At 47.5% G+C, this 513,268-nt stretch overlaps 1 protein-coding gene across 10 annotated transcripts; it reads left to right on the forward strand.

The window, feature by feature from the left end:
* The first annotated feature begins 177,400 nt into the window (after positions 1–177,400).
* On the forward strand, positions 177,401–441,127 carry Hdac4 (histone deacetylase 4). Of its 10 annotated transcripts, none has more exons than XM_075952184.1 (28): positions 177,401–177,509; positions 209,454–209,692; positions 217,810–217,860; positions 311,448–311,519; positions 336,564–336,805; positions 352,044–352,194; positions 368,200–368,320; positions 374,156–374,277; positions 378,286–378,417; positions 381,665–381,777; positions 385,907–386,023; positions 386,113–386,311; positions 388,486–388,724; positions 394,930–395,184; positions 397,759–397,945; positions 399,639–399,772; positions 403,071–403,191; positions 406,197–406,243; positions 409,791–409,898; positions 412,146–412,201; positions 413,141–413,228; positions 415,059–415,178; positions 415,883–415,980; positions 422,240–422,358; positions 424,450–424,583; positions 435,291–435,375; positions 436,196–436,337; positions 436,584–441,127. In XM_075952184.1, the coding sequence occupies exons 2-28, from the start codon at positions 209,671–209,673 to the stop codon at positions 436,621–436,623; spliced, it is 3,315 nt and encodes a 1,104-aa protein (XP_075808299.1). In that variant the 5' UTR covers positions 177,401–177,509; positions 209,454–209,670; the 3' UTR covers positions 436,624–441,127. The 10 variants fall into 10 exon arrangements, with proteins under 10 accessions (XP_075808299.1, XP_075808298.1, XP_075808302.1 ...); XM_075952183.1 differs by lacking the exon at positions 177,401–177,509 and adding an exon at positions 177,960–178,243; XM_075952187.1 differs by lacking the exon at positions 177,401–177,509 and adding an exon at positions 177,960–178,243 and having other exon boundaries at positions 403,071–403,176.
* Positions 441,128–513,268: the final 72,141 nt, after the last annotated feature.

Raw genomic sequence — 513,268 nt, forward strand, 5'->3', positions numbered from 1 at the left:
GAGTAAGGACATGCCCCACTGGAGAAAAGGTTCAGGGGTCAGGAGCACTTACTTGTGTTGATCTTGCAGAGCGTGTAGATTTGGTTCCAAGCTCCCATGTGATAGCTCACAGATGCCTGTAACTCAACTTGCAGGGGACTGATGTCCTGTTCTGGCCTCTGTGGAAGCCAGGCATTTCCATTGTGCATGTACATACATGCAGGCATTCATATATGCACACAAAACATACAATAAGTAGATACATCTTTTTAAGAGGGTAGATGAACAAGAACCTTAACACAGAAGTTCATAACAATGCCACCCACAGCAGCAAAAATGAGAAAACCACCCAATGCCCATCAGCTCATGCATGGTTAACGAAAATGCAGTGTATGTAGAGAAAGAAGGGAAGAATGATTGGGTTCTTGTATCAGTCAGCGTTCCATCGCTATGATGGGATACTTGAGGCAACTGACCTGCAAGAAACAAGGTTTCACTTGGACCAAGGTTCTGGAGGCTCCTATGCAGAGCTGAGTGGCCCTGTCGTTTAGGCCTCTGATGAGGGTGGTACAAATGGGGGGTCAACAGCCCTTCATATGGTCTGTTTAAAGGCTCACGAACTGCGACAACGACCCCCAAAGGCTCCACCACCCCTGCCAGTATCCCGGGGAGTAAATCTTCAGCGCAGGGTGCTTGTGAGTCCCTTACCCAAGTCATACAGATGCTGCAGAGTGGGTGAACCTTGGAAACAGTGTATTGTTGGTTGTGTGTTCTCTTTGCTCTTTTGCTCCTTTATGTTTTTGGCTCTTTGGGGGTCCTGCCACCCAGCTCCCAAATAAATACACATGGAGACATTATTACTTGTGAATACCAGGCCTTAGCTTGGCTTATTTCTAGCCAGCTTTCTTTGACTTAAATTATCTCATCTATCTTTTGCCTCTGGGCTCTTACCTTTCTCTATTTCTTTTCTTTCCTTCTGATTCCATGTCTGGCTGTGTGACTGGGTGACTGGCCCCTGGAGTCCTCCACTCCTCCCCCTTCTCTTGCTCCTCAATCTCTTTTTTTCCAAGATTTCTCTCTCAGCCAGCCCCGCCTATCCTTCCTTTCTCCTGCCTGGCTATTGGCCATTCAGCTCTTTATTAGACCAATTGGATTATTAGACAGGCAATGCAATGTAGCTTAGAGTTAAACAAATGCAGCATGAAAGAATGCAACACATCTTTGCATCATTAAACAAATGCTCCACAGCATAAATGGATATAACACATCTTTAACTAATATTCCACAACGGTGGCCGGCCATGTGGCAGGTCTAGTCACAGATGACCGCGTACTTTGGGGACAGCAAGGGACTGCTGCTGTTGGCAGTGGGTCAGGGAAGTGAGTGTGAACTTGAGTCACTACTCGTGGACACAGAGCTCCTTTTCAGGGTTCGGAAACGCCCTAATGTTGGTTATGGTGATGGTGCAGCTGAGATAGAGAACAGGCTGCAGTCAGATGGGGCTGAGGAGATAATCTAATCCCGGGGAAAGAGGGGGCCAGTGACGCGACTCATCAGGAGAAGGCACAGGCCACCAAGTCTGGCAACCTGGGTCCAATCCCTGGGGCCCACACGGTGAAAGGAGTGAAGTGACTCCCAAAAGTTTTCCTCTGACCCCCATGAGTGCACCGTGCCACGTGCTGCCCCCCTACACTCAATAAACAAGTGAATCTATCAGAGAGCGAGAGAAAGAGGGACAGAGACAGAGAGACACACAGAGACAGAGAGACAGAAACAGAGAGAGACAGAAAGATACACAAAGACAGAGAGACATGCAGAGAGACAGAAAGACACACAGAGACAGAGAGACAGGCATAAAGACAGAGACAGACACACACACACAGACACAGAGAGACAGAAACAGAGACAGAGACAGAAAGATACAGAGTCAGAGACAGAGACAGTCAGACTCACACGCATGCATGCACATGCACACAAGTACACACACACACACACACACACACATGAGAGCGGCTTTTGCCCTTTATGCTGACAACTGAGACCAAGACCCAGCTGCCTCCCTCCAGGAGGGACCTGTTAAACTCCCCTGAAGTCAAATCGGCATCTGCTAAAGTCTTCCTTTTGTGGTTTTCTACATATTGTAAGATTGTCACGGGCAAGATGGAAAGAAAAGAACTGGACTCTTCTCCGGTTTGTCCATATTGTAAATAAACCCATTTCCTTTTACCCACTTCTGTTTTCTAATTTCTGTTGGATTTCAGACCTAATGGGCTGGGAACTGCTGACCAACTTTGCAAATCCACTAAAGTAGCAAATCATACACTTTAAACGAGGAAAGTGAGCCGCGATGAGTTATATCTCAATAAAGACGCTCTAGAAAGGAGCAATATGATGAACTGATTCTATTAGCAAGAGCTTACTCACCAATAAGAAACACCTCTAAGGCTCCACTCGGGTCTCAAAAAAAAATCCCTAAACTGCAAACAGTGTGACTTTTCTCACAGAGTCCTCAGCTGTGAGTCAGACTCTAAGAAGGTGGACTGGCCATTGGCCTCCTGCCAGGGTCAAACCTACATAAAAGGGAGAAGAAACTAATAATGATAGTCCCAAGAAATGGACAGAGCTGATCGCCTACAGCAGTGGTTCTCAATCTGTGGGTCACGACCCTTTGGAAGGTGAATGACCCTTCACAGGGGCTACCTAAAACCATCAAAAAAAACCCCACTGATATTTACATTTTGATTCATAGCAGTAGTAAAATTGCAGTTATGAAGTAGCAATGAAAATAATTTTATGGTTAGGGGTCACCACAACCTGAGGAACTGTATTAAAGGAGTCGTAGCATCAGGAAGGTTGAGAACCACTGATCTACAGTGTTCAAAACACCAGCCTCCAACAGTCCCTAAATGTCCCCACCTGGGTCCTCAGCCATCCCAGATCCCAGGTCAGAACCAGTGTGCACAGTACCCTTGGATTCCATTCTGACTGCTGGGACCTGCTGTGGGTCCCAGAGTCTCGAGGCAAGTCCAAAGGCAAGTGAGACCGCATCTCGAGGACTGGGGGCAGCTGCACCTTCCCCTCTGACTCCACAGCTCCCCATGAGCAGCCTGGATCAGAAGGTGGAACACAGGCATCCCTGGTCACCAGAAATGTCATGCCCCTCTCTCAGGTCATCTGAGATGATGAAGTGAGGAACCACCTAGTCAGAAAGGATAGAAATGAACTCACTGGCCTGAGTGTCTCGGCCTCTAAGCCTGACTTCTTGGTGCGAGCATACAGGAGCCCTTGAGATCCATTCACCTCCATAAGACATGCAGAGTTGAACCTGGCATCTGAAAGGTGGGGAGACACCAGGAATAGGCAAGATGTCTGACAGATGGTTACAGGTGGTGTGAGAAAAGACAGGTATATAGAAGGGAGAAAGACGACAGCAGGCAATGGGCAGATGGGCACATCAGAGTAGAACCCCGGCTGGCCAAGAAGCAGCGACAGAAAACTGCATACAGGCTGGGAGTGGTCAGTAGGTGACCCTGAGTTCCAATTCGAAATTCTACTCGGCGGAAGGGATGGCTAGAAAGGTGGCTTGACACTGTCAGGGTGCTGGCAGCAGGCAATGACACCGGCAAGCTTAGGGCAGTCCCAAGGTGGACACCGACGCTAAGAGCTAGTCCCTCTGCTGACCCCCTGTATCAGTGCTGACAGAGTCCGTTGACGACCCTTGACGCAGTTACAAAGGCCGGCGGCTTTGCCTGGGGAAAGACGAGCAGACACACAGGTGAAGATGAGCTGAATCACGGAGGGGAGGATGGTCGGTTACTCAGCTGGCCTCCCTGACAGGCTGTATGTGAGGGGCTTTGTGCTCACTTTTCTCACAGCTATGAAAAATGCCTGACAAAAACCACTTGAGGATGGAGCGGGCGATTCAGACTTACAGTCTGAGGGAACAGTCCACGGAGACAGGAGGGAGGCAGCTGGTCACGTTGTGTCTGTAGTCAGAAGAGAGATGAACGCTGGTGCTCCCTCCCCTTTCCCCCCTTTTTATTCAGTCCAGGACCCAGCCCATGGGATGGTACCACCCACGCTCAGTGTAGGTCTTCCTGTATCAGTTAAAACTCCCTGGAAATGTCCCCACAGATGTACCCAGAGGTGCACCTTCTGAGTGATTCTAAAACCAATCCGGCTGACAGCGGAGATTAACGATTATTGTGATCAGGTGTGGTGATTCGAAGCTCCTGGAATGCTTCAGTCTCATCAGCTCAGTAGTCCAGACTGAGAAAAGCTAGCGCCCTGGAGCCAGCCACGGTCTCTGCTCAGCTTGACACTGTCTCCCATGGCTGTCAACGGGATGAATTGTCCTAATTAACAAAAAGAAAAGACTTGCACACCCGCTGTGGAGTCAGGTTTCACGTGTGATGTGTAGCATCCTCAAGACCGTGGTTCTCAACCTTCCTAATCCCGCAAGCCTTCAATACATGTTGTGGTGACCCCCCCGACAAGAAAATTGCTTCATTGATAATTCACAACTGTAATTTTGCTACTGTTATGAATCATAATGTAAATATATAATATACAGGATATCTGATATGTGACCCCTAAAAGTATTCATGACCCATAGTTGAAAACCACTGCTCAAGAACCAGATTCTTGTCCTGTGCTCCCTGGAGATCAGAGCCTTCCCAGTATAGCCATCACGCTGGTAACGAGGAGCTAAGAAACAGGACTGCTTTTCTTCCCCATCTCATTGAACCCTGAGGAAGGGGCAACCCCACTCTCCCAATGAGGCTGACTGATGGTCTCTCCTAGGCTGTGTGTATCAGTGACGCTTGCCTCGAATCTTAGGCCCAGCATGTTAGACAGCAAAAGGGATGGGATGAGCAAAGGCTTCGAAGTCCTTTCTTGCCTGAAACTCTAATTCTGTCCCACCAAACCTGTGTAACTGTGCTTCCCCTTGGTGTGGACAGGAGCCCAGCTTCAGGCAGAGAAGAGACACAGCTTTGCAGTGGGGGCACAGTGGCAGCTTGGGGTACAGAAGAAGGCAGGAGGGCCGGCTCTAGAGCATCACGTGACCTGTGGGGCCCAGTGTCCTGTAATCCACCCACAGTCTGATATGCAACCCAGATCTGAGTGACCATTCGGTCCCGACCCAGAACGGTGACTATCAGCCTTCCACTAGAGTTGACTGGGGTGGTGGGAGTGGTCCTATGTCATTCCCAGGGGCAGAAGCATCCTCCACTCATGGGAATGGGAGGTAATGGGGAGCATTGAGTATACTCAAGCATTCCCAGCAGATCTGCCTGGGTCCTGGTTTGCTAGGAGACTCACAGGCATGGCAGCTCCCACACAGTACCTGTCAGGGCAGGACAAGACTACGGCATATGGAAAACAACGGCTCTGGATCCTGGCCCCCAGCAGCCAGGCAGGGACTAGACCTGGGTCCCATTGGGGAAGAGAATGCTCTTTATTACTCTCTAGCATTTAGCCTGCCTGGACCTCCTTCTTCTAGCTCCTTCCTCAGCTGTTTCCAGCACCTGGGCTAGCCTCCAGCTCCATCCTCTGCCTCAAGGGTCCTAATCCATCTCTGCTTTCAGCCCACAACCTGGGCCCTAAAGCTTGCACCACGGGGACACCGTGACTTCTTCGGTTTCCATTCCTATTTACACCCCCTGCTCGCAACTCCCAGCTGTGCCCCAGATCCTCAACCCCCAGCTATAGGCTGAACCCTGACCCCAGAATCACAAGTTCAGTAAGAGCCAGGTGGAGCAGGGTGGTCAGGAGTGGGTGGAGCCTTCCCAAAAGCCCTCCAGCCCACAGATGGAGCAGGAATGTGGACAAGTCTGCTGTGGGCTCGAGGCTGCCTGTGCAGAAGTGAGTGGCTCTTACCAGCCTCTGCGATTGCCTTAGCGCTATGGGGACAAGGAGGAGAGCGCAAGGGGGAATCCAGACATCTTAGGACCTGGAGAGGCAGGGGTAAAATAGAGTCTATTAGTTTCTTTGCAGGTGGAGGGAAGTTGGCCTTCAGAGTCCTCAAGATGTTTCACTAAGAGAATTGGGTTGGACTGCTGCAGCCCTTGTAAGCGAGAAGTGGTATGTGACCCTCAAATCCTGGGTTGTCTTTAGAAATGGGAGCTGGGGAGCAAAAGGCTACACGGGAAGTGGAGGCACTGAGCAGCCAGGTATGGCTGGAACACACTGGCCCGGTTGAGATGTAGCTTAGCTTCCTGCCCACAGTGTGCAATGGGCACACGAACTTCTCCAGGTCTCTTGGACCTGGTCTCCAGAAATGTGCCCCCAAGGAGGCAGGGGAAATGGGAGAAACAACAGAATGTGCCCATATCCCCCACCAAGCTTGGCAGCTATATGAGCTGGTGCTGGCATGTTGGGTAGGCAGATGGGTTACAGCAGAGCTCAATTTACCGAGTGAGGTCAGTGGCCCCAGCTGTCACCCCACGCCTTCAGAACTGGAGACGCCATGAAGATGTTCTGGCCGCAGAATCCTATCTTGTCTCCCAATACCAGGGCTGAGCCCTCACACCAGCCGACTGGTGACAGATTTAGTGTCTGCCCTGACACACTCTCACCCTCCTCTTCATTCTCTCCCCACCATGGTCTGTAGCCTGTCGATCACGGGACCAGCTCCTGTTCCTTGCCAACTGGCTGTTGTGCATGGCGGTGACCCAGGACCAAGAAGCTGTTCCCGGCATCCACCATGGAGCTCTCTGGCTGGGCAGAGGTAAGAGAATGAGAGGCTCGTGTCTGATGAGTTGGGAGTGGGAAGTGGAAAATGGGTCCAAGAAGCAAGAAGACAGCCTCACCAGGTTCTGTGTGGGCCGTAGAGGGAAGGCAAGAGAACCGAGAGCCGAAGGCTATGTTGCCCAACACTTGGCATCTGTGATAGGGTGGGTATCTTATGACGCTGCTCCAAAGGGCCAGCTGTTTCTTGCAGGAAGTGGATGGCAGCTAGAGTTCTCAGGAAAACAACCTGACGATGTTCAAAGTGCAAATGAGAGGGGCAATCAGACAGGCGCACGGGCTCAGTCGCTGCCACTGAGTGAAGGAAACCAAGAGGGGTTAGAACAACCTGGGCCAAAGACACTGAGCCAAGGGCAGGAGAGGACGGGGCCACAATGAGGATAGGGGACAAGCTTTAGGGGAACACACTGTTCTGAAGATACATCAATGGATGGACGTGAGTTGCCCTCATGAGAAGCTCTGGTAAAGAGCAAGGCTGGGTGGTGCCACCACGGCCAGGAATGGGTGACAGGTGGGAGATGGGGAACCTTTCCCCTAAGCCCTGGCTACTGAGCTGCTTCTCCATGGCCGTTCAGCAACCATGGGTCCCTTTCCTTAGGTTAGTCCCAAGGTGAGTCCTTTTTATTTTGATCAGTAGCAAAGAGGGGCTTGTTCTTCACTCCCATTTACACTCTGACCGCACATGAGGGCCCTGCTCTCGGATAGAAGGCCCGCTCTGCAGCCAGAGTTGCTCAAAGCACCAACCCTCCCCTGAGCTTGGGATCTTCCTATTGGTGCTCTCCTGGTCACACGGAGAACTTCCGTGTCTGTCTCTCTGACAAGAATGAGTCTGGGAAGTACATCCAACAGGCCACGTGTACGATTTTGCTAGTTCTTACCCTGTATACCATCAGAGTATAAATTCAATCCAGGCTTCAGTAAAAACCCACTTAAACAACAGTCTCTAGCCATTTGGGGGAGTAGCTGTCTGGAAGTCTCCGTGACACCCTCAGATTTCCCACTCTTGTTGCCTGAAAACATCTCCATGCTGCTGATGGACTCCACGCGTGGAGTGAGACTTGAAAAAGCCTTAGGGTGCTACCTGCCCCAGCCCCTCTCCATTCCTGTCGCCCCAAGCAGCAAACAGATTCTCAGAGACGGGGAACACCCTGAAGATTCAAGGGTGTAAAGACAAGCAGACATCTCTAAAGGCAAAGGGAGGGAGGCAGCACTCACAGAGGCCGTTTGGAAAGAGCCATCCTTTCCAGTGAGACCCGTAGCAGGACTATTCAAGGATTAATAACAAAGCGACCCCTATCCCAGCTCAGGCAGGCCACGGCTGGGTGGACGCTCTTGCAAAAGTATTTTCTGAGCAAGGTTGTGCTGGCCTGTGCAAGGCTGTGGTCTGGCAGGGTGTCTGGGCCATTCTTAGATCAAGTACAAACGTGACATCACCTCCCGGAAGCACTTTTGGCTTTATTATTTGCTTTTTATATACCCTAACATAGGTAACCTCACTGAGTCTATCAGTGCTTTTAAGTCCAGGTTCTGAGAGGATCTCATCTTGGTCAGCATGCGGACACAGAGGAGGATAACAGCGGAAGGGTGAAGGAGCCACAAACTGGCACAATTCACACCTGAGCAAGCTGTCGTTGGTGTCTGTCTGTGTTTATCTGTGTTCAGCCTTGGGGTCGGGGGCGGGGGATTCTCTGTGATGGAGAGACTAACCAGCATCTCTCTGGAGGGAGTGAGGATCCTGTGGGAGTGCAAGAAGTCAGGGTGCAGAACTGGGAAGAAATTGATCAGGACACCGGGCCAGTGAGTCAGCACATACCTGACCTGCTCTGCGGTAGCTTGAAGATGATAGCCATGGGCCTGGAGGCAGTCTGAGGAAAGGAGCCTGCTCAGAGGCCATCACGGTCAGGAAGCTGTTCTAGCCCAGGACAGGCAAGATCCTTAGCCTACTCTCTTTTCACCCACTCTTGTCTGGTCCTCTTTTGTCTCCCTTCCGCCCCTAGAACCTCCGCACTGGGGGCCACATGTTCTGTGGATAAACCAGCTTGTAGTCTAACATTCTCTCCCTGCCTCCTCCTTGGTCTGGATAACGGCTGACGTTTCCTCCCGACTGCCTATGCTGGTTGCGTTTTCCTGGACAACTGCTCCCTCACACAGCTAGCTCCCTGATCACAGAAGCCTCAGCCCTCGTCCTCGGCAGACCAGTTGTGAAGTGATTTCACACTGCCTGGGATAGTTGTGCATGGTTTCTGTCTGTCCCCGTCTCTGAGCCTCGCTACGCATTGGTGGCAGGGACCAATAGACAACCAGACCCAGATTCTAATCTTGGATCTGCCTCTGAGCCTAGGCAATTCCTGTAGTCACCCTGACCCCAACTCCCTCTCCTGTAAAGAGGAAAATCTCCTGTGTTGACTGATGCCAGCACGAGGCCTGTGAGAACCAGACTCACAGAGCCCTAGGAGGACACTAAAACGCTGGTGCCCATGCTGGGGTCCACTTGAGAAAGTGAGCAGCAGGTTATTTGTGGTGGAGCACTCCACAGTGGAATACATGATACTTCTCTTTTAAAATTCCTAAAAGATAATCGATTGTTTACCGTAAAAAGCAACAAAATGTATTAGGGGGCTAAAGTGTACATAGAAACGAATGTAATCATTGTGAGGATGAGAAACATAAATGGCCTACGCAAAAAATGGAGGAAACCATGCCATCACTAGGTAGTCTACAAGGTGTGCAAAGACACAGAGAGGTCAGATAGAAGGTTCTAGAAAGATAGACTTCATAAACTCTAATCATAGGACAGCTGGAGTGGGTGTCAGAGGAAGGAGACTCCAGGGCATGCAGAAGGACATCACACAATGATAGAAGGGTTAGTTCAAGGAGAGGGTACCATAGACGTAAACACACAAAACAAGTTCTGGGAGAAGCTGAGGGTGTTTGGTGGCTGGCATCTGTCATCCCAGCTCTCAGGATCTGGAGGCAGGAGGATTTCTGTGAGTCTGAGGCCAGCCTGTGAAACTTGTCTCAGCAAACAGAACAAAACAAAACAAAAACAAACCCAGCAGAACTGAAGGCTCAAGCAAGCAGACACCCAAGCACAGGTGGGATTTCCTAGCAGATGGAAGGATCCAGGAGGATGCCTGAATCCTGAGCTCATCTGCTCAGCAGCCTGACCTCAGAGCTCACCAAACCCCACCAGGGAGCAGCAGATTCACTCACTGTGGGGAAGCCATCTCCAAAACCCTGGGAACTGATGCAGGACAGACTGCCGCCTCAGGCCACAGACTTCAACAAATAACGCTGGGAGATTTACTTCCAATCTAGCCATTCTGACTTTAAAAAATAGGTCCCTACTTGATGACTGCTATGGAATAATCCTTCTGGATACTATGAAGATGTGTTGCTTTTATTGCTAATAAAAAACTGATTGGCTGATGGCTGGGCAGGATTTTCAGGGCAGAGAGAATGCTGGGAAGAAGAAGGGCAGAGTCAGAGGAAACACCATGAGATGCAGAGCAAGCAGGATGGGAAGTATAAACACGTGGTAAATGAGACCCAGGATGGCACATAGATGAATAGAAATGGGCTCATTTAAGTTATAAGAGGTAGCTAAAAGCAAGCCCAAGCTGTCCGCTGAGCATTTGTAATGAATCTTAAGTCTCTGTGGTTATTTGTGAGTTGGTGGTCCCGACAAAAGGAGTCCTAAAGAGAATGTGCCATGACAAGAATGGCCAGTTTGGGAATCAGGAACATGACAGCAAATTCTTAAAGCCCCTAGCTCACAGACATTGTGTCCCACAATATGGCCAGTGTCAAAATCTAACATACATTAAGGGTTCCCTGAAATACTGAGTTCCCTAAAATACTAATAAACCACAGATACTAAAATACCAATAAACCACAGTACCAAACAGAAATTATCAAACACTTGTGTTGAAAGATTTGCCAAGCCAACTTACAGAAGAAAAATCTTCACCAACACACAAACTTGGAAACATAATACACACCATTGATGATTAGAGAGACAGAAATGAAATTAGAAAAAAAATTCTCTTTGTAGTTATAACAGCAATGAGTGTAAAAGTCCCTTCATCTCATGTTCCTCCACACCTGTCGAGAGGAGCTTTACATGCTGCTGGTGGGCATATGACCTGACCAGTTTGGAAAGCAAATTGCTAACAGCCAGTGAATTTGAAGCAAGTACCCAACACTGTGGCCATGCATGCCTGGCATCTGAGAGAAGCTTAGAACATTACTTGGACTGGAACATTTTTTTCCCTAAAATCATTGCATTTTGTTTAGGGATAAGTTCTTGGGGTGAGAGCAAGCATCATATTCAGAATATGACATAGTCCTGGAAGAGGACAGAAGTGGGTACAAGCACACCTTCAGCCACAGGCTCCATGTTGCAATACTTAAGCTGTTTATTTGGTTCACCACTACATACTACTGGTTTCATATTGTTACTGTTGAATCTGGAATGTTCCCCAAAGGCTCATGTTTTGAAGACTTAGTCCCCAGCTTCAGACCCTGTTTTGAAGGCCATGGAGCTGGTGCTTGGCTGCCAGAGTAGCTCACTAGAGGTGGCCTTTGAAAGATTAGACTTGTGCCTGGTTCTAGGCTTCCTGGTCTCCTGCCATAGAACCCTTTGATACTGAGAGCCAAAATAAATCCTTCTTTCCTTAAGAGGATGCTATTTGATATTTTGCCGCATCAGAGAGCAATACACGCTTGTCTGAAACATCATATAACTCTTACTTCAAATGCTTTTGAAATTTTGTTCAGAGAGGTACATAAATGATAAGACTATTGTTAATGTGAAAATCACTATATTTTTAACTTCTGTCATTTGATCTTTTTTTGGGTACCATGTCACAAGCTTCCCTTCCGTGTGTTTTATGTTAGCAATGTTAGACACTCGAGAATTTTAAAAAATGGAGAAATTTGATCTTTGGGGTGAAGCAGTGTTTTCAATGTGTAATCCATGCCTCCCAAAGACCTTCAAGCTCAAATGTGAGGTCAAGTCCATTTTCATGATGCTAAGAGGCCATTTTCATTTCTCTCTCTGTTGACATTTTCAATAAAGGAACCAAGCGGCCCACAATGTCCTCCGGGTTAGCATCTTTCTGTGATAGTAGCCATTGTTATGCCTCACTGCCTGGAGCACTCTTAAGGGAAAATACGAGGAAATGGTCCTCCTGAGGATGCCCTGGGTGAACTAGAGACAATGTCCATCATTCATGCTCAGCCTGTGTGTCTTTTTACTGCTCTTGCAAAGTAGACATGGAAAAAAAATGTTTTTCCAACGTGCAGGATAGTGGTGATGGTGATTAATCTTCATTGTCGACCTGCCTGGATCTAGAATCACCATGGCAACACATCTCTGGGTGTGTCTGTGCGGGAGTTTCCAGATTAGGATAGATAATTGGGTGAGAAGACCTACCCTGAATGTGGGCATCACCATCCTCCCAGCCAGGATCCCAGATTGGAAAAAAAAATAAAGTGAACTGAACCCCAGAATCTCTCTCCTGTGGTTATAATGTGACAGCTTCAGTCTCTGTTGTCATGCCTTCCCTTTCATCATGGCCTGTGACCTCCTCAAACCGTGAGCCAAACATGTCCTGGTTAGGGTTTCTTTCTTTCTTTCTTCTTCTTCTTCTTCTTCTTCTTCTTCTTCTTCTTCTTCTTCTTCTTCTTCTTCTTCTTCTTCTTCTTCTTCTTCTTCTTCTTCTTTTGATTTTCGAGACAGGGTTTCTCCGTAGCTTTTGGTTCCTGTCCTGGAACTAGCTCTTATAGACCAGGCTGGCCTCGAACTCACAGAGATCCACCTGCCTCTGCCTCCCGAGTGCTGGGATTAAAGGCGTGCACCACCACCACCCGGCTTGGTTAGGGTTTCTGTATCTGTGAAGAGACACCACAACCACAGCAATGCTGAAAAATGAAACACTTAATTGGGGTGGCTTCCTTACAGTTTCAGAGGACAAGGAGCATGGTTAGGTATGCAGGAAGACATGGTGCCAGAAAGGTAGCTGAAGTCCTAAAGAAAGTTGTCTGATAACACTGGGCAGTATCCTGATCATAGGAAACCTCAAAGCCTGCCCCCATAATGATGTACTTCCTCCAACAAGGCCCTACCCACTCCAACAAAGCCACGCCTCCTAATCATGCCACTACTCCCTATGAGGTTGTGGGAACCAGTTAGATTCAAGCTACCACACTCCCTAACTCCCTTCTTGTCAAGCATTTGGTTATGGTAACAAGAAAACAATTACAGCAATCACCCAGAGGAAAGTCTGTGTGACCAAAGTCACACATTTCTGGGGAACAAAAGCTATCACTACTCGCAAGAACAACTTACAGACACCTTTGGACTATTCACTAATATTATCGTACTGAGGGATGAAAAAAACAGCCACCCCAAGAAGACCCATTGACAAGACTGTTTGTCACTGAACAATGATGACCTTTAAAATGAAAATTAGAATTTTGGAAAAACATGGGCCAACACCCAAATCTTTCATGACTTCCCATTTTGTAATGGTTTGGCAGATGTGGCGGGTGGTGATATTTGTGAAGGAGATGTTTTGATGTTTGGTACGGAGTAGCACCCACCTTTCAAACTCCCAACGACCTGTTACTTTCCGATAACCAACATGTCATAGGAGGGGAGCCACTCAGAGTAAAGGCTAGGCTGTTGTGTCCTGACAGCACAGAGAAACTCCTGGTCTGAGTATGAACTACACATTGAGACTTACCCTAAAGAAATTACTGGAACAAGGACTAGGAAGCTTATTCAGAACCTTGCTTGGCAGTGTAGGCTACTTACTCTGCTTCATGAGGACCTGGGTTTGGATCTCATCAACCATGTAATGAGCCAGGCACCATACACCTGACATTAATACCAGTTCCAAGGTGGGTGGAGACAAGAGGACCCCGGGGATTGACTGGCAATTAGCCTAGCCCCAGGTTAAGGGAGAAATCTTGCCTCCAAGGAAAAAGAGAAGGTTGTAGAAATGGACACCTGATGCCCTTCATATGCTCACAAATACACACAGAAAAATAATAAATATATAATTTTCTTTTTTAAAAAAAAGAAAAAACTAAGTTTTGTATATGGGATGAGAAGGGCAATTTCTCTCTTTAAAATATGGATTCCAGTTTCTCGTTCAGTTTGTGATGTGACCAGGCCTTCTCCATCATGTGTTCTTAGTAACTTTGTTAAGTATTCATTGACTCTTTATGTGTAGATTTGTTGCTGGACTCTTATATATGAGTTCCAAAACTGCAAAGGCTGAAAAGGAAACGCACTAGGATCTTTACAGCTGTGATCTTAGAAATGGACTCAGGGGCATTACTCCAAACATACTAGAAAGTCTACATGAAGCTGGCTAGAACATTCTGCATAGCAATCAGCCGGAAGTGGGAAGCTACAGAGTGGGAAAGAATATTTGAAACCTGGAGAGAGGCTGAAAAAACTGTAGGAACTGTGCAATTTATCTCAAACAAAACCCCAACAGTTCAACTAAATAGTGAACAAGGGATCTGGATAGACCTTTCTTCAAAGAAGACTCCAGAATGAAGAGCAGGTAATTTAAAAAGTGCTAGAAGTCCTGATGGGTTAATCAATGCACCACCAGACCACAAGGGCACATCCCTTCCCTCCTGTCACGGCCCGGCCGTTATCAGCTTTAAAAGACAAGAGCTAAGAGTGGCGAGCCTGAACCCTGCTGACTCAGATGCAGATTATGCAGCTTTGGAAGGTAACACAGAGGACCTTTAAGCACAGAAAATAAAGTGATCATGTGATCCAGACATTTAACTCCAAGGGATATGTGCAAAAGACTTTAGAGGGGTCTCTTGAAGAGTCGCCAACACTCCTGTGTCCACTGAAGCCCTAGGCACATGAACCAGGGTGCGGGGACAGCTTTATTTCCAGCAAGGGCTGAGCAAAACAAGGAGGTACAGTGAGGCAACGGCCCCAGGAAGAGGGACGAAGGGGTGTTGGGTCGATGTAGGTCAGACTCTGAAAGGTCGCACCTACAGTTAGTGTGTGGATCGCATACGTAAGAGTCTGCCGTGAAAGAGCCAAGGAAACGGATCAGCAGGTAAGAGTGTTTGCTGCATGAGCAGAGTACCTGAGTTTCAGTCCTCAGTACCCATGTCAAAAGCTGGGGACATGGTCACATGTGCCTGAAATATAGGGCTTGCTATCCAACTGCCAGCCTCGTGGAAAAACAAGAAGATCCTGATTTAGTGAGAGACCCTGTATCGAGGGAATGAATCAGAGAGAATGGTTGAGCAGGAACCTCACAAATACATGTGTACGTAACACACACACACACACACACACACACTGCTGAAGGGTAGAGATCTCATGTTATTTGTTCTTAACCCAAGAAAAATCAAAAGGAAAGGAGAAGAAAAGAAAATGCAAAGCAAAATTTGGTGCACTGTCAAAGAATAATACCCACAATTACAGGAAAAATTACTAAAATTTCCCCTCCAACAGATCTGTCTTGTTTTCTTCATGTCTCAGCCAAAACAACATATTCAAGCGATGGCTGGAGAGACAACGGAGAACCCTGCTGCCACCCATGCAGTCGGGAGGGAGCGTGCAAACCGTACGGCAGTGCCGCTATTTTCGCTGGATTCCGAAGTGGAAAGCAGGCCTGGTTTTTATCCGTGTGACTTGTGTAAACACATGACAGGTTTATTCTTGTTATTTTAGTGAGTGGATGCTTCAGATGCTCAGTCTTCGTTTCTGGCATGATGGTGCTGATGGCTAGAGCCACTTGAAAGGGAAGGCTTTGTGGTGTTCCATCATTTTAAGAGTGACTTGGAGCCTACGAGCAAGGACACTGCGCAATCTTTGGGGATGAAGCCCCCTCCCTGATCACATAATTTACAATCACCACTGACAATTCCCATGCAAGGCCCCCAAGAGCACCATGAAGACATGCCTAGAGCATCGCAGGCTCCAGATGTGTAGAAAGGCACGGTTCATATGGAAAGTTGAGGGTGTATTAAATAACCACAGTTTTAATTCTGGCTGAAAAGAATTACCAAAGAATCATTTTGTTTAAAGTATTTAGGTTGGAACTTGAGAGATCAGTCAATGGTTGAGCATATTCTCTGATCTTACAGAGGACCCGAGTTCAGTTCCTAGCACCCGTCTTGGGCATCCTTCAATCTTTTATTTTGCTTTCTTTTTTATGTGTATGTGAGTGTGTGTGTGTGTGTTTGTGTGTGTGTGTGTGTGTGTGTATGAGTGTGTGTGTGAGTGTGTGTTTGTGTGTGTGTCCTCTTAGATGCCAGAGAAGAATTTCAGATCCCCTAGACCTGGAGTTAGGGGCAGTCGTGAACCACTTGATGTAGGTGCTGGGAACCAAACTATTGTCTTCTGGCAGAGTGGTTACCTACCTTAACTGCAAAGTCATCTCTCCAGCTCCTAAAAGAAACATTTGAAATAGATAAACTCCTTAGGTGAGAAATGCCAGTCATATCTAAAATATCTTGCTGAATCTAGCTGCGATAGAAGAGCCCAGTGCTTGTCTCTGTCCATGCGTCAGAGAGAAAGGAAAACAGGATCTCATGACCTCTGTACCATTTAGAACAGATAGGTCTGGTGCCCTGGTGGCTGTCCTCCACTGACCATGGCCTACAGTAGTGAACTCCCTGAGACCAAAGTCACTAGTCTGTGGCCTTGAGTCTTAGTCCATATAAAGCTGCTCTCAGGGGGCCCAGGGTTGTTTTTATCTCTGCTAGGGATGGGCACTTGATTCTGCTGCCTCGTTCTCTAACTGGAGGGGATTAAATGTCTCCACAGTCAACCTAGTCATCAATTCAGATACTTTTGGAGACTTGTGGCCCCACATTACTACCCCATGGGGCATGAACTGAGACTCAGAAATTCACCTGCTGGGGAAAAAAAACCAAACCTGACATAAACAAGAAAGCTCCGATGATATGTACCGGGAAAGACACAGCTCATGGCTCCCAATAAATGAGGAGGGAGGTCCGTGCGGGAGCGAACAGAAAATGCCTGTGAATGCTGACACCAGAAGCTGGATGATCAGGGGTTATGAGGTAGTGAGACATTTGGCACACACCAGCAAACTCGAGACAGGGAGCAGAAGGCTAAGGTGGCAATAGAGATCATCTCACTCACCCAGTGCCTCACAGACTTACCTGGGTTCTCTCGAGAGATGCCTTTCCCCCAGGTCTGGAAGACTGGTGACTACGCGCTTGCCCAGTGGACAGAATTCAAATATTCTTAGCCCAGATGCGATGAGGGCTGAGGAACCCACACATCTATGGGGACAAGAGTAGTTACCACTCTGGGCCTGCCCTCCCTTGATGCCCATGTGTTGGACCTCGAAGCCCACATAGATGCCCGCAAGTCTACCCTTGAACAGTGTGAGAATGCTGGACAGCCTCGAGCAAGGGCAAGAGTGTAAGACATTGGAATTGTGTGCCCATGCTCACGGTCACCTTACCGACAATGCCCTGAGCTAGAACCCTGCCAGTTGTCCCTCAGCAAGTGGAGAGCTGAACTGTGGACCGTGCAGGCCACGGAGGTAGCCTAGCAATGGAGACACAGCCAACTATTGACACAACTGGAGAGTCTCAGAGGAGTTCTGCTGGCTGAACAAAGCCAATCTGAAAGTCAATGCGTGTTTATAATTCTCGAGCCAACAAAGTGATGGACATGAAAGAGGTCAGTGGTTGCAGGAGGCTTCCAAAGAGAAAGGGGCACAGCAGCCACAAAGGCCAGCAGGAGGGACCCACAGATGGGCCTCACTGTCATCTCTGTGGCGGAAACAGGAACCTGCATGTGTGACAAAGTCTGTGGAGTCCATATGTCTGGGTGCGATGCACAGCAAGATGGTGAGGGGCCGAGAATAGTGCCTGGGCTCTCACACTGTGCAGCGTGCTTGCACAGTGGGGCTCACCCAAATTCCGACATGGAGATCTGGGCCCACAGCTGCCAGGCTGCAGGGGAGGGTTGGTGGTGCTGAAATTATAGTCGAGCTGGCATAAGGCAGCTTCAAGTCCTCCAGGGGAGATGATGTTCTACCAAGGGGACACCTGATCTCTCAGAGCCCAGGGAGTGGGCCAGATGTCCCTTCCCAAGCGGTGTTTATTTTACATGACATCAGTAAGAACATCTCATTGGTGAAGGCTTGGCACAGGTCTGGAGCTGGGCTTTAAGTGTTTGCAGCTTGGCAGACCCATAATGCACTGCAGTCTCAGGAGGTTAAAGGGGTTGCTGCTGGTGACTTTTCACTGGGCTGGGGAACCTCGATCTTTCCTGAGGGAGGGATGGGTTTTGCCCTCCCGTGTTCAGTTCCAGAACTGAACTTGGTGTTGAGAAGATTCTGGTAGTTTCGTGCCAAGGGTAAGTTGTATGGACAGCCATGGGGGTGGTGGTGGTAGATCTCCAAACAGTTGTGAGTGGGAAGCAGCGGCCACTCAAGCTACAGTGACGAGTGATGAGAACACTCATCTTCCCTGGACCCTTCTCCCTCAGCTTACATGCTTAATTATTTCGAGATAAAGTCTCACAACATACCCCACGCTTGTCTCAAACTCACGTCCTCCTGCCTCAGCCTCCTGAGTGCTGGGATACAGGCCTGTGCTGGTTTGTCAGGGTTCCTTGCATGATCTTGATCGGAGCTGAGTTGAAAGTGTCCACCATGTGAAGAGAAACCATGACCAAGGCAGCTTAGAAAAGGAAGAGTTTATTTGGGAGCTTGATGTGGGAATCCCCTCTGTGTGCTGTGATTACCATTAATGAATAAAGAACTGCTTTGAGCCTATAGCAGAGCAGGGCAGAACAGAAGTAGGCGGGGAAAACTAGACAGAAGGCTTGGGGGAAAGGAGGCAGAGTCAGAGAGAAGCCAGGTAGTCCCACCAGAGCCAGACGGAACTTAACTTGGTAAGCCACAGCCACATGGCAATACACAGATTACTAGAAATGGGTTAAATTAAGATATAAGAGTTAGCCAATAAGAAGTTAGAGCTAATGGGCCAAGTAGTGATTTAAATAACATGGTTTCTGTGTGATTATTTCGGGGCTGAGCAACCTGGTACCAACAAGTGGCCCCCCACAGCAGGAGCTTGCTTAGTCTATGATCATCGTGACTGGGAGGGTGATGGCATGCATGCAACCATGCATGGCACTGTAGCAGCAGCTGAGAGCTCACACTTGATCCATAAGTTGCAGGTGGTGGGAGTAGGGGGCAATTCTGTCATGATTTTGAAACCTCAAAGCCCACTGTCAGTGATATATCTCCAACAATGCCACACCTATTCCAATAAGGCCATACCTCCCAATCCTTTCCAAACAGTTCCACTAACCGGGATCAGCCATTCAATTATATGAGCCTATGGGGGCCATTCTCACTGAAGCCACCACACAAGTGAAGCTCTGAGGCCTAGCCCCAGAGTCCAAGAGACTGTCCAGCAAGGCACAGGAAACCACAACTCTCTGACCCTGCCACCCGGACTCCACAGGTGCCAGCGACTCATCAGGGAAAAAGATGTGCTGGCCCCTGTGAACACCGTTTGCTGACTGACAGCTGGCCCCTTCTCTGTGATAGACAAATTCTTCACTGCCTGTGTCCTTGGCAGAAATTGCTATGTGAAGTCATGATCATGGGAGCAAGTATTGCTTTTCCACCTGAGCCTTATTCTAGAGACCGAGAACTGAGACCTCTGGGTACCACTGCCAGTGCAGAGGCAGCTGCCCTGCAGGCATCAATGAGATGATGTCCCTGGACCACAGACCACACTCCTATTCAATGATATGGCTCAGTTACCCTCACTGTCTGTGATATCCCTCTTATCCTAGACTGCACTTGACCTCCTGCACTGATGCTGTCCCAGAATCAGGGTCCCCTGGCCTGGGCAGTCACTCAGCCACGGCCTCACTAGCACTGAGAGTGTTTGGGGGGCTTCACGGGCATTGAGAAGCCCCTTGGATAGGTGGTGTGATGTAGCCAGGCTGTTACTGTCACAGATAGATCACTGTGGTCTACCTCTTTCTAGTAGGGACCTTCTCTCAGTGAAGATGAGACAGGGTGGCACCTTCCTCTCCTCTCCTCCTCTGACCCTTGCTTTCTCAGGGTCTGGGGGCCTTGACAGCTTAAATTTGAGCTAAGGGGTGGGATATTTATGGGTGGGGCAAAATTGGACTGGACCTCATGCAGAAGACCATCTGCTCCATGCTTCCTTCCTGGAAACAAAGTGGACATTGGGGCTGTGCTGAGTGCCAGTCTCCAGGATTAGGATGGTTTTGTCAGAAACAGGACTGTTCTTGGGTCTAATCCTTACCTGAAGAAGTCCCAGCATGGGGCCAAAATGGAGTTTCTGCAGGAGGGATGGGGGGCCAGGGACCTGGATTGTTCTCCCAGAGTTACCCAACAAGTCCTGAGTTGCTTCCAGGACACACTGCAAGGCACCTAAGAACAGCACACAGCCTGGCACACTGTGCGTGTGGGGAGGGGGGTGTTGGGATAGAGGATGGTCCCTAATACAGTAGGACCTATGCTAGATAGTCAGGGTGCCACCATGGCCACAGCCCCCCCCCAAGTCCCTCTTGTAGCCATTCCTAAATCTAGTCCTCTTAACAAATGAGGTGTGCCCAGCCTGGGGGAAACTGGTCCTTTCCTATGGATCTCTTCGCCCCCAAGGCAACCTTCTGTGTGGTTCTACCCTCCCTATCTGTCTGCCAAGCACTTGCCAGTCCAGGCCGGGCATCCTGGAAAGCTCTGGATGCTCCATCCATGGCAGAACCATGCCCATGGCCCAGGTCACTCTGACAGAGTTCTTTCATGGGGCCCCTCTCACTACACTACCCCTCCCCGCTTGAAACTGCTACCCAGTCAGCCCTGGACAAGTCATTTCAGGTCACCACTGTGAGCAGGCGTGGGGAGAGGCTTACTCCATCCCCTGCTGACCTATTATCTGCTACTCAGATCTCATCCATGGGTCTCTGGGAACTCCACGGAGACTCACCACCCCGCCCTGCCCCGCCCCTAGTCCTTAATTGTCAGCAGACGCCAGGCCTATGATCTGGTTCAGATCCCAAGTCATGCATCCCCTGTGAGCAAAGGGAATCAGCGCAGCCCCTTGCAGGCTCCACAGGCTGGCAAGCGCTCCAGCCGCACTGATCACATTAAATGACTGAGAACATCAGATCTGGACTTTATGGCTCGGAGACGGAGGACAAGCTGCAGCCAGTTAATATCACCACGGGACAGCAGAACCCCCGCGGGGCCCTTGCCGTCTCAATTGGTTCCGTTTCACAGGAGGAAAAGCTAAGGGTGGAGAGTTCAGAAGACTGGCTTTGTAGTACTGACTGTCGCACTGAATGGCAGAGCCCAGCGACTCCACCCCTTCCTCAGCTCACCTCCACGTCACTCACACCCACCTGCTTCTTTCCAAATGTTATCCTTAAAGCAATATTAATTTTTTTCTGCTAAGGGAAAAAATACTTATTTAAAAAAAAAAGACAATTTCTGACATCAGAATTCCTCCTGGGAAAACACCATGTTGTCAATATTTTTATAATTCTTTTGCACATATGATCTCTGTGCATGTGTATTTGTATGTATGTGGAGGTCAGAAGAGAACCTTAGATATTGGTCCCGGCCTTCCACGTTGACACAGGAACTCTTGTTTGCTACTGAGCAATCCTCGCTTGCTGGCTCAAGAGCCACTTTGCCCACTGAGCCACCTCCCAGCCCCTGGCTGTCATTTTTATCAAGTGAAAAAGAGAGAGACTTCTGCACGTCCATGCACGGACAGCCATGAAGGCAGACAGTGGCCGTAATATTTCTCCCTGATCATCTCTTACTTTCTTTAGTCCCACAGCATCATTCCAATCGAACTTACAGTGACCCTCTGTGGACTTTCTTCCCTAGGGGGCTATCTCCTGATCCCTGGGGTAGGGACATCACTGTAGAGCCACCAGGGTTTGCCTCTGTTGGAAACCCCAAGTGACTGGGCTAGCACAGCTTGGATGTCAGCCGAGCAGCTTGACATTGTCAAACACACAGGCATCCGTTCAGCTACTCACAAGGCTGGAGACTTCGGATTCTCCATTGGAGAAGGGCAGGGGTTTTGTTTATCCTTCAGAGACTGGACAGGCCTGAGGCTTCTCATCTCCCTCCCTGTCCCTGCCTCTGGCCTGGACCTGACCACATGCTCAGGCCAAGCTTATGACATTGACACATGGCTTGTGAGGTCACATAGGCCACTCAGCTGTTTTCTTCACTTAAATTCAGTTTTATTCTTTCTCATATTCCACCTGTGATTGGTCCTTCATGCTGTGGGGAATCCGTATTGTGCCTGTAGTTAGACAGACAGGCTATTCTCTAAATCTCGCTGTCTTTCTAGGCAGCGGTGTGCTCCTGGCTGCTGGAAACACAAGGCACTGAAACAGCTTCAGTGTGAATCCAATCGTGGAGTGAGAAGAGCTGAGAATGAAGACCAGTGAGCAAGATGCACACTTAGGTGAAGCGCCATGGCTGCTGTTTGTTGCCGGGCTGTTTGATGCCCCCAGGAACACTGATTGGGGAGAAGGTAAATGACCGTCTACCTCTCCAGTGAGATGCTGTGACGAGGGATGACAAGAGAACACTCGGTTCCCAGGACTGGCTCAGGCTTCTCACCCACATCTCATGCCCTGTACCAGGGTCCCTACACTGGGAATGCTCTCCACCCACTGCGGTCAGGTGTGCCGGCCCTCCGAGGAGCAGCTTTTCCCAGAGTGGATGCTGTGTGATTTTCCCTCCACGGCAGCTAGCACTGTGTCAGAAAGTTTCCCACATCAGAGCCTCTGCTTCCTCAGACCAGAACCCCTCAGCCAAGAAAGGCACCTCCCTCCCAGTGAAATGCCAACTGCAGCCACTCAGGAAAACAAACTCTGTCCCCTTTCCCATAGCTCTATTCACGGTGGATGCAAGCTCCACTCTTTCATTTTCCTGACTGATAACCCATCGCAAATGTTCATCGCTTTGCTTTGTAATCTCCAGGGTTATCTGGGAGACGATGTAGGACTCCTAGCACTGGGTGTGGTGTGCCTGAACCGCTCAGCATTCCCCCGCTAACCAGCGGCATCCAGTTTACTTTATGAGTTGCATAATTCTGCAATAAACCTCTTCGTGCATCGGCCTTTGTTCATTTTGGGAATTTTCTTTTAAAGTGATTTCCCAGAAATATCACCACGAGGTCAAACGGAACAAACAATTTCACGATTCCTATTATGTTCTGCCAAACATCTTTCCAGATAGCTGGGCTCCTTCTGTGGTGCCTGGGAGTGTGGGTAAGGGCAGGTGGGACATTGGCTCCCTCCTTCATGCTGAACTGGATAGGACGGTGGTCCCCAACTGAGTTATCTGGTGCTCTCCCTGGAGGTGAAGATCAAGGGCTATTGAGCACCCTGGAGATGGTGCTGACTCAGACAGAGGCCGAAGGATAACATGGCGTCTAGTCAGGCCTACTCAGCCTCTGGCTGATGGGCCAGGTCAATGAAGGCACCGACAGAGATGCACACTGGAGAAGCAGGCAGAACCAGGGTCCTGTCTGGCACTGAGGGACCAGATTTTATCAAAACACCCTAGAGTGAACTACTAGTTAGCGCCATGCTTTTACCCAGAGTTCCTGAGATCAGTGTGGTTTGTATTGGTGTCACCCACAAGGTGTACTTTCAGAAAGTCCCCTGATGAGCGTCTATATAAACAGGGGAATTAACAGTCATAACTCCCAGATTAGATCAAGGATCTAAACTCATATTGATGTGAAATGGAGAAGCAAATAACGGAGAGGAGGGTCTCTGCTTCACAGCAGAGGAAAGGCTCATAACAAGAAGACACAGCCAGGCAGTGGTGGTGCACACCTTTAATTCCAGCACTTGGGAGGCAGAAAGGAGACCTCTGTGAGTTCAAGACCAGCCTGGTCTACAGACAGCCAAGGCTACACAGAGATACCTTGTCTTTAAAAAGGTAATAATAATTGTAATTATGAGGAAGAAGAAGAAGAAGAAGAAGAAGAAGAAGAAGAAGAAGAAGAAGAAGAAGAAGAAGAAGAAGAAGAAGAAGAAGAAGAAGCAGCGAAAGAAAGAAAGAAAGAAAGAAAGAAAGAAAGAAAGAAAGAAAGAAAGAAAGAAAGAAAGAAAGAGAGGAGAAAATGAGAAGCCGCAAAACTCGGGACCACTCCCCTGCAGCCATTGAAGTGATCCTCAATGGACGTGAGGTGATGACTGAGTGTTGGAGGAGAAAGAGGAACTTCTCATTCTGGCCACACAAGTGCGAGCTGGGAACAGAGTATGACCTGGTGAGGATAGTAGATGAGTCACTGAGAAACTAGATGGTGGACACAACGGTTTAATGTGTCCTGTGAAGTGCCACCCACATCATGGACCCACAAATAACCACTGTCTGCGTGGAAACAACCCTGAGTACACTGCCCACCAGACCCATCCTTTACCTCTTACAGACGAGCCCGTAACCCTCACTGCAGCCGCATTCAGAGCTGACATGGCTGTGGTATAGGTTACAGCCATAGCATAACAATGCAGGGGTTACCCAGGCCTGGGTGTGGGCTGGACAGTCCCAGCTGTGAAGGAAAATACTGGGGCCCTTAGGAAACGTGAGTGTTACCTGTAGATGTAGTGTCAGTGTTTACTGCCTTAGTAAGAATATTCTTCCAGAGTACACAAATGCTCAAGCAAAGGACATGGCCTCTGGAATTTACTCCCAAACAGCTTACAGGAAAATATATATTCAATGCATACTGAAGTATATGTAAGGCACATGTTATATACATTTATTGCCTATAATTTTTATCAATATCATCTACCTGTTACTTATCTATCAATGTTATCTGTAATATATTCAATGTATAACATATCTATTATCTACCCATCTATCATCTATCTTATCTATTTAATATCTATTCTTCTATCATCTAACATCTATCATCTATCTATCTAGCATCTATATATCTAATTACCTACCTATCTATCATCTATTCATATACCTACTTACATACCTTCCATCTATCTAACTATTCCCCTATCATTTATCATGACAAGTCTAATAGGGAAATATGTCCACCAGTATTTGATTGTGGTCCTGTGGAGGGAGCAGATTCTTTGAAAGGTGGAACCTAGGAAGAGGTCACTGTGGCAATGTCCTTAGACAGGACCAGCCAAGAACCCCAGTCAATTTCTATGGGAAAAGACTGTTAGAAAATAAAAAGATGGCTCCTCTCTGTTCTCTGGCTCCCTGTTTTGCCATGTGACCTTTCTCACACAGGTTCCCACTTGCAAGCCATCAGCTTTATTACGCTAGAAATAGTTGCTCTACGATATTACATGCATTTTCAAAGTTGGCTTGCTTGGACTCGTATGTACCCGGTAAATAAAGCTAACTCCATTCTTGGTGACAAACTGAGTTAATTTGTTAGGTAACTAATTGAACAAGTATTTCATACACAATCGCTTCATTTCTTGTAGCATCCACATCCTGTCTGGGGACCCTGGGGAAGAGGGTGGGGATCTGATCTGCATGGTTATTGGGTTGCATTTGGGGTATCCAGAAGTAAGGACAAAGGGAAACAAATAGACCCTCATCAACTGGACACCAAGGATGTGTGCTGTCAGTACAAAGCCAGGAGGCAGCCTCTGGAGAGGGTATTTCATGGGACCAGTGTGATTCCCTCATTCTCTAGACCGGCAGTCCCCACCGGTAAAGCCAATGCATCTTTACAGCAGCAGGAGCTTGCAACAAGCTGGGCGTGGAACAGAATCCAGCAGGTTTGGTGGATGGAGGATTCTCACCTATGGGGAGCACAGGGCCTTGGACACTCAGACCTCATGGTCTATGTCTACCCACAGCTTGGAAGGTCAAGGCGCTGAGAGCTAGAAAGAGAACTATCTACCTTGTGATAGCCAAGGTCAGGAAGGACAGAGAATAACCATGGGAAAATCAAGCACAGTGAGGCAGCAGCAGGCATCCAATAGGATGTTAAAAGATGCTTATGGGACCCCAAGGCAGCCCATCTCAAATGTTCCTTTACTACACATGGATGGAGGCCTTGGCCAGGCTTTTCTCTCAGATGCCTTTCCTGCCTGCCTTGGGTAAGAAAGGCTGAGACCTTAAGACCCAGCGCTTTGCCTACTGGCACCTGCACCTGCCCCAAGGCACTGAGCAGGACCCTCTACAGAGTTTCTTCTTCTTGTTGCCAGCACATAGCAGGAATTCCTCCTTACACTGAGTCCACTCCTCAACTCCTTGCTAAGTTGGAAATAAAAGGTGAAAGTTGGACTCTTCTGCCTCTGGCTACTCTGTGTTCCACTAGATATGGGGTCTGTATAGTCTATAGAGTGCAAGTGGGACTCATTGGAAGGAGCTGTCAGGGACAGCGCTGTCTGGGGTAGAGACCCTCATAGGCCCCATCGATGTCAGGAACACACACTCTCCCATGAGTTTTTGGGAACCAGCATTCAGGAGCAAGTAAGGGCTAATGGCTTAAAGATGTGATTTGCAAGCCAAGCAAGAGGCCCATGGGGCATTGTCATTGTCCCTAGGGCTCTATGGGTCCTGGTACCTTCAAGAATGATGTTGGCTATTCATAGATAGCTTATGCCACCTAGCATCAATGATTTGCCTTAACCCTTGTGCCTGAGAATACCTGAGGCTTCTTCACCCACAAGCACAGCCTCTTCCTTGAACAAAGGCCAAGGTCCCTATAAAGAACTTTTTCCTTGGCCAGAAAGAAACCTAGGGCCCTACAGATGGCAATGGGGGAGAGGGCTATGCTCTACCTCCCCTAGGCTTCAGCAAAATGCACAGGCCTTCCTGGGCCTCTTGGAATGAGAGGTATGTGCAGTGGCATTACTGTGAGCGTTGGTGTGTACCTGTGTTCCTCATCACACACACATACTGTGAGTGTAGTAGCACAAATGCATATTGAACGTGTGTGCAGCTCTGGAAGTGCCTGTGCACACGGGCCAGGGAGCTGTGTTCTCTTGAGTGTGCCACATTCTTATGTGAGCATGGTTGAGGGTTGGAAGACTGTGGCATTGTCCCATCTTGCCTTCACCCACAGGCACGGAGGAAATCCCCTGAGTTCGTGGCCTAGCTTACCCCACCTGCCCTCCAGCAGGTACTGTAGACAGGGTGTGCTAGGAAACTTCCAGCTCCTATTCCCCAGGGCCTATCTTCCCTGGGTGGGTTGGCTCAAGAGTCATTTCAATTCAATGTGCACCTGAGTTCTGTAAAATGCCCAGGCATTTGAGGCCCCAACATCTCTCTCTGTTCATGGTGGCTCAGAGCCATGGATGGCAGAGGCCATGCAGCGAGCAGCCAAGGAACGGGCATCCACGTCAGCCACTTCAGGCTATCTACCAGGGATGCCAATGACTTCTTCCCACTCACTGGGGACCTGCCTCCCACAGAGACACTCTGTGCTTATGATGGTGGGGAAGAAAGGGGGGGCTGGCAAGGAGGGAAGGTCATGGCTGACCCTGGGAGCTCTCCCACCTGTCTCCACTTCTTCCCAAGTACACAAAAGATGGACACCGGTGCTCTGAGGAGCAAAGGAAATAAGCCACCATCTCTAAAACAGTAGACCGTAGTCCTGGGGTGAACTGGGAGAATCGTCCTTGGTCCTAACAACCTGGGACCAGTAAGTTTTCTTTGTTTGTTTTTCTATAGACCCAGAAGCCTTGAGCAGGTACCCATGGGGCTGTCTTAGAGATGTATCGCTATTTTTACTACACCCAAAAGAAGGCAGAAATCTTCTCTTTTGAACAGATGTCATTGTTCTGTTTCCAGGGACCTTTTGGCGATATAGACTTGTCTTTGGGGGAGGAGAGATGTGAGAGACCTCCACAGTAGGGGCTGTAGGGCTATTGCGCTCACTGTCAAAGGGCTAGGCTAATCTCTCCTCCTCTGCACCCCCACAGTGACTCTGTGGGGCCATTGACAAGTACATGCTGAACTTAGAGTGGGATTGAGGTCCTGGGTGCCAAGGGTAGAGCAAGTGTCTGCTTGTCCGGTACCGAATGATAGATTGAGACCCTTGCAAAAGCCGAAGAGCAAATACATTTCCAAAAGTATCCAGGCTTCCTTCCACCCCCAGGTTTCCTTCAGATCTTTCTTTGGCTCTTGCTTCAGCTCATCTGAGTCAACTGGTGAGAGCCAGCTGCCAGCCAGCGTGGGAACCAAAGATAGGCACCCTCCACGGCTTTCATGTTGGGGTCACGCACTGGAAAAACAATCTTTTCAGGAGGTGGAAGAGAAGTTGGCGGGCTTGAGGGCTGGAGCAAAGTGTGTCATTTAGACACACATTCCATAGAGGGCTCCTGGCCTCCTCCAGAGCGCCTGCAGCAGGAGCATGGCAGCAATGGGCCAACTCTTGTCAGCAACCCCTCCCCCCCCCCCCCCCCCCGCCTTTGGCCTCTCAATAGAGAAATATGCAGTGGAGTTACAGGGTGCCCACTTTTGGGGTGCAGACTGAGAGGTTGAGTGTGTGGGGGCAGAAGAGGCTCACTCTGGGAAAGAGAAGATTGCTTCACCCGCCCAGATCCTTTCATTAGACAGGTCTGCGCAGAGGCTGCTGAGTGGCAGATGAAGCTGCGATACCGTTGTCGGCTGATGCGCTGCCAGGAACGGGAGCCAACCTGGAGCGGCAGTCCTGATGGGGGAGGCTCACTCGAGAGCAGCTCACTGGCCTTCCCCCAAAGTGACTCCAAGAAAAGAGGGGAAGGAGATGTCAGAAGATGGGAAAAGGGTGAGAAGTGACTGTTGGGGAAGAACTTTCTGGTAACTGTAGTGAGTGGAAATGGACCACAGTGTGTGCTTCCCGCCTCGGGAGTCAGGCCTTCTGCGCAAGGCCAACTTGTCTGTCTCTTACTGGGAAACTATCTTTGTACGTCAGTGGGCCAGACAGTCACAGAGCTGGCAGCCCTCGTCATGATCCATCCCCAACAGGTAAGATGTGGCTGTGATGGGTTGACAGAGGCACCTCTGGGACTTAACAGACACCCTAGGACACGCGAACAGCTCTTCCCATTCCCATGTGTCTGGAGGTGAACACAGATGAGGTCATGAGAGCATGGAAAGGAACCCCTCTGTGAAAAGTGATAAACCAAGCCCCAGGCCAGGGAGATGAATACAACACAGAGAGTTGCCGACCCTATGAGAGCTGGACAGTGGATGGTGGGGATTGCCGAGTGTGCCCTTCCAAGATGGGGACAGGTATCTAGACTGGAGGACTCAGTGAGCAAGGTGGACACCCTGCCATCCCTCCTCACAGAGCTCTGGAGGAGTGACTGTGTCAGGCGGGTGTGCAGACGGGACAGCAGATGGTCACCACAGCTGAGAACAAGTGCACAGGACACCCAACTTTAGCTACCGTGTGAGGACTGCTCGCCACCCGCCTTGGGGCTCCTGGGCCTTGACTCCCTGTGCTCTGAGTGCTGCCATTGGAAGTGTCGTGTACGGAAAGAGAGGCTCAGTTTCACTTCACAACCATGTGCTAGAAACTCAAAAGCCAGGCCCTGACAGCCCGGAGAGTCCTGAGTGCCTCCAGCAGAGCCCGGATGCCAGAAATTACAGGCAACTTCTAGCAGTTTCCAGACTACAGAGCCAAAGGCCTGGGATGAAAAAACACAGCCCCGTTCCCAGTGAGGCTTTCTCAGAGTGGCCTCTCGGGCTACTGCTTCAGGGAAATTAGCCTCCGTCACTCCACAGTGAGAGGAGGAAGAAGAAGGATGGGTGGGGCCTTCAGTGGGACAGGCTCCATGTTCCAGAGAGCACCCAGTACAACAATGACCCCACAGGACAAGCCTTCTGTCTTCCAGAGCACTCACTGGGCCTGAGCATGTCACACCGAGCAGTTCAGCTCCCTCCTGCCGACCCACATGCCCTGGGCAGAACTGACTAGAGTTCAGCTGTACTCATGCCTCGCCATGTCTATGTTCAGACAAAACGCCCATGCAGCCGCCAGCCTCCAGTGGGCAGGCTGGGACTCTGCTCCCTGAGCAGAGGACTTTCCTGGCAAAATATTTAGTTTAAGGGGCTACCCTCCAACCTAATCATATCCTCTTAGAACAGCTTTAGTGCCCCTCCCTCCCTCCCTCTTCTCGCCCCTCCCTCCCTCCCTCTTCTCGCCCCTCCCTCCCTCCCTCTTCTCGCCCCTCCCTCTCTCCCTCTCTCCTTCTCCCTCTCCCTCTCTCTCTCTCTCTCTCTCTCTCTCTCTCTCTCTCTCTCTCTCTCTCTCTCTCTCACACACACACACACACACACACATACACACGCACACACACGCATGCACATACACACATAACAGAGAGAGAGAGAGAGAGAGAGAGAGAGAGAGAGAGAGAGAGCCTGTAGGCAGACTTCTTGCCCATTCATGGTCCACAGGAGCAGTGTCTGCCCCAGGACTCAGGATAAATGCTATCATTACTTCCGTCATCTCGGAAGTCTTAAACTGGCTCTGTGTTCCGGTCGAGCTGGACTTTTGTTCACTGCAGGAAAAGATCTTAAGAAGTACGTGGTTCTTCCTCCAGCACCCAAGCCCAGACCCGTGCAGGCTACACATTTGTCACCTTGGACAGGTGTGTCCTGGAAGCTCTGACTGGTGCACCAGAAGGACCTGATTCCTAGTCCTCAAACCGTCTTCAAGCTGTAACTATCAGAGATCATGAATAGCTAATGATTAGAAAGAGGAAACAGGCAGGGAGGGATGGATAACGGAGGATCACCTTCAAGCTGACTCAAGTGCTCTGGAACAGATCAAACTCTGTGTCTGATGCCCCAGACCAGTCTCTGTGTCTGATGCCCCAGACCGGCCTCTGTGTCTGATGCCCCAGACCGGCCTCTGTGTCTGATGCCCCAGACCAATCTCTGAGTCTGATGCCCCAGACCAAACTGTGTGTCTTATGCCCTAGACCAGCCTGTGTCTTATGCCCTAGACCAGTCTCTGTGTTTGATGCCCTAGACCAGTCTCTGTGTCTGATGCCCTAGACCAGTCTCTGTGTCTGATGCCCTAGACCAGCCTGTGTCTGATGCCCTAGACCAGCCTGTGTCTGATGCCCCAGACCAGCTTCTCTGATGCCTCAGACCAGTCTCTCTGACTGATGCCCCAGATGCTTTTCCACCCCCACAGAAATCGCAGTTAGTTAGCTGGGTGAGGTCTGTGGCTAGAGATCACAGGTGGTACCCTGTGATCTCGCATCCAGAGGAAGTGGCCACAGAATAGTGATGGTTTAAGAGGAACCTAGAATCCTAGAGACCAGAGGCGTGTGTGTGCTTCAGAGGAGAGCAGAAGGCCACAGCAACATTCTTGATGAGGTAGACACCACAAAGAGACAGCTGAGGCTGTGAGAACTAATGAAATTTGATTTTTCTCTGGACTGTACAAGCCTGTATGGATAATATAAACATCAGTAAATTACTACACTTGACTTCACCCTGAATCTGATGCCATTTTAATGAGGCATAAAATACAGTGGTTACTCGCCCATCACCCTGGCCAAAACTTACTTGTACCTGGCTTTATTTGGGATGACCCAGCCAGCTTGGCTTGAAATTTTCTGTTCTGCACTTGCTCTTGGGGGGGGGGGGGGAAGAAAGGAAAGGAAAGGAAAAAGAGGAAGAGCAGAGAGGAGGAAGGGGGAAGGTGAGGAAGAGAAACAAGAGGAAGAGGAAATGGGGGAGGAAAGGAGAATGGAGACAACGAAGAACTCACAGAGGTTGAGAAGTTGACAACAAGATGGTTGTGGCTATGTCTGGTCCCAAGAGCTTAGTGACCAGCACAAGGCTAGAGACAGCAATGGTGGAGCATAGATACATGCAGGCTGCCTGTGCCCAGGGTGGAGATGCTGCAACAAGAAGACTGTCAACTGTGTCTTGACACTTTTCTAGCCCTCAACTGATCTTCACCTACGTGCCTCCATCCGTCATTGGATGCAGTCATACAGGAAAAAGAGAGGGGAAAACAACTTCTAAGAGAGATGGTTAAACATTTCCTATAGGAATTCTTCCAGAATCAGAGACTATACCACAGTCTCTCTGAGGCAGACAGAAAGAAGAGCTGCTAGGATGGTAGACAATGAAAGGCAGGAGTAAGCTGCTGACAGCCAGACAATAATCAGAGGGAAAATCCTAAATATATAGAAACAAAAACTGCGATTTGTTGGGAGGTCCTGGAGAAATATCTCAGCACTTAAGAGTATGAACTGCTCTTGCAGAGGACCAGGGTTTGATTCGGAGCACCTACGTGTTGGCTCACAACCACCTGAAACTTCAGTTCCAGGGGATTGCATGTGGCACACAAACATACATCAGGCAAATACTACAAGATTGTAAGAGAAGTGGAAGGGAGAAGAGTAGATGGTTCTGAAATACAAGAATGAGACAGAGAAAAATAGAAAGAAGTATTTAAATGATAACAGGAAAAAAAGAGACCTAACAAAGAAGAGAACAGAGCCATTAGAACCAGGAGACCAAGACACAGAGACCAGACAAAAATTGAAAGACAGGACACACATATTTACAGGATACTATATCCTAAGAGGCATCCCAACACAAATATATTCCAGATAAATGATTTTCAAGACCATTCAGGAAGGGGAAAAAGAAGCAGTTGAGTTGCCTGATTATATGATATGTCTGCTGCTTAGCATAGAGATGTTGTGTTGATGCATTAAGAACTGAGAAGACATTCTGTCACTCAGGGGCTTGGAGAAGGGCAGCCCTGAGTTCAATGTAAGAGGCGACTTCACAGAACCCAGCCAAATACAAGGGAAAATCTACAGTAATTAAAAGACACATGGCAGGTGTTCAGGGCTGCAGCTCACTTACAGAGACTACTTCATGCCTGATACCCTGGATTCAATCCTTAGTACTACAAAAAATATATAACAAAATAAATAAATGTTAGATAGATTTAACATATAGCCTAAACCCAATTTAAATGCCAAACTACAACCAAACTTCCTGTGAGTTTTATTTATAGGGCAGAATTAGTTTTATTCATTTTCCAGTGAAGAAATTGTATACCAAACACTGGAAAAGAAGAAGAGAGGATGAAGAAAACATACTTAAATTATTTCGTAGATCTAAAAACCAATATGGCAAATACTAGAAACTTGAATGATTTGTGTAGCTGGGATAATCAAAGGGAATTCAAAGCATAGCATGATCAATTGGGAAGTTAAAGAGAAAGGTGGATTGGCTGAGTCCATCCTTCGCTGCAGAGAGGAGGCAGGAACAAGCTACGTTTTTATGAGGATGCAGAAGCATCACTGTAGACAAGAGGTTTTTACCAATTCACAGAGACAGACCAGAGAGCACATGCAAACATACATGGCTAAAAAGCAAGATTACATGACAGAACTGGAAGCTGTGTGTGGGGTTAAGCTTGGATTTCTCTGAAATAAATGCCCAAGAATGCAAGAGGACTGGTTTTATGGTCATGTTTGGTGTGATGAGAAAATGCCAAAGCGTTTTCACGAGTTTCTGTACCATTTTACATTCCCACCAGCAGTGTGCGATCTCGTCCACCCACATGCGTGCCAGCATTTGGTTTGTTGCTCTTTTTACTCTTGTTTCTCATGTATTTCACAACAACCAGTGGCATTCATGAGCTCATCCGCGCATTTGGTGTCATTTCTTGGACTGATTTCTGGATGGATTTTAAAAATACTGTTGAGTTTCCAGGCTCTTTAGCTAGCCTCGACCGCGGTCTCCCATCGAGCGTGGCAGAATGGATTTCCTCCCACTCAGACCCATTGTCGGGTCTTTGACAAGAGGAAGTTTGCAACCTTGAGATGTCCCAACTTGTCGATTTTCCTCCTTATTTTGGTGTCAAATGTGATTGTTTGCTTGTTTTGGGGGTTTTTTTTTGTTTTGTTTTATTTTGTTTTTTTTTTTTTTTTGTTATCAACCCTAGAGATTTTCTTCTATTACCCCACTAAAAGTTCTTTAGTTCCCACCTCATATTTGAACCACCACCCAGTGTGGGCTAGTTCTGTGTAGGGTTTGGGATAAGGTCCATTTTTCTGCCCACCTAACACCATAGATAGTCATCTGTGAGATTTTTTAATTACGAATTAAACTTCTTAAATGGTTTTCAGAGAAATTTGTTTTTTATTCCTTCTTGAGCTTTTGGAAGTTTGTCTGGGAGGTTGAAAAATCGCTCCAGTTCCCCTATGACATCACGTTTGTGTCTGTAGGGTTCGTGGTGGTGTCTCATTCCCTTCCTACGTGGTAGTCAGTATCGATTATCTGACAGGACCTGGAGTCACTGAGGAGATAAGCCCTTGTGTACACTCGTGAGGGACTGTCTAGATTAGAATCATCAAGGTGGGAAGGGCCACCCTAGAAGTGTGTGCTATGATTTCCTGGACTGGAGAAAAAGGTAAAAACAAGCTGAGTGCCCACATTCTTTGCTCTCTGCTTCCTGAAACATCGTGACCCATGGCCTCATGCTCCGTCACCATGCTTTCCCTGTCATGATGAACCACAGCATCAGACTGTGAGCCACAAACTTGCTCCGTCTGCTTTATCTAAGGTGCCTGTGATGGCTGGTTTGTGACTTTTCACTTCATTTGAATTAGCTTTGCTGGAGATTTATCATTTGTTTAAATTTTTCTGAGAATCAGATATTAATTTTCTCATTATCTCTTTTCTACAGCTTCATTGATTTATACTCTTGTGTGTGTGTGTGTGTGTGTGTGTGTGTGTGTGTGTGTGTGTGTGTACATGTGCATATAGCTAAGCCAGAGGAGGATGGCAGGTGTCCTTTCTGTCACTTTCCATCTTACTCCCTTGAGACTGGGTCTCACACAGAACCTGGAGCTAGGCTGGTGGCCAGCACGCTCCAGCAATCCCCTCTTTCACCCTCCCCTGAGTTGAAGTTATGGGTGCATGCAGCCACACCCAGTTTTTTGCGCGAGAGTTCTGTGCTGCACAGTGTGTGGACACCCGTCGACTGCACTCATTACTGGCTTTTCCACACCCTCCAGCTAATGCTGACAGTGGAGCTTTGGTGTTTCCAACCACAATTGTGGGCTTTCAACTTTTCCATTGTGTATAGCAGCTTTTCCCCATGTTCTTCAGGCACACAATGGGGTTTTAGCCTTCGCGGTGGAGCAATCCTTCCGTCTTCTTGTCTCTAGTTTTCTTTGATGTGAAATCTGTCACTCTGTTCAGTATTCACAGGCTGGCTCCCACTTTCCCCAAACAATTCTTGTCTTTGTGATTCTGCATCTTGCTCAGAATCTACATGGTCACGTTAGGGTTGGTTCATTCTAACCAGGGGCTGCTTGGCTCTTTCTGTCTGTTTCTCAACAAACATGGGCCTTTTCCTCTCTCTCACTGTGTTTGGGATATTTCTTCAGGTCTTCTGGCAGGCATGTGAGGCAAACATCACTGTTCCTGGCACATAGGTGTCTCCAGCCATTCTGCTTCTCCTTGTTGTTCAGGTAGGTTGTTGCTGACGTGCTGTACGCTCCCTCACTCTGGTTCTACTCTCTGCTCCGACCACAGATAATCCAGGGGAGGTCTGACTGCTCTCAACATCTCCTCATCCTGCAATTCTCATGCTCGTTTGTTTATCATTTACATTGCTTTGATGGGTTTCTGTAAGTCTGTTTGTTAAAGCACTTCAGAGACTCCTGTCTTCAAATCTCCCCGGAATAACCCCCATGTCAGAGTCATATCAATGTTTGTTGATTGTATTCACATTGAAGTTGTGATTGCCCTGGTTGTTGATTGGTGAGAGGTTTCCCTCTGTCAGTCTGTGTCTGAATATCTGATCATGGGACTCAGGTGCGATCTAACCTTCGGAGATAAGCGGCGTCCGTTCTGAGATGTGTGAGGGCAGAAATGACTGATCTTTTTCCTCTCACTGGAGATATGACGGAGGGGACAGACCTCAGAGAACTCCCATACAGGGCCACCGGGAGACAATTCTTCTGGTATTGTTACCCCTCTAGAGACAGACAGCCTGTGTGAAGCTCCAGCATTTACGGTAGCCACTTTAATGGCCTGAGCTCTATGGAAATACGATTTCTTCCCTGGGCCTTCTGCGGCCTTCCCTTAGCCAATGATTCTCTTCTTATTGCTGTGGCCAGACACCTAACAAGAAGCAACTTAAGGAAGGACGGGTTTGTTTGGCTCAAGGTTTGGGTCCATCACGGTAGGGAAGGTGTGGTGTGAGTGGCCCTAGTTGCGGCAGCAGACAGGTGAGGGTGTTCATTCATATAGCCCCTAGCCAGGAAGTAAAGAAGGACAGGAAGCTTGTCCAGGCTATAAACTCAAGGCAAATCCCCTCTCCAGAGACACACTTCCTCCTCCTAAGCCCCAGTCCCCTGTCCTCAGGGCAGGGCTCAGACCCTGGGGTCTCTCAAAGGTTCCCAGCGGGCATGCTGTAGTCCAAAAACTGTTCTCCAGCCAGCACTGTATCAACCACAAAGTTAAGGTGTCACCTCCTGCAGGAAGTCTGCCAGTACTAAAGTCTGTGGCTCAGTCAGATGAGGACCAGGGCTGGCTGGTGAACTTGGGGGAAGGGGCGTTTCAAGGTGAACTCAGCTCAAGAAGCAAGTCCTGCAGGGTTTGGATGTCTGTTCCCTTGCAATTCTACCTTGTTGCTTTTGACCTGTTCCTGATCACAGAAGAGGTGAATAGATGCAGACAAGACCGGGCCAGGGCTGGGGTCATCACTCAGCCCTCACGCTTGCCGTTGTCATCCCCGGGAACCCTGACAAGTGAGTTCTTTTGCAGCCCTTGCTTGGTACCCACTAGCAAAAGAAAACAAGGTACTTTTCATTGCACTAGGAGTCTTTTGGAGGGGTTGGCTTCCTAATGTTGACAAGGTGAGTGAGGAGAGGAGAGGCATGAGCAAGAACTAGGGGACATGGCATTGCTAGCATCTGGGGCAGGATCCAGGCCAGCTGCGGCCGTGGCCTGTTACCAGAACCCTGTGCACAGTGCCCATGGAAGGAAGTGGGCTTTCCTATAGCTTGCCTTCCAGAAGCTTCTGAACATGAGCTTCTCCAGAAGCTGAACTGGGTGTGGCAAGTGCTTTCTAGGATCTCATCCGCATAGACCAGGCCACTAGTGATTGACTGTGCGGGGATACAGAGGCCCCATCCACAACTCAAAACCCAGACAGGCACAGCCTCCACCCCAGTGTTCCATAGGACAAGATGATGTGGGAATTGGCCTCTGGATTAGGGGACACCTTTCCCTGCTGGCTCCCTGCCAGAGAGCTCTTTCTCAGTAAGGTGACTTGCCTCAGGGTGCGCCTACAAAATGCCATCTTGGATTCTGAACCTGGGTCAGGGGCAACTGAAAATAACCTTTGGGGAGAGTCCCAAACCTAGGCACAAAGCCCAGAGTGCAAGCGCAGGGGCTGGGGCTGGGGCTGGTTCGGCATATCAGGACACCCTGAGCCTAAACTGCAGAAGCAGACTCTCAGCTCCCCAGAGTGGCCCTGGCCCCGTGGATATTATGCAGTGGGAGCCCTCAAGGGGGATCCCAGGGCTGCGTCCCCAGCTCCCAGCAGGTCCCTCCCACTCCTGGACCATCCCACGCAGCCCGTCCCTCGCCTGTGTGTCTCATCCATAAGCCACCGGAGTGTGGGTGGCAAGAGGAGAATAAGGAAAGCTGAAATGGACCTCGTGTCAAAACAGCAAATTAAAACCCTTCAGGTGGCCAAGGAGCCGCAACCCAGGAAGTGTAATGACGCGGAATTGGGAAAAGCGGGAAATGAACTCACACTCGAGCACATCCCGCTGAGGTCCCTGTTGTACGATAGAGCTTTTAGAGCAGAAATTGCACAGGCCACGGGATACACAGATTCCAGGCTCTGTGTGAAATAACAACGAAACATTCACGTCCTCACAGTAAGGAAGCTGAGCTTCCTCATGGGTGCAGAGGCTCGGTCAGGATCCCACCGCACCGTGATCCCACCACACACAGCTGGACTCTGGGCTCTGTCCCAAAGCCTGGTCTATGTGTGGGACTCGGCAGAGGGCCATTCTCTTGGTAGCTTGGTGGGGGACCTGAAGACTGCTGAAGATCCCTACTGCGTTGACCAGAACACCAAGGAGGGGCTCAGATGCTTTCTTCACTTCCCTTGTGCCCAATGCTGTATGTCCCCATGTTCACATGTCACCGAAGGCCCACATGACCCACCAAAATTCCTGCTTCTAGTTTGGGTCCTGTTGAGTGGCTTGGCCAACCTCCAGGCAGATAAACAACTCCTGGGTTTACTACCCTAGCCTCACCCAGCATGGGAACCACTTCGGGTTCCTCGGGGCCGAGCACATTCTAGCAACAGGCCTCTCCCCGCCAGCCACCAGCAATTTATTTCTAAGGCTCAACACTGTTTAGGCAGCGGCTCTGAACCACGACATTTGCAGGCAAATGCTTAGCTGTGTGTTTCTTTGTTTAATCTTCTTTGCTCCTGACTCTGCTGCTTTTGTCTTCTCGCTGTACCTTGTAATCATTTTGATTACAGCTCTGCACGAACTTTCCATGTGAGCTCGCCTCCGACATTTTACAGGAAAAAAAAATGCAATCGCCTCACTGGCTGCCAAGGGCTCCAGTGAGTTTTCTGGACATTTACAATTTGGGGATACACACTGGGCAACCCTTGAGACCCCAGAGTCAATGACTTGTCCACTCCAACTGGATGGCATCTGGTGCACAGGGCAAGGACCCCATGGAGGCAGAGGGAGAAGCGTTCTCGCCCCTGATCACAAATTCCAGCCTTGAGCCTGTGCCTCTAAGCCTCTGCTCACCCCAGGAAACTGTTGGTTTTGTCCCCAACATCTAGAGTGGCAGTTGTCAGGGGCTCCAGAGGCAACAAACAAACAAAACCCATTGAAACAAAACCAGAGGCGGGCTGTTGAGCAGACACTAGGCAGGATGGGAGCCACTGTTGCTCATAAGGGGCTCTGAGCGCTCTTGGAATACCGCACAGAGGCTGTGAGTGTATGTGTGTGTATGCGCGCGCGCATGCATGCGCATACGTGCGTGTGTGTATGTGTTTCTAGACACAAATGGAAGAAGGGATGAAGTAGGCAGCCTGAGCAAGTTCAGCTGCAGGAAGAATAGCAACTGTAGGATAAATAGCGGCTGCAGGGCCTGGGCCCTGACTCTCGGTGACTGTGGCCACCTCAGAAGCTGCAGGCCTCACCTATCCCTGAGGGTATGAGGTTTCCCAACTAGCTGTGCTCCTGTGGGAAGGCACAGCGTCAGGAAGGCGCAGGGTCAGTGTCAGCTATCTTTTGCAGGGTGACATATTGTCGCAAGCCTATTAACGTGAACCAGCACATGGCGTTTGTCGCTTACTGTGGGTTAGAAGTCACAGATTAGCCTTAGGCAACCATCGAGAGCTGTTGTCTCATGACTGGGGAAGGACTTGCTTCCCTGCAGGGCAAGCAGACAGGCATGTCAGCCAGCAGCTTGGGGTAGCCTACGACATGCTTGCTACAGACCTCATCAGAAGACAAGGGCCATCATGGCTACACAATAGTGTGCTCCCCATCTCATAGACCACTGCTACATCTCAGCCTGGGGCCTACAGACAGTGTCATGGAGGAGGGGACTCCGAACAGAAAGGAGTTCAGACTCACACCAGGTCACAGGGACAATAAGACGTGGTGAGCATACTCAGGACAGCAGATGGTTTGTAAAGGTCCCATTCCCACTCTGGGGAGGGACAAAGTGAGGACCCTGAGGCTTTGGGTAGTAGGGGATAAGAGGGGGGCCCAGGTCCTCTGCAGCTGTGCGAGGGAAGAGTTTATGAATTAAGCCTAGAACACATCACTGCAGAAACCGCACCTCAGTTTCCACTGTTGAAGAACACAGTTCCCTAAACCCAGCAGCTTAAAATAACAGTTTCAAGGTCAGTATTGATTAATCTGGTTTGGGGTCCCTCCTGACTCCACCAAGCTGTATCTAGCTCAAGGCTGACAATATGCCAAGACTGGAATGGACAGGAGAAGTTCAATTTGTGACCTCAGTACCCTGACTGGCAGGGGGACGGACACCCCAGTAGCCCAGGTAGGTGGGAGGGTGCCTGAGGTGGAAATCACCATGTCTCCTACAGCCAAACGGCAGAAGGGACATCCCGGCAGTAGGGTCACCAGTCCATCCCTCTGTGAGATGGGATTCCATGGGTTATGACTACCCAGCAGTGGGACCTCAAGAGCCACACTGAAGGCCAATAGTCACAGGCCACCACCTGTGAAGTCTGTGAGAGGAAACAGACCAGCGTTTGCAATGAGCAGCTGGTGCACTGGCGTTCTGTACTCATGGCTCAGGTGTCGTTCATATAAAGCCCCCAAGAACCAGGGATGTAGACATTATACTCTCCACATCCTCCATAGCTGGGAGACAGAACTAGGGACATCAAGGAGGAGCTGGGAGTTGATCCAGAACAGAACTAGCCAATATCCTTGACGATAAGGGTGGATGCCATGCAGGGCCACCCTGCCTTTCCCTCCAAATGAAGGTCGTTAATGAGAAAACAGGCAAGGCTTCTCAGGGCACCGGGGCATCGGTCTGGACAGGGAGTTGAGATGGAGGACCTGAGCTCCAACCTGTCCACCCAGCTGGCTCTGAGGTGACCTGGGGACATGTGTCTGCCTGAGACCAGGCCCAACTATATTTGTGTATTAAAGGGCCAGAGAAACTGACTAGAGAGAGGAGAGTGCACTTGGTAGGTGTCTGCATAGGAAGCTCATCTGGATGAAGGGTAGGGGTGACTGGAGAGAAGATGTTCCCCGACGTATCAGCAGGAAGCCTCTGGTCTGAGGCAGAGAGGGCATAACTCCATGGGGGAGTTATGATGGTCAGAAGCAGGAAGCCATCACCATCACTGACAAGGGACACAGCCCAGGATGTGGGCCCCTAAGAGTGGGGGCACCAATCCAGAAAAGACAGTATCACCTTGAAACTGGGTTTGGCCCCTATAGAGTTGTCCCTGGGTCACTGACTTCTGCCAGAGGACATGTCCTCGGGCAGGAAAGATGTCCCCAGATATAACTAAAGATGTGTCTTTAAGCTGGGAACCTCTCCCTTGGCCCCAGGCCTGATTGATGGCTGTGGCCAAAGCCATCAGCTCAGTTTGCAAAGTGAACCATTCCACCCTGGATGAAGAAAACCGGGGGTGTGGGGCACCGAGCCAGGAGTCTAGATAACACTGCAGCGAGACAAACAGAAAAGAGCGGCTCCCTGTTGCGTCAAGAGCATCCTTTATAATGTGATATATGCCAAACTTCGCAATATGTATCACTGTTGCGGTAATGGGACAATTACAATTCTCTCGCTCTCCGTAACAGGTCTCATTAAACCTAAGCAAACATTTGGTACTTAAGGGCTCTGCATTACAAATCTAATTAAGACTCCATAAAATGAAATAATTCAAGTTTGCAGTCAGCCATCCCATTATCTCGCTCATATATGATTGCTGCTTTATTAGACAACAACAACAAAGACAGACAAGCTCCAAATGGATCCATCCGTTTGTTTAGGAGTTGGCAAAACAATGAAAGATGCAATCCCTCCCAACAAAGGCTCACGTCCTCACAAGACTGTCAGCTGTGCTTTGCCTGTGCAGGGCCAACAGCTCCCACACGCACCATGGAGGAGCCTCCGAAGCGGAGCAGGAGATAAGTCTCGACTAGTACTGGCCCCTCACTCCCTGCTCCGGAGCTAGGGTTCTGGAGACCAGAGGGAGTGGAGTGGGGGGGCGGTTTTTGAGTGGGATTACTCTTGGACTCGATAACTCCACAGGTAGCGGAAACTTTATATAGCCAGAAGTCAGCTGGAAATGAAAACCTGAGGAACGAGGAGTGGCTACCCAATTTATCACAGCCCGGAAATCTGAGTTTTAGCAGAAGGAATGCATCAGTGCTGGCCCTTTGGAAAAGGAAGGCTTCGTTTCTGTCATAGGCCCGTCACAAGGGCTTGCTGGCTATATCTTGCTCCCCAAGAGGCAGGGACAGTCAATCCCACATCAGCATCTGCTGGAAAATAGATAACACTCATTATATTTACAAAATAAAGTATTTGAAAGCTGAGGTCAACTCTAAGATGGATCAGATTGGCCCCTAGTTCCCTCCAAACTTCAGGCAGAGATGACTTCCTATTGTCTTTTGATCAAAGCCCTCAGATTCCCTTCCTGAGCCTGAGCCCACAGCACCGCACTCCTTGATTCCAGCGAGCAGCGCTCTCCTTGGCAAGTCCTCTTCAGGGAGGAAAGGATGGAGCTCTTCTATTATACACAGGCAAGAGCAGAAAAGCCCATTCCACTTCAGGTCTGTATCGCAGCTACAGTGGCTCCACACCTCAGTCTTCGCACACCTTGCTTCCTCCATCCCCGGTGATGCTCTGACCTCAGAATGATTCTTCCCAGTGACATCTGGGGACATGAGAACTAAAGATGAGGCAAACTCTAGACAGACCCATGCCCTGCTTGTAGGTCCCCAGGGGAATACGTTCAGTGTTCACATTCATCTGTAAGTCAGATCTGGGAGCAGCAAGATGACTCCAGAGGGTTCCTGCCATAGCTAAGCCCTGGGGCTCGCTATGAAGCTGGTCTCTGCACCCAGTTTTCTGACTCTGAAAACCCACAGGCAAGCTACTATCTAGGAGTCATAACTCCAGCCTTTCAGCACATTTCAAAATATATAAACAAGTCGGAACAAGAGCTAACGTCAGTGTCCTGACTCCTCTTAAAGGACTCTACCGAGTCTGATGGGAACAGGGTATGTTTCAAGATGAAGGTAACCACGGAGATATATAAAGGACCAAGTTAACCACTATCCTTCATATAGCCTCCAGTATCCACTCTGGTTGATGTAAGAAACAGTAAAAACATGTTTAGCTGTTTATTGAATTCCTGAGGGAAATATAGATGAAAGTCTAAGAGCCCCAAGTAGGGATTATAAAGATGAGGATGTCTTGTGGAGCTGCCCACTCCACAGCACCCTGGGAGAGGGATCCTGATTCCTTGAGAGCATCCCTACTGCAGATACCAGGACACAAGAACTCAGCCATGGAAGAAACTGGAGGCTCCACCCAGGGGGAAGATCTCCATGTGTATAACTTCCATAGTTCCACTCCAGATCTTTGAGAACCAATCTGGAGGATGTCGGGTCCCACTGCAAGGTCATCCAGGAGATGCGGTCTTAGGATGTGCAGGTGGGATGGTTTGTTGTAGCCATCCAGGAGGGACCGGAAGGCGGTGAGCATGTCTGTGACATTCTCCAGTCCTAGTTTGTGAATGATGAGGGAAAAGGGGAGACGAGGCTGCAGACCAGGATGGGTGATCAGCTGATGTCAGCTGGACTTTTCAACACCATGACTAATGGTGACCAGGATGTAGGATCAACTGGTGTCAGCTGGACTTTTCAACACCATGACTAATAGTTAAAGGAAGGAAGGGAAGAAGGTGGGGAAGGAGGGAGGGGGAAAGGAGGGGGTGCAGAAGTGGAACAAGGGAGGGAGGAGAAGGAAAAGAAAGAGAAAGGAAGGAGGAAGGCTTATTTTGTTCGTGGTTTCAGAGGCTGTGGTCCACCATGGTGAGGAGGGTCTGGGACACAGCAGAGAAGTTCACAGAACAGCAGCTAAGAAGGAGAGGGGATGGTGAGGGGTAGGGAGAGAGAGGGAGAGGGAGGATAAAGACAGGGAGAGGGAGAATAAAGAGAGGGAGGCAGCTGCTGCTGGCTTCCCTCATCTTCCCCTTCTTCCATCCATGTCCCCGCCTGTGGGGTGGTGCTGCCCACATCCAGGGAACGCTCCCCCACTTAGTGCATCTCCTCCGAAAACATTTCAGACACACCCAGAGGTGCCCTTGACTAATCTCCTAGACGCTGCTCAGTCCAGTCACCTTGACCACCCAAGTTAACCATCAGATACAGTGTGTCATGCTACATAAGCAGCCATGCAAGGAACACCGCTTTTAATTTTTTTTACATTTTTAAAGTAAAATGTATGTTGTGTGTATTTTTAAAAACTCATGTCTACTCAATATAACTGTCAGAACTCTAATTTGACTATGAATAACTTTCCCCCAACACGGTTTGAAGTGCCAGCATTGCTCGGTGCCAGCTTCCTAGACACACGGAGCATCTTGGAACAACAGGGCTCGGCTCTCTTGGGTTCTCTCTAACCAGACTCTGCTTGGATTCACAAGAACACACTGTCTCTTTTGGCCTCTCTGGATTCCTCCTTTCTGAGTGGCCCGAGGCAAACCCATCTCTTTCCTCCTTTGTTTGATGGTGGCAACATATGACATGACATCACTCTCTCAGCTGTCTTAAATTAATCCCCCCTCTGCCGCACCGAAGGAAAAGATGAAGCGTGACTCAGTGAGAAGAAACCCTGTGTGAAGCTCGAGTTTTAAAAACACTGTTCTGTTATTTTTGAAATGTGTTAAAACGCTCATGCGAGAGAAAGGGCAAAGCCCTTTTAAGAAGCCGAGCTTCAGAGAACAGCAAGAGGAACGGTGGAGTGTGTTGGTTAAGGATGGGCATGGCCCACGAAGAACACGAGGGAAGGCCACTGTCAACGGAGCAGAATGTGGTCGCCCAAGGCATGCCTCTGTTGGGGGCCGGAGAAAACTTCATAGGCAGGGGAAAAAGAAGCTCAAGAGTAGTTTTTTCCTATATCTCCATTCTGCCCCACGAGCAGAAATAGCTCGCTGCACAGCAGTGCCCTGGGAAGAAGAACTTGAACCTCTGAGCCACAGTGAACTCCTGTTGTGCCAGCTCGCAGGGACCGTGGCAGGCTAGGGTCGCCTGGCAGCGTGCATGCTCTTCAGGGTTTCTGATGCTTCCGATGAGATTGTGGGTACTGAAGTCATCTTTTCTTATAGCCAGGGAGGTAAATTTAGGAACCAAAATACAGGAATACATCAATTATTTTTAAATCTACCTTTTGGGGAAATTTTATGAGTTTTACACTTGAAATTACTTAAAGTAACTCTGAGGCTAGAAAATGTGATACCATTTGAAGATGAGAAAATGGAGACTTATGAAATGGCTCAGTAGGTTTAAACACTCTCTCTCTCTCTCTCTCTCTCACACACACACACACACACACAAATTAGCACAGAGCCCAACAGCCTAAATTCAATCCCTGGAGTCCACATGACGGAAGGAGAGAACCAACTCCCAAAAATTGTTCTCTGACCTCCACAAATGAACATAGCATATGTGCATGTGAGCACAAACACTAAATAAATAAGCAAATAAATAAATAAATAAACGTGGGGAAAAAGCTTTAAAAAACCAAAAGAAATAAAATGGAACTAGTTCAATTAATGGACTATTGCCCCATGGGATATGTGGGGGAAGGACATAGAACCATGTACACTGCAAGAGAGAAAGACTGCATGGTGCCATGATGTCATCTCCTTTAAGTCTTGCCTCAATTTCTCTTCCTCAAACTGCTGTGCAAATGGGTTACTTTGTTGTTCTTTTAATAAACGCATACTTTAAATCTGAAAGGCTCCCCCATCACAGGTTCCGAATGCTTGCTTGCCAGCTGGTGTTGCTGTTTAGTGAGGATGTGGAAGAGCTAGGAGCTGAGACCTCCTAGTAGAAGCAAGTCCTTCGGGGTGGACTCATCCTTTGATGGATTAGAGCCCCTGCTACCTGCTTCTCTTTCTGCTTTCTGATCTGCCAACATGTGACGAGCCATAGCCGTATGCTCCTGCTGCCACTGACTGAGCTTTCTGGCAAGTGTTCCTAGCCACAATGGACTGAAATACCCTCCAACCGTGAGCCAAAGTAATCCTTTCCTCTCAGGAGCTGCTTCTGGTGGATACTTTATCATAGTGATGCAAAAGTAACTAATATGGAAATTGGTACCAGGAGTGGGGTTTGCACTGTTGCTGTTTCTAAATCTGACTATTGTTGTTCTTTATCTTTTAGAACTTATTTGCTGGAAAAACCTGAAGAATGTGAGCTAGTCCTACAATACTATGTGCACAGTTTAATGAGACATTCTGATGAACATTCAGAAGACCAGAATCCTGATAGAAACACAGACAGGGAAGACCAGACTCAGGATGTTTCAGGGAGTGATACAGACTCATTTAGAATTGGATGAGAGGCCATTCGAGTTACATTCAGGCAAAGAATTTACTCATAACTTATTTTCTCATAATGTGAAAATCTGAGGAAGGCTGAATTTGAAATAATGGACTAATGAATTTGGCAGATAAATTTTCAGAACGGCATAATATCAGACTATGCCATGATTATTGGTGTTTGCTTTTATCCAAATTTATCGTGAGTGTTGAAAATAAAAAGTAAAAAAGAAAGATGTGAAAATCTATGCAGTTTGGCCAGGAAAGGAGCATGCTAAACTTGCAGATAAAATAATTGTGGGTAAAATGGTTAGGACTGTTAAAAGGATTAAAGCAATTTTTAAAGAAGCCATGCACTTTGCAGGTGTTTGAGAGTAAGATCTCACCCATCAAAGGCTCTAGGACATAAAAGTAGGAGCCAACTTCACCCCCTTACCTGAGGCAGGTGACCCTGGTGGCCCAGAATGACCAGCTAAGCTACCACCCAGTCCCACAACTAAGCCTTGGGTCGACCCACCACAACATCTACCCCCTGTAGGACCTGTTGGAGCTCATGAAGGCACTGGCCCTGTGGAGCAATACCAGCAGGATCTCCATGACTGTGGGTGGCCACGGGCTATCCCAGGGTGTTCCCATGAGGGTCCAGTGATGATGGTGTACCAGATAGCTGAGGCCTTGAACCAGACCAGTGCCTCATCGCAGTGAACATTTGCTAGTAAAGCTGGTTGGACAAAAGCCTATACTGTATGATATCCACTCCCAAAGCCACCAGAACAAATGAAGAAGTAATGGAGAGGCGGGAAAGAAAGAGAAATGAGGAGGTGGGTTTTTTTTTTAGGGAGTTGGTTTATTTTGTTCTTGTTTTTGTTTGTTTGCTTTGGTTTGGTTTTTATCTTTTTAAATTTTCTTTTGGGGGTGCTGCAGGGGTGAGAGGAAGATATAGGAGGACCAGGAGGTAAGTGGAATTAGGGTACATGTTGTGAAATTCCCAAAGAATCAATAAAGAAATTACACTTTAAAAAATATTAGGAGCCAATTTGAAGCCCATTTGTATAAGAAGAAAGTGCTATAGACTTCTTTCCCAGTTCAGTCATACAGGGGCTCAGAGGCCATGGCAACCAGGGTCAAAAGGGCTTGGCTATTTCTTAAGCCGGCAGAACTTGAGGTCATCCAAATGGTGCCCATTTGGCAGGCATACAGAATATAAGAGTTACGGGGTCCTGGAGGCTTGCATCAAGATTTTAGGAGAAAACCTCACAGTCCAGGCAGTGAATAATATGGTCAGAGTTCCTTTAGAAAGTTCTGACAGGGTGAGAAACTGTAAGGATTAATCCCGAGCTGTAAAGGAGACCCCAGAGTGTTGGAGAGACCAGAAATGGAATCTACCAAGGAAAGCTGTAGGCACCAAATAGAGCCAACCCAAGAGAGCAGCCGTATCTACTTCAGGTAGCTGTGCCAGAGGCATGAGAGTACCCAAACTACTTAGAATTCTGGCAATGGCACAGTGTGTTCCTCAGCCTGGACGGAGCTATGGGATTTAATAGTTGTGCAATTGGGTTTTGGTCTTGCTTTGGTTCAATCTTTCTTTTGACCATCCCAAATGCAAAGTATTTTTACATTTTGAGATGACAGTAAGCCTTTAGGGGACTTGAGAAAAATGCTCTGGTTTGAATATGAAGTATTCCATAGACTCTTGCTTGGAATGCGTGTTCTCCATCTGGGGGCACTGTTTTGCATGTTCCCCAGCTGGGGGCGCTGTTTTTATTGTTCCCCAGCTGGGGCGCTGTTCCAGGTTGTGGACTTTTAGGAGGTGAGCCCTTGCTGGTGGAAGCTGATCATGAGTGGCAGGCCTTTGAAGGTTCCAGGTCTGCGTTTCTTGCTGTTTCCTGGACTGCTGCTCCATAAGCTTTGTGTACTGAAATGCCTTCACCATGACGGACTGAAATTCCCTGAAACCATGAGCCCAAATAAGCCTTTCTTCACAAAGTTGTTTCTGTCGGATATTTTGCCACAGAAAGGGAAAAGTGAGTCATATAGAAAATAACCTAGCTGGGTGTGGTGGCACACTCCTTTAATCCCAGCACTCAGGAGGCAGGACTAGGTGGATCTCTGTGGATTTGAAACCAGTCTACCTAATGAACTCCAGGACAGCTAAAGGTATAGAGAAAGGGAGAGAGAGAGAGAGAGAGAGAGAGAGAGAGAGAGAGAGAGAGAGAGAGAGAGAGAAGGGGCAGAGGGAGAGAGGAAGGGAGGGAGGGAGCGAGAGAGGAAAGGAGGGAAAGAAAATGGAAGGAAAAAAGAAAAGCACCTGCTGTTGAACCCCAGAAGAAATGCCATCTAGAAAGCTGCGGTTGAAGGGGCCTCTTGCCTCACTTTACTCATTGCCGGGAGCAACTGAAGATTCCAAGGACAGTAGGATTCTTCAAAGACTTTGCCAATGTAGCAGCGTGGGTTCTGAGCCTCCTCTACGGGAAGCCCTAGCCAGGGGTGACAAGTCTTCTTGCTCAGGGGAGAGTTCAATTGCCTCTGCATCTCCTGCTGCCCCTCATCTAGGGCCCTGACCTCCTCTTACTTCTAAGAGGCTGCCTTTGAGCTGAGGTTCTTAGCCCATCCTCAAAGCCAACTACACACTATCTCACTTTCTTCTTCTTCTTCTTCTTCTTCTTCTTCTTCTTCTTCTTCTTCTTCTTCTTCTTCTTCTTCTTCTTCTTCTTCTTCTCCTCCTCCTCCGCCTCCTCCTCCTCCTCCTCCTCTCCTCTCCTCTCCTCTCCTCTCCTCTCCTCTTCTCTTCTCTCTCTCTCTCTCTCTCTCTCTCTCTCTCTCTCTCTCTCTCTCTCTGAACTTCTGTTGTCTTATGAGAAAACTTCTGCTAACCTTGGGCCCCTGGTAGAATATGGAATCATCTTCCATATCAAGATCCCCAGGTTGACTCCAACTGTAAAGCCCTTTCTCCATATGAGGAGACACTCTGCAGTACCCAGATCTAGGTCACAGACATCTTTGGGACCTTATTCTACATCCTCCACCTCCATTATCGAACTTCTCAGGAAAGTCAAGCCTGAGAACTAGGCTTATGTGCATAACATCCCTGAACCCCAGGACTGGAGAAACTCCATAACCAAAATCTTATTACCACTCACATGCACCTGCACCCATCCCTTCAATTTGCATTAACCACAAAGCAGGTGTCCTAGGCAAGCCCGAGTCTACCAGGGACACTTGGCACAACAAGTTAAAACCAAACAAACAAGCAAACAGAGGTCCAGGCAAATATTCACTAATGCTATACATTGTTCCTCCAACTAAGAACTCTGGTCTAAGGGTCCCTGCATCTACCTTAAGCCGACACTAGACTCTGCCTCTGCATGAATTGATGGCTTCCTTCATCCAAGATTGAGACAGCAGTTGTGACAGTTTATTGTCACCTTGGTACAAGCCAGAGTCATCTGTGAAGAGAGAACCTCAGCTGAATAAATGCCTTCATTGGTTTGGCTTTGTGGATAGGTCTGTGGAGTGTTTTCGTCATTAATTATTGATGTGGGATAGTCAAATCCACTGTGGGCAATGCCAGCTCTGGACTGGTGGCCCTGGAAGGTACAGATAAGTAGCTGAGCGAGCCAATAAGTAGCATTGCTCCATGGCCTTCAGTTCCTGCCTCCAGGTTCCTGCCTTGAGTTCCTACCCTGACTTCCCTCTATGATGGATTATGATTGGGGTATGTAAGCCAAATAAACCATTTCCTCCCCAAATTACTTTTGATTATTGGGTTTTATTATAGCAATAGAAAGTAAACTAAGACACCAGAAGAGGTCAGCATGGGTTTATTGTCACGGCATGAGCAGAGCGGAAATGGTGTAAACCAAGATGGCAAGTGCAGCTTCCCAGTCGTCTTTAAGGTTCTGGTGCATGAAGACAGCCCTGCATAGTCACTATCCTTGCCTCACCTCTCCGTGCCTGCTGCTCGCAGGGAGTTCAGAAGCAGGGCAGAGGGTATGGCACCCCTGTCTTCCACACAGTGCTCTACAGACCAGCCTGCTGATTGTGGAACAGTTGGATCCTGGCATCTGAGCCATGTGGCCAGCCTGGCATTAACTGTCACCACTTCCGACATAGCCTCAGCTCTATCCACAGCCACTACTTGGGTCCAAGCCAACCCGTCATTTTGAGAGGCTCCTGCAATAATCTGCAGATGGGCTTTATGACTCCATCTGACCTTTCTATGATGCCACAAAAGGGATTTTCCAAGAGGTGCCTGCAATGGAGCCACCTGCCTGTCTCACTTCACAAAACCAATAGCCTCCTCTCCCCCATCCGAAAGACCCTCAAGTACACTTTAGTCTAGAGTCCGATGGGACATTTTGGGTATGAGCAGATGTTCCAAGCCTCCTTTACCCTCCCTACCCCCCCTCGTGTCACCAAACCCCCACAACAACCCTGCAACCTCTGTTCTGTGCCATCTTTTCAGTACCGAGTACCCACCTAGATGTGGGCTTGACACAGTTTGCTTAGGTACTCTTTGGTGCTCCCCATCACCTGCAACCAGGTCTACACTGTGCCAAAGCACACGTTCCACTCCTCCCATGCATTGTTCAATGAGCATAGTACCATGCAATGCAGGATTCCATTCACTCCTCCCCAAGAGTCCCTCTTTGCAAGATTTAAGACACACCCAAACACCCAAAGGCTAGAGGGGACGGCACAGTGTCCTGGGTCCACCAAGCCTGGCTTGTTTCTAACTAGACACCCTGGTCAATCACTACAGCAAGTTCCATTCCTACAGGAAGCTGCCGGATAGCTGTGCTTGTTCGTTTGTTTGAGTTGATGGCCCTGGTGCTTATTATGAGCCAAGCAGCCCTGGATCCGCCTGTCTGTGTCTCATGATAATCTCGGGACAGGGTGCTATTATCCCTGGGCAACCCCATCATCGCCATGACAGTAAATACTATCTGCACACAGAACCCCTATCCCTCTTCCCCAGGCCTCCCCCAGACTCATCCTTTCAGATTCACTTGCAGATTTTGGTCCAACCCTTTCATTGCGCCTGCTCTATCTCCAGCTCCGCTCAGTGGGCAGCACTGACCTGAACATGGAGCGTTTTCAGTCCGGCTTTGCTCACGTGTCTAGCCAGTTTCTTGGCAACCCCGAGTCTTCCTGGAAATACACCCAGGACCTGCCACCTCTCTAGTCACACTCTTGCCTGTTTGCCTCATCTCTACCTGTGCATTCATCCTCCATGCAGCTACACTGACCCTGGTTCAAATCCATCACCCCTTCCCTTGAGAGTCTCCCCCACTGCACTCAAAAAGTAGATCTGAAATCCTCAGCATGGCCCATGGAACCCACCATGACCAGGGCACATCTGTCTTTCTGCCTCTGGGAAGGACACTTCGCTTAGCAACCACATTAATTGGAGCCCCTCTCACATCTAGAATTAGAAGGGGACAGCGCTTTTAAGAGATGCAGGGTTCCTTCCCCATCATGCACTTTCTTAGCCCTATTGAGTGTTCCTCTGGGTAGTAGGCACCACTGGGAGCTTGTCTTCCACAACAAGTATAGAAGACTCCTGAAGCCTGAATCTGTGGCCCTCACTGCAGTGACCAGTACCTCATAGGCACTTCACAGAGCTGAATGAAAAACGTGAATCAATTTTTGTTTATCAGATGAAGGGAAGTGTATAAATAGACCAATTATTTAAAGTCACCCAGCAGGTGAGTGGCTGACTCAAGCCCAGCCTGAAGCGTGGCTACCTGACGTGACTTGCCCATTAGAGACCACATGGGGTGACCCTCCCCTCTCTCTGGTCCTATGGAACCTTTGTCCTTAGGTAGCACATGATGGGTCCAGAAGCCAAGATGTCACTGTGGCTCTGATGTGTACTGTGGACAAAGAGAACAGGAAGGCTGTGATGGGGGGAGGGGGGCTGTTAGCCATGAGGTAGGTATTCGTGGGGAGGCTTCAGCTGGAACACAGGGACAGGCAGCCTGTGCAAAGTGCAGGGCAGGAGTACTATGGTTCGGGTATGTGTATGCATGTCTCTGTGTTTATTCATGAGTATGAATACTGCCTTATTGCATGTGTGTATGTACATGCATCTTCTTAGTATGCACTGCATATTTCTGTATACTTATCTACGTTTGGATATATTTCTATATATTTGGGTGTATGTGTATTGTGTATATATTTACATATATTGCTTATGTGTGGGGGAAGTATTGGTATGTGGTACATACATATGTGTGTGTCTATATTTGTATGAATACATGAGAATAAGACAGGACTTCCCCGTGGAGCCCAAGGGGATTGGCTTACACAGACGCAGCACCAGAAACCCTCTCATGATCAGGGAGTGCAGGGAAGTGGGAACAAATTTATGGGGGGCAGAGGAGAGGATGCCTCAGGGAAGAGGGAGCAACCCAGCTGGCACTGAGGTCTGAAAGACAATTTTTGATTGGCATGTACTCTCCTGGGCATCAGTTGCTCACTATACACACACAGGTTACAATCAAACACATATGTGTGTGCATGTTCATATGTACACATACATACACATACGTAAAAATAAAAAGACAACAACATACACATACGTGCACACACAGACTGGGACACACACACACACATATATATTAGCATGCTTTGTCACACTCGTGTCCATACACACTCTGGTGCACACATGTACACGTGGATACATTTGCACACCTGAAGTCCCAGCCTCTCATTTCTGAGTGATCTGAGTTCCAATGAGGGTGCAGTCTCCTGAGCCACTCTGCAGAGCCATGTCAGAACCCAGGTGTGTTACTGTCCCCAACCTTCTTCCTCTACCTCAGAGGAGAAAAGAAGTAAGAATGTCCTTATGTGCCCTAGGGCTGGGCACTCTGTTCCTCACTCCGGGGTTAGTGGAATGGGGTCATCAGGAGTTCTGCAGGTGTAGCTCTGACTGGCCCTCCCAGTGAAACCCAAGAGCTGGCCTTGCCCGTGTCCTCGCCAAGTCTTGGGGATGCTGAGCGTCCAGCTCTCTTTCTAAGGTTGGACAGAGCTCCAGACAGCCTTTTAGGTGTTCACAGCAGACTCAGCAAACCCGGAAGTCCCTGGTTCCCCTGGAGCAGACAATAGGAGGACACGCCAAGGCCTCAATTGGGCCCAGACATCGGTGGTCCACATGGGCCTGGCTTGGGATATCAAATTCAGGGTGTTGCCAGCCAAGCAGAGACCTGAAAGCTCATGGGAGGAGACTCAGGTCAGAACCAAGAGATGAACTTCAGGCCCTTCCCAGTGAAGAGTCATTAAAGGGCCAGTGCCAAGGTTCTCGAAGACTTGAGCTATGAAGAGGCTAAAGGCCGACCAGGTCTGTGAGCAAAGTAGCCTGAGGCACGGGGGTGGGGATGTGTATCACACTATGTACCACAGCGAGAGGTGCATGTGCCTCAAGTATCCATCCACAGGGAATTCTAGTGACAGTATCCAAAGTGGGAAGGTGGTTCCACAGAGGCAAGCACCCAGGCTGTGTGGGGTCTTGAGCCTGAGAGCTGTGAGGTATATGCCCCAAAGCCAGTTTAAAGGTTTGCTTAGCACAGCCCAGAGAGGGTGAGCTCCTCTTGGGTGACTTGCACATTGTCTGAATGCAATGGAATCGCAAAGTGCATTGGGGCTACAGACTTAGAGACCACTAGTGTCTAGGTCTCAGTTCTGTGGCCTGATAAGCTATGTTTCAGAGAGCTTCTGATGTAGGGTCACTCAGACCAAATTAAAAAAAAACTAGCCATGGGTCCTGATGTCCTGATGTTCCCCATCCCCTCTCTACTGGCTCTGAGCCAGTTCAGCACACTGATGGGGGTCCTTCCCAGCCGGGAGTCAGGATGATTCTGCACAGATCAGGGAGAGATGGCACCAGGGCCCCAGAACGAGGCCTGCACGGGGCAGGGAAGAAGGCTTCTCAGTCTTCCAAACAGCACGGTCACATTTTCCCAGGAAGTTTTTATAAAGCGTTTGGGAAGACGTGGTTATTTCTTCCTAAAATTGCCCAGAGTCCTAATTATAAGACATAGAGTTCGTCTCAGTTCCCTGAAACGTTATGAAAGAGCTAAATGAATGTCAGGCTTCCTTTTATAAAAAGAAACGAGAAAAGAGTACACAGATTAAAAAGAAAAAAACCTAAGCAGAGGAAATGAGCTAAAGACGCTGGCAGGCGCTGGGGCTGCAGACACACCAGGGTGCACAGCTGGTGGAGCCGGGAAGGCGAGAAAGTGCAGCCCTGGAAAGCGGGCCCTTCCGTGTTGTTGCTTTTCTCGTTGTAGCAAAACATCTGACAAAAGCAACTTTAGGAAGCAGCAGTTTTGCTTCGGCTCACATGAAGGGATGCAGTCCAGCCATGGCCAGAAAGACAGCTGGTCACATTGTAACCAGTCAGGAAGCCAAGAGCAGGGAACGCTGATGCTGGCTTTCTCTGTTGGATTCCGTGTAAGACTCCAGCAGGGTGGTGCCCTCCACATTTATGTTAGATGATCTCTCATCTTAACCAACCTACCCTGGAAAGTCTCTCGTAGACATCCCCCCAGGCTTGTCTCTAGATGATTCCAGATCCTTCAAGTTGACAGCCACCATTGACCATCATAGTTCCAGTGGTCTGGGGTTTGCTGGGAGGTCAGTTGCTTTAGAATGTCACCCTTCCTGTGGTTGGGAACACACACATGCCCAGTCCCACTCTGCCTGCAGTTGAACATGTGGTAGACATGTTTCCCGTCCCTCCCTCCCTCATACCCACCTAGACTGACCCTTCTCAACCTTCCTGCACAAGTTCCTCCCTGAGCTGGCCCCGAATCTGCCCTTGACATTCACTCCCCACTTCACTCTGCCCTGACAAGGCATCCCCTCTTGGAGTTTAAACAACAGAAAGGTGCACCAGTGTCCAGCGCATCTCCCATGAGCTTCGGGGGACCCCCCATCCCCTGCTGCACACACTCCTCCAGATACCTCTCACGTGTGATCTCTTGCTTGGGTGCTGCCATGCCCATCTGTATGTAGCCCAGTGTCTGATTGGCTCTGCCCTAACAGGAGCATCAAGACCAGAGGCTCTCCCCCATCACTGGACACGGACAGTCAGGTTGGTGTGCAGAAGTCAATAAAATGAACCAAAGTCCTTCAGGGACTCCTCTCCCCATGGCTCCCTTCTCAAACACCTGTCTATCTTTCTCTCCTTTCCATACCCATGGTGCTTATTCCCCGTTATCTCCCACTGGACCGAGACAGAAACTAAGACATTTCTGAGGTTCATGGGCAGTGTTATCTCTCAAGCATGTTTGATGTCTGCATAAAGGTAGCCAAGGGCCCTGCGGTGTACCTCCTTGTTGACAAGATTTGGGGATAGATGGGTGGAGGCACTGGGAGCTTTCAGAGAGCGGAGATTTCTTGGATTCCACCAAAACATGTAGAAGGGCAGAGGTCCAGTCCGGCCACGCTGGCACCAAGATATCATAGAAGGACATCACCTTCCATACTATCCTTGACTCAAAACAGCAAGAAGGACTGGACAGACACAAAACAAGACCCAACCCTCTCCACCATGGGGACAGGGAAGCTCTGGTTGCTGGGACAATATTGAGAAAAACTCCAAAGGTCTTTCGGGAGTCCAAGTGCCACCATGGGGGCACTGGACCACTAGGAGGATAAAACTACTTCCTAGGAACCAAAGCTCCCTCCATCCAGGTGAGGGTGGAGACCACCCACTGGGCACTTCTGTGCCAAGGGGCATGGGCCACTGCCTCAGGAAAGAAAGCACATTTCAAGAAAGTCAGATTCCAAGTCTGAGTGATGCTAAAGCCCTCCCTTCGTACCTGGCAGAGACTTGGATTGTCTTGGAGTTTTGATTGTTCTATTGGCATATGAACCCCTAAAAGAGGAAACCAAATGTGTTTACTTTCTAGGTGCAAGCTTACCTGTGTGAGGGTAGCTACTTAACTGGGTATAATTTAACAAAACTAGTAATTTGATTTCTTCAAATACAGCAAGAGATGGCTTCTCTAGCAAGCTTGCATATTATCTACAGGGTGGTTTGGGGAAGACAGACTCCTGGATGAATAACTCAGTTTTCCAAGTCACCTTTTTCCAGGACCACCTGGGTACTGCAGAACCTCCTCTCTTTCTGCATCCTGGATTTAGGATTCTCACCTCCTTCTACTGTGAGTTCTGGGAAGCCCAGGCGCACAGTGGCACAAAGCAAGAGGACCTGGTTGGGGAGGGCATGGGTTGTGGTATATAACTGGTGCTGCAATGTGGCCTTGGCTCAGCCTGTCTTTCACTTCCACAGCCAGGCTGCATCTGAACCAAACATGCCTCCAGCCCCTCACACACTCCTCATAGGTCCTTACACTCATAGCTCCCCATCTCACACTCTCACACTAACAAACACACACACACACACCTCAGCTATCCTCACAGTCAATTACAGACACCGTCCTCAGACAAGCTCACACACACTCGCTCAGGCAGTGCGATGGTCTGGGTCTGCCTGAGCAGCATTGCCAGCAGCTGCACTGGGGATCTGCTTTGCTGCCACATCCATGTGGTTTCGTTGCAGACTTTGGTGGCTTTACAGCATCGGTATTGCTGGGTCCTGCCCTCCTGGGTTTCCCCAATACTGATGTCTAGACACTTGCACTGTTTCTGGGGCACCAATCTAAGTTGCCTGTGGGGTCTGCTACTCTCTGCCTGCTGTCCGAGAGTCTCCATCTCCTCTGCTCTGAACTACTCAAGAGAGATTTCAGAATGATTGGTCCAGCTCTGCCATGTACAGATACCCACCATCCTCATACGCTCTCCGCGTATCACGTTTCCCGTTACAGTTCTCTATTCCCCTAGTCACTATCACTTCCCAATGGACCCTTTGCAAAACTCCCAGGAAACAAGCGTGACTGAAACATGAAGCCTGTCATCATCTCATGAGGCCAGCACACCTCACTCTGCTCTAGGAAGGAAGACAGGCTGCCGAGGTAAAGGCACCAGTGACTGACATGGTGGGTGGGTCTACAGGGGTGTCCTAGGGCACTGCCATTGTTGGACTGATTCTGTTGGAATGGCCCAGAGAAGTGAAAACCCAGCTGCGAAGCCACTAATTGAAATTGCCACTAAGAATGCCAAATCCTCGGTGTCCGAGAGGGTGAAAGGGGCCCTGTGGAATAGAGGTAAAGTCACAGTTTCCCATTTCAGGAGACGACTCAGCAGTAAGAGATCTGATCCTAGACTGTGACTGTGCTGTCCAACCTCGGGAAGGAATTCTCTGTGCAAACCAAATCACGCACCCAGAGATGCGAACAGCAGGAACCGTCACAGACGGGAGCCTAAAATACTGTGGCAATCCCTTCATTTGGAGGCATCTTGGATAAGTGAAGCAGCCAGAGCAGAAACTCAGAAATCCGTTTTAAGGAATATTAAAAAGGAAAGTTTGGCAGGATGCAGGGGAAGCCGTCGGAGGAAGGCACTGTCAAGGCCTGTTTGTGCTGTGCTGGGGAGAGAACCTAGGACTTCAAAAAGCAAAGGAAGCATTGTATCAAGACTGAGCCATCTCCCCAGACTAAAAATGGACTTCTTGAGTCTGAAGGATGCGGAGCATGAAGATAGCAGCCGAGGGCAAGACACACCTGGAAAATGTTGGCAGCTGCAGCTATGGAAACGGTGTAGGGGAAGGGTAGAGTAGAATCTCGGACACAAAAGTGTCTGAGCCTGGGGTCCAGTGGGGCTGCACCTACAGAAGGTACCAGGAAATGATGGGTCTGCAGTTCTACCCTGAATCCCCGAGGTCAACCCAGATCAACCAGACCACTGCCTTGGCCTCTGGATGCCATAGGGATTGTCCAAGGCATGCTACCTGCTCACAGCTTTGCTGGTGTGAAGTGTGGTTTGATTAATGCTTCAGGAGGTGCCCCCAAGAGCCTGGCATCTTACCTCAACCCAGTCCTCCCAATCACTGCCCATTTTCACAGTGCACACTTAGAGGCATGGAGACTGGGCAGCAGTTAAAGAGGTTGCCGGAACCAACAGATGCGGAATTCTGCCCTCAGTCCCAGCACTGGCTCTGGAGGTCTAGAGGAGCACCCACCCCTCCAGAGAGAGGTCCCAGACGTGATCAGCATGCATCCCTAATGCTAAGAGGCCCAAACAAGTCCAGTTGCAGTTGAAGCTTCAATTCCCAGACCCTGCACCAGCCTCAGAGGTCTAAGCTGGTCACATCCCCCTCTTGCAGGAGAGTTGCTCTTCTGGGCATGTTCAGTCTACAGAAGTCCAGCCAACCACACACTTAAGACACATGCACATTTTTTCTGCATGTGCCTTCACTTCAGTACAAAGTTTTTCAAATGCTACATTTTAAGACAGCTTTCTCAAGAAAGTCCTTTCAGGCAGTCCCTTTGAGGTCTCTACTCCTTCCCTGAAGCATTAGGACCATCCTAACGCCTCGGTCCTCATTAAAATTAGAAACACATATAAAGAATATTGTTCCTTTACGGCAGCTTATTGGGCAGTATTCGAGCACCCCTGAAGAGATGTAAATAAGATTTTAAGATGGTCCGGGAAGACGCAGCATCAGTGGCAGAACAGGGATGTTGTGCTGTCCAGGAAAGAATCCACAAGCAGAAAGAGGGTGCAGCTCACTTCCTGTTGCGGTGATAAACATCATGAACAGAACCGACTTGGGAAAGAAAGGGGTAATTCGTAGTTTAGAATTTATAATCCATTATGAAGGGAAACCGAGAACCTGGAGGCAGGAACTAAAGCAGAGGCCATGGAGGAGTGCTGCTTACTGGTTTAGTCGTTCCCCCCCCCCCCCAACCGTTTGCTCATCCTGTTTTTTTTATAACCCAGAATCACTTGCCCCAGGGTGGCCTCGCTCATAGTGAGCTGGGTCCTCCTACATCAACCATCAATTTAAAAAAAAATGTTTCCAGACCTGCCCACAGGGCAGCCTGGTAGGTATATCTTCTCAGTGAAGGTTCCTTCTCTGTGAATGACCCTGGTTTGCTTTAAGTTGATAAAAGCCAACCAGCACGCACTGTCTGATGAGCTTCAGGGAAGCAGGAAAGAGCCAACTGACTGGCGTAGGCTTTGGGCCAGGGGCGAGCCAGGGTCTAGTCTATGCCACCTTTTCTTGCCTTGCTATACTCTCCTGAGAGGAACAAACTCCAGGAAGAACCCTAGACCATGAATGTTAAAGATGCTCAGCTGTGAAGCCTTTTCTCATAGACAGACCAGGGCCCCAGGGGTGGAAGTAGCCAGTGGCCTCTCCTAGGTTCTATACCCATGTGAGCGGAAAAGGTTAAGCCGGAATCAGGCACCTCCACAATGCTCTTTTATCCACAAGCCCTCCCCAGCGATGTTCGCAGGCCTTGTTTTATAGACTCTTGAAACAAGTTACAGCAGAGAGAGTTTCACACGCTGAAGTCCCAGCTTTGCCTTCACACCCAACGTGGGGCTTGAACTTAAAGGCTTTAAAAGCAAAAGGAACCGAAATGAGGGGAAATTTTCAGCTTAAACTTTTTCTAATAAAATGATCACAGCTTGAAACACAGCCGCTGTTAGCTTTGGCGGAGGTCCCTGCCAACCCTTCCCAGGCCTTCAGTGCAGAAACCCAATGGAATATAGTGATGCAATTTTCTAAAGAATCCGTTAGCAATTAAACAGGATCGCTGAGAAGAGATATTAAATTCTGGAGAGAATTGCCATTTAAACTTTAACTTTTCTGACTAACGAAGGGGGACTATGAGAACAGCAAGGAAGCGTCTCCTGCATTTCAGTGAGAAAATTATAAAAATCGAGGTCAAGTGCCCTTTGGGACTCTTTAAATGAATCGGTGACCTTGATGTGGTGATAGACGGCATCAAGGGCGTGAGGGCTGTCTGTCAAGATGTTCAGCGTTTTGTGTTTGCTTTGATCCCGATTAGCAGTTCTGGGATAGCCGCGGAAATCTTAGTCTGTTGGCTAGGGGTCGTTGGAAGGACCAATTGTTCTAAACAGACAGCTCTAGAAATTCCGTGCCTCCGCTGTGGAGCAAAGGTGCTTGCGAGAATTGTCCCGCCCCAGTTCTACAGCTCGCTTTCCCTAGGAACAGTCAATGCGTGCCTCTGCTTGAATGACCACGTGCCTCTAGAGCGGACACTAGAATCTGAGGACAGAGGGGACTGTAGATGGGCTCCACCTTCCCACAATCCACCGTCTAAGCCAAAGAACTTCCGGGGAGCTCTGGGGAGCCTCAGGTGCAACTTCAGGGAACTCTCAAATGGGGCTTTGGATCCCAGCTGGAATCCCTGGAATGAACCCTAGATAAGACCTTGGGAATGGAGCGTGGGCCCCCAGGAAGCACAAGTGGGATCCTAGAAACCACAGGTGTGACTCCGTGGATCTCCAGGTGGGATTTCTGAAAACGATAGCTGAGACCTGAGGGAACCCCGTGAGAACTCAGAAGCCATGCATGGGACTTCAGGGGACGTCTGTGAGAGATCAGCCAGCCCCTGGTTGTGCCTGTAAGGGGTTATTTATTAATAGGCTGGGTTCGTGGACGCGGCAAGACCTACCTCTGCTGTAAGCAGCATCATTCTGTGAGCTGAAGCTCTGAGCTGACTAACGGGGAAAGCGCAAGCTAAATGCAAGTGAGCACTCGTCATTCCACTGCAGGCGCAAGACCAGGTGTCCCAAAGTCCTGCCACTGTGAGTGGACTGAACCTTCAACCGATGATCACAATAAACATCTCAAGTTGCTTTTCATTTACTTCTTTATTTTTGTGTTTTGTTTGTGATGGGGTTTCCTCGCTATGCAGTCTTGGATGATCTGGAATTTGTTATGTAGATCTCCACCTGTCTTTACCTCCTGCATGCAGGGATTAATTTCCTAGCAAATTTGGATTTAAGTTGCTATAAAAATATTTATTTTTATTTATTTAATTGTGTGTGTGTGTCTTTGCCTGCAAAGCCCAGAAGAGAGCATCAGATGCCCTAAAGCTAGAGTCCCAGGTGGTTGTCAGCTTCCTAGTGTGGGTACTGGGACTTGAACTTGGGTCCTCTAGAACAGCAGCAAGCATTCTTTAACCACTGAGCCATCTCTCCAGCCCTTGTCTGGATATTTTAATCACTGAAACAGGAAACATAACTAAAACAGTACCTCAGAAACTCAATAGGTGTCCAGGGGAAGCCCATCTTTGGGGAAGCAAGCAGACTAGCCTTGGTTTTTTTCTACCCATGAGGCCCCAGGAGCAAAGCAAGCATGGGCACTGCCATCCAAACACCTCTTAGGCTGGTCAGTTTCTGTACTCCAGAAGTAAAAGCTCCGTACACAGAGACAGAGATCAGAGGTGCCTTCGCCTGCATTGCTACCCGTACCCATCTTTAGATAACACCTACAAAGGAAAGACAGAGAGCAGCAGACCCCACCGGGACCAGGAAGGACGGGGAGGTTGTGTTACAGGACACGGGAAGGTTGTGTGACAGACCAGTCCCCAGGTTCTTCACGGCCCAATGGCCCCTTCGGCATGGAGCAGTTCTGTCTTTATCCGAGCCTAGGTCCTGCCTGGAGATGATGGAGAGGTGCGGGGAGGATGCGTGCATGCCCCTGTCACCATCCTCCCTACTCACGGCTCCACCTTGCTGCTCACTGTCCCCTGGATCGTTGCTCCTTCTCCCTCATTGGCTCTCACACCAGCGCTTGCACCTCTTGCACCAACCAGCATGGGTCAGAGAGCATTTGCCGATGTCAAAATGATGAACTGGAAGAAAGACAGCCGCACACGGCATCAGAAGCAGTTTGGCGAACCCCACCGTCACTCTCACCTGCCAGGGCACCCTAGCTTTCACCAGTTCACGATACCCAGAATGTGGAGAATGCAGGAATGATGATGCTTAAAGGAAGTTATCTTAGAGGCCGATGGAGCTGTAACTTCAAAGATGAATCCGTGCTCTGCAGGTCAGCCTTAAACACAGTGTGCATATAGAATTTGCCGGGAGCTGATTTAAGGAACCGCTCTCCTACAAACCAGCATGCGCATGCGCTGAAGACCCACTCACATCATTGCTGCAGAAATCAACAGACAGCGACGCCAGTATGAAGAGTGAGAGGGCGAGCTGGCGGCTAGAACCCAAGGGGAGAGAACGCAGAGCTGACATTGTTGGGCAGGGTGTGTCATGGCTGATATCCCAGGGTCTGGATTCCCTCTGCTAGGGACAGGTACCATGTGCCCTTCAGGGACACTGTGATGGCTCAGAAGGGCCAGCTATTTCTTGGGAGTCTATCCCATCACACTCTGCTGCAGCAACTCTTCGGCCTCATTTATAACATTTTCCAATGTTATATTTTCTTAGCAGATACGCTGGTCAGTGTCCTATCACCAGGACAAAACCCCAGAGAAAATCCACTTAAAAGGAAGAAATGCTTATACTGACCCTCGATTTCAGAAGTGTCAGCCCATGGCTACCTGGCCTCGCTTCCTTTAGACCCGAGGCAGGCAGTATATTAGACAGCATTCACACATTGTTGGTGCAGAGTCACCGGGAGCCCTGCAGCCTGTCATGGGCTGAGCCGTGGCCGCGGAACTTCCTGTGTTGAAGCCCCAAGCCTCGGAGCCTCAGAATGTGTCTATATTTGTAGACAGAGCTTTTGAATGAGTGGAGAACATTAAATAAGGTACATTGTTGGGGGCTTTAACCCAACACCACTAGTGGATTTTTACAAAGTCGACTAGGGACACTTCTGCTCAAACCCAAGGCTGCAGGCCACGTGGACCAAGGGGAAGCTATTCACTGACTGCAGCCTACGATGTTGCAAATAGGAGGTCAGGCTGATCTTTGGGAAAATTCCCTGGAACTACACGTAATGGAGGGAATCATGAGAATCTCCCAGAGGATACACGGGCGGGGTGAGTTTAAACCGAGATACATCTTGTTTTCTGGGTGTGAGAGTTTAAGAGGGGAAGACACGGAATTCCCCCCCAGACTGTACCCTGAACGCAGCCCAGAGCAAAGAGGGCAAGAGGTTTCCGCTTGGAACATTGATTCCAACCCTGGCAGAACCATAAACCCAGCGAAGTGGCCAAGAAAATGAAGGAAATCACGGGAGATTGTCTACTGTGCACGAATCAGACTGTACAATGACATTAAGAAGAGCAATTAGACACTGGCTGGGAACACTGAGGCAGCAATAAGACAGGAGGTTGATCATGTGCGGCATCCAACATCTAGTTACAGGTGGGGCCTTCAAGTTGGTGTGGAGGGAAGTCAGGAACCTGCCAGGAAACTTGAAAAGATTAGCTTTGCATCTGCAGAAAATTAAAGAACAAATCACTGATAAATAAAATATCCAACTTTTAAATTGTAAGAATAATAGAAAAAAAAACATAAGAAGTCAGTTTTTAGCTACTAGAGTAGAAAGGTCTCCTAACCAGCCGAAGAAATCCAAAACTCATAAAAGAGAATATTGGCTGACTTGACCCGAGAGCCATCTAAACTTCAAAAGAATTGATACAAGATAAAGAAAGGTTAAAAAAAAATGCATCCCAATTAGATCCAAAGAGGATTTCTAACTCAAGAACTGGATTTTAAATTTCTACTGAAAGCATAAACACAAAAAGGCCTATCATATTATACATCAATTTTTATTAAAATTTTTAAGAGAGAGAAAAGAGAACCATATGAGACAGTGCAACTGTTCTACTCCAGCTAATGTTTGCCCTGGTGTAGAAGCATGTTAAGTCTAAAGGTGAAAATGGCTTCAGATTATGAGACAGACATCCAAAGAAAGGGTCTATAGTAAACACATTTGCCCTCCCCTGCTTCTGTCTTCTAAAATGGTGACTTTCATTCCCAAAGCTGTATGACTCCTCTGTGTGATCCCCCCCGAACCCAGTTCCCCTGGATTCTCCAAAATATTATCAAAATAAGCATCATGTCTGTCCTGTGTTTCTTCCTGGACCCAGGGGTGGCTCCAGCCAGCACACCTGGTAGCCACATTCAGCGTGGGTGTCAGACACCCTGCTTTAGATATCCCCTTGGCTGAACCAGACACGGGGCCCTGCCATCTTCAGCCTCCTGCCTCCTGCCTGCTTAGAAGGGCAGGCACTTAGGGTCACATAGCCTGGGCTCCAGAAACTTGCAGCCTCAGTGAATTTGGTGCTACCTTATGAAGTGGCCTTGGTGTTCTGGTGACGTTGTAGAGAAACCAGAGGAAGAAGGGGACAGAAAGATGTCACACAGAGAAGTCATACAGCCCAGGGAACGAGATCTACCATTTTAGAGGATTTGGGACGCAGGGGCAGTAGGTGGTCAAAAGATGTGTTTACCACAGATCCTTCCTTGGGTCTGGGAATGTTTGTTGCAAATTTTGAAGACTCACAACTGATTAAGGATCAAAGAGCAACAGAGCACATGTCTTACCTCAGTACCTTTCTCCTGACAGCCGCAGGACAAACAGTGCCTCCCCGATGTTAAGCCAGGGCACAGAAAGCACAGCGCACATGCGCACTCAGTGCAATGTACACATACGTACTCCCCATAGTACACACACGCAATCCCAGCAGCGCAAACACGCATGGTCCCCACAGTGCACATACACACACACACATTCCCATAGTGCACACACACACAGAACTACCCACAGTGCACACACACAATCCCTCAGTGCACGCATACAGTTCCACAGTACACACATACAATCCCCAAAGTGCACGCATACAATAGTTCAGTGCACACATACAATCCCTCAGTGCACACATACAATCCCACAGTACGCACATACAATCCCTCAGTGCACACATACAGTTCCACAGTACACACACACAATCCCTCAGTGCACACATACAGTTCCACAGTACACACATACAATCCCTCAGTGCACACATACAGTTCCACAGTGCACACACGCAATTCCACAGTGCACGCATATGGTTAAACAGTACACACATACAACCCCAAGTGCACACATACAATCCCCATAGTGCACACATACAATCCCTCAGTGCACGCATACAACCCCACAGTGCACACATACAATTCCACAGTGCACACATACAGTTCCACAGTGCACACATATAGTTCCACAGTGCACACATACAATCCCACAGTGCACACACACAATCCCTCAGTGCACACATACAACCCCAAGTGCACACATACAATCCCCACAGTGCACACAGACACAAGATCTCCATAGAGCACACACACAATCCCCATGGTACATACACATGCAATTTCCACAGCACACATGCACACTCCGCCTGCAAGGTACACATACATACTCCCCACAGTACAATACACAATCCCCACAGTGCAAATACACATGATCCCCACAGCACACATACGTGCACTAGCCACAATTTACACACACAAAACCTGCACATTACACACACACATGCATTCTCACCGTGCTCACACACAACTCCCAGTGCACACAGAGTACACTACTAACAGGGCACACACGCTCCTATAGCACACACTTACACATGATCCCCACAGTGCACACATGTGTGATTCCCACAGTGTACACACACAATCCAACAGTGCATACACACATACTGCCCAGTGTACATACACACACTCTCTACAATGTACACATACACAATCCCCACAGTGCACACACACAATCCCCACAGGGCACATATACACACTGCCCACAGTGCACACACACACAAGCACCCACATACTCCCCATGATTACCACACACAGTGCCCCATACTGCATGTATACACACACATACACACACCATACTCACAAACATGAGTGCCCTCCCACAGCACAACAGTGTACACACAGTTCTCAAACACACACACACACACACACACACATTCCACAAAAGTCCTCTGTATGTCATCTCATGAATATTCTGTTAGGTGGGGATTTACTATAGAAACCTACGCTCCTGAAATTTAAAATCTCTCGCCTAAAACCACACAGCAAGTGAATGACTTGAAAAGATTTCACAGGACACTCAGTCCACTCCTCTTAGGACTCCATCAGGGGTTCTAACCATAGAGACTTCTAGGGAAAATAAAACATATCATTCCAAGGAATTCAGAGGCAGCACAGACCCTGCTGATACCCCCAGGATCAGGACATCACGGGCATATCCGCGGCCTCTGAGACAAGTGTAGTGACTCTGGACCAGCACACTCCCAGGGTCCAAACGAGGGTCTGTGTGTGACCATTCCGAGGAGACACAGTGCTGCCCCCTGTTGTGAGGCCTACTAGGAGGCTCTGTGTAACAGGAAGGTGTTCATGTCTCTGCTCCACGCTCAGGATGCAGAGCTGCTCCTCAGATCCCCAGAGACGTCACTCCCCCCAAGTGCAGCGTTTCTTGGAGACGCTCTGGAGTGGATTTCCATGTTTATAAAAGCATGAATTATTGAAGAGCACTCAGGAATTCTTGTGTTCCATTTATACAAATCAATGAGCAGAGGGCTACAGTCAGCCTTCGCTGCTTTAAGGCTCATAAAGACAGGGCAAGCGTATCAAGTACACGTTGAGAACAATCCTCTTCACAGTGGCAGCAAGCAGAGACAGGCCTTTCACAGTGACTTAAGAGTCCGCCAAGAAAGACGAGGGCAGCTGTAGACCAGGACTTTTAAGTTTCACATGGGAGATTTTCAAAGGCAGAGCCGAGTGAGAAGACAGAATGATGGGTCCCAGGAGCCCTTCACCAGAGTCGATACGGACCAGCATTCTGTTCTTCTTGCTTCATCTAACGGCTCCACCTCCCTTAAAACCACAAGTTAAGATAAATGAACTGAAGACCTCAGTGAAGGCAAATACACACGAATGGCAAATGCGAACACTATAAAACTGACAGTGACGCTTAAACAAAATTTACTGCAGTGCTAATAAAGATTCCAGGAGGATTTTTTTTACACTGTCAAAATAAGTCATTTATTTAGGCGGAAAAGTGAACACATTAAAATGGCAAGAAACCATTTGAAAAAGAGGGCAGGTTTTATGAACTACATATTACATTATAAGGCCATAAAAGGCTCCATTAGAAAAAGAGAGACTTCTTTTTAAATAATCATGGTCTAAGGAATGGCTTTTTAAGCCCATTATAAAAGCCAGAAACCATTAAGAAAAATATGAACCAGTGTGGTCCCTGGAAAATTAAAAACTTACACACTTATAAACCTAAAATAATTTCGAGATAACTATTATAACAGGTGAGATTGGTAAATTTACTGAGATAAAGTCGATGCGCAAAAACAAATCAACTGCCTATTAAATTCTTAGCCATCTCCGAGTGTTCTTTGCGAAGAGTCTTACTAAGTCACCAAATGACAAATGACAGCCTTTTTCCTGGCTGGGGAGGCCAGATACGGTTTCCATCTCTTTGTTATGTTCTGCCCAGCGTCTCCCTCCGCCAGCGCCTGCTCACACCTGTTGCTTATATTTTCTAGAATGGATGTGCCATTTCTCACAGGATTCAGGATATGTGTTTTTAATAATGCCATCTATCAAAGGTTTATTGCTTTACCTGGTGCGTCTTGGAAAAGTCACCGCAGCCTCGCGGCAATCTTCTAACACCGATGGCGCCATTGGTGGTGGCTGCTCCCAAAGGACCCATCGGAACTGAAGGACCCTGGCAGGAAGCCACTTGCCTTCAGTTCTCAGCAGGAAACGTTACAATAGCTTCAACGAGGTCCAGCATGCTTCCTAAGCTCATCTGATGGCCAGTGTGGTGGAGGGATTTGAATCCTGGACCCTGCAGGAACCTGGGGCACCTCTGAAGGGCTTCACTGAGTTCTCATGCCTGCTCCCCTCCAGCTGGACCCCAGCTGCTCTCCACCCATGCTCCCTGGCCCATCACCCTGCCAGACGCTGCTTCTCCAAAGTCCACCCCCCCAGGTCTGTTGTCTGTAAATAAAGACCTTTATGTCATCAACCCTACAGACCTTTCTTTTCATGATTGTCGCATCTGTTAAATTCTCACAAATTTCTCTGTGCTCTCGTGATTACATGAATATTAAATATTTATAGCTGGAGCATTAACCCATCAGGTGTAAGATGTAAACCATGACTCTAACTTCATTTTTCTTCCCGAAGCCTGAGGTAGATGTCACAGAGACTCTTATTGAATAATCCATCCTTAGGCTGCTGATTTGAAATATCACCTTAATAATGGACTGAATTATTAAGGATGCTTGATTTCTCCTGGACAATGCTATCTATTAATCGCACCTCTCGGTCTAGTGCTGGGCCTGGTCCACAGTATTTTAATTCTGAAGCTTGCGGCCCCGCTCTCTGACAGGGTGGAACCCGCACTGCTCATGCTTTTAATAAGAGTGCTCATTGCGCTGTGTGCAGTCATCTGAAGGGCATCCACTCCTGCCATTTTAACATGGATGTTTCTGTAGTCCTTACGGGACAGAGCAAACAGAAGCATCTCAGACAGCTGCTCTGAAGAGCGGGTTTGCATGTGTTGGGACCCTAGCACTGCACCAGCACAGGGGTGCTCACACCTGCTTCCTAGGCAGGTGGATAAGGAAGGTGCCCACTGCTGACTTCTGCCAAGTCTACCGATTGCGCTGGCTCCCAAGCTCTCACTCTCTCTCTGTCTCTGTCTCTCCTCGCCTCCCCTGCTCCCAAGTCATCCAGAATCCACGCAGCATCGGGGCGGTGCATGCTCCTGAGGCGCTGCAGCCCCTGTCATGTGTGGCCTGTCTCACAGACTCAAGCCTGACTGTAAGAAGATTCCTAAAGTGTGGGCTCCCCGTTCAGTGTCCTGCAGTAGTTTTCACTAGCCTGTCTGCTCCCATGCCTTCTTCAGTCCTTAGCTTCCAGAGAAGGAAGACAGAGGTGTACTACAAGCAGAAAGAAGGGTTCAGGAGGAGGGACCTGAGGACGCCTGTCCAATCAGAGATGAATGGACGCCCTCCCTTCCTGTTGAGCTCCCCAGCCTGTTCATCCCCCTTGGCTGTTACGGAAGCCACTGCCCACCTGTCACTAGGGTGTTTCCACATTGCCATCATCTGTCTCTTCTGAGCACCTGCACGTGGTGGGGGGCGGGGAGCAGGAAGAGGATGGGAAGCAATCCGGCATCTCAGAATCCAGGCAGGACTGGACTCACTGTAGCACACCCGCGAAGCAAGTGTAGAAAGTTCCTGGGGGGGAGGGGGATCTAGTCACCTCTGGCGGCAGACAGCTCCAGGCTTGCTGTCTTCTCAGGGTCAACGGCTATGCTGCGTCTTCCCTCTGTTTCCCCAAGTTAGAATGTCAGCGCCACACATCGTTATTTCTTGTCTTTGTCAACCACCCTGCGAGTAAGACCAAGAGAGAGGAAAACAAACCGTGTCTGCCTTCTAGTGTGTACCCGGAACCTACTAGATTCAGCTAAGGGCACAAAGACAGTCAACAACTGTAAGCCAGAGCTGAGACATCATCACCAAGGGCCAGAAGGGACCAAGATCTGTCCACAGGAAAGCAGGAAAACCAGTGAGCAGCAGGAGCTCTGACCCCGCATAATGCGGTGTAGACAGGGCATAGGAGTGGAGAGAGGACCTAGCATCTCTGAGCCTGGGAACTTGAAGGGTCTAGATCAGGGGTTCTCAACCTTCCTAATGCTGCGACCCTTTGACACAGTTCCTCATGTTGTGGTGACCCCAACCATAAATTAGCTTTGTTGCTACTTCTTAAGCGTAATGTTGCTACTGTTATGAATTGCAATGTAAATATCTTATATGTAGATAGTCTTAGGTGACCCCTGTGGAAGCATTGTTCAACCCCCAAAGGGTTTACAACCCACAGGTTGAGAACCACTGATCTATCTAGCTACCACTCCAGTTCAACGCTGTTCCAAATCTTGTCTGTATGGTTAGGAGATGCCATGCCCACCCAGTAAGTCCCCTGGCCTGTCATAGCCTGCCCCCTGAGGTCACTCTGGCAGCCCTGGCTGTCACACTCATTACTTAATTGTGTGCTATGAAAGACTGACCTCAGAATTTGTAAAAGCACATTGGTAAAATCAGGTGGACAGCTTGTTGAAAGCAGATAGTAACGCCAGGTCCCTGCTACCCACCCGTCTGGTCCTCAGCCACTTCTGTCTTGTCCTGCACCGATTCTCAGATGTCGAGTGGCATGACTATAACTCACAGTGGCTGGTCACTCCCATGCCACTTGCCTTCTGCACAGGCTGTAGAACCTGGACATGCAGAGGATGCTCCTGGGGTGGACCCTGGACCCATGCAAGGAGAGCCATGGGAAAGCTTCCCTGCCATCTGTGAGAATAGCCCTAAGATACCCTTATAAAGACCACTGCAAGACAGACCCTGCTATCATGCCTCCAACCCTGCTTCCACCCTGCTCCACCCCTTTGCCTGATCCAAGCAGGGGGCCCTTACTGTCCTAGGATGGCACCCTGTGAGGAGCAGCCTATACAGTTTCAACCAGGCTACTCTCACGGGATGGTATTCAACACACACCAAAAGGTTGATGTTGATGCTACCGATTAATCACTGACTAAATATCCTGGAGGCCACCCCCAAAGTTCTGCCTATCCAGTTGTTCTCCATGGCAGGAATGTTTTCACCCTTCCCTCCACCACCACAGACCTGCAGACCTTGGTAGCCTCAGGCGTTTAGAGGCTAAAAGTCCAGAACTAAGTGGCTGGAAGATTTCGTGTGTGACTTTCTAGTGAATAGCTGGCATTGTGGTAGAAGTGTCAAGGGTGCGGTTGGCTCTCCTTTGTAAGGACCAAGTCCACCTAATCGTTTCCTGGGATCTCCACTTTCTTATCTCCTCATGTGTCGGGGGTTACATTTCAGCATACAAATTCTGAGGAAAACCAAACCCTGAGTCCATACAATAGGGACAAGAGATGGGGGGAAAAATCCCACAGTGTGAAGTAGCCCCACATTCAGCCTGATGCCCTTTTGAGGGGTGTGGTCTGAGGGATCTCTCCTTGTTCTGTGTGCATGACCCTCCGTTCCTAATCATGGCCTCTGTCTCCTTCACTGGCAGTGTATGTGAGCCAGGATAAATTGAGGAAGACTGCGAGGACTTTGCCAGCCTGAGAGACAGGAACACCGGAACCTCTGAGGGTTCCATAGGTTGGTGGCCTTCCCTGGAGGTGACTCTCGGTCTTGCTCTTCTGGCAATGGATGACATCATCATGAGGACCCAATGTAACCAAGGAAGACAGCAGTCACATAGAGGCATGGCTTGCCACCCCTTCCCTGGGCCCTCGGAGATGAGGCAGGAGACTCACGAAGGGCCGCTGAGACAGCAGTAGGAAGAGTGGGGCTGAGACTAACACCAGCCTCCACTCCACAGGGACTCGGCGTTCTGCGTGGGGCAGCCTTGATGTGTAGGGTCTTCTCCCTCGAGGTTTTCCTCTGAGCTAAAGTTTGCTTCTGGGAGTTTGCTAAGCCCTGTGTTTTTGGAGTCCCAGAAGAGGCAGGAATGTTATAATACTACAGAATAAGAAGGGAGGAGGCATGGAGGAGTCTTTATCAATAGACAAACACACGTGTTGGGAGATACCCTCAGCCCAGTAACCAGCACTGTCCTGGACCTCCCAGGACACAGGGTCTCAGCACAAGGGCAAGCATTTGATTCAATGTTATGGGTTGGAATTGAAGTGTCTCCCAAAATACTTCTGTTCTAATCTTCTATGGAAATGGATCCTGCTCCCTGACCATGGTGGTATCTCCTTGTGGTGGTTTGGATAAGAATAGCCCCCACAAGGAGATACTACTGTGGTCAGGGAGCACTATCACTTAGCACATGTGACATCACCAAAGGTAATAAGAGTCTTCTCCCAAGACCAAACATGGGCTGATTTTGTCTCCTGTCTGAGCAGATCCATTTCCATGGAAGATTAGAATAGAAGCCATATTGAGAAAGAGATGAACTTTCTTTCCTTGTGACGAGAGGGAAGAAGAGTGGTCGGGCTGGTGGGTCTAAAGAGAGAGCTTCTGCCACTAGGTAATAAACATGTCTGAAACCAGACACGGAGTGACGGGGACGCCTAGAACTGTGAGGTCTGAAAGGAGGGATATTGGTTTCTCTAGGTGAAATGGTCCCCTCAAGAAATAGGGACAGAGGAGTGGATGCCTTACAAGAAAGTGGCTGCTTACAAGAACCCAATACAGCTAGAGAAAGATGGTGGCCAAGAGAGAAGAAGACAGAGAATGGTACGAGAACCTGCAGGGGACTAGAAGGAATAGCAGGGCTATTCAAAGTCATGAAACGCAGCCCAACACAAGACTCCAGGCTCCAAGAACTCTTGTCGGTCTACATTGACATCAGTGTTAACAGGTTGCCTTTGGAAGAAAACTGAAAAGTAAGACTTGTTACCAAAAGAAGCTGAGTCCCGCAATTGGCATCCAGGAAACCCTTAGCTGCTGGGTATGGGCCTTTCCACTTTCCATCACCAGGTACCATGCTACCTTGGTGGTGAACCATCCTCCAGCCAGTCCTACCATCTACTGAAAGTCCACCAGGAGCCCAGCAAAGGAGAAGCAGCAAGATGCTCTCACTAGCCCTGCAGAAGGGACTCACTGTGACACTAAGAACGGCAATCCCACAAGAACGTTCCAGCAGACCGTGACTGAGTTTTCCCAGGAAAGGATGCTGCACTGGGGCCCTCCTGAGCGCTCCTGTCCCAGGACAGGGTGGTGCCAGGGCAGAGCAGATGAGACAGTATAGCCACACAAAACACCAGCACACTGCAAGAAGCCACCAACAACCAGCTCTGCACTGATTGGTAATGGTGTGTTTAATTGAAATTTCAAGGTTCATTACGGGATGTGGATTAATTAAATTGAGAGGGAAGATAATGAAAAATATTCCCACTGGATACATAAAGAGCAGGCCTGCTGTGGCAGGAGGAGGGGGAGTTAAAACGTATGGACCTGCCAGGACTCCCCATGCTTGTCCCCGGGAAAGGAGTTGAGGCTACTGCTGAATCCCACAGAACAAAGATGCGCCACAGGCTCCTTGATCTCTATGTAGGCTCCAAACAGGCTCCACACAGATTCCACAGTGCATCCATAGGGCTCACACAGGCTATACAAAGGCATCTATGGAGACATCTCCAGCCTCCATACAGATATCAACACAGTCTTCACACGGGCATCCCCAGAGGTTCCACAAAAGCACCCACAGGCTCTCTACAGGTTTTAAACAGGTTCCACATGTTATCTTTGTAGTGTCCACCAGTTCCACATAGGATCCACATATACATTCACAGAGCCTACACAGACTCTACATATAATAAATATTCATGGGCTCCACACAGTATCCACAGGCATCCACAGGCTCCACACAGACGTGTATAGCCTCCAAACAGTCTCCACATAAGCATCCACAGGCTCCTCACAGACATCCACAGGCCCTTCACAGACATCCACAGGCCCTTCACAGACATCCACAGGCCCTTCACAGACATCCACAGGCTCCTCACAGACATCCACAGGCTCCACACAGGAATTTGTAAGTTCTACATAGACTCCCCACAGAGTCCTCACAAACATCTAAAGGCTCTGTACAGGCTTTATAGGCCCCGCACTGGCATCCACGGGCTTCACACAGGCTACATGCAGGCCTCCACATAATATTCAGTCATACACCACACAGGCTACATGCAGACATCCACATAGTCTCCAGTCATACACCACACAGGCTCCGCACAGAAATCCTAAGGTTCCCCACAGGAATCTATAGACTACACAGGCTGCACACTGGACTTCACAGTTTCCACACAGTCTCTACTTTGTCTCCACAGTGTCCATGGGCTCTACCCAGGCATCTTAAGCCTTCACACTGGCCCCACACAAACACCCACAGGCAGCCACAAGCTCCATGAACTCTTGAGTAAGAGGGAGAATCCAGAACTTTCCAGAGTCTTCCTCTTCCATTAAGCAATAAGCTGTCAAGACACCTTTGGTCAGCACAACATTAAAGAACCTGCCTGAGGCCCCTGGACTTGTCACATGTGAGGCACCATGACTTGTCTGGCACAATCTGAGGTGTCTGTGCCCAAGGACCAGGTTGGACACTGCAAGATTCAGAACGAGTTTGCTGAAGAGATACATATCCAACCAGGGACCAGGGGACTCCACAGTGCAGACTAGCCAAACCAAAGTCTCTGCACAACCCTGGGAGGGTGGCACTTGCTCCTGGTGGCCTCTACACTGTCCTCTGGTGCATAATGAGGACACCAGAGAGAGAAGATTCTATCCCTCTTCAAAACTTCCATGGTCTATTTGATTGTGTCCCCAGCATGATGGGGAGTGCTGCCATCCCCTAGTCTCCTCCATTTTCCAGGACCCAGTAAGCCATTCACAGGTCCTAAGATCTCAGTTTGCACTAAGTCTTGGTGCAAACCATGAGAGCTTCCACCAAAGACACACTGTAAGAAAACATAAAGGAAGCTGTTCATTTCGAATGAAAGACAACTGAGACTGGGGAGATAACCCAGTCATGGTGCTTGACTTGTAAGCTTTGGAGCATGTCCTTGACTCTGCCTACTCTCTCTATATATATATATCTTTATTCAGATTTTTCACCTGGCTTTACTCTGCTAAGCCATTGACCAAAACATCTTTATTCATCAACCAATAAAAGCAATGCATATACAGAAGGATCCCACATCACACATTTTTAAAAGCTGAGTACAGTGTAATAAGGACATGATGAGGACATCATGCTAGGGACACCACACCATCAAATGCACCATGGGAGCTTTGAATCCATCTTCACTGATGTGCTTGTAATCCCAACACTGGGAAATGGAGTTAGGAAGATCACTGGTACCCATCGGTCAGGCAGATGTGCCTTGTGGATGAGTTCTGGTCAAAAGGAGACCTTGTCTCAAAATTATGGTGGGGGGAACTCAATGAACAACCCCCTGGCTGTGCATGTGAAGCTACACATATATGACCCATACACATATGAATCTGAACACATACACAGAGAAAGAGAAATGTCCTGACAGACAGACAGTTACAAAGAAAGGTTCTGAGTAGTTAGAAAACACAGAGAGGAAGAAATGGAGATACCCATCAATGCCATGAATCTAGATAGCAACTTAGAAATCATCACACTAAATCCCAACAGAATAAAGGACAGAAAGAAGACACTGAGGATCATTTACATCAATGATGTGCAGTTAAGATTAAGGACTACTAGAGGTCATTCAAGTCTCTAAGTGAAATTTAGCTTCTAAGTTAGGTTTATGGTAAAAATCTTGAGTATTCCTTCCAGAGGTATAAAATAGATTATGGATTAGTATAACTGAAAAATGGAGAGGAGACACCTGTGTTAAGTATACAGTTGATTCAAAATGTAGCACAAAAAGAAATGGAAACTTCAGACAAAAATAAATCACAAAACAAATTGATTTTTAAAAAGTTAAAATATATCAGTACGCACACAAAAAATAAAATGGATAAGTTTCAATAATTTTAAATCTAGAATGCATTTGAATTTAGCTATATGCTATTTTAAAATATTGAAAATATATAAACAAAATATTGGGATAGCTGTGGCACAAATATCATATATGTGTGTTTATAATCACTAATATTTAGCTCTCAGTTTTAGTTTTACATATCTTTGAGGGATAAGATATTACGAGAAATAAAAGGTGTCAGTGGTAGAATCTGAGTTTCCAACTCAACAGGTTCTCACTGCCTGACCCAACATCCATCTTGGGCAATGAAATGAGGACATGTATTCAAAGTGGACAGGCACACTGACATGCACACCCTAAATGTCCTTCCTCAGGTGATGGGTTAAAATTTGATCCATTCACTGTGTTAACTGCTAACAACAAAATTAACTGTTGGAAAGTAACATGGTTTGAATGAGAATGACCCCACAGGCTCATATATTTGCATCCTTGACTGCTAGTTAGTGAGGTTTTTGGGGTTTGGGTTTTTTGTTGTTTTGTTTTTTGAGACAGGATCTCTCTGTAGCTTTAGAGCATGTCCTGGAACTAGCTCTTGTAGACCGGGCTGGCCTCAAACTCACAGGGATCCGCCTACCTCTGCCTCCTGAGTGCTGGGATTAAAGGTGTTAAGGGTGAAATTTTAGGAAGGACTAGGAGGTGTGGCCTTATTGAAGGAGGTGTGTCACTGAGAGGGAGTTGTCTTTGAAGTTTCAAAAGACTATGTCAGACCCAGCTTCTCCTCTCTCTCTCTCTCTCTCTCTCTCTCTCTTCCTCCCTTCCTCTTTCTCCCTCTTTGATCCCTTCCCTCTCTGTGGTGTGTGCTTTTTCACTGCTGCCTTCTTGTGCCTGCCTTGCCTGCCTGCCTGCCTGCCTGCCACCATCATGATGGTGATAGATTGACCTTTGGAAACTGTAAGCAAGTCCAAAATTAAATGCTTTCTTTTATATTGCCTTGGTCATTGCGTCCCTTCAGAGTAATAGAAAAGTATCTAAGACAAGAGGAAAACCCGGCTGCTGTGGCGTGGGAAGGATGTGCTAGAAGGTTATACAGTATACACCATTCTAGAAAAATCAGTGGTGGGCATGCAAGGGAGTAATGGAGCTTGGAAGAAAGTGGGCGGGGCTGAGCATGAGAGGAAACCTATTGGGTGAGCTGCTCCTTGTCCATGGAGAACCCAACCAGGAGCTAGCAGTGAGAATGAAGGCATGAGATGGCAGGCGCGCGCATGAGATGTCAAGTTGTGATACTGTTTTATGGCTGCAAGCATGGGTTTAAGGCATCTGAGTGAAGGGAAATAAGATCTTATATCATTTTGGAGGCTTCATGGAAATCTATAATTATTTTTTTAAAAAGTTTTAATGCAAAGGAAAAGATGTACAGGGACTTGCAGGGGAGGGCAGGTCCCAGTCAGTCTGCACCCATAAAGCAGCATTTTCTGGGAGTTCAGTTCTCTGCCTGGTGCTCTTACCTCCTGAAGCTGCTAGGTAGCTTCTTGCAAAGGAAGTTGAGCTGGTGAGGTGGCTCAGTGAGTAAGGGCGCTTGTCACAAAAGCTGAGGACCAAATACCTCAGATCTCACATAATCCACTCCTGATCTCCAGGAAAGCTTTATTTGTCAGAACACAAACAAAATATCACAACATTTAATTAGTGTGAAAAGATCATTACCATAGGTGACAGAAGTACGAGGTAATGTATGCTTGTGATTTCCAGGCCACACAGTGTGTTGTACATCAGATTTAGCTTTTACTCAGACAAAAAAAGGGTTTATGTGCTACACGCTCCTCAGAGTTAAAGTGGTGAGCATGGCTCCTACCCGCAAACCCAGAGCTGGAGGTAATGGTACCTCTGCCACATTGAAAGGTTGAGAGAGGCAGAGCCAGCATCCAGGGCTGCCACAGCCACACTGCTTACCATTTTAAAGCATTCCTGGACAGAAAATAAGTACATATATGCTTATAATAAAGACAAATCCAGATGGGAAAGACTTCTAAATGGGTCACAGTGTTGGAAAAAATGTATATAGGCTTGGGAGACAGAATAAAAGGAGTATAGAGAGTTATAAAAAGAAGTAAAAATTTTTTTAAAAAAGGAAAGTCTTAAAAGAGACAGAGTACAAACAATCATAGATTAAAGAGGTAAAGAAAAAATAAGCCACATAAAGATGGAAAATACGGAGAGTCTGGATTATGTATATTATTGTGTTTTCTTTGAATTTTTTGACTGTGAATGAACTAAGTATAGAGAGACATTTCATTGTATGGGCTGCTAAACTTAGCCAACATATATATTTTAAAGGTATCTTGACTTCAAAATTTGGGTCTAAGGATTTCTTGTTTTGGAAAAGACTGCTGAACTTGCCTAAAAATGAGATGATCCTTCAGAGTTCCTGATTTTGTTTCCACAGAAGACAAAAAACCTGTGGATTCCTTTCAGACTAATGGGGTTCAATGGAACAAGACCCCCTGAAAGGTCTCTGTGAACCACCAAAAAGAAAACACTTCACCTAATGAAAACCAGAAAGCACTTTGGAGAGAACTACATCCAAATTCCCTAAATGATTGTATATATATATATATATATATATATATATATATATATATATATATATATATATATTACATTTGAAGGGGGATGTACTATAGAGATGAATACTTTGCATTGGTATAGATCTTGGTTTATTGATACAAATTTAAGATCAATTTTGTATTTCTGCTCTTAAGATATTGTGTTTGTGCAGCTCATTTAAAAATGTAATATATAATTAAAAAATATAGGTTAAGAGATAATCATCTATAATAGTCAAACATGCCGTTATGTTAGTTAGGTTTGCTAGATATATAGAAATATATTTCAGTTAGATAGGTATTCTTCCAATCTTTCAGAGGCCTTAGACTATGGTATTTAAAATGTTTTAATAACTTAGGACTTTTTATGACATGAGACATATCTGCTCCCAGCAGCACCAATCTATTTCAAGAGGATGAAGGGCATTGAAGAGGCTCCTTATGGAGTTTATTAGCCATTTGGGCAAGAAACTGTTCATGCCTGAACTGCTGAACTAGACATGCAGTATGCTTAGAGAGATGACTGCTGAACTTGCCTTAAAATGAGATGATCCTTCAGAGTTCCTGCTTCATAAAGGAGTCTGCCAGACATTCTGCAGGATACTGAAGAAAGTTTGACTGACAAACTGCCAATATAGGCAGAAATGTCTTTGAAATTTTCTGCTTCATGGAAAAGTCTGCCAGATACTATGGGCCTGTAGGCTAAAGATGGGTGCCCCAGTGTTACAGAAGAACATTGTGAGGGGTGACTGTTCAGGTCACACAATGTCTCCATCAGTTCTAGAGTTTTAGAAGTTACAATGTTCTTCTTGTTAATTCTTGTTAATTTAGGTAATATCATGTCCTTCTGGGGTCTCTGATGGAGAGGAAGACAGTATTCACAGTTTTCTTTAGTTATGATAAAAGATAAAGTAGATATAAATATTGTAACTATAATTCTTGCTTGATACCTGTTTTGTTATATGTAATCTTGCTATGCTAAAGTTAAAACCCTTCTTTTTATTTAGACAAAAAGGAGAGGTGATGTGGGAGGTGATGTATACTGTGAATATGATATATTGCCTGCTATTGGTTAATTTATTGCCTTAATTGGTTAAGCTTCTTTTGGCCAATGGCTTAACAGAGTAAAGTCAGGCTGAAAGAGCTATAGAGAGAGAGTAGGTGGAGTCAGGGAGAAGCCATGTAGCTGCCACAGGAGGCAGACACCTCCACTGGATCCTACCGAAACTTTGCTGGTAGGCCATGACCTTGTGGTGATGCACACCACAAGATGTGGAGATGGGTTAGCTTAGGATATAAGAGCTAGCTAGAAATATGCTTAAGCTATTGTCCAAACAGTATTGAAAACAATACAGATTTCTGTGTGATTATTTCGGGAGTCTGGGCAGCCGGGAAACAAATGAGCAGCCTCGCCCCCAGCAGATGATTGCCAATGGACAGTGTAGTTTTCCACCAGCAAGCATAACACCGAGTACTGAGGAGACTTGTGGGACCTGAGGTGTTCCTGTGTCGATGAACACACCTGTGCCAGCCAGGCATAGCCACCCTGCTTGGATGATGGAAGGAATGGTAAGGATGCCCAGCAAGAGTACCTGCGTTGTGGCCTTCATGCTAACTCTTCACAGGCTCACCACACCTACTACTCCCTAAAAGTCAACAACAGACACCCCTCTGCCAATGCTTCAAGTCTAAAGCACCCTAGTAGATCTGCACACCCCTGGGCAAGTCACCCTGCTCGTCTTAGTCAATTTCCACATATGCCCCATGGAGATACAGCAAACCTCCTTTTAGACTACTTGAGAGAATGTAGACCCCTTACTAAGCAATCAGAAGAATGCATGGCGCCCACCATAATGGGATGGGGACAATAATGATATCATTGTTGGAGCCTTGGACAGATCATGCTTGTAGGGGTCATTCCAGTTTCCAACCTTTGCTTGCCTCGTACCCTGCCTTAATTCTTTTTTTTTTTTTTTTTGGCAGAATGTACAGAAATGGTATTTGAACTCAAACAGGGTCTAAAAAACACATGACTGTACTTGATTTGCTGGACTGTATTTGATTTTCCACAGGACTCAGAACAAAAAGCTCTGCCCCAGTCAGGCCCACAGGGTACCATAATCCATTCCTAAATGCAGGACTCCAGAGGAAGGGTTCACGATGAGGACCCCATCTCACCTTCTGCAGCAACGGTTTGGCCCTCAGTAGAACCCACAGGAAAGGTCTCCTGAGATGTGCCAATAGGCCAAGGTGGCCTCTGCTCATGAAAGCTCTTCTCTCAGGGACTTCTCCTGTCACAGGCAGCATGTCACAGAGGCAGCCAGACCTCAGGATCCCTCCAGAGCCAGGCTCCTGCCCTCTCATCAGCCACGAGGAAAAAGGATGAGCAGAGCTTTCCGGAGTGCCCTTGCTCTAAGAAAAGAAGCTGGAAAGGAAAGGGCTAGGTTCTAGAACAGTGATTCACAACCTGTGGGTCATGACCCCTTTGGGGGTCACATATCAAGTAGCCTGCATATCAGATATATACACTGTGATTCACAACAGTAGAAAAATTACAGTTATGAAGTAGCAACGAAATAACTTTATGGTTGGGAGTCACCACAACATGAGGAACTGTATTAAAGGGATGCAGCAGTAGGAAGGTTGAGAACCACTGTTCTAGAGAACAGCTTGGAGTGGGGAGCTTGCAGCTGACCCAAAACCAAGCTCTCTGGCCAAGCACTTGATCCACCATGTGCACAGGTGCTTGAGAGGAGCTGCCCCGATGGTGGAGTAACCCTGGACAAGTGAGTGGCTGAGAATGACCACGGTTGAAAGCCCAGGGTCATAGCTGAGCCAAAGGGGAGTGCTTTGCCACAGCCTCACTTGCAGAGCAAAGTAGAGATGCACATCCAAGGTGCCACAGGATGCCAGGACCAGCCCCGTGTATGTGGATCCCAGAAACACGACCGTGAAGAAGAGCTATGACTCAGCAGACCCAAAAGATGAGGGGATTCAGATGATCATGGTGAAGGGAAAGGAACCATCCTGCATGGAGAGACAGAGAGAAGGAATGGCAGGCTGGCCCATGAAGGTCACAGCAGGACCTCAGGGCTGGAGATAGAGCAGAGGGAGATTGGGGAAGCTGTATGCATGTGGACAATTAGGCACACCTGGACACGTGTGCATGCTACACACGCATTGATCTACAAGAATGGACATGCCCATGTCCATGGACAAATACACATGTATGTATGTTAAATGTGTGTGTGTTTGTGTGTTAGCATTACATCAGATGGCATTGTTGATGCTCCCTGAATCCCATCCTCCAAGCGTCCCCTCTCTCATCTTCTAAGGCCATCTTCCAGTCAACAGGCCCCAGCACTCCACATGATGAAGGAAAGGCCAAAGAGGTTCAGTGAGGTCAATAGAAATGCATAATTCAGGGAACTTGCCTGCCCCAGGGACCTCTGATGGAGGCTTCGATGCCAACAGGGAGGCAGGAGTTCATGATGCGGGAAGAGGCATTAACCCAGCCTGCAGCCTCTCACGCTTGGCTCGGGGCCAGGGACATGGCACACTCTGTCACACAGGTCAGTGACTGTGAAGGGGAGGGATGAGCAGGGCCACATCAGCAATGAGCCCACCACTGTCTCCTGCTTAGGGGGATGTGCACCCTGCTGTTGCCTGGCAACAGCAATGCTTTCTGCCAATGATGCAAGAAACAGAATAAGGTGGACGTTTGCTTTTTTCCGGGTAATCAAACCAGCTTAAAAGTTATCAGTGTTGCCTGGTTACAAGGACAGTTCTGGGCCCTGGGCACCCTGAAGCTGCACCCCAGAGAGTACTGATCCCTGAGTTTGAGGAGAATTAGGCATGAGCTAGGTGTAATGAACAGAAAGAGAGAAGGGCCAGGATGCCTGCCTTTACTTCCAGCCTACATGGAGTCTGGGGAGCTAGATAGCCAGCCTTCCCTGCAAATAAACAGAGCTTTAGCATACACTTCTCCCCGCTTGCCAGACAGCTATTGAATAGCAAATGAGACCACACTGAGCTACGGAAAGCTGCAGGACAAGGAGAGATGCTCACAAGGACTCTGCTCTTCTGACCAAGGGCCAGCTCCAGGAAGTCGCCCAAGGCCTGTGCAGCAGGAGACGCCAGAACAGGGGGTTTTATAAATAGGTCACACTCTGCATCCTGTCTTCAACCAGTTCTGTCGCATTAACAGCACAGTGTGAGGTCACTCCAAACCAGTACACGCATTTGTTTTTATTTTCAATAGTTACGTGCTGTTTTGTGGTACAGACATTATCTGAATTTGTTTAGAAACGAATTCTTTGTAATTCAGTTTACAATGGAAGTTGTTGTTTTATGCTGATGATTGCTTATCATCAAATCCATATGTCAGGCTTTCTGCAGCCTGAAGATTTTCTTCTGTTATATCTTTGGCTTCTGTTTCTGTCTTCTCCATATTCACATTTACTATGCATTGTGGTTTTCTATATGCTGGGGACTGCTCTTAGTCACTTACTGCTGTGATTCTATTTACTCCTAGTAAAGAAAATTATTATTCCGTCTGCAGACGGTATATATGAGGTCCAGAGTTGTTAAGTAACTTGTTTAAAGTCACCCAGCATTGATGATCGAACTTAGAAGTCCATAAAATGGTCTCTCACTCACTCTCTGCGCCCATGGTGTGTGCATTTGTTTCTTCTATTTTAATACTGTTACTTCCTGGAGTGTGTCTCATTGGTGGATTCTCCACACCCCATTCTCCTCTCTGGTACCAACATTTTCATTCTTCTTTTGTAAGTTCATCTCCAGTTTCAACATCTATCCCCATTGGGTTTTCCCTGTGAGCTTTTCATCCCTGAGCGGCGGCCTCTCTGCCTGGCATCAGTGAGTGTGATTTGTTGGGTGGAGCCACATTTCAAGGCACAGTACTCTCTGACCCACCCTGGACTCCTCTGCTGGCTCCATGCCCTCCAGCAGGACCCCAGCTGCTTTCCTGACCTGAGGCTGCTGGGTAATCATTTACCATGAACTAAACAGCAGATAATTTGCCTTTGCAGGTTCTGGAAACAGGTCATGGCAAAACAATGCTATCCCAAGGCTTCAGGGAGAATCTTTTCTGCACTTCCCAGATCCTGGTAACTCCAAGCACTTCACAGCGTGTGGCTGCTTGACTTCTATCTCTACCTCCAACTTCTCTGCTTCCACCTTCTCTCCATCTCATCCCTGTGTCTGTGTCCTCTCGTCTTCCTATAATGACATGAGCCACTGGGGACCCAGAGTCCAAGAACATGGCCAGGAGGACAGCAGACACCTCCGAGACAGGATGTCCTCAGTAGATAGACTGGGCAATGATAGGTAGACAATTCCACTCACTCTGCTAACCTGGTTCCATCGCCTACCTGACTGCCTTAGCGGGAGACCCAGCCCCCAAACTGCAAGTGAAGAGAGAGAAGATCTGAAAGGATGCCATCAGTGTCTCCCAACTCGGTACCTCCACTGCAGTACCCACCACCGCAGTACCACCCGGCCTCCGACCACGGTACCGCCCACCTAGTACCACCCCACCCCCGACCACAGTATGGCCCACTGCGACACCGCCCACCGCAGTACCCCCACAGCAGTACCGCCCCGCCCCCGACCACGGTACCGCTCACACAGTACCTCCCACCCGGGTATCTCCCACTCCCACTGAAGTAACCCCCACCCCAGTAACCCCCACTGCAGTACACCCCACCCCAGTACCTTCCAGGTACCTTCCAGGTCCAGGGCTATAGAGTATCACTCCACTGGGAGCCATACCTGTCTCCAGTCAGGCCAACTGCCCTTCTTTGCTTTCTTCCATCTATGGAGCTTACAGAGCCCCTGGGCTGCTTGCACCCAAGCTTCCCCTGTTCAGCATGGATTTGGAGGTGCAGTACAAACCTCCCAAGGCTCCCTAGAAGGCTCCTGTATCTCCATTCTTCTGGCCCTTGCTTTTCTCCCATTTGCTTAGCAGCTTTCAAAAGGTTACCTCTCTCTCTCTCTCTCTCTCTCTCTCTCTCTCTCTCTCTCTCTCTCTTCCTCCCTCTCTCTCTCTTCCTCTCTCTCTCTCTCTCTCTCTCTCTCTTCCTCTCTCTCTTCCTCTCTCTCTTCCTCTCTCTCTCTCTCTCTCTCTCTCTCTCTCTCTCTCTCTCTGACTGTCTACTCACTTGTGTTAATGTCTTCTTTTTAATGTACCAAGTCCCTATTTCAACCCAGAATTCTTTATAGCAACTTAAATGTCAAGAGATGCATAAAGAAAACGGGTCTGATTCATCCCTCTTCACCGCCTGCTAATAATGTCTACTGCCCACCGTGTGCCACCGATGGCCACGACCGTAAAAGGCACTTTGTGTGTGGGTCACCGCTTGTCAGTGCTGGCCTCGGTGCCAAGGGGTGGAAAATGGTGCACTCTGCTTCATGGATGGTGAGTCTGAAGACCAGAGTGGTGAGGCGTTTTCCCAGGATATGGCAGGGAGTCAGCATCCAAGCTGGCGGCCGGCCTTGAAACGCTACTTTCTTTCACACCATGGTGCCACTGTGGAGACCGTTCTAAACACTGCAGTCTGCAGACGAAGGTTGAGTGGGTGAGCGCCATGTCGGATGTGTAAGCCCTGCCGTCCTGGCACCCAGACAAAGCCACAGATTTCTTTATGGTTATTGTAAGTGGCCCTGAAAGGAGCTGTCCAACCTCTGTGCTCAGAACTGTCCATTGTGAAGAGTAAAGTCAAGGAGGATTCACAGAGCCCTTGTGCATTGAGGGTACTCATAGCTCACCCTCTCATCCAAAGTGTACCAGCTAGCTACTCTTCAACGTGCTGCAAAACAAAATGGTCCACCCACTCATTTGCTTAAACCAGAAGTCATGTATTCATCACTCCAGCCCACAGGCTATGGACATAACTCTGTCAATTGTGACTTAACTTGATGGGTCAGGCCTGGATCCCCCTTCTGTCTGTTCCACGTATACCTTGTAGATCTGGGACCAGGTAACCACTAGGAATGTTCTCCCTGTGGTGCAGACAGACAGAAAGGTAACTTCTTAAGCCTCTATTGCAACAAAATATACCTGCAAGTAAGCAAGCAGTGTGTGGAGCACAAAAGTTTATTTGGCTCGCTATTCTAGAGGCTGGGGAGCCCAAGGACAGGATGATGGCATGAGCATGCCATCTGGAGAAGCTTGTGCACCAATCATAATAGAAGAGAGTCACCAAAGGAAGAACAAGGGGGTCTCTTCTCAGAAGGCCACAATGGCATCATGGGACTCCACCCTCATGACCTCAGTTATCTGCACCTAATCCCCCAAGCTCCACCTGCAATGGAAATGTGACTACGTTTCTAACACTGAAAACTGGGGAACACATCCAAACCCCAGCATTCGAAGGCTTAAGTCTGAAACTGGTGCCATGGCAGAAGTTGGGTCTTCAGGATGCGCCACAGCTGAGAATGTCTATGCTGAGCCCATACACCTCTGGGCATCCCAACCAGTGATGGGCACGCTGGGGACAGAGCCCAGCAGTCTGGCTTCTGAGCAGCCCTTGCCTGTCCAGAGTTTCTCCTTGTTGCGGCATGGGTCAGGGATTCCCACACCCTTCCTTCCCTCTCCCTGAACAGGTGACCCACTACACTGCTGTCCACCGTCCCGCCAGTTCCTGGCCACCTCTAGTCTTCTGTCAGAACCGTCACTGTGTCTTGCTGTGACAAAGCATCTAGCATAAGCTTTAAAATACATCTATACCAAGTCAGAAACCCCGCTAATGTCAACTTATCTGGGAAGAAACACTTGAAGGTAAGACTACGTAAAGCTCTTGACTTTGTCCCCACGTAATCCCAGGTTCCTTCCTGTCACTATCTACTTCCTAGCTGCATGCCATGAGCAGCTCTGCTCCACACCTCAGGCCCAGAGCAATAGAGCCAGACAAGGGCTGAGCCCTCTGAAATCACAAGCAAAAGAAACACTATCATCTATCCTTTAAGCTGTTTCCTCAGGAATTTCTAGCAGAGATGAGAAACTAGACACAAAGTTGCTGCCAGAGAAGTGGGTTCCCGACTGCAGCGACCTGACTGTTTGCTTTGGAAATCAAGGGAGATGTTTGGCGGAAGGAAGAATTCGGAGAGTTTGGAGTTGTGGGCTGAGAGACCCGGAGTTCATATGCAGAGCTTGGATAGTGGTGACTGTCAGAAGACCAGAACACCAGCAAACCAGGAAGTCCTGCCCACTGAATTGTATTAACATAGACAGGGTTATAGTCAGTTGTCCCAGACTTTAGCCTGTGTCTAATCCTGTGCTGTCTACACTCGGGGATTATGCCACCCTCTACTCAGGGCTTGGCCAGAACTGGGTACCGCAGGACACCTGGAAGGAAGAACACTAGGGGTCCCAGCAGAAAAGTTTTCAGAAGCCCCCACACACCACTCTGCAGCATTAGAAGGATGCTCGACAGCATCTTTAGGAGCTGCCATTCCTACAGAGCACTGGACTTGACCCAGAAGAACCCATGACACCTGTATCAGGGACTGGCTATCTGATGGCCAGTAGCCAGTATCTACAGATGGACAGAGCAGTGGGGGATGCCCACTTCTGCCTCATCAACCCTGAAGCAAACGCCTTTCCTTGCTTGTAAGAGCAGCTTGTGATGTGAGGCCAAGGGTTCTGGCTGGCCTCCCACGCGGACACCTGCTGGATATGCGGAGTCTGCCTCTGCACACAGAGGGCAGATGAGTCGACATCTGGTCACTGTCCTCATATCTGACTACACATCCTCATTCACAATGTGGGCCCCTGCAGCAGAGACAGGAAGAGGCCTGGGCCCCCAGCCTTGCTACAGAGACATGAGCCAAGTAGCAGAGAGAGCGTGTGAGGCAGGACGAAGAGACAGCTGAGTGTGAGCCAGCCAGGGTGCTCTGAGAAACTAGCACTTCATGCCCCCCCAAATGCCTCTTGTGATTATCTTGATGACTGTGGAGGTCCTATTCCATCATACCGTGTACCCCCAAAAGTCAGCTGTCACCTGGCCATTGTAGTCAAGTCACTAGTCACAGGTTCCTTTCAGTCCCCTATCATCCCTATAATTCCAGCAATCCACATCGTGACACAATTAGTCATGGCCTGGGTGGCCATACAAGACAGTTGGGAGTGACCGCCTTAGCAAGCACCCAGTGCTAGGATGACCTCCCCTATAGGCAGAATCACAGAAGTGGCCAGGTTGAGCCTCTAGCCTGACACGGAGAACCCGAACATATCTCCATGGCTTCCTATGAGACTCCCCACAGCCTGTTGGGCCAACCAGGGCTCAGTGTCACTGTGGGTCTATGAGACGTGATTCCCATTAGGTCATCATGGCCAGCATTAGTTGGGGGAGCATGTTTGTCTCTTGTCACACAAGGCTTTCCAAAGACAAAGGAGCATTCACTGTGTGTTTCCCACAAGGATTTGTGGGATGTCTCCCATGTTCCAGGCAGCGAGCCAGTACAGGGACACAGCGTGAGTAACAGGGACAACATGGCTGCAACCCTTGGGGAGCCAACAGACTGATGGGGTGAACAGCTTCAGTGACAGGTTACAAGAGCATGCAAGATAGCAGACACTGTGAGAACCACATCCCTTAGCAGAAGCAGCCTTGGATGTCTATCAGTGAGAGAGACTGAAGCAATGACTTTAGGTGGCAGGGTCAAGGGGGTGGCACACGTACACAATCAAGATCATAGCTGGGAAGACAAGCTGGCGAGGCTGCTGCCCTATGCAGGATGCAGGCAGGACAAGGAAAGCTAGACACTATCACCATGCAGCCAGATGAGGTTGGCAGTCCCACTTGATAACTGTGTCCCTGATAACTCTGGCTGAATCAGTTGTTTGTCACCAGGCTGGTGGGACAGTCTGTCCCGACCCGTAATTCTTGGAGTCCAAGGTACTAGACAGCTTCTTGACAAACATTTTCATGGCAAAACTGCTTCTTGAAAACTACAAACCCTACCCTCTTCTGGAAGTCTTCGGTGTATCATCCCCTCTCAAAGGCACCGATGTGCCCTGCAGCAAGGAATTTGCATGCTCTCCTCTATGCACGGCTTCCTCCAGTGCTCATGGGCTCCTCGGAACATGTGTATTCCGTGGTGGTTGGGGACATGGGTACTTTCTACAGCAGAGTCCATCACTGGCAGGATATATCCTGGCTAGCGATAATACAGTAGCCTGTGTTTAGAATCAGCCAGCCCTTGAACATTTGGGGTGGTCATGTTGGTTATTAGCACCTGAGACAGATAAAGGTGGAGTTCAAAGCAGGAGAAGGAGCCAGTGGGCAAAATAATCTTACAATGGAGCCCATGATAGTGTTCACCTCAGGCAATGTTAGGGGTATGAACTGAAGATCCCCACTCTCTATTGCTCATTTGCCAGGTAAGCAGTCAACCCTGCAGAGGCCCCAAAGTTCCACACCTAGTTAGACCCAAACAGCCTTCTTCGTGGTGGATCTTGTGGGCCCTCCAAGGGTGGGGGATGGGCTGCTGCCACATATGCCTTCCCTCGATTTAGGAAGCCTGTGCGGGCAACCCTGCCCTCAGAAATGTGTCAATGGGCAACTCCATACTGCTGGTCAGCAGGAACTAAGGGGCAAAGGGAGGGGGGGCAAGGTGGGATCCTGGGCAGGGATCCCAATGCCTTTGGTACGGGCTTGGAGGTTCCAAGAGGCAGAGGCAGATGTCTAGCTAAGTCAGCCTGGCACAGAAGCCAGGAGGTCATGCTGGTGGGCCCTGCACCCTGTTCACATCCTGCCAGCCGTGCCCCAGAACAGGAACCATAAGACCATTCTGATTGTGGCTGTATATCAAGCCTGTGGATTCCCACAGGGCACTAAGCCACATCCCTAAAATGAGATGAGTGGAGGAGAAACAACTCAGGGCTGAACTTCCAGGCCCAGAGAAGAGGGTTACTCTAATGAAATACCCCCAACAGAAGCAGTTTCAGGAAGGAAGGGTTTGCTCTGGATCACAGTTTGAGGGGAAAGTCAATGATGACAGGAAAAGTCCCAACAGGGAAGTTAGGCAGTGGGTCACACTGCATCCACAGTCAAGAGGCAGAGATGGATGGATGCTTGGGCTCAACTTTCTCCCTTTATTCAGTTCAGGAACACAGCCCAGGGAATGATATCACCCACAGTGGGCAGATCTTCCCACCTAATCAAGTAAGTAGGGAAGGATTGTTAGGGCAGCAGGCCTGGGCATCTCAGAAATACCTGCCCAAGGGAGGATGCTCACCCATTGTCTCTTCAACCACTGTTCCAGCCTGTGAGGTCTCCTGAGATGGCCCTTCCAAGATAGGAGAGTCACCTCCCCTCACAATCTGTGACTCCCAAGAAACTGTTTCTTCTCTTCAGAGGTGGTGTTCTACCCTCATACATGTGCCCCGAGCAGAGGGGGACATCAGCAAAACCACTTCTTGATGGCTGCAACAGGCAGATCTGGGATCCCCCTGAGTTGCTGGGGGGATCATACACAAAGGGGACTCAAACTAAGTGTGTCCACAGGAGGGAAAATTGGAAGCATAATCCCAGTGTAGCAGGGTGAGCAGCTGGACTTGCGTCTCTCCAGGGACTAGCTGTCACAGTCAGCCTTCCACACTGGGGACGGGGGGGGGGGGGTGGGATGGACAGAAGGAAAGTCATTTCCAGGCGCTGACCTTGAATTCCTAGCACCCTGAACTGTGAGGACAGCGCTTCCACTCCTTCTCAGTTACTCAGACCGTGGTGCTCTGTAAGAGCTGACGAAACAGGACTCAGAGAGTGTATCTTAGTTGCTTCTTTATTGCTGTGATAAGACTCCATGACCAAGGCATGCATTTCTTATAAAAGAAAGCGTTTAATTTGAGGCTCACAGTTCCAGAACCTATGACCATCATGGCAGTGAGCATGGTAACAACCAGGCAGGCATGGTACTGAAGCAATAGCTGAGAACTTATAGCCTGATCTACAAAGCATGAGGCAGAACCCAGCCCCAGTTGACACAGTTCCTCCAATAAGGCCACACCTCTAATTCTTTTAAAACAGTTCCACTGACTGAGACCCAAGAATTCAAACATTTGAATCTATGGGGGCCATTCTCATTTAATCTATCACAGAGGGCTCACACCCACTCATCTCACAGGACCAGGACTGATGCATCCGTGGCTTTCATGGCTACAGTCATTAGGATTTTCTCCTAAAATAAATCAGATTTGGGTGGGATGGGATAGTGTCGTTTGAGAAAACCTGTGTGAGGATATGGTTCCTATGCAAGGGAGTAGTGGTACCTGTGTAGGTAGGGATGGGCGTCTGGTTCCGTTTCTCACGGCTACCAAAGCAAACCAGACACGAATTTCGGAAGCAGGAAGTAGGAAGGACTACCAGGAAGCTGGAGGAAACATGGCAGGTGCGTCTTCATCATTTCATATGGTGGTTTTATCAAACACACATGGCAAAGCTTCTCAAATTGCACCATAACTAAACCACTTTGAAAAAAAGCAACAGGAGGTGACTGGTCCCCAACAGCTCTAATATGGTTGGAATGTCACAGGCCTTGGTGAGATTATGCTGAGAGGAACAGAAGCCAAGGAATGGGCTGAGGGAGCCAGGCTGGAGTGGGAAGAGACCAAGGGAAAATGCTGGATGGCAAGGGCCAGAGGATGCCAGTCACTCAGATGTGTCAACTTTCATGACTCCCTCCCTGAGTAGAACTGACTCCTTGAGGCCCTGGCCAGTGGGGAAACAAAGTGTGTGTTTCTGGGGGTACCTTGAGGTTCTTCCCACCACCACTGCTGGGCAGCATCCCATTGCCCTTCTCTACCACACAGAGAGAAGGCAGGAAGTGCTGTTCTACCACACCTGAATCCTGAATCTTGACCTTGGAGAGCACCGTGGTGGTGAGGGGGGACTGGCATGGTGTGAATGGCAGCTGAATGAGGATGCTGACAATGAGAAACAAAGGGCCAGGCAGAACCTGCTGAGCAAGGACCTGGATGACAGAACTGGCCTGGCAGCTCTCGCAGACATCACCTGAGTCTAAGCCGCAGCCGGCAATTCCCGGCGTTGTGGGATGGGGGCCCTGGAAAAGTGCTCCTCTAACAGCCAAGGTGACTATTGGCCTTGGTTCCCTCCCCAGAAGTCGTGGGTAGAAAATTAGATGGCCCAAAATTCCTCTGGCTTGTGACCATGATGAATTCACTGCCTGAGCCCCGAGTGTCCACTGAACCAGGTTCCAGAGCTGGCTCTCCTAATCAGGAATGGAAGTTGCCAGAAAGCACTGAGTCAAGGTACATAATTGAGTTAACAAGAAGGGACCCTGGACACTGGGGACTCCATCAACTCAAGTTCATGAAGCTCTTTTCTTATTTCAGATGGACACAGAGCCTCCCAGCAGCTCTGGTGCCAGCATGACTGGCCCAACTCCCTGAAATGGGACTCAGTATAGAGCCCAGACCTTGCTTCACAGCCAGACTCTCAAGGCTGTGTGTCCTGGGAAATTTGAGAGTCACCATTCAGAGACTGTAGCCCCTCTGAGCTTTATCCGCTGCTCCTGATCCCGTCTCCCACACTGCAAAGCCAGCGTTGTCAATACCAGCGAAGCTGCCAGTTTCACCGCAGACCTTCCCCAGTCACAGCAGAGTGTACCTGCAGCCCTGCCGGATCGCTCTGCTGGGTGCGCTTCCTCGCGGCATATATTACAGTCAAAAGCTATTAAAGATTTAGCATAACACAGACGAGATGTGCCTCTCCAGGGGCCAGCTCGGAAGCAGCATCTTAAATAAAACCATCGTAGATCTCTCGCCCTGACAACAAGACAGGTGGCGCGGGCTGAGATCGATCCCTCCACCTGCCTAGACGGTTCCGTGTTCTTCCCTCACAAGATGTCAGCTGCTGAGCCGCATCGCCCGGGCTCCTGACATTGTCTCAAAAGGAGCCCTCGCCACTGTTGTGAATAGGAAGCAGAAAATAAGAACAGCCAGTGTTTGCAGCCACCTCATGGGGTGAGGTCCTGCGTTGGCACACACCTTCTGTGGTAGGGCTCCTGGCAGCTGTGTGATACAGGAAAAGCAGGCTGTCTAGCCGTGTCGCATGCTGAGTCCGGTCACTTCCCGGGACCTGAAGTGCAAGGTGTAGCTAAAAAGTCTTTGCAAAGTAGACTTCGGGGTGAATTCTAACGCCGCTGCACCATCCAGCTGTACTCCAGTCCATTGAGCACCAGTGAACACACACGGATGAAGGGTCAAAATAATGGATCCTGAGGCACACGCCAACCCCCTGGATACGTATGTGGCCTGCTACAATGGAGACCGCATGCTGGGGGCTCCTTCAACTCGAGGTGCCATCTCAGTTTGTCACACCAGCCCTTAGGCTCTGCCAGCTGTCACTAGGAAAGGTCAGATTCCTTGACTGCAGGGGGAGGATCAACCTCCAGATGAATTCTAGGCAGACTCTGACCCCTGCATCCAGTGGACATCCCCCTGCCTCTGCTTCTCTGGCTGAGAAAAAGACCTGTTCCCCAGCTGGTCAGTCTTCGGGACATTCTCCCTCTATGTCGGAGGTTCTTCTGTGCTCTATGGGACTTAACAGAAGCCAAGAGTCCCTTTCCTATACCTTACACCAACCTAGGCAGTCAGCCAGGAGTAAATAGTGACAGCTCACACGGGCAGCACAGGAAAGTGACTAGCAGTGTAGACACTGGTCACAGCACAGAGCTCCTGTGCCAGCTTTCAAACTTTGTCCTGACTTTCACTCAGCACCCTCTCTGTACATTGCTCGCATCCTTAAAGTCCCAAGTGTTTGAGACGCAGGACAGTCATGTGGTTCAGGCAGGGGTGGTAGCTCCCTCTGGGCTGAAGCTGTGGTTGTGATGGTGGCTTGGACTTAGTCGCAGCCCAGGCTGATCTAAACACGGCAGATGGTTTTCAAGCCAAAGCTTGCCAGCCCAGCCTGGGCATTTCCGCCCAGGATTGGGTGTGGTGATTGGTCTGTGGATTCACAGCCTCACACAGAGAGGGGTGTGAATTCACGGCTTCAGAAACTGAGGAAACCATGCTGAGGTTCACGGTACTACCACGGCCCAATGTGGACAGCAGTTTGTACCGTTTCTGGAGGGCCCCTCCCTGTGCCCACAACATCCATCAAAAGGATCAGCTTTCACTGTGGCTCCCATGGCACCAAATCACACATAGGGTCAGAGGTTGGCTCTCAATACGGAGAGATACTGTGCCACAGTGTCCTGGCACGGTTCTAGTGCCACAAGCCCCACTCCCCCCAGAATTCACATCACCATGAGAGGTCAAATAGCATCACCAAGAATATGCAAATTGGTCAGTCAGACAAAGCCAAGCTGAGGAAAGCAAGAGGTACAGGAGAGGGAACACCAAGGGCATGGAAGGGTCAGGAGGCACATGGGACAATAGGGAGATGGGGAGAACTGGGCTCCTCAGCTCCAGAAAGCCCTGTCTGCTGCTCATTAGGAGAATCAGGCCAGCTTACCAGCCTATGAAAGGTACCCAGTGCCCACATGTTCACTCTGCATCCAGCACTCGGAGGTCTCAAGTCAGAGTACACAAACACAATGTAGAACTGTAGTCCCCTCACAGGGAGAAGTCTCAGTGAGTGGCTGCACGTGTGGGCTTCTGAAGACAGAGGCCCCCGGCTCAAGGCCAGTGTTCTCCAGCAGACTCTGTGCCCTCCATGAAAACAAGTCTGGCAGTGGTCCCGAGTCCCCTCTTCACGGCCCACCCCGTTCCAGTGCCAGGCTAGCAAAATGGTAAGTCTGAACCAGGAGTGCAAAGCCCAGGTGTCTCAGCCTGCTGCCCTGCAGTCAGGCTGGGCAGAAGCCCTGCCTCTCACTAGCTGCTCTCAGAACAGAGGGATCCTCTGCACACACGTATAAGTTCATGTATGTGTACACATGCACACTTCCATGTGCATCCACAGTTTTACACACTCACTCACAATGAGCTAATCTCTGCAGGGAGCACAGAGGTCTCAGGTCAGGAGAGAGGCCTGTCCTTTCATGATGCTTGCAGAGATTTGTCTGTGCGTTCAGCTCCGACCACACTGGCTCCTGGAAGGAAGCTCTCCTGGTGAGGGCACGCACCCTGCAGCTTAGGAACGTGCATGATCCAAGAATAAGAAGGACCACAGAGTGGTATTTGTTGCCCCAGGAAACAAATCCATGTGCATTTGAACACCTGCTGTGGTACAGCCGCTGAGGTCTGAAGGCAGAGGCCCTGCCCACCACGTGAGGGCACAAAGGCACAGATGCTGCAAAGGGGTCAGGCAGGAAGCCTCGTGTGGGAGTCAGGACTTGCCATTGAGCAAGCAGACAAAAAGGGAGCCAGGTTGGCCAAGCAGAGCCCGGTATGTGGGCAAAAGTCCATGGCCATTCCAGAGGTTCTGAGAGGTAGACTGGGCCCTGTCATTCCATGTACACCAGGCACAGTTTCATAGACACGTGTGTCCACATGAAAGAGGTGCCATACAGTATCCTGGGACAGACAGAAAAAAATCATTTCAGACCACATTTCAAGAGAAACCCCAAATTAGAAAAATCAATAGATTGATAATTAAATCCTCCTTGAATGTAGCAAGATGACAGCTCATTGAAACCTGCAAGTCAAAAGACAGAGAAGTTCCTGAAAAAAGCTTCTGAAGATGGCACGGAGTGGTTGGACCCTCACGCTGGCAGTTTGCCTGTGCTCTGCTTAGAACAGAGCACACCCTCCAGGGATCCGGACTGATGAAGCCCAAAGCGTGAGTTTTATTCCTGAAAGATGGTTGCTAGGCCCAGAAGGAAGATAACGCACATGGCAACAGGTCCTTCACACCAAGTCCAGACACTGGGAGTGTCCAGAATCCAGAGAAATAAACCTGGCGGATAGGCGGGAAGCTGGTGCAACCACGGTAGCGCAGAGGGCAGTGAGGGACCAGTGTCTCCACCTCCAGGTCCTGCTGCAGCTGCAGGGGGAGTGGAAGAAACAGACAGTGTGCAGCAGGAAACCGGAGGGTGAGGCCCACACCTTTCCTCCTTGGAAGGGATTTTAACAGGAGGGTGGAGCACTTCCTGCACCCCACCACCCTACACCCTAAAACCACTGAAGCTGCTCTCCATGGAGTCCTGTGACTTCAGCTCCACTCCCACCCCTGAGAGAATCAGGGTCTCTGCCTTTCAAGCCTGGCCCTGCCCAAGCTCACTCCTCTGTAAGAGCTGCCTGCAATTCTGCAGCTCAAAGGCAGCTGGGACACCGTGCTCCTGCAGCTGGGGTGAGTTAGTGGGTGCAGACTGGTACAGATGGGTGAAGATGTCAGTGGGTGCACATGGGTGCAGATGTGAGCTGGCGGATGTACACAGGTGCGGATGTGTGAGTGAACGGATGCTTGAGTGAATTCGTGAGTGCACGTGTGTGCACCTGGGAGTTAGCAGGTGCATGTGTCCACGTTTGAGTCATTGAGAGCTTATGTGCACACATGTGAGTCTATGACCATATTCATGTACACATGTAAGCTTTGGAATGCACATGCACACAGGTATGAGTTGGTGGGTGCACATTTTTGCACATTAAGTTATTGGTTCATATGTATCCACTGTGGATTTGTGGGCACACATGTGTGCACACCTGAATTGGTGGATATATGTGCATGTACCATGCCTCTGAGTAATGTACACATAGGCACACAGTGATGAGCATGTATTGTATGTTTATGTGGTGCATACACATGCATGCTGGTGTGAACATGTATGTGCGTGCGTGTAGAGGCCAGGCAGAACTTCATGTGTCTTCCTTGACCACTCTCAGCTTTATTGCCTTCAGACAGGGTCTCTCACTGATCTGGAAGGTTCCTGTTTTAGGTAGGCTGCCCAGCTGGCAAGCTCTTGGGGATCTTCCTGTTTCTATCTACTAAAGCTGGGGTTACACACACATACAGCCACACCCAACTTATTATATGGGTGCTGAGGATTTGAACCCAGGTCCTTGTGCTGGAAAACCAACGGTTCTCACCCATTAAGCCATCTCCTCAATCCCCACACAATTGTTTTAATCAAATGGTTTTTCTCATACTACGTAGAGGTAAACACCAATCCATGCATCCTTTTCCAATTGTATTTCATATAAATGAAGTATTTGTTAACATCAGCAGCTGTCTTGGTTAGGGTCACTATTGCGGTGATGGACACCATGACCCAAAGGAATAGAGGAGGAAAGGGTTTAATTGGCTTACACTTCCACATCGTAGTCCATCACTGAAGGAAGTCAGTGCAGGAACTCAAACAGAGCTGGATCCTGGAAGCAGGAGCAGGAGTGTATGTGGAGGGATGCTGCTTACTGGTTTGCTCCTCACGGCTTTCTCAGTCTGCTTTCTTACACAGCTCAGGACTGCCCACCAGGGATAGCACCACCCACAGTTTGCTAGGTCCTTCTCCATGGGTAACTAGTTAAGAAAATGCCCTCTAGGTTAGTCTAAAAATATTTTCTCAACTGGGATTCCTTCCTCTCAGACAACTATAGCTTGTGTCAAGTTGACAACGGAGCTAGCCAGCATACTGACAAAATAAAACCCACAAAAAAATATTAAACTTTTGAAGAAAAGTCGCTTCAATCTGCCTTCTCATTATAAGTTTCTGAAAATTGAATTGCTACTGGAAACGATACTGTGTTTTTCGGGATCCCTTAAGTGCCAGATGGCTGGTCATCTTATCTTTTCACAGAAGCATTAGGGCCACCCTATCCTAGATCCCAAAGTATATCTCAGTGTCTTCTATGTGTGTGGAGGTAGGGGGTGGGGAACGACACACAGTGTCCTGGAAGCAGTTCCAGGCCCTGGGCAGGTGCCTGGGTGCTGGGTCTGATGGTCTATGGTGCATGCACACATGATTGGATATTTGTGTGAGTACTTGTGTGTTATGTGCGTGTGACTAGATACATTGTGGGCTGTGCATGTGTGTGTGTGTGTACCTGGTGTATATACAAAGTGTAGGTGGAATATGAGTGTGCTTGAGTTACACTGTGGGCTGTGTGCATGCATAGTGTACGTATCTGGGGTCCATAGTATGGGTGACGTGCGTGTGCCTGGATGCATGTACAAAGTATGTACACGTAAAAGTGATTTTGCCTATGATGTCGAATATACGTGGAGATGCTGTGGGAATGAACATGTGTGTGCTTAGGGGAATGTGAGTGCAGACAAAAAGGGGTGGTGAACTCTCTAAATATAGTCACTTGCCCTTAGTCCAGCTTGTCCCCGCAGTGTGTCAGGCCAATTACTATTTGTGTATTATCCCACTGGAAGCCACCACTGAGCACGTCTGCCTTACTGAGCCTTTGGTGGGACACTGAACCCTGAAGACCCTAACCTTTCCGAACTCAGGGAAGCCAGTCTCAGGGTGACTGAGGCCCCTCCCTCCACTTCAGGGGCAGCAGCCCAACTGAGCGTACTTCACCTCCGGGGGGCTGATATGTTTTCTGTTTGCCTGGCTCCTCAGCTTTTGGTAGTAGTTATTAATGTTTTTCATTTCCCCAAAAATTACAGCTGTGGTGACGTTAATGGAGCTAATTGTTACTGTTCCGCAGCTGGAGCGTCAATTTAGCACCTGCTAAAAAAGACACAGAGGCTGAGGTTTGGGGAGAATGACCCGATTACCAGTGTTATCATGTCGTTCTCTGGCAAGGGGGAATTACCCAGGCAGAGCAGGGGGTAGTAGCTGAGAGTCACACAGCGCTGCCTTCGTGAGGCCAGTGTGAGGCTGGCTGATGTGCGCACCGGAGGACAGGTCTGTCCACCATGTAGCATTTCTGCAAGATTTCTGATCAGACACGGACTGAAGACAGAAAACCAGTCAGGCCCTAGAGACCTAAGCCTGCTCTGTCTGACTGTGCCTGGCCCAGGGCTGGGATGGGGAATGGGGAACACACACAGGACAAGGCTGGGGTGCTGTAGAGGCCCTGTCTTCACAGCAGAAGTTTCCAGTTTGCAGGAGCCAGCTCACATCACGGGACAGTCGTGAGTTGAAGGGGCTTCACTCTCATATGCCAGCTGGATCCTGTGGAATCTAGACAGCTGAGGGAGAAGCCAGGCTCGATGAGACAAGGGGTCCTCTCTGGGCCTCAGTGTTCATGACTGTAAAATGGAAACAAAAGTCTCCCTTTGGCAAGCTGATAGTGAGGACTGTTCTTGTTGGTACAGTGTTCACGTCAGACCACACTGTGATCAATTTGCATACGTTAACTTACTTAATGAGGTAGTGTTTGGCTAAGCTTGGTAGATTCGAAATTGTCTTCACAATTAATGCGATTAACAGCTCTCAGAGGGCTGATGGAGGGAGTGCAAGGAATCACATTGCATTCTTCAGCAGGGGGTGCACTCTACAGTGTAGATACATTCTCGTGACTGCACTCTACAGTGTGGGTGCATTCTGTGGCGTGAGTGCCTTCTTATAGGTGCACTCTGCAGTGTGGGTGCCTCCTCATGGGTGCACTCTGCACTGTGGGTGCCTTCTCATGGGTGCACTCTGCACTGTGGGTGCCTCCTCATGGGTACACTCTGCAGTGTGGGTGCCTCCTCATGGGTGCACTCTGCAGTGTGGGTGCCTTCTCATGGGTGCACTCTGCACTGTGGGTGCCTTCTCATGGGTGCACTCTGCACTGTGGGTGCCTCCTCATGGGTGCACTCTGCAGTGTGGGTGCCTCCTCATGGGTGCACTCTGCACTGTGGGGACATTCTGCAGGATGAGTGGGTGCTCGAGTCTGGCATAGGGATGTCTCTGAACATGCCATGGTACTCACACCCCAGAGTCTGAGAAGACCTCCAGCCTCTCATTGCTCCCTTACTGCCATCCTACAGTCACAGAAGCCCCCTCTCACCCACAGTCTCCCCACTGTCTCCTGCTCTTCTCCTGGGAGACTCAGGAGTTCAGCTGAGGACCAGGATGGCGGCCCAATCCCATGAGTGACTTGGGCCTGCCAATTCATCCCTTGCCTAGAAATCAGTGTTTGGGAACCTGCTGCAGTGTGCACAGCCCTTCCATGAGTCAGCTGAGCTCATTGCCCTCCATCTCATCTTTCCCTCTCATTCTCACTGCTAACAACAAACTCACAACCCTGAATGCACAGGGAGACAACCATGTGCACCCTGATCCCTTGCCTCTCCTCACCAGATGCACCAGCCCCTTTGGGAGGTGCCTCTAACACTGGACACCTAAGGGTGAGGAATATTCACCACACCTCATCACGATGCAGGAAGACCTGGGAAAGGAGGGGGGATGGGAGAGAAAACAGCTCTAGACACAGCTGAGCTCTCAGATAAAACCATGGGGCACACAGGCCAAGGACTACCAGCTCTGAGGGAGGCCAGCTCCTGCTCAGGTTTCTAGAGGGAAGCTGTGTGTCCTCCCGGGCTCACCGAGTTCAGGACATCCCTGGTGGTGATTGTGGCCATCCATCCTCCCATGATGGGAGGATGTACATCACACTGGTCCAGAGTGGCTTCCCAGAGTTGGACAGGGCCTGGCAGAAGGGTGATCTGTCTTGGAGGGGACACAGGGTGACAGATTATGGGGAGAGATCAGGAATCTCCTCAGGACAAACAAACAGAGCATAGGTGTCATGTGCCACTCCCTGCTGAGGGGTCTGATGGGAACACTCCAGCAATCTCCTCATGGGAAATGACAAGGCAGTGTGACACCCACCCCCAGAGGTGGAATGTCATCCAGGAAAACGGGGACCCTCAACTTCCAGTACTGCACAGCAGCCATCAGCATTAGACTGTGAGGTGCACTCCGCCTCCCAGTCCCGCACACCTTTGCACACACTCACACTCCCCCCATATCTTGAAAGCACACTTAGGGACATTGTGGGAGGCGCAAGGGCTGTATGGCTGGGTAGTGAGTGCCTCAATGGCTAAGGAAGTGTTGCTTCTGAGCACATCTGCCTGGGATGGGTGTCGGAGGAGACTGATGGCAACACCTTCAGGTAACACCTTTGTGGCTGCACAGGACAAAAATGTAGAGTTCTCTCTCCCTCTCTTCTTTTTCCTCCCCAGTGCCCTCTCTCCCTCCTCCCTCCCAAAGTATCTCCTCTTCTCCCCCTCCACTATCTCTCTGCATCTCTCTCCTCTCCTTTCTTCTCCCCTCGTTTCCTTTCTCACCCCCTTCTCTTCCCTCTGCTCTCCCATTCTCCTCCTCTCACTCGCTCCATCTCCTCTCTTCCATCCTCCCCTCTTCTCTCTGTCTACCCTTTCTCCCCTCTCTCTCCTCCTCTTTTCTCTCTTCTCTCCCCTTCTATCTCTTCTCCCTCACACCTCTCTCCCTCCTCCACCTTGTCCAACCCCTCACCTTGGACCCCAGAACTATGGGTCCTTGACTTTCAGACTCTAGGACATGCACCAGTGGCTCTCAAGGCTCTTGGCTCTTCAGCCATAGTCTACGCCTGACACCATGAGATTTCTGCCCTTGGGTCTGATGTGGCTGACCTGTGCCACATCCTGGGTCTCCAGCTCCAGGTCACTGCTGTCAGGCTGTGTAGCATCATAACTGTGCCGGTCACCTCCCAAATGAATTCCCTCCTACAATCAGAAGGATGTGGGGAGGGCAGAGATACTGGCATAGAGGTGGGCACAGATACAGACATGGATGAGCATGGGTAGATAATGGTTTATGGGTGTAGATGATATGGGCATGGAGATGGGGCATTGCCCTGCTTTGAGTCCCTGGAGAGCCTAACAGAGACAGCTTGATGCTGGACATTGCCAGAAGTCACCATGAGGCCAAAGTCACAGCTCTTTGTGGTTATGATTCTCTCATGCACACTGGCCTGGACCTCCCCAAGTCCACCATACCACCTCGGGTCTCACATGCAGGCATCATCAACATACACAAGGACCATGCCCTCCTGCTATTCCATGGAAGGGTATTGGTGAAAAAATAATAAAACAAGGAAACCAAACCTATTACGCTAGAAAACTTGAATTATCCTGATATTTGAGGATTTTCCTTAAGGGCAATGGTTTTTCTGACACAAGGCATCAAAGGCTTGAATTTTGTGCCTCTTTGAAGACCTCTGTGGCCCTGTCTGCACTGCGTCTCTACAGCAAGCCTTGCTGTGGTCTCCATCCTATACACAGGCTTTCTATGCAGGGCAGCTTTTAAAGGTATTTTAAAAGGTGAATGACAGAAATCGTGTTTTCAACGGATGTCCCAGTGTGCCAACTGCCAGCCCATTCTCCTGTCACCTGCACAGTCAGGAAAGGTGGGGCACAGTGAGGACAGCGTCTCTGCGAAAGCAGCTGCATCTCTGACCGGGCCCACAACTGTGGAAATTCCCTCCCGACTGCCTGCACAAGAGCGCAAAGGTGGTGGCTTTCGGGGTGAGGTTTGGGACAGTGACCCCTTGGAAGGCTCCTAGAAAGCTGCTGGGGAACTCCCTGGTGGCATTTTCTGAGGAAGAGAGAGGGTGAAATGCTGGGTCGACAACTGGTTGCATACTGCTTCTGGAGTGAGACAGATTCAGTTGGCTTTCTAAGGGTGTGGGCGCCTGGCCCAACAAGAATGTCCACTTTCAAGATGTTGAACACCTCAAATTTGGAAGTTCTTGCTCTTATATCTTATAGCTTTCAGATTTTTTTTTCAAGGTTCAAGATGGAACCCAGAACAGGTGTCCTGCCCGTGAACTATGTCCCAAGAAATCCATGATATAGAATCATGTGAACAGTGGATCCCAGTAAGTATAGACGCTTCCTGCAGGACCAGCATCCGCCACTGCCTATGTGATCGTGAGTAGCCACTGGCTCTCTGCAGCACAGACTGAGGGTGCTCAGAAACTGCTCTAGCCAGAGAAGGATGGATCTGCCATTTCTGCCTTCCTGGCTGAGCCAGATACAGCCAGGGGCCTGCAGCAGGGGTCCCGGTTCCCGACAGCCACAGCCCCCCACCCAACTACCTGCAGCCTTCACCCAGCTCCAGGACCAGGTCATCCTACCTCAACAACAGTGTGATTCAGTGCTGAGGCTGGGACCCAGCACAGGACTGTATCGCTGCTAGGCCTCCTGCCCGTTCCAGCCATCATGGTGGACACCTGACCCTTTTCCTTCCAATGTGTCTACTGCTGTGGCAGAGAGCTGCACCGAATGCTGAGCCTTGCCACTCCCAGCTCTCTACTCCAACACCCCTAACCCTCTGTGGGTAAGCCTGGGCACCCTTCCCTCGGGGCTAACCTCTGGGCTAACAGCCCCTGCCCCTGTTCTATGCATCTGAGAGGAAACAGATAATCTCTTCCTCCAAGCGCTACAGTTTGGGGAGAGTGGTAGAGTCTTTCTCATACAGGAGAAGGGTCATCATAGTGGCAGCTAGCCCTGTTCCCTGGGGTGCTGTTCTTGTCCCCTCCCCCACCGCTGGTCTAAACCAGTCCATCTCACTGCATGCCTTTGAGGTGACATTAATGGGGGTCAGAAGCTGGAGGAAGTGGCCAGTACACCACCTCTAGGTGTCTTCCGGCAGAGGTTGGTCTCCCCAGGTGTCTCTCAGGGTAGCATGAGTCCAGCAATGAAAGACTGTCTTTGACTTTGCAGAGAGGCAAAAGGATGACTGTATCCTCAACAGGAAAAGGCAAGATGGTGACTATGTTGCCTCTCTTAGACTCTTCCGGCAATCAGATATCCCGGTGTCTCAGCCAGGGAATAAGGATTTCTTGGGCTCCCTGTGGGCTGAGCACAGGACCAGGAAAATGCCAGGCTGAATGGAGAAGAGCCAGTTGTTAACATCAAGGGTCCCAGGTGGCGAGAAGCCACTCCCAAGTGCATAAGGACAAGAAGAGGTGTGCACCGGTAGAGTTCTCTAGGCTTGCAGAATGGGAAAGGCACCCTAAAAGTGTGGGTGAGTAAGTCCATTTTATGCAGTGTGTGGTAGAAACCAGCAGAGAACCTCAACTATGGTCCTGTCCCACTGGCTGTGGGTTTGGGAGTCCATCCCACCCACACCTGCATCAAGCCACTGGGACAACACAGGTCAGCCCCTCACCAAACTAGTGTTTATCGTCTGGATCTTCCCCTCCTCAGGCCACCAGGATTCACGTCAACAAGCAGTCATGAGACTCTGCACGCAGCTGTTCATTCGCTCGCTCGCTCGCTTGCTCACTCCAAGGATGGTGTGACTAAAGCGGAGTGGGTCGAGTGACCTTCCTGAAGGGTTGGAGGGTCCAAACCGCAGCAGGTGTTAAGAGCTAAGCTGAGGCAGTTCTTCATCGCAGGCCCAGATGGGAGATGCACTCAGCCAGCCCTCCATGATGGAAGTGAACCAAACCCGTCCCCAGTGCATAGAAGGCTGGTAGGGCCGTTCTCAGGGTCAGCCCTGGAGGACTGAGAGAGCCTTCTCTATTAAACACAGCACCCCTCATCTCCTAGTCCAGATGAATATTCCAGAAGCAACAGTGCTGTGTCCAGAAGAGTGTGTCCAGCTAAGCTCCTCAGCTCACAGGAGGAGCTGTCGACTAACAAGGACTCTACTGTGAAATGCCATTATGCTTCAGTAAGCCAGTCAGAACCACTGAAGGGAGGGGACCCGCGACATCTAAAGAGCTGCCCCCCCATCTTCCTCAGGAGTACCTGAGCAGTCCCTGCAGAGGCTCACACATTGGGGAAGCTACCGCCTAAAGAAGCTGAGTACCTTGCCCAGAGTCACACAGCCATCAACACGACAGAGGAAGAGGCAACCCTCAGCTACTCAGTGATGCTGGAAGCACCGTCATGTACCTCTCTGGTGAAAGGTTATGGCTGGTCACTAGGGATCAGGAGTCCCTGTAGGAAGCCTGTGTTTGCTCCCTGCCCACCTTCAGGGGATCCTTCTTCATTCTGTGGCTCTGGCGGATGGAGAGGAAGCTAAATGTGGCTTCCTGTCAAATGATTGTGGGTTCTTGGTGGGGCTGATGAGAACTTTTTGAACAAGCCAGAGGTGGCGGTTTGCACACAGATGTTCCTGCCTGCCCTTGAACGTATGTGAAATAGCTGGTTTTTTTATTGGGGCATCTTCATCTCCGTTACTAACGTGTTAGAAGTGGTTTCGTGTGAAATCATCATGGATGTCAGACTCAATAGCAGCAGTAACAGCAGCAAACGTCTGAACCTCAGCTGACATGCACGTGGGCCCAGTGACTTTCGAGTTACCTTGGGTGTGGGAGACTGAAGTTAGTCACTATCACAGGGTAGAAAATGGGCTCCAGCTTCCTTGAGAGGTGAACCTCATGTCTACCACTGTCTGGTACATCTCTGAGCACAAGATACCCCAGAGACAGAGACAGAGGGAGGAATACATCAGGGGCCTTGCAGTGTTGACCTCTGGGGACAACATCTATCATTGTAGACGGTCCCTAAAGCATGGGCCCTTGGGGATTACTAGAATCTACCTTGTGACAGGATGGAGAGACAGCCGGGACATCCATAGGTATGCCCAGCGATTGCCTTAAACTCAACCAGGCCTCCTCCTGCTTCTCACCCAGCTGTCTTACCACGTGACACCTCTATCAGCCTAAAGGTCACCCACAGGCCCAAGGAAACTTTCTCCAGCAGAGCTCCTAAATGACCTCCTCAACAACATCTTTTACATAACCTTACATCTTGAACACATTGGTCCCATTCAGCCAGAGCCTGATGTCAACATTTCCCAGACCATCACAGATGGCAGAGGGGATTTCATTGGGCAGATGAAGACTAGGTGTTCAGTCCCTTTTGGTCCAGATCTTGGCTGTCAATGTGACTCATCACCGTATCGGGACAGGCAGAACCTCGGAGTCAGATGGGGAAGCTATATTCTGCCAGGGGCTTCTGCCTATGTCACCATGGCTGCAATACACATAGGGTGTCTAGCGAAGCACTTGGAGTGTGAAGGAGAGCTTTCTGGCAGATGCAGATAAAACTGAGAAGGGCATTTGCTGGCTTCCGTTCAGCCTCTCTCATCCTCCCCTTCTTCTCCACCAGGCTGTATCCAGCTGCTTACTGTATCCAGCATCTCACTGTATCCAGAGGCATCCAGCATCTCACTGTATCCAGAGGCATCCAGCATCTCACTGTATCCAGTGGCTCACCGTATCTAGCATCTCACCATATCCAGCATCCCACTGTATCCAGCATCTCACTGTATCCAGCATCCCACTGTATCCAGCATCTCACTGTATCCAGCATCCCACTGTATCCAGCATCTTACTGTATCCAGCATCCCACTGTATCCAGCATCTCACTGTATCCAGCATCCCACTGTATCCAGCAGCTCACTGTATCCAGCATCCCACTGTATCCAGCAGCTCACTGTATCCAGCATCCCACTGTATCCAGCATCTTACTGTATCCAGCATCACACTGTATCAAGTATCCCACTGTATCCAGCATCCCACTGTATCCAGCAGCTCACTGTATCCAGCATCCCACTGTATCCAGCAGCTCACTGTATCCAGCATCCCACTGTATCCAGCATCTTACTGTATCCAGCATCACACTGTATCAAGTATCCCACTGTATCCAGCATCCCACTGTATCCAGCAGCTCACTTTATCCAGCATCTCACTGTATCCAGCATCCCACTGTATCCAGCATCTCACTGTATCTAGCATCTCACCGTATCCAGCATCCCACTGTATCCAGCGGCTCACTGTATCCAGCGGCTCACTGTATCCAGCATCTCACTGTATCCAGCATCCCACTGTATCCAGTAGCTCACTGTATCCAGCATCTCACTATTTCCAGCGGTTCACCATGTGCAGAGTGCTGATGAAAAGGCTAAAACTCACACAACACCAGGGAACCCCAAAAGGAGGAGGGCAGTCCTGCCCACAGGTTGGCAGACAGGGGATGAACCAGCATAAGACCTGCTCTGCTACCACTCTGCTCTCTGTCACCCACACCCAAATGCTCACCAGGAATTCCAGCCTCCCCTGACTTTCCACAGAGCATGTTCAGGCTGCTCCAATATCTTCTTCATTTGGTAATCTGGCTCCAAACCAGCAATGCATTTGGTCAAAAACAAAAGGAGACTCTGAACATAGGGGCAGAACTTGTCTACCCACATCCCAAAGGCTGCATGTCACAAATGGAGAATGAAGAGGAGGGAACTCCATCAGAAGTGCAGAACTGCGCACCCCTCACCTTGAACCAGCTCCATCCGCTGCCAGGGCCAAGCTAGACAGCTCTGCTTCAAAACTTTGAACCATTGCTCCTCCTTCTCATTGGAGTCTCCCTGGTTTTCATCAACTTCTAAAAAAACTCAATCGCAAGTTGGCAAAATGTCCAAGTCAGTAAAGGGGCTTGCATTCAAGCCTGGCAGCCTGAGTTTGTTCCCCAGGGCCCCACCATGGTGGCAAGATGGACCCAACTCTTCTGATCTCCATGTATGTGCCGTACAGCGCACAAGTTTCCACACATCTACGCCCACACAAAGTAAACTAAATAAATGTCACTGGAGAAATCAATGTGCTGCAGAGCACCAGGCCAGACTCAGTCTCCTAAAGCTCCAAGTCGCCTGAACCGCTCTTCCACTGAAATCCAGGAACAGAGTGGTCAGCCTTTGGGCATGGCCATAGTGGAGGCAGGAGAGTGTTTCCAGCATTTGGAGTCCCTGTCAGTGTCAACAGCTCTGCCATAGTTTGAGGCAAGAAGAAACAAGAGGCAGCCATTGGTGGAGAGCCTGGCTGCACCCTGTCTGACTTCACACGTCTCCTATACTCCCATTCAGGCAGCTGCAGCAGAAAGAAGAAAGAAGGGACTCCCTCCCTGCTGCTGGGGGCCCAGCAAAATGTTCCTCCCCAGCTTTCATTGTGTCCCTCACTAGTCTCCCTGTGGCACAGCTGCCGGATCCCTAGAAAGCGCTCTACACAGTCTGAGTGGTACTCCCCACTCAGAAGAAGGCTATTTCTCCTAGTCTTTCTTGCCCACTTTTGAAGTCCTACTACACTGTTCTTACAAACCAGCGTGGGCCCTCATGAGTCAGGCATTCCACAAATGTGCACAAGCTTGAACTCCACCTCGATGTATTGATAACCACCATTCAAATTAAAGCCGCCCTTGTAATTCTCACCTTATTTTTATGTATCAACCATCAGTATGAGTGACCCACCAACCACCCTACAAGTGGAACTGTGCGGAGCCAGGCAGGCCACCTCCACTTACCTCCTGGGTATCCCACTACAGTTTATCTTTGCATGACACGCGCATCAATGGAAGAGCCGGGCAGCCAAGTAGGAAACTCAGGGTCGGTCTAGGCTCTGGCAGCATCTCCGAGCTCTGACTACGCCTTTCTCCTCTGATACACAGAACACGGTATGCTCTGCCACCCTCAAACACTCATGTGGCCAGCTGTCACCACTTGGCTAGATTATCACATGGATTTGGGATGCAGAAGACAGTGCTATCCTAGGGGAATGATATTGTGACAAGTTTAAGTAGGAAGAGAGGGGCAGGGTCCAGGCCAGGATACAGAATGCTAGAAATGGAGCCTGCAGAAGACTGTCGGGCTTTGTTGCTGAGACCTGTCTGGAGGCCTTGAGAGTATTTGGACTGTAGCACCCGTGGGAACCTCTGGAAAACTAGAGGTGAAGTCACGGCTTCAGGACCTTATTCGTGGCAATACGTGACTTGCAGGGCTGCATGCCCCTAACAAAGGTAGGTCTACTCTTGCCTGAGATTTCCACTGGGCTTCCTGCCTGCTGCTCTCTCAGGAGCGGCTGACTCACCTCTAGCTATGGGAGACTAGTCAAAAGGCGGGTAAGAAGACAGGCCAGAGTGCCTCCATGTGATAAGGACAGGGCTTGAGCTCACGTGGACTGTGAGGGAAGACTCGTGTCATCTCTGACACTTGGCCACACTTGATAAAACTAGTGAACTGCTTAAGCATCATAAGAAATTTATGTTCAAATAGACAGCCTCACATACACACACTCTCTGGGGTTCTGTCCCGGATGCCCTAGAGCCACCATCAGCTAAAGGTACAGACCCTGTCCCTGTTAACACCAGAAACAGGCAGTGTCAGACAGCACTGGGCTCATCCCATATCCAGGCAAGGACCTCAAAAGGTTAGGAGTCAAGCCTCTACCCTTTTTCTTCCTTAACAGGGACATCCCAGGAGCCACCTTGTCACAACACTGACCACCTGCACGGGGAAAGTCCCTCCTTGCTTCTGAGTTGTGGGAGGAGTCCTCAGCATGGGACAGAGCTGCCCAGGGAAAGACCACACTCTGTAAAAGCAAGTTCCTGTATGGACTGGAAGGCTAAAGAGAGCTGGGGCTCTCAACCCAGCAGAGACCTGCCCTGTCACGATTGGCTGGGTTCTGGAGACTGTGCTGTCATGGACCAATGATTTTATACGGGTGGAGGTCTACCTTTGCCGGGGCTGTGGCCTGGTAGCTAATTTTCAGTATGGTCAATTAGCCATCAGTATTTTCCCAAAAGGATAGAGACTCACTCAGGCGTCCAGCAAAAAAAGCTTATGAACTGGTTATGCAGTGCCTGGAACCCACAACCCTCCTTTCTGGTCCAGTCCATGATGAAGGATCATTGCCCCAGCATGGCCCAGTGTAGCCAGCATGCACACGCGGAAAGGGGAAAATTTAGGGTCATCTCTGGCTCCAACACTTGACCTCCAGGAACTCAACAGCTCACTCGGAGCCATTGGACAATCCTAATTCTCTCTAGAGCTGTCATAAAGAGCATGTAAGACCCAGAGGGCATAGTCCAGGAAGCCCTCAAGCTGGTGTTGTCCTGGTACACATGCAGACGCACACTGACACAGAGGGAGCAGAATTCTCACCCAACTGGCCTGCCCCAGGCGCTGCTGAGTCGTGTTTGTGTTGGAGAGAAATTAAGGCTGATCACGTCTTGTGCCTAACATGGAGCGACATCGTCTGAGTCTCCACATATTGCTGTTTCCACTGAGCCACATGTAACACTTCAGAGTGCCAAATGCTTTTTACAAAATAGACCTGCCTCTGAGCGGGTGACTGCAGAATAACATGGGTGGAATATGGCTTTTGTGAAAACACAAAATGCTAGCCACTCCCCACCCCCCAATACACATACACACAAAAAGGAGAATTACAGGGACTCTGGGAGCAGATACTTTTCAAAGACAAGCGTGTTCTGGACACGAGCACCACGCAGACAGTGACATATTAGTTTTGCTTTTTTATGCCTTGGGTCCAGTTCCTAGTGGGATGAATGGGAGGCCACACTTGTTTGCTGCAAAGTGGCAGAGCCATGTGGCTGTATGTGTTGCTCAGGTGAGATAAGGATTGGCAATGCGACCACGGCCTTAGGGATTTCCGAAGTAGAAGCCACACTCTGGTAGCTCTGCACAAAACTTGCCTCCCACCAATCACCTGTACCTCCTGGTCACCTGTCACCATCCTGGAGTGCAGCAGGTCCAGTCACTTGCAAACTGTGGCTTCCGGCCTCAGAAAGCTGCCACACTGGGGGCTGTAGGGCTATCAACCATAACCTTGCTTTCTCTTCTTCCTCAGAGACAATTTCCTTTCCCTGTGCCTGTCAGAGCCATCCAGAAGGTGTCACCAAATAAAGTGTCAGTCAAGAACCCCTGCAGCTCCTCCTCAACATGTTTCCACCAGCACCATGCAGCCTGTGCTGAGCCTGGCATCTCTAGGACAAGGCCACCCATTCCCTGGAACATGGCCACCTCTGTTGGCTTCCTAGGGCACCTGCTCCATCCATCCTCCTTTCTCTTCTTGCCTCCACATTCTCCTATTGGTCCCCATCAAATATTTACATTCCATTTTCTTTCATCTTGGGCAATAAAACAAAATACAGAGAGTATGGAAATATCAGAGGCTTCCAAGGGCTTGGGGAAAGGGACTGAAGGTAAAGCCAGACTGTGGGAGGACCTCTGCTCAAAGGCACATCTAATGTGCCTATGATATTGCATTTGTCAAAGTGGGAGGTAAGGGGCTGGGGAGATGGCTCAGTCAGTAAAGTGCTTGCTACACAAACATGATAGCCTGAATTTCATCTCCAGGACCCGAATAGAAAAGCCAAGAGTTGAGTCAGGCAGTGATGGCATACACCTTTAGTCCCAGCACTCGGGAGGCAAAGGCAGGTGGATCCACATGACTTCAAGGTCAGCCTAGTCTACAGAGCAAGTTCCAGGACATTCGGGGATACACAGAGAAGCCCTGTCTTAAAAAACAAACAAAAAGCAATAAAAAAACAAACAAAAAAGAAATAAAGATAAGAGCAGTGGTACATACTTATAACCAGCAAGGGAGATATGGAAATTAGCAGAATTCTTGGCTCACCAGCAGGCTGGCCTAGCCAAGTCAGTCAACTTCAGGTCCTAGTGAGAGACCCTGTCTCAAAAACTCAGAGTGGATGATGACAAGGAATGATATCCAAGATTGGCCTCTGGCATTCACATCCATGTACACACATGTAAGCACTCAACTCCACACTGGTAAATATGTACACACACAAAGCCGCAATAAACACAGGAAGGCATGTCAGACCTCAGTCAGTGATAACAGTCTTGATGTTTTATCACTTGTAAGATATACTCCACGCTGACGTGTGATGCTAATGAAAACAGAGACCACAAACAGTGGGATTGAAGAAAGAAGATGGGAATTCAGGACTTTCACCTAACCTTTTGATAAATCTAAAAACATTCTAAAATATTTGACTGGTCATCACTGACACCAAGTGAAGTCTCATGGACGAAGGCAAACAATGTCTTTCGCACTGGCTGACATTCTTCACTTGCACTCCCAGAAGGCAGGAAAACAGAGGAGAATGTTGACCCACATTGATGTTGTGTACAAATGCACCCACACAAACACACACACCCAATACATATCACACACACATATATGTATATACATACAAACATACATACATATATATCATAGCCATACACATATCACACACACACAGAAAGAGAGAGCACTAATATTTCACATAGTTGACTTTGATCTTTAAAAATTCCTGTGAGCCATATTCTTAAAAATAAACAGATTTCGTGGTAGACTGTCTCGATGATATCTTGAGGGACTAAGTCTAGGCTTTGTTGGAATATGAGCAGATGAATGAATAGATGGGTGGGTAAGTGACTGAATGGATAAATGGATGGGTGGAGGGATGCAGGAAAGAAAGAAGGGAGGGAGGGAGGGATGGAGGGAAGGAGGGAGAGGGAGAGAGAAAGAAAGAAAGAAAGAAAGAAAGAAAGAAAGAAAGAAAGAAAGAAAGAAAGAAAGGAGTGAGGGAGGGGGAGGGAAAGAAGGGAGGGAGAGAAAGAAAGAAAGAAAGAAAGAAAGAAAGGAGGGAGAAAGGGAGGAAAGGGAGGGAGGGAGAGAGAGAAAGAGGAAGGGAGGGAGGGAGGGAGGAAGGAAGGAAGGAAGGAAGGAAGGAAGGAAGGAAGGAAGGAAGAAAGAAAGGAGGGAGGGAGAAAGGGAGGGAGGGAGAGAGAGAAAGAGGAAGGGAGGGAGGAAGGAAGGAAGGAAGGAAGGAAGAAAGAAAGAAAGAAAGAAAGAAAGAAAGAAAGAAAGAAAGAAAGAAAGAAAAGAAAAGAAAGAGGAAGGAAGGAAGAGAGATGGTTAGGGAGGTAGATACAATAAGTTTATGGGTGGATGAATGAGTAGATGGATGGATGGATGGATGGATGGATGGATGGATGGATGGATGGACTGAAAGAAAAATCAATTCATTCAAAAGCTGTAAAGTATCTTGTTTTTCCCAGTCCTGGGGGTTGAATCCGGGACCACACTCATTCTAAGGAAGCACCGTGCCACTTAGCTGTGCCCCCCCTTTATTTACTTTTTATTTTAAGGCAGTATCTCTCAGATTCTCAGGCTAGTCCTTAACTCACTCTATCAACTATACAAGCATTGGATTTATAATCTCTTGCCTCAGCTTGGATAGTAACTAGAATTATAGGCTTGCAGCATCAAACTAGGCTACAAGGAGCCTTTTTGCATGTTTTCTTCAGGTTCCCCTCAGGACTTTCTGAGAACAATGGACCACTGGAATTGTAGGGCTGGCCTGTTAGAGTCGGCCTGCTGGAGGGGCAGAGACACTTTGGAAAAGGCAGGTGTAAGGCATATAGTTTTGTCCAAATTGAAGGGCAAGAACAGAGAGAAAGGAGTGGACCTTCTGAAAGCGGGTTCCAACACATATGCTCTGACATATGAGAGGCACCGTGACGGGAACTGCAAATGGGAGAAAAATTTCCTACCACCCCCAGGAAACTGGGACTGACAACTCCACACCAAGCCCTGCAGCACAGGGCCTCCAGCTCCCCCAAGAACCCTATAAATGTGCCCCAAACCAAGAACCCACGGAACTCTGGAATTCAGCCCTTAGGTAGGCCCCTCCAAATAAAGAGCATTTCCTGGCAATAGGTAAGGGTGGATCACAGAAGCAAAGGCAGATTAGGTCCTCCGGTCCTTATGTAACACATGGGGACTGATGGGGACCACCTAGGAGCCATGGCCCAGGGTGACGCTGGATACAGCTCATCTCCCCATCCTCCTCTCCCTTCAGCCTCCTCCCTTCACATCTGCCACCTTCCTAGGACTCACAGATAAAGAATGGTGGCGAGGTCGATCTCCCCAGGCTCTGAGCGGGGCATGGTGAAGCAAGACTACTAATTCCAGGGTGGGCGACACCCCTCGGCTCAAAACAGCTTGTCTTCAGGTCTGTGCTTGTTGGGATGGTGGGGGTGGCAGGCTCGTGAGCCTTGAGCTCATCTCTGTAAGATCTCGGGGTGGAAACACATAATCTTTTAATTAAAATTTTACTGAATTTTTAACTCGAATTTCCCATCTGCTACCCTAATTATGCCTAACCCTAAACCTAACTTGGAGCCATCTGTGTTCTTATCTCATTATACTGGGGTTATTTGCGTGCTTGTCCAATTCCTTCAGGAAACAGTGGGTCCCTCACCAAATCTGGGCATCTTAGATCCTCAGAACCAAACAGATGTCACATATGATGGGGGCTCAGAAAGGGTTCAGTGGGTAACTGCTTCGTCCACGGGTGTTCAGTTAGGTGGATGAATGGATGTGAGCTAGCTAGGTGCATGAACCCTCCAGCCATTGGTCAAGCTGTGCTTGCTGTTGTGATTATTCTGCTGTGCCAGCATGCTGGCTGAAAGAGCCCCCTCTCATCCATTGTGGATTTTGTGTACATTTGCCTAAAAGCCATAAACTATTTGTGTGTGTGTGTGTGTGTGTGTGTGTGTGTGTGTGTGTGTGTGTGTGTGTTTCAGCTTGCTGGTCTCGAGTGGAAACCAGCATCCCTTTGAGGACAGAGCAGGGACACGGGCTTGGCTGTCACTGCTGGAGTGAGAAGTGCTGTGTCTTTATAAATCTGACCCAACACCTGCTGACTAGCCAGGGCCAGGCTTATCTACAGTGAAAGGAGCCCCTAGTCCCTAGGTAGCCATATGCTGGCCACCTTTAAAACCCTCCCTGATTCTCAGCGGCATTTAGAGGACTCCTGAGTGCAAAAGGGCCATGCGTTCTCCACCGAGCGCTTCATGCACACCCGTGGCAAATGTTCAGCATCTCGTTTCCTCAGCGCCCTGTCGTCTATGCTATGTGTCACCCTGTCATCTGTGCAGTGATACTTTGCTGCTGACTGTGATTTCACTCGTGGGAGATTCTGAACGCACAGGGGGAGCCCCTGAGAAGCTGACGGAAGAGAGAAGCCAGGTCGTGCTTCCCGGAAAACGCACAAGAGCAGAGGAAGCCTCTGTGTGTGACTGCACAACATTGGTGACCACAGCTTGAGGGACTTCCCACCAGGTGCACCCAGCACAGCTTACACACAAGCTGCTCTCGGCAAACACTGTCAACCAAGAACAAGATGGCGCTGCTCCTGCAGGCGTGCACAGTTGTGCACAGTTGTGCCACAGTGCACATACTTGACGTACGTTCATGTGTGCGTGCTTTGGACTCCTCTGCTGGCCATGGCCTTGTCCACCTTAGATTCTACCTTTTAGGCAGAGCATTCTTTTTTTTTTTTTTTTGATTTTTCGAGACAGGGTTTCTCTGTGGTTTTGGAGCCTGTCCTGGAACTAGCTCTTGTAGACCAGGCTGGTCTCGAACTCACAGAGATCCTCCTGCCTCTGCCTCCCAAGTGCTGGGATTAAAGGCGTGCGCCACCACCGCCCGGCTTAGGCAGAGCATTCTGCCACTCCGAAGCGGCACCACCATGGATCAATTCAGAATCCACTCCACTCCCTGTCACCCACACCCATGATTGTGTCCCCTGAGTGCCTGTGAGACTCCAAGCACACACCCTGTTGATTTAGGATTTCAGCTACCTGGCTTTAGAGTGCAAGAAGACCTCTTGAGAACCCTAACTCATAGAGAAAATCCTAACTGTAAGAAGAATGCAAAGCCTCACCCCTGAGGGAAGGACGGAGGATTAGTGTCAACTAACTATTCCAAGTTGTTTCAGGCCAACATTCTGGGGCTCACTGTACCGCGTGGCTGAGGAACAAGAGCTGAAAATGCTCCTTCAGATGACCATTTGGGAGTTCACTGAAGACACGGGAGCACAACCTTGGTTGGGCCTGGGGGACAAGCAAGGTTTGAGCACAGACTTCCCCACCCCATGTTGCCCTGGGAAGCCAAAAACGATTCCAGGCGCTAGAGGAGAATTTAAAAAAAAAAATAACTCATTTATTAGTAGAGAGGAAGGGCTGCTGCTATTCTCAGTGGGAGGCATATTTATTTCTTTGCATGAAGGTATTTCTAAACACAGGTAATTATAAGAACCATTACCCCGTGAACCAGCATGGGAAAGCATATGGTTGCTGATGTCTCATAAATAACCCCTTTCTGCAAGCTCCTGAAATAACGTTTTCCTCGTCTGCCACACCTTGCTGCAGACACCAGAGCCTCCACATCCTTTCATTTGGGAAATGCTGGCAGCAAGCCCCTTTCTTCAGGAAAGAAGAGGAGCAAGCAGAAAAGCTCTGGCCTCACCATCTCGCGAGGTATGTTGTGGCCAGGTGGCTCTCTATGAACCACAGCCACAGTCTGTCTACGAGTCATCCCCACAAAGGAACAGGTGCTACCTCTGTGCCAGACCCAGCGGCAGGGTATTGTCCTGGGCTAGAGTTGGGGTAGCTTGTCCCTGTCTCTGGGCTTTTCTCATGGTAAGTGACAGGGACTCTCTGGAGACTCTCTGTGGTCAGCGATGATACACACATGTGTATGCATATATGTATATCCTCGCTTTTGTTGCAGTACTGGATGCTGAACCAAAAGTCTCACACAGGCTAGGCAAAGTCTTCGCCACTGAGCTGTACCCCTAATCCTTTATTTGCTTCCTTGTTTTGACACGGCCTCACTGAGTTAACCGGGTTGACCGTGAACTCATCCTGCAGCTTAAGCAGGGATTGAACCTGTGATCCTCCCACCACAACCTTCAAGTCACTGGGATGACAAGCCTGAGGCACCAGACCCACCTTGTTTTATACTGTGGACAGTTTAAGCGTGCACAAACAGAACAACAGGCATAACAAATGAACCAGACTGGATTCTAGCCCCAGCAACAGTGGCCCAACCCTTGTAGCCATGGTAGGGACCTTAAAAAGCCACGAGTGGATAAGAGATGCCATTGCTCACAAACATGAGCAAAAGCAGACTTCGGCATTTCCCTATCGTCCCCTCCCCTCCCTGTCTCTCTTCCTTCCCTCCCTGCCTCCTCCTCACCCCTCCTCCACTGGCATTCAGACCCTCCCCATCTGCCAGGCCTGGTCCTGTTTATGCCTTTCACTTAGTGTTCCAAGGTCTTAAATTCTTAGTGTTTGTGGTTTGTTTTGGTTTTGCATGAGTTTAGTAAAGAAACACTATTTGTAACTTGGGACCACCAAGGCATTCAGCAAACATTCTTCATTTTCTTTCTGTAAGTATCTCTTTCTCATTGAAAAAATTCTTGAGCTGCTTTTTGCAGAAAGCAAGTCCAGCTAGTGGGGTTTTCCCTCTCCTGCTTCATGACGAACTAACGAGCTAGCTCCTCAAAGCTCTGGAGGTGTGGGGGTGTGCTCGCCTTCTGCCGGTGTCTCCATCTCTGCCATCTAGTCCATTCAAGGATGGCTACGGTGTGCTTCAAGGCAGAAGCATGAGACCTGCTGCCTGCGGCTGTTCTTGTACATTGTATGACATCCTCAGGTCATAGACATTGCTCTCTGGGACACCATCTACCAACTCTGCTCCTTTTGGACCACATTCTCCCAGGCCTTCTACATGTTTAGCTTCTCCTTCCAGGGACTGTGTGGAAGAGCTAGGGACTAATGGGGACTGGTTCACTGCATCCACTCAGGCAGATCTTTGGGGCCAAACATTTCTGAGGGGCACACCTTGTCATATGAGACACTGCTAGGTCAGACTCCCCTTTCTCTCCCAACTGTGGTTGCCCTTCCGGTTCCTGAGTAGCCTGTGTAAAAGGCCCGGCAGCTTTTGCACCACCTGTCTGGCATTCTGGCAGGCTGTTCTCTTTGGCTTTTGCTCAAGCCATTCAGCTGTCCTCCAGACCTCGCTGTCCTGCGTTCCTGCCTGTCACATCATTCGCTTGCTCCTAGAGAGGTGGGCTTGGGCCATTTCTGGGTTTAAGTGCAGTCTGGGGTTGTCTGTGGTATGGAGCACATGTGACACCCCTCTGGGGTGGGCCTTCTGCTGGGGAGCACTTCCACACACACACACAGGACTCTCTGAGCATAGCAGTACCTTTGGCCCTTTCTTAAAAGCTACCTTGTTGTGAAACATTTGGGTTGCTAGTTGCAGGTTGCCATTTTCTACCATTTTCTTACATTTTATGAAAGCTATTTTCTTTCCCAACAGTCTGCCCCATTGCTTCCTTGGAGCTTCCTGTTCATTCTTCCTGTGATTCAGTTTGTGTTTATCAGCAAGCTCAGCACAAGCTGAATCTCACAAAGCTGAGAGGACTGCAGACGTTACCACCACCACGTATCTGCCCTAGAATCCAGCATGGTTGCAGACTGAATTCCTTTTTTTTTTTTGTTTTTGTTTTTGTTTTACAGAGTTTCACTATGTAACCACTCTGGCTCTGGCTGTCCTGGAACACTATCCTTGTAGATGAGTCTGGCCTTGAACTCACAGAGCTCAGCCTCTCTGTGCCTTCCAAGTGCTGGGATTAAAGGTGTGCATCGCCACTGCCCATCCTGGAGACTGAATTCTTACCACTGGTATCCATACTGCCACCCCTGAGGTTACAGGAGAACAGCTATGATCCTCCTAGGCAAAAGAGCTCCACCACTGGAAAGGACAATGACAGGAAGGAGCTAGCTGAGGCTGACTTTGCTCTTCGGTCACCTATCTATGGCTAATGTCCCAACGGCAGATCTTACCAAAGGTAACTCTGACCAGAGCCCTTGCAGCTTTAGCTAGAGCACAGGGGTGTCACTTACTACAAGGAAGACAGTATACATGCATTAGGCAGCAGATGTCCATGTGTCTGAGGGACACATATGTGGCATGTCTTATGCCTTAGATTTCTCATGGAGGGTGTCTGCCAGTGGACAGGTGATGGCACTAAGGTTGTTGGGTAGGAAGGGTTTTGCTGCCTATGTGCCTCATTCCAGACTGCTTGTGGTCCTGGTTGTTTTCTTGCAGGTCCCATCAGTATTGAAGACACCAGGTGGTGATCTGGCATGAATATCTGGAATACTGTGGCTGATGTGGCATCAAACTGCCCCCCCAGTGATGACAGCCAATCACATGGTGCCTGGAGGTTGCTAAGAAATTACTCATGCCTGGAGAAGAGGGTCTACACAGCACCCCCTAAGATATTTTTTAACAAGGTGTGAACAATAGGTCTACTGACATGGAGACTGTCGGGGAAACAAATTTCCTTCAAGTGTTAGTTACATTTGCTCACCATGGTTACAACTTGGCAAAAGTACTATTTTGTATCAATAGGATAAAGTTTTCTTTAAAAATTACTCCAAGTGTGCCTTTTACTCAGAGGAATCCATTAATGACGCGTGATTGATATGACCAGTGGGAAAAAGAGTCTGGGGTCTAGTGGGGGTCAAAGCTCGATATCATTGACCAAAGGAGCTCATCATCAGAGGGCCTGCTCTGTGCTCTGTCTGAGTCAGAAGGGACCACAGAACCCACATGACAACACAGGCCCAGTCCATGCTCAGAGGGGGGAGGTACCCAGAACCCACCTGCCACTTTAGGCCTTGGCTCCACGTTCAGAAGCAGAAGGTGCCACAGAACTGAGATGTCAAAGGACCAAGTTACCAAGGAAGATGGGAGTGCTGCAGAGCTGCTAACAGCGCTGAAGCCTATGGGCTGCAGGAAGTCCCAGCCCTGGCACAGGCTCCACTCAAGAGCCTGGACTTTGGATAAGAGTCTTTGCTTTGATGGAAACCCCAGCTGTCTGATGTAGAATTCAGGAGGGCCCTGAGAAGCCCTAAGCCAGTGCTCTAGCTTCAGAAGCTGTTTAACGGAGTAACTTTTTAGGGCATATCCATGGACCATAATCTCACCCACAGCCCCCACAAAGAGGAGTGTTGACTGGATCAGTCTGTGCAGATGATCAAAGCTATTGTGGGTTCATGAGTGGGGCAGCCACGTCAGCACAACACACCTGCTGGGCAAGATGTACCCAGTGTAATAGTGGCACGATTGTTATGAGGTCACCAACCACTTCCTGATTGGGTTTCAGGCCTACTGTAAAGGAGGGAATTCATGCCTGGTACTGTAAACTTAGTCAAGGTTGTACTGGGGAGGTCATAGGCCACAAAGGATGGGGAGCATACTATTGTTGTTTTGATAAATGGGCAGGCTGTGTGCACTGAACTGCATTCTAAATGTTGATGCCTGTAGATTAGTGTTACTCTCAGCCTTAGTCACAAAAGCATCTATTTATAGTAGAAAGACAATTTCAGAGGACACAATCCACCCACAGTGATGTCAAACCCAGCTCATGAGAGCTATGGTCTTAAGAAGAATTCAAATGACACCTTGTATGCTTGCTTTGAGTCAACCAGCAGAGTGGAGAATGGACAAGCCTGGTAGTATCTCCAGCGTGTGGGAGGGTAGGCTGAGGACTGAGAGGGACCAGCACATGGTCAAGTAGTGTAAAGTCCTTCTGTCTGTGTTGCCTTTATTGCTCAGTGAATAAAGGACTGCTTTGAGCCTATGACAAGGGCAGGACATAACTAGGCAGGAAAAGCTAGGCTATATGCTGGGAGAAAGAGGGCAGAGTCAGAGAGAAGCCATGGAGCCCCACCAGAGACAGACACTGGAACTTTAGCCTTTAGCCAGTAAGCCACAGCCATGTGGTAATACGTGGATTAATAGAAATGGGTTAAATTAATAAGTAAGAGTTAGTCAATAAGAGCTAATGGGCCAAGCAGTGACTTGAATAATATAGTTTCTGTGTGTTTATTTCAGGGCTGAGCGCTGGGAACCAAGAAGCGGCTTCTTCCTACAGTAGTAACAGAAGAAGAGTGAGGCAAATGTGGCAGTGGATTATTCCTGTGCAGGGTGGTAGGGACCTAGGGTAAGAAGAGGGAAAGAGGAGCCTTAAGCCCAGGCCCTGGAGGTCTGAATGTGGGAAAGACAGGAGGTGGGAGAGGACCCCAGCCAGTTCTTGGAACTCAAGAACATGTCCCAAACAAGACATTGTTTCTACACTTAAAGGCAAGGGCATCATGAAACTGTAACTTTCAAAGGGTAGCCATGAGAGTGTGGTCAGTATTCTTGCCCCAGATCCTATCACTTAGAGCTGAGATCTGAGACCTCCAGAGGTGTTCCAAATGACAGGAAGCTGAAGAAAGGTAGTGGGTGATTCAGTGGCCATGCTCACCTCTTCTGCACACATGCTTAAGTTTTTGAAAAGTCCATACTAGGTGTTTACTTTTGCACAGAAAGAAAGTAGTATTGGAGTGGATGGGCCCTTTGGCCTGCGTCCATGGCAGCCACTCTGGCTCTGGCCTGATAGCTATTTCCATAGGACACTACCCAGCCTAAGTGCTTTTAGGTTTTATGAAATCATCAAAGCCCACTTCAGCCCAGATTGTGCCCGCCTGCTTCCTTCTGGGTGCAGGGCAAGCATGGCAAGACACAGTCACCCCTGAGACCACAGACAGAAGAGGAGCAGACATGCATGGTGGGCAGATGGAGATCAGCAAAGAGGCAGCAGGGCTCGGGAAAGCCCTGTGGCTAAGGCTCCCTGAGGGGAGAGCAGAAAGAGGAGAGGGCACAGGCCCAGGTAAGAAGAGTCATGAGGAGGAAGGAATGAGAGAGCTGGGTGCAAAACAGAAGGAAAACCTGGGCATGGAAATGAGCAATTTTCACCTTAACATCCAGGAGACATAGCCAACAAAAAATACAAAACCTGAAGACACATGCGGTACCCAAGAGCCCCAAAGGGGGCAGATGATATGAACCTTTATTACAAAGCTCCCTTGACTGCAAGTCTTGTCCTTCCACAGAGAGACTCTGGGCCACCGTGAGGGGACCTGTGAGCTGTCTTTACATAAGAGAGTTGGACCCAAATAGTACCCAGGGATGTGGACTTCCAAGGATGCTCATCCCCAGCCTTACTCTGGCCTCTCAGCCCCTGTACTGGATGTGGAGACCATGTAACTGGCTTCAGGCATGACTCCCTCAGGAGATGGAGGGAAGGCTTATCATAGGACCCACATGGCCTGTGGATGAGTGAGACCCAGACACCAGCTTTAGTCCTCACACACATCCTCTCAGCATGACCCGTATGCAGTACCCATACAGCCTGGAGATCCTCCTTTTCTTTTTATTTTTTTCTCTTTTTTTTATTAATTTATTTATTTATTAAAGATTTCTGTCTCTTCCCCGCCACCGCCTCCCATTTCCCTCCCCCTCCCCCAATTAAGTCTCCCCCCAGCCCGAAAAGCAATCAGGGTTCCCTGTCCTGTGGGAAGTCCAAGGAACCCCCACCTCCATCCAGGTCTAGTAAGTTGAGCATCCAAACTGCCTAGGCTCCCACAAAGCCAGTGCGTGCAGTAGGATCAGAAACCCATTGCCATTATTCTTGAGTTCTCAGTAGTCCTCATTGTCCGCTATGTTCAGAGAGTCCGGTTTTATCCCAGGCTTTTCCAGACCCAGGCCAGCTGGCCTTGCTGAGTTCCCAATAGAACATCCCCATTGTCTCAGTGTGTGGGTGCACCCCTCGCGGTCCTGAGTTCCATGCTCGTGCTCTCTCTCCTTCTGCTCCTGATTTGGACCTTGAGATTTCAGTCCTGTGCTCCAATTTGGGTCTCTGTCTCTGTCTCCTTTCATCACTTGCTGAAGGTTAATATTCAGGAGGATGCCTATATGTTTTTCTTTGGGTTCTCCTTATTTAGCTTCTCTAGGAGGAGATCCTCCTTTTCACCATCAGTTCCCAGGTGGCTGTTTCTCTGAGTACAGCCCTGCTCATGCCCAGCCTCCATATGTAAGCCAGAGCCATGTAGCACACACCCCCCTTTTTTTAAGCAAAATCCATGCAACATAAAGCTTGCCATTTAAGGTGTACAATTTAGTGGCATTTAGTGGTCATAGCATTCTAAAACAAAGGAAGCTACACCTACGACCTCTATCCCCCTACCCAGCCTAAGCAGCCACTCACCCATTTTCTGTCTCTGTCTTGGCTTCTCACACAAGTAAACACTCTCATGCACGGCCCTAGAGTCTGGCTCCCTCACTCGCCAGTGTCTGAGGTTCACCCACAGGCGGTAGGTATTGACACTTCATCCCCTTTACAGCTGACTCACACCCCGTTGTGTGCATGGATGACAGTGTGTTTGCTCTCTGCCGCTGGTGGACATTCTGACCTATTGGGAACCATGCTGCTGGGAACACTCAAGGGCAAGAGTCTGAGTTCCGGGCGGGAGAGATGGCTTAGTTGTTAAGAGCACTGACTGCCCTTCCAGAGAACCTGAGTTCAATTCCCAGCACCCATATGGCAGCTCACAACTGTCTGTAACTCCTGTTCCAGGGCACCCAAAACCCATGTCAAAAAACTAACGCATATAAAATTAAATAAATTAATAATAATAATAAAAGAGGCTGAGTTCTGTTGTTCTATGTCTGTAGCTGTGAACAGAGTCCCGGTCAATTGCAATTGACCCCAGCAATCTCAGGAGACGCTGTCCTGATGCTCTGTGCAGCAGCCCTGGACAGGCAGTGAAGCACATTCACTATACCACAAAGCACACAGCCCCCTTTTGGACCACTGCCCACCCCTAGCCTGACTCTAGCCATGGAGGAAGGCTCAGGAAAAGTCACTTAGGCATGGCAGGTGGCAGGGTTGGAAGTTGGAGCAGTCAGTAAGGCTGAGTGCAGAGATAGCAGTTGCTACTTCACAAGACCCCAAATCCAACCCAACAACTCTGGCAGCTCTTAGGTAAAGAGGCAATCTTAATACCTTTCCTTATAAACACAGGGAATACTAACAAATGGTTTATTATTCTCCAGGGTTCGTGTCAATTCATTTTTAGCTTGTGGCACTTTGGGCTGACTGTCTAGTGACCTAGTTCAATAGACCTCTTTAAACCAGATGATCAATGGCCCCATGAAACAGGCTTCTGTACACACAGGACATAGTCCCAGGCACGTGCTCTGCAAAGCACCAAGAGCAGCGACTGTGGCATGCTGCCCTGGTTCAGACATGCCACCATCCTGCTCTAGAACCTTCCCTGGGTCTCCGTGGCCTTCTAAACTAAAGCCAGGTTCTGAGATATGAGAGTTCCTTGTACCAACTCTCCCAGCAGCCTTTCAACCACTGCCCCCTCAGGTATGCCCAGCACCCCTGGTTCCTTCCATGACCTCCTAGGATCTACTCAATTGGCTGCCATACCTCATTGCAGCCTATCTACAGCACAATCTACAGACTCTGACATCAGGGACACCTAATGGAGGGGTCACTCTACAACAAGAGGGTGCTCCCCCATTGCTGCCTACGAGAGTTCACTGTGTATCTAGTCTTGTCCCATATGATTGATATCACTGAGACTGATCCCCATTGACCTAAGTAGACAGGCAGGCTGCTGATGTCAGCTAGGACCTCAGTTCGTCTTGGGAAGGCTGAAGCCCCTGCAGGTTGCTGTCACAGTTACCTACACACGAGGGCATAAGAGCCGTCCCAACATCCTTAGCCTTCTCCTGCTGCCTTGGTTCCTGGAACCATGCTCAGGTTAGAAGCTGTTGTTACCCATTCTGGAACTACCGAGTTGGATCCTGCTCCTCAGCTTGGCAGGAAGTACAACAGGAAGTGCCAAGTGCACACTTCCCAGACACAAATGAATGTGTTGTTCCAGGTGCATGGTAGACGTGCAAGCCCAGACACATAAGCAGACACATGATACAGTAGCTTTAAACACAAAAAATAACACACAGCTCTGGGTGCGTAGAGGAACATGCAGCCCTGGACACATGGGCAGATCCGTGACCTCAGGCACATGGAGAACATGCAGCCCCAACATGTGAGTAGACACATAGCCACAGGCATGTAGAAGGACATATGTCTTCTAACAAATGAGAAGACACATAGCCCTGGGCACAGACACATAAGAAGATATCTGGTCCCGGATGCATAAAGGAGCATGGGGTCATGGACATGCTAATGGGCACATGGTCTCAGGAGTGCATACTCAGCCTTTGACTCTTGTCACATAGAGTAGTTCCTCTGGAGTCAAAGACATAATACCTAAGAGGCCAGGTAAAAACTTGAACCTGAAGATCATAGGACTCCATGTTACCTGGGCCTATGGGCCTCCTCAAGAGAAATGGCAGGTCCTGCCTGTACCCACAGAAGACCACCAATGACCATGCATTGCAAGTGCCCTGAGGGCCAAAAGTGGCAGTTGGTGGTCCAGGGGCATCAGGTCACATCCAGGAGCCAGGAAGGAAGAACAAAGGGGCTGGAGGGCCTCCTGGAGACAGGCAGAGCAGGCAGCAGAAGTCGCTGCTGAGTATGAGGGCAGAAGGCAAGCACCCCTGTTCTCTCCCCCACTCCTAATCTCTCCCTGGCCCCTGTCAATCACTCACAAGCCCTGTCAACGCTCTGGCATCGATGGTAAATATTTCAGAGTGTCTACTATGGATCAGGTGCCAGGAGCCGTGGGGTCCTGTGATTAGCGAAACCATACAACTTCAGGAGCTTGCAGCAATCAGTGCATGCAGCAATCGGTGACCAAATTATCCCTCTTGTGCCTGAGTGTCGCGTCCACCTTCGACCAGCAAGGAAAAACGCAACACCCGGAGCTCTTCTCACTGCAGTTTATTCCAGGACCTTTATTCACAGCAATTCATCTCCTTCTCTCTCTCTCTCTCTCTCTCTCTCTCTCTCTCTCTCTCTCTCTCTCTCTCTTCTTGACCTCTCTCTTTCCCTCTCTCCCTGGGCAAACCCTTTCCCAGCCCTTAAGTAGGCATGGGCTGCCAACCCCGAACTGCCAGGTGGGCACTGCCCATAGGCTCACGTATATGCAGGCAGCTGATAATCATTGTGTGATCATAGCATAGGTCAGACTTTAGCCATAGGAGTTGATTATACATCTCCATTAGTTGTGATTCCATGCAGCTTGCTACACCTGAGCACCGCCAGAAAGAGGCGCTGTCGTAAGAGGGATCCAACCTGGACCAGGGTACCTGACTCAGGACTCCCCAAGAAATATGCCTGCCCTGAAGTGTGAAAAAGAAAGAAAGAAAAAAAGAGAAGAAATTAAAAAATGAAGAGGGTCATGTGGCCACAGGGGGAAAAAAAAGGCATATTCCATTGGAACGAAAGGAAGCCATAGTGGCCAGTATGTCCAGGAGAGGGAATCTGTGGTGAAGAGCGGGCTAGAAAGTTGGGGAGGACATTATCTGGTCAGGTCACAGAGGCTTGGGAGCCTTTGGAACATGCCATGTGACAAGAAGGAAGAGGGCTGAAGCCCAGAGAGGAAATCTGGGTGGAATGGAAGATGGAGCCACAAGCAAGACACAGATGTCCCATGGGGGAAGAATGTAAAAGCACCCCATTATGAAGAGAGACTCGAACTGTGCCTGGCTGGGCCCCAGTGTCTCTAGTAGAACCAGACACAAATGAGTAAAGAGAGAGAAGGAACAGACTCTGGGGCAAAAAAGAGAGGGAGCTGCCACCTGGCTCTGCCACCCCGTGCCCTGCCATAGGGATGCTGATTGGTCCTTCATGCAATGTTGTCTTCCTGCAACCAAAATAATGCCCCTACCCTCCTCCGAATCATTTCCTGTGTCTTCATTATAGTCAGGACCTGTTTCTGTTGCTTTTTCAGCTAGTTTCTCTATCGTGGAGCAGGGTTCTCCACCCTTACCTGCAATGCCTAATGTACCCAGGGTGGGGCTCAGTGCCCATCAGGCAGCTCCTAGCCTTATTGGTGGTCCATCCTTCTAGCCACCATCAAGGGGCAGCCTGGCATCCAAGAGGACTCAGGAATACAGTATGGGTACCAGAGGCTAGCCTAGATGCCTCTCAACACCTCCTGATGGTTGATCATATTGTTGTTGAACCCTGCTCTGTCTGGTACCATCTACACCTTTCATCTGCCCTCAGTTCTCCCTCTAACTTGAACACTCTGAAGCCTGGCCTCCTCTTCTGTCCCCTGAACTCAGTGTTTTCACTGGGTCAATTTTAGATGCACAGACAGGATCCCTGCTCAATGTAGCTTCCCCTAGAGAATGTTACCCTTCCCTGGATGAGAAAGATCCTGGGACCTCATGAAACTGGAAACAGACCTGCAGTCCTAGGTTACCAGGACACCACATGGCATGTCCTACATCCCCCACTTCCTCTCTCTTCATTCCTGGAGACCCTAATACCTATCCACACCCAGGAAGCTTGAGGGAGCCCCCAGCGTTCTTTGCCTAGTTCTGGGATCTTGGTGTTTCTGACTGGTTTGTGGTTCATACCACACTGCTTTCCACCTCTGTTCCCACCCCACCTCCTTCATCACTTCCTCAAGACAGACTGGCTTCTCCACAGCCAGAAGCAACCCAGCCTGCAGCACAGAGCACAGCCAACCATGTGTCATCAGACTCAAGCTGTGAGCCTTGGATCTTTACGTCTCCCCTGGACCTAAAGATGTTGTGGAACTTTGTGGCTTTGGGGCTAAGGAGTTGGCTGCCCTCCAGAAGTCAAGTGAATAGCCCAAAGCAACTTCCTATAGCCTCTGATACAACTCACCCTGCGCTAGATCTCACACACATTGTACATATACTCCTCACATACACATGACGCACATCTACACACATATGCATAAACCTACCCAAAAGATGCACACCACACACACCACACATAACATACACACACATATATATACACATACACACACACCACACATAACATACACACACATATATATACACATACACACACACACATAACATACACACACATATATACACACACACACATACGCATACAAGACACATGCCACACACGCCACACACACACTCCTGCATGTTTTCTGTCCTTACAACATACTTACATATGCCCTGGATAATCATAGGCTACACTGTGGGTGTCTGGGTATCTTTGGAAGGTCCGACATTGGCTGCCACAGAGCCTCTATGAGATTGGGACACGGCATAATCAGGGCTAATGACACAGCACTTACTGTGTGATCGCCTCGCTGCTATGCTGTAATCAGCATGCAATTAAGTGGTCACTAGCCACCACGTAAACATGGCTTACTCTAGACGCATCTGTAGCTTAAATAGCCCCACCAAGTCACTTTAATTTCAGTGTCGAATGGAAAACAGTCAGTTGGCAATGTGGAGAGAGCACGAGGGTAGAAATATGAGGCCCCTGGAGGAGGAGGAGGAGGAGGAGGAGGAGGAGGAGGAGGAGGAGGAGGGCACCAGCTCCAGTCTCAGTGGCAGGGGTATAGCTGGGCAGGAATGGGTCAGAGTCTCCCTGCAAAGAGAGATGGGCACCGCACACAGAAACACTTCACAGACAGCTGAACACCCGCCAAGTCCTTGGGGACTTCATTATGACAATCTGGTCGTCCCTTTATGACCAAAGTCTTAAGCAGAAACCATTTCAGACCACTCAACAAGGATCACAAGGAAGTCATGCCTTTCCCAGAGTAAAGTTGGTTCTATGACTCAGAACTTCTAATGCATTCCGAGGAGTCCTGGTCTTCAGAATTGTTGGGGAACATTCTTTTCTTGTGACCAAAATCCTGCTAGGAAGGTGGCTAATAATGTGGTCTCTGCCTAGGATGCCTGCAGCAGCCTCCTGAGTACAACTCTTAAAACCCACACATCATATAGAGACATGCATATGTTGTATGGAGGGGACTACTTGTTGCTTCCTGGCTGCTTAGCCCTGAAATAATCACATAGAAACTGTATTATTTAAATCACTGCTTGGCCCATTAGCTCTAGCTTCTTATTGGCTAACTCTTACATCTTAATTTAACCCATATCTAATAACCTGTGTATCGCCAAGTAGCTGTGGCTTACAGGCAAGATTCCAACCAGCATTTGTCTCTGGCTGGGCTACATGGCTTCTCTCTGACTCCACCTCCTTTCTCCCAGCATTCTGTTTAGTTTTCCCCACCTAGTTCTGTTCCCCTATAGCAAAGCAGTTTTTTTATTAACCAATGATATTCACAGCATACAGAGGGGATTCCTACATCATGCACGTTTGCACACCCTATGCAACACACATCACACTCACATACCACACATGTACAAGCTACATGCACACATATGTATATATATACCATACCACACACACCATGTACACACGTACACACGCATATACACACACAGGCACACATACTCTACACACACATTGACACCACCTGTACTGGAGATGTCACACACTCACATTACAGACACGTGTGCCTGCTACACAGACCACACACAGACACAGACACACACTAGTCTCCCCTTGGCAATCTGAGTGTGCATCTCAGCACATAAATCAGATCGTCCCCATCCCCTATGGCTTCTATGGTCCCTATTGCACCTGCAGGAAATTTCCTAGTTTTCACAGTTCTCTGCTTCTCTCAGAAACACTACATCCCATGCTCTGGCTCCCCTTCTTGACCTGACCTTGACCTTCAGGTCTCCATCCTTTAATACAGCAAGAGTCCCAAAAGACTGGTTTTTGGCTGTGACCTCATCCTTCCTTTGGGGGGAATATGTTCCCACAGATGTATCCAGTCCCTTCCCCAACACACAAGTTCTCGGGGACACGTCCTTATGCCCTGGCTACCAGAACCAAGTTATACTACACCTGGGCTTGCCTGGGTCAACCAGTCCCTTACCTGTGACACAGCTGAAGAAGATCAAGGCTTCAGCGTCCTTCTGTAGCCTAAGGAGGGGCCCTGCTTGGGAAGGGGACATTTCTGGAGTTGGGGGAGGGGGCATGCTTGGGGAGGAAGCATGCCTGGGTAAGGGGCTTACCTGGAAAGAATGTGTGTCTGAAGAGGAGGCCTGCCTAGGTAAGGAGTCTATCTGAGGAGAGGGACTTACTGGGGAAGGAGCATACCTGAGCGATGCCCAGTGATCTCTGCTCCTACCCACCATCACCGGGACTCGAACTCAGAGGGCAGCTTTGTGAACTGGTAGCAGCTGGGAGGTCTCAAGAACAAGAGGAACACTTGAGCAGTGGAGGGATGGTAGAATCAGGAAGTGCATGGGCCGCCCTTGCCAGCCAGTGTGTGGGAATGAAAGCCTTGTCCTGCTCTACACTTTCCAGCACTTACCTAGCATGTGCCTCCACCTTAATTAGTTCGGGCTCCTAGGAAAGCTGGGCCTGCATGAGGCCAATGAGCCACCAGGTGGGCAGAAAAGACATCAGCGTAATGCAACCAAGTGAAAATTGTCCCTATCAATTAATTACAAGGGCACAGGGCCCTCCAACTTGTCACCCTGCGTGCACTTAGCAGAAGTTTGCAGACAGGCACAAGAAATTAGAACCTCGCTCCTAATTAGCAAGGAGAACCCGAAGTTACTGCCTCCCTGCTCCATGTTCAGGAGCCCCAGGACCTTACAAAAGCTCTGGCTGGTCTGGAATGGTAGTGAGTAGCCACAGGGTCTGCAGAGGGGCCAGCCATGGGCCTTGGGCATGCTCTGCCTGTGTCCTGCTGGGGGAACTGTGACCCCCAGGCCTCCTGCTCATCGTGTTCTGGAAGTCTGCAAGATGCCACAAGGAGGGCTGATAGGGACTACTTAGGTTACCTCGTAGGCCACTGTTCACACCGGCTCAGGAAAACCTGGTTTGCCCTCAGTCCTATTGTATACCGGACAATATAGAGTACAATGTAGAGACTGGCTACATAGAAAGGCCTCTGGGGTCTGGAGGAGGAAGATGCCCCTTTGTAGGCAGAGGAGAGATGCCCTGTTCTTTGGCTGATAGTCAGCAGCTCTGCACTCGTGCCATACTTACTACCAAGCCCCCACCATGTCCCACCTGTGCCTGACCCTGATGGTGAGGACAGCAAGCTCTATGATTAGCACAAGAGATGTCAGAGGGCCCAAGGTGCATCTTAGGATGGGAGTGAAATATGTACAGGAGATGGTAGAATAGCGCACTGTCGGGGGCACCAGCTCTGCCCCTGGTCCATGTCTGAATTTCAGGTGCCCTACCCAGCCACCCCCCAGCACAACCACCCTCTCATCTTTGCCCTTCCCCCATGTAGTGTCCACCAGAGGACTCTGCTGTCAATAGGAGGTGCCACTCTACAGACCCTACTCAAGCCTGAGCTAGGACCCCTGAGCAAGTCCACCCCACCTCCATCTTTCCTCTGAGGTTACCAGACAGCCCTGAGTTGAAGTTTTCACCCCACAAACATGTTTCTTATCTGTCTTCTTTTGTGCTGAGAGATGCCCTCTGTGTGTCCCCCTCCAAAGCTCGAGGTCAGGGTGGCTTCTTTGCCATCCCTCCCCTACCCTCAGCTCCCCAACCTCCAGACCAGATCTTTTCCTGCCTACCCAGGATGTAGGCCCAACTCAAACAGCCCTACCACTCCCCCTCACCTCCCTCCTGGACCTCATTCACCCTCCACATGCCACAGGCAGAACTGCAGTGTGTGGCTCTGATTGCCTCTACGAAGCCTGTAGACAGCTTTTTCACCAAAGCCTGAGTCAAACTTGCCTGCCACTCTCATCCAGGAACCTGAGCAAGGTCATCACCTGAGCAAGGCCATCATCATGTTTGGGTTTGATCCGTCATCATGAGCCCTTCCTGAAGGAAACCTCCATGATACCTTTCCTTGAATGTGGTCCTTTCTGCCTCGCCTGGAGTACACAAGAAGCAGGGACCCCGAAGATGAGCCATTTCCACGCCCCTCCCCCCTCAGTCAGTGCATGATCTTCAGCTCACATGTGGCTCTGACTGCTCAGACTGACTAAGGGAGTCAAGCTGGCGCCTGTGCCAAGCAGGGTCCTGGGGGTCCACGGGTCAGAGCTCCTTGGACAAGAAGCAGGTTCTGCTGGAGCCCTGTCCCCAAAGCTGCTGCCCCTGGGAGTCTGAGCCCCCCACCCCGCCCCGTCCTGGCAGTTTCATCTTTCACAGGCAGCAAGCACTTCCCAGGTTCGTTCACACTGAGGCTTACAAAGGGAACCCTCGCAGTACCAGAGTGGTACCCACAGTCTGGACCAGGTCCATCACTCCAGATGCAAATCCCTGGAGGCTGAGCTCTCTTCTATGCCAAACAACTGCTCAGGTGTGCACCCACACAGAGGGCTTGGGCTTTTGCGATCTGTCCCTTAGATCTCCTGTCCCCACTGATGTGGCTTCATGCTGAAAATGGCTGCCCCAAGTCCCATGTCAGCAGCCAAGAGCAGCAGCCATGAGTACCAGCCCGACGCTAAAGAGCCCTTTAGAAAGATGACCTATTTTTAGTCGAATCTTCTGCCAGTTGCTAAATATCTGTTTAAATACATGAATTAACACATCTGTCAACAGTACTTAGAGTGAGGATAAAACACACCCTCACGGCGGAAGGTAATTTAAAACAAAACACGCAGTATAATGAGCAGCTTGGAGCCTGAGGCCCGGGAGCAACCCTCCATGCTGCGCTCTTGTTCTCTGCGCCTGGGGGGCCGTGCCCATGGCAACCTGGCACAGTTGTTCAAGGGGCACTGTAGGCAGCAGTTGGTGGGATGCATGGACCCCCACAACCACCCCCTAGACAGGACAAAGGGAGTCTGAGAAAGAACAGAGAAAGGGGCTGCGGGGGACAAGCCCCTGGAGTGACTGAATGGGGAGCATCAAGAACCACAACCCCCACAGTGGCAGTGTCTCTGTGTCACCAAGCCCCGTGGGTTGTAGCTGAATGAAGACAGCTCATGTGTTAAGTTGGCTGTCAGGAGTGTTAATTACGCCCCACAGCGAGCCTCCGACTCAGGCGTGGAAGGGAACACTGGGGACATCCTTGAGACTGCTTCTCTGAGGATCCAGAGAAAGGAAGCCTGCAGAAGGACACACACACAGCCTTGGCTGTCCTCCCTGCCTGTGACTGCCCAGTGTCCTGAGCTGCCAGCAATTGCGGCCTGACCTGCCATGGCCATGACCGTCCACCGTCAGAGCAGCCTGCATCTTGGTTGATAATAGTCTAGACCTTTCCAGCACATTCCATCCGGCTCCCCATGTGAGGGCCACTGAGTGTGGATGCAGTGTTTCAGGCATCAGAACACCAGGACTCTTCTAGCCTGTCCACTTCATTGTTGCATGACATGAAGAAAGGCCTTCACCTCACCATGCCTCGGTTTCTTCTCAGGTCCAGTGGGGTGGTACAGTGGCCTTGCCCACTGTTGAGTAGGCACGAAAGAAAGTGAAGATGAACACAGGCCAGGCTTGGACAGCGATCTTCCATGGGAAGGGTAATGGAGCCCATCCCGTCCATCACTCTTCAGCATCAGTTTCCTCAATGGACAGTGTGGCTGAGAGGTTGGAATGGGAGGAGGCAGGGAAGATGGTGACCTTGAAAGGTAGAGAGGTATGAGAAAAAACCATAGGTGCTCTGGTGAGAAAAAGAAAAACCCATGTGTTGAAATGAGGGTTCCCTTACTGTACACACTGGACATGGAGATGGGTTCTGGAGTTAGGCTGGAACTAGACAGACAGGACCTAGCAGAGTGACCTCGACACACTCCATCCAGATGTTTCTGTTGGCTGGGCATATCTACAGGTCCCTGGAGACCAGGCATTTCCTCTGAAGCCTTTCCCCAGCCTTGGAACCCAAGATGGTTCCATCCTTCCCGGGGACTTTCCAAGCTTTGACCCTAGATCTCCCAAGCCTCCTCTGAACAAAAGATAACGGACAGGCTGTGACTCCTCCTGCTGTTGAATTTTCCTCCGTTTCTTCCAGTTCTACTCTGGAGGAGCCAGCCCAGAGGGGGATGACAGGCCAGTGGGAAGGGCTTGCTGCAGCAGACTAGTCCAGAAGGAATGGGTTGGTTCTGGGAAATAGCCATAAGACCCACTGGAGACTCTGAGCAGGAGGGATAACATCAGTGGGTACCTCTACATCTATTCCTTTATCCCCAATAAGGACACTGAGGAAGTGAGGAAACTTCTCAGGTCTCCTGTGAATGACAGCACATGAGAAAGTATAGACAGCTCCAGAAACGAGGGGTAGGAGGCAGTTCTCTTGAGACACTCCAGTTGGCAGGTGAGCCGTCAATCTGCCTTCAAGGAGCTGCTGACTGATGAGCCCCAACAAACTGACCCCTTCGAAGACTCCTCAGTATGGGCCATCTGAGGGATGCCTGCCGGGGGAGGTAGACGCCAAAGTGGAATTTGGACCATCCTTCAGCAGTAAGCCTGTCTGTTAAGAAGCAGTCTTGAGGAGGGTAACTAGGTAGCTATTGTTTGGGGGCCACTTTGCCTACAGGAGGAGGAAGGCCTTGCTATGAATACTCGTACCCCTTGATATGAGTGACTGCTCCATGACATGTGTTCAAGTGATGAGCACCTATGAGAGGAAATGCGGCGTGCTGGCTGGTTTCATGACACAACGTGACACAAGCTGGAAAAATTTAGGAAAATCTCAATGGGGAAAATGGCCCAACCAGAGTAGCCTATGGGTGCATTGTCTTGATTGATGATCCATGTGGGAGGGCACAGCTCACTGGGAGCAGTGCCACCACTGGGCCGGTGGTCATGGGTGCTAGAAGACATCAGACTGAGGAAGCTGCGAAGAGCAAGCCAGTAAGCAGCGCTCCTCCATGGTCTCTACTTTCATGTTCCTGCCTTGAGTTTCTGCCCAGCTTCTCTGGTTAATAGGCTATGGAATGAACCTCTTCCTCCAGAACTTGCTTTTGGTCATGATGTCCTATCACAGCAGTAGAAACTCTACCTAAGAGAGAATCTGGTACCAGGAGTGGGGTGTTGCTGCAGCAGACCTGACCACATGTTTCAGGGGGGACCATAGAAGGACTTTGGAAGTCTGGGTTAGAAAAAGCCATCAAGAGCTCAGCGCTTAAGGAATTGTGGGAGCCTAGAAGATAATGTTCTTAGAGAGGAGTGCAGATGACGGAGGCCTAGAGAGTTCCTGGAGAACTAGTCCCTCCACCATAATGAACGCCTGGAAATACTGATTCTGCTGTCAGCAAATGAATCAGCAGTGGTAACAACAATGGGTAAATAAACTCTGTGGCAAGAGGGAAGGCCACACACAAGGTGAGATGATTGTCCTTCTGAAACTACCACTTTAAATCTGGGCTGCTACCTGAAGGTGCTGCCGCAATCGGGGTGGGCCTTCCCACATCACGTCAACCCAGTCAGGACAATGTTTAGGTGAGGCTCCCTACTCGAGTGATTCTAAGTGATGGCAAGTTGACTTTAAAGCCAACCATAGTGTATGAGCTTCCTGTTAGCCTGGAAGTATAGATGCCCCCACTTTGTGATTGACCACCTTTGTGGAAGTCAAAAAAGAAAAAAGAGAAAAGAAAAAAAAGCTAGTGAATTCTGAGAGTATAATCCATTCAGTGTTCCCCAGAGCCTTCCTAAGCTTTAAGGGTGATAATCCTTTGGTTATTATCTACAGCTACCAGGATGGGATGACACACAAGGCCAGCAAGGACAATAACAAGACATAGCCTCTTTTAAATGATCTAGTTTTAAGTCCGAAGATGAGGCATAATTCCCCAAATTACAAAGATGTGTAATCTTCGTGTTGATATTGATGGCATGGGATTGGAATAACCTCGATTGTAGGTCTCTTTGAGAGGCCAAAGACAATAAAATTCCCAGAGAAGACCACATGTAAATTTGTCTTATGAAATATATGGCATAATAGGACTGTTTTTAAGCAACAACCTTATGACCCTATGTGGCAACAAGACTGAAAATTCCCACCACAGACCAAATGAGTCACAGGATGGCACTGGAGAGGTGCCATGGTTCTGACACCCAGTACAGACACACTTCCATCGCTTTCAGGCCATGGTGGGTAAGGATTCCGGCTGTCTGAGTGATGTGGTTCCGTCTGAAAGCCCCACAGGGCCTTCTCAATTGCTCTAGCATCCTTGGTTCCTTCTGCTAAATATCTTCACCAGGACACTTCATTCTTCTGCTAGTGGCCCTGTCTTTGTGGGGATTATTGGGTTCATTTGCTGAGGCCACTACGTAAAAATGGAACAAATTTCAGTCTGAAATATGGGACTTTATTTCTGTGCGTTGGAAGTTGAGATAGTTGGATAGGGACTCCTCTAAATGCTTTTAGCTTGACTTCGAGGCAGCTATGTTACCACGGTCTTCCCTCTGCACAGGTCTGAGGATTGGGTTTAGCTTCCCCTTTGTATTGGTGTACGTTCAGCCTAATGAGCTCAGTTTATTTGTTCATTACTTCTTTAAAGGCCCCATCTCCAAATACAGTAACACTCTCAAGTCCTGGGGTTGGAACTTCAAGGTTCAACTTTGGAGGAGACCCAGTATGATTTGTCAAGGAGAGTGGTATTTAGGACTAGTATACATGGAGGTGAGTAACACGGCACATCTTCTCGTTCCAGATGGTTCTCCGTTGTCATGGTGACTGAGCACTAACTGACCAGCTACTTCTAGTGATCAATGAATGAAATGCCTTAGCAGCTCGTCTTCCTCTGCTTCCATTGATGCCCCTGTTATTGCTGGCTTCTGAGTGGCTAAGCATAAGTGGGATTGGTTGAGCCAACCCAGTGAAACCCATGCTTTTCCTATATCTATACCTATTTTGATACTTTGGCGGTACTCCCATAAAAATATAGTCAAGCACATAACAATACAACTTGTCGTAATTGAAGTAGGCACAAACAACAAGTAACAAATGGATTCTTAAGCCTCCAACTGTCGTTTCATTTATAGATTTAAAAACAATTCCATTACTGTGTTTAGAAAAATAATACACAAGCTTCAAAATATCTGTAGGGCACAATAACTTGTAATTTAGCAAGTTTCAAAGGTGCAGACTGAGCTTATGGATTTTAAAATATAATAATCAGAACAGTAAAACTTCCGTGAATATGTACAATTATTGTATGTCAATATAAGTAAAAACACATGTTTAAAACTCATAAAATCCTAATTAATAAAGGAGTGAGGGGCTGGAGCAATGGCTCAGCAGTAAAGAGCACATTCTGCTCTTCCAAGGGAGCCAGGTTCAGGTCTCAGAACCTTCCAGAAGACCAAAAAAGAAAGAAAGAAGAAAAGATATTCCCATTGCCCTTCTCAGAAAGTAAAAACATTAAACTACAGGGACATTATTAGATACAGTTAAGGAAAAAAAATGGTGAATTGGAAGATGACTTGAAAGAAATTTTCTAGACAGAAATTTCCTAGAAAGAAATTCCTAGGAAAACAGGAAAACAAAAATATAATAAAGGGGTTGGTATATGAACAATGGAGGAAAAGTCCTGTGTATTTATTGGTAAAATGATGACATGTTTTTATTCTATATCAAAAGTGAGACAAGGATCACTTCACACTTACATTTAATTTGGATTAGAAGTTCTTACCATCACAGTGAGGCCAGAGAAGGAGAAATTGCATAAGAATCAGAAAGAACAGAACAAATGTTTCAATAGCCACAATTAATATTTAATGAATTTAGTGCAGAAGGTACTAAGCCAATGTGCAGGAATCAATTATACATATATGCATACATGCAAAAACTAATATTTAAAAATAATATACTTAAAAATCTGATTTACAAAAACATCCCAATAATAAATCTAGCAAAAGGTACAATCTCTTGTATAGCAACATGTATAAAGGAGTCCCAAATCAGTAAGAGAGTCACATATTCATGAATCAGAAGGGTCAATATTGTGAGACTATCAATTCTTCCTAAAATAAATACAAATTCAAATGCAATACCAATCAAAATTGCAAGATATCTTCTGCAAATTGGCAGCCTTTTGTTGGTATTGTTGTTGTTTTATAAATCATCAAGGTCCATGGCCAGGCATGGTGGCACATGACTTTAATCCCAGCACTTGAGAGACAGAGCCAAGTGGATTTCTGTGATTTCAAGGTCAGCCTGATTTATAGAGTGAGTTCCAGGATGGCCAGAACTACATAATAGAGAGATTCTGTCTCAAAAATAAAATAAAAAATAAATAATAGGCCAGGAAGAAACAAGACAGTCTTAAGGTAAGCAATGGGAAAGCCAACCTTCCTAGCTGTCAACACCACTGCTAGAGAAAGGGGTAGACAAAAAGACCAAGCAGAGCCCTGCATAGCATGGTGAAGTCACGTGCTGACTGAGGAATAGTAATAGCCCTGTGGTTATGCGTTTCCCATTCAGGAAAATATGAAACTATGCCCCAACCTCAGAGCACATCCCAAAGAAAATCAACTGCAGTTCCATGACAGGCACGTCTGCCCAGCTTGCTCAGGTCTGATGGGATCCCGGGCCTTTGCAGCTTTTTCATTTACATGCATGTATTTATCACGGAGGTGCATGTGTAAAGGTCGGAGGACAGCCTGAAGGAGTCGGTTCTCTCCTTCTTCCGCGTGGGTTCTGCGTATTGGAACTCAATTGTCGAGTTTGCGGGCGGTGGTGGCACACGCCTTTAATCCCAGCACTCTGGAGGCAGAGGCAGGCGGATCTCTGTGAGTTCGAGACCAGCCTGGTCTACAAGAGCTAGTTCCAGCACAGGCTCCAAAACCACAGAGAAACCCTGTCTCGAAAAACCAAAAAAAAAAAAAAAAAAAAAAAGAATTCCATCTTTGCCGGGCGGTGGTGGCGCACGCCTTTAATCCCAGCACTCTGGAGGCAGAGGCAGGCGGATCTCTGTGAGTTCGAGACCAGCCTGGTCTACAAGAGCTAGTTCCAGGACAGGCTCCAAAACCACAGAGAAACCCTGACTCGAAAACCCAAAAAAAAAAAAAAAAGTAAATTGTCGAGTTTGGTGGTAAGTGCCTTGACTCACTGAGTCTCCTCCTTGCCCCCTCCCCAAACTTTTCATTTTCATTTCACAGCAGCGAGGTCTTGCACGAATGAGGATGAACTTGTTGTCCTAAATAGATCTCCTTGGAAAGGCAAGTCAGCAAAGGATTTAGCTATAAAATGCAACTCTGTCCTCCCAAGCACTGGACAGAAAGAAAAAAAAACCTAAACCTGAGGCAAATAGCAGTCTCCATAAAGTGAAATGCTGGCATTTACATAGATGTGAGCAAAATCATTCAAAATTAGTGATCCGCAGTCACAAAAAGCATTGTGAATCAGTGGGAGCCACAGCCTGGAGGTTCCGTACAGCTTGTATTTCAGGGAGTGTGACAATCACCACAGACCTGTGTGAGAGACAATGACCAAACGGGAAGAAAATATGGGTGGGAGACTACATCAAGCACCTCACTGAAAAGATGCCAAAATCTAATAAACACGAGGAAAATCATGAACGCTCGCCCCATTGGAAACAAAAAGAAAGCTAGGTAGCAGTTGGGAGCATTTGCCTGTAACTCAGCATTGAGGAAGCTAAGGCAGGAGGATTACTGCAAATTCAAAGCTAACCTGGACTACTAGTGAGTTCCAGACCTCTCAATGCAAAGAGGGAAGCAGGATGCAGATGACTCGGAAGTTGAAAGTGCTTACTGGGCTACTAAAGGACCTAGATTTGGGGACCTAACACCCACTTCAGGCAGCTCCCAGGTACTTGTGATCCAAGGATCCCCTTTGGTTTCTGAGGTCACCTGGACAAACCCATGTACGCATACCACAAATAAAATAAATCGAAGAAGAAGGAGAGGAGGAAAGGGGGAGACAATAGGAAAGTGGGATGGATTATACACTGGCGACTTCACGGCAACAGAAAACAGCAAACAGGACGGACTCACACATCATGTCGGACAAAAGCAACTGAGTCCAAAAATGCATCTGCTCTATGATTTCCCCGAGCTGAAGTCCAGGTCACTCACCACCCACGCTGAAACATGGGCCCCTGCAAGCCTGGAGACCATTGCCCACAGGTGGAGCCAAAAGATTGTAGCACTTTCAAAGTTACCGTTCGAAACCAGAGCCGGGACCTAAAACAGCCGTGACCCTGCGCTGCTTCCTACGACGTGCGATGTGCGCATGACCTCCTCTCAGTTCTCCTTCTGCACCCTCAGACCTGGGCCTGTCACAATCCTGGGAAACTCCAGGCATTGGGTAATAATTACGTGTGCAGGAAAAGCCCTTGAGGCCCCCTGCTACTTCCCGGCAGTGCTCCAGGCACCACTCCACCCAAGCAGCGAAAGCTTCGGCAGTTGGGAATCACACGAGGATGAAGAAGGTTTGTCTAGTTAGCCTTTGTGAAGAAAGACACGAGATGGGACTTTCCAGCACACCTGGGCAAACGCCTCCCACTTGGGACTAGGATGCGGCTTGTTTGGAACCGTCCTTGCCTGGCATACATGAGGCCTTACATTTGCTCCTAAGCACCCACAAACTGTGTGATGATGTGGGTCTGTGATCCCAGCGCTTGGGAAGGGCAGGCAGGAAGATTAGATGTTCAAGGTTATGCCCGGCTCTGTAATGAGTTTGAGGTCAGCCTGGGCTACATGAAGCTATGCCTCAAACAAAAACAAAAACGCCACTTCCCAGTGAACGTAGCTGGTGGAGAACATAGCTTCCCACAATGTTTGAAAGAAAGAAAAACAATCCTGGCAACTGGGACAACCATGTCACCAACAGCAGGGGACCGCCATCATCTCCTACCGACCGTGACTCCCATCCGCCTGTGCTACAAACACATCCTTGTAGCTCTGGGGAGCAGATCTTCAGACTGAAACCGCTCTTTCCTCTATTTAGTCTCTAATAGGGAAGTCCCACAATCTTTGCACATTCTTCAAAAAATGAAAAAAAAAAAGACTTCTGTTGCCAAGAAGTTTTCTTTCGAAAGTTACTATTTTTGTAGGACCTATTAAAATGCAGCACGCTCGCTCCCCGCGCTGACTCGGCAGGAGTTGGGCTCACAGGCCCTATTTCCAGAGCACAGTTGCCATCTGGGCCATACGCAGATGTTCTGGTAGGACAAGACCCCTCCAACACGAGTTTTTGTTCATTGTATTAAACAAAAGCAGCCCTGTTAATTTCGGCTTCATCCAGCAGCAAGTTTGAAGGGGGAAGGGGGAGAGAATCAATATTTGCTAAGAGGAAAAGAACAAAATCAGTCGGGGGGGAAAACAATTATTTGCGGGCTTTTCATAGAATGTGACGAATAATGATGGCTCTGACCCAAGAAAATAGTTCAAAGAATTGCCCAACACCAGCCCTTTAATCTGCGGTTCAGTTTACCCTCTGGTTCACTCTCTGGGAAGAACTTGAATCCATGAAAATGTTTGTGGGAATACAAACTAATTGCTATGCCAGCACCAGGCTCCTCCCTGCAGAGGGCTCTCAGCTGGGCGGGATCCCACAGCAGCCCAGCTCACGAGGGCAGAAGATGTTCGCCACACACAATAGTGCGGGTGTAGGTACTTCTCTGGTCAGTGAGTGAGTTTCACAACCCACTAGGTCCAAGCAGGCACCTCCAAAGAGTCCTGGACTCTCTGCCCCTCAGAGGGCTGGGGAAGTGTTAGCAGTCATGGAAGACAAAGTAATGGCTAACCAGAAGTGACCCTTCATACACAAAGGGCCATTCGGTACAAGTTATTATCTCCTGGAACAAAGAGCTGGCAAGCCCAGACATGAGTCACTTTATTAACCTAGGGATTAGGACTGAATTTCACAAGGCCAGAGGCCGACCTGTCACAAACACCAGTATCCTTCCAGGAAGCCAGGGGTCTCCAGAGAACGAAACAAGAGGCTCCTGGCCCAGGAAAAGGGATCTAAAGGGTGTTGCTTTGCTCTTCCAGCAGAAGGGAACCCCTGTACAGGGACCCAGGCTTCTTACATGGACACCATGGATTTCTCTGGCCTTTAGGAATTTACTCTGTGTTCCTTCTAGAATGAAGCTTGAAGCTTTCAGTTTTGACTCCTGTTGGTAGTCCAGAATGCCCTCTGACCAGCCTGAGCAGAAATGGGCTGAGGTTTCAGTCCTGCCAACAGGCCTTGCCTTTCTCCCCGTCCCTCGTGTTCTGTCTACCTGGGTCACCACCTGGGACTTGGCAGTGTTCCCTTCCTGACCAGGTGGTCCTGCCTGAGACGGACCACTGCTCTCTGTGTGCTACTTTCATAGTCTGCAAAATCTGCAAAGAAAGATCAGAGATGGGGTGACCAGCAGGGGATCAGGCCTTCCAGCTCCAAAGTTCAAGGCCTGGATCTTCCCTAGTAGATAGAAGTCTACCCAAGGTAGAGTAGTGTGGGCATGATCCTGACCATTCTTCCGTCCCCCCAGGGATGAGGGATCAGGCAGGAATCAAGAGGAAGCATGCAGGGTGGGAGCAGGGGGACCCATCCAGCTCAGTGGGCTCCCAAGCTATCCTAGACAGAGGAAACCTGACCACGCTATGCATCCGCACCCAAGACTGGGGAGCAGATATCTGGGCCTTGTCCTACACAAGACGTAGAGGAGAGTTATGGAGTCACATGCCAGTGAGAATAATAAAAAGAACAGCAAGGAGATGCCAATATCAGCTCAACACACAGCCAGGTCGCCAACCTAGGTTGTGCAGAGGCCTCTCCTGAAAGTGCCTTTTTGGAAAGAGGTACCTGCTTTGGCTACAAGTTAGGCAAAAGGGATTCTACAGCCTTCTACGCTAAGACTCTGACTCTTCCTGCTATGCCAGGCACCAGAAGAGGACTGCTTCCTCCTATCCCAGCCAGCATCCCAAACACGACCCGTGGGTGACAGACAAAAAGTAACAGACAAAAGGACTCAGTGGGCTTGACTCCAGAGCCTTGTCCTTGGGATCAGCTGCTTCTCCAGTGGTTTCCCAGCATCAATCAGGGCTCCATAAAGCTGACACCATCTTCCCCACTTCTTCCAGGCCTCAGCCACAGTGCAAGTGTTTACCCCAGAGCAGGGGCAGGTGCCACAGTCCAGTCAGTTGCTAAACACTTACCAACACCTTGTATGCCCCAGGGCTGGGCTTTGAGGTTCCAGGAAGCCCATTACAAGCCCAGAATCTCTCCTCCTGCTGCCTAAGGATCTGGATGTAGAACTCCCAGCTGCTTCTCCAGCATCATGCCTGCCTGCATTCCACACACCTTGCCATGAAGACAATGGACCTGTCAGCCAGCCCCAATTACTGTTTTTTTTTAATAGGAGTTTGCCATGGTCATGGTGTCTCTTCACAGTATAAGAACACTGACTAAGACACTGGCCTAGCACAAGCCACAGAGGGGACCCCGAACCCTAGAGATAGATGTTCAACCACTATGGAACAAAGGGAAAGGCCTAAGAATCCAAGCGGTCGTCAGGGAGAAACCGGCTTGCGGGAGGCTTGGAAGGACACGTGGGCTAATTTTCATTCAGACTGTCAGTTTATTCGGCTGTGACAAAGGGTTGTCTTCTTTCTGGGCCAGAGGGAGGAGGGGTGTACCTGGGGAGGTTGCTTGTTTAAGGGGGAGTTTGTCTGAGTTGGGGAACCTGCCTGGAAAAGAACCATGCCCGAGTAGGGGAGCCTGCATTGGGAGGGGCATACCTAAATGAGGGAGCCTGCCTGGAGAAGAGTCTGCCTGGCCTGGAGAACCTGCCTGAGGATTGGCATACCTCAAAAGAGTTTTGATGACTGAGCCTCCAGGGACTAATTCCTGTCTGGGTTGACTTCTTTCATGCCAGTGATTTCTGCTCCTATGCACAAGTATCTGGGTGCAAGCAGAGAGAGAGAGAAGCATTGTGAACTGGTAACTACAAGCTGAAGAAAGTCAGAGGGGAAAAAAAAGGTAATTCTCACGTGGCTCATGCAGTTAAAATTACCCACAGGTATGACAAGGTGGCAGAGCCCCATTTAAACCCAAGTGGAGCTCCTTCTGGATGCCTTCTGAGCCCACAGATATGTATGACTCTTAAGATCTCTATTGGACGTAGAGGATACAGGGTCTTGGGTTAGTCTCTGGGTCTTCATGAGCACAGACCATTGATTCTGGCCACTGCTTCTGGTGCCAGCATCTCAGAGAGACTGTAAAAGAAACACAGGTGTGAAGAGGCTGCCATGGCTCTAACATGCGGAGCCGTGAGTTCCATCCCCAGCACCGCAAAAAGGAAATGTTGTGCTCCTCGCCCCTCCCTGCCCGGCCCTGGAAGTTATTTTAAGGAATTAACTGGAACCGCGGTAAGGCACCTTGCTGTGAGGTTTTACTTCAGAAGATTTGGGCTACAGACAGACCCTTCCAAACGTTGCCAATGAAGCCACAGCGATTGACATGTCCCTCTGGGGCGCCGGATTGTCATGGACATTGTTCAAAGGTCTGAATGACATTTGTCCAAGTCTCTAACAGAAGCCTTGCTCTTCCCAGGGCCAGCAGGTTATATCCTTCTCCAGGGAGCAGGGGAAGGGGGAGCGACCTTTTCAGGCAAGGCAGATTCCAGCTGCTCACCCAGGGTGCCATTGTTCCATGTTCAGAAACCTGCATAGGGGTGTACTGTGTGGCAAGGCCTAGAGTTTTGTGATCCATGACATAAAAGCCTCCCCAGTATCAGGCTTCTCCATCGTGCCTCCACCCCAGTGCCCCTCAAGAAAGAGGTGCAAGCGTCGCCTTCCCTCGCGGACTCTGAGGCCAGCCACAGCACATCCATCTTCTTTCCTGTCGGCGGGGACAGCATGCGAGGATGGGAAGGCTGACCCTGAAAGTATTTTCACAGCTGCAAGAAGGCTTTTCCACTTGAGCCTTTAAAAATAGGTTGTCATCCCCCCCTGGGAGAAGTAATCTAAGCAAAACCCGTTTCTGGGTCCAACTCCAGAAGTTTATAGACATCTTCCATTTGTTTGTGCCAACCACACGGAGCCTAAGTCACTGCCTGGGCCTCAAGGGTCTGACTTGGGACCTATATTATGCTGTCTGTTGAGGGCGGCTCCGCTCAACCTGGCAAGTCGCCAGCAGCCCGTGCCAGGGGGAGGAGAAGGCCCCCTGCCTGTGTGGCATTCATGGGCTCAGCCCCAGGGGGGCTTGCCATCCTTATTTCGCCAGCAGAAACCTCAGAACTGTCAAGCCAGAGTTTTACAGGGAGCGCAGCTGGGCAGGGCCAACGGGAGCTTCGCTTTGTTTTCTGGGACAGCCTTCATCACAATCACATACCTCCAACACATACATGCACACATGCTCCAGGCCAAAGCCAAGGCCTCTCCGTGAGCTCCATGGTCCTCAGGCTCCACTCCTGCAAATGACAGCAGTCCGGTGCGAGCTGCCCAGACAACGCTACTGGAAAGGGTACTGCTGTGTGTTCAGAGAGAGAAGACAGCTGTATGGCTCACTTCAGGTTGACTCAGCTCTGGAGTCAGGCGGCTGCCAAAGTAGAGGGAGCAGGCAGCTTTGATCCTGAGAAATGACCCCTCCTTAACCTCCTCCCCTTAGCCCCTTTATGAAAGATGATATACTTACTGGGGCGGGGGGGGAGTCCAGATGCTTTTTTTATGCAATGTGTGATTTTTTTTTCTCAGATCAACTGCACCAGGATTTGGGTAACATCTTAGAAAAGATGCTCTCCCAGTCTCTGCAGCCTCCAAGGGCTCCTGCCTGGTAGCTCCTGCCAAAGGGCCTGCATGGAATAGGAAGAAATCAAGATGGGGGAGAAGAGAGGTAGTGCTGTGCACAAAAGACCCTGCCCTCCATTATCTCTGGGATGTGGAAACCAAAGGACAAGCAGAGAGTAGGTTTGGGGGACCATCTCTAAGAGGCAGAGAGGCCCTTATGGGCCACACACATATACACTGGGCAGTTCCCCAGGATGGTTAGAGATGAGATGATGTGGACTTATGAATCAGAGCTCTCCATCCCTCAGTGTCCTGCCTGTGACTGTGAAACAATGGCACACAGGCACAAAAGAAATGGAGCTAAGATCTGTGACCTGGGCATCCCTCATCCTCTTGACTGAATAAGGAATGAGAGTTCCACCTGAGTGAGGCCCACCCCTTACGAGGGCTCTTGCCCTACCTGCCTCACCCACCTCTTGGATGGCTTTCCATTCTCATCCATGCCACCTGCCTCTTGTCCTTCATCCTGGCATGTTCTATCCCCTTCTAGAGGTTTCCTGCCAAGTACAGAGTAAGGTGGTACCCTATCCGATTTATCCTGGTAAACCTCTGCTGGAGGATGGGCCAGGGCAGAGTGTGCACCAGCCCTTAGGGCACGTGATCTGGCCCACGCCACATCCTACAGCAGAGAGGCGCACTCCCGCACTGACCCTGGGTATATCATCATCAAGTCTCCTAACAAGGGATGCCATAGAAGCAGTTCCACACACGTGCGGCGTCCTGTCGCATGAAGGCTTTGGATCGCTGGGGCTCGGCAGTCCGCTTCTTACAGCTGCAAATTCAAAGCTCCGGAACTGTGTGTCGACTGAACTGTCTCTGAGACTGCTGTGATTTCAGGGAGAGGATCGCTGCTTTCTTTCCTGCTCTCCGTCACTCAGCTTTCCCACACTTTTTAAAACGCAGTCATTGAAGGCGATCCCTAAGGAGACGAGGCAGAGAACTTAGCGTTGAGATATCAGAGCTGTCCCGACTGTCAATCCCCAGTTCCCCAGAAAATTCTGAGTTGAGCCTGTTAGTTCTACGTTTACAGAAACACGGGAGGTTATGGGGGGAAATATTCAGAAGGAAATTAGTGGCTGATATGGTCTCCCTGCTCTCCACCCACCTGAAGCTGCCGTCACGTAGGAAACTTTGATGAATGAAAAATACCGAGACTACCAGCACCTTCAGCATCGGCAGCCAATGCCAAGAGGCCAAGTTCGCTGCAGCTTCGGGGACTCTGCAGATACTCCACACCCTCCATGAGCCCACTGTGGGACACGCTTGAACTCTGACACACGTCCCTGTGGTATAGCAAATGACTGTCAGTCATTGTTCCATCACGGTGACAAAATAATGGAGTCAATCAGTTAAAATGGGGGCAAAGATAGCTGGGTGTAGCTGCGCGCACCTTTAACCCTGCACTTGCGAGGCAGAGGCAGATAGGTCTCATGAGTTCAAAGCGTGCCTGGGCTACATAGTGAGTTACAGGACAGTCAGAGCTAAACAGTGAGACCCTGTCTCAATGAATAAATAAAACGAAAAAAAAAATGAAAGGTTTATGGTGACTCGTAGTTTTAAAGTTTCAGTCAGCTTTTTGGCATGTGTCGAGACAGAACATTGTGATTGGAATATGTGGCAGAAGAAGTTTCTCACCTCACGATGGCTAGGTAGGAAGAGGACAGAGACATCAACAGGGGAAGGAGGCAGCTCTTAAAATATAGTAAGAGCTATCCTTTCTGTGTTCTAAGGAGAGCCCAGCAAACAAACACAGAAAAGCTGAAAACAGCATGTTTCATGTTTAATGGCACATCTTTTAAACCAAACATGGGGCTCTAGAAGTGGCTCCGTAGTTAAGAGCACGTACTGCTCTTCCAGAGGACCTGAGTTCAGTTCCCAGTGCTCACACTGGATGGCTCATATGTGTAACTCCAGCTCTTTCCAGCTCCAGAGAGCTCTAAGCCCTCTGGACTCTGTGAACATCTGCCCACACGAGTACACACACGGACACAATAATCAAAATAAAAGAAATCTTTCTAAAAATAAAAAGAGGACTGGAGAGGTGGCTCAGTGGTTAAGAACACTTGTTCTTGCAGAGGACCTGGGTTCAATTCCCAGCACATGGTGGACCACAACCCTCTGCAGCTCCAGTTCCAGGGGATCTGATGCTCTCTTCTGACCTCTGTGAGCAGCAGAGATGCACTTAGTGCATGCCCATACATGCAGATATAGCACTAACACACATAAAATAAAGTTAAATTTTTAAATAAATAAATAGTACAAATGGATAAGCACAAGAGTGGTGGGGGTGGCGAGAGATCCTGAGACAACAGCTCCTTTGTTCATCATGATGCTTTTAACTGTCAAAGCCCCTTGAAGGCTTTGTTGTTCGTGGGTATCACAGAGTCCACCCAATAGCCTTCTCTGTTAGGAATGTGCTGTTGAAATAAGGCAGAGTGAGAAGAAGAAATGGCAATCCTACCCAAGTTCCACCAAATCAGGGTGGGTGGCCTTCTGTACCAGCATGTATCCCAGTTCTTGCTGCCTTTAGAGGAAGGCATTGACAGCAAGACCAACAGGCTAAATGGTATCCCCTGAGAAACATGACCTGGGAGCTGGGGAGATGCCTCAGTGGGTATGAGTGCTGCCTTGCAAGCAGGAAGACCTGAGTTCAAATCCCTGCAACCCATGTAAAATGCTGGGCGTGGCCTCACACCGACCTGTAACCCAACACTGTGGGGGCTGGAGAGAGGGGGATCTCTGGGACTTGTTGGTCGCCAGCCTAGCTCCAGGTCAAGTAAGAGACCCTGTCTCAAGGAATTATAGGTGAAGAGTGATAGATCAGGACACCTATCACCCTGCTCTAGCCCTTGCCTGCATATAGGGGTACACACATCCACACACACACACACACACACACACGTGTCCAACACCAAACACATAACTCTCATATGTAATAAAACATAGCAAATCATTAAATAAATGAAAATAAAGATGAGCCTGCTTCTAGAGTAAGGAGATATATTTTGCCTGATTCCTCAGAGTCACTTCCAGGGGAGAGTGGGTGGGGGCAGTGTGTGGAGGGAGGTACAGGAAGCCTGGTTTTCACCGCAGTAGGATTCTGAACTGGTACAGCACAGTGTCTGCCCAACCCACACGGCTGCTGGGAACTTATAGCCTCCTCAGACAGTGAAGAGACAGCAGAGCTGACAAGAGGAAGCCAGGGCAACCTGCATCCTCTATAGTAGAGGGTCACCCCTCAGCTCCAGTCAAGGGGAGGGTACTTCCAATTCTCCTTTTTTCCCCAAGAGAATCCAGGCATCCAAGTGTTTACATAAAATCTCTTGCATTTAAAATGTTTTCTTTCTAAAAATTTTTTCTTTTTGGTTTTTTGGGAAAATTTTTAAAACATAGTTGGTTGAGTTTTCTATTACAGAATCTGGTTTTCCAAGAGGGTGTGCTGATAGGTTTAGTTGACTTTGTTTATTTTAAAGGCGGGGTCATTCTGTAACTTAGACGGGAATACTACCATGTAGACCAGGCTTCTCGCCTTGAACCCACAGCAATCCTCCTGCCCTAGTCTTTCAAAGTGCTGGGATGGTAGGTGCAAGCGATCACATCTGGCTCAATTTGCCTTTTTGAAGGGAAATAGAACATTTATTCGGTGTGAAGAGAGAGGGAGGGAGGGAGGGAGGGAGGGAGGGAGGGAGGAAGAAGAAGCTTCTTGCTTCCAGGAAGAGCGGTATGAAAGAGCAGAGCAGAATCCATGAAAAGTGCATTTGAGGCCTGGACCCTGTCTCACGCTTCCAGGCCACACCCAGCCCAAACCCCTTCAGGAATCTGTCTCTGTTGACTTCCCCTTGAGAGAAGAGATAGACAGGCTCCCTGGTGGGCAGACAGACAGGGAGAGGGGCCACGGCTAGGTTATAAAGGTGGCAAGTCTCCAAGATAGCCAACTTCTTCCTCGGCCTCCTGACTTGATAGAAAAGTCTGGCAGCTTTTGTCTCCCACCTGCAGGCACCCTGCTGATGGACAGGCTCAGAAAGTCCAAAGCCCGCTCAGAACATGTCACACAACTGTTCTGGATCAATCAACCATCGTATCTTCAAGCTGACCAATCCTGAAGTAGGAAAGGGAAACTCTTCAGACCCCCCAGGCCTCCAGGAGAGACCGGCTTTTGGCTTCCTCTCTTCTGCTTTGTGGAGGGTCTTCGCTGTGGGCTTCCATGTGCATGACCCCGCACCTCTATAAACGCCTTCCCTCAACTGCCCATTCTGTCTGCAGGACGTGAGATCTGCCCGCGGCTACCTATGACGCTTCAGATTTTCCCTGCCTGTTAGTTCTTAAACTGACAGAGAAAATGAACCCAACCAAGACCCCTGGACTGTGTTATTTCTAGACCGCATCCCCCTGAAAAGCAATGTTGTGACCCCGTGCTGTTCTGAATAGAGAGACGCGGTTTATCAGACCGAGGTCCCAATGCGCCTTTCTTCCTTTCTGCCATGCTGATGAAAGGAATGCAGGTGCCGCAGCCCTACCATCACTGTGAGGACAAAAGGCTTGTGTAGAGTGGAGCACAGAGGTAAAGATGCGGGTCTCTGAGGACACACGTGGATCACTTCTCTGTCCCTGTCTGGTTTGGTCCAGATTTTAGTAAGAAATAATAATAATAATAATACTTTGCCTTAGCCACGGTTCTTCAGAAAAGCAGAGTCCAAAGCAAGGATTAAATATCGGTTCTTTGTTTGCTCCCTAGGGAAAACAGGCAACAGGCCCAGAACGATGGGCCACAAGCAGGGCTATGCTGTGCCCCACTGCCCCCTGCTTCACAAGCACTGAGCTCAGCTGAGCCACACGTTCCACTGGCCATATGGGCTACCCTTGGCCAGGCTGTGGAGGTCAATGCCTTGGTATCCCCCAGAGGGTGACTCTTTTCTCTAGACCCCTTTGCAGCTGCACAGGGCGACCGATGGTGTCCCTGGGGGTGGTGGTAAGACTAAGGAAAGCCAGGAACTCCCAGAGTGCAGCTATATTGGCCGCTCAGCAGAACCCAGGGCACGCCTGGCTCTCCCCAGGGCCATGATGCCCAAGGGACCAATGAAGGCACTTGATGGATGATGAAGGACAGATACTGGTCTGTGTTCTCTCACGGGTGTCATTTGTCTCTGAACTGTGAGGACTGATGTGTTTGTGTGGGTGTGCATATGTGTGTGTGCATGCAAATACATGCGAAGGACTGCACATGAACATGAATATATTTTCATTTCAAAAGTGTTTTCAACTGTAGTATCTGGTAGGTCTCAGGATACCCAAATATCCAGAAATGGCCTCAACCTAGGCTATAGGAGGATTTCTGCTGCTTAGATAAAAGCCAGCATTGCTCAGGTAGTTGTGAAACTGGTTTCCATCAGCACACTGGACAGGGCCAGGGTTAGGTAAGAAGGAGAGTGGGAGAGACTAGCAGAGATATCAAGATAGCAAATATAGGAAGCAAGAAGACAGCAAGAGATAGGGAGAATAGTAGGAGTTAAGAGATAGATCGATAAGATGGATAGATAGATAGGTGATAGATGATAGATAGATAATAGATGGATGAAGAATGATAGATAGATAGATAGGTGATAGATGATAGATAGATAGATGATAGATAGATAGATAGATGGTAGATAAGATAGATAGATAGACAGACAGACAGATAGATAGATAGATGATTGATAGATAGAAGATAAGATAGATAGATGATAGATAGATAGATAGATAGATAGATAGATAGATAGATAGATAGATAGATAGAATATTGAGAATAGGAACATCAGGGGAAAATACCTTGCAGCTATAAAGATAACAAGTGATATCCAGGAGGAGGGAACCCTGAAGAAGCGAGAAGCCAGCATGCCAGGGTGGAAGCTTTGAAACATATGTGTAACAGGTAATTGTGATACTGAGGGAGCCTGGAGGCCAGCATGGGCTTTGATACGCAGCTACAGGTATATGTCAATGGAGTCATATGTCCTTTCTGCCAGAGGAAAGGGAATGACTCCTTTTGATAGATGGGGACCGGTTTCCCAATTTCCTGAGGAACACTGGCTTTTATCTAACCACCAAAAATCCTCCTATAGTCCAGGCGGAGCTCATTTCTGGATATGGAGCCTGAAACCTACCGTTCCAGCTATTTGCTGATGGTAAGGAACAACATGGTCTCTTCTATGGCTCCCTCTGAGCTGGGGTGGGTCATGTGGTGATTCAGGAAGGCTGGAATGTGGGCCAAATGTCAGGACAGAGTGGGAGCTAGGAATCCAAGGGAGACCAAAGAACAGCCTTGGAGCTGGCCCCTGGTGGCCAGAGTTTGGAAGTCAGTTCTCTTTCAACAAGTCCACAGCTCACTGGTTTTGCCTGTCCACCTGGGACTAGTAAGGAGCTGGTCATTTTGGAGCAGTTTGTGGGGCTACAGCTGATTCTTGGGTAGCATCTGTCAGATGAGCAGAAATCTGTGGGACAGGTAGTATCTATATTATCTTACTGCTTTAAACTGTCCTTTACTAAGAGACATATTGGTGGAACCAGAGAAACAGTTCCGTGGTTAAGAGCGTCTGCTGCTCTTGCAGAGAACTGAAACTTGGTTCCCAGCACCCTCATCAGACAATTTACAACCATCTGTAACTCCAGCTCTGGGGTGCCCTCTTCTGGCCTCCAGGACACCTGCATGTGCATGTGCACGCACACAACACACACTTGCACGCACGCATGTACACACTATGCTCCAATACTGTTTATAGCAGTTTTGTTCATGATTGCCAACATGGAAACAACTCTGAAGGCAGCTTCTGCCCAAAGGAGCTTTGCTGATGGGGGAGGTTCATAAGGCACATAAGCCGTGCCAGCCTAAGAGACAGAAACTGGAGTCTGGGCCCCGTTCAAAGCAGTGAGTCTAATTAAAAACAAAAACAAACAAACAAACAAAAAAGAACACACACGCACTTTAAGGGTCAACTCCAAAAACTTGAACCTTAGGAGTAGCCATGTCCTATTGTCTTTGTCTTCTTAAGAATTGGTTTTCCAAAATGCAAAAGCTCTTGTTTGCGTTGTTTGTTAATTTGCATGACATCAATCTCCTACTGTGGCCAATTTCTGTGAACAGTCAGGAAAAGATGTGTCCTACTGACTCTCATGTCTCCAGGAGTTAGGGTGAGCATATAGCTCAGCTCTGAATTGCCAGGATATGTAGGAATTCTCCAGCCCCACATAAAAATAACACGATCCTGGATAGTTGATAGCTTAGCAATCTCTGAGGGACCTCACAAACAGACATAGCTCCTGCAGAACAGCAGACCACACTGCTCACATTTCTCCCCTGAAAAATAAAAATGTGCATTTTCGTTCTGCAAGTAAAGATAATCAAGCAAATGAGCAGACAAGACCACCAGAGTAAGAACCGGAAGAAGCAAGAGACCAAAGAAGCCCACCAAAGGCACCCCAGACCAAAATGACAAGGGAAGAAATTGACTTTGTCTGTATAAAAGTCAAGATGACAAAGAAAAACTGTGATGTTTGGAGACTCGTAGTTGGGTAGAGAGACAGCAGCAAGAGCTGGGCTCGTGACAGACTAGAGAGAAGAGGGGGTGACTGGGAAGGTGTGTGGGAAGGTTGTTCTCTTGTCCAGTACTCAGTGCATGGTAACTTATTAAATCACACTCCCAAGTTTTCTACATTTTCCTTTTTAAATTAATTTCCATAGGAAGTTTTTTAAGCAGTGCTTCCTGTCTAAATAGTCTACATCCAAATAATACAGAGGTGACTCAACAGTTGAAAATTAAATCAGTGTCATTCTGTCCAATGAAGAAAAAAAAACCTCAAATTTGTCAAATTAAAAAAAGGGTTTTTGATTAATTTAAAACATATAATTAAAAAACAAAAGTCTTGGAAACTGAAAAGAAAAGAAAATACTATTTACTTGATAAAGAGCCTTTATTTGACATAAAAAAGTCTAGAATGAGGGCTGGAGAGATGACTCAGTTAAGAATGCTTCTGGAGTCTAGAGTCTGGTTCTCAGCACCCTCGTCAGGCAGATTGTGACCATCTGTAACTCTAGAGGCTCTGAGGTTCTGGAAAGTCACATGCATGCACACACACACACACAATACACACACACACACACACACACACACAAATAACAATAAAGAAATGTACAGTGTCTAAACTTAGTGATGAAACAGCAGAAGTATTTTCATTAAAGTCAGATAAGAGCCAAGTATTATTTGTGTGTGTGCAGGTGTGCACATGTGTGTGCATATGCATATGCCCAGGGGTTGATGTTGGGTGTCTTCCTCAATTGTTCCATGCCTTATTTCTTTCTCACTAATCCTGGACTTCATCCACTGGACTAGCCAACAATTCCCAGAGACCCACCTGCCCCTAGATGTCCAACACTGGGGCTACATGCAATAACCTCCTTGCCCAGCTTTTCATGTAAATGTCGGGGATCCGGGATAGCAAATACTTTACTGCCAAAACCATTTCCCCAACCCCTCCAAGTCTAGTGCTGTATTGTCTTCACTGTCATGCATGATTCTGTTGGAAGTTTTCCCTGAGGCAATTTCGAGAGAAAGAAATACAAAGAATGAAATTCAAACAGAGAAGGGAAAAGTCGTTCTTCACAGATGCACGGGGAGCTACATGAAAAACTGAAAAGAATTAGACAGTTCTGCTACCTGCTCATACCATAAGGCTTCCACATGTAGGGAATGCCTATGTGTGATTGTTACAATGGTAGTACCTCCTAAAACCTGGTGGCTCGGCTCCCAGAGTGACACGGGTGTGCTGGCGGAGGAGGGACATGGGAAAAGGTCCTCAGGCCACTGGGGCATTTCCCAGCATAGTCCTCTCTTCTTGACTTCCGTATATCTTCATCATGATTTACCTGTGGGTCTTGAACTGACTTCCCCAGAGCTGTGAGCTAAGCATAAGTTGCTTGTCTCTGGCAGTTTTCTATAGCTGTGGAAACAAATACTGTTGACTCCCTAAAAGCTGTGTACACAGAGCTCTGTCCAGTCAAACTCAGAGGTGGTGACACTGCCAGCAGTGGGGTTGTTGGGCCATTTGGGGTTCTATGACACCGGGGAAGGTGGCTTTTGAGGGAGCTAGGACAGATTGGGCTTTAAAATGCACAGTCATTACAGCACAGTTTGTCAGCTCCCTCCACAGGCTCTGGCTCTGTGGCCTGAAGGCGTGGGGTTTAAGGAAGACCCCAGAGCTTGTGAACAACCGGTTTGAGAGAGGAACATTCTGGTTTTGTTTTTAGATATAACTAAACACAATACAGTGTTTGCCCAGCTTCTCACTTTGTGCGCTTTCAAGGAGCCAGTGTACTTATGGGATGAGCTGATAGGCAGGGGTGCACCAACCCATGTCCACAGAACTCTGTGTAGTCATGAACCGGTGGGCGGGGCTGCATCATTTTAAGTCCCTGCCACATTCTAGGCACTTTCTGGGTTTCATCCAATCAATTCCTACTATTCTTCTTCAGGTGGCTTCAGAGCTGCTCTAGGTGTGGGATGTGGCGTGTGGGGGGGGGGGGGGTGTCATGAGGTGTCTAGACCAGCCACGCATTCCTGCCAGTCTCACAAGGGCTTGTTAACGGTGGACTCCAGTAGCCCATCCACACTTCAGTTACCCTGTTGAGGAGGCGGGGCCAGCCTGGGTCAGCCATCTTGGTTGCTGGAGAGGCAGGAAGAGGCTCTGTTATTCTGCTTGTGCCTGTTCCGGGAGAGAGCAGCTTCGCTGTCATTATCCACAGAACCCACTATATCAATCGCGAATCAAGAGTTAAGCGAAATTTTAAAATTAAATCTGAAACCACAGGATATGTACAAGAGGGTGAGGATTATGCCGGCGTTTTTTATCAGTCACAGCTGCTCCATTATGTCTGTTTAGGGTAGAAATGGGCCTTTGAAATGCAGGACCAAAATAAACACACAGGCAGCTGTAGCTGGTGTGGGTGAGTGAGCGAGCGAGTGGAGCCAGCCAGGGAGGCCACAGGTCACAGTCGCCTGCGTCAAAGGCAAAGTAAATAATCCATGCATTCATCTGACAATGCCTAAAGAGCAGGCATCTTCCCAGAGAAAACCCTATCAGCACCTAGGAACTGGAAATTTTGTGGACTGTTGCAATTCATGAGAAAAAAAATCATAACTTTTTAGAAACACCAAATATGGAATTAGAAGTGATGTTGCAGACAAAGCCCACAGAAAGCATGGTGCTTTAGCAGCAACCATTCGAACAGGCCAATATTTACAGAGAACTTGCGGTTTGTCCTTTGTTTTACTCAGTGATAAGCATACAGAACTGAAAATGGTATTCAAATTCCTCTCAGCACTGAATAGTGCTAACTGTTAACTTGAAAGGCTCTAGAGCCACCAGAACCTCTGAGCGTACTTAGAGGGGGTTAAGGTGATTATATACATGGAGGTGGGAAGCTCCCCCCACTGTGGGCGGCACCATTCCCTTGGCTGGCATCCTGGACTGTGTAGGTGGAGAAAGGGAGCTGAGCAGCAGCCTGGAGTCATCACTCTCTGCTTCCTGATTGTGAGCATGATGGAGCCAGTGCTGTACTTGGGGCATGAGCTGGTAGGCAGGAGTGCAACATTCAAGTCCATAGAACTCTCTGCAGTTCTGAATGGATGGGCACCACCATAAGTCCCCAGCACATTCTGAGCAGTTCCTTCAAGAGCCTGCCACTTTTTCTTATGCACCATGACGTACCCTAGAAACGTGAGTCAGAATAAGCCCTTTCTCCCTTATGTTGCTTTTGTATGGGTATTTTATAAGTAACTAATATAATCTCCCATAGGAGAACCATCATCGGCAAGAAAATAAATAACTAATGTATTCTCATGTAATGATTAATGCATTTCAACCATTAATTTATTACAAGCATTAAAACTTACTGATGCCACATGTCTAAATAAATTTTACTTGACCTAAGGTCAATAAGCCTTATATAGTTTTAAATTTTATTTTTATTACTTTTAATTATTGGGTGGGGCAGGGGAGATATGCACATGAGTGCAGCTATCCGTGGAGGCTAGAAGATGACTTAGATCCATGAAGCTGGAGTTTCAGGCGACTGTGAGCCACCTGACATGGATGCTGGGAACTGACCCTGGGTCCTCTGTAAGAGCAGCAAGTCCTCTTAAGTGTTGAATTATCTCTTCAGTACAAACCTTCCTTCTTTCTTTCTTTCTTTCTTTCTTTCTTTCTTTCTTTCCTTCTTTTTTAAAATAAATCCATGGTGGTTCTGGGGAAAAAATAGAGGGAAATAAAAGCACAAGAAAGCCATAAAAGACTTCGATTTTCCCCACCCGTGTGTGTCGGCATGTACAAACACATGTGTGCCTCGAGCATGACTGTGCAGTGTTTCACTTCCCGGGTGGAAACAGTTTTAGAAAGTAAAGGCGAGGTTAACAGGCCAATCTCTTATTTCAAGGGAAAATGTTGAAACCAGTTCACGCAGAGGGCTGGCATTTGTGTCTCAGTCTGAGATAATGGAATTACAATTTTGAACAGTGCTGTCCTTTTGGATGTAGCTGAAGGCACTCTGGGAAGGGGAACTGCTTTCAAAGGCACACTGGATTAAAATTGGCTTGGACGGTCTCGCAGAGCTCAGCCAGCATGGATGTTCTTGGAGGTAATGACCCAGAGAAGAAGTGATTTGTGCTCACTTACGGTTTCCCACAGCAGGAAGCGCGGGAAGGGAGAAACAAGCCCGGAGGAGCAGATCTACACAGAAAGGCTGTGGAGGAGGGACTTCCACAAACCTTTGCTCCCAGAACTGCTCAGGTTCGCCTGGAAGAGGGCAGATCTGATGGGGTCTGGTGATTAGGATGCAGAGTGCACTCTGCAGTCAAGGGCAGCCTGGGGTCCCTTGCCACATGGGTTGATTAACACCCCTGTCTTCTGGCAGCATTGGTGGTATATGGGGTGGGAGCGCAACCATTACACCTGGCACTGACATCACTGTCTCTAGAAGCCCATCCTGCAGGTTACAAAGTCTCCTTTCTTGGGAGTGCCTGTTCCTGGTCCTCAGGATTGGAACTGTATTGGTTTCCGTTTGAGACACAAACTTTCTGTGAACTAGTATTCATGCTAATTGTTTCTTATGCCAGAAAACCAAACGCAGCAGAACTCACCCACGTTGGTAGATAGTAAGTGATGTCTGGTAAGGTCCTGGTTCTGCTGAGTACATTCTAACTTTTTTTTTAAAATATAGTTCTTATCGATTAGGAATGCTTTAGGTTACAAGTCATGTATGACTGAACCCTGAAGCCTAAATGTATTAAGGTTTATTTTTCTCTCTCTCAAACTCACAAATGTGGTAATGCACCAGCTCCAGTGGCCATGGTTCCTTGTTGGTGACACCTCGGAGCTGGGCACCCCCTGGTTGCCTGTTCCAGTGTCTGCAGCAAGCTCCTGGCTATCTTCATGCTTGTAGCCTCCTGGTCACAGCATCAGCTACGCCTCCATCACCACACTGGGCTTCAGGTTTCTAAAAGCTAACCAAGAACAAAGAGCTTGGGAGGCATGGCATACTGGCCCGCTCTTGTTGTATAGAAAATAAAGTGATCTCTGCAGACCCGCTTAACTGTCATTTACATTTTAAGCTGGCATCAGGAATTCTGGCTGCTGTTTGCTATTTGCTGGCCAGGAGAGACAAGATGCTCAGCGACAGATTAGAACAGAGGCTCTCAACCCGTGGGACGCAACCCCTTTCACGGGGGTCACCTAAGGCCGTCTCCATATCAGATGTTTACATTATAATCCATAACAGCAAAATTACAGTTATGAAGTAGCAACAGCAATAACGTTATGGCTGGAGGTTGCCACAACATGAGGAACTGAATGAAGGGGTCACAGCATTAGGAAGGTTGAGGACAGCTGGGTTAGAAGAATCGCAACTTAAACATCGGGCTGAGGTAAGAGCCGTGTCTCCCAGATCTAGAGACTAGCAGATCTGGACAAGGTGATGTTCTGTTGTACGGGGTGAGGACATGGGGACACAGCCTTTGCCTTCCTTTTCTATCAGCACAGGAAGTGCTACCATCCCCTGCTCAGAGAGTCCTGTCTCTCACACCACATTTGCAAATGGTTTGGAGCCATGAACCTCTCAGAGAGGAGGGCCACACCATTAAGCAGGGCTCTGAGCTGAGACCGGTTATTTCAGGGGGAGAGGGCTTGAGGTAGAAAAGAAGTTCATGTTGGAGAGTGGTGAGGTGCCCCCTGTCCCCGGGGGTGGGATGGACAAAGGGGAAGCAGCCTAAACTTCTCAGCTGGTCCTGCAGCTCACCCAGCCTTCTAGGACGCATGAAGTTTGCCTGTAGGCAAGTGAAGAAGCTGACCCAGGGTCAGTGCCTCTTGTAAGGTGTATTGATCCTGATCTGCTCTCAAAAGCAGAGGGGACATCTGCAGACAGCGGAGGGTCCATCCTTCACATGGAGGGCCCACAACTCACACTTTGTGTAAGATGAGTTGAAGGGATAAGACCCAGGCCTATTGCCATTGAGAGATTAGAAAGAAGGAGGAGATGAGAAGCCATGTGGATACTCTACATTTCAGACCGTGGAGACAGGAAAACAGATGGAGCCAGTTCCAGGAAGGACGGGGACCCGAGTTTCCACTTCCCTCATTGCCCCCCACCCCACCCTGTGTGTCTCCGTGTCTGTCTCTATTTTTCTCTGTTTCTTTGTTATTCTTTGGTTTTTCTTTTTCTGTGTCTGTGTAGCTCTGTTTCAGTCACCCAACCCCATTTAAAAACCTACCCCGTGTTCATCTTTTTGGGTCTGGGTTACCTCACTCAGGATAGTATTTTCTATTTCCATCCATTTGCATGCAAAATTTGAGAAGTCATTGTTTTTTACCACTGAGTAGTACTCTAATGTGTATATATTCCACACTTTCTTCATCCATTCTTCCATTGAAGGACATCTAGGTTGTTTCCAGGTTCTGGCTATTACAAATAATGCTGCTATGAACATAGTTGAACAAATGCCCTTGTCATATGGGGTGCATATGACACCCACGGAGACAGTGGGGCTGATCTATTGGGAGCTCACCAAGGCCAGCTGGACTTGTGACTGAAAAAGCAGGGGATAAAACCGGACTCTCTGAATATGGCGGACAATGAGGGCTGCTGAGAAGCTAAGGACAATGGCACTGGGTTTTGATCCTACTTCATGTTCTGGCTTTGTGGGAGCCTAGCCAGTTTGGATGTTCACCCTCCTAGACCAGGATGGAGGGGGGAGGACTTTGGACTTTCCACAGGGCAGGGAACCATGAATGCTCTTCAGACTTGAGAGGGAGGGGGAGAGGAGTGGGGGGAGAGGGAGAAGAGTGGGGGGAGAGAGAGAGGAGTTGGGGGACGGGGAGAGGAGTGGGGGGGGGAGTGGGAGGCTGGAAGGAGGCGGAAATTTTTTTCTCAATAAAAAATAAATAAATAAATAAAATAAAACCCTACCCCGAGGAAGCCTTCAGCTGCTCACTGACCAGATGTCTTTCTTAGACTTGGAGCCTTCCTCTCAGATGACAATGACATTGCCACACTCACACCCCATACAAGGCTGCCTGCGATAAGTCCTGTGTCCATGCACAGCCTAGTGTTTTCAAAGATTCTTCCTCTGTGGCTTCTCACACGTTCTCATGTGTGCATCTCGTGTGTGTACATGTGCACATGTGTTCTTTTCTTCCACCACATGGATCCTGGGGGATTAAGCGCAGGTCATCAAGCTTGGTAGCCAGCACCTTTACCCGCTGTACCCTCTCACCAGCCCTGTACTGACTTTGGGGGGCTTGATGAGTCTCTCTCCACTTCCTTGTCTTATATTCTACTTCTGCTGGTCTCAAAAAAGACATTCTTCTCAAAATATCAGGACAGCGTTTGATGAATTACTGTGGTTACTTCTGTTCTTACTGCCAGAATCTTCAAGTGTGACACGCAGGGCAGTGGTTTCATGTGTTGCCCGGTAACACAAACTCCCAACTAAAATCCTCTGGAGACGGCTTGGTAAATCCCATTTCTACATCTCCGTTTCTATTCTCAATTCATCAGGAAACATCTACAGGAGAAAGACAAACCTGTCATTGCAGGGAAGAACCCCTGCGAGTCAGAAAGTCTCGTCATTAACCTAGAAAAACCCAGCTCTAAAGGTAGCAAGTACATGTCATTGCTTTTTGGACCAGGACACCTTCTACCTGGTTGGATCTGACATCAGGGTACAGGGGCCACATCTTCCATCTGTGGGTGAAACAGAAGAAAGCAAGGCTTGCACAAACCCCAGGAGAGTTAGCAGGTATATGTCTGCCCTGACCCTGAGACTTCCTTATTAACGGTGTAAATTTAGGAAGCCACTTGGAGTCTCTGTGTGTTCATCTTTCTTCTTGGGAAACAAGAGTAATAACAGAGGGTATTATTTAAGACTGTAGCAAAGAGTCATGATGATCCGTATATAAGATGTCAAGCGCAAGCCTGGCAAGCTCAGGGGACAATAATTCCTGTGACTCGTCCTCAAACCACTCAGAGTGAAAGCTGAGACTCTCTGGGAGCAAAGGGACTATCCAGTGGAGGATTCCTGAACTCCTGGCCTCAGGATGACCCTTCCATCCCTTCTCAGAAGTCACCGGTTGCTCTGCTGTCCCTCCAAACAGGCGAGACTGCATCGGGTTAGCTTGATGCTCGAGATGAAGCACGCAGAGACTTAGGAACAGGTTGCACCCAAGAACAGAGTCTTCTGGGGTGTGTTACACAGTGTGCAATCTCGGTTGTGAAGCTGAAAAGTGGGTTCTGTCAGGGCAAGACACCCGACTCAGCTTCTGACCTTTGAACCCACCTTACACCCTTGCACAAGCCTGGAATGGGCCATTGGTCACTGTTCCTGCCACGCCTGGCCACTAAATCCAGATCCCCCTCCTAATTCTTCTGTGAGTCTTGCTACTTCACAGAAACCCCACAGGAAGTTCCTAACTTGTTGGGCCCCCAGCACCTCTCTGCAGTTTCAGGTACCAATTAGTCAGACAGGTTGGCTTTTAAACCTGTTCCTTTCTGCCCTGCACCTCTATGTAGAGGGGTGAGCTATTGTGACAGGGACTGTGGCTAGAATGAGGAGGATGTCACTCAGCTTAAAGCCAATAGAAGTCATGACGATGCAAAGAATCCTCATGCAATACGGGAAAGAGCAAGTGTCTAGGAAAGTGAGATTTCACCCAACTGAAGCTCAAAGCAAAAGACTGGTTGGTGGACAAGGCAGGGTTCATGGGGACAGAGCAGGCTCCATGGTAGAGAGGGCAGGCTCAGTGGTGGTCAAGGCAGGCTCAGTGGTGGGTAAGAAAGACTCCGTGGTGGGCAGAGCAGTCTCTAAGGTTAACAGGGCAGGTGCAGTGGTAGGCATTGCGGGTTTCAGGGTAGACAGGGAAGGCCCCGTAGTGGTCAAGGCAGGCTCGGTGGTGGGTAGGAAAGACTCTGTTCCATGGAGGGCAGGGCAGGGTTCATAGAAGCGCGAACATCAACTTGCTTTTATGCACGATCAGGAGGAGGAACAAACCTTTATAAATCGTGTCTCTTGAACTGGAAGTGAGAGCACATGCCTGACCCTCAGCAGGCAGCGACAGGAACGTGGCTCCAAGCTTGGAGCCAGCCAGGTATCCGTGGTGAGTTTCCAGCCAGCCAGGGAGATCTTATCTCAAAACAAACAAACGAACAAGCAAACAAAAATATCAAATACACAAATTTTGCTTTTCAGTCTTGTTAACTCATTGGCACAGGATCAGGAAAATCTATGTTTTACAATATCTCCAGGGTTCCGAGTCACCATTGAAATAGTTCCTACTGATTGAGAGGCAATCATGAAAATCTCAGTCCACGGAACTCCAGCAAAGCCCACTCGTTGTCATGACTGCCTTCCAATGGCTAAAACAAAAGTGTCAACTCCATGACAACAGAGACTCCCAGCCCCTGTCAGAAAACTCCTGGTTATGAGGGTGGGAGTGGCTTATGTCAGTCTTGAGTGACAACTCCACCAGGCTACCTCTAAACCATGGCTCTCCTTCCTGTGGGTGGATGGTAGAGCTGGCCCACTCTCTGGTGTGCTGTCACTGAGTTCCATTCAGTGTTCCAGATACCCTGTCAGCATGAGGATGTTGACAAGAATTACAGTCAGGTCTCCTCTTCTTCATCCCTAGAATATAGATATAACCCCTGGAATGTGTCCTGAGAGTTGACCTGCAATTAGACGCAGTAATTGGCCATCCAGTCTCTTACAAATCTTTCTATTTTTATTTTTTAGAATAAGAGAATTGGAGAGATAGTGGTTTGTTCCTGGAAGCTGGGGATCTTTGACATGCATTTGTCCCCTCGTCTTGGAGTGTGCCCAGCTGAAGTGTGTTCCCTGGATGGGAATTGTCCTCGAGAGGGGACACATTGAAAGCAGCCTCAAGGGCAGCAGACAAGAACACACCGTCTTTCAGGGAAGAGCGAGGATTTATAGGCAAACACAGCTATTCGCAGACTCTTCAATAAAGACGTACAACCTGAACAAAAGGTAAGTATTTCACTCAGTCTATGAAAGCCCGTGAAATTTATTTTTTGCAAGCTTTTACAGTCCGTGGCCTTCCCTTTCAATCTTGAATAATAGCACTGAATTGAGCTGTAAAAGCTTCCGAAGTTTGAAGCCTTTTGACAAGTTAATTTAGCAGTATGGTAAAAAGTTTTTCCCCAAGACAGAATAAAGCCATCATATCATGAATGTAGCAGTCATCCCGAGGAAAGAAAAGACCATTAGGATGATGGGCTTTGCGGAGATAGTTTGTGGTTTCGTGTAATCTACCATCAATATTTCAGGAGAAAGATGCTCACTCATCAGTCAGATGGAAGTCAATATCTCCACTTAAAAACAACACCAGGCCAGATCACATGTATCTTTTATTGGAAAAATAACATTGTCTGTGCAGTTTTCCTTCTAGAGTTCTTTAGATGCTAACTGTGGTGTGTGTGTGCATGTGATAAACAAGTCTTCCTTCTTACCTAAGAAAGAAACAAGGAAAAAAAGAAGCAGCAATATTTTTGCTCTTTCCAGCTACACATGAATCTCCCTCCCACGGTTTTCCCAGCTCCTGGGTGCTGTGACTTCCCGGTTCATTTTCCTGGCAATGAAGCCAGGTGAGCTGGCTGCCTGTTTTAGGCAAACTGAAAGTCAGTAAAAGCATGTCTCTCGTTGGCTGCTTGTGTTTTGTTTTTGGTTTTTTTTTTTTAAATTAAAAGTTGGTACCACAAAGTACCTGGCTCCCATTTTCTGATAGCAAAACAAGAAAGGAAACAGAACCGCTGCCTCCCTCCAGCATCCCCGTGGGCGTCGCTGACTCTGGGAGAAGGGTCCACCTATTAATAGGACGAATGAGAATGATCCAGCCTTGTCATGATGGAGGAAAAAAGCCAAGAAAATTAATTATATTTAACAAAGAAATGCTGCGGATACCATTTGGTCCTGTGCCCTGAATATAAATCTCCAAATGTTTCTCACTTGAATGTTTAGTGGGGAAAATAAAATTAAAATTAACAAACAGATGCCCCATTGTGTTCACAGTGATTTCCTGGGCTGCTTTGAAGTCCTTCTGGGGAGTCAGTGGGTTTTACAAGATGGCTTAGGAAGGCGACTCCTGAGCTTTAGGGTAAAAAACGTTTTTGTCGGGGCTGGAGAGATGGCTCAGTGGTTAAGAGCAGTCACTGCTCTTCCAGAGGTCCTGAGTTCAATTCCCAGGAACCACATGGTGGATCACAACCATCTGTAATGAGATCTTGTGCCCTCTTCTGGCATGCGGGCATGCATGGAGGCAGAATGTTGTATATATAATAAATAAATCTTTAAAAAAAAGTTTTTGTCTAAGAAGAGGAACGGGTTTTATTGTTTGTTTGGTTTTCTATTGGGTTTTTATTATTGATTTTGCTCTTGGTACAGGATCTTGTGTTCCAGAGCTGGCCCTAAACTCACCATGTAGCCGAGGATGGTCTCGAACTTGTGACCCCCTGCCTCTGCCAGCAGAGTGCTTCAATTACAGGTATGGGCAACCATACCATACCTGGTTTTATGCCGTGCTAGGGATCCAACCCAGAGCTTCCTGCTTGCAGGGCAAATGCCCTACTTTTGCTTTGTGGTGGGACACACAGTGGTTTTCATTTTAACAGAGGAGAGATATTAATTGTTCTATTAAACTGGTGTAGGAAGAAAATGCCCAGTGAGCTGGTACTGAAGAAAAGGACAACACAATTAAGGAACAGATTTTAAACACATCCGTGTGGGGCAGCCAGCCCTGGGTCAGTTTGAGCTTCGCCCTCAGTTCCCCGAGGGACTCACTCTAGGGCCTGCTGTGCGACAGGTGCGATGCTACCTGCAACAGCCACCACAGGCTAGGTGGGGGGATGTCTAAGATGCCCTCCTCATTCCCTCAGGTGGAGCCCTTCTCACGGCTCCAAGCTTCTTTGAAAGGAACGAGACTCCTGTGCACACTTTTCTGCCGGGTGGCTGGAAGGATGAAATGAGGAACAGCCCATCCGGCTCGCTTTAGTGCTCCTGCACACAGTAACTGCCAAGATGTTTGTATCATGACATATGCTCACAACTGTTGATCCCGGGAACATACCCCGGGCCTTCCTTTCCTGCTTGTGTAATACTCCGCTGTCTAGAGGGTTCACTCAATTCATTCACTCAGCCACGGTCTAGGAATGAGAAATCCTTTCCATGGCTGCTGTGGCTAGAGGCCCAATAAACATTGCATCCAGCTGTTGTGTGAACAAGAGTTTGCATTCTCGAGGGGAGAAAGCCAAGCAGCTGGATCACCAGGTTCTATGTTAGGTGTGTTTACACCAGAAGAAGTCTGCGGATAAACAAAAATGAAAGCGCTGTATTTCAGAGCTGTGTGTACACTTGCCCATGGCCATGCGTACTTCAGAGCTCTGTGCACACTTGCCCATGGCCATGCGTACTTCAGAGCTGTGTGCACACTTGCCCATGGCCATGCGTACTTCAGAGCTGTGTGTACACTTGCCCATGGCCATGCGTACTTCAGAGCTGTGTGTACACTTGCCCACTGCCACACATATTCAGAGCTGTGAGCACACTTGCTCACCGCCACACATATTCAGAGCTGTGTGCACACTTGCCCACCGCCATGCATACTTCAGAACTGTGAGCACACTTGCCCACTGCCACACGTATTCAGAGCTGTGTGCACACTTGCTCACCGCCACACATATTCAGAGCTGTGTGCACACTTGCCCCACTGCCACACGTATTTCAGAGCTGTGTGCACACTTGCCCACTGCCACACGTATTTCAGAGCTGTGTGCACACTTGCCCATGGCCATGCGTACTTCAGAGCTGTGTGCACACTTGCCCACCGCCATGCCCAAGAAAGGCATCATTCTGCCATAGCAAGGCATCTTCACCAGATTTTGCATCCAGTCTGCCTGTAACTGAGGAACTGACTGTGGCTTTAGCTTGCCTTTCCCCAAAGGGTAAAGTTGAACAATGATGTCTTCCTTTATGGTTTCTGGTTGTTTTTTCCCCATTCTGTATTTAAAATCTACCCACAGAGCATAACCTATTCCTCTCATGCTGCCTCCTAGAACTCTAAAGTTTTACTTTTCCCACAGAGATTGTTTTTCTGCCAAGCGTGTCTTTTCAGGATGAAATAGTGAGTGGTTTATTCACCCTTTCAGGAGGGACAGCCACTTGCACAAGCCCTTTGATTTAGTGGCCTGCTGCCGCCGTTGCTCACAAGCGTGTGCTCACAAGCATGATCACGAATTTCTTTCCTAGTTATGTAGTACTCTGCTTTTTAGAGGTACCATTCAATTCACTCACTCAGCCATGGGCGAGAAATATTTATATGCTCCCGGATACAGTCTCTGTCACAGGTCACTGTCTTAGTTAGGATTTCTATGCTGTCAAGAGACACCATGACCATGGCAATTCTTATAAAGGAAAACATTTCAGTGGGGTTGGCTTATAGTTCAGAGATTTAGTCCATGCAAGCAGATATGATTTTGGAGAGGTAGCTGCGAGTTCTGCATCAGGATAGGCAGGCAGCAGGAAGAAAGAGTGACACTGGGCATGGCTTGAGCATCTGAAACCTCAAAGTCCACCTACAGTGACACACTTCCTTCAACAAGGACACACCTCCTAACAGTGCCACTCCCTATGGATCCTTTGGGGCCATTTTCATTCAAACCACCCTCGTCACCTTTCTGCATGCACAGGTGCTGTGGTTTAGACTTCTTCATTCTATACATGGCTGTCTGTCCCTCTCAGGGCAACTCTTTATAGCCACATCCCTAAAGCTGAATGATGACGTCTGATCAAGACACATCCCTTTGGTTATTTACCGGAATTGCCTGACCTACTTCTGGAAACAACTAGCCAGCAATGCTATAGGTTCATGATGGAGCCAAGAGAAGGCTGCTCACAGTCTCTAGTCTCTCTCTATGGACATAGTATTTCTTTAACTGCAGCCAAGATGCTGCCAATTAAAAGATATACCGTTATGTCCTCTGTTTGGAGGAAAGGAACAAGTATTGCCAGCTAATTTATGACAAGAAGCGAAGGCAGGGTCAATTTGAAGTTCTATCTGATTTCTGAGATGTTAAAAATATTTTTTTAAAACATGTTTTAGAGTTGATGAAATTTAGTAACTGTCTCCAGTTATTTCAATGGTTTCGTAACTCTCCATCTGCACACACTTCTGTTATATCTAGCTAGGTACTGTAAGGGTCTTGCATCGTAAATGGTAACTTTACTTCTTATTAACTTATTATTAATTAACTAATTAATTAGTTAGGGTTTTTTTTTTGACAAGTTCATGTTGGATAGTTCTGTCCTGGAATTTGTTGTATAGTCCTGGATGACCTTGAACTTGCAGAGTGCCTCCTGCTTCTGCTTCCCACACTGGGATCACAGGTGTGTATCACCCTACTCAATTATTACCTTCTTGGAAACGCTGGATGTTCCTAAGGATACCTAGAAACACAGCCATTCCAACCTGTCCTCAGTTGTGGCGTTTGCCCATAGAGGCAGAGCTGCTGACCCCTCAGCTTAGCACACGTGGTGAACTGCAAGATGCCAGCTCTCCTGGCATGCTGAGCTCTGCTGTAGCCTCAGGTGTCTGCAAGGCCAGCACTTGCACATGGCTGCATCTCTGTGGAGAGCACATGCTTTCTCCCGAGGGTTCCAGGAATGTAGGACCCTTCCGGTCTCTGAACATTGATATAAGTATGCTGTGTTATTACTCAATCTGTGTATATCAACTATAAAGAGATTAATACTCACCATGCTGCGGGCTTGTGTATTCCGCCTTTGAGTCATGAAGCTCTGTTTTTTGTTATCATGAGGTCAAATGCCTAGCTGAAAGATTTAGCCACCGTGCCTTTCTGGCCAATCTTCCTTCCTACCACCACACAGTGGCCACCTTTGTCTCCAACAATGCTTTCTTTTCCTAGAAAATTCCAGCAATCTTCTAATAACAGAAATGCTCTCAAAAGTTTTGGCTTACACATTCTGTTTTGCTCCTCAGACCGCTGGTGTTTATGTGTCAGCCTGTTTGGATAGCGCTTATATGCAGCAGGTGGCTTTGATTTTTAAATCCAACTTGACAAGCTGTCTTTACCTGGCAAATTTAGTCCATGGGGCTTCATTGTGATTTATTGTTATTGCAGTGGCTTATGGGAGATTAAATAACAAATCTAAGGGACTCTTGGAAACGAAGCTCTTTTTAAAGTGCCTTCCACAGAAAGGGTCGAAGAGCAGAGTAAAGGGGGTGTGTGGAGAGATGACTGAGCAGTTCAAAGAACTCGCTGCTCTTCCAGAGGAGTCTGGTTGCTTTTTAGTACTCATGTGCTGACTGACAACCATTCTCTAGTCCCAGGGGCTCCCAGGCATTCTTCTGGTCCCTACAGGTGCCAGGCATACAGGAGGTGCCCACACATACATGCAGGCAAAACGCTCGTACATAAAAAACAATAATAAATAAATCTTTTAAAAGTTCCCAATCCTGGGAGCATGGGGACTTTGGGAGAGGGTTGGAGGGGAGAGGAGAGGAAGGGAGGGGAACAGAGAAAAATGTAGAGCTCAATAAAAATCAATTAAAAAAAAGAAAAAAAAGTTACCAATCCTAAGACATACCTGTCCTCTTCTCCTATAGGCTGGGAGTCACCCTTTTGTAAGTCCCCCATTTCATGGGTTTAGGACACAGATCCTTATCTAAAAAGCAATTTGGGGCTTGAGACTGCCACCTTTTCTGATTGTGGGTTCAGTCACACAGCAAACTGCCTCTAACTTTCCAATTCTAAGGGTTCTGAGACAAGCAGGCGCCGGCTGCCGGCTAGGAGAGAGAGGGCCTTAGATCCTCCTGCTAGGTGTACCTGCTCAACCCTAAGTGCCCATCATATCATAAAAGGATCATAATAATCTAGTTCTTATGTCGTTTGGATGTGAAGTGTCTTCCGTAGGCTCACCTATCTGGATACTTGGTTCCTGGTGTGGAAATTTTAGGAGGTGTGGTCTTGCTGGAGAACTTAAGTCACTGAGGTTGGGCTTTGAGGGTTCCTAGCTTCATCCTACTTCCTGTTCCCTGGCTCTTTTTTTGGATATGAATGAAAATATGGAAAGTCGGCTTCCTGCTCTGCCTTCCCTGCCATGAGGGACTGTAGCCATGTAGCCTCTGGAACTGTCAGTCAAAATAAACCCTTTTTTCCCTTAGGCTATTTTTGGTCATGGCATTTTGTCAAAGCCATGGGGAAGAAACTAATGCAGAGATGAATGTGGGCATACTTTGGATGCCCATGTTATGGGTGTGTTTAAAATCCCTGGGATTCCCTGGAGCTAGAGAGTGGTTGTCAGTCACCATGCGGGTACTAAGAATGAACCAGGCTCCTCTGGAACATCAGTGAGTTCTTTGAGCTACTGAACCATCTCTCTCTCTCTCTCTCTCTCTCTCTCTCTCTCTCTCTCTCTCTCTCTCTCTCTCTCTCTCCCCCTCCCTCTCTCCCTCCACACACACACACACACACACACACACACACCCTTTGCTCTGTTCTTTACCTCTTTCTGGAGGAAGCATCTGGGACACTCTCCTTTCTCTTTGCTTTGTTGTTGACCGTCTTTCTTCTGCTGATGCTTCCTGACAGGTCTATTGGCTGGAAGAACATTTTCTCCCTTCTTTTCCTGCCCTCACTGATGTTTTGGAACTTGTTTATTCTATCTCAAGGGCAGTGTTAACAGGATACCAAGCCAAAGCTCCCAGCCGTGCTAGCCACTCACACAGGGCTTAGGTTCTCGCGGAGTTTCACACCTTCTCAGATCTCCTTTGTTCTTCACACCAGAAAGTGTCTAGGCGTGTGTCACTGTGCCTGTTCAGAGTCTTCTTAGCTTTGCATTTCTTGGCAGCTGATTTCTGTCTGAGGACAAGGGAAGGATTAGGAGGAAGGGGCAGAGGAGCAGGGAAGTCACTTTAGGGGTTTGCCCTTGGCTTTTCCTACCATGATAACTGTTCCCCACCTCCTAGGGCTCCGCCATCTGATAGATAAATATATACATCTCAAGCCAAATGGATGTTCATGGATCAAGAAAACTCTACACTCTGAAATTAGGGGCTCATTCATTTCAGAAGCATATGGGCCAGTTGCAAACACTGGTCATTTTATATGGTTTGAATATGGTTAATATCTTCCAATTTTTGTGATGGAGACCTGGTCCCCAGTGCACTGTGCTGAAAGGTGGCTGTGGTACTTTCAAAAAGTACCTCATCAGAAAGCCAAGCAGATGAGGCTAACAGATCTTGGATTTTTAGCCTCTGTAAGCTTAATAACTTGTCTCCTCTAAGTGACTTTCCAGGCTCAGGTGCTCTGTTGCAGAAGAGAACAGATGGAGAGAATCTATGAGGCCACAAGACAGATGTGAACATGTGCATCTGGCTTAGCAGCCGACATACGAAGGACTAGCGAAGGAGTAAAGGTGGAGCTGCCTAAGTCCTCGGACCAGCATGCAGGGAAGTGTAAGGTGGTCCCAGAGCCCCACTGGGGAGTGTGGGCAGGATTTATGCACAAGAAGGGCTTGGAGGCAAAGTATTCCCCCTACCCACCCCAGTTCCATCAAGGATCAAGGAATCTTTGAGTCTAAGACAGAAAAACAGGTGGAAAGCACAGGTTTGCTTACTTAGGATTTACATGACTCATAAGAAAGGAAGACCCCCAACTAGCGAACCTAAGTGCTTTTGTGCTGGCCTAGACAGAAAGAAGCAATTATAGAAAGTAAGTAAGTTATGTTGGGAGGCCAAAGGAAATGGGGATTATTTTAACAGGGCTATTTGTACAGAAGTCTCTGGACTAGGACTTCCCATTAAAGGATCTTCCTTCCTCTCTCCCTCCTTCCCGCCCTTCTCTCTCTCTCTCTCTCTCTCTCTCTGAGGTGGGATCTCCTGCTTCCAGGAAGAAAAACAGAGATCAGAAGGCCCTTCCAGCAAAGTGCCATGCTCTGGAGAGACACGATCTGAGGCTCTTCATTCTTTGCATGACAGGGATTTTGCAGATGTCTTACAGGCTTTGTAAATGGACTTTGAGTTGATCTAAGAGGACCACATTGGTAGGCCTGATCTAATCAGGAACACTTTTAGAAGTTAAGAGAGGCCAAGTTGAAGAGATTTTCCTGCTGGCTTTGGAGACAAAGGCTGCTCTATAGAGAGACAAGAAACAGAACATGGAGAATGGTCTCAGCTGATAGTTTCTGAAAAGCAGGGACTTTAGCACCACCACTACAAAGAACTGAGTTCTGCCATCAGCCAGTGCACTTGGAAGAGAACCCGAATCTTTAGATGCAGCATGAAGAGTCTCCTGACCTGCAGAAGTTGAGAGTTTAGACATATTCAATGCCTGGTTGCACAGTTTAAGGAAACTATGTAACATAACCACTGAAACAGAGACACTAAGGAGGCAGGGGCAGGACCCCATCTTTCCCTGTCCTGTGTGCCCTTCTCTGAGCTGGCTGTGAGGAGGGTCCTTCTGTCTGTGCCAACCCAGTCCTATGGAGAGCAGTCCCCCAGGTCCCTGACAGAGCACAGCTGCTCTCTGAAGGGCTGGAGGGACACTGGTGATGGATGAAAGCTACTCAGTGAACATGCTGTGGCCTGGAGCCAGCCCTGTTGACTTGACTTAAGGATTATCCTTTCTCAGCTGTTTTCACAGGAGGCTTTGGGTAGTAAGTTCTCTCAGCATTTGCCTGAATGTGTCTCTAATTTTTCCTCCTCAGTGCATGGATTCACTTGGCCCAGCCTGCTAGGTGATCGGGCTCTTTGCTCAGCATCAAAATCTGTGACTCAGGGATCCTGCAGTTCCCGTGATGAGTCCCGTTGTGCCTTAGGAGGCAAGCAGTCACTTCTCCCTGGTGACGTTTAGAAGCTTCTGCCTCGTGGCATGCGGTAGCGTCACTGCTGTCTTATCTGGTAGATGCTGTCTTCAGAACTCAGAGATTTCTGGATTTCTAAGAAACTCTTTCCTCTAGGCCAATGTTTCTCAACCTATGGGTCATGAGTCCCGTGGGAAGGGGGGGGGTCACATATCAGATATCCTGCAGATCAGATATTTACATTACAATTATAGCAGTAGCAAAATTACAGTTTTGAAGTAGCAACGAATTAATTCTATGGTTGGGGGAATCATCACAACACGAGGAACTGTATTAAAGAGTTATAGCATTAGGAAGGCTGGGAACCACTGTGCTAGGCACTTCAAGACATCTACACACTATGGGTTTTCCCCTCTCTTCCTCATTTGCTTCCTTGTGGGAGAACAGACCCAAAGGTCCAGCTTGAGCTATAAGATCTTATATCCTTGACTTATACGTGAGAACGGGGGAACAGACAGGCAAGGGGAAGGTAGTGAGCAAGACTAAGAGACAGACTCATCCTGACTTGCTTCCTGGATCCCACAATGCTTAGGCATTGTGGTCAGATGGCCTTTCTGATGGCCATCAACCAGGCACCAGCTTAAGGAAGACAGGGCCCTGCCAAGTTGGGTGACTCCCTTTTACAGTTCTCCAGAGGGCACAGCCCTCAGTAGTTGATACTTCCAGGGCAGGTAGGGTGCAGCAGCAACATAGCCACATGGCTCCCACTCTGAGCAATGTCCACAGCCCTCTCTTTGGTTCTCTGGTTTACACACGGATGATTTGCTTACAAGTCACCAATGACATCATTGATTATTATTTTCTATTCCCCTTTGGCTTTCTAATTTTAATAACTACATTCTTCATGTCTCAAAGGTCTATTTGTTAAGAAAGTCAGCTCATCTTTTTCTTAGCATCTTACCATTTGGTTACATATCTAATGTGGCTTTCTTTAATTTCCTTAGTCCTTTCCAGTACCTTTACTTAAAAACTTTCTTACATTACCCGCCCCCCATGTTTTGAGAGGGGTTATCCCTGTTTTTGACCCATTTTCTAGCGCTTGTTCACAATGAATCATTCCCTATGGGTCTTATAATTTATACGAAATTTCACATTCTATATAAGAAATTTAGGTTGTATAATTTTTGGCTATGAGCAATAGAGTGAATGAGACTCTATTGCTTGGAGTCCTTAAGAGGTCAGGTTAGGAATTGAGCTACTCTCAGAAGCCCCAAGACTCTCCCACAAGGACTCAATTCTGTGTCAGTGCCTGGCTAGCCGTCTGAGTGCTCCATGCCGTCTGTGGTATTGACCAGAGTGAGAGCAGCCTCCGCGCACTGCTCAGGGGTAACCTCAGCTTGTCTTCCTGCCTAGAGGGCATGCTTACGCTACCCTGTGCTCTCTTTGAAGATGTGAACTCCATCTCCTTCCTTGTGCACTCAGCCCCCAGGGCCTGGGTTAGAAAGACCGGGAAAGTTGTTTGCCTGATGAATACATCTGTGTGGGATTTTTCTTCCTCTCCCACCTCTACTGGGAGCCCAAACCCAGGGTCTCATGCATATTAGATTTCTGATCTTTAGTTTTTTTGGCTTTTGAATGCGGGGGTGGGGGGGGGGTCCTCTTGATAGCCTGCTCACCTAGCTATGTCTGTTCTCAAGGGCTGTCTTTTAGGTCACATTCTTAGATCCTTTTTGTAAGCTAGTCTCCTCTTCTGTAGAATCCTGAACTTTGCCCTCTCCCCATGCTGAAACTGAAAATGACAACATTCTTCTTCAACTCTTGTGTCTGTATTTCTCAGGCCAGCCCAGAAAGTTGCCTGCTGCCCATCTCCTGGACACCTTCAGGTCTTTGGCTCTTGCTTTTTCACATGTACCATCCCTTCCCCATATGAAGCCTGGATCCGTGAATGAACTCTGGCCTCTGCCCTCCATCCATAGTGCCTGCCATCAGGATAATCAGTTTTTGCTGTTTTTTTTCTTTTTTTAGTTCTTCTTAAATTCTTTAAAAAAATTTTCTTTTTACTTTTTGTGTCTTTCACATGATCCACCTTGATCCCATCCATTTCCCGTCCCTTGATATCCACCCTCTGCCTTTACAAACTCCCCTCCCCCATAAAAAGAAACTCCCCCTTCCCCAAAACAGAAAAAAGAATCTTTTCCTGAAAGCTGCAGTGTGACACCGTGAGCCACACAGTAAACCCTTGTCCAAATATCTTTATTTGCAAGTGTCCATTGCAAAGTCACTGCTCTGGTTCAAGGACTCTGGTTTCTGCTACCCTATTGATGCTGGGCCCTCACTGGAACTCCTCTTGGATATCCTGTTGCTGCCCTGTGTCATGGAGGTCCTGCAACTTTGCAGATCATAGATGGGGTGGGCCAACTCATAACCCTCGTTCTGGGCCTGGGTGGTATCAGGGTTGGTCAGTCTGCAAGCGCACCTCACCCCCATTCTCACCGCCAAGGTGAGCTCTCCAGCATTGCCATGGTTAGTTCAGCCCATGCAGTGGTGAGCAAGGGGTGGGGACAGTCCTCCTGTTTTCACAACTCAGGGTTGGCTCTCCCACACCTGCACCATCAGGGCAGGGCCATCTCTATGGTGTTGTCCAGGCGAGGTGCAGGGGCCATTCTCCCAAAGCTGCAGCTGGTGAGGAGCAGGGACAGCTCTTCTGCTCTTATGACCTCAGGGCCAGCTGTCCCACCAACCACAGGGACTATGGCTGTTTGTATCAATAGCCCGGTTGAACCATCCTTATTTGGAGTAGGTTTGAGGAGGGGCCTTGGTGGGCAAAGGACAGTGAGACAAAGACCAGGGCTGGAGGGTTGGGGTGGCATGAGCATTGGTGACTTCCATGCCTGCTTGGCACCTCTTCCCACCTGTCAGTACCCCTGTAATTCAGGAGCCATCTTGACTGAGTCTCTAGCTCCTCACCCAGTATTTCACCAGAAGAGCGTGTCTTCTTTCTCCCAGTGGTTGGAAGATAGCTCTGGGAACACCAAGATCACTCTGGTGTATATATTTTCTCTTAGCTTGGGATTTGCAAATGTTTGCATTTGTAAAAATTATACACTATTGTAACAATGTTTTGTATTTTTCCCCCTTAAAACTTTGACTTTCTTTCCATCTGTGTTGTGTGTAGTCAGGAGATGGTCTATAATAGTGATGCTTTCAGTTTGGAACGAGTGAACCGGTGGAAGTTTAAAACAAACAGTGAGTAGCGGACAAAGAGAAACAGCAGATAGCAAAGCGTTATCACACCTAGCGACGGTGCTCACAACTTCTAGCAGAGAGACAAATGGAGCAGCTCAACTCAGGGGGCAACCAAAAGGTCACAACATCAAATCCCAGGCTTGTAAATGATGACAGAAACCCAGTTAAGGCAAAGAGCTGGAGTTCCCAAGTGAGAGTCCTGGCCAGAGCAGTGTCCCCTCAGGTAAGGTTTCCAAGTGAAAGGACAAATAGCAGCAGACAGAAAACATTATCAGACCAGGCACTCAAAATTATCCAGCAGAAACTGTGTTGTTAGTTGAGGCAGTCAGTCAGTGCTCTCTGTTGAGAATCCTGGTAAGGGTTCTCTCCATAGAGTAGCTTCTGCTTTCTCGTTCCCACTGTGGACTTTTCTAGTATGGGATAAACACTAAAAACTTTGCCGTGATATCCACCTTCTAGCTGTGCTCAAGGACACAGTGTCTTCAACCCCCTTAGTTCCTTGCTGTTTTCCCTCTCTGTTACAGAGCCAGAGACCAGCCTGACCCAGGACAGGGGGTTTTAGAGGACACTCAACATAAACATGCTTAGGTCTGGAGTAGAGGGCAACCCTGCTTTCCAGCAAGGCTCAAACAACACATAAGAACTCAGCAATATAAAGTACAATGAAAAACCCCACTATTATATAAAACCATGTCACTTTTATTACATTTGTTTATCATACATGTGCACTTGAGCATGCCATGGCACATGTGTGGAGGTCAGTGGAAAATTTGCAAGAGTGCCGTCTCTTTTCCACCTTGTGGTCTCTGGGATAGAACTCAGGTCTTCGGACTTGATGGCATCCATCTTTACCTAATGAGCTATCCTGTGGAACCCAATCACTTCTCTTTTTCCCTGTGAATCTTTAACTGGATATTGACTGACTAGAATAGAGTTCCAGAACTGAAACCACTTGTTGAAAAAAGTATACAAAATTGAAGGTTTCATCTGGGCTTGTAGTTGAGAAATTGTCTAAAAGTTTCCATCAGTTGACACTCAGTGACGGTGTAATGGTGTTTATTTCTTCATGTTTGCTTTTATCAACAGATAAAGTGTTGCCTTTCTCCTGTTATTAAGGAATAGAACATTCTGTCATGTTCATTGGGCGTTCCTTCTTTTGTTTTCTTGTCTTTGCCTCTGCTTGTTTGGCTTGGAATACTGTGCTAGTCTCAGCTTTGAAAACCTCCTTCCTGTGAAGACCAGCCTCTGCGAAGATGATGCAAGCCTTTCCCTGTTTTAAACTTCATTTGTGTCCAGATGCTTCAAAAGTGAGGCAGCTACTTCCTGCAATATTGTTTTCAGGTGAAGCCTGAGAAAGGCGTGGCTCTTAAATCCAGGGAGTTTTGAAAGGGACTGACTGCCTTCCTTCAAGCTGTGTTCCTTTTGTATTCTTCCTTCCTTTGTAAAGATCGACCTTGCTCTTCCCAGACAGTCCAGCCACTGTCCAGCAGAGAGAAGCACTCATCTGGTTTCTGGTCCCATGGTTTGTGGGCTGCTGGTTCCTGGGTGTTCTGTTGCTGCCTGGTTTCGTCACCAAGCTGTTCACATTCATTTGCCTGTGGTTTACTTTTATACTGCTGAGTAATATTCTTGGGTATTTCACAACTGGGGCTTGTCCATTTCACTGCTTATTATGTTAACCATTTTAATTAAGTCAAGCGATCAGTACTCCCTTTCATGATTGTTGATGGTATGCCTGAGCTATAAGCCCACGGACAGGTTCTTTTTTAAAGTACTTTTTTTTTTTAAAAAAAAATGCTTAGGTCTCCCTCTTTGATGCGGTAGAAATAAATTATTAGCAGTTTGCATTCCATCTTCTTCACTGATTTGAAAAGCTGCCTTCATTACACCCCGCAGGAGTAATATTACAAACAACTAACAATTGGCCAGGCACGGGCCTTGGCTTAGGAAGCAGCTCATTAGTGACAGCCTGGACAGACAGTTCCTATCAGTTTCCACCCCGCAGCCAGTTAATTACCTGGGGGCAATCTTACCGCAGTTTGTCTTCTTGACTGTGTCTCGAGTGTTCATCTTCCTAATCACGCCAATTCCCAGTTGCTTTGGAAGTTACACCTAGGTATTGACTGTGTTCTCTGGTTATGATTGGGAATTTCCTGTCACGTGTTCTAAAGTATCTGCTGTGAGGGCCCAATGCTTACTCTGCACATTCACTACTGCAGTTAGTATGTCTAAAAGGTTTTTCCTACTTAGGTGCTGGTGACCAAACCCAGGGTCATAAGCACGAATCTTGCCACACAGTTTGGACTGGCTCTACTTCTAAACTCTGAGATGCCGGGATTATAGGTGCACACAATTAATTATAGATTATCCGGCCCACCCAGATCACTCTCAATATTAGAGACGAAACCCAGAGCCTTGTTTGTGTCAGTCAGGTACGCTGTATAGTCTTCAGTCTGAAAGGAGTTTTTTGTATTTAATTTTTAATTGGTGGGTTTCTACTAATTCTTGGGTGTTTGCGAGTAAGGGGTCTGCCTTTATTTCTGATCTTTGGACAGTTTGGGACTGGGACTCTGTGAAGACTTTTGGAACCCTGGGTGGTGCTGGTGTGGCCCCTCTTCTAAGCTAGGTTTGCTGCTACAGCCCTTCTATGTAAAGAGCACAACTCTTTTTCTTTTTGTTTTTTAGAGACAGGGTTTCTCTATGTAGCTTTGGCACCTATCCTGGATGTTGCTCTGTAGACCAGGCTGGCCTTGAACTCACAGAGATCCACCTGCCTCTGCCTTCGGAGTGCTGAGATTAAAGGCGCCTGCACCACCACCGCTCAACTGGGAACCCAACTCTTAATCAGCATACAGCAATACTCCCCACCCCCTCCGAAACCTACCTTTTGAAAACAACGGCATCCGAGATTAGATTTCAAAACTTTCTCATGTAACTTTTGTTCAGGTTTGTCTTCCATTCAGTACTCGTAAAATGTTTGATTACTGTGTATCTTAATCCTTTCAAGTCCTTCTGAACTTCATTTTTCATCGGAACGTTAGCTGGCTACAGATCATGCGTTATTTTGTATGTAAATTGGTTGGTGTACTTTTCCATAGGCAGCTGCACTTGCGCTCCTAAGTGCTGTCATTTTTGTCTGCTCTTTTACTATATTCCATAAATCATCCCTTGGTTTCACAGCTGAGCTATCCTCGCGTATGAATTTCTCCCAATGAACGAAGCTTTCTAAACACTATTACCCTGAGTTCACGAAGAGACTCCATTGCATTCTGCGAATTGTTTTAATCCACATACCTAAAGTTTTCTCCAAATTATGGACCCAAAACGCTATTAATCTCTGCTCAACCCTACAAGGCAAGGCCTGGCAAATGGGCCAGTATCCTAGGTCACTAGTCAGAGGCCATGCAGGGTGGACCAGGTGCTCTCTCCTTCAGGCTGGACACGGGATTCTGGAAATAGCATGCACTCAGAATGAGAAGTTGTACTACTCTCCTGACGAAAGGAACTGGACCCAAGGGCGCCAGAAACTGTAGCCTTTCACGCCCCTCAACTGTGAACGCCAATCATAGGTGCTTGGCCCTGGCCTAGTGGACAGACGCCCAGCGATGTCGCCAGCTACAGCCTTGCGGCTGTGAACCCGCTGCCGGCAAACAGGGACGCTGTGACGGCGACCCCGGGCCTACACCCCCAGTTCCCACGGCCGCGCTCAAAGCCCCAGTGCCAGAGCCGCACCCCCGAACGGCGCGCCCGCCGCGGGGCAGGGCGGGGCCCGGCGCGCCTGCGCACTCCCCCAGGCTTGGCGTCCCCGGCACGCAGCCCACGTGACCTGTGCCTTGCCCAAGATGGAGGTTGTAACCAGGCCTGGTCGGGCCCCCGCCTCAGTTCGCGCCCCTCTGCGCCCCCTTGGAGCATGAGACAGGAACTCATGCACACCGTTTTGACCCAGCCAGCGCCGCGGGCTGCCGAGCAGGTCTGGCTAAAACTTCCAGTCAGTGCCCGCCCCAGCTCCCTGCTCTTTCTCCAGAGCGAAGCTCCCATCGCTGGCGCCTACAAATCCTCAGTACGCCCCGCTCGCCGGGATTGACAAACCCGAGAGCCAATGGGGTTTTGAATTTTTGCAAGAGGGCGGGCAGAGGCGGAGCCTCTTTGTAGTGCCCTCGGAGTGGGGCCGGCTGTTGGGCTACTGTGGGGCGGGCTTAGGTCTCGCAGGCTAATGGGAGGGCAGCTGAGCGCTCGGAGGCGGAGCCGAGCCGTAATTGACGCTTTCTTCATTAGAAACCAGGCAGGGGGCGGGGCCGGCGGGGGGGAGGTGACGCAAGGCCGTTGAAGCCAATGGCTGACGGGCCGCCGGCGGGAGGGGCGGGGCCGGAGTGCCTGACGGGCGTAGGGCGCGGCCTATCCCAGCGCGGCTCTGCGCTCGAGGGGGAGCAGCATCATGGTTCAACGTGGGTCAATTTTTTGTGAATGAGGAGGGGAGGTTGTGGGGCCGCCGCCGCGGAGCACCATCCCCGCCGCCGCCCGAGCCCGAGCCCGCGCGCCTGCTCGCGCCGCCGCCGTCGCCGCGCCGCCTCACGCCCGGCCCCCTCAACGCGGCTGCTGTCGCCGTCGCCGCCCGAGCCCGCCCGCCCGCCGGCGGCGGCGCAGGCTGAGGAGATGCGGCTCGGAGCGCCCGAGCAGGGCTAGACGCGGCCCGCCGCCGCCGCGGTAAGCCACCGGCCGTCATTGTCCGCGCCGCCCGGTCGCTGGCGGCAGGTGGACGCCCGGCCCCGCCGAGGCCTCGGGGCCCTGCGCCGCGGGCTGGCGGGCGGGAGAGCGGCCTGCGCCGGCGGGCGGGCAGGTGGGCGCGCGGGGGCGGGGGCCGGGGCGTTTATGTAACTTTGTCAGCCTGTGAGTTTGCAGAAAACGCCCCTCGGCGACGGCTGGCGGCGGGGCGGGGGCCGCGGCTGGGCCCGGACCGCCGCTGGGCTGGCGAGGAGCTGCGCGAGCCCGGGAGGCGACCTGGTGTCCACCCTGAGCGAGGGTTCTAAAGGCACGGCCGTAGCCCACACCGCGGGAGTCGGTCGGAAAGGCCGGGTGTGGAGCCCGTGTTCTCCTTTAATGCACACCGAAAATTTGTTAATAACTTGCAGCCGCTGATAGCAGTGTTTTGGTTATTGCATGCTGTAAATTGACCTGCTGTGACACGATTTTCAAATAAAGCGTCGCAGAAATTAAACTTAAGTTATTTTAGAACTAATGACTTTCTTAACTAAATCCTAATTGCATTACTGTAGAGACCTACCTAATTGCTTTCCGAGAGCCACTCCGCCTGCCCGGGGAGGGAGGAAAGGCCTGTGTAGTCACTTTGCCTCCCTGCTTTTCTCTGCTCAGGCTTTTCTGCCTGTTCCCGCAAACCACCTAAGCATTTAAGGCCTCGGAGTATTAACGTGTAAACAGCCCCGCCGCACTTTGGGGCTAGGGGGATGCTGGCGGCTTGCACCTTGACCTGGTTTCGCTTTTTCCTCCATGATATGATCGTGGTTGCCGGGAGTTTTAATTGCTTCTGATAATTCCGTGCATTATTTCAGGACCGGTCTGATGAAAGCTAGTGTGGTGTGGTTTCAGAATCCAGTCAGAAAGGTGGTGGGGATAGTGCTTGGGGAGAGGCAGGGAGGTTGAATTAAGAAAACTCAGCTGCTTGTACACAAATATACACTATAGCAGTTACAAGGCAGCAAAAGTTATTGCAGAATTTTGCAGTCTCTATGGCAACACAATTACTCCATTATAATTGGAAATGCAAAATGCCACCCAGTTAGAAGTTCATCAGAATGGAGTTTTGGATATCAAAAATATGTGAGATTTAGTTAAAAATTCCTTTTTTCCCAGGTAGCTTCTGCAGCTCTAGTCTAGGTTCAGTTGTCTATTTTTAAGACCCATCCGCTTTCCCAGATCTGCCACTCCTCGGGATCTGTGGCATCTTTCCCCAGAAGAACTCCCCATTTGTGTGGGAGGGAAGTATTTTCATGCCTTTAAAAACACACACCCGACACACTGTAAGACTTCTATGGTTTTCTGTGTTCTGGCTTTTCTTTTAAAGATCAAATGCCTTCCTAAAGAGCAGTAATCACCCAGAAGAGGCTGGGTTTGCTAGAAGGCAGAGAGAGGTAACACTGCCCCCTTTAGGGGTCTGCCGTCTGCTTATAGGGGAGATGGGAGCGTTGTGGGGGAGGAAAAGGACTGTGGACTACAAGCAAGCCTGGAAGGCCTAGGGACCAAAGACAGATGTGACCAAAGCAGCCCTAGCCGGAATGTTCTGTGGTTAGCAGTATCAGAGAGCCGTGCAACATAAAACGCCCCTGAATGGCACCTCAGAAGCCGAGGGGCTACTGCTGCACGAGGTGGGTGAGATGACATGGCACTCTGTCTTCGTGGGTCTCCTGGCACCCAGCTTGGCTTCGGTTTCAAATCTGTGTTAGGAGGATGCCCCTCTTGATGTTTACCAGAAGAGCTGTAGTGCTGGAAGTTTCCACACATCGTGGGGCTGCTGCAGCTTAATTTCGTTATAACTCTTTCCTTTTAACTGCTGCATATTTTTGCCCAGTAATCGACTTCCATTTTCCAGCCTCATTGTGAGGTTTCAATGCAGCATGAATGGCTTTGAATTCCAATCCTTTGATGTTGGGGGTGGCACCGAAGGAAAGGCGACTTTGTGCCGTCCTAATTGCCAGAGCAGAAGAAAATTTCATCACTCCCGTCGAGCTCGTCCATGCCATTTTCTATTGAAAACGGATGGTTTTTCAGAACTCTGAGGCTGCCATAAGTAATACATTAATACCTGATGTAGGGAGCCAGGGAGATGCAGAAATGAGAGACACCTGCTGCTGCTGCCTGAAGATTGGGGTGGGGGCCTCAGTCCATAGTTTTGGTTGTCTCTGAGGCTCGGGGGTGACTGTGTAGACTTCAGAGGGTGAAGCCAAAGTTGAATCCATGAACCATTAGTTGTAACCCATTCTATTCTGGGGTAGGGGCCCCAAAGAGATTTTTGGTTCTCCAGTGACCTACTCTTCAGCCAACTCTGGGTATTAAGTGTGACCCTGACCTTTGAGGTTCATGGCAGATGACCGAGGGGCAGAGTCAGAAGTGCTGCTGCATTGGAGCAGACCCTGCTCCATGACTACAGAACTCACTGAGCTGAGGTCGGCTGTGTTCTGTCATGAGGTCCGTTGTTTGTTCATGGGCTCATGTGAATGCGCAGTATAGGCTTTGTCTTGGGTGGAATGTGGGCTGGCATCTGCAGCTGCTCTTGGCTTTGCTGCTGCCCTTGCCTCTCTGACATGTCTCCTTACTTCCTGGAAGGCCATACCAGGTCCACACAGATGGCCTCCACTGGAACCCTCCATGTAACTGAACTAGGTTAGAATTCTGGAAGTTCCCGAGCAGATGTCCTCTCTGGATCAGGGAGATTACACAAATCAGTAGCTAGTGTTTCATGAGCACGCAGTCAGGGCCATGGGCCATTCTTGGAGCACTTTCCAGTTTCCTTTATTGCTCCCATAGCTACAAGAGATGGGTGATGCTACACATCCTTTGATAGAAGGGATGTGTGAGAGGAGTGGCAGCCTTGCGTCCCAAAGGCTGAGTTCTTCTTTGCCTCTGCTTGAGGGCCAGAAAGATCCCGGTGTGGAAGGTCAGTGCTGTTGTTTGGACAGCAAGCACAGCTAGCTACCTTGAGAAGATAATTTGGAATACCTCTCCAGCGTAGTGTTGGGTTGTGTGTCCTTGCAGCTGTCACGGTTCTCTGGGTGTCATCTGGGTCAGGGAAGTAACGCTGATGTTCTTATGCTCTCTTACATTGTGTCTTCTGTGTGTGATTTTGGGCCAAGGGTAGCATTGAAAGGCTCTGGGTTCCATCCATAGCATTGCAGAAATTGAAAACAGAACAGTCCAATTGGGTTAGCCAGTGGTTTCTACATCCTCTTCCTTGCTTGGGTCTCTTGAGATCCGAGGCTGTCTGGGAGCAGGTGGTGGCAGCAGAAAACGGCCTGTGGTCTGTGTCCATCTTTAAACAGAACTGCTTAGTGTTCATTAGTAGTCTGTCAGTTACATGGGAAATTTTTATTGGAAGCATGCATTTGAGGATCACAAACTGAAAAACTACTTCATTTAAATGTTCTTACCCTAAAAGCAAGATAGAGCTTTAAGAGATAATATTTGCAGATTTAACAGTAAGAAAAAAGTCTCTGGTGAAAGACTCCATAACTAAGATTCAGAAACAAGAGAAAAGATACACAATCTATTTGGTCTTTATGAGATTAATGGCCAGTATATAAAGAGCTTTTGCAAACTAACAATAAAAGGATGAGCTTCCCTGTTACAAGATTAGGAAGGAATGCAAGTAGGCAGATCACAGCTAAGAAGAAAAGACTGAGCTTAGCTAATAACCCAGTGTACAGAAGATTCCATCTGTGCCCTTTGTATTAGTTCATTTGATAATAGCACCCAGGGTTGTGATAAGGATTCCTGTCCTATGTAAATTATATGTAACAATTGCTTAGACTGGGGCTTAGGCCGATGGAAGTAGAATGTAAGCACTAGGTATTACACATATTTGTTTTGTAGTGAGAGCAATATATACTGTCATGTAAAATGTTTAATTGTTCTCCAGGAAAGTATCAAAATGTGAATGGCCATTCATTCAAGTGGCAATTCTGTAGCTTAGAATTTATTCTGATGAAAGACTGTAATAAGCACATTATACCCAGGTACATGCGGGGCATGGACTGTGCCATTTAAGAAGTTCAGCTCTGTGAGTACCCTTGTTGCTCCAGAGGGATGCGAGGGGGGGATTCTGCCTGTGCATAGCAGGCAGGCAGGCAGGCAGGCATTTGGCCCAGAGCAATCTGCAGACTGGCCTTCTGTTTTTAAGAGTCTCCAAGGTGATACTGTTGGCCATTGGGATATCAGGAAAATGGGGCATAAGAGACTTTCATTGTGTTTATATGTGTTGGTGTTAGTTATACATTTTTGCAGTATGTAAAGTGGTGCAGTAGTTGTATTAAAACAGTTGTTAGTGCTCTATTTCTTTTTCTTTTCTCTTTTTTAAAGGAGAATAACCAGGTCTTTGGGAAGCTGGTAGATAGACTTAGCATGAGAAGAATCTGAGATTGTTGCTCTGAATCACTCTTAAGCTCTCCAAGGCGGAGCTGACCTCCTGGGTCTGCTCTGCTCCTGTGCAGTCCATGCTGCAGGCTGTTTCTAATGGACCTATGAAAGCAGGTTTCTACCTAACTCTCCATGCAGGACCTCCTCTCAAGGTTTCTCTGCAGGACCCAGAAAGCCTGTGGGTCCTTGCCTCTGGTTTCCTGACCTTCACTCATGGTGTTTCTCCCATTGCTGAGCTTTCACTGTGCTTGCTCTGCTTCCTCGCTCTGAGAGGTCGTCTTTGGTCTGGGCCTCTGCACAAACTGTTCCTGTTGCCTCTGTCTTGAGTTCATGTCTTCGCTTCAGTCTTCTATTCAACTTAGTTTAAAGGCCTTCTTGCTCTTTCCTCACGTTATCCAGTTGTGCAATTTCAATAGCTTATGGTGGCATTAGTTGTTTAATGTCATCTCTTGCTGGCTGAAGACTTGAAGGATTCAAAAGGCAAGAGTGCTTCATACCTGCTTTGTGCCTGGTCTATGGGCAGCTCAGGTACCTGATGAACACATGTGCACTGCAATGCAGGAATTGGATGCAGAGCTGGGTGAGGATGTACACCCAGTCCGTTGCCCCTGTGCTGTCTGCTTATGTTCTGGAATTGCCTGTTCTCTAGCCACCACCCCCTCCCCCCCAAGCATCTGGGAACTTCTTGCTCCTGATTTTGGAGATTACACGCTGTTAAGTAGATCCATAAATACAAGTGAAGTGGGTTCTGTGATGTAGCAAGGAGTGAGAGGCAGAAAGGACTTACACACAGCTGCCAAGTAGCAAATGGGCCATTGTGCCTGGCCAGGGCAAATGCTCCCAGCTTGTCCCATGGGTGGGTGGTGGGGGCTGGCTGTGGTATTCAAGGTGGCAAGCTGCTGCTCCTGTTAAAGGCATTTTCCCTGTTTGTTTTAATTTGGAATTAATAACATTCCTTAGTCATTTCTTATTTAACCTCATAATTTTAACATGATCCCTTAATATGGTTGCATACATAAACATTTTAGAGTCTGCTCTGTATAAAACTGCATGTTGAGCTTTGTTAGTTTACTGTTGTCTGTGAAGTATTCCATCTCTGTGAGTCAAGAGCTTTTGTTGGATTGATGTTTAAGCTTGAGACAATAAATCATCTATGGCTTGAAAGCCTGTAGCAGTATTCCTAGTGGGAGTGCTGTCCCAGTGGTGAGGGAATGGTGACTCCCTCATTGGCCTTACGGGCTGCTTTTTTGCTAGAGTAGTTCTTTTTGAAGCAGAAGTTTTTATGCTTCTCTTATCCTTGATCTCTGGTGCTGAAGAAGGTCCTGAATATTTCTGATGGATCTGCAGTTGTTTTCTAAGTATTCATCCTGCTCACAATGTGTCCAGGTTATCGTTTCAAACTAGACTTGGGTGATGGGACTCCGTTGAACATCTGTGTTGTGGCTGGCACAGAGGCCTGGAGCATCCCAAACCTCCTTCCTACCACCGGCCGCCAGAAAGAAACACAGGTGCAGATAGGGACCTAGGAAGAGCAACAGACATACAACAGGTGCTTAAGGTTACCATCCCAAGAATCAGGGTTGTGTGAAGCATGAAGAGGGGAGTCTGAGAGGGCTCCTTGTGGCTGGGGTGGTAAGAGGCCTGAGCAAGTTGGGGGGTAGGAGCATTTGTCTGAGAGTAAGTAGGTGTGGTCTTTTTGAGTCAGCCATAGTGGTGGGACTGCATCAGGGTGGGAAGGCCCTCATGGTGGAATGATGGCCCAGCCTCAGGGATTGCATAGCTGGAGTGTGTAAGCAGAGAAGAGCTGGGTATTCTTGTACTGGCTGCAGGGAGCTCGTCCTTGTGAAGGACTGCTGTGCCTTGCAGTGCAGTCATCTGGTGTCTAATGTGGCTGCATTCCTTGATTCTGTTTCTTATGCCTATGCCTGGCTTTGCTGCTGCTGTGCCTTACCTCTCTGACTGTGTTGAGACACATCTTCGAGGCTCCCAGGTAGCTCGTGGCTGGGATCTCTGCAGAGTATGTGTTAGGGCTAGGGTTTGAGCACCATCATGAAGGGCCCCCCTGTGCCAAGCTTTTGGGTCACACCACTCTGAAGCTGGAGCTGCAGACCAAGGGGGAGGGGATGGGGCTCAGTCTGTCTTTCAAGTATGCTGCTGAGAGCTTCCTCTATGGCCCACCCAGAACCTCTTAGAGAAGAAGCTTATTTAGGTCAGATGCTTGCTGGGAGCCAGTGGAGGACAACCTCTCACCTTGACATCAGTGTCTGCAGCAAAGCCATTGCTTGTTGGCTCATGTCATTGCAGTAGTGTGGCAGCTAGCAGGTTAGCAGCGTGTGGCAGGACACACAGTCTCTGCTCTTTATTGCCTAGGGGGCACCCTTTAAAGCTTGCTCACCTCCGAACTCATGCTAGAGCCCTGTGATCCACTAGGTGAGGTTTGGGATGTGGCCTCCTGGGCAGGGGGTACAGGTTGGCCAGTTAGGTCTAAGGTGCCCTTGGACTTTAAAGAGCTTAGGAAGTAGTTGGTAAATGCCACAGTGGGTGAGGCCCCTTTTGCTATGGTATTTCTGTGAAGTCCATACTAGATAGGACTGGCGTTGGTGATCTCTGTCCCCTTTTTGTTGGATACTCCTGTGCAGCTCCTGTGTTATACTTCCCTTGCCTCTCTGAGCTGGAGGGACACATCCAGGGCTGCCGAGTTCCCAACTTTTGCTTTTGCGGTGAGTTCCTTTTCCATAGCAGGTTATTGCCTTTCATTTTTACTGCCCTGGTCATTTTGCAATAGCTCCAGTGTCTCTTGCAGTTGTCAGCTGAAGTGGCAGCTGACCTGAAAGTTCTGTGCTTTGGTACCTATTGAAGTCCCCAGGCAGCAGGGCTGGCTCTTTTCTTCAGCAGCTGGCATAGAGCAAACCACAGTGCTGAGGCTCGTAGAAGAGCATGTTGGGATTTAGAGTTAGTCAATAGTCTTTCCTAAATAACCACATTTCCTATACCAGGATAGACTGTGATCATCATTTGGGTGTGCTTTGGTGACAGATTTTCAGAATCTAAGTGGGGATATAACTAGACAAGCAAAGAGAGGCCAACAATGGGATTTTACTTATCTGAGGTGCATTGTCTTCTGGCTCCTTGGGTGGGCTCATTACAGGTGTGGGATGTATGCGTGGCTCTGTTCATCGTGGTGCCATTGCCTGTGGGCTAGGATAGTGGTTTTGACGCTGACTTTCCACAACTCTTGGCTGTTGGAGACAGCTTGAGTGTTGAGTCAAACCTGAGTCGAACTCCCCAGCTTAGCCTTTATGACTTCCTTGTCTGGATGGCCTTTGTGCAGCTCATGCCATCTGTAGGATGGAGGGAGAGGAGACCCGTTGGAGGTTCTAGACAAGTGAGCACTCTTAAGGACTGGCCTTCATTTCCCTGTCTTTTTTCTCTTTCCTCCACCTTATGCTGCTCCTATCCTCTTTGCTTGAAGGCCTCTGGTAGGAATAGCGGGAAGGGCAGAACATGTCATCTGCAGGGATGTTGTTGGTGATTAGGCCTTTGATGCAACTGCAGGACTTTCTGAGGCCTGTGTTAGCTTAGGGTATCTCTGCATCTGCCAGAATTGTGGTTGGGAGGCCTCTCAGCAGGGTCATTTGGGAGCAAGAATTTCTCTGTCTTTTGTCTTTGCAGGGGCTGTTTTGTAGCTTGTGGATACCAAGGACTCGAGGGCTCAAGATAGTTGCTTTTGGAATGCTGTGAGCCCCTCAGGGCACTACTCTGTGTATTACAGTCCCTACCTGCAGGCAGGGCCTGGCCTATGATTGTAATTGTTTTGCCATTGAATCTGTGCAGCTCTTTTGTGTGATGTGTACCTGGCCAGTGGTGCTGTCCTGTCCCCCCGAGGGGCTGTGGAAGTGGCCTGATGACCTTTTTATGATAGATCTCTATTGTCAGTACACTACCTGGTATTGTGGAAAAGAACTGCTTTGTGGTCCTGAGCCACAAGTGCAGTTACTAAGGGTTTCCCTGTTCCTGCAACTGGGCGGTTTCCACCCTCCTCTTCACTGTTCCCCCTCGATATGAGCAAGAATCGCTGTCATCCTAGGCAAGCTAACAGTGACTAGAGGGACACTTCATGACAACATGCTCAGGATATGGGTGCTATAGGCATGTAACAGCATCTGGTGGCACAGCAAGGGACAGAGACCCTGTGTAGGACAAGAAGGACTGAGGAAAAGGCCATGGTCACTCTCCATGGGATTGCTGTGGCCAGCAGCATACACTCTGGAAGAAAGCCCCTGAGGAGTGGAGGTGTATAGAATAGGGGACCAGGTGATGTCCTTCTGAGATGACTGAAAAGGCAGCAAGCATATAGTGGCTCTGAATGTCAAACAGATCTTTCTGGTGTTAGCTTTCTCAGGTAGGGTCTCTTTGCACAATTCATCACTCACTTTGGAAATTGACTGGCCCACTTTCCAAAGTACAGATGAAGGAAGTTTCCAGCTGGGCGGGAGCTGTCTCCTCTACAATGTATTAAGGATTCCTCCCCCTATCCCCCTTGCACTTGATCTTAGAAAAGTCAACTTCATGGGTGACAGGGCCCTGCTAAGTGTCCCAGAAGTCCTTCACTGCATGCACTTCAGAAAGAAATGTCTTTGCCTCAGCAGAGTCTTGAGTTCATGCTGGTTGGTCTGGCTTTGGTCTTACAACATCTCTGAGTCAGGCACTGCCATGAGAACCACAGACTGCACTGTGTGGCTCAGCCTACATGCTGGTGCTGGGCTCGCCTCTTCCGGAAACTGACTAGGACATCAGCCTCCGCCTATGGAAATGGCTGCTGTCTAGAGTGAGGGAATGGGAAGGGATACTGAGGAGGGTGTCGGTTGCTAGGTTGTTGGAGCTCCTGGATCTTCCTTAGGCTCTGCACCAGTTCTGGAGCAGTCCTTGAGTGAGCTCGGGCTCATAGCACAAGCCATGTTGTACACTTTGCAGACCTGAATGAATCTCATGTGATCCTCTCTGAGGGAAGAACAATCTACTTAGGAGGTGGAGTGTGCTCAGCAAGGTCAGCTGGAGGGCCTGGGTGGGATTCTCCAGTGTCGTGTGCACATTTCTGCCATAGCGTCTTGCAGAGACAGGGTCGTGCTTTATTCACCTCCAGTGGCTAACTGGGGAATACAGATGACCTCAGAGAGGGACTGCGTACCTCCACATGGGTCCTATGGTGGCACCAGGTGGAAAGAGATTATATTGTAGAGACTGGTTGTAGTCCAGTGAGGTGAGTGTTCATGGCTGGGGTTCTAAGTAAACAGAAGGGTGGACAGCAGACCAGAGTGCCAGTAGCTGGGCTGCACAGAAGCACAGAGAGTAGGACATCCAGACCTACTAGCCAGCTTCTCTCTGTGGCTGGCCCTGGTCCTTATGGCTGTTAGATGCCTGAGGATACTTCTGCCACAAGGAGGGAGGAGTGGGCAGGCGCCAAGTGTCTCCCGAGAAGACATAGTACAAATACAGCTCAGGCCCAGACAGTGACCATGCTATACCCTTTCCTGTGTGCTAGTGAGGTTTTGGAAGGAATATACTTTGGAATTGGACCGAGGGGCTTCAGAGCCTGGGCTTTATGGTCCTCCAGCAGGCCACAGGTCAACTGTTCGGCATTTTGGCCCCAGTCTTCATTTACAGCATGGACAAGAGAATTTCTGTCTCTGAATATTTTGTTATTAGGCATAATGCAGAGGTTGGAATCCTAGCCCCTAACCTTACACCAGCATGAGAGGAATTAGCCTCGCTGCTTTCTGAGGCTCACATGCGTGGGGCCAGCTATATCTTCCTTTGCTTCTTTAGTGTCTAGCATGGGCCAGGCCCGGTGCTATCATTGTATATGGTCTCTATCCACCATAACTTGGATGCTTTTGCTTCTTGTCTAACATTGAAGAAGCTGATGTACCTAGTTTGGCAAGTTCCATGGTGAGAGCCATGGTTTCAAGTTGGCAGCTGCTCTGAGCCTGTGCCTTTTTTGCCTTCATATTAGTTGGGGTACACATGGAATAGTGCCTCAGTTGGAAGAGCACCCACTGAGTCTTGGGTGGCTATGTGTGGTTAGGGGCTTAGACTTTGAGAAACATGCCAGTGTGCATCTGGCATGGTTGTGTATGAGCTATTCTCTTGGCATTTGCCTGGCCTCTCCTGTTTTCTTGTCTGTACAACTAGAGTGGTGGGACCTTGCCATGGCTATGTTGTGTAAGGATCAAGTATCACATCCCTGGCAGCAGGCACAGGCTAGCCACAGATACGTGTGTGGAGGGAGGCAGCAGCTGTTTTAGCCTTGGTATGCTATGCCTAGTGTAGAGAGTATTCTGACCAGAGCGGCGCCTGCACACCCTTCACAGATTTCCTGACATAGGAGGCAGGGTGGAAGATTCTCTTAGAGGTCGTGTTGGTGGCCTATGTACCTGGGCAAAGGACACTGAAGACCTATACCATGGGTGGCAGGACTCAGGACAGGAAGTGGCCTTGTGGAACAGGCTGGGGAATGTTCTGCCTACTGGTTGATATTGTACAGGGCTTGGCAATTGCTTTGGCAGGTGACCTTGTTTATGCCATTGGTTAGCTACACTCCCATTTCTCTTTCTTCAGCCCTGCTTTAGCTCTGTGAATGCAACCCCTGATCCCATGCATGTACATAGATATGTGCACACAGCTATCATCATTTGCGTGTGTGCGGCACATGTGTGCACACACGCACGCACGCTTGTGAGCATATGCATATGTACATAGAGCCCGTATCCACTGTGAATTTAGATTTCTCTCATAGATTCCTGGTGGGTGAGGGTCAGCCAGTGCTCAGTTTTCCTCACCATCACTCACTGAGGAACTGAAGACTTGGGGACACTGTGCTTGTGGTGGTGGTTAGGGTGATGAGCTACTTACTTAGGGAGTATGGTCCTTACCCAATTCTTCCTCTGCATGGAAATGCTGGGCCTTAATCTTTAGAGCTAAGATACTGAGCAGTCCTCTCCAGGGCAGAAGTCCTAAGTGTCATCTCATTAAATACTCTTGAGTGGGCCAGGCTTTGGGCGGATAAGGCCTTGGTTTTTAGGCTTCAGAGATAGGCCAGGACTTACACTTAAATTTAGTGCTGACCTCTTTCCTTAGGGCATTCCTCTTAATTTTTCAGGTATAACTGTGGCCTCAGTCTTTGCCAGGATAACCCTGGAGTATGTCAGAGGATGCTTCTGTCCGGAGGACTCCACTCTCCATCTTTTTGTGGCTCCATATTGTCCATTTGGATGTTCTTGGAATCATCCAGGGCACCAGACTTTGTCCCTACTTGGCTTGCCAGTTCTGGTGTCCATGGAAATTTACCTTATTCATACTCTTCCTTGGAAGTTAGCCTCAAAGCTGTGTTTCATGGGTCATTCTGTGGCCAGGGCTCTGTGACCCAGTCCTGGTGGTCTTGGTGTTATTTCTGCCTCTGGTGCAATCTCTTTCCCTGTCAGTACTGATGATCCTTCTTCCTGTTTCAGGGTTGACCCTCCCCTGGCTATGACATTGACTTGTCATGTGATTGCTCCAGGGATGCCTTCCTGGCTTGGACCTGATCTTCCCTCAGACCCTAGCCTCTGGTTTTTCTACTTGTTACCCTGTTCTCATCCTTTTCCCCTCACGCCCGGTCATGCCATTGTCCCTCTAATATCTGCCTCATCTTCAGGTTCTCTTGGCTTCATTCAGCCCCCTTAAGCGGATTCCTTCCTATATCCTTCCTCAGTGGACACATTGCCTTGGCCCTGTTTGGGAAACTCTGGGCTTTTCTGCTCCAGGCCTTTATGAATTCTTGCCTTGGGCTAGTTTGTATTGTTAGGACAGAGCTGCAGGTGATTGCCCTAGTTGTCTCTGATGGCCAGACAGTACACTTCTGACTCTAGTGACACTGTCACAGCCTTGGTACTGACTGTTGTCCTTCTCCTGCCCTCTTGGTGAGTTGTGAGGAGTGGTGGTGAAGGCCACGATTATAGGGTCCAAGGCATGCCATGCTACCTCTTCCTGTCCAGGAACCGAAGCAGGTGTGTGCTGCTCTTATACAGCTAAGTCTCATGCCTAGAGTTATTCACAGGCTTGAGGCTGGGAATAGGTTGCCTCTGGGCACCTGTTCTTCATTTTCTTTTGTTTTTGTTTATTGGTTTTTTTTTTTTTCAAGATAGGTTTTCTCTGTGTAGCTCTGGCTGTTCGGGAACATGTTCTGTAGACCAGGCTGGACTTGAAATCAGATTCATCTGCCTCTGTCTCCCAAGTGCGAGGTTTAAAGGTATGTTCCAACACATCACTGCCCATCCTACCTTCTCCATATTGAGCTCTCTTGTTATTAAACTGGCAGAAGGTGACCAGAATCCCCTTACATTTGGACCTTGAAGGGCTCCAGAACTGAGTGCGTCCTCCTTTTGAGAGTAGCTGTCCTGCTTGTCCCAGTGTATTGAGAAGAAGAACACTTTCTCTGCCTCCTGGTATGAGGGAGGCTAGGAGGCAGCAAAGTTCAACTAAGACGTGTGCATGGTTAGTGCTGGAGAGAGGGGTGGGGAGTGTTTGGACCCTAGTCATGTGAGTCCTGATTCCTGAGAGAATCATCTGAAGAACAGGGCATACCCCGTGAAAGTCAGTCTTGGGTCCTTGTGTATACACACGTGTGTGTGTGTGTGTGTGTGTGTGTGTGCGCGCGCGCGCCACGTAGTATTTGTTTTCTCCCTCCTCTGGGCTTACTTGTATTCTTGCACTGGCCCCTACCCACATCAGTGTGATAACCTGGAAGACGTATAAGGAGACATTTCTTGTCGGTATGTCCTTGACCTGTGGATTCATGAATGTGGAAGTTTATCTTAAACTGCTAAAACCTCATCCTTGGCCAGACGTGGTAGTGTACGCCTTAATTCCAGGACTCTGGAGACAGAAGTAGGCAGATCTCTGAGTTTGGGGACAGCCTGGTCTACAAAGTGAGCTCCAGGATGGCTAGGACAGTGACACAGAGAAACCCTGTCTTGGAAAACAAAAACAAAATTACTCTAGGCCATATTTAATACAGTGAACATTTTAGGGCTAAAAGCAGAAGGGCCCTGGGAGTGTGCTTCGCAGCCAGTATGTATGTGGTAAAGCAGCCAGACCCATCTTAGCAGTCAGCCCTTGCTCCTTTGGAGGAAGGGCAGTTCCTTTTTATTGAAGGCTCCCTCACAGAGAGGGGATAAAAACCTTCCAAATGCCATTTTGCACATATCTGGAGGGATTATGGATCTTTGGAGCCCACCAGATATCCTGGCCATCTCAGATTAAGAACATGTGGTCTTTTAGACACTAGGTACTTAAAACCTGCCTGGGTCAGTGTGGCTTGGCATGCAACCAGTACTTAGCAGCCATGGTCAGAGGTGCCCTGGGGTCATTTCTTTCTCCCTATACAGGGTGTTGTTGGAGGAGATAGGACACTGCACCCCGTTACTCAACCACTGCAGAGGCGAGCTGACCAGCTGAGATGCCAGTGTCTATTGGTTCCTTGAGCGTGTACACAGGTGCATCTGTCTCTCAGCTTCTCTCCCTTGGTTTCTGCTCTTGTCCTTCTTGGCCACAATTGGTACGGCTTACCCAGGGATTAGATTTTTCCGCACACTCTGCAGAATTGTATGGACTTATCAGCATCTTCTTTCTTATTCCATTCTGTACCTGTCTGTCTCTTTTCTCTTTCTTGTATGGGTCAGCCTCTAAGTCCTGCTATCTGAGAGGAGCATTGTGAGTTGGATGGGGTGGGGTTGTCTTTCATCAGAACAGGGAAGACTGTTTGCCTAGTCCTTCAATGTATTGGGTTTGGAGATGAACTTTTCTTGGTTGCCCTACCCATGGGCCGTGTCCTTGGTGTGTATTTCTCTGAGATTCTTGGAAGGTTCAGTTATAAGGTACCCAGTCTTCCCAGATGGTTCCATTTGGTTAAGAGAGGATTCCGCCTACCTGAACACGGTTAGATGAGTTTTCTAGGTCTGACACAGTCTCTGCACAGATTCCAGACTCACAGTTTGCTGATATCTTGCTCATACTCTGTATCGAAGTTTGTGGCTGACAAAGGTCTGTACAAGGCTGCACCTCTTACGGGAAGAGCAGGGCCAGGCCCCACTAGTGAGGGGCAGTGCTGGACCTACGTGATACGGGATTTTCCTGAGCATTTGGGATGGGGTGGCACAGGAACCAGGTGTCTTCTGGGTACTGGGGAAACCAGAGCAAGATGAGTGTGCTGTTAGATAGGTGCCTTTAGCATGGGTATATTAATCTCAGAGGTACCTTTCATTTGGCCTTAGAGAAAGTAGAAGCTGTCACTTAGGTCGGGCTGTGTCCAGGACGCTCTGGCCCACCTCTCTCTGTTGTGGGGATCTCTGGAGAAGTGGGCAAACCTACATAGAGGGGAGGGCCCTACATCTCTTGGGGTTTACCCTCAGTTTCTGTGAGGTGAACCATCCAGGTTACTACTTGGTAGTCCTCCATTTACATGATCAGAAAGGTATATAATAAGAATTTTGTTTCTGATTGCCTGAGAATTTTTATTGAAGCATTTCTAATACCATTAATATTAAGGGAATAAATTGAAAGAATAGATCAGCAATACAAATAAGCAGTTACTGTAATTGGGAAAATACTAATGATTTAATTTGCATATGCGGCAGAAGCATTTTTTATGACTGCCTTGATAATAAAAGACAGGCTGAGTAGCACAAATGCAAGCAAATGAAGAAATCCATTAATTCTCCTATTCATTTAAAAAATGGTATTCCCGGCTTTTACAGTGACAGTTTAATAATTAGGGTGCCTAATTTTAATCTGTTCCGTGGGTGCACACCCTGACTAGCTTGGGCAGCCAGCTGCCAGTGGTAGGATTCTGTGCTTGACTGAAAGAGTGCAGGAAGCTGGGGTCCTAATATTGAAGCCACAGTGATATGATACTGTTGGCTATGTGATTTCCATTGCTATGGAGCATGTGAGCCAGTCTTGTTGGAGACTGTGTGGTGACTTGAATCACTCAGGGTTGAGTCTGTTGGAGGGTTCTCTTCCGTAGGTGTTTTTTGATCCGTCCTTCCCCAGGAACCATTTGACAGTGAAGGAGGTGGTCTGGGTTGTGATAACAAGCTGTGCTTGTGGTACACCCTCATTCCCACCCTGCCCCTGCCCCTACCACTTAACTCAAATGCTGCCAGTACTGGCCCAGAAAGCCCTGATATGAACACTTCTTGAACATGAGACACAAAGGACACTGCAGTAGTGGAGGGTGGATCAGCTGCACAGTCAGAGAGACTAAACCGCTTGGGGGTAAGTTACACACGTCACTTCTAGTTTGGGGGCGAGGAAATGAAGTCATCTCTCATTTACATATTTTGCATTTGAATGAAGTGTACCTTTATCCCTTCCTTTTCTGATCTTTTAATTTTTGTCTCTAAGCTTTGGAAGATGGGTCTAGATTCCCTAGAACTTTAGTTTCTTAGCAGAGCAGACAGATAGTTAGAGATAACAAAGAGGCTTATTTGTGTGGTAATAACTATACAGCATGAAAGGAGACTGCTCACTGTAGTGCGTTTTTAGAGTATGCAAAGCAATGCACCGAGAGTCCTTGGTCTTGCCCTGCAGCTCCCAGGCTGCAGTTTCCATTGCAGTGAGGAAGAAAGGCAGTCAGTAGGTGACATGTCACACTGAGTCCATGATTGTTTCCTTCACTATGACATGATATGCTTCTCCCATGTGTGACAGTTCCAGTTTTTGTAAATACATGTACATGTTCTGAAGTTGTGTGTTGTCTACTGTTTGTCACCAGTTATTTCACCAGTAGCCGGAATGTGAACACAGCTTCTGTTCTCGGCATCCTGCAGGTGCCAATGAAGGTGCCGTCACTGTTTACTGCTACGCTCTAGGAAGTTTACATCAGTGCCTTGTTCTCTGAAGTGGTCTATAAAGGCTAAGTAGAAGAGGACAGGCAGCATGGCTTTTGAATGGAGGGGATGTAGAAGTAATGAACCCATATAACCAAGTAACTTGACAATTTATTGGATTTGTGTGTAGCCTTTTAAAATAAAAAAGTGTGAAACTTGACTCTAACCATCTGTAGGTGTACTGTTCAGTAGCATCAATTCACAGTCATAACCAAATGCCGAGTATTCTCAGAATTCAAACTATACATGCTGTTATAGGGTTGAAAGATGAGTGGCTTTTATAAAATGCAGGTTCTTGTTGGTCCCATGGTGAGCTTAAACACTTGCTCAATCCAAAACAAACAAACAAACACAAGATGGGATGAGACCAATGATTGTAAGTGTTGTGTGTATATACAAGCGGTAGCAAGAATATGTGATATGTAACTAGTTTATATTTAGTGGTTAATAATGCGTAGCATTGTCTAATTGCAAAGTACATTGAGTGTCTACATGGGTGTATGCATGAGTCTGTACCTGTGCAATTGACTAGAGGCCTTTGGGGAACAAGATCCATGAGTCACTGCAGAACTTGGACCTTTTCACCGTTAGTCCTTGCTGACAAGGCCCAAACCTTCAAACCTGATCAGGCTGTCTGCCTTCTTTCTCTACATGAATCAAACTCAGCTGTTGGCCTTGGTGCTCAGGAGTCAAGTTTGAGACTTTGCATTGTCTCTGTCCTGGGTTATGCCCTCCTTTTTCATGCCTGGTCCTGGCCCAATGGGAATTGGTGCTGCTAGTAGGGGCTGGGACAGTGACTCCTCACCTCACTCCTGACTGAAGCCTGTGGTGATCTGTATTTATTTGTCTTTTCCCTGCAATTACCATGTGGCCTAGACCTGGGGAATTGCTTGTCGTTGTCCAGCATCCTCAGTACCTCTGAGAGGGCCAGATCTCATTCACAGACATTATTGCTCTTTCTCAATGACCTATGATGAGGCAGGTGCTATTAGCTGATTCCTAGTGTTCTTCAAGTTTCCAATGTGGAGAACTATCACATGGCCCTGGAGATACAAAGCCTGCATCAGGGCTCAGCCCAGTCAAGCTCAGCTCAGCTCAGTCTGGTGCTCTGTAGGGCCTTTTGGGGATGGAACCCAGGTGGTGTGAAGACAGGGTGAGGGTGACGAGTCCATGAGCTGGGAGGGCAGCTAAGGCAAGAAGACCATAGACCACATATCCTGGAGCAGGTGATTTGAAGGCTGTGGCACTTAGCACCCCCTCCAAGGGTCAGCTTTCTTAGATAGTAGCAATCACATCTGGAGGACTGTGCTAGGCCTGCCCTGTGCAGAGAAGACTGGAAGAGATGGGCAACTGGTAGCCCTGTAGGCAGGCGGGGGCTGATGTTGGATACTGCCTGCTCAGGTATTTAGCACTCATTTATTAATCACCACCAGCACTACACTGTCATCATGATGAGTTTTTTATTTTCTGGCGGGCAGCCTGCTCATGACCAGAGCTCACATACCTGAACTTGCAGTGGGACCCTAGTATTAGTATTGAGTCCCACTTTTTTCAGACTTGGCCCAACTCTTCTCATGTACTCTTATGCCCTTTCAGTGATAAGTCTCAGTTTTCCTCTCTTCATCCCTGGAGTTTTCTGCCTCCCAGCTTTTGCTCCTCTAATTTGTCTTTAGGAAGGGCAGGCCTCTAAGACTGCCTTTCTACACCTTGCCTGCTTCCACCCAGGAGTTCATTACTTTTGGCACTTTACACTACATGACTTGCCCTATGGAAGCATGTTGTTCCAAAGATCCCCATGTGTGATCAGTGGGTTGGTACAGGTCATCTTTCCTTGAGAATGGAGGGCTTGGGAGTTGGGTGGAGCTGGAGGTCTGCAAAGTTTGTTTTTGAAAGACCATTTTATCAGAGGCAAATCTTCTCAGAGAGGAGAGTAAGATATACACATACCCTCATTGGAATGAAAGAGGATACTCAAAAGACAAGTATCCTGGGTCCCTAGTGCAGCCTTGGGATAGCTGCTGAGAGCAGGCAGCTCAAGGGCCTGCAGATAACATTAGGAAGTCCTTTGTGCAGGGAGGTAAGGCTATGACCCTATAGCTAAGCCTCTCAGTATAGTAGTCTTTTGGCACTGTCTGGGTATGTGTGTATAGCGTGGAGACTGGCAGGGTGTGTACACCATTCTTGGACAGGTTCTTAGCTTCCTTGCCTCCCAGACCCCCCATTCCATCTTCTCTTTGTTGGAGGTCATTACTTTATCCCATCTACACACTTGCCTCTTCTTGATGCTCCTTGGTGTTCTGGTTTATTGATTGATTGATTGATTTTTTTGAGACAGGGTTTCTCTGTAGCTTTGGAGCCTGTCCTGGAATTAGCTCTTGTAGACCAGGCTGACCTTGAATTCATAGAGATCCACATGCCTCTGCCTCCCAAGTGCTGGGATTAAGGCGTGCGCCACCACTGCCTGGCTCCTTTGGTATTCTGTCCCTGACTGTAGTGTCTGCTGGGTTTTTATCTTCCTCCAGGAGCACAGGTCTTGGCGCTGTCACACACAGCAGTGGCAGTGCTTTTCTGTGGCCAGCTCAGGAAAAGGTACAACCACATAGGCACAGCCTAGTCCACGTCTGTGTCTTGACTGCAGGTCAAGAGGGCACTGGCCCACATACGTAGGCTGAGGGAAGAGACGGGATACTGTGCCTTCTCTTTATTCTTTTTGGAGAATGGGAGAGAAAGTGTTTTGCATTTTATAAAACATTCATTTAAAATGAAAGGCTTTGTGATTATGACAGACACCAGGCAGGTGAGGTGGCCTTCGTATGGTATGTGGAGTCATTGCTATAGCCTCAACACAAGAGGGAGTCAGGTAGCATCATGCCTATGATCTACTGGGTGGATCCTGCTTCTGAACAAGTCTGTGATGCTCCTGATGAATCAGATCTTTCCCTCTGTATGTGACTTCTGCCCTAGCAGGACCGACTGCCAGTTCTGCCCCTTATCAGCTGGTAGTGACAGAATGATGGATATTGGGCTGGTGAAGGTGTGGCCATGTGTGGTTTGTGGGGTCTCCAGGTGGAGACAGAGCAAGAGCTGAGTTGCTCTTCTTTACTCAGGGAGGGGGATACACTGAGGTGTGTGGCTTTCGGCAGAAGACAGCCTCCCACCACAAATCTCATGAGAATTCCAGTAGGCACCAGGAGAATGTTGGGCCTTGTTTAGGCTACAGATGCAGGAGTTTTGTGAGCAGATGTTGGTTGACTGGACACACTTGGGGGTATCACGCTACATGATGTGGGAAGTGCCATTTTAGTTAGCAGGTGGCATTGGGACCATGGTGGCCATGCTGTCCTTGTTGCTCAACCAGATCATTCTCTTTCAGCTCATAGAAGCCAGTACAATAGGCACACTGGCTGTGAGTCACTGACAGGAAACCCAATGCCACACTTTGTGTGCTTGCTTTTTGCTGTCTTGTTTTAATTTTTCTCTTGTTTTCTGTTGCTTGAAGTTATATTTTCCACCTTCTCTTACTGTCGTCATCACCTTCATCATCACAGTCATTCCCTTTTAGCAGCTGTCTCCTTTGCTCTCCTTTGTTGGGATTTCAGTTGATTCCTTGTGGCTGAAGGTTCTGACACTTACCCAGCCTGATTCTGGATTTCTTTGTGGGATTTGGTTTTGGTCTTTGTCTGTGTAGTCTAGGAGCATGTCAGTCAGTCATTGTCCACAGCATCTTGCTTTTCTGGCATATCTCCTGTGTGCTGTGTTACCTCAGTGGCATCTAGTCTTAGTGTTTCTGCTTCTGCTTGATCATTGTCCTGGTTATCACTTAAGTGGTGAATTGTCTGTTTATATAAATCTAAGATGGATTCAGATTCACACTTAAGTAGCTCACCGGGTGTGGGGGTACAAAAGCTTTTGGGCTTATTTCTCATCCATTCAGGTCCTGTAAGCTGCCCTAAACACCTCCGTTGATATAGTAAGAATTCCACCGAGAGCAGGCAAAAATATCCTCAACCTACTCAATGAGTAGATGAAAATTTTGGAAAATGTTTGACAAATAGGAGCCATGCTTATGTAGAGTTTCACAAACAAGAGAGGCCAATTCCAGAGTAGGTGAGCTTCAAGGGCAGCTCAGGAAGGAGCAGACTGCCAGCATACAGAGCACTCCGGTATCTTGTGCTCAGATACCGGACAGTTAGAGGCCGCTGTAGGCACAGGTTGGTAGAAGAGAGAGAACCAGTGTCCATTTCAGGAGGGGCTGTGGCTACCCCTGTTCGGTGTGACTCACTCAATCCCATGCCCCACTCTACCTTACTGGTGTAGAACCGAGGTATAAGCTTCTCTACTCTCCCCGTCTCCAGACACTGCACAGGTGGTAAGATACTTGGAGGGCAGTCTGTGTACAGTTGTAAGATACTTGGAGGGCAGTCTATCTGTGTACAGTTGGTGGTGATGAAATGAGTGCACCGGGGTTGGTGTGTTCTGGAGGTGTGACTGAATGAATGGGCTATGAAGGAGTCTGTGTGACAAGCCCATGTTTTAAAGCACCGTAGATACCTGGTATGGGCACATGCATCTTGAAGTAGAGGGGCATACCACTGGGACCCACAGGATGAAGGCTGCCTATTGAGCTGTGGTGAGAAAAGAGAGAACCCGATGCTCTCATTCTTGTGTGCTTGCTTGACTGTCCTCACATAGTGTCTGGAAAGTGCCACAGTACCCTGGAGAGAGCAAATCACAGAAGCATGCTGGAAAAAAAAAGAATTGATTTTCCACTCTCTGAAAAGACTTTGGGGTCCTCAGAGGCTTCGGAATGCACTGAGAACTGCTACTCAAGTGGTGTCTATGTGGTTGGAGATGGGAACTCATTGTTACTGTTTTCCATCTGTGACACTATAAGTGAGGCTTCTATACAGGTGTCTGATACTGCCCCAAGTTAGTGTTTCGAGTACCTTCTTCTCTATCAGGATGGCGCTCTGTTTACTAGTTCAGGGCAGTGGTGGCACACACCTTTAATCCCAGCACTTGAGAGGCAGAGGCAGGCGGATCTCTGTGAGTTCGAGTCCAGCCTGGTCTAGGGCAGGCTCCAAAGTTACAGAGAAACCCTGTCTTGATTTAAAAAAAAAAAAAGCGGATAGAAGTGGATGTATTAGTTTTCTGCTCTGCAATTAGACACCCTGGCCAAGGCAATTTATGGAAGAAAGAGTTTATTTTGGCTTAATGGGTCTAGAGGGCTAGGAGTCCATCATGGTGGGGAAGCATAGCAGCAAGTTGCAGGCATGGCAGCAGGAGCAGGAAGCTGCTTGCACAGAGCAGAGAGAGCAACCTGCAAGCTGCATAGTTCTTTTAACTTCATAGGCTACCCCAAGTGATGGACTTCCTTCAGCAGGACCGCACCACGTAAACCTCCCCAAACAGTGCCACCAACAACCTGAGACCAAGTTCAAATGCCTGAGACGATGGGGGACAATTCTCATTCAAACCCAGAGTGAGGCTTTGAAGCCATTTGCTTTCTGCTCTGGGATCCTGTGTGGGTCATTGATAAGTTTTGGGTTTTCCTTGGGTGTTACAGTCACCTACCTGGGACATCCTGGCCTTTTGTTTGTTGCAGTTTGGTATTGAATAATGCATAGGATCCCGTGCTAATCTGGGCCTCCTCTAAAGTCATTCTCCAAAATTGTTTCATTTTGCAGGCAAAGGAAACAAGTATTATTTTATCTGAATGTTTGATCCAGTTGAGCCTTTAATGAAGAGTTTATTTTACCAAGAAGTTTGTACATGTTACAGATCATGGCCAGAATGTGGGTGTTCGTCATTTGTAACCTCAATGTAGAGTAGCAGTAACTGGACATGGCCACCAGCAGAAGGATCCATAGATCTTTTGTGAAGAAAGTATGTCAGGCCCTGAGGATACAGCCAGGTTGCTGCCCCTGTTCTGTCTTCGTCATAACTTCCAGCATCTGATCTCTTGTGCACTGGAAAGAACCATAGCCCTCTGTGCTGGCTCCCCTTTTCTCTCTCCACTCCTTTCCTCCCTCCCTCCCTGGTTCCCTCTCTCTCTTTCAAGATAGGGTTTCTTTGTTTAGCCCTGGCTGCCCTGGAACTAACTCTGTAGGCCAGGCTGACCTCGAACTCTGAGATCCCCCTGACTCTGTCTCTTGAGTGCTGGGATTAAAGGCGTGTGCCATCACTGCCTGGCTGTGCAGCCTTTCTCAGCTTGTCCAGACTCGTCTTGTGGATTTGTGAAGTACTACATATTTTATAGAACTCAGTGAAGTGGGATTTTATTACTTTCAAGTATGGCATCTATTATGAAAGTAAATATAAATGTCTCCCAACAAAATATGGGGAAAAATCTGTAGTCTTTCACTGTGTGAAGCCATCTATCACAAAATGGCACACATAAAACAAAATCACCAAACCTTAAAGCCCATATTTCATTTGCTGAGGATAAGAGGGCTTACTAAAATGCTTACTATGTAAGTAAGAGGAGTCATACAATTAGCAGTTCATTTTTGCTTAAAATTTATTTAAATTTTAATTAATAACAATTAATAATTAATAAAATTCAGATTAAAGTAAGCATTTAATCAAAACAAATAATTTAAACTATTTCATACACATTTTTTTCTTTTTGATCATCCCAACTCAGGTCTTTCCTTGCTATCTGTGTGTCATGTGCATCTTCAACTCCTTTTTGTGAGGTTTCTTTCAAGGGAGAATGGCAGGTTTCTTGTGCATATGGAGATTGTAGAAGGTAGTGGCAAGAACTACTATCAGAGCCTGGCGGTGGCCGTGCACGCCATTAATTCCAACACTCAGCCAGAGACAGGCGGATCTCTGTGAGTTGGAGGATAGCCTTGTCTACAAGAGCTAGTTGCAGGACAGGTTTCATAGCTACAGAGAAACCCTGTCTTGAAACACTGAAAAAAGAAAGAAAGAAAAAAAAAAAGAACTACTGTTAGTTGTTTATTCGCTAGTTAGAGAACCAGGTGAGGAGGGGCACGCTGACAAGATAGGCACGTGGGTATCGTTTTGGACTTCTATGACAAAAGATGGCTGCCTTTGAGGAACTGAGCTACATCTCCCAGTCTTTCATGAGGTTCAACCTTTGTGAGAACATGACCGCAGCCAGAAAGTATGTGGGCTGTACGTTCCAGTCATTGGCCTTGCCTGTCTTCACATAGACGGGAGCAGTTACCACTCCCTTGTTCTTCCTATATTTCCATACTGCGCTCCAGGATGTTCTAGGCTTTAGAGCAGTATTACCTGGTTACAATTTTATATTCATGTCACTACCCAGCACAAACCATGCATGTCTGCCTGCTTCTGCTTGATATCGCAAAGTGCGATCTGTCTGTGGCTGTGTGAAGGTACAGTTTTATTCCTGCTGTAGAGCATTCTATAATATAACCAACATCTATCACAGATAATGCTGATATATCCTTGTTTTTTAATTTTTATTTTTTAAGTCAGAATATCATGTAGCTTCAAAGTTACTACGTAGCTGAGGGATGATTTCAGACTCTACCTCCCCAGTTCTGGTATTACAGGTATCTACCACCGCACTCTATTTATATAGTGCTGGAGATCAAGTTCATGGCTTTGTTCTTGTTAGGCTAGCTAGTTCGTCCGCTGAGCAACATTCTCATCCCACTTCTCCATCTTCATGGGCAGGACTAGAGAACAGGTTGGGACTGTCTTGGAATGGCTTTAATGGGGCACAGGATTTGTGTGTTACTTCCTATCACCCAGAGATTTGTTTCCTGGGTGCTGGGGCCCTTCACATTCTTAGGGTTGAGTATGAGAGCTATGCTTTCCATGTCCTCATTAATACCTGGTGCTTCTTTGGTAATAAAGTTTAGACATTTGGTTGAATTAGTCCTGCCCTATTGTAGCTTTGGTTTTCATGTTCCTGTCGACATAGATGCAGACACCTGTTTATGCGTTGATCGACTGCTTACAGAACTTGGTGAAGACCTTGTTCTTACCATTTGCCCATTCTCTCCCTCCTTCCCCCCCCCCCTTAGGTTGGGGATTGTCAACTCTTCAGATTTATAGGGATCGCTTGTGAGTTTTGGGTGTCAGTGTCTTGTTGAATGTTCTATGACAGGCTGCTTCTGCTGTGTGGTTGTCTTCTGTGGAGTCTGGATAAATTGAAATTTTTCTTTTTCACTTTATGATCTAAGGAGATTTCTCTAACTATATGAAAATACTGGATTTTTTTTCTTTCTTTCTTTTTTTTTTTTTGTCTTTTGAATTGGGTCTGTAACCCATCCCGTTTTTATGATGGGTTGCTAGGTGGGTCATGACCCGAACATTATGTTGAAAAAAGACTGAAACCTTGGGATTTAGGGTTGGCTGTTATCAAATGATCTTGCTTGTATTGGTTTCATTCTAGAATATTATGTCCTTGGCTTTTTTTAAAATAATAAATCAATATAATATAAGTGGACGTGTAAGTCTTCCAGGTCCTTTGTATTTCTTTGTAAAATTTAATATTAATTTGTCAATATATAAAAAATTCTAATCTTAATTTTTGTTTGTTTGTTTTTGAAACAGGGTTTCTCTGTGTAACAGCCCTGGCTGTCCTGGACTCACTTTGTGGACCAGCTTGGCCTCAAACTCACAGAGATCTGCCTGTGTCTGCCTTTTGAATGCTTGGGATTAAAGGCATGTGCTACCACCACCTGGCCTAATTTTAATTTTTATTATGATGGCATAGACTACTAGTTGATTGGGAAATGTCGATGCCTGAGCCATTGTTATGTTTTTAAAGCCATATGCACAGAATATTGTTTTTATTTAAATCTTTTAATTTTGCTTATATATATTTATATTTTTCAATAAAGTCTATAAGCTTTACATCTGATAAATTTAGACCTTGCTATTTGCTGACAATCTGATGGTATCATCAATGTTTTCTCAGTGTGATTTTCTTTTTGTCCCTGGTGTGTAGAAACACTTAGGCATATTGACCGTCTTACTTTGCAATCTTAAGCTAATGTAGACATTTTAATAGTTCTTGGTTGATTGTTCTGGGTGTACCGTGTGTGCATAAGGTGCACCATGTGTGTGGGTGGTGACAGTTCTTTTTGGTGTCTCCTTTCTGGTGACGGTCTCAAGATGGCATTGTTGGTAGTGGTGAGCGCGGCATCCTGCTCTTACTCCCCGCAGTGTTCTGTAGATGATCTGCCATTGTCACTCTGCACTCTTGTCACTTTTTGCTTGATGGTGTTATTAACTGTCTGCTGCTGCTCCACCAGCCACTGGGTGTGGTGAGAGACAGAAGATGCCATCCTGGCTCACAACTCTTTTTAGTAACTTCATAAGAAATCCTTTTAAAGATTTATAGCTTCTAAAACTTGCTCATTGGAAGGTTTTTTTTTTCTTTTTTCTTTTCTTTTCTTTTTTTTTTTTACTTCATGTGAAGTTTAAGCCAACTAGGATTTCAGAGTTTCCAAGCTGCAAGAGGGAGGAACCAAAGTAACCCAGTACACAAAGCCACAGTGCTGCTTATTCTGTATGGAGCCCGAGTAGCAATGCAGAAAGAGATGTTTTTGTAGAAGTTTACTCAGTCTCAGACTGCAGTTAGCAGGATGACCACACCTGTCACTGTTGTCCTGAAGGTACTTGCACTTTAAAATTACCTTCTCTCTGGGTCTTACGGACATGGTCTTTTCATCTGTGTGGTGCCTGGAGGACCCTGGGCCAGTGGGCCTACATGCTGTCTTCTGACCTACCTTGGTCTGGTTCCCCATATCTGTGTCATATGACTTGCATATTGGACTGCACATGGTTTCTGGACCTGGCTCAACAATCTTCTCATTTCTAGTCACCCTTAGTCCTCTGCCTCTGTATCCAGATTTTTTTTTTCTTTCTCTTAGGATCATGGGCCCTGGCCCAGCTTGGCTCTGGCTTTGAAACAGTCTGCAGTGGCACTGGGGAGTGACTGTCTTCGCCAAGAAGGAACTCCAGAGGCTGGTGTGTGACTTAATGGAAGGCAGGGTAACACCCTGTTCCAGACCCCACCAAATTCTGCCCTGATGAGGGCCCCATAGGCTCTACCTCTCTCACAAGGAGGTTGAAATCTTCTGAAAACCTTCTTGCTGGTAACAGAGTTGAATAGATGGTGCTGAAGCTAATTTTCATCATGCCCTGGCAATGCATTAACAAACAAACATCAACAACAAAACCCAAGCCAACAAACCCATACTAGGTTATAGATGAACCCACCTGCAACAACTTATAGTTAGATTGAGATGAGGATGAAACACGAATGGCGGAGTGTTCATGATTGTTGAAGTTGGCTCCTTGGGTTCCCTGTACTATTTGCTTTGCTTGTGTTTGCATCAGATTCCACAACATAATAACTGTTCTTCAGCAACTATGTGGAAACTCTACAAGAATCTTAAATTTAAAATTACCTTTAGAGATTTTTTTTAACTGAATTTGTATTTTTTTTTATTTATTTTTTGAGACAGGGTCTCACTGTATATCTCAGGCTCTCCTAGAACTGGCTATATAGACCAGACTGACCTCTAACTCACGGAGATTGCTTTCCCTCTGCCTCCTAAGTGCTGGGATTAAAGGTGAACACCATCAGGATCAGCCAAATGTTTTTATTTCTTATTTTTCTTGTATGAAAAAGATAAACAGTTTAGACCCATCAGAATGGAGAAACCCCAAAAGGACTATAACTCCTGGGCACCAAAGCCTGCTCTCCTGCAGAGGCACAGCCCACTGACTTGAAGTGATGCATGGACAGCTCTGGAAGAGGGTCTGGGTGGACATCAGAAGGCTGAGGACAGAAGCACAGTGTTGAGTACATGGTCCTGTCTCCTCGTGAGCCTGTTTGTCAAGTGTAGGGCTTTTGAAGCTACTTTGAGCATATGAGAACATAAACAGTACATAAATTGTATGTTGCAGGAGCCAGGTTCTCACTGAGAAAGGCACTAACATGTCTTGGTCAGAAGGAAAGTTTTTGAAAGTTTAGCTCAAGAAATGAAGGTGCGTGTGGTGGGTGGGCGGGGGGTGATCAGGAAGAGGATCAGGCCAGTGAAGGCACACAAGGGAAGTGGTGGAGAACAATGTTTAAAGCTTCCTTGAACAGCATCATGACCACAGTGAAGAAAGCGGATTCTGTGAAGATCTCAGGAGTCACACACAGAGTGTACCAGAGAGGCCGCCTGGGAATGCAGAATAAACAACAGATGTGTCTGAGGCAAGAGGGTGGGATCTGTGGAGAGAGTCCAGCAGCATATAGAATCTCTCAACAAGCCAGAATGAGTTGAATAAAACTAATCAAGGGTGACTGAGTATTTTTCAGAGCAAGAAGATGGAAATGTATTCAAAGGTCTTGCTGTGAGCAAAATGAATTAAGAGACACTTAGCAGTGCACCGTCTGACAATATTTTTAAATTCCCAGACTAAAGAAAGTCTTGGTAGCATGTAGGCAGAAGAAAATGACACCAGCAATACCCAGCCCTAAAAGTTACATGGACAGGAACTCTGGGGTAGCTGGCCTTAGGATATTCCATGGTGCCAAGGGAACAGTGTTAAAGGGTGGGTGGTTGTGGGCTTTATACATAGCCAAGATGTGTCTTTGTGCAGGATGGATGCAAAGTTGCTCAGAGTCACAGGGTTAGAAGAGTCATTTTAAAGGAGTGGTGTCCTGATTGAGGAGTAAAAGTTCTAAACCTGTAGATAAAAGTCGTGATACTGTTGGGTGCAGATCAGTTGTCATAAAGATAAGTGTCACAGAGTTGTAGGCAATAGTGTAAAGCTGGAAACCACCTTGGACAGCCTGCGCGCCCGCCTCGACCAGCAAGGAAGACGCAACACCGGAGCTCTTCTTGCTAGCAGTTTAGCTAGCAGTTTATTCAGGACCTTGTTCACAGCAAGCACCCCCCCCCTCGGGCAAACCTCTCCTAGCCCTTAAAAAGGCACGGGCCGCCAACCCTGGATTGCCAGGTGGGCACTGCCCATAGGTCCACGCATATGCAAGCAGCTGATGATCATTGTGTGATAATAGGATGAGTCAGGCCTTAGCCACACCAGGAGGTGATTATCACAGAGAGCACTCGCTCTTGGGATCGTGGAGGGCGGGAGCCAGCACGCTCCATGCAGCTCTCTACAGTTCCCCCTTTTTGTTTTGTAAAGCAACAGGCAAGAGTAGAGGTCTCATCTCTGTTAAAAATGGAACATGTACTAGTGTCTGTCCAGGTGTCATCCACTCAGAGAACACTAGACCTGTCCGGTGTCTTTTTACAGAGGTGGGAGTTAGACACCAACCCACATGCAATCAGACTTGCTCTTCCTGAGGTCGACTTCTCTGACCTCAAGTGCAGTGCGCAAGCCTCGCATCCTGTGCTCAAATATAAATAACCAAGCTTGAGGGGACTGTCCTGCTTCAATGACCGTGAAGGCCTGAATGATCATAACTGCATTGCGATGCTGCGAAACCCTTATGTGACAAATGCACCATGGGCATACCAGGGAGGCGAGCACCATTAAGCCTGTTAGGGCTCCTATTCCCGCCCACTCCTTTAGATGATCCATGGCTGTAGTGATCCAGGAGGATAGTCCTTCTGCCAGGCTGGTATCCATACGTGTGGAATTTGCAGTCGCAATCGCCACTCGCAGCTTTTCCAGTTGTTTTTCGAATTCACCAGACCAATTACCTAAAAGATAGCTAGACAATTCTTTAGACAAATTAGCTGCATGAGTAAATTGACACGGGTCATCCTTGAATTCCCCAAGAATGCCCTCTTTATTGTGTTCAGGGGCAGATTATATAGAGATAGCCACGCCCCAGCCAAACCCACCAGAAACCATTCTCCTGCCATCAGGAACTCCTGGAGGTCTCGTGCTCAGAGCAGCTGTAGGCACTCAGATCCTTGCCCCGCAGCTGTGCTGCGTTCTCGGGCAGCCCTGTGGGGTCTGTGCTCCAGCTTGTCTCAGCTCTAGCACTTGTTGCGTTTGCTGATAATCTTGGCACTGCTGTGGCATCGCCAGGCTAGGCACCGAGTGGGCTGAGGCAATGTGCCTTCCACCACAGCCACCTGCCTTCTAGCCCCACTGCATTCGTTCTGGGTCCAAACTGGTGCATGGAGTGGAGCGAAACTCAGGAAAGCAGGCTTGCTGCTCTGCAACCACTGAAGGGGCCCCACTTACACCATGTTTTAGGGAATTTGGGCGTTGTCAATCTGTCTGGCTAGTTCCTGCTGAGAGGGGACGCTGCATTCTTAGGGGTATTTTTTTTTCTTCTTGCAGGCAGTTTATTCAGGGCCTTGTTCTCTTTCTCTTTCTCCCCCCGGGCAAACCTCTCCCAGCCCTTAAAAAGGCACGGGCTACCAACCCCGGATTGCCAGGTGGGCACTGCCCATAGGTCCATGCGTATGCAAGCAGCTGATGATCATTGTGTGATAATAGGATGAGTCAGGCCTTAGCCACACCAGGAGGTGATTATCACAGTGAGCACTCGCTTTTGGGATCGCGGAGTGTGGGAGCCAGCACCATCAGGTGTGGCTCCACGCAGCTCTCTACATCGCCATCAGGTGCGGCTCCATGCAGCTCTCTACAGCAGCCCTTGACAGGATGAGCTGATTAGTTGCAGGCGGCTGGGGAAAACACTTGCCTTGCTTAATAATAGTATTCATAAACTGGACATGGTAGTTGATGCCTTTAATTCTAGCACTCAAGAGGCAGAAGCAGGCCAGTCTCCTTGAGTTCAGGACCAGTCTGGTCTATATAGTGAGACACTCTCAAAAAACAAAAGGATTCATCACATTCTTAAAGGAAGAGATAGATATAGACAGATGCTTCAGTAGGTACTAGAATTAGAATTAGTGAGGTACTCTTAGGTTGCATTCATTGGTTTGTCTCTGAAGTGACTGGGTGTGGAAAAGTCTGGTCAGGGGGAGAATCTGTTAAATCCATGGCTTTTGACAGTGCCCTAAAGCCTGCAGTCTTTTCAAACCCTCACAAGCATTTGCCAAGTGGTGTAGAGTGACCTAGCAAAGTGGCAGCCAGGGAGTAGGTTGCTATCTGGGCATTGGTTCCTATGGGCAAAGGTTGAGAAAGATAAATACAGCAGGAAGGGTCTGAGTTTGGATGTTACCGTGCACCTGACTCTTGGAAGGGGGTTCCCCAGGTGCTGTTGAGATACTTTTGTACATGGCCATGCATTCCTTATAAACCTGGGAAAATGTAGTTATAAAGATGGACACCTGGGAGGTAAGTTATGGAATTTGAACTAAAGTTTATGGTAGCAGCTATGTGCAGAGAAGTCTGGATGAGTGCTTGTCAGTGGAAAGGCAAGGTGGGGCAGTGACATTTTCCCTGTGCACAAATTAGAGCAGCTTGGATTAAATCTGTATCAGTGGCAAAGTTCTATACTATTTCCTCCCAAAAGCCTGATGGTGGGGAAGTTTCTGAAAGAGTATTTGATATAGCTATATAAGACTTAGCCGAAGTTGATTTTGCCCCCGAGACTTTTCTGGATGTCATAATTGACTGATGCTTCTGGTGGGTGAATGTCAGGGATACTGCTGGGTTTTTCCAGGAGTGTAACAGCTCCACAACCCAGCCACTGTGTAGCCATTCTGTGATGTCAGCAGTGCAGCAGTGATGAGGAACATTGCTCACTGGTGTTGTTTTGCTCACATGTAGTTTTTGACAAACCTCAGTGGTTCATGCTGATAGAACTGGTTTAGTGTGAATTACCTTTTCTGGTTCTTGGGTTTATAAACAAAGAAAAGAGTGAAAACCTTTTCCCTTAGTTAGGTAATGCCCAGATTCAGTGTTCACATCCCAACTGAGGGCTCCTTTCTTCTCTGACCATGCAGGTTCATCTCTGTAAGGCCAGGTGACAACTTCTGCTCTTCTTGTGGATTACTTGGTTAACAAGACCCTACCAGTGAGACTTCGAGTTTACGCAGCGGGGACCCGAGCCTCCTCAGTTTTGTACTTGCATGTGCTGGTGGAAGTTTGGAGCTGGTTGGAGCTACTGTTTACGTGGACATTTTGAGCCATTTTGAACTTAAGGCGCTGACGCTGCTAGCAATGAGCTCCCAAAGCCATCCAGGTAAGGCCTGTATCTTTGGTTTCTAGTGCTCCTGTTACAGATGTGTTGCTGCTGCCACTGCAGCCTGCTTGTTTTGCTTTAGATTTTGCTTTCCTGTGGTAGTTGCTGTTGGTTTGCAGCATCACCAAGTGTTTAGCAACTGGGGGTTCTTGTCTTTTGGTTCAAGGGGCTGTTGTAGACCCCCTGGAGATTCAAAGGATGCTCTGGGTTTGCATGCCCACTCAAATGGCAGGCAGTTTCCTTGATGACGAGGAAAAAGAATTGTGTTTGAGTATGTGATGGGTAAACATCAGCAGATAACTTGCAGAGTGAGTTTCTTGTCAGGACAAGTGAGGGGCAGTGCTGCTGGGGTGACCCTGAATAGGGTGAAGCCTTGGTTCCACACAGCCAATCCCGTGTCTTAGCTTGCTTTCTTTGGTGCCATTTTTTTTTCCCAAGACAGGGTTTCACTGTAGTTTTGGAGCCTGTCCTGGAGCTAGCTCTTGTAGACCAGGCTGGACTCTAACTCAAAGAGATCCGCCTGCCTCTGCCTCCTGAGTGCTGGGATTATAGGTGTGGACCACCACCGCCTGGCTCTTTGGTGCCATATTAAACATTTCATAGGCCTTTCTGATTCTCAATAGCCCTAAATGCCTTTGGAAATGCTGGGTCAAAGGATTACTGTCAGGTCAAGGAGCTGGAAGGGCAGAACAGGATTAGAAACTGCGTACTTGGGCCTTAACCAATACATATAAGATTTGGACTTAGAAAGTAGCAAAGCATGCATGATCCATGGTAAATGTAGAGAGCCCTGACCTGAAGAACTTCCCGGCTGCCTTTGGCTACATCTAGTGTATTGTATAGTATAGAGCTTTAGGTGTCAGTATCTGTCCTAGGTACACACAGGATGCTGGATAGATGCTAGCTAGGATGGATGCTTGAGGTTCTGTCAGCCTATTTCTGAGCCTGCTCCATTGGGTAGAGGCAGAGGCTTAGGGAGGGTCTAGGCCCTTTCCTCCCTGACTGTTGGGAGCAGAGTGGTCACACATACTTCTCTGGGGCATTATCTGTTTGAGAGCTTCAGAGGGCAGGGTTCCAGGCTTTATTTAGGTAGGAGGGTTTTATTGAGTCAGTTGTTCATGTACTGATTGTTCTAAAGAAATGGTTTATGGTGATTGTAGGAAAAAGTTAAGCTGTGTAGACTGGAATGGCTACAGTAGATACTGGTATGTAGATATGCCTCCCACTCTGCAGTGAGATAGAGGTGTGTGTCTTCCCTGTGCCCACATCTGTATGTGAAGTAATGTGTTAGATGTTTTTTCTATGTTAGTGTGTTGTGAATATCTGTGATGTCAGTGTGCACATAAACCTGACATTCTTCTGACAGTTTGTGACTGTGCTTCATGTGGTTGTGGCAATATTCATGATAGCTCCAAATTGATATCACACAATTACTATGAATATATTATGTACAGTACTGTAAGTATTTCCACAAGATGACTTACGAAAAACTGAAGCTGGGTCAACAGACATACAGGTTGAAAATGTCTTTAGGATGGCTGAAATTGCTCCAGAATGTTGTCTGACTGAACTTCCTAATTGCAGTGTATAAGGGGGCGTAGTTTCCTACCTTTCACCACTCTGGCACTGGGTAGATTCAGTCTGTTTTATTTCTGCTAGTATGTTGGAGAAAATGATTGTTTTCTTTGCTCTCTAAACGGGGTTCATACTATGTGACCCGATACAGATATAATCAGATCTTGTACACACTACCCAGGCACTTAAGGAAAAGTGTGCTCTTGTTATTACATTGTTCGTCTAAAGAGGTTTGTAAGTATATCTTCGTACTGTGTTTAAAATTCTCTCATACATATGTATGACCTAGTTATGTACAAGAGTACATTCTCCCTAAATGTTACATTGTCCCGATATCTATTAACTCAATTGAGTTTTTAAGCCAGGATGCCCTTTATTCTTTGTCTTCATGATTTCTGAGAAAAGTAAAATGTTCTGTTGTAGTTATAATTTTGGTATAGTCTTTTAACACTATTAATCATTTTTCTCTATACAGTTTGGTGTTTCTGCCCCAGTGCTCAATTAAAAATTAATGACTATTCTTTTGATTAATGAGCTCTTTTACCAGAGTACACTGTTTATTCTGTTCTATAAAATACTTGCCTGTTTTTGGCTAATGGATCTTGCCCCATCTACTTACCTCTGACTTTTCCCAGCCACTTTCTTCAAGCCTTATCCTTGTGAATGGGGTCAGCTAGATCCTGGCTTTCTCCCTCAGAGACTCTTTGCCCTTTGTGTGGGGGAATTTTACCTATCATTATTCACTTATTTCCCCTCCTCCTCCTTCCCTCCCTTAGTTGAGGATCAAACTTGGAACCTCTTGCACACCAGGCAAGTGCTCTACCATTGAGCTGTACCTCCAGCCCCTCTGCTTGTTTGTCTGTCCTTGGGGTTTTGTTGGCTCTTTCTCTTGTGTAAAGTTGTGTGTGCCTCTGTGTCTTGCAATGAGCTGCTTTGTGCTGAGACCTCAGAATGCTTGCATGTCTGTGGCTGAGCTGTTTGTTCAGGGCTTGGAACTTGCTGAGATTCCTGCCTCTCCAGCCCTGTGGTCTTCTGCAGATTATTTTCTGCAGCCATATAACAGGTGCCCTCCATATGGCATATCACAGTCCTGAATACCAAGAAGGGAGCTGGCTCTGTGCCTAGGCCATAGGTCCTTACTGGTGACACATCTTGGCTTCTTGACCTTGTAGTTTCAGGTGAGTAAGTCTTCTGGGTTTTTCTCATTGTTAGGCATTGCCTTGAATCCTTCCACAGTTTATATTTTGAATTTAGTGGATTTTGGAAAGAAAGAGAATTAATAGTCGATTACCGAATTCATTGATTTTTAATATTGGAATTGAGCCTGGAGCCTTGTACAGGTTGATTACAGCCTCCTCCACAGAGCTCTCCAACCTTAGATTTGCTACCTGGAACAGGAAACTTGTGACTATGCTGGGACCAAGCTAGGGAGCCAGGATAGTCACTATCTTGAGGTTGTCTGTCTTCCTTCTTCTGCGACCCAGTGTCTTCTCTCTGGTCCCATGCCCTGGCCTGCCTGGCTCACTCCTGCATGCTCCTGTGTGGCCTGGTGCAGTGATGGTGGCACATTAGGCCCTGGTGGAGTCCTGTGGCCTTTGGGTCCTCTCTCACATTGGCAGGGCAGCTTGGCTTTGGCCTGTTGATGAAGTGGCCTTTTTATTTGCTGTGTATAACTCCTCTCTCCTCTGTTTTCCTTTAAACTCCCTGTGGTGCTGGGTGAGGCCTGCGTTATGATTTTATTGCCGTTCTTTCTGGACTTTGCTAGAGCCAGGCCCTGGCTCTCTGACGTAAAAGCCGCCTAGCTGTTGGGATTTATTGCTCTAAATAACTGTTTCCAGTGCTGTGAGCAGCCTGAGGAAAGGGCTTGGGTTAGTTCAGTTTGTGAAGGAGGTTCTGAATGGTGCTACTGGTCTCGTCCTGCACTGAAGCCCTCACTGTTGGGATATGCCCAGGCAGGCTGTGGTTACTCAGCTCTTAGACCTCTGACTGCGAGGCAGGTCCCCTGCAAATAGTGGTGTGAGGACTGATGTGCCCGAGGTCTGCTGGAAGAACAAGGAGCCATTCTTTATTTCCTGTCCATTTCCCTTCCAATAATTGCTCTTGTCTTTCTTGATGTTAACGTGAACCTAGATACTGGTAACTGGCTGGCTACCAGGAAACCCAGGCATTGTCACCTGATCACTCATGCACTCAGTTTTTGGCACTACCCTGTGTCTACAGTGTATTTGAACTTCCTTGTTTGAAGGTCTGCTTAGAGAAAGTAGGTATCCACTAGGAGAGACATCTATGGTGACCTAGCTGATGGTCTTAGATCCAGGCAGAGCCAGGATCCTTCTGTCTGTTTTCTTATCTCTAAGGTCTTAGTGAGAGGCCTGGCCAGTGTCAGGTTACAAATAAAGTAACCGCTTTGAGGGAGGCGTGTCAATCCAAGATCAGTGCTTTAATTTGGTCCCTTCTATAGTTTAATAATATTCTGTTAGTCTGAACCATCACATGGACGGAGGTGAAGACTGTGTCAACACAACATAATGACTAGGACTGTTTTCTGGGTCCCTAGGACCCTTGGCCTGGGCTGGCCTGGGCTGAGCTGAGATCCTGAAGTTCCTTCCATCTCTGTGCTCTAGTCCTCACTTTTTTGTTTTGGTTTTCTTTGTTTGTTTGTTTGTTGTTTTGAAGACCGGGTCTGACCATATAGCCCTGGTTGTCCCGGAACTCACATGTGTACCAGGCTGTCCTTCTCTTGTTTCTTGTCTCTGAGTGCTGGGATTAAAGGTGCATACCTGGTCTTAGCCTTTACTTGTATGGTCTTGAGTTCTATTTATTTCAACCAGTTTGACTGCCAAGGTTATTATATAGTAATGAAGAAATTAAGTGGTAATGAGCTTGTATCATAAAGGATTTTTTTTGTAGCTTTTATATGGTGCTCTGCAATGTGTTTGTTTCAGGGATACTGCACAGTGTAGGGTAGAGAATGAATTTTGTGGACTGAGGTGCATACAGAAGTGAGTTCTGGGCAGCTGGTAGCAGGTGAGTTGCAGACTCTGAGTGAGGCCTGGTGTAAGAGTCCAGTAGACCCGCAGGACAGGTGTGTAGGTAGTTAAGGGTAGCCAGCCAGCAGGAGGCCTAGGAGTGCAGCATTGTCAGCCAGATAGGAGCAACTTCATCTAGATCTGGTAGGGAACAGGAGGGGCACCAAGGAGGTAGCCACTCTGAGGGTGCGACAGTAGGGAGCAAGACTGAACTGGCCAAGTTCATGGAGAAGTGACCATTTCTTCTGTGCCTGCTTCTGGTTCTCTGGAGAAGGAAGTGAGATGCCTCAGGCAATGGACCAGAGTTGGGTGGAGTGTGTTAATCCTGGGAGTGCTTGAGCCTGCTTTCTTAGGGAAAGACTTCCAGAATGCTTCTTGTATCTTGCTGCCTCCTGCCCAGCTCCTAGCACATGCATCTTGCTGGCATCTTCCCAGCAGCCACCCCAGTAGCATGTGCAGCTCTCAAGTTGTCACCACCCTGGCTTCTCCATGCTGTGATTATCTGGGATCTTAATCAGTCAAGATTTGTTCTGGAAATCATGTAGACATAAGGACTTATTTTTCAACCCATTTTTTTTTTCAATCCTCAAATTGTGTTTTGTCTTTTAAAAATCACGAATACCCTGTCACTAGGAAGAGCTCAGAATATTCACTGTCAATGGTGTGCTGATGGTTTGTTTTGGCAATTTTCTGAAAATTCTTCTACAGTTTGGGGAGCATTTGCATTTGTGTCCTTCTTTCAAAGCCCCCATTGTAGAAATGCAAATTTCTGAGTTCTGAGATGCTGAATGTTAGATGATTAATGATATTGAAATTTAAGAATGAACTCCTGGTATGTATTTGACACAGAAAACTCAATACTCGAATCATTAGGAACCATTGAGCACAGCTTGGTGCTGGAATAGAAAGGCCATAATTGCAGCACCCGGCAGTGGGGGCAGGTCGTACGTGGACAGGTGTGCAGATGCATGCCGCCTCCAGAGCTGGTCTATGCAAGGCCGAGAGCTGCTCCAGCTGAAGAACTGGCTCTGTTTAACCGTAGGTGTTTAAAACTTATAGTGATCATAAATCAGCATTGATTACTTGCTTACTCCAAGTCAAACACCGCTGTGCTTTTAAGGGACCAGAATGAATAGCAAGTTCGTTCTGAATTGTGCTTTCCAGTTATTACATTTATGTGTCCTGATAACCTTGTGAAGTGAGCTGGAACGCCATCGTTCCATTGTGTGGGAGAGGAAACCAGTATTGCCTGCCATCAAATAACTGCCTAGGTTGAGGTCAGTCGGTACTTCGGAGGCCAGCCAGGAACGGGAGTCCATGTCCCACACATGGTTCTCTGTGGGCAGCAGGGTGCTTTGGATCCAGATAAGTCTAGTTATCCTCTCTACAGTATGGGACTTCCCAGGCCAGGCAGGCCATTCAGGGATGGAGTGATTCTTGCCAAGAGAAGGGATAGGCAGATCATAGCAGCTCCCAGAAAAACTGTATACATTTGAAGATGTTCCCCCAGAAGAGCTGTACTGGCTGAGTCTGAAGAGCAGGGCATGATGCTTGCTGCCTGGGGTATGTGGCCTAGTGGAAACAAGGCTTAGAATGGAGGGAGAGAGTTGGGTTTGCTGTTGCGGTCTGCATTGCCATGATCTCATCATGTCTAGATACAGAGGCTCTGACCTTATTCCCCTTTGTTATCCTCTCCTGCTACATACAGTATTACCATGGATCTTGGCTCTCTTAGCTCAGCCATGCTTGGACTTAGGGTTTTACACTGTGTGCATTGCATATTAGGTATGTTTCAGTCCTCTGAACTCTCTTTGCTGGCCATGGAAAGCGGAATTAAGCTGAGTGGGTGCCTTGTGAACCGTGTTAATTTGGAGATTTGGGTGAAACTGAATGTTTCTCCCCAGCACCTCTCTGTCTGCTTAGTTCATGAGAACATTAGAAATGGACACTGAGGAGCACTGTGATGATGAAAGCAAATGAAGCGGAACAGTAGGCTCACACTGCTTTCATCAAGTGCTCAGGAGCTACCACGGAGCAGTGCTCAGCATCTCAGCCTTCCTAGCTCTCACTGTCACTGTGTACTTAGAAAAGAAGTCATGAAGCTTATCTATAGTAACACTTGTATGTTTTAAAATAAAATCTATGGCTAGTTACATCTTTTTTTACAAATCCCATCAGAGATAGCGTTTGTAAAGAACTATAAAGTTGGTTAAAGTATCTTGGTGTTCTCTTATTTAGTGGTCATTAGCAGGATGAATTGATTTTCTGCATTCAGTGACATTCTCACAAGACCTAAATCAGCTTTTGACTTTGTATTCCCTTTGTTGGGATCGGTTGTTGTCCAGTCATGCCAGCCTTTGATAACCGAGATTGATATGGGCAGTTCATGTATGTATGTATGTGTGTGTGTGTGTGTGTGTGTGTGTGTGTGTACATGCTTCTGTGCATGTGAAGGCCAGAGGTTAGCCTCAGGTGTCATCCTCAGGAGCTGCCCACTTTTTTTTCTTTTTTTTGACACAGGGTCTCTCACTGAGACCTGGGGCTGGCTGGTAAGGATAAGCTGGCTGGCCAGGGAGCCCCAGAGATCCTCCTGTCTGCACTTCTCCAGTGCTAGGTAATATATACCACAGTATGCCACTAGGCCCAGCTTTTTACATGGGTATTGGAGACTGAACTCAAGTCCCCATGCTTGTACAGCAAGGACTGGAATTTAAGGGAGAGCTTCCCCTTCCCCCTTAAGTTCCAAACTCAGAACAGTTTTTAGAATCCTATTCCTTGTGTTCTGGTTGTTTAGTTTCTGTGTCTCTGTTCATTTCTGCTGCTGTAATAAACCCCTTAAAGTCTACAGAAATTTTTGGTGCATTTCTGGAGGCTGGAAGGCTAAGATCAGGATGCTTGTGACTGTCTGGTCAGGGCTTCCCCGGCCTTTGCTTGGTCCCACCCTGCTGCTTGCTTTTGTGCTGGCGCCAGGAGCCCCTCCCTATTGAAGGGCCCTCAATACACTCTGGGTGTTGTCCTCACACTTCTTTTCTTCCCTGTGGCTGTACTTCTTAATGCTGCTACACTGGGTGGGGAAGCCAACATTTAGACTTCACAGAAGGTGTTGATGCTTCCACTGGAAGAGCTGCAGGCCCCACTTGAATTAGTTTTCACTCACAGTTGGTGTGCTCTTCTTCCATTCTTCAAGGAAATCTCTTGGAGAAAGTGGACTTAATTAGAGCCCTGAGTGCCTTGTTGATTCAAAAGACCTCACTATTGGTATGGGTATTCTGAGAAAACTGTGAGGTTATAGTCTAATGCATGCAGTCTTAAGCAAGTTAGGCCGCTTTTAGTGGAAGCCTCTCCCTCCTATATTCAGCCATCAGCATGATGCAGAATTCTTGATGCTTTTATTTTCATCTTCACATGGAACCAGTCCATAACAAGGACTGACTGATTCTTCAAGCCCATGCCTTTCTCTCAGATTGATGCAGTGTGCATACCTGCCCTTACACCTTACCTTACTGCTTGCAGCTGCAGGGGCTCCTTATGAAGTGGCCACCTTATCCTCCATTCTTCTTTCTGGTAAGTAGTGTTGGTTTTTTTTGTTTGTTTTTTTAAAATTAACATAAAAATAGATTTATTGATCATTTCATGTGTATGGATGTTTTGTCTGCATGTATGTCTATGTATCATATGCATGCAGTGCCCACAGAGTCCAGAAGAGGGTGTTGGATTCCCTAAAACTGGAGCTACCATATGGGTACTGGGTTGGAACTCAGAACTTCTGAAAGAATAACAAGTACTCTTAACTACTCAGTCATCTGTCCAGGCCCAGTGCTTTGTTTGGTTCTATCCAAAGGACTAGAGAGATATAATTAGTCTTTCTTACAAATCAGGGATTGAAAGTGTTTTAGAAAGTTTGAGGTAGTGCCTGGGGAAACTGGTTGCAGGAAATGCCAGCAGTTTCCTTGGAAAGCTTCGGTGTAACTTGGAGCCATGCAGAGTTCTCTTCATACTGTACCCTGTGGTCACCTTAGTGATGGTAGAAAGTAGAAGGTTAAGGCCCCCTGGAAAGCCTGCATGGGTATTGGCCTGAACGTGGTAGCTAAGAAGGGAACCAGATCTTCGGGGACTTTTGTCTCCCTCTTGCAGCATCAGGGCAGGTAGCGAGGGGCCTGCCTCAGAGTGGAGGCACTCAGCCAAGGATCAAGGACCATACGGCACAGATGTCCTCATCGTTGGGCCTTCCTCTGAGAGTTCTGTGTCTGCAAAAGACATTTTCATCTAGGAAAGTGGTTCTTTTCTAAATGAGCATAGGTTTCACTGTCCTCTGTAGATATTTAAGGGAATATATTCGTCTTCCCCTTTAGGCAGTTAGCACAGGCAGTATGGTAGCAGTGTATCTCCTAGCACCATTGCTGAGGCCAGAGATGGGGCCATTGAGACTTGGCATGCTGGCTGCCCACCATGGCTTCAGTGCCCCATAATGCTTAGCCTAAAGGAAATGTACCTGCTGGGCTTTAGGTGGGAGATTGGGCTTTCTTTTGAGCTGTCTCCCTTGGGGTTCCTTTCTAGACTCTGGAAGTAGTTCAGTTTTTCATCCACTTTCTTGTTCTTCTGTGATTTGGCTCTCTTCTGTCTTCCCAGTCATGGGAAGCATCTTGCATACATCTCAATGGTGGAGGGGAAGGTCAGGTAGGGTCATGTCCACTTGTAGGCAATAGTTGACTCAGTTCAGCTGAGGTTCACAGACTAGTTGGCATGTATTTGCTTGAGAATGCAACCAGTCACTGCCTTGAGCTGGGGGACCATAGACCTTGAACCTGGTAGTCTGACATCTCACTGGGGCCATCCTGAGTAGAGGGGACAGTTTGAGTTTCCTTCAAGCTTGTGTAGTTGATAGAAGTTGGGAGACTGGCAGGTGGATAATCTGAACTGTCTCCTTGCAAAGGTTTTTACCAGGCAGCAAGGAAATGGGTAGCTAACACCCAGACATTCCTGCAATGAGAGGGCTTTGCTTGGGTAGGAGTGGACAGGCAGTTCAAAGTGTTTGAATTAGCATTTTCATTTTGCTTGATTTTTCTTGTTGTTGTTAATGTTGTTCTTGGTGTTTGTTTATTACAGGCTGGCCTGAAACTTAACATATGACCCAGGCTAGTCTTGGACTCAAGATCTTCCTGCCTCAGTCTCCTGAGTGCTGGGGTTACAGGCATGCCCTGGGAAGTACGTTCCACTTGAGGCACTGATTAAAATTATTTGTGATGATAACATCTTCACCTTTGCTTTCTGTAAAAGCAAGCTCTGTATTTTCTAGTGTTAGATATTTTATAGTTTTCATCATCCATTGTTAAATTTCAGGTACCTTCCCTTAATAGCTTGTCTGAACACCTTCAAAGTGAGTTTTATACATATCTGACCGAAAACAGAATTCTGCCACTGGAAAACTAACCTGAGTTTCTGATAGATCTCAGCACTGGGCAGGAGCTTCAGGGCTCATGCTAGGTCCCTGTTCATGCTGCTGCTGCAGAGCCTCCTGCCTGAGTGAGGTCTTTGAAATGTTGGTGTTCGCTCCATTCTTGCTGTGGGTGCTCACAGAGACTTTGGGATTGGCAGAGGTCAGAGCTTATTGAATGCTATGGCCTCTGCTGATTCTAAACTGTCTTAGTCCTCAGGAGTCACAAGGTCACTGCAGTAGACTTAGGAACCCACCTTAGAAAAATACCAGAACTTAAATTTGTCCTACTTTATGTAGTGAACCTAGAACATTTGATCAAGTGTCATTTTTAGACTTAAAATACCTACTGTGAATAAATGAGAATTTAGCATGTTGGTTTACATCTGTGAGTCCTGGATCAGTCTGAACCACAGAGGTTACTGCACTGTTGCAGAGGTGAATAAAGGGATACTTTTCACCCTTTAGAGTGTAGAGGAAGCTTGGGGGTCATGAAGAGGAAGTTCATTGGCCTATGGGAGTGTGGCATCTTTGGTCTGCCTGTGAGGTGCACTGGGAGGTGTCAGGAGCAATGTGTTTGTAAGTCTGAGATGAGGCATGGTCCATGGCAGCCCAGAGCTGTTTTCACAGTACCCTTCTCAAATGCTTGTCTCTTCTGTGAGCAGTCTCAGTGCCAGGCCAGCAGGTGGTCTGCATTGGAGCATTGCCAGACAGGGCCTCCGGGCTGTGTATGTAGCCTGGCCTTCTTGGGAGTCTCCCCTGTTCCTTTTCTTTGTCTCTGCTGAAGGTGAAGCAATGTGTAGAAACAGACTAGTGCTGCTGGGCTCATTGGTAGCTTGTCCCCAGTCTGGCCTGGGTCCAGTCTGCACTGCATGTATTCCACAGGGGCCTGGCCTGCAGACCTCAGCGGAAGCCAGTTGTCTTGTCTGCCCCTCTGTTCCTGGAAAGCCTTGCCACACACAGCCAGGGCCACTCTGGATGCATCCGGTCTCTGCTGTTGCCGTTTGTTTGGGAGCTATTGGCTCTGGTCAGATATGTGGATGTGCTGTTAATTTGTCCTCATTTTTGGAAGGAAGTTGGTGGCTCACACGAAAGGAAGAGCCACAAAATGTCAAACCCAGCAGCGGCCGTCTGACGTGGCTGTTGATCACCACAACATGGAATGAAGAGGAAGCTTTTGATTTCCTTGCTTGCTAGGTTGAGGCCATATTTTATTGACTCTTTGGAGTCCTGATCCCTTCCTGTTAGTATTGCTAAAATTTTCTGGGTGAGTCAGTGGCATAGGAGTCCCTGTGTCTGTGAGGGCTTAGTGCTGGTGTGAGCTTCCGGTGCAGCCTTCCCAGAGCTGAAGGGAAAATGGCAAAATCTCAGGTGTAGTCTGACGGTGATAGCCACATCTCCAGAGATGCTGTTCTGCCATGACCCCTGGCTGCTGTTCTCCTGACAGCCAGCTGTTCAGCTGTCCTGTAAAGCCAATATGGAGCAGAGAGCTCATTCAAGGCCTGACTCTTGTTTGTGTGATGAGATGACCCTTCAAGCCATGATTTTCCCATCAGTCCTAACCAGTGGAACCACATGAAAGTATCAGATCCTGGAAAATCTGTATCCAGGTATACCTGCCAGCCCCTCGCATCTGCCGAGCGCATAAAAAATACCCAGAGGCGTCTAGGGAAAGGTGGGATTCCTGGATGGGGTCCCAGAATAGGAAACCATGGAAAATGGAGGAAATCCAAGAAAAGTCTTGATTTCAGCTGTGAACTGTGTATCAGTGTTGACTCCTCGGCCCTGGCTGTGCACCGTAGATCACTAAGAATCTGAGCTCCAGAAATGAAGTGCATCAGCAGGTGTTCTTTCAGGAGTGCTTGTTCACCTACTGCAGGCACCCCAGAATTTAGTGCTTGCCTTGTTCCTTTATGCTTGCATATGGATGTGAGGTCACCTGTCCTACAGATCTTCCTTGGTAAACACGAGATCTAAGTGTTCCCATGTGGGAGCTTTCTCTTGACGGATGCCAGCCTCCAGACAGGTGTGAGGTCTCAGTGGGAGCTCAGGAAAGAAGGGCACCTGGACCTGCTCTGCAGAGAAGTAGCCACAATGTTCCTGCCCTATTGCACCCACATCCCTGCTCAGGCATCATCCTTCACTTTTCCTATGTTAGATGAGTTTTTTAAGTTTATTAAAATGGCATCCGTACAACATTTGCTCTTTTCCATCTGGATCCTTTCAGTAGTGTGTTTGCAAGGTGGATATGGCAGCTGGTCTATTTCCATGGCTGTTTAATGTTTCACTGGACGGACTAACCCAAGGTATTCTTTCATTTGGAGCTGATGTTTGCGTGGTTTTCACTTGGGGTTCTTCTGTTTGATGCCGTGGTAGCTTGTGTGTAGCAGATGATCTGTGCAGATTGCCTGTGACAGTGTGCTCTGACCTGTGCTGCATTAGCGTGCTGTCTGACTCACATGCAGTCTTCAGCATTTTGTACAGTCTTCTCATCTTCATTGTCACGGCTGAATTAACTAAAGATGCTGATCACTTTCATACGGATAACCAGCCGTATGTGGGTGGTGGGGAAGTTGCCTCTTCAGTTCCTGGATGGAAATTCAGGAAACCAATTTGTCTTTGTTTTTCTTACTGATTTGTGGCAGCTTTTTTGTTTAGATTGGGTGGATATGTGTCTTTTTGTTAGTTATGTCTACTGCTGTTTTTTGTCAATCCTATGGGTTGTCTTTTTCTTTTTTTTAGTGTTTTTATTTAACAGATGCTTTTAATTTTAATATAACACATTATTTCACTTGATTTATTTGTGCCTGTCTGAAGAACCTGAGGAAGCTCTGTATAATTTTTAGTAGAAACATTACCACTTTATCAGTCGTATTTGGATTTTTAAAGTATGGTGCAAAGTGGGGGTTAGATACTTTTAATTTTAATATTTGGTTAGTTCAGTGGCTTACTGAAGGGTTAATGTTTTCTCTTTTACTGTACAATGCCAATCAAGTCTCTATGTGAGTGGGTTTGGTTCTAGACTGTTCTGACCCATCTGACCCATTGCCCTACTTGCCTGTGCCAATAGAGCCATCTTTGTCAATTATGTTCTTTTTGAACTAGTTATGCTAGTTTTTTGTGAGGTTTTTTTGGTTGTTTGTTTGTTTGGTTTTTTTTGAGACAGGGTTTTTCTGTGTATCGCTGGCTGTCCTAGAACTCACTTTGTAGACCAGGCTGGCCTCAAACTCACTGAGATCCGCCTGCCTCTGCCTTCCTGAGTGCTGGGATTAAAGGTGTGTGCCACCACTGCCCAACTGTGAGTTTTCTTTAACTGTCTAAAGTCCTTTTTAGTTACTGCAGTCTCTGTATTAGAGTTTTGTTGATTTGCGTATGGAATAAGTTTTATATCCAATTTTTCAACCCATGAGTGTGGTATATGTTTTTGTCTATTTAGGTCTTTAATATCCATTTTGTATTTCTCATAGTTGAGGTTTTATTTCTTTTTTTTTAGACTTCTCTGTGTTTTTTGCTGTTTTGTTTCCTAATTCACCTTTTTTGTTCATTATGTTTAGAAATACAAATTTTTTTTATAGTCACCTTGTCACCGGATGCATGACATAACTTTCTTTTCACACTAGTTTATCTATATATTTTTTTTTCAGCAAGTACACACTATCTGGATATGACTGTTCTGTGTGCTGAGTTCTAGACTGTCTTTCTGTGCTGTCTGGGACCTCCGGTCAGTGGCTGAGCAGCACTGTATTGTGGGTATCTATGTCTTGCTGCAGCAAGAAGGAAAACTCCCAGAATGTCATCACCAAGGTAGCATCTGATGTAGGCTTTGTGCAAATGGTCAATCAGGATAAGGGTGTTCTCATCTATCATTAGTATGCTGAGAATTTTCTAATCAGATAGAGCATGTTTAAGATTTTAGATTGAACCACATGAACCACATGAACCACACATACCCACAATATAGCCTGTAAACTTAAAACTTTTATTTGGTTTGGCTTAATATATTAGATTTTGTATATATCAATTAATAATAGATTTTCTTTCCTTTTATTTGACTAATATAAATTTTCTCATTCGATTTTTATTTTTCTTTCTGGTTTTTGAGATGGGGTTTCGCTCTGTAGCCCTGGCTGTCCTGGAATTAGCTTTTAGACCAGGTTGACCTTGGACTCACAGAGATCCATCTGTTTCTGTCTCCCAACTGCTGAGATTAAAGACGTGTGCTATCATAACTATGGTGATAATATACACATAGTCCTGCAACTTTTTTCTTTTTTTTCTTTCCCTCTTTCCCCTCCCCTCTCCTTTCCTCTCCTCCCCTCTCCTCCCCTTCGTGCCCCTCCCCTTCTCTCCCCTCTTCTTCCTCTCCCCCCCTTTTTTGGACAGGTGTGTGTGTGTGTGTGTGTGTGTGTGTGTGTGTGTGTGTGTGTGTGTGTGTGTAGCTCTGGCTATCCTGGAACTCATTCTGTAGAACAGGCTGGGCTTGATTCAGAGGCTCAGAGATCCAACAGCCTCTGCCTCCCAATTGCTAAGACTGAAGGTGTGCACCACCACCGCCCAGCTTAGTTTCTTTTCTTTTAAATTTTGATATTAAGCTAATGCTGGTTCCTTAAAGTGTGATGGAGTCTTTTCTTTCTTAATTCTGTTATTGGCAAAGATTTTCGGTAGAGTCTGTTGACCACATCTCCAGTGCACCACCACCTCACGTCTTTCTACCACTTAAGATAATGTAAGAACCAGTTCTGTTTTTCAGCTAGGCTAAAAATCAGGCAGTAGATATAGATTGTATTTGGCTTGTGGACTCTAGTGTGCCCACCCTGTCAAGCCTTCTGAGGAGTTCAGGAAGCCATTATTATTATCCCTGAGGTATTTGGAAGATCTCTAGATAAACCCATCTCTGGGTTCAGTGGTCAAGTGCCTCTGCCCTCTCATCTTTGTACTGTCTGTGGGGTTGTTGTTATCTTCCTTCCCCCTGCCCTCTCATCTCTGTACTGTCTGTGGGTTGTTGTTATCTTCCTTCCCCCTGCCCTCTCATCTCTGTACTGTCTGTGGGGTTGTTGTTACCTTCCTTTTTCCTTCCCGATGGTGGACGTTGCCTACTTCCTTCTCCTCACTGGACTCAGAGACTTACTAGTTGTCTTACTATTTGTAAAGGACCAAGTTCAGTTTATTGATTCAATTGGATTGGATAATCAACTGCTGCTCTTACAACCTTTCCTTCATTTTATTCTCTAGTTTCAATATGCTGGGTATTTTGTTTGCTTACTGATTAAAGTATTCAGATCAATACATTTGTTCACACTTTCTTGTTTTGTAGTAACTGTACTTAAGACTTGGCATTTCAGTAAGTGTGTGGCTTTAGCCAGATTGTGTGAACTTTTTGATACATTTGCTTTGTCATTCAGTTAATGGTATTACCTAATTTCTCATTGTATCTCCTTTGAACAGTGGGTTATTTGGAAACGCTTATGTAAATTTATAGGCAAGTTTCTTTCCTGCCCAGTACCTCAGCTGTTCAGTTCCAAAGAAACACACAGAGGCGCCATTTGTAATCAGAGACTGCACTTTTCGTTTCCTGGCTGCCCAGACCTGCATAGTCACACAGACTATATTAATTGCAACACTGTTTGGCCAATGGCTCAGGCATATTTCTAGCTAGCTCTTACATCTTAAATTAACCTTCCGGGCGGTGGTGGCGCATGCTTTAATCCCAGCACTTGGGAGGCAGAGGCAGGCGGATCTCTGTGAGTTCGAGGCCAGCCTGGTCTACAAGAGCTAGTTCCAGGACAGGAACCAAAAAAACCTACTGAGAAACCCTGTCTTGAAAAATCCAAAAAAATAAAAAATTAACCTGTTTCTATTAGTCTATGTATTGCCACGTGGCTGTGGAATTACCTCATTTTCTACATGTCTTGTTTCCTTGGAGGCTGGCTGGCGTCTGCTTGTCTCTGCCTACTCTCTCTATATCTCTTTGTTAGAATTTTCCTGCCTGGCTTCACTCTGCTAAGCCAGAAACAGCTTTATTCATCAACCAATAAAAGCAACACATATACATTTCCTAGGTTGTTTTTTTCTTTTTTGGCTTATTTTGGTCAGTCTTCTGTTTCACAAGTTCAATTCTATGGCATTTAGTCAAGTTTGATAGTTGTAGTGCTCAGACCTGTGACCTGACCAGTGTCCTGCTGCTTTTGGAAGGCTCTGCTGTGATTGTAGATGGGAGGGAGTCTCCTTTAGTCCTGTCAGGTTTTGTTCTTGTGTGTGGTGTGTCTATTTTAAGCCCATACAAATTGGAAGCCTTACACTTTAGTGTTAGAATACCATCTTTGTGTTATTATGGGATGTGTCTTTTTCTCTCTGTGTTGTTACCTAGTGTATAAAGTCCAGTTTCAGGTTCTATGACAGCCAGTCCATGCTGGTTGTCTCCTTGTTCTTTGCTCGTGGCTTGGAAGATAGCAGCTGCCCGAGAGGCTGATGACTCAAAGTGCTCTTCCTTTCTCTCATCCTTCTCTCTTCCCTCTCCCATTGGTACCCCATAGCTCTGACTCCCTTGACAGTCCTCCTGTTGCAAAGCCAGCAGATACATCTGTAACAGTTTACATTTTATCCTGACCACCCTCATCCTTGACTGGAGGGTGCCTTGGTAGAACTCAGTTCTGTAAGTAAGTCAAGTCCTACCTGCCAGGGTCAGTTGTCCTGTTTTCTGCCTAATGTCAGATGTATGTTGTTGGCCACTCTTCAGGGGCCCCTGTCCTGCACTGTCCAGATGGCTCTGTTTTCTCTGTTCCATGGCTGTACAGGTTAGCTGATTTTTATGTTGCAGTGAAATGAAGTGGGCTGAATTACATCTGTAGCCTTGAGCCTCTCTAATAGCTCTTCTATTCATATCTTTTATGAAGTGATTTGTGTTGTAAGTGGTGTGAAGCCTCTCTCCCTGCCTGCCTGCCTGATACCTATCTTCCCATCTGTGCATCCAGCCCCCTTAGCATCAGTGAAGAGTCCATTCAGGAGTTAGCATTAGCTTGAGAAATAGTTTGGAAAGGAGGAGGTATGGTGGGCATCATGGGATGTGGGGGGCCGGGGACAGAGTACTTGCTATACAGTGGGAGTGGAACTCCAGTCCTTTGTCCCCTGTGGAGCCAGGGGCTATGTGTTAAAGACCTTAGTTCTTGATCCTAGGATTTCCCCTATTCTTATACACTGATGAAATCAAGGTCCAAAAGGGTACAGTAAACCAGAGGCCAGCAGATGGATGGTTTGGGGGCTACCACACTTGGGATAGCGTGTAACATGACTTCTTTAGAGTATTTCTTGTTTTGTTTTTGAGATATAGGAATGCTAGCTGTAGTTAGCCATGCATTTGCTGTAACATATGTGCCATTAACCTTGCATTTTAGGTGGCATGGTTATACATAGTTAACCATGTGTTTGATGTAACATGGTATATGTCATTAACCATGTATTGTTATGACATAGTTGTACATAGTTAGCCATGCATTTAATGTAACATGCTGTGTGTCATTAACCATGCATTTGATGTAACATTGTTGTATATGGTTAGCCATGCATTTGATGTGACGTGGCTGTGTGGTGAACCATGCTTTTGATATGACTCAGCTGTGCAAACTTACCCATGCATTTGATGTGATGTGGCTGTATGTAGTTAAGCATACATTTAATGTGACATGACTGTGCATGTGTTTGATGTGACATGGTTGTGTGTAGTTGACCATTGTATTTTATGTCACATAGCATCTGGGAGTGTGCAAGGAGGGTTGCAGGAAGAGCCTGACTTGCCCATGCAAATAGGATACCCTGGGAGGAGGCTGCTGCAGACACTGCATCCCTCACATTCTAACTTTTTCCTTTTTAGGTGGTCTCCTGTTTTACAAACTTTGAAACCCATTTCCTGAAAAAGGGATTATAGCAATAGATTATAAGATCAGAGGCTTCCAGTCATTTCCATAGACACCCCCAACCATGGAGTGTGCACACTGGTGGGGTTGTGCAGACGCCATCAGAAGGGGACCCCTGGGAGAAGATTGGCTCTGGGGCAGACCAGTGGATACTGCGGCCAGCCGCAGCAGGGCCAGGCATTGTGGCAGGACCTCCCCAGCCTGGGCCTGGGCCTGGGCCTGATTTACCAGCCTGGAGCTGCTTGGAAACCTTGGGTGTGCTGCTCCCAGAGGAGGAGTGGCTCTGCTTACACTTTCAGCCTCAGGCCAGGCAGCCCTGGCCAAGTGGTTTCTTAAAAAGAATTCTTCCTCCCCTGATTAATTTCTGGCATGCAGTGCTTGGGAGCTCTTGCGTCAGTAAATCGTCATGAGCCCTCAGTCGTCTGGATCAGACATAAACACTAGGCCCAGCTCCACCACTCCTGACACCCTGCCAGGCCTGCTTGCCCTCTAAGCCTCAGGATGGGCAGCTACAGACAGACAACAGGGACTCTTGCTGCTCACAGAGTCCTAGTTCAGAGGGCGGCTAACTCAGCACCACATGCTGCGCTGTAGGTCAGGGTGCCGTGCTCAGTTGTAGCTTATTTGTGGAATCGTGTGCTGTTTCTCTCCTGACATCCTGGACACATCCATTGGGTATTTTACTCTTTGGAACAGTTACTGCCTTCCATTGACATTCTCTTTGGGTTTGGAAAGGTCCCTGTGTGAGATTTACTCAGTGGTTTTAGCATCAGGGGATCCTAGAGAGTGAATATGTTCCCTGCAGTGTACAGAACTTGCTGCTGAAATCTGAGGAATCCAGTGAACTTCCTATAGGGCCTTTTTACCAGCATTGAAACCCTCTCTCTTCTTGTCTCATTTCTCCCCTCTGTCCAAGATACACTTTTGGTTTTAGCCTGTATTATCAGAAGAGGCCAGAACAACTAAACATTTCTCTTTCATCCTTGAGTGCACACTTGGTCAAAACATGATCAAATGTCCTGCCACAGCTCCTTCAGATTCCTGGAAAACAGCTTGTAACTGATGGTCTGCTGTCAGTGTGAGACTCAAACATTAGGGCTTCTAGGTATCTCTAGGGAGCATGTGTGGCTGTAGCTGCTCCAGATGCTAACAGTGTGGACTCTGGGCAATTACCCTATGCTTGTGTTTGAGGCAGATTCCCTCAGGCTGCAGAGGCATAGGTACAAAGCAGTGCTGAGGCCTTGATGCCCAAGTGGCCTGTCCGGAACATAATCTCAGGGACTTTGTTTTCTGCTCAGTTTCTTCTTTGTTTTCTACTCACTTTCTTCTTCCTCTACTTCCCTCCCACAATTATAGGGAGATTTATGAATGAAATCTAGGGTGTCGGTAGTACTAACATACATGATGCCAAGAAAACCAAAGCAACCTGTTTCAGCCTTTAGGGCTCTGCCACAGTGGAGCTAGAGCTCAGTGTTTCCCATACTACCTAAGCTCTATGAGGGCAGGCATGGCCACTTCTCCCCCAGGTCCCTGGGTAAGGGATGGTGCTTACAAGGCTCAGGGTTGTTAATGTCACTTGCTCCCTAAGCCTTCTATCTGTCAGTGGGAATATACTGCTTCTGCTGCAGGCTTGTTGAGACTCCATGGCTGGGCCAAGTATTCAGACGCAGTTGAGAGCACAGAGCCAAGTCCAGGTTCCTGGTGGTTTCCTGTGGTGGAGGGGGAGGGTGGTTACAGCCTCTGGTTTTGAAACATATGCTCAGTAAAGGCAGGTTAGCTCAGTCATCATAGGCTAAGCTTTTCTGAAACGTGTATATGGGTACCATTGCAGGTGATATGGTCTCACTGGTTTCCTCTCCTTGATCTTTTACAGGGCCTGGGAAAGTCTTGCGTCTATTTGCTTCTGTTAGGAATGAGAGCAGAATGTCCTTTGTGGACAGGGTATTCATAGGAACTGCTTCATTGCCTCTGTTTGCTGTCTAGGTTCTTAAGATAACATGGAAGTGGGCCTGTTGAGCCACAGAAACAGTTGCTGTTTGCTTCTTAGGATACCTTCAGTAAAGGCCCTGAACTCCCCACTTAGCTTTACTGTTTTTAACAACACAGGGCACCAGTCTGGTGGGTTCCCCATTCCCTGGTGTCTTTCATTTACTGTGTCTTGAAAACTTTTCCATATCAGTTATGTATATGGTGTACATATGGTTGTGACAGCACATGCTGTAATCCCTGCATTCAGAGGCAAAGGCAGGAGTTTGGACCCAGGCTGGACTGTGCTGTGAAACACTTTTTCTTTTCTTTACACTGGGTGTTAATTCTTATCTTTTCCAACTTGGTTCATTGTGTGTCTGTTACTTATTGTGGCAAAATACAGGCAGTGTAAACATTCCCATTGACCATTTTAAAGCGCATTTCAGTAATGACATAAGTACTTGTGCATGCTTCCTTTCCAAGTAGAAACTGTCCCTTTCAGTACCAGCTATGCATTCCTTTCTCAGCCCTAGTGGCCACTGCTTTGCTTTCTGTTGAGAATCCGTTCCTAGGTACCTCAGGTAAGTGGGATTATGTAGTGTCTGTTTTCTGCCAGCTTATGTCGTGCAGAAGAACAGTGTTTCAGGAACCATCTGTGTATATTACCTGACAGAGAAGCTCATTCCTTTCCCAAGCTGAATAATGTTCCATTATGTACAATTCACACCTTGTTTATCCATTCTGCTGATGTAACTTGGGTGGTTTCCAGGTTTTGGCTACTATGAACATTGGTGGATTTGTGTTTGTTTGAGTCCCCTTTGGGGCAGATCTGGAAGGTCATGATTTTGCCATGTGTAGTTGTTGAGAAACCAGTTTTCACAGAGCTGTGTGGTGTTATATATATCAGCAATGCCTGTTGGATCTACTTTTTTGAACATCCCCTAACTTTAGATACCTTGCCTTTGTTAAAGATGGCATTTCACTGTGGTTTTCATTTGCATTTGTTAGTAAGTAGAGCTCCTGAGACCACCCCATATGCTTCCTGGCTATTTGTGTATCTTTGTGTAATATGCGCCTAGCGTTTGGCTTATTGTTTTCTTATTGTAGAATTGTGGAAGTACTTGATGTATTTGGTCTATGGCTTGCCCATGCTTCTCCCACTCAGTGTTGCCTTTGCGTTCTCTAGTGTCTGCTTTTGAGGAGGTTCAGTTCTTATTTCCTTTTGTTAGTTGACTTTGGGGTCATATCTGAGAAGTTGCTGCCAGGTCCACGGTATGAAGACCTCTTGTTTTCTGTTAAGAGTTTTATGGTTTTAGTTTCTGTATTTAGATCTTTAAATTTAGGTTAATTTTTGGTTACTGTGTAAGGTGGAGATCTGCCTTCATTGCTCTTTTTGGGTGATGTTGTTTGCTTCTAAGTGGTTGTACGATTGGGAAGTACTTGGTCTTAGAGAAAGTTTTCTTTGAAAGCAGCACCAGCTACAGTACAGTTGTTACCGTTTCCAGATCAGCATAGCTGTTACTCACTCTAGGCCAGGGTGTGTGGCCATTCTTACAACGTTTCCTTTCCTGACTTCTACCACGCCTCTGTGGTTCTTTCTCAGCATGTTGTTATCCATATCCCCTGTTGTGTCTTCCATCCGAAGAATGAAGTATGTGAGAATGGCTAACGAGGCATCTGTAGGACTTAGGGCAGGTGTTATGCAGCTCAGGTCTGCAGTTGTACAGACTGAATTGGTGAACCGCATAACTTGCTGAAGAGTTCCTACTGGGATCTGCCCTTGGACCCCAAGTACACTGGCTGTAGCAGGTGGGCTGCTGGTGGGGAGACAACAGCACACACACAGATACCTTAGTAGCACTATTAATAAAAACCCAGAGACAGATATTGGGGTTCAATCTGAAGGTCAAAAAATCAAAATAGCGAGCCACTGTCTTTCCTTTACCTCAATCTGAAATGGAGATCTCAAGGTCCAGGAATCTTAGAATGAGACTGTGTCTGAGAGCTGTCTCCTCCTGTCTTATATTCCTCTCTAGTGCTGGGATTAAAGGCGTCCACCACAACTGCCCATTGTCTGTGGCAAACTAGTGTGGCTACTGGGATTAAAGGTGTGGGTCATCACTGCCTTGTCTGTAAGGTTGACCAGTAGGCTGTTTTACTCTCTGATCTTCAGGCAACTTTATTTATTAAAATGCAAATGAAATATCACTACACACCTCAGCCTTGTTAGGTTCTTGCCTAGCAGACTTGTAGCAGCAGCACCGCCTTTGCAGGGAGCAGGGTTACTATTTTATCTGAATGAGCCTAAATACTGCTGTTACTACCTTTAACCAAAGATGCTTGAAGAACCGAAGTGCCACTCTTCTCCTGTGTTTAATTTTCTTTATAAACCTTCCTGTTTGGAATAATGTACCTTGTGACTCTGTTTTCCTACTTAAACTTCATACATGGGTTCATTTTGACAGAGGGAACTTTTTCATCTCATGTCTCAAGCTTTTGTGTTTCCTTCACCTAACTGTTCTTAGACTTTTTCTCTGCACATCCAATTTGAGTTTCAAGTTTAGGATATTTGAGCATTTCCTTTGAAAAACTCAGATGCTCAAAGTTTTGTTGCTGGCAACATATTTTTCAGTTGTGAGCCAGTGCTGCTTGCCTGTTATGTCTTCTTAAAATTTAGAAGTCTTGTCAGCCACATCAATGTTTCCTGAATGTCTCAGTGTCTGTGGCCCCATGCAGGTGTGCTTTTTGTGGTCTGGATTTGAAGTGAAGCTGTATAGAATATATTTTGTTTTGAATTTTCACAGTTCATTTAAAATTACAGGCCTTTAAAAGCATGTATATTTGGGCTGGAGAGATGGCTTAGAGGTTAAGAGCACAGGCTGCTCTTCCAGAGGTCCTGAGTTCAATTCCCAGTAACTACATGGGGGCTCATAACCACCTACAATGAGATCTGGTGCCCTCTTCTGGCATGCAGGCATATATGCAGGCAGAACACCGTATACATAATAAAATAATAAATCTTAAAAAGTATATGTTCTTATTTTTTGATTTTGTGACACTCCTTTTTGCTCAAATATTATGACCCTAGTTTTGTGTGACTACCACCCATGGCATCTAGAGGGTTCATGCTGCTTTTAGGTAGTTTCTGATTCTGGCTGGATCTTCCTCCCACTGAAATCGGGGGTAGGGGTGGAATGACTTGGAATGTGCTCTCCTTTCCTAGTGGTTTCCCTGTGGAAGGGGCTGGCTTCTCAGGTACAGTGCCTGTGCTGTTGGCCTGGGCAGCCATGCTTGTGAGGTGCTTTACCATAGAACTACTCTCAGCAGCTGTCAGCATCACTTTTTAATTTTGTGTGAAAGTTTTTTTGTTTTAATAAATATGAAAAATAGTTCCCTCCCCAATTTTGAAAGTTTCCATGTAGTGTCAACTTAAAATCTGGCAATGCTTAAAGTTGTGCTAGGGAAAGAAACTGTTCACTTTGCCCTACTGTGACACAGTTCTGAGAAATGACAGATAACACTTGGTGTGGATCCCCTGGCATCCTGCCCTCATCCCCACCTGTCCCTGTCTCTGTGCTCCTACTCATTCTCAATCTGTAACAAATATGATGGAACAGTGATCTTTTTGTAGTTGTTAATATTTTAGTTCTTACAGATTACCTTTAAATGGGAGTTAACTTACCTATAGCATACAAGACTTCAGTGAACATTCTTATATATGTATCTTTTTGCATGTGGCCAATGGGCAATTATTATTATTAGAGTTTTTGGATACAAGTTCAGAAAAATAGGATAACTGAGGCAAGGGATGAACATTTTAATAACATTGCTCCCTAAGATGTGTGTGACATATGTTCCCTCTGGCTGTGTGCAATGTCTGCATTACTCCTTTATTGACTTACACCGGGGGCAGGCTCACAAGAATGCCTGGATGCTCTAACCAGATGTGGGGAGCTCATCAGTCTACTGGAGTGTAGTCTCAAGTGCTGGTGTTTAGAGTCTGTTTCCCATACCATACCACCACCTTTCCCAACATAAATCCTTCACTAAGCATTTCCCACACATCAGGCTACTTTAAGAACTGGAGGCAATGATTAGTCTGGTGTCACTTATGTGCTCAGAGGAGGTCAGAGATCAGAAGAATGAGTAATGGTAACGTGGCTGGCATGCCTGACATGAGAGGTGTCCTCCTACAAGTGGACGTACTCTGGACCTCTGTGAAAGTTTAGGGGCAGATACTGTGAACCCTGGATTTGCCTATTTTATAGATGAGAAGGTATCAAGAAAGGAGTTGTGTGAGCAATTGGAGGCAGTTAGGTACCAGGCTGCAGGCTTCCATCTGTCTGAAGGTTTTGTGGATGAGAAGGGCAGGAGCTGTGATACTCTCTTCTGCTGGGAAGCCTCAAGAGCTTTGGCCAAAGGCCTTCTGATTTTAAGTTTTCAGATCTCTAGGTAATTATGTGTGAGTCGACTCTGAGGAGCACACTGGATCTGCAAGCAGCATGATGGCTGGCCAGTGACTTCCAAGCAGGGTGTGGAATATGTGGAGTTGACTGAGGGGGAGAGTGTGAGAAATGATGGAACCCAGTAGACCTCGGGGAAGGTAGGATGTAGGGAAGAGAACTTGGCATAGACGGCATGGTGGCTGATGTGCTCACGTGTCAATTGGGTGGATTGAGCCACCAGACCTCGAGGGGTGAACTTCCATCTCTAGAAGTAAGACAGGGCTGTGTAGATTGTTCCTTTCCGGGGTTGGTGAGCAGCACCTAAGTGGTGAGCCTGGGGAATGGAAGCACAGCAGGATGGTGGCCTTAACACCAGCTTAAGGGCGCTGCCAGACATGAGCTGCAGTTACTAGAAATGGCTGATTGTTTTATATATACAATGTACTGAGTTTGATTTGCTGATTTTTTTTTTTTTTTAAATCTGGCTGTGCAGCCCATACTGATCTTGAACTTAGGCCCTGCCTGCCTCACTCTGCCTTCTGAGTGCTGGGATTTCAGGTATTTGTCACCACCATGCTGGGGCTTATGTAATTTATTATAAATTGTCATGGTTTATATAAATACATTTCAATTGCCAAAAATGAATTTGCTATGCTTTTGTTTTTATGTAATATTTTGTCAAATTGCCGAAAGGTCAACTTCAAGTAGATTGGCATAAATGTACAGATTGCTGCTTCCCAACCTAAACAGTCAGAGCAAGTCAGATAAACAGCAGTGCTGTGCAAAGTGCTGAACAGCAGAACAGACTGAAAAGCAGGGAGTACTGTGTCAAGAGCACTGTGTAGAGAGAGATCACAGTCAGTGAATGGGCAGAACATTGCACTATTCTCAGAGTAGTCCAGACTACCTGGAGGAAAAGCTGCTGCAGGCTACTGATGAGCCTGTGGGTACAGGGTGGGACTTTGGGTCAGAGGGATGTGGCACCAGACTCAGCCTGCTGACTTGTGACAGTGTACAACAGGAGGTTTCTGGAGGAAGAAAAAGAAAGGCCCTGGTAAGAGACACTGAGGGGATGGCTAGTAAAACATTTCCTATCTGAGAGTTGAAAACTAAACTAACTGCCCAAGTTAGTGTGTGCAGAATCGTGTCACTCCAGAGACTTTAAGCCTAAAACAAGGGTGGGACTCCCCTCCCAGCACAGCTGAAGGAGCCGTGGCTGTCACTTGTAGGATGCGTATCTTTGGGTTTACAGCTCTAGGAAGGATGCAGCCATGGACTTTCCTGAAAGAATTCCTTGCTACCTGGGCATGATCAGCATCTACCACATTTTCTGCTTGGATCTAACTTAACATCACCTCTTATCAGACACAAGTGTTGTCTGGCTTTATGAGGCTCAAATGCCTTGATTTTAGAACCTGTTAAAGAGAACAATAAAACAAAGGTGACAAGCACGTTTAACTTGTAAACACAATTTTAAAACCCTGTGTGCGAGTAGAAAGAATATCATAGCACTTTATATATAGAGCTTCTCACCAGGAGAGTTTCATCACAGGAATATTGTACAAGGAATGCTGTGTAATTCTCGTTAAAACAGGAAAATGTTTTAGAAAAGTAAAAACGCCAGGGAAGTTAATACTCTAACTTGTATAGATTTAAAATCTTCAAATTGGGAGGAATCTGTAGTTCTTATGAGTGATAATTTTGGGCCATCTGCAATCAGGGGTGAACCTTTTCCATGGTTCTGAGCTCAGATCTTTGTACTTTTGATGCAAGCACTTTACTGACTGAGCTGTGTTGGAGTTTTCTTAGTTTTTTAAATCAAGCTTTATATATTCCCCCACATAGCTGTTTTAAATTTTAATTGTAAAATACTGTTAAAAATGTGCACCCCTGTTTGCCCCACGTAAAGAAGCAGTGCACCAGCATCACCTGTTCTCCATAGGACCCAGACTCCCTGCTTCTTTTCCCCTGCCTTTAATAAGTTTTTTAAAAACCATGTACATGCATGTCCCTAAAAAATATTGTTTTGGTTATGCATTTTTAAACTTGATGTAGCTTGTGGGACTTTGGGATGAAACTTGATGAGAGTCATCTATGTAGCACCTGTAGTCAGTGTCCCTTGTTGTTTAGTGTCTGTCTTGAGTATCCCTGACACAGTCCTTGTCCTGTAATAGTGTGGGTTTCCTGGTACAGGTATGAGTGGTGTATGGTGGGAAGTAAGCATTGCTGGATCCTGAGGTGCTGTGACTGCTCCAAGCAGCTCTACTCCACCTCCCACCCCCAACACCTGCCATCCATGTTGGACTGGCCCTGGCAACCATAGCCATCAGGCTGATGAAAGGGAATCCTCTGGGCATGGACTGAACTACAACTAGGCACCAGCCTCCTCTGTAGGTGGTTTGTAGCCTCGTGTCTGAAGTACCAATGTTTCTGTTTGTTATTTGGCTTCAGGTCTGTAAGATGGATGGCCCTTTTCCTTCACTGTTGAACTAGTCCAGTGGTTGCTTTCTTCAGTATCTCCTGCTCTCTCTGTGATTGCTAAGGGAATAGTCTTGTTTTACTGTTTTCGTGTTTGTTAATGTTATTGCTAACTCTTTGTGCATTCTAGAGTCTTTGCTCCACTTCCTGTATGTTTATTTTGTCTGTATCCCATTCTCATTGGACCACATTTTCTCCAATCTTTATTTTCTTCTCAGGAGTGCGCCCCTGTCTGCTTTTTGTCTGAGAATGGTGTCTTTGACCTTCTCTTTTGTGTGAAGTTTCTTTTTCTGTGGTTTAGCTGCTTGATAGCATGGATGTCCCTTTGAGGCATATGTGGGTTCAATGCTCCCTGATCTCTTAGTCTTGTATGTTTTCACTCAGCATTTTATTTTTTTTAAAGCTCAGTCTGAAGGTATTTTAGAAATTTGGGGAACATTTTAGCACTTTTTTTTTAATCCTGTATATACTACCTAAAACAAGGCCAGCCTTCCATTACTCTACATCATTATTGAAGCCAGAAAGTTTACTGTGACCCAGTACTGTTTTCTGTAGTGCATGTGTGTTCCATTTTGTGATTGCTGCTAAGAATGGCTTATATGTCAGAAAAAAACATGAGGTTGCTCTGCCTAGCATTCATGCCTTATGTGCCACAGTCTTTTCTAAGCTAGTATAGTCATCTTTGCTGATGCTTTGTGACAATAACAGTATGGAAGCAGAGTTGCCATTAAAAAAAAAATTCCCTGCTCTTGACTTTGGTACCTGTTGGGTTAGCAGACTGCAAAGATGTGTCCTAACGCCCCTAGTTCCATGGCTTACCTTTGTCCCTTGAGGCTAAGGTGGTGGTGCCAGTTGCCTGCACTGAGAAACTGCTGTTTCTCTTTAGTACACTTGGTAGAGAGTCTCGGGACTACAGGCACCCTGGTACTCCCTCGCCTCTGACCTGAGGCTTCTGAAGTCTTCCAAGAGTCCTGCGTGACCCTGGTGTTGTTATAAAGACATCACCTGTGGTCATGGGCACTCTTGATAACTGACATTTGTTTAAAGTGACTTTTCACATGAAGACTTTTCCTTTCTTGTTTATGTTCATTGGAACTTCCTGGTTCTTGTTTGTTACCCGGGTCATATTCCTTTATTGTTGTGATCTTTTTGGTGCTCAGACTGTCCCAGACATGACCCATAGAAACTCTTGTTCTGGTTTCACTGGTGGGTTCTCAGAACTTAAGGGCCCCTCTTCATACTGACTTAGTAGTGTTCCAGTCTTGGGATTTGCTATATCTTTCATGAAACCTCAAAGTGTTTGTTTTTGACACATACATGTGTGTATGGGTAAGTGTGGGTGTACTCCATGTGTGAGTGTACTCTGTGTGTGTGTGTGAGAGAGAGAGAGACAGACAGACAGTGTATACCAGAGTTGGCATCTAGTATATTCCTCTACTGCTCTCCATGTTATTTTTTTGAAACAGGATTTCCCACTTACCCAGGTGCTTTCCCTTTAGTTTACACTAGCTGACAATGGATCATCAGGGACCTTCGCCTTTCTAGTGCTAGAATCATGGTTGCTCGTCACCATGCCCAGCTTTTATGTGGGCACTAGATATCTGAACTAAGTTCATCACACTTACATGACGAGCATTTTGCCCACTGAATCGTCTCCTGAGTTCCTTGGAGAGGATGGCTTTTAGGAGCATGCACCATGGGTTTGTATTCGGTGTCTGGTCTCAGCATAGAGCTGGGAAGTAGTTGAATGCAGCTCCTTTCTGTGCTCCTGCAGGGAAACCTCCTGTGCTTGCACTCATACCTCCACTACTACTTGTCTTGGCTGCCCGTCTCTTCATATTTGCTACTCCCTTGGACAACAAAGTGCTTAGCACCCAGAATTCACAGTGTATTTATTCATTTGTTCAACTTTAGAATACTACAGCAACAAATACATGTGTCTGTGAGAAAGAAACCCAGGGACCAGAACTCAGCATGCATCAAAGGCATAGTACCAAACCCTGTGTCTAAGATGCTTTAGAAAGTTCCCACTTTTGTGTGAAACATGGCGCGGTCTGCTTATGTATTTTTCATTTCAACTTCTCCCTTCTTACCTGTTCTGATTTGTTGCTGATCATCCTTTGTGTGTATGGAGCTGAATATGTGTGGCAGGTAGATTTGGAGAAGCTGGCCTGCTCACCCTTACCTTGTGGTTGCTTGTGGGACAAGGCAGGGGTACATACTGCCCCTTGCCTCTACATTGTGCGGGAGTGTTCATAGGCATCTTCACTAACTCCTGACTTCTGCTGGGTCCTGGATGCCTCCTTGTTTGAAGCTCTGCGAACTTTATCTGTGAATCAGGCACTCCTATGAATGGGATGTGCCAGTGTGCCCTACTGGAGCTTTATTCAGGGAGCAGCCATATATGTGACGTTATAGGGGTTGTGTTTTCTGAGTTATTGTAGAGAAGTGATTTCTGTAGGAAGATTAATAGATACATAATTTTATTGTAATTTCCAAAATTTCCTGCATAGAGGGGGAATGTTTTGTATTCTCAGTAGCTAGGTCTGGCATCATAGGTAGGCGGTTCCTACATGGTGTGCCAGCAGAGTTTTTCTCCTTACTTGCCATGTGGATAGATCAAGAATATCTTTTCCTTCCCAAAGCCTGTTTTTCCGTTGGGTATTGGACTTGGTTCCCACACTTTTCCAGAGTTCTTCATGTAAGGGACAGCGACTGCTCGTGAATTATTTACCCCACATGATCTCTTTATACATGTTGCTTTTGACATGTTACTATGTTCCTTTGCCATGTAAGCTTCCCCCAGAATCTCACTCACTGCCTTTCTTGCACCTGTACTGGAATCTCCAGTGGGAAGCCAGCCAGCGCAGCCAGCAGGGGCTCCTTCTTGTCCCTTCTGCTATGTGGTTTGTGTGTGCGTCATACCCTGGCTGTTCAAAGGTTACCCTTGGGTGTGGTGGTGTTTGGGTCTAATTTTATCTTCATCCAGATTAATTACCCTTCAGTTGTCCCGGTGCTATTTATTTAGAAGTCCCTGCTTGTACCAGTGACTGCAATACCACCTTTACCCTGTACTGGACTCTGTCCTTTCACCTGTCTCTGTCTGGCCATTGTGTTAGCACCATGCTACCTTGGTGTAGTTCTGTTCTTTGTGCTTCGCTTCTCAGCCCTCTCAGCACTTAATGTTCTTTTAAGTATACATTTCTGCCCTGAATCTCTCTTCTTTCTGGAACACTAGTGACGTCGTATATCTTTCTTTGGCCTCTCCCCTACCCCCAACTCCCGCTATACACTTTGGAGGATTTATTTTATTTTAATTAAGTGTATATGTGTTTCGGGGTGTGAATATGTGCACATTTTAATGCAGGAGCCCATGGAGTTCAGAAGAGTCATTGGATCCCCTGGAACTGGAGTTACAGGTAGTTGTGAGCCACCTGATGTGGGTGCTGGGAACCAAGTTCTAGTTTTCTGCATGACTTTTCTGCTCTTAACTTCTGAACTGTCTTTCCAGCCTCTCTCCTGTCCTTCAAATCTCCAAGTCTTTCTGTAGTATATTTTGACTTACTTCTGTAGAGCTTTTCAATGCTCAACAGTTCTCTTTAGCTCTGTCTACTTCATTATTTAACTCATTCATTTAGTTTAAAATTTCAAGGATTATAATTTATTTCTGTTTTATATGAGTCTTTTAACTCTGCCTAACAAATGCTGATATTAGTAATGCTTGTAGATATGTTAATAATGATTAGTACATATAATCTCACTTCTTAATGCCCTTCAGGAAAGGTAGGCTGTCATATCCCCATTTGACAGATGGGAAACTGAGGCATAGGGAGTTTAGGAGCACTCCAGAGGCTGCATAGCTGTTAAGTAACAGGACTGTCCAGTGACCCTGTTGCTACTTTTTCTGGCCCAATGCCTCTCCATGACTTTTTTTTATGACTCTTGTCCTTAGAACTTTCTATGAACAACGTATGTATTGATGACACATTCCTTTAGAGAGGTTCTGGCATGTCTCTACTTAGTGGCTGAGGCCCTGCTTAGCACACACCTCAGGTCAGGGTGCCTGAGCCAGGGGTGTCTGTCAGTTCTCAACAGTTGTTCATACTCTTCTCCAACCACAGCAAGGTGATCTGTGGCTCTAAGTCCTCAGGGCACCTTCTTTCTGGATCTGCTCCCTTCTAGCCAGTGGCAGGCTTATGTTCTGGCCTTATCCCCAGTTTTGCCTTGCTTTGAACTCTTCTTTGCTGCCCTGCCTAACAAAACATCGCATGCAGTGTGGTCAAACGTGGCCCTGCCATGCTGCCAGGAACTGGGTCCCCTTTCAGGCTTTGCTTTGGTCACTGTCCTCAGTTGACTGGCTTGTGGAACACTAGCTTTTGCTAGAAAACTATAGATGTGACTGAGCAGAAAGCTGGAATAATTTAGGGGTTCGAAAGGGCTAAGGCCATTCTTGCTAATGGTGTAGAAAACTAAATGATTCCCAGAAGTCATTGCCTTATTGGAAGTGACCCACTGAAGGTCTGTAGGGACAGTCTCTACAACTTGGAGCATCAAACCTGGGTTTGGTTTTCCTCCAGGTCTTTGCTCCTCAGAGAAGAGCTGTTCTTGGGCTGTAAGCACTTCTAGGGACCTTATCCCAGCCTCTCAGTTCTGAGACAGTAAGATCAGTTCCTGGTTACCTCAGGACATCCCATGTAGTCCTTTTGTCAAGACTTTTGTTGCTCTCCATGTGGAACATTTAAAATATGGAGTGAATCCAAGTCGGAGTCAGCTTGGTAAAGAGAGACAGGGACAGAGGAGAGCTTCCTCTTCTGGTCACCACTCCTCTGCAGGTTGCCTGAAGGCACTTGGGCAGAGATCAAAGGAGGAATTGCCTTGGTCTTCCTCTGAGATAGTCCTGTGTGCTAGCTGCAGCAGGCCACTGCCTCCAGCTTCCTTTTCCTCCACTCCTCCCCCTCAGCAAGCATGATGGTGGTCTGCATACGGGCTAAAAGTGGGATTTGCAAGTAGGTCTGGAGTTAGTGATGTGCCAGTTCCTCTAGTTGAGGAAGCCAAGAGGAAAGGGGTGTGCCTGGGTCACCAGGCTCCTTTTGGTCCCGAGTCTGGGACTGTTGTTCTGGACTCTGAAAGTGATTGTGTCCATCTGTGGCTACTGAGTGCTGGCCACCCTCCTTTTTCTTCTTCCTGCTCTGCTGAGTGCTGTGCAATTTTGGCACAACAAATACCAACTTCATCCTTGGGACACAGCCCCTGTTTCTAATTCAGTGTCCATTTTCATAACGACTCGTGTAAAAGTTTTCATTAGTTGGACATACAAAGAAGAGTGGCTTGTCTCTCCTGCAGCATAGAACAGATGACGAACATGTGCAAAGCCCAACAGCATATATGTGTAGGAAGGTGCCATAGTGGAACACTTACTTACTCCTCACTACACACCCTATAAACAACAAGCAAGCGTTGTGTTTGGAGTACTGGGCAATGGGAAGTTTTTGCTTGGATTTTACTGACTCGTGTTCAGTGGTCAATGGAGGAAAGAACACATGTGAAAGTGTGTATGAGCAGACCTCCTGAATGCCGTGGTTGGGACTCACGGTGGTACCTCTCACCCTGGTAACCTTCTCTGGGAGTGTGGGTTGCATTGTTACCTCCTGGCTCTGTGTGGTGGGGACATCAGTGTCTCCTACTGTGTAGGTGTCTTCCCACTTGTTGATCCTCATGGGCTAGAGTCCTGGCACTGAAACCCTGGCAGTGGTGCTAAAGGACCAACTAAGAAGAGTGCTGTCTTTGCTCTGTCATACTGCTGGCCCTGGGATCCAGTACTTGCTCAGGTGGTGCTGTTGTTTTCCCCTCTTACATAGACGTAGGATATAGAGCCACTTTCAGTGGTAATGCTGTCACATGACACTGAGGCCCATCAGTTGCAGACTCAAGTTAAGGATCATGATTTTCTTCAGTTTTTTTAGCTACCCCACAACAAACTAATTGCTTGAGCTAATCCCAGAATCTCAGTTCTGAAAACAGCCCCCTATTCTTTGGGGGCTAAACTAGGAGCCCGGGAGTCTAATTTGGGATGCAGAAAAGAAGAAATGAGAGGCAAGAGACAGACAGACTGTTTTCTGTCTCTTGTGGGACTGACCTTCCAATCCATGGTTGAGGCATTCTCTTGATCTAACGTTCAAGCTGTTTTCCGGGTGCAGATTATGGTAGACCTTCCACAGCTGACCTATCTTCAGTGGACAGTAGACCTTCCACAGCTGACCTATCTTCAGTGGACAGTAGACCTTCCACAGCTGACTACCTTCAGTGGACAGTAGACCTTCCACAGCTGACTACCTTCAGTGGACAGTAGACCTTCCACAGCTGACCCACCTTCAGTGGACAGTAGACCTTCCACAGCTGACCCACCTTCAGTGGACAGTAGACCTTCCACAGCTGACTACCTTCAGTGGACAGTAGACCTTCCACAGCTGACTACCTTCAGTGGACAGTAGACCTTCCACAGCTGACTACCTTCAGTGGACAGTAGACCTTCCACAGCTGACTACCTTCAGTGGACAGTAGACCTTCCACAGCTGACTACCTTCAGTGGACAGTAGACCTTCCACAGCTGACTACCTTCAGTGGACAGTAGACCTTCCACAGCTGACTACCTTCAGTGGACAGTAGACCTTCCACAGGTGACCTATCTTCAGTGGACATGCTTCACTTTTCTTGTCTTTGAGGACTTTCCCTTCTGAGCTGCCTCCAGTCTGATGACTACATAGGAACAAAGCCAACACCAGTAGGCTCGTGGCAGTAAAGTTGGGGTGTAGTGCAGATGGTTCAAGACCTGCCACCTGCATTAGACTTGATGGCTCAGGTGAGAAGTCATTTCTCAGCATATATTTGTTAAATGAAAAGTACTGCCTTGATAAAAGATGTAGCCTGTGAATGTTAACTCATGGTTTGATTTCTGAATGTGTCCTGGCCATGGCATGGGTGTGGCTAGTTTGAAATGCAGACAGTAGTAATTCAGGGATCATGGGCTAGGCGTTGTCTGCCATGTGTTCTAGAAGTTTATGTAGGCACCTTTCTGCCTTCCCTACTCTATTAGTTCTGTTATTTTGTCTGTGCTGTAAGGAACTTGGCATATGGTCCACAAGGAATGGAAGTTGGGAAGCAGGAATGCATCCTGGCCTTCTGAGCCTGCGTGCCCTCAGAATGCTTCTCATGTGCATGTGTGCATGTATGCATTGTATATGTAAGCATGTGTATGTGTGTTTCAGGCCTGCTTAGTTGACAATGTGTAGTACTGGGTCTCTGTTTGATCTCTTTTTATCACTGTTTCAAACATAGAGTTGGGCACCTCCCACCAGGCATCTGCCAGTAGAGGCTGTGTCCTTATGCTGTTGCTGCCTGATAGGTCAGTGCATACTGTCTACAGGGCTCCTCTAACAGGTGTTAGAGGATCTCCTGAGTCATGCCTCCTGTCTTCTCACAGACATTGCGCTCTCTTCTATGTAGTCTGTGAACCAGCTTCTCAACAAGTTGGCTGAGCTGTAGACACACTTTGAGTTTGAGCACTGTTCTCTATGGAACCCTGAACCAGGCCTGCTATCCCAAACACATGGTTCTCACTTCTGCCTGACTGGGTGGACCAGACACAGGTTGCTGGCACAGCCTAGCTCAGTTTGTACTAAAATGTTTTATGATGACAGGGTAGATAGTTTAGTTGGTGCTTGCTACTTAAGCATGAAGGTCTGAGTTTGAGCCCCAACACCATTGTAAAAAGCTGTTGTGGTGGTCTGGATTTGTAATTCTAACACTGGGAGGTGGAGACAAGCAGATTCCTGCGCCTCACTAGCCAGCCAGCCTCGCTGAATTGGTGAATCTTGAGGCCAATGAGAGACCCAGTTTCACATAAGCAAGATGGTTTTTTAGGAATGACACCCAAAGCAGACTGTTGGCCTTGACATGTGCATGTATGAACATGCACACCCGCCACATTTTTATTCTGTCCCTTCCTCTGGCTGAAGCTATTCACTCTGGGTTTTTACAGTGGCGCTTGACCACTCACCAGCTCTGAATGACCCTAGAAAAACATGTGATCTCATACCTGCTGCTGGCCTGAAAACCCATTTTAGCTACCTTTTCTCTCTGATCCATGAGAAATTAGAGAGACTAGTTCTGAGGGAGGGACCCTTGCCTGCTATGATGGCATGACAGTATCCTTCCTTGCCTCAAGTGTGCACTTGGCATGTTCTAGCAATGAACTCCAAAGCCTCTGCAAATAAACTGAGGAGGGCTGGGCCCGTTGGTACAGGTCAGGCGAGGTGTGGAAAACCTCGGATGCTTGCTAGTAGGACTGTGCCCTCCGGTGGAGGCCTACTTATGTAGAATCTTTTCTTTTGGGCCCCACAGGTGGAACAGGCAGGTGTTTCAGGAGTTTTCTGTCTGGTTCCACTGTGACTCTGTGTTAACTAACACCTTCCTGTACACCTCGAAGGCAGAAGTCATTTCCAGGTGCAGAAAAACTAAATGTAGGCCAGAGGTCATTCCACGTGAAGGTGGGAGGAGAGGAAGGAAGGGGCATTGGTTCATTTAAGGACTGTCTTGAGGAGGCTTGCTTTGCTTGACCCAGAGACAAGGCGCTTCCCTGGGATTTGAGCAGCCAGTGTCCAGTTTGGTTGAAAATGCTTGTGGCCTGAGATAAACAATGTATCTGGGATAGTCTCTGTGAGTCTTGAGCTAAACTTTTGTGGCACTCCTCATATCATCTGCTTGTTATGTAATGTGACAACATGGATATGAAATAGAAACCAGATGTCAGGGCTGAGCAGTGGGATTCTAACCAGCGAGCCTGGCGGAGCAGTCCTGGAGTTTTCTCCTCCTGTTGTTAACTGCCCTTGGACAAACAGCTTTGGAGGGGCTTCTGGGATTGAACAGAGGTCTTAACTGACGGTAAAGTAACTTTGAACTGCTAACTAAAACTTGTAAGGGATTTTCCAGGTTTTGTTATGTAACCGTTCAGTGGTGTTCCCAGTGACCAGTGCCTTGGAATTAACTTTCAGCATTTAAACTCCTTCTGGGGACCACTGTGCACAGTGCTGCCTCTAGCTGCCCCATAGCATGCTTCTGAAGGAGTTGGGTTTAGGGATAAAGTGGGCATGCCATTTGTTGGTGGGCTTGCTTATGTGTCAGGGATTGGAGAACATTCATGCTGGGTGGCTGTGCTGTCTGTTCACACACAGCCCTGTGAAGGGCAAGTGAGCTGGCAGACAGTGCTTAGTACTGTGGGGTCTCAGTCTGGTAACCAGGCCCCTGTACTGAATGGGAAGATGGGACTGTCCAGGTTCCACTGACCTGCTCTGCTGGGACTGGACTTTGACACACATCTTTGTCCTTTTGAAATGTAAAGTGCTCACTCACCCAGGCCAGAAGAGTAGCTCTTCCATTGCCAGGAAGATGGCTGGCCCTGGGCAAGGCTGTATTTTCACCCACTAAACACGCGTTGTTTCCTGAGACCATGTTGAATTCCTGTTAGGAAAATCTATCTTCAGAGACTGTCCTAGTCAGTCTGGTGTGCTGTGTCACAATCGCCAGCTCAGGGAGGTGGAACGGGGAACCCTGACTCTGCTGACTCTGAAGGTTGCTGCCGTCTTTCAAGGGATGCCAGTTTTTTCTGTATGGGCTATTACAATTTCCTCTACACTCCGCAGACACAGCTATCAGATGATACCTTTATGAACCCTGTTTCACAGATGAGGAAAGTGAGGCTTGGAGACAGAAATGGTTTGCTTATATTCTCACATTTGGCATCTAGCGAGGCAGATCCAAAGAGTGGGCAGTTTTAGGCTTTTCCCAGCTTTTTGCTGTGTGCTCATTCTATACAGGGTAGATAAGGATGGGTCATGGTGTATTGTCTGCTAGGTATTGTGTTCAGTTTGCTCATGAGCCTCAGAAGAAAAGAGGCAGACCTCTAACACTTGGCAGGGTGTGATGCATATCTGGGTACACTAAAGAGTTAGGTGCAACTTTTCTTAAATCCACGCTGGCTGCTTCTAGCCAGTACCACTTATGGATGAAAAACCCTTGAATATTGTTGTTCTGTTTTGCTCATATGAACCTGGACAAGATATGTTCCAACATTGTGCAGACTGAGTGTGGTGTGATGACTAAAGGGTGAGCATGGCAAACACAGGCCAAAGCCCGACAAGCATGGCTGTGGCAGGCCTTTATTCTTCTCCTCCATTCCCCACTGCCTTACCAAAAACTGTTAGATTACATTCCTAAAGCTAGCCACCAAAGCCCATTCCCTTATTTGGTCACTTCCTACTCCTGAGGCTGACTACTAAGGTCCAGTTCTCAAAGTACTGAAGTCCAGCAATCAGAAGTCTTCCTTTGACTACCCTCATTAACATTTCCAATTAAAATTAACCATCTTATCCTAATGTAGTATTTATAAACTGCCAGTTGCCCATGGTCCACATCTCTCTCCTCTCTATCCAGAGGCAGTCCTTTGTCCCTCAGGGGCAAATATCCCTCCCCCTCCCCTTGGACTTTCCCCTTCTCCCTTGTCCTCTATCTCCTGTCTTGGTCTCTTATTCTCTGCCTTTTATCCCTCTGGGGCAAATAAATCTTTGTGCTGAAAATTTGGTCTTGGTCTGTCTTATGCTGACACCAGTCAGTGTTGTGGGCAGAGAGTCATCTGAACAAGTAGGGCTTTTCCTAAAAACCTTCTTCCTAGTGGTGTCAGCTGCTCCCTGACTCTCAGAAAGTCAGTTAAGATCATGTGAGTTGTTAGAGGTCTGGGCAGGTAAGTATGCGATGCCAGCTACCCTGCAGTCTTTGGTCTCCGCCCTATTCTTGTTTCTAAAGTAGCCTATGGCTCCAGGGAGCAGTTGCATAGTTCCCACTTTCAGGATATCTACTGTTAGTAACAGGCAGATCTTAGTATTGTGTAGGCTTAAGGAGTCTGTATTGACTGAGCCTCTGTGCTGGTTGGGACTTTGGACTATCTATATGTCAAGGTTTCTGAATCCTTCTTTAACTGGCAAGATAGAACATGTAGAGTCAGAGTGGATGAGTGGGACTTGAGAAGGCCATCCTGGCTGCTATGGCTTCTTCTGGGTTCCCTGAATACTTAGGGTTGCAGTATGAATGGATTAAAGAGGACAGAGCTGCTTACCCTAGCCAGTAGCCTATACCTCCTTCCCTTGCTGCCATAGGCTCAAGATATAGTACATTTCCTCTTGTAGCTCTTCAGTTCCTTCTAGAAAGTTTTATTAGTTAATTAATGTGACTTGGTGCAGAAGTGGGTGGGAAATGAGGTTAGGAATAAGATGGGATAGCAAGGGTAAGCTTTGTTATAACTCTTGTTGTTTTTGTCTCTCTATCACCAGTAAGTCCAGTGGGCTTGAAGCCAGAGGACTTGTCAGTAATACATATAGGTAATGGGGTCCTGATATGGAACAGATGGCCCATGGCCTGGTCAACATCTTTCCCAGCTTTTGGTTTATGTCACAGTCAAGAAGAATGGCATTTGTTGGGCTGAATTTGGGAACAGGTTGTCTTGGCCTGAGATGAAGTATCATTCATATGTAACTGGCATCTCGCTGGGACCAGATGATGACATCTCAACAAATGAGGCCTAGCCACATGTCTTAAGAACTTTATGCCCCATCAGGAAGGTTGTGTCCGCAGTAGTGGTCCTCTGCAATACTGGGACATTCATCTTTGCCGTACAGGCCTGTAATATCTGACAGAGTTTTCTTTGAAATAGGAATTTTGAAGGACTACCCTGCCTTGTCTTGGCAGAGTTCAACAATCTTTTTACTTTGTGTCCTGCCTGTCCAGTTTGTATAGCTTATTGTCAGCAGTCAAGACAAGAACAGCTTCTTGCCCAAATGGCTAGCTTTGCCACACTGAAAGCAAATTCCATATGGAGTTTCTTTGATGCCCATCATGTTCTCTGAAGTAAATTGGTACTGCCAAGAGTAGATGCGTCTCATTGTCATGGAAAGTCTTGTTAATAAAACATTTTAAATGACATTCTGTAGGTCTTTGAAGTATTTGAAGACAATATATCCATCTAAACCATACCTAATATGACTATAAGTTTGATTGTTATAGGTAACTACTAACCTACATTTCTTTTTTATCCTAATAGTTTGTAATAATAACTTTTAAGAACTAGAAATTTATATTGCTAAATGAGCTGTATGGGTACAGTACCTTAAACAAGAGTAAAAAGGTATGTACAATATATTTTAACAAATTTGTGTCAGTATACAAATATCCATACCAATGTAAAATATTTGAGACTAGTGGTTGTTCAAAAGTAGACTCAGCAATCCACCCTTTTATTGTTTTTATACTTTATCTCCCTTTTCTTTCAGAAAGATCCCTAAATCTAATCTCCTTTGTTCTGGTTTTTTTTTTTTTCCTGGCTATGACCAATAACAGTTTTTAACCAATCCCCCTAAACAGTGACAGACATCCATAGCCCACTTAATGACCATAAACCACTCACCCTACCTCTTGGAAATATGGGCGTTATGTTCTCTAGACTGCTTCCTATTGTCTGTGGACACTTTGGGAGACCCTGAGAAAATTGGGATAATGGTGAAGTCCTGACTAGAATAGTCTGTGAGACTGGACCATCTCAACCAGCAGCCTGAAGCTCTGAAAAAACTGGATTTCCCGTTTTCATTGGTGTTTGTTCCTCTTGCTCTGAAAACACAAACTTTTGAAGGTAACATAAATATCTACTTTAACACAAGTGTGGATTATACACAAGTCAGCCAAAGATGATTTCTTGGTTTTTGTTTGAGCAGCTAAAATATCCATCACCTGTGTTGTAGTTTCTCTAGGTTTATTTGTTTGTGTTTATAGCCAGGATTTTCAGGAGGTCCCCCCCCCCCATCAAATTTGATCTCTATTAACCTGAAAGGAATCCACAATTTTTCATTTCCTTTGGAAACAAAAGCATAACCTCTTTTCCAATGTAACATAATTTTTGACTTCCATTTTGAAGTTAAGACACTTTTAAAATATATGGGTTGGTTTATTATAATCCAGTGTCTCTCAGCAGCAGTTGTTTGCTCATCATCTATCAAAAAATTTAAAGTCAATCTAATACCACACAGGATCCAGACTCCCGGTATATTTCCCGTCTCTACATGGCTTATTCTTTTTTTAAAAAAATTACTTTACCTTTTTCTTTAAAGACTATTTTATTATTTTTAAACCATGTTTTTTTTTTTAATGACTGTCTATACTTTCTTTTTTTTTCTTAAGCCTGCCCACATTATCAGACACTGTAACCTGTTTAGAGTGTGCCCCTTCCCCATCTGAACCTGCTTTATTACATATCTGTAACCTTTCTGTCTGCAAGAGCAAAATCTTAAACCACCACTCAGCTTAGCTCATGGTTTTCTGGCTGGCAGTGGCCAGTAAATGTGTTTCTGTACTGTGATCTGCATGGTAGACTATGGAACTAGGAAGCTGTATTTGGATCCTTTTTTTGTTTTTTTTTTAAAGCTTTCTCAGGTCTTATGTGAAAATACATGCCCCCGCATTGGACAGCATTTGGAGCCAGTCTTTCTCTGTCTTGCCAGCCACTCCCATATCATGACATGGAGACTTATTAATTATAGAAGCTTTGTTGGTAGCTTAGGCTTTTTTTCTAACTAGCTCTTATAACTTAAATTAACCCATTCCTATTAATTCACATGCTGCCATGTAGCTCCCGGTTTGTTACCTCATCTTTTACACGTTGTGCTTTTTTTGTGTCTCCTCATGGCTCTGTCTTTTTTCTTTTCAATGTCCTCTGTGCCTGTTGGCCATTCAGCTTTTTATTAAACCAATCAGAGCGATACATCCTGACAGTGTGCAAAAGATTATTTCACAACACTTAGGCTTGTAGTTGGACTTTGGGGATCTCAACATGTGTTTTTGACTGAGCTATCTGTGGTTTCCAAAGGGTTTCACATGTTCATTTGTATACGGTGTTATTAACTTTAGAATATCACCATATAGAGTTCTATTTCTCTTGAACAGCAAGTGTCTGTGTTGTGTGGTTGCTATTCTCTATCACGTACACCATTTTCCTCCAGTATCTCCTTTAATGGCACCAGGGTGACAGCTTGATTGAAGGTTTTTAACCCCAGGACTCTGGCAGAGTGGCCCTGCCATCTGTGTAGTTTTCTGTTAGTCCCAGGTCCCTGGAAAACAGCATGTCTTTTGAAGAATAACAAGGCCTGCTGAGTTTGCAGGATGGTCTCGGGCATGCTGAATTCTACCTGCTGCCCTCATGGGTGCTCAGCATTAAGCAGGGCCCACACTGTTCATCTGCTGCTTTAGATTAATAATGCAAGTGTCGTTATGCCACCACCTGGTATCATTTCATACTTGTGACGTGCTCTGTGTAGTCAGGACTTACCTAATGTAATCCTTGAAGCAGGGAATGAAAGTATCAGCAACAGGTCCTGTTCCTGTCACACGCACACATGCATGCATGCACACACAAACTGGGGACAATGTCCTATCTGAAGGCTTGTCTTGTGTGAATTTTTCCATTCTTGTTTTATATACAGGACTAAATAACTATTTGGGAGTCCACTGCTGTAGATGGGAGGCTGAAAATACAGCCACAGTTCAATTCTAGAATACCCACTCAAATGGATTCGATATGGGGGCCTGGAAGCTAGTTTTGGGGCAGGGTTTGGGAGAGATAAGTGGACAATACGCTTGCTTGACTCCCAGTTTTCCCAAGGGACACTCTGTTACTATGCTTATACAAAGCAGGCTGAGGGAAGATGGAGAATAGTGCTGTGCTCCTTACCAGGGGGCTTGCCGCAAGGGCCATCTCTGCACAATGTCACCAAGTTACTTGAGTCCTTCTGCTTTGTAACTGGAAAGAGGGAGAAAGTTGCTGAGAAGTTTGGAGCACTGGGAACACTACCTTGTGAATTCTCCTCCTTTGTAGGGGACGCTGCTCCTGTCCATATCTGCCTAAGCCATGGGGGTGAGGAAGGCTGGAAGTCTCTAGTTCTCCCTGCTGCTCATTTCTGGCTTGGCATAACTTAGGGTCGGCCTATGAAGATTAATTCACTCCTTTGAGTTGAGAAGTCAGATGAGTTTGCTGCTAATTTTGCTTTGCTCTTAACTCTAAAGTGAACTTGTTCCAACATCCCTGGAAACTTTGGCTGTTTCTGTCGGCAGACACTGATCTAGGTTTTGACTACTGTATGTCTATCACACACTGTCTTTGAGAAAAACTTTTGTCCATGCAGAATGGAGTTCTTGTTTCCAGCCTCAGGTTGCAAGGGAGGCTGGAGTTGGGAATGTTTCTGACTGATTTGGCACCAGTGGTAGTTATTATTGGCTAGAGCATCACTTTTGACTCTTCAGTGAATGACTTGGAGGTCTAGGCAAGGTTAGTGGCCTTGGGCTTAGACATGCCCTCCTTGATGTCAGTAATCTTTTAGGGCTTCTGATGGATGTCCAGTAACCACACCCAGGAGCATGGCGGCAGTTGAAGATGCTTGATTTGCTTCCTGAAGAAGCAAGTCAGTACTTGGGAGTTTGAAGCAAGAGGATCACCATGAGTTCAGAGCCAGCTTAGATAAAAACAAACTAAGTAACATAAGAAGTAGGGCAGCTTTGTGAAAGCCTGGCTTAACTTGGTCTGTGTTCTTGTCCATGGTTTGGTTTAGTTGTTGTACCCTGACTCCAGCCTCCACTTGAAGGAGGAACGGTCCCTGTGGTAAGAATATTATCATCCTCTTGATTGTGGTGGTTGCCGTGGGAAACACTTGGCATTTTAAGGCTTGGGCTGAGGGGAGATGCCCTTTTCCCAGAGGGGCCTGCAGCAGGTACATGGAACAGGGAGGATGACCTCCATAGAGTGACTGCTACCTGTCTCACAAGGCACTTTAGAAAGGCCTTAGTTCCCATCAACAACCTGGAAAACAGGCCTTGAGGACTAGGTATAAGGCTGTATCTTTTCAGATAGGGTGGGTCAAAGAGGACACTGAACTTTCCACCCAAGGAGGGGTTATCCATGTAGGGCTCCTCCTTCTTGGAGCAGCATGGGCACAAGTGGACATGGTGAGGAAAATGTACTTCTAGGCTAGTGAGATGGCTCTCAGGAGTAAAGGTACCTGCCACCAAGCCTGACATATCTGAGTTTAGTCTGTTGGGCCTACATAGTAAAAGGAGAGAACCACCTTCAGAAGTTGTCTTCTTCTCTACATGTGTTCTGAGTTATACAAGCCGGTGCACATGCATAAGCATACACACATAAACATTTGGAAAGAAAAGTGCTATTGGCTGCTTCCTATAGGTTTGCAATGGGTTTTATAGAGAGAAGGGAAAGGAAGAGAAGAGCCAGCTGGAGAATGTGTGAAGGGCTGCTGGGGAAATTGGGTCCATTGTTCTTGTGCTTTTGGGGAAATGGGAGATGAAGGTATACTGTTTCTGTGGTGGCTGTTCCGCTCCTGGTCACAACAGTCTCACCCTGTTGGGGAATAGAGTCAAGGACAGTTGGGAATACTTTTCTTGCTTAGCTGAAGGAAGAAGAACAGGCCCTGGGATACAAAGATAATCATAAAAGCAGAGGCCTTTTGGTCCTTCAGCCCGAGACTGTCTGGAATATGGATGTGATTGCACTGTACTGTCCTTTAGGAAGCTTGTAGACTTGGTGCTGCTGAGCTTTCCCAGGGAGGCTAAAGTGACTGTAGAAATGAGTTTAGTTCATTTAGCCGCCTGTGGCTAGTGGCTGTCCACAGAACTGCTGTGGGGCAGCCAGGCTAGAGTTGGCAGGTTCTTCATGTGCTTATTTGAGTGTAAGGACCTTCATCCTTTTGAAATTCCCAGATGGAGTGAGAACAGTGATACTGGGTCAATTGGGGTCATCAGTGGTTCTGGGACCCTTCTTAGGGCTGTACATGTGACAACAGCAAGCACAGCACGTGCCTACTGTTCTAAAAGCTCTTTTAGACACAAAAGAGCAAATAGGATAGGCTTAAGGAGAGGCTGCACAATAGACACCTGCCACTTGTCTCCTGTTTCTCACTCTGCCCCTAGTCTTTGACCTGCCCTCATCTGCTGGATCCCCAGTTGTGTCTCTTGAGGCTGTCAACCTGTGTCTTATTGCTGCTTGGACTAGTCTGGTGCATCTTCTCTTTTCTCATTGCAGGTCAGGGTAGGAAACTGGACTTGAAGGTGAATAGCTTTGCCAGGCTTGATGTGGTGTCTGGAAGTCAGCAGGGTTGGCACAAGATGGGACCCAACCATGTGCCACACTGGTCTTTTCTACCAAGTCATGTTTGTTTGTTTATGTGGATACTATTGAGGCTTGCTTGGCCCTAAGTAGATGTTGGTCACTTACATATTAAACATCAATATAAATTACTGTGCATCACCTGTGCACTGGCAGTACCTGGTTCCTCCTTGTGACATTTGCATGCTGAGTGTGTGGTACTGATCATTTGAGTGTGAGGTGAACACGACTGCCTTTGTTCTGTCTGTTAAAAGCACCGTAAAGTTTCTCTGTATTGAGGTGCCTTTGCCTGACATTTGTCTTTCTGCTGCTTTTTTTTTTTTAAGTAAGGAAAAGCCTAATAAGTGAATGTCCTGTGGTATAGGGAAGCCCTTCACTGTAGTGTAAACAGTCTTTGTTGATCTAGGAAAAAACCTAATGGTGGCAGGTGTCATCCCATTCTGTGGCTTGCGTATCTGAAACAAAAGGCACGGTAGGGAAGGGCTGCTTCTAGGTGTCCATCTTAAAGGAAAGCATTAAACACTATAAAGCTCAGCTGAGTCTGAGTGATGTTTGTAGTCAACCATTATATCATTGTCAGTGCCATCCTAGCCTACACTCTAGGTCCCAGATACATGCTTTTTTTTGGTTTTTGTTTTTTTTAATCTGTAGGTAATGTTCTGGATGGAGCCTGAAATGAGGTTGCTGAGGTAATGGCCTTTGAGAAGTTGCAAGGACTCTGTAAGGAATCTTCCACAGTACACCTAGCTTTTTGTCAAGTGTGGTACTTGTGACAGCTAGGGTCACAGGATAAGTACAGCTTGTTCCCCGGCCTTCCTGGTGACACAAGGGCTTCAGTGTATAGCTGGGTTGGGCTCTGAAGGTGTTTGAGCTTCTGTGATGCCCAGGGATCTGACAACTTCTGATAAGCTGCAGGTTGTCAAGAGTCTGGCACAGCCAATATAAAACTTAAGATTCAGTGTGGATCTGTCTGTTCTGGGGACACCCTGATGCTCCTGTCTTGTTCCTGAACCTCTCATAAATAGGCTTGCTTGTAGGGGCGGGACTATTTCTGCCACAGTCCTTGCATATCTCTTATGTGAAATACATTTTCCCACTGTGATAGCAACAAGCAAAAGTACACAGCAGTGACTGACTGCAGGTAGAGGGCTGCCTTAAAGTTAGTGTCCATCTCCCACGGCATAGCCTGTGTTCCTGAGATGGTGGTGGAGTGTGGCCACAGCCGCAGTGTAATATGATAGAACTTTGAGGATTTATAACATGGACTTGCTTTTATCAATTTGAGGAATGCCACTGGCCTTTGTGCCTAGAAGCTTTGCCTTTACTTTCTAGGTACTTGTTTTCTACAGTGTTTTTTATTTTTATTTATTTTTTAAGATTTCCTTTTTGTGTCTGTGGTCCTTTGTGGGTCTCCACCCTGTCCCTGGTAGGCCTATGCAAGGGAGGTTGATGGTGTGGGTTCCTGGAGGCTATTGGGAGCCTTTTTAGGCTGGTAACTATTGATGGGTTGGTGGGTGATTTGTGGGGTGCTACTAGTGTGGCTGGCACTTACACTACCTTGTTAGCAGTGGGCTGAGCTAAGGAGTCCCAGTTGTCATGTGGTGGTGCCGTCCCCTGTGTTTGCCCAAGAAGGCCAGTATTCCTGCTTAAGGACATCTCAGTCCAGCAAGATTTTACTGGTCTCAGAACTTATGGTGAGCTGCGGAGTCCAGACTTGAACTCTGCACTCTTCCTCTGTCTCAGTGACCTTGGGGTCTGGATACAGTGATGATACAAAGATCTAGGTTATGTTCTCAAGTGGGCTCCTTTCAAAGTGAAATCTACTTTGAGGGCTCCTATTCCACTTAGCAATTGAGGTGGCATCTTAAGCAGACATGCCCAATCCTGTGCCTGGTGCTCATGGGAGGTGTTGGGGCTTGAGTGCCCCCCCATTGTCTTCTTTTGGCTTCTGATTCCATCAGAGCTTAATAGATCAATCCAGTGGGGCCAGAGGGTGATTACTGCATTTGTCTTGTGACCCTCCATGTGACCCTAACTGGTCCCCAAAAAGGATATAGGCCAGCCATTATTTACATAAAGCTTAATTCCTTTTGTTTTTATGTAAAAATTAACAGAAATGGGAATTGTATTATTTTTTCATATAGCCAGGAAACATCTTTTGGAAGCCATTTCCATCTCTGTTCATGTGTTTGGCAGAAATAGTGAAATAATGAATGTCAAGGAAATTAGAGACAACAGCTCTAGGATTGTGTGCCTCAGACAGGCCTGGTAAGTGTAGTCACCAACTCAGTGCTGCCCAAGCTAAGTTGCCACCCAGGTTTCCTGGGCTGAGGCTAAAGCTATGTCTTAGGCTCCCATCAGCTACACAGACACTCAGCCCCTGAACCTAGGATGGAGTAACAACCAGCACCCTGTCTATCCCTACCCATAAGCACCTTTGGGCTTCAGTGCATTACTTCATGCTTATCTTCAAGGAAAAAGAGCAGAAATGATAAGATGAATGTGTAGTCCTTAAAAAAACAGAAAACAAAACAGTGCAGATTCTTTTAAATGCCAGCCAGCATTGTGACCCTGATCTATAGTGGCCCTGAAACAGGAAATGTTAAGGGGTGACCTTTAAAATCAAGCATTGGCATGAAACTAGTTGTCTACATCTAAGAAAAGTGAGACTGCAATTCATGAAGACCAGCACACACTGGCTTGATATTGAAGTGAATGTGTTGTGCACATGTACATGCTTGCACATGTTGTGGTGTTGGGGAAATGTCCTTTTTTTGTTAATATAGGCCCTGCTGCTGGTGTCTGTTTGCATTGGCTCTGCATTGAATCCAGCCTGTCTCTTGATAGGAGACCTTGGATATCTGAGGCTCAGTATTCCTCCTTTATAAAATGGGATGATGCAATTCTCCTATCTCTCAGGCTTTTCAGTTGTTTACAAGTCCATCATGGTTGACTTTCTTACTTGCTGGCTACAGCTATCAGCTCCTATCTTGGGGGACTAGGGGTAGGATCCATAGTAACTTGTCAGAATCTCCTGCTGGTGGTTGGGACCAGAAGTCTTGAGAGTAACGAGGGTCCTAGGGAAATGGGCAGTTTGAGAAGATGGTGGCCTGGAGGACTTCCCTGGCCTGTTGGTACAGTGGATCCTATAGTGATTCTATGGTCATTGGTCTTGGTGGGGGCATTTTATTTCAGAAACAAAGTGAAGCTCAGACTCTACACAAGCAGGATGGAAATCTTTGGAGAGGCAGGGGCATGGGTAACAACGAAGTGATGGTGAGCCGCTTCAGAGCTCATGGCCATGAACAATGTCCCTGTTTATAAAGTAAACCTGCTCATTTTACAGTGGATCAAAACCTCTGAAGAAAGGTAGATGTGGTACATAACTGTATACTAGTAGGTAGATTAAGTTTGGCTATATAGCATGGCCTTGTCTCCTCTCACATTTACCCTTCCTCCCCCCTCCCCAAATGGTGGGAGATGCCTCTCAGTGGTGGAACCCTTGCCCATTAGCCTCAAAGTCTTGGGTTCCATCCCTAGGACTAGGGTAAAAAAGCCCAAACAGCGATAGAAATGGGGAAAGAAACCTCTGTTCTCTTCACTAAGGCCCTGGCTTAGCTTTCTCTCCAGCCTAGGCTTGGCCAGCCCTGATGACCTGTCTATAGACAGAAGTTTCTGTCCTGCCCAGTCCTGCAGCTGTTCAGTTCCAAAGAAGCACATAGAGGCTTATATGAATTATAATCTCTTTGGCCTATTAGCTCAGGCTTATTATTAACCCATTCTTACAATTTAAGCCATAATTCTTATCTATCTTTAGCCACGTGACTTGGTACCTTTTCTCAGTAAGGCATTCTCATCTTGCTTCCTTCTCATCGGGCTGATTCCCAGAATTCTCTTAGTCTGGTCATCCCACCTATACTTTCTGACTGGCTACTGGCCAGTCAGCATTTTATTAAACCAATATGAGTGTACAAGAGCAGTATCCCCCAACATCAGTCCATATTCCATCCATTGTGGATGTCCTTCAGCAGCCACTGAGTTAGACCTGTAGGTTTTCTCTGACCTCTGACAGATTCCTTGGGGGTAATAACTGGCCTAACCTATGGTGTTTTGGCCCATTCAGTAGCTCCCCAGCCTTAACTCACATGGCTTCATATGATCCCAAGGGAGGTCAGCATAGATGTTTCACAGGTGAGAGAAGGGAGGCCCAGGCTGAGCTGTGTGCTTCAGAGGTGTGAGGTTGAAACTGTCTCCCCTGCCAGCATCTCGCTGCTGCCTCCAGCTTTGTTCTCTCCTGGCCTAACCAGGTGAACTCTGGAGTTCCTCACTGTTCCACACCACCTTCTTCCTTTCCAGCAAAGGACATCCCAAGAAACATGCCTGTCACAGGCTGCTTGCTTTTCTTTACCCTCAAAATTCATTCATGTCTGCTCTTTTTTTTTCCTTTGTCCCCATGACTACCACCTTTCTGCCCTGGCAGCTGAGTAGTTTCCAGATTAATATCACCCTGTCCTCTGTTTCAGACAGTTCTGCCCACAAGATAGATAGGATTGCTTATGCATCCTCCAGCGTTCTTCCAAGAGCTCCCACCATCCCTATTCCTATAATGATGGATGAGCCTGACGTCACTCCTCTTCCAGGTCCTCTGGTTTGAGGTGTCACTTTCTCTTGAAGGGGGAGGTCCCTATGGTGAAGTTGGTCCTCCATGCCCTCTTGGGTAATAGTGTGAAGTGAACTTCTATTTGAACATCAGTGTGACCTGACCCATTCTGTGTGTGTTATTTTATTTGAGAGTTAGCAGCTACTGCCGGGTGATTAAGGACAGGTTGGTGATGAGGGTGACTTGGCTCCCTCTATAGATAATTTCTGCGATTGATTTGTTGCCTTTTTTTCATATTGCCTTTGAAGTCTTCCCTCATTGTTTACTCCTAGCAGGTGCTTAGCAAATGTCTGTTGCCATGGTCTTTAGCTAAAAAGAGGCTTCACCGGGAAGGAAGGAGGAGGTCAGGGTTGCTGCCTCTAAGATTTTCAAGCCAACCACTTAGAGTTTCCACAGTGCCTATGCTGTGTCCGTGGAGCACAGACCAGTATCTCAATGTGGGGTATGAGTGGGCACAAAAGAAGAAAAATAGAAGTGCCAGGGAAAGAGCTGTAAGTATACTAGAAGGCCTCTGAGTTCTCCCTGCCCCTCGGTCCCTCAGGGTAGACAGGATCTGGCCTTTGTGAGTATCTGGAGTCCCACGTTGTATCATCTCTCCTTGGACCTCACCCTGCTCTGGTAGGCTTATCTACCTTTGGACTGGATATTTTGTTTCTGAAAGGGTTTTTATTTTTATTTTTGCAAGATACTTAAAATTCTTTATTAACGTTGGGAAAGAATCTGGTCTTAGCCACACTTTGGGCAAGGGGATCTCTCAAGCATTCTGGAAAAAAAAAAAAAAGAAAAAAAAAACTACCCTATCAGTGTACTTGGAGCTTCAAAGTTCAGAAGTCAGCTGACCTTTGTTATTTCAGGAAGTTCAAATCTCACAGATTTCAATTGGAGGTGGAGTAGAAGGCTCTGGGCTGCCTTCAACCTCCAGGCTAGTGGCCATCCCAGAGTATTTCTATAGGGATGTTTGGTTGCATGTTCTTAAAAGTAAAACTACGTCTAATGGGGTTTATTGTTTATTGTTTATAATTTGAAGTTACAGACTTCAATATTCCTGCCGAAGAGCTTGTCTGTGAGTGTTGTAGGCTAGTTACCTTTTTCCACATGGTTTTTGGTCCCTTGTAGTTCTCCCTTTCCCTCCCTCTACCATCCCCCCTCTCTCTAACAGAGAGATTTAAGAATCTTTGAAAGATGGTCATGTTGGCCGTCTTCCATTCTGCCCCCCTCCTCTGAAAGGGAAAAAGGAGGGAAATAAGATTTTCTCTCTTTCTGGTCCAATGGCCATACCTGTGGACATTGGGGTGCCTCTTAGACTTACTACCCGACCTCACCCATTACTTTCACTTGAATCCCCAGATGGCTTTGATTTGCTTTTCTGGAGTAAAGATAGGTGTTTTAAATAAAGGTTTTGGTAGGTTTCTGTTTCCAGGCTGCCCATCCTGATGCAAGGCTTTTTCAGTGCAGCTGGGTCACTGCCCCCTGCCCATTAGATTCTCTCTCAGCTCTTGGCTCTTGCCTCAGGGACATCTGTGTTTATGGGATTGCTATTCTCTCTCAGAAGCTCTCAAAAGCCTTTGTGTCACACATCCAGCAAATAACAAATGCTGGCCAGGGGTTTGTGTTCTCACCCCAGAACACTGAGCCAGAGAACTGGGTGAACCTGGACCTCACTGCCCGTGGCTTAGGTGAAGGAGCAGCACTTGGTGCTCTTAGAAAGGCAGTGCACAGTGTCACTTGCACTGCTGGAGCTCTTAATGCTGCACCCAGGCCCATCCACCTGTGGGGCCAAGCCTGCCTCTGTGCTCCCCGTCCTTCAGAGAGCATGCAGTGCCAGCCCTTCCCACCCCCAGGCATGCCTTTGCCCCAACAGTAGTGTCCTACCTTGCCCTGCTGCCAGGCTGTAGACAAAGGGCTCTTCAGAATAAAGACTCACTCTCCGGGGAGGACAGGGCCTGTGAGCTCTTGAGTCTCACCCTTTCTCTAGAAGGTGCTAGTGTACATTTAAGATCCTTCTTGGTATCTTCAAACTGTGGGGACATAGAGTAACCAGATGAAAGCTCCCACACACATAGCTGTAGCACTCCCACAGCCAACAAGGCCTACGGAGTAAGATTAACCTAAATTAGGAAGATGATTGTTCCTGTGTTAGTTGTATGCTGTATTCTAAAGCTGTTTTTGTACTCTAAGCCCCAGCAGAAGGCTGGCTGTGAGCTCTCCCATGGGGTGCTGCACACTGGCACCTGCACAGTCCAAGTTCCGGGTGGGGAGTATGTCCCTCTTCCCAGAGTTCCATAGTCTCTCTCTAGGTGATGAGCTAACCATCTTCTTTCCTTTCTTTCTTTCTTTCTTTCTTTCTTTCTTTCTTTCTTTCTTTCTTTCTTTCTTTCATACAGATTGTACACTTTTGTGCAGGCTGACCTTGAACTTTGAACCCTCCATCTAGTAGCTGGGATTCCAGGTATATACTACTACATAACGCTTTATTTAACCTTCTCAAATTCTCACTCCTGACTGTTCTTGTCTTCTCAGGGTACCACCCCCACCCAGGTTTTTTTTCACAGGCGATGCAAACAAACACCCTTCTATTTTCAGTATGCCGGTTGGTGTCACAGCTGTTGTGACTTGTTTTGTTGGCCAGAAAGGCAATCCTTGGCCCTGCAGCTGGCCTTGGAAGCTTACACTTGGCCTGGCCAGCCTGGGCCAGCCATGGCAGGCTAGGATGACTTGCAAGTCTGTTCTTTGCCTTGAATCTTGGCTTTCTCACAAAACTCCAAAGCCCTTGTGATGACAATCCTTGCACTCCATTGAACAAGACCTAGGGAAGCTAGTGTTTATGTTTCCTTTGTTAGGAGTGTAGGCTTCTATTTGAGAATTATCCAGGGACATGTGGTCATCCTGTGGGGCACACACGAAGAGGTAGAGGAGGACCCTCACTTCTAAGTAGCTCTTTTCTTTCAGTTTCTTCCTGTCTAGATTATTATCCTGTCAATTATGATTGTATAAAGCTTTTTAAGTGAAAACCTCAATTCTGAACATCCCTGTGCAACATAGGAAGGCAAACTCCTTCCTATAATGTGCCATTCAGGCACACATGTGGGTACCCAGTGTGTCACTGTGTGTATAGACCTACCCCTACCCTGAGATTGTTCTGCCTACTTGCTTAAAACAACAACAACAACAACAACAACAACAAACAAACAAACTGATTTGGCTTAGAATCCCTTGTTTGTCCAAAACTCTGTTGGTGATAATGAAGGGTCTCAGAGCTTTCCCCTTCTTTTTGGCACACACAGAAAGAATTGTCCTTCATCCATCAAAGTAGTTTGCCTTGGTCCCTGTGTCATTGGTACTGGCTAGCCCCATGGTCAGCCTTATGGGAAAGCTTCATTTCCCAAGGCAAGAATTTAACTGAGTTGGGATCATGTAAGAGTAAAAATACAGGAAATGATAGTTTATATCTGGAAAAGAAATTACAAATTTAGTAAAAAGTACTAGTACATTTTTAGGTTTTAATGAAAAGACCTGAGTGGATTTTTTTCACATTAATGTCAAGCACCTTTTAAAAATATTATTTAATACAAAAAAGATTCTGCACAAAAATATTTCTTAAATTGCACCTTGACTGAATCAAAACCAATATTTTTCCTTTGATGGTTTATTTTTTATATTTTACTAAGAAAAAAAATAGTAATGAAGTCTCTGTCTAGGCCTTAGAGATTCTCCAGCGGTATTGGAAGTTCTGTCTTCATTGGAGTGAGTTTGGAGTAGGAATGATTGGCTCCATCTCTCTTCCTATGTAACTTTGATTTAGGAGCTTTGCCCTTTCCTGCAGTGGCTGCACTTTCAGGGTCATGCTGTCTGTGCCCAGCTTTGGTTGTACACTGTGTGCAAGGACCTGTTTGGGTCCCAGGTGGCACTGTCTTGTACATAGGCCCTTTGGCAATAGGGGCTTTCTGCTGTCACTTCCCTATCAGGGTCCCCAACTCTCCTCCATGGTGGTGTCATTTCTGAGAACAAGTTCCTTCCTTTCCAAGTCCAAATGAAAACTGTTGTGATCACATTGAGTATATGGGCACATTTGGTGGAGAACCGACATTTTTATAGTATATTCACTTGTGTAGTTGTTGATAGGTCTCTTGTATCTCTCTAATTGATGGGTTTGTTTGTTTGATTATGTGTGTTAAGTATGTAAGCGTGCCACAGGATACATGTGTCCATAAGAGGAAACCCTTCTTTCATGTCGCCATATGGATTTTGGAAATTGAGCTGTCTATCAGGCTTGGAGGCAAATCCTTTTCCCTCCTGAGCCATCTCACTGGTCCATGGTCAGGTCTTTTTTATTTACCACCCTTGCTTCTGGTGCTGCTGATTGGACCCAGGACCATATTCTTCTGTAATGTCTTTCGGTTGATTTTTATGTTTGTCTATAAAGATCTTACAGTGAATTACTTTTTTTTACATTGTAGCTTATTCTTCTGTTTAAAATTTTTTTAATTACTTTGGTGTATGAATGTGTGTGTTTTTGTGGATGTGTGCACATGTGTGCAGATGTGCTTACATGAGTTTGAAGGTCAAAGGTTGATGATTAGTGTCTTCTTTAATTCCTTTATTTATTTATTTTTGAGACAGAGTCCCTCACTGAACCTGGAGCTCACCAATTGGCTAGGGTGACTGACCACTGAGCTTCACGGAGCCTGCTGTTTTCCTGCCCTTTGCCAGTGCTAGATTACATGTGTGCACCACTGGTTCTAGGGTCTAAACTCAGGTCCTCATGCCTACACAGCAGGCTCTTTACTAGCCAAACCATTCCCAGCCTGTGTATGTCTTTTAAAATTAAACTTTTTAAGATTAGTAATTATAAATTCACTTTTAATAAATGGGTATGTGTGTATACATAATATCTTATATATAATCACCTCACTATTCTAAACTCATAGTATTCTAGCAACTTCCTATGGCTTCTTCAGTGTTTCTTAGACAAAGGTCATTAGCTGTAGATTTTCTTCTCCCTTTCTAGTTTTAGATTTCCCAGTCTTGTGGAGTAGCCAGGAGTTCTAGTGAGTTCTACAGGAGCAAATACTAGATTTCCACTGGTCAGGAAGGTCTGTGCTTCCCAGGGCTGTATCTAGTTCCAGCTTGGGAGCAGTGGAACTCATCTGTAATCCCAGCACACAGCAGGTGGAGGTAGTGGGATCAGGAGTTCAAGGCCAGCATCAGTACGTAGCACATTTGAGACCATTCTGGCTTCATGAAACCTTGCCTGAAAAACACAAACAGGAATGTACCATGCTCCACACAGGTTAAGTTCATGTGATCATATTTCATTTGCTCAGTATCTTTATTGCACCTATGCTGACTGACAGGTAGCTTCTTGCTACAGACTCAGTTTATGAAGACCCCACCGCTCTGCTGGACTTCTTTGGGATCATCATTCTGTTGCTGAATTGTAGCGGCCTATTATCTCTGTTTTGGATGTCAGCTTTTAAAATATGTTCCAAAAGAGTTTAATATTACAATTATTTATCAAATGTTTTGAGACTCTAAGCCTTTTGTGGTCCTATGTTCTCAGTGGTTGATTTTTAGTCTCTCAATATCTTTAGTGGTTACCATTAGTATGATTTTATGATTCTCTCTCTCTCTCTCTCTCTCTCTCTCTCTCTCTCTCTCTCTCTCTCTCTCTCTCTCACTCTGAGTCTGGGGGGGGGGCGCAGTGAGGGTGGCCTTAAATGTGCTGGATTATAGAAATATGTAACCATGTCCAATTGACTTTGATTCTTCTTATAGGGTCATTTTTTAAAAAAAGACTGTTCATTTTATTTCAATTTTATTGTCATTAGTTATGCATTATGTATCTGGATATTTAAAAGTCTCTGGATCTATAATATATATTATTTTATTTTTAGTATCACTTATTTCTCCCTTTGAAGCAATCTTTTTATGGAATTTTATTTAAAGATCAATCTTAGACTCTATTGATTCTCTTTTTTTTTTTTAAAGCAGGGTTTCTCTGCATAGCCCTAGCTGTCCTAGAACTCACTCTGTAGACCAGGCTGTCCTCAAACTCAGAGATTACCTGCCTCTGTGTGCTGGAATCGAATGTGTCATCGCTGTCCTGCCATCCATGGGTTCTTTTTTTTTTTTTTTTTTTTTGGTTTTTCGAGACAGGGTTTTTCTGTAGCTTTGGAGCCTATCCTGGAACTAGACTAGGCTGGCCTTGAACTCACATAGATCCTCCTGCCTTTGCCTCCCAGGTGCTGGGATTAAAGGCGGGTGCCACCACCGCTCTGTCCCATCTGCTTTTGACTGTGATCCTTCTATGACTTTTTTTTGGCCGTGCTTTTGCAAGTTATCCTTGCCTCTGGGGTGCTGTGTGAAGTGTGTGCAGCAAGGGTTATGTGTGACATTTCATTTTTGTTTTGAGTTTTCTGAGCAGTCATGTTGATGGTACACAGCCTTTGTTATGATTGGAAGATTGAACACTCCCTCTGTGGGTTTACTCTAAAGTGTACAGTCTTGCTCATCATGGAACATCAGACATATCCTGCATCTGCTACATTCTACATTATACCCAATGGGACTCCTCAAAATTGTTAAGATCCTCAGAAACTAGAGGCCTGATGATCAAACAGAGGAGTTATGATGGCCAAATGAGGTGTATGGGATCCTGGAAAAGATACCAGGAAAGCCGTAGGAAGCTTCCAGGCAAGGATGGACTCAGCTGAAGCTGATGCATCTACCTTGGTTTGCAAAGTGGAACTCCTATATTCTGTGCCTTGAGGGGTCCCTAGATCTCAGACTCTAGATAGTGCTTAATCACCTGTTTCCTAGCTTACTTGCTGTCTCTTAAACTTCTGTCTTGAATACTTTCCTTCTTTCTGGGGTAAGAGCCTATAGGAACTTTAGGAGATGTTAGCCACACAGTTGTGGGTCTTGTTTTTGTTTTATTCACATGTAATGTTTGATTTCCCTTTTGAACAGTTGCATTACAAAGTTTTAAGATGATTCTCCTCTCCTGTCATACACTAACAGATTCATTCTCTTCTCTGGCCTTTCAAGCTCCTTGCACTTGGCCTTCCAAGCTCCTAAAGTCAACACGGGGTCCCTCCTTCCCTAGGCAGTCTTTCCTTCCTCCCTCCTTCCCTCCCTCCTGCCTTTTCTCTTTCTTCTTTGTATCTTTTAACACCATGTATCTTGATCTCATTTATTTCCTTGTCCCTTCACATCCACTCTCCGGCCCCACCCCTCCCCCAACTAAAACAAAATTTAAGAGAAAAAAGGGGGGGAGAGAAAAAGGGAAAAACATAAAAATCTCATAGAGCTGGGTGGTGATGGTGCACACCTTTAATTCCAACACTTGGGAGGCAGAGACAGGCAGATCTCTGAGTTCGAGGCCAGTAGGATCTACAGAGTGAGTTTCAGGACAGCCAAGGCTACACACGGAAACCCTGTCTTGCAAAAAAAAAAAAAATCTTGTCATGGAAGTTGCAGTATGACACAGTGACTCACACCATGAACTCCTTTATCCATTTGCAAATGTTTATTGCAGAGAGTCTTTGGGTCTGTCGTGGTGTCTGGTTTCTACTACCCTATTGATCTTGGGCCCTCACTAGGGCTCCTCCTGGATATCCTGTTGTTGCCCTGTGCTGTGGAGATCTGCAGCTTTGGGTCTGCAGGCCAGATTCATTCACATGCTCCAGCAGATTATACATATAGATGGGGTGAATGGTGGGACGGGCTAAGTCATTTCCTTGTGTCTGGGCCTGGGCAGCTGTAGGGTTGGTCCACTAGATGTGAAATGGGGACAATTCTCCCATGCTCACAGCTTTGGGGCTGGCTCACCTACATCTGCAGTAACAGAGTTGGCGAGGTGCAGGGCCTGCTCTCCCAAGTGTTGCAGCTGGTGGGGGGGGTCAGAGATAGCTCTCCTGCTATTTGACCACAGGATCAGCCCCCCCTCCTGTCCCAGACATGTGGGGGAAGAGGGCAACTCCCGTGCCACCACAAGACAAAGGGGTAATGGGGACAGCTCACAGTTTCTGGGCTGGCTCACCCACACCTGTGCTGCCCTGGCGAGGTGCAGGGCCTGCTCTCCTGAGGCATTGTTGGGTGGGTGGGGGGAGGGGTAGGCAACCTTTTCTAACTGGATATACATGACTTCTTTGCTCCTTGGGGTTCAGTTTGTTAGTTACATAGGTGTGAGTATCTCTTTGTTTGTTTAGCAAACCTTTTGTTTTCCTCAGAGTCTGTCTAGCATACCTTTTCTTTTCTTCTGCATTCTTCTAGCATACCTTTTCTTACCTTTTTTCCCCTCTGAATTTGTCCTTTTGTCAATTCTGAGCGCATCTAACCCGTGGTTCTTCAAATATAACGTGGTTCCATTGCCTTCATTCTTTACCCTGCTGTTTTTCAAGATTCTTCACTTGTTGATTCTCCCTTGCCCTTTGATTTTTTTGTTAATCCTTTTTATTTAACAATTGTTTTCCAATTCACTTAATTTTCTTGTTGATAGTGTGGTATCTGTGGCTTAAAACATCAGATTTTTTTTCCCCTTCAACTCATCAGTTGTACTTTTTAGTTTTGAAAGCTTATTTAGTTCTTAGTGATTAATGCGGACAGCTCTGGCATCCCTTTTCATTGCTTAAACTTTTTAAATATTTTAACAAACATTTGACTTAATGAAAATATACATGCAGAGGAGTATGTGTGAAATTTTAATGAAGTTGTTTCTTCAAGGTTTGAGGACTATCCATCTGATTCTAATGCTTTGAGCCTCACAGTTAGCGTGACTGCATGCCTTCAGTCTCACCTTTGCAAGCTCCTTTGTAAGTACAGCTCTTGGGCTCTTGATTGCACTGTGCAGCTAAAGTGTGGCTTTACGTCAAGGACACTTCTTCAGGCAGGAATTCAACATGCTCTTGTGAACCTGTTGTCAGTACTCTGCTGAGAATGCATAGCCCATTGAGGCTATGACTGGATTCCTGCCTGAGCCCTGAGCCCTAGCCCTTTGCCTGTCTGGAAGAGGACATTAGCGGGGCTCATTGCTTTCAGATGTCTTTTTATTTTTATCTTTTTCTTATTTGCTTCTGGCTTGTAGAGGATTTTTTTACACTGGTGAGCTGAGCAATGTGACAGAAACCGTATTTAATGCAGAATCTCAGTTTCCACTGGCTAAGTGTGTGTGAGATAGATTTGCCTCCACACTCCCAGGGGAGGAGGTTCCCAGCATTGTATTAGCTGACTTTTCGAGTCTCTCCTACTCATCCAAATTTCTTCCCATCTCCTACTGAGGTCCCAGGTCTAGCAGCACTAATACTTGCTGGCAGAAACCTCTGTGCCTCTACCTCTAGCTCTGCCTCTGCATGCAGTCATGCCCCAGCCCTGGGTAGACCCTCTGCCTGAGGCTTCTTCCTTCCCATAGCCTGATCCTTGTGTTCAGTGTTGTCATGTTCTTCTCTAGCTATTCAGAGTGGGTTCTGTTCTTGCTGTATAGGCAGTGTGGCCATGTTGTCTTTCAGCTATTAGGACTAGGAGAGGTTCTGATGCACTTGGAAGGTTCTTTTTTAGCACTGATCTTTGTCCCAGTTCCCACCAAGGTTGCTTTTGCTGTGATTCTATGTGGCTGGTTCTTCATGCAGACACAAGCTTGGTCTCACTTATTGTGGGATGTACGAGGGTACCCACTTGGTCAACTTTCATGGATATCACCTGACATAATGGCAGCTACTCATGTAGTTCCTCTGACTACTGCAGGGTGGGAGTCAGCAGAGGAAGGCAGAACTTAGATATTTGTCTAAGGCATCTCAGAAGCAGCCAGTAGTCAGTACTGATACTGATGGCAGCAGCTGGCTTCGCCTCTGTTTCCTGGTTCTTTTCCTCTGCCTCCTCACACCAGCTATTCTGGTTAAACTGCTCCCTGGAGAACTGGATCTCAAAGAGCCAGAGTCTTGACTACATACTACATCCTGGTTTCTTGTCAGCTATCAGCCTTACAAGGTCCATTCCAGGTTCCCTCCTGACCCAGTAGCCTCATTGGTAATGCTAAAGTTTTCAGAAGGAAGCCATTGGGCACTGAGGTTCTGCTTCATATGACCTTAGTACCCTCATTTGCAGCAAATGGCACGGTGATTGGTAGAGAACCTCAGCCCTGACCACTCAGTCTCTCCTGCGCCCTGAAGTGGTCCTTGTACAACAAGAGTGGGCAGAAGGCAGTGTCCTACTTCCCTGCTCTCTAAGCCCTCTCCCTTCCATGCCACTTACATGGTAACTATCCAGTCAGCGTCAAACAGAAAGTTGGGGTTACCAGCTACATTCAGTGTCTATATTGGAAGCCTTGGGTCTTTGGCCCTTCCTCACCCTCCGACCTGAAACCCGCTTCGTTCTGCTTCAAGAGTTCCAGCACATGTTTTACAAGAAGTAGTCAGCAAGCCTCTCCTTGCTAAAAGTTTCCCGTCCTCCTGAGGACAACTCTTTAGTTCAACCATACCTTGCAGGAGCAGGGCTTTGTCTGATCCTCCAGATACTAGTATAAAGCCTGCCGTTTATGAGTTCAGCTGTGGATGAGCAAATATAGAGATGGCGTGTCTGGTTTGAAATTGGTCTGCATGCTTATGCATGGGGCAGATGATGGACAAGTGGGACATTGATATTCTGTGTAACATTCTGATGACATCTGATGTTTTCCTCATGTAGGGTAGAATTGATCATTGTGGCAGGAATGTCCGATGCCTTCCTCATGAGGCTTAGGTGTTTCAGCCTGTTAGAGGGTGAACAGCTGCCTAACTTCCTGTGGAGACTCTGCCCTGCTTTGCCTATTGGAGGAGGCAGTGGGCACGGATTAGTCATTTTACCAAGAACACTGGATGCAGTGTGAGCCAACTTCCCAGAAGCAGCTTGTATTCATCTGCTTCTGTGTGGGGTTCCACATGAAGGAGGTTTGGGACAGAAAGTGCTTTAAGGAACATTCCTTGCTGCCTTTACTCTGTCTGGCCTTGCAGTAGTGTTTACAAGGTTCACTGCTGCTCTCCAGATACCCATCTTCCATGGGTATTGCCTTCCAGGGTGACAAAGAACCAGCATCTGTGTCTTAGGTGAGCATGGCCCATGTTCTTTGATGACCCACCTTGCTAGCTTCCTGGAACAGTGTTTCTAGAACTGTAAGAGGCCCAGAATACTCCATCATATCAGCTAAAAGGACCGGAACTCAGGGTGCACATCATCCATGAACTATGGGCACCATTTCAGATTTGGGAGAGGGCTTCAGAGTGCTAGATACAGCTTTAGGCCTCATCTGAAACATCTGTGGGGGTCCTCCAGAACTCATGGACACCAAGGAGGAGCGTATGGCCTGTACCCTTTGCATAGGTCACAACATGCCCTGTTTCTTCCCAGGAGAGTGGGCAGTTAGGCACTGGATTATGCTGTACTCACTCACCTTCTTAGACATCCTCTGCATCAGCAGTAAGGGGTGATCAAGAGTCTCTGTTTCACTGGGCTTGGGCCTGGTCCTCTGCTTACATTAATCACAATGGGCAGCCTCGGTGTTCTGACTTCCTTTTAAGTCACATCTTCCCTGACTGCTGGTTCAGTCACATCTTGCCCCTTTGCTTGACTGTCTTGCTCCTAGTTCATTCCAGGAGAGAGATTTCTGGTATCAAGACAGATGTTGAGAGACCATTTGGCATCCTAGCCTTTTTGCTTAAACACAAGAAGCAAGACCTATTCTTCTTCTTACTCTAAAGTGTATTGGGTGTGGGTTTGTGCATGATGTCAGGTAAAGGGTGTTCCCTGTTTTTACACACAATCCACTGAGAGTCTCCTGGTCAGGTCCTAGCTGCAGGAGCCCAGAATTTTCTGAAGAGTAGAGCCCAGCTGTGTTTTTGCAAGCATAGAGTGGTTGTTAAGTTTAAACTTGAATGCTCTGGGATCCAGAGGGGACTGTTAGCCCACTGCAGCTCTGGGTTCACCCAGGTTCTTATACTGGTTGGTGGGCCAATATGCTGTCTGCTTCTCTCCTCTGATGTCCAGCTATGTGCTGTCACTCAAATGCACAGCATTGTATATGGAGGACAACTATGAGCTGATGGGCAGTAAAGAAGCCTGACTTCCCAGACATGTTCTCTTTGGTGGGTGTTACAAAGTGTACCTTTCTGTCTTAAAAAATTTTTTTCCTTACAAATTGTTTCAAATCACTTGAATCCTTGGGGTGGCCATGTAGAAAGTTCTGTTTGGTAGTTACCTCTTCTGGAGGTTACATAGCTCATCTATTTAAGCCTTGCTGCCTCTGGGGTTTCTGACCTCCTCAGTGGTCTTCTTTCCCATGTCTTAGGCCAGAAGCCCCAAATTCCCAGGTGCCCAGGTGGGATGAATGGTTATATGCAGATTGGACCCAAATGAGGAGGGACTTTTCTTGGGATTCTGCAGATGCAGAGTGCTTAGACTTGCTGTGAAGAAATGGTAAGTTTTCTGTGCCTGTTGCTAAGTGCTGGTGGGAGTCTTGGAAAGGCCCCTCTCAGGCTGATATTATCTACCTGGCTCTTGGGGGTATCAGGCTGGGTGATACCCTTTGGTCTGCTCAGCTGGCACAGTACTCCTTTGTTGGCTCATAAAAATGCCACAAAGACCAAGATCCAAAAACATTGGGTTTATGCTCCTCAGATTTGTCCTGTGGGGGTCTTCTTTGCACTATGCCTGTCTTGCATCCTAGTTCTGGGTCCCAGATGCATCTTTCTGCTCCTGTGCTGACACCAGCTCTTTGTTGATCTTGTGTATCTTCCAGTGACAGACATGACAGTGTTTTGTGGAATTTGTACCTGGGTGCTTGGTACATGTTCTTCAAGTATGCAAAAGGGTCCAGACTGATATTCCTTCTATTTGTCCTTTAGCAAACAGGGAGTACCTGTTTTGCTACATGGGCACAGCACTCGGACGCTATGATTTGCTAGATCCAGTCTTGTTTTCAGGGGTTCCTGGGTGTTTAGGAAGGTTAGCTACAAAAACTTAGCACAATACAGTGTTCTAGAGGCAATCAACACAGGGAGAGGCCCAGGAGAGAGTGGCTGTTACCAGTGAGGGGCTTCATTACTGCTTTGCATGGCACCCCATAAGTGCTATGGGTGCACATGTGTCAGGATTAGTACTTATATTTGGATTAGGATTTATATCTTGCCATTGTTGAAGAAATTGCAAGAGTGAATATGGCTGCAGGTTGAGGTCATGTTGCTGCCAGCCTGTCTGCAGAGGTTACATTCTTATGAATAGCCCAGACCGGACTGAGTCTAGCCTCCAGCTGGAGAGTCTTTCTCCATCACTGGGGATGATGCTGAGGGTCCGAGGTATAATTACCTATTTGGGGAGAAACCACCAGGAATGCAGAGGCTGGGTAGAACTCATGCGCAATACTTGGCTCCCTATACCACTTCTACCAGCAACTGGCAGCCTTACTTACAGGGGTACAGAGCTAGGCACACAGACAAGCCCTGTGTTATCAGTTATTAGCACAATGGAATTTATCTTATTAATTAGTATTTTTCAAAGCATCTCCAGTGTGGAACTGACCTCACTGATCTCTACATAACTTGTCTGCTATTCATGGGCTTCTCTGTGATCACCATAGCCCATTACAGTGCCAAATCCTTGTATGATCCTTCTTTCTCACAAAGGAGATCTTGCTCCTTATACCTCATGTAGCTCACCCACCTTAACCAGCTTTTTTTTTTTTTTATGTCCTGTTCTACATGGCTGGAAGGAACTTGCCTACCATTACTGGTGCTTGCCTGCTGCTGCTGGTCCATTAAGATCTTTCCTCTTAGAAGCATTCCTAACCAGGATAGACAAGTTGGGAACTGCATTTTCCCCACACTATGTACTCAGTGCTTGTTTTGAGTTGGTTCTGGGCTTGAAAGAAGGGCCTTTGGTCCTCATCTAGCATCTTCAAATGTCTGTGAGTTCCTGGAAGCAGGATCTTCTCTTCATGTACTCTCTTTACTAGTTAGATGTGTTTGGTACCTTAAAGGTAAGTGGGATTATGCATGGGGACTAAAGTTGAAGCTGGAGCAGAAGTGCATCAGCATCATAACCTATTGACTGAGTTTTCTATCCTGCCTGGTTCCCGCAATCGTTAAGTCCCAAAGAAATTACACAGAGGTCTACATTAGTTATAAACTGATTGGCCCATTCGCTCAGGCTGCTTATTAACCCTTATAACTTATATTAGCCCATTATTCTTGTCTGTGTTACTCATGTGGCTTGGTATCTTATTCAGGAGGCAGTCACATCTTGCTTCTTCTGTGGCTGGGTCAGGACTGTGTCTTCGTCCCAGAATTCTCCTGTTCTCATTGACCCGCCTCTACTTCCTAACTGGTTGTCTCACCTATACTTCCTGCCTGGCCAATCAGCATTTATTTAAAATATAATTGACAGAATATAGACCATTGTTCTGCACCACTTCCTTCTCTTTTAAAAAATAGAACTCTGAATCTAATATGCTTTGTTTAACTTTTCTCCTGACCATTAGCCATAACAACTTGTAACCAATATTGTAAACAAAGGAAATTATCCATAGTTCGTTTTTTGAGAATGTGGGTGTAGTTTTCCAGGCTACTTCCTGCTGGTTGGGGGTGGTGGTAATCTTATAGGGACCTAAAGAAAATTTAGATTTATGATCAAGTTCTGACTGGAATATCCTGTGAGGCTTGATCATCTCAGGCAGCATCTTGAATCTGTTCTGGATGAAGAACTCAATCATCTGGGCCATCTGTTTCTACCGGAGATCTCTCAGGTGGTCTTCCTTGATCAAACCTGATTTTTCTTAACTGAGAATGAATTCACAGCCTCTCATTTCTTGTGGAAACAAAAGCAAAACCTCTTCTCCAAAGTAACATAACTTTTGACTTCAATTTTGAAGTTAAGGTATTTTCAAAGTGCTTATCTTGGATTAATTAAGCACCATTTACAAACAAATATCTTTTAGCAGCTGTTGCTCCTTCTTCAGCATTCAAACAATTCAAAGAGAGCATAATAACATACAGTATCCCAACTCTGTGTAATTTTCATCTTTATGTGTTTTTGTTAACCTCCATTTCTTTTATTTTTGCTTTTATTTTTTTGGCTTTTTGAGACAGGTTCTCTGTGTATCTTTGGCTGTCCTGGAACTCCTTCTGTAGACCAGGCTGTCCTTGAATTGCCTCTGTCTCCCAAGTGCTGTGATTAAAGGTGTGTGCCACCACATCTTGAATTCACAGAGGTCTGCCTGCCTCTGTCTCTCAAGGGTTGGGATTAAAGGTGTGTGCCACCACACCCAACTACTCTCTTTCTTTCTTTTTTATTTTAAGGACTATAACCTTTCCCCTCCCCCCTCTTCCCACACCTGCATATATTTTTAACACACTGTAAACCATTTAGAGGTTTGCTTCATCTTTGAATCTCTCTTTACTGTATATATCTCTCTCTTTCTGACCACATGAGTTTTTAATTTGCTAAGCAATATGGAGAGGATTAAAGCTGTGGCTTTGACGGCTGGATCCAGCCCCTTTTTTGGCTTTTTGAGATTTCAGCCTAATGGTGGAGGTACTGGCTGTAGCCATATTTATTGCCACAACTGTATGGCGCTTCAAGGTCCCTGCCAGCAAGCAAGCTGCAGCAGTGTGCTCACAAACCACACTCAAATGTTCTGTAGCCAGACCTCCTGCCTGAAAGGATCAGTGTTTGCACTGGCAGGATGGCCCAGAAAGCCAGCATTTTAAAACGGTGCAGCTTTTTTCCTGCTGTGGCTTAAAATCAAAAAGCACGCAGTCAGCTTTTCATCAACATCATTTAAGTATTTCGTGGCAGGAACTCTTAAAAGAGCTGCAAGGTTTTACAGCTAAAGCTGAGTCAGGAAGCCTCTCTTAAATGAGTCACATTTGCCTCTAGCAAACAGAGCCCACCTGAGAAAATGCTGCTATCAATAAGCTGTGCTTAACTCTATTCTTTTTTGTCTAGAATTACTTCCCAAGCTCTCTCAGGCTTTATGTGGATGCAGTTGTCCATACGTTGGGCACCATTTGTTGACTGAGTTTTCTGTCCTGCCCAGTTCCCATAATCGTTAAGTCCCAAAGAAATCACACAGAGGTCTACATTAGTTATAAACTGATTGGCCTATTAGCTCAGACTTCTTAATAACTCTTATAACTTATATTAGCCCATTATTCTTGTCTATGCTAGCCACGTGGCTTGGTACTTTATTCAGCGAGGCAGTCACATCTTGCTTCTTCTGTGGCTGGGTCAGGACTGCATCCTCTTCCCAAAATTCTCCTGTTCTCATTGACCCGCCTCTACTTTCTGTCTGGTGTCCCGCCTATACTTCCTGCCTGGCTACTGGCCAATCAGTGTTTATTTAAAATATAATTAACAGAATACAGACCCTTGTTCTACACCAATAACCTTGCATGCCTACCACTACACACAGATGGTCTCTCCCCACCACAGTCCTGTCCCCCCAGCCATGTTTGGGTTGTGCATGGCTGGAGGTTGCTGCCTCTTTCACACGATTCCCTCACCTCTCTTTCTGAACTTACACCATGCTTGCACAGCATAAGGATATAGGTAGGTGTTCCTTTCTTGAGGTGCCATGTGTCTGCTGCCATGGAATATGTACCTACATGTGTGTGAGAGTTCAAGTCAACAATGTCTTCTGGGACATCAAAGCTTCTTGGTGAGTCAGCAAGTTTGAGCTGGTGTCATTTCTGTGTGAGCTTTCGGCTTGGACAATTATGAATCATTTGTTTGCCTCCTGATTTGCGTCAATCAAACCACATGTGAAGAAAGCAGCCGTGAGCAAGGCTCTGCTTGGCATCCAGCAGGGGACATTCGCCAGGCATAGCCTCAGAAGGCTGGTCTCTGCGCTTTTCCTGGTGGGCTGGGTGGTGGGCCTAAGTGGCTTATGGCTTGGACCCCAGAGGCTTCTGGCCCTGCCTCTTGCTCCTGTCTTCCCCTCGAAAGCACCATGAGTTGCAGGAGATGGTACTGGGGTGCAGTTCCTTTGCTGTTGACGAGTGCCCTGTGTGTAACCCTTTTGCAGTGGCTGCATTGGCTCCTGTGGGAATGTCTACAACCTAAAGCAGAGCCACTGGCCTTTTCTTTTTTGTTGCATAAAATAAATTCAGGAAGAAATTCTTTTAAGAAAGAATAAACCCCCTACCTGAGAAATGGGAAGGGTGTTGTGTCACTGGTTAAAGCTGTTTGGCCTGATGTTTGCTTCCAGTCCAGCTGAGAAAGAACCTCTTCCTTTTGGATCAGCTCTTGGGCAGGTTTGGCCAGTCTGCCTCAGTCAAGTCACAGTGACAGTTCTGCTCTGTGTCTAGTTGAGAAAGCCTCTCTATGGAGCCTCAGCTCAGGAGCTGGCTCCCAGGGGACCCTAGTTCAGTAGTTAGCTTGTTTTGTTTTGTTTGAAGAAGGCCAGTGGTGGTCTTGTTTTTACTGTTGAGGTTACTCTCACTGCTGTTGAATCAGCTGTCAAAAGGTAGCTGGTGTCCTGATTTCCTGGTTAGTCCCAGCCATGGCTAGACTCAGACCATCACTGCCAGGCCCCAGCCTCCCAGCATGTCTTCCCAGTGAGCCTGAAGCATTCTGCCCGTGAGCCAGGAAGTCAGGTCACAGTGGGTTTATCCCGGTTTCTGTCTTCTGTTAGTAATAACTAGAATGACTTTCATGTGGCAGCCTAAGAGATTCTGGGTGTTCTTCTTCTACATAGCCGGCGAGTGTGTTTCTCTAATGGTTGCAGACCACTGGGGGCACCCAAGTACAATGGGGAACAGATAGTGCAGAACAGTACCAAAGTCCAGAACAATGCCTGTAGCAGCTATCCTGTCTCAAATGTTTCTAAAGGAAGCGAGACAGAAGAGCAAGGTATGCCCAGTTGTTCTTCTCCCTCTTCAGCTGTGGCTTGCTGGGGCCAGGCCTGCTTGACTGTTCTGTCTCCCTCCCTGCACTGTTTGATAAGGATTTTGACTGTCAACACAGATATCCAAAAGATACAACCACAAGACCATCACCACACTTTAAATAGTTTTAAAATACCACTAGAAGGTGTTGCTTAAAACTTGGGTCATCTAGAATATTTTAGGGAAGTTTCATGTGGTGTTGAGTCAGATCTATTAGCTGTGATAGACACTGCACCGCCATTTGTTTCCAGCGTCCTGCCCTCGGCTTGCACTTTTACTTTCTCACTTTTGCCCCTGGTTGTGTATACAGTTGCAGAGTGGGGGCCTATTGTTCAGTGTCCACTGAATCTTCCCTAAGGTTCTACTCTTCATTTGTGATGACTTGTCCACTCTAGAAACTGCACCAGTGTTCTTGGGTGGTTAGCCGTTACTGTCAGCCTTGTCTGGCTTGCCTTTGCTGAGTTAGGGCTGCAGAACCTTTTGCGGCCCCTTTCTTTTCCATGTGTTAGGTAGAAGTCTTCTGTTGAGATAGTCTCCTCACCACCATGATAGTTCAGGCAGAAAACTTCTTTTGTTTACCAGTTTTTAACATGAGTTAGTTGCTTTGTGCCTTCCAAAGCTAGTGCTTTATCTCTCTTTTCGTGAATAACTGTGAACCATGTGTTTCACCACACTTACAGTCTCTTGCTGTTGTTTTCCGTCTTTGGTCTGTAGGGGCCATAAGTCCTTTGGATGTGACTTTGTAGTCTGTGTTAGCTTCCTTGCTTTTTGTTACAAGAAATCTTGTATACTGCACAGTTCCCATCCCCGCATTGGAATTAACTCTTTGCCTGGTTCTCAGCTCAGGATCCCAGATCACATCTGACATGGAAATAGACATATTTATATTTATAGGTTGTAGGAATGAGGGTAGGGACATCTGGTGTGTGTGTGGGGGGTCATTGTTGAGCCTGTCTTAAGAATTCATATGATGACCTTGAAGGTGGCTTTCTTTTCAGGCCACTGAGGAAGGAAGAAGCCCTTTGAGGAGTTTATTTGCAACTCAGGGTGTGAAAGAGCAAGAGCCAGCATTGTGCTTGTCTGAAAATTGAAGGACTAGTGCCTCACTTTCCCACCCTATAGTTACCACCCTGCTCCACCAAGGGCAGGTGCACCCATAGATGGCCTCGAGATGCTGTGACACTGATGGCGATCTTGTCCTGATTCTCATTAGTGGGTATGAAGTAGTGCCTCCTCCTGGTTTCCATTTGCATTTACTGAAGTCTGTTGAGTATTTTCACGTGCTCTTTGCAAAGATGTCTGTTAGGTCTCCCGTATGATCTCACTTAGCTTATTTGCCTCTTTATGCTTGAATCGTAGATGTTGGTTGTGTATTCTGAATGCAACTCCTTTATCGAGAACCAGATACTCCTTTCCTTTGTTGGTGATGTCCTTTGAAACAGTTTCTTTTTAGTGTGTGTGTGTGTGTGTGTGTGTGTGTGTGTGTGAATGTGTGTGTGTGTGAATGAGTATATTTGGGTGTATATGTGTATGCATGGTTGTAGAGGCCAGAGGATAACCTGAGATGTCATCCTCAGGAGTGTTCGCCTCCTACTTTGGGCTAGGATCTCTCACTGGCATGCAACTCATTAGTTAAGCTAGGCTGCTGGCCAATGGAGTTCATGGATTTTCTGCTCCCAACCTCTCCGGTGCTGGAATTACAAGTGTGCCTCACCACACCCAGCATTTTTATGTGGGTTTAGGCTCGCAAGGCATCAGTGTACTGATAAGGCTATCTCCAGTCCACAAAGGCAGAAGCTTGAAATTCTGGTAGCATCTTATTATTATTTTTAATTCTGTTCTTTCTGTCATATCAGTTATTTATTGAACTCACTTTGGGTGGGGTGAGGTGTGGCCCTTTTCTTGGGGCCTAGGCTTCTGGCTTGTGTCAAATGTCAATGCTGAAAAGCTTATAGGGCTCTTAGGAGAATGCCTGTTTTATGGCCTCTCTGGCTTCTGCTGTTCCCAGCGACTGGATTTGTTTTCCCACAGTTGTTTTTAATTGAATGTCCATGAGAAAGTGGCCAAGTAAATTGAAGGCTTCTCAGAGAGAGCTGAGTTTCTTTGTTGGTTTTTAAAACTGTGCTTTTTCATCGTTATTGTGCAGTTTGTTGGAATCTGCGTCATGTAGTGACTGTTCGCTGGGGCTGGGATTGCTGGTCTTGTTGAGCATTACAGCATTAACGAGGCTTTTCCTGCTCGGAACAAAAGTTCCAAAACCATTCTCAATGCGCTGTAATTTTCAGATGGCAGTTTCTCCTATTGGTAGGTTAATTATGGGGCACAGAGCCATCAGGAACTCAGAAGCAAGCAGAGTCACAGCAGAATTAAGGGCAGGGCTCTAGCACCTGTGATGAGGGTCCACACCTGCACACTCCTCCCCCACCTCATTCCCAGCTTGCCGGCACCATTTCCCACTGTTCATGTCTGTCCCCTGAGAATCCAGAGAATGCCCGCCAACAGATGAGAAGCTCTGAAGAGACCATGAGCGGTGGTTGCAGGTGCGTCATTCTAGGCAGTCCCTGAGGATGCAGAGGTGTTCTCAGAACCCCAGTGCCTCCACATGGGAGGACTTTTGAGACGGGCACAAAACCCATGAAGATCAGTCCAGTCATTCAAATTCAGAATACTGTGCCTGACCCTTTGAGTTCTACATCCTACATTGCTTTTAGTTCCAGATTAATGAGAGAAAACAGAAAGATCTGTGTGTTCATCACAGACATCAGGTCTTTGAGTTGTGTGTTAGGGAGTGACTAATCAGGCTGTGTTTAACCTTGAACTAGACTTTTACCATCTTTCTGACTAAAAATGGGTCACTGTATTCTTAGGCTGGTAGTATAGCATTTACTGGTTTTGGTTTCCTAAGGCCTTGTGTATGTACTAATCTGAACCAGAAGCCACTTCCACCTGTGTGTGCTGCTCCTGGGTGATGCTGTATCTCACTTGGCAGCTGAAGATTCAGTTACTTCCCTGTTTGTGAACTTAATAACTTAAAAAAAAACAAACGCTGAACAGAAGTTTGGGACAGGGAAGAGTTTTGTTCATAGAAGGCTTGAAAGCATTATAAAATCTGGTTATTTTAGCCTCTGTGCTGTTTAAAGCACACTCTTAGCTCTCACTCACTGGGCGTCCTTTTCTTATTTTATGTCACCATGGTGCTTCTTGATTCTCTCTACTTTGTTAGCATGCGTTTCTCCTAGTTGAACACGTTTGTCCTATGGAAATGACAGATCTGTCACTTCAGCTTGCTGGAGATTGTATTACCCAGTGTTGAAAGAGCTTTTCTGCTTTTGTTTTTTGTTAATTGATATGCATCCTGGGGAGGGACAGGCTTCAGAGAGCTGACGCTACACACTGTTCTTCGCTGCCCTGGGAAATCCAAGCTCTATAAACTTGTCTAGAGGGTGTATTCATTGACATCAAGAATGTCTGTACATGGCACTTGGAGTGATTAAGTGATTAGTGATTAAGAACACTGAAGTAAGTCTCCAACAGAGGACTTGGGTTCCAGTCCTGGCACCCACATGACAACTCACAACTGTCTATAAATTCAGTTCCAGGGGATCCAGTGCCCTCTTCTAGCCTCTGAGGGCACTGTGGGTACATGGTGCACAGATGTACACAGAGGCAAAACATTCATACACATAAAATAAGATTTTAAAAAGAGAGAGAACACATCAGTACAGATCCAGGTCCTTTCCCCAGAGTTGCCCAGTTGTGTTTTATGTCTAGACATTACTAAAAGTGAGGTTTGGGGTTTGGCAGGTACGGTCACCACAACTGTTAGAGGAGACACTGCCTATTATCTAAGAAGCTTTAGTGCATGGCTATGAGTGATTAATTAATGAATCCCCAAACTAAGAACCTGGACTGGACCTGACTACCATCCTCACTGGGCTAGTCTTCACGTTCTACATGTGGACAGCTTTTACTTCCCAGTTTTGACTGGCTTAGAGGAGGTGGTGTGTGTTAGAATGGCTGGTGTCGTCTTGCATGTGAGCCCCACAGAGACTATGGTAGTAGCCTACTCATGCGAGGACAGCTCTTCTAAGGCTGAAGGGTATCTTCCTCTCATTTGTTTGGGGGAAACTGAGGCACCATGAGCTAGCATGGAAATCAGTGTTGAACTGGAAGGCATCAAAGTGGTACCTATTGAGTGTCAGGAAATGGAACCTGGCCCTTCCTGTGTCTACGGATGGTACCTTTTGTTCAGCACTGCTGCATACCCTGGCACACAGAGATAAGCTGCATGCAGGTCTGTGAGACTTCATCTTTCAGCTGTGATGGGTCCATGGAGAGTGTTTCCTAGTGGTGCCTAGAATAAGCCCCTTTTAAGCTCAGTTCTGAAAATAATTGACCCTTTATTTATGGCTAAGAGATGGCTTAGTTGGTAAGGGATATTGCCCGCAAGCCCAGTAGCCTGGGTTTGATTCCAGAACTCATGTGGTGGAAATAGAAAACCTATTTCCCAAAAATGTTTCCCGACCTTCACATGTGTGCTGTGACTTCAGTGTGCACACGCACATGCACTTATGTGCTAAATAAGTAGGAACAAAAAGAAAGTCTAACACAGTTCTAATCTGCCTAGCTGTTCCTGGGGGATCTTTAGGTCTCTGAGGCAGAGCTTGCTGGGGCTTTCCTATGCCTTTGTTCCTACTCAACTAGACCCAAGAGCCCCCAGAGCAGCCTGTACAAAAGACCCCTTCTTTCTTCTTAGAGTCTTCCCCCTTGTCTTACTTGCTCTTGATTAAGCATGAATGAAAGGCTGAAGAAAAGTTCATGCTCATACCTGAGGAGTCTCACTCCCTCTCCTGCCTTAAGAAAGGGGAGCTGGTTCCATGCCCACTCTGGTCACTTTCCTCTGCCCACCTCCAGGTCCTTCTGGGGCCATGGGCTTGTAGACACAAAGCTAGGGTGGTTGTGGGATGGCAGGTGACAGTGATCCCTTCACGCGATAGTTCAGATCTGGGCGGGACAGGGGGCTGTTACTTTCTTGATGACTGTCTTTATCCTTGACATTCAGTTATTTACTCATTACCCTGAGAAATTGTGTCCTTCCCAATCACCCTGACCTTAGAAACAGGGTGGACACTGCTTTTCCATGATGGCGTTTATCCACACCTACTAAATCAGGCTTTATCCGTCTCTGCACCCACTCTTGTCATCAGGAGCACTGAATACAGAATCCAAGTAAGAGTTGAGTAATAAAAAAAATCATAATTGAACATAAATCCCCTTCGAAATCATTCTCAATTCTTTTAGTAAGCTTATTTCAACTGAATTTAGATCAGAGTTAAAGAAAGTTGATTTATGCATGAAATTCAACTGTAGCTTGCAGTTTGGTGTAGTGTTTTTTTAAAAAAACTGCTTGATGACATTTGTCTTTTCAGGAAAGTGCTTCCATTCTTAGATATGACATTTGAAGGCCATGTGTCAGGAATATGACGAATTACTGTATGAAAATCCGGAGGTGGATATAATGGTAAAAGTCGTCCTGCTTGGCCTGGCCTGTGGCCATAGACAGCTCTGCTCCTTGGCCTGGCGGTGGAGGAGCCCCAGGCACAGCACTGTCCTGGGCCTTTTCCCTGTTTGTTCATTGCCATTTGCAGAGAAACTATTGTAGACCAGAATGCTAGTCTATAGGTACTTCCAGAGGAGTCAGGGCCTGGCCTGGCCTCTAGAGCCCTCACCTCATATACCCTGCCAGCATTCCTCACGAGGAAGTGTTACAAGCTGTGGTTTGGCATTTCCGGTCTGTGGCTAGTTTCTTATGTGTTCAACCCTGTAGCCGTGCAGGACTCTTCCGGGAACAGTTACAGATTTTGTTTTTACCGTAGTGTTATAGAGGTCTTCACTGGATGGGCTAATTTATGCCTTAACTCTGCATTTCAGACTTACTTATAGGCCTGTGTAGAATGTGATGTGTAGCCCAGGTGAGGTCTTCATGGCCACAGATTTGTGTTTATGGAACATGAGTCTAGGCATATGGATGGGGGAGATAGAGCAAGGGGGCACTGTCTTTCCCAGGTTGTAGAGGTGACTCCCCAGAGGTGAAACAAAATACCCAAGGTCACAAGGAATACAGGTGGCTCTAGAAGTTGCCTCAGGCCTTCTGCTTCTGCTGCTTCTCCTGTCTGTGAGAAATACTGTGTACCTACTATGCTTAGAAACCTAGGACAAGTGTCCTGTACCCTGTGTCCTGTGGTACTACTGCTGTGATAGGTTGAACTGGTGGCCAGCTGGGCACAACTCGGGATCAGGAACAGAAGTGTCAGGTGGGATGACCGTGCTCTTGTTGTGGGGACGTTGTTTTAGGGGATGGTAGACAGACAGCATTTTTCTGGTGTCACTGCTGCAACCTGCCTGGCCCAGATGATTGATGCTGTTTTGAGTGCTAGTCCATCCATAACATGACTCACTCACTTTCCTCTGCCTCCACTGAATAGTAGAATGCTGTGGGCACTTGTGTCACTCCAGCGCTCCCAGAACCTCCCCAGAGCAGCATAGTTAGTATACTGAGTAGAGAGATGTTGGTGTCATGGGAACATAGCTCCCAGAGCCTGAGCTATCCCTGTTCCTGCTGCCTCTTGTATGTTTCAAGCTCTGGTTAAGCAGCAGAGCATGGGTGGAACAGGGGGCCTGTATCTCTCTGGTATCTAAGAATGAAGTGCATTAGAGCCTAGCAAAGAAAGGGCCTTTGAGAGCATATATGGGGGATGAGACCTTACTGGAGAGGCCAAGAGAGCCCTTGTTTTCACCTCTGCAGCTTGACTAAAGCAGTTTTGGCCAGGTCTAAGTCAGGAGCTGTTGGAGCCCAGGGGCTTCCCTTGGTGCTAGGGCAGGACTGTGGAGCTCATGATAGGGGCTTCCCAGATTACTTGTGCTTTCTCTGTTCCTGAGTCTTGGGAATTTCAGACTGGCTTTTTGTAGCAGCTCATCTGTAGCTCCTTAAATGTGTGTAGGTTCCAGTGACTTGGATCCTTTTCTGCAGGGGCCAAACCAGAATCGTGGCTTCTCTCTCCAGGACTCACCATCCTGTGAAACAGTTTCTCTCTATCAGGGAACCCCTTTGCCTCTGGAACAAGAGGCAGTGGCTTTTGTCCTGAGTGCCACCACATACTTCACACCTGCAGACAAGGGTGTACATAATCAGAGGACAGATATCCCCTGCTAGCTCCCAGACTGCTTCCTTCACTACTTAGGACCCCAGAGTGCTACACCGGGTGTTTCTCCTGCAGCTTCTTTCCAGGTACTCTGTGTTACATGGTAGGGATTCCCTGGGCTTAGGGTCACTGTCCTTATGTGTACACCCTCACATTGTCTCTTTTGTCATGTTGCCTTGTAGGCTCTTGGGAGTGACACATCTTACATGAGCTGCCTCTCCCCTCCTTCTTCCACCTGACAGGGCCTTAATGGGATCCAAAGTGCCCCCATCCAGGTGGATGCCCAGTGAACTTTTCTGCTGTGTACACCCCCCTCCCCCCCGCCCAGGGGCTGGATGCAGCAGACAGTGTGCCTGTCTTCCACAAGTATCACAAGCATATTTCCTAGAGTGACCCCTTGGTGTCTCAGAGTGATTGTTTTTAAATTACACCCATTGCTTCCCCAGACTGATTTCCTACAGGACAGTCTGTCATTGTGTCTGCTAGAAGGAAGAGTTTGACATGCAATTCCTAAAAGTTGTTAGAAACAGGGATTTTTTAGCCGGATGATGGTGGCACACGCCTTTAATCCCAGCACTCGGGAGGCAGAGGCAGGCGGTCGAGACCAGCCTGGTCTACAAGAGCTAGTTCCAGGACAGGCTTCAAAGCCACAGAGAAACCCTGTCTCTAAAAACCAAGAAAAAGGGGAAAGAAACAGGGATTTTTTTTTTTTTTCAGTGTTTTGGCCAGCATATCCCTGTGGGGAACCTCACTTGTCAGCAGGGAGTCAGTGCGACCTGGGGTAGCAGGTTTTTCTTTGATAACTGGCTGGTGTTTCAGCATCCTTGACCCCTGCCTATCCCTTTGGCTAGCTGTAGGTAAGGAGAGGAGAGGCATCCTAAAGCTTTTCAAATCTTGAAAGTTCTGAGAGCTGACTTCCAGCTTGTAGGAAAAGATAAGCAAATGCTATGATGTTGACAGTGTGGATGGCTCTGACCCATGCCCTTCATGCCATGCCTAGGGACCTGCTATAGGGCAGATTCACCACAAAGAAGGATCATTCATGAAAATGTGGGTCATGTGACCGGCCCACTGGGCTGTGAGTCCCAACTGGAGAAGCAGTTTACCTAGCATCTGTCCCAGTGACCTTTGTTCTACCTCCGCTGTGTAGTTGTTTTTGTTTTGTTTGTTGTTGTTGTTTGTTCTTTGTCTCTTTGGGGGCAGGTATCAGCCACCCAGCTCTCATATTAACCACACAAAGTCTTACTCTATGTTATGATTGCCTGGCCTTAGCTTGGCTTATTTCTAGCCAGCTTTTCTTAAGTTATCTCATCTATCTTTTGCCTCTGGGCTTTTACCTTTTTCTGTTTCTGCCTGCCTGCCTGCCTCCCTCCCTCCCTTTCTCCCTCCCTTTCTCCCTCCCTTCCTCCCTCCCTCCCTCCCTTTCTCCCTCCCTGTTGCTGGCTGTGTAGCTGGGTGGCTGGCCTCTAATGTCATCTTCTCCTTTTCTTGCTCCTTGATCTCAGATTTCTCCTGCTATTTAGTCTCTTTGCCTAAAAGCTCCGCCTATTCTTTCTCCTACCTTGCTATTGGCCATTCAGCTCTTTATTAGACCAATCAGGTGTTTTAGACAGGCAAAACAACACAGCTTTACAGAGTTAAACAAATCCTACATAAAAGAATGAAACATCATTGCATCATTAAGTATTCCACAGCATAAACAAATGTTACACATCTTAAAATAACACTCCACAACACAGGTGTATTTGGACTCCCGGACCATGGAACTCTTTGACCTGTGGAAGCTGGTGGCAGCATTCCCTCAGAGTCTCAGACAGCTACATTTTCTTTTTCAAGATAAACTGTCGCATCTGCCCAGTGACCTTCATGAGGAGTCCTACATTAACACAGACATTTAAACACCAACCACACAAAAGCCATTTTCCACATCTGCCATGCTTAAGAGTAAATGTGCTTATGTTTGGAAATACTTGTGTTTAAATCTACAAACTGAAACAGAATTTAACATTCAGCAGATGCATTTGTGAGTTGGACTGGTGAGATTAATTGATCCATAGTAGGGTCAGTCCAGTAGGTGGAGATCCCCAATGTTAGGAGGCCTTTGATGTGAACCATCTCCTGAGTAGCTGATAGCCTCCCTCTTTGAATGGACCTGTGAGTTTCTCTGCTTTTTTTGGGGGGGGGGGCATAGAGTTTATTTAGTGGGTTATGGAGTGGGAAGGGAAAGGGGAGGGGGAAAGGCAGGGAGAAGAGAGAGAGGCAGAAGCTGCCTCTCCAAAAGAAGGGCAGAGAGAGAGAGAGAGAGAGAGAGAGAGAGAGAGAGAGAGAGAGAGAGAGAGAGAGAGAGAGAGAGAACACGCATCTCTCTGCTTTTTTAGGGCAATGTCCTACTCTTTTTTTTTTTTTTTTTGGTCTTTCTGTCATTGAGTCTGTCCTTTGGCAAGCTTCTGCTGCTTAAAGTCCTAGCTGACCATGAAGTGCGTTGCCCCCCCCCCCCCCCGCCAAACTTTTTTCAGAACCTGGGGCAGTGATGGACGTAAGAGGGTTTATCCTCACCAAGTTCTCACTATGCACAGAGAGGACAGAGAGTGGGCAACATACTGGATGATCTAGGCTAGTCAAGTAGTTAGTGTCCGTCCTCTTTCAGGGACAGTGTCAGGACTGCCATCATTCTTGGTAGTGTCTTGTCTCCTGGAGTTCTTTCAGACGTTGTTGACACCCTCAACTTCAAGGCCTTCTTGACCATTTGTCTTTCTAGAATATATTCTTTACAAGGTTACTTCTAGGCCTGTCTTTTTTCCCTTTCTCCAACAGCAGTCATTTGTTAGCCTAGCTATAGGGCCTGTAGGGGTGCAGAGGAGTTCAGTGCTGTGCTTAGCATATGAATGAGTGCCAACTACTCTCTAGACTCATCTGCTAGAGAGTTGAGTAAAAAGGGAAAGGGAGGCTGCTATGCCTTGGGTGGGGCCTTCTCTGGGGTGACCATTGGAGCAGCTGTGTCCTTGGAGGCTGTGTCTATACTCATCAGAAAGTAAAGAAGTGCAGTGTTTGTCCAACTGAACAGGGAGGCTGATAGCACATTCCCTGGTTGTAGATGTGTCATGAACCTGAGCCAAGGCAACTGAGAACTTAAACAAAATGTGTGTCTAGAGGGCTTCTTAGCATCCAAGTGCTGTGGATGGAATCCCTCCTCCACAGGCTGCACTCTACAAGTGTCTCTACAAGTAGTATCCCTGGACTAGGGCAGTATGTGGCCCCTTTCTCATTGTTTGAGGGTTAGGCAACTCCCTCTTACAGGAAGAGCCTCACCTATGACTTGGCTTCTGCTGGGCTCCTTGTCAGGGGTTTTTCCCAGAGCACCAGTGAATCAGGTTTACTCATAGGTGCTGGGACCTAGATTCCTAGAAGAGACCAGCCACTGGGACCCTTATGCTCTTATCGGAGTGCCTTGGGGTGGGCTCCTCAATGGTCTACTTGTCCCTTATAGTCTCTGCAGCTCCCAGAACATATCTTTACTCTTGGACTGAGGGGCTCAGCCATCAACCTGATTGTTGCCCTATTCTACCCCTACATAGACTTGGGCACAGGGTGAGACTGAGGTGGTAGCTGACTGTTGCCTGAGAGTGCAGGGTCAACCCCGTCCGTTAGTTCTTGGGCTATATGTTGGAGATCAGTCCTGCCAGGTCATGAATTACCTCATTCCTGACTTGATCAAGCAAGGAAAAGGGTGATTTCAGAAAACCCTAATTTGTTTCTAATTAGGTGTTCTCCTAATTCTGCCTACATTTAAGCTTCTTTCTCCTCTTCCTCCATTTATGATTCCATAGAGAACCATGCTGTTTCTTTATTTCCGTTGGGGAATCTAAGCTCCCATTCTAAAAATGACTTACTGTGGCCTCTGACATTGAGCCAGAGTTTTAATCTGTTAAAATCCATTTCATCTCCTGGAAATGATGCTGCTTTGAATAGCTACAGGGACCTATGCTCATGTATGGAGTGGGTAGCCATTTTCCTGTGAGTTCTAACGTCAGGGGTTTCGGTGAAATACCCTCCACACTCCAACGGCTTTCAGTTGCAGCTTCATGCCTTGGAGTGGGATTTCTTCTATGGCACTACCATGCTGTTCAGGTGACCCAAACCCCCTTTGGATATGTACTTTGTCAGAATCCTTTGTAGCCCTGGGTTAGACTACTGGCAGAGTTACCAGCTAACACAGATGATGGTAGCTGCTCTGTCTTGTTGGAGTAATGGAGGAATATAGTCTGTGATCTGAGTTGGATATTTAGCTTTCTGGGGATGTCCAGCTGCTTCTTACCCCAGGCCTTCCCCTTTGTCTTGCTATCTGTTTTCAGGATACCATCTTTTGTTCAGGAAGGAGACACCTTCAAAGACTTTGTTTTCCTACCAAAAGATTCCCTTTGTGAACCTGAGACTCCTATGTGTCATTCAGTACACTGGCTGGTGTCTGTTTGGGGTAATAGTTGAACAGTATTTCATCATGTCCTCTCAGGATGTTGCACAGAAACATAAACAGCAGTCTCCTGAGGCACTGGACCCCAGGCGGGTATGAAGGTGTGGTCACACACTGGCTCCACTTAGAGTGATTTTGGGCTGACACCCTTTCTCTATCTGTGGCACATCAGGTGGGACCCACCAAGTGCTTCATTGTAGATTTAATCTCTTTAGACTTTGGAGCTGGTCTGAAGCGCAGCTCAACCTTTTCCTACATGTTTTCTTTTTATCTTTTTGGATCTGATAAATGTTATTAATCTTTCTCACCCCATGCTCAGACCTCAACACACACACACACACACACACACAGAGAGAGAGAGAGAGAGAGAGAGAGAGAGAGAGAGAGAGAGAGAGAGAGAGGGGAGAGAGAGAGAGAGAGAGAGAGAGAGAGAGAGAGAGAGAGAGAGAGAGACTGTATCCTCTGAGTCTTGATGTTGACCTAAAGTTGAGAGGGAGTCCGCAGGCCCAGGTCCAGTGCTCCCTGGGTGGTGCTTCTCTGCCTGGGTCTCAGCTCCCAGAAGGCTACATTTACATCATGGCTGCTGACAGGATAGGGCTTCTCTGCATGTTTCTTGGGTTCAGATGAAAATCTCCATCCCAGAAGGGATTAAGCCACTCTCCCAGTACAGTGGACCTGCCCTCATGCCCTTCCTGGGAAAGGGGAGACAGGGCTCATATCCTAGGTGGAGACCATTGTGGACATGAGACCTGACTGTTAAGCTCTTTCCCAGAGTGGTTTGTGAGAGAAACCTATCCTGATGACAGTCCTGGCACAGTGTGAGCTGTTGGAAAGAAGAGAACGAGGCATATAGGCCTCATTCAGAGGGGATTCTGAACCTGTGGTGGAGGAAGAGACCCTGAAACCTTTACTGGACACACAACAAACCCTGGTCCTCAAGTATCTTGTATTCTGACATCTTTCCTTGACTTGGTCCAAGATGTTGTTCTCCCATTTCTCAGGTCTTAGTGTCATTCTCTTCATTCTAATTATGACTTGGGACACATTACACCTGCCCCAGCTTTCATAGTCCACAATACTGCTCATCACAGAATACCACTACGTATATGTGCGTAGGAGTGTGGTGCCAAGGGAACATGTAGTTCCATGGACTTCCACTCTGTCTCATCGGCTCCTGGCTTTCTGCATAGAAAGGCTTTCTATCTTTTATTAGATCTTACAGGTTTTCAAGATTAATCTATTATATTTGAAGTTATAAAAAAGATTTACTTTTATTACTTTTAATTGTATGTGGTGTGAGGTGTGCCTGTTCCTTTGTCCCCTAGATCTGGATTTACACGGGGTTGTGGGTTCTTTGGAAGAAGTGTGTGCTTAACTGCTGAGCCATCTCTCCAGACCCTTTTTGATATCCTATAATTCTTTTATTGTTTGTTGCTATATGTAGAAACACAGTAGGTTTTTATATTGTTGATTTTCTATATGTGCTAATTAATTCTGGTCCTGATGATTCTTCTTGTTTCTCTACATGCCAGGTGTAGATGATCATTTCTGAATTTTAGCAACGAGTGCATGCAAGAATAGGTACTTTGAGGCGCATCTGACAATACACAGGTGGTTCTCATTGGCCTCATCCATGGGAACACTTGGACTAGTGCATGTGACTGTGGTTGTGCTTTTCTGTGCTCGTTAGGAGTGGAGTGGTTATCATATCTTAGTGTTTTGAGGTCCAGGTGTTGCCAAGTGTTCTTGGTTGAGTAGAGACTTGAGAACTTGACTGTAGAAGAAGTCAGAAGACCCTTAGATGGTTTTCTTTTCCTATATAATGTCTTTCCCTGTATATAACAGCCTGATTTGTCCACCTACCCACCTACTTACCTGTGCTTCTGAAAGTCATTATCCCAGCATCATGGGTACAAAGGTCAGCCCCCCCCCCACATGCACACATATGGCACATGTTGCGCCCACTTCAACCGGCAAGGAAGGCGCAACACCGGAGCTCTTCCTGCAAGCAGTTTATTCAGGACCTTGTTCTCTTTCTCTCCCCTCCCCCCCCTCCGGGCAAACCTCTCCCAGCCCTTAAGTAGGCATGGGCCACCAACCCCGGATTGCCAGGTGGGCACTGCCCATAGGTCCACACATATGCAAGCCGCTGATGATCATTGCCTTAGCCACACCAGGAGCTGATTATCACAGAGAGCACTCACTTTTGGGATCACGGAGGGCGGGAGCCAGCACCATCACATGTGGCTCCACACAGCTCTCTACATCACTATCAGGTGCGGCTCCATGCAGATCTCTACAGTTCCCCCTTTTTGTTTTGTAAAGCAACAGGCAAGAGTAGAGGTCTGGTCTCTGTTAAAAATGGAACATGTACTAGTGTCTGTCCAGGTGTCATCCACTCAGAGAACACTAGACCTGTCCGGTGTCTTTTTACAGAGGTGGGAGTTAGACACCAACCCACATGCAATCAGACTTGCTCTTCCTGAGGTCGACTTCTCTGACCTCAAGTGCAGTGCGCAAGTCTCGCATCCTGTGCTCAAATATAAATAACCGAGCTTGAGGGGACTGTCCTGCTTCAATCGCCGTGAAGGCCTGAATGTTCATAACTGCATTGCCATGCTGCGAAACCCTTATGTGACAAATGCACCATAGGCATACCAGGGAGGCAAGCACCATTAAGCCTGTTAGGGCTCCTATTCCCGCCCACTCCTTTAGATGATCCATGGCTGTAGTGATCCAGGAGGATAGTCCTTCGGCCAGGCTGGTATCCATACGTGTGGAATTTGCAGTCGCAATCGCCACTCGCAGCTTTTCCAGTTGTTTTTCGAATTCACCAGACCAATTACCTAAAAGATAGCTAGACAAGTCTTTAGACAAATTAGCTGCATGAGTAAATTGACACGAGTCATCCGTGAATTCCCCAAGAATGCCCCCTTTATTGTGTTCAGGGGCAGATTATATAGAGATAGCCACGCCCCAGCCAAACCCACCAGAAACCATTCTCCTGCCATCAGGAACTCCTGGAGGTCTCGTGCTCAGAGCAGCTGTAGGCACTCAGATCAGGGGAAAACAAATTCAGGATCTGGGGTCTCACTGTTCCCAACATTCTCTCCCCTCTAAATTTTTTATAAAACAGTGATTCAAATTCGCTCTGCCGCAGACTCTTCAGCGGCATGCAGAGCCTGGAACTGCCACAGCCTTTTCCTTGCCCTGCAGCTGTGCTGCGTTCTCGGGCAGCCCTGTGAGGTCTGTGCTCCAGCTTGTCTCAGCTCCAGCACTTGTTGTTGCATTTGCTGATACTCTTGGCACTGCTGTGGCATCCACCAGGTTAGGCACCGAGTAGGCTGAGACAATGTGCCTTCCACCACAGCCACCTAGTAAAGCTCTGCTCCAACTGCCTTCTAGCCCCACTGCATTCGTTCTGGGTCCAAGCTGGTGCATGGAGTGGAGCGAAACTCAGGAAAGCCGGCTTGCTGCTCTGCAACCACTGAAGGGTGGAGCAGAACTCAGGAAAGCAGGCCTGCTGCTCTGCAACCACTGAAGGGGCCCCACTTAATCTTTTAGGGAATTTGGGCATTGTCAATCTGTCTGGCTACTTCCTGCTGAGCGGGGACACTGCATTCTTAGGGGTATTTACTACAATTTACTGCCATTTTCCAGTCGCGCTCAGATGTGGGTCCAGCAACTACTGGGGAGAGGCAGAGGTTCCACCTCCCCAGCTGCTGGCCACTACCCCTTCGGGGTGGGGCTGATCCCTGCCTGGCCGGCTGTCCTGGGTTAGGACAGAGGTCCAAGCCAATGGGCCTTGTCTTGGTCGTGCTGTACTTCTGTGCCCTGAGGCCTGCGCTGAAAGCAGCCCGGGGTTTGTAAGCTTCGCTGCCCCTCAGTGCCTCTTGGCCTTGGAGCCGCCACCACTCACACTCCACTGCAACATTTCAGGACGTCTTGGTAATTCAAACCACATGAATATCGTACCAAGCTTGTCCCAGGATGATACATTAAGATTGCCAGAGACGGCAAACCAAGGGGCAATTGTGTTACATTCAACCAAAAACCTCTCCAATGGGCTCCATTTTATTTTTAAATTTTTTGAACATAACAGCTCTTTAAGAGCCAGAAAAATCAGGTGTGATGTTGAAGCGCCCATTCTAAAATCCTATTCTTTCTTTTAGTTTTACTTTGACCCATCCGTTTTTTGTCGCGGCTCTACTGCCCTGTTTCACTTTGACCTGTCCGCTTTTGTAGCAGCTCTTACTACCCCGCTCTCCCTTCTTCTACCGGCGAGAGCGGAAAACCCGCTTTTTGTCGCGGATCTTCAATCTCACCCGAGGATTTACCAGTGCACCCCCTGACTGCAGTAAGTTCTGGGCTCCACGGAGAGAGGTTTGGAGGTTCCCTGTACGGGCCACCACTTGTCATGGCTCCCCTCGACCAGCAAGGAAGACGCAACACCGGAGCTCTTCCTGCAAGCAGTTTATTCAGGACCTTGTTTTCTTTCTCTCTCTTTCTCTCCCCCCCCCCCCCGACCCCCCGACCCCCCGACCCCCCGACAAACCTCTCCCAGCCCTTAAGTAGGCATGGGCTGCCAACCCCGGATTGCCAGGTGGGCACTGCCCATAGGTCCACGCATATGCAAGCAGCTGACAATCATTGCGTGATAACAGCATGAATCAGGCCTTAGCCATCGGAGTGAGCACTCGCTTTCGGGATCATCGCGGAGGGCGGGAGCCAGCACCATCAGGTGCGGCTCCACGCAGCTCTCTACATCGCCATCAGGTGTGGCTCCATGCAGCTCTCTACAGGCACACACAATAAGAGCTTTCTCTATCTGTAGACAGAGGTAGAAAAGTACTAGTGGAGTAACTTTGTGAGGTTGGTGTTGACAAGGAAATTTTCAGATAGTCCCTTCTTGCCAGAGGTGGGGAATGTGGCTGATAGGCTGGGCTGATGTTAGACAGCAAGGTGCAGAGCTAGAGACCCACTAGTCACATTCAACTTTCCTTTTTAATCTGTGTTCTGAATGGATTTTTCTGCAAATCAATTAATGAAAAGGAATCTTAATTTCCTTCCAGACTTTTAATAAAGACACCCTTTCCCCCAATACACACAGAGCTAAACTTCCACAAAAGAGATTCTGGGATCTGTTCTTGGATTTCTTTTCTTCAGTGAGAAGGAAGCCATGGGATTCTTTTGCTTTCTGTTCTTTTGAAGGGTTGTTTGGCGTGTTCTGCTCTCTGAAAATCTGCTCTCCACTCTTAACAAGCAGCTGGAACTCAGTTGAGTCTCAGCACAAGCTACAAAGCAATGGCAGTGGCTGTGCAAAACAGATGCTGTTTGCATTAAAATAAAAGACAAACATAATATTTGCATTAATACAGAATTATTTGCATAGAGTGGTTTAGCCTTACCCAAGAGCTGGTTACTTTTAACTAAGCAATCTTTTGCTGATTATTTTCCACAAAGGGTTGCTTTTGCATAAGTGTGGCTGATTTCAAAGAAGGGTTCTCGGACATGCAAATGTGGTGTCAAGTGGTTTGTGTTGAGAATAGTCCATGTGCAGTGGTGATTGCTGTCACTCAAGCTCTGGGCAGCTTTTGTTTCCAAGCAGGGTTAATGAGCCTTGCCTTACTTGTAGTAGCACTAGACTGCTTCTGCAGAGTTTTGTGGTCACTTGCCTACTCTCCTTGGAAAGCAGCAGCCACAGTGGGCAGTGTCTCTGCCCTCTGGTTTTTGGGACAGCTGCACTGTGTAATTCATTCAAGAATAAAGAAGTTGGCATCAAGGGGTCTTAGAAATGAAGCACAGCCAGCTTCATCCTTTGAAAATGTACTGATTTAGGTTTTCTAGTGCCAAAATGGAGAAGGAAATTTTGTATTGGGGGATTTGTATTTATAAAAGAAGCTATAGCAAGGTATTCCAAACAGTGATTTTAACACACACACAATAGAAACAAGTCTGAGAAAAACAGCTACTCATGGAAAAAAGTGGTCTTGGTGATTATGTCAACTTGGTGTTATTTGGTACACAGCTGTGTTTACTTTCATGTTTACTAATGTTGTATCTTAGCATTGCATTGATCATCTTACTCCACCATGGAGATGACTTTTCTTCATTGTGAAGTAATTCTTTAGTTGTTATTTTGACACGTGATTTCAGAGTGGTAAACAAATAGTTTTATTTATTTTATATGTATAAATGTTCTGCCTCTGTATGTGTATGTGTGTGTGTTGTGTGTGTGTGCTTGATTCCTGTCGGCCAGAAGATGGCATCAGATGCCTGGTACTGGAGGTTCAGGTGCTTTTTGAGCCACAATGTGAATGCTGGGAACTGAACCGGGTCCTCTGCAAATAACAAGTGTTCCTAATTCCTGAGCCATCTCTCCAACTCCCAATAAACAATTTTTGTTTGTCTGAAAGTGTCTCCCCCTCCCATTTTTATTTTAATATACGTTTAGTTGAGTACAGAAATGTAGTTAGCTATACCTTTTGCAGTTTGAGGGTGCTTCTTTATCTTTTATTTTTTCCTTCTTCCACTGCTATTAGAAAGTAGTTTTCAGTCCAGCTACTCTTTTATCTCCTACCTCCAAAAATTCAATTAATATGTTGTTCTCAGATAGAGGAAATATTAGATACTATCCTTGATTGTAACTAAAAGATGAAGCATCAGCCCAGCTTTCTTTTTTGTTTTTCATGCTTAACCTGGCAGACTGTCTCAGTGCTGTATAGATATCTTTCCATGTTGATGTTTAGACTGTCTCAGTGCTATATAGATATCTTCCCATGTTGATGTTTAGACTGTCTCAGTGCTATATAGATATCTTCCCATGTTGATGTTTAGACTGTCTCAGTGCTGTATAGATATCTTCCCATGTTGATGTTTAGACTGTCTCAGTGCTGTATAGATATCTTCCCATGTTGATGTTTAGACTGTCTCAGTGCTGTATAGATATCCTCCCATGTTGATGTTTAGATGCTGGTTTGTACTTATTTATACTACTTACAAATCTAAAGTTTGTGAATTCTAGAATTTTGCACTATTGAGTTTTTTTGGGTTTTTTTTTTTTTTTTTGCTTTTTCGAGACAGGGTTTCTCTGTGGCCTTGGAGCCTGCCTGGAACTAGCTCTTGTAGACCAGGCTGGCCTCGAACTCACAGAGATCCGCCTGCCTCTGCCTCCCAAGTGCTGGGATTAAAGGCGTGCGCCACCACCGCCCGGCTTGCACTATTGAGTTTTATATTTGTATTTTTACTTCAGTAGTTCACACTAGGTCTGTATTGCCTATCTCGCTCATTTACTAATCACTCACTCCTTTTCCTTGTCCATTTACTTTTGTAACATTACAGTCGTCTAGGTCTGTAGTCTTGTTCTCTATTTTTCCCTCTAACTGTATCTAATAATCAATTCTAGAAAATTGCTTTTATTCTTATTCTGTTTAAAAACTTGCATTAAAAACTGCCTTAAAAAAAAAAACCCTAACTGGGCAGATGTGGAACATGCCTTTAGTCCCAGCACTAGGGAAAAAGAGCCAGCCTAGTCTACAGAGGGAGTTAGTTCCAGGACAGCCATGGCTACACAGAGAAATCGTGCCTCAAAAACAAAACAAAAACCTGGCTTCTCTTTCTCTTTTTTCTTTCTAGGTTCCTTTTTTCCATTATAGCTATTATTATTATTATTGTTTTTGAAAACATCTGTCTGTCTGTCTGTCTGTCTAATGTACATCAGTGTTTTGCCTACATCTGTGTCTGTGTGAGGGTCTTAGGTCCTCTGGAACTGAAGTTAGAGACAGCTGTGAACTGCCATGTGGGTTTTAGGAATTGAACCTGGGACCTCTGGAAGAGCAACCAGTGTTCCTAACTGCTGAACCATTTCTACAGACCCCTATAATTATTATTATTTAACTCTTGTTATTAAAATTTTTTATTAAATTTGTATATTTTATTTTATATGTTTTGTTTGCATGTATGTATGTACGCTATGTGTGTTCTTGGCACCCATGAGATAAGAAAAAGGCATCAGATCTCCTGAGAATGGAGTTAAAGATGATTGTGAACCAACATGTGGGTACTGAAAACCACACCTGAGTCCTCTGTAAGAGCAAAAAGTACATTTAATTTCTGAGCCATCTCTCCATCCCCTTTAACTTTTATTATTAAGTATATGATATGAATATATATTTATTGAATTAAGTATATGATATGAATATATATTTATACGTAAAAGGCTAATCAACCCAATTATAAAATGGGGCACTGAGCTGAACAGAGAATTCTCAACAGAAGAAGTTCAAATGGCCAAAAGACACTTAAGGTCATGCTCAAGTTCCTTAGCGATCAGGGAAATGCAAATCAAGAGAACTTTAAGATACTATCTTACACCTGTCAGAATGGCTAAAATAAAAAACACCAATGATAGCCTTTGCTGGAGAGGTTGTGGAGAAAGGGGTACACTCATCCATTGCTGGTGGGAATGCAAACTTGTGCAACCACTCTGGAAAGCAGTGTGGCGGTTTCTCAGGAAATTCGGGATCAACCTACCCCTGGACCCAGCAATACCAAGAGAGGCCCTATCATACAACAAAAGTATATGCTCAACTATGCTCATAGCAGCATTGTTTGTAATAGCCAGAACCTGGAAACCTAGATGCCCTTCAATGGAAGAATGGATGAAGAAAGTATGGAATATATACATATTAGAGTACTACTCAGCAGTAAAAAACAAGGACTTCTTGAATTTGCATATTTATTGAAAATAGATTCTTATCTCACATAATATACCCTGATTATGATTTTCCCTCCCTATACACCTCCCATTTCTCCTATACCGACCTCCTATTTGGATCCATCCACTCTCTATATCTTACTAGAAAAGAATAGGCTTCTAAGGATTAATAATAAAAGATAGCAAAATAAAATGTAATAAAACAAAAACTATCATATAGAAGTTTGTCAAGACAAACCAACAGAAGGAAAAGAGCCCAAGAGAAGGCACAAGGATCCAAGACCCACTTGTGTGCACACTCAAAAATCCCATAAAAACACTAAACTGAAAGACATAATATATCTACAGAGGACCTGGTACAGAACCATGCAGGCCCTATGCATGCTGCTGCAGTCCCTTTGAATTCATATGAGCTTTGATTATATTGATTTAGAGCAATAGTTCTCAGCCTGTGGGTTGTGACCCCTTTGGGGTCAAATGATCCTTTCATAGGGGTCGCAAATCAGATATCCTGCATATTAGATATTTACAGTACAATTTGTAACAGCAAAATTAGAGTTATGATGTAGCAACGGAAATAATTCTATCGTTGGGGGTTACCACAACATGAGGATCTGTACAAAAGGGTTACAGCATTCGGAAAGTTGAAAACCACTGTTTTATAGGATCTTGTTTTAAAGGGCCTCTTTTTCTTGCTGTCCTCAGTCCCTTCTGGCTCTAACACTCTTTCTACTTCCTCTTCAGTGGGGTTCCCTAGGCCCTGAGAGGTGTGTAATGGAGACTTCCCATTTAATAATGAGTGTTCCAACTTGTGTCTGTTTCCCATCTCTCTGTCTCTCTGTGTGTCTGTATCTCTGTTACCTGCCTTTCTCTTTCCCTCCCTCTCTCTCTACTCTTTGTCTCACTGTTTCTCTGTCTCTCTTTCAGTGTAATGTCTGACTGCAGGTCTCCGTGTTTGTTCCCATCTGCCGCAGAAGGAACCTTCTTTCCTGATGGCGGAGAAAGGCACCGATCTATAAGTATAGCAGAATGCCATTAGGATTCATTTTATCACTGCACTTTTTTTTTTTAAAGACCAATAGTGTTTAGTTTTATCTATAGTCCCTGGCCTATCTATTCTTTGGTTCCTGGTAACCCAAACCAGTGTTGAATTACATCTCATGGAGTGGGCCTTAAGTTAATCATTCATTGGTTGGTCACTCCCTCAAGGTTTATGCTACCATTGTCCTAGCATATCTTGCAGATAGATAAATACAATTTATAATATAAGTGTAAATATTAACTTATTTTTAACTTTTCTAAAATGTCAATAATTAAAATTCATGTTTTATAGCCTCTTCTATTTCCTTACAATATTTGTAGCTATATTACAATTTATTTTTCTATTTTGTTGTTTTCACTAATTTTTAGGTTGTGAGCCATTCTCACAATCATTTATAATTTTAAATTTTCATTGGAAGAACTCATCTAAAATAGCACATTGCTCTCTGAAGAGCTGTTCTTGTTTTCATGGGACTCTTAGATTTCCCAGATTCTGGACAAGTTTTACTTTAACTCTTGTACCTGGGGTTCCAGAACTACCCAAATAATGATCCAGGAGGCCATCTCCAACATGAACACTGGTTTGGGGGTCCCAACCTGCAGAGATTTTTTTTCTCAGTACCCCTTCTGTTTCACTGGCCTGGTTGAGAGAATTCTATAGGGCAGCCCGTGAGAGCTTTGTCCTTGTCTGGAACCTCTTCTAGCTCTACAAAGTCACTTGCATGGCCCATTAGGTGGAACATGTGGCCTACTAGGTAATCATTCTTATCCATAAACTACACTGTAGCCATTGAGTCATGGTTTGGAAGCCAGGTGGCCTATACTATACTGCCAAAACCTTGCTTCCACCATTTGCAGTTGTCATGTGGAACCTGCAGGTGAAATCCACATCCTGTCAGTGACATTAGAGTAGTTCATAGACAATAGCAAATTGCTTCTCCTGGTGCTAGCTCTATCTTTAGACGATTCAATACAATGAAATTGCTGTATATTTAGAAGCTGAATTTTGGTTGTCTAAAAAGGAATAATGTCATCTTAGTTGGGCCCAGCATGGAGAAGTTGTGAGAGTCCATCCATACTGTGCATAATGGAAATGTGGTGTTGATTGCTAGAGTTTGCAGACTTGGTTGGGCACACTGTCTTTGTTGGGGTGAGTCATGTGCTATGGGATTCTTGCTTTAAACAGCCAGGATGTACCCAGTTCAGTGGGAGAACATTTATTAAGAGTCCAGAAAGCAAATGGAAGTGTGGAGATGGAGGCAAGGCTGAAGTCACCGTGTGATCATGGCCTTAAGTAGTGTTTGGTAGGATGGGAACTATATACACTTTGCCTAACATGTTGGCAATCATGGTAACATTTACATGTTATGCGGTGTCCTTTTTAAATACAATTATGTTTTGAAAAAATTTAAAAAGATATAATGAAATCAATGTGCTCTGCACTGTTAGAAGAAAAATTAAGGAAAGTTTTGTGACATTTTAAAAGTTGACTATGTATTAGAACCCAAGAACCTCTTTCCACTCTGCATCTCTCCTCTTTTTCCCCTAAGGAAGGCTCTTCAGAGATACAGGAGGTCTAGAGGGGCTATAAGTGCTGAGGGCCACACACTTGCCCTGGAGTTTATCCAGTCTTATTGGTTACCTAAGTTGACAAAATCCAGATGAACCCTGAACTTCATAGTAGGGTCTGAACAGACCTAGGTCAAGCACTTCCATTTGATTTGAACATCTCTCCCAGAATAATTTACTAGATTGGATTTCCAGTTCTTACTCTGGTCTTCATTCCAGGGTCTGTTGTAATGTAAGCCATTCTTAGTCTACTAGAAGTCATCTTTCTGGTCAGAGCAGACAAGCTGGGCAGACCCTGCTGGCTTCCAGGAAGAAAGCTCTTTTCTAGTTGCTTTTCAGGGAGGAGAGTCAGATGCCAGCAGTGCTGTTGACAGCACACAGAGTTTATAAGATATTCCTAGATGGTTGACCTGTAACAGGAACAGTATTGGAATACTATTGGGTCAGCATGCCCAATTTCTGTACCAAAGTGAGCTGTTCGAGGCTCAGCCAGTATTGGCCCTGAAGTAGCAGAGCAGTAATGGGAACTGCAGACACTTCGTCTAGTAGGAGAAGGCAGTGTCCTCAGACTCTCTGGAATTTTCAGTCTGCCATTCATTGTTGCCCCCTGATGTTTTCAGCAGAGAGGCCTGAGGTCTTGTGTAGCATCCTCTCCTGGAGACCTGAGTGCTGAGGTTTAGAATGATGGGATTGCTTGATGGTTTCTCCAAGGCCCCAGTCCTGGAGAGCAGGCTTTAGCTTGGTCTGCTCCTAATAGTGATATTCAGAGCTGTAAAGTTGAAACAGGCATTTCATTTAGTTAGAGGATACCTCTGAACCTTTATGGGAATACAGAACAGTTGTTTCTTCTATTTACACAGCTTGACTTGCTGCCATAGCCATTATGGAGACACTGGTCCAAGAGGTAGTACCTGCCAGATAAGAGTAACACACCAAGACAGTCACCCTGTACTTAGTCATGTCTCAGTCAGAGAGCACAAGCTACAATGAGGCAAACAAGAGAACCAAATAAAGCAACCAGCTCCATTGTGGATCTCACTGCACACTCATTCTTGCACAAGCCTGGGTGGGATGTGTAGAAAATAGATTGCAGTATGCCACTGTGTCTTCCTTTTGAAACTCTATTTCAGAAGGCCAGGACGGGGAGGTGTTTTGCACTTGTTCAAGGCAGCTGGAGAGTGTGTTGTTGAAGCAGTAGACCTAGAACTGACACATGGTCAGCAGAGCAGGTAAAACCAAACTACACCATGGAGTTTTAGGGATTGTGAAATTTGAGCCCTTGAACAAATCCTAAACATTGTGGTTTTGTTTTTCTAAGAAAAGCATAACGGCCTAAGGAAGAGTAGAGGTGTTCTTCAAAGTGCTGAACAGGTCTCTAAGAATCAACAGACACTGTCATTCATGTTCTTTTCCCTGTATGCTTGGTGCCCTCTCCAGGCCTCTGCCTTCTGCACCTCTACAGGTGGCATGACCTGACCAAGCTGTATAAAGGCTGCCAGATAGTCCTAAGGGATTGCTTTTCAGAGTAGGACCCCAGAGAGTACCCCTCCAGCTCCTTGGTGACTTGGTGTTGGCCCCAGTCCTGGGGTTCTGGAAGAGCTCCCCCATCCTCTTTCCCATGCCCAGTTTACTCTTTAGTCCCATCCTTCAAAGCATCTGAAATGAGCCCCACGATCTTCATCATAGCTCTGGGACACACAAGCGTGGCTCTTGCCCTACTGTATCCTGTTCCATCCTCTGCTTGTGGCTTACTCCTCCTGGAGGGCACTTTCTGATGCCCCTTACATTACTCTTTCTTGCGTGTTCTTCAGATACCTGCTTAGAGGCTACGAGCTCACATGGGTCCCTCACATGCTTTTGTCTAAAGCAATAATGACTCAGTCTCTAGCACTGGTACCACACTGACTTATTACTAGACCTTTTGGCTGTTGGGAGTTTGGGGAGCCAGGACTTGGTATTTCCCAGAGTGTAGCCTTCAAATCCTGCCAGCTGCTCAGCCCTCACTGTGTGAGTGCAATCATGGCCAAGTGATGCCATGCCCCCTGTGCTTAGTGCCCTGTGTGCATACCAGTGGTCTGAACTGCATGGGAAGCTGGTCTGCAACCTGCTCAGCGCAAACGTTCTTCTCATTTATTTTGGGACAAGTGCAGTAATTGTCCTTTTCCCTGGCGAGGACTAAGCTTAGGTGCAGGAAGCTCTTAGACAGTGCCTGACTGGTGAAAGCATGAGCTTCTGTGAGGCTCCCAGTTCAGGACATAGGCTCGGTACTATGAAGAGCCTGTGAGACCAGTGTAGAAAAAGAAAATGCATTTTTAGTGAACTGAAGGGCATAGTATTTCACAGAATTCCAGGAGAGAAAGTTTTTGAACCCAGGTGGCCTTCTAGAGAAGGGAAAGTTCTCATGCAGTCCACATTGACCCAGTGAGACCCCATGGTCAGCCCACCCCCTGAGTACTTGCTGCAATTCCCTGTGTACTAGTCTCCTCTTTCCTTCTGGCATCTAAGGCAGACCAGTCTTTCTGAAAGGCATTTTCAGTACGAAAGCTGAGAGTACTGCAGGGCAAGCACAATGCAAGGTGGGTGCTCTCAGCACTGTCCAGCCACAGGGTGAGCTGCCTCTGACTTCCTCTCATGGCTGTTAGGGTTTGTTGTTGTGGATTAATGACTCATTGCTTGTTACCATCCACCTATTTTTTTAACTTCCTGTCACTTAACCACAGACACCTTTAACTAACTTGTGCTGTTTAACAGTGTAGAAAGTGGCTTGGAGGTAGGTTCATCCATAAAGTAGTTTTGGTTGCTGACTCATACTTTGCAGGAAGTCTTGCACTCCCATCAGATGCTTTGGCATCATCAGGTGCAGCACCTTAGGGAGGGGCTAGCCTAATCTCTGACTGAACTCAGATCATGGGCTTCCCTCTTTGTAAGTCAACTGAACTCCTCATGTCAGCCAGTCTTGGTCAGCTCAACAGATGAGGAAGTCTAGCTGGAGACTGGTTCTGCAAGATTGATGTAGCCGGGCATGTCTGACCCTAAACCCTGCAGGCCACAAGGCCCAGGTCACAACCATCACCCTCTCACCAGGCTCTCTTTAAAATGCTGTTTCAGAAAATAAGAGTTGGCAGGAAAAGAGAGGCTGCAGCTAACAGAGATGGACAGCTGATGTCTGGAGTAGGGAAGTTCTTCACCAGTGGCATCAGAGCTGGGACTGATTTTTGCTTGAGATAACTGAGTCCCTGTCCCTTTTCCCTGCCTGACTGAAGGTGCCTGTATTGAGAGCTGCTGCACAGAGGTCAAGAGTCTGTGGGTGCTGCTTTCTCTCCTTTGTAGTTGTCACCCATCACTTGTCATGCAGGTTCTTGGAAACATGCACATCTTTTTCCTCTCCTCTACTCAGAGTAAAACTGCCTTGAAACACTGCACTCAGTTGTTTCCCCATACAGGGCAGATGGACGTGTTCTTGAGCATGGAGATGAGTGAGCTGGCTGCGAGATTGTCTCCTGATCTGTGAGCTCACTTATAAATGTCCTGTTCTCTGGGGAAGACCTGTTTCTGGAAAGAAACCAGCGAGAACCACTGTGTAGCTCTTTCCACAAGACATCTTCCACTGGCCAGGAGAGGATGGACCCAGGCTGTGGGAACCATTTAGGTTGTTTCTTTTGCATATTCCTTTGCTCCCTTGCTGTTACCCACCTACTGGTTCAGTCAGTGCTTGTTGAGTCTCTGACACACCTGGCCGTGGGCTGTTTGCCAGGACCCTCAGCCCCGAGGCCAAGCCTGTTCTCCCCCTGGACAGTCTGCCTATGGATGTGTTGTGTTCTGCACATGTTTCTCTTTGGACATGTTGTTTGTTCCTTCTTACTAGAGTTTCTTGACTGTGCGGGTGTGTCATTTTCCCACATTTATATCTTCCTAGAGAAAATTTCCTGAGTGCTATCCAGCTTTGGGTTCTTTGTGGCTCAGGCCTGACCATGCTTTCCTTTGTGTGCAGATTTAGGCTTCTGTGTGGTATCTGAGTGTCTGGGCAGAGGTCTTTTTATTTATCTATTTATCTATCGTGCTTTGTCCTATTTGATGACTGAGCATGTTCTAGAGATAGCATGGCCCTATACAGTGAGCCTGCCTGGTGATTTGACACAAGCCAAATGTGCTACCTGTGCTAAGATAGAACTTTGGAGAAGCATGGATAGCCAGGCTAAGGACCAGTCTGCCTACTACCACTTCATATCAGCCAATCTCAGTCAGCTCAACAGAGGAGGAAGCCCACCTAGAGGGTAGTTCTGCAGGACTGGTGTAGCTGGACATGATATGTGTTGGTCCTGGGCTTCTGTGTTGTGTTCTTTTCACACCTTAGAAGTTCAGCATCTGCTTGTAGATTGACCAGGAGCCAGCAGTGCGCACTCATTGGCCAGCGCGGGGCTGGCAATACACCAAAGAAGATGGTAACGTTAATGAGAAGAGAAGCTAGACAGGTTTCATTCGTTTGAAGATAGGAAGGCCTATCTTTATTCTTGACTGTTCAAGAAAAATTTTAAACGGATTTAAATGAAAGGGCTGTGATCTCCGCCTCCCTCTCTTTAAGGCCCTGGAATTCTCTGCCATGCCCACTTCATACACCCTGCCTTACTTGGGTCCTGAACATGTCAGGCAAATCCAGATGCCATCACACTCCCATGTACACTTAACAGTTTTAGAACCTCCAGTGTGAAAGCAGTTTAAGCTCATAGACACGGCACCTCAGATATTTAGGGTTGATGATCCACTGGGCTGTGTAGTCTGATCTCCCTCTCAGTTCGGAGCCAGGGCAGTAAGCCCAGCTCCTACTCAGCTGCGGGATCACAGTGGCCAGCTGCCTCTGTGGTGCACTGGGGTTAAGGCATTCCATAGGTGAGAGCTGCCCATAAACCATGAGTGTCTGTTCTTGAGCAAGCATTTCCAACAATTTCCATTGTCACTGGGGTTCCATTTTAATAGCTGTTCTTTTCTCTTTTTTCCTTTCTCTTCAGTCACTTGTTCAAAACAGGATGAAAAAAGAAATCATCCCTGACTGGTTCCCCTCCCTCCTCCTCTCCCCACTGTGGCTGGAGCTAGTTGTGATTCTTAGGGGGAAAACAGCAAGAACACCTCATAGGTTATCCTTGACATTTTAAATGTCTGCCTGATTACCCCAAAGGAAAAATAGTGCTTAGAGAAAGAAATTCTTTCTTCCATTTTCATTTTCTCTAATAAATACACATAAACTATGTTGGGCATGCCTGAGGAATTCACGACACTTACTCATTAAAGTTTAATTCCTATTAATGGGCAGATGCGAGCTTTATTATAGAACTTTGGTATTTCTCAATAACCTGTGTGGCAAGAAAAAGCAGAACTTAATGGATTGGGGCACTCAAGGCTATTAGTGAAATTCACACAGGGAGGAGCCGAGTTTATTGAAAGCTGAGCCTGGTTTTAGCTGGGTGTGCAATCCTGTCTTGCCTGGAAGGGGCTGTGGAGTAAAGGGACATGGGGGCTGGGAGTGCTCAGCAGAGGAGGGTAGTAGGGTATAGTTTTGCTGGGGAATCTGGTAGCTGGCCATTTCTGTCTCTGAACCATTCATGGCAGACTTGTATAAGTTAACTGAATGATTTATCTTGGAGCCAGTAGGATCCCACCCATGATCACATTGGTTAGGTCAAGGGAGACAGTGGCCTGACCATGGACCAAGGGGATGGTGTGCTGGCCACTGAATCCAAACAAATCCAGTAAAGCTACTGCTGGGCAAGGAAGCAGTGAGCAGTGCTCATACTGCAGAGGCCACAGGCTGCTGTTCTCATGGCCAGGACTCCTAGGAGAAGGCAGAGGAGGTGGGGGTCACTTCTATTCAGACAACAGCAAGCCGTTTATCTTCCTTCTTTGTTCAATAGACCATTTTTGTGATTTTTTTTTTGTCCTAGGCTGTATGAGCTAACCTATTTTTTCAAATTTATTTTAGTTTTATATATTTACTTTGAATGTGCATGCATTTGTGTGTGTGTTGTGCACGCCACAACATGTGTGTACGGATCAGAGGACAATTTTTGGGAGTCAGCTTTTCCTTCCATCGTCTGGGTCCCAGAGATTGAACTTAGATTGTCAGGCTTAGGGCAAGGCACCTTTACCCCCCTGAACCATCATGCTGCCCCTAACCTATTTTTAAAAAAAGTTTCTCCCTGCTACCTAGTTTAATAAGACACATACATACACAAATATCCTTAACTCAGGAATTCTCCCATTCTCATTGAGTCAGATTTTAGTTCAACATCAGCATTTCTGTATCTTGCAACTTCACATCCCAGAACATGTTGCAGTTTCTTCTCAGAGCCACATGGTTCCTGTCAAAAGGTGACATTGGGTGCTTCCTTCTGTCCCTTGTGCGGTAAGCCAGGCCGCGGCTGGGTGGCAGTGCCCTCTCACCTTTTATAAGAACTCGGTGACTGGAACAGATAATAAAAGGAGCAAGGGTGGGTCTAAGAGGAGTGGGATCATTTTCTCTCTGTGTGTAGAGCAAGAACTGAGCTCTCTAGGGGTTGGGCTAGGCCAACAAGAAGGAAAGAGGAAAAATAGGAAATGTCCTCACTCAGATCTCTGAGACAGATCTGTTATTTCCCTGCTTTGAAGTTGAATAGGAGTGTGAAATGTAGCCTGTGGAGCCCAAGATTGTGTGTACATGGCAGAGCCAGACCTGGAACCATGTCTAGGTACCTTTCAAGGTTCTTCCTAACTATCTGGAAATCAGGTTTCAACCTATATTTTGTTGGACACATCATATTTGTGCCATGTAAGGGCCCTTGATGTGATGTGATATGAATAGCTGTCTTCCTCTCAAGTGTACTCATGGGAATTGGGGAAGGACATAGCCTGACTAGTCCTGTTTAACATTGCCAGGGGCATCAGAACAAAGGAACCTGAGGAGATAGAATCTGTGTTTTATGAGCAACCGCTGGCATAAACCATCTTAAAGTAGGTGCTAACAAGGTGGGACAGAGTACACAGAGAATCAGGCCACCTTTATTTTTGGAACCCACAGCTGGTGTAAAGATTGTTTTTAAAAAGTTCAGTGGACTGAAAGACTGAATACCAGCAGACCGAATTATGGCTGCCACTTATCCATAGGTTCTCTATTAACCGTATGTCTGAAAACATCTTCAGGAGAAAGAACATGCTATTCATTCATCATCATAAATACCTTGGCCTTTCCTGTATCAAACAGTCTCCTACCAAGTAGCCTTAGTATATTTTGTTTGATTGTGAAAGTGGTTGAAGTGTGACACTAAGCCTGAGAAGAGTGTGAAGGATTTGACTCCAGAGTGGAGGGGATTTCCTCACTCTAACTTCTTACTGTCTCTGACCTCAACTAACTCGGCCAGGTCTTTTCCCAAGTGAAACAACATTGTCTGCATTTGAGATATTTTCAGATGGAGGGAGGGGTTTCAGTGGTCTGGACTGAAGCAGAAAAGTTAATCAAGTAATCATACCTGATTAAAGATTAGTCTTGGCAAACCAGAAACGCCAGGCAACTTCCTCAGCATGGTAAAAGTGACCAGTGAGAAACCTACAACAGGTGCTATGCTTCTTGCCAAAACATTGCCAGGAAGACTAGAAACAGGGCAGGAGTCCTCGCCACTCTCCTAGTGCTGTTAGCCCCAGCCCAGTACTGTAAGAAAAAGCAACATACAGTTTGGAAAGGGAGCAACAGGACCGCCACTTTAAATCAAAAGAGCTTGAGGGAAGCGATGCGTGGAAGGGTCAGAGTTTAACAAGATCCAAGGATGCCCATCGCTCATGTGCACCAGCAAACTAAAGTAGACATTTAAAATGTTTAAACAGTTTTAAAACTTTAATGTTTTAATTATGTTTTTAATATTGAAGTGAAAATGTCAAACACTTAGAGAGTTTGACACCGAATACTTTAAAGCAACTCTGAGAGACTTAATAGGGTCACAGGCGCAGCCAGGCTGTGGCTCTCTTCTGTGTGGGAGCAGTGGGAAGTTCAGAAACCGATTCCTGTGAATTTGATAGTGCAGGGGCCACCATTACTCTGGCTGCTTTTAGAGAAGAATGTATCAAAAACTGTACAGAACTATTGTGGGCAGGAAGGTGTGGTACTGGGCGCAAGACCAGCAAGCTGACTGAGCATTGAGATGCCAGCTGCAACACAGTAATCTATTGACTGATGGTAAAAGATCAGACCTCTTGGCTGTTCTCATGAAAAACAAACAAACAAACCAGCAAAATGAATAAGAAACAAACATCCATGTGCAACACACCCTGCACAGGATGCAGTTGGTTTACTGTGAACAGCTGAATAAAGAAAGGTTCACTTGCAGAAGACTTCTGCAAGTGACTCTGGGAGTTTCAGCCTTCTAGAGTTGATGTGTGTTTGCAGATGATCCTCTTTTCAGAGTTTCTTCTTACCTTGGAGGCCAACATGTCCTATCACAGTAGTGCTGAATCCATGATTGGATTCCAGCTGTCTTGAGGCTGGTACTCAAAGATGTGAAGATGCAGGACTAGGGATTTGGATACCATATTTAGAGTGCAGCAGTCTCCATAGTAAAAGAAAAACAGAATATGACTTTTGGTCCAGATTCTGGCATTGGGCCCTTGAAGTCTTTGAGACTTTCTGAGCAGTAGAATGTCTTTGGTTCTTCTTCATTCATATCCAGTTTAGGCTAGTGAGATGACTCAGAGTCTGATTGCTAGTCTGATTCCAGGATTGGAGCTGCCAACCCTGCCCACTGATCTAGTATATAAAGGTGGGAGCAGGAAGACTAGAGATGGACTCATAAAATCTCTTGTCTGGTAAAGTTGAGTGTGTTGCCTGGTCTGTGAGCCAGGATAAGGATGAATGATCTCTGTTCTAGTTCCCTTTCTGATGCTGTGATAAACAGCCTGACTGAAGCAATTCTTGGGAGAAAGGATTTGGCTTACACTTGTATCAGTGAGGGGAAGTCAAGGCAGAAACTCAGACAGCTAATCAGAGCACAGCCACAGTCCAGAGTGGAGAGAAATGAGCGCATCTTTGCTGGCTGCTTGTCTGCAGCTGGTTTTCTTCATTCTTAAATAGCTCAGAGCCTATCCCTGAAATGGCGCTTCTTACATTAAGGTGTGTCTTCCTACATCAATCAGCAATCAAAACAACCCCTCATGGACACTCCCACAGACCCACCTGATCTAGATAATTCTTCATTAAGACTGCCTATCCATGTGATTATAGATTGTCACACTGACAGTTAAAACTAATCTCAAAACCACCCCAGTTCTATACCTGGGGACTTTGGGGATCATGTACATCTTCATATGGGTGTTTATTTTAATCTTTAATAATAAACATGGAATACAAAGATAGCTGCCCCCGAATTCATGAGGTTGTATTTCAAAATGTGAATGCCAAAACCACAGAGGGTACTGATTCCTGTAAGTGCTATTTTTTTCTGTCCACATGTACCAGTAATAAGGTTTAATTCATAAATCAAAAGAGTAACAGCTAACATATGCAGTAGACCAAACATAACAAAGCATTCACGGAAGTTCTGTGTGTGAGCCCTTTCAAAACTGTCCCATGGGCCACTCACCCTCTTATGGTAATAGTGAGGTGGACTAAGTGGGCTTTGCAGCTTCTCCTTGGTGTGCCTGAATTGCTCACATGACTGCTCCTGTGCTTTGTGACTGCTGTTAAGTAAAACAAGAGTTACTTGAGTGCAGGCTTTGCGTACCATGGCAGTAACAAGTAGGCAGCACATCCCTGGTGTGGATATGCAGGACAAAGTTTGGCTCGCATCTTGGTAAAGAGAACTCAACTTTTCATCCTGTATTCAGAATGAAATTTAAGATATAAGCTTTTTGTTTGTTTCTAGAATAAGCTGTTGTTCTTCTTCTTATTATTATTATTTTATATTTTAGACTTGAAGTTGCCCCAGTCTCTATATTAGGGTCAAGGTGAGCAATAGGTAGATAGTAAATCAGAAGGTTCACTCAGCTGATAGCAGAGTCAGTGGGTGTCAGGGTACAACATACGCTGTTGTAGGACAGGCTGGAACATATCAAGCTTAAGATCTGAATTATGTGTAGAATCCATGTTATTTATCATTGTATTGTTGTTGGAGGCAAGACAGCACTTTGTCTGCACAGTAAACATTATCCTGAAGGCTAAGAGACATATACCAGTAAAAAGCCAAGAGATCCTGTATATGGGCCAAGACTCATTCACACCACATATTGATGAAAATATACAGGCACACAGAGAAGACTTTGTCTGTGAAACTTAAACTGTGCACCAGCCACTTTGAAGTGTGAAGTTTCTTGTAGGAATGTAATAGGCACTTGTGTGTCATCCAGAGTCGTTGGGCCTTCAGAGCTCAGGGCAGACACCAACTCAAGCCCACACTCCAGAAACGGTACCAGGGTTGGAGTGCTCCTAACTGGTTAGCTACTAAACCTGGGATTTTCCCAGATGGAAGTATAAGGTGGAAATAGAGGAGACTGGTAGAAGCCTTCTGCTGATGCACTGGTAGCAGGAACAAAAAGAACCCTAAGGGGTCTCAGAGTAAGCCTGGAGGTTTCCCTGCAGGTTGCTCCTGACTTAGCTGTTGGAATCCTGCAACCAGCCTAGGCGGTCTTTGGATTTCATGGTGAATTTTAAATGTTTGAATACATACATAGGCATACACCACATACACACATGCATACATGCATATACATACGATACATGCATGCATGCCCCTTTTGGGGCATTTTACTGCTTTCTACAATGAACACTTCTTTGCAGAAAAGAAAGGCTAAGGAAGTATTTTCTGCCCCTCGAGGTTTCTTTCTGAGTAGTCACAAAGGTTTGAGGAGACTGTTGTTTTTACAGTTCTTAAGTCAGGCTGTCTCAGGTGGCCATGCTCTTGAGAAAGCCTTCAGCCTCTAAGTGACAGGGTGATTGTTTGGAACTAGTGGTTGCCTTAAAATGTGTTAGTGACTTCTGAGTCTTCCTTGGAGCATAGATATCAGTATCCCAGATAGGCTCAGTGGGCTTCTTCTGACTATGATGAAACGCTAAGAGTTGCTAGACCTTGATTCTGAGTGGTGCGGAGGAGCAGTCCCTTTCTGTCTCCTGTGTGATTCAGATGACCTCTTGCATGTTGCCATCTATTCTGTGGATGGGCATGCTTTGGGTCTCCTGGGCCAAGGCTTCTTTCTGTCTTTGAGTTGGAATTCCTCCGAAGACACACAGGTTGGCTCCCTTGCTTATCTTGATGTTATCTGCTTGTTGTCTGCTTTGAAACCCTCTCTCTGGGAGCTGCATGACTGCCCTGTTATGAGTGAATGCTGCTGCAAGTCTGCAATGGCATGCATGTCACTGCAGAACAAGCGGATTTTAAAGGAAAAGTCTAGTTCTGTGAGGCTTTGTGGGTCTTCTTTCCTTCATGTTTGGGGAGCACAGAGGTACCAGGAGATCTGTACCATTCTGTGCCAGGCTTTGGTGGTGGGTGGGTTCCAGCCTTATTCATGCCTCAAGTCAGAATAGCCAGATTGGTTCCTGAATATGATCTAAAAATGGATTTCAAAGAAATGATTGTGCAATCTGTGTTAGGCCACTAGTGCTAGCAAGGCATTCCCCAAGACTGCTTGAGTACCCCAGTACCCTGCTCCCTGTGACTGCCACATGTGCCCCAGCTGCTGTGTTTGTGTCTAAGTCCAGACCCTTCATTGTTATCTCACGAGAGGGGGAGCTCTTTATCTTAATGCCTGCGGTTTCTGCAGAAAAACCCTCTTCTGATAAGCCCAGTCTGGGCTAAATATAAGTGAGCCCTGCTAGCTCAACCAGATGCCCTCAGGCAGGAATCCCAGTTCACCGTATCTCAACTGGGGGCTGTTTTGATTATTCTACAAAGAGCCTTTCATTTTCCCTGACAAGTAAAAATAATCAGTGCTGGAACTGAAACTGTCCTCTCAAAGAAGGTGGGTGGGGCTGGTGGCTCTGGAGGAGGGGGCACACATGCTTTCCAATACCATTCATTGCCGAAAACTTTCTGCTCAACTTGCCCGTTCTGAAGCCAGTGTCTCCTCTCCTCAGATGGACTTTCTGGCAGAGACCAGCCGGTGGAGCTGCTGAATCCTGCCCGTGTGAACCACATGTCCAGCACGGGTAAGTCAACACACTTGTGTGTGCTTTGAAGCCCTGCTTTACTGAGGTGATATGAGAGAGGCGCAGGCCACTTTAGAAGTGGAAGTAAGTGTGATAGGAATCGAATGTCTTGAGCTTGGTGCTGACTCAGATGGCATTTCAGCAGGTTTTTGTCACCTGGGCTCTGCCTTTCTTTCCTTCCTGTCACACCGTTGGCTTTACCATAGAACATTAAGCACAGGTAGGAGAGTGCCTAAATAGTTCATGAAAATGACCAACTTTTAAAGTTTGACTTTTTGAGAAGTTTTGGTTTTCATTTTCTCTCTAGTTCAGTTTGCTCAGGTCATTTTGTCTAGCTGCCATAGTTTGGGTGTTTGGAGATAGTTTCCTCGTGCTTGCCCAGTGTGGATTGAAATAAGAATTTCTCGCATGCCCTTATGGGTAATGAAGAAAAATGTTAAATAAACATAGTGTCTAAGAAAACCAGAAAGCTTTGTGTTAGCTTTTGTGTCATGAAAAGCACACCGTGCTCTTTGAGAGCTTGTTGCTTAGTGTGAGGTGGGCTGTGGCTTGCAGTGCTGCTGTCTGCCCTGCATTCAGACTGCTGCCGTGGCTGTGTGAATTCCATTGTTGAATACCTAGGTTTTGTTTTTCATTCCTCAGACATGAATGATAATGCTTCCTTGCAGAGTTCTCACTAAGCTTAAATATATGTGTTAGCTTTTTAGTAGTTTTTCAATAAATGTCGTCTCTTAATGTCACACTGACTAGTACTGAAGATGGCGTGGGATGTAGCTATGATGTTCCAGCTCAAGAACCAAGTGTTTCCTGTGTTTGTTATCCTCGTTTTCTTTCTCTGCTCCAGGATGGTATATCACTAAGGGTTACCCCCATGAAATTTGCTGTCCTCTTTTACCTCTGTAGCTAAGCTCCTTTTTGTTTCCTGGCATTTATGGCACATTTTTGCAGTGTTGAAGGTCAGCGTGTTTGCATTATGACTTTAAGCCTATATTGAAGAAGTGCTGTGAGTAGGCAGAGGAAGGCATAGTATCCACAGGGTGTACGGAACATCTCGTGGAGCCTACATGTTAGCATGTGTTTGAGAAGCCACTAGCATAGAGGGCATGCATGCTTTCAACCCCATTTTGGTCACTTTAACCAAGTATTAAATGCCTCACAGAAATAATAGGCTTGGGATACAAAAGACTTTAAAAATTGATGTGAAATATCTTTCATGTTGCATTTTTATAATATGGAAACATTAAGTGTGCTTTGTGTCATCAGCTTGTGCTGTATTCCTGAAAATTGAGTTAATTTTACCCTTTTTTCTAACGTTGCATGAGAATGTGTCCCATGTAAACATGCATCCTTTCACTTGAGTAAGAAAAGTGCCCTGGCAGTCCTCATTGCCAATCACATCTCATTCCCAGACCATTTTTTTGTCCTGCATTCATGAGCACAAGTGAGATAAACAAGCCTTGCTACTTTGCTGCAAGAATTATTAGGACTAGAAGCTGCCCTTATAATTTCTTTGGCACCACCTGCTCCCTTGGTGCAGTGCTGATATGTACTCAAATTGGAGTTTTTCTTGGGAGTTTAAGATTTACTCTGTCAAAGAACTTCCCAAAGGCAGCCCACCTAGGCCACCCTGTACTTTGAGCTCAAAGTAGCCCTGCTCTGTTCTTTGCTTTTGCTTTCCACTACCGAGGTGGTCTCATAGGGGCACTGTGTGTGTTCATGTCCTGTTTTTTTTCCCTCTTTCCTTCTGCTTTGGCCTCAGTATTGAAGGAAGCAGAAAAAAAGACCAGTTCTGGGCCCACCCAAGACACTATCTTGTGTCCCTTTTGCATTCTGACTTCTTTGTTCCTCTGGCCAGCTTGCCTCTCCTCTCTGGGTTTTACTACCTCCTAGCCCATCCCAGAGGCTTTGTGAAGATGTCCCTAGCAGGATGAATTGCAGATGAAGCAAGCAGCCCACATGGGGAAAACGAGTGGAAAAGCTAGGATGAGAGAGTCTCATGGGTTCTTGGTAGATGGAATTAGCAAGGGTGAAGGTATAAGGGGAGTAGTCCAGCAGAGGGATCTGGGATGGTGGGTTACCCAGTACGGAGTAAGGTGCTTAGCAATATCCTTTGTGCCTGCCAACCCTTTCCCACAACCCTGTGCTCAACCAATGAGGGAGGTGACTGATTGAGATGTGAGGTACAGCTACTTTCCAAGAGCTGACCTCCCAGCCCACTCTGATATGTTACTGCTGACTGCGCTGGGTGAAGAGTTATGCTTGGGGTCCTTCTCTGGCTATGCGGCTGCATGCTGTCCCTGTTTTCTGTCTCCTCCTTTTCTCTCTGTGATCTTTTTATATCTGGTAAGCTGACAAGGCCCTTCAAGGCCCTGGCCAGTTCTAACAGCTTATACTTCCAGTCTCGTTGAACCCCTGTAACCTCATTCTGGGATGGGCAAGAGATCAAACATCTCAACAGGTAGCCTGCAACCTCCACTCAGCCGCCTTCTGCTCTGTGTTTCTTCCTCTGTAGAAAGGGATCTGGCCTCATCAGTGGTGCGAGTATGGGAGACCAGTGGTCTGGGCTCTCTTCTGCCATTGCTGTGCCTCTGATGAGAATTTTGTAGCTGAACCATGTTTCTTGTGGTTTTTGAGCCATTCTGTGTCTGAAGAGACACTGTTCCAGAACCTGTCCATGTTCTGTCTGTTGCTTGTAAGAATGTGCTTGCCGCTGTGTTGTCTTCTACTTCCATTTGTTCGTGTGGGTCTTGTATCTCTTTAAACAACCCTCCTACCACTCTGATTGTGTTCACTGCTATGGTTTACCAGAAGTGCTGCTAGCTTTAAATGCACCCTCTTTTGACTAGCTGTCGTCGCCCCCCTTCCCGCCAAGACCCTGCCTCTGCCCTTCTCTGCTCGGCCAGCCTGTTTCCCAGCTGGGTTCCTTTACCACCCCAGTGCCCAGGGAGGAAGAAAGCAGCCTTCCCTTTTGGGTGAATATGGGGTTGTTTACACTTCTCACAGTGGTCCACCCCATCACTTCTGTGTTGCTGCAACTGCAGTGCAGATACAGATTGGAAAAACTCCTTGTCCACCACAGGATGTTATATGAGGTGGGAAAGGTAGGCAGATAGCTCTTTAGTGCTGAATATTGCAAATAAAATACTGTTGAAATACTGTCCAAAGCAAACAGTTCTCATCGTGTGTGATGTAACTGGTTGGCGTGTTTGTGTGGTGGGTGGGGAAGGGGTGGCTATATATGTATGTACTTGCTTGGATAGATGTGCATGTGTGTGTGCCAGGTGCCTGAGTATAATGTCAAAGGTCAACCTTTGTGTTCCTTTGCACTCAACTACCTTTCCTGATATGGAACTTACAAGTCTGGGTTAGACTAGGCTGGCAAGCCCTGAGGGTCCTCCTCTTCTTCCTCAGTTGTAGAATCTCATGTACTCACCACCATGCCCAGCTTTTTATATATTTTCTAGAAATTGATCTCAAGTCCTCATGCCTGCACAGTAAGCATTTTATCTGCTAACCTGTCTCTCAGTCCCCCTCACCCCATTTCTTAATTTTAAAAAGGAAATGTACAGTGGCCTTGGGAGTAACCTCCAGGTCTTTGACTGTATAAAGGATGGAAAACTAGCTGCATTTTCCATGGTATTTGAGAGTTCCAGGCAGTTAGGGCAGGAAGGAAGGGTTTGCTTCTTGGCGTTGTGGATCAGAAGTGTTATTTATGACAGGACTAGTGTACAGAGGTAGGTTTATGTGACATCATTTGCAGTCAACGCACTTTGAGTCTATGTTTATCACCAATTTTTATTATAGGTTTTAAGAATTTGGTATCTCGGGTAGGTAAATCAGCCAAGACATACAAGAGGATTTTGTCAGCCCTTGTCCACCTTAGATAGCTGGGGTGTGGTATTAGTTTTCAGTAGTTATGTATTAGCCTTGTATAATGTTTTCTATTTCCAACAATTGGTTACCTTTAAGGGAGAATCCCTTTGGGGCTATACCCTGTACACTTGGTTGAACCCTCAGGTCTCTGTGTTCCCAAGTGGCTCCCATGCTGCCATGTGGAACCAGAACCCCAGTACGTAGATCAAGGGGCCTCTTGACTAATGGGCTAAGTGTTTGGCTGGAGCAGAGAGCAGAAACAGGTGGTCCTGTCAGGTTGGTAAAGAGTTTGAGGTAGGGGATGCCATCTCTATCTCATTAGATACCCTTTTTCCTGCATGCCTGACCACTCCCCTTCCTACACGTTTCCAGCTGGACTGTGTCTGTTGACTGAGGGGACAGTTAATGGGAACTCTAGGTCATTCTGGTCCTGGTACCTCCAGTTTGCCTTCCAAGAGCCCATCCTTTCCTATAGATTCCCTTTCTTTGTGCCTATGTGCATTTTCTCATCCCCACACCACCTTCCTTGTTTTTATTTGGATGTCCTTGTTCTTAGGTTGAGCATTTAACTTATTTATTTTTTTTTCTTTTGATAAAAGAGTTTAGGTAGGTGGGAATGAGATGGTTTTTGATAAGTTCCTATTTGTGATGTTTAATTTATAAAATATGTTACACCAATACTTTGTAAATATGTTTCTCGAGAGATATTTTCTTTTTTTTAAAGAGAGTTATTTTCACATGTCTTATGGTTCTTTAAAAATGATACTTAGGCATTTTTATAGTCTGAAAGTATGAGTTTTCCAGTAGACCTCTGCTAGGATACTAGCCTACTGTAGCATGTTAGAAGTTACTGACACTTTGGATTTTGGGAGACCGTTTGTCTTATGGTCTGCTCTTTGAGGCTTCAGTGTGTCACTTGTGTAGAATTGAAGAGAAGGTCAGGTGCTAACTGCCATGGGATGTAACAAGATAGTGAGGAAGATGGACTCTAAAGGGCTGTCCAGGAAACCATAGACTAGCGCACCCTTCACTCAGGCATTTCTATAAGTTGGAGTTACTCTGTCCTTAGCTTTGGGGATATGTGTGTGGACGACTCAAAGAGAGATCCTTGTTTTTGTGGCACTAGACTGTGCTTAGAGGAAGGGATAGCCAAGTCAGGGAGTGACAGTAGGGCAGGATCTTACTGGGGGAGATTGGAGTTTTCTTGAGAAGCTGGCATGATTTCAGCAATATTGGATGGTGAAACTGGTCAGGATTGAGGGATACTACTAAGGGATATTGGTGACTGGGAGGTGCCAGCCTTTTCAGATACCCTAGTACCAGCTAGCAGGCTGGAGAGGCAGGGCAGAAAAGTGCTGGCCATGTTATGGCACCATTACTAGTCACTTGCCAATGTCCTAGGCATCAGCCTTTAGGTAGAGGAGAGACTCCTGGAAGTTCTGGGCAGGGATATAACCTGGCTGGTGCTGTGGAGTATGATGGGAGGTCATCACCTGCGACAGGAACACTGGGGAGGAAAACCAGAGAAAAACTAAATGGGATGGTGGCACAGCTAATAGATACAGTGGGAGGAGAAAAAAATTATTGGGGCTAGAAATATCTGGGCAGTCAGTGGGATTCTCAGGTGATGCCTCCCCTTAGATAGCAGAGGTGAAGCTAGACTGGGATTGGCCTGAAGCACTTGGATGGTGGAGTCATGTTAATTGACTGTGGTGAGTAATTAGATGTACCTTCCTGGACCTTCCTATCAAAGGTCATCTTCCATCCATTATGGAGAATCATTGTGAATCTGAGCATGAACTGAGAGGTTTCCTGGACAGGCAGAGGGCTGTGAGAGCATTCAAACAGCACAGATTTGGAGGCAAATAATGGCTTCACTCAAGCCTTTGTTCCCAGTGTAGTCTGCAGAAGCTGTCTATATGAGGTAGCAGAACATTGTGTTGCTGATTTGCCAGAGACTGTGCCACTGGACTAAGTTGATCCCAAAGAGAGTGAGTGTCCACATATGAAGAACCAGGTGCCATAGATTTCAGAGGGACATTTTCAGGGCCCAGCTCTGGTAGGTCCATGTAAGTGATGACAACTGTCCCCTTGTCACAAGCTCGTCCTTCACTTAAGCAGCTCATTGTAAGTGATGACACAGGCACGTCCTTCATCTAGGTGCCATGTGTTCTCTGCGGTGTCAGTCTTGCAGGAAGTACCTCAGTAGGTACAGGTTAGGAAATAGACTGGCAGGCCAAATAACTTCCCCAAGGCCACTCATTTGTCTGGTGGCTGACTCAAAACAAGCTCCCATGACATTCTTCTAGATGCCAACATCTGAACTACCAACACACACCAGATTGCCAGCTGCTTTTTGGACTGTTTCTATCCCTAGGAACCCAGGAAGCCCTTGAAGAATGCTGCTTTCCTCTTTGGCCATCTGAAGTCAGGTGAGGTCAAATTGATTTCCAGAAAGCTCAGGTTGAATGCCCTTGCTGCCTTGATGGGAGGAAGCTGGAGGAGGCCCACTACCGCAGCAGTGCAACTTCGCCCCATTCTCTCCTTTCACCAAGTGCAAGAAGCATCTATTTTTACATATTTCTGCTGTTTGTGTTGGGTAATAGTGGTTCCTACTGTGGCCCAGCTGTTAGGTGAAATGCATAGCCGAGTGTTTGGAGGTTGCTAAGAAGGAAATTCTGAAATTCTGTGTTCTTATGTAATATTGACCTTATGTAACTGAAATGGCAAAGACAATACAGATTTGGTACCCTTCCCAGACTACTGGGACTATTTTTAATTTTCCAATAATACATTTTTACCCCTTGAGTCTAGGGTAATGAGATTGCTTTCAGAGGTGGCCTGAGATGTACGCTGCTGCGTGCAAGTCCAGCAGTGTTTTGGGGAAGAACTTTTCCCAGGGTCCTGGCTAGACCAACTTTAACACTTACAGGTGAGGACTAAGTTGGCTGCTACCAACTCTACAGCCTGTAATTTTCCACCTGTAAGAGCATGACTGTGGCCATGGGTGAGCCAGTGTTCAACAATAAGTGCTAGTTTGGATGTTTCTGTGTAATTGTACTGTGTTAGAATTCCTTCCCAATAACATTATTTCAGCCAAGTCTCCAGTGTATGGTTCTGCCCATTTGTGTTATCTCTGGAGATTCTGCCTGTCTTTGGTAGCAGTACTCACACATTCACTGTGTTTCGATAGGTAGGCCTGACGGTACATAGTTTTCAGGACGTGTGCGAGTTTGTGTCTCCAATACTGTCACCCACTGCACCAGACTTTATCTATAGTTCTTGTTCATATGTGCTTGCAAGTCTTCTACTTGCATAAGATAGGTTTTTCTTCTTGGTGGATACAGAATGAACTTGGAATATTAAGAGGATTTTTCTAGAGAACTTTGAGGGTAGTTCTGAAATAGGCAACAAGATAAATCTACCCCTGACTTCACTGTTTAGCAGAGCAGCACAGATGGTTAGCCATCTTCAGGTGGACCCTTGCTGTTTACAGCTGGCATAGAGGATTTTATCTGTGCAAAGCATTGCCTAGGCTGTGTGAGGCTCCACTAGTTGCTGCTCTCCAAATATCATAGTGTCAGGAATACAAGACAGTTGCAGGGAGACGGTCAGGTGTGCCTTCCTTGTAGCATAGTGGTACCCCTCACACCTGAAGCAGGTGTGGCACTAGGCGCACCTCAAACAGGTATTCAGAGTTGTGTGTGTCTCTGGGAGAGAACTGCGATCTGTCTGAGTCAAATTTGGGCCACCCATGTGAATAAAGCCTTCTGTGTTGTTGACAAAGATCCTTGGAAGTGATTTGTAAAGACAGTTTTGTCCCTTGGATGTCTTCAACATCATCAGGATTAAATTTATGCTTGTTGTTTGATAAGAGTCTTGAAAAAAAAAATGGACCACACTGAGTGTTCCTATCAAAATAACACTCTGACGGTAGCCACTCTGGCTGGCAGGAAGACACTTAAGAATACTGACACGTAGAAGTGGCTGCTCTGTGGTTGAAAGGCTTCTGTGCCCTGTTGTCATCATGCCCGGAAATGTAGTTAGAGGTGGAAGAGAGTACACAGAATGACAGCCTCTGGTCAGCCAAAGGAATCCCAAAACCCCTCCCATGTGCTTGCCTTTTGTTGTTATTGTTGATATATTTAATGGACCAAACAGATACCTGTAGTTTTGTTGGTGGGAGCTATCATAGTTCCTACGGCTTTCTTAAGAACTCATTTCCTGGTACCTGGGGCCCTTTTACTCGGTCCCTTTCCTTCCTAACAGTTCATGGAAGAATTAGTGGTATCTTTGTGACTTTACCCCCATTTTATTTTTACTGCTTTGTCCCCCTGAGTTCTGTTCATATTTAGATAACTGTGATTGTTGTTGCTGTTGTTATTATTAGTACTATTCCTACTCAAGTGTATAGGACCGGGAATTGTTTTCTGTGCTCAATTTTAGACAGTTTCTAAGGTGATGAGGATGATGTTTGGTTGGTTTTGTTTGGTTTTTTTTTTGTTGTTTTTTTTTTTTTTGAGGCAGGGTTTCTCTGTGTAATAGCTGTGGCTGTCCTGAAACTCACTGTTTAGACCAGGCTGACTGATCCTCCTGCCTCTGCCTCCTGAGTGCTAGGATTAAAGGTGTGTGCCACTACTATCCAGCAGTTTCTAATTTTTTTTATGTGTGTTATGTTTATTTTTTAGCTGTTCACTTATATTCATAATTTTAGTGTTACGAGGGGATTTTTTTTCCCCTATAGTTGGATTTTTGCTTCTGTGCGTCTCATTACTTTTGGTTCTTTTGTAGCACATTTAGGCTTGTGGGTTGTACTCTGTCATGGAATGTGTTTGTGTGAGGATTTTTTGTTGTTGTAGTGACAGAGTACTGAAGGCTGGGTACTTTACACAGGAGAGATGTTTGCTTTAACTTATAGATCTCAAGGCTGGGAAGTCCAAGAGCATGGTGCCAGCCTCTGCCCTGTGGCTTCTACTGCTTCATCCAGAGGAATGCAGAAGATGGAAGCAATGTGGAAAAGTATAGCACCTTCTTCCCAACCTCTGGAGAACAGCTCTGAGCCCACTAGAAGTGCTTTGATCTTCAGTAAAGTGTACCACACATTCCTGCCCCTCTTGCTCTCACTGGGAACTGCCTGACATGTCTTTGTAAACAGAGTGAGGAAGAGTGAATCCCTGCCTGGGAGGTTTAGTTTTATTTTTAAAATTGAATGATGCTGATTTAAAATTTTTTTGTGGTGCTGGGGAACAACCTCAATGCTTGACTGATGGGTGGGGAGCCTGTAGCACCAAACACTGCAGCCCCCTGCTGGGAATTTAATCCTGTCTTCGCAGTGTCAGCTGCTGAGTAACTGCAGATTTGCTTCTGAAAACTCCTCAGCAAATCGGAGCTGCTGGGGAGCTCCAGCTAGCACTTCAGCACATTGAGAGGTGAGACAGGGACAGAAAGGCATGGCATGTTCCAGTGCAGATTTGTTGGCATTTCTCCCACCTTAGGATAAAGTCAGCTGTGTGCTCCATTCCTGTATCTTTGCTTAGTAAGCCTGGCAAGGAGACTGTAAGGGGTTGGGCCATTTTATTGCTATGCTGAAAACACCATGACCAAAAAAAGCAAGTTGGAGAGGAAAGGGTTTATTTCATTCACATATAAAAGTTCATCATCAAAGGCAATGAGGGTAAGAACTCAAGCAGGGCAGGAATGGAGGCAGAAGCTGATACAGAGGCTACGAGGGGGTGCTGTTTACTGACCTCACCCCAGCTTGCTCAGCCTGCTTTCTTATAGAACCCAGGCATCAACCACAATGGGTTGGGTCTTCCCTGTCAAGCACTAATTAAGAAAATGCTCTACAGCAGTGATTCTCAACCTTCCTAATACTGTGACCCTTTAATACAGGTCCTCATGTTGCGGTATCCCCAGCCATAAAATTATTTTTGTTCCTATTTTATAACTAATTTTGCTACTATTATGAATCATAATGTAAATGTCTGTGTTTTCTGATGATCTTAGGTGACCCCTATGAAAGGATTGTTTGACCTCCAGGTTAAGAACTCCTCCTTGTAGGTTTGCCTACAGCCCAGTGCTATGGAGGCATTTTCTCAACCAGGTTCCCTCTTTTCAGATGACACAAGCCTGTGTTAAGTTGACATAAAATTAGCCAGCACAGTCATCTTGGACCATACTAAGTAGTTGAACCATCCTCTAAGAAGCATGGGAAAGAGCCCATCTGAAGATACAGAGGACTATGTCCAGTATTCTGAGCTGAGTTATATTATTTGGCGATTTTGACTGTGAAAACCAGAGTTCTGTATTTATACCAAATGGGATCAAGGAAAAAAAAATAAGTTCATGTATATGTTTTAGAAGTTTTTACTCAACTTAATTTCTAGTAGGTTGGTTTAAAATGAAATGTATATGCATGTACCAAAACTCAATAAACTGCACATCTAGCATAGGTGGATTTTATTTTATGCAGGTTATATAATAAGACTGTAAAAAAAATCAATTGGTGGGGCTTGAGAGATGGCTCAGTGGTTAAGAGCACTGACTGCTCTTCCAGAGGACCTGGGTCCAATTCCCAGCACCCACATGGCAGCTCACAACTGTCTGAAGATCCAGTTCCAGGGGATCTGACACCTTTATACCAATGCACATAAAATAAAAGTTAAATAAACTATAAGAAAAAAACCAAAAAAAATCAATTGGTGTAATCCATCTGATGTAGAGTATAGAGAAAAAACAAATGTAATATACTTTCTGTGAGAAAGTGTTTTTAAATAAAGCTGGACCATTGCATGTGATAGTGCCAGATGATGTTAACTTGCAAGACTGATCCCACTGTCCCTATTAAACCAGCTCCCCACTCCATGGTCACTCTGTGGTCCAAACTTCTACTGCTTAAATCCTTGCGGCCACCTCTCAGTCACAGCATTGGGTCCTAGAACCAAAAATAAGTTCTCAGAGAGAACAAGTGTTTTCCGGAAGGCTCTACATCCCATGACAGCACTCAATGTGTCTGCAGCGCTTGGTATTTTCTGAAGGTATAGCCGTAAGACTAGAGGGCATGGACTGATGCATAAGTCTGTAATCACCAAACTACCAGTGGTGGTTAGACCTGTGGTTCCTCCTTTCATCTTTGAGTGTCTTCCCTCTGAGCCTTTCGGTCATACTGCCATACAGAATTTGCTTCTACGCTGAAAGGAGACCTTTGGTAAGGACTAGTATTCTGGCTAGTTTGTTGTCAGATTGACATAAGTTAGAGTTATTTGGAAAGAGGGACTCTGAGTTGAGAAAATGCCTCCAGAACATTGGCCTGTAAGCAGATCCATAATGTGTTATTTTAATTAGTGATTGATATGGGAGTGCGCAGTTCTTTGTGGGTGGTACTACCCTGAGCAGGAGGAGGTCCTGGGTTGTATAAGAGCAGGCTGAGAAGGCAAGAGGGAACAAGCCAGTAAGCAACACTCTTCCATGGTGTCTACATCAGTTCCTGCCGCCATGACTTCTGGGTGAGGACTATCAGCTGTATGATGAAGAAATAAACTCTTTCCTTCACACTTTGCTTTTGGTCGTGTTTTATCACAGCAATAGAAATCCTAACTAAGACAGCTGGTTTGGCGTGTGTCAGAGTCTTCTGAGGCTGGCCTTCTCTTCAGATTGTTTTAATCTTTCATGGCAAGAAGCTCCTACATCTTGAGTTCATTTCTGAGATATGAGGATGTTTTCACTAACATTCTCTGAAAGTCATCAGATTTTCCTTCACTTTGAGTATTGGTACATATAGGATTTGTTGTGGTCTAAAGCATGAATAGAGACAGTTGTGTTCCCATCCACAGAAATAGCCCTATGTGACAGCATGCTTAGTAAGTCTTTCGTCTTTTGCACAGTGATCTCCATTGGTTCCTGTCAGTCCCTGGGAATATTCTCTTCTACTTTCTTCAAACCAAAAGCCATGTTTGCTGAGATTTTATGGGTGATGCTCTTTCCTAGCTCTATCTTATGCTCTCAATTACAGTGCAGTGACTTCATTCCTGTGTGTCTTCAGTGGTGTACTGCTGCTTGGTTTAACTCTCTTATGTGAGTCTATTAGATTCTTATAGACTACTGGGGCAAGCTGGCTAGTGTCACTTGAGAATTTTGTGGCCGAGACCAGAATCATTCTTCCTTTCTCACAATGTCTTCATATAGTTCTGTAATGAAGATTTCTGTTCCCTGGTAGGATAAGCTAGGGCTCCAAACACTTTTATATTTCTTTGAAGAGTTTTATTTAAAATGGTGATCACTTGGTTGGAACTTTTCTAAGAATGCCATGGGGATGATTTTTGTGGAAAGATTTTGAAATATTGTCTCAAATTATGATGCTAGTATAGAACTATTTTGGCCTTTTTTTGTCTATCAACCTTAGAATGTTAATGTTTTCTAGAAATGTGCCTATTTTACATTGACTTTAAAATGAATCGGTTTAAATGTCTGCCGTATTTGAAGTAACTGGTCTTTTTTTAGCTTCTAACTTTTTATGTATGTATATGTGTAAATAAAAATGTTTGTGCAGTTCCTGAGATGGAGCCCCATCATGTGGCATATGTTCACTCACTGCCACATGCTCTGTCTTGTCTCTAGTTTTTAATTCGTGACTTTTCTTTCTTTTCCGAATCCTTGTTATTAGAAGTTTGTCATCTTCCTAGTCATTTCAAAGAATCTATTTTTTTAACTTGTTGGTGCGTGAACATGCAGCGAAAGTTTCTCTCTTCATTCATATATTTTGTTTTTGCATTTGTTCTGATATTGTCTAATTTTTTGATCATAGCTCTAACTTATAAATCTGTATCCTTATTGTCAGAGATGATGTTCCTGCTTTGCTCATTTGTCCACCAAAGAGAAATACTGTCTTTTTTGTTTGTTGTACATGATACACTTGTGAAAGTTCATTCTTTTCTTCTTAATGGTTCCAGGAATCAAACTTGGGTCATCAGGCTTGTCAACAAGTGCCTTCACACACTGAGATACCTTTCTCTCACATACACACTTGACTGCTTGCTTGCTTGCTTAACAGAGTCTTCTGATGGAGCCTCGACTGGCCTGGATCTTGATATATAGACAAGGCTAGTCTTGAACTCAGTCATTCTGCTTTTGCCCACAGTGCTAGATGTGCCATGGCCACCAGCACAGGGGTCTTTTTTCCCTAATGCATGTACAATACCATTGGTACCATTTTCAGGCTTAGATAAGAGTGACAGCTCTTTCATATCAAATGTTCACTCAACGTTTGTATGTCCCTAGGGATATCTGCACTAGTTTAGTTTGCTGTTTGCCTCGGGGTGCATGTAACATTCTAGTGGCTGGTACATAGCGTATATCCTGGTTAATCCATAGTCTTCTCCTTCCTACCTTATTTTATTCTGTGTTCTTGAGATTTATCTGCAGGAGGTGGTTAGTTTTGTAGTCAACTTTTGTGTTCCATACTTTGCTTGGGTTCGTCCCTATCCTATCATTTGAAAGATCTTTGTTTCCTATTGCCTGTCATTTGGAAGTTGGGTCTAGAGACCAACTAGATGGAGATTAATTGTGGTAGACTTCTGGATTTCACTATGTGTTTCTGCCTGGAAGTGGCCAGCTGTGCATTTCTGGAGTCAGGAGCAGAGGGGCTTTCTTTTCACTTACAATCTTCTGTGGCTCTCATCCCACCCCACTCCACTCCGTATGGCATTACTTTGAAGCAGTAGTTGTCCCATGGGACCCCAGCTATGCTGCTGCTTCAGAATTCTCCTGCCTCACCTCTGCCTTCCTCAACCTTTTCCATACACCTCTTGCTGTCAGGTTTAATGGCCTCTGGATATCTCCTGACCAAGGGAACCTGTCCTCTTTAGCTTGTTTCTTAGAGCTACCTCTACCTTACCTTGTCCACACTTCAGTGCCCATGGCTTCTTCATTGGGGTGTCCATCACTTGCAGCTTCTTGACTTAAGGCCACATGTTTCAGTGTTGCTTCTGTGTTCATCTCTGCTGTCCCTCTAATGTATCCCCAGCTGTGAGCCCATGTTCTTGCTCCTGTTACCATGGCCCCTCTTTAGGAAGAGCTCACTTTCACATTGTGGAGGGGGGGGGGTCAACTTTGTATTGGGGGCTTTGTGGTTCCCTTGTGAGACTGTCTTAATGTATTATATTTTTCTACTTGGTTGTGTTTTCAATGTCTGTAGGTGTTTATCTTCCACTTTGGAAATTTTTAGCTGTTGTGGTTTTCTTTCTTTCTTCTTCTTTTTTTTTTTTTTTTTAAATCTTGTCCCTCAAGAGCTCTGGCATATCCAAGCTCCGACTCTGGAACCTGAATTCCAGGACTGAGACATATGTTGGCATGCCTCTTCCTGCCATGTGGGATGGCCAAGCGGAAAGACTGAGTGTACAGGGAAATGAGTGGGTGGACGAGAAAGGAGAGCCTCACCATGTCCCTAGACTGTGGAGTCTTGGGTGTGCTATGGGACACTGGAACTCCCAAGAAGCTTTGGGCTTCTGAGGTTAGAAGAAGGCATGCCAAGACTTCCTCAGAGCACACAGGCTTTCCATTGGGGCTGCAGAGAAAACTTGGGTGAGTCTGTCCCAGAAGGCATGGGCAGGTACTCAGCATGTCACCGTTACTAGCTGTTGAAAGAAAAGACAGCTCTCTCATGGTGGGCCTGGCCTGGTCCTGGGCAGTCCTCAGCCCCTTTGTGAGCATACAACTGAATCGCCACATTGTTCTTCCCAAAACAGGCATTCTAAGGGCAGCAATGTTGGCAGATTTCTTTGGTTGGCAGAGGCCAAGAACCCTCTGGTCACTGCCTCTTACTCCAGCTATTTGCCCAAGGTCTTCACTTTGTTCTAGAACCTTCCACAGACTGACACCTTTCCAGTGGAACTTGGTGCATTCAGTTTCCTGTTTTCTTGAGATTCAGGCTGAGTTCCCACTGGACTGTGACTGGGGTGTGGGACTCTCTGCTTGAACTCGAGCACACTGTATATTGGCCAGAGGCTGCAGACTGTTGCACGGAGCTGGTTTCCTTTGTGTGGCCTCAGCAAGTCCCAGCCTCACAGAAGCCACATTACTATGTGCTTCTAGACTATGGCTCAGCCAGGGATGTGAAGGTAGCCTGGATTCTGCTTCTCTTCCTCTCATTCTCCTCTACTACAGAGAGCATTCTATTACCCAGCAGGGGTGGGAGTGTTGGACTGCATCAGTCTCTCTGACCTCAGACACCTAACCAGGGACTGTAGACTTAGGGCAAGGAAAGCCTTCTTCACTTCTTTAGTGTCGCTGGTGCCTGACAAAACTGGAGCGCCCAAATTCTGCTTACATGAGGTAGGCTGGTGAGGAACTTCGCTTCTATACCCCCTTGGCTCTTGGCCACCTATCACTGTGTGCTCAGTACATATCATGTGTAGTCAAAGGAACCTGCCTTAAGGCCAGCTGTCTGAGGTGGTTAAGGATAGGGTTGTTCCATCCACGGGTTTGGTGTGGTCCTGAGACAGAGGTGACATGACACGTATTTGATGAGTTCCATCTTTGAGGGACTCATTCTCCACCTGTCTTGGGTCTCCTGAGATTTGGACTGCCTCTAGGAGTCCAGAACATCACTGCCATCTTTTCTTTTCCTTCCCCTTTTTATGCCTGGGTTTCAGCAGCCACCACCATACCTATTAAAGAAAGCAGTCCTTGGCTGTTCAACCCCTTTTGTTGGCAAACAGCAGGCTGCTCCAGTTTAAGAGCAGCATTAAGGCCAAAGAACACATACTGTTGGTAAGTAGAAAGTAGAAAAGACACTCAAGCGTGCTCATTGTGTGTGCCAGTCAGACTACCTGGCTTCTGGATAGTATGTGAATGGAAGGTTTCAGTCTTTGTTAATTCCCGACCCTTGTGTCAACCTAAAATGGATTATGAAAAAGGAGATGGGGAATTTTTTCCAGATCTATCTGTTTCCATGTCCTCTCTCTCAAGAAGGCTGCCCACGGGACATTCCCCTGTCTCCGATGCTTTCTGGGCCTCAGATGTTGTCTTGGCTTTCCCTCAGACAGCTCACCGTGCTACCTGGAGAGCTGGCTGCCCGAGCTGGGCACTTAAGATGTGTTAGCTGTTCCAGCTCTCTTACCTGCATGAGTACGACTAAATCTAGCTGTATGGCAGCTGGCTGTCCTACAGGCTGTGTGGGCTCGCCCTGCCCCTGTTTTTGTTAGTAAGCTTTTCTTTCATGAATTCATGTAACCAGAAACAGTTCAATATAACCCTCTGCCCTTCCCAGACTCTCCCAGATATCCTGGCTGCCATCTTGCTCACCTCTATGCAGAGAAGTGTTTTCTTAACCCACTTTCTAGCTAGCAAGTATCAAGAATACTGAGGCCCAGCTGTACAGTTTCACTAAGCTGCCCTCTGCTGCCTCTCTTGATTGCTACAGACTGGATGGTGCCTTTTCAAGAGTATGTCCTGGTACAGGTGTGGAGCCAGACTGCACACCAGTGCCAGCTCCATGCCCAGCACTTCTTACAGAAGATCAGTGTTCCTTTGGGTTGAGGGGGTGTCCTTTATTACTGATTGACATAGGACAGAGTGTAGTTCTCAGAAACATGGGCTTAGATTTGAACTCAAACCTGGCTCCAGGGTCCATGGCCTGCCACTGTCTTGCCATCTCTATGCTTGCATGTCTTCTTGTATCTTAGTTCCATACTGGAGATCTTGAAGAGCAGGTCTCCTGCCTCTAGACCTGTGAGTCAGCTCCCAGATGTGGGTGTTGCCACTCTCTGGCCTTGTGTTCTGTGGCTGTCTGCAGGAGGCCATGGAGGATCACCCCACTGAATACGAAAGGCACAAACCCACAGAGGATCACCTTGTTTGCCAACAGCTCTTTTGGCTCAGTGTGATGACACTGCCCTTTGTTTGTGGTTCACTTGGGCCTTTTTCTGCCTGGAAAAACATGTCCTTTATTTAGGAGAGTGGTGCAAGTGAATGAGGTAAGCACTGGCTGGGGAGAAGGAGACCACAGAGGGAGATACACCTGGTGTTAATGTAGCCTTTTGTTTCGATAGTGAAAATAACATTTCAAGGATTCTCTTTTCCACCTCCAGTCTACAGTAGGGTTGGGCAGGACTTTCCTGCTGTTCCTGTTTTTCCTAGGGTTGGGTAAGTAGGTGGCTACTCCTGAGCACAGGAGCTGTTCAGGAAAGAGAATGCATCTGTGGTCCTCAAGCTGCAGGCGATCTATCCCAGCAGTAGTTGAGAATCAGCCTCTGGTTAAGAATAGAACCCAAGTCTCAGCTAAAAGGAGGTGCCCGTGGCCAGGCAAGCCCTCCTGCCGGTCATTTAGTGAGGGACTCAGCTGGTGTTTTATCATACATTTCTGCTGAAAGGGAGGTTGTGATAGTGGAATATCGGTTCCAGAACATGGACTCTCAAGCTGTAGGGTTCCCAGATTCTGTCAGTGCAGTGGGGGCCCCAGAGGCTAGCTGGCAGCAGTGGGATGATGGGGCCTGGGCCTTGGCTTGGTTCCTGCCTCTGCCCACCCTAAGAATTGCTGCCCTGGCTAAGCTGTGAGTCCTAGCTGTCCTTGGCCTGTACATATTCCTTAGGATTTCTGATGCCGGGGCCTTTTCTGGGCTTGTGGTCCATGAGCAATTTATCTAAGCAACGTGTCTTACATTTCCCACGTGCCTGATAGGACACAGTTGCACTGACTTCTGTGGAATCCTTATGCACATGAATAAGTCAATATACACATGCATATAGTTTCCAGCAGGCCAGCCTACAGACAAGGCATGGTATGGACCATGATAACAGAAGAAAAGGGGGCTGCCTGTTTCTAGCTGGAGCAGTGTTTCTTACTTTCCATTCCAGAAGACAGAAATGTGAGGTGAATCAGTGCCTAGAAAAGTGTGCTGCCTGTTACTGGCTTCTGGAACTGTTCATGGAAGACTCGGCTCAGAGATTACATTTAACATAAGCTGTGTTTAGTATGTGTCTCTCCTGCTCAGTGCCAAATGGAAATCTTCCCATATATGCACCCACAAATACCTTTCTTTGCATTTTGGTTTCAGCTGAAAAGAAAAGAACACAAAGCTTCCTCTGTTTGCATCATCGCAAACATGATTTCTATTCTGGTGAATTGTTAACAGGGTTTCTTAGCATTACATATAAGCGTTGCAGTGAGGCAAAGAAAGTTGTTACAGAAGACCTCCCTGTCTGTGAGCCTCAGGGAATGCCACTGTGTTGTGCCTGCTCCCTACAAAACATTTTTAGATGTTTGCCTTGGAAAGTGCTTTCGACATTTCCACCCTACCTCCTCCGTACATCTGCACCTGCATGCTCACATGCACATTAAATGATAGGAATTCCATTTCAGACATCTTTGGACGAGAGGATATTGCAGATAAATCAGAATTTTGAGTGGAGTCTAGATAGGGCTTTTCAGTCTTTGTGAGTGATAGTTTTAATAAGTTGTGTGCTCTGAAGTTCCAAGGGAGGATGGAGCACACGTGCAGTTTCATTCACTTTAGAAATGTGCAGGAATGACAGTAGAACATAATATGTCCTAAGTCCCACCCCATAATAGCACTCAGTAGCCAGTCTGGTTACTAAACATGTAACACACATCAAGGCTAGGAAATGTTTAAGAATAGGCCATCATGTCCCATCAGAATAGAGCTATTCTGAAACCTTTGTGGTTCAGAACTTGGGCCGACCTCAAGACTCCCTGTGACTGAGGACAGGACTGTTGGAGTATCTTTGAGATATGCAGCTAAGAGGGACACAGGTCATTACGACATAGGACATTGTAAAATATACCACCCACACTGCAAGACCACTCACCATTTTTAAAACTTAGACCAAAAAAAAGGGGGGGGGGAACGCTTGTCCTGCCTGTCTTATAAAACCCTTTGTCAGTGACAGAGAGCTTTTATAGAAAGACCCCACAAACACATGAAGAAGCAACTGAAGAACCAGAAGAGTGCTATTGGCAGCAGTCATGGTTAGCTGCTAACACCCACCTGGGCTGTCTCAGTCGCCTGTCACTAGGCACCCCAGCTCTTGCTGGAAAATCACAGCCAAATCTGCCAGGCCCTAAGAACATACAGTTGACAGAAAGCCAGGGCCAGAGTTCATTGATCTAGGCAAGCGTCATCAGTAGAAGTACAGGGCAGGTAGCCAGCATCTCCAGCTGGGGTGTGTGTGTGTGTGTGCGTGTGTGTGTGCGTGCACGTGTGTGCATGTGCACACATACTGGCGCTCATATAAACATGTTCCTTCACATATGCTGGTAGATTACAGTGGCTTTGGGAGATACAGTTTTCTGGCAGTGCTTGATCTAACTAGGTCCTGATTCAAATAGAGCATAAGACCCTAAAGAGTGGGGTGACTTTCTGATGCTGATAACATGGAATTCTTACTAATTTATTGGGATATGCTGACAGTATCTTACTGTTCTATAAGAATCTTCCAGATGTGTACCGTTAAAATGGTGTGAAGGAAGAAGTATGGATAGATGTGGAGAAGGTATGTGAAGGACCCTGTGGAGGGGTCCATTGCATGGTTCTCTCTGATTTGTGTACTCTGAAAAGGCAGTTCTTTATTTTGTGTATGCATGTCCATTGTACTCATTGGTTTTCCTTCTACCATGTGGTCAGAGGCTGGAACTCAGCTCTTCACATCCACCCTCTAAGCCATTTCTCTGGCCTTGTTTTGTGTGCTTTTGAAGTTGCCCCCAAACACTTGAAGATGAACATTCCAGGGAAGAGTCATAAGCCAGCAAGAGTTAGAGTAACTCTCCCCACCCCCATATAGGCAAATGTCAGTGAGAGGAAGCCATGGTTCCATAGTTGAAATATCTATTATTTTTCTCTGGAACTGAATGAGTTATTCTTTACTGAGGCGACCCTTGGCTCTCATGTGTTTCCTGAACAGAGCTGCTTTCTTTCTGTGTCTGTGTGATGGTGTGAAGTGGTGTCAGTGAGAGAGGAGTGACCCACGTAATGGAAAGCAGGACTGGGAGGGAGAGCAGGAGGCTTTTCCTGTAGGAGGGCTTGCTCCCAGCAGACCTGTCTTTCTCCTTAGAGCACTGAATGTGGTCTTTGTGTCCTCACTGACGTCATAGGTCCAATTGTATTGATAAGCTTTTTCAAAGCACAGCCTATGGAGGAGTTTTCAGCCCTCCATAGAATATTCCTGAGAATACAGGCGGTTTTGTTTTGATTCTGTGTTCTTTAAGAAGAGAGGATTTCGTTTTCTTCTTGTAGAGTCCTGGGTCAAAAGCCCAGCAGCCTCTGTTGGGAACTCGTGGCATTTCCAGTGGTTTTGATACAGAAATAGCACAAGTCGTTCTTGACGCAACTGCCAGGGCCATGCTCTCATGAGTGAATGAGGACCATGGCCTCGGTCTCTGCAACTGGCACTTGAGCTGGGCTACAGCCACGCCTCTTGGCCTCCTGATGATGGCTGTGGGGGTGGGCAGGCCATGTTCTCAAGAGCCCTTGGCCTAGTCTCCTTGCTTGTTGTGTGGATTCCAGGCCTCATTTTGTGTCTGCCAAAGTGACCTTATTTGAGAGGAAGCAGCAACAGTAGCTAGCTATGGGATGTGAGTTGCAGGTAACAAAGGACCTTTAATCTTCTGCTTCCTTTCAATTTCTGTAGCCAAGAGTGAAGTTCTAATTGGCACTTTGGGACGCAGGCCAAGGCAGTGTTTCTGTCCCTTCCCAACATTTGGAGATGCTTCTTGCAGCTCACTGGCAGACTTCACTGAAGACAGTGTTGGCTTCCAGCACCACTCCCTCTGCTCTTCATGTAGAACAGTTGAGCCCAGGCCCACTGTGGACTTGAGGGGTGGGCTCAGTGGCCTCTCCCATGGGTCTTTCTTACTTCATGTTGCTTGAACTGTGGAAGTGATACCCCTTTCTCTTCAACCCCCCAGTGTAGTTACCCCTGAGAGATCTGTAGCCTGCACAGAGCCCAGGACAGGAGGACTTGGAACTAATCCTGCCCTTGCTTCCTCTTCAGTTGTTGGGCTGCTGGAAGTTAGGGAACAGGGAATGGCCATCATGCATTTCATGTATAAAGGAATGCAAAAGAAGATCTGGGCAAAAATTGACCTTTGGGATGGGTGGTACCTGTACAGGAAGTTCAGATACATTTGGGGCAGTAAGCATGGGTGACTCTTGAGTAAAGAGAGGGTCCAGCAGTCTTAACTTGTTCATCCTGTGTGGTGGATATGCAAACATTTCATCCATCTTTCAGTCTGGCTTACAAATTTAGGGCACCTTAAATACCCAAGGTTACAGTTTCAAACACAGCTTTAAATTTAGTGCCTTAGGAACTAAAACATCAGTAAACTGAGCATATTGAGTGAAGAAGCAACAAAATTGAAAACAAGCAATACGATCTGCTCCACTTTGTCCTCAGCTTTAATTTGTTATGACAAAGCTGTATTCAGTGCATGGCAAGCACCTTTTGAGTGTGTCCTCCCCCATTCTTCAGAGTATACCCTGCCCACATTCAGTCGCACATACTGACTGTTGTTCAGAGAACCCAGTGACCCTTTTACATTCCTTGGTGGGGTGCTACACTGGTTATGTTGCCATGGGAAAAATATCAGTGCTGTATAGTTGGCCTCTGGCTGAAGAAAGAGCTTCAGTTACTGCACTCACATTAGTATCCTTTGGACCAAGTGTGAATGTGCTTTCCTTGTAACAGGCTCTAAGGCTAGCCTCAGTGCCAAAGTACTACTATAGAAATCACCCCAGCCGGTTATCATTCTGCCCTGTGACTGATAAGGAGCAGTTGAGCAGCCTAGTCTTGCCACTGCCTGGAGCTGTTCATCCCATCCCCAGCTGCCCTCTGCACACCCTGCCCTGCTAGTCCCTAAGCATTCAGTTCTGTACCAATTGTGCCCCACAGAGGCCAGAGGAAGGTGTTAGAGCCCTTGGAGCTGGAGTTATTATAGGCAGTTGTGAGCCACTTAGGATGAGTGCTGGAAACTGAAATCTGGCCCTTTAGAAGGGCAGCAAGTGAGTTTAAGCTCTAAGTCATCTCTCTAGTTCCACCATCCTTGTTACCACTGTATAGATACATTAGTAGAAATGATTGGCCTGTCATGTTCTTGAAGTTAACCAAAGTAATCCTTTTAAAGGTTTCGTATTTGTTTTTCTAAAGAAATGTTAGGCATTCCTAATGGTACCTCTCTATGAAAATTAGAAATGGGCAGATAGCATGCTCTTGTGCCCAACATCTTTGATATAGTCTGTTAATATATAAATCTTAGGTCATGTCAGCAAAATTATAGCAGGAGTCACACCTGCCCTCTTCCCCAGAGCCAAGTGAGGTAACACACAGGAAAAGATAGTTTTCAAACTGTAAGACAATGTCATGGTTTCATTAATTTTTCATGGATTTTTATTTAAACTAACACTGCTTACCTAGACACTAAGAATATATGATTGATTGATTGAGTGATTGATTGATTGATTGATTGTAGGCTAGTTTTTACCCCTAGTTGACTCACATTCTAAAATAAAGTGGCCATAGACTAAGCCCATCAAGGACCATATGTGTCTATAACTAAGAAAGATGATGTGACTTATGCCAGGCAGTCAGGGGCAGCTTGAGGCAGTCTCATTTAACCATAAAATTGACAGGTTAAAGGATCATGTCTGTGAGTTCAAAATAAGGGATAGGTAAAACCCCAGCAAGAAGTACCTGCTGTTACCTGCTGTTCAGTCGGACAGCACAGCCAGCCCCTGATGAAGAAGCTCGCCCTGAGACTCCTTCAGGAAGGCATCCCCTTTAATTCCTTACCCTCTAGAGTGTATTATCCTTAAAAGGGAAACTGGGTAAACATAGAAATAATATTTTTATAACACCTTCATTGTTTGTATTTTTCCATCTTGTTTTATTTTGTAATAAAAGAGATAGAAAAAAAAAGACAAAACGGAAAGACGAGTAAGCCAGTCCTTGTTCCTGTGTGAGAGAGAGCCCTGTCCATGGAGCAAGCATACATCAACTAAAAAGCTACTAGTGTACCTAGCTCGAGCCAAGATACAGAAAGTGCACACGTCCCTGTAAGTAGCCAAAGCCTTGCCTCACTGATGATGAGGAGCCGAAGTCTTGGCTGAGCTTCACTGAGCTTGGTAGGAGAGGTTAGCTCATGGGCCACAGCAGGGTTTTGTTGGACTTGAGGATCTCCAGTTGCTTTATGGTTGCTGGGTGTTCTCGTGGCTAAGCAGGCTGCTGGCCCAAGGCCTGGGTATTTCTTGGGTTCTGTCTGCTCCTACCCCTCTGTCAGTCTGTCTTGGAGGATTAGTGGAGACCACAGGGCCAGATCACAAGCCAGGTTGGTGCAGGGGCCTAGGATGGGAAGATGGCCACTTTATTGGGGAACCCAAGGGAGTCTTCATTATGGCTATACCTCCACCTCCTCCTTGGTCTCCTGGACTCTCCTCCAGGGGAGCTGTATCTTGAGGCAGAACACCAGGGTTCTGGTGACTGTTAGATCTCTTCCCATCTTTACTCTAGAAGGACAAGGAAGAATCCTGGGACCAGGGATCCTCTGAGGCCAGCTTTGGGAGTTGCTGTGTGGGAGTGGCTACAGGAATGCCAGGGACCAAAAGAAACAAGCACGTTCTTACTCAAGTCTGTGGGCTCAAGATTGTCAAACATGGCTTACCCAGGAAGAGGGCTTCAGGCAGGTCTTGGTCCAAGACCCCCCTGAATTTGCGAGTAGGAAACCCTAAGAATTTAGCAAGAAGAAAGGGTATAGGATATCCACGATTAGAAAGAATTGCAGGCAAGGCCAAGTGCATAAGGGCCAGGAGCTAGATGTCAGGCACCTGCCACCAGTGCTGCACTTGAACTCTAAACTGAGTCCCTTCCAGAAGGCAGTGCTCTTGCCTCCTTTCCTTGGACTCAGTGCTTGTGTGTGGGCAGAGGAAGCACTGCATACAGGGCAGTCGGGAGGTAGGGTCTACAGGGCTTTTTTGCCTTAACCGAGCGAACATCTGCAGAGCTGCCTGTTGACAGGTACTGTAGTAGCACTTCACTGTGTTTAGAACGTTCTAGTTCCAAGGAGCCTGTGCATAACACAGTGTTCATAACAGCCTCTGACAGGAGAGGGGCTGCTCAACAAGTTGGTAATTTATTCTTTTATCGTTAATTATGCTTTAAAAAATTTTTGTGTTTGCATATGTGCATTTTGGGGGGTAGGTAGGTCATGTATGCTGTGGCAGACTTGTAAAAGTTAGAGGATAGCGTTCAAGAGTTGGTTCCCTACTTCCATTTTGTGGATGTTGGGGATTGAACTCAAGTTATCAGGTGTGATGGCAGGTTCCTTTACTCACACACTTAGCCATCTCTCTGACCCTGTGTTGGTAACTTAAAGCTTACCTTTCCTCCACATTGTTTCTCTTGCTTTAATTTGGAATTAATTTTGTAAGTAAACACTGATACTGACTCAGCTTCTGCTTTAAATCAGAATCACGGTGGCCTCTCCTTGGCAGAACATGGGCTCAGTGTGAGTGCAGAAGCCACCCTGATGAACGCTCATGCTGCCCGCCAGGAGCACACTTTATTGGCTGCAGTCGGTTGGGTAAACATGTTTTTCAAGAGGGTTCTCATTTTACCATGGCAACAGGCTCTCTGCTTGAGTGTCTATCTGGACCACTTCTATGGCACACACTGTTCTTGAGTCTCATACATAGCTCTGCAGTGGCTTCATTAGGAGAAGGGGCAGAAGCAAAGTACAGGCGGTTTGCCCATCCAAGTACTGGCACTTGGCTCCTTGCATGGCTAAGCGGAGCATTTTGCTCTAGTTTCCCTTTATTGACTTTTCAATATGACGTCAGATGAGCCTTTGGATCTGCAATGGGGTCCTTTGAGAGTGGGGCCTCCCCCTTTGGCAAAGGGTGGAGAGTAATAACTCGGTGCAAGTATGTCTCCTAGCTAGATCTGCCACTGCCCTGAGATCTTTGTGCTTGAGGACAGAGCCCAGAATCCTTGAGCCTTGTATTTTGAGCCTGTCAGACCATTGGCCAAAGAATACCAGGTACCCTTTGGGCCACCAACACCCCTTGATAGTTGACATCTAGGCTTTACAGGGAAGAAGGGACTCAGACCCCAAGGCTCGCCTTGCTGCCTCAGTGACCCATTCTCTTCTTTGTTGTGCTCTCTCCATAGTGGACGTGGCTACAGCGCTGCCTCTGCAAGTGGCCCCTGCAGCAGTACCCATGGACCTGCGCCTGGACCACCAGTTTTCGCTGCCCTTGGAACCTGCACTGCGGGAGCAGCAGCTACAGCAGGAGCTTCTAGCACTGAAACAGAAGCAGCAGATCCAGAGGCAGATTCTCATTGCTGAGTTCCAGCGGCAGCATGAGCAACTGTCCCGACAGCATGAGGCCCAGCTGCATGAGCATATCAAGGTGAGAAGCATCCTTGGGCTCTGTGTCATACCTGTCCTTCTGCCCAGGGTATGTTTACCGGAGTGCTGAGACATGTGGACCAGCTATCCTCTGGGTGACCCCTGCTTCTTCTTCCCCATGATTGGTGTGATTTCATCTAGTGCTGAGGTGTAGATAGCTGCTCTTTCTGTACCCAGAATGGACATCACCCATCTAGTGCTTAGACCTATGGACCAGATACTTTCTGGGTGACACTTGCTCCTCTGTCCCCAGGATTGGCATCATCCATGGAATGCTAAGACCCGAGAACTAGATATATCCTCTGTGTGGTATGTGATTCCTTCTGTCCCCAGACCCAGTCTTACTCACAGAGTGTCAAGGCCCAGGATCCAGGTGACCCTCACCATAAGGTTGCTGCAAATGTCCTAGGCCTTATGGCTTCTGCAGAGGACACACGGTGCAGAAGTTGTCTTCTAAAAATGCATGCCCAGGTAGGAAAATGACCAGGGGGAAAACAGGCCAAAAAGTGACGGACACCTCAGAGGACTCAGGGTTCATTGTGGTTTTTCTCAGATTTTCCCACTGACCTTTCATAACTGACTCCTTCACCGCCCGCAAAAGAAACTGTTAACAAAGACCTTTATGATGCCTACTCTATACAGTTGCTTAATCTGATCCCAGAATTTAAAATTAAATAAGTTGGAAAGAAACATACATGTAGATGTTATAGGGTAAGGCTGTAAGGCCAGGAATGTCTCTACTGAAAACCATGCTGAGCCACACTGTCCAGTGTAGAGGGAGCTGTGGGCTGCATTCCTGCCACCTAGCTAGCTTATGCCCCAAAATAACAACACACAAATTGTATTCATTTAAACACTGCCTGGCCCATTTGCTCTAGCTTCTTACTGGCTGATTCTTACATCTTGATTTCCAATTTCTATTTATGTGTGTAGCACCTCAAGGTGCGCTTACTAGGAAGATTCTAGCCTACGTCCATCCTGGGTCGGAGCTTCATCGCGTCTGCCCCAGAGAGGAGATCTATCGAGTCTGAGCTCACTTCCTCTTCCTCCCAGCATTCTGTTCTGTTTACTCCACCCACCTAAACCAGGCCTATCAAATGGGCCAACACAGTTTCTTTATTAGCCCATGACCTTCCTCCAGTAGAAACTACATTTTGCAATAGTCACATTAAAGCAAAAGCCTCCCATACCAGTTGTACAAGTTGCCCACAGCTGTGTATTAAATCACCCAACACATCACGGTTTCTGCCACAGTGTTTTTTTGCTGGTGAGGAACTCAAGAGCAGCCCCACTGGGTCCTGTGTTGGTCAGGGTAGTGTCATCTGAGGCCTAGCTGGGCTTGGAATGGAGGATGTATGGTGGTTACTCACTTCTAGCAGTACTTTCCCAGAACCACCTTGCTCACCCAGTAGGACCAAGATGGAGCCCCTGCATCTAAGACCCTTGAGCCTGGATTGTATTAACCACCTCTGCAGTGCTGCTGCCATCACCAGAGCAGTCTCATAAACCATGGGAGGGTCCTCTGTAGGCCATGATGTGGATTGCTGTGGAGCCTGCACAGGACTGTTTCGTGGTTCAGATAACAAATTACAGAGCACTGCTTACCATGATGCACAGGCCCAGTAACAACTCTAGGTGCCTTTCAGGAATGTGTGTGCTGAGAACATTGTCCTGGTTGGGCAGAGGATCTAGGAAACCTCACCCAGAGCTCTGAGAGCTGTCTGCAAGAGGCCAGGGTCTTTGGTATTTTGATGTTTGCTATGTTAATTGTCCTGGGGCTATTCCTGCTGCTGCTACTGCTACTGCTCTGTTCTCTTGGGTTTGGGGTGGGCTGGTTAAGATCTCCCACCAGCACAGGCTCTTCACACCCCCATTCCTTTCCCGCCTCCTAGGAGAGGCCAACATCAGGTCTAGGAAAGAAAGCCTTGCTGACAGTTGCTCAGTGCTCTGCTGTGGATGACCAGGCCCACTTCCCATAGGGCCCTGTTTTCCAGGACTAGAAAACAAGAGGTTTTGAGGTTGGACGTTTGAGGCTGGCCTCAGGCAGGGGCCATGTGCCAGCTCGAAAACAGAAGAAGTCATTCCAAGTAATGGCACCCAGTGACCCTGGTGTGGAGGTGACTGAATGCCATCTCACCAGGCTGCTTGTCTTATTCTCTACAAGAGCCATAGCCTCGCAGGGTCCTTGCCAGCAGTGTGCAGTGTGACAGGAAGACGGGGCTAGATGTGCAGTGGGAGGCTCTGTCAGGTGTAGGGAAGAGTAGCTTTGTGTTCTTGTTCTGTCAATTGATTAGATGTTCCCATGGTTCAAACAATAAGAGTTTCAGAAGTAAATCTCCCTGCCTGTGTGAGTTTTTAGAGCAGTAGCAAGAGGTATAAACAAGGACCTTAAGTTAGGGTCCCATCAGCCAGGGAGAGTGTCCTTGCTTAGCATCCAGGTGCCTAGTGTCAGCTCAGATGAGTTTCTACCACAAGTTCTAGACCACAGGAGAGATGTTGTAGGCTTAGAAACCTATGCTAGCCTTTGAGACAAGGCTTGAAAATCATAGAAATTTAAGGTTACATTTTTTGTGTGCTTTAATTCTTCATTAAAATTGAAACCATAAAAGCCTTTAGAGTATATAATTGTGTCATTGCATTAGCAGTCTTTTGTTTTGATGGTTTAAACTCTCTTCATGCCATCATATTGTTAACGACACTTGGCAGTGGTGTTTGTCAGACAGATTTCTTGAACACACAATCTAATTAGTGTCATTAAATCATCAGTGAATTTGAATGGAATTTATAATTGGAACAAGAGTAGTTTTTAAAGTAAAACTTCAGTTGTTAATTTGGGGTAAACAATGTCTTTCCAGGGGTTGTAGTTCTCAGAATCACTATCCCTGCTGTAAGCCTTGTTCTTCTGCTCATTTCCTTGTAACATTAATTTCTCTCCAGCCCAAGGAGGGGGGGCAGGTGCAGGCTGAATGGAGGGGTAGTGTTATATATCATTAGCTGGAAATTGCCCCTGTAAAGGTTGTTCAGACCCAGGAACAATGTAAGATCAAGACAGTGGCCTAGAATAGTTACCTTGTGGGTTTTCAGCATTATTTTTAGTATTTAGAAGTATTTACCAAATAAATTTAAAAAAAAAAAAAAAACATGTTCTTAGTGTCTCTACTTCAAAAGTCGTGTGGGTTTAGCAGGTAGCAGTACGCCCTGCCTCTCTGATGCTCTACAGAGACTTCAGGCCCCAGAACTGACCTGAGGCACATGGCTAGCCTTATCCTCCATCAAAACTTGGTACAGAAATTCTCTCCTTTGGGGGAAGATTGCTCATGCACTGACTGCATCCTAAGTGTACATGTATGGGCTGCTCCTTCTAAGCCTGGTGTGCCTCATCTGTCCTTCTGTCTAAAGAATTAAATGTTTAATACTGTGACTGTCATACATGCGCTGTGCAGCTGTTGGTTTTTCTGGCATTCATAGTTTCTCCCTTTCCTGGTATTGAGTTTCCTATGTAGACCCAGTCTCCCAACCTTGGGGGCTGATGACCAGTCTAAAATGAGTGACACAGAAACTGACTTTCCAAGACAACTTACTCAGAAAATGCCAGGCTCTGCAGCCTAGGATAGACATAGATGCATCCTGAGAGGCTGGGAGAGAAGCCACTGAAAGATTAGAGAGCATCCACATTGCTGTGTAGCAGAGGAAAGCTTCCACACTGCCGTGATATAAGACTCTTGTGCATAAGAACTTGCTGTGGGGCTGGTACTACAGCATGTTAGCCAGGTGTCCAAAGCAAGAGGCAGTGACCACTCCTCTTAGAGCCTGAAGGACAAGACCAGGGACACTCCTGGACCATCTGTCCTTCCTTCATTGGCCTCTCTATCCTCTCCCACATTTTCTGCATATCTTAGTTTGGGTTACTATTACTGTGATTAAACACCATGAACAAAAACAAGTTGGGGAGGAAAAGGTTTATTTGGCTTATGTTTTCACATCTGTAGTCTATCATTGATAGTGTATCAGAACAGGAACCTAGGACAGGAACCTGAAGGCAGGAGCTGATGCAGAGGTCATGGAGAAGTGCTGCTTACTGGCTTGCTCCCTGTGGCCTGCTCAGCCTGCTTTCTTATAGAACCCAGGACTACCAGCCCAGGGATGGCCTCACCCATATCAGTCACTCATTAAGAAAATACACTACAGGCTTGCCTACAGCCCAGTGTTATGGAAGCATTTTCTCAAGTGGGTTACCTCCTCTTAGGTGACTCTAACCTGTGTAAACTTAGTAGAAAATTAGCTGGCACATTGCACACCCATGACTGCTGGTGTAGTCAGCCATCTCTGTGTGCCTTGTGGCTGTCTGCATTTCTTCTATTATTTTCTGTGTTGTTTTCAGTTGCATTGCTGGTCTTTTAACTATCAGTGTAGGAGTGCTCTTAATGAATAAGGGGCATTTTTCCAGCTTCCACTGTTCATTCTCACTTGATACAAAGTAGTTACCCACTTGTCATATTGTGAATCAAATGTTCTTTCTGAAGAAATTTAAAATACCACCTCTGTTCCCTCTCATGTGCATATTTATATGTCTGCGCCTGTATCTAGCTTGCTATATTCTTATGCTGGCACTGTGCAGTTCCAACAATACCCACATAAACTTGAGATTGACTGCTGTGTCCTTATGCTGGTACCATGCAGCTCCAATGGTACCCACATAGACTTGAGACTGACTGCTACATTCTTATGCTGGCACCATGCAGCTCCAACGGTACCCACGTTTGGCTTTAGACTACTGCTACATCTTTATGCTGGTACCATACAGCTCCAACGATACCCACAAAGACTTGAGACTGACGGCTATATTTTTATGCTAACACCATGCAGATCCAATGGTACCCACAGACTTTAGTCTGATTGCCCACTTCCCCACACCTTGTCCCTCTGCAAAGAATTTCCACAGCTTGTGTGACCTGTTTCTTTCCCAGATGAACTTCACAACCATTCTCATGAAGTCTCCACAATTATGCTGGGAAATACTTAATATTGTTAGGTAATGGTTTCCTAGTATTGAATTTGTACTCAAGAAACAAGTTATTTGATTCAGATTTCTACTCTAGTGAATCATTTTTTTGTTTTTTACTTAATGCATATAAATGTTTAATCTGGGATATTTTGTATTTTTGTTTTTATTGTGAATAAATCTGTTTCTGCATTTTTTATTTTTACTGCTTGCATAGTGCCAGTGTATAAATGAGCTCTGGAGTTCACTCTTTGATGGTATCTTGAATAGCTGGATAGAATTTATGGTAGTAACTTTTTTTTTCATGTCTTCTGGGTTACTGATGTTACCTGCAAACAAAAATCTTTTTCTTTTATTATTCACCTGAATTAACTGAAATTTCCATAGTTTTGTGAGGTTATGAAAAACCCTCCCTGGCACCGTGGGGCAGTCCCTGTTTTGAGGTGTTGGCAGCTGTGGAGGGTGCTGACTTGAATCCTATTATTGTATTCCTGTTGGCCAAGACCACCACTCTGAAGGACCAGCAGCATCAGAATGCCCCTTCCCACACCCTAGTCTCTAAGATCTCTGTAGTCCAAGAGGTAGAGAATACAACTCAAACTCAGGTAGTCAGCTCCAACCGAAAGGGACTTTGGTTTTGTGGCCCTACAGACCAAGGTGCTGTTCATTCCGCTTTACTACAGGTATAGTCACTTTCTTTGCTGCTGTGACAGGTGTCTGACAAACAGCAACTTGAGGGATTAACCCGGCTCACAGTTGATAAAGGGATTCAGTCTGTGGTCAGTGAGGCATGGTATGGTGGCAGAAGCACAAGGTGACTTGTCATTTTGGATCTGTCAGGATCAGTAAGAGACAAATTTTGATGCTCACTGTTTTTTATTTTTTAATCTGGGGCTCCAGCCCTAGGAATGGTGCCATCACATTCAAACCTTCCATCTTTTAAATCTTTCTGGAAACACCCTCATAGATGCACCCAGGGTTGTTACTTCTAAATCTTATAAAGTTGACAGTAAAGATTAGTCTTCAAACTACCTGTTGTTCCGAATAGCCAAGGACTTGTTGCCTGTGGTGCTATTGTGATTGGGAAGGACCCTGTGCCTCTGCCTGCTGCCTGGGAAGTCATGTCCCTGGTTACCTGGTCAGTCTTATGCCCAAAGGAGTGGTACAGATCAGCCCCATGCTTGGGGTTCTCTGTGACAGACCCAACTTCACCTACTGCCCAAGGACACTGATGGCCACTCTGGTGCCATCCTGACTTTGCCTCATTTGTGCCAGGAGCTCCAGGCTCCTGTCCGTCAGGCTTCATGATTACCAAATGTCCTTTAACTCCTTTCTCCTCGGGTTGTGATGTCTGCAGACAAGAGTGAGCTTCCAGTGTATTTCCAGCTAATAGTGGAAGTTGGTAATCTTCACAAAATCTTGATATGGTAGGACACAAGCAGTTAACGTTAGCCATTCTTTGCCTCCTCTGGCCATCAGTTGTATGGCTTTCCTAGGTTCTCTGACACCTTCTAAGTGTTGGGATGATGAGGTCTAGGCCTGCTGGCACCTAAAGGGTAAGCTACCATGGGCAGGAGAGTACAGCCCTGAACTAAAACTTGAAGGAAAAGTTGGAATTAGGCCATTGATGGGTAAGGAGATGCTTGGAAGAGCTCTATACTCTAGGAGGTGCACAGCCTCCCTGAGAAAACACACATACACACACACACCACATCACACCCTAAAACTGCAGGCTGCTGTACTGCTTTGAGTCTCTGTCCTTGTATCATCTTATATGCTGCTTCTGCAATTTCTGTCCTCCTGACCACCTCCATGATACCCTGTACCCTAGTGATGCTGTAGCTCTGGCCCATGGGACACCTGTTCCATCCCTGGCACAGGCTCACCTACTGGCTCTCTCTTCCCTTTTATAGATCTTACTGCGGGACCACACACGTGCTTTTCTTTTAACGCTTGAGTGTCTGGGTGCAGGTGGGGATGATGAAGACAGATCCACTGGAGTGCTGCTTACTGCTGGGTATGCCTGGAAGGATACATTGTTTCCAGGGTACTATAATGAGATTGCTTTTGGATTTGAGCCACTTGGTCCAGTGAGTGGAGATGGAAATGTTTTTTTATTGAGAGCCTTGGGACATTTTAATCCCAAATGCTCCATTACAAACCCTGGACAAACAACATATACCCTGCCAGTCAACAGCTTCACACCCATGGATGACTTTATTTCTTTGCTCTGTTATATGTTTCAGCTAAAGAGCATAATGGTGCCTGCCCTGTGCTTATCTCAGGAAAGCACATGAGATTCTGCCTTAAAGGCTCTCTGAGCATCTTTGAGTATAGCTACAGAACAGCATGCATATTGAGCTTTGGTGGCTTTAAGGAAACAAATGTCCAGGTCCGTCAAGACAGACAAGACTCAGCACAGCAGTCTGGCTATCTTGTCTCTTCTTCCTCACACTCTGCTACAGACTTGGATTTCACTTTCTTCCAGAGTGTGCTTGACTTATCCTGGTTTTATCTCCAGTGTTATCTTTTTTAAGTATCATGAGAGTAGGTGGCAAGGAGACTGTTAGTCTACCTCTGGGTAGACCAGTGGGTCTTTCACAGTACAGAATGCGTGGGAACAGGCAGGCCAGCTGTACTCCAGGACAGGCTGATTTGGGGGCTGGTATAGTCTGTACCATCACAGCCACTCACGATCTTGAGCAGAATCCATCTGTAGCAAAAGTCTGTGTGCAGTAGTGAAAGGGAAGAACGATTATGTATTTGCTTAGCTTGGCTTGAATCCCACAGTGGTGGTGGGGAGCATATGGGCTTGTGCCCATAGCGGCTGCACTGCTATTGCTCTTGCCAGCTGGCCTGTCCCTACTGACTCCTATCTATAGTGTGGCAACTTTCTTTCTCTTCCTCTAGTCCATGATGCTAACATGTTAAGTATGACATCTAGCCAAACTGGGTCTCTCTGGCTTATAACAGAGGTGACAGTGGCCCTTCTCTGGCTACTCTTTGCTGACTCTGGCCATCAGATGCGTGACTGTCCTAGGTTCACTGACAACCCCTGTCACTGCTGGCATCCAAAGGGTGAGAATTGAAGGTACTGTGGCCAGGAGCATGCTGTGGAGACAACATCAGTGCATACATTCACTCTGGGAAACAAGCAGGTGTAGGCAGAGACTGCTCATTCGTTTCCCAGCCACTCAGACCCAAATAATCACACAGAAACTATATTAATTATGACACTGTTTAGCCAATGACTCAGGCATATTTAACCAGTTCTTGTGTCTTTCTTCTTCTGCAGCTTCTTGGTGTCTCCCTGACTCTGCCTACTTTCTCTCTATATCTCTGTTTAGATTTCCCATTTGGCTTTACTCTCCTAAGCCATTGGCCTAAACAGATTCTTTAATAACCAATGATTATAAAACTTATTCTTAGCATACGAAATGAAATCCCACATCAGGCAGGTGGACCATACATCCAACATGTGAAGGGGGTATGCAATATACATTTTACTGGTAAATTGTCATGTTTTGTGTGAGCTCACTTAAAATCTGGCTCTGAAAGTGGGTTTCCCTTTCTCATTTCAGACCCAAACATGTTAGTCTCAAAGTGCCTCTTGTCTGGTGATAGGTTGATTCCCACCCCAGCCCCCATGACTGAGAACATAAAATACTATGTTGAGAACAGCCAGGAGGTAAACCTTTTGCAGATTAGGCCACTGTTATTTGTCTCCTAATGTACACGTGCCTGCAGAGGGAACAGGAAACTGGAAAGTTAGTCATGGAGAGAAAGCTCAATCAGGAGCTCCAGCTGACTAGCTCCAGTACCCCAGTTGGTTTCTGCTAGATGTGGTGAGCAGAATTTGATGATATCTGTCTGCCACTGTTTATTCTTTTATTGGAAACCTTACCCAAGGGGAAGGGACACTTTGCTCCACTATAGACATCCTTAGTTGGGAACTCCAACTGACTGCCTAAGTGGGGCTTTCCCCACTGGTGTTTTCTCTGATGCTATGCATGCCCAGTTTGATGGTGGTTTACAGTCTGTCTATCTGTTGTTTCTGTCTATTTGCTACTTGCTATTTATCCTTTTGCTTGCTATATAGTTATTAAACTCACTCATTCAAAACAACAAGCATAGCAATTGTAGAACATTCTTCAGACCATACAGACAAGCTGTTGGGTGTAGGAGTCTGTCCCTAAGGGATCAGCTTTTACTGAAAATATTGAATATGCTTAAAGGGCTATACAAATCTGACCTCACATTATTTTTGGAAGAAGCTGCTTGTTGGTTCCTGGCCACCGGCTAGCTTAATAATCACACAGAAACTGTATTAATTAAATCACTGCTTGGCCCATTAGCTCTAGCTTCTTAATGGCTAACTCTTACATATTAATTTAACCCATCTCCATTAATCTGTGTATCATCACATGGCAGTGGCTTAACGGCAGAGTTTTGACATGTCTGAATCTGGCAGAGGCTCCATGGTGTTTCTCTGACTCCGCCTTTCTTTCTCCCAGCATTCAGCTTAGTCCCCCCCCCCCACCTAAGTTCTGCCCTGTCAACAGGACAAGCCAGTTTTCTTTATTCATTAATGATAATCACAGCATACAGAGGGAAATCCCACATCACAGTATTTCTCTTGAGGCCCAGTAATGTGAAGAAGTTGGTTTAATGCCTATGGGTGATTTTGAGTCTCCATTTCCTCTATTGCTGAGCTAGATGTTCTGAGCTTAAGATGATTTGCTTATGCTTAGTTTCACATGTAGATTATTTTTTTTGTTTTTTTGTGGGTTTTTTTTGTTTGTTTGTTTGATTTGTTTTTGTTTTTTGGGACAGGGTTTCTCTGTAGCTTTGGAGCCTGTCCCGGAATTCGCTTTGTAGACAAAGCTGGCCTCAACCTCACAGAGTTCCACCTGCCTCTGCCTCCCAAGTGCTGGGTAAAGGGGTGTACCACCACCACCTGGCTTACTTTCCTATATATATGATTATTTTATGTTTTTTGGTGTTTTACCTGCATATATGTCTGTATGAGGGTGTCGTAAGCATCGGAACTAGAGTTATAGGCAGTTGTGAGCTGCCATGTGGGTGCTGGGAATTGAATACATGTCCTCTGGAAGGCTCAGCTCTTCATTGCTTAGCCATCTCTCCAGCCCCTTGGTATTACTTTTAATCAGACACCCTTGACCTGGAATCACCTAGGAGACAAACATCTGGGCATGTCTGTGATGGAGTTCTAGATTGTGCTCATTGAAAATTGGGAAGATACAGCCTAAATATGGGCAACTCTGTTCCACAGCCTGGGGTCCTGAACTGAATAAAAAGGAGAAAGTAAGCTCAGTACCAGCATTCCTCTCTCTCTCCTTCCTGATTGGTCCCCTTCAGTGTCATGGTGGCTCAAAACTAAGCATTGGCTTAAAAGCGAACTGGTTTAAGTTTTAATTAGAATAGTAGGGCTGCCGTTGCTGATTTTGTTAGAAAAAATTAGGCCATGCGTCTCACTTTTCTATCACTGTAATAAGACAGCATAACCAAGGCAATTTATAGATGAAAGAGCTCTATATTCCTTTTTTTCCATAAAAGAATTTCCCATTCCCACTGTAGGCACTTGTACACTATGAGACAAACAGCAGTAGCCTCCTTTGCAAAAGGTTTGCCACCTGGCTGCTCTGAACACAGTGTTTCCTGCTCTCTGTCACCGAATCGGGGGACTTACAGTTTTAGAGGGCAAGTCCATGACCGCCATGAGAAGTGTGGTAGCAGGCAGGCATAGCATTGGAGCAGCTCCGAGAAGGCACATCTTGAGATACATCTACAAAGCAGAAAGAGAGCTAACTGAGAATGGTATGGGTTTTTTTTTTAATTTATTTATTTATTAAGGATTTCTGCTTCCTCCCCACCACCGCCTCCCATTTCCCTCCCCCTCCCCCGGTCAAGTTCCCCTCCCTCATCTGCTTGAAGAGCAATCAGGATTCCCTGCCCTGTGGGAAGCCCAAGGACCGCCCACCTCTATCCAGGTCTAGTAAGGTGAGCATCCAAACTGCCTAGGCTCCCCCAAAGCCAGTACCTGCAGTAGGATCAAAACCCAGTGCCATTGTTCTTGAGTTCTCAGTGGTCCTCATTGTCCGCTATGTTCAGGGAATCTGGTTTTATCCCATGCTTTTTCAGACCCAGGCCAGCTGGCCTTGGTGAGTTCCCGATAGAACATCCCAGCCCCTAGTGGCAGACTTTCTCATCCTTCTCAGACAGTTCTACTGGAGACCAAGTGTTCAAATATATGAGCCTATGGGCCATTCTCATTCAAACCACCACACCTTGGTTTCTTATTTTAAACTGTTTCATGGTATTGATGTTTGAATCTGCCCAAGATCTTTTCTTAGCAATTCTCCCCCGCCATGGTCATGGTGGTGAGTTATTAAGTGCAGACAACAAGGTTTTACCCACTGTAAAATCAGCACTTCCAGAAGGCCTATTATAGACTGAGTTCTACACTCCAGTGGTGTCTACTTGTATGTCAGCCTTCTCCCTGGACAGTACAGGCCCTGCCTTGGGGAGCTGAGGAAGGAGTGCCTTGTGACAGATTATTGTGTGTGATCAGGAGAAAAGTTAAGATCAAAGGGTCCTAAGGTGCGGAGGGTCACTGTTAAGAGTGTCCCGACTGTGCTGGACTGAAGAGCACAGATGTGGTTAATCCATTCTGCCCTGGCTATGTGAGTGTCAAGTGCAGAACATCTCAGTCGTCTGAAGTTGTGACACTCTTACGGGGCCAGCATTGTGGCTGTGGTGTGTTTGGGAATCTGGTCGTTATTCGTCTTCTAGAATCTTTACTGTGATACAGTTTTCCTGGACTTCTGTGTCTCATGAATTTCAGGTTTGTGTGTCTTTGTGACTGTAGCAGGAAACTCACCTCCCTCTTGGTTCCAAGGAAGAGTACTGTGAGTCTGTTTAGCAGTGGCCCACTCGCTCCCAAGTTTGGTGACTCTGAACAAGGCTAGGTATATGGGGCTATTTTTTGGAATGGATGATTATAAACTTAATTATGCAGTTATTTTTAAAATGCCACCATGTTTGCTTTCTGAAGCTAATTAAAGCAGGTAGCAACTGACACCAGTTGTCTCGTGACAGCTTGTAGGTGCCATTCCACCTTTAAGCACTCTCGAAACTTCCTTGTTTGCAGATGTTATTTTGGCAGCCCTATAGTCCATGGTATTTCCCCAAAATGATTGGGTGCAATCTCTTGGAATGAAGCTAATAGAGGATATGGCTTAATCTCCATGCCTCTACTTTTGGTGTACAGTATTATAATTTGATTTTCCTATAAAGAATAGGAAAATGTCACTCTTCTGAAGTTATTTTCTAAGTCCTGGAACTGGGTTCAGTTCTCGGTACAAATGGCCAGAAGAAACCTAGATCCCAAGTAGTGTTAGACCTATCCATACTGTTTGCTAGCAACAAAGATGGCTAACTTAAGATATTATTTTGAGACTGTAAATCTCTTGGGTTTGGTCTCTCATCCCATCCATCCAGCTAGGTTGTGTCTCCCTGACATCTTTCTCTTGACTTCAGGGTGACACTTATCTATCTTGTAAGATACATTCGCTTTGGGGGACATCTTTCAAAATCAGACTCAAGGTAAAGACGGTGAAGTACAGTTACCACCCTCACACCAGACCTTTAGAGTGTTGTCTCAGCCCCTAGTCAATTGATCTTCATTGTGGAGCAATCCTGCAGCCCAGTGGAAGCATGGAGAAGGCAGCTAGCAAAAGGCAGGCCAGTCAGGCCTTGATTGTTGAAGTGGATAAAGAATGTTCACCTTATAAAATTATGCAATTGCTATCACTTTTCCATCACATTCTTGATGTGACGTGACTTGAACTTCACATGGAAATCCAACCACTGAGCTGCAAGGCCTGTGGCTAGAGAAGGATACAGTCTAAGCCTCTGTGCAACTTGGACACTTTTGGAAGCATGGACTTTGAGAGGTGTGTATTAGGTTAACTGTGGGTGGGCTAACCTTCTGGCTTCCTCCTAGATTGGGGAGGATTCCTCAGGTGACTCCCTGGAGCTGGCATGGTACACACAGCACTGCCTGCAGTGCCTGAATGCTGGCCAGGTTCCTCTTTTGAGTAGTTACCCCATACCATTTTGGACATGTCTTGGGTACACCCTGTCTGTTTTTCCATAAAGCCTTGCTGGAGACCACAAGAGGCAGCATCCATGAAGGGCAGCCATCTTCACACTCGTGCACTGAAAGCACACCCGCACACATTTTCTGTGCTAGTTCATATGCACAGATTGAAGGCCTAGCTGTTTGCCCATGTGGGCATCATCGAAACCCTGCTTAGGTAACAAAACCTTCACCTCAATTTCCTCCTTTGAACTGCTCTCTCTTAGTCAGGGATCTCTAAAGGAACAGGGCTGATACACTAGATATATGTATTTTAAGAGGGGGTGGGGGGCTAGTAGATTGTCTTGCAGACTGTGGTCTGGTACCCTCAAAACGAAAGTTCAAGAAAGCAGTAGTTGTTCAGTTTGTAGGTCTGAATGTCTCAGCAAGCGCAGACTGGCACAGAAGTCCTGGAGGATTCCTGGTTTTCAGTTCAAGTTAGAATCCCAAAGAAGTAGGTTCTAATACTGCCAAAGAAATGAATGTGTCAGCAGCAGGACAGATGAACTTGCTGTGAGAGTGACAGCAAGCAGGCAAAAGCAAAGTTTCCTTCTTCCCTCTCCTGGTGTGGGCTGCCACGCTAAGGGTGGGTCTTTCTACTTCAAATAATCTGATTAGGAAATCCTTCACAAAGCCAGGCATGTTGGTGCACACCTTTAAACCCAGCTCTCTGGAGAATGAAGTGTCTGAGTTCTAGGTCAGCCTGGTCTACATTGTGAGTTCCAGGACAGCCAGGACTATGTCTCCTGTCTCAAAAACGAAAAAGAAGATTCTTTACAGAAAGGCACAACAGCTTAGGATTTCAGTTGCTTCTAGATGTAGTCAAATTGGCAAGCAAATTTAGCAGATTAGCATCACAAGCTCCTCCTGGGCTCTAAGTGAAAAGTACTCCAAAGGTCCCAAGCACTGGTTGGTTTCCTGTCATGGCTGTATTCTGTGTGGTGGCCTGCACAATCTTGAGTGGCTGGATGTCCTGTTCTGCACTGTCTCCATACTGCACAAAGGGTGCCAGATTTTTTTTTCCCACGGGCCACCTGGTTGCCAATTTCTTGATCACCGGTCCCTGCCACTCTTCTTTCCATGAGGGAGCAACACCATAAAAGTACCCATGCCTAGAAACAGTTCTTAGGCCAAGGGAAGAGGAGCCAATGGCCCTGCTGAAGTAAGAGACCCTGAGAGGCTACATGCTCAGGCGAGAGGCAGGGTTCTTGTTTACCTTTTGCAGTACAATGACAGGGATTTGATTGGTAGGGGCAAGCATTATTCCCATTCTTTTTTGACCATGTCTAAGAATCCTTACTTTCTTTGTGCCATGGCCTCTGTAGTTAGCAGGTTGCTACAGTCTTCTGAATTGATGACAGTATGTATTCACCTATAGTTTATCTATGTATCACAAATCCTGCAGTCTCTCTTCTTTACCTTCTGTATTTAACTATTTCTCATATGGACCTTGCATTTTCATGCCATATTTTGAATATTTCATGTCATATTTTGACTCTCCAATGTCTATATAAAGAGCTGAGACCTTAGGTGTGCTATGAAGTACATTTCCATGTGGGTAGGTAATGCGTATCTTAGAGTGTCCTTCACTTTCCTCCCCATCTCTCTGCTCCCACACCAGCTTCTTATCTTTGTCATGTCACAGTGGTCTTTCCTACTCTAGATCTGGGCCTGCCATGTGTGTTCCAGGCATACTCTTAATGTGTTGTCTTGGTGGATGAGAACCCCTAAGGTAGAATTTCAGAATTCTTCCATGTCTAATAAAATGCCTAGCAGTTGTACAAACTCCTTCACTATTTCAGCTCTCTGGGGATGTACTCAAAGAGCATTTATACTCAACAAGGTTACCTACTCCTCCTGAGTACTATGCACAGATCCAAGGCTGTTCTGTGAATCTTGCCCTTAAAGGGGAAGAGGAATTTTAGGCTTTGGCAACCTGTCCTCCTCTAGCCACCTTAGATGAATGGGTAGGTAGGCCAGATGGCACCTTGGGAACCCTAGTCAGGGAGTGGTGGGCTGGTTCCTGGGTGTCCGTGGGTCTCCAGGACTCTGACCTCTGTCCTCCTCTGCCTGCAGCAGCAGCAGGAGATGCTGGCCATGAAGCACCAGCAGGAACTGCTGGAGCACCAGCGGAAACTGGAGCGGCACCGGCAGGAGCAGGAGCTGGAGAAGCAGCACCGTGAGCAGAAGCTGCAGCAGCTCAAGAACAAGGAGAAGGGCAAAGAGAGTGAGTGCTGGTGGGCACAGTGAGGACTCAGGGCGCCCCCACCTGACCACTGCCTCTGTTGCCTGTGCTGCTGCCACAGGCAGCTCTGGGGGGCTTGTCACCCCATGTAGGAGTCATCAGTGTCTTCCGTGTGATTATTTTGGGTCACTCTCATTGGGCATAAAGGCAAACCAGTGATCTTGCTTTTGACTTTATCCAGGTGTCAGGAAGGACTCAGTATCAGCCTCAGTTCAGGGGCATTCTGGGGCTCCCATGTTGACTCAGGCATCTTGAGACTACTTGGCAGAACCTTTTGCAGATGCACAGAATATTAAAGCTGTAAATATTGCCTTCTGACTCTGAGGTCTTCCCTATGTTTTCTTTGGGTACATTTTCTAAGTGTCCCTGAAATAGGTGTCAGCCTATAGGTGGACTTGTAGATGAGGGTACAATTCATGTGTGGCTGTCACGCCTGCCTCGACCAGCAAGGAAGACACAACATCGGAGCTCTTCTTGCAGGCAGTTTATTCAGGACCTTGTTCGTTCTCTCTGTCTCTCTCTCTCTGTCTCTCTCTCTCTGTCTCTCTCTCTCTGTCTCTCTCTCTGTCTCTCTCTGTCTCTCTCTGTCTCTCTCTCTCTCTCTGTCTCTCTCTCTGTCTCTCTCTCTGTCTCTCTCTCTCTCTCTGTCTCTCTCTCTCTCTCTCTGTCTCTCTCTCTCTGTCTCTCTCTCTCTGTCTCTGTCTCTCTCTCTGTCTCTCTCTCTGTCTCTCTCTGTCTCTCTCTGTCTCTCCCTCCCTCCCTCCCCCTCTCTCTCTCTCTCTCTCTCTCTCTCTCTCTCTGTCTCTCTCTCTCTGTCTCTCTCTCTCTGTCTCTGTCTCTCTCTCTGTCTCTCTCTCTGTCTCTCTCTGTCTCTCTCTGTCTCTCCCTCCCTCCCTCCCCCTCTCTCTCTCTCTCTCTCTCTCTCTCTCTCTCTCTCTCTCTCTCTCTCTCTCTGTCTGTCTGTCTGTCTCTCTGTCTCTCTGTCTCTCTCTCTCTCTCTCCTGGGCAAACCTCTCCCAGCCCTTCAAAAGGCATGGGCTACCAACCCCGATTGCCAGGTGGGCACTGCCCATAGGTCCACGCATATGCAAGCAGCTGATGATCATTGCGTGATAATAGGATGAGTCAGGCCTTAGCCACACCAGGAGCTGATTATCACAGAGAGCACTCGCTTTCGAGATCGTGGAAAGCAGGAGCCAGCACCATCACATGTGGCTCCACGCAGCTCTCTACAGTTCCCCCTTTTTGTTTTGTAAAGCAACAGGCAAGAGTAGAGGTCTCATCTCTGTTAAAATGGAACATGTACTAGTGTCTGTCCAGGTGCCATCCACTCAGAGAACACTAGACCTGTCCGTTGTCTTTTTACAGAGGTGGGAGTTAGACACCAACCCACATGCAATCAGACTTGCTCTTCCTGAGGTCGACTTCTCTGACCTCAAGTGCAGTGCGCAAGCCTCGCATCCTGTGCTCAAATATAAATAACCAAGCTTGAGGGGACTGTCCTGCTTCAATGACCGTGAAGGCCTGAATGATCATAACTGCATTGCGATGCTGTGAAACCCTTATGTGACAAATGCACCATGGGCATACCAGGGAGGCAAGCACCATTAAGCCTGTTAGGGCTCCTATTCCCGCCCACTCCTTTAGATGATCCATGGCTATGATGATCCAGGAGGATAGTCCTTCGGCCAGGCTGGTATCCATACGTGTGGAATTTGCAGTCGCAATCGCCACTCGCAGCTTTTCCAGTTGTTTTTCGAATTCACCAGACCAATTACCTAAAAGATAGCTAGCTAATTCTTTAGACAAATTAGCTGCATGAGTAAATTGACATGGGTCATCCTTGAATTCCGCAGGAATGCCCCCTTTATTGTGTTTAGGGGCAGATTATATAGAGATAGCCACGCCCCAGCCAAACCCACCAGAAACCATTCTCCTGCCATCAGGAACTCCTGGAGGTCTCGTGCTCAGAGCAGATGTAGACACTCAGATCAGGGGATTAGCCTTGCCCTGCAGCTGTGCTGCGTTCTCAGGCAGCCCTGTGGGGTCTGTGCTCCAGCTTGTCTCAGCTCCAGCACTTGTTGTTGAGTCCAAACTGGTGCATGGAGTGGAATGGAACTCAGGAAAGCAGGCTTGCAGCTCTGCAACCACTGAAAGGGCCCCTCTGACACCACGTTTTAGGGAATTTGGGCGTTGTCAATCTGTCTGGCTACTTCCTGCTGAGCGGGGACGCTGCATTCTTAGGGGTATTTACTACAATATACTTCCATTTTCCAGTTGTGCTCAGATGCCATCATAGCAGCTAGCAGCGACTGGGGAGAGGCAGAGGCTCCACCTCCCCACCAAGCTGGAAGGTGGAGGCGTGGCTGCGCGAAGTGGCTGGCCACTACCCTGTAGGGGTGGGGTGGATCCCAGCCTGGCCAGCTGCCCCGGACTGGGACAGAGGTCCAGGCCAATGGGCCTTGTCGCAGTCATGCTGCGCTTTTGTGTCCTGAGACCTGCGCTGAAAGCTGGCATAGCGTTCTGGAAGCGGGCCTAGCGTTCTGGCCTTGTAGGTCCTCGAGGCAGGTCCCGGGGTTTGCAAGCTTCGCAGCCCCTCAGCGCCTCTTGGCCTTGGAGCCGCCACCACTCACACTCCACTGCAACATTTCAGGACGTCTTGGTAATTCAAACCACAAGAATATCGTACCAAGCTTGTCCCAGGATGATACATTAAGATTGCCAGAGACAGCAAACCAAGGGGCAATTGTGTCACATTCAACCAAAAACCTCTCCAATGTGCTCCGTTTTATTTTTAAATTTTTTGAACGTAACAGCTTGTTAAGAGCCAGAAAAATCAGGTGTGATGTTGAAGCGCCCATTCTAAAATCCTATTCTTTCTTTTAGTTTCACTTTGACCCGTCCGCTTTTAGTCGCTGCCCTATTACCCTGCTCTCCCTTCTTCTACTGGTGAGAGCAGAAAACCCGCTTTTTGTCGCGGATCCTCAATCTTACCTGAGGATTGTCCGGTGCACCCCCTGACTGCAGCAAGTTCTGGGCTCCACAGAGAGAGGTTTAGAGGTTCCCTGTACGGGCCACCACTTGTCATGCCCGCCTCGACCAGCAAGGAAGACGCAACATCGGAGCTCTTCTTGCAGGCAGTTTATTCAGGACCTTGTTCATATTCTTTCTCTCTCTCTCTCTCTCTCTCTCTCTCTCTCTCTCTCTCTCTCTCTCTCTCTCTCTTTCTCTTTCTCTTTTCTGGGCAAACCTCTCCCAGCCCTTCAAAAGGCATGGGCTACCAACCCCGGATTGCCAGGTGGGCACTGCCCATAGGTCCACGCATATGCAAGCAGCTGATGATCATTGCGTGATAATAGGATGAGTCAGGCCTTAGCTCACAGAGAGCACTCGCTTTCCGGATCGTGGAAGTTGGGAGCCAGCACCATCAAGTGTGGCTCCACGCAGCTCTCTACATCACCATCAGGTGCGGCTCCACTCTTCCCGTAGTTTTGCTTGTTGATACGGAGATTGATATAGTTGACCACCCTAAGGAGTGCCCTATTTGACAGTAGCCGAGAGGCCATTGATAACACATTATTGCTTAAATCTACCATGGAGACTGTATTAGTTACTTCCAGTTGCAAGGATGGAAATACCATGACCAGAAACAACTAAAGGAAAAATGGGTTCATTTTGGTTTATGATTCCAGAGTCTAAGTCTGTTGTAGCATGGAAGATTAGGGCAAGACAAAAGAAGCAGGAAGCAGGCTGATCATATTTCAACCACACATGGGAGAAAGGATGGGCAGGAAGTGGGATGAGACTATAAACCCTCAGAGCTCACCTCCCCAGTGACATACTTCCTCTAGCAAGGCTGTACCTCCTAAAGGTTCCATAATGTCCATGTGCATCACCATACATGAGCCTATGGGGAGCAGTTCTCATTCAAACAGCACATGGACAGACCCCCAAAATCCTTTATCTGCAAACACTGAAAATGACTAGCCATCTTTACAAATCATTGTAACAAATTTTTGTATGAATTTTAATCTCCATCTGTACCACATAACAAGATGCATATGCTTAAAACATTCTTGTAAAGTCTGTTATTTGACGTTGTTTGAGAATCATTTTGGCATGTGATATACAAAGTTGCAGACAGCTATGTCTGTGACAACAAGGAGTAACCTGGGAGCTGGCATACTAGCACCTAGGGACCATACACCCAGCAAAGAACCCAAGCAAGGGAAGTTGGACTGCCAGGCCTTTGAACCTACCTGTCTTTAGCCTTCCCTGGCACTGCTGCGTCAGTCATCTTAATCCAGCTCAGTAGTGGTCCCTTGGCATCCAGTGCTACTTTCCCCTGGCTGCCACTGAGGTGCAGTGTGAGCCTCTGACTGGCCTGGCAGAGCTCCCCTTCCAAGATGTGTTCAGTCAGGTCCTTTGCCTGTGCTTCAGGGGCGAGAGCTCCCTTGGCCTTGGTGTAGAGCTACTCCTTATGTGTTGTGGAGCAGAGCTCCTTGTGAGTTGTGTGCATTGTCAACTCCTTTCTACCTTCCGAGTGCTGACTTTATACTCATAATGGTGTTTGTTAAGCACAAGATTCTCAGTTCTAGGTTAGTCCAGTTCCTCAGTTTTCTTTGTATACTTTTACATTGTATTTTAGAAACTATTCATTTCTCCTAAATCATTTTGCAGTATATTTGAGTAGTTTCCCACTTGGGTGGATATCCATTCTGCTGGAGCTGGTGTATGTGTGTTGCGTAGTTTAGGATGTGCATCTGGCCCCTCAGGTATCTCTGAGAACTGATGTCTGCACCCATGTGTTTCCATGCTTCCTGTTGTCATTGCACCAGTGCTTGCAGTTCCAGTCACCACAGCTTGGAAGTGAGCCTGAGCACTATGCTAATCTTCCTACTTCCTACTTTCCAATTCTTCTTTTTTTTACTTAATTAACATTTTTTTCATTTCTTTTACATACTAACCACAGTATCCTCTCCCCCCTCTCCTCCTATTCTGCCCCCCCCCGACTCCAATCTTCTCCCCTCCCCATTCACCCACTCCTCCGCCAGGCCTCCCATGGGCTTGAACATAGCATAGCACAACAAGTCGAGGTAGAACCAAGTTCCTCCCCCTGCATAAAGGCTGGCCAGGGTAATCCAGAATGGGGAATAGGCTCCCAAAAGCCACCTAAGCACCGGGGACAGGTCCTGCTCTCACTGCTAGGAGCCTTACAAATAGACCAAACTTCATAACTGTCACACACATGCAGAAGGGCTAGATCGGTCCCATGCAGACTCCGTAACTGTTGGTCCAGAGCCCATGTGCTCCCACGAGCTCAGGTCAGCTGTTTCTGTGAGTTCCTCCATCATGTCCTTGACCCTACTGGCTCATATAATCCCTTCTCCCTTTCTTCAGGAGGTTACCAAGAGCTTGGCCCAGTGCTTGGCTGTGGATCTCTGCATCTTCTTCCATCAGTTACTGAATAAAGGGCTCTCTGATGACGGTTAAGGTAGTTAACAATATGATTACAGTTGATGGCCAGTTCAGGCACCCTCTCCACTATTGATAGAAGTCTTAGCTGGGATCATCCTTGTGGATTTCTAGGAGTTTCCCTGGCACCAGGTTTCTCCCTAACCCCAAAATGTGCCCCCCCCATCAAGATGTCTCTTTCCTTACACTCCCCCTCAATCCCATCCTGAACCTGCCTCCCATGCCCAGCTGTCCAACCCTCTCCCTCAAGTTCCCGTCCCCCAACCCCCCCCCCCCACTTTCACCACCAGTTTACCTAGGAGATCTCTTCTATTTGCCCTTCTCAGGGAAATCCATGTATCCCTCTTTGGGCCCTCTTTGTCATCTAGCTTCTCTGAGGTTGTGAATTGTAGTTGGTTATCTTGTACTTTACTCATAATGTCCATTTATGAGTGAGTTCATACCATGTTTATCTTTCTGGGTCTGTGCTACCTCACTCAGAATGATTTTTTTTTCTAATTCCATCCATTTGCCTGCAAATTTCATGAGATCATTGATTTGTACAGCTCCGTTGAGTAAATGTACCACATTTTCCTTATCCATTCTTCGGTTGAAGGGCATCTGGTTGTTTCCAGGTTCTGGCTATTATGAATAATGGTGCTATGAACATAGTTGAGCAAGTGTCCTTGTTATGTGATTGATCATGCTTTGGATATACACCTAAGATTTGTAAAGCTGAGTGTTGAGGTAGATTGATTCCCATTTTTCTGAGAAGCTGACATACCAATTCCCAAAGTTTGCACTCCCACCAGCAGTGGTTTTGCACTCCCCTTAATCCACATCCTCTCCAACATTAGCTATCATCAGTATTTTTGATTTAACCATTCTGACAGGTATAAGATGTTATCTCAGTTCCCTGATGACTAAGAATGTTTAACAATTTTTAAGTGTAGTTTGGCCATTTGAGATCCTTCTGTTGAGAATCCTGTTTCGATTTTTTATTTGGCTTATTTGGTATTTTGATGTCCAGTTTCTTGAGTTCTTTATATATTTTGAAGATCATCCCTCTATCAGATAAGGGTTGGTGAAGACATTTTCCCATTCTATAGGCTGTCAGTTTGTCTTACTGACAATGTCCTTTGCCTTACAGAAGTTCAGTTTCAGGAGGTTCCATTTAAAAATTATTGCTCTCCGTGTCTGTCCAACTAGTGTTATGTTCAGGAGTTAGTCTCCTGTGCCAATGCGTTCAAGGCTGCTTCCCACTTTTTCTTCAGGTTCAGTGTAACTGGATTTATGTTGATGTCTTTGATCTTACTGGGACTTGAGTTTTATGCAGGGTGATACATTTGTATCGAACTGCATTCATCATGCAGATACCCAGGTATGCCAGCACTATTTGCTGAAGATGTTTTCTTTATTCCGTTGTGTAATTTTGGCTTCTTTGTCAAAAATCGGGCATTCACAAGTGTATGGATTTACATCAGGGTCTTCAATTAGATTCCATTGATCCACATGTCTGTTTTAATGCCAATACCAAGGTGGTTTTGTTACTATAGCTCTATAGTAGAACTTGAAATCAGGGATGATGATGCTTCCAGAAGTTTCTTTATTGTACAGGATTGTTTTGGCTATCCTGGGTTTTTTGTTTTTCCATATAAAGTTGAGTATTGTTCTTTTAAGCTCTCTGAAGAATTGTGTTCTGATTTTGATGGGGATTATGTTCAATCTATAGATAACTTTTGTTAAGTTTTCCATTTTTACTATGTTTATCCTATGAGCATAGGAGAGCTATCCATTTTCTGATGCCTTCTTTAATTTTTTTCTTCAAAGACTTAAAGTTCTTGTCATTTAGATCTTTCACTTGTTTGGTTAAAATTATCCCAAGATATTTTATATTATTTGTGGCTATTGTAAAGGGTGGTATTTCTCTGATTTCTCTTTCAGCTTCTTTATCATTTGTATATAGGAAGGCTAATGAATTTTTTGAGTTGATCTTGTATCCTATCACATTACTAAAGATAATTATCAACTGTAGGAGTTTCCGGGTAGAATTTTTGGAATCACTTATGTATCTAAGCATATCATCTGCAAATAGCAGAAGTTTGATTTTTTTTTCCTTTCCAATTTATATCCCCTTGATCTCCTTTTGTTGTCTTATTGCTCTAGCCAGAACTTCAAGTACTATGTTGAATGGATATGGAGAGAATGGACAGCCTTGTCTTGTTCCTGATTTTAGTGGAATTTCTTTGAATTTCTCTCCATTTAATTTGATATTGGCTGTTGATTTGCTGTATTTGCTTTTATTATGTTTAGATATATTCCTTGTATCTCTAATCCCTTCAAGACCTTTATCATGAAAGGGTGTTAGATTTTGTTGAATGCTTTCGTTGGTGCAGGCCACATTTTCCAGAGGGATTATCCATTGCCTATTTGTTTTACCAAGTTACCCTCCTTTGCTAGTTTGTTATAACTTTGAATATGCATAGGTATTGATTTTTATCAGATATTTCAGCACTTTTTGGAGGTAATCATATGATTTTTTTCTAACATATTTAGTTAATGTGGTATCTATTTGGATAGAAATTCTATCTGACATATTTATAATAAATAGCCTCTCTCACCTTGACCATACAGCATTATATATACTTGGCTCATATTTTGTATATCTACAACTATATTTGCAAGAGATATTGGCGAGTGTTTTCTTTCTTTAAATGCCTTGCTAGGCTTGGCATTATGACAGTGCTGCCCTTGGGCTAAGCATCCTTTTCTCTTTGTTCAGTAGGAACTGTGGTGCTTTCCCATTTTACATCCTTAATATTGAATGTTTGCACCGTCTCTTATTGATGGTTGTTTCGTTCCATTAATTTTCTTCTTTAGTCTCTCCAGAGGCTTTTTTAATCGGTTATATTAGTCTATTTAGGAATCTAGTTTTGGCTTTATAGAAAGTCTTATGAATGTATTTCTATTTCATTTTTTCTACTAACCTTATTCTTTCCCTGATTTCTGTTTTCTTTGGGTTTGTGACTTTCTTGCTTTGTGAGTTACAAATCTAAATGAATGATTCCAACCTTTTCTTCTGAAATCTGAATGTAAAGCTATAAATTTTCCTCTAAGAACAACAGTATCTGTATTCAGTAAGTTTTCATATATAGTCTAACGTTTGTCTTTAAGTGAGTTTTTCATTTATATTTGATAGAACTACTGATATGTTTGTACTTAAGTATGTCAGTATACTTTACAAACCCTAATTATTAACCTCTTTTTGTTCCATTTTCTTACTCTAGATTTAATGAAGCTTTCTTTTCCACCAACTTGGAAACTATTATTCTGCCATTTCTTTACTGATCACAGTTATGGGTACCATAGCTGACTTGACTCCATCAAATCTAATCTCACTTGAATTCAAGAGTGTTACTGATTCAGTTAGGACTGCAGTTCTATTTTCAGGTTGGATGCATGTCCACATGTGGATGTTCACCTGGGATGATTTCCTGTCAGTTTCTTTAATGGAATCTAGTGGTGATGAATTTTTGTCTAAAATGTTATTTTCCTAATCCTGGAAGGTTAATTTTACTGAGTATAGATTACTAGGTTTTTATTTATTTTCTCTTAGCACTCTGAAGATCTTATTCCCTTTAAAAATTGCTATAATTCCTGTTGTTCCTTGCTAAGAGATAGTCGTTTTGTCTGGCTACTTTTTTGTTTGTTTTTATTGAGCTATATATTTTCTCCACTCCCGTACCTTCTTCCTCCCTTCTTTTCTGCCCTCTCGCATGGTCCCCATGCTCCCAATTTACTCAGGCAATCTTGTCTTTTTCTACTTTCCATGTACATTAGATCCATGTATGTCTCTCTAGATTCTCTGTAGTTGTGAATTATAGCGTAATTTTTCTTTGCTTTATGTCTAAAAACCACTTATGAGTGAGTACCTATGATATTTGTGTTTCAGGGTCTGGATTACCTCACTTAATATGAAGTTTTCTAGATCCATCCATTTGCCTGCAAAATTTCAAGATGTCAATAGTTTTTTTTACTGCTATGTAGTACTCCATTGTGTAAATATACCACATTTTCTTTTTTTAATTTAATTTTATTTATTTATTTATTATTTATTAAAGATTTCTGCCTCCTCCCCTCCACCGCCTACCATTTCCCTCCCCCTCCCCCGGTCAAGTCCCCCTCCCTCCTCAGCCCAAAGAACAATCAGGGTTCCTTGCCCTGTGGGAAGTCCAAGGACCACCCACCTCCATCCAGGTCTAGTAAGGTAAGCATCCAAACTGCCTAGGCTCCCACAAAGCCAGTACGTGCAGTAGGATCAAAAACCCATTTTCTTTATCCATTCTTCGGTTGAGGGGCATTTAGGTTATCTGGCTACTTTTAAGACTCTTCTCTTCAGCCGGACAGTGGTGGCACACACCTTTAATCCCAGCACTCAGGAGGCAGAGGCAGAGGCAGAGGCAGCAACAGGTGGATCACTGTTAGTTCAGGGCCAGCCTGGGCTACAAAGCAAGTTTGAAAACAGCCATGACTGTTATACAGAGAAACCCTGTCTCAAAAACCAAAAAATAAAGAGTCCCTCTTGTTTGTAGTATTTCTCAGATATACTTTTTAACTGCAGTTTTCTTTGTTTTCCTTGGTATTCATAGTCTTATATCTATGATTTAATGTTTTTATAAAATCTTAGAATTGACTAGTCTCATCTTTTATCCCAGAAAAAAATACTGCCCTTTCGCTCACTCAGTGAACCTGAGACTTTAGTTTCACACATTAGCCATTTTCTATGACCCCTATGTTTTTTCAGTTTGCTTCCTTTTGATAATTTATTCTAGTCAGACAACCACTGTACTAATTTGAAATTTCCCTGCGACATAAACTGCTGTTAAACTCACCTCATGGATTTTAATTTGCTAGATAGCTAGTTTGTATGGGATTTCTGCCATGCATAGTCCAGTTATCGTCCCTGTTGCGCTTGCTCCTCCCTTCTCACACCCCCTCCCATTGCCAGAGTGTCTCATCCTAGTGTTGGTCTATGAATGAGAAGCTGAGATATGGTTCAGAATCAGTGACACACAGGCTTAGAGACTGGGTTTCCTCTTTGCTTTATGCAGTTACCCAGATGCATTAAAACATTTTAATCATCTTGGTGCATGGTTCTAAGCTGATCAGAGGTGAGTTTCAGGCCTACTTAAACACAGAAGGTGTACTCTCTGGGGCCTGCTTCAGAGCCTGTGAGGCTTCCTGGGTCCATCCTTCTCATTGCAGTCCAGATTTTGTTGCCCTGGCCCCTTGGGCCACCCGTTCTCTGATCCATGGATACCTGAAGAGAAACCATTGGCCAAGGTGGCCCATCCACTGGCGCTCTCTCTCTCTCTCTCTCTCTCTCTCTCTCTCTCTCTCTCTCTCTCTCTCTCTCTCTCTCTCTCTCTCTCTCTCTCTCTCTCCAGTTTAACCCTGAGTCCCAGATCCCCCAGTGTCCCTGGCTGCCAGCAGAGACTGTAGAAGCCTGCAAGTCTCCTGACCATTCCTAGTAGGTTTGACCTGATTAACCTCTTCAGATCCCCGAAGTAGTGGTCCTTATATAGTCTGGTGTCCTCACCTCTCTGTACTCTTCCTTCCCTTTATTCTTTTTGTGATCTGCATCTTGTCTGCATTGAAGGAACATATTTAGGCTTGGAGGTTTGCCTTAGTGTAAGCTTTAGGTAGCATAATTGACATCTTGCCTTTAATGAATCCTCATTAGATTAGAAGTATTTACAAATAGGACTTTCCTAAAACAAGGTCCTTATGTTTTAAAAGGAACTAGATGACTGTCAAATAAATTTAATCCACTTGAATTCACTTTCAAACTTATCTTTAGTGTAAAGATTGTTATTATGTCAAATTAATTCTAAATTTAAATCGAGAAGTATTCTAATATGCCAGTGTAATTTTGTATATTTTTAAAATTAATGGTTTCAAAACATATATTTTAAGTTCATTGCTAATTTACTCTCTTGTCAGTTTATTTCTCTATTTCATGATTTCTAAATTCTAAGAAATTGTTTTGTGTACAAAATTAACATTTAGAATCATCAGTAATGTGATGTTCCACTCTTGAATTATGAACATATTTAATCTTCTTCACTTTAGCTGATAGAATTTCAAGGTAGTTTCCTTGCCACTCTTTGGAAGGAAGTGCTAAACCTTAATAATGTACCCAGACACTGTCATATCTCACTCAGTTGTGCCCTTAGGGAGCAAATTCTTTAAAGGCAACTAAAGGCCTTTCTGAGGTGAAGTGCAGACCTCTTGGGAACTAACTGTAGCATGTGCGGATTTGGCCTCTGTAGTTGACTGTTTTGACACTTGTCACTTTCAGGGCAGCTACTCTAAGTGAATTGACCTGCAGTGAATCTGAGGCCAGTAATCTCATTTTTAGACTCCTTAGCAGCTCTCAAGTGCAGCCAGTGCTGAATGCTGAGGTCTAGACAAGCCTTACGGCTCCAAGGAAGGCGGTTCATGGCCTGCCTAGCGCTCTTCTTGGAGGGCTGCCTTCTGCTGGGAAATGATCACCTTGTCCTCATAGGAGTCTGTGAGGGACTTGGCTGTGTGCATGTAGGGTGGTACTGCCCTCCAGAGTACATGCACACATCCCAGTGCCACTGGCACAGTGCCTAGGCTGGACTCATCCCAGCTCTGGGACTGGCCACTCCCTCCCTCGTTCGTGGTTCATGTGTGCCTCAGTGTGTATCCTATTTACTAGGTTTGCTGCTGTTGTTTTTGGAGTAGGGGAAATAGTGGTTATTTATCAAAAGATTACAGTTCAAATTTTTAACATTAACCAGTCAATCTGTGCTACAACCAACCAACAAATAACAATTTTTCTAGTTGCTGTAAAGCAACTCAGTCTAAATTGCTTTCTCAGAGCTTACGAAAATGGTCCAATAAAAATATTATCTCAAGGCTCATAGAATACGACTTCAGAAAACATCTCAGGTTTGTTTATGAGTCAGAAACGATGTCTGTGCTGTGTGCTAAGCCCCGCCCTTTGTTGACCTGGTGTTGGAATGTTCTCAGCTGCACTCCAGTCCTATCACAGGCAGCAGCCGTGGTTTTCACTTTGTGGATTTGGGTGGTCAGGTTTTATTATTAATAATAAACTGCATAGTTGAGTTTTTTGGCAAGCTTGCATAGACTTCGAAGCCCTAAGAATGCTGTTCTGTGGGGAGAAAGCAGCCAACAGACCAACACTGGGAGATGCTCTTATGTCGGGCCTAGGCAGCTCAGCCATGAAGGAGATTCTTGTTTATGCCATCACATGCAAATGGCAGGAGGCACCTTCAGTTTCTAAACGTTTGGAAAACCAGTGCAAAGTGTTGGTTATCTCCTTTCTTAAGGTTTTGTTTAACTGACTTTATTCATTATTTAATGAATCTTGTATACATTTTTAAACATTTACAGTGTTAAACATTAATTCTTAATCGTTCTTCAGTTTACTTATTGGTAAGAAATAATGAATTTCCTTTCACCGACAGTGAGTTCAGAAGAGTACATGCATTTTCCCTCTCAGTAACAACAGCACTACCTTTGTCAGCCATGTTCCCATTTGGAGACACTTGGGAATCTGAAGTATTTGCTAGCCATTTAGTTCCAAGCACTGGGCAAAGTGTAGATAGCATGGCATCATGATGTGCCTTTGGCTGCAAGTGATGCCAGGCTGTGTGTTACTCAGTGACAGAACACTTGGCCTGTTGTTCACCATGTCTTGCCTGGACTCATCTTCAGCACTGCATTAGAGAGACAAAGATACAAGTCTAGGGTCTAAGGTCGGTCACCCAATCCTAAGGGTGATCCTTTGTCCTATTTGTGAATCCATGCCTTCCCCTCAGGCATAGGAAAGATGAGAAAGAGTATCAGGTAGAAGCCAAGTTGTACCTCCATGCCAGACTGGTCAGCACTATGCCCAGCTTACTGGGTCTCCTGCCCTCCCATGGGCCTACCCACAGACCCCATTACCATCCAGGTCTGCTATTTCTTTGCTCTTTCTACATGGATTGACTACTTACTGAGGCCTCGCCTTGGTGCCTGCTGGTATGTGAATAGTACTGTCACCACTGGTTGGGACAGTGCTGACACATCTCAGGAGCTCTGAAAATCTGTCCTATGGATAAGTGATAATCAATATGGATATGGTTAAAAGAATAGGAATACAATTGTTATTCATTATTATGTTTTTGATTCTAGAACTTTTCCTCTATTAGAGAAATATGTGGAAAGAGAGCTTGAGCCAGCAGTAGTGAAACAGAGTAGGCTGAACAAAACTTTATTTTTGAATTCTCTTGTGGAACTCAAGAATCAAGATGTTTCCTTCCGAACTTCAGAAATTGTGCCTCTGCAGTTGCTTTGATGGTGTCATCCGCAGGACAAGTCAGTGCTGAACCTTGAACCTTGAAAACTTTAGCCTCGCCACCTGGCTGCTGTCCCGCATCACCATTCACCCAAGTGATGCTATGGAGTCAGGGTGAAGATGTGGCCCACAAGGCTCAGCCCAGGACCAGCTCTGTAAGCTCTCTTAGATTCAGTAACTGCTATAGAGTCTCCCATTTTGTGAGGAGAGGTGCTAGCAGGTGCTGGTTTGTGGAAAGTTACAGGCCTTTCTCATCCTGCATACCAAAAGCCCATGCTTACCTATGTAGCTTCCTGTCCCTCGTCCTTCTGGGCATGGAAAGAGAGAGGTGACCCTCTATGCCTCTATTGTTAATTTCACCACTGATGTCATCACCATCATCTGGTCTGTCAGCAGCATCCCCCATAGTAATAATAATAATAATAATATCATTGTAATGGTGAAAGTGATTATTTCATTTTTTCATATGTTTAGCAGTGATATTAAGTTTGCTTTATATCTGGGCTTGCATTTCTCTTTTAAGTAGCTCTTCTGTGGACTTGCTCTCTGCCCCCACCATGCCACAGGGCACTTCCTTTATTGATAATTGTAAAGATAATTAGTGTGTTTACAAGCATTATCCTTTTCTTGGTTTCCACTGCTCATGTTTCTGTTCAGTGTTAACCTGTTGCTTTCAGGAGTATCACGTGTTGAGCAAACATTTCCACAAGCACAGGATCCTTCCAAGTCCATGCATTGACAGACAGACTAGAACGCAGGTGACTAGGATTTAAGTATGGTGGTTTCCCGTGAGAGGCTCTGCAGAGTCTCCCACCCTCCATGTCTGTAGAACAGTGCATCAGTCTGAGCAGTTGGTCTGCTGTGCAGGATCAGAGAGTGTGCACCCAGCAATAACCCTGCCTTGGGCAGATGTTGAATTGAAGGTCAGAAGGAGACACTCTTTCTTAGTGATAGTAGCCACTTACAGTTTCTGTGCTGAAATGGTACTAGAGCCTACAGAGTAAACCAGGAAAATGATCCTAACAAATGCAGGATAAGAACAAAAGGCTAGCTGAAAGGATTATCTTTTTGGTTGGTGTCTTGGGGATTGAACCTAGGGGTTCGCTAGCGCCAGTCAAGAACCTCAGCACCCCACCCCTGATTATTATCCAACTTTTGAAAAAAAATCAATGGCAAAGCTTTTAAAAGACGGAAGGAAGTTATGGTGTTCAGTGGCAAAGGAAAACCCAGAATAGACTCCATAAAAAGTAGTGCGGGGCATCAGACTGTCCAGGTTTTTAAAGGAAATGAGACTGGGGTAGATGTGTGCCCTTGACCTTTCTAGACTTTCACCCAACCTCTGGGCCTTAGAATACCTGCTTATTGTAAAATGTGTTAGCAAAATATCTTGATGCTGTTTGTGTGATAAGATTACTCTTGGTCCTGTGTGCTACATGAAGTATTGGGGATCATTCAAGATGGTGCCTGAATACTGTATGATAGCATTCATAGGAGTCCTTGGTGTATTCTTCAGAAGGATGGGTGGGCACAGTACTAAGGTATCTGCAGTAGATCTGTGCGTGGCAAGTTGGGGCATGCGTGTGTAGTCCATTTCTTTCAGCAACAATCATCATACCACAAGAAAGCCCTGGGATACACAACTTCCACCTGAGTGAAATGGCAGTACTGCTTGCTAAAAGAGTGTGTAGCACCGGGCAGAGGGGGACAGGGCTGCACTGGATGGTAACAAAGCCATATGCATCATATATGTAGACACTATCCACCAGCTTTCCAGTAGAACAGACCTTGTCCCTCTGCGTGACCGTGTATGAAATTCTGTTTGCATGGAACTCTGTTTTAGAGTTTGCTGCTTGTTCAGAAGAGAGACTGGAACCACCATGCTTCTAGCACTTGGCTCTGAAACTTAATGCAGGGATATGCAAACTCCCTGCAGATATAAGTTGTGTTTGCTCACAGAAGCCTTTCCCTTGCTGAAATCTGTGTTTCAGTAGACTGCAGTCATGCAGTATTTGGAGACAAGACCTCCCCTTAAAGTTCCCTGGCCTTGGGAGAGCCCTGCAGAGGGAGCTCACTCCTCCTGCCTTGTACCTTGCACTCCCTGCTCCATATTGCTCCCCTCCTCCTCACTCTGATATTCCTGCCAGGTGCTGTAGCAAGCACTGAGGTGAAGATGAAGCTGCAGGAGTTTGTTCTCAACAAGAAGAAGGCACTGGCTCACCGGAACCTGAACCACTGCATTTCCAGTGATCCCCGCTACTGGTATGGGTAAGTGATCTGGGCCTCCTCTTTGGGTGCTTTGCATACTCAGCTCTGTGGACAGGTTTGAGAGGACCCAGTTTTTCAAAGACCTTCTAATGTAGGGGTGGTAGATGCTGAACCCCCAAAGCTCTATAACCAGATTTGAAGGGAGGAGGTCTGGGGATAGTGTGTGTTACTATCCAGATGAGGGGTTATAGTCCATTGAGGGGTGGATATCTTCAGAGTACCAAGTCACTATTCTTAAACACCATAGGAACCACTTGCAGAGGACTTCTGTCCTAATTATCCACTGTTGCTTACTCAACTCCAATCTAATGCTTAATCAGAGTCTGAAAGCATTTTGGCATTAGCCCAGCAAAGAAACCACTGAAATGGATGGTCCATGGTTAGGGCAATGGTTTTGTATTGTATGTGTTTGTGGGGGTTAGGGGATGAGAGGCGTGTGGAATTGTCCAGAGCAAAGAGAAAAAGAAGAAAACTGGACAGGGAAGCAAGAATGAAGAGGGTAGGGGGGTGAAACATTGCATTATATAGAGAAGGAGAAGGCGTGGGGGAGGTGAGAAGGGCCAGGAGGCTAGAGTGAACTTTGAAATGCATAACAAATATCAAATATGAATAGGGACTAAAGGAGTCTGGAGGCTGGCAGGGCCTTTGCTATGCAATAGCAGGCAAATGTCAATGGACAGCCCTCTGTCTCCTTTTCCAGAGTCAAGGGAAGATAATGGAAATGACTCTTTTTGTGGGCAGAAACCCTTTTCACAGGTTCCTAAGGAATACTGACTGTAGGCTTTTAGCAGTCCTTCTATATAGTCCAGCTTGAGCTGAGCCTATACTGTCATTTTTGAGCGTATACAATGCCTGTTGGGGAGCTTGAGTTTTCTTCTTTTCTCCTCTTTTTGAGGCTGAGTTTCACTGGCTGTCCTGAAACTCACTTTGTAGAGCAGGCTGGCCCCAAATTCACGGAAATTCTCCTGCCTCTGCCTTCTGAGTTCTGGGATTAAAGGTGTGCACCACCACGGCCTGGCCTGACAACATCTTTATGATTAGTTACTGAGTCCTTGGGAAAGTTGGAGAGAATTTGGAAGAGCTGTCAGCCTGGGCCAGAGCTTGCATAGTGAGCAAACCAAAGCAGGATCTTGTCTGTGCCAAGAGATACAAGCAGCTAACTTGTCCAGGGTAAACAAGGCTTGAGCGTGGGCCATTTGTGGTGTAGTATAGAGCCCACGAGGAGACTTGGCCAGTTCTCACACGAAACACATGGCTAATTTGAAATTATGTTATGTTGCTCTTAAGGGTCATTTCATTGCTAGAAAGACGCAATAGGATAGTTTTCCTAAATCAAAATGTAGTCATTAATTTCATTCAAGGGAAAAAATAGCTCTCCTAGTTTCAAAATGGCCTACTGTTTCCACTAAAACCCCACTGATCCCACTGAAACGGTCGATTTATTTGTATAGATAACTTCCGTTACCACAACGTAACCTGGGGAGGTGCATTTGTACAGTGAGGTTCTTCATTGTCTTTTACTTGCTTTGTAGCTGCATACACTGCAAATCAAAGTACACTACTGGTCTTCATGCAGCTTAGAAGAGGGTGAGGCAGGTGGCTCATGAGGAGTAGTGATGGGTGGTCATGTGGCGGGGCAGGTGAAGAGCCAGAGAGAACCTTAGCTTGTGGTGTGGTCTGCAGCCTCTGCTGCAGAGGTCAGCCTGGGCTTCTGCTATGCAGAGGCTCCATTGTCCTACAAGAATGGTCCGGGAGTTGCAGCCAATGATAGCAGTTGGGTTGGTGATTTGGAGGTGGACACAAGGATGCAAGCTAGAGAGGGCAGCAGGACTAGACTGGGTATAGGAGAGATGGTGGGACTTGGAAAAGGAGAACTGCTTAGGGCAGGTTTGGTGCCAACTTGTTAAAAGATTGTCTTCACACCAGGGAGCAGGGGGATCACCTTCAGAGAAGAAGAAGATGAACAGTCCAGTTTAGGACTTAGGGAGTTCAGGGGGGGGGGGGGCTGTTACAAGAAATACAGGGTTTCAAGTGGCACCTTTGCAGGAAGTGGGATTTGGGAGTGGAGTTACAGCTCTTGGGGGGCAGTCACAGTTGTATAAACAGATGGGACTGCTGAATCAGAAAGGGATTGGGAGAAAGGCCAACCGGAACAGGGGCTGTGGAGGAGCCAGCAGGTACCCTGCTACAGGTGAGGCTTTATGGGGGAGGGGATTAGGTACATACTGAGAGACTGAAGGAATAGTACCTAGAGGAGAGGGGAGAGGAGGAGGTCTTTTCCTAGAACTTTGTCCTGTACAGGTTGCTCCAGGGAGATCCTAACCTGCATAAGGCCCTCTTCCCTGAAACAGTTTGGGAGTAAGCTGACTAGAAAGGTCAGACCCTGATATCAGACACACCGTTCAGGAATTCAGTTTGATTTTATTGTGTTTGATGAACATGCAAGGATCCTGGCCAACCCTCATGTGCAGTGGCTAACCCATTGCGAGACATGATGGCAGAACACAGTCTTCTAGAGAAAGAGTTAAACCACTACTCAGCTTCACACATCATGTGGTGATTGCCGGTAACAGCCGACAGCCAGTGAGGTCTGAGCATGCGGGCCAAGCCAACAAAACTTTTAGAAGGAAACATGTTGAGAGGGGTTTCTTTCCAGCAATGAAATTACCCTTAAGAGCTGAAGTGTAAGAGCTGGCGAAGTCTCTTCATCAGTGTCACGAGCTGCGAGCCCGTTACTAGAAACAGTCAGACACCATCAGCATTTAAAACAGCTCTTTGAAAGGCACCTTTCAAGAAAACACATGAGCAGTAGACTAGAAGGAAATGCTTCAATGCATCTGTAAAGTGTGTGTGAAGCTGCTGCAACTTATCGTGTGTGTGCTAAAGATGTGAACAGGTGTGCCACAAGATAAGCTGTGGGAGTTGCCATCCAAGTGAGATGCGGCTTCTCACCTACAGGGCTAGCTATTCTTTAACCGGGGGTGGCAAAGTAGGGATGACTATTCCTGCACAGTTGGCTAGAGGGAAATTAAGTGGTGCAATACCATTAGAAATGGTTTAGAAGATCTTCAAATGGGACTACAGCCCAGCAGTATGCTTTCTAGTATTTGCCCAGGGATTCAAGTACACACCCAAGCTTAATCTCTGTGCTCCTAGCAGCTGAAACAGAAATGACCCTCAGGACCGTAGCAGGTGAGTGGCTTGATAGGTTGGATCACCGTGCACTGCAATTGTGCAGCAGTGTGGAGACCTTACAGGCAGTGTCCTTAAGCAGGGCGAACACATAGCCACCCCTCACCACTCTAGTCGTATAAAACTGAACTCAGCAAAACAAGGGACAAAGGGGACAGTCTGAAATTGGGACTGTTCAAAGTCTGTTTGGTGGTGATAATCCATGTAGGGAGGTGAGTGTCCATAATTTGAGCCTTAAAACTTCTGAGCCCCCAAAGTGCAATGTGTCATGTGTTAGCTCCCAGGCCTGTAAAATTTAGTCTTGCAAAAAATCCAGACCACGGGATTCCCATGAATAAACTTCATGTTAATTATATGTTAAAATAGTATTTTTATATCTCAGGTTAAGTAGAATACTAAAGTTAATTTCACCCATTTTTTTCTCATTTTTATGTAGCTACTAGAAAATGTAAATTACATGTGTAGCTCACACATTTCTGTTGGACTGTGTTGTTTCACTTGATTAACGAGTTTAGTTTAATCACTGGTATAAATCTGATGTAATGGGAAAGGCCAGTTGTTGATAGAATTTAAATGCTTGATTTTGTGTTATTTTATACCACATTGAAGGTAGCATTTAGAAAGAAAGCAATACTATTTGGTTTTCTATCTACAGTAATATGAGAACTGCCTTTAGTTTTATTCTGTTTATTTATTGTTTTTTTCTTTCTTTTTTTTTTCTTTTTTTGGGGGTGCTACTGGGAATTGAACCCCAGGCCTCACACATGCTAGGCAGGTATTTTTCCATTGACGTACATCCTCTAGTTCCAAAGACTTCCTCTTTGAAAAGGTCTGGTCAGTGAACGAGCATCTTCCTGCCGACTTTGTCTGCATCCTAGGCTAGAAATCAGGGCGAGTTAGAAACTGTTCTGTGTTCCTAACCTTTGGGATGTGAGGATATGTGAGTCTGGGTTGGGGGGGGGGGTGAGTATGAAGTTACAAACTTTATATGGTGGGTGTGTAAATAGGTACAGTGATAGGGCATGAACTATAGGAGTTAGGGGATACAAACTTAGCCAGGGATAGGATTTGGATCCTTCCTTAGTGAGTTAATCCCAGGGTGAGGTGTGTTAGCCTGGCATTTGAAGGGCATACCAAGGCTATCTGCTGGCATTTCTTCCCAAGTGGCTGCTTATTCCTGGCATGCAAAGAGAGAAATGCCGAGAACCATGGGTAAGGAGGCTGCTCCTTACAAGGGAGCTGGTTATGGGGACATGAAGGTTCCCTTCTGCAATCTCTAGAGTCCCACAGAGGCCCCACTGGCTGTACATCATAACTGCCAGCTACAGCTGCAGCTCCAGGAAGTGTTTCTAGAGGACAAGGTAGGCAGCACTGGGAGCTGTGGCTCTGGCTCAAGGCAAGTGGTCCACAGCAACCTCTTATTTCAGCTCATTTACAGACTGTGCAGAAAAGTGGGTTTTTATTTAATATTGACAGCATCTCGAGAGATGAGATGAGTAAGCGGAGATCTACTGGATCTGGAGTGACCAGATTTCCAACTGTTCTCCAGTAGGAAGAAACCCTGTCATGAAACGTAACAATGGTATTGTGTTTATTACATTTCTTTTAATTATTATATTTAAATTGTTTTCCTGTAGTTGACCATCTTTTTAACACAAACACACCCCATCTGTGTTGTAGGAAAGAGAAAAGGGATGCCAAGGACCCCGTTGTAACTTAGCATTGAAGAAGTCTTCAGAGCTGCCCTCTTAGATTTGTTTCTGAGAGTCCCTTTAGTACATTCTTTGCATTATATGCTTTCAGATATTTAAATATATACTTGTGCTGACATGTCTGAGAGCTCCTACTCTAGATTCACATAACTCCAGATGTGTGGATGCTGAGTACTGTATATTCAAATAAATCATTTGACGAAGTCTAAGCTAGAAAATGGGCAAATGTGTTTTGAGTCTTTAAGCAGATCTCCTGTCTTCAAGACCATAGACTGTCTCATGCTCTCAGAGTTCAGAGGAAGACTTGGTTAAAGGTCATTTAGGGTGGCCACAGTGCCCAGGACTTAATTCTGCAGCCCAATTCCTGCCTCCTCCTCTTTGCTCTGAGCATCTATCCACTTGCAACCATTCCCATCTAGCCATTTTTAGGACTTTTAAGTTGTGTTTGGCCATTAGAAGTTTACTTCCTCTAGTAACTTCCAGGGTAGAGATTCAAGCTGCTGTTGAACTGTCCCAAAAAGGAGATGGCTGGGGGATTTGTTGTCGTGGGCATGAGTGATAGACATATTCTGCAAAAGGAAAATCCTCAAGGGATCCTGTGCTTGAGGAGACAGACAGATGTGGGCATTACCAGCACTTTCTAGGAGTCCATGCTGCCCCATCTCACTGCCTGAAGCCTTTCCTGTATTTCTCATGGCCGGGCCCACTGATCGTCTACTGCTTGCATTCTAAAGACAACCCCTGTGAGGGCTTAGGAATCCCAGAGAGCAGGTCTGGTCAGAGAATGGGCTGTAGGGTACTGTTGCTTGTTTTGGTTTACTCTGACCTCACCCTGGAGAAGAGGGACTAACAAAAGATCACATTTCAAAACTTGATATGCCAAGGCTTGGGATGCCTGGATACACTGACATCTGTCTTTGTGTTTTTCCAGGAAGACACAGCACAGCTCCCTTGACCAGAGCTCTCCACCCCAAAGTGGGGTATCAGCCTCCTACAACCACCCAGTGTTGGGAATGTATGATGCCAAAGATGACTTCCCTCTTAGGAAAACAGGTCAGTGTGCAGTCTGCTGCCTGAGCACTTCCATCCTGACAGCATTCTAGGGACCCCTTTTGAGCCACAGGTAGTACTTGGACATCTTGTGCTAGTTTAGGATACTGGCTTTTGTATTCTGATACTGCTTTAAATGACCCTAAGCTTCCCTGTGATTTATCCCTAAAGCAATTAGTCTCATACATGTACTCCTGCATTGTAGAACTTGTCCTCATCCCCAGAGCACCTTGTGTAACCTCCTTGGGAGTGTGCTCTGCTCTACAGTCCAGAGCAGAAGGGTAGTTCCGGGAGTAAGACAGCTCCTGTGGATGTGCTGGCCAAGGTCAGTGAGGATGTAACTCTGTATGATCAAGGTGTCCAGAGTGAAGGCAAGTCCCCGTGAGAAAGATGTGCTGGGTCCTGCAGGGACACCACTGTTGGCCCACAGCTTTGTACATCAGCTCTTAAAAACAAAGACTGTAAAGGGGACTAGACTGTTGTCAAAACAAGAGGAATATGCTAGAAGTGAAGACAAGCCAGGACATTCTTGGTTTGGGGGGGGTGATTGTTGTAGAGGATGGGGACTTTAGAGAAGGGCTATGGATATTACGATTGGGATGGCAAGAAGGGTGAGTGTCACGGCCACCCTCGACCCACAAGGATGACGCGACCACCGGAGCTCTTCTCACTGCAGTTTATTCCAGGACTTTTTACACTTCTCTCTCTCTTCCCCTCTCTCCCCTTTGACTTCTCATTTTCTCTCCTTTTTTCCTCTCTCCTTCCTTCTTTTTTCCTCTCTCTCTCCTCTCTCCTCTCTCCTCTCTCCCTCTCTCTTTGACCTCTCTCCTCGGGCAAACCTCTCTCAGCCCTTAAGTAGGCATGGGCTGCCAACCCCGAACTGCCAGGTGGGCACTGCCCATAGGTTCACGCATATGCAGGCAGCTGATAATCGTTGCGTGATCATAGCATAGGCCAGGCCTTAGCCATCTCAGGAGTTGATTATACATCTCCATCAGGTGTGATTCCATGCAGCTCGCTACAGGTGGGCTTTCTGAAGGTTTATTGAGAGGGTGTGGAACTACATAACCTCAGCCTTTGTAGTGAGGGTGTAGCCTCAACCTGCAGGGCAGTGCAGGAGACTTCTTTCTGGGCTTCCTTCAGAAATGAGGTTCGAGGGGCATACCTGCTTTTACTAAACAAGTCAGGAAAATTACAAGTTTCTGTTATCTAAGCAAGGCTGCACTAGAGCTTTGCATAGTGGCTTCTTTGCAAGGCATCACAGAGACAAACAGGCTCACCTGTTACTCCTTCCTAAACTAGGAAGTTTCAGAGGACTGTCAGGTATAATTTGGCATGTCTTTGAGCAAACAGAAACCAGGGGCTGCTAGTTGAATGGAGGGACATTTTATATTAACTCGGCCTAAACAGGGCTTGACTAGTATTAGAAGTGTGTGAGATGGAATGGCCATGTTGCATTTGTTGCATTCCTGGTAGATACAGACTTGCTATGGAAGGACAAAGACAGCCTAAATGCAGAGTAGTCAGCCCTCACTGAAGGATAGACCTCCTGAAAATACCCCAGACAGCTTCCTCCAGAGCTCAACGGGAGGAAACAGTGCGTACCACTGTCCTGACGGGCCCAGAGCACTAAAGCAGCAGGACTGCAAGCTATTGTTCTTCTTCTACCGATGGTGGTCCTAGTCTCAGGAGCCTTCCAGTAATTGGTAGTATGCTCCTCAGAGATTGTCAAAACAGGTGACAGAACACTTACATCACTAGCCACTGGTAGTCACCACAGCCATGTGGCTCTCCATGCTTGTCCACAGGGCCCTAATGCTTCTCCAGGGATCTCAGCCTACCCCTGTTGGTCCTTGCATTTCTCTGGAGACTGTTGGAAGCCAAGCCACAGCCATGTTGACTTCAAGCCTTGTCATCCAGCCCACATACAGACCCCACACTCTGAGAATAGAGGAAGGAAAGAATGCTTTTTACACTCTGGAGAGGCTTCAGAAAAACCTTAATTAAGGTTTGGTAACATTCCAAATTTTAAGAGGCACCACCAGCTCATGAATAATATTACTAATAGGAGTCCAGAGAAAGTGGAAATCCTTAATTTCCTATGGTATTCAGGGAAGTGGCCTGCAGAACACTGAATATGGCTTCTTCCAGCCCTTGATGCTGCCAGTGCTAAACGCACTTCTGTGTTTCTGATGAAATGGTAATGTGAAAGACACAGTGAGTGAGGTTTCCTGCGTGAGGTACCATGATTGAGTTAAAATGACAGTCTCAAATAACTATATCTGAATCGTTCCTGGCTCTGACTTTATACTACTTTATGTTGACTTTGCAAATAGTTTGCCCATTTCAGTCTGTAAAGGATTTTAATCTTTATACAAAGTGAAATAAACCCTTGGCAATCTCCAGCTGCTTTCTTCTGTACTCCAAGCATATTTGCATAGGCCTTGGTGGCCTTCCTGAGATACCTGCTTACACATATTCTGCATCTGTCTTCCTTCTCTCATGAAAATATCATGCAGCTTGCCTGATCTTTTTTTATGCTCAGAGCTCAACTGTCTGAGTTCATCCCCAGCTATTCACACATTAGTGGCTTAGGAGACACTCTTCACCCAGCTGATCTTAGAAGCAGTTGAGTGAGTCAAGGAAGACCTGGAAGAAGTCTTTGCTCCACTCCCTCAACTGCTGGATAGACTGGACTCTTCCACCCTGTGATTTGTCCTACCAAGCCTTTCCCTCGGTTCCACTTAGCATAGGGCCACATGGAAATGACCCAGCTCAGTGGCCCATGCCTATGGCATCTGTATGTACCTACAGGGCCTTCCTGCAGTGTGGAAACTGGCTATGGTAAGGGAGCAGCTTTTGTCAGTTTGAGGTTCTCGTCTCTTATGAACCTGTCAGACCCAACCTGCCTTTACTTCTCTGGGAAGCTGTTTAGGATACCTGCTTAGTCCCACTCTTCCCAAGAATCTTAAATCTGCACTTTGCCTCAGCACTTACCCTAAAGAAGATTCAGTTGATGACTCAGGCCAGAGCTTCCCCAGGCCTCCTCCTCAGAACCCTGACCTCTGTGAGAGAGAGTGTGTGTGTATGTGTGTATGCACATATGCACCACATGAAGGAAGGGGACTTCTCCCAGGATTCAGAGAGACTAAGGTGACACCTCACAACTTCACATATCAACATGTTGCCCAAGCTTGACAGGATAGACACAGGGAGTTCTGGCAGGTTGGCTGGCTTGACACTCCCAGGCTGTACTTTTCTGGAAGCTGAAGAGTCCCATGCCTTTTTGCATCAGGGTTTCCCACTGAGTTTCCCACTAGTTCCATCATGGCCTCACAGTTGCAGGTACTTACACAACTCTGTCTACAGGAGAACTGTTTTAAAAAACAAGCCAGGTCCCAACCTCAGCTGTGCCTTTAGCCAGTGTCAGCAAAGAAAGTCAGGGTCTGAGCTGTACTTCAGTTCAGAGAAACAGCCTATCCAGTCATAAACCTCATGCTTCGGAGTTTCAGTTGGCCTTCACAGAGCCTGCAGGGATCTGGCTAGTGTTTGCTCGTGGATTGTGAGATGCGGGTGTCCTCGGGTGAACAACAAAGCCTGTGATTTGGAGGCTGCAGTGGTTTCACGGTTGACAGCCTGAAAGGTGCCTTTGTCAAGTCTCCTCAGATTTCAAAGCAGCCCTACTTTAAAGTTCCAGGTGAATTGTTTGGGAGACCATTATTTAAGAGACATCCTCACTGAGTGATTGTCATACTTCAGTGGTTTCTGCTATGCCCAATAAATCAGACAGTGAGACTGTGGTAATGTCATCAGGGTGAGATGGAAGCACAGTCCCAACCCACTGCACCCACTAATGGGACTAACAGGAGCTTGAGCCAACTAGCAGAAGAGTCCTGCTTCCATACTGTACTTCAGTGGAAATTTACCAGCTGTGTGTATTTCAACCACCGGTGTGATGCCCATGACCCCAGCTGTGTCTGCCTGGCTGTAACGACATCTCCCTTCAAACAGCTTCTGAACCCAACCTGAAGTTACGGTCAAGGCTTAAGCAGAAAGTAGCTGAGAGACGGAGCAGCCCCCTGTTGCGCAGGAAAGATGGCCCTGTGGCCACTGCTCTAAAAAAGCGACCCCTGGATGTCACAGGTATGTCAGAGAACAGGTAAGCCCCACCTATTCCACCCCATCCTAATACATACCCTCTACTCTGAGACCTCTAACAAGTGTGTCAACCCAATACAATTACCTCATGCTAGGCCCAGCCACCTAGAGGTGGGGGACTTAAATGGCTGGCTTAGTTCCCCCATGGGCTGCCATTGGGCCTAAGTGAGAGAATTGTCTTGCCTGGCATTTCAGGGTTATACCCAGAGCTTCTCTGAAGGTGGGTTTAAAACTGCATGTTTCTGCCTGCTTTCTGCTGCCCACGGGCATCCTGGGGCCTTGGAGCCTTCTAGATTGTTCCCCACCAGTGTGCCCAGCTGAGCAGAGGAAGGAAGAGCAAGGAGCTCAGCTAGTTACACTTCAGTGAACAAACTGGTGATGGCCCCACCTGCTGGTGGACAAGCAGCAGGATACAGCCCTCCCCACCCCAGGAAGTTCCTTCAAGCACTTTCCTCTTAGGTTAAGTCCTCACCTCCACTGGGCTCATCCCGTCACCAAAAATGTTAGCATCTAGGGAAAAGTAAGCTGTCAGAGCTGACCTAGAGGGAGTTCCCACCTTGTAAACACCATTTGAAGGCCAGGGTTCTAGTTCTTGGTCTGTGAGTACACCTGCCCAATTGGTTCGTTTGTTTCAGTGAACGTACTGATGTCCCAGGGGAAAACAAAAGGGCTCCTGTGCTGCCATCCTTCAGAGCTAGTACCCAAGTCTCATTTACCTGCCCTCAGGACAGAGGAGTATGTGACCTTCTAGACACAGAGCCAGTGTGAGCCCTCACTCCAGGACTGGCTCATAGATCTTGAATCTGTGCAAAGAAGATCATGCCACTTGTGTACCTGGGAACTCGTGTTTGTCAGTCTTCCTTTCCATGCAGCTGTCTGTCCCCTTCTTGTCCTCTTAGAAACTCCTTATTTAGAGACACAAAGAAGCGTTAAGACCTTAAGAACTCAGTTTGTCATGGTCTTCATGCAGCTGTCTGTCCCTGATTAGACTATTAGATATGTCTTGTCTAGAGAGACCAGTAAGTGTTACAACAGACACTCACCTGTCTCTCACTGAGAAATTTAATTGGGAGTTGTAGGGGCACGTGAGTAGATGCTGTTCACACTGATGTGCAGCCCGGCTGCCTATAGCAGCACCTGGTATGAGCCAGTCCTTGTGCGTGCCTAGGCTCTGAGATTACACTGACAAATGTGTGAGACAGGGTCTCTAGCAGGCTGCTCTGGGTGCCTCACACCTCAATGACTGGGCTGAGCACAGACCCAGTGAGAAGAGGTGCATGACCTGTGGGATCTTGCTGTCTGTGTGAGGCACAAGCCAAAGGAGATGTCCTGGGGAGGCCAGCATGACAGAACAGGTCATTGCTGAACTATGTTATATGAGAGTCTGCCCTCAAGACAAGGGCAAGGTCAGTAGAAGCTATGCTGGGTATAGAAAGCTGTGGAGAAGAAGATGGCGTCTGAGCTACAGCCTGATGAATAAGTAAAACTGGGAAACAGACTGTGCTACCCAGGTTACTATAACCACCTGGGCAGCTGCGACAAGAAAGACACTCCAATTAGGGCTATTCTCAGGCAACAGAGAGAAAGGGACTCTGACTAGGATTGATTCAGGTAGAACAAGGGAACAGCAAAGGTCCTTAAGGAGAGGCCTACACCCTATATGGAGGTCCCTGAATCTGCCAGGGAACACAGGTTCACATGCTGCTCTTCCCAGCTGGAATAAAGTTCATGCTGGTTGAAGAGCATAAAGAAACAGCAGTGCTGCCTGGATCAGGGTTCACACTGAGGGCCTCCCTGTCCAAGGGTAGTGGGTGAAATCCTCAAGCAAAGCACCTGTGTTAAGAAGTAACATGGAAGTACCTCTTCATCCCAGGTAGACTCTTGAACTCCCAGCTGATAAAATCCAGGGAAATACAATCACACCAGAGTGAACTAGTTGGCTTTTGGAGGAGAGGTACAAAGAAAGGATCGACTGAGTCCTGTGCTCACGATCAATGTCTGTGGCGTGGTTCTTACCACAAGCACTGGATGCAGGATTCTAGAGCGGAGGTAGGGTGTAGGCAGCTGCTAGATGGTGAGAAGTGGCTTCATGTTACTGGTGGATGAGCCAGGCCACAGAGGGCCAAGCCTTCCCCATCTGCCAAGATTAATGTGATATCTTTGCCCTAGTGTACTTAAGTCCAGGGCAAGTGAAGTCACTATGCACAGCTTCCTCTTGTGAGTGGGGTGAAAGGGTGCCCTGTTTAGAACTCAAGCCAACTTCCTGCTCGCTCTGAAGAGGTGTGAGCATCTTTGCTCCTTCTGTCTTGCAAGGCTATTCTTATAGACAAATTTCAGAATCAGCTCTGCAAGAGCCCTGTTAGCTGGGTGAGTGAGTGACTGTGCTCTGTTAAGGAAGGGTATCTCTGAGCCCCTTCAGAGTTCCACTGTGTCCAAGTTTGGGGCTAGACTGATCTCAGAGTGCTGTTGATGATGGACCGATACCTGAACTTTTCAGGAAAGCAGTTTGTGTGTCTTTGAGAGCTGTTAACCAGATGATGCCATTGTCAAAACGTCCCTGAGCCAGACATCAAAATCTCAGTATATGCCTCTGAACATAGAGAGTAGCCAGCCACACAGAGAGGTTGGAGATAGCAGCATCCAGCCCATAGGCAGAAGAGTGATGCGCCTGGCCCTCTGGTCAGAGGCAAGCCCAAGACATACAAATATCTGTTGAGACTACTGTGTGATTTCAAACTGCACTGGGGAGCTGCAGAAGCCACTGCCTGTGTTTCCTGACTGCTAGGTAGTTGATAGTAAAGTAAGAAGATTGCATGTAAACTGAGCAGTCACAATAGGTTGGTTTAGTTTGAAATTGTTTTTATAGAGACAATGAATTTGACCTTTTGCTGTTAAAAAAAAAGCCCGCTGGGCCTTTGTGTTCACTGGTCTTTTGTCTGAATATTACTAAGTGTTTAAGAGCTTGCCTTTCTGATGTTTCAAGCCATCTTGAAATTCAAAAGAGCTGTGGAATGGGTAATGTGTATATTGTGAAGAGCTCAGCCATGCATCCACAGAGCTTCAGCTTTGGGAGGCTCATGGGAGGTCAGCAGCAAAGCCAAGACCGACGGAATCGTGTTGCCATCCCTGCTTTGAAATCCTGCCCTGTTCTGCCTGCCAGTAGGCTAGGAAGCAGTATGGTGCTCAATGTCTCTCCAGTGCCCAACCCCAACTTGCTGTCTCTCACCTACAGACTCCTCGTGCAGCAGCGCCCCTGGCTCCGGTCCCAGCTCTCCCAATAGCAGCTCTGGCAACGTCAGCACTGAAAATGGCATCGCACCCACCGTGCCCAGCGCTCCAGCTGAGGTGGGTCAGTCACAGACTCACATAGGCCAGACATCCCCACCAGTACCTGCCTTGTGCCTGACTATCCAGTGAGGAGCAAAGCCTAGGAGTACCCTGGGCTTTCCAGGAGTTACTTCCCCATTCTCCTCATCATGGTCTTCCTGAAACATGAGGGCCTCAGTTCCTACCATATTGAGACCTTCCACCTTGCCTTTTCCCTGATCTTTCCCCAGGTATGTCACAGAAGCAGCTGCCACCATACACACTGTGTGCTGAAGCACATGGGGCAAGCAACAGGTGTGTGAGAATGGTTGTAGAGTGAAAAAGACATATTTCAGAAATATACAAATTATAACAGCAAACCAAGTGTGGTGGAAAGGATCATAAATGGAAAGACAGTGGTTTCCCAAGTGGCTTTCTAGAACAGTAGGTCCCATGTCTGCACTTACTACATACTTCGCATCACTCCAAATCATCCCTGACCCACCTGCCTGGCCCAGGATGCAGCAGCGGAGAAGGCTGCTTTCGAGTTTCCCATAGGTGAGGAAGGCAGGCTCAGGCCAGGCTGTGGGGGAAACACAGTTGAGAACTCAGACTGTAGTGGTGCCTCTACAGGTCAGGGTGGAGCAGAAAACCCTGAAACAGACTCTTGGGTTGAGCCAGAGCTGCTGTGTTCTGTGTGAGTGTACTGACTGGGAAGTTTCTTAGGAGCTCCCAGCTTACAGGAGTCTGTTATTATGTTCTTGCTGACTTTGTCATTTAGGAATGAATCTTGCCCTTCCAAAGAGCTGATAGCCTCAGGTGGGATACATAGGCACAGTGCTTAGCATTTTCATTTCGGGTTTCTAGCCCCTTTATGCCTAGAAAGTTAGAAATAAGGGTCACTGCAAGAAGTAAGGTTTACTCGGTTGTGCCTAGGTCCCTTTTACTTTATACTTGCATTTCTTTCATCACTTGTATTCTTTAGTCTTCCAGTTCAGTACTTCCTTGGGTTGCTAGGCATTTTAACAGTCCTTCTGTAGGACTGAGGTCATGACTGAGACCTACCTGTGATTAGCCTCAGAGCACAAGCACAAAACTGCTTCCCACCCTCAGATGTTAACTCCGCTTCCCTTTTGTTGGTCATGGACCCATTTACATATATGATGTGGACATATATACATATATATATATATATATATATATATATATATATATATATATGATGTATCACAGTAGTGTAACAGCTCCTCATTCGGGTAGAGCACCCCTGCATCAGTTTAAGTTATGTGTTGATCTTTATAAAGCCTAAATATGTCAGTTGAGCCCCCCATAAATCAGTAGAAGACACAGAGCATCCCCAAGAGCAGTAAGGTTGCCGGTGTTTCTCATCACTGTCATTCTCCCAGGCAGAACTGGCATTTGAGTACGGGATCAGATATTAGAATTGGAGGAGCTGTAACTGAGGGTCCTCATGTGTGGGGTCCTTTGAGAACCTCAACTGTGTCCCTCTGTGCTCTCATTACAAACTGTGTGTGCTCACACTCCTGCAATGTGTGCATAGGTTCTGACCATTAGCCCTGATTCATAAAGGAACCCCAGAACTCCCAGGAAACTGACAAGCCCATCTTATAGCGGATGGAGCTGTGAGGGAATCTTCCTGCAAGTCACCAGTGTGCTCTGCCTGAAGACAGGAGACCCACACATACCCATGTTTTGTGTGAGCAAGTAAACAGAACCAAGCAGCTCTCTTTAGTTCCACAAGTAAATCAGCTCAGCAGCCATGTTGAGTGCTAAAAGAAATTATACCTTTGTAAACATTAGAAGGGCTGCTGATTTGTTCTCAGCTTATTACACTACAACACAGCCCTGCTTCTCATGACAGCTAAAACATCTTCCCTCAAGTGAGATTTGAAAGTACTTTTATTTTTGACACATGCAAAGTATGTGCCCACGTGCACACACACCCTTTGATGGTTAGTTACATTGTGTATGCATAAACTTTGTTAGCAAACTTCATGGTACCTAGAGCCCTTGCTCTGTGCCAAGAGGCACATATAAGGCAGCTATCCTCCTGCCTCCTGCCACAGCCCTGAAGCAGTCTAGTGCACAGCTCCCAGGTGGCTCCCCAAGGCATCACGAAAGTCAGGGTCTCTGACATGAGCACTAGGAAAGTAGCATCTGTCCCATTGCAGGAAGGTGGAAATTGCTTTCAGGCCTGGGATGCAGATACGTGACCATTGTTCATCAATAACTTTCATCTTATGTACTTTTTTTCTGTCCTAGAAGTGAAATTTTATTGTGCTAAGACTGTTTCTCAGTCGCTGTTATATAGTACACTAGAAGATCTAAGAGATAACAAGATTGTTTATTCGTAGTAAACACCACATAATACCTGTGTATACTTGCCTCAAGCCAGGAACTGGCATCCTGTGGTCTCATTTGATGTGCCTTGAGGTGCCCAGCATGTAGGGATGTTGGAGATAAAACATTGTTCTTCTGAGCAGGTCCTATCCATTTACCTGCAAAGATTGATAGGGCACTCCAGACAGCAGGACCTGTCCCACCCCCCAACCTCAGGCAGAAATAGTATAAAACCTTACTTACTACGTGTAACACTCTGTGTTCACCCTAGCACTAATCATAACCTAACCCTAACTATATCCAAAACCTTAACCCTACACTAAACCTAAATCTGAGCCTAAACCCAACACTACACTAAAGTTCTATACCTAACACAAATACTGACTCTAACCCTGATCTTAACTCTAAACATAGCCCTAATTCCAATCTTAGCCTAGCCTACCCCTAACCCTAAGCCTAACACTGGCTATAACTGTAGACCTAACATAAAATACTAACCCAAACCCTAGCTCTCACCCTAAACTTAATCCTAGCTCATATACTAGCCCTAAATGAAATTGTAATCCTGCCTCCAGCCCTAACTCTAAACTAGATCTAAAACTAATCTAACCTCTAGTTCTAATTGTAGCTCCTGCACTAACTTTATACCAAGTTGTAACCTAAACCTATCCACAATCCTAACCCTAAATTTAGCTCTGTCCCTAACCCCCAGGCCAGTACTAACTCCTAACAACAAACCTAGCAGCCCTAAACTTACCTCTACCACTTCATACTAACAATAATGACAGAGCATTAATCACCAATAAATAGAAGGAACATCCATTAGAATTTTCAGTCCAGTTCCTGATTTCTATGTGCTGACATGCACAAATCCCTGTGTCTTTTGACTATGACTGGCATGGATGAAGTCACATATTGCTGCCATCATGTGACTGCTTGGTGGCTGTCTTCCTTGTATTTGGGAGCCATTTCCTTAGGACTGTTTCTTAACCATTGCATCCCTAGAGTGGAGCCTCACAATCAAGAACAACTCACCTTTTATGGCTTCCAAACACAGATTGCAAAATCAGTCTACAGAGAGTACAGCCATTTATAATCCCACGGCCATGTGTTTCAGCTTTTCTGAGCTTTTAGAAAGTCTGCCAGTTAGATGACTCCGTAAATACGTTTTTCGGTCACTGATAAAGTTAAGCATTTTTTTTTCACTTCCCTTAATATGGGTGCTTTTTGTCGTTGTCTTTATTGAGTTCTGCTCTCATGTTAATTGGTCTCTGGTTGACAAGTTCTTTTTTATTTTAGTCTTTTTGTCTTTCCTGTCCATTGTAGATCCTGTTGTCACCATTATCTACCTCTAAATAAGAACAGGGTTTTTCCTGCTCATCAGTAACTTTGTCCTTGGTTTCTGCTTTTGATATCATTCTGAGAAAAAATAAAACTACAAAAATATTTTTAAATATTTTTAAATGCGTTGTCCTAAATCTCCTACCCATAGTTTTTTTTGTAAGTAGACAAATTGAATAAAAACAAACAAGGTAGTGAGAGCTCTTTTGGAGGGGGAAAACTCAGGAATGGAAACACTGATTCTATACCTGTGGAAGACGCTATAGGCCACCGTCTGTGCAGCCTGTGTTTGCACCAGGTACCTACATGTCAGGACCTTATACTGTAAATGTCGTCTGTCTGTCCTTCCCCATCCGTCCCCGTCTCCCTTCATCCCCTCCTCCCCCCCCCCCCCCGTCCTAGATGTGCTGCTTATGTTGAAACATCTGTGGCAGACTCTCACAGTCACGATGTCTTCTGTCTACAGACGAGCTTGGCACACAGACTTGTGACTCGAGAAGGCTCAGTCGCCCCACTTCCTCTCTACACATCGCCATCCTTACCCAACATCACCTTGGGGCTTCCTGCCACTGGCCCTGCCGCTGTAAGTTGGCCTCCAGGGCTCTGTATGACATGGGGTGGATGTCTGCCTCAGTCTCCACAGCCTGAAGAATATCGGGTTGTACCTTTCAGGGTGCAGCAGGCCAGCAGGATGCTGAGAGGCTTGCTCTTCCAGCCCTCCAGCAGCGGATCTCCTTGTTCCCTGGCACGCACCTGACCCCGTACCTGAGCACCTCGCCCCTGGAGCGGGATGGTGGAGCCGCTCACAACCCCCTCCTGCAGCATATGGTCCTGCTAGAGCAGGCACCCACCCAGACGCCCCTTGTCACAGGTAAGAACCACAACCAGGTCTCTGGCAGTTAGTTCGGAGGCTGCTCCTTGGCCTCTTGTAGCTTATAGAGAAGGCTAGAAAGAACACCCAAGCCCACACAACAGTAGTAACTGTGGGTCCCTATCTCAGCTCTGGCAAGGAACTATGTCCTTGGTGCTAAGAAAGCTGACCAAGGAGTAGAAGTCAATGCCAGTACCCCTCTGTTTAGCCTCCTACTCTCTCTCACACAGGTTTCCCTGCAGCTCAAGGAAGCAAGTGCATGAAGTTTAGAATTGACCAGGCAGACCCTGATTCTGCTCTGTCTTAAGGATAAATACCTTTAGAAAAATACAAGTTAGAGAAAGATAGGAAATGTGTACAATTTACCTAGTGAGTGTGCTGTGTTTCAGAAGTTACAAATGTGGAATGTTTCCCACAAGACACATAACCCTACCTATTAGTGGCCTTGCCTAGTTCCATACCATCCTTAGGTCTATAGCTAACTTCCTCTCGGCCATGGCTTCTCTCAGAACCACAGCCAGAGCAACCCTAGGACTGGCCTGTACATGTTCCAGTGTTCCCGAGGGCCAGCCTCTGGCTAGTGTTTTGGAGTACTCCCCTCCTGCTGGTATGAGTCAGTCGGTGGCGCTTGGTATTGTGTTCTTGCCTTGTGCTTTTTCATCTCCAGTGTGCATTGGCTCTCCCAAGCCAGTGATCTGGACAGGAACAGCATTTCTGACTTCTGGTATCTTCTGAGACAGATGGACACCCCTGCCGCAGCTCTGGAGAGCAGTGTGCCAGTGACCAAGGGTTGCTCATTATGCTCAGGCACCTTCTTGTCTGTTCTCTGGGAAGCCGCTCACTGTGGGCTTCATCTTCCCGTCTGTGGATGAGATGCTAGCACAGAGTGATGAAATGGAAAGGCTCAGTTCCCATCCTGGTCTGTGTTGGTCTCCTGGTTGATCAACACTGTTCCTTTGGGTTGGATTTGTGGTTTTGGTATTTGTTTGTCTGTTTACTTATTTGGTCCTTTGTTACTGTTTTGATATTAAATCTTGCTTTGTTGCCCTCAAACTCGGATTCTCATGCCTCATCTCCTAAGTGCTGGGGTGTCAGGCCTGTGCTTGATTCACTTTCAGCCTCCAAACTCTTCGCCCAGCAGTTCCACCCACTCTTCCTAGTGCCCCCTTCCGCCGTGGTCCTGATGCTGTGTCGTACTGGTTTCTTCTGTTTTCCTGGGGAAAGGAGCCTCCTGAACAGGGTTTCTTCTGTTCACCCATAATTGTCCTTAGAGGCCCAAGTTCCCCATTGTCTAGAACAGCGATAAATGATATTGTGTATAGGGTTCAAGCCTGTGAACATTCGAGCCAAAGTAGTACTACAGCATCCTACTACTTATGTGGCCATAGCCGCTCCTCTCAGAGTACTAAGAACAGTGCCCACTGGCAAAGGGGTCAGCTCTTAGCACAGACTCCAGCCTTACACCACAGTCCTCCTCTTGGGCAGACTGACCTGAGGAAGTATGTACTGCTCTGAGCTCACGTCTGTCCACTGTCCTCAGCATGCTGTGAGTCGTTGCACTTGCCTGCTCTCTGCAGCCCATTCTCATGCCCCTAGAAGATTTGCCTCCTTCCCTGTGCTGCCCTCCCTTCCTCTCCCAATACCACTCTGTGTTTGATACAAAGTGAAGTCTCCTGTGGTGGAATCCACTGAAAGTCATTGTCTTGACAGTGCCTGGGTGTCTGATGGGGACAGGGTCTTGCTGTCAGTTTGTCTCTGAGTTTCGGCAGGCTGGCTACAAACTGTTCTTCTCTCTGGTAGTTGGGTATTGGGAAGGGGCTAGAACAACCATCTCTGGAACACACGTGACAGGTGTGGCACGCTGATCCTAGGCTGTTGCCACACTTCCGGAGTGCTCCTTGGGCAGAGCTCCTGGAGAGACTATATCAATGGGATCTTCAGGGGGCCTTGCTTTCAAATTATACTCTGCTCACCCCGCCCCTGCCCCTGCAAGCCCAGGCTCCAGGCTTATGTCCTCTAGCCGGAATTGGACCTGTTTATAGACAATTGTGTTTCATAGAAGGCCATGGGCTGGCAGGCATGTCGTTTTCTCCACTGGTTACTCAACAGCGTCTCTCCCCTCTCTTCTTCCTCTTCCCCTCTGCTGTTTTTTTTTTCCTCCATATTATCTTCAGACTGGTATCTTTCAGGCCTGGGGGCACTGCCCCTCCACACACAGTCCCTGGTTGGTGCGGACAGGGTGTCCCCATCCATTCACAAACTGCGGCAGCACCGCCCCCTGGGGCGCACGCAGTCAGCACCCTTGCCACAGAATGCACAGGCCCTGCAGCACCTGGTGATCCAGCAGCAGCACCAGCAGTTCCTGGAGAAGCACAAGCAACAGTTCCAGCAGCAGCAGCTGCACCTCAGCAAGGTGAGTCTGCCCAGCTGTCCTCGGGCCCCTCACCTGGAACCAGATGTCATATGCCTTGCTGTCTTCCTCAGCCTCTGCTCCTCCTCCACTGACCTTGAGTGGCTAAAGAGGGAAAGGAGGAGCACAAAGCATGTGCTCTGGTGTGTGGTCCAGAGCCTAGGGAGGTGTGCTGTTGTGTGGAGCCACTGTTTAGGTGTGTCCACAGCCTTCCTCACAGCCCATCTGCATGTCTAAGTACAGTGGACAACATCCTTGCAAGAAGCCTCTGCATCATTACCTGGAACAATCCACACAGGCAGTTCTTTCAGGGGTTTTCTAGGGTCATTAGCCAAGTAGATCTTTAAGCAAACCCTAACCCAAGGCTTACAACTTTACAATGACATCGAGTCCCTGAAGCTTATTTTTCAAGTCACCTGGCACCTGCCGTCACTTAAATGTAGGAGTTACACCATCCAGAAGCAGCTTGGGACCGGGCAGCCTATAGAGTTCTCTGTGCTCACAGCTTGTCCAGAGTCTCTCAGCTCCATCTACAGGCGGAAGCCATGGGAAAAGTTAGTGCCGTGGTGCTGGCAAGCAGAGAAATGGAGGTTATTTAGTATGTTCCCATCAGATGTATTAGTCGGGTAGCTTCAGCATCAGCTCAGATGAGTGTGTTGCAAACAGCCCAGTAGCTGTCATCCAGGAGACCACAGACCTCATCTGACTGCTCATAGCAGCCAAATGGTGGATGGAAGATCCCCAGGGTTTATCCTGTGGTGACAGATGACAGTCAGGAAAGTAAACCAGTCATGGATGGACCCTGCTATGCTTCACTCACAGGAGGTGACCAGGATAGGCAGAGCCACAGACCAGCGGTTCTTAATCTTACTAATACCGTGACCCTTTAATACAGTTCCTCATATTGTGGTGGTAACCCCTAAACCATAAAATTATCTCATTGCCTCTTTGTAGCAATAATTTTGCTACTATTGTAAATCATAACGCAAATATCTGATATGCAGGATATGATATGAGACCCCTGTGAAAAAAGGGTCATTCAACTCCCAAAGGTATCACAACCCACAGAAAGAGAACTGCTGTCTTAAGAGACATGAATTAAGTTAGTGGTTGTCAAGACCTGCAGCTTGGGAAATGGGATCAACTGTCAATGCATACAGCATTTATGTATGTATAGGGATAATGAAAATGTCACTAAGTTAGGTTGTAGTGGTGGTTATAGAGTTCTGTAAACTACTCAGCTGTTCAATTTAAAAGTATGGATTTTAGGGTGTATGAGTTACATCTTTTCTCATAATCTGGGATGAGATACATTCCAGAATACTAAGTAGGTGCCTGAAACTGGGCAGTGTAGAATCCTGTGAGCAACAGCCAAACTGAGAATCAGGGTGGCTACTAACCAGTACATTATGTGTGCACTAGGATGGGCGCCCATCCTCGGTGGGATGGAGTGGGCTAAGACAAGGTTTTATGATGCTAAACAGAATGGTATGCAGCTTAAAACTTAGAAATTGTTTACTTCTAGAATTTTCTATTTAATATTTTTAGATGTTGTCAGGGTCCAAGCCTTCCGTGGGTTGCCTAGGGAAGGTGGGAAAGGATCAGGGACAAGACTGTCCTGGAAGATGACTGCGTGTGCAAAGGGATAGTCTAAAGGAGTCTAGAGAGCCCCACAATGAATCAGAGGTCCTGATGTCATATATTTCCAGGATAGAGAGAAGACAGGTGGCTCCTGTCCACACCTATCCCACCTTGATCCCTGCTGCAAGTTGAGAGGTCCAAGATTGAGCTGGTCTCCCAAGGAATTTTCTGCAGAACACATTCCCAGCACAGGCTCAGCCAGGCCACTCCTGCCTGTCAGTCACACTAATATCAGTTTCCCAGCCCCAAGCCCTTTAACCCACAGCCTTTATGCCCAGCACTCTGAGTATGTTAGAAGTTGGGGGCTCCAGGCATCCCATCATTTACACAAGAACGACATTTGCTGGGGGTGAGACAGGCTCCTGCCAAGCGTCTACACTCCCAAGTGTCAAAAACACTTTCATATCCATCTCTCTAATGCCAACCTAGGCTTATTAATTTCACTATGTCACTACCTGAATGGTGTAGTAGGAGGTTTGAAGACAGGAACACCCATTCACTTGTGACATATTCTTGAAGATGACTTTAGAAGCTAGGTAATCTCACTGGGGTTTGTTACGTGATTGATTTGTGATAGCAAATGACAGTTGATTGAAATGTTTATACAATGTTTTCCTGGGACACCCAGGAAGACAATGATGCTCTCTGTGCAATCTGGCACCAGCGTTCCTGCCTTGCTGTGTGAGAAGCTTGCTCCCTAAGGGCCATCCACTCCCTTCTTGGCACAGTGGAGACCATGGCTGGGCTCAGTTCCCACTTTAAGCCACCATCTTAAAGTACCGGTGCTCTGAAGGTGTGACAGGAGTACTTACTCATTCTAGAATTGTGTTTTCAGCAGACTTTGTGCTCTTTCCCACTTTTCAAGGGACAAAACAGGGCTGCCCAGCTAGCTACTCTTGACTCCTGTGGATTGGAATGGCAGCCTGTGTATCTGACTGGGTTTTGGTTCCTGACATAGGTGCTGTGCCCACATTAATGTGCTTCATAAAGGCATGGTAAGGGAAGAAACCTTCCCAAGGAAGAAGGCTGTCTAAGGGATGAGTGCAATGCTCAGCTTGGCAGGGAAGCACCCATTTTTCCTGCTGCCTCCAGATCCACCTCACCACAACCTTGTTTCAAAAAGTGGGAAGTTGTGCTCATAAATGTGCCTTCCTCTTTCAGTGGAAAAGTCCCGTTGTTGAAAGCAGTTCTTGCAGCAGTGCTTGGTCTACAGGATCACTTGGTCTTTGTGCAGGCAGTGTTGTCCTCGTGAGGTGTTACTCTCTTTTGATATGAGAACTTGACTTCTGTGGGTGGTCTGCCTGTGAGAATATCCAATAGTTTTTAAATACCTTGCGCTTGCCAGTGGGGTTCTGGCTCTGAACTCTAGTCTAGTGTCTTAATCCTGCTGCTCTGGATCTGGTAGTATGTGTGTTTTCATCCCTTAATAAAACAGGGAACTGATGTCCAAGAGGCCTCTGGACAACAGAAACTGACATGTTGGCGAGCTGCTGCCTGCCTCCCTGCTGGCTTCTCTTGTCATGTTACCAGAGGCCAGGTTTGCTTCCCAAAGCGAGCTCTGCATTAAGATCCAGTCTCTGTGACCACAAAGAAGCAGAGCTAAATTTTAAAGAGGGAGAGAGATTATCCCTGTTTGTAACTATGGCTCACGAAGACTAGTTGCACCAGCACCTGCGTCAGTGCTGAGCAGAGCAGCCCACCCACTGAAGGCCATGGGCCTCTTCTGCATCATTGACATGGTTCTGAGTGGCCCCCTGTTGCCATGGCAACATCCCTCATAAATACCCTCTGGAGGGAAGCCTAGCCAAGCTGTGGCCCCTTGAGAGTCTCTCCCTGCTCCCTGCTCCCTGCCCCCTGCTCTAGAGTTCCTGCCTGCCTATCCACTGCTGCCAAGGCTACAAACCTGACCAGGTGAACAACCTGTACCCTACTTGGAGAGGAAACAGGAAAACCTCTCCTGGCAGTGGGGGCCAATTCACATATGAGAGAACAAGAAACCAAAAGCAAGAAGCTGAGCCTTCCCAGCATCAGGCATAGCAAATAGAAGAACCCCACAAACATGTACTGATGTGGACACTCACCCCACCTTTCTCAGAGGCATCCTCCTCAGCCACAGTCAGCCAGCTAACAGGAGCTCCTGTCCAGGGGTTCTAAGGGGACATTCCTTTACCTTACATGTCACTTTCAGTGTTGCCTTGATTATCTCAACAGACTCCAGCCTTTGGGAAAGTTGAACATTGTCCAGTGGGACACTGGAAACTGTAACTGAGAAACAGAAGGTACTCAGAATCCTAAATAGTGGAGGGACACTGAAGAGCCATGACACCAAACAGAACACATGACATGTTCAAGACAGAAAGGGGCACAAAAGTTGTTAAGAGTCACCTGTGGGGCTATAGAATAGAAAACCATTGTTGTAGGGGGTCACTGGGCTCAGCTGTTCATATAAACATATTGGAGGAAAGGCTATCTGTCTTTTTCCCTTTAGCTGGGATATAGAGGTAAGGGGCCACATGTGCTCTTCTGACATCTTTCTTCAATGTTGAAGCACAAAAATGATGTTGGACAAACCTAGATATGGAGCCTATCTGTGCACAGCACACTTGCCCTGGTTCTTCCTTCCAGAAGACACCCTTCCTGTGACATCCTTCACTTGTTATGGCTACTTTGAACAGTTTTTTTTGTTTTCCAAGTACACCCTAGCATAGGGACCTGGGTTCCAGTCCATCATGGGCTGCTACCCCTGGACACTTATAACCACTTAGAACTGGGCTTTTACAGTAATGACCTGAGTTCCTGAGGGCCTGGTCACCTTGGTTGAGTCAGCCTTACAGAAACAATACCACTTTCCACCTTTCTTCACCCCCCCTCCTCCTTCCCTCCTCTGTATTTGGCAGGAGGCAGAGGGAAGAAGTAAAGGCCCCAGTGTATGGGGGGGGGGGTTGCAGAGGGAAGAAGAAAGGGCCCCAGTCTTGCTCCCAGACTGCTTGAGCATCTGTGCTCTGGGCCCATCTTTCCACCTCTGCTTCTACTAGTCCTTCCTGAAGGTAGTTATCCCCAGTCGCTGTCACCTGTACCCCAGTGCTAACACTTCAGCCCCTCTAGCCAGACTGTACCTTGCATTTTCTTACCGTTCTTCACCCATGTTCTGATCCCTGTGGTCTGTCTCTGCATTCATAGTCCTGTTGCCACCTTTTACCCCTGTGTCCTGCTGGGCAGTGGTAGCCTGTTCTAGAGCTCCTAGGTTGTTCCCAGCTCCAAGCACCTAGCTTCCTTGTTATTGTCTCATGAGTTCTGCCTATCCGTCTGTTGTGACTCTCTAGCAGTCAAAGCCACCTTCTCCAGGGAGTTTCCTCTGCCACTCAAGATACTCTGTCCCTTCTGTCCTTGCCATAGCACTGACCTGAAAGGGTGCAGTCTCCACAAACTTGACATCACATACCCGGTTCACCTCATGTTCCCAGTTAGATTGATTACATCTGGTATTGGGAAGAGTGGAGTGCAGGAAAGATATGCTGCCACTTCCCCCACCCAGAGCCAGTTTTTGTTGAAGCCTGTTTGCCGAGTCTTTCCCATCAGCTGGGGAGAGGCTTGACAGCTCACTAAGTTGACATGGGCTTCCCTAGCTTTTTTGAGGCCGTTTACAGTATGCTGATCTGCATGTGTACAGTATAGCATGATCTCAGCCATGCCAGTTAACATGTCTGGGACTTCATTCAGTCGCCCTGTTTTATGTATGTGCATACTCAGGATGCTTAAGGTACAGGACAGATGCCACTGTTACCATACTATGTCCCACAGACCTCACCCATCCTGTAAGGATCAATGCTCTGTGGCCAGTGTCTCTCTGCCTTCCACCTCTGCCCTTGTGTCTTAGGGCTTTAGGAATAAGATCTCTAACCGGCTAGGCTTTCAAAACGAAACTGGAAAAATCTTGCCTACACGGCCATGTGGTACCTTCATAAAAGTTTGCTGGGGAGCTTGGCACATGTTTCTGACAAGGCACCACCAGCACTGCTTCCCACAGATTGATGGTGTACATCCTGAAGGTCCTTCCAGTGTGGGACATCCCTAAGCTTTCAGAAGGCAGCTTCTGAGAACTTCTCTCTGGGCCCTCCTAGTTCTGCCCTAGCTTCTGAGCATGGGGTACTGGATTTCTGCCTCTGTTGCCCTTCTCCATCCTGTCAGGCGGCATCTGGGGAGGCTGTTGCTCTCAACAGCTGTGGCTGTGTGACTGACACTGGCCTCTCTCTTCACTTCTACTCCCCTCTGCAAAAGGAGCTGCAACCTGCAGCCTGTCTTAGTCCTGCCACTGTCCTGGCACACAGAATCCCTGCATAAACACTGAACACCTAGTACCTGGCTTCAGGCCACTTTAACCTTAACTCCAGGCATCACTTCCTGTGCATCTGAAATGATGCTGGGGTCCTTGTGATGTGGGTAAATGATACTTGCCCGCCCTTGGTCACATAAGTTCTTGGTACAGCATTCCTGTCCTGTGATGTATGAAGGAGCGTCTTCTAGTCACGTGACTGTCCTAACTTCCTTTGTCTCCCCTGTGTTGCAGATGATCTCCAAACCCAGCGAACCACCCCGGCAGCCTGAGAGCCACCCTGAAGAGACGGAAGAGGAACTCCGTGAACACCAGGCCTTGCTGGATGAGCCCTACCTAGACCGACTCCCTGGGCAAAAGGAACCTTCCCTAGCTGGTGTCCAGGTGAAGCAGGAGCCCATTGAGAGTGAGGAGGAAGAGGTGGAGCCTACTCGAGACACGGAACCCAGCCAGCGCCCAGCCACTGAGCAAGAGCTGCTCTTCAGACAGGTGTGGAATGAGAGCAGGCAGCTGACTCAGCTTCTCCTTCTGTCCACTGAATCAAAGACACTTACTGTTCTGCCTTCACGGGCGGTGGGGTGTGTTTCCTGAACACTTCCATGTACGTCTCTGAAGGCATTCATGTACCTTCTGAAGCGTATGGGCCACACAAAATTATAGGCGGCTGTAGATTGTTTTTTTTTTTTTTAAAAAAAAAAGCATTGGTGGGATTCAGCCTAACCAGTAAAACTGGAATGGGAGGTTGAAGTGTTAATGAAAAAGGAGCTGGGTGTAGTGGTGTATGTATGCCTTTAATCCTAGGACTGGAGAGTCAGAGTCAGACAGATATGTGAGTTTAAGGCTAGCCTGGTCTACATAGTGAGACCATGTCTCACAAACAAATAAGAGTCAGGGTCTGCTCAGCAGAGAGGACAGTGAGGTCTGGGACACAGTACAGAATAGCAGACTGCCAGAGATAGAAGATGCTCAGTGAGTGACTATTGATTTGCAGTGAAAGATAAACTGGCACTTGTCTAGAAAGACTAGGGACATTTGGGCAGGACATGGGAAGCCGTGGATTAGAAGCCACAGAACCCTCAGGCTGCTTTTGCCTCAGGAGTGATAGGTATGCCAGGGGATCCAGAGTCATGGACTCTAGTTGTATTCCCAAGAAGCAGTACTTGATGCCTGGTTACTATTCTAGGGCATATGCCCCTGCTTGCTGGACTTCAGGATTCTCCCAGCCAAGCCTCTTCTCAGTTCCATGGCTCTCTAGCTAAGGCAGCCACCAATGCTTCGCCGTAACATTTGGTAATGCCAGAAAAGCAAGGTTCCTTCAGCAGACACCTATTAACTTCCATTCTCATAAGGTCCTTGGAACAAGGAGATAGCACCCACAGCATGAGGATGGCTTAGATTCTCCTGAATGTCTACTTTGGGAATCGGTCTCGTAGTCTGTCCCCAGCACCCAGCTCTGTGGTACTTTTCTCTGTCTTGGGCATGGGTGACCTGTTTGGTTCTGGGAATACTTAGCTCCCATCATATAACCACCACTCTTTAAAGTCTAATAGAATTAAAAGGGTGAGAATACCATGGGTCTTATGAGCCAGGAACCCAGGAAAATCAGTGGCTAGGACTGTCTACTGCTCCAAGCTGATGAACAGAAAGGGACTTGGGGACATGTTTGTCATGTCTGAAGTAGACCCTTAGAGGAAGCCAATACCTACTTGCCGTCGTTGAAACCAGTATTCTTTTACCACACAGATTAAGTCAGGGTATTTTAGTAGCTGCTTTGGGGACTGGTCTCTTTTAGACACCAGATGATCCAAGCATGAGATAGTCCTTAGGATCCTTACTTCCTGTGTTCTCTGGAGAACCAGTGAAACTCCTTCATGGGACCTTGGACACAGAGTAGTTTGTGGAAATGCACAGAGGGGACATTAACTCCTTAATGGTCTGATGTGAGCTGGGGAGGCCGTGGGCCTTCCACTTCTGTGTCTGGCCCTCCTACAGGAGGTGCTCTGCCTCCCTACTGTGGCCCTCATGTCTGCAGCTCCCCTTCTGTCTGCTGAAGGCTTTACATCTAGGTAAAGTTCCCATCCTCTGCTCACAGCCCAGGGCTGCGCCCTGCTTCTCAAGAGTGGGTATTTTCAAGGCCATAAGATCTGTCCATCAAATTGGACTTGGGGCGAGGTTTGTGGGGGTGGTGGGAGTTGGACTTCCTTTTTAACATGCTGCAGTGGCATGGGATGACATGGTTTTCTTTTTCATCTGTCTCAGGGCCCTAGAAAGTGACTTCCTCTGTTCACTACAGAAGGAGCAGCCTCTGGGCAGGTCAACTTTGGGAATCTCATCTTTGACTCACTCCCCACAGCTGGTTCACTTCCCACTGGACATGTACCTCAGCCAGTCCCCAGAGTCCCCATCAGGGTTCACATCCCTCGGGTAGCAAATCCCCTGAGTGGTGATCCCACACTTTACAGCTACCCTTGTCAACCCAGTCCTCTCTCCTGGGCACCTGAGCCCTTAGCATGTCTCATTATGTCATCTCCCCCACCCTAGTTCTGGCCTTCTAGCTTGAGAATGCTAGAGTGGTTTGAGGCCTAGGCAAGGAACACATCAGACATTATAGAGCTGGCCCTTCTGTACCTGCCTTTGCTCTCTTGCTGAGTTTGGCCCACAGAAGAAGAACCTGTGGAGGGGTGGCAGTATGTCTTCACTGTCCCATTTTCACTATGGTCAGAGTGACTCCCCTAGCCGAGGACCTGAACCCTGTCTAAATATCAGCCCCTCCACCACTGCTCACTGTCTCTTTAGAGAACACTTCCCAAGCCCCACCTGGACCACACCTCCCTGTAGGTCTTTGAGATGGCAAGTCCCCTCATCCTCTTAAGCATGGCCAGTGTGCCAAGTGCATTCTCTGTGATCCCACTCAGATCATAGCCCATGGTTAGGAGGCATGCATCCATGGTTAGTTGTCCCACAGTGCGGAGGTCTGTCATTAGCTAGGGGTGACTGAGTAATAAGTGTCACAGACTGGTGGGAAATGTTCTGCCACTAACGGCCCTCTATCTTGCCCCACAGCAAGCTCTCCTGCTGGAGCAACAGAGGATCCACCAGCTAAGGAACTACCAGGCATCAATGGAGGCTGCTGGCATCCCTGTGTCATTCGGCAGCCACAGACCTCTGTCCCGGGCTCAGTCCTCCCCAGCATCTGCCACCTTCCCCATGTCAGTCCAGGAGCCCCCCTCCAAACCAAGGTTCACCACAGGTAACTTGTAGCCTCTTGCTGGTAGGGGGAAGCAAGAGGACAGGGGCAGTCTGGGAGTATGGAGCAAGCCACTGATGAGAGGCTAAGGGAGCAGCCTACAGTTGAATCTGGGAAGAACCCAGGCCACACTGTCCAGAGACAAGCAGCCAGCGCCATGCCAGGCCTGAGAATCCCACTCAGTCATGGGAGCACACTACAGTGCTGTGTTTCTGGGGCTGGCCACAAGCTCAGAAAACCACCTTCTCTTTTCCTGCAGAAAGCAGTCCCACCTGTGCCAGCACAGAGCTTCCCAGCTTCCCATTCTCAGCAGCAGTAGCAGTGTTGGTCTTCTGCAAGTGTCCCCTAAACCAAACCCAGACAGCAGCATTGCCCCAAGGCTCCAGTGACACCCTGTACAGTGCTTAGTGAAAAGCTCTGCTAGAGCAGAACACAGCAAGATCTGGGACTAACTGGGCCTCTCTCACCTCTGGCATCGCACCTGCCCTGTGGGTTGGAAATAGTGTCTTGCTGGCACCTTAGCAAAAGGTCCAGAGGTCCGGAACAAACTAAGCAGAAGTGTGGACCACAGTTTCATAGAGGCAGGGACAGAAAACTATCCCCACAAGATAGCCACACCACCTCTTCCAGTAGCTTCCTGTAATGACAAACAGGGAAGCTAGGATGGTTCTTCATAGTGTTTTGATTTAACATTTCTTTCTAATGAAGAAAAGTTATGTAAATACAGAATGGCTTTATCCTTCACAGGTCTTACAAAATGTCTTCCTGCAGTACACTGCAAATACAGCCAAGTTCTTTTCTTAGAAGGAAATTTCCTGTTAAGGGAAACATTTCAGTAGTAATACATAGAAATTAAAATTACTTCAAAAAAATTAAAACTGCATTTCATAAAACCCACCAAGTTTTCAGTCCATGAGCTGAAATTAATATGTCCTCAAAGGACTGCAGCTCAGATAAGGGAAACTCTGTCATGAAACCTTGGTGGCAACTTGCATGTAAACAGTGTTTATTGGCTAGTGGCTAGTCAGAAGAGACCTTCCTATCTGTGCCATTCTGTGAAGCCACTCGTGACTGACAGACTTCTGTGGTCCGCAGCTTCTGAGCTGTGTTCATATACTTGTTCATGTCAGATATGCGTATTTATATATCTCACATATGGAACCCAGCTCCCTTTGTATTCTTATGTCCATCTTGAGTGAGCCCACACATGCCACCATTTCCCTGTGTCCAGCTGCTCTGGACCTTATCTGGTGGCAAACCACAAAACTCATGCTCGCCTGGACCAGCCTGGACCATGTGGTAACCTTGGGCAATGTCTACCCAACAGACTTGCTAAATGCAGAGCCTAGTCAATGACCAGGCAGATGGCCTTGAAGGGCCAACACCTGTCATTACTAGAATTCAGCATAAACCAAGGACTACCAGACCCCGACCCCTTCTCACCTTTTATTCCGTAACTTGGCCCAATCCCAATGATGCAGCCATAGTTTTTCTAAGCTACAGTGTTGGACAATGCTGGGTCTCTCATTCTGCTTGTATCTAGATCCTCTAGTTCCCACTTGAAAAGGGGATAGGGTAAACTTGAACCAAGAACCAATTCTCCTCCTGGGAATTCTTCTGCTGTCCAGAACTGCCTTCTGGCATTGACTGACTCAGCCCTGGGCACTGCTCTGACTTCAGCTCTGCTCCACTGCAGGCCTTGTGTATGACACACTGATGTTGAAGCATCAGTGCACCTGTGGGAACACCAACAGCCACCCGGAGCATGCTGGGAGGATTCAGAGCATCTGGTCCCGCCTGCAGGAGACTGGTCTCCGTGGCAAGTGTGAGGTATGGGGGTCTATCTAAGGTGATAGAGGAACACCTACTGCCTTTCTTGCTCCTGGACATGGCTTCCAGCCTGCTCTGTTCACAGTGTCTGCCTGTTTTCATGTTACAGTGATGGAGAAAAATCCGAGAAACATTGCCTATGTTTCCTCATCCCCATCCATACTGTCTATGGGCTTCTGAGAAGCCCATCTCAGCACCTTTGCTGTTGTTGTGATAGAATACCTGAGGCTTCTGCTTTAATAAAGCAGAGAGGTCTGCTTACCACCTAACAGTTCTGGTCGCTGGAGGTTCCAAACCAAGGTACCAGCATCTCACGAGAATGCCTTGACTAAACCACAACTTGACAGAGAAGCAGAAAAGAGACTGCTGTGTAGGCCGGCCTTTCTCTGTGACAACTTGTTCATTTGAGAACTAATTTAGTCATAAAGGCCTGAACCTTTATGACTTCTAAGGGTGAAGTCCCTGTTTCCCAGTTACCTCCTGTCAGAACCACCTCTTGCTGGACCCACAGTACCAACGCTACCAGATTGGGTGCGTAGCTTCCTTTCCATGAACCTTTGGGGCTTCCCATGGCAGAGTCCAAACTGTTTTCCTAAGATTCTGTATCTTCTACAGAAGCTAGCACCATGGGCTGTGCTCCTCAAACCCACAGTGCCAGGCTGCTTCCCCATGGCTGTCTCTGCCTTCTTCCTAGTTACTTTTCAGCATGCTCCTTTAACTGGCCAGTGTGTACATCCATACTTCTGCAGTGAGAGAGGGGTTCAAGACTCTGGGAAGATGAGCCTACTTGTCCCGTTAGTCCTATCAGCTACATCAGAAAGCCTCTCTGAGGACATGTGGAGAGCTTTGGACCTTTTCTTCCTCAAATGTTAGGTTCTGCAAGGCAGTGGCCAGCGTGGAAAGCGCCTTCTCCCCCCGCCACCACCCTCCCTCTGTCCCCCAACCCCATTAGCTTTGCCTCTGGTTCCTTTATGCCAGCCCCAGGGATCTGTGTAGGAAGGCTCTAATAGGGTTGTCTCTCTAGGTGTGGTCCTCAGTTTTCCTAGCTGCCATGCTTGCTCTCAGAAGGTCTCCCTATCTGCCAGTGGGGTTCAGGTTTACCCCACATTTGGCCACAACAGAGCTGGTCACATACAGTATGGCTCTGGCCAAGATCATGTTGAGCCTCTCCTGGTTCTCCACACGTGGCTCAGCAGGATGCAGTCCCAGGTCCTGTGCACTCAGGAGTCCTAAGCTGAGGAAGAAGGATAAACTTGTGTAGGGCAGGGCTCTGCTCCTGGGAGCTGGTAGGCTCAGGTGGGCCTTCCCATCTGTGCAGTAGGACTAGCATCACCCACAGGATTGCCTTCAGTACCTGCCAAGGGAATCTGCTATGGCCTCTCTTCAACTTGAAAAACCCCTCCATGTCATTCCCCCAGATTGTCCTGCATATCAGCATAGGATAGGGCACAAGGAGGCTCAGAGGCACTAGCAGGAGCCTCGTGGAGCAGCAGTTACTTGTTTCCTCTCTGTGAGCCCAACCGTCCTCCTGTATGCTCTGCAGTATTCATTTACATCATCCCAGGGCTCACGGGTCCCCAGTGTCCCTTACCTCTCAAATTGTGCCTCACTTTTGAGGACAAACCAATATCAAGCCCACACCTGCTCCTGATGGCCCTCTGTGTGGGAAATGAACATTGAGGGGTGAGGTGAGGCGCCACAGGCACCTGTTTGGGAATCTATCCAGAATGCTATGCCACTGGGGGGCAGCATTGACCTGTGTACACAAGCCCTGAGGAAAATCCTCTTTCCTCTTGGCTCCAGCTGGCCTTGCATCCTGCCATCCTGCCATCCTGCCCATCCAGATGCTGCCCTGAGGCATCCTTCAGTTGCCAGCATTCACAGATGTCTTGCCCCCTCCCAGGAAAGTATATTCAGGCACGACTGTGAGATAGATTCTCAGCTAAGAAAGCAAGTAGAGCTGGGCTGGTTTGAGAGTATAAATATCTGAGAAAGCAGGATAGCCACCCACCTCACCTTCCGTTGGACTGTCATAGAGATGTGAGAGATATTTGCCATATCTGGGCCGCTGGCAGAGGATTCTTAGATGTCAGTCTATGAAGTCAGAACAGAGTTAGCAGGAGCCTCAGGAGATACCGGTAGGCTAGGACAAGATAGGGCTTAGAACCATTGGCAACAGTAAAAGCACTGACCAGCTTCCTAAGTGTGTACTGTAATCCCAAGCATGGGAAGCTTACTTTGTCAGCTCTTTGTTGTGCAGAGGAGCTATTCCTTAATTCAGCTCAAGAAAGCAAGCTTGCATTCACACCAGGTCTCCATTGTCTGGCTTATAACCTGAGTCCTAGGCCCTTGTCATTAGAGTTGATATCCAACACAGAAGTCAAGTAGATGATGCTATGATATCCCATAGACTCCCAACCACTGACTCTGAAAGTAGAGCTTGGACTCTACCTCACTCTGGAGGGCCTGTGGATGGTCTCACCCCATGAGTGGTGTGAACTAGAGAGAGGTCTTCTCTGTAGGCCCAGGCCCCTCTGCCAACCTGCAGAACCAGGGCCATACCATATTTAGGTTCTTCACCATGTAGGTCAGCGCCTGCTGGACCAGACAAATGGTCAGGAAGGGGAGAGCAGATCTGTTGTCAACAGCTTGTTGAGTGATGAGGACTTTCCTTTGCCTGACCTCCAAGGAGCCCTTTCCCTATAAAATATTTGTGTTTCATAACCCCCCGGCCAGCTAGGTTAAATGATTAACTCAACTGAAGGGCAGGCACTCATCTGCTAGTGTCTAGAGATTTGAAGGTAGCCCAGAGTAGATGTGGTGATCTTACAATCTGCAGAGGAGCACCTCCCAGTGTAAGCACAGATTCCAGTGTGTCAGCCGTGGGCAAGAGCGGGCCACAGAGAGCTGCTGTTGAGGGACACTAGAGCAATGTCTTGAGTCCTTTGAGAATGAGCTCAGGCAGCTTGCCTCACCTCTGACACTTCTTGCTGTTTTAAGCCCAGACCCTGGTTCCAGAAAGCAAAGTAATAATTTGTTGAAAATCGAATGTGTGATAGTGAAGGGTAGCATGTTGAAAACTAGAATCATTTTTAAATGTTTTTCAAAGCTATGATTAAAAGGCAAGCCACCTAAAATACTTTTAAAGATTGTGTTAGGAACTGTTTTGTTTCTGATTTTCAATAATCTAATAATTATATGCCCATCGTCATAACCGAACTGTATTCCCTCTGGCGCAGTAGCCTTGCTGAAGTAGAAATTGACCTGACATATTTGTTCTTACCTTATGTCCCTACAGTGCATCCGTGGACGCAAAGCTACATTGGAAGAGCTGCAGACAGTGCACTCGGAGGCCCACACACTCCTTTATGGCACAAACCCTCTCAACAGACAGAAACTGGACAGTAAGAAACTTCTAGGTACTCGAGACCTTCCTTACATCCCTACCAGGCTTGATCTCCTGCAAGTGATGTTTCTACCCCTTGGCCCTTGTAGCTGGGGCTACTGTGTGGCTGACCAGGACAGGAAGGCTGGATCTACAGTCCATTCTGGAAGCTGCTCAGGACTGTGTGAGAGCAGGAGTGTAGAGTCTTTGTCCTGTTTGCAGTTTTTTTCTTAAATCTCTTAGGAAGAGGCTGAGAGGACAGGGAGAGCCCCAGGCTTGGCCATGTTCTGACTAGCAGAAATCTATTCTACCTCACCACCAGGGTCTTTATCCAATAAAAAGTAGGGTTTGACAAGCTGTGGGACCTACATTGCATATATGGTTTACCCCACAGAACCCAGCAGCTTTGTGGTGACTTTTGCAGTGATCCAAGGTGACAGACAGTAGGGATAGGACAGAGCTAGGGTTAGTGCTTTCTGCCTTGGGACTCTGACTTCAGGTCATGGTTCAATAATGGGGGTTCTTGAGATGCCCAAAGTCCATCTCCCACCTACAGTCCCCAAATGGACCCCATCCATGTGTGCTCACCTTCACCCTCAGAAAACAGAGGACTCCCCCTGCAGGAACTTGGCCAGTTCAAAGGACTCTAACAGTGAGAGTTCCCAGCAAATAGTATCCTCATGTTTACAGAGCTATTGCCCATCCGAAGCTTCCAGTGTAGGCTCCACATGAGGTCAGGACAGTGCTTGCCAGGCAGCTAGAGACTAAAGCTGTACTTAGTGTCCTCGAATTGGGAAGATACTATGAACAAAGGTGAAGGAAGAAGTGTAGGTCACTTGAACACTAGTCCCTAGCTTGTGGCCCGCACTACTCCACTAAAGCCTACTTGTGCATGGATTTCTTTCTTTGTTAGGACGTTTTCCCCACACACTATACACATCCCCGTGCCCCAGCAGCCATGCTAGTGACTGACTCTTTTGCTGTACCCTGTGTCTTTGTGGTGGCCATGTGAGGTACTCACTTGGTGTCCTTTCCCTCCTGGCTAAGCTTTGCCTTTCACACTTTGGGAGGTACCTAGTCTGTCACTGCCTAACCCCTCAAGACCCCTGTTTACAGGGTCCTAACAACAGATCTTCACAAACATCCTTGGCCGAAGTATTTGAGACATAGTAATAGCAGTTACCCCAAGTTCTGTTAAAGTAGCCCTAGTTAGATTTGTAAATACTACTTTGATTTTCTTTCCTTTTTAAATCCAATCCACACATTTCTCTTCCATGTACAAAGACCCTTTATAGTTCTTCCCTGAAGTGAATTGCCATTGTGGTGGGCAGTCACCTTCCCTAGAAGCAAGGGGACACCTAACAGTCATGATGAAGAAAGGCCCAGCTTGGGTCAGCTGTAAAGCTGTCAAGGCAGACCTCCGAACGACTGGCTGCCGCAGAGTGTGCGTTGTCTGTCCATCCACATGCTGAAACATCAACTAGCACTTTGCTGGGAGCAGACCAGAGGGCTAGACTTCAGGAGTGTTTTTGCAACCTGACTCAGTGGTTATGACCTCAAACTGCCAACAGGTAGAGCTAGGCTGTGGCCTAAGCTGGCGTGAAAGATACTCAATCTAGAACAGGGGACCCTTGGATACAGCTTGTGATGGACATAAAAGCTCTTGTCATGACCATCATGCCCTGCCTCCTATTCAAGTGTGCTTTCTGTGCTTAATATCTAATAACGTTCCTTTTTTCCCTCTTCACTGGCTGGAAATGAGCATGAAAATATTTCAGGGATTGACATCTGGAATGTACATGGCATTGGCTCTAGTTTCAAAGGGAAATGCACTTTCATAGCCTTCGCCACCACACAACCAATGTGAATTTACTGAAGAAAGTCTCAGGTTCCTTTCTTGACATTGCACTGCCGTACCTTTGTTAGAATGAGGGGTAATAATGAAAGTGCTGTCTCTTCATGCCTGGCTGATTCCGACTTTAGATGCCAGGTGCCCTGTGCAATGGCTTCAGTCTGTGATACAGACCCATAATGGCTGCAGTTGAACAGTACACAGTGAGCAGGTGCAGTGTGGCTTGTAGTCCACATCCTTCCTTCCCAGCCTTTTCCCAAAGGCCCAGACTTTCCCTACCTACCCTGTCCCCATTCCCTGAATGGATGTCATCTCTGGAAAGGATAGCTACCATTTAAGACACTGATTTGACATGTTGCTTCCCTATATAACTCCCCTACATATCTGCCCAAGATTTCACTCTGCTGTAAGAACCTGTGTATGCAAAGTTTAGAGCATTTTTACCTGCTGCCCACCTGTCACTGAAGGAAAGATGTATTTAATCTCCCTGTTCTGCCTCCCTTATTTGTATGTGCAAATAAGGACCAACCCCTGGACCTATGCTATGAATGCTTAGCTGTTTGAGGCAGAAAGGCAGGGGTGATAAGAAGGTGGCCTCAGTAGGACCCAAGAGTCCTAGCCTTCAAGAAACAGTAGGAAATGGAGGCCACAACAGTGCTGTTTCCTCAACATGAATTGGGAGGACTGATAGTGGCAAGGAATATGCAGGTATGGCCTTATTCCTGCATTGCCCATAGTGGCCCAGTGCCCCCGAGTAACAGGCCAGGAATGGGCTAATTTACTGAGATCCATACTTGGACCTTCAGCCAGACATGTAGATACATCGAACCTCTCCTAACTCCAAGATCTTCCAGCACTTATGGAAGAGGTTTTGTGCTTTAGCAGGAATACTATCAGGTATACACAAGCTTCCCTGTCCACAGGTTCTCAAGGCAGCATGATGTCTGGATTGTGCAGGTCTCCTGGGAGGCCCACCCCCACTCCTGTGGCTGTCTAACCATGAAAGCCTGCTCCCTCTCAGGCTCTGGCAGAGCCACTCTCCTTGTACTTGTTGCCTAGTGGTGGAGCCTTGCAGGGGAGCCAGTGGGACAAGAACCATCTTGTCCTGGGATCCACAGCACGCTCTAAGGACTATGCACTCACGGATCCAGTGCTACCCTGATCTGACCCTCATCTTCTCCCCACAGGCTCGCTGACCTCCGTGTTTGTCAGGCTCCCTTGTGGTGGTGTTGGGGTAAGTATTTCTTTAATGTGTAAATAATGTCCTGTTTGTTCTCAGAGCCCCAGTGGTCACAGAAATCATTGCCTTGCTCTCTCGAGTGGGTAATGGCTGCCAGGTGTTTTCCATAAACAGTACTACGGGACAGGCGGGGCCATGTGGGGCTTCAAAGGAACTGAGAGCTGGGAGCTTTTTTTTTTCTTTTTTTTTTTCACCAAATTCAGGCACCTTTTTGAGGGGAAGGTTGTCTGACAATGCATCTGGAGCCCTGCTAATCCTCAGTTCTTGTGCACCTTATGTGTAGACTGCCTTGGAACATCCTCAATAGCACAGGCCACAGAGGCTTCTTGGGGCAGAGTGGGCTTGTTCTGCACCACTTACTAACTTGTACTCCAGATAGAGTTCTCTGTGACATGCCCATGAATCAGGTGACATTCTCTGCTTTGTGGTTGATAGCCATTTCTGTAGCCAGGTGAAAAGAGCAACTCATCACTTGGGAAACAGACTGGGACACACAAGTGGCAAAGAACTGGCCATCAAAGTGTCTACTCCAACTGCACAGACAGCCCTTAGTCTCTGTCGCCACACTGGCCTCGGGAGATAGAGGTTCTGCTGTATTCCTGTCCTCTGGGATGCAAGAACGGGACCAACCCTCCTTTCTGATCTTCTGACCCTTTGAATCCCACTGCACCACTGTGTGTTGGGCCAGAGTTGTCCAGGCCAAACCTGTACCATGTTTGATCACAGATCCTGGGGTGAAGCTGAGGTCTGGATTCTGTTATGGAAATGAAACAAAATTGTTTTCTTCCTGAGTCTTTACAGAAATCGCTGCTTTGAAAATTGTCCCGTCAGAAAGAGAATCGATGGCATCTATTCATACCACCACCAAGCCCTCCTGGAGTTACTTTGTTTTGTATTGTAAATAGGCTGCAATCTCTTAATTCGGGGCAAATTTTTGGCCCGACTTGAAAAGATTTGGATTTGCACTGCCCTGCAGCCAGAGAGCCCTGTGCAAGGCAGCATTTATAATTTGCAAATGAAAACTAAATGCAAGCTTGGATCTAGGGGCAAACCTGGGCAGTCTCCTGCACCACTAGCCCCAGATCTGAGGTGCAACAGGCATGCCAGATGCAGACACACTGCACAGATGTAAGTGGAGCCAATGAAGCCCAGCCTGGAAAGGGGAGTTGGGATTTTCAGGTCTTTCGCATAGGTTCTGAGGCAGGAAGAAGGCCTACAGGCTCTGGCCTGAGTAGACTAAGTTTTCCTTCTAGGGCCAACCCACCTGTGTGTCAGAGCAATGGGAGAACTGTGTAGGGTGTGTAGGATGGGGAGCAGGCACCCAAAGGCAGGCCCTCTGTCCCTGGAAGCAGCTTTCCATTGCCATTTCCTTCTTGTAATAGTTCTTTCAGAGTTGAAAACTCCTTTTTTAGCTCTGTTAAGGTTTGAAAATAGTTTCAACCATTTTTTCAAACCAAATGAAAACACTCCTGCATTTGTTCACCTCATTATTGTAAATTCCAAACTAGTAAGGACCTGTGTTCTTGACTTTCCCTGCTCCTGTCCCAGCCCTGCCTAGGACCTACCCTCCCACTTGAGCCTCCTGATTCCCAGGACTCACCCAAATTTGCCACATGCTCCATTATTGTTATTCAGTTTTCATTTCCCAGATGCATCTGTGTTTCCATTTCACCTATGTCTATCCTTGCTGTAAAGCGCTTTTCTATAGCTCCCATTCCACATTCGCATCACCACCCTGACTAAACAGTGCTGCCCCTCGGTACCACTTCAAGGGAAGCAGCTGGACAGACACTGGAAGAAAGTAGCAGGGAAGTCTTGTCAAGTCTTTGCAACCTTGGCTACTGTAGTGGGGATTGTCCAAGGGTTCACCCCTTCCTCTGTGAAGAAGAGGGCTTGGCCAGACTACGACACTTACCTCTAATGTCCAGAAGCGTACAGTCTACAGAAAGCCCTGGAAGATCAGGTGAATGACATGCATAGTCCCTTCCCCAAGTCTTAGCCCAGGTCTAAAGCCAGGCTCCCTCCTCACACGTGGGAAGGAAATGATCACTGAGCTTATGCATAGCCTTTGACTTGACTTGAACTGCCCAGGACACTGCTGCCCCCTGGACTGATGGACTGTCTCCTGCACTGTCACCTTTGATATTATAATGAGCTGATAATGATTTGATTCTCCAGCCGAAGCTGGTCTTCATAGGACCACAAGCCACTGTCTCAACTTTTTGAATAGTGATGCCTCCCAGCAGGTCATCCTTTGGCATTTGGGAGCTCTTTAAAGAACATAGCCAGGGCTAAGTACCCCTGTCAGTGAAGTCTAAACCCGTACAAAGGAGTTTTAGGTGGTCTGTCTCTGAGAGTGAAGCTTGTGGAAAAGCTGAAAAGGGTTGCTCCTCCCACTGGTGATCGGTGTCTGTCAGTTAGGATGGCGTGGAAGGCCCAGATGGAGATGAAGAGAGGTGCTTGTGGGTCTGGATTTCCAGCTTCTTTGAGTGCTCAGAGATGGTGTATGTGAGGATCTGGCAAACCTCAGATTTAAGAAGTTAAACAGCTTTAACTTCTTAGCCAAGCAACTCTCACTCAGGCCATAACTCCCTGGCAAGGCCTAAATCTCAGTGTATCTGGTCCAGGCCCCATGTATCCTCACAGGGCACACATACATTGACAGTTGTTCTGTGCCCTGACATTGCAGCCCTCTAATCCCTGCCTAGACTCTGCTTTGGGCTTTCCTGTAGACCCAGTAGTAGGAGTGCCTTGTCTTGTTCCCTACTAGCCAAACCTTAAAAATATATCCTCCTGGGCCTGCAAGATGGCTCTGCAGGTAAGGATTCTTGCTGCCAAGCCTAACAAACAAGTTTAATCCCTGAGATTTATGTAGTGAAAGGAGGGAACTGACTCCTTTAAGTTGTCCTCTGACCTCCACAAGAATTTACTTTCATGTGTTCATACCCATGTACACACACATATTCCAATGTAAGCTTTAAAAAACTGTAATGCCGTCTCCTTTGCCCAGGCCAGTAGAGAACTGGCTGGCCTGCTGCTGTTTGAAGTGGAAACTAACAAGCCACCTTCTGGCCACCCAGGACAGACCTGGTGGTTCTTTGTTATGCCCCATGCCCTAGTCCCATTTAATTACTCTCAGCCCATAGTAAGAGCGTGCAGTTAAAGTTAACACAAAGTAGAGCACTGATTGTAGTTTCTCTTCCATTTCATTTTCTGCTTGTTAACACACTCTTAGCTCCAGTTCCAATTTCAAAAGTAGCCTAGGATCCTCACTGTCAGCTTCAGGTCTGTTGGAACAGGTGAAAGGAGAAGGATATCCCAGAGGGGATGGAACATGGTATTTCTGGTCACTTGATTCTTATTCCTGTGTTTAATGTTTTAGCACATCTCAAAGAAATGTACCTGATATGGGTTGCTGTGTCTGCCCTGGCCAGTCTACAACACAGGGGCAGAGCTTTAGGGGATCCAGGCTGCACAACCCTGTGTGATGGCAGTGACAGTGACCCAGGATTTGGCTCACCGAGGAGTGTTGTTTTCACAGGTGGATAGCGACACCATATGGAATGAGGTACACTCGTCGGGGGCAGCCCGCCTGGCTGTGGGCTGCGTGGTGGAGCTGGTCTTCAAGGTGGCCACGGGAGAGTTAAAGGTCAGTCAGCACAATAGATCTAGCTGGGCGACACATGGAGGGTCAGCCCAATGTCCTTTTCCTGCTGGCGAGGGCCTGGAAAGGATTGGTGCAAGTTGGCTCCTGTCCAGGATAATGTAGACGCTCCATGCTGATGAAAATGTATAGTTCACATTCTGAGATGGATCTGTGCATCCCTTTACCCCTTCCCAGTTGCTCAGGAGCCCAGAAAGCTTTTGTTCATGTAGCTCCCTCTTCAGTATCAACTAAGTGAGATTTAAAAAATGAGACATTTTCAGAGTACTGATTGTAAAATAACATCTGGCATAGTGCATGGCATCTAGATTCACATCTGTCTTACAACAGTGTGAAACTGGTGGAGAGACACTGACCTGTGTAAGCAAGGGTTGAAAAGGGAGTGCCTTGTGGTCTTCATGAAAACTAGAGACTAGCTAACTTCTCTGACCTGTGCCAGTGTTGGCACATGGCAAATCTTGAAGGCAGTGCAGCGTGGACCCTGCAGCCGCCTGTTTGTTGTGTAGTTGTCTCACCCCCAGGATGTTTACTGAGCCAGACAGCGGTTGGAAAGTTAAGGTCCTAGATCTCAGCATCCCTAACCCTAACAGAAATCATGCTTTGTTGTGTTTTTAAGATTTATATACTTTATTATATGTGCAGTGTTCTGCCTGCACGTATGCCTGCACACCATAAGAGGGTACCATATCTCATTATAGATGGTTGCTGAAAATTGAATGCAGGACCTCTGGAAGAACAGCCAGTGCTCTTAACCTCTGAACTGTCTCTCTAGCCCCTGTTTTGTTTTTTTTAAACTCTTACTGCTACCTACCACTCATCTCATAAGAAATGCCATCCCGTCCAAAGTCCCTGTGCATAGGGACAGGCACGTGTGAAGTCCAAATCCCATCACTGGCACCTCCTGTCTATCCTGTTCCCAGAAGTGAAAAGCATTATTCTTCTTGAGAAGTGTCTTAGATCTCAAGCTGTAAGGCCCATAATTTTGCTCATCTTTACAAGAAAAAAGTATATCTCTAAGAAAAGAGAGTCTGACTCAGCTCACAGTGAACAGTGTGCAGAGAGGCTTCCTGTAGCTAGCCAACACATGGCCCCATTCAGTACCATCACACTGTCTTCTCTACTCAGGATGGTATGCTAAAAGATGTGGGCCTGAAGATGGAAGGTGTCCACTTTGTGGAAACTTACCATGAGGATGCTCATGGGGAAACGTCCCCTTGGGAATTCATTTGTGCTCATTGTCAGGGCTGTTGTATCTTCATTCCATGCTTGCCTGCTGCTCAGCACCATACATACTGTTGTCTGCTCAATACAAGAGGCAGGTGGAATCAGAGGCTTGTTAGACTCCTGAAGCCAGTGCCCGGAACTCAGCACAGAGTGCAGGCACAAGAATGAGAACAAAGTTTGCAGTGATGAGTGTCAGAAGGTGGCATCTGTCTTGGGTCTTTCCCTCTCGGCCTTACCACTGCCCTGTCTTGTCAACCCAGTCCCCTTGGCTGACCTTTGTGTGCTCAGCCCAACACTTCCTGGGGCTGGAGAGAGTCAGACTTGGTTGAGTGTTTTAACAGCAGCAGCCCCAGTGGTGTGCCAGTGGTTCTGTAGAGTATAAGTGATGGGGTGTAGGCTGTGCAGCCGTGCCATCCAGTGCCAGCTCTGTCGTGATTATTCTGATAGACGGGAGTAAAGTTGGGTGCTGTGTGTGCGACAGAGGTGAGCCCAAGACCTGCTTGAAGCATAGCATGGACACAGCAGTAGTCTATATGAGCACTTTGTTTTATTAGGGGATGATGGGAAAACAAGTTCTTATTTAGCCAAGCTAGGCTCCGGCTCACAGTGTAGGTGAGACTGGCCTCAAGCTCCTGATCTTCCTGCTGGAGTTTAGCATGCCCAGCTTTCTTTTATCTATATCCATGTTTGCCACAAGGCTGCTGGTGAGCAACAGGCAACAAGACTGTCTGGGATCCTAGGCCACACCCCCGCCAGTGGCTGCAACCCCGACTGTTGGCACTTAGAAACAGAGCCAGTGGGCCTACTGTCTGTCCTCAGGTCAGGCTTTCTGTACAGACTCCTTAACAAAGGAGCCAACTAACCCCATTTCCCATCCATGTCATGGGACCAATGATAATGGAAACTGCATCAACCTGTGGAGTCTGAATCTGATGACTGGTGTTTGTGCTGACTTTGGGGTATGAAATGCCTTTCCTCACTGTTTCCCACTGTCTGCTATCATTGCAGAATGGCTTTGCTGTGGTTCGCCCCCCAGGACACCATGCTGAGGAGAGCACACCCATGTAAGTGGACACAGGAGGCTGATAAAAATCATGGGTGGCAGGGCTGGGTGAGCATCTGAGGACCCAGGGAGGAGCTGAGTGGCTTTGTGCACATCACCCAGGCTGTGTTACTTTGTCTCCCTTGCCCACAGCGAGGTAGACCTGTGATTTGAGAGTCGTGCAGTTGGATGAGGAATATAGACACAAAGACTCCCCTGTTGAGTTTAAGAAAGATGGTTCAAGTGGTTGAAATTATGACATCAGGGAAGCTGTGCCAGAGATGTGTGTGATGATGCGTTAGGTCCTTAGCCCACGGGAATAGTACCATTCACATTTATGATGGGTTTTACCACCCTTTTTAACCTAAGCATGATAATTCCTCATAGCCTTGCAGAGGTTGACCCAATTAGATAATCTCAAATAGTTATCTCCAAATGATTTCATATCCTGTCAAGTTGACAACTATTATTAACCTTTAACAGTGTCTGTGTATGTCTTCAGTATGTGTTTGCATGTGTGTATCTGATATACGTAGATGTACGTATTTGTGTCTGTATATTTGTGGTGTGTGCATGTGTGTTTGTATATACCTGTATGTTATATGTGTCTTGTAGTGTATACACTTACGTGTGCCTGTGTACATATCTGGGGTGTAGGGAGATTGTCTATAGTGGGAAGATGTCTTCTATAGTGTGTGTGCTCATACTTCAGTATGTATTTCTGAGTGTGGTATGTGTGTCTGGCAGGTGGGTCTTATGTGACACATGTGCTTATGTACCTGTGGATCTGTAGTATATGTACTTGGCTTGTGTGTCTATGTCTCTTGGTTAATCGCCAGCACCAGTTAAAGGTCCCAGTTAGGAACCAAATGGCCTTCGCCTGGACCCTCCAGAATCTCATAGACTGTTGATATTCTACTATGAGTTGTATAAAAACAGTAACTAGACGTCATCTTTGCAGGGGGTTTTGCTATTTTAACTCTGTGGCAATTGCAGCCAAACTTCTCCAGCAGAGGCTGAATGTGAGCAAGATCCTCATTGTGGACTGGGTGAGTGTCTGACTTCCTGCCCAGGCAGGCCTGGAAAGAGCATGCATGCCCACCTGTTTCCCCAGTGGACGACCTGACTGAGCATGGGCCTTCACCTCTACTGACACTTGGAATCAGGGAACAAACTGAACTTTCTGAACACGGTCCCAGAAATCAGCGAAGTAAAGCCTGAACCCATTAGAAGGTGGATTCAGGACTGAGACCAGCCGATCCTGCCAGTCATTAGCCTAACCTGCCAGGATAGTACACACATTTGAGGGAGGCCACCATTGCTGGTCTTCTGTATGACCTCTCAGGAGACTGGAGCTTTGAAGGTCATGTTTAAGCCTGACTCTGTGTTCTGACCTGGGGACATGAACCTGGCTTCCCACCTTATGCTAGCTGAGACTCACTTCACACAAGTGACTGTGCCTCTGTCTTCCCAAACGAGCACAGCTTCTCATAATCCAGCTGTCTGGAATGGCTGCTGGTTCTCTGAGAGCTAAGCCAAATGTCAGAAGTAGCCAGATATCGGGATATGCATGTCAGCACCCCTTCTTAGTCAAGTGCCTGGGTGTCATGAGCTCCGAGCAGCAGGTGAAGAGGCAGTCTGGGCTTCTACCAGGCCTGTGATCATCACTGTGGCCCCAGGACAAGTTGGATGACCCTGCACTGCATTTCTGCATAATATGTGAAAAGCTGTAAGAAGCCGGTGGATCTAAGACACATGCACAAAGAAACACTTTGATTCTGTGTCTCTTGACATACTTTAAGCCCACATAAGGTGGGGTTGTCATTTGGATTTCATGCCCTTCCAATTTCAAAAACAACAAAACATAAACCAGGAGACAAGTCAACTCTTGGATCCAGAATAGCACCAAGGCATGGAAGGCTGTTACCAGTGAGCCTGTCCCTCCTGCAACCTGGCCCTTCCTCAGGGAACAAGCAGAGATATGGGCAAAGACAGAAGTGCCATGCAGTTAGTGTCAGCATAGGTATGACAGTTAGGCTGGGAAGAGCTGAGTCAGCAGGTGACCCACATAGACCAGGGCGCGCTCCCCAGGACCACACTTTGCATTAAACTGCATGATGGTGACACATTGACACTACTATGACTTACTGTACACAGTGTTAGCCATGGTTGCTCCTCTCAGCGGGGACCTGGTGAAGATAGAAGGGGCACTTGTCTTCTCGAGTGGTTGAACATCCACATCCTACACTGAGCACAGATGACCTTGTAGAGAAAGCTTTTCACAGCCATGCAGTGCAGAGCCACCCAGCCTGCCCGTCCTGCGAACCAATTCTCATGGCCCACAACAGTGGCCACAGGCCTGGCAGAAATCAAAGCTGCCTTTTTTTCTTGCTTTCTGGTTCTCAGTTACACAGGTATCATGTCTTAAGAAAACAGCTGCTCACTTCCAGATGGGGACCTGGGTACCCGTCTGTCACCTAAGTTCTTCTTCCATATGCCCTATGCGATGAGAAATACCTCACATGTGCCTGAACGTAGCCAACCCATAATCGGTAATTATCTTGATGGAAGTCGGAAATGGCTCACTGTAAATGAGGCAGGCACATAAGATGAATCAGATGGCTTGGTTTGAAATCCCAGCCTCAATTCAGCTGGAAGCTAGCCCCATTCTCTTCTCTGAAGTCAGGAATGTACTCTGGTGTGCGTTACAGAGACCCTGCCAACTCGGACTCTAAACTTCAGCATCTCTTGATGCTGCTGACACCCCTAGCACCTTACTATGAGACGCAAACCAGGCTTAAGATTCTAAGGTGTTCACCAAGTAGGAACTGTTACCCCAAGGCCTGGTCCTCCCTGAGTCAGTTCTCTTGGTCTCTCAGGATGTACACCATGGGAATGGGACTCAGCAGGCCTTCTACAATGACCCGAATGTTCTCTACATGTCCCTGCATCGCTATGACGATGGGAACTTCTTCCCGGGAAGTGGAGCACCAGATGAGGTATGTAGAGTGTGTGAAATTTTGGGGACAACTGGGGGGGACATGCCAGCTTAGAGCCAGGTGCTACAGCTATCTGGAGAGCAGGGCAGATGCAGGCCACTCCAGACTGCCATTCTAGAAAATGCTACCCTAGATTATGCTGGGCATGCCTTGAACCAGAATTTTGTTCAATGTTCAGTGAGAATCTATACATCATTTCTGGTTCCGTTCAGGGCAAGGAAACATAAGGAGTTGTTATATTGCTCCTCCAGGACACCGGCTTCTCTGTACCTTCTCTGTACCTTGTGATGCCTTTCCAAACCGCTGTCTTTAGTAGGCATTCTTAGGCAGCACACTCATGCCCCTTGTTCATCTGGCATTTGGTACTACCTGGTGGTCCCAGGAACATAGAGCCTACCTTCCGAAGACAGTCCCAAAGTATAGAGCCTCTTCTGTGCACACATGATGCACAGGTCCTCAGAAGTGTCTCTCAGTGGTTCCTCCTAGTTTAGGGTCTGTGAGCAGCTGCAGCCCTGTAAAATCTGCTCCACTGATCTTAGTGCCTGGTACTGGAGTGGCCGGCTTCACTGGTGAGCACATGCACACAGGACTCATGAATATTCCTACGGGCCTGTCATCCCAACATACCCTAATTCAAGTGTCAGTTGTCTCGGGTGGTCTTTTCAGAGTGCCATTGACAACAGTTTCTCTCCTTGTGGCCACAGGTGGGCACAGGGCCAGGCGTGGGTTTCAATGTCAACATGGCTTTCACGGGAGGCCTCGAACCCCCCATGGGAGATGCAGAGTACCTGGCAGCCTTCAGGTGAGTACCCATCTGTTCAGTCACAGAGACTGGCCCTTCTGAGTCCAGGGGCAGCCACGCAGAGTGGGGACTCCGGGATTGACTTTGAACTGTCTCACTTCTGTTACCAGCTCCCTTCTCATATATTTTTGGTTGTGAGCCTAGCCTTTAACGGCTGAGCCATCCCTCCAGGCCACCAGCTCCCTTCTCATGTGAGCCTGTTTGGGTCCCAGTGATAAGATGAGGAGACGGTAGGGGGTGGAGTAAGACTTCCGCTATGCTGGAAAGTGTAAATCTCAGATCTCATTTCCTGCTCACTCTTCCACAAAGCCTTTGTGAAGGTATAACAAGTGGAAATGAATAAAGGAGAAATAGGATCCCCTTTATTTGTATGAGTATCAGGGAAGAGTCATCTCATTATATCACATCTTTTGTGCTGCTGTGGCCCCTTAGCTTGGCTGCAACGTGGTTGCTTTTTAAAAAAGCATTGACTTTCATTGTCCATAATTCTTTGTATTTACATCAGGCCAGACTGAAGCCATTCATACAGCCAATAGTGGATGGCTTGGCCTGTCACTTTCCTCTTGTTACACCATGGTGGCTTTCCTTAACTGCTGTGCAATGAGGAGGCGCCACTCAAGTCAACCACAGCCCAGGAGTGGTTCCAGGGCCTGGATGGGCCCGAGGGGCCTTCAGTCTCATAAAATACTTTATTTATTCATTTTTACTTATTTATTTGTATTGTGGGTGATAGAATCATCAGACCTCCAGGGGTCTTCTCTGCCTTGACCACTGTACGTATGAAGCACATGTGTACAATCATGTGTCTTATGTGCATGTAGACATGCTTACATGCAGACATGTGTACATGTGTCTGTATGTTCCTGAGGGGCACTATCTATATGACTCTGTGTGTGTGTGTGTGGTGGTGGTGGTGGTGGAATCTCTGGAATTATAAGCACATATGTATGTAAGTGTGTATGTCACTAGTTGGTGAGCTGTATCTGTAAAATGTATGTGGACTTGCCTATGCTCTGTAGCTGTGGTACCAAACACTCAGAACACTTCTCAGTATCTGCTCATTTTGAAACAGGTTCCCAGTCCCATTTCCTATTGGAGAGGTGGTTAGGGTCCAGTATGGTAAAGGCCTGACCCAGTGGGTGTGAGTTGACCAGACTAGAAGTGACAAATCTCAGTTGGTGAAGTTACAAAGGTCTGCTGTTCAGCTGTTGGCCAGTTACAGGCAAGGATCTCTCAGGCCTTAGAAGCTTTGTGCTGACTGCCACCTGCCATTTACCTCTGATCCCTTTGGTTGTTTCTGGTGTCTCTACACGCCACTGATCTGTGCCAGCCTCACTTACAAATTTCCCCCAAACACTAGGAAGTCTGTGAAAGCTAAACCTGAGAACCAGGGTGTGTCATGCCCTCTGCACAGCGCTGGAAACATAGTCTATCCATAGTGTGAGAAGAAATCACTGCCCAGTTAGTGACCTTTGTTTCTGAGTGGATGCCGTTTGCAGGTCAGGGCCTGTGAAGGCTTCATGGTGACTCTGGTACAGAGAGAAGATGGTATTCGCTTGATGACAGTAACAGATACCCTCCACTCACATCAGTCCTTGCAGCCGGTGACTGGGCCGGCCCTCATCCCCCAGGCCTTGCTCTCTGCCTTCTGAACTGTGCTCACTGAAGGCATTTCTTGAGTATGCCTGCAGTTCTGTGATCCGGGGGCCAAGTCTGACCCCTGCTGTCCCTGCCCAGGTATCTGCAGTGTCTGACCTGCCTGTCCAGCCTTTGAGGTGAGCCTTCCTTCCTTAGTCACCCTGACATCTGTCCTAACAGTTAGCAAAGTATATGGATGATAATCCCTTTTTGATGGCGCCTTCTAAAGCTTCAATTGCTTTGAAAAGGGAAATTGTTTCAGGTTGCTTTTTTTTTATTTTAATGTAAAGTAGTACTTTGAAGTTCACAATTTATGGTTCCCTGGGCATCAGGTGGGGAAAGAAGGGTCAGAGGCTCCTTCCCCCTTTCTTCTTCAGTCTACTCCTTTGGGGCCCCATGGGATAAGGCATGCCTCAAAGACAGCACCTTGTTCTTCAGAGCCCTCTACTGCCAGGTCACATTTTCAGGGGATCAAGCATCAGATGAAGAAAAGATAAGAAAATTGCCCCTAATGAGATCCAGAAGTGACCGGCACTTTCTCCTCAGACCCAGACACTTGTAGGAGAAAAGAACTATAATTCAAACCAGGCCTCAAGCCAGACACAGCTTTGAAGTTGGCGGAGCTCAGGCAGAGCACTATGGGCTGGGAAGCAGAGAGTGAGTGATACACTGTCCTTAACGTCCTGGACCTGTCCTCAGTACCTGGCCTCTGCAGTGGAACAGTCATGTGAGGCACAGGAAGCTTAGCAAAGATGGTGCTGGTGTTCTGCTGGCATCTTAATTTCTCACTGGCCTCAAACTACAAAGCCTATTGCCTGTCTGTGGACCTTGAACCCTCATTCTGTTGTACAACCTGCCGCTGTTGCTGCTTTTTCTAAACAACTGAGTGGTGTGGTAAGACACACGAGGTCCCTGTGAGTACACACTCTGATATCTGCTATAGTTACCACTCTGCCTTCTGAATGGCTTGATATCTGAGAGACAAGGACTTGCTGTGAATATATTTGGTTAAACTATCAGCTACCTTTTTAAAAGGTAGTTGCAGTTCATGATGATATCCCACTGCTTCCTTAGATAGAATTTTAGCAGAGTCAGTGGTGGTGGTCTTAGAAATCAAGAAACAGAAACGTAAAGCTCAGCATTGAAAGTCTAGTGAGCCAGCAGCCTCTCTTGCCTGCTTGGCCCCCAGACAGGAACCAGGGATAAAGCTCGAAGCTCTGTGATGCAATGATTGATGGCTCCCAACCATCAGGGCCCTCAGATGCCCCCAGAGGTGAGGCCCAGGCCAGGCCTTGTGGGGGAAAGGATATCCCCAAGGAAATTGCCTGTATGCCTCAGTCCGGGGCAGGAGGACTGTTGAGGGCTTGTGCCTGGTGAATAATAAGTGATATGTCTTCTGCTGCGGCCTGGGAAAAGACCTGGTCCCAGGATGAAGTGGGCAGGATGTTTGAATCAACCAGTCCAACAAAATGTAAAGAGGCCTGAAAGGCAGGACTACCTTGTTAAACAGTGACAAACCATGGCATTGGGGGAGATGGGGGAGTGGGACTAGGGTGAATATGAATGTGGGCAATGTGACCTCCAGCATTTGCTTGTAGGGGGTTGAACATCACCAGGCCAGAGATTCAGAAGAGCGTGTTTGGGTATGTAGCAGAGAATGCTCTGACTGGGAACATTGTGAAAAAAATGTCTGAGTTGGCATTTAGTAATCCAGGAAAGACATGTTTGGTGCATTAGTAGAGAATGCAAAGTAAGGACTCTACTCCGGTTCCTAAGAAACTCAGGAATCAGGGAGAAACTCAGACCACCCAGTTGAGGCCAGAAGAGCCTCCCATCAGCCCAAGTGCTTACAGTCTGAGTCTGCCCTCTACAGAGTCTGGGTTTTAATTCCTGCTGTAGGTAAGTGGGAGGAGGTGATGGAGGGGCCTGTGGAGGAAAAGGCAAGCTCTTGAATTAGAGGTTGTCGGTGTGGGGAATTGGGGATAGAAGTGCCAGGGTGAGCAAAAGGAGATGAGGGTGAAAGCAGAGTGTCGAGGTGGACCTTGGTAGCTTTGCTGCATAACATTGACCCCTGGATGAAGGGACACAGAGCTTAATGCCCACCCACCCCCAGGATGTGGCAGCCACCAGCCTGAACTGAGTTAGAGAAATAGGTTCACCGACTCTCCAGATGGAGCTGGGAACCCCTGCTCTCATGTGGGAACCTAGCTCTTGAGGCACTGACTGCAGTTAGTGTGCATCTCAGAGATGCCCCCTGTGTGCATTCTGCCCTCTCATGAGACATGGGATGTATGGCTATGGGCCTCTACATTAGGTGATGGCCTTTCCGTGTGGCTGACAATGAACAGTTTCTCTGTGAGATGCAGTGTGAGCCTACATCCCTGCCTGGTGCACCAGCCCTACTTTTTACCAAGCAAGCCACAGCACAGACAGAAGTAGGCATGTGTCCTCTGGACCATGTGTGTAAATGAGAGCCCACATACACGGGCTGTGGGGTGGTTGATTAGAAAGCAGGACAACACTGGTAATGAAGGATGCCTAAGCTATAGAAGAGACACTCATCACACTACATACATAGGACCACTCGCCTAGGCACTTCTGAGGACCTATAGGGGTCTTCATTCCCTCCCTGCACCAAGGATGAGTATAATCACATTTCCACCCTTCTCAGAGAGCTGTTCATTTTGACTTCCTCCAGGAAGATAGTAAATTGATCTGTTATATTGGGAAACTTCACCTCCCTGCCCCTAATCTCTCACTCACAGACACAAATATACACAAAAACACAAAAGAATCTTCTACTTCAGGAACTAAGTCGATGATTTAAAATTTATTTTGGGAGATAAAATGTAAGCTCAGTCTCCCATTTAACTTTGAACGCCAGTTAAATAAGGACATTCTTTAAGGTTCTTTCCTGCAAGGTGGTGGGTAGAAGGCACATCCCACTGGACAGCAGGGTGTATCCAACTAAAAAAGCCGTGTCCCAACAAGGAGCAAAGACACCTTTGGTATCACACATGACTGCTGGAGACACCCTCTAACACACACCCCTCACATTCAGGGCTGTCACCAGTTACCCTAGCTTCAGCACATTTCATAGTGAGCCTAGGAAAAAGACTGTGTCTGCTGGTACCCGCTGCCAGTGTGTACATGGGACCACTTTGACTCCAGCGTGGGGAATGGCTTAGGTTTGGTTCTGGACCATAACACACAGCAAGTGTAAGCATCAGTACTTGTGGTGCGAGCTCCATTTAATAATGATTTTAGCAGAACTTTTTGGGGGGCAGGTTTTGGGTATTAAATAGCTCAGTTATACTTCAAAACCCACCATATGCCCTTGTTGCAGTGCTTAGCAAGTGCCACACTTGGCACAAAACAACTATGGTTTTACTTGAAAAAAAAAATGACTTGGCTTTAAAACCCCTATCAAAACCATGATGGGTTCTATTACTCTGTTGAAAACAACGGTTTTGTGACAATGTTTTCATTGATGTGGTCTCCTTGGTGTGATGTGGATACCCACTGCCAGTCTAGCCATCTTGTCAGTTCAGTGTCTCACACTCCCAGAGAAGAGAGCCCTGCAGAGCGCTCCTGGGGAGACAGGTTCACTCCATGCAATGATGCCAGTGACACAGAAGCCAGAGGCCCCAATGGCGTTCTCTACCCTGTGACTGATTCCTTGCTCCTGACCACTGTGGCAGGTTTCTAGACAAATGCCAGTGTGTTCAGTGGGTAGATGCTCAGGTTAAATGCTTTGTACCAATGAAATGATAGTCTGGTATGCTTGTGTTGCGGCGGGTCACAATGACAGCTATGTAGTCTGAGGCTGAGGTACTGCTCTGAAGAGCAGGATATAAGCCATGCAAATGATTCCAGAGCAGATATTCACAGCCATGGCTCCTGTGTGGAATCCACCAGTGTTTGCATCTTTCTTCATTGTCCGTGGCTGCTGCTTTTACATCACAGACATCTGTATTGCCCAAGACCATGTGGCCCCAAGACTAAAAGGCCTCTTGCCCAGACTTTTGGATAAAGTGTGCTGGCCTTCATCTGTGGCTACCTGGATGTGTCCTGCACTGTACCAGTGGTACACAGAGCCCCAAGGTACAGGGTAGCCTTGGAAAGGCCCTTCATCCTGAGACAAACAATTCCAGGAGACACTAGACTGTGTATACCCTCCAGAACAGCAGAAGGCCAACCCCTCCACAACTGCCCAACTTTGGTTTCGAATACATGTCTGAGCTTCGGTTACCTGAGGTTGAACTTGGTATATTTTTAATAAACCTCTCCATACTGACCAGAACTAAGCCAACTGAAGTAGCACATAAGGCCATACCACTCTACCTTTCTCTGTCTGAGCTTTCCCTGGGAGTTCTGATGTAGATAGCATGTGTCCTGCCACCCTGAAGTAGAGGAATTGGCAGCCAGGGTTCCACCTAGAATCGTTCCTGAGTCTGTCCCATTAAATTCTGAATATCTTTAAATTCAGAGTTGATACTTCTGCTGATTTTAATAGGGAATTTTACTAAATAGGAGAGGTTAGAGGAGAAAATGGAGTTGTTGGTCTTCCATATGCCATGCCCTTCGCTGACCTAGTGATGCCTTCTCCTATCCTTTGCAGAACGGTGGTCATGCCAATTGCAAATGAGTTTGCCCCCGATGTGGTACTGGTTTCATCAGGCTTCGATGCTGTGGAAGGCCACCCCACACCTCTTGGAGGATACAATCTCTCTGCCAAATGTAAGTCACTAGTGTTTACCTTCCCTACTTGCATGTCTGCTCATCCCACAACTGGTTTGTTGTAGTAGGAGCTGTGGGCCGCTTCCTGCCTCCCTGGCTCCTGGCCGCCTGGCTAGCTCAGTCGGTAGAGCATGAGACTCTTAATCTCAGGGTCGTGGGTTCGAGCCCCACGTTGGGTGCCACTCTGTAGTGGTGCGGAGCGTAGGAGGAGGAGCAGCGGGCTGCTTCCCGCCACCCGGCTAGCTTTACCCCGGAAATAATTACATGGAAACTGTATTCTTTTAAATACTGCCTGGCCCGTTATCTATAGCCTCTTATTGGCTAATTCTCACATCTTGCTTTAACCCATATTTAGTAATCTGTGTAGCACCACGAAGTGGCTTACCAGGAATGATCTTAACCTGCGTCTGTCTCAGGTGGGAGAATCATGGCGACTGTCTCACTTACCTTCTTCCCAACATTCTGTTATGTCTATTCCACCTACCTAATTTTCTGTCCTATCAGGGCTAAGGTAGTTTCTTTATTAACCAATGAAAGTAACACATAGACCCTCCTCCATCAGTTTGTGTTCTGTGTGAAGCAGTAGGAGGCACATAACCTTCATTTCTTACTCAGAATGAAACTATGCTAGCAGCCATCAAGCAGACCCTGGGCAGCAGGAGGCTGAGAGTTGAAAGCCATAGACTCTGGGGATAGAAACTCAACGGGGCCTGCACTAGGTTCTGTCAACTGGACTATGGACACTAGACAAACATGCAGTCCTTTTCCAAGTATGAGAAGACAGGGTCCCAGTTCTGCCTAGCCAACATGTGCCTGGTGCTGAGTTTTGTTCTCTGCTAGAGGAGCAGGCTCTCTAATCTTTGAATAGGCTGTGGAGTTGGAGGAGGAACCAATCAGGACTTATATCATATAGTGGAGGAGGAACCAATCAGGACTTATATTATATAGTGGAGGAGGAACCAATCAGGACTTATATTATATAGTGGAGGAGGAACCAATCAGGACTTATATTATATAGTGGAGGAGGAACCAATCAGGACTTATATTATATAGTGGCTGCATTTCTCCATGGATGAACTTGCTGGCACTGTATGTGACCTCTGCATCTGCTCTGCTGCAGCACATGGCAAAGATATGAGAGGCCTCTGGGCTGTAACACCTTGAGTCACAGTGGCCTGACAGTTTCTCATCCAACTATGGTGCCCAGAGGCAACAAAGAGCCTGGGTTCCTAAATCCTGACCCTAGTACCTTACTCTGTCAGGACCTGGATCTGCTCTCTCCTCCCTGCCCATCAGCACGTCTAATCAAGGAGGATCGCCTCTCTCTCTTACCTTCACCAGGGAGGGTATGCACTCAGCAAGGGAGTAATGAGCTATGAAGTGGCCTTTGGGAGTCAGTGCTCTATTACAGGGCATCTTCGAGCCCACTGAACCTACTGTGGGGTCCAGACAGGGAACTAAAAGCACCCACCATACTTCATAGTCTCTGTTACCACATTCTGAGCTGCTTTTATATCCAGCCCCAAAGCCAGCATCAGTGTTTCTGTCAGACACACCTGGGTTCGCCATTAGTTTCTGCCCACTAGCATTTCATAGCTAGCAGAAGGTGCAGCCTAGTATGGACCTGAATCGGTCTGGTGAGGGGCTGGTCAAGGTCACTGTCTTACTAGGGCTTTCCCATGCCTAGCCAACATCAGCCTGCCTGACTGTGTGTAGTATCCCCATGCCAACCAAGTGACATATCAGGTGGGGACTGTGAACAGAGAGAAGACTCTGTGACCTTAGATGGAAGCAGATACACAGATATGGATGTGCGAAAGTCCTGTCACCACACATAGCATTGATACGGGCATGCTTTTGTCTACGTGTGTATGTTTGTACAGAGCACATCAGATGCCCAGGAAGACAGGTTAGTATACAGCCTTTGAATAGGGCTGGCTGCATTATAAAAATACAGCAATGAAACCAAAAGTCACACTCAATTGGGTGAAGATGAAATCCTCAGTTACTCGAGATGACATCTCAGCCTCTGGTGGTACTGTGTGGAGTTTCTGAAGTGCTTCGCTCCCATATATCCCTCTTCCTTTGCAGGTTTTGGGTACTTGACAAAGCAGCTGATGGGCTTAGCTGGTGGCCGGATTGTGCTGGCTCTTGAGGGAGGCCATGACCTGACAGCCATCTGTGATGCTTCTGAAGCGTGTGTTTCTGCTCTTCTGGGAAATGAGGTATGTAGTCATCTACAGAATATGCCACACCACAGGCAAAAGCCTGGCGCTAGGAGCTCAGGTGGTGGAGGGCATTGGTCTCTGACTTGGGTGAACAGTTCACCTGGCTTGGGCTGCAGCTGTTCCCACCCATGTAGTAGGGGTAGTATGACTTTGGCTAAGAGATGAGCAGAAGGGACACAGAAGTGGCCTAAGATCTCAGAAGTGCTTGGTGCAGCTGGTTCTTCCATCCTGTGTCAGTCATGGAGTGTGATGGCCATGCTTCATCTTAACTCTTCCGGGCTCCCGTATGGACAAGGTTTCTCTGGCAACTTGTCCATGGGCTTGGGTGGTGTCTTAGTTAGGATTTTTAGTGCTACAACAAAACACCGAAGAGCAAGTTGGGGAGAAAACGGTTTATTTGGCTTATACTTCCAGATCATATTCCATCATTAGAGGAAGTCAGGACAGGAAATCAAACAGGGCTGGAACCTAGAGGCAGGAGTTGATGCAAAGGCCAGGGAGGGGAGCTGCTTACTGGCTAGCTTCCCCTGGCTTGCTCAGCCTCCTTGTTTATAGAACCCAGGACCACCAGCCCAGGGATGTTACCACCTACCATGGGATGCCTCCTCTCCCCCACTCCCCTGCCACAATTGATCAGTAATTGAGAAAATGCCTTACAGCTGGATCTCATGGAGGCATTTCCTCAACTGAGGTTCCTTCCTCTCTGGTGACTCTAGCTTGTGTCAAATTGATACACAGAACCATCCAGTCCAGGTGGTATGAGCATGTTCAGGCTGAATTATTAGCTCAGGGCTAGGCCAAGACCTCTTTATTCAGCAACCATTTGCCTTCTCTGTTCAGGAGTGATCCTTAAGGTCAGGGCTCTGCATAGCCCCACTGGTGCTGCAGGACAAAGTCAGAGGTATTGGCCTGTATAGCAGTATTCAAAGGCCTGGTCAGATAAAGCTTTTGAGGGCAAAAGTAGAGTGAACACTATGAATTCCCTTCCACTATATCTGAGGAGGGTCCCTTGTTGACATTCCTAGCTCCTTGTGTGCATAACTGCACTAGCAGAGGCCCACTCCAGCTGCAGGCTAGGATGAGAATGGCATTTTCACATAACCCTGGGAGCCCCCTAATGCATGTGGTACAATTGGCAAATACCTTCCATGAAAAATTCTCAAATCCTATTTTTGAGTACCAGTAGTTCTCAACCTTTCTAATGGTGTGACCCTTTAATACAGTTCCTCGTGTTGTGGTGACCCCAACCACAAAATTATTTCCATTGCTCCTTCATAACTGTAATGAACCATAATGTAATTATCTGTTTTCTGATGGGCTTAAGTGACCCTGTGAAAGGGTCGTTCAATTTCCAGAGCAATTTTCTAGGCCCTTCTGGCTGGTGTATCTGGCTCCGAACTGGCACAATTCTTGCTTCAAAGGGCTTGCTCACATTGCTTCCCTGTGGGTGGTGTGCAGGTGCTAGGAAGGAGCCAGACAGGAATGGGGAACTTAGTGCTGGATGGAGTCTGCAGCCCAGGAGCTGCTGGGTCTGTACCCTCAGGTAGCTCAGACTAGCCTCAAGTGTCGCATGCAAGCACGTTGGTCTCTGGGAAATAGTGGCAGGTGGGTCACCAGCTCTGAGGCCCATGGCCCTGCTGCACCTGCTCCTCAGTCAGGAGTTCTCAGGCTGTCCCCACCCTGTAGGCCAGGGTCTAGATGGCTCTTAGAAGACTCTCTGACCTGCCAGCTCAGGGCTGCTCTTGAAGACAGCAAGGCTCTAACTGGGCAAGGAGTTGTCAGAAGTCCACAGACTACCACAGTCATAGTCAAGTACATTATGAGTCATCTGCTCTGCACACTTTATTCTAGAAAGCACAGAGAGGAGGAGAGAGTGAAAACTCCTGTCCTCACTGTGTTTAGCTTGTATGCTTGTGGAACCAAAATGCATATTCCTGTTTTGGTATGAACCCCATTATAAGAGAACCACCACACACACCTGGCTCCAACCTCTGCCCCCGTGCTACCTATAGGATGTTCCTTCATCAGAGGAAGTGGATGCACATCTTAGCCAAGGCTTTTTGTCAGTCCCAGAGTACACTGAGCAAACATTGAGCCCCACCCAGCTCTCATGACTGACAATCCTCCCTGCCCTCCTTTGCAACTGGCATGAGGGAAAAATAATCTAAGCACAACAGACAGCAGGTCCCTGAAGGGGCAGTCAGCCACAAGTGTTCACGTGTTGCTGGGGAGGGGAATAGCAGAGGGCCTGTTCTGTGTTCCCCAACCCTACCTGCCCAGCAAACTTGCTCCCACTGGCTTCCCTATAATCCTAAATGTGAAAGGGCCACCAGAGTAGTTAGTGTTGTTTTCCAAGATGTATTTCATATGTACACAGGTTCCTGCGGCATTCACCTTAGACAGTGTCCCTCATGGGAAAGACGAGAGAGAGAGAGAGCACACAGAGTACCTTTTTACTGTGTGCCTTCTAGTCTGAGGATGGTGGAGATTGAGGGGTTTATGGATGTGTTAAGGGCATTGGCAGGTGCTGGCAAACCAGACCCCAGCCTACAGGGTAGAGACAGCCTGAGAACTCTTGATGTGTCATTGGGCAGCAGCCTTCAGACGCCATGAAGAGCAGGTGCAGTAGAGGTCACAGATCTCAGACAGAGCTGATGACCCATTTGCCACTATTACCCAACAACTGTGCTCAGTGCTACAGGAAACCTAGGAACGGCAGCCAAGCCAAGTTTCCCACAGCCTACTGCAGATCCTGACCCTTCTGTGAGATGCTGGGAATTAGAGGTCAAGGCAGAGGCACTGGTTAGGTGTCTGTGGCTCGGTGGAAGCCTCTTGTGCACCTTGGCATGGAGTTATGTGGATATCCCAGGAGAGGAGGGGGCTAGATAGTGTGAGAGGGCAGAAATGCCAAAGACAGGGAAACTAGAAGACAGCTGTGTGGACAGCATGGAGAGGCTGGGCCCAGAAATCCAAGATGCAGCAGAGAAGAAAATAGGGAGGAGGCAGATGCTTGAAGGATCTGTCTGAATCCCAGAGCTTCACCCCAGGTTAGCCTGCACTCTTAAAACACTGAAACTGTTACTCTATATGCCAAAGACAGTAGGAAAAGCACCGCTGTGGTCCTGAGTTCCAAGGCCCTAATAAGGGATTTGCGCACACACACCTGACGGGGTATCTGCTAACTATCAGCCCAATGAATAAGGCCAGTATGGGACAGGGAACAGCTAACTTAGTCTGACAACAAGTTGACCCTCACAAAGAACCAGAGGAGAGCTTAGACCAGGCAGGCAGTCTTAATGGTAGCCTCCAGGGTGTTGGGTCCTAGGTAACTCCAGAAGTCAGAGCTTGGCCATCCTGTGGTGTAATCCAGAGGTGTAAATCCAAAGCAAGGAGAAGGGGCAGAAGAAAACCCAGCCACTTTTGGACACAGTTGTAGCAGAGCTTCCCAGTAAAACTCAGCTGATAACTAACTGTGCAACTAGCTCCAGAAGAGGAGCTGACCACACTGTAAAAATAAGATGCCAGGTAGGCCTACACTATAAACAGACATAATCAGAACTACTTTATGAGCCTTATTCCGAGTCAGCCATTGGCAAGGCTGTATTCTGCAGGGGATGGATGGATAAGTGTAAGGTGGCACAGCCAGTGAAGGGGTACCCATGTAGCTTTTATTGGGCCTTTGAAACCTCCTGGAAATGTGTCGTCCAGCCCACTTGGTTATCAGGCAGGCCCTCCCTAAGTGTTGTGTTAGAAACTGCAACACACTCTGCGTCCCTCTACCAGCTGCTCTGTTTCTCATAGAGCCTTGTGCCGCCTTCTCCACTGTCTATTCTGCACTGACTCTGCATTTCCACATACTGTCTCTCTGCATTATATAGTGTTGGGGCAAGGTATTTCTCACTGGTAGATTCCAGGTTTCCAGAACAGTAATTGGCACTTTCTAGATTGTTCAATAAATAGTTTTAAATACAGGAATAATCACACTGCTTTTGCTCCTGTGGCTCTGGAGTAGTGTATGTGGGTGAGTACAATGGTACCTCCAGTATTAATTTCTGTTGAGGGTTGCTCTGACTACTCAGTGCCTTTGTTTCTAGCTCTATTTCTGGATTGCATAAGGAATGTCATTGGAATTTAGAGAGGGACTGCATTAAGTCTACAGATGGCTTACAGTAGTATGGCCATTTCACAATACTGAGTTTCCCAAACCGTGAATGTGGGAGGTCCATATTCTAGGGTTTTTTTCCCCTTCAATGTTTATCTTTTTGTTATAGAAGTATCTCACGTCTTGTTTGTTTTTATTTTAATTTTTTTAACTGGCTTATAAATGGAAATTGTTTTTTCTCAGCAAATTTGTTAATGTATATTTAAAAGTGTTTATTTTTGTATCCGGTTTTGCTGATAGTGTTTATCAGATTTTTTTATCCTGTTTTGCTGATAGTGTTTATCAGATTTAAGAATTTTTGGTGTATTTTAAAGTTTCAGATCTAAGAATTTTTGATACAGTATAAAGTATGGAGTAGTATTGTAGGCACAGGAATAATTTGACTTATTCCTTTGCTATTTGTATTTTCCTCTTGTTGTTTTGGCTAAGGTTCCAAACACTGGTTTGAATGAGTAGTGGTGCTGCCTGTGGGGCTGTTGTATGTGGGCTTTATCATGTTGGCGTCATTACGCTACTGTTCCGGCTGCTTTTTCTGGTAGGATGTGATACTGAATTTTGCCACAGACTTTTTCTTCAGCTGTTGAAATAATTATGTGAGTTCCCTCGGTTCTGTGTCTATGCTATATCACACTTAACCAATTTACCCACATTGAACCATCCTTAGTTGCCTGGAATGAGTCTAACTTGGTTATAGTGTGTGATCTTTTTAATGTGTTGTTGAACTAAGTTTGTACTTTTTTCCCCAGTATTTTGCATTCATATTTGTTCATCAAAGAAATGTGCCTGTAATGTTTCCTTTTATGTTATGGCCTTACCAAATTTTGGTATGAGGACAATACGGTACTGGGACAAACAGCCATGCACAGCCATGGAGTGGAATGAACAGGCAGCACACTTTCTGTACATGTGAAATCTGGAAACATTAAGAACAGTATATGACAGGGCAGCTGTTGGGAAAGAGGAGGGGGCAAGTGTGGGTGACTGCACCTTAAACCTTAGATGAAACCCATGATTGGTAAGCACTTATGGTAAACAAAGGAAGAGCACCTCAGTTAGGACAGGGTTGGCGTTTTGAGATGTGTGGAGCTCCTCTCCCTGTGCTCCCACCTTCCCATCACTAGAGCAGGGCCATCATTCATGATGTACTCTTGACAGGTTGACCCCCATGCCTGGAGCGCAGACTCATCATAAGATCCCAAGTGTCCAAATGCAGCATGGTCCTTCTTCTGTGCTCAGGGAAACACACGGAAGCTTCATCACTGAGAACGAGCCCCTCTGTCCTGTCTCCTTTCTCCTGGGGACACAGAGCATCTCACTGCTGAAAGGCCACTGTAGTCCTCCTTTCCAGGTTTCATGTCAGCTTTCATGGAGAGAGATTTTCCAGGAAAGGGAAAGAAAAAGCAGTTGAGAAAGATTTCAGAGCAGCTGGCACATGCAGAGAGCAGACATATAGCCAGCTCAAATGACAGTTGGCCCCTTGTCCATTCTATATGGACACCTGCTTGGAAGGAGCCCCCGAGTCCCAGGGTGGTCTGCTCAGCCACTGCACTGAGCAGTGCTTCTGGGAGGCAAGTCCAAGACACTGGTGAAAAAGCTATTCTGGCACAACAACTGAAGATGGAGAGCTGTGGCTGGGGACTCTGGATGTCACAGAGGCTGCTAGTATGGTGTGCATTCTGCACACAACATAGCATGTGGCCTGTGGTGCCCTGGGTATGCTTACTAAACTTAATTTAATGTGGGGAAAGTCTGGTACAAGAGAGGCCAAAGAGAGCTGAGGAGCCAGGATTCTGGAAAACCCTCCACGGCCTTCTGGTGAACCTTGTGAGCATGCACTGTTGGCACACACCTCGCTCCAAAGTGATGTTAAATGTGTGTTTTGGGTATTGTGTTAAGTGCTGACCTTAGCTCTGCATCTGTGCCGCAGCCATGATCTAAGGGTCTCTCTGTTCTATCCTTGCTTCCCATCTACAAAGGGCCTTGGGCCCTGTCTTAGTTAGGGTTTCTATTGCTGTAAAAAAGACACCACAACCCCAGCAACTCTCATAAAGGAAAATCATTTAATTGGGGTGGCTTACATTTCATCATAGTGAAACATGGTGGTTTGCAGGCAGATATGGCGCTGGAGAAATAGCCAGATGTCCTGCATCTTGACTAGTAGGCGACATGAATTGGTCTGAGATACTGGGTGTGGCTTGAGCATAAATAAGACCTCAGAGCCCACTTCCACAGAGACACACTTCCTCCAACAAGGCTACACCTACTCCAACAAAGCCACATCTCCTATAGTGCCCCTATCCTTAGGGGGACATTTTCTTTCAAACCAGCACGGGCCCCATGCAACCAGGCATCGGTCCTTAGGAACATTGCCATCTGCTCATGGGGGGATAAATTTAAACTCAGGTCCTCAGGCTCACACAGCACACACTGTCCACTAAGTCCTCTCCCCAGTGTTTGTGTGTGTGTGCGTGCATGTCGCGCGCCCTCTGGTACATATGGAGGTCAGAGGACAGCTTCAAGGAATCAGTCCTCTTTCATCAAGGGGGTTCTAGGGATTGAACTCAGGTCGCCAGACTTAGTGCAAGTACCTTGACCCACTGAGCCATCTCACTGACCCCCATTACTGGTTTCTGTGACTAATTCTCTGTCTCTTGAGTTAGTATGCTTAGATCTCCAGGCATGAGAACATGAGCGTTCATGGTCTCTATTTCAATTCCTAACAGACTATTGTCATATAAAAAGGAGGTATGATTGTGTACATTGTACTTGCTTCTGGAATCACATGTGTCCACCTAACAAGCTTACCAATCTCTTAGCCACTCCTGCTTCCTGGACTGGTTTGTCTTCTCTGTCTCAAAAATGCTCATTGGTATCTCCTACCATGGTGAACGTTTCTTTGTGTCTCTTCCCAGTACCTCACATCTTAAGCTGGTTTATAAAAGAGTATCAAGCCATCCTGTTCTTTGGGTGAACTGAAGCTCTGTCGCTACCATGCAGCCTTCTTTACACCCAGTCACAGTCAGCCCTCAAGTCTCTGTGCTGCTGAACATTTAAGGTGCCTCTCGGCCTTTTGGCCAGCTGCGCCCAGCGACCCTTGTTTTTGTCATTGACTTCCAGCCGACCTCCTAGATTTCTTATATATCTTTGCTAAACAGTCCAAAGCTGAGGTCTGTTTCTACACCAGTTGTAAGTGGCACCTTGGTCATTTTCAGCTCTTCTGATCACTTCTCCAGTCTCATTCTGTCTGCCTTGTCTTATAGCTCCCAACTTTCCTTCTTTGCCATCTCTTAATGTGAGCTGATAAGGATCCCTAAACTCCCTGTATTCCCAGTGCCCAGTTGAAAGGTGCAGCAGGCGTCCTCCCCATGGGCCGGCACTCTTAGCAGGGTCGGGAGGTTTATTCCTGGGGAGCCAAGGCCTGGACCGCAGTGGCCTCACTGGGATCTCCAGGATGAACATATGACCTCTATATTTAAGAAACTGTTGTTCATCGGAAATTCTAATTTAACTAGATCTTCGTGTTTTTCTGCCAAACTGGCAGCCAAGTCCTAGCCCCTCCCAGGCTACATGCCTTCCTCTCACTTATTTAATTTCACTACTGGACATTTTCGTTGCTGTCATGTGTCACCCACGTTGGGTCTGGGCCACACTGCACTCTGGAGATTTCTTTCCCCATTACCCCTCATTTCCTGCCTTCCTGCAGGACATTCTTACTGTGTCTCAGGAATATCCTGTGGGTTTTCTCTTGGAAAAGGGCAACACTCCACTCTGTTTTGAGGAGATGCTATGGCAGCTTCACTGGGCATATGATGTAGCCAGTGTCCTCTTGGCACAGAGCCGCTGCCCTTTGCTTGTCTTGCTGTGCGTGCCCATTGTCCTGACTGGAGATGACCTGCTGTCTCTAGCTACTCTGAGGGTTCTGAGTCTGCCTTTGATGTTCTGCAGTTTGTTTCCAGCGTGCCTAGAGATTTCTGGTTTTGCTGTCCCTGCGGACCTCTTCCCTGCCTAAGCCTGGGATTTCCAGCACTGGAGAGGACATGGTCATTTATTGCAGGATATTTGATCTCACTGTGACACTCCGAAACTTAATAAAGTTAACCTTGAGTCAGGAGGTGGAGCCAGTGATTAGCTGACTATAATTAGCCTAGAGAAACCAGGAATTTGGCTGAGAAGATAAAAAGGAAGGAAAGCGTGGGATTGGAGTTTGGCACTTCTTTTTGGGTTTAGGACAAGTGAAGAGACACACCTCTTGCTCTGTCTCCATCTAAAAAGCAAGGATAGCTGGTTGCTTCTGGGCTTCTCTGATCCTCACATCTGACTTCTGAGTCTTTGCTGGTCAATAGTGGGTTAGTTTAAACCTACATACATATCGCAGCCATGGCAGAGCCAGGGCCGCAGAGCCAGAAGGCCCTCCAGGCCACAGCCGACAGAAAAACATCAGTCATTCCTTCCTCCAGTGCTCATTCCTGAGAGCTGGGGAACTTTGCTGGGGCCTCTCTCTCTCCTGAACACTGGCTGCTCTGCCTCATCCCTTCAGCTATAGCACCACTGTTTGCACTGCCCAGCTTTCCGTACCCTTATATTCTGGTTGTTGGTATTACATGCAGGTCAGAACTCTGGCTTCCCGAGTCTACCAGGTCAGGTTCAGTGACCTCTTTCTTTCATCATTGAAAACACATTGAACGTGTGTAACTACAGTCTTTGATAATACAGATGAACCTTTTATTTGGGGTGGGGGTGTCAGTGACAATGCCTAAGTGCCCGCACACCAGTCAGAAACCTTCCCCTTTTTCCAACCTTTCCACTACTTGAGTCTTTTGTCATAGCCTGGAAACCGACTCTCCTCTGAGTGTCCACAGAACTCCAGGTATATCTGGATGTCACCAGCTCTACACAGGACCCTTCCTCTGTTCCACCCAGGATCTAGTGTTGAGCTTGATTCTTCTGCACCCCTTGGTCTCCCCTGCCTGTCCCACCTCCCATCATGACTCTGATGACCTCGGGAAATTCTGGTCAAGATTTTCTGGAATTTGTCTCAGTTAATGTTGGCCAGTGTAAGTGTAAAATGTCCCTTACAAACTTGTATGTTTGACACTGTTGAGGAAGTTACATAACTTTTGTCTGCAGGGCCCTCAGGCAGTTTGTTTTCACCTGTGCTCCTGCCTGGTTGCCTGTGTGGCTGCTCTCCCCATTGCACCTCCCTCCAGGATTTACTGAGCCCTCAAGCCCTAACCCAAACAAACCCTTCCTCCTATCACAGCAGTGCAAAAAATATGTGTGGGGTTTTGCTCATGGTGATAAACTTGGGGAGGGAGATGTCAGCGCCTGACCATTGTCAGTATTGCACCGTGAGGCTGCACGGAGCTGTATTCATTTCAGTTACCTTGCCTTCACTTGAAGTCACCTCTTTTCCCCTGTATGAGGTATAGGTGGAGAAGCAGTAAGTTCTGTATCCTGGAATTATTAGCAATTCTATCAGGAATATCTGTCTTCCCACACATACACTTACTTAATTCTGTGTTTATGCTCGGGTTAGAGTTTGGGTGATGACTCCGTGCTGTGTTAGCTCAGTGCTCACTGAGGCCTGTCCTAACTGTGGCCGTGAGACGCTGTTCTACATTGACCCTCTGTGTTTTCTGGTGTCCCTGTGGCTTGTCTTAAGCAGGTCCTAATTCTAACTTCATTGGGTGCTGCAAGCTTCTCCAGTCTTTTCCTGCTGAGCCTGACCTCAGTCATTGTTGCTTTAATTGCTGAATAGCTTGAGGTTAATGCCATGTTGGCTCCACTAGTTGGCTGTATTGAGTGCTGTCTTCGGTTAGAAGGTCGTGCTTCCTGGGATGTAATTGGCAGCACTCACATGCAGCCAGTTTGGGGATGGATGTCACACAGAGGGATGCAGTGACTTGGCCAAATGCCCTGGATCAGGAAGCCCAACAACTATACTTGGCAGCTGTGCAGTCAGGTTGAGGCCAGGCAAACTCAGGGTGGCTTTATTTTATGGCTTCAACCCAGAGCCGAGGTAAGATCAGCTTCCCTTTAGAACTGGCTCTAGCTCTCCCTTTTGTGTGTTCTCCCTGGTCTCTAGGCCTGTCTGCAGAGCTATTGTTGGAGCTCACTCTGCCCTGGGTTATGCCCTGGGTTATGCCCTGTTGTTAGTCCTGTCATCTGTGAGAGACCTACTCACTTCCCTCCACTCACCTCCATCCTCCACATCTGTGAGAAAAGACAGATGAGAGATCTTGGGCATTGCAAGGCCCGGTCATAGAAGTGTAGCTTCAGAAACTGACCGTTCTTTCTCTGCTGAGTGGTACACAGCGATGGCACCAAACTGACATCCTCTGCAGCCTCCTTCTGGAGTACAGTCCTTTGTACCCTTAAGGAGGAAAAATATGCCGGTCGTGTTGACTTTTTAGAGTTACTTTATCTTCCCAACAAATTACTGTATCTTTGGGAGCAAAGATATCTCTCTGAATATCTATTAACACATACATAGTTTATATGCCATCCATTTCCATCATAATATATCTGTGTCTCTCTTACAGCTTGAGCCTCTGCCAGAAAAGGTTCTGCAGCAAAGACCCAATGCCAATGCCGTCCACTCCATGGAGAAAGTGATGGACATCCACAGTAAGTGGCTGGCCAAGTGGTTTGATCATGGGGCCCGGGGTAGGAACACAAGGTCTCTTTTTCCCTGGCATTTGATGAACAAGAAGAGACTCCTAGAACCATTTCCTGTTACACCGGGATTCAAAAGAATCTGGGTACCAGTGGTTCCAAGTTACTTCATTCAGATGCCCAAAACCAGCATGCTTTGGATTATAAATCCGTGTCCTGGACCAGAAGTACCTTGCATAAGATAGAACCCATCTCCTATTCAAGTTCCAAATCCCAGGGCTAGGCAGCAGGCACACAGCTAGACACCCATGAGGCACCCTGCCTGCCCCAGGTATACCTGCTACCTCTTGTCTGGGCTCTCTGGTCTGCCCATCCTGGTACAAAAGCTACATAGATGATGCACACCTGAAGGCTTCTCCTAACTTCCCATTGGGCCATTCAGTTCTGGCCTCAAAGCTATTTCTCCTGACACCCCTACTCTAAAAAGCTGCTCAGGCAGGGCTCCCTGTGCTGGGTCTGGATTTGGTTTATTCCCAGCATCTACAAGGCTCCGGAGAGTAAACCCCGGGAGTCTGCATGTGCCTGCTCCCAGAATTTCTGCTTGCCCACAGCAAGGCAGAGACCTGTGAATGTGGGGAGCCAGGCCCCACAACAGTTCCAACCCAATGTCCAGTGGCCTGTGCTGCAGATAAGTGTGTGTGAGTTCATCACCAGGCAGCACTCTTCAGAGAGGCACTTTGCAGGCACAAGTGAAAGTTTTCATTGGGCCCAGTGACCTGTGAGCCAAGCCAGCAGAAGTGGGAAAGTCACTGAGTGCTCCCTCTTCCCTCAGGCAAGTACTGGCGCTGCCTGCAGCGATTGTCCTCCACCGTGGGGCACTCTCTAATTGAGGCTCAGAAGTGTGAGAACGAAGAAGCTGAGACTGTCACCGCCATGGCCTCACTGTCTGTAGGCGTCAAACCTGCTGAGAAGAGGTAAGCCCCTGCCCATGCCCTGGGAACACCTGTTCTTGAGGACCTGCCTGAATCTTAACTGTGTGCACCCAGCCTTATGCCAGGCTAGCCCTGCATAGACAGGACAGATGGTGGACATGCCCACTGACTCTCCAAACTAAAACTATCCACCAGAGAACTGGGGCAGGGATCTCAACAACTCTGTGGGAAAGGAAGCCTGATTGCACAGGGCCTCACACACCATACCGGACCCCCTTCTCTCCACAGATCAGAGGAGGAGCCTATGGAGGAGGAGCCACCACTGTAGCCCTGAAGCTGCTGTTCTCTCCTTTGTTTGTCTGTCTTGAAGCTCAGCCAAGAAACTTTCCCGTGTCATTCCTGCGTTCTGCCTTGGTGCTCTCTCTGAGTGCAAAGGGACACCAGGCGTGCAGCAGCAACGGGAGGCCTTTCCGCCGCCCTGGACCACAGGTCTGGAGACGCACACGAACACCAGGTGTGGCAGAACATGGAACACAGGACAGCGCGCAACACACAGGCATACAGACATGCGAAAAGCCAAGCACACGCTGGTGGGTTCCCCAGGGGAAGACCGCGAAGGAAGAAGCCTGTGGCAACTGAGGCAGAGTTGCTGAATCGAGTTGACATGAGGAATGAAAATCAAAGATCTAATAATACAGAAAAAAACTTGATTAAAACTGGTGCTTAACATTTGATTCTTACCCACAATCCCACAGTCTCCGTGTAAACCACTCAACTCATCTTGTAGCTTTTTTTTTTTAAACAGAGAGTTTTCTATGGCTCTGGCCTGCCTTGTGAACCTTAGTGGGGTGCTGTGGGGGTTCACAGCTTAGTGAGGGACAGAGTTGGAAGAAATTTTAAAGAAAAAAAAACTGAACAGAACAGAAATGTGAGCCTGGGAGTCAGCTGGAGCTTCTCGAAGCCATCGGAAGATGCGAGTTTGTGCCTTTTTTTATTGCTCTGATGGATTTTTCTGTGGCTGGGTTTTCTGAAGTCTGAGGAACAATGCCTTAAGAAAAATCACCAAGAATTGGTGTGACAGTGTCCTGTGGCTGGCTGAACTGGTGACACTGGCCTGGCATTACAAAAGTATACGCCAGCCACTGTCTCCAGGGGCCACAGTACAGCCAGCCTTGCTTGGTTTGATCGCTGTTTAAGGAAGATGAGGTAGTTCCAAAAGCAGCGAACACCGCCGGCAGTTTTGAAGTCCACCACATTTTAAACGGATCCAAAGTGTTCTTTTCTCATCCGTCACGTAGCGGTCGAGCATCTCCATTCGGTTGTGAAGCATGTCGTAGGCACACTGCAGTGTTACGATCGGAATGCTTTTCATTAAAAGCAGGTAGCATGAAGTATTGCTTAAATCTTAGGTATAAATAAATATATATATGTATAATATATATTCCACTGTATTCCAAGCTAAGAAACTTGATTCTTATGAGATCTTGATAAAATATTTATAATGCATTTATAGACAAAGTATATATAAATATATATAATAAATTCAGACCGCAGAGGTCCTGGCAGGTGAAAGACATGTGTGTTAGCTCTGAGGTGCTGAGGGCTGGGGTCTGGATTGAAGCCCAAGGAATTTTGAGCTCCAGATTGGCCAGCTTCCAGATCGCCAACATGTTCACCCCTGGGCAACTTCCCTACCAGTTTGTACTTTAATTTTAATTATTTTCTATCGAAGCCTCTGCCCTCTCCAAGCCTCCATGCACATATGTACCTGATGAGTTTTTATAGCAAAGGATATAAACTTGCTGTTGATTTTTGTATGAATTTTTCACAAAAGATTCTGAAGAAAACATTGTTTTGTGGTTTTTACATTTTTCCCCCTCACCATTCAGCAGTTTTCTGAAGGTGGTAATGTCTAAAACTTTTTCTTTCTAAATTCTTTCTTGTACATTTTTTTTTATAACTCTGAAGGTTGTTTTTATGGTTTGGTTTTGTTTCTTTTGTACCAAGCAGAGCGCTGCTTTGCGCAGGACCGCTGCTGTCATGCTTGGTTTTCAGAGTGAACCTCTCTCTCGGGAATGAATAGCACGTCTGCTTGTGCCCTTGCCTTGTCTTTTCAAGCTCCACCCAGGAGCTGCACAGCCAGGGGCTTCTGTCCTGCAACATTAGTAGTATTACAAGGGCAGGCCCTAGGCCACGTGAGCCATGAGGGCGGTCGGCATTACTGAGCGTGGACTTGTAACCACTCCGTCAGGATAGAACTCCAGCTCTAGTTTCCCAAAGACCTTTGAAGCATGTCCACAGCGCCTGGCTCGGAGCCCGGCCCTGCACCTGTTCAGGGGCTTCCTTTGCAGCCTCACAGCCCTGGATTTGTAGCCCGCGGCTGCTGAACCAAGGCCCTTGTCACTTGAGCCCGTAGGAGCACAGGGTCCTGAAGGACAGTCAGTCTTTGTCTTTGCTCTTTTTTTTCTATGACAACTGACTTTTTACTGCTAACTTTTTTTCTAGCACTTAAAGCCGCCAATTTCATTCCAAAGTATGTGGGGTTCAGACAAGAGGAAGTGAGATACTCAGAAAGGACACCCAGCTGAGTATCTAAGTTTCTGAGTTAGGTGGCATTTACAGGGTAATGTGACAGACAAGCTGAGCACACATTCTTGGACTTTTGATCGCTGGGATGCTGTGAATCAGTGCTAAGGCAGTGGATAGAGCGCAGGGTAGAGTGATCTTGGGGCATGTCTGACTCCTTCCTCCCTGTGACTACTCTGGCCCTTGGCAGAAGGAGCCAATCTGAGAGAGCCCATGTGGCGCCTCCCCTGCCTGTGGCACTGCATGGTGGCAGAGGCCAGCTAGCTGCTCTTCTGGCCGCCTTGGCCCATTTTCTGCACACCCTGCCGCCTGCCCTCTTTGTGGCAGCCACGACTTGTGGGGAGGTACACATCATCTTACTTCTTCAGGTGGCCAGGGTACTGTGAGAGGGACTCACTTTGGTCCCAGTAAGTCACCCTTTGATTCAGGGGCCTGGCCAGGGAGCCAGCTCACTCCAGCTTCCCTGTGAGCTGAAAGCATTACCTACCACATAGCCTTTTCTTCCCTTTGAAGACACGTGGCCCTTCCCCACCGTTGTCACCCAGGGCAAGGGAGGGCAGAAGGTCGGCCTTGACCTCCAGGGCAGGACCACAGCACTCCCCTGCCCGGACCTTGAACCTTCCACCTTCTCCCTTCCTTTGCAAAGGCCTTGGTGGGTGCTGGCGAGGGAGCCGGGGGAGCAAGCACTTTACATCCCTTTAAGGGAAGCCCGAAGACACCATGTCCTCAAGATGCTGGTGTTCACTCACCCTTGGGTCTTCCAGCGGCAGCCTGAGAGCCCATGCCCCACCAGCAGGTGGCTGTTACCAAGGCCCCACCCACAAGGACGTCTCGGGGCTCTGGCTTCCGAGGGCCGCTCAATCAAAGTGTTTGAGTTTTTCTTTACTTTGAGATCTGTCCCCACGAGAAAGGACCATTTGCAGTGGTCTGCGCAGCACTGGTGATAGACTTGGTTGTGTTTCTTTCTGTCAGAACATTCCTTCTTCACTGGTCACAGCCACGTGCTCATTCCATCCTTTTTTGTAGACTTTGGGCCCATGTATTTTATGGGCATTGATACATATATAAATATATAGATATAAATATATAAATATATTTTTTTAAGTTTCCTACATCTGGAGGTTGCATGGACGTACGCCGGCATGTCTTTATATTGTATACAGATTTTGCACGCCAAACTCGGCAGCTTTGGGGAAAGAGAAACGATGCCTTTCTTTCCCCTCTCATGATGTTTGCAGATGCAGAAATTTTTTTCTGTAATACAAAACAAAACCTTGAAGGAGAGGAGGGGGGAGTTTGAGTCTTATTGAACTTATTCTTAAGCAAATGTACTTTTTATCGTAAGAAAGTGAAAGGACTACTTACACATGCGTCACTAAGAAGAGTTTACCTAGCACCTTTGACAGGGAGTCGATTGTATCCATGGGCAAGCTCCACATTCAGACCCTACTGCCTGTCTCTCAAGCTGCTTGAGAGGATTTTGTTTTGTTTTGTTTGTTTCTTTTTCTCTCCCTACACGGGGCCAGGTGCACCCTGCCTGCTGTCACTGGCCCCTGGTTGAGAACCAGGGGTTCAGGTGAGTGTCCGTCTCGGCACAGCCGTGTTGACGGGTTTGTTCCTTCTGGAAGACACGGGGCTGGGGTTCCACATTGAGCAGTCCAGGCCTTTGTGAGCCCTGGGTCTAAGCGATACTTGGCACTGGAGGAAACCATTTCTCCCTCTCAAGGATCCGGGGCTGCTCTGCACCCGGCCTTGACGGCCTCACTGGCCTCACATTGATCAGAGTCTCCTATGGAAAGGAAAGAACGCAGACAGGCCTTGTTCTGGGGCGTACGCTCTACTGAGGAGGCGCTGTTTTCCACTCTGTACGAATGTTAAACACGCTGTTTCTATGTATGCACAGGAGGCTGACCTCACTCAGCGAGAGCTCACTACAGAAGTGTGGTCGGAGCCATTGAAGCGCTGCGACACGATGCTGTGTGGGCTCCGCAGCCACGACCACCTTCACTCTGTAGCAGCCTGTTTTCTCTTTGGTTGTCTGGACCTCCCCTCGGCGGCGCTTTCTCCTCTTGGCGGGGTTGGAGGTCACGTTTGGTTTTCTCATTCTTGTTTCATTTTGTGTGGTGGGTTTCACTGACCGGCGGTGTCCTCTGGCGGTCACCTCTTTCCACCTCCCGGGTCCAGTGTTTGTACCACATCACACACTTGTCACTCTTGTGGTGTAAATAAAGACTGCGTTAATTGCCCTCCCATCTCTGCTCTCCGCTTGTGCTCTCTCCTTCAGCATGTGCGTGCCTGGGACCCCGGGGACTGACTCCTGTGCCCGTGGGAATCATTGGGCCCTTCACTTGGACATCTATCTAAATCAAGGGTGGTTTATTCCTGTGAAGAGACCCCTTACTAAGAAACTCTTACTAAGAAAACATTTAATTGAGGTGGAGACTTAACAGTTTAAGAGATTCAGTCCATTATGATGAGGGGAGCATGGTGGTGTTCAGGCAGACATGATGCTGGCTACATCTTGACCAGAAGGCAGCAGGAAGCCGACTGGCTGTCACTCTGAAGGAAACTTGAACAAAAGAGACCTCAAAGCCCACCCCCACAGTGACACACTTCCTCTAACAAGGCCACACCTAATAGTGCCACTCACTTTGGTAGCCATTTTGTTTCAAACCACATTCCACTCGCTGGTCCCCAAGGACTTAATAGCCATATCATAATACTTCAATCCGACTTCACATGTCTCCATAGTCTATAATATTTCAAAGTCTCTTCGGAGACACATGGAAATTTCTTAACTGTCCCCCTGTAAAAATCAAAAAGCAGGTCACATGCTTCCAACATACAATGGCACAGGTATACATTACCATTCCAAACTGCAGGGAAGGGAACATAGGAAGTAGTATTGGACAAAAGCAAGACTGAAAACCAGCTTGGCAATCTCCAAACTCTGCAATTCCATGTCTGGTAAATGTTCCTTTGATGACTGCAGCATACTTCTTTCTCTTGGGCTGGTTCCACTCCCTGTTAGCAGCTCTCAGCAGGTATCTGTGACGCTGTCATCTCTAACATCTCGGGGTCTCCAAGGCAATCCAGGCTTCAACTTCACAGCTTCACACAATGGCCCCTCTATTAGGCCTCCATTTGGGGATACCCCGATAGGTGTCTGGCCTCAGTGACTTTATTCTTTAACTCCTTAATTTTATCCTTAACTCTAAATTCAGAACCACTTAGAGCTGCCAAGTTCTGCTGCTTGCTGGGACTGGAACATGGATCGCTTGTTTAATGACATCTTCACCAGCTTTCTATATTCACTGCCTAAGCTTGGATGACCTTGAACTTGCTCTGTAGACCAAGGCCTGCCTCAAACTCAGGTCTGCCAACATGTCTTCCCAGTGCTGGCATTAAAGGTGTGACCCAGCGCACTGGGCTCCAAGCTTTCCTTTAGTTCCTTTTCACGAGTTGGAAATTTAACTGGAGGGGATCTTGCCCGGGATTACCACTCCTTTGTCCCATTTCTTAATCGTTTATCTCCTTGGGCGTAGAATTTTAATTCTATTCCACTTCATGGTGCTCTTTTTCTCCTTAAATTTTTCATTTTGTAATTTAGCCTGCTCAGCTTACGCTTTTCATTATAAATCTTCATTAGAGTTACCACCAATATCTACATGACATTCCATACTAGGATGTTTTGAGATTTCCTCTGCCAACAATAATCTAAAACTCTTCCCTTTCGCTTCAGGCAGACTCTCTGGACAAGGACAAAAGGCAGCCACTTCCTTCACCAAAATATCATAAGAATGATCTCTAGGCAACACACTAAACAACTCTGAAACCTCTTGAGTGAGCCCCCAACAGCTTTAATATCTCTTAGCACCTCTGTCTTTCATGCTCCTACTAGTATGACTCATTAAGCAGTGCTTAACACATCTCACTCCTTTCATAACCCAAAGTACCAAAGTCCAAATTCTTCCAGACAAAAACATGGTCAGGCCTATCGCAGCAATATCCCAGTCCTGGTACCAACTCCTTAGTATTTTTATTGCTGTGAAGAGACACCATGACAACTCCTATAAATGAAAACATTTGAGGTGGCAGCTTACAGTTTGAGAGGTTCCGTCTATTATTGCAGGGAGCATGGTGGTATGCAGGCAGACGTGGTGCTGGAGCTGAGAGTGCTACATCTTGCAGGCCACAGTTAGTGTCCTCCCATGCTTTGCTTGCAAGTCAGTCCCTTGTAGTCTCATTTCCAGTCCCCAGTCATTCAACGCGTTTTGCTATTGTCTCTTCTGAAGTTGTTTGCAGGCAGTGATGAACTGGTTTAGAACCACCCCCAGGGGTGAATGAGGTTCAGGGAAGGGGGACCAGGGCCACGCTCCACTGCTTACAGTATGTAACCTGCCGGTTCCCACCACTAACAACATGGAGCCAGGTACCCCATCTCACACAAGGGGTCCCTCTGCATTGTGACAGCCATCCCCACTCTCACCAGTCCATACTTAGCTGTGGAGTTTGGTTTCCAGAGGAGCTTTGTCTACTACTGTGCTAACATCAGCCAGTCATCAAAATGAATGTCTTTGCTATAATTTCAGTTTACATGTCACAGTGTGTCAACCGTCTATGCCATGGAACAAAACACAAGTGCCCCTGGCCTTCGGTCTCCTAAGGCTATGTATGTGTCAGCCTTCTCTGAAGCCTGGGAAGAGTTGTCTTCCCATACACTCCAGGGGTTGGCAGGCCTCCTTTCCTGGCTCACAGCCTAACCAGGCCACCCACAGCAAGCAACCTGGGAGGGGCATCCCTTGGGCAAAAGATTCGTGGGCTGGTCCTTACAGGTTTCAAGTATCTCCTAATCTTGAATCTGAATTCATTCATTTTGAATAAAAGTCAGTTGCATGCCAGCCTGTCATTCTGAGAAGACTTTGCCTCTCATTGGATAAGGAGAAACTTGAGTTTTCAGAACCATTCTTTATAGTGTCTACTGTAAAAGCTCGCTCAGTCAGGACCAAGCCCCGTCAAAGCCATGCTGGGAAGCATGGCGAAGCCATGAAGCTAGAAGGTTTGTTGCCATAGTTCCAAGAACTGTTAGCCACAGCCCTGCAGGCAGCAAGGCTTAGGACCACTGAAAGCTCTTTAGGAAAGTGCCGTCTCCGCTGTCATTAACAGAACACTAGGGGGCATGCATAGGGGCATTTCCCTCCTGCATTCCTTCACTCTGCCTCACAGCATTAAGTCACAGCTCTCCTAGATAGTCCAGGCCAGGTAGGAGCAACAGTAACGCCAGGGAGCCTTGACCAACCTAACCCACTTCCGTAGTCATGGGTAGACCGAACCAAATAAACCCAAGGTAGGTGGGGAGGGGAGTGTGGAAGGAGTTCCCTAGCATTAAGAAACATGCTCCCAATCATGATGCCCAGAGAGTGGGTAGAGGCCTGTCTTGCAGCATGAATGCAAGGTGGTCAGTAAGGCTGTGGGACAGGCACTGTGAGTTGTCCTGAGGATCTGGAGAAACGCACTTCCCTGGAGTCAAACATCAAAGTGAGTGACTACCTGGAATCCAAGACAGCCATACCACACAGAGCTGGGGGCACAGTTGTTGGTGGGCATGAGTCTTCTCTCCAGGATGAAGGAGTCCAGTGGTGTCAAATTGTGTGGAAGTTGGAAGTGGGACACTGGGCAAACTAAGGCAGAGACAGGATGCCTAGAAGCTGGATTTCTCCAAAATGGCCCCAACAGATCAGGAAAGCGGGTCAGACAGGGGATTCATGAAAAGGTCTTGATTCTGTGGGTTTCCATTACAGCCACACCCCAGCCTGTGAGGAAGGACCTCAGGGTAGGAGGGCTGCTGTGAGAAGCCTGATTCCTGAAGTCAGGTCAAGCTGAGGACACTTGCTCTATGGAGTACCACAGCAAAAGCAGGGTACAGTTTTGTGCACATACACATATGTGAGCAAACACACAGGTCACACTGAGGTCTGAGGATCAGAGCAGAAGCAGTGTGCAGTTTTGTACACACACACACACACACACACAGAGGCCAGTGCTATTCCAGCACCACCTGGTGGTGCTTCCCAGAATCACAGCTTTACCCAGTTGGCCACCCACCCGAGACCCCAAGCCCTGACCCCAGGAAGAAGATAATTTGAGGTAGTGCCACTTGAATGTCAGACGGTCAAGCCATTTCCCAGAATCCTGGGGAAGTGCAAACCTAGGAACTGAGAATCTTCCTTGGGGTCCCTTAGGTTAATTTCTTCACCTGTGGACTTTCTGAGCCAAAGAGTCCTGGTCCCTGTACCCAGCACTGGCTCCCACATATACTTGCTCTCTTCTGCTGGCTAGCTGTGTACTGCCATGTCCTGTCCATAGACCTGCCTCCTAGGCCCACGGTCAAGGGGTAGAAGGCAGGCACAGCACCCGGAGTCAGTAACGTCACCAGCATTCTGAGAGGGGAAATGGCTTGAGTTCACAGTGGAGACAGGTGAGAGCAGGTGGGGAGAGGACAAGGAGCTTGGAATGGGCAGCAAGAAGAGCTATCCAAGCAGAGGGGTTGAAGAAGTGGTGTGGGCACAGACATAGGGGCATGAGTTAGGGCCCTGCAGATGAACCAAGTATGACTGGAATTCCTAGAGAACCAACCCAGCACCCACAGACCCTAGAGAGCAGCCTGTGGATCTAAACTCCTTCCGTCTGGAAGGTGTTCACAGCTGCAGTTGCCCAGCAGGGTATGCAGGAGACACCTGCCCAGATTCTGGATTGATCTGACAGACTATGAGCAGGGGGTGAGAGAAAGGATGGAACTCAGAGTGGTACCCAGATGCATTAGGAGAAAGGACTGAGCGGCTAAGGTGGCAGGGCTTCCTGGGGACCAGTCTGGTGAGGCTGACAACATCAGCTTTGGACCCTTTGATGGGCTTCAAGAGCCACCCTCTCTCTAGCTGGGGATGGTAACGTGGAAACAGGAGTCTTGAGACAGAGAGGCAGAACTTGACTAGAAACCATATCAGATTGGCTCAGGGTAGGTGTCTGTCATGACCATGAAGCTAGGTGACAGGATGGAGCAGTGAGTGGCAAGCTGAGAGAAGATGCTGCATCCACAGAGGAGCCAGCTGAGGAGATGCAGGAGGCACAGCACATAAAGTAAGGAAACCACAGCTTTGAGACTCAAGCTCAGCTGTCCTAGAAAGACAGCAGTCTACGGCTAAAGCCATGGGACTAAGAGGTTGGGAGCAGGGAAATCTCTCTCATAAGGTCAGAAGAGTGAGCCTGCAGCAATACCCTGAACATACCCTCCTTCCTCATCCACCCTAACACCCGGATGCAGATACCCTCATAGGCACAGTGCTGGGAACGGCTCCCAACCCTGAACGAAGCAGGCTCTCCCTTGCCAGAAACCCACAGCTCTGAAGTTCCCAACTGAACACTGGATGCCCGGTCACATCACTGGATTGACAGGGCCAACAGCAGAGGCAGACATTATTCTTCATACAGGAAAGAGACGGATGTTCCCAGAAGCAAGGACAAGCCCTGGAGGTGACTCACGTTGTGCTGCTGGCAGGACCTGGCTGTGAACCGACTTCTGGTTCCACTTTAGCATCCTCTCCGCTGTAGTCACAGTGAACCCGGCTGGCAGAGATGATGTGCCCTTGCTCAACTACTGCCCGATGATACATTGGGGTCTTTGATTCACAAACCCCTCCACATGGTCTCCATGCCTGTCCAGGTGCCATTTTGCTCATGGTATATTTTTTATCTTTTCCCATTTCACATAAGCTCCCTATAACAGATAGGATATTCTTCCCTTCCTTTTATTTTCCCAACAACATCTTACGGGACTGGAGAGAGGACTCTGTGGTTAGGAGCTCACACTGCTCTTGCAGAGGACCCGAGTCTAATTCCCAGTACTCACATCAGTTGGCACACGACTCCCTGTAACTCCCACTCTGAGAGCTCCGACACCTGATGTCCTCCGCTGGCTTCAGGCACTGGATCCATGTGCACATGTCATCACACACGTAAGTACACAGGATTAAAAAAATAAATAAAAATCTGTATTTTAAGATATTAGAAACAAAACTGAGTATTGACAGTTTAAAACCCTCAGCATTGGACAGGAGCATTTTATATTTGGTTGCTTATATGCTTAGAATCTATCTAGTAAAAAAAAATTACCACCCGAGAAGAGGAGTAAGATGGACTCCCAAGAAACAAATGGGTAACAAGCACAAAGGGTGAAATTGGAAATGTTAGGTCTTTCCTTCCTCAAATGCCCAGGCCCAGGTGCTTCACTGGTAATTCTACCCTTACACTAAGGAGCAGAGAGCCAAGTGACACTGTAAGCCCGTGACCTATGCTAGGCACTTCTCTAGTCACTGTGGCAAGAAGCTATGTAAGGGTAGAAGGACTTTTTCTAGCTCCGTGATCAAGAGGGTGCAGCCCATCATGGGAGGCAAGGCACAGCTGGAGTGGCTGGATCTGTGGCAGCAGGCACGTAAGGCTGCTTGTTCACATCTCAGTGAGTGGGGAGACAGACCCGTCAGGAACCAGGGCCAATGCTCACCCTCCAAGTCCACCTGTCCCCCAGTGACCTACTTCCTCCAGCAAGACCTCACCTCCTAAAGGCACCACAACTTCCCCAAACAGCACCACCTGCTGGGCAACACATGTTGGAGAACATGAGCCTGTGAAGGATATTCCACGTTCAAACCACAACACACGCTGAGACCTTGAACAAGATATTAGTGCACTGAATCCATCAAGATGCAGAAATAAAGAACCATCTCATGGTGAAGCAGACTTCATCCAAGTACGCAGAGTTAGTTTAACACTTGAATATTAATATGTAAAATACATTATCTAACAGATGGTCTGAGCAAGGTTCCAGGATATGAAATCAGGATTTAAATTAAGCATGAGGCCAAGGGAGTAATCACAACATGCACCCAGGAGGACAAGGCAGGAAGATTCAAGCTCAAGGCGAGCTTGGGCTGCATGGAGAGATTATATCTCAAAAGAGAAGAACATCACCATATAAAAAGTAAATGTGTTTCTATATATTAACAATTGATGTTCCAAAATTAAGTAAACAGATCCAAGCCAAGTGTGGAGATATAACCCCAGGTCTCCACAGACTAGAATAAGAGGATCACGAAGTAGGGGCCAGCCTGAACCACATGAGACCTTGTCTCCCGACACTGAACTGAACTGTAGTAAGAGGAATCAGAGGGTAAGATGGGCTGGCCCCATCAGCATCGCAACAGTGCCAGGATGCTCTATGGACAGTGTTTCATATTGTGAGTGTTGCCCTGAGAGTGTGCAACAGAGCGTGGAAGCCATTGCTAGTAACAGAGTAAGGATGGCATTAGCAATCGGTTCATGCCACAGATGCTGTGACCATGTGTGGGACACTGCCTTATTCTGTTGACAGAGTAAGGGCTCCACCAACAGTGTGTTGAGGGGACGCAGACATCATGAGTACTGCGTGGATAGAGTGCAGATTGTATCTACAGATGCCATCGGCACTCTGTTGATGGAACATGGATGCCGCCAACGTTGTTGATAGACCGTGGATGCCTCTGATACTGTTGACAGTGTGTTGACAGTATCAGGCGGGCATTGTCTGTTGAGGCTTGATTGGCGGTCTATCAAAGTATAAACACTGTTGTTGGTGTACAACTATGCTGCCACCTGATAAGAGTGCGTTGGCGCCATTGCCCTGCTCCAAAAGCACCGGATTCACTTTGTGCACCTTCCCCAGTGCCCCCCTTTTTCCAGCCCCGTGTTCACAGAGTCTAACATCTGGGGAGGCTACCTTCTCCTGCTCAGCGCTCCTGGTTTCCTAGGCCTGCTCTGTCCCAGACAGCCACGGCTGGCCCACAGGGCTGTTTAAGTCAAATCCAAATTGGATAATGGCAAGTGGAGTAAAGGGCTGAGGCCGTTCATCCTGGCAAACCGAGGGTTCCACGGGCACATGCGGCTCTTCTCTACCACAGCGGACATTTGTACCCCCAGGGGGTCCGTTTGGGAGTGCCAGTGTCTGTGCTCCTGGGAACTTTCCTCACAGGTCTGAGGTGGCAGCTGCTAGTCCTCTGCCTTTTTGTTTTTGGGTTTTCATGGGTTTTGTTGTTCTATTGTAAACATTTCCCATTGAAAAGTAGCCTCCAGGTCCCTGTGTCCATGGGGAACACGCAGCTAGTTCTCATGCTACCTGAGGCTGACTTGGCGGATTGGGTAGAGTACAGACAGCATCGTATCTAAAGCTGCCTGTGTACCTAAAGCGCGAGGCACAGATGCCAGCAGGGGTGACCCTAGGCAGCCGGAGAAGGGTTGTGATGAGCACAGGGCACGGGCCCAAGCCAGGAGGCTTTACTTTCCCATGCCTACTGTCATTCCAGGGAAACTCATTTATTCTGTCCCTCACAAAAAAGCCTTTGGACGGGCGAGCCAGCAGCATTCCTGGCCCACAGCTTGGTTCTCAGAGGAGGGCTGGCTCAGTAAGTAAGCCAAAGCAATCCCTGGGAAAGCGAAGACTAGAGATGTAGAGGCCCACTTGGAGCAGGCAGCTCCCATGGCACCAGACAAGATGAGAGGACAGAGGAAGAGCTGTCGTGCCCAGGGGAGGCTGAGGGTGTGGCCGACATCAGGGTCCTCAGCTGGGTGGCGCTGCATATAGGGTGGGCCCAGCCTTCTGTGTGGGGGAACATCTGGTTCTGATATTTGTCATCCAGAGTGAGAAAAGTATTCTGGGTGGTGAGGGGAAGGGCCCGGAGTTCTGGCATCTCCTCCACAGGCAAGCAGGCTCTACCAGTGGGGTCCATGGGTCTGGCAGATTCTGCTTAGCCCATCCTCCCCTCCTGTACTGGCCATTGCTGGAAACCAGGTGCCATCAGCTGACAAGCGGCAAATGGGCAGGCTGGCCATGGCTAGGAAGCAGTGTTGGCCTGACCTCTGGTGGCGCAGGGCTGGGGACAGGTGTGAATTCATCCCTGATACCTTTGGTTGCACTCGCCGGGAAGAGTGCTCTCTTCTCTTCCCAAGCATCACACTTCCCGTATAAGACCCTAGTGTCTGTATGGGAAGAGGACCCAGTCCTCCTACAGGGGCCTAAAGAGCCTATCATTCCAGCTCCTTCCATGGAGCTGTCCTCTATCTGTATTCTGGGGGGCTGAGAACATTCTCTCCTCGGGGTCTGTTTTATCACCTAAGCTTTAGACTCTAAAGTCTAAACCCTGCTGGCCCCACATCTATTAGTGTCTACAATTCTCCCCTGCATGGGGCTCACCCCGCTCCTGTAGAGGAGTCATGATCAGGGAGTTGGGGGATCTGCCTAGCTCTCTTGTTTCGGTTCCTTAGGATGGGTCCTTTCTGCCTCCAAGCCTGAGGCCCCTTTGGCTGGTGACCTGTAGGGACACACCCCCAGGGTAAGTGTGACATGCTGAGGGGACTTGAGCTTGGCTCAGCGTGGAGATTTTTCTCTGGTAGCATAGCTGTAGCCCTGTGTTTTCTCTTTCTACAACCAAGTTCAAATTCATATATGCCTTAAGCCATTTGACTTAATGGAGTTGCTCTGAGGCCAAGTTACTCAGAGGGCTGAGTGGGGTCTGTGAGCACTGAGGCTGTTTGGCTACTGATGGGATTAGAATGGTAGTACCTGGGGGGAGTGGCTGTGGAGACAAAGGGAAGTGATGTTCTGGCCGCATACGCCAAGGTCCTGCTCTCAAACATCCAGTAAAGAACGTTGTGTTGGTAAACTGTTACGTACTCTTTGAGTTCACTGAGATGCTGGTTTGTGCCCTTCATACTTGCAACTCGAGCATGCTTGTGTCGAGTGTCCTCCAACTCAACCTGAGATGGGAAAGAGCCTAATAGAAACACTGTGTTCTTGAGAACGGCTAGAAGGAAACCCATTTCCAACAGAGGTCACTGCTGTTTATCAAGTGATATAAAAGTACCTGAAGTGGAAGCGGGGAGCTGGAAGTTCAGCCATAGAGAGGATGCTCAACCAGGAACCCCAGCTGACTGCCTCAACCGCCCCATCCATTTCTCCCGGATGGTGTTGTCTAATTTCTGCTCTTGGCTCTTCCAGCAGGAAGCTCAGTCATGGAAAACCGGCTCCGCTGTCCGGACTCCAAACAGAGAGTTCGAGCATAGTCACACCAGCATGGCTTTCTCGGTCTTCTGGAGGCTGAAGATGCCCCAGTTTGGTGGGGTTTTGCTCTCTTACTGTCTATCCATTTACTTGTGCAAGCTGTATACTTAATAAAAGCACTCGTTTGACAAGGAAAGCAGTAACCATAACCACACTGCATAGAACACCATCTCAGCAGACACCCAAAGTCCTGATTCCTGTGGCCCCCCCACCCCCCGCCTCCAACAGGCATAGATCTGAGGCCTTTCCCAACCAAACCTTAAGGCAACATTAACTTCCCCTAGAATCACTTCCAAGCCACTAAGGATAGGACTCCCCTCAGCCCCCTGCTGAGGTGGAGATATGGAGAAGCAGAAAAGGCCCAGACAGGAAGTGTCCTTGAGTATTTGGGCTAAGTCTCAGGAGTCTGAACACTGTCCCGGAGAGAGGCCCCGGGATGTAACTCATGATCCAGGTGGCTACGACCTCTCCGTTAGCCTGCATGGCCCTGAGAGCCCATGGATCCCAAGGCTAGTGGATGACTAGGTGGGGCCCTGGACTTGAACAGGCCACTCACAGTGTCTACATACAAATCCCCTCAGGCCCCTGGAGCAGTAGACCCCAGGCCTGACCCCCCAGCCCAGCTCTGAGATGCTCCAGGGATGCACTGGGCCACAGCTGCAGCCACCCACAGAGGAGGCTGCGTCCCAGCACCGGGGAGGCGTGTGGCAAAGCAGAGCGCATACTTCTGTCCGAAAATAGATTTTATCTGAAGAAGAAACAGATGGGGAGGGAGTTGGCTCTTTCTTTAATGGAAGGCGCAGGAAGCAAGAGGGAGCCTGCCTGCCTAGCCCCTTTCCTCCAGTCTCTGAGGACACGCTTGGAAACCCCCACAGACCCTGAGGCACTTAAGCAGCTGGTGAGGCCTGACCAGGCCAGGGGAGGGGGAGGTTGGGCAGGTGTCCTGAGGGAGTTGGCTGAGGAATCTGATGTCCCTTCCTCCCTCTGCAAAGTCAGAGGGGTCAGCCCTGGCTGAAGGCGCCCAATCCACCAGGCATAGTGTAATCAAGGCCACAGACATGAGCAGGTGAGGGTCTTCCGCTGGGTTCCCTGGCTGGATGGGTGAACAAGGGAGTCCTGGGCGGCCGCCTGGCAACTCTCTCCAAGCTAGCCTAGGACCTCAGCTCTACTGGCCGGGGTTGTTAAGCTGCAAGATTGGCAAGGGAGACCAGTGAAGCATCTAGAATGTAGCTGCCGGGGATTCTGGACTCCACAGCTGATTTCCATTGTCTCTACAGCTGACTCTAGGTCTCACCTGGTCAGCGCCTCCAGGTGCCAGCTGTGCCATCACTTCTGATGTCACTGCTCCTAGACTCACTGTCCAGCACCCAAGGGCTCATTTCCCAAGTTTCTTATGGAGACAGTCTGGTCACTTGAACAAACCCATTCTTTTTATCCAGGATAATTTCCATAAGACCAGGTTAAGTGGAGTCTTTGGGACCAGAAATGCCTTAGAGAGGGTCTAGATGCACACTCGAGCCGAGGGCACCTTTATTCCCTCCTGGGCAGCATGCCGTCGAGGCCTGGTGTGGACCACAGCAATGTGTCTGTAGGAACAGAGACACCCCCCCCCCCCACGCACACACTGCCTAGGGTGGGCAGTAGCCCAAAATACAGGCTTTTACAAAGCCTTGGTTTGGAGCTGAAGAAAACCCATGTCCAAATAACACAGTAAGAACACCCATGCCCAGAAACCATGAGCACCTAAGCCTCAACGCAGCACAGAGTCAACATGCGCAACTGTGCCTCAGGGCCGTGAATTGTTTTCTCTCAACTCAGGTCACACACAAAACCCTGGTCCAGCAAACTGAGCTGGAACCCTGTGCTCTGACTGGGACATGCAGGACATGTAACTGTGAAGGCTCGAATCACGGTGGGATGCGCACCCTTTCTGACACAGGTGTCTTGCAGACAGAGTCTGGAGGGGGCGGGGCACTGCTGCTCCAGGGCTGCTGAAGTCAAGGAAATCGAAGGCCTCCTGTTTTCCACCTGCCTTTTATCAGCCATTACATGGCCATCTGGGACGTTGAGGACCTGGACGCTAGCGTGAAGCATGGCAAGGGGGGTCCTTCAGCGGCAGGAAGCCAGAACACCATGGTCTCTGAGTTCTGCTGGAGTATGGAGCTGATGGGTAAGTTCACAGCCATGCTGAAGGCTCCAACCCCAGCATCCTCCTGTGGACTCCAGTCATATCCATGAGGCCTGATCCTGCCCACTGGAAGTAAGTAAGGTGTGAGGTGCTCTGGGGAGGCAGGGCCACACCACCCAGAATACAGAGCCTGCCATTTTATCCCACCCTCCCCGTTGGGAGTGGGAGCTGATGGCCTTCAGAGAAGCCCAGCTTCAGACCCCACTGTCAGAGATGCCCCTTGAACCAGCACCACAGAGACTGAACCTGAGCAGAAGCCATGAACCCTCTGAGGATTCCAGGAGGTGGATGCTGGAGGGGGCGGGGCACTGCTGCTCCAGGGCTGCTGAAGTCAAGGAAATCGAAGGCCTCCTGTTTTCCACCTGCCTTTTATCAGCCATTACATGGCCATCTGGGACGTTGAGGACCTGGACGCTAGCGTGAAGCTTGGCAAGAGGGAGGCTACGTCCTTCTTGCTGGGGAGACCTAGGACACCTGACGAGACAGCCCACAGGGTGATGGGCATTGGAATGACGTCGTGGTAAAGCCAAGGATCACAGGAGCCACATGGTTCTGCACAGCTGCTAGGAGGGGGGTGGAAATCAAGCTGCGAGCTTCCTGGCAGTCAGTGCGAAGTGGGGAAGCAACCTGACCTTAAGATGGCAGTAGATGTTTTTGCCCTGCTTCCCAGAAGCATCCAGGGCAATTCTGGAGGTCACAGGATCTTAGCTTCATGCTTTTTGGTTAAGAGTTTGAAATGAACAGGGAAGAGAAAGACATCCCCCACCGGCCGCCGCCACTTACCTTGGAAACAAGATAGACCTCTAAAGACAGGACGGCCCCTGGAGATTATTTTGTTCCCCAGGGCCACAGCACATCCCAGAGGGGTGTGTGGGAAACACAGGGAGTGATTCACAGATGTTTCTGGAAGAGTTTCTCTCCCTTCCTTCAGGCCCTCACCAGGGCAGTACTGATGTTCAGCTGGAGGTGCAGGACTCCCAGCTGGTCCCACCTCTAGTCTGCCTTCAATCATCCTCCACCAAATACTGCCTGGGGCCCTTTGTCCCCTTCCTGTGCCCCCCCTGTAAATATAAAGAGTGGCCCCAGCTGGTGGTCATGTCACCCTCAGGGCAAGGGCTGCCTGGCCACCCTGCTAGATACAGGCACCTGGTGGCTCTGCACGAGTTCTGGGTCACTTTGCCATAAAGTCCACTCCGCAGATGGATTAATTGTCCGATGACCAATTGGCCATAAATTCAAGCGTTCCATGCTCACTGACAGACTGCCACAGTCACCTCACCATGAAAGGAGGGGCTGGCTCACCTCCCAGGGCTCCAGGGAGAGCTGGCAGAAACTTTCAGAAGCCCTAGGGGGAGACTACATAGACCTCTCTGGAGGGTTACAGACATCCAACAGACAACGAAAACAGAGTGTCTGATCTGTCTGATGGCAAAGAGTGAAGGACCAGTCTCCCTGAGGTTTCTGCAGTGGAGCCTGGAACCCCCTGAGCGCATCGGAGGAGTGAGGGGGACACACAGGACATGGGACATGACCTTGACCACGCCTGCAGTTGACCTCAGTCTTCTTTGCTGTGTCTCAGGCTTCGTAACGAAGCACAGGTCCCACTGTCTGTGATGAAGGGAGGACCCCATTTTGGAAAGGCTCAGTCTACATGGACAGACACCTGGATAAAAATACAACCCACAAGGCCTCTCTCTGGGACAGGACCATTGTTCACAGGCCCGCCACCTTCCATCAGGATCTCAGCTGTGTGGCGCTTCTAGTGATATCTTGGATCAATAGGGTAGTCCCCATACTCCTCGTATGCCAGAGTCTGTGATGAAGCCACTGAAATAGCAGCCATGCTCTGTTTTCAGGATTGACACCTGTCAAAAATCTGTGACATACATAAATGTAGAACACCTGCCTTTCTAGGGCCTTTGAGGACAGTGGTGGCAGAGTATACCCCAGAACCCAGGGGTGAATGCCCACCCTCCCTGGACTCTACCTTCAAAATTGGGCCCCTCCCGAGCCATCCCAGAGGCCCATGACAAGCAAGAACTGTCCCTGGGAGACAGAGACCTGGCTTCTGGGTGGTCGGACGCTGGCCTGCGTGAGTCACTTGGCCGGTGAGGGAGCCATGCTGGCTCCCCACGCCCACATGTCATGGTCCCAGCCCAAGTGTTTTCCACACTCCTTTGTGTTCCCAACAATTCTAGGAAACTTTTATAACCTTGTAAAAGACAACGAAGTAAGAATTGGAAGGAGAAGCCTAGCTGACTTAGCTGGGGGAGGGTGGGAAGGGGCAAGTTCCTCAAGACAGGACCATGGAAGGAGAGCAGCCAGCTCAGGCTGGCTCCTTCTTGTGTTCTGAGCCTTGGGTCCCTTAGACTTGGCTCCCCTCCCTTCCAGATCTAGGCTCTTCCTAAGAGGGAGACACTGACTCCACCAACAGCCCTCCTCACTCAAGGACACATTCTGATCCGTAGAAAGGTGTCCTTGTGTTCACCAGAGCCCCCCTGCTCCCGTCTCCCTGCCTGACCTCCTGGGGACTATGGCCCCACTGCAGGCTCTGCACTGCCTGACCTCCTGGGGACTATGGCCCCACTGCAGGCTCTGCACTGCATGACCTCCTGGGGACTATGGCCCCACTGCAGGCTCTGCACTGCAGGCTCTGCACTGAAGGCTGTCAACACTAATCGACTCTCTCCCAGCGGGGTCCTGTCCACATTTCTGTCCTCTGGCAGCGCAGGCCGCTTGGGTAGCCAAGCACGTGTTTCTGGTGCAATTGCGGGTGGGTTCATTTCATCCTTCCTCTATGGCTCAGCAGGTTTGAGGAGAAGGGAGATTGCAGCTCGTGGACCCAGCCTCCATTTCGAAGGGATGGTCTTCTCTTTCTGCTTGGCGTCATGGGGTCTCTCTTCTTAAATATAGACTCTATAAGGCCTTGATTTAGGGCTGTTGTAGAAACATTGTACCTCGGTTCTTTGAGAAAGAAAGAACACATGAAGGTCAGCTACGGCACCATGAATCTCTAATCCCAACAGAGGCAGCTGGAGCTGTGTAAGTTCGAAACAAATTTGGTCTACTTAGCAAGTTCCATGCCCCTCGGAGCTACACCCACTGCTCATGGGAAGATATGAGTTTGCATGAGAGGAGGAGGTAGGGGGTCTCAGTAGTTCCTGCACCCTAAAAACTATTTAACACTTTCAGGATGCTTACCAGCGCTTGCTTCTGACAAGAGAGCATGAATGAAGACTAAGAGTCCAATGTCACAGCAAGAGCATTGTGCTTTGAGAGACTGAAGCGCAGGGAACGGTGGTCTGAGAGCTGACAATGTCATCAAGGCTCTCACTTAGCTGTGCGGTGAGGCTGTGTGCTAAGTGTCATCATTTTGCTTATTTAGTGTGCCTCTTCTTTGAGATCCAGCGGCTGGATGGCCCAGAGACATAGGCTAGAACCAAACATGCCTAGGGAAAAGAATGTTAATGTAATGATGGCTATTGATATTCTGCTATACTCACAGATTGGTGCCTAGTCCAGTAGTCATCAGAGAAGCTTCATCCAGCAACTGATGGAAACAGTGCAGAGACCCACAGTCAAACATTAGGCCAAGCTCAGGGAATCCTGCTGAAGAGAGGGAGGAAGGATTGTAGGAGTCAGAGGGGTCAAGGACATCACAAGAAAACTCATAGAATTAACTACCCTGCTAACCTGGGTTCAGAGAAGTTCACAGAGACTGAACCAACAACCAGAGAGTCTGCATGGTGCCAACCTAGGCTGTCTTCATATATGTGACAGTTATGTAACTTGGTCTTCTTGTGGGACTCCTAGTAGTGGGAGCAAAGACTGTCTCTGGCTCTTTTGCTGGCTTCTGGGACCCTATTCTTCACACTGGGTTGTCTTGCCCAGCCTTAACACAAAGGGAGGTGCTTAGTCGCGCTGCACCTTTGGTATGGCATGTTTTGTTGATATCCATGGGAGCCTGCCCCTTTCTGAATAGAAATGGAAGAGGAGAGCGTGAGGGGTAGTGGCAGGGGTGAGGTTGGGAGGGGAAGGACTGGAAGAAGAGGAGGAAATGAGGGAGGAGTAACTGTAAAAGAAAAAAGAGTATGTCTCCTAAAGTTTCGACAAGAAAAGGTATACTGCTTTGTAACAGGGAAAACCAAATGTTATTCGCTAAAACAGGAATGCATGTACAGAGAAGGTACTGGCTGGCTGGGACCAATCCAACATCCCCTGGAATGGGTTTGTGCCGATGATGACTCTCAGACTCCTCCAGAATGTTCCTTGCAAAGTTTCTCACCAGGATGGCAGAGATTCTGAGGTCCTGGGCACCCACAGCATCCAGGCAGAGGCAATGTGGTCCCTGCCCTCAGGATAGTTCCAGCCTAAGGAGATGCAACCAAGTGTAGAAAGTGACCTGCAGCCCAAATTCCAGCCAGGCTGGCCTAGCAATGTGTCCATTGCTGTCTGCAGGGACAAAAGCTCTCCAGGACACTGATTGCATCCAGTAGGAGTGGAGGTCCACAGACAGGCTCCCCTACAAAGCACTACCCTCCGTGTACAGACACGATGTGAGAAAGGCTGATCTGGGAGGGTGCTCGCAATGGAGGGGCATAACCCCGTTATGTTCTACACCCCAGTTTGAGTCTTCTTGTTCTTTATGCCTCCACAGTTTCCTGAACCCTCTGCTTGGGAGGTCTCCTTCCCCCAAAAGGGACCTTGTGGCCCAGCTTGGTAGGGAGCTGGGAAACCAAAGCTGAAGAGAAGTGACCCCACCTTGAACTCTGCTGGCAAGGAAGTGCAGTCCATAAGGAGAAGGGGAGTCTGGGCTTCTTCACTCTCTTGGGTGGTAAATCAACCTGGGAACAGGCAGCAAGGTGGGAGGACAGGGTGGGCCAGCCAGGGCTCTGGCAGAAGAGGTCTGCTTAAGGGAGTGGGAGGAAGATGAACAGAGTGTGTGTGTGTGTGTGTGTGTGTGTGTGTGTCCACGGGCACACAGGTATGTGTGTATATCAATGGGTGGGGTAGCTTGTGTTCTCCTGCAGAAACTGATTTGTCTTCTTTAAAGTTATTGCAACTTGAATCGGAGATGAGAGGTGGAGTGGGGAACCTGGAAAAGACAAGATTTCCCGTACCCTCAGAGAAGGGCTCCCCAAGTCTCTCCAGCCACACCAAAGGGATGTGGAGACCTTCTGTCTTCCTCCCCCAAATTCCTCTCTCCTGGAGAGGTGAGTCTCCTACAGTTAACCCTCTGAATGCAAACTGACCCATCCCTGGGGACCTCCCTTTCCAGGAGACCTTGCCAAGGGACTGGCAGGACTGTAGGGAAAATTAACACTGAGGTGTGGCAGCCTGGTGGTCCCTACCATCCACCTGCCCATCCATTTATCCATCCATCCATCCATCCATCCATCCATCCATCCATCCATCCATCCATTTGAGTCATGGCCCCTGTAGGGTCAGGGCAGCAGGGTAACACAGCTGTGAAGACAGCAAGCTCCCCACCACGGGTCAAGGGTTTCATCAGAGCAGTGAGAAAAGATGCTATCTCTGGACTGTGCGAGAGGTCCTGAGTGAAATAAGCAGGCAGTGGCTATGGTGACTGGAACCCAGCAGCCATGAGAGGTTCTAACAGGGGACACCTGAGCTCTGGGGACCCCTATAACGTCAGTTCAGGAGCTTGATAAGAGGGGACAAGTGACCACGGGCGCAGTCCTATCAGACCCCACCGCACCTCTTGTCTGTTCTTCAGAGGTGGCCTCGATGCCCAGGGTTGCTTTGCACCCCCGCTTCTTACATCTCCCTCCCCATTTTGCCTGTATGTGTCCACTGCGTAGGTGCATGTGGAAGGCATAGGTCACCCTCGGGTGTCATTCTGGTGTCTCACGGGGCTGGAACTCTCCTATTAGGCTAGGCTACCCAGCGAGTACCAGAGATCTGCTTCTCTAAGCTTCGCTGATGATCTGGGGTTACAAGTGCCGTTACATGAGCTCCGGGATGGAACTGAGGTCTTCCTGTTTGTAAGGCAAGCAAGCACTTTACCAACTGAGCCCTTGACACATTTTTAAAGCCCTTCCCCGGGTACCTGTGCTGCCCTGAAAAGTCCATAGGGCCAAGCCTTGAATCAGAGGTGGAGGAAGAGGCCTGGAAATGATGACCTGGCAGGACTGGCGGGTCCCGGGGCCCTTTCCACTGCTCTGGAGGTTCATTAGAATTAGGCAGGACTCTTGTGAGCTTGCGGATAGACCGGAAGAGGAGCTGGAGGGACAACGATGTCTTCCAGCCTCAGATCTGAGCCACGGGTTGGTGACCAGAGCTTCCCTCTGTCTGAGCATTAGGCCTGAGGGTCCCGGTGCCCGCCTGCAATGTGAGCTGTGACAACTCACTCGGCCCTGCAGATGCAGCCAGATGTTTGGGATGCGGTGAAATGCTAGTGTAGGCAGGGGCGGGGCGGGGGAGGCTTCTGGGACCTCCAGCCAGATTTCTGACATCCTTGTGAAAAGCAACTATCGAGATGTAGGCCAAATTTCCTCCTTGGAGACCAGAGATGGGGGGATATGCGAGGGAGGGCACCAGAGACCAGATGTGGTAGAGCAAATGTGGAGTGTACGCTGGGCTCTTGGTGCAGAAGGCCGAGGGGAGTCAGCTTGCTAGCCTAGGACACTCACTGTGCAGGGAAGAAAGGATGTCCAGGAGGAAGGAAGTGGCTGGAAAGAAATTTAACATGACGTTAAAAAAAAAAATCTGTGTCATGTTGAGAGTGTGCAGCCACTGCCTGCTAAGGATGGAGGACAAGCAGGGCCTCTCAGGGGCCAGTCAGGGAGGAGAAGGGAGGGCCGCACTCCCGGCCTCTGGCAGCTGTGCTCTGAGCTCTGCCCTTCCTTCTGTGGTGGGTTTGTTTTTCTTTAAGGAAAAGAAGACCTCTCACTGATGTCACCCAACAATGGCACACACCCTGCTCAGCCAGAATCTTGGGTGGTCACTTCCTCAAACACTTGTTTCCCTGGTTGTCATGGTAACACAGGCCTGAGGCCAAGGGGCAGGGCTGAAGGACTGGAGGAAGGAGCATCTTCCTTACCCATATCCCTTCCTCCAGTCCTGTCCAGCACCCACCTTCCCCGCAGGTGTTAGCAGGTGCCGTCTGTAGACTAAGCTCTATGGACACTTTCTGGTCCATTCCTTAGTGTTGCCCTAGACACCACCTACAAAACTGGCATCCTTGCATTTGACTGTTCCCGTCTGAAACACGGCCCTGGACAACTTCTCCATAACACTCCAGCCCAAATTCCACAGCACTCTCCTGCTCAGGCCCTGGCAGGCAGCACCCACTTCCCTTCTCCGCTTTGAGGAGAAGCATGGTTGCAAGCCACAGCGTCCCAGCAGAAGTCGCTGGTCCAGGTGATCGAGCAGGGCTGGGACTCTGGTTGGTTCTACACCCATCCATCAGATCTCAAAAATCACTCTCCCCGGTGGTAGAAACATTTCTTTAAAAAGAGCCTCAACGGAGCCTTTACAAGTGGAGTGCTATGGCCAGAGGCTGACCACCACACCGATCCTCCTTCTCCCCCAGGACTGCCAGTACTGAGGCAGACCTTGAACCTCCTGGGCTCAAAGGCTGAGACTGAAGCCCCCAGGCTGTGGGGCAGGCTGTCATTTCTCAGCTGAAAGGGGAAATATATCAAACTGCTGACCTCCACCCCCAGGGCACTGCAGCTGGGCTGACTCAAAACCAACTCGGGCCCCCTGTGGTGCAAGGGCTCACCTACACCCTTACTTCCAGGGGAGGATGCTGAGAGAGACTGGGCCTTGAGGAAAACACAAGACCACTGCTGTGAACCCTGAAGCAACAGAGGTTCTGCAACAGTTATCTACCCACTTAATGGTTTTAAAAGACCCCCCCCGCCACTCATTTGGTACTAAATCAATTATAAGGCGTTGAAAAATAAGTTTAACTCAGAACCTCATCCACTAAACAAAGTAACCTATGGTTGGCAGCTGTAAGTGGCTGGGCAGGACCCATGCCAGTGTGCCCAGAGCATAACAAATGTTGGGTATTCCTACCACAGACCACATGCTGGTACGACCACACATCATGGTATCTTTGTCTGGTTCGTGTAGATGTATGTGATATTTTTCACAGCTGCATACTATCTGTGTGTATAGATATACCATAGCTGAACAACTATCCCTTGAACACTGAGAATTTAGCTTGTTCCTCTCTCCCTCCTTTTCACTGAAGCTTTATGTACATGCAATTGCAAATTTTCCATTTTCCAAGAGGGACTTTAAAACCAGCCGTATAAACGTCCAGTTGTGAGAAGGAGAATGAAGCAGACCCGAGGTCACGGCTAATCCTCCCTCACCCCCCAGTTTTAGCAGAGAAAATTATGCATGTTTGGGTTTGCCTCCATAAGTCAAATTCCTAATGCATAGCTCTCCTTCATGCAGTAGGGAGTTCTGTCTCTTTTATGAGTCATCCAAATCCCACAGGTGGAAATGCTTCACTGAGAAGATTAAAATGAGTCAAGATAACTGATGTGCATTGGCCGGGGTGAGCACTCCCACAAGGAAGTGGGAATAAGGGTCATTTCTGAACCCAGAGGCAGCTGAGCCGCCCACCACCAGAGCAGAGCAGGCAGGGAGGCCTGGTAGGGGCTATACACAGTGTCTGCTTCGACCTCCTCACCAGGAGGACAAGAGAGATGCCTTCTGCAGGAAGGACAGTCTTCCAAGTGAGTGCTTTGGTTAGCCACTGCCAGCTCCAAAGTCTGTCCCTAGCCAAGCCATGCCTCTGAGGTAAAGTCCTGGCTTGCAATGGGGCAGCCACAGGCTTCTTCCACAGGGGAACATGACCCGGCCCCACCTGCAATCTGCCTCAGCCACACAACACACCCGTGGTTCCTGGTCTGTGTCGCTGAGGAAACTGTGTGCCAGGATGGTAAAGAAGCCTGACTCTTGGTCACCCATGTGTCAGCACAGACGCCATGGTGACACTAGAGCAGGTAATCCCTGTCCTAGCTCCAACACACTCCCTCCAATAGCCACCCTGGCTGGGCCCTGGCCTGCAACAATACCTGCCATCGCCCCTCAGGCTCAGCCTGCCTCACTGCAAAACATTTCCAGCTCACACCCCAGACAGCAATGACATGTCCCGGCAGCATGGTCAGGGGCAGTCAGCGTGTTGAAGGGAGGCCACAGAGCCCTGGATGCAACCAGGGAGCAGACTTATTCCATTATCGCTGTGCCCCTGTGCCCCCATCAGATTGTCACTTCATGGAGGAGGACAGAATGAGATGTTTATACTGTTGGGGGGACTTTGCACAGGCTCTAAGGTCTCTGTCTAAAGGGGTGTTACAGCCTCACCATTAGCCGGCCCATTGCCCTGCCCATGGCTTTCCTGTATCAATGAAATCATGCTTTGGAGGGTGTGGCGGTTTGAAAGAAAATGACCCCCAGAGGGAGGGCCTTTAATAGGAGGTGTGGCCCTGTTGGAGAAAGTGTGCTGTGGTAGAGGGTGGGCTTTGAGGTCTCTTTTTCTCAAGCTTCCTCAGGGTGACAGTCAGTCGACTTCCTGCTGCCTTCTGGTCAAGATGTAGCACTCTCAGCTCCGGAACCACATCTGCCTGCACGCCGCCATGCTTCCAACCATGATGATAACAGACCGAACCTCCGAAACTATAAGGGAGCCACCCCAATGCAATGTTTCTCTTTATAAGAGCTGTCATGGTCATGGAGCCTCCTCACAGCAATAGAAACCCTAACTAAGACAAAGGGTCTGTGTTACAGCCACATAGCACACACGCAACTCTGGATGAGGCGCTGCCTGCAAGCCTGTCCCAGGGATAGGATTCCGTCATCACAACAGCAGCCTCCACTTCTGAACTGCACTGAAAAACCTGCATCCCCTCATAAGTAAGTACCCGAGTTTCTCCAGTTTGGGTTCCACAAAACACTGATCTGCAGGGTTGTTCGGTTTTTTGTTTGTTGTTATTGTTTTCTTTGTTTGTTTTTTAAAGATAAAACAGGGGAGGGCTCTTTGTTCAAATAGGTTTGGGGAATGCAGCCCTGAAATGAGCCTGGTGAGCCCAGGCATACAGTTCAAAGTGTCCCCCAAACCTCCAATGCAATGCTGGTCTGCCACTTTGGGGAGACATTCACCACAGCTCTCTGATAGGTCCATGGCCTAGAGGACAGGGGTCTAGGATTACTGGGTAGATACATCACCTTGGGGAGTCATGGCATTCAGATATTGGGTCCTAGATGAGGTAGATGGGTCCTTGGGGGAGGGGGGTCTAGCTATGCACCCATAGTGTGAAGCCTATGAAAACACTTTGTGCATTAAAAAAAAAATGACCCTGGGAAGTATTTGGTTACATCCATAGGACCCAGCTAAGCAAGCCGCACATTGATAAAAGAGAAATCCCTGTGAAACACTCAGTTAGCGCTGAGCTAACCCTCATCTCTGCAAAGTCATTGGGCATCAAAGCCACAGACTCATTCTAGGACATTTGCCTAGTGACGGGGATTCCATGAGCACAGGCACCACAGGTTGGGCAGCCACCAGTGCCCTGGGATGCTACTGGTCACATGACTTCTTGGATTGCCTCCAAATCTCAGGAAGCTGCTTTCTGTTCCTGGAGGAATCACTAAGGAGCTACCCACAGGAACCACTAAACTCAGGAGAGAGCATGCAGGTGTCCTCAGCCTGATACCTGCATCCAGGCCAGACCCTGGGGCCCAAGCAGCCCTCTCTTTTATTAGCCAGAGCCACCCAGCACCTTCTGCTTGCAGAGTCCCTGACTGTGCCAGCAGCAGAGAACCCTGGGGTGGGGCTCTGAGGGGGGAGCAGCCTCAGGGGAGAGGCAGCACTCTACAACAGCAGCTGTGCTTGTGTGTACAGTGACCCGCGTGACACTGTCACGCTAAGCACACAGGAACCACGCCACGTTTGCCCCAGCCGCCTGGCTTGATGGTTTGTAATACGGTGACCCAAAGGCCTGCTTTTAAGGGCTTTTCATTTCGTAACTTGGCTTTAGTGGCTGTGATTGGTGGAGAGGAGATTCCTTCCAAAGTCACAGACATCTAAATATTAGGGGACCATAATTACACATTGATCTTTAAACCCCACTGGGTGGCTTTGCATGGGCTTGTTTATTTCCCCCAGTATTTTGTCTGCATTCATTTCCCCCCGCTAATTGGGATTTATTGTTGCGAATTAATTGAGAGGAGAGGCGTGAGTTTGTAATTCTTTACTATATGGGTTTGCGTCTCACAAGATCTCTTCATCTGGGAGACTTTCAATGAAGTTAGAGAAAATTCTGTCCTTAAGTTAGAAACCGAAATCTTAGAAGTTTTGTAGATGGAAAAATATATACTTAAAGCCCCAAAATTATACAACAGTGGAGTGTTCCCACAAACATCAGTTTGCAAAGTACAGTTGCCATAGATTTGTTTTCTTACACCCTGCCTCCAAAAGAAGGGGAACAACCAAAAATACAAGAAGAACTATTCTTTCTCTTCTACTAAAACTTTGGCTTCGCCTCAATGGGCAGACTTCTCGGATCCCTACAAAGAGTTGTCAGTGCGGCCACTACTGGAGGGTCAGGGAGCAAACGCTTGTATCAAAGTATAAGAGCAAAGCCGGCTATTACAAATAATGCTATTATGAACATAGTTGAACAAATGCCCTTGTCATATGATAGGGCATCTCTTGGGTATATTCCCAAGAGTGGTATTGCTGGGTCCAGGGGTAGGTTGATCCCGAATTTCCTGAGAAACCGCCACACTGCTTTCCAAAGTGGTTGCACAAGTTTGCATTCCCACCAGCAATGGATGAGGATACCCCTTCCTCCACAACCTCTTCAGCAAAGGCTATCATTGGTGTTTTTGATTTTAGCCATTCTGACAGGTGTAAGATGATATCTCAAAGTTGTTTTGATTTGCATTTCCCTGATCGCTAAGGAGGTTGAGCATGATCTTAAGTGTCTTTTGGCCATTTGAACTTCTTCTGTTGAGAATTCTCTGTTCAGAACAATGCCCCATTTTTTAATTGGGTTAATTAGCATTTTAAAGTCTAGTTTCTTGAGCTCTTTATATATTTTGGAGATCAGACCTTTGTCTGTTGCGGGGTTGGTGAAGATCTTCTCCCAGTCAGTGGGTTGCCTTTTTGTCTAAGTGACAGTGTCCTTTGCTTTACAGAAGCTTCTCAGTTTCAGTAGGTCCCATTTATTCAATGTTGCCGAAGCACATATCTTAATTAAGGGAGCCATCTTAGGGTTGGCAAGAGACATGGACCTGGAGGGGCTCCCAGGTGCCCAGGGCGATATCCCCAGTTAGTTCCTGGGGCAGCTGAGGATAGGGAACCTGAAATGACCCTATCCTATAGCCATACTGATAAATATCTTGCATATCACCATAGAACCTTCATCTGGCGATGGATGGAGATAGAGACAGAGACCCACACTGGAGCACCGGACTGAGCTCCCAATGTCCCAATGAGGAGCAGAAGGAGGGAGAACATGAGCAAAGAAGTCAGGACCACAAGGGGTGCACCCACCCACAAAGACAATGGGGCTGATCTAATGGGAGCTCACCAAGGCCAGCTGGACTGTGACTGAAAAAGCATGGGATAAAACCGGACTCTCTGAATATGGCGGACAATGAGGGCTGCTGAGAAGCCAAGGACAATGGCACTGGGTTTTGATCCTACTTCATGTTCTGGCTTTGTGGGAGCCTAGCCAGTTTGGATGTTCACTTTCCTAGACCAGGATGGAGGGGGGAGGACTTTGGACTTTCCACAGGGCAGGGAACCCTGACTGCTCTTCAGACTGGAGAGGGAGGGGGAGAGGAGTGGGGGGAGGGGGAGAGGAGTGGGAGGAGGAGGAGGGAAATGGGAGGCTGGGAGGAGGAGGAAATTTTTTTTTCAATAAAAAAAAAAGAGCAAAGCCGGGACCCCATCCTGTCCTTGGGGAGGCCAGGCTAGGGCACTCGGGGCGTGGAGGAGTTCCCCCTGCCGTCCCGTTTCAGGCCAGTGACAGCTGTGGCTGGGCACCCTCGGGTCACACTCACAGGGTTCACTCACCCTGAGGGGAAGGTGATTGTCACCCAGAGGCCAGGGCGCAGGGCAGAGCCCAGGGCTGAGCGAGGCTGGTCTGGGAAGAGAGGCAGAACCCAGTGCTGTCCAGGAAGTGTTGGTGGGCAGGCATTATTTTCTTTGTCTGAGAAGGGAGGATGGGCAGAGCTCCTCCCAGGCCCTTGGGTTGAGACATAACTTTGCCTTTTCTACTTGTTAGACATTAAGGCTATTCTAGCAACAGACCTGAGTGGTGACTTAATTAAGGACCTAGGGGTGGCCATCTAGTGGGTAGGGGAGGGGTGAGGTGGGAGGAGCATGGGAATAGGGATGTCATTGTGGCCTTCTAAACTCATGGCCAGTGGAGCAGGGCTACAGTAGAGCTCAGGGTGCCTTGACTCCTGACTTAAGTGCTAAGAGGAGAAAGCAGACCCATGTCCTAGCTGTAGAGAATTCCAGAAGCCTGGGTGCTCAATGGCATTTAAAGCAGCTGGCATCTTGAATCACAGAGTCCAGGCTGGCAGTGTCCATGAAGCCAGGAATCGGTGCAACAGAGAGACAGAACCAGCAGAAGAGACATGACCCAAGGTCTCTAATCAGAAGGACAGGCTCTCCAAAGCTAAGAAGACAGCAGGGTGAGCTCTCCCCAAAGGGGTGGGCATTCTGCAGAGGAAGCCCAGGGGACTGGCAGAATTCTAGTTTCAGCCATGAGACGGGGATCTCTCTATGACATACCAGGCTCTGTGCACACAGTGCTGCCTCGCTGACAGAACATTCAGGAAACAGCAGATCCATTCTACGGCACTAGAGAGAACTCGCTGGAGCTGGTCATTAGGATGGTCCATTCTGTTACATCTCAACTTCAACAAAATCAAACGAAAAAATGACAGTTTCTCTGTGAGGAAAAAAACAAACAAACCAGCGATTGTTTTCTAACCATAAAGGACATGGTACCAAAACTACTGGATAGTTACAGTGTGTGAAGCAAGATCGTGGAATCTCACCTGCAGACACCAGCGGTGGAACTACAGGCAAGAGGCCAGGCCCAGTGGTGGTGGTAACACTAGCTAGTGGAGTGAAAGATGATTTTTTTTTGATGGTGTCTCTATGTAGTCGAAGCTGCTCCTCAGCCTCAGCTGGGGTTACAGGTGTGGATCTCTAGGTCTGATGAAATGTGGTGGACACTTGGGGGCTAGGAAGATACCTCACCCAATAAAGCGCGCCCCAGAATCTCTGTGAGAACAAGCGGGCGGAGAGTGGTTGCTCACTTGGAATGCCAGCGCTGGGAAAGTAGAGACAGGTGAATTCCCAGGACTCACTGGCAGCTAGCCTAGCTAGCACACTTGGTAAGCCCTCAGCAGGAGGGAGTCCCGGGATCTCCAGAGGACTGCCATCTACCCATACTCCTGCCTTCCCCATTTAGACTGGACTGCAAACAGATATTTGTTTGGGCGCATCTGCCCCATGCCCAGCAGAAGTGCAGGACCTGGGAGGGCAGCAACGTCCACAGCTGTGAGCCCAGCTCACAGCTGATACGGAATCAGTACTTAGGATGCAGTCAGTAAATAAAGCAGGAATTCTTGCAGGGATGTCGACGTGGGTCAGGGAACCCTAGGTTGGTCTGGAGGGAGGCCAAAGCCTGGCACAGGTCAAGGTCCATGTGGGCAGAGTGGATTAGCCGTGGCGAGTGAGAGAAGCCCTGGGATCCATGGGGCAAAGACACAAAGCAGAGTGCAGGGCAAGGTCCCACTTTTCAGCAGCCACAGGGATGTCAGCACTTGGCACAGGGTGAGACTCAGTCAGGGCTCCTGCTGTCCACCCCAACACTTGGGAGCTCAAAGGGCCTGATCGCAGACTTAAAAAACATGTACATACGCATCTGTACATGTATACGCAATAAAATTCAACATACTCCCAGCCACCCTTATCTGATGGGCTGGAAGCTCCTCTAGGGGAAGATGGATAAGGCTCGTGGGAGAAAAGGATGTAATTGATCAAAAGTGGGGATGGAATGACAGGGATGGAGATGCAGTCATGGTGTGGGCAGTGGCAGCTCCATCAACCTGCAGTGGCAGAGAGCCTCAGAGCCCATGCAGATGCTTCTTGTTGTCCGACTGGTCCCTGAGTTGGATCTTTGATTAGTGGGTATTAGTCTGCACATGTCCTGCCCAGCAAGCACCTTGTCTTGTTCCTGTCCCCATCCCCAGGTGACACACGATGGCTCTGTAGAAGTATAGACTTCTGGGTCCCGCTTCCAGAGCTCCCGTTTCTGAGGACAGAGGTGTGTATTAGCAAAGTCAGCTAGCCCGTGTGTGTGTGTGTGTGTGTGTGTGTGTGTGTGTCTGGGGGATGATGCACTTCAGACCCTCAGAGGAGCTCCTGGGTTTTCCGAGAGCTGGCCTGAGCCCACGCTGTTCTGTAGAGCAACAGTCTTTCCCGCCAGGACACTAAATCCTGGGAGGAACCCTCCGAGGGCTTCTCCTGAAACTATAGAAACATTAATGCATCCAATGGGGACAGTTTCGCCAGCATAGCACTGCTCTTCTGGCCTCGTGACTGGCTCTCCTCTTTGCCTGGACCACACTCTCACTCCCCAAAGCCAGCCTTCTCGCTGGGAAAGATAGTCTGTTGATGGAGGGACTGCATTCTTCGGACTAGACTGTAGACGAGTCTGTGGAGCACCGTCTCATGAGGCAGGGATTGATGTGCCCACTGGGGGCAAAGCAATGCCTGGGCAAGCGGTCTTGGCTGGTATAAGAAAGCAGGCTGAGTAAGTCAGGGGGAGCAAGAGAGTAAACACCCCTAGATGGCCTCTGCTTCGGTTTCTGCCCCTGTTCGAGCTTCCCTTCAAGAAACTGTAAGGTAAAATTCACCCTTTCCTCCCCAGGTTGCTTTTGGTCATTGTGTTTTTTTTTTTTTTTTATCACACCTCAGTCTCAGCTCCTGCCTGAGTGTACAGAGGCTGCTGTAAAAAGCCAAGCGCTTGGTGGCTTAACCGCGGTAGGCAATTTATTCTTCCAGGTGTGGAGGTAAAATGTCCCAAATCGTGGTGGCTGGGTTGGTTCTTTCTAAGGTTGAGAGTAAGCCCATTCCAGGCCTCTCTCCATTCTTGGGTGGCTGCTGGCCCTGGCGTTGCATGGTTTATAAAGAAGACAGACCAGGGCTTGCCTGCATCCTCAAATGCCCTTTCTCCTGTCTCATAAGGATGGTTTCATGGAATTCAGAGCCCACACTAAACCAGAGAAAGACCCTTCACCCATTCTGCTCACACACAGACTTCAGAGGTGACTTTATTGAACCCGTAATTCTGTTTATGTCACAGTCACAGGCAGATGCAGCCAGCTGTGAGGACCCTGCTTGGGAGGGCTGGTGAGATAGTGGGGAACATACATGACAAAGACCCAGCTGCTTCAGGCATCCTTTCACAGGGACAGAGGGCAGCGTTCTGCCGAGCCAAGCCCACTGGAGCCCGTGGTGTCCCTGAGAAGTTCAGTAATTAGAGCTTGCCTCTTCTGAGAGACAGTCACGAGAACCACGCCTACGTTACAAGTTGTCAACATAGAAACATACCATTCCCCAGCCCACACTAAACACAGTTAAACATCAGAGTAACAAAGAGTGGCTGTGTTCCACACGGGACTGGGGCACCGCCTTCAGGATGGACCTGGGCATCCTGTAGCCTGCACTAAACGTCCACCTTCCTGAACTCTGGGCCTGCTGTCAGAATATGGATTCTCCGAGGACGTCTCACTGGCTTGTGCCCCTCTGCTGGATGTCAGATGGGATGTTCTGGAAGTCAAGCTTTTGTTTGCCTGTGTTTCTTTTTTTTTTTTTCTCCCTTGTCCAGTTTCAAGCAGATCACCCAGCTCTTTGTGATGTTTTGGCTTTCGGGAGTTTTGTTGTTGTTGTTTCCAGGCACAAAGCCAGAGCAGCTTGAAGCCAAAGGCCCTCTGCCTTTTGTAAAAGTCTAACCCTGTTTCATAAACAGAAAGCCCAGGGAGAGCGGGGAAAGGCGAGGGCTGGTGTCCTACCCACCGAAGGTCTGGCACACTGTGCCCAGGTTCTCGTCCATGGCAAAGGGTTTCAAGCACCAGGCACACACAGCACACAAGTGTCTGCCAGTGAAGCACTCCAGGAAAATGCCAGTGGGCAGGGCCCTCTAGGACAGTCCTGGGCCTTCGCTGCCAGTGTGGCGTGTTTGCTGCCAGCTGCACAGGAGGACTCAGTGCTGGGTCTCAGTTGGTTTCAGAAAACAGAGACGGGAGCCCTCTGGTTTGAAAGTGTGCACTATGAGACCACGTTTCTACTGAAATGCAAAGTAGGAGAAGATTCATAAAGTCTGGAGCCCGAGCCACACCCCCAAAACAAGGCAAGGACCTCAGAACAAGATAAAGGGGACTAGGCTGAGAGACTCCCACAGTCATGTACAGACCCAAGTTGCCCAATATGGGTCCCCAAAGGGAAGTGGAATGGAAGTCAGATCAATGCTTCCTGCAGATAACCTCCCCTCTGTGATGCAGGCCCAGAAGTGGGAGCCTACCATTTCAGGGGTGGCTGTGATCCACCTCACACTCAGCCCGGTGGAGAGGAGCCCCTGCAAGCTGGGTGGGAACTTGCGTGTGGCAGGGCCTCTGCATGGGAAGAGGGGAGGGTGGGGGAAAGATGAAGAAGGCACAACAAGAATCATTGACAAGTAGCCCAAAGTGAGGTTTCCAGCATCTGGAAGAGAAAAGCAAGAAACAACCTAAAAAGAGCAACCGGGTGAGCAGGAAATGACAGAAATGCGGTGTTCAGGAGCGGCTGACACAGAGTGCAGCCAGTCAGTAACGCTGGACATAATACAGACACTCACAGGAAAAGAAAGACCAGTGATGGAAAACACTAGACCAGTGGTTCTCAACCTGTGGATCATGACCTTTTTGGGGGTGTTCAAACAACTTTTAGGGATCGCCCAAGACCATCAGGAAAGCAGATATTTACATTATAAGCCACAACAGGAGCAAAATCTCAGATATGAAGTAGCAAGAAAATAATTTTGTGGTTGGGGTCACTACAGCATGAGGAACTGTATTAAAGGGTCCTGGCATTAGGAAGGTTGAGGACCACACATGGGGAGGTACCAGGAAGGTGGGCACAGACGACTCCCAAGATCCAATGTGAGTCAATATGGAAGCCAAGGCATAACAGAGACCTCTGAGGTGGACTGGCTACTCACCTCCTCCAGGGCTCCAGTAGAGAACAGGAGGAAAATGGGACTCTGGTGTCTCCACACTGGAGTAGCGTGGGCTTCAGACAGAGCCCACACTCCAACGGATAAGCGAGGCAACTCCAGTCCCGTGCAGCATGCGAAGGTTCTCCCAGGAATCAGTACTTGGCTGTGGAAACATGAGGTAAGCTACATGGACCACCTTTTCTGGTTTGGGAGGGGGTGCAGCGGTTTGGAGGCTGCATTTTAGGGAAGGAGCGTCCAGATGATGCTGGCATGTCTAGAAACATCACAAAGGTAAAATGCAAGCAAAGGAGCCAGGCTAGAGGAAAGATCCCGGAAGAGGAGGGAATGGTTTCCGCTGTTTTTTACTCCCCACCCCTGTTAAGTGGGTTTAGATTCCTGTACAAGAGCTGACATCATAAGACCCCAACCTCTCTCTCCTACGTGCAAGGACACAAAACAAATGACAGAAACAAGGGGGCTGCTTTATTTATTAACACAGGAGCGAAAGGAGGTTGTGGACCAGGACAAGCAAGACAGATTTAAGCAGCTTTGTTCACAAGCTTCCTGGACAGTGACTTTGGGGTGACAAGTCAGTCTTGGCTTATACAACATTCACCCTACATGCCACAGTTGCATGCCATATTCACTGGGACCAAGATGCAAGCTGAAGGAGCAGCCTGTATCTGAGGTCCTGGTGGCCAGGCCACCCAATACCTCCCTCTCCTTCTGAGGAATATGCCCCACACCCCTGCCCCGGGTCTCATGCCTGGAGTGAAGGTCATACTGAGACCCAGCGGGCAGAAGGAGGTCTGAAGAAGACAGAAGGAAGAGACTAGGGGCTGGAAGTAGAGTTCCCGGTAGTCAGGGAGGAACTCAAGGTTGAGGAAGGTGGCAAACAGGTGTGTCCTGGGGGGGAGTCCCCAGAGCTGCTCTGACCTGGCCACATTTTACTTCTTTGACTTCCTGGGCTTCACCCTCCTTAACTCTGCTCCTTGAAGCAAGGATGATCTGACCAACTAGGTTTTCCTGCTCGGTGTCTTTTAGGACATTTGACAGGACTCTGGGATCTCAGGATGGAGCCTGAGTTGCTGAGCTCCCAGCAGGTGCTGCTGCACAGAAGCCTTTTACCTCCATTTTCCATCCCAAGAGTGAACCATGGGGCCAGGCTGTGAGCCACACTTAGCGTGGAGCTTTAAGGAAGATTTCTCAGTGTGGAGATGCTGCTTGTGGGCAGGCAGCACCTAGTAGACATACATCCCAAAGGGTTGGCTCTCTGATGGAGTTGGACACCTGTCCAGGTTCAGCTGTCCTCCCTGTTCGAGGCCACCACACTGCCACTGGTCCCCTCCCATTCGGCTCTCTCTCGATCCACTTCCCGGAAGTGAGCCTCTCCCAAGTTTGAGAGACAACACATGGAAAACCAACATAATATTTGTGCTGGCTGGTCCTACATCAACTTGACACACAAAATAGAGGTATCTGAAAAGGGGAACCTCAATTGAGAAGATGCCTCTTTAAGATATGGCTGCAAGGCATCTTCTTAATTAATGAGTGATGGGGGAGGGCCTAGACCATTGTCGGTGGTTCCATCCCTGGGCTGGTGGTCCTGGGTTCCGTAAAAAAGCAGACTGAGCAAGCCATTGAGGAGTGAGCCAGTAAGCAGCTCCCCTCCATAGCCTCTGCATCAGCTCCTGTCTCCAGGTTCCTGCCCAGTTTGAGTTCCTGTCCGAACTTCCTTTGATGATGTACATACATGGATATGATGTTCCATACTTGATGAACATTGATGATGTTCCATGAATATGGAACATGTTCAATATGAACAACATGCAATATGGAAGTGTAAGCAAAATACAAAATAAGCCCATCCATTTCCAACTTGCTTTTTGATCACGGTGTTTCATCATAACAACAGAAACCCCACCTAAGTCAATACTTGAGCCTTCTTGTTTGTGGAGACACCTATGTAAGTATTCAAATCCTGTGTGTGAGTGAGTTCTGAAGGGATTTTTATGAAGGATCATGCCTCTCTGGGCTGGGGACAAGTGTGCCAGAGGCCAGTCCTTCTTGTGGGGCACGTTGCCAGGGAGGCTGGAGTGTGAGATCACCTGCAGTGGCTGAGCCATTTCCTGTGAGACCAGAACACGGGCAAGCCAGGCACACAGCTGGATCCCTTGTCTGCAGACCCCCTGGATCCTTTTTCTTCCCTCAGGCTTACTGAGCAGCATTCTCTCCTGGGGTCCGGCCTTCATACACTCTACAGTCAGAGGACTCTGGCTTGGGGAAGGCTGCTTGCTCCCTGTTGGCTTCCCGAGTCATCACAGGCATCTTAGATGTGGTCATTCACACAGCTTTCTGCCCGAGCCAGTGGGTAGGAGCCCAAGGTTCGTGTGAAGGGTCCTCTTAGCCCTGCCAACTGGCAGCCATGTTCTTGACTCTCTGGCTTGTGGTAATCGCTCTCACAGGCGCCAAGAGCAACAGTTTGGGACTAGGCTGGGACGAACGGTTGGCATCTCTCCACCATTCTTGGGAATGCGAAGAGAGCATGTTGCTGACTTGAGTACCGGCATTTGGTGCTAACCTACAGCGACCCCTTCCAGAACGCTGTCCCTGGCATGCCTAGGTGTTACCCATTCTCTGCAGAGAGAGCAGCAAATGTTTCCAGGACTAAGGAGAGAAAAGACATTCTAAGGAACTGGTATTCTGAGTATTATGTCAAAGAAAGGTCAGTGTGGCTCTTTCCAGAACCATAAAGAGAACTGCTTAGAGCCAACCATAGTGAAGAACTTTGAGAGCCAAGCCTCGATGATCTCTGTGACTTTAGGCTCTCTTGGCCAACCTTCCCCAGACCCTGGAAACTTGGCTGGAGCTGAGGACAGCATCCTGTCTGGTCATGTTTTAGTATTACACCTCCCGGGACCCCTTTTCATCCTCTGAGGAGCATGGCTCTGGCTCCAGAAACCAACCTTTCTGGTGAGGTGTACGAAATCCCTGAGAGCCTGGGTGGAGGGAGGGACCTGCCTGTCACCATCACATAGTGCTATCACGCCACAGCTGAGCTGTCCCTGAGAGGCCAATGAGGCACAGGCAGTCCCAGAGTAAGTGAAGACTCCCCTAATGTGTGGCAGTTTCAAAGGTAAGTTTCACTGACTGCCAGCCACTCTTCCAAGGAGTCTGGGTCTCTGCATGAATGCTACCTCCTTCCCTTGGGAGAACGTAGAAAATTGGCCTCTGGGTCTCAGGGATAGCTCCGTCATCAGCTGTTTCAGAGTTCCACTGGGGATACACGATCCTCTGAAAGTCTGTCTCAGGGGTCACACCCCTCCCAGGACCACCCCAGCTCTTCAGAGATCCAGGCAACAGTGCTCTGGACTGAGTCTAGAGACTAGACAGACACACTGGGCCCTGAGCAGTGACGGAGACACGGACATTTGCAGCTTATTCAACGGACAGACACCTCCGGAGCCGGAGCAAACCCCGTGATAAAGGCCTCTGTGTGGCAGCGTGGAACTGCCAAGACTAAGCAGCAGTTCGGGTGACAATGCACTAGAGAGTCTGGGACATAGTGGGAGCTCTGAGTAGGTACTACCCCCACCTCCATTTATCCCTCTCCTTCCTGTTTTGCTCTTCGTTTAGGCAATATGTTTATTCATTTAGCATGTGAGAAGCAAACACTGGAGACATGGTGGGGGGGTTGAAAGTGAAGCTCTGTGTGTGTGTGTGTGTGTGTGTGTGTGTGTGTGTGTGTTTAAGACCTTGCAACGTCAGAGCAGGCTATGAAGCCTTACCCGTTGCCCTTTCCCCATCATTTACATAATCACATAATCAGGAGGGTACAACTCACCTGTGACCTGGGTCTTCCCTCTGTGGCATATGTCTCTTTTTCTCAGCAGAAGTCCTGTGTGGCTGCATCTCCACGTTTTACAACCTTGTCTTAAAGCTTGTCAGGCGTGTGACTGAAGGGCAAGATTGGCTGTGAATAATTTTCCATTCCAAACTTCTAGTTGGAGTTGGTAGGATTAGCTAGGCTGCCGGGCATTGGCTGGTTCCAGTGTTTTCCAGGGTAGTCGGACTAAGTTGACTCAAGGCAGCTTTGAAAATGAACCCTTGGATTTTATTTCCAGTATCTCCTTCCGCTATAGAATCTTGAGGAATGCGCTCAGGTGCTCACAGGCTTGCCAGCAGTCAACTTTATCCACCCCATTGCCACCACACTGGCTCCTGGGAATGCTGCCACTTTGATCTAACAAGAGACTCAAGGCTTTTGTGACACATCAGCCCTGTACCGGCCCTTGGTGCTTCAGCTCTGTTCGGGCCCTTTCTCCGAATTCCCATTCTTTCCGTGGAAAGGGTGACTCAGGGGCCACATCTAGTTATCAGTGCCTGATGCTGATGAGTGAGACTGTGCCTCAACCTTTGGGATGGACAGAGCCTCAGCATCTACCAGCAGAGACATGCACACATGCTGACGTTACATCTTGGTTCTTCTCATGCCAGTCTGATGTGTGGCAGAGAAGGAATAGGAAAAACGTGGAAGCTTTCTTCACTCTCTGCCATAAACACAGAACTGATACAAAACGATTCCACTCAAACATAGGAAGGAAAGTCAAGATCATCAGTGGAGATACCATCTCTGTAGCCTGGGGTTTTCTCAAGCAAACAGAATGACAAAAAAAAAAAAAAAACCCTGAAATAGTTCTTGGTTTGTTTCAGTGGTGTTGTCGTTACTGTGTGATGGATCATGATAAATCTAGAGAGGTAAGAGCATGTTAGCCCCTTGTGCTGAGGGTGGACTGTGCTCAACTGGGCACTTCCTGCTACAGCGGCTCCCGTGAATCACAGTGAGCCATCATACCTCAGTGCGCTGTCCAACATGGCGCCTTTGCTCCCATGCACCCCACTGCTGGCTCCTCTCCAGTGCACAGTGACAGTACTCAGGCTGGGCTCTCTGAGGAAGAACACAGGTGCTCATCAAGGCCATACTGGGTGGATGGTCAGGGGGCCAATCTCCTGTCTCGCGCATCTCATGCCCAGTGCCTTTGCTTTGGCCTTGTCTCTAGCAGAACTTTGGACTCTCCTATGGAGGTCTGGCTACAAGAGGGGAGTGAAGACTGCTGGGCCAATGAGGAGGAGTGTTCGTCCTGGCCCAGTATCACCTCTAACATGTTCTACTCCCTAGGCAGGTCACAGGGACTTCCACTTTGGAGGGAGAGGAGAAACTGCCTCTGCGGATCGAGACAAGATTAAAGTCTTCATGCATCTGCACAGCACACCCTGTCTCAGTCAGATGCCCACCCTGGATGCACAGCTGGGGGTTCATTCTAGTTGTATATAGAGTTTCCAGGGTTTCCCATTCTTTTGATTCATTTACAATTTTGAACATATAAAATTTTAACTTGGGTCCAGACTTCAAAATCTACGAAACAGGCGTGTGATTAGTCCTCCCTCAGGGAACCATCCATATTCCTATCCTATTAACAAATCAGCTTCACTGGTTTTTGGTTTGTCTCAGCCCCCTTTTTAAGAAAAGCATCCTGGGCTTTTCTTTTCTTGGCTACACAGCACTTGGCACACTTCGTATACTTCCTCTCACGTTGGGGCGCTCTCGTTCGTTTTGAAACAGCATAGTTCTCCACTGCTCTCCAACAAGTCAACTGTACCCTGCAGTGGGGACTCTGCAGGTTACTTTCAATGTTTTGTAAATGTAACAGGGTCCCAGATCTTAGTAGGAACCCAGACCTTAGCACAACTGACTCCATGGTGGAAGTACCATTCAGGCTGCAAAACTCAGTACACAGACAGCACCACCTGCCAAAACGAAAACAAAGGCCTAATTCATCGAAGTTCATAGTTTGGGGAAAGTCTCTATTGTCCTAACCTCGCTTTTTAGCTTCTGTAGCTCTGCTTCTGGCTAACTGTTTTTGTTAATGAGGTGTATCAGCCCAGGGCGTAGTTTTTGTGCTTAAAAGCTCACTGTGAGAAAGGTTTGGGGTTATTCTGGGATCTGGGACACCCAGTGTAGTCACCAGCTGACTAATAAAGACTTTCATTGGCTTAAAACCATGTCTGTGCAGTCATCTCATGAATACTCCACAATAATAAATATTGAAAAATTACTTTGTGTTGGAATACTGATATGGGATTCCCCTCTGTATGCTGTGAATATCATTGGTTATTGATAACTGTCTAAAGCCTGTGATAGGGTAGAGAGGAGCTAGGTGGGGAAAACTAAGCTGAATGCTGGAAGAAAGGAGGCGGAGTCAGGGAGAAGCCATAGAGCCGCCTGCAGAGACAGATATGTTGGAACCTTGCCGGTAGGCGACAAGCCTTGTGGTAAAATATAAAATAATGGAAATGGGTTAAATTAAGATGTAAAGCTAGCCAATAAGAAGTTAGAGCTAATAGGCCAAGCAGTGATTTAATTAATACAGTTTCTGTATGGTTATTACAAGCAAACAAGTGGCCCTTCTACAACAGAATACTTACGTTTATTTTTGTATAGTGGGGTTGCTGGGGAGACTGGATATAGTGGGTCATATGGTGAGGTGCTGGCTCGTCTGTGCCGGGATGGGCCACTCTGAGTGCCACCACCACCCTCCCAGAACGAAAAGCAGACCTGCCCGCAGCTCCTTCTACACTTTTGCTTTTGTGTCCATGCAATGGGTGATGATAATTGTGTGTGAAGATGGACTTCCTTTCACGTGGTTTAGGAAACAATCATCTCATTTCGAGCATTCTGCGTCTCTTCCCTTTCCTCACCCACTTGTGGATTCTTTCCCTTGGAGGACTGGGAATGTTTTATACCCAGCCAAAACAGCATGTTGCCCATGCGGGTGCCACGAACATTTCCTGCAGTGTGCATTGGTCTTCTGTACTTTTTGTAGAAGGAGCTGCGGGCAGGTCTGCTTTTCGTTCTGCCTGGCTCCCGCACAGCTAGCTTAGCCCTGGAAATAATATCATGGAAACTGTATTCATTTAAACACTGCCTGGCCCATTAGTTCTAGCCTCTTATTGGCTAATTCTCACATCTTGATTAACCCATTTCTAATAATCTGTGTAGCACCACGAGGTGGTGGCATACCAGGAAAGATTCTAGCCTACATCCATCTTGAGTCGAAGAATCATGGCGTCTGACTCACTGCCTTCTTCCTTCCAGCATTCTGTTCTGTCTACTCGGCCTATCTAAGCTGCTGTCCTATCAAAGGCCAAAGCAGTCTCTTTATTTGACCAATGAAAGTAACACATAGATAGAAGACCCACCTAGATCAAGTTTTTATTTTTTAGTGGCTGCCTTTCTAGTCACACCCAGCTGGCTTTTCCCCACTCACGGTCAGAAGACACCACCTGTCTTTCCTCTAATTTCATTCATTAGAATTAATGATTTCATTTTCATTCCCCACTGATTTCATTCCCCTTTTCCTATCCCTCTCCTAGGTAGAGGATGCTTAGGGACTCCTATCCCATGCTAGAATGCCCAACAATGAGAAAAAGCCTGTTCTCACTGGCCTGTTCTCATAGCAGGAAAGCTACAAAAATTAATTTCAATCGTGAATTCGCATGGATTAAGAAAGGCTGAAGGCACTACTGAGACATACTTTTGTGTGCATTGGTGAGGCTATTTCCAGAGAGGCTGAACAGAGAGAAGGGGAGAAGAATCACCCTGAGTGTGGCCGCACCATCCCATGAAGCTGGGATCCTAAAAGAAGGGAAAAGACAAACCCGAGTGCCCTTCTGTCTCCAATTGTGTCTTCTGACCACAGACAGGAGCCAGCCCTGCTACCATACCATCACACCCTGATGAATTGTATTCCCTGAACATTTACTGTGGCTCACGGTTTCACGGTGTCGGCCATCATGGTGGAGAAGTCCTGACGGTGAGAGTGACAAGGGCTGTCACATCAGGAGCGTGAAGCGCCACTCACACGGGTCCACCGGCAGGAGCACGAAGGGCAGGTCACACGGGTCCACAGCAGGAGCATGAAGTGCAGGTCACACGGGTCCACAGCAGGAGCATGAAGTGCAGGTCACACGGGTCCACGGCAGGAGCGCGAAGGGCAGGTCATATGGGTCCACAGCAGGAGTGCGAAGCACTGTTCACGCAGGTCCATGGCAGGAGCGTGGAGCATCATTCACACGGGTCCACGAAGGAGAGTGGGATTGTGAAACACTGTTCACGCAGGTCCACGTCAGGAATGTAAAGAGCCGCTCACACAGGTCCACTGCAGGAGTGTGAAGCGCCTCTCACACGGGTCCACAGCAGAAAGCAGAGGCCATACAGGTGCTTGGCTGGCCCTCTCATGCTCCCTCCTTTGTTTACTGTGGACCGTAGCCCCCAGAGCAGTGCTGCCCTCATTCAGGGTGGGTCTTCTAGTCTCAGTTAAACCTCTATAGAAATGTGTTCCAGTGACTCCAAATCCAGCCAGGTCCATAGTGAAGACTGACCAGAACCATTAGATGCCAAGATGCCTCACAGGCATGAAGTCCAACGTAGTTTGTGCCCACCTCACTCCTTAGAGAATAACTCCATTGCAGAAGGTTCTGGAATCTTGCCATCCTCAAACTTAGGTGTTCCACCTCTTTCCTCTTTTCTCTCTTCTTTCCTCCTCCCTCTCCTCCTCTTCCTCTTCTTAATCTTCCTATTCTTGTTCTTCCTCCTCCTCTTCTTACTTTTCCTCTTCTTCCTCATCTTTTTCTTCTTTGTTTGAAGCAGGACTCACTGTATGCCATGGGTTGTCCTCAAGCCCTCAGCCCTCCTCCTCCTGCCTTCAGAGTGCTGGACCCGCAGATGGATGCCTCCATCTCCATGCTACAATGCCTGCTTCTTGATCGCACCAACACCATTTCCCTCTGCTCCCTTAGTCTACTGCCAAGACATACCCACAGCTGTTAGCCACTGTCTGGACATACCCACAGCTGTTAGCCACTGTCTGGACATACCCACAGCTGTTAGCCACTGTCTGGACATACCCACAGCTGTTAGCCACTGTCTGGACATACCCACAGCTGTTAGCCACTGTCTGGACATACCCACAGCTGTTAGCCACTGTCTGGACTTACACACAGCTGTTAGCCACTGTCTGGACATACACACAGCTGTTAGCAACTGTCTGCACGTACCCACAGCTATTAGCCACTGTCTGGACATACACACAGCTGTTAGCCACTGTCTAGACATACACACAGCTGTTAGCCACTGTCTGGACATACACACAGCTGTTTGCCACTGCCTGGACATACACATAGCTGTTGACCACTGTCTGGACATACACACAGCTGTTAGCTGCTGTCTGGATATACACACAGCTGTTAGCCACTGTCTGGACATATACACAGCTGTTAGCCGCTGTCTGGACATGGCCACAGACAATATCTACTGTGGTGACTATTCTTAGTTGTCAACTTGACTACATCTGGAATTGACTAAAACTCAAGCAGCTGGCTAGGGATATTTTTTCTTAAGCAAATTATTTAAAGTGGTAAGACTCACCTTTAATTCAGCTCTTTTGAGGCAACAAGATCCACCTTTAATCTGGGTCACACCTTCTGTTAGAGGCCTTTAGAGGACATGAAAGAAGGACACTTTTCCTTTTTGCCTGTTTGACTTCACTCTAGCTGGCAAGTTATTTTTTTCACTGGCATTAAAGCCTATTTCTTCGGGATTCTGGTGTATACTGAAAACCAGCTGAGACATTCAGCTTCACGAACTGAAAAATTACTGGATTCCTGTACTTTCTGTTGATAGACAGCCACTGTTGGACTAGCTGGACCATAGCCTGTAAGCCACGTTAATAAATTCCTTTTCTCTACATATTCATTCTATCAGTCTGTTCTTTAAAGAACTCAAATATACCTATAGTCTGGACATGGCCACAGTCATACCCACTGTCTGGACATACCCACAGTCTTTGTCCACTGTCTGGACATGCCCACAGTCTTTGCTCACTGTCTAGACATGCCCACAGTCTTTGCTCACTGTCTAGACATGTCCACAGTCTTTGCTCACTGTCTGGACATGCCCACAGTCTTTGCCCACTGTCTGGACATGCCCACAGTCTTTGCCCACTGTCTGGACATGCCCACAGTCTTTGCTCACTGTCTAGACATGTCCACAGTCTTTGCTCACTGTCTGGACATGCCCACAGTCTTTGCCCACTGTCTGGACATGCCCACAGTCTTTGCCCACTGTCTGGACATGCCCACAGTCTTTGCTCACTGTCTAGACATGTCCACAGTCTTTGCCCACTGTCTGGACATGCCCACAGTCTTTGCTCACTGTCTAGACATGTCCACAGTCTTTGCTCACTGTCTAGACATGCCCACAGTCTTTGCCCACTGTCTGGACATGCCCACAGTCTTTGCCCACTGTCTGGACATGCCCACAGTCTTTGCCCACTGTCTGGACATGCCCACAGTCTTTGTCCACTGTCTGGACATGCCCACAGTCTTTTCTCACTGTCTAGACATGCCCACAGTCTTTGTCCACTGTCTGGACATGCCCACAGTCTTTTCTCACTGTCTAGACATGTCCACAGTCTTTTCTCACTGTCTAGACATGTCCACAGTCTTTTCTCACTGTCTAGACATGCCCACAGTCTTTGCTCACTGTCTAGACATGTCCACAGTCTTTGCTCACTGTCTAGACATGTCCACAGTCTTTGCCCACTGTCTGGACATGCCCACAGTCTTTGCCCACTGTCTGGACATACCCACAGTCTTTGCCCACTGTCTGGACATGCCCAAAGTTTTTACCCACTACATATGCATGGTCACAGTCTTTGCTCACTGTCTGCATGTGCTCATACTCACTATCCAACTTGCTTCACAATCTTCACAGCCTTGAACTCCCAGTCATCTCCTATGGCATCTGAAAACTAAGGTCCTCCGATACAAGGTCGCAATGCAGCTGCCCCAAGGAAAGACCACAACAAAAAGAAAAAGTGAAGACAGGTTAGGTCTGGGAAGAACAGCCCACAGAGTGGTGGGAGGGTGAAGAGAGATATGTGTCCTCCCTTTTAGGATGCTAGGGCAATCTATGGAGACATGGAATAGTGGGGAATGACAGGAGGCAGAGAAACATGAATTTCCAGTATGATTTGAATGTGAAAATTTTCCCAAAGGCTTGTGTGTTAAAGCAGAGTTCCACAGTTGGTGGCACTCATTTGGGAGGTTTTGGAAATGCTAGGAGGTGGAGCCTAGTTGGAAGAAATACAGGGCTCCTCCTGGACAGCTCACTGCTTCCTGCACACTGTGATACAATGAGTTCTCGCCAGCCACACCCTGCTGCTCTGTTGCCATGGCATTCTGCCTCCCCATGGGCCTAGCTAAGCATGATGCAGCCCAGGACTGTGTCCCTGAATCTGGGAAACCACAAGCCAAAAGAAACCTTTCTTCTAAATTCTCTGTTAGGTGTTTGGTCACATTGACAATGACAGTAGCTAATCCAACCCCAGAGTCCTCAGCCATTCGCTGTAGATGAAAACCAAGAGAAGAGTGTACTGGAAAGAGCAATCGTTAAACCTAGCCTGAGGAAGGCTGACCAAGGCCAGCGGGGAGAGAACAGGATTCGGGCGGTAAGGGGAGGCTGTGGTGGCCTCTCTGAAGAGAAGAGAAAAGACTCTCAGAGTACAGGCGCGTGGATGTGGGCCTGACCCCAAGGAGAACACGTTCAGGGAGCTGCTGACCCAAGGGTCCCTGAAATGCGTGCAATCTTCGCTTCTGGCACCATGAGCTCACTATTCTATGGTCATCACAACTGTCTCATTCTGCTGCCTCGGGAAGGGATGTAGGCTGCCCCATCAAAGCAGGGTCTTCACAGCCCTTCAGCGCCAGCTGCTGGCTCCCTTCCCTCTGTGGGTTCTGAGTCTGTGAATGCTGCCTTAGGCTGGTAGAGTAGAAAATGTCCCTTGCTTGCTGCCACTGTGACTTCACATCAAGGGCCCTTTGTAGGTGGTGTGGGACAGGGCACGACCATCCACTGCTATCATCAGAGGCAAGATGGGGTATGACAGACAGGAGGAGAAAAGGGACCAGGACCTGGGGGTTGAACAGTCTTGTGCTTCACAGCCAGGAGTCCAAGATCAACGTGTGTGGCCATGGTAGAACTCCTGCAGAGTCTCGGGTGGCTCCTCCCATCCTTTTCTGGTTTGGTGAGGCTCCAAGTGACCCTGGACCTGTATCTCTCATCTGAAGTACCATCTAGAGATCCTTGGTCCTGTCTGCAGAGGTCACAATGACTTATCTTTTAGGAGCTATCTATCATTCAGCTCCTACAGGTGGGTGTGGAGTTGGTATGGGCACTTGAGTCCAATGACTGGCCTTGGTCACCAAGGGTCCTGACGACTTGCAAAGAACCCACTACCTGTGGCCACTGCTGTCCTTGGCGGAGCTGAGGTGAGGAAGAACACATGTCAGAAAAGGGTACCAAAATACAAGTACAGTCTAGTAGAAGCCAAGAAAACCCAAGGAGGCTTCTTCAGCTACAGGAGCACAGGGGGCCCTTTTGAGGAGACAGCCACCACATCCCCACAGCTAATTTGTGGGACCCAGTACCTGCAGTCCATGACCCAGGACTGTGGCGTTTAAAGGAGAACATCTATAATTCAGGGTGAGCGGACAACAGAACCCTCTACGGTTGGCGTTCGTTCCTAGTGGCTGCTGCCCTGGCCTCGCTGTGGGTTTGCCTTAGGCAGGATGGTTTCATCAGCAGTGATGGAGTTCTGCACCTTGATCAGCAGGACACCTTAGGGCATCAGAGAGACAGGAAGTGTCTTGCCCCTTAACGGGGACCACACCGTTGGTGGCACAGCCTGCCGTCTGTCTGTCCATCCTGACCTCGAGAGCCCAGAGAGGAGTGAGGGCTACAGGCCACCTCATGGGTGCTGCCCACAGGCGGAAGGCCCGCTCACCTCTCCTTCCCTCCCGCTGATGACAGACCTCAGAGGATTCCTGGAGCGGAGGAAAAGAACGTAATAAGCTTAATTGGGGCACCGTAACCTTATTATTATAATCATTCCCCTCTGAAGAACTGTAAATAATTCATCCTCGGGGCTCTGGAGAGGTCTCTAATTAGCCCTTCGTTAGGCACTGTGAAGCCACTTCCTCCTGCAGTTTTGTTTTTGCCTCCATCCACTCACCACATTGGGAACTCGGCCTCACGTGGATTTTTATGTGTACAAATTGTGTTTTCGTAGTGTGCTCTGCCTTCCGTTACCCACAGACACTCTGGATGGGGCCAGCACCAGGGTGACAGAGAGCTCTGTATTCCTCTATCCTTGTACTGACACATTCCACTTGGTCAGGGGGCTCGAGGCACCTCAGAGGGTTCCTGTGTGACCAGGCTGTGCACTAGCCTCCAAACAGGTGGGGGCGGGAACAGGGCAGAGTCTCCAGGTAGCTCCAGGCACTTCTGCATCTCCAGATGCATCAGAGGTCTTCAGTTGCAGCTTTAGCCCCTAAGGCATGGCAAGGTGCTCTTGCCTTTCTGCTCCCTTCAGGAGCTCTCCTAGGACCATTGGACAGAAGCATAGATGCCCAGGCAGGTCATGTGACACCACAGGAGGACCGGACAAGAAAGATTATAGAGTGGCATCCAGTTATGCTGGCCAGGGGCTTGGATGGCACAGAATGTCAGGTGAATGGAGTATGAGGGACCCAGAGTATGAGGAGCGTAAAATGTGAGGTGCACAGACAGAGCTTGTCCCTCATAGGGCAGAAAGCCTCATTTTTAATCATAAAGAACGCGCCATTGCTCATTTCTGGGAACCAACTCCGTGACTCTTTGGTACATGTGTCTTAAGGGTATTCAGAGAGGACCCCACCCAGGGACCACTATCAAACAGCCCAAGTCCAGGAGCCCAGAGGCCACTCTCCACCTCCAAGACTCTCTGCCTGTGCTGGTCTTGACTTGGCCCTCTCATGCCTGGCTGCCTTGAACCTGCTTTTCTCAGCCCCAGACCTCACTCTTTCCATCTGTCCGGACAGCCTGGTGGCCTCCATGCATGGAGGGTGAGTGTGCCCCCACCGAAACTTCTTGTTTGGGGTCCTTTGGTAAGTGGTGGGTGAGGAGTTGGGCGCGAGTGAACTTGCCTACAGGGCTGGGAGTTAGACGAAGAGCACCGGGGTCAAAGGTAGTCTATTCTGGACAGCCAGGGCCTCAGGAGGGCCCAGCGGTGACACATAGGCCCATGGATGCTAAGTTCACAAAGTCACCGTCCTCCCTGCAGGCCCCACCTTGCTTTTTGGTGGGAGGTGCGGTAGTTGTGACTTTGTCCAAGACAGGAGAGAGACAGTTGGATCCAGTGCAGAGTCAGGCTACATGGCAGCGGACTGCCTTGGAGGGGCATCACGGGCTGGGCCCTCCCCCATTGACCACTAATTAGGAAAATGCCCTACAGCTGGATCTTAGGGAGGCATTTTCTCCATTGAGGTTCCCTCCTTTCCGCCGACTCTAGCTTGTCTCAAGTTGACATAAGGCTAGCCAGCACAAATGATGGCTACCATCCTGTGGGGGCCATGGAGTGGAATATAGTGGTTTGTATAGGAATGGTCCTCATCGGCTCACATAAATAAATGCTTGGTTACTAGGGAGTGGTGCTCCTTGACAGGGATTAGGAGGTATGGCCTTGTTGAGGTAGGTGTGGCCTTGTTGGAGCAAGTGTGTCACTGGCAGTGGGCTTTGGGGTTTCAAATGCTCAAGCCAGGCCCAATGTCTCTCTCTTCCTGCTGTCTGAAGACAACTTTCCACTCCTTCTCCAGTAGTATGCTTACCTGCATGCTGCCGTGCTTCCTGCCGTAATGATAATGGACTAAACCTCTGAACTGTAAGCCAGCCCCAATTAAATGCTTTCCTTCATAAGAGCTGCCGTGCTCGCGGTGTCTCTTCACTGCAATAGAACACTGACTTAAGACACTCCTTATGGGCAGGGAGGCAAAGACACCTCTCTCCTGGGAGTTCTCGCCAGTGTGGGAAGCACGGAGTAAAAGTAAGATGATAACCAAAGAGAGGGGACAGAATGGTCATGTGTGTTCTGACTGTGTGCTTAATGGCCCCAAGAATGCAATTAACAAGAGTGCTGATTAACACGCAGTCATTAGGATTAATAAGAATTGAAAAAAAAACAAATGTTTATATAAAGGTCAATTTCGCTTCTACATCCCAGTAACAAATACAGAAAACAGGAAGTGGGGCACTTGATGCATGAGCGAGCTGTACTTACATAGGTTTACACTCTATACCAATGACGACAATGTAACCTGCCCCAGTTGGAGTATTAGGACAGTGGGACAGACAAAAATGTCTCAAAATGGTGTAAGAAATGGCATATGGGAAACCACAGACTTTTCTGGAAGCCTACCAGCAATGTTAGATGTCCCTGTGAGAAATGGATGCCAGGACAGTCGATGCTTCTCAGAATGGCTGCACTGGACATCTCTGTCTTAGGTGTGGCCTTGACACTCTCATACAGCAAGAGCCCAGAGAGAACTTTACCAATGCTCTGGTCAGTCTGGTCAGCACAGTGACATGGCCTACCTGGCTTGGCCTCTCTTCCTTACTCCCTCTCTGGGTGTCTGCGTGAAATCCTGATGCTACAGTGTGGAGGCAGGAACTGCCCCACAGGATGAGTCCCTGCCATGTATGAGAGCCACAGGAGATGCCTGTTCCAGCTCTCTGACCGTAGCTAAAGCTGGGCATGTGAGTGACAGCTGAGAGGGTAAAGGCGCTCTCCATAGATGCCTGGAGAGGTGCAGGAGTTGGTTTGTTCCCCCCGCCAATAAGGAATTAAAAGACAGGAAAGAAGTTGTCTTAGGGTTTCTATTTCTATGAAGAGACACCATGACTATGGCGATTTTTATAGAGGAAAACATTTAATGGGACTGGCTTATAGTTGGGAGGTTTAGTCCATTATCAAGGTGGGACACAGCAGTGCACAGGCAGAATTGGGCCTGGAAAGGAGCTGAGAGTTTTACATCTTGATCTGTGGACAGCAGAAGGAGTTGTCTGCCACACTGGGCATAGCTTGAGCATAGGAGACTTAAAGCCCTGTTCACAGTGGCCCACTTCCTCCAGCAAGGCCACACCTCCTGATAGTTCCACTCCCTAAGACCAAGAATTCAAACCCATGCATCTATGGAGTTGCCATACCTATTCAGACCACCACAAAGTGTTAGCAAAAATCTTGGAAGTACCTCTTTAGGGTTCTTAGTCTTCTTGATGTCAGAATTTAAAAACTGTCACAAACAGAAGCTCAAAGAGGACAAAGAGCTGGCTCCACCAGAATCTTCACCATGGAATTCATGCTTCATTTGCACCACAAGACTCTGTGGCTTTGCAGACGCCTACCTGACACTGTACACAGATCTAAACTCACACCACACCGCACATACACATTGTTGCGGAATACTACTTTAACTGGGCAAAGATGTGTTGCATGTGTTTATGCTCCATTTGTTTAACTATGTAAAGATGTGTTATGTTTTATGCTCCATTTGTTTGACTATGTAAAGATGTGTTATGTTTTATGCTCCATTTGTTTAATGATGTAAGATGTGTTGCATTTGTTAATGCTGCATGTGTTTGACTATGTAAAGATGTGTCGCATGTTTTTCACCTACAGCACCTGATTGGTCTAATGAGAAGCAAGCAGCCAATAGCTAGGCAGAAGAGGGCTAGTCAGGACTGATGAGCAGAGAGAATATGTAGGAGGAGAAATCTAGGCTCCAGGGAAAGAAAGAGAGAAGAGAGAACGAGCGAGAAAGAGAGGGAGTTGCCTGGGGCCAGTTAGGCAGCCACCAGCCAGCCAGACACAGAGTAGGCCGTACAGAATAAAAGAAATGTTAAAAGCCGGAGGTAAAGCATAGATGAGGAGAAACAGGTTAATGTGAGTTATAAGAGCTAGTGGGACCAGCATAAAATAAGGCAGGGCATTCATAATTAATAATACATTTCTGTGTCATAATTTAGGAGCTGATTGGTGGCCCAAAAGAAGGTTTGCTATAACACACACACATCACATACACATACATATATGCACACAGCATACACACATACACCACACACATACTCATAGACCACAAACATGCACACACCCCAACACAGACATGCAAGTGCACACACACATATACATACGTTCTGCATACACATTATACACAGATACTACACACACATATACATCACACACACACACACACACACACACACACACACACAGCTTTTATGTGACATTTCTTGGAAGAAGATATCCAAATGGAGCTACTAAAAAGTCCTGTCTCCGATATTCATTGGCGAGGAAGGGCACCAGTCGCAGTTTGAGACATCATCACACACCCACCAGACTGCCCAAAAAGCTTGACCGTACAGTCTGCTGCTGGAGGTGTGGCCTGGGCAGAACTCACACTGTGGGAGTCTTAATTGTTTCAACCACTTTGGGAAAGTAGGGCATTTCCTGTGATGCTGACGATGTGAGGCCCTGGGAACCACATGTGGGTGTTCTAGAACCTTCACAGCAGTGCTCCCTGTATGTATCTTTACTCGACGTCACATGCAGCAACACGGGAACCTTGCTAGAAGCAGTTGAAAAAGAAAAGGGCAAATTAAAAAAAAATCTTAAATTCAGTTCCTCTGGCATTACCGTTTAAAAGCAGGTGGAGCTGCATGTCTGTGCAAACACAGGATGTATGTGTTCTAGGGAGGGCGGGGCAGAGTCAATACAGATGCCAGGACAGTGGCCACCCTTCACGTGGGTGACAGGAGGAGGCTTTGGCCAGGAAAGCCTTCTAGTCATTGGTGACAAGGGGATTAGCTTGCAATTGTTCATGGTTTCTTTTGCTTTAAATTAAAAACAATCTTGTATTTTTAAGAAGTTCTGAGTATGTTTGCCCAGAAGCATCTTTTCATTGTCTAGGAACTATCACTGTTTATGTCTTCCCAGGTCTTTCCTTAAATATGCATAAAACGTAAATATGTTTTCAGTCAGAGTGCCCTCACACTGTACATAGCTGTCCCCGAAGTCCGCATTCTGTAGGTCTTAGTACAGTCACGATCTTTTGCACCATTATCTAAACTAGAACATTCTATCATTCCATAAAGAAAACTGATTAGAGTCATGTCTACTCTCCCTAACCCAACCCCAGGATCCTGAAAAGCTACTTTCTATATTCCATCCTTCCTTCCCTCCTTCCTTCCTTCCTTCCTTCCTTCCTTCCTTCCTTCCTTCCTTCCTTTTTTTCCTCCCTCCCTCCCTCTCTCCCTCCTTCCTTCCCTCCTTCCTCCCTTCCTTCCTTCCTTCCTTCCTTCTCTCCTTCTCTCCCTCCTTCCTTCCCTCCTTTCTTCTTCCTCCTCCTTCCCTCCTTCCTTCCTTTCCTCCTTCCTTCCCTCCTTCCTTCTCCTCCTTCCTTCCTTCCTTCCCTACTTCCTTCCTTCCCTCCTTTCTTCTTCCTCCTCCTTCCTTCCTTTCTTCCTTCTTTCCCCCCTTCCTTCCTTCCCTCCTTCCTTTCTTCCTCCTCCTCCTTCCTTCCTTCCCTCCCTCCCTCCCTCCCTCCCTCCCTCCTTCCTTCCTTCCTTCCTTCCTTCCTTCCTTCCTCCTCCTTCCTTCCTCCTTCCTTCCTTTTTTTCTTTCTTCTTCTTTTTTGAATATTTGATGTGAATGAATCTCATAGCAGTTGACTGCATTTTGTCAAGTTTCATATGCAACAGAGAAGCCTGTGTTGGTTCTTCATTCTTTTTTTTTTTAGAATTCAATTTATTTATTTATTAAAAATTTCCACCTCCTCCCCTCCTCCAATTTCCTTCCCCCCCTCCCCCTCCCCCTCCCTCTCCAGTCCTAAGAGAAGTCAGGGTGCCCTGCCCTGTGGGAAGTCCAAGGCTTTCCCCCCTTCCATTCAGGTCTAGGAAGGTGTGCATCCAAACAGACTAGGCTCCCAAAAAGCCAATCAAAATCCAGTGCCATTATCATTGGCTTCTCAGTCAGCCCTCATTGTCAGCCACCCTATAGGTCGTGATCCTAGAGAAGCTAAATAAGAAGGTGAACCCAAAGAAAAACATATATTTATCCTCCTGGATATTGAAAGTAGACAAGATTTCTGGGCAAAAGTTGGGAGCACGGGGGTGGGGGGTGGGGGAAAGGGGAGATGGGGAGAGAGAAGGGAGAAGGGGAGGATTGGGGAGAGCTTGGGGGAATGAGATGGTTGAGATGGAAGAAGGGTTGATATGGGAACAGGGAAGAAGATATCTTAATTAAGGGAGCCATTTTAGGGTTGGCAAGAGACTTGGCTCTAGAGGGGTTCCCAGGTGTCCAAGGGGATTTCCTCCGCTAGGTCCCTGGGCAGCAGAGGAGAGGGTACCTGACCTGGTCTTCTCCCATAGCCACACTGATGAATACCTTGCATATCACCATAGAACCTTCATCTGGCGATGGATGGAGATAGAGACAGAGACCCACACTGGAGCACTGGACTGAGCTCCCAAGGTCCAGATGAAGAGCAGAAGGAGGGAGAACATGAGCAAGGAAGTCATGACCGTGAGGGGTGCGTCCACCCACTGAGACAGTGGGGCTGATCTAATGGGAGCTCACCAAGGCCAGCTGGACTGGGACTGAACAAGCATGTGATCAGACCAGACTCTCTGAATGTGGTTCTTCATTCTTTATCACGGAGCGATGCCCCATGTGCCATGTGCACACATGTGTATAACCATCTGCAGCTGGTAGGCAGGTGATGTCCTGTGATATAAAGTCCCACGAGCAGTGTAGATGGGTCCATCTCTCCACACCCTTCCTTCCTTGAGATGACTACCATGCTGGTACCCTGCTGTGATTGGCTGCATTTTGCTGATGACTAGATGCAGCATCCTGTGGATCCTGGGTCACCATTTCGATGTTACAGGGAGCACCGCCGTTTGATGCTCTCCCATTTGAAAACTCTCATCTCATTGTTGCGTGGTAAGAAATCTTACTCTGGACATCAATCCTTTGGCAGATGTGCAGCTTTCCTAGTATTTCCACCATTCTGTGGGCTCCCCTTTTACTTTGAAAAAAATGTATGCTTGAAGTAAAACAAGTATGTACATTTGATGAAGGCCAGTTTAACTGCTGTTTTCTTTGGTTGCTTATATTTTTGATGTCAAATCTTAAGAGACAATTGCCTAATTCCAAATCATCTAAAATTTCAGTTTTAGCTTAATTCATTTCATTTATTTCTTTGGTATACATTATGAAGAGGGCACAGTGTCATTCTTCTGTGTGTAGCTAATCAAATGTCCCCGCACCATTAGCTGAAGTAACTTTTTTATTTAATTTTTTAATTCATTATTTTTTGTCATGTCTTCCCCTCCCCAACTCCTCCCAGATCCTCCTTACTTCCCTGCCCACCTGGCGTCATGATCTTTCTTTTTCCCAACACCTCTCCTACTCAAAAAACCCCAGAGGTTCTATTTTGTGTTGTCCACCTACTTCTGGGCGCAGGCTCTGCCCTGGTGAGTTGCTGACATGTGCAGTGACAATCCATTGGTAAAAACCTGATTTTTTTCCCTTTCCCAGAAGGTATTAATTGCAAATACCATCTTGCTTAGGGGTGGGACTTTGTGTCCACTTCTTCCTCTGTAGCTGTGCTTTGTCTGGTCTGAACTTGTGCAGGACTTGTGTGAGCTGCTACCATCTCCGTGTGTTCCTATACCATCTCCGTGTGTTCCTATACCATCTCCGTGTGTTCCTATACCATCTCCGTGTGTTCCTATACCATCTCCGTGTGTTCCTATGTGCATCTGTGTGAGCTGCCACCATCTCCGTGTGTTCCTATACCATCTCCGTGTGTTCCTATACCATCTCCGTGTGTTCCTATACCATCTCCGTGTGTTCCTATACCCTCTCCGTGTGTTCCTATACCATCTCCGTGTGTTCCTATGTGCATCTGTGTGAGCTGCCACCATCTCCGTGTGTTCCTATACCATCTCCGTGTGTTCCTATACCATCTCTGTGTGTTCCTATACCATCTCCGTGTGTTCCTATACCATCTCCGTGTGTTCCTATACCATCTCCGTGTGTTCCTATACCATCTCCGTGTGTTCCTATATCATCTCCGTGTGTTCCTATACCATCTCCGTGTGTTCCTATGTGCATCTGTGTGAGCTGCCACCATCTCCATGTGTTCCTATGTGCATCTGTGTGAGCTGCCACCATCTCCATGTGCTCCCATGGGCATCAGTCCTGTTGTGTCTGCAAGATGCTGTTCCTTGGAGTCCCCCAGCACCCCAGGTTCTTAGGATCTTTCTGCTTCACAGGGTTCTGTGACCCCTGAGGAGAAGGGCTTGATAAAGATATTCCATTGGGACTGAGTGCCCTGGAGTCTCACTTCCTGTACACTGTCGCGACTCCGCGTTAATTCTCCCTTCCCAGAGCATCTCACCCTCTGCATCGGGTCCATTTGTGACTTTCTGTGTAAATCCCCATTTCCCATCTGTCTTATGTGCTTTTTATTGCTTATTTCTGCTTCCTTTTTGGTGCACTATTTAAATGGCTTTTTTTGAATTTTTTTTATTAGTGGCCACCCTTTCGTTTTCATGAGGATTCAAGTGACTGTAACTGATGCTGTCCTTTCTTTAAGAGTCTCCTTAGTGTTTACTGTGGGGGCAGGTTTGCTAGTGACAAGTTCTGCTTCTTTTTTTCGTTAAAAAAAAGTCCTTGGGCCTGTGGTAGCGTATAACTTTAATCCCAGCACTTGGAAGGCGGAGGCAGGTGGATCTCTGTAAGTTTAAGGCCAGCATGGTCCACAAAGTGAGTTCCAGGACAGCCAGGGCTACACAGAGAAACCCTGTCTCGAAAAACAAACTAGCAAACAAACAAAGGTCCGCGATGTCTTTCTTTTCCTTCCTTTGTGCAGACCAGCACTGTTGGCTCCTCTGGAGCAATTTCTTTTTTTAAAATATTTTTTATTATTTATTATTATCATTTATTAAAGATTTCTGTCTCTTCCCCGCCACCACCTCCCATTTCCCTCCCCCTCCCCAATTAAGTCCCCCCCCAGCCCGAAAAGCAATCAGGGTTCCCTGTCCTGTGGGAAGTCCAAGGAACCCCCACCTCCATCCAGGTCTAGTTAGGTGAGCATTCAAACTGCCTAGGCTCCCACAAAGCCAGTGCGTGCAGTAGGATCAAAAACCCATTGCCATTGTTCTTGAGTTCTCAGTAGTCCTCATTGCTCTGGAGCAATTTCTATTTTAGTTGCAATGCTCGCAACTCCATGATCTCCAGGAGCTCTTTAACAGACGTCAGGTCAAAAGGAGTCCGCCGTCAGTAACGGCCGGCGAGGAAAGGGAGGGAAGGGGGCCCCTGCTCGCTGGTGCTGGCTGGAAATACTTCAGCCACCATGAAAAATGGAATGGCACTTCCTCAGAAAGACAAATAAGCAAAGCTATGATATGATCAGCAGTCCCACTCCCGGGCAAACCTCCAAGGAAAGCAAAACAAAATCAGATCGTCCGAGATATGTGCACCCTGGCGTTCACCTGGACACAGTTCACTATGGTGTAGAAATGGAGCTGCCTGTGTCTACCCACTGACCGTGGAAGAAAAAAGCCACGGTACTCACAGGCTATGGAATACCACCCAGCCATCAGAAGCATGGAGAAGCTGCAGTTTGCAACATGGTAGAAGCCAGTGGAGACCCTGTGTTTAGAGAAACAAGCCAGACACAGAAGAGCAACCCTGCGTGCCCTCTCAAGTGGGATCTCACCGGGCTGACCTCATAGAGGCTGGAGAGAACAGGAAGAGGGTGGGAAAATGGTGACCAGCAAGTTATAGCTAGCCAAGCGAGTAGCTGGGTAGATCTTCTCTGCCGTCTCTCAGAGGGTGACGCCAGACCTCAGCTGTGCACAGTGCCCTTCAAGCGCCTAGAAGGATTGCTTCTATCTCCCCTAGCTGGCAGCTAGTACCCACTAATCCCAGACCCCAGAACACTGGAAAGCTGCAGGCAGTCTGCTGCATGACTGAGCCTGCAATTTAAAAAAAGGAGTGGGCAGTCTCCAGCCACAAGATATCCTTTCGTGAAGGTTTTTGTGTCCTAAACCAATGAGAAAAGGAATTTGGGAAAGACAAGTCCTGGCCTATGGAAAGAGAAAACGGGAATTTCTTGTGGTTTAAGAACTTTAAAAAGCACTTTCTCGCCCCAAATCAGCACACTGGCCACTCGTCCCTTCTCTGTGTCACTCTTTGCAGACGGCATGTTACAAACTGCAGCATCTTCATGGGTCTCTTGAATTCGTGGCTATCTAATTTCCTACCTATATTTGATTTGGTTTAGACATTGTACACTGTGTACACGTGCCAAAGGGGCAGCACATTGGCACACACCATCTTTTATTATTACATACCTCTTTAAAAATAAGTAGGGAAAAGCAACAAAAATAAATAAAAATTAACTATTTCTATTCATCTTCTCTGTTTAGCGTGACACAATTATTAATTTTCCTTCAGTTACTTTAAATAGTTTTTTTTTGCATTCTGTAAATATATTTAAAATAGTTGACTTGAATTCTTTATTAAGTCCAACACCCAGGCTTCCTCAGGACACTGGACAGCGCTGGTTCTTCCACACTCACCTACAGTCTGGCCTGCTTTGTGGACACTTTGAATGATGTGTAATAATATATGTAAGAGCATGATGTTAGGATCTTGCTGCTGCCCAGGCTACAGTCCCCTCTCACAGATACTGATGGGCTCCTACTGAAACATGGTCTGTAGGTCTCTAGCTAACAGGCTTCCGGGTGTCAAGATCTCAAACCCGGGAAGTTAGTTTATATCAAAGGAGAGATTGATGGCCACACATCCTATTACCCACCCTTTCCAGTCTCAGGCCTCGGAACCAGAGAGCCTGTCTACAAGCTCAGACTGTGAAATCCCCCTCATTCTCAGAGAGGTGTAAGAAGATCCCCACTTCTGTCAGGTGAAGCCTGATTTCCTCTCTTACACCTCATCTGTCCCTGGTCCAGGGGCCTGGACTCTCCCCAGAGCCACCAACATGATGTTATTTATCACTGTGCCACTGATATCATCTTGTGACTTCAAGGAAAGCTGTCTCCGTGTTCTCCAGCCCATCCCAGATTGCTCCGCAATATGCCAGCTCTGAGCACCCAAGCAGCAGAGTCTCTGGTCCTGGGGTTGGTGGTGTGACTGACTTGCTCACCAAACATGGCCACCGAGTCTGTCTGCGCTCAGCTTAGCAGGCTGCTCCTGGCTACAGGGACGTTTCCCTTAGCCCTGAGCAGACATTCTCGGAGCCTTTGGGAGATTGTGCTGCCCAGATGCTGGAATGATTCTTAACTCTCCCACAAGCAGGGTGCTACAGCACAGGAACCTCCCCTTCCTGCTTGCTGAGCACCTTGGGTTCAGCCAGTACCAAAGCCACCTCAGTTCTTTTCAGGCACCCAGAGTTGAGAACACTTGCTCAGCAGCCCTGGGCCTGCAATCCAGCTTTGAGATTCCACACTGTAGTGGAGCCTTCTGAGCTCCATTCCAGACATTTCCTTCCCCGCCTTTTTTTTTTTTTTTTGACACTTTCATCCACTTGGTGTTATCCCACGCAGTGATAAGCCATTATTATCTACAGCAGGCTGAGGAGGTTCTCCGGGAGCAGGCTGCAGCCCTCCTGCTTCCAGGGGCCAGAGGGATCCTGGACTGTCAAGTTGTTGCAGGGCTGGGAGAGGGGAAGCTGGGGGAGGGGAGACACTGCCGGTCTCACTGTTCAAGCTGAGAGTCAGTCTGTTTTCTTGCATCAATGCTCTCGGGGCTTGTTGCAAGTCTTTAGTAAATTTTAAGTTCTGAAAGGCTCACAAACATCCCCCAGGTCTGTGTGCACGGCCCGTCCGTGGGTGTGTTGGATGCTTCTCTCTGCCTTTCCCACAGGTATTACTTGCAGCTATTCTTAGCTTAGCATTTGGTCCACGTAGTTACCTGCATTTACAAAACCCCAAAATAATAATAAAAAATGAGTCAGCCCGTGTCCTCGTCCCTCTGCCAGGGTCTTAAAGTCTGTCTTCTGAGTATTCCCTTTCATTGCCGCGATGTTATCGAGAGTCTGGAAGGCTGTTAGGAAGCGATCCAAGCATCACTTTTGGAGTCCCTATTTTGATGGAGAAAAGATGTGGGCACAGAGACCCTCAATGAAACACGGGTCACCAGGGGAAAACTCTTGCATCTTCAAAGAAGGAATCAGGGGACAGAGGACAAACCAAGTTGTATCTTTTCATTGTCGGCTGTGCCCCGTTCCCTGGGTAACTGGCGAGACTAGCAACACAGACAGGGTTTCAGGGTTTTCAGGATGTGTTGATTGGGAAAAGCAAAGCACAATCTTCCATCGGAGGCTGGTTATTCCCCTGCAGTGATTAAGTGGGACCAGCTCCATAGCGGGGAGGGAAGAAACCGGTACCATTTGTTATGGAGGAAAAAATTGTGGCATCTCAAATTAGAGTTTCCCCCCCTTCTTATTGTTGTGTGATGGGTACCCTAAACTCAAAGTTTTTTTTTAAATAGGTCAACACGTATAAAAGAAAAACATATTTCCCCATAGCCTTGTGAAGGACTTGGCAAAGGTCAAAGCACCTTCTGGCAGAGACTGCAGAAGCCCAGGGCGAGTCCTCGGTGCTGTGACCTGAGGATGGAGTTGTCAGCCAGGAGGTAGGAGGTGGGCCCCAGGGACCAGGGTAGGAACGGAATGCAGTCCCTGGCCAAGCAGACAAGAGACAGGAGGAGGACAAGAGAGGGAGGAAGGGGAGGAGGTGCTGTGGTAGGAGGGCTTTCCCCCTCCCCCTCCCCCCCAGAGAAGCTGTTTTCCCAATAAATAACAGGCATGTCACATGAAATATAAGCCTCGTGAATTATTTTGCCCTTTTTGGGCTCCAGGAATCTTTCATTGTCTGGATGGGTCATGAAGACTCTGCCGGATGCCCCAGACCTCCAGGGCACTCCCCTTCCTGTGGGCCCACCCCACCCATGCTCTCTGCCCCCACACCATGGAAGTCAAGTCCGGCATGAGTTTTGCTTGACCTAATAACCCAGCGTCTCTCAGCCTGGTTTTGCTTCCTGCTTCTTCCTGCTTTTGCCAAAGCATCAAGCAGGGTGTCCTTCAGAAATAAATTCATCAGAGTGCTTTTCCCAAAGCCAGCTTCATGGCCGATGACACCTGTCTAGGCGCTCCTGGACTAAGGGTTTTTCAGGGGCAGGGTCTTCCACGGCTAAAAAAGACAAGCCCTGGGTTGAGCTGCTCAGAGACCCACCATCCACCAGTTCAGTAGGATCAAAACAGGAAGATAGCAGCTCTGTGGTCACTTGGAGGTAGGGAGTGTTAGTATTCAGGCATCGATACCGGCCTTCCCTTGGGATCCCGACAGGAGAAGTCCTTAGCTGCAGCCACTAAGAGCTTATTCCTATATTTCCTTTTAAAAGGTGGACCTGCCCACTTCCTGCCCCCTCTCTCTCCACCTTTTCTCCTTTCTCTTGTCCCCAGGGACCTGTCTCTGCCCCCCCTTCCTACCCCTTCTCTGTCCCTTCTCTCTCCTCTTCCGATAAGCCCCCTATGTGAGCCTTGTTGCATGGCATAACTTCTCTTCCTGAGGCTTTTAAATAAATCACAGCAGGGAGTAGTGGTAGCCTCGCACCAGGGCCTCCACGAACTTGTCAGTGTACGCAGAAGAACCTGCAGGAGCGTCAGCAAGGTAAGCCCAGCGTCTGCCAGACCAAGTCTCTATCTGTCGCTGTGCTCCAATCACAAACCAGGGTCTCTGGGTGCTTCATGGTGAGTGCACAGGGCTCCCAAGGAGTCGCTGTGCATCTGTGGGACACACACAAGCTCCGCAGGAGTCTCACTGTACTCCAAGGGCGTATGTAGGAAGCATCCCTAGCTGATTTCAAGCTACACCACAGAGCCATAGCAACAAACAATCAAATAAACAAAAAAACAGACCAATGAGGCTGAATAGAGGACCCGGACATAAACTCATAGCTACAGCCACCTGATTTTTGACAAAGATGCCAAAAATATACACTGGAGAAAAGAAATCAGCTTATTCAACAAATAATTCTTGGGAAATGGGATGTCCATACAAAGAAGAATGAAGCCAGGGCCTTGTCTCTCCCCTTGTACAAAACCAATTTCAAAATGGGTCAAATACCTTAAGACTAGAAACTTGCAAAGTCCCAGAAGAAAACACTTCAAAACACACACAGGCACAGACAAGGACCTTCAGAAAAGGAGCCCAGTAGTGCAGGAAACAAGACCAGGAATTGATAAATGGGATTGTGTGAAATTAAAAACTAAAGACACAATAATTGAACAGAGACTGCCGCTGAATGGGAGAGAACTCTTTCAAGATGTAGATCTGATCAAGGATTAATATCTAGATTATATAAATAACTTTAAAAAATCCAAATACCTCCCAACTAAATGACCCGACTAACTAAACAAGACAATGAGACAATGACCAGAGAGTTTGCAGAACACGAAGCTTCGACGGTCACTAAGTGCTGGAAGCGTTCAGATCCAGTCACCAGGGAAATGTACACTATAGCTGCGGTGACCGTCTGCTTCCCAGTCAGAAGGGCAGTCGTTAAGAGACCGAACTACAGATGCTGGTGAGGACAGCGGCATCAAGGCTGCCCTTAGCCTCCGTGGGTGGGGTGGAATCAGTATGAAGAGTCCTTAAAACAAACTAACAAAATACAACAACCTGCTGGTACGGACTTGGAGGGATCTATTGTAGAGACACCTCCACTTTTTTTTTTTTAACATTACTCACAGCTGAGTTAGGGAGCAGCTTGAGTCCCTGTCGGTAGATGGATGGATAAAGAACATATGCACAAATACACACAATGACATCGTATTCAGCCATAGGAATGAAATGGTGCTATTTATTAGAAAGATCATGCAACTAGAGATTGTATTAAGTGAAATAAGTCAGACGTAGAAAGATAAATATCACATCTTTTCTTTTTCTTATTTGTGGCTCTTGGAATTTTTTATGGACATATAGACCATATATATGGCGTATGTTTATAGATATGTAAAAACATATATATGAGTATAGTGATATGAGGAGGAGGGAAATAGTGTGGAGATTTTGGGGAGAGGGGAGGAGGATTGAAGGCGGAAAGCAGGGAAGTGGATAAAGGACAGCAATGTGCTTGAAGGAAATTGTCTCACAAACCCACGCTATGCTCAACGAATCCACGCTAAGAGCAGCGTAGCGAAGGAATTCCTGAGCCCGTGCCTATGGCATTTGTGGATTTAGAGGGCTCCCGGATTTAAGGAAAAAGTCAAGAGCTTATGCCCTTGCTCCAGGAATGGAAAGGCTGGGCCTGCTGCAGGGCTGGTATTCCTCTTAGGGCGCTTGAGTTCTGGGGTAACTGCATTTAGCTACTTGGGGTGGATGGGGTTCCTAGGGTTGTGCTCTGGCCACTTCCTCAACCCAACCCTGGGATACAGGAAAGGGTGTGGGGTCTTCAGAGGGCCTCTCATGTGTGTGTGTGTGTGTGTGCATGCATGCATGTGTGTGGTGTGTGTGTGTCTCCAGTTGTCCTCTGGATCATCACTATGGAGACAGTGTACTGTGTGCCCCCCCCAGGGAACCTCCACTGTGGGGCTGAACTGGAGGGCTACGTGTGAGCTGGGACCTTGGTGTACTTCCACACTCTGGTCCACAGAAGGCTATGGCCGGGCTGAGAGCAAGCAGGGGTCGAGAGAGTTGGTGTTGCTCCACTATGGCCCTTGTGTGTGCCCACAGGTCCACACAGCAGGAGCTGCTGGCGGGTAAAGTGGGTCTGTGGGGGAGACCTTCATCCTGAAAGGCTACAGCACCCATAGGGGTTTTGGGGGTGACTATGGCTAAGGAACCCTAGAGTGTTCTAACAACCCTAGAACCTATAGTGGATTCTGCGTCCATCCCTCCTCCTCACTGATGGGATTCAGGAATCTTTTCAGGCCTCATTCTTCCCCGCTGAACTCAGTCAGGGTCAGGGACACCATGCCTCACAGCTGACAGCTTCCCTCACTCTCCATGACTCAGAAAGGGAGCAGGTCCCTCGGCTGATCCCCAGGGACCTGGGAGTTGCCCAAGTGGTCAGCTCTAGGGCAGGCCTAGAACGGCAGCAGTTGCAAACTTCAGCCACCAGATGGCAGAGGAGAATTCAGTGTGGCTGGGGTGGCCGACACTGTGAGACCACATGGTCTGAGGTCTCCGGGTGTTCCACAGCTGGCAAGAGAGGGGTGGAGGAGACAAGATGGGCAGTAGGTGGGGGTGGGTCAGGCTGGCCCTTTGGGGCACACTCGTGCTGCGTTAAAGGATGGCCTAGAGCTGGCTAAGCAAAATGGGGCAAGGACTCCAGGCTGTCGCGGAGAGCGTAGGCCAAGCAGCAATGACCTGAAGCTTGGCCTTGGAGGCCTGAGAGTTGCAAAATGGGAGCAGCCTCCCTCGGTCCGCACCTGAGGTCGGAGACTTGCCCTCCCAGTTTCTTCTCTACCTGGAGAACCTCAGCTTACTGCACCCCTCGCCCCCTCCTAGCGCTCAAGGTGAGGGCAGCCATCTGCCGAGGTCAGTGGGGTGGATGGCGGGGGCACCTTTGATGCCGGATGCTGCTGGTTCATAAGCCTTGGTGCTAACGTGACTGGGCAGGGTGGGTCTCAGGAACATCAACACAGGGTGGATTGGGGCGGGGTATTCCAAGGAAGTACGAAATTTATGTGACCAGAGGTAAAGAAATAGAGTACATCAGGAAACTCGTAGACTGAGGAGAATGGTGGGAGTAATGGGGCCAACTTCCAGGATGCAGAGCGTCCCTGGCTCTTTCCCTCTGGCACCCCACAGAACGGTACTGATGTTTCTCATTTGCGAAGCCCGGCAAACACAGGTGCAAAGTATCGCGTCTCATTGGGAGTGAAAAGGATTTCCGGGCCGTGGGACAGCATCGTGTCCCTTTCAGCACGAGGCCTGTTGCTTACTGGTAGGCAGACTCCACGTCCCTGCGGCCACCATGCGTCTGACCCTTGGGCTGAGCCAGCACCTGAGATCAGGGAAAGGGTGGAAGGGAGGGAGAGACTGGGAACAGCAGGAAGGCAGCAGACAGAATACAGAGCTGCCCCAGGGGACAACAGAGGAACCTGAGGCGTGGGGAGCTACTGTCGCCTCAGAGCTCATCTCTCTGGTGGCTAAGGCTAAGAGAAACTCGGTGGTGGCCCCTGCCTTGGCTTGTTGATGTAGCTGGGTGCTCTCCCCCTCACCGGGGAGGGTCAGCAAAGGTCGTAGGTCAGGCTCTGACTCAGCTTGGCTTGACGAATTTACTTTTAAACAAACCCCTCTGGACTCCTCCCTGAGGCCTGTCACATAAATTTCTATTTAGTAGCACTGGGTTTCCAGCGAGGGAGCTGCCAGGGTGTTTTGAGAAGGAACTGGGAGGTCAAATGGTCTTGTCTTTGGGACTGTGTGGATGAGAGCTTGGAGCTGGGTGCCAGATGGGGTTGTGAGAGGAAGACCCAGTGCAGTGTCATTTCCCCATGACTCCTGGAAGTAGCCACGATGGCCAGGGGACAGGCCTCAGGCTTCTGCAGTTCCCTGGAGTGTGCACACCTTGTGGGAGGGAGCTGAGAACGATAGTCCCCCCCATCCCTCTACCCCACCCCTGTCTCTATATCTGCAGAGAGAAAGCCAGTAACAATGTGTCAGATCTAGGGGCCTCCCTGTACTCTGGGCGTTCTCTTAACTGTTCTCACAGTGCCTTATGGAGGGGACAGAGAAGCCTGTGAGGTCCTGAGGGAATGTGCATGGTTGTTGACATAGCCTCAGCTCTATGGAGGGGGCAGCGCCTTCCCCAGGTGAGGCTCAGAGGAACAGCAAAGCCTTCTTCAGGTCAGAGTGTATATGTGTGTGCATAGAATGTTCCCCACAGCTTTCTGCCCCAGGATGCTTACAGCCTCAAGACGGCTCCCCCGCAGATACCGCTCCTACTGAGATTAGCTAGACATGTCTCCTTGTTCCATTGTACATAATAAGCCTGCCTCATTGTTTACCTGTACGTAATACAGACATCTCCACATTCAACTGTATGCAATAACCCCGCTCCCCTCCTCAATGCTATAGAGTAAACACATCAGCTCCTCGGGTACCGCAGTGTCTCCTGTAGAGAGCCCAGTCCGTCTGGTTCTGGATTGTCTGTGTGTTCTTGTAGTTGTCTTTTCTTCATTTCCCCTGCCCTGGTCAGGCCTGTCAGTGGTCAGGGACTCCCTTCCACCGTGGAACCTGAGACCCACAGGCGCTGCAGCCACACGACGTAGACCCAAAGCTCCTTGCTGCCTCCTCATGTCTATCTTACAACACAAGCCTTTATGGAATGCGCAGCCCTAAGTCATTACTTTATGCAGGTTATTAACCTTTGAGCCTTGGCTCGTTGAGGTGTCAGTGAGGTGGCCGAAGGTCAGATCCATCCCCAGATCAGCTCCATCCCCAGATCAACCAGTTTGGAAATCCCTCCACACACTAAACCAAAACCACACCCCATAGTTATGGCTCCAGCTTGAATTTGAAGGGTGGAGGAGAGGCGGGAGGCTTCCGCCCAGCAGTTACTTCCGGGATATCCTTGGAACATGCGTGTTTAGGGCAGAGTCAGGTCCTAGAGACCCCACTGAAAAGGAGTCAGCCTGCAGTCCTCAGGAAGGCATCACAGCGGAGGTGACCCCCTCCTGGCTGACGGGTGTGTGGGCCAGGCAGGCAGAGCAGGGCAAGAGGAATGCAGAGCCACAGACGGCACAGCCCAGCGCAGCCCTGTTTGTGTTGGCAATGCCGCTGCCCAGCCATTTCCAGGTTGTATGGCTGCGTGATGGAGAATGTAGGTCAGGGGTTTAAGCAAACACCTCGGAACCTCACATCTGTGTGAGCGTGAGGAGGGGCACAGTGAGCTTCTGGAAAGCTGGTAAGTACGAAATGGTCTCTGCATCGGAAGGACAGCGTCATCAGCTGTCACTTACCTTGGCGGGGGTGGGACATGGACCCAAGAGATGCTAAGCTGCATTGAGGGCACAGAATGCTGAGAACAGCTGGCAGGAGACAAGGCCTGGCATTAGGCAGGGCAGGAGAAACAGCAGCGGAGGGAACAAGGAGGGCGAGGGGATGCTGTGGTCATGTGACACCCAAGGCAAGCAGGAGCCAGAGGCCACCAACAAACACTGGCCTGAGAGGAGAAACAACCCACCCCAGTCTGGGACCACACACATGCACAGCCTCTGTGGCAGGTCACACCTGTGACCAACATGGAGCGCTCACACCCGTGACCAACATAGAGTGCTCACACCCGTGACCAACATGGAGCGCTCACACCCGTTATCAACATGGAGCGCTCACACCTGTTATCAACATGGAGCGCTCACACCTGTTATCAACATGGAGCGCTCACATCTGTTATCAACATGGAGCGCTCACACCCGTGACCAACATAGAGTGCTCACACCCGTGACCAACATGGAGCGCTCGCACCTGTTATCAACATGGAGCGCTCACACCTGTTATCAACATGGAGCGCTCACACCTGTTATCAACATGGAGCATTCATACTGCCTCTCACTAAGGGGAACCCATGTATAAAACCGAGAGGTATGAACCTTGAGACAAGAGTCGTTGCTGGCTCTTGTCATTTTCTAATCGTCTCCCTCTTCCCTGAGGCTCTAGAAACAGACACCAGCTGACAATGGGGTGTGTTCTGGGGGGGCCTCTGGACCTGGACCAGAGCTGCCATTAAACAGAGAGGGAGACCTTTACCTGCCTGTCACCAATGGCCCATGCCAGTCCCTCCTGACCCAGGGCTCCACACTAGCTGATGCCGGGAGTTTATAGTCCCTAAAAAAGTGGCTTTGCTGGTAGGAGCCCCAGAGACACTGGGGGACACAGTGTAGAAGCTACTCATTTATATGGCCAGGACTGGGAGCTGTAGCCTGCAGGAAGGAACCCTATGAACTCCAGAGGTAGGTGGGGCCACCATCTAGCCGGCCACTCACTAGGGCGTGTGTGTGTGTGTGTGTGTGTGTGCGTGCGTGAGAGAGAGAGAGAGAGAGAGAGAGAGAGAGAGAGAGAGAGAGAGAGAGAGAGAGACCTGCTCCCCATGATTCTCTGTCCCCTCATTTTACACTGAGGTCATTATACCCCCTTACCCTGGTCCCAGCAATCCTGCTCTTGGCCAGAACCCTGGTCCTGGAGGCCTGAGATGTGGACAGATCCTGCTCCTGGGCATGGTGGCCCTTTGTCTGTGTAGAGCCTTGGAGACACCCCCGCTAAATAGAGTTCCTCTCTCTCCTCTTTGTCTTTGCCTGAACACGATTTATTGCCTTGAGATGGTGATGCTGTGTGGATGAGAAAAGACGCTTTCCGAGGAACCGCAGAGTGGCCCTGGGAGCCCAATTGCCTTGGTGGGAGGCCTGACCTCACTTCCTCCGCAGCCGTAATTAATGGGACAGCAGAACAGCCTCCGAGAGCCAGGTCCCCAACAGCAGCACACACTTACAGTGCATTATTCCTGCGTAAAGAGCCCTCAGGGCCGTCACACTTGCAGGTCAGCGGGCACAGAGGCCACTCTGGCTCGCTCAGTATTTACTGAGAAAACATCACGTGTCTTCTCATCTGCTCTTACACTTAATAGCTGACACTAGTCCATACAAAAACCAAGTGGGTATTTTGAATGGGGGTTTTCTTCTGAGTGCCAGGAACCCTGGACCAGAGTCTATGGTTACAGACTCCTCATGGGGAGGCCTTCCTTTCCTCTGGGTGGGAGGCAACTGGGAGGAGGGGGGCACTCAAGCCCAAGGTCAGAGGCCAGAGGCATTCTCCTTACCCACCAAACTGCGTCCCCAGTCCTGACCACTAGGCTACCTCGCTTCTCCCCTCCTCCTTTGCACCGACTCCCCATAGGCAGCTCCGTCTGTGACCTCCTCACCCATTCATTCACTAAATATTTACTGTGCGTGCACCATGAGCCAGCTTCATTCTGGGCACTCGGGGCAATCCTCAAGGACAGTGAAGCCGACCAGACCCTGGTCCCAAGGGAGTTTATGTTCTGGGAACAAATGGCAAGGCTCAGTGAGCCCCAGGTGTGCTGCGGGGCAGGAGGGTGAGCAGCAGGAAGAGGGAGCAGGGGAAGCTGTGGGCTGCACATCCTGGAGGGGGGAGTCACAGTGGGGGGTGAGATTGGGACAGATAACCTGCAGGAAGGAAGGAGGCTTGAACTTGGACTTCTGGGGGAGGAACGTGCCTGAGATGGGGACTTCGGTAGGCACAGTGGAGGAAGGAGCTGAGTTGGAGATTAGGGGTGCAACTGGGGTGGACCACACAGTGTCCTGGGCCGACTGTGATAAAGGACCATGCACTAGTTAAGACAGCTCCAGCGGCTGTGGGAGGGTCTTGCTCACTGCCTTCTACTCCTGGAGCCCAATGTCTCCTTCTCTTCCTCCTCTTCCCTCAAGCACTCTGAAGGATGGACAGTTTATGTCCTTCCAGTCCAGGGCGCTACTCACCCCGCAGGAGTCAAAACAGGTCAGGGCTAGAACTGATGCTCGTGCCTGGGTCATAAACTCAACTTCCCCACTAACTAAAGGCTAGTAATCCCCGAGATTTTACAGGAGATTTACTCTCCTATAAAATGGGACTGAAGGAGCGCTAACTTCTGAGGGCAGCCCTGAAGGTTAAGCCAGATGTCACACATTGTAACCTGTCACCAGTGGCACCAGACAGCGGTTATTGTCAGGGTGAACGTGCTGGTCACTAAGTGGACAGTTAGTTTCAGGTTTAATATGATAGAAATTTCCCTCTGGTTTTGGAGATCCTTCAGGTAGACAGACCTGAAAATGCTGACTACCGTCGTGGAAAGGCAACCCTTCATTCAGATAAGTGGGTACGGACTTGTCTTCAGTGAGACTGGGAACATTGTGTTCAGGCTTGCACAGGGATGGAGATGTATAAACCACTCGGGCACATCCCCTGTAAACTTGAGGTCAAAACTTATTCATGCTAAATACAAAAATCAGCATTTTTTTTTGTTTTTTTCAAGACAGGGTTTCTCTGTAGCTTTGGAGCCTGTCCTGGAACTAGTTTTTGTGGACCAGGCTGGCCTCAAACTCAGAGATCCGCCTGCCTCTGCCTCCCGAGTGCTGGATTAAAGGCATGTGCCACCACTACCTGGCTGAAATTCAGGAACTTAAACACCATTCCCATCAGGGAAGGAAGACCTGAAATATGGACGCTGAGCACTTACTTGAAAACAAAGCCGGGCGGTGGTGGCGCACGCCTTTAATCCCAGCACTCGGGAGGCAGAGGCAGGCGGATCTCTGTGAGTTCGAGACCAGCCTGGTCTACAAGAGCTAGTTCCAGGACAAGCTCCAAAACCACAGAGAAACCCTGTCTCGAAAAACCACAAAAAAAAAAACTTACTTGAAAACAAAAATCATGAGTATAAAAAAACAATAAAACGTTCAAGAGTTCCAGGGAGAAATACACATTATGGAGTAGATTCAGAAGCTCTGTCTGCCAGGTGAGATCTGTTAAACCAGTGGAGAACTAGCTCTCCCTGTTTCAGTTAGCTTTGCGTGGCGTGGACACATATGTGCATGTGTATATACACAGAGGCCGCAGGCCCGTCTCAGTCTCAGGTTCCCTGGCTGCTGTCCACTTTGCTTTTTAATTCGGGGTTTCCTACTGGGGCTCACTGTGTAGGATGACTGGCTGGCTGCCTCCCTAGCTTTGTTGCCATTCTCTAGTCATGGGCAACCAAGCAGGCACCTGCACGCTGGGGTATTTTATGTGAGTTTGGGGGGGGGGTTCAGATGGAGGTCTTCGTGTTTGCATGGCAAGAACATCACCAACCAAGAGCCATCTCCCCGATCCCCTTGCCTTATTTTAGAAAAGAGAAACCAAGGCGTACAAAATGGAGAATAGAAGGCAGGTCAAATGATACAGAAATCGTGGGGAAATGATAAGGTGACAATTTTTAATTCTTAGTGGAAGGGGTGATTCGTTAAACACACACACACTTCCAAACCAACTTTAAACAACAAAAATATAAAGGAAACCATTTTAAAAATTGGATAGCAAGACACGGTTAAGGCTAAATTATTTTGTTTATTAACAGGATGTAAATCTGAATGATCCAAAACACACAAAGAGTGCAGACAGGGCTTCACTGTATTTTAAACATGAATCCTCAAAATCGACAAAAAAGCACAGAAAAGAAAACTGTAACACCACACAGAGAATTCTAAGAACAACGAACAAAACACTTGCAAAACACACTGCCAGACAGAGTAAATACCCAAGCCCTCCAGGAAGGATCATCTTGCAGATATACTGAAGGAGTTCACAGGAGAAAAAACGTACTTCATGATACTGAATAAGGAGAAGAAGAAGGAAGAAAAGGAGGAAAGAGGAAGAAGGAAGAGGAGGAGGAGAAGGAGGAAGAAGGAGAAGGAAAAGGAGAAGGAGAAGGAGAAGAAGAAGAAGAAGAAGAAGAAGAAGAAGAAGAAGAAGAAGAAGAAGAAGAAGAAGAAGAAGCCTTTACAAGTGGCAGAAAGAGCCGAGAGTGGAAATGACAATGCCAAGAACATCATGAATAAGAATATTGGTACAAACATTAGGCGGAGTTCGGGGAATCCTGCAGAAGACGGGGAGGAAGAATTGTAGGAGCCAGTGAGGTCAAGGACACCACAAGAAAACCCACAGAACCTGTGCTCGTAGGGGCTCACAGAGACTGAGCCAACAACCAGGGAGCCTGCATGGAACTGACTTAATACCTCTACACTTATGCTACAGTTGTGTAGCTTGGTCTTCTTGTGGGACTCCTAACAGTGGGAACGGGGACTGTCTCTGACTCTGTTGCCTGCTTTTGGGACCCATCCCTCCTATGGGATTGTCTCATCCAACCTTTATAGAAGAGGAGGTGTCTAGTCTCACTGCAGCTTCATATACCATGGCTGACTGATATCCAGGAGCCCCACCCACACCTGAAGGGAAGCAGAGGGAGAGCAGTAGACATAGGGAGTGTGTCAGGGGAGGGACTGGGACAAGAGGAGAGAGGGGAAACTGTGGTTGGGATATGAAAACAACCAAGCAAACAAAAAAACAACCAAAAGAATCTTGATACTTCACTGTGGCTTGAAAGAGGATCAGGGTGGGGGTAGGGATGTGCAGAGGCTCACCCCGTGTCCAAACAGGGGATCCCAAACGAAATACAAATGAGTTAGTAAATTGCTCCCTGCTTGAATTTAGATCCCATGGGTTGGGGAGAAGGACAGGAGACAGCCGTCATAACTCCTTGGTTCAGTTGCTTGGTTCAGTTGGCAGGATGCTTTAATTTACTCTATTTTACTGTACCCCGAGCATTCCGTTCAGGACAAAAGTGCAGGTCAGACTCAGGATGCCCAGAGCCAGCTGATGAGAACTGGGGAACCGAGGCCCCAGAGCTCAGGAAAGGACGTTCCCTTGCTCTGTTCTAACTCTACAACCTTGCAGCTGGTCCTCCCTGCCAGCTGACACACCTTGGGGATCACCTTGTCCCACCTGTCCTCCTTGGTGCCCCTGCTGCTCCCATCACCGTCCTGCTTGAAACGGCACCTGAGTGCTGAGGACGAAGGCTGAGACCTAGGCCAGGTGCAGGTACATGGGTTTGCCATCCACGCTCTGGTACTATGAGGAGGGTCTGGGAAGCAAGGTGGGGCTTCCAGGGAGGAACCGACGCCATCTAACTTACATCTATACATAGAGAAACACATCAAGAGAGACGTGAGTAGGAAGCGCGACAGGCATGGCTTTGGAGATTCCCACAATTCCTCTGGAGTCCATTCTGCCCCACGCTCAGCACATCTATCCAGGGGTTCAGGGACAGAGCCAAAGATGGGGGTCTAGGCTGGCCACTTCCCAGGTCTCTTCCCAGGACTCACAGACATACTTTGAACCCGGAGTTCTCCAACTTGGAACAACTCTGCACTTCATACATTTTAAAATTCTATTTTTAAAAAAATGCAACCATGGGTAGAAGAGTTGCAGAGTCTGCAGTTTCCAGGATGTAACAACAAAACCTAAACTGGGCCTTACCTTAACCAGTTTCTTAAACTAGAGTCGGATGCAGGATGCGGGGATCATGAAAAACATCAGCAGCAATACATGGTTTCCTCAAGGCACAGCAACCAAAAAGCAAGTCAAAGCCGAATGTGCATAATAAAGGTGGCATTAACCCACGGTGTACAGCAGAACTTCCCGGCGGCCTTGGTTCTGAGCGCAACACCCATACTCCGCACTGCGCATGTCTCCCGCCGTGCAAGGCCAGCGAAGGCCGCCTGAAAAGGCGCGGCTCCAATTCAAGGCTCTCGCGTTAGCTACAGAAAGTTTTTATGCTGCAAGTCAAATTTTTATAGAAGTTTTTATGCTGCAAGCATTTATAGAAGTATAATGATTTAATTATGGGAAGCAAAGACTTGCAATGCTTCCTTACCACCGCCCTTCAGCAGGTAAGCTTTTACACACGCGTTCGGTGGAAGAAGGCTGTGGTGGCTGCTTTGTCACTTTGACACAACTTAGAACGACCTAGGAAGAATCTCAATAACGAACCCTCTAGATTAATTTGGCCTGTGGCCCTGCCCGTGGGGGGGTCTGTCTTGATACCTCTTGCTGATGTGGGAATACCCAGCCTAAGCGATGGCAGTGTTTTTAGGTAACAGTCAGATAAGGGGTCTTGGAGGAGGGAGGTTTTGGCTTTTTTGCACTCAGTCTTTACTCTTGCTGGTGAGCTCATCCACTCTGCAGGCGCTGCCACTGATGCCTTGGCTGACTGATGACACTCAGCCAGACATCTTCAGTCTTCAATGCGGAGGGAACGTCGTCTGCTCTCCAGGAATCTTCCACGCCCTTGGAGCCAGATTGGAACTGCCAAGGTGCTCAGCCACACACACCAAGAAACGACCAGGCCTTTGGCCTCTGTGGTGTGAGAAGGCCAGTGATGGGCTTCTCTGACCGTATTGTATAAGCCATCACTAAATCCCCCTTTAGCAAGCATTCATCCTATTGCTTCTGATGCCCTGCAGAGCCCTGACCCAATACAAGGGCTCTGCCTGGGAATTACCCGAAGCTATGTCAGTGAGCGCATAGGGCAAGGGGAGCTTTTGCAGAACAAATAGTAAGTCAGGAAATGCCCAAGGGTGAGGCTGGGGTGGTCAACATGCAGCCCTTTCCGGTTTTGCATTGAAGATTAAAAAGTTGAAAGGGCTTTGGTGGGCAGGGAAAGTGTCAGGTCCTGTGGCATTGGTAGCCAATATTCTGGGGGCTTCTGCCTGGCAGTGGAGTTCTCTCCAATGAGGTCAGCCTGAGCTCCTTGTGGAGAACCATCACGACGCGTGGTAACGCGCATGTGCAAATACGCTCCTCCCAACAGCTGCCTCTGAAAGTTTCAAGTGTTGCTATCCTTTCAACACCCAAAGACTGGGAACTGGTCCCCCAAATACTCTGACACAAAGCAACAGAGCCAGGCCAGAGGAACCCACCTCTCTCCTTTAAGACTCTTTGACCTCAGTCTGAAGCCTTCTCTAGCATAGCTGTGCCCATCCCCGACTGCCCGTATCACATGGACCAGTCAAATCGTGGCTTTCATTGAGAACATTCCCTGGTGTCCATCTGGCTTGCTCAGTGGCTAAATGCCTGCTTCTATCTGTGACACTAGCCCTCTGGCTGCTCCCCAGGCCTGTATCTCAAGACCCCCTACCCCCCAGAGCGCTTTTCTCTATGCATACTTTCCGTATTTTGGATCCTGTGCTCCCTTGCTACTTGGGACTGTGCTGTGTAAGGAAGGATCTTTCTTCCCCTGACCCGCAGACGACAATGAGTCTGAGCTCCCAGAAACACTGGTGTCCCACACTGTTGCATTCATGCATCTTCAGCAGATGGCTGTGCTCTGGGAAGGAGGAGCACACTCCTCAGATGGGACAGCTTTACCTAGTTCCTCTCTGTGTGACTGTCCCCTACAGTTAGCGTTGGCTTGAGGAACCCCTGTGCTTGAGTGGAGGAGCCGCTGGCATGTGTTGGTGGTACAGTTGTGACCATAGCCGAATCCAGGCAGAGTCAGAATGAAAACCCAGCAAAGCTCAGTAGGAATCACCTGCCCTCGGTGTGATAGGAGACCTACAGTGACTGGCAGCCCAGAGAAAACTGGTACACACAATGGCTTCTCCACCCAAAGCTGACAGAGCTTCTCGTTCCTTAGAAGCCACAACTCCAGGCGCTCAGCTCTGGCCAAAGGCCCTGTGGTCTCCGCTCTCTGCTGTCCCTGAACCAAGGGTAACACAAGGGGCTCCTGTGGTTCTGATATTTTTATTCTTGGATCAATCTAAGTCCCAAATCCAGGGGCTCAGGAACCAGTGCTCTCTGGCTGTCTTCATTTCCTACACCCCAACTCTGCATGCATAGTCAGGGATTTTCCCTTCTTCTTGTGTCTTTAATATGTCTTCTTCCCAGGAAAGGCTCTAACATGGACACTCTTTACCTTGCATCCCGCCAGGGCAGGAAACAACACAACACTTCCTTCCCACCCTCCTGCCAGTCAGATGCTCACTGGAGACTAGCCACTTAATGTCCATTTCCTATTGTAACTGCTCACAACAGGTAGGTCTCTCGGAAAGGGAGGTCTATTGCATGTCTTATCACCCACACAAAAGGCCACACACCATAGACACCATCGCCTAATTATGACCTATCCCTATAGGTACCTCTTTTAGGGGCTTTGGTATTTTTCAGCCACACTGGCAACCAGCAGACCCCAGTGACCCTTTTGTCACTGCCCCCATGCCAAAAGCACTCTTGCAGGTGCACAGCCATGCTTTGCTTTTCAGGTGTGTGAGAGGATCAGAACTGAGGTCGTCAGGCTTCCTCAGCAAGAGCTCTTACCCATTGAGCCAGCTCCTCAGCCCTTGGAGTCTCTCTCAAGCTCTCTGACCACACAATGCTTATCTCAAAGGATGTTTAAACACGAGCAAAATGAGGTGGCATGCATCTCTGATCCAAACACTCGAAAGACTGAGGCAGGAGGATTGCAAATTCCAGACCAGCCTAGATTATAAAAACCACGACTCTAGCAAACCAACGAAGAAACAAAAACCAGATACTTGTAAAGCCATTTCTTTGACAAGATTACCTCTCTTTGGTGACCCAGCACATGGTATGGGTGTCCTCATCTTTGCTCAAACCCTGAACTTCTCTTCAGCAGAGAACACATTTTCTGCCCAGGGCTGTGGACAGTGTCTGGGTATTGTAGGCAGAGTTTTTCCTGGGGACTGACTGCCAGCCCCCCCCCCCAGTAAACACAGAGACTGAATATTAATTACAAATCCTCAGCCAATAGCTTAGGCTTGTCTCCAGCCAGCTCTTATCATGTAAATCAACCCATTTCTATTAATCTATGTGCTGCCCCCGGCTCATTTACCTCATCTAGGAACTTCCCATGTTGCTGCTTCCAAGTCTGGCTCAGGACTCCCCAGACTCCACCCTTCTTCTTCCCGGCATTCCCTCGGCCCTGGAAGTCCTGCCTAATCACCGGCCAATCAGCTTCTTCTTGACATCGAGTGCAGCACACTTTCACAGTGTATGGAAGGATTGTTCTACAGCAGGACATAGCTTGGCTGTCCCCAGTGGGTGGATCCAGAAGTGCTGCTGATCAGCCTGCAATGCAGGGAGCAAGTACCCCTCACCCCAGATGCGATCTGGTCCAAGTGTCAGCAGGGCTGCGGTTCAGAAACCCTATTC

This window comes from Microtus pennsylvanicus, chromosome 17 (assembly GCF_037038515.1).
Source record: "Microtus pennsylvanicus isolate mMicPen1 chromosome 17, mMicPen1.hap1, whole genome shotgun sequence".
Lineage (NCBI taxonomy): Eukaryota > Metazoa > Chordata > Mammalia > Rodentia > Cricetidae > Microtus > Microtus pennsylvanicus.

What these genes read in the sequence shown, in the direction of transcription:
- Hdac4 (XM_075952184.1), top strand. Translation starts at nt 209,671, where the DNA reads ATGAGCTCCCAAAGCCATCCAG. An exon ending in TGCCCAGCGCTCCAGCTGAG is followed by an intron (nt 381,778 to 385,906) that starts GTGGGTCAGTCA and finishes TTCTGTCTACAG; the next exon opens with ACGAGCTTGGCACACAGACT. An exon ending in GTCTCCGTGGCAAGTGTGAG is followed by an intron (nt 399,773 to 403,070) that starts GTATGGGGGTCT and finishes ATGTCCCTACAG; the next exon opens with TGCATCCGTGGACGCAAAGC.